Genomic DNA, 566551 nt, shown 5'->3' with positions numbered 1-566551 from the left:
ACAACAGCCTCCTACAAGATTTGGTAATCTGGGAAATATTTGTGACTGTCATGTATGACCTCAGCAAAATGCCTCAGGGAAAGCTATCCAAAGTTATTATGCTGGGGCTTGCACAGGTAAAAAGCCAGCTCTTTTCTCTGTGGGAGGTCTGAAATGTGTTGACTTAAAGGCCGTGATGCAACAGCTTTGAGGAGGAGAAGAAAGCATCCTGCTTGACTCCAGCTCCCCTCTCTCACCCAGATCAAGTTCCACTTGGAGAGCTGAATCTAGAAAGGCACATAGGTACCCCGCAGAGCAAGGGAGGGAAACCCTGGCACAGCCTGAATATGAGTGTGAGCCTTTTGGCATACACCTGTCACAGAAACTGTTGATTTTCTTGCTTTTCCTGTGTTGCTTCTAGAATGACACAGATTATGTGTATGTGCAGGGCTGACTGCTTATCACTGCAATTGGTGACTTATTCTGAACAGGACATGGAGCTAATCTGCTGCAGTAAGGTCTGCTTAACAGAGTAATATGAAGCACTTTTTCCAGTTGAATTTGCTAGGGGAAATTTAGCATATATGCTTAAAACATGATTTCTCAAGTTGATATATAACTTTAACCTCAACGTGACCAGAGGTATTCCACTGCAATACTGTTGGTTTCACCCAAAGATCACCCTCAAGGCAAGTAATGAGATACCAGCAACAAGAAGCAGCCAAAAACCATTCTGTGGTGTATTTTACATGGAAGATGGCTATAAAATTTGAACATAAACTTGCCTCCTGCAGTCAATCTATGTACTCATGTGGCCCACAGCAAATGTTCAGGGAAAGTGTAGAACCAAGCAAGCACACAGTTATGTTGCCCATAGTGGCATGCTGCTACCTTCAAACAATTCAGTTTATGGTTAAATAGCATATTCATATTCCAAGACTTCGGATGTTTTTTGTGAACTACTTTGTACCTTCGGCTGTCACAAATTCTGAAGTGGCAAGGAGCTCAGCTATGCTCGTGTGAGAAGAGTATTTTCTGCTCTTTGTCTTAAAACTTCTGCTTAGTACATTGATGTAATATCTGATAATATGTCAGATACAAGCTCTTCAAGGAGTCGCTTATGGTGATTTAAACATCATAGACTGTTTTTCTAGGTTCTAGCCACAGAACTGCAATGTAGTTCCCAATATGTTTTTGCAATCTGCAGAGTGCATGGTAGATGCTAGATGTCAATTTGCGAGGGTGCACACAGGCAACCATACGTGCTACACTTACTCACAGGTGAAAGAAAAACCAAAACTCACTGCATGGTAAGTATGATGTAAAGCACATGCCTCACATGGAGGTGAACACAGCCAGTCATTTGTCCAGTATAATTCCTTGCGTGGATCCCTACTCCAAGCTGCTGTGCCACTGTGCTTTGGAGCCCGTATATGGTGGGATGAATTTCATTTCCTGGGAATCTCAGACAATAACATAGAGTCCACACCTGGGAGGTTTTGGAAAGGAGAGCAAAGGCAAGCTTGCCAAGGTGAGTGCTCTGCTCTGAAAAGGTTTTATACATTGTCTATAGGGATCACTACCCCTAAACTCTGTCAGCTCTGGTTGATAGCTTGTCAAATACAAGATAGATGCACCCAGCTAATCATAGTTGGTACAAATATTACAAAATAGAGAAGCAATTGAGACAGCTCCATTAATTGTTATGCACTAACAATATAGGAGAACTGGGGTAGGGAGTCCAGTGAAAGCATAGCACAGCAAAAACTATCCACAGCAGACTAAGGACACCCTAGTACACAGGCACAGCATCATTAAAACCAGTGCAGTGGTGTTTATAACTTTCATAGTGTCTGTCCTCACTTTGCTAACTGCCAGTGCCTTGCACAGCAGGGGTAGGGAAAGAGGGGTGGGTGACAGCTAATTTGTGTGTTCCTATCTTGCCGAATACCAAGTGTATCCTTTTGTTTGTGTTGCCTATGCAATGCTCATCTCCCTAGTGAGAGGGAAGGAGTGCCCACCTTCAATAGATGCCATTTCCAGGGCCTATGAAGACGAGGTATGCACTCAGTAGCCCTCTTACTGGTATTATCAGTATCTGCTGTTCATCAAAGAGTTTTGTGCTGGAGGACAGAGAGTGCTGCTTTGAAACTCTGTGCCCCCAGACTAAGCTGCTCCTCACTGCAAACAAAGAGTGGTGCCAACAGGGTTGGTTTTCCCGGCTGCTGAAACACAGAGCTTTGCCGATTTGCATAGGAAGAGAAGACCAGCCAGGTCCCTGTCATCATAAACAAGCCAAGCAGTAAATGTTTAATTTCAACAGGGCCCTAGAGCATCACCTCTACATGCTGCTGTTAGAGGCTTCAAAATAGTTTCCTAATATCCTGTGACAAATTAAGACCTACGGTAAAGACTAAGAGCCAGTACAAATAATGTGGTATGTAAAGAGAGCAGAAAAGACCCATGAGAAGCCCTTGCCTAGAAACAATGATGCAGTAGAGAAATTGTTACTTAAAAGTCTGAAATAGCCTTAGGAAGCAGCCTGTATCTCACACACTACCGGGGAAAGCAGTATTCCTCTCCCCACAGGGTCTCTCTTAGCCCCAAATCGATTGGCTCAACCTAGACACCATGAACAACATACTCTAAAATATTGCATGTTACTAGAACCTGCAAAACATGCTGCCATATCAGTATTACACCTAGGACCTCAACAGTTTTACATGTTTTCCCAGTACTCATTTTCAGCACTTCTCTAACACCATGCTGACATTGTTTGTGATCTGTGAGTAGTGGAGATGCAGCATGTCTGGAAGGCCTCAGACTGCCCAGGCAACAGGCAAGTGAACAATTCAGCCCTTGCAAAGGGTTGTGTTGGCATTGTATAGTCTAGGGAGTTAACCCAGAGTTAATTTGAACAACGTGCTAGGTCTGTGTTTCTAGTGCTGGAGAATCATGGTAGGGCAGTATTTAATGTCCAGGAGTGATCCAGTGCATTTGCAAGTAGATGTTCTTACAGGTGGATGTCCCTCTTTGAAATGTCTGCTGACTATTTGACAGGTCTTCACAATTTTCTTCATGCTCTTGGAGGTTACTTGAAGAACAGGTGCCGTAGAAACAAAAAAAAACAACACATGGATGCATGACTTCTTAGCTCCATGGCAGCATTATACATCCCCTGTCTCTCACTGGATGCACGGGGCAGGCGACTTGCCCATTTATCTTCCATTTAGTTGTGGTTGATCAATACACTGCCTACGAGGCTATGAAGGTGAAAACTCAAAGGTGCCCCCTAAAGGTGTCCCCACCATGTATGCCCCAGTTAGTAGCCCAAATATGGGTTTACTCTGTTACTTGCCTGCTACCAAAAAGGATATTTTGGAAAGTAAGCCTTACCATGTACTTATTCCAGGAACACCTTGCAACAATATCTAACATCTGCAACGGCTTCCTCTCCACAGTCTTTCCACAATTTACATTTATTTATTTATTATTATTAAATGAGACCAAAATGAACACAGGCAAAAACAGAGGCTGCCATCTGGGAGGAGCTGGACTGCAGTGCTGGATCTTCATCTTCTGCTGGGATTGCCTCACTAAGCTCAGTGTTTCCATGAAGCTGAAGTTAAGGCAGCTCTGCTAACTCACACCCACTGTATATCAGATTTACACAATGACAGCTTACAAACTGGCAGGTGGCTGACCTCACTGTAGCTGCAATCAAATCTGGAGCTCATTAGTGCTCCAAATGATTTTATAGATTCACTTAGGCAATTTCACTCACTTGCCTTTAAGTCAGATTTTCTTTGCTATCCATCAATATATGCATTTGAGAACATTCTTCTATTCTTAAATGCAGAATCTTAATTTGAAGTAAGCCTTAGTGCATCTCTCAATTGAGAAACTGATTCCAACTTATAAGGAACCTCTGCCATGTTGGCTAAAACAGGATTCCTACAAGGTACCCTTCACCTACAGGGGCAATTCAATGTAGGAGCAAGGAAAGAATGACAAGTCTTCCCAGGAGTCCTGTGTCATCTGCCATATTTCTCTGCTCCTGCTCTTTCTCAGCCAGCAAGAGCTGATGAGTAAGTTAACTTAAGGAACAGTATGTACTGTATGCCCAACCACAGTCCTCTTCTGCACCAACACCTTTGACATATAATATCTATGAGGAAGAGAGATGCCGTCATAGAGGTGATACATGCCTTTGTAAGGATACTCAAAAAGAATAGAAATTTTTTACACTTTTATCTACAAAATCCCTAAGCTGAAGGCAAGTCAGAAGTAGTCATTTTCTTCTTTGGGTGTGAAGAGAGAGAACAAATATTCCTTTCTGTGCTGTATTCACAGTACATCTAAATTCTCCTCTAGTCCCTGACTGTTTACTTCAGCCTTGGCTACAGCACTCCCACACCCCAGTGACAGGCCAGCAAAGTGCTTGAAGACAGAAAGCAGGGGCTGGGCATCACATCCCACAGCTCATTCAGCTCCTGAGTCCCCTCTGCCCGCCCTTTTGCAGATATTGAGGTCCACGACTACTCCACTGCTGAAGGGTAGTCAGCTATCCCAAGCCCACTATGTTGGCTCCTCTCTGTAAGTGTTAAAACCAAGCCAGTTTTAACCATGCAAAACTGCTGTGGAATAAGTATCCTTACTCCAGTTGAACACAGAGGGAAACCAAGTCACTATCATACAACATTTCTTTTAATGGAAAGCTGTTTGCCATCTGCCTACTGAAGCATGCCTTAATCTGTTCTGTGTTTGACTTAGACTTGCCTAAAATTCTTATAATGGTGAATTTTCAAAGTATGCTTGAAACTACAAGCCAAAGGGAAAGCTGACCCTTGGCAAGGCCTGAATGGGAGCTGGAAAACTTTTAAAATATCCTTTTTGTCTTTGAAGAGATCTTTGCAGAGAAAAGGATCTTTTTTTGGTCCAGGCAATTTAGAGATGTTGTATAATGCTGAGCATTTTTGAAAATGTGTCTCATACTACTTTACAGAAGTGACATTCCCACTTTAGCTACAAAACAACAGGGAGGATCCTCAGACAGCTGAATACTCCGGGACGTCTCACCACAGTACATAGTCTGAGAGTAGGTATCCTTTATCCCATATCCATATGGACATCAGGTTATGTTAAATCACAAGTGTGGATTTTATTTTTTACCTTAGTTAACTGCTCTTTCACATTTTAGAGTGACCTTCATTCAAAAAAATCACAAAAGCTGGCACATGAATAGTTGTAAATAATTTAGAACAAACCTGCACACTGTAGAATAGTTATTTTTAATAGAAAAATAGGACCAAAAAACATCTGATCACATACTTTCACAATGACTATTTGTAGCATATTCTACAAGTTCTTTCAAATGCCATTTCCAGTGTTCTTTATCCTGACCTGTCATTTTTGATAATTTACTGGTTCATCCCAAGATCTTTCTTTCACCTTCTAATACATATGTGAATTTCCTGGATACAGGCAGATCACTATTAGATCATCATCTGTCTCCACATCATGAAAGTAAACTCCTTGCCAACACTAAGCCACAAGCCATTAATCCAAAAAGCTTAGAAAAGGTCAATTTTTTAAGCTAATAATATAAAACTCACATAATATAACATTCAGATAGAAAGTTTCGGAAGTCTCTTTTGCAACTTAATTTAAATCCTCAGTAGACCAAAATGTCTGGATAAAGCCCACAAAAGATTAAAGACACTGGAGGACCTGATTTTCTAACCCATTGCATTTTCTATCCCCATGCAAATCCACACAAATCTTTACCTCTTTGAAGTCACTAGCAAATCTCTTGGTCTTTTCAATAGGACTTACAACTTCATTTCTGGTAATTACATCAGCCTGCCACTGTGGAACATCACTCCTGGGAAATGTTAATAATATAAAGCTGGCCACTGTCAGATCCTCTTTGTATCAAAGCTATTTAATTTAAGTAGCTTTTTCTTTTCCTTGTTGAAGACATGAGGATGTTAGGGGCTTCACAGATGCACAAGCTGTCTCAAAAAGGGGCAGGATGATCCTTTTAATAAGAGTTTGAACCCTGACAATATGTTTCAGAGACCAGATCATGGCTAAGCAGTCATCTCTTAGTGGATCTTCCTTCTCCAAGGCATCACGTTCCTCTATGTGATATAGTCTCTTTCTGCACATTCTTGTCATAAGACTGTTCTTCAAATTACTGTTATCAGTTATTTATCTCTCCTCACTTTCTCCTAGGACCCGTGTTTGTGCCTGATGGGTCCATGGGGGCTCATCAAACCTGCCAGTCTGTACCCTTCTTCTGCCTGGTTCAGGCGTTGTCTACACCTGCCACACACCCTGGAAATGCTTCTCTTCTTTCCGATGGCTCAGCAATAAATAGAATACAAATATGGCTGGATAAGAAAGTAGGTCACCTTCTATCAGCAGCCTGGACACCCTGGTAAATCTGTCCTTTGTGAATATCTCTATGTTGAAGTAGCAGGTTACGCTGGCTGAGGAGCTAATGCCTGTCCAGGGGCACTTCCCATTGCCCACTTCTCTGTGTCCACATAATGAAAGGCCACCTTCTCGTGGCAGCCTGAAAGGCAAGGAAAGGGAAACAGAAGAATAAAAATTAGCTGCAAGGAAGATGAACACACTACTGAGTGCCCTTGTTTTTCTGATTAAGCTTCCAGCCAAAATATTCCATTAATAGGAGCATTGTGCTTTGGAGGTTGTTTGTTCTGTTGGATTATTCCACCAATTTAGATGCAGACACAAATGCACAGAGGAAAATAAAACAGAGTTAAACAATATATTTGACTAAAATTCCAGGTTTCTGGTGGGTCTTGATAAAGTTTGATTGCAAACACTGAACTCTGCAACATCTGTTGTCAGAGGTAGAATTCACTGTAATCCCACTGCTGAAAATTGCCCAAAGGCTCTCTTCTTCAGTAACAATCTACATCCCCATTTAAAATGGCAGGGGTTTATGGCCTGGCAGGCTGTTAAAGCAAAAAGCTTCTTGCATGCTGCAGGCTTCTGTTACTATTGCTGTTGCTATTTCTCTTCTCTATGGGGGAACTGTTGACAGAGCAGATGCTAAGTCAAAGCCCAGGTGATGATCTGGGTGTTGACAGATAAGAGCAGCAGGTTTGTTGTCTCAACCCAGGCGCGGTTTATCCTATAAAATGGTGGGCTAATTTCACTGGCACTGGACATATGCTAGTGCCCTGCCATAAAGGAGCTGTTACAATTCCACCTGAAAGCCTGGGCTGCTCCTCCCTTTCCCCTCTCCCTCCCACCATTCCTCCCCCTTCCTGCCAGGTAAATGTCAGCTGAAATGCCAGATGCAGAGATTGCTGGCTCCATGGTTTGTTTTGACCTATGTGGATTTGCTCAGAGAATTAAAATGATGCCAGTCTGCCAGACTGCAGGTACTCCTCATTGATCGAGAAACTCTGTGAGAGTTAAAGCATATTGCACCCTAGGCATCAGGAAAAGCCTACAGTGATAAACTAGTATAATTTGAGTCTGGAATTACACTTGATTACTTATTAAATCCTGTGTTATTCCAACACCTTTGATGACTTTACAGTGGATATAGGCTTGTTCAGCTGAGGGTAAAACCTGGTCTGTTTTCTTCTCTTTAATCACAAACACGATCTTTTGGGAACAGCAAATCATTTGCATGTCTGTGTGACAAAGAATTATTACACAGAAGAGATAATTAAAAGCATCGCTTCATAGTTCTCATTTGAGTCACTTGATTAGTTTTGTTCCCGGGTGATAACTGAGGGCTTTGCCAGGAAGGAAGCAGTGTTTTCCTACTCATCACCAGAAAGCATTTGCTGAATTATGTCAAATCTCTTACTACTATCTTCTTTGACAATGCTTGTAATTTCTTTACTTCTCAAAAAGATATCTCCCTGGAATCAACAGCATGAGATAACTATTCCTCAAGTGCCTCCCTCACCCCATTTAATTCACCACATTGCTCTGAGATTTATGCCCTTGGGGATAATCCCAGGAAGATGTTCCCTTGTTAATCTCAGCATTAGAAATACACCTGAAACAACATCCAATCACATCAGTGGTGACATTGAACAGGAAGTAGCTGCTGGAAAGGGATGAATATGTAGAGGTACTTTCTGTAACAATTGCAGATTATAATTAGAGCTGAATGGAAAATATAAGTAGCTTGCTGAGAAGATGAATTTGCATTTTCTTAATTCCATCTGATGATATCTATGCTTCTTTCTAATGTTTGTGTTGCACAAATATCTGAGTGATAAGGATTTTTTCCCACACAAGCTTAGGCTTGGTGAACCAGACTCAGCATTGCTCCTAATGTCCAAAGAGACTGAAGGAGAGGTGAGAAAAGCATCTGCCCCTCGGTGATCAACCCTGATGGAAGGGACTGGGTTTCCAGCCACTATGGTGGCAAGTACCAGCTCCAGAAAAGGTACAGCAGCAAGTTACACATACTCCAGCAGTCTTCAGGACTCCTCTAAAGTACAGGAGACAGTCATCTGGGCGACTGCCTCAACAGGTGAGATGCAGGTTTCCTGCCCCAGCTCCTGTGTCCATTCTTGTGAACTTCATGCTAAGTAGAGCAGCCTAATTTTATGGTTATAAAATCATAGAATAGCAGAACGGTTTGTGTTGGAAGGGACCTTAAAGATCATCTAGCTCTAACCCCCCTGCTACGGGCAGGGACACCTTCCACTAGACCAGGTTGCTCCAAGCCCCATCCAACCTGGCCTTGAACACTTCCAGGGATGACGCAGCCACAGCTTCTCATATGGGAATTATGTCCTTTAACTTGTGCCATCTTGATTTAGATTCAGTGAGGCATAATCCTGGGATAAGAGCTAATGAATGTTTGTTACTACATGGTTATCATTTATGTTTGTTACTACATGGTTATCATTTATGTTTGTTATTTTATTTATAGAATTATTTTGCTGTAACTTCTGGTAAGCCATTTCCCCTCCTTTTATGAAGACAAAACGCAGGTTGAGTCTGCCTATGCTAAAAATCATAACAGCTGTGTTGGTTTTTTGTTAACAAACACTGCTAACTGGAAAATTAAACTTTTATTTATCAGACTAAGTCAGAACTTTAAAGCAAAATCTAGCTTTGAAGTGGGGCCCAAAGTAAGAAAAAAAACACAACAAAACCTTTAATGTTTTATCTGCAGGTTTGCTGACCAAATACATCTGCTTTGTTTGACAACTGATAAAGACTGGCAGGTGCTCTAATGAGCCAGCTTTGGCTGCACTTGCAGATCATCCTTTTGAAACCTGCAGCAATGTCGTTCTTCAAATAGCTGAAAGACGTGATTGACCTCAATGTCAAATGTCTCACTGGATGTGTGCATGACCATTCTTGCGAGTATGTGTGAAACACCCTTCCGCACCCCCCTTGCTGCAGCTCCCTGACCCCTGCTCCTTTTTGCCCTATACACATACAGGCCCTGAAACTGAATTTTGGGTTTCCCCACTTTTATTGTGAGTTCAGTCTTTTCTGCCACAGGAATTCATCTGTAACAGTCCACATCTGAATAAAAACTCGCAAAATGTCCCATGTCACCCCCAGGCCTGTGCTACAAGGGGAGAAAGGAGCTAGTCAGTGCCCTGGTCTCTGGCAAGAGAGATTTATCATTAACAAAGCAAGATTTGTGGGAAAAGATAGCATAAAATCACAGATTCCCAAGAATAATTGAGGTTGGAAGGAACTTCTGAAGGTCATCGGCTCTATGCCCTGCTCAAAGCAGGCTCAGTTTCAAAGTTTACCTCTTCATTACCAACATTGTCTGAGATCAACTCACACACTTTCATCACTCTGCTTTCTAGGTAGCAGCTGGGTATATGTTTCCTTTCTCATAGTCTGCATGGCCAACATAATCAGGTTAAAATTAGAGTAATTGTTCCCAACTTGTATGTAGCTTTTCAGCTTCTATTTTTGACTTGAAGAAGGATTTCTGTACCCAGAGTCTTGTTTTCTTTTTCAACTATATCAGCTAGTCTGATAAAAACATTACCTCCTCCTGCAAATCTTGCTGGTATTCTTAGACTTTCCAAACAAGAATATTATCTTCAGTGACAGTTTTGACTCAGCAGTGACAAGATAATTTTTGTCCCTGAGATTACATACATTTTATCTCAGAGAAGCTGCTGAAGCTGTTATTGGAACATGCAGTCTAATCCAGGACTCAATAATGTACGTGTATGCTTAAGTGGTACAGAAATTAAGAAAGAAGCCAAAGTAAAATGGCCAGTATAAAAACAGTGATTCTTTGTTTTGAATGTAGTTGAAATTCACTTGTTCCAGTTACCCAGTCCTCTCCTTATTTTTTTTATTTTTTTTTTATGGGGTAATAAAATGTCACACTTTTTTGCTGCTAAAGTTGACAGTATGTTTGGTTTGCTATTTGCCAAGTGCTAAAGGGGAAAAATTAGGAGCACAGACTGAAAGAAACAGGCTGAGCAGAGATGTCAGCAGTAAGATGTTTATTGCCTAAAGTTCACTTATCTTAATTACAGTAAATGATTAAAAGACATTATTTCAATCTTATTCCTATACTGACAGTTTCCTCTTAAAAGCTAAACAGCTAACACAAAAGCAATGAAATTATCTTTAAATTACTCTTCACAACCAAAACTAAATTAGGAAAAAAATGTCAGCTGTTAATTTTTACTGGGAATATTATGGGAAGCCTGGAGTAGACATTTTGCTATGTTGCCCTGCTGTTGCTGACATGACGAGGCACATGCCCCAAATTTTTCACTGTAGTATAGTCTTGCTGTGCTGAACCAAGTCAGAAACTTAAAAAAACTCCAACAGCATCAGCCTGAGCAATCCTTGACCCTGGCAATTACATTTTGAAATCCTTGGGGAAAGAAAGTTAAAAAAAAGGATGAGCTGTTCAGGCTGCCCTGAAAGGAATGCAGATTCCATCAGTGTCCATTTGCATCAGTCAGTGGAAATGACCCCAAAAAAATGTTCTCAGTATTAATTGCTCGAGCTTCACTTATTGGATTAACTATACTTCTTCCTGGTGCCATGTTAGTATTGGTTATGATTTAGACCAGTAGACCTATTTACTGCGGGCACAGTCCATCCTCCAAGGAATTGATAGTGTACAAGACAAATAAAGGACAGGAGAAAGCCCATGTTATTGGCCTTCATAGGAGGGGACATGAGGCAGAGAGAGGGATTAATATCTCGAGGCAGCTTGTGACAGGTTGGGAAAAGCGTATAATTAAACAGATTTGTGTCACAAAAAGAGAATATGGTATGGCAGAAATCCCAAATTCCATAGCTCTGTCCTGTGCCTCACACTGGGATTACACAAAGAGGGCCTACAAGAAATATGGAGAGGGACTTTTTACAAGGGCATTTTGCAACTGGACAAGGGGGAATGGCTTTAAACTGACAGAGGAGAGATTTGGATTAGACATTAGGAAAAAAATCTTCCCTATGTGGGTGGTGAGGTGCCAGAACAGGATGCCCAGGGAAGTTGTGGCTGCCCCATCCCTGGGAGTGTTCAAGGCCAGGTTGGACAGGGCTTTGAGCAACCTGATCTATTGGAAGGTATCCCTGTCCATGGCAGGGGAGTTGGAACTACTTGCTGTTTAAGGTCCCTTACAACCCAGACCATTCTATGATTCTATGGTTCTGTGACTAGCTGAAGGAACATCCCTGCTACTGGAGAGAATCTGGTGCACTGGGCAAAGTTACCCCTCAAGCTCAGACTTTCCTTCAAGACAATACGTCTTGAAACATCCCATCACAAAAACATGAACACCAGCAGGGAAAATTTTTGAGGGTGCACAGCAGGTCTATATAGCAGACAACCTGCAAGTTCGTAAGAGGATTGTTAAATAGGGTTTTATTGACCATGCCATCGGGTATCCCACTGCTTCACAGTTACGGCTCCCTGAAGCCTCTCTTTCTTCCTCTCCTTTTTGCCATACCTCCTCCCTAGTGCTGACAAGGAGGCTTATACTGAAGAAAGAGTAAAGGGATTATTATTTGCCAGAATAACGCTGTAGAATGTAGTGAGTTGCCTCTTGTACATAAGAGTTCACAATCTGGAATGCTGAGGGACAAGCAAGAGCAAGCAGGGGAATGGAATTTCTTCCCCTAGTTTCCCCTCCCAAATATTAAATTTAAATATGCTTAATAAGTGGAAAACTTATAATGCCAGTGCACTTTTAATCCTGACGGACAATGGAAAACAAAACACATTGCTGTTCCTGGAAAACTGATGTCTGAGGGCTGGCCAGATATCCTTAACAACTTTGACTAAGCCATTTGAGCAGTCAAAATCAGTATCTAGAAATTTATTCAGCTGTGAAGAGAAGAGCAGTCCTATCCAGGAAAAATAATTCCTCTCAGGCAAACAAAGCAACAAATGAAGAAATGAGTGGCTGAAATCACACTGCAATAAAAGTCTGATTATAATGTTATGGCTTCATGATCTATGAATATAATCATAGATCATATTTATCCGAACAACAGTTGTGTTCTTCCCTTCGTGTTTCGACATAAAAATCTGCCACAAGCCATTACTGTTTTGTGGCTAATCACTTGCTGTGAGCATGAGGCACAGGCCCATGACACAGTCATCACCCATTTGCAGCACTTGTTTGAGCCAAGGCAGCATAGGCTGTGGGATCTCAATACAGATCCCACTGATGGCCCTGACCAAGGAGTAAAAAGGTATTGCCTGTAGTGGGTTGAGCACTGCATATTTCTCAACTGCACACAGGGTACCATAAAAAGGGTTACTACTCAAAGTCATATAAGGTTAGTATGTCAGACCTACGTGGAAACAGCAGTATGCTCATGTCCAAAGTATTCCTTTGAGTACTTCCTATAGACTTTCTGCTACAGAGACTGGTTCACACCTCTAACCAAGAGCATATGGGATGTCCTCTTGAATTCTGTAAATGGGTCAAAAGCCTCATGCTGATAAGGTCAGAGACCATTGTTTGGTCTCTAAGCAAAATCTTTGGAAAATGTGAATGAAGTAGAAGAGATAGAAGCATATGTAGGGGCAGGGTGAGAAAGTAGGTCATGAAAGATGGATCTATGGAATGAACATACCTTTTGGAATACATGTAGAACCTGAGGGTGTAAGTATGATATATTCTGAACTCAGATCGCAGATGAGGCCTGACATACATCCAGATTTCCCTTATACACCTCATAACCTATGAAGCTACAACACCAACAGGTGTGTGCTTCAGTACCTCAGGCATTTTGAGCTCTTGCCAACTCTGCTCCGAATAGACTTAACCTCTATAATTGCCACATATTTGCTAGAAGTATTGAGATGGTTTGAAGCTGAAGTCTTTGGTTTAGGGCTTCATTTCTCCTGTTTATGGTCCTTTGTAATTCAGAGAGCAGCAGCTGCAGCTCTAGAACAACCATCTTGTAGTTTCCTGGTTTGGTTTTGGAGAATACAGTTTGACATACAAAAGCAATGCTAGAGCATGAAATGCAGTATAGGAGAAGTCATTGTAAAATCACTTTTCTGGCTTGGCTTTGCTGCTGGTTTGGTTTTGGGTTTTCTAAATAAAAACTTTTTCCTGGTGTTGAGAAGCATGCTCCATCAGTGGGCTCACCGTGTAAAAAGGACTGACTAAATCGTGTATAACAAACTCATTTAATCTGCCAGTGAGGACTGAGATATGGACTTACTGTTAAAAACATACATACATTTTAGGAAGTTTAGTTCCTACAGGTAGCAGAGTTCATCAGATGCTGCATGGAATGCTGTGCAGATCTGGGTGGCAGATCCTGAGTTTAGCCACAGGGTTTGTGGATTCCTCAGGCAAAGCCATCAGCTCTTACAGACTTCCCAAATATTGCAGCTAGAAGAGAAAATGAGCCAATGTTTTCTCAGAGAAAGACTCCTCATGTCTATGTGACAGCTCTGGATTTCCTTGTTTTCCACCTCCTCTGCCTGATTAACTTTTCATTTAAAGAAGAAGAAAGCTGAATACCAGGGAAAATCAATCTTTGTGGTCCATGAGTAGGCTTAAAATGTAAGAACTACATAAAGGGACAAAGGATTTCTCTTCTGATGTAGATCAGCTGGGGATTTCTTTAACAAGCCTGGTCTCAGCGAGCCACTGCCCTTTGGCCCTGTTACAGCATTCTATTGCCTTCTTCTGGTCACTACTTTACACAAGTAAAAGTAGTACCATATCTTCCCACATGTAGACTTCAGATCCTCTTCCCATCTTTTAGAGAGACTAGTTTTGAAAAGAAAGCCTGCAGTTACTCAGGCAAATTCAGAACAAGAGGGAGGGAAAAATTAGGAGTGGCTGTAGCAAGCAGGCATGGGGGAGTACCGTCAGACAGGAGACAGGCAAATTCAACTATGTGACAGACATAAGCCTGCCACTGATGTCAAGCACAGAGGTTAATGAAATAATGACAGGGGAGGACCTTTGCTGGTAGAGGTTTGTGAGTGAAGCATCTAGTACCAGCTCTCTCCTAGCTCAGGGCACTGGTGCTCTGCTGTCCTGGGGTCCCTTGTGTAAGGCATAGTCATGATCCCCAGACTCTGCTTGGGTTCCTCTCCCCCCAGACCCTGGGGTGGCAAGAGAGCCAGCAATGCCTGGTGCTCAGCACAAGTCTGTACCTCCATCGTCCAAGCCACTCTATAAATGAAAACCAAGTGCAAAATGCCTGTAACGGGGCATTTTTATTTGCTTTGGCACTAGCGGTAGTGGCACTCAAGTTTTTCTCTTAGAAACAGGTATGCATGGTCTTTATAATCAATCCTGCCCCATATGCATCAGTTCTGAGAAATTAATATGGTAGCAGGAGGTTCAGTGGAAGCAGTCTAACTTTTCAAACCTGAGTCTATCCGCAGGCAAATTCATGGAGGTTGGGGCCCCACACCCTAACTGTGCAATAAGCCAGCCTAGAAGGGCCTATCACAGGCTTTGACTGAGGTTTATCTCACAGCTGAGCACTTTCACCCTGACAGGTAAAATGGTCTTGAAGGAAGAAAACAATAAGTGTAGACTTCCACAGGAAGGGATGCCCAGACCTTTATGCAAAAACTACAGCTTATTTTTTTCCTTTTTAGAAGTACCTTCAAGTCAGAACAACAAAGTTGTTCCATGCACTGATTCAGACTTTAAATGCTCTCCTGATGATGACTGCATTGCCACAACTGACCCTACTATATAAAGGGGCTTTATTTAATGTGGCCCTCAATAAATTATGTACTGTGTCCTCAAATGACGGAACTGTGTAACCAGCCTTTTGTTAGCTAACCTAATTTTTCATCTAAAGACAGTAGTGTAGTAAATGTCACATCTGTTAAGTTGGTGAGATGCTCTTCTATTTTATATAAAACCTGTGTTTTGGGGGAATTAGATGAGACAATCCAGCTGTAGTTCATGACCAAGAAAATGATATATTATGTAAACCATTATCCAAACAAATAGGCAAACCAAATAAACCTACTTCTTTCTAAATGAGTAAGCAAACTGCAGAAAGAAGGTAGCAGTGATGACAGGGTAAAGGTAGCAGAAGGAAAGATGCCTGCTATATAATACCTTGTCAACTGAAGAAGGAGACCTCTGAGTGACTGTATTTGAGCTACAAGAATTGGATATACATGTTTGCACACATATATGAGGAGTAATGTGAACAATGGTGAGGTCCACTTACTTTGATGTCTACTGGAACCCCGAGTAAAAAGCAAAACAAACAAGAGATGCAAATCTACATTTTTATACTCCAAAATAACCTGTTACTATAGTATTTGATCCTCTTGTGGTATAATCCCAGCTCTAATTACATAGGAACAGCATTTGTGGTAGCGTCAGGACAAATGTTACCTGCATTAGGTCTTGAACAAACATGAATTGAGAAATGTAGGTGTTCTCCAACCTACCACGTCCACATAACACCACTTAATTGATTTTATTGGGTGCTATGGGCACCCAACTATTTGGAAAACTTGTGTTTTGAATGCCCTCTAGTGGCTTCTGCCACCTGCAAGAAAACTCGCATGCTTCCTTGCTCAGGAAACCTGCTTGGACCCAGGGGGCTATGGAGCAGGGCTGCAAAGGCAGGGAGGGTTGGCAAGAAGACATGCCAGGGGAGCCAGCTCGCTGAAGGCATGGACATGGTCTTGGGCTCCGTTTTCTTTAAAGAATTTAGAGCTCACTTATAATGACTTTTAATAACTGGTTTCATGCCTGTAGTCATTAACATTTTTGAATGTGATTTGTCATAGAGGAGCATAAACTCTCCAATTGTCTCCTGGAGAGAGGAGAGGTGGAAACACTATGGGCAGTGTTTGAATATGTACAGCTATGGTATTTACTCCTACACTCCCTTATGTCATTTGCCTCACAGCAATTCTCTTTGGATTTTGCATAGCTCCAATTTAAAGCTTATGGCAGAAAATTAGCATTCTGGGGGCAAGAAACATTCTCAGCAAAAATTGCTTCTCTCTGGGGTGTACTTGTATGCAAAGGCAGACCTAGCCTGGCTTTGTGCTGCAACCTGGGCATCGTTACTGCATAGAGGAACCAAGGTATCTGGGGGATTTGCTCTCAAAACCTGTATGTAGGCACAGTCCTCAAAGTTTTCCTGAGGTGGCCCCATCAGCTACTTCCAGCAGGAGATGCAAAATTAGTCTATGTGTTTTAATAATTAAGTGATAAAAGTCTGCAAGGTATCTCTAAGTGCAAGACCTTGTCTGCTTAAACAGTTTGTAAACTAGACCTCTGTTTTTTCATCTGCTTTTTGATCCGACACTATCTTAATATAGTAATCAGCAACAAGCAGGAGGGTGTGTTAACATGTTCCATGTGTTAGCATTGCTACAGGCAAGAAAATACTTGAACTTTGAGAAAAGAAGCAAACCAAAACTATAGAGTAAGATCAAAGTGAAATATCTGATGATTTTCTTTTACAGAGTTTCCTTCTTTTGCTCTTCATATTTTCTGAGATGTTTCAGCTTTTGGAGGCCACCCTTAGCTGTATTTTGGCAAAAGATGACATGGAAACATGGATACAAGCATTAAAGCAATCTCAAAAAGGAGATAATGTAGGACCAGATCTGAGGACAAAATTTCTTCTTCTATCAACATCAACTGTTCCACTGCACTTGTTTTGCATACGGGAGCTCCAGCTGTGAAGCCAGTGTTGCAGAAGCAGCTCTGCAGGTAAGGCATGTAAGGCATCTGCACTACGCACTGAAAAGGAGAGCTTCGTTGGGAGTTTGGATTTTTCTTCTTTCAGATACCGTGTGGCATCACAGATGAATGAAAATTTGAAGGACAGATCACTGTCTGGCTGTGCCTGCCCCTTAGCAAAGAGGATTAATCTGGCAAAGCAACTATTTTCACTAAAGCCAGTTGTTTACATGCGTCTGGACTGAGAGTGTAATCTTTCTGAGGCTGAGTCCGCAGGCAGAAGTGGTCACCAAATCAGTGGATCCCAAGTGAGTACCACAAAGAAGTTACCAATGGTCCATCATGTTTTTGCTGGAAAAAAATGAACCAGTAAAGTAGATGTTTTAATTATGTACAAAATCTTAAGGTAGAAGAAATTGGTATTACTTTTAGCTGGGATGCTGGATTTGCAATAGGAAATTAGAGTCCTTTTTTCTCTGCTGTCAGCTTGACACGAAGGCAAGTCATTCTACTTCTCTGCATCAGACAGGAGTCCTGTTCTAAAAATGCATATAGTTAAATTGTTTCATTCTGGAAAGGGCATGGAAATCTGCTGGGGGATGGGGAAGAAAGTATCTAAATGCTAAATGATATCATGATCATATGGTACTACGAGGGCAGGACTTAGGCTGATGTCCTGGGAAATACAAAACATGCTATTGGTCACAGGTTTCTGACCAAAACGTTTTGATGGCTAAACATCACACAAGTACCTTCAAGTAAGCTGCAGCCTGAGAAGCAAATAACTGCAGTAAAATTCAAAGAAGAAATGCACTGCAGAATCCAGCAATCTGGTCAAACTATTCTAGAAGAGACTAAGGTAATAATCAGTTAAGTAGGCTATTAATTACTTAGATTCATGTTTAACTATGGATATAAAAGAATGACTATGGAGCAGCAAATATAGCCTATGTGTGGGTCCTGAGCAGCATCCAGATCAGGTGATTCATATCATGCCATACCACATTAAGTCTTCAGATAAGTGTGGCTGCTGGTAGGAGCTAGTAGAGTATGTGAAGGGTGGTTCTGACTGAAAAACTGGGGCTGGGCATCCCTTGGTGGAGCATGTTAGAAATATCTTTTGTCCCTCAGATCTCTGATAGAGTGTACAGTGCAACTCTCAGGTATGTGAAAGCCTTGCTATGGTCTCTGAAGTATTAGAGTTGTTGGCTGTGCATTTCTGTTTGACCAGAAATCTGAGGCTTGAGGGGTGAATCCAAGAATTAGAGCTGCAGAAGTAGGAGTTATTCTGATGCTTTACTAATGGAAAGGACTGCTGGAAGCCTAGTACATGGCCTGGCTCTCTCTGTGGTTTCACCTGCATGTCTGCAGGCCTGCATCACCATGTTAGAGCTGATGGCCACAGTGAGCTCTGTTACACATAGAACTGATACAGTTACTCGGCACCCGCTAAGCTGAAAATTCAGGTTTTTCCTTAACAAAGCTGTGAGTTTGTGTGCTTTTGGGGGCTGCAAGAGACCTCTAAGATACAGGGACCATGTGGCTTTAATGTGTACTTTTTTTCTCCTTTCTTTAGCTGTGTCCTCTGTTTCATTCAGATGTAGATTAACATTGGGATCTTTTTTCTTTCCTTATTCCTGTGTGTTTGACTAATGAATGTTGTAAGGCAAAGCTGTTTCAGTCAACTATAACTTAAAGAAGAAAATAATTCCTCTAATATTCCATCATGTAGATAATCGCAAATTTGCATTGAATCTCACTATCTTCCTGCCTTATCATGGTGAGATTTTGATTTGCTTGTTAAAATCTAGTTTGCTGGTAACAGCCATCTGTCTAACTTTTACAGTTTCTTGTTCAGATATGCTTTATTTCAGGGTTCATTTTAATTGCAGTCTGAGGTTAGCAGATAATCATTGTTTGACTTGTCCTGGCACCTACACGAAGGCCCCACCTAGGACTGAAGTATGAGAGAAAATAATGTATAACCTGATTCCATTGCGATGGGCTCATGTGAAAATGGCACCACTGCTGTTTTGCAAGCTCTGGTGAAGCATGAGCTACATGAAGGGGGAAGTCAGACCTTTTGCTCTGTTTTTTGGAATGATACAGGGCAACAGCTCAAGAGAGAGAGATAGGGAGAGTATATATTATATTGCAAGGTCTCTTTCCTTTAATACTCACAAAGGTAAACCTATGTTCTCTTTCTTGGGTACCTAAAGTAGTTTCAAAATTAAGAATAAATTGATAAATCAATTTGACTTCACATAATGTTTTGACTGCAAGTGTAGCTTGTGTCAGACAGGCCACCTACAGGCTCCATTTTCCAGGGTATTTTTCTTTAGTTATGGTGAATACCAGTTTTTCCTTTTCCAGGTTCAATACCTGTTGGTGTTACCTGGTGCACACAGACTGAGTTAATCTCAGAGTAACCCATCCTTCTACAAGGCTGCCTCTGTTTCTTGAAGCCTCAGTAGAGGATTCCCCTAGTTCTCAGAAAATCTGAAATATCTTTTCTTGTACCAAATCATGATAAAGAAAAAGTAGGTATACTGTACTGAAAACACTAGGCACTACAAACAGTATTTTTGTCTCTTTAATGCAGTTTGATGAGTTACTTGTCTCTTATTCTTTCAGCTTTTAAAATACCCCTTGGTTGCGTTTCCAAGCTTTGTGCCTCACTTTGAGGACAAGACATTAAATTCTTTGTTTTGAAGTGCAATTAGCACTTTGAAAATAACACCTGACTCCAAGTTTTCATGAAAAATCAGTCCACAAGCATTAGGTACTTTCATAGGCTTATTATAGCCAGTGAGACTGGCTATACGTAACACAGTCAAAATATCTCAAAGTGCAGTATGGGCCCTTCAAATCTACCCACTTCTAACCTGTGCGTAGTTTTCATGCTTTTTGCATTGTGTGCTGGGTAGAAGAAAGAGAAACTTTAGGAAACATTATTGCTTCATGCAATATCTTAATACACATCTACCACGCACTGTGCATATCTAATGCACTATCTACCACCTAGCAGAGCCTGATATTGCACCATAACAGAATGTAACAGCAGTTTGGAAGAAGAAAAATAAGTTCTCATCTCATGGTTAAACCCAAGTTTCCCCCCTCTCTTTGTCAAGTAGATTCACTGAAGTCCTACTTGCCCTGCCAGGTCTGAGGGGTTCACTTTTTGTTGATTCATATTTGTGATTCCTGGACTGATCCATTCTGATATAATTTGCATGGTTTCTGGAAAGCTAAGGCTTTGTTTTCGTGAAGTTGTTTGCATTCCCTAGACCTCAACTAATTTCAGCAGAATAGCATCTGTATGGCTGCAAAGACACTGTATACAACTGGCAAAAAAAGAAAATAGGCTATGCAAACTAACCTTCATGCTGTTAAGTTTACTGTTTATGCTTACAGTTGCCCTGATAAACCATAGGTGTCAGTTGTTCCAGAATTAAGCATAATAATTTGCTCCAGGTAGCAACTTGAGGTAAAAGGCTTGGCAGGTGATTAGTTAATATTGCATAATCTGTTTCAGTAATTTACATATTGTCAGTAGCTGAAAAAGTGCCTGTTGCAAAGTAGCTGCTCTAAGGATGCTTAATCTCTTTGTAAAGTGCTTTTGAGATCTACTGATGAAAGTTAGGTGGTATTACTATTATTATTGTTGTTGTGTCATAAAATCTGGGCGTATACTACAAAATATTTTCTACAAGTACTCATTTGAATTTGGAGTTTAAACAGCCTGTTCTAGCCAACTTGTATTCCTTTCAAGCTTGCTTTCACAATTTCTTCCTGGCTGGGAAGCTTACAGGGTATACCTTTTATGTCTGAATTCGACAAGCATTTGCTTTGTAAGTCTGATAGTTGAGATGGCTGTTGCACAACCAGAGAATAACAATGCCATGCAAAGTGTGACAGAGCAGAGAAAGATTGTACTGGTCTTTATACAGTGATGCATTAGCTAACAGACAGGACTGGATAAATCATCTGTCGAACTTTCCAACCAGAAACAAACCCAAGTGTCTCAACTAGGTTAATGATAGGTAAGTTCTGCTAGCCCAGTATTTGCTAGATTGTCTGGCTGATGGGCCATGCCTGTTGCTCTTCCTGGAGCAGAGTTCATAAAAGATACCTGAGGTCTTCATCGCACTTCATGCTTTGCATGAATGGGAAAGAGGATCCTTGTCTGCTCAGTGAAGCATTTCAAGTCCTGCACATGCAAACAGGGTAAAACATCACAATTAGCTACATATTTTAAGTCTTGCTCTTTAGGTAGCAAAGTATGTGTGGAGAAACCACAAGTGCTCTGCCAGATCCAAATAGCTGTGTTTACTGAATATACACAAAGGTAGGAGGCTAGAAACCTGCACTGATGAGCTGGTTGGTTTCTGGCACCTCCAGCAACAGAGAGCTGCAGAGGGCCTGACCAGCCATTTAAAGGAGTACGTGAGTAAGAATGTTATGTATGGGTTTTTAATGGTGCTTTTGAAATCCATAGCAGTAGGCCACCAACATAATTTAGTCCTACTCTGAAGCTCTTTTGTGTTCCCAGAATGATACAAATCAGCCACCTTGCGTGCACCCAGAGGGTCTGACTTATAGTTTTCACTAGAAATGGTTGTTCTGCCCTTGTCAGGTAATGCCCTTTTGGACAATCTGTCTGCCTTCCTCTTGTCATTTTTATTATCCTGACCTGAACAGCTCTCATTATAATATGTTGTCCCATGGCTCCAATACGAGCCCTGAGGATGAGTAAGCATTTTCCAGGGGGGTTTAATGGATGAAGGCATGGATGAGAGCATGGAAATGCACAGGGTGCAAAACTGAATTTACATATGTTTGTAGTTGTTAGGTACATCTGGGCTGACTGCTTTGCTGGGGGGATGCACATGCTGACAGCACTCAGCCCCTTTGCTGTGCAAAGCATCCCAGCAAAGTAGCTAATAGCTGCCCAAGTGGGGATAAACTGATTTTGGGCTTACCAGCTTTCCACGCAGAGCAGCCCAGCAATCCCTGGTGCAGCCTGGCTGAAGGGTAGTGTGAGGAAGAGGCTGGAGCTGCATTGAGCTAATGAACAAAGCTTCCCTGGGGAAGGCTCTGGTTACCTACTATGACCTGTCTCCGATGATGGCTGGGGGGTGAAAACATTCACAGCCCATAGCCCATACCCCACCCTGAGAACTCCTCTGCCTCTTGGGCTCTTCCCTTTCTGTCCACAGAGTCTTTTGGAGTCCCCTGGTAATGAAAAGTCAAAGTCTATCACATAGAAATGAGAACAACAAAGCAAAGAGGATGCCTCAGTGCTTACTCTCCTCTCTGTGGTTCTTCTGAGCTGTGACTGACACATGAAGGAACCTCACTTCATTTCAGGGAACCAAGGGCTGTTGGGGGGGGGGGGGGGATGTGCTAGTAAAGGATTAAAGATTTAATAATCATAAAGGAAAAAATTCTCTGTAATGAAGTATCAACACCAGTTGACTAGTTTTGGCTGTTTTGACAATTGCCAAGTGTTCTGCAGTAGCATGATGGGCACCTGCCTGTGTTGTTTCAGAAGCACCAAGGTGCCCTCCTCCCACTGAGCTGTCTCGTGCCTTGCAGATCTCCCCTGAGAAAGGTGGGAGCAGTTCATGTTTGGTATGTTGTCATGGAACCAGAAACCCCTTTGGGCAGATAGTTGTCGTATTTGCCTGTTTGGACAAATGCAGGAGTGCTCCTCAGCAGTTTTTGCCAGGGAGCTGGCAGCAGTCTGGAGGCGTGCAAGACTGTGTGGCGATCTCGTGGGGCTCCCCCCTATCCATACTGTGCTCCCTGGTGCTGGGGCTCAGCAGATCTGGAGCTAGGCCAGCTCCCCGAGGACCTGTGTGTGCCTGCTGTACCTTGGCCTGGTCTAATCTCTCCTGCACGAAGCAGCACACTCCCTCCAAGGTCAGTGTGTGTGCTGAGTCTTCCCCAAGAGTGGGCACAATGGCTTTGGTTTGTGGGCTCCTCAGCAGAGAGGGGTCATGGAGTGTGTATTAGCACTGCTGGCTGGGCTTTAGAAGTGATTGTGGCTCAAGTTCAGGAGCATATTTGTCTCTGAATGTCCCTCATGTTTGGATAATTAATCTTTTAACACAAGTATCCTTTCTTTCTGGCACTGACTTCTGTCTATAAGACCCTAAGCACTTCTGGCTCGTTTTCGTGGAGCTTTCACCTTTCTATTGTTGATTCCATTAAATAGCCCATCAGCTATGTTTGCTCCAAGGTGCTGGCTGGGGCTAGGACATGGATAAGAAAGAATGAAAAAAGCAGCTGATGCCAAATCTGCATTTGGTTGGTTGTATAGCTATAATAGTCCTGGCAAATTTCATCACTCAATTTGTCTTTCCTCATGCCTAATCTCCTGCTCCAAACCTGATGCTTTCCCCAAGTACAGTACACCCCTTGTATTTCAGTACACTGACACCCATGCATACTGTATTACTGAAGGCTGGAGGAAGAAGCTGTCATTCCTAATATGTTTTAAGTCACTGTTCCTAGAAACTGAGGGTGAGGTCAGACAGCAGAGCGTGGCCAGCATCATGCCTTGCTGCTGTGTAGTGCCTGTCTCCCCAGCCGTCCCCCTCCCAGCAATGCCATTTCCTTCCCTCCCTGCTCCAGCACGTGTCCTTTTGCACAGACTTATTTAGCTTACTAGACTGGCTATGGGTTGTTCCCTCATCTCCTGGGGTCAGTTTCCTGCTGGATTACTGGCTTGAATTGGTTTATCAGCCCAGCAGCTATGCACCAGTGCCAGTGGGAGGGAGCAGAGGAGGTGGATGGGGTGGATCCCCTCTTCTGAGGCATCTGGGAGCCTTGGTATCGGCCCAGCCCTATCATCTCACCACACCCTCAGACAGAAAAGCGAAGGACACTTCAGCTATTCCCAAGATAGATGTCTAGATAGATAACAATAGACAATAAGAACTGTGTACTGCACACAAGCATTTTTGGCAGATAACAGCAATTCGGATATCAGTATCTGAAGAGCAGTGCTAGGTCTGTCTCTAACTGCATATCCATGCACACACAGGCAAGCATATTTAAGTGCCTCTTTTTTTTTCCCCCTTTACTTTCTGTTGCTCTTTATCTTGATGGATAGAGACTTGTATGAATTAATTGCATTCTATTATCATAAAGGTTAATACTTTCTAACTGCTGGTAATTACACTTCAGACATGTTACTGGGAGATTGGCACATGTGTTACAATTACTGCTCCTCCCATCATTACATTTCAAAAATACATGTGTATATGTTCAAATTCGGTTTTGAAATCAGATTAATCTGCTGTGTTCTTGAGCCTCAGCCCTGAATTCAGAAAGATGCATATGTTCTCGGAGATGTATTTTTAAGGAATAAGCTTTTCTGATAAAATTCAGCTTGTCCTTCTGCTCTTTTTTCCTCATTGAGCTGGACCAAATCTAGAGCCTTAAAAGTGCAGGCTTAAGTAAGCTTTGACTAAATTCTGTAAGTGAATCCAGCAGTAAATGGGACTACGGTTACCAGGGAACCTAAGTCTGCCTGCATTTTCACAGACATTAAAACTCCCACAGAAGTGGCTAGTTTCTATGAAGATATGAACTGCAGTGACACTTTGAGAGTCCTTAAAAATTGGAGCCTCTCTAATAATTGCAGAAGCAAATTAAAGGTTGGATATACATTTTTTGCTCAGTCCTTGGTTCAGGAAGCATTTAGATAAACGGGTAATTCTATTTCTATTCAACAGGGCATTTAATTTCAGTACTACCGAAGACAAAAAGGCTCTACCCTAAGGTGGGTCTTAATGCAGCTGAGAACTGGAGGACATTATGATTTGCAGTTTGAAATCTCTTCTGTAATGAACTGCTTTCATGATTCGTTCTAGTGAGCATAAGACCAAATTTGGTTCTCATTTAATCTTAGTAGTTCCCCAAACCTGTTCATCTGTAGGATGAACACTCTTCACAATTTTCACAGATGGTCAAGTTTTCACAGGTGCTGAGTTTCTCTGCCCCTGGCAGAACCCAGTGGCACAGGCACCCTGTAGAAATAAAAAATGACTTCATAGCCTGTCTCTGGCAACCAGCTACCAGCCTGTAGAGGCAGTTGGCTATATCTCTTGCTGTATTTCCACTGGGTTATGGGGCAATAAAATAAAACTTGTTACTAAAGGGCTAAAGTCATGCTCTGATCTTTTTGAGAGCCTGCTTGAATTGTCTATAATCTTCTATTTATCAACTATTGCTAAAGTTCATTTATTTATAACCATGACAAATAAACCTCGTGTACATTCCTCCAGTGATTTATTGTGCAATTGTTTTGCATTCTTGAAATGTAAAACAAGCCATCAAAGTAAGACATGATGCAAGATACTAATTTTTAAGAAACAGAGGAGAATTCTTTCACATGGACAATGCAAAACGTAAAACAGCTGCTCATTCATGTTATGATAAGACTTAAACTAAAGTGTTGCAGTTCTGATGAGCTTTCCATGAGAAGTGCAAGCTGGTTTATTGTAGAATAGATAATGATTATGCAACTTCATCACAATGTCACTTAGTTCTCCAGTAACTCATCATCCCACCTTAAAGACTGGGCTGTTGCTGAGCAGCCTTGCCTTAGAGCCGGTGTCCCTCATTGACCTGTAGTTGCAGAAAATGGCTCGCGCAATCTGATCCAGTTTCCATTATGGAAAAAGGGCTGGATCAGGCATTTTGAACATGGTGTCAGTGGTCATATTTATATCTAATCTCCACTTCTCAATCTTCCAGCCAGTCTTCTGCTCTTGTAACAGTGTGTCCAGCAGGAAGCTGATCTGCAATTAGTACACCATAGGAAAGGCACGGAGGCTGGTACCCCTCTCTCACAGAGACTTGGGAGACATGTCAGACTGGAGCTGCCCAACGAGTGTCTTCTGTGCAAGGAATTGGTGTTTTCTTTACTGGCTCTGTTTATTTTGTCTGTCCCAGTTAAACTTGTGAGCTAAGGAAAAGCCATCAAGTTGCTTAGGGCTTTTGTATATAAACAAGCACATTCTATTCACCTAGAAACTGATGGGCACCTTGTGCTTGCACAGAGGGATTAATCTAAGACAAGTTTGGGACCTTCTTTATGAGTATTAGTTTTCAGGACCTTTGAATTAGAATGACTCCCTCAGGTGGACCTATGTTACTTGACCAGTATGTTATGTGGACATACATCAAATACTAAATGGCCTGTACTGTTATGTGGTCTCCCAGGTAGTCCAGGTACTGACCATCAGGATAAGTGAGCAAGCATGTGATGCTGATTGCATTACTGTTTATTGAGCTCCATCCCAATCCCACCATCACACAGCAGAGCATGGGCACACTGGGAAGCCTGCTGGCATTGCTGGGATCTGCCTGTCAGCTCCTGGGTTTGTGGCCACTTGCAGTAGGCCCCAAATGACACTTTTCTTTCTGTGTCATGTGCATTCTCTGGTGAATTCACCCAGCAGCTTTTCCCTTAAGTGGTCCTTTCCCAAGCTGTCTCTTTTACTTGACTGCCTTGTATGCAGGACCTTAGCAATCCTTGTAACCTATTGCCCTCCATTAGGCTGGCTGAAATTGATCAGTGGGTTCAAGAGCCTCTGCTGGCAAATACAGGCACACACCCATATTAAATTACACATGAACAGGCACATTATGATCATACATACCTGTTTTCCTAGAAGCCAGATGAAAACTCTACAGACTCTCATTGCCCACTCTTGCTATTGCGAGCAGAGTCAGTCTCTCAAGATCCAGGAAGCTTGTAGTGAAAGTATCTGAGTTAAAAAGAATTAGATGGCTGTCTAACCTTAACGTAATCAAGCTTCATCTCAGCAGGAGCTGAAACAATGTACAGAGCTCTAATATTACTGGAAATCTGTGAAATGGGCATGCTGTTTCTTGGTTGTTTTGTTCTGCTTAATACCAATTGTTTAGAAAAGAGAACTTTTCTGAAAAAGGAAATCAAGAGCATTTCTCCATCCGTACTGTTGCTGCAATAACAGGAAGCAAAATTCACATATACAGAGCTTGGCAGATAAGAGCTGAATAGTAGTTTGTTTTTTATAGCTGGTGGCAAGTGATCCAAGAGAAATGCAAATCACTTGCCCTTCTAATTCACAGTGAGCTGAACCCTGAGTCCCCTGGGACTTGTGCAGGCGCCAGGATGGAGCTCCCCAGGGATGAGAGCTGCAGGATACCTCTCTTGGGAATCGGTAAAGTGCCTCCAAGATGACCAGTTCATGGTCACAGGTTATTGCAGCATCATCTATGTAAGGTGATCCCATCACTTACAGAGGGAAGGCAGCAGTGGCTCTGGGCAGTTGGCTGTGCCTCACCCAAGGCTTGCTCCAACTTTTGGTCTATTGTTTTTCTAATGTCACACCATCAGATGAGAGGAGTATTCAGCTGACTGGCTGTGTGAGAAGTAGTAATCCAGGCAGCCTGTCTGCTTGTTGCCTTGGCAAGGTCAGCTGGTGGTCATCTTCCCTCACAAAATTCAGCAACATCTCAAACTCTGCAACTGGCACTGCACAGGTTGCCTTGTAAAGTGTCTGAGCTGTGAGATGAATGTTTTTGTAGCAGCAGTGCAGGGAGCAGCTGAGGGCACTGCTACTGCGTGAGGCTTTAGGACAAACCCAGCAGCTGCATGGTTCTACCAATGCTACAAGCAGCAAAGTAATTAATAGACTTGACACTTACATGTCTTTTGGGGGGGTAGGAGTGGGTCCTCCCTGTTACGAGACTTGCATCTCTCAGGTGGTTTCAGACTACCTGCAGACTTAGAACAAATGTACTCTGTTCATGTATTCCAGCTTATATGTATAAATTTTGATGAGAAAAATGAGGGTTTAGGATGTCAGAGCCACATTTCTACAGCACACCAAGAGCTGTGCTTCACAGCTCTCCCTGTCAGGAGCTATACAATACTTGGCAGTTTCCCTTTTGGATCCTGTGTCTTGTCTTGTCATTTCCATTAATTTTTTCATCCAGTTTCTTAAGTTAGTGTGTAATGTTTTGCTCTACATTTATGTTCACAGAGCCTGGAATACTATCAGTGGATTCCATTTAATTCTTTCTTTTCACCTAGCCTGAGAGCTAATCCAGTTTTCTGACAGCACATTATTGTCAGCTAAAGCTGGCACAGCTAAGGCATACGCTTTCTGAGTTGGGGCTTCTTCGGTGGCTGGTACCATTTGGTGTACGCTTATGGTACCATGTCTGCAAAAGAAATACAAGATTACATCTTTAGCAGTAAAAAAAAAAAACCTAAAGCATTTTAAATTACTGAAGTGCATTCTGACCATTGCGTCTTCTGTCAAATGTGGGCCCAAGAGGCGAGCACTTATTAATTTCTGGGGTTGTAATAGTGGAGGGAGCCTTGAACAAGGCCCCTGCTGCAAATAAAGACCTGCAGGAACTTAGGATTCCTGCCCCAAACAATTTACTATTTAGGAAATAATGTACTTCTATAATGTATGTGTCTCACCAAAAAATCCAATCATGCAGGGTGTTTTAATGGCTGAAATTAATCTTGATGGGGTAGCTTTATTAAACCATTCTCCTGTTGTTGCCTTTAGGCTGGGCTGCATTGCAGACATGTTTGCTGGCTTAAGTACTTTGAATGAGTGTGCCTGTCTTGACAAAGCAGAAAAAAAGAACTACTGTTTTTTTTGAGGGATGGTGGAATACTTCAAATAGTATCCATCACACAGGGATTCTTATCCATGTGAATTGCAATGTTGCTTAAAACACAGAGATAGAAATCTTGCCTGTATTTAGAATGGGCTGTGTACATATATATGTATATATGGGCTGGCAGCAACCTGTTAGTGGCACTCTGTTCTGTCCACTTGTCGGTGGTCCTCCTAGTTGCATGCACAGTATCTGATGTGTTTCCTACCAGGGAATGCATCTTTTACTTATCCTTCATTTACCACCATGGGTTAAAGTGTTTTCCTCTCTCTCACAACTATAGAAACAAGCTCCATTTAAATGTAACCATAAAGCGATGAGCAGCTTTATTACTAATGCTACCAGCCCAGTAAGTCTTTGACCACATGTGAAACAATGGCTGAAAATGCTGTGTTTGATACCTTGGTCAATTAAATTTCTATCAGGTGGGGTATAACTCAGAAAGCTGGCTGTTCCAATGACACAAGGCTGAGCAATGCTCACCACATCTTATCAGGGAAATACCTACAGCTCAGCCATTTAATTGCTGTTGCTTTTTAAAGTTGACTGGAAATATGTCATCTTTAAATAATCTGTAGGAAGTATCTGAGCTGGCAGTATTGTTTACGAAAGGCAACCACTGCAAACGTTTGGCATCTCCAGTATTCATGCTTATTGCTTGTGAGGTATAAGCACAAATAGCTGTAGCAAATTGGAACATAAGATGTATCCTGAATGGCTTCTGAAAGCATATGGGTTTGCAGAAATTTTCACACAGTCAAGTCTCTAGACATCCACTGCAAGGGAAAAAGAAAAATAACAAATAAGCCCAAATCCTCACCATGGGCCTCAGCACACAACTTCAGAGCAGTACCTCTTTATTAGTGAATTGTTCTTCTAGAATTACCAGTTTCTCCACGTAACCAGCTACTTGCTATTTGCTGTCTGGTGGCTAACTGTAAGCTTCAAATGACACCTTCACTGAGACAAGTGCAATTAAACAGTCTTTTATAGGTCTGGGTGACTAAAACCTGGCTGGAACTGAGTCAGCACTTCTGTGGTGATGCACAAACTGGGCAGGACCCATTGCCACTTACCATAGTGCTGAGAAACCTCAGCCAAAAACTCCAGGGGTTGACAAGGCTGGAGGACGCTTGCTGCAAGTAATGAGGAGCTCCAATCAATTCTTGATTTAATAAATCGTTGGAAACTTTTGTAATGCACAGTTTAATAGAATTTAAAGATGAGAAAGGATTAAATGAATAACAGGAAGCATCCTGCAAGAATTTCCCCCAGAGCACTGTGGGCGAGGGAATGAATGTGAGAGAGGGAGCACACATTTTGCAGTTGAAGAATGCATGCCCGTAAGGGGTGGAGCATGCTTCTGCTCGCTGCATGGCTCACAAGCACTTCCGGGAGAAACCGAGGCTAGCAGGGGAGAAGGTGGGCAACCTCCCGTTGCATTTGATTCGTGAGTCACTGAGATGCATTTTGTTTCACTTCCTTCTTTTCGCCTCTCCACCCCTGTAATAGAGCCCTCCTCTGTCACTTCGAAAGTAAGACCCGTTTTGCTGGGTAGCTGCTGCAATGGGCAGGATTTTTAGAGCAATTCTTAGAAGCAACATTAGCCAGTAACAAATGTCTTTTATAAAATGTAACATTTCCCTGACCTGCTTAAGCCAGCTCAGTGACAGCACAGCTGCACAGAAAAAAAAAAAAAAGGACTGTCTTTCTGCACAAGCTAAATTAACATTTTTATTTGAAGCATGAAATATTGACAGGAAACAACTGCTGTAGATGTAAGAGGTAGTTAAGCAGAGAAAACAAGCATGTTGCTTAAATAGGGAAGCTTGACAGAGTAAGTTACCAAAAACTCAATGATGCTTGAAAAATGCCATGAGAATGACGATTATTTTCTGCCACATAAGTGGAAGTATAATTCTCCTAAGCCCCAGAGAATAATAATGTGGAGTAAATCATTCCTTCCCTTTTCAGACAAGCACTTTCCACTGGTAAGGAGAAGCAACTATGCCATGGGCAGGGGAAAATAATTACTCTGCAAAATTCTGAATAGCGCTTTGTCTATAGCAAATTTTAGTTGCTTTATCAAAGAAGAGTCCTGTTAACAGCTTTTTAACTAATGGTCGTTAATCTTGTGGCCCTACCTGTTTTGTGACAAAACAAACAAGTACAAGGTGAGACTGTTGTTACAAGAGCAGTGTAGCAGCTATGCACAAGATCTCAAGGGTGCATGAATGAACAGAACTGCCCTGTGATCTTGGGACTGTAACTGGCATGTCAGTGGGAAAAGGAAGGGGAAAGTAATCGAATTCTCTTCCCAACTTCTAAAATGCTGCAAATCAGTGTTAATTCTTCATGATACTAATGTGATAGGAACATGGGAAAGGCTGGGCTTGTGAACAGCAGTATAGGCACGTGGCCCAGAGCTTGATAAAATGCTCATATGTGTTTGACAAGCAGGAGTGGAGTCCAGTATTTTCTGTCTCCTGTACATCTGTAGCTCCTGCTACTGTACTAAATTGAGCAATTCTGTGGTTTTTTTTTAGTGTTTATCCTTGAAGTACCACTTACAATAAGGGAGTGCTAGCATTTACAGTCAGCAAGAAAACATAAATACCAAAGGATCCCTCTCCTTCTTTTGCTTCTTCCTTTGGGGCAGTTTTTCTTTCCGTGTAGGTGTGGGTACTGGGAGCCAGCAATGCTGCTGGTTTCAGCAAGCCTTGGTGAGAAAGCAGAGATCATAATACTGTGAACTGGGTCTGGGCACACTCAGTATCCAGAATGTGCCTGGTTCCTTCAAACATACACCTCTGACACAACCCACAGCAGACCAAGTAACCTGAACATTCACTATGGGAATGTCAATAAAGGATAAGTGTAATTACTCAAACTGTTTCCATCCCCATCCCCCCTCCCACTGTTATACTCATACATACGTTAATAGCCAGAAGTTAATTTTTCACCAGCTAGTAAAATTGGTTTTACATTCATTAAAATGCCAGAAAGGAGTAAAGCATTTGATGAAAAACTGAAAAATGGAGGGGACCATAGTAGAAAAACAAAATATCTGTGGGCTGACATAATTCAGTGCTGTGAGATGAAGTGTGCATGTTTCACACTCCCACTCTTTCTTATGTCTCCTTTGAGGTACCACAGTACAGTGCATCAGTAGCAGTTGTGTGGTACCATAGGTGGTAAAAGACAACTAAAGAAAGAAACCTGAGGCAACTGAGTTAAAATACTAGGATGGATTTAAAGTTATAGCACTTCTTTATCAAGTTCCCTTTTCTCCTGGGTAAGAAAAGAAAGGGGTGATATATTTTGCTTTTCAACCAAAGCTCCTCTGCAATTCTCAAATGTATGGGTTTCCAGTAAAAAATGAAAAATTTGCTATGGATGACTTTTATGGAAAAAAGAACCCTGTATTTTGTAACCAAAACCTTTTTTTTTTTTTCCTTCATCAGATAGTATTTGTGATCTTCTTTAGCTGAAAGCGAACTTCCCATTCCCAATACCCCAGCTCAAATGTGAGTCAATACCAATGTGAGGTTTTGTTTATTCAGAGATGTCAGGATCAGGCTTTAAGTCTGTAGAAACAAGAGGCCCTATTACTGGTTTACTTGTAGATGTGCAACTGATGGGTGTTCAGCCTCCAGGAGTTTAGATGACTGAGATAAGGTTTCAGATAAACATCCAAATGTTTAGATTTTTTTCTAACCCAAAGCTCTGAACCTTTAAAGGATTACCCACCTCCAGGGATAATCCTGTAGTGATTTCAACACCTGTATTGAGTCAAAGTGAGTTCAGAGTCTCCTGGCCACAAGAAATGGTTTAAGCCCATCCTACTGTTTGTTTTGTATGGCTAAAACAGACTGTGTCAGATCTGAACACGATTAGCTGGGCACTCTGATTTTAAATGACTCCATCCCAAAATGACTCCAAATAGTCATCAATAGGATCACTTATTACCAAAGAAAAACAACGTGTGATGCTATGCTTCTGTGGCCTAAAAAGCAGATATGCTCTGAATGTTCTTAGGGTGAATCAGAAGCACTAAATACCTCACAGTTTTATAGATATTTCAGTGAGCTGCTTTTCTGTCAGCATTTTGCTCTGGAAGAAAACTTTGCTGCCCTGTCTTGCAGTTATCATGAAAGTATCTTCATAGATGTGGCACTGAGGGACATGGTTTTGTAGACTTGGCAGTGCTAGGTTGACAGTTGGACTAGATCTTTTCCAACCTAAACAATTCTATGATTCTACGTTGGCACACAGCAAAGCTGCACTCTATAGGTCTGCTGTCCCTAGATACAAAATGAGATATCTTATGAGTGGCCATTTCCATCTGTTACCACAGGTGTATTAGACCTACTTAGAGGGAAGATATTTTGGTCCTGTTCTAACACCTGCACAATGCAGAGCTCATGGCCAGATAGGCTGTATTCTTTTCTCTTTCTCAGGTAGCAGCGTGTCCAGGTACCCTGAGTAGCAATTGGACTTTGGGCTTCATTCAGGCTTCTCCTAAATGAAGCAGTAACTCTTACTGGGATTACTAGAATTCTTCTGGCGTATCTGATGAATTATTCTGGGTTTAGTTTTGGTTTTAGATGCTATGGCCATGCTTTGCAATAACAAGGAACTGAGAAAAAAATTAAAAGAATTATGCCTAACACTTCATACAAACCTATGCATGTACACATATACATGTATACAATGCATATTATTTCATCATGAATCTGAAAGTGCTTTACATATGTTAACTGATGATGCCACAAAAATCTCCTTTTCCTCACTAAAAAATAGTCATTGGCTATTATTCTGACAGCAGAATTATAGAACACAGTCTTCCCTGAGGCTTTTTGGCAAATCCTTTAGCCTTATTTGGGCTGAGTTCCCTGTTAGCCTGAGAAGAAGGCAGAGGTTTTTTAATCAAAAGATTGCACAGTAGACAGAACTGTTGGTGTGGGGTTTGGTGCTTTTGTTTTGGTTTTTTATTTTGTGTTAGTTGGTTGTTTGGGGGGGGGGGGGGTGCGGGGGGAGGGGGGGAAGTTTTTGGGTTTGGTCTTTTACATTCAAGCAAGAAAAAGAGAGTTCACTGTTCTTCATTTAAGAAGTTCATCTGTTGTAAATTAACAAGCAACTGGAAGCAACTACTGGCTTTGATCACTCTTCTGAAGTACAATGGTATTTAAGGAAAAGCTGATCTTATTTTAATCACCGGTTCTTCAGCTCACCTTTGTAATTAGAAGGAAAGCTTGCCTCAACAATGCTCAGGTGGAATGCACAGGAAACATATGATTAAATGATGATTCTAAGTTTAGCATTTCACCTCCAGAAAGCAAAACAAGTATTGGGTGTAAAGTGTCTTCCATACAATCAAAAGACATTTTAAAGATTAAGCTAATTAACAATGGCATACATAATAAGCAAAGACAAAGGATGAAATAATAGTGAATTAAAGCCAGTTAGGATCTTGCAGTGGCATTCAACAGGGTTAGATTTTCAACCCTGCATTTTCACACTAGGTCTTCTCTACAAATTTGATTTGACATTTACAGTGAGGTGAGTTGCAGAGAACTTTATCAACAAGGAAACCCAGTACAGGCTGGGTTTACTTTCCTATACTAGCCCTGTGCAATCAGCCTGAAATAGAAGCTTTTCCTTGTCCTCTTGTTCATCCTACTGCTTGGTAACTTCAGACAAATGTTTTTAACAGAGTTCTGTTGGATAAATTCTCCTTAATGTGTTGTAAATCCCTGGAAGTGGAGGAGGGTGTTTTCCTGGAGAGAACAAACTTGGTTTTCCTTTTAAATAAAACTCCTCTCCAGTAACTATGTTGGTCTGGCTACTGGAAAGCAGACCTCTGCAAATGTATGTGTTAGGAATGTTTGGACTTAGGAAAAGTTAAGATAGATTGCACCACAAGGTCAACATTTAACTTTTATATAAAGTTGATGGTCTGGGGAGTATTTTCATCCACATCACTGTTATTATCAGAGGATACCAACTGTTTGCATCTCTGATTCATTGGTTATTTCCCCCATCATCCGAAGAAAGGTTTATCCCTGGTAGGAATTTCGTAAAAGTAAGGGGAGAAGTCACTGCATGAACAGACGACACTGTTTTCATTATATTGCATACTAGACAACCAAAATGAAACTAAGAGTTACCAAGAGTTCCTAAAGTTTCTTTAGCCAATAATTTCCATGTCTCTGATATTCTCACCAACCTGTTTCACCCTAGAATTTCATGTCAAGTGAAGTAAAATCCAGTGTGTCCTATCTAAAGAGTGCAAATGCACATTGAACTTGATGCTAAGCAGTTCACAGCTCTCTTTTCTGAAATTATGCTGAGCAAAGTCTTGCCTCATGCTTATTTGAAATTGTAGTTTGAAGGATCATCAGAAAAAAGGCTGTTTGTTGAAGTGGATTTTAGAGTCTATACCCAAAATATGACAAACAGTCCGAACAGGCTTTCTGGAATCTGACAGATATTCAAGTCTGGAATACCTTCTTTCCCTACTGAAAGGAATAAAATGTGTAGCCTCAGTAGTCTCAGCTTTTACCTGTAAAAAGTTATGGTTGGACCATGATAATGGTTTCAGTGGCAAAGCGTTGGTAGGAAGTCAAAACCAGTTCAAAGTAAAAAGTGTTATTAACAGTAAATCTCCTGAACAACTAATTTAGGCCTTTGCTAGAACACTTGAAATCTCTAGAGAGATCCAGAGAAAAATGTGAAAGTTTCTTTAACTCAGAAGCTCTGGTTTAGATGCAGCAGCAGAGATCAAGTACATAAAAGGCAGACCAGATATCTGGGTTTAAAATGTAAAATAGATTAAGCTCAGTTTTTCAGAATGGTTTCTCCTGTTGTCTTCTTGATTTCAAAGTTTGATATTGATGTAACATTTTTTTCCTGAGGACAACAATCTTTGTAAAAGTCTCTTCAATTCCATTTGTTTTCATTTGCAGAAGAGCTAAATTTGGGTTCAAAGGTCCCAGGAGTGCCTCAATCCTGGCAAAAGGCGGCCAGCCTTTCCTGAGTAAGCATGAGATCACGGTTTGGGAAAGTAAGGAAGAAAGAACTTGATGAGCCCACAGAAGGAGCAGAAACAACTTCCCTGCTACCACCTCACTGAGTCTTCAGTTCATTGTGTTCATCCTGCATCACTGTGACTCTCAAACAAATCATGAAGTTACATCAGCCAGGTGCCTAATTAAAAGGAGTGGAGATACTTGGCCTGGTCTGCAAGGTGAAGTAGTGGGTATTTACCTGAAAATGCCATGAAATGACACAGCAAACACATATGTTTTAGACCTTACGAATCAAACCTCAGTCTGCACTGAGTATAGGTTTGGATGATAAAGTAGCCTATTGTTGCTTGATGGGTATTCATTACCCAGTGAAACCTCTGCAGCTGTTAATTGCATTAGAATGCTTATTTGAAGCCTCCTGATCAGCAGGGACCAACTACCCCAACACCTGTATTGCTGCAGCATGGTTTTGATCTAACATTTTATTTATTCTTTTTATTTTAATAGTAATGATTTCTCTCTCTGTTACACTCTGTCCATTTACCAGTTATGTTACTACCTGTTGCTCAGAGAAGGCCTGACACAGTAACGTAGACACATCTGCTCACCCAGTAAGTGATAAAATATATTAATATTTTGCACACTAGTCAGGAAGATCTAAGCTTCCTAATGCAAAATATTAAGAAAGTCGTTTCGATAGCAGTAGTTCTTTGGCAACTCTCATTAAAACTTTGATATATAGAACATCACATTTTATAGATCAGTAAAAGGAGTCTCAGAGAGGCCAGAGTGTGGCAAAAGTCATGGTCTTGCTTTTTTCATTCTCTGAACTTGAACAGCCAACCAAAGCAAATATAAATGCCACTCTTTTTTAGAATGGGTGTTTGCAGAGCACTCACCTTGCTGACCTGTCTCTTGGGCCATTTGAGTATAAGACAACAGGTTACACCTAATCAATTACACATTTTTAGGGTACATATCAGGTACCAATGAGCAAATAAAATATCGAAAAGTGAAAATGCATCTGTGGGTCCCTCATACCCACCTAGGGATGCCAGCAGTCCAGCCATCTGTGTACTGGTAGAACAATACTTCCTCTTACAGCTTCTAATTTTATGAATGGAGTCTAAAGTATGTCTGTCTGACAAGGGAAAGTAAGACAGAAAGACAGGGAAATAGTCAGGAATGGGAGGAAAAGGACAATAACAATTCAGTGCTTTGAAAAGGTAGGCTTGACTCCAGCTTAACTTCAAATACCTCTGAGCTGCATGGTGGCTCAGCAGCTGGGTGGTTTTCCTAATGATATTGTGCATTGTGCTGGAGTGGCTTCTACCACTGCCACACAGCCATGCTGCTGAAGACTCTGGGGAATTACCTTGGTATTTAATTTGTTGTTATGAAAACAGTGAGTGTGACTGCAGCAAGAATAGTTTCTTCCCAAACAGTTACCAGAATCCTATTGTTGTTCTCCTTCTTGTTGACCTTTTTGCTGCTTTTACGATTATAATAATGATTTTCCCGGCTTTGCTATCTTGAATTTGTTTGATTTATATTGTGCCAGGAATTCAGAAGGGGAAAAAGCATCTCATCTCAGGCATAAGTTCTGCTAAATGATAGATTTTAAAGAAGTAATTTTTTTTTTAATGGAATTGTGATGGGAAGAACAAAATTTTCCTTGTTTTAAGCATTTTAATTGTATATGGCTACTAGAAACATAGAGCTTATTTTCACTCCCAATATTGTGCTGTTACCACACAAGCTTTTCAGTTGTGGTGTTTTGTTTTTTTTTTATTTCATATTAAATTAAAAGTAAATATTACTTCTTTTACCGTGTAAAGGCTGTGAAAATCTTACAATGATTTTTGCCTCTGTAACTTTGCTGAGATCAATTACTTCCTCACTTAGTTTTGTTCTTATCTGAGGGTATTTATTGGGCTTTCTACTCTTAACTGCTCCCCACATAAAATTCCCAAATTAAGAGAAAAGCCCTCAAAGAGCAGCTTACAGATCTGCTTTGGACAGCTATAAATAAGCTTTACTCAGGATCCCGTTTGCAGCAGGTCTCTGTGAAACCTCTCATTGACCTCCTGTGAGGTAAGGTTCAGGTAAGTCTGGTTTAGACCATGCTTTACCCACTTGTGTCACAGGGGACAATAGCATAACAAGATAATTTCCAGTTCTATTCTCCTGTGTCTTCAAAGACCCAGAGTTTAATTTCACAGTGACCAAGAGAGTGGCAATCTTAGGAAGGTGTTATGTTGGCTGGTGCAGAAATTGATTTCTTTTAAAATTATCTGGCTGTGAAATACGGCACCAGGGCAGCTGCAGGATCTCCCTTTTTCCATTTGCTAACTCTGTTGCTAACCATGGCATTGGCACAAGGGAGTGTGTAACTTTGCCTCCTCTCCTTTCAGCCCATGTACCCTTTTGTATTTTAACAAGTCTGTCATGATATCCAATATAAAAGCATCAAGCTAAAAGCTAGTGAAAGTGTGTGTCTAATAACTTAGACACAGATATGTGTATATTTATTAAGCTATTTGGAAAGCCAATTATAATAATGAAATAATATAAAATTATTCTTATATTTCATACCATAAAAGTTCTTTATTCTAGATATGACTATATTTGAGGTAACATTTGCATACGAAACTATTCATAACTATGATAAGATAACATAGTCATTACAATGCTATTTGCTGTGCTTATACAGTATGCTGAGTCAGTTCCTGCACATTACTTTTCCTTTATTACTGATGGCTGTGTTAAGAATATCCAAAACAATCAACAAAACACAGAAAAGTACTATTTTTTAAAAATTTGTGTATGTTATCTGTGCTCTGCAAAGCTTACATTTTAATTGCTATTTCTTATCTGCAAGGACGTACTTTTCTACAATAAGGGCAGTGTGCCACAAGCTACTTATGAAAGTCCTATTAGGAGACAATTATTTTAATTACTATATATATGTTAAGAGTACAGCACTGCTAAAAACACACTGTACATTTGGAGTACAAAAACTTAACTCTCCATCCTACACCCGGTTCTCCCAATAGAGCTTGCAATTCATAGGGACAGAGACAACCAAAGCAGCATGCAGGAGCTAGGAGATGAGTGTCGCTTCAAGAAAACACAGACACAGTCCTGAATACATTTTATTAGGACCTAGATGAACAAACTCTAGAACTGTCCTGTTTACTGGATGTATTTTGTTCTTAAATGACAGCAATGTAAGTAAAAGAAGGCAAACTTTGCTAGTTTGCTACTACCTCTTCCAGGAACAGTGTCATCTTGACATATTTCTGTAAACAACAATGCTATTCCTTATAACTTCTTGAATTTTGCATGGAGTAGTTGTATATACTGTGCCCACAGACTCTATAAGATGGACTTTGTCACCCATTATAGATTTTTATTAGTTTATTACCAAAGATACCAGCTCACGTTAGCCTCTTTTTTTTCACAGGGTTATTTACATGGATATTTGCAGTAGTAGATTGTAGCATAAGGCAGGGAAAATATTTCAAGAAAAGCAAGTGCTGTAGTAGTTTAATGAAAGAGTCCAAGCTCCACATGAAGAGGCCACAGAACTGTGTTCCCAGTCATTTTTTATTTCTCTCCATTTTCCTCAGCAGCATCATCTAATACTCATCCTTGCAGCACAGATGGAAATGACTCAGTAAATTTCCACCTGGGGAATATCAAAACCTAGACAGAGTTGAAATACTGTTGAAATAGAGAGATATAGTTAATGTAAGATCAGGAAAACTAGTCCAATGCTGGAACAGAGTTAGTATGCCAGTCTTCTAGCTTCTCCCTCACCCTTCCCTGGGTTGCCTGAAACCCACGTCGAGCATGGGTGTTCACTTATTTCAGACTCCTGGAATTTAAGTTCATGCACTGGAAAATGAGAATGGGCTCCTGGAGACATGACTCATCCTGAGGCACAGAAGAAAACACTTTTACCATCACTCTGGCCTTACTCAAGTTCCATTTCTCAAGGGTGGTCTGGCAATTTTCTCTCTCTTTGGAGAAAGCACTTGGATCCCTGTTGCCAGACCCTGGCAGGTGGACACTGACCTAACAAAGACTTTTCTGACAAAAGCTCCATCCTGCAAGACCACTGAGACCTTAGGCCTCAATTTTGTAAATGGTGAAACTAAACCAAATACTACACTTCCTAATGGCCTTTTGGATGCTGTCCTCGAGTTGTAAGAAAAAGCCCAAAATATTGTTAGAGTAGAAGGCTACTTCATGTCCAATGCCAAATAAAATGGTAAGATTTCTGGGAAGGATTTTTCTCTTCACAGAAAGGTCTTAGCGCTGCAGAATGACTGTCAGGCAGGTGGCTGCCTTTGACTTTCAGGTTTCTCAGTGTTTTCTTCCTGTGTGCCTACTGGCACATGGAGTGAGCAGATGTAGATGATCTGCTTAAATACCTGATTCCACAAGAGGAAAAAAGTTAGAGATGGCAATCTCTTCCCACCACCCTTTGCTGTCTTTCAGCAGGGCTTTTGGTACAGCAGTGCACAAGTTAAATGAGATGGGGCAAAGTCACTTGTTTGAGACTGCACGGGTGGGGAAGAGAAACAACTCCAAACCCTTAACTTTAATGTTTTCCTCCTCATGTGCCAGCATTCAATTTAGGAGCTGCTTAGTTGCACAATTTAAGGCAAGAGTTATCTTTCAGTTGTGTGTTTATACAGCACCTAACACAGTGAAGCCCTTCTCCTTGACTGCAGCTTGGAGACATTATCACAACACAAATAGTAAATAATAATCAGGTTAAAGATAGCACTGAATTGAACCAGAGCAATATGCCTATTGGAGGCCAAATGTTACACAGTGCCAGCTCAGGCAACTGGCTTTCAAAACTGAAAGAGAACATTCCTCTGCAGTAAAGTAAACACTACTCTTTTTCTCTTGAGCTAGATAAAGCATTGTATGTTTCTGATAAATCCATATGGTTTGCTTGCTTGCAGAGGAAAGCATGAAGAACAACAATTCCCCAGATTTCTTCCTCAGGAGTTGTATTATCAATAAATGCCTGTGATATCAGCTGGGTTCTTTAGCCCACACATCCGGCCAGTATCTTAATTGCAATAACTTCACGTCCTAAAAAGCCAATGCAGTGATATACAAGGGACCTGATCCCAACCCCTAACCTCTCTGAGCCCGGAAAGTCTTTCAGCATTCCTGCAAACTTACATAAGAGAGAGGGAGCAGATAACATTGTATGCTTGCAGTTAAACATGCAGGATGCTTGTGCCCTCTTGCAGAAAGGAGTGAAAGAATGGCCTCTTAGGAAGTCATTCTAAATTAGAAAATGGCCTTACCACTGAAGAATTTGGAGTGCAAAACCAAGGACCCCTGGGATTGTCCGAATTGTTTTTTCAACTCTCCAAAATTACTTCACTGCACTTTTTTCTACAGTCTATGACAACCCAAAACCTACTGAACAAACAGACAAAATTCTCTATGTGGTCTTTATATATACTGAACTAGGCCATACCAGCAGCATTATAGGAAGTGGGCAGAGGACAGGCCTGACTTATTCTTAAGTGGAAAAGGAAATTCTCTTGACATAAATTGTTTCTTTCAATTTGCCTTTAGAATTGGGAGCTACACACCAGAACTGGGAAGCCAGACAGATCTAAAGTGCATCCTGGGAAGGTGATAGATGTCCCTGCACATCTCTCAGGAAAGGGAAGAAACCTGTCCCTGGGTCTCTAGGAAAGTCAGTAGCAGGAGGGTGTTGTTAGCACAAGTGTATTATTTTCACAACATCTGAATTTTCAGAAGCCTTTTACAAGGTGCAATACTAAAAGTTATAAAAGAAACAGATGGAAGGATTACAGTCCGCATCAGAGAGTCCCCAGTGACAGGTGCTGCATCTTTATTGATAACGAAGAGGAAAGAAAGGGCTGAATGGTAAACTGCAAGTTTGCAGATAATACCAAGCATTTCTCCATAAGCAAATGCCATGCCAGTTTCAGAAGGACCACATGAGTGTACAAAAAGGTGGCAGATGGGGTCCAGGTCGGTAAATGAAAGGTAATGCGTCTCTTGAAAAATAACCTAAATCATGCCTTCATGATGCTGAACTGGGGTAGCTCCAGCTCAGGAAAGAGACCTTGGCATTATCAGTGCCAGTTCTCGGAGATCATCTGTTTGGTGTGTTGTGGCAGCCAGAAGAGCCAGCAAAGCACTGGCCATTGTAAGGAAAGATGTGGATAATGATAGAAAGAGTGCCATTTTCCTGCTACAGAAAACTGCTGTAGTAACAATACCTGTTGTGCAGTTTTGCATCTCAAGGAGGGTATAGCTGAGCTAGACAAGATCTACAGAAGGGCAAGGAAGACAGCTCAGACTGCACTTTGGATGATATCTTATGGAGAGAGACTAAAAAAAAAATTTAATTGCTTCAATTTGGAGAGAAGAAAGGTGGGAATGTGAGGGAGGAGATGGTAAAAACCTACAGAATCACAAAAGTGGTGGATTAAAGCAAAGGTAGAAAAGCAATTTACCGAATTCCTTAATGTTGGAACTGGGGGATGCTTGCTGAAAACAAAAAATCAGTTGAACACAGATAAAAGAGTGTAATTCTCTTCCATAGGTGTCATTGAAGTTCTGGGATCTGTTGAGCCAGAAAGTTTCAGCAGATGATGTCTGCAGGTTCAGAGAGAGATCAGACAAGCTCAGTGACAGCAAGTCCACAATTAAAAACCAAATGAAACTGTCCCGTATCATCCCTATATATCCATTGTGGGTCTTGGAGGAGAACAAGCAGAAGAGACCACAGAAAGCAACCAGAGCCATTTGCTGTATTTATTCCCTTTGTCTGAGGTGCACTAGTGGGCTATATGGACTGTTGGTCTGAACCTGTATGTTTCTAGTAGAGACAAATAAGTAGCGGCTTTCAGAGCTATAGAGGGTAAACAGACACAACTGCTAACAATGTTTTATCTAAATCTTTTAGGCTGATTTAAAAAGCTCTGTTCCACTTCACACACCTGGTAGCTCTTCAGTATTGGATTCACTCGGAGCAGCCAGTGCCATTTACTACCAGGTAAGCATGGTTTGCTTCCCTTCCTCATTCCTTTGCTTCCCCTTGCTGTTTGGTTAGTAGTATGAGCTGCACAGCACAGTTTCTTTGTCATCTTGCAGCCAGAACAGCTGCTTCTGGTGTTATGTGAGTATGAAACGATTCAAAATTTGATTTATTATTTTTCATGGATAAGGGAGGTAGAAAGGTGTTAATCTGCTGACATGCAGCAGCAGCTTTATATATGGTATGGACTCTTATCAAAGACCTTATGTTTATGAGTAATAAGGAACCTTTTGGTTAAATTTTCTTCTAAATTACTTTTGTGCACGTTAATGCACTGAATTTCATGGGTATACAAAAGAATAAGTGCGGTGGCATAGCTATACGTAAGTTAGAAATGAAGGAAGTTAATTACTATGCTATTTAAGGGTAAGAAATGCTTACTTGAGGAACTTTTGGAAGGGGTCAGGATGATCTCATAGGTTTTGGGGAGCTAAAGATCTAATGATGCTTAAGTTTGCTAAGACAAAATACTGACTTCTGGACCTAAAAGTTCACCTTGGACTTTTCCCTAGGACTGTAGCTTTGCTCTTTTCTGCCATTCTTAAGTCCATTATTAGCAGCCAAAGGGACTTCTGCATTTTGCTGCACTCTTAGAATGCTCTTCGGCTGTGTGGGAGAGGTGGTATGTTACAATGTAGTTCCTCAATGCTTGCCTGGTCTCTGGAAAAGGAACCAAAGGCTGGAGTAAAATGCATTGGAGGCACAGATGGAGAAAAACTTAAGTGCTATTTCAGTGTAACAAAAAAAAAAAAAATCTAATTCTGATCATTATTTGTGTATTTTTAGTAGATGAAAGTATTGCCAGCCTTAAAAGGCTCTCAGTCAACAAAAAGTGGCATCAGTGTGGTCAGATCACATCCTGAAGTCAGTTTGGTGTTCAGTTTCTAAGCAGGAGAAATTTTCCAATTTGTTGTCTAGACAAAATAGTTCTTACAATAATGAAATATTGTTGCAGCTGAAGGAAGAAAGTTCTTGAATTTAAATATGCCAGAACCTTGCAATATTTTTTGTTTGATCTAAAGTTAACATCAAGAGCTTCTCTCTGGTTACAATGGGATGAAAATGTATTAGCAATCTCATGTTTTATGTGATTTATTACTTCTATTGTTAAGGTTTGGACCTTGTTACCACTGAAGGCTATGAGAGCCATTTAAAAAAAAAAGAAAAGTAGAGTCTTTTTCTTGCCCAAAATAGTCTGACCTTTTGTTCAAAGCTGTAAGAGCAGTGTACCTGGGCCATATGTATGAACATAAGACAAAGTAGAAGATAAAATGTGTTACCAGACCACATTTGTGCTTTGCATTGTCTTTAGTTTTAACATTTCTGGAAATCTAAGTAATACTTCTAGTAGTTGTTAAGAAAGAATTTGCTGCTTGTTGGCAGTTGCTGTGATCTACCAGGTATGTGTGGTCTCTTCCATTTATGAGGTTGTCCTTTTGTTCTGACTTCTTTAGCCAAAAAAAAAAACAAACAGGCAGGCTGCACAGCTTTAGTCTGTTAAATAGTCCACATTACTTAACATGGCTACTCTCTTCGCTGACCCTTAACAGTTTAGTAGCTATGAACTTTAAGAGGCTCAGTCTTAATCTTCTGTCTTCAGAGGAGCCAGAGCTGCTATAGAATACGGCCTTTTGATTGTGGCTTTCCCTGAATTTTAGAAACGCACCTTTGTCAGCTGGTCACTTCCATGCTTTTATCTAGATGCCAACAACAGTATAATTAACGTAAATTACATAGACTTGTCTGTGGGTTTTCATTTCTTGATGCTTTGCTCTCCTCCTGGCATACACTCTCTCAAATAGTGTGTTAAATAGCAGACTTCTACATAAGAGACAAAATGTTCAGAATCTTGGATGCACAGCCCAGACAAAATATGCTGGCCAAGGAACACTCTGGCTCAAGAGTACAATGTTTGTATCTTTACTTTCAATTGAGGAAAGGTGGCATGCATGTGATGTAATGAAACTGCATCTCATGGTTTCAGGACTGTCTTTTTGTAATCTCCAGACTTCAAGACTGGACCCAAAGGAAGCTCATTATTTAGAGGAAACTGTCATGTTCAGCAAGACAGGACTGTTGAGCTGGTGCTCTTGGCAGAATTCTTTCTTTCCCTCCACCCTGGGAAAGCAATATTCTGTTATGGTACATGGTCACATGGGTACTGTTTCCAATTTCTTACTGTCCTTGATTTCTTTGGATCAATGTGCTCTGGGCAGTAAGCACAGAGAACTGTGGATACAGTTATGAATCAGGGCTGATTCAAAGAACATGCACTGTACTGACGTTTAAGGGCTGTGAATCTGATTCTCTCCTATTGCTCCAAGGTGCATGTGAGCATCTCTGGCATACAAAGACTTGCATGCCTGCTGTGTGCAAGAGGTCAGTCCTGTAGAAAATATTTTTCTCACTGGGGACATATACATGGAACTTCCTTTGGGCTTCCCTGGAGGGTTTGTTGCTCTTTCCCACCTCTGCTACAGAATGTAACAGCCACCGGGCATGTTGTAAACACAGGGATGTTCACTCATCAGTCTCTGGAAGAAGCATCCAAGATGTCAGCTTACAAAAGCTTAGAAAAAAGTGGGGGAGAGTGCAAGGATCACCCTGTAAAAATAGTTTCCTTGCTGTTTCTAGACTCCAGAAGTGTAGAACAAGATGTAATTGGTAATCCAGAGGGACCTTGACATGCTTGTAAGGTGGGCTGATGCCAACCTTACGAAGTTTAACCATGCCAAGTGCAAGGTCCTATACCTGGGTTGGAGCAATCCCAGGCACAGCTACAGGTTGGGCAAAGAAGAGATTCAGAGCAGCCCTGCAGAGAAGGACTTGGGAGTGTTGGTCGATGAGAAAATGAACACGAAGCCAACTGTATCCTGGGCTGCATCAAAAGGAGCGTGACCAGCAGGTCAAAGGAGATGATCCTGTCCCGCTACTCTGCTCTCGTGAGACCTCACTAGGAGTATTGTGTACATAAAAAACATAAAAAGGACGTGGAACTGTTGGAACAAGTCCAGAGAAGGGCCACGAGGATGGTTGGGGGACTGGAGTACCTCCTGTATGAAGAGGCTGAGAAAGTTGGGGCTGTTCAGCCTGGAGAAGAGAAGGCTTCTTGGAGACTTCATAGCAGCCTTCCAGTATCTGAAGGGGGCCTATAGGGATGCTGGGGAGGGACTCTTCATTAGGGACTGTAGTGATAGGACAAGGGGTAACGGGTTGAAACTTAAACAGGGGAAGTTTAGGTTGGTTGTAAGGAAGAAATTCTTTCCTGTTAGGGTTGTGAGGCATTGGAAGGGGTTGCCCAAGGAAGTTGTGAATGCTCCATCCCTCGTGGTGTTCAGGGTGGCCAGGTTGGACAGAGCCTTTTGTGGCATGGTTTAGAGTGAGGTGTCCCTGTCCATGGCAGGGGGTTGGAACTAGATGATCTTAAGGACCTTTCCAACCCTAGCTATGCTATGCTATGAAATGAAATGAACTTCACTGGAATAGTGTATGGGCACTGCTTGGCTCCTGACTCCAGAAGCACTAGCAATGCATGTGGGCCTGCTGACTTCCTTTGGATACTTGCACAAACACTGGTGGCTGATGTCAGAGAAGGCTTGCAGGACCAAGCAACAAGGGCCTGTATAGAGTTTCTGTACAGTCAGGAGCCTTGACTTGGTTGCGCGACATTCCTTCATATCCTGTCCTCTCTTGCTGACCTTTCTTTCTTATTTTCTCTGTGACTGACAGCCCTTTAAAACACAAAGCAACAGGATAGTGTCAGATGGTGGGAGGAAACATTGTCATCAGTTTGGGATATCATTATTGAAACAGCTTCAAGTTATCAACAGCTTCAAGGGGGAAAAAATGCTGATATTGTTTTTTGCCTTGCATAGTATTCCCCATTCATTAATCGGTTTCTTGACTCTCTGACCCACCTTCCTGCAATAATAGTTCTATGGAAAAATCAAATATTTCTTATACTGATGTCTGCATCTCTGCACTGAAGATTCTAAGACACTTCTGACTGTAATGAGACAGTAAATTTCCTTCTTAACAGTTTGGAAATCATGTCTTAATCTTACCATTTTACTAACTTCATTACTCATCATAGCTGCTTGAACTAAAATGTAATTCTGGAAGAAATGTTTGATTTTGCTGAACATTTAGGGACCGTAGGGTTGACATTATACCATGTCCTTTGTTTCCGGAGTCATCACACTAATTCCCTGTACGAAACATCACCAAAAGGGGTTTGACTGTAGTAATTAGTCCCCCAAAGCCTGTCATTTATCTAATAATCATGGAGATTTGTAAACATTCATTAATTACGTTCCCAGCAGCCTTGTCTCTTTAATTTCGCTGTTCTAATTTGGTGCCACAATAGCTACTGTTTTTTTAATAGGGTAATTACTAACCTCACTTTAGCATTGTATAAACTGATAGATTGCATTAGGTGGCTGCCTGAGTAAACATTGTGTACATAGTAGAGAAATAAGGTCTGAATCTGATTCCTTCAATTCTATTTTGACAACTAGGGTAATGTTGCCTTTGATTCTGTAAGTTCATCTAGGGTCTTCCTAAATGCTTCTATATGGTATTAGGGAGGAAAATAACAAAAACTGGGAACTAGCGATTGGTAGGTAAATAAGAACTTTATTTCCTGTTCCCCCACTCCCTCCCCTCCAAGTGCTAAGGCAGAATGCAAACTGATGACAAGTTTCTCCTTGAAGAGATGCTGTGAGTTGAACTGCCTTAAAATGTTGCCTAGGGAGTAATAGGTATTTGTGAGTTGCCCTGCTGTAGAGAGGAACTAGCTTTAGAGGCATGGAGCTGTGGAAAGACCAGCTTGCCCAGGAGCAGGGACCCTCATAGTGTGACAAATGCAGTGGTGAATATGTGTGTTATAATTGCAGCAGCTATGGTCATTGCCAGTTGGAGAACTATGCAGATGAGCTATTTACAGTTAATAAGCTTGGTGTACTTTGAAGATCAGAGAAGCCACTCAGCTTAACCTGTGGTTGACAAAATGGGCCATGGATAGTTCTGCCCTAAGGCCAGTAACCTGTGGTGCAGTTTCACAGTTCCTGTGGGCCAGCCTGAGACCATCATGCTCCTGCTCACTCCACCCCCCACCCCCATCAGTGTCTCTCCGCACTTGTGTCCATACTCCATCCTTTGTGCTAGGTCTAGTGGCTATGAAGCCAACCTGAAATTACCAGAAGTGGTGTAGTTTTCAGTCTGCTCCTTAACTGTAGTGTCAAATGAGGTGGAATGACACAGCTCAGGATGAGAAGGTTGCCCCTGGTCTGAGTGGGTGAAACCACTAGATTATAGTCAGGATCATCTAAAATATCTCTCTCAGAGATCCCATGTGGTGCTGAATCAGAAATGCTGATGGTTGGAAACTCCCACCATTGCCCTTTGTTTTGTACCTGGGTTAAATCAGCATTTTCAGGAGCAGAGCACTACCTTCAGCTATGTCATTAGAACATCCTCCTTGACAGAAAAGGTTTTTATTCCCACTTGTCATATTAGAACTTGAAAACCTTGAAGAAACCTACAAACTGCCCATGAGGTTCCATAATACAAAGACAGGAGAGAAGGTAGGGCTTTGAAAATAAAATGGCATTTATGTAGCTTGTCTTCCTGTGATATTCAATAAAAGTCATAGTCTAACTAGCATTTATGACTTTTAAAACCTGTGTCATGGGGCCTCAGTGGTGGCAGAAAGCTCAGTGTTTGAATAACTACAGCAAGCAGTGTGTTAATAACAAGGCTCAAATTTCAGTCACCAATGAGCAGCATTCAAATGGCAGGGACAAGGAAGGGAGATTAATTGCTAAGATGTGTTTTATATATTTGAAGATTAGAAAAAAGCAGTAATATGGAAGTACCAATTTAAAACACAGACCTTTAGGCAAGAATCACCTACACATTGTATTTTTAATTTTTTTTAAGGAAAAAAATTATTTCTTACAGGCTAAGGTACAAATGGGTGAAACTAGTAGTAGGTCATTTGTTAAGCAGATAAAGAAAAGCTACAGTAGGATCTACTGCTGTGTTTGCACCAATGGTGGTGTGGCGATGGTGGTGTTTGCAGCAATGAATTTTTAACTGTCCCCATGTAAACAGGTGGTTTTGGTTACATGTGAAATTGTTGGAAAACATGGAAACCATGGAAAATTAATTTCTGAATTTTCTCTTATGCCACTGAAAAAAAAATTCTCTTCCAAATGTTCTGTTCCATTCCCATTTTACCCTGTGTTTTACTACCTGAAAGTCTTGTGGCTGATTACTTTTGTTTTTCTTTATTTTATTTATTATTTTTTTTTATGTTGGATTTTTTGTCTATATTCTACTACTGTTCTCAGCACCTGATATTTCTCTTGCTGCTCAGGCTGCATCAGGATCTTCATCCCTCTGGTGACCACAGCCTATAGATGAACCCTTACATTCAGCAAGGCCCTGTCTCCTCTTCAAACTTGTAGACTCATACAGATACTGGGTATAACCTTGGCCTGTACGTTTTGTGATCATACAATGAAGAGGCCAAACAAGATGTTGAGAGCCAAGAATTGCTTTAAAGGCCTAAAAGACAAACATAATGCTAACAGAGGGTGTAAATTTACTGTCCTCTAGTATTGACATGCTGGATGGGAGCAGAAAATTTTTCTTCTTAAATGCTGCATGAGAGCTGAAACTATCATAATGGTAGGAAAGCAGATTGGAAAGCCTTGGAAGAGCAGCTGAGAAGAACACATGAGTATGCTGGAACAGTGACTGCATTGGCCAGGAGCTCTCGGAAAAAGTTAGGCTCGGGGGATGATGACATGATGATAGCAATATAATAAGTGAAAGGAAATTGCATGAAAGAAAGGAAGAGGCTTATCTGGATTATCTAGAAAGTGGCTGAACGGAGTTTGGCCTAAAATTAAAAATGGAAAAAGAATGAGGCTAGACATAGGTGAAAAAAAAATCATAACCTTGAGTGTATCTGGAATAGACTGTTGAACTTAGCAGAAGCAATGACATAGGTGGGTGAGACTAGATAGGATAAGACAATAGCAACAATAAAGTAAGGAAATAATCTTTGTGGTGTGGGCAACTGGAGCATATGACCCAACTCATGTTTTTCCAGGCCTGGCTTTCTATATGTAGCTTAAGAAAGTAAGTAAACCTTATACACTTGTCAGTGGTGGCTGGCTATGATGGCACACTGTGATAAGTTTCCCGTGCTTCTACTCAGTTTTACGGAGATGTGGCAGTGAGAGAGGATTGCCAGCCCAAGACTTGCCAGAGGTCAGGCTGCATAAAGTACCATGAAATGGGAAAGAGATGAGCCACCAGTCACTGATGTGGCTCTCAAATCTTCCAGGCTTTGAGAGTTTCAGGCTGCAACCGAAATAGTTGTTGTGGATGCTTAAGTTGCCTTGAACTGGCCAAGGCTGTTATTCACAGGTTCATCATCTTTGCACTAACTTCACTATTTGTATGTCTGCTGCCTTAAAACAAATGTTCTGGCCTCATTCTATCTCTAGTGTGGTGATGTGGACTGTGTACCACAGCAGATGATATTAATGGGGTGGCTGCAGGCTCAGTAGTATTGGTTTCACACACTAAAAAATCCCATCTGTATATTTTTTTTGTTTAGTTTTATACTCCCTACAGTGGAATGAGAAAGAATAAAGTGAAAAAATGAAGGTTATGAGAAGCATGAATTTGCCATGCTGCTTTTTTGGTTTGCTCATGATGTCAGGATTTGGAATTTTCCTTTATTCCTGAAATATGTATTAATGCAACCTCAATCTGCTTCAGAAGGACACCAAAGGAAAACATCTATTAGGAGACCTTTTGGCCCTTTCTGTTTGCTCTGCATGGGATATTTTTTGTTTAATTTTGTAGTGATGGGCCTATACTAGGCTAAAATGAACCTTTAAAGGAAATAACCCTAAGTGTGCCTTCAGGTCCATTCTGTCAGCTCATACAGAAACAGAATAGAGATCTTGAAATTCTCTTTCTTACAAAAAAAAAGGGCTCTGTATTTCTAACCTAGCAAGTTGTTTTTCCCGTACTTGGCAATCAGTAAGTTCTTCGGAGAGTTGCAATTATGTGCCAGAGGCATACCGAAAGGGAAGAAGCAAGATTTTGAAGTACTGCTAAATACTGTGCACTGTTACACACCAAGGTGCTCCCTGCACACCCGTTGGGTGTTGGTGTGCAAATATTCAGGTGGCAATCATCTTACACTTACGTGGCTCTTCACATGGGAAATACTGATCCTGACCCCCAGTAAAGGCAGTGAGAGTTTTGCTGTTGATTGCTGCTCAGAATAGGCACCGCAGATTTGCAGGAATTTCTCAGGACAGCAAAGAAAACTGAGGGCTGTCTGCAAACCCTGAGGAGGCAAGAGGTTGAAAAGGTGGCAAATACTTCACAGCGTCAGTGAATGGTTGGAGAGACCTCTGGAGAACATCTAGTCTGACTTCCCCTGCTAAAGCAGATTCAGCTATAACAGGTTGCATAGGACTGTGTCCAGGAAGGTTTTGAATATCTCCAGAGAAGGAGACTTCACAGTCTCTCTGGGCAGCCTTTTCCCTCACCCTCAAAGTAAGAGAGTTCTTCCTCATATTCAGATGGAACTTCCTGTGTTTTAGTTTGTGCCCATTGCCCCTTATCCTGTCACTGGGCACCACTTAAAGGAGACTGGCCCTAACCTCTTGATGCCGACCCTTAAGATATTTGTATGCATTGATAAGGTCCCCTCAGTCGTCTCTTCTCCAGGCTAAACAGGCCCAGCTCTGTCAGACTTTCATAAAAAGATAGCAGAATGGACCATCTCATCATCTTTTTGGCCCTCCACTGGACCCTCTCCAGTAGTTCCTTGTCTTTCTTGTACTTCAGTACAGCTCTTCAGAGCCCAGAACTGGATACAGTACTCCCAGATGTGACCTCAACAGGGCAGAGTAGAGGGAGAGGATAACCTCCCTCGACCTGCTGGCCACAGTATTGCTAATAGAGGCCAGGGTACCACTGGCCTTCTTGGCTATGAGGGCACATTGCTGGCTCAAACATGTTTCCCAAATTTCATGAAAAACAGTAATTCCACAAAAATTTCAGAATTGAAACCTGTTGTTCAGGAAAATTTTAAACCTCCTTTAGAGGAGCATGATCTAAGCTCCAGGACATACAAAGGAGCCGGGCATCCTGGGGCCTCTGGTGTCTCAGCCGTGGCCAGCCCAGCAATGGCCTGCCCTGGCGCAGGGATCTGTGCAGCCCTCAGCCTCCCAGTGCTATGTCAGGCAGCCCAGCAGGAAACACCTCCAGGACCTAGTCCTGTTTGTGCTTTCTCAGGAGACTGTCAAACAGACCCATTTCCCAAAGACATTTTCACTCTGAATTGCCTTTTTCCAGTCTGTTTCACTGGAAAATTCCTAACATGCCCTAGTTGCTATCCAAGGACACTGGAAGAAACTGAAAGGTAGCAAGTTCAAAGATGAGGAAGGGAACTGTTTTCCCCTGTGTCACATAATTCAACTACGAAACTCATTCCTGCAGGCTGTCACTGAGGTCAGGAATTTATCAAGACTCAGAAATGGCTGGGAATGTGTGCTGAGGATGAGCATATTTCTATTACATAGGGCTACTAAAGTAGTTTTGCAAGGGCTGTTTAAGATGAGACCTTTACTGAGCTTTCATATTATAATGGCATGAAGTGTAATTGCATTACATACAGGTCTATATTGCAGAGGCAGTTTCTAGTGGTTCTCTACATGCATGTCCAACAAGTTTTGGTGCTGGTCATTGTAAGAGCAACTGTACTGGCTTAGTGGGATCTCATCCTGATTTGATGGGGGAGGCTTAAGTATTAAGCCTCCATATATTCCATTGAATATAAAGGCTCATCTAAAGCCCTGAAGATGTTAAATTTGAGGGTCTATTTTCTTGATGTTCTGAGTCACCTTAGCTCCCACTGGAATTGTATAGGAAATCAGGATTATTCTCTTCATAGGGGTTCGGGCCCATATTGCTGAGACAAAGGAGATGAGGAATGGACAACAAAAGTTTCTGGTGTGTTGAATATGTGCAGGGCAACTGTGGGTCTGATAGGTCCCAGAAAGGGAGGGGACTCTGTAGGAAGAGTTGGATGTTTGGCAGACGAACTTCAAATTCCTGGACTGCAAAGACACGGGCCAGGTCAACACTGACAGGTGTTGCTGTCTCGTGATTTTGTTAGGTGGGTAATGTCAATGCTTCTGGCATGGAAAAAAAAACACCTTTGGGCATGATTCACCTCATCTAATTTTAGCTTCTTAAGACTCAGTCTAGTCACCCAGAGTCCCTATATCCTCAGTAGAGAGAGCGAAGCCTGTCTATAAAGTGATTCATCCCTCTGCTCTCTGGTATCTGTCATGAAATGGGTTGAATCATTCTCAGAAGTGCTTATCCGTTTCCACTGGTTGCAGTGGGAGACCAGGCACACCAGGTCATGCCACATGCCTAACACTGAGATGGCTTATGTGAAGTGAGGTAAATCTCCCTTTCCTGACTACTGTGCTCATACCAGCAACAACAAAAAGCACAAACCTATTTATCAGCATGAAGTGAATGGTACACATACTAGTGAAAAGGAAGTTGCCTTCAGAGGTACCCAGCTCAGGTCAGCAAGGTCATAGAGCTGTATTCCTCTCCTTTTCAGCTCTCAGACTTTACCTCTACCTTGTCTATTTACCTCTTTAGAGAAGCAAGTAGCATCAGATATGTAAGAACACAGAAGTGTATTAATCCTGGTGTGCCCCAAAGCTTGCTTGCTTTATCTCCCACTGTATCTGTTAGCCTAATAAAAGATATTGAGTCTGTCTATAAACTTTGCCTGCTTCCTATCCTCACACCATCGAGGTAGCTACAAAGCCACCATTGCCTAGCCTTCAGCTCATCTTTGGTGAAGAACATGAACTGAACCTGTAATGAGATAAAGTTGTGCTTTTAACACAGACACCTGTCTACTGGTTCCTTAAGCCAGCACAACTGCTTGCATCTTTTAAAATTAGAACATGCTTAAGCATCTCATGGTGAATCTCATTTTTATCTGAAAATGACAGCTTTTGCAACCTTTTCACTTAGTATCTTGAGAGGCTACGCATCTGTGAAAGCCGTATGCAAATCATTTTCAAGAACTCTGGAAGTTTCTCTGGTGAGAAAATCATAGGAAGCAGAAATGAATGATAACAAAATACATGGGACAATATTACTCCTACAATGACTCTGTCGCTTAAAGCAAGACAAAAAAATTCCCCACAAAACCTCAGAGGAGAAGCACGCAGGGAATTTCTGTGTTTCGCAAATCCCTCATTTTGGGTGCATATGTAACAGTGTTCACCATCCTTCCCAGGCGCTTCTTACACTTAGGTAAGTGCTTATTGTCCTTCTATGGAAATATATGGTAAGTTGTGCAAATAGAAGCTGCTAGGAGACATCCGTCTCCCACCGGCAAGGAATGTGGGTGTGGATCTAGCCAGGCTCCAGCCCAGCCCCTCTGGGGCACTACCCTTGTGCAGCCTGAGAACAATAACTACTGGAACATGCTCAGAGACATTCGGGAGGAAAAAAGAAAAAGAAAAGGGGGAAAAAAATTAAGTCCCTGCTTGGACTTTAACATGCAGATGTGCCACTCACTGCTATTACCAGAGATAAATAACACATGTGGCGTTTGCTCTCTGCTCACCTACTTTAGACGCTCACTGCAGTGGTCAGTGAATATTGCAGCACAGAGAGTGTGGTGACTGAGGTGCTTCCTGAGGGTGATGCATCCTTGCATGATCTGTGAGAACCCCCTCTGGCCTGTCACTCAGTGAGGCGTTCCTGAGCTGTGAAAAAGTAGAGGGCTGGAAATGTTGCTGTTTAGGGGGCACATGGTGGAGAGACTGAGAAATTGGCAATGTCTGAAGCATGATAGCATCTGAAAATAGCTAGTTATGTATTTACTGCTGCCTGTCTCTGTTTTGCTAGCCCACTCACTTAGGCTTCATGCATACCAAAGTGTGAAAACAGGGGAGACAAAGAGGAGGTGTCACCTTTCATGTCAGTGAGCAGCTCGACTGCATGGATGAATGAGGAGCCAGCCAAGAGCTTATGGGTCAGGATTAGAGGGATGGCAGGGACATGTGACATTACAGTGTGAGTCTGCTACAGGCCACCCAACCAGGAGCACTGAGCAGGTGAGGGGTATGTAGGCAGATGTGAGCAGCCTCATGTTCACAAGCCATGGTCCTTATGGGGGACTTCAACCACCCAGTTATCTGTTGGAGGAACAACACAGCAAAGCATAAGCAATCCATGAGATTCCTGGAATGCACTGATAACTTCTTTCTCCAAGTGTCAAGGCCAGGTGGGATGAGGCTTTGAGTGACCTCATCTAATGCAATATGTCCCATTGGCAGAGGGGTTGGAACTAGATGATCTTAAAGTCTCTTCCAGCCCAAACCATTCTGTGATTGTTGCGGCTCATTTTCTTGTTATGTGTGGCGTGCGTGCATATTTCCCATGATGTGTTTTAGAACAAACAGCTCCTGCAATATCTTCTTGCATAATGCCTTCTCTTCACTGGCAATTTTTAAATCTAAACTGGATGTTTCCTTTAAACACAGGCTTTCCTCATTAACAACAACAACAAAAAGTCAATGTCATGCAGCTCTTGCAGAGGGACCACTGCATTAATCCACCCTTTGGTATCTGCAGTGCACGAACTTGTGCATGTTCCACCCGGCACAGCTGATGGGCACAGACAACCTGCTCTGAAAGCCAGGCATGCCAGCTGCAGTTATGGTGAGAGAAACACCACCTGATTTGATCCGTGGGACCTTATCAAAGGCAATAACAAGGAAGAAAACATAGCTAACCAGAAAGGTAGGGGTCAGGCAATGATGCTAATCAATATTTTGGGAAGGGATTGCCTGGCTTGTCATTTCTTGGTAATGCTGCAACCTTGATAAAATCAGGGCGGTCATTTAGCTGTTGTTATCTGAGAGATAACATTTGCCTGTGGGCACCCATGTCTGAAAATATTTGACTTTTGACAAATACTTCTCAGCCGCTACAGGCAGACATTGCTTTTCTTCTTTGCTCCAGTTTCCCCAGAAGCAAAAGCAGTGGAAGTAAGCAAACTGTGATTTCCTTTAGCTCTGGGTCTGTACTTCAGACCTCAACAAATGCAGTGTAAATAAAGCCATTTTCAAGTGTAGATCGTCCTAACTACTAATTCTTTATGTGACCCAAAGCAAGATGCATTACGGGTATGATTTTTAGGCTTCTTGTTAGCGAACACTTTATTTCAATAAAAACAACAAAATGCAGAGCCTTGTTGTAGGTAACAAGTCTGGAAAATTATGTTTAAAGAAAGAAAATAATTGAAAAAATAGATTGGAATACAGATGAAACTGATTACTTGTTATTAGGTTTACTTATAGTTGTACTGCTGTAAATACAGGGCAGGGAGGGTTAGTTTATGGACGTGGGAGATGGGCACATCCTCCTGCATGCTGAACCTCTGGCTGGCCAGTTAGTTTTAGAGGGGAAGAATTATTAGTTATGCCAAGATTGGTGTGTTTCATTTGTCATATCTAGTTAGTGTTACTTAATGTAGAAATGAACAGAAAACATCACTCTTACTGCATTGGGTCAAGTTACACTTTGGAAATGGTACGTAGGAGGTATTTCTGGGTGTACCTTAGGTACCAGTGACTTCTTTCCATACCAGGGCTACCAGAGTCTCTGTGGCAGAAGCATAGCTCGGCTGTGGTGGGTTTGGTTTTGGGTTTTTTGTTTTTGCTTCAGCTGGAGGCTGGATTGTGTGCCCATGCCCATCTTTGCAGGGAAAAAGCATCCAAAATTTTACCCTTTTAGGAGAATAGTGATAGGTTTCTGGCAGCTCCAGCTAGGAATTAGGGGTTTTATTTCTAGTTCCAGCTCAGCTGTGGCGATGGAGGGAGCAGGGGTTAGTGGGATCTCTCAGATTTCCCTACTCTGGCATTAGCATGGCAGTACTGCCAGGGGCAGTTTGGCTCAGTCTCTCACTTCAGGGACTGCACCCTGCCTTCCTTCATTTCCCAGGCTCTTTGGAGTTTGGTGTTTTGACTTAGTCTGCTAGCTATACTCAATGTCTTTGCCATTACCCAGGGCTCCCGCAAACCTGTTTTCTTTCTCCAAGCTCCCCAAACCAGGGAGTCTGTAACCACAGTGAGGGTTTCGGAGAGTGAGATAACAAAACATTGCCCCCGGACCTGCATATTTACTTAACACTTGCATTTTGAGGCGTGCAACCTACTGACACCCTTCAAAGTGAGTGGCTGCCTTCCTCCCATACTGGCAGCCTGGAATGAAAAAGCCAGCTTGCCTCAGGGAGACACCCATGGCTCTGAGTGACAGGCTCTCACACAGCAATTAATCTGCCAGCCACCATCAGCTGCCACACTGGAATTTAGGACTAGCACATGGATACCTGCTTTCATTAGGAATGGGGTGGTGGGGATCTTGCATAGCTGGTTTATGGGAGCTGCAAGTAGCTGCAGGAGTGGGTCACAGAGAGCCAGCAGCAGGCTGGCTAGTTTGAAAAACACTCAAAGTCCACCAGATTATTGGTGGTGACTGGAGTTTAGCATAGGCTTGAAAAGGTAGCCTCCAGCCAAATGTGAGTACAGCCCAGATGTTGTCCTACAGCAACTGCTGCCTGACTTCACCAATTAAATCTGGCCATTCTCCTATTTGTTTGCTTGTTTGTTTCAAAAGGAGAGGGGGAACTTCTTTGCCTTCTGTAGCTATAATTTGATTTGTCCTAGCTTTTCGTGTGCTGTTGAGACAAGCTGAGTGGAAATTCCAGTTACATGCTTTCATTTGTTCCCCCTTGGCATGCAGGTTACGGGAACAGGGCTACAGGCCCATTGGCCTACGTGTCATTAATCTTCTGGGAACAATGAAAAGAGAGCATTTGAATGTGTCTTGGCTTTTCCGGTAGTCTCTGTCTGAAGGACTTCTCATTTATGTGGCAAGAATAGCAAAACAAAAGAAAAAAAGGGAGAGCAACAATAAAAGGAATCCTTGGGAGGAGAGTGCATGTGTCCCTGGGTGTCCATCAGCCTCGCTGGATGGGGACTGCATCCCAATACCTGGAATGAAAGCCTGTCATCACAGCCATGGCAGGGGAGAGGGCTCCCATTCAGATATCTAGAACCCAGTAAGTTGAACAGATGCAGCTTTTGATGAAGAGCTGTGAATGCAGACAACCATGCCCCTTCCCTAAAAGCTTCCTCAAGGCAAGGCAGCTGCATGTAATGCTACAAGCTTGGGAAAGACTGGCTGGAAAGCTGATCAGCAGAAAAGGACCTGGAGGTGCTGATTGACAGAACAGAACATGAACCATGAACTAGCTTGTGCCCAGGCAGCCAAGAAGGCCAATAGCATCCTGACCTGTATCAGCAATAGTGTGGTCAGCAGTACCAGGGCAGTGATCATCCCCCTGTACTGGGCACTGGTGGGGCTGCATCTTGAATCCTGTGCTCAGTTCTGGGGCCCTCAGTACAAGAGAGACATTGAGGTACTGGAGCAGGTCCAGAGAAGGGCAACAGAGGTAGTGAAGGGTCTGGAGCACAACTCTTATGAGGAATGGCTGAGGAACTGGGAGGTTTACTCTGGAGAAGGTTCAGGAGGGACCTTAGTTGCTCTCTACAGCTGCCTGAAAGGAGGTTGCAGTGAGGTGGGAGTCAGCCTCTTCTCCCAAGCAACAAGACAAGAGGTAATGGCCTCAAGCTGCACCAGAGGAGGTTTACATTGGTATTAGGAAAAACTTCTTTACAGAGAGGGTTGTCAGCCACTGGAACAGGCTGTCCAGGGAAGCGGTTGAGTCACCATCCCTGAAGGTATTTAAAAGGTATGTAGATGTGGCACTTAGCACATGGTTTAGTGGTGAACATGGCAGTGCTAGGTTAATGGTTGAACGCTGTGATCTTGAAGATGTTTTCCAACCTAAACGATTCTATGATATTCTAACTCTGCAGGTGGGATTTCCCCATCCTCACTGCCTCTCACTTGTCACACATACCCAGTGACCTCTCCCTTAATGCTCTGTGGTAAGGTGTTGCTGTTTACTTGAACAGTTACTGGACTGAATTCACAAGGAGCTGACCAGGATGAGGCTTCTAGGACCAGGGATTCACTGGGGATTCATGGCTTCCTCACATCAAGTGTTTCTTCCCTGCAAAACTGGGTTTTAAGGTGGTATATGCCAGCTTTCTTTTGCAGGTGTGTGTGTTTCATCATTTAGCCTAAGGATTTCCATACTTGTTTGGCCTGAGGAAGCCTCAAGTTGCTGATTACTGGGCTGGGCAGGCAGCAAGAATTCCATTTTGCAAATATTTTTTTACCAAAAAGAAAAAAAAAACCAAAACAATATGGGAGATGAAAGGAAAAAAAAAATACACACTGCACAATAGCCAACAGCTCAGACTTGTAGCTATTCACTTGAGAAGTGGTCTGTAATCTGGAAGAAGAGCACACCTACCGCCAGCCCACTTGACATCCTGGGGTGCACCTCCCTAGGCTAGAGGTCCTTTTCTGCACCCAAGAAAGAAAATGGGGTTTTCTGTATTCCTCATGAGAAAGTAAGCAAAAAACCCACCAGGTATCTAAGGAAAGCTTCAGGTTTAAACTACTGCCTTTTCCAAGGGAACACCCCCTCCTTTTTCTTAATCTTCCCTGCCATCTCCAATTATAGCATTCTTACGGCATGTTCTCCACTGTGGAAGGGATCACAGTGGATCTGGTGCCCTTGGAATTGCCTATCTTTTTCCAATGTCGGGGGGGGGTGGAGTGGGATTAATCAGAATTTCAAAAGTATACTAAGAATATTTTGCCATCCAGCTTCCCTGGGAGCAGTGTTGTGCCTTTGAATGTTGTATTTCTGCTGATCCTGTGATGGATTAATAATAAGCTCCAAGCAAATATCCTTACCCTTCTGGAAAACTCATGCTCTTGGGCAAAATGAGGAAAGAGGGGGCAGAAAGATGATTTACCAAGAAGGTAGCGTGTGTGTGTATGAGAGAAATGGCATCATGCTCAGCTGGACTGGCCTGCTAGAAGGGAAGTGATGCCTGGAAGTGGGAAAGTAGCCTCCTGCTACCCTGCAAGCTCCTGCCCTGCTCCACGGGCAGGGACAGAATGGCTCTCCCTTTGGGAGAAAGCCCCACGAGTTGCCAGGACTCTTCTTCAATGCCTTGCCCAAGAGCTTTGATTAATGGTACCAGACTGGCTCTTGATCCCTCATCACCTTGCCCTCTCGATCGTTACGCAAAAAAGAAGTAGACTCATGTTGCCTTGTATTTGGGTCCAGCTTTGGTCCACTTGTGTCTGTGCTCCAGGCTGCATAGGTCAGGGCAAGTTGAGTCCTGAGAACCATCTGCAGACTCGCAGCACATAGCCCATGCCTCTCCACTGATGGGACTAGCAAATGCTATTGACTGGTACAAAGGAAATCAGCCAGGAGACTTCACTTGACATCTTGGGTATTTTCTGGCCCCATGTAGTACAGACAAGGAGGGTTAGTCAGGGTGATAATTATGAGGTTTTGTTTTTTTTTCCCCAAGATTTTTGTGTGGCTTTCTGGGAAAAGAAGTTAGCAAATGGTCTATAAGACAACCTCCAATGAGCTCACATATTGCAGTCTGGATGTTTCATCTGTGTATTTACTTAAGAATAAATAGTAAATGTTACTGATAAGGAAATAATAACTAATATGTTAACCAGAGATTTAATCACGTGTTATTGGAATTTTCATCAGTGAAACAACTAAAGGATTAGACCTTACAAACTGAAACTGTCTAACTGAACAATGCATAAGAAATTGCATTCATCAGGGAACTGCTGAGAAAATACCAATTTATGTATCTGTAGGAAAGCAGGAAAACTTAAGTGTCTTTGAAATAAAAAATGAACAGCTTGACAGAAATGCGTAATTTAATAAAAATAGTAATTCATATGCTCTGCCCATTCATATGATGGGACTTTCACTTTATCAGAATTAAAGCATCGAAGCTTCACAAAGAGAAATTCTGTTAGTGATACAGCATATATCTGAAAGTTCATAGTGAAAGGGTAACTGCTAAAAATAATCTTGTATTTCAGAATATCTGTAGGAAGCTGGGAAAACCCAAGTATATTTTAAATGCAGTTTGAAGTTTTATACCAAATGAACTCAAATCCAATATTTTAGTGTTGCTTTTAAAATGTTTTCAAGAAAACTTGTAATGTTTGCTGCATCGAGGAAAGAAAGCATCAAGGAAAGATGGTCCCCACTCATGGCCATCAAATCTTGCAGAGGAGTCAGCTTGCAGTTGGAAAGTGATTGATTTTTACTATCAATCTTCCCCCTCCTTTTCACCAATTTCCCAGTGAATAAGGGAGAACCCAGGAGAGGGCCTGGCTCAGATCTGGGGCTAGGGGCATCCACTGACATATCTAGCCTAAATAATGAAGGGCAGAAGCCTCTGATGGATCTGAGTCTGGAAGAAGCTTAGCAGTGGTGAGTGTGGCTGAACTGGACATCTCCTTGTCCCCAGTTCACCATCTCCACCGTGTTCACTGGGATTTTCTGGGATGTCCAAAGCCAGCCAGACTCAGCTCAACCTCATGCTCTGTTGTAGCTCCAGGTTCAGTTTCTGTCATTTCCAGCTTTGCAAGCAAGCGGTTGAAGAAAGGTTTCTTGCTGGCAACATAAGCATGCTACTGCTTGACTTCCTGTGTATAAACATTTTTCTTAGCAATTTTTCTCCCCTCTCCAAATCCGAAGACAAAGATGACCATTTGCCATCCCATTCCACAAGCAGCCTCTTAAGTAAGGGCTAGAATTCACCTCTGCAAGCAGCAGCAATTTTCAGATAATAGCACAACCTGACTTACGGTTTCCTTTTGTTCCTCCCCTCCTTCCTTTCATCCGCCTGTGGTATTTCATCTTGCACTCAGTTTGGAAAGCTTTAAGCAGAGGTCCTTCCTTTGTTGTATGTCTGCACACCTAGCATAGAGTGGGAAGACCTGAATCATGAATTATATTCTGCACACGCGCACACACACACAAAACCAAACAGCAACAGAAAGATGAGGATTTGTTGGTACTTGAACTGTACTCAGCATTCCCAACCTCCCTATGCAGTAACCAGCTGTGTGCTGATGGGGTTTGGTCCCATGTGTGTGGGAAGAAGTTATCTAGCTTTTGAAAAGTCAATCAAACTTGGGTATGTCTCAGCTCCTCAAAAATGTTTTAGTCTTCCTTTATGAACTGTTTTGCTGACATGAGGCATGATGAGGTTAAACCTAGAGATATACTAGGAACTAAGTGTAATAGTCCTGCTGCTGTTAAGGCAAGAGGTTTTCCAGTCATTTGAGGCTTACAGAAGTCATAGAATGGCTTGTGTTGGAAAGGACCTTAAGATCATCTAGTTCCAACCCCCCTGCCATGGACAGGGTGCCTCACACTAGACCATGTTGCCCAAGGCTCGTCCAGCCTGGCCTTGAACACTGCAAGGATATATTAGTGTGTCATATTTGTATGTATTAAATGATTTTTAAATTAATTATAAATATGTCCATATTTATACTTCATATCCATAACACTTTATTGATATGATTCATTTTGTTGGTTCAGTGAGCTCATGTTTCTCTTCTAGCTACGGCACATGAGGAAATAATTTGGTTCAATAAAGAAGGTTCCAAACAGAGAATCTTTTATTTCCTTAATATTATCAGAGGAAAGTAGGATGGTTTGAAAGGAATGCAGGGGCTTGGAAACCAATGAATACTGCTTTTCTCTTTTAGCAGGTGTCAATGTGCATAGGGAAATAGTTCCTAGCAAGAATTTTGGAATAAATTAACACCTACCAGAAATACCTTGGGCCTCAAACCAGAAAAGCAATTAAGGATGTGCTCAACTGAGAACAGTGCCTATTTTGTGAGTCACTTATGTGCATAATGTTAAACAGAGGCTTAATTACTCTGCAAGATCATACAAAAGCAGGGCTGGAAAAGACCTCAAGAGATGAACTGGAGCAACCCTGACAGCTGTTTCGCACAGTGCTTCAATGGTATGGTTTGTACAATCTCCTCTGGTAGTTTGTTCGAACTGTCATTTGAATGTAAGAAAGTGTGCGGGGGTTGGTTTGGTTTTTGTGGTGGTGTACTGTTTGTTTTGTTTTTTTTCCCCAGGCAGAAAGTTCAAATCTTCTTTGTGCAAAACAAACAAAATTCCCCTTAACACAGAGAACAACTAAGCCCCTTTCTTCATGTAACACCCTTCTTGCATGCTGCAAGACTGATGGCATCTCTCTTTCTCTCTTGTTCTCCCCCTGCTCCTGTTTATATACCAAAGAAAAACAATTTTTCCAAGCTTTGCTTGAATAACATGGTTTTTACATCACTTGTCATCCCCATTTCCCTCTTCTGAACTCACTAGTGCATTGATCTTGCCACAAGTGGGGAGCCAAGCTGATGCTCCACCAATGTCACACAGATCAAGCTGATTGCTTTGTATTTCACATCCATCCCTCTTTTTTGATACACTTTCACAAAACAGATTCATCCTCTTTTCCATATGCACATTGAGTTTCTGGTCCTCTGTAACCCCAAGTTCACTTCTTGGTGTGCTATTACTTCTCTGGTTATTCCATCTGTTTTATTTGTGCATTCAAAAATGCCTCATCTTTGCTGACTTTCATGCTGCAGATTTGAAACCCCTCCAACTTTGGATCATTCACTAGTTTTATAGCTTGTGCTGTAAGTGTGAGCTCACTCTCAGACTCCATGCTGCTAATGAATAAGGTGAAAGATGACTAGCACAAATTCGTGAAGAACTTCCTTAACTGTCATCCTGTCCTGACAGTGAGTGGCCAATAACTGATCTCCAACTGCAGCTTTTCACTCGGTGGCAAGTCCAAGTGCATGTGATTTCACCAAGATCATATTTTCCTATTTTATTTCTCAGAGTATATAGGACAATGGCATCCTGCCTTTTTCTTAATTACTGGGATACTACCCAGTAAATTGGTCTGACATGCCTTGTTCTTAAAAATAAAATCAAATCTGCACTGGCTGATGTTTTTTTAACATATTGCTCTCTTGGGATTATAACTTAGTTATTTAATCATTCATATTATCTTTCCATTTATCAAAGTTAGGCAGATTAGTTTTGAATTCCCTGGCTCCTCCTTTTTCCTCTCTGTAGAGATACATCTTCTCTATTTTCCAGCCCTCTGGGACATCCTCTTTAAACCTTGAATTCTTGCAGGTAATTCCTAATAATTCAGTGTGCTTTGGTTGGTTCCTTAATTACACTACTATGAGTTTCATCAGGCCTTATAAGCTTGAAAGCATTTATCTTATCTAAAAACTATTTGGGCAATTCTTTTTCTATCTTGGCCTTTACACTTATCACCTGCTAAATTAATTTCACAGTTAACATTTTTACAAAGACTTGAACAGTCTTCTCCGTTTCAGCTGTTATTTCTCCTCTTTATTCAATAAGTAACAGGTTTTCCTGTGTTATCCAGTTGCTTCTAGATATTTGGGAAGCCTTTTGTACCTCTTGCTAGTAGCTATTCATTTTGCATTTACATGATTTTGCTATTCCTCTATGTTCATTAATGAATACAAGTACTCAATTCATCAATACTTCCACTTCTACATAAAGTTCATTGATATGGCAATTTTCCATAAGCTGCCTGTGCTGTCCTAATGCTCTGTAGCTATACTTCCTTTTCTCCTCTGCGTCTCAGACAATTTTATAGCTCCTCAAATATAAGCTTGCACAGTCACTCTTCTGCACTGCTTTCCTCCAGAATTTATTTCTGCAGGACCTGACTTACCATTTCTGTGATGCTGTTGAAGTTTGCTTTCCAGAAGTTGGTGTTTGTTTTGTGGTTTTTACTCTTTTCACGAACGTGACCACTTTGTGACCATGGTCATCCCCCTTGCTTTATATTTTAAAGCTTTCATTCAATTCCTGTCTACTCAGTGGCATCAGGGCTAAAGTATGCACTCCTACCTCAAACACCCTTCTTTCATGGAAATGGCTTTTTTTTTCCTACAGTATTCCAAGAACATAATGAACTATGTCTTGCCCTATTTGATTAATTACTCATGAAATTTCCCCATCATCAAGCCTTTACTTGCCTGATATTTGCAGTAACCTCTGCCTGGTTCATTCTCTGCTGGTGCTGCCTTGCATGCCAGGGTCAGGCTTGGTGCTATTGGTTTCACTGTGGGATACAGGAGTCTGTAAATTGAACCTTTCATGGAGCAATTACACCTCCAATGTTGTCTTGAACCAGGTACCTTCCAGTGTTAAACAGGGTATTGCTGATGCTTTAGTTTCAAAATCCAGTGAAGACTACAAAACATTCAGGTGTCTGATGATGCCCAGATGCCTGAAGGTCAGCCCATTATATAGTTTGTTCGTTAAATGTGTGATTGAGTGTATCTACTTACATGGACTTGTCTATAAAACAAAAATAATGCTCAGAAGGTTTGCAGTCCTGAATACACCAGGCAGATACTGTATTTGTGTTGTCTAGAAACCTGATAGTGCCAGGGGTCCTGAGGGGGAGACATTGATAAATAAATCAAGGAATCTTGAATAATCTCATTCAGAGCATGAATTGGTCATACTGTATTTGCATACTGTAAATACCTTCAGTTACTTGGTCAATCTACAGTAGTATCTCTGTCCAACGCTTTCTCTCTTCCTACTTGCAAGGAAACGGAAAGGTGACCAAGGCAGAGAGAGGTGGGGAGAGAGGTGTGATCCTGCTTAACCTCTGCACCTCCTGCAGATCTACTGTCACATTGCCCAGATGCTGCAGTGAGCCCAGCACCTCTGGGCTCTTACAATAGAATAGAATCAACTAGGTTGGAAAAGAACTTTAAGATCATCAGGTTAAACTATTACCCCAGAACTGCCAAGACCACCACTAACCCATGTCACTGTGGGCCTCATCTACATGGTTTTTGAACACTTCCAGGGATGGCGCTTCCACCACTTCCCAGGGCAGCCAGTTGCAATGCCTGACCACCCTCCCTATGAAGAAATTTTTTCTAATATCCAATCTAAACCTCTCCTGGCACAGCTTGATGCCATTACCTCCTGTCCTATCACTTGTTACTTGGGAAAAGAGACAGAACCCCACCTCACTACAATCTCCATTCAGGTAGTTGTAGAGAGCGATAAGTTCCCCCCGAGCCTCCTTTTCTCCAGACTAAGTAACCCCCGTTCCCTCAGCAGTTCCCCATGAGACTTACTCTTGGGCCAATATATTCTCTTGCAAACATGTGGCCCTTCAGACAGGAGCAGAAGCTTTCCCAAAAGACAAATAGAGCTCCAAATGAGAGGTAGAGGGCTAGCTGTTTTCCTGTCTTTACTGGCTTAAACTGGGTCTGATAGCACTTTTACACAGTAGTAATTCTTAAAGCATTTCTTTATGCATGTGTTGCTTGTTTGATCTTTTGAAGTGATGGCTGGCACCTCCACTTTGCCCAGCCAAGGTTGCTGGCCCCATGCAAATCCTTGGAGTCCTGGATGGCTTTATCTGAAGTCTCCCTGCTCCTGTTTAACAACTGCCATGGTTACAAGCACCACTAGACTGATGATATTCACATGCAGGAAACAATGCAGGGAAAACAGGATTTGCACGGCTCCGGCTGCACTGCCTCAAGAATTGCAGGAAGTGATTGTACTTTATGAAACCGTCTGTGCTCTGCTAGATTGTCTATAGCTTTTAAGGTCAAGCAGTAGCACACTGCGTTTGAAATGCCCTTTGTAATAATGAGGACTGTTTATGAACCGCAGTACAGGCTGTATTGTTTACCCTGGGCTTTGGTTAAAAGGTGCTATATTTCAGCCTGTTTTGCAGGATGGCACAGGGAATTTATCATGTGCCTTTCTGGCATGGGCTTGGGCTGGGTTCAAAGGGGAAATGTCCATCATGTCATCTGAAGTATCCCCTGGCATGTAGAATGTCACGCAGCAAGCACAGCTGCCTGACATTATGTGAAGCCAACAAAAGAGCTGGGGGGAAATTGGGAGAGCCTCTCATGGTCCCAGGGTGTTCCTCAGGGCACTTCCCACAGCAGCCAAGATCTCTTGCTTTATATTGCAATGAATGCTACAAACAATAAAACCTAGCTGCTAGCTTTCTTTGGGCTAAGAATGTTGCTTTTTCAAAGTAGGTTGCTTGTGCAACTTGCCAGTCATCCCAAAACAGCTGCATTTAAAATGGATTAGTGGTGCTTATACCTTGGAAGCGAAGAAGACCTGCCTGTGTGATCAGTTGAATTCCTGCTGCAAGGAGCATAACAGGCTTGGAGACTTTTTGGTGTGGCCACAATGTGAACATGTTGGAAATCTTGTGAGTGGTTAGAGACTTGCAGAGGCCACAGTGGAGTCCAGAAGCTGTAAAATGTCTTCCCTTAGATATAAGCATTCATTTAGAAATCACACCAGATGGCAGGACAGCAGCCCAAAGGACTTGCTGGGACCCATGACAACTGGCAGCATGCTGCCCCTTAAATTCAGGTTGAACTTGATCAATGTGGAGAGGTCCCTCTTGGAGGACTTTGCAAACAAGTTCTGGCATGCTTATGAGAGGGAGGGAGAATTCAGCAAGTGTTGGGAGAGGAAGATGAGGCACACAGCTGAAATCATCCAAGGTGTCGCTTGGTGATGGTATTCTGCTGGCAGGAGCTTGGGCTGTGGATGTACAGGCTCCAGAAGCAGCTCCTGGGTGAGGGGCCATGAAACCAAACTGCAGCAGCTGAGGAAAAGCCTCAGTGTGCTCTCACTGTAGTTCACCCACTCCTTCCCTGTGATCACGGTCAAGGGAAAGAATTTGACCCCTTTCTAAGATACGGCTCAACCCTGGAGTAGGTAAATTGCCTGAAACATGTGCTAAGCTAAGCAGTCTCCTTTTGGTCCTGTTTATCTTGCTGTTTCTGCCTCACGGGGGAAGATCAAGAGAAACACTTTGCTTGGGCAAGTAAAATCTTCTCCCTGACCAGGACCAAACCATGGAGAGCCAACCAGGCAGCCTGAAGTACATCATTGTTTTCTAATAAATAAAACTCAAGAAGAGGAGTTAAGTGAACACATCATTAACAGTTGCTATGGGATTAAATGTTTGCTTTTGATAGACATCTCTCACATCCCCTCCTGTTTCTCCTTTGTGCACTCTTATTTGCTCATTTTATCCACCCGTTGACTCTTGACACGAGTTAAAATGTTGGGTTCAGAGCACAAACGTGGCTTGGTCAGAGTGCTTGCACAGGGGTGCGTTTGCTGGGCTGCAGCTGGACCTCCCCATTGTCATTGCAACACCACTAATAGCCCCTGCTGCCAAGGAAGATATAGGCAGGAGAAGGTACCCATCCCAGACACCACCAGCTCAGACACTGGTTTTGCAAAATCCATTGGTGTGGGCAGTATTTCCTCAGCAGAGAAATCCCTTGGCCTCTGGTGTATCCTTTGCACATCTTCTCCCATCCACCCACTCCAGCTTCTTCTGTATTGGTCTTGATGTCCAGAAAGATTGCTCCGATTCATTCCCCTCTGTCTTTATCCAATTCAGGTATCTCATGGCACTGAAACTCTTAAGGAGCCTCACCAGCAGATCTTATAGAGAGAGAGAGAGAAGAAAGGGCAAACAGAGCTGGACACCAGTGGGCTATGATAATGCCCAAGAGCTGGGAGGTAGGAGTTTCTAAGGGAGCTAGGACAGACACCACAGATGAAAGGTGGCTCAGGTTGGCAAAAAGCAGAAACCACAGGTTCTCTAAAGTATTAGTAACTTTGAAAAAATCTTGGCACATACACATCTAGTGTGAGCAAGCATAAGGATCTGAGCTTATTTTTATTGTTTAGCAGCTAACTGTGGTTAAAGCACTAGACACTGTTCAGACACAGTGTGCCGCACCCTCCAGGGTACGTAAAACAGAAGTGAAGAGGTGGACAAAGCAAATCTTAAAAATAACACTGACTTTTCTGGGTCCACTCATATGTCTAAGTCTAGTCATGCGTGAGCTTTGCTGGGTGAAGAACAAATGCTCAGCTCCTTGCTGGTAGACCCCCATCGCTACTAATCCACTGGTCATTTTTTCAGCAGGCGTTGAAGAGTTTTAATGCCTCCAGCATTGTTCATTACAGTGGATCTCCGGTGGTTATTCACAGTTTATCAGATATGATCACTTGCTCTGTTTCCTATTGGTTTTCTTCCTGGAAAACTGGAAGCATGTACCCAGGAAGATGATGACTGCATTCCTGGGGCAAATACGTGAAACTTCTGAGGTTGAGAAATGTTTCTGTGCATGCTGTACATGTGAGCAATGAGGAGAATAGCCTCTGTAAAACAGCAGAGCAGCTGTCTTTATCTGAGACAGTTCTCGGACCTTCTCTCTTTTTTCATTTGATTGCTTTTGGGTGTCTTCTAGGATACACAAGCACATAGGGGACACACATGCTAAAATACAGCATACTTCCATCCTAAGGGCAAAGTTCCACACACATCCACCCCTGTTTATTTGGGGTTTGGGTTTTTTTTTTACTAAATGAGAAGCTGGTTTTCTGGCTCAGACTTTGAGTGTGAAATACTGAGGATAAAGACTCAAGCCCATGGTCAATTAGAGGGATAATCTAAAATACTCATACAGGGGTGGTTTCTAAAATGATTGGAGCCCATCAGGGAAAAGAATGCACTGTCAGACTATGAGAGTCAATGTAAAAACACAGATGTGCAACCCAATAAATTAGAAATTGCATCTTAAGGGGGAGATGCAGCAGAAGACATTTCAAGACTCGAAATAAGTAAGTAAGAATGAAAAAAAATGAAAGACTAGAAAAAAAGTCATTTGAGGAGTACCTGGAAAAATTGTGACTCCCTAAATTAAACCTCTAATTATTTAACTAGAGGTTTAATTTAATTAATTAATTAATTAGAGTGTCTAAATTAAACCTCTTTGTAGGGAGAAATATTTTCATCCATTAGAAGACAGAGGTGATAAAGCTGGCAAGGAAGGTAGAAAAGGAGCAACAGGACAGAGCCTGTATGAGCATGAAGATGTAGAGAGCAGATTGTCAGGGGTGCTCCTACAAGTCTTTCTCAAGCCCGCATGGAAAAGGAGCAGAAAAGGACTGGAGCCAGTGAATGTTTGTCTTTTCTCAAGGTTAAAGGAAAAGCATTTTGTGAAGTTCCAGATAAACCTCTGTCCCAGCATTCTGCAGCCAGGATTTAAAAAATTACTCAGTCCCGTACAGGTGTTTGTAAATTCTGTGTCTACACAAGATGCAGCTATTATTTTTGTAACAAATCTCAAATCCCAGATTTAAGGGCATAGTAATGCACGCAGATTAGACAAGTAGCAGACTGCCTACCTGGTTGTCTATCTAGCTGTGTCATACACAGATCTGATCTTCTTCTTTCTTTCTCCCTTTGGCCTATTCACAAGGTGAGAAAATTGCAGGGCATCCCCTTCACTACCTTTTCTCAGGACCACCCCAGGCGCTTAGCACAGGGATGTCTGAGGCTATAGATGAGTAAATCTTGCAAGACAATCTGTAGTTCCTACCAACCACCAGAGCAGGGCTCTGTGGAGAACATAAAGTAGAAAAAAAAAAACAAAACAAACCAACCAAAGCAGCTTGATAGGAACTACACAGGAAATCTTTGACCAGTTTGGCTCCATGCTTGTAACAACAGCTTGTAAAAATTCTGCTTTACTGGCCATAAGGACTAATTCCAAGGTCATCAGATCATAACCCTTTATCAAATGATAAATATTTGCCTTCATAGCCTCAGCAGAGCTTGTGTAACTGGGGCAGGAAGTTAACTTCCACCAAAAGACTTGTGTTTGTTTTTTTGTTTGTTTGATTGTTTGCAATAAGTGGCTAAAACTGGTACCAGGGTCTGTCCTGAGACACTTAACTATGTGGCTCAGTTTTCCAGTGTAATGTACTTTATTGCTGTCACAGGCAGCATCTGTTGCCTCTGAAAATCAGACTGTGCTTACAAGTCAATTATCTAATGCAAGAGCTTCAGTCTAGATTATAATATTTTCAAAGCTTTGGTTTTCTTTTTGTTATAGTATTCAGAATAATTCACGTAATTTAAAATGCAACATTTAGAGAGTATTAGTGTGTTTACAATTTCAATCCTTTGCCAAATATTTCTTTTCTATTGATTTTAATTTTTCTTATAATTTCTTAATTGTTTGAGTTCAGTGAACACATTAAACCTCTCAGGCATTATGCAAACTTGTTCTTACCAACCCTGGTATTTCATAAATTTTCAGTGGTGTTGCCCTTATTTTAAATATTACAAAGAATTTGAGATTATTTTACTTACATTCTGGTTTTCCAGAGGCATTGTTGGATGCACTCAGGTGACTCTTTCAAGCTATTCCCTATAGCTGTGCAGGCATCCCTTCTCTAAAGGGAAACTGAACAGCACACAGTCCCAGGAGCTCAGAAGCTGGGCTTTTAATTAGGCCACAAATCATTTCCCAACTCATAGTTAAAGCTGGCAATGTTACAGATGATTCAGAAGAGATCAGATCAAGGTATAATTGAAAGAACAGGCTGTTGAGTTGAGATATATTTGCATTTAGACTGCTCTGCATAGTGCTGGGGTCCTCAGCATGTTTAAAATAAATAAATAAATAACCAAAAGAACAGCGTGTTTCAGACCCAGCAGGAGTGAAAGTGTTTTTCTCTGTCTTTTATGTGAAAAGTTTGCACAGCAGCCAGGAAAAAAAAAGTCCTCAGGAAAAAGAATCAAGCAAACAAATGGCTGCTAAAGCAGACATTTACCTAAGACTCCCACAACATGAAAGAAGTCCATGGAGAGTTTCTTGTATGCATTTGCAGTTAAAGCATGTGGACAGCTTTAAGTAAATGTGAAAAGTTGAAATCCTCTACCATCACTATATATCCCCTGGCTTAACAAGAAAATCCCTAAAGTATGTTTGTTGACAGGCTAGTAACAATTGCAGAGTTTATATTGTAATTTATCACTACCCTCCTTCCTTTCTTTTCTTTTCATTCCTCCTTTTCCCCTTGATGGTCTCAGAAGCTTTGCCCATATGTACTTTATTTGCTCACTGATTCAGCTCAACTCTGGTTTAATCCAGAACAACAAGAGTAAATGAAGCCTGGGTTTCTTTTTTATGATGATGACTCTCTTTTGCAGGTACTGTTTGTTTGGAGATTAGGGAGGCCTGGGGAAAAGGGGCATTTGAAGCATGTCTCCTAGGATGCCTTATTAAAGGATGGCAGTTTCTTATCACTTCTCATCACACATCTGTGGCCTCTTGATTCCTGTTGTTTCTCAATATGCATTCTTTAAGCATTTCCATGTTGACAGTGATATAATTTGTGGCATGCTCTCCCCCCTTTCCCTTTCTTTTTTCATCTTATCTGATTTGTTGCTCCATTTTTTTGTTTTGTTTGGGGTTTTTTCTCTGAACTTGCAGGGAGCTATTTTTAAGTTTCATAAAGTTTTAACATGGAAGAGAAATGAAAAATGAGATCTGGGTGGAAGAATAAGCAGCAGCTTTTGGAATGCTGGCAGGCGAGATCAGTATGGACTCTGGCTGCTTTTCAAGGAGGATGGCCTGGTCTTAAACAGCTGGTTTTAATACCAAAATGTGGTGCATGTAGTAGAGTAGTTCTGAACAGTTCCGAAAAACAGAGGTGATGAGGTTGCATTAACTAATGTATGAAGTGTATAAACCAAAGGCTCAGAAGGCAGGCAGCAGCAAGCAGCTCTTGCACAGCAGGGTTCAGAGCTAGCTGGATGTTAAAGCTCCTTGAATGAAGGGCTGCAAACTATGGCAGAGAACTGAAGCACTGGGAGGGCTAACAGGCTCCCACTTGACACAAACCACAAAATTTCCTCTGTACATGGCTAAACCAGATCTCCATGCTGGAGCAGCGTTCTCATTTGACTGGAAAGACATGGCTAATCCATGTTGCTTCCGCTGGATTAGAGCATCCTTAAAATGCTCCTTTGCCTTCACTAAAAATCAACATTTTGACTTTCACATGAGCACAAGGCTGAGAGATGAGCATTGCAGGTTACTGCTTCACGCTCAAGTACAGATTTAATGCCCAGTATCAAGTGCCTAGGCTAGTCACGGCAGTTTTGAGTTAGGGCAAGGAAGCTACAGAAGGCAACCAGTACTACAAAACCTCTCAGAGCAAGGTAGGAGGGCAGGCCCAGGAGCTTTCCTTACTCTTGTAGCTGTTCACCTTTGGAGCTGGGTTCACATGCACCCCCTCAACTTCCTCAGCAGCACCACAGGGATCCTTTGGAGGACTCTGCAACATCTGTGGGAGGTCATTTGACCTCAACTTTTCCTTTTTTCAGTAGCTGACCATGGGTTGAGGAATGAGAAAACTCTCACCTTGCCTACTTTTCCAGCCTGTGTTCTCCCTCCCGTTAGATAGGGCTTACCATGATAGTATGAACACTGGGATTAAAAATATAAGAGAATGGGGATCACTAGGAATATAACAGCTCACTGACAAATCTGTGACTGTTAGCAAATTAGTGACTATAAGAAAAAAACTCCTCTCCCCCTAAAATTACCTGATGTTCCTGCCAACCAACTCATTCACTGGATATAAATTAAATAGCAATCTGTAATAGAGCCAGTAAAGCTGCTAAAGAAAGCACCCAGAGAACATTTCAGACAAAATAAGAAAGAGTTTTCAATGGCCAAGACATTACAGCACCATCTGAAATTCCCTAACGTGTCTGCCCTTAGAAGGTCAGCGTGGAGAATTATCTGCACAATAGAAAAAAACAGGCATACAGAGAAAGGGAGTGACTTGGTGCCTTTGCATTGTGTATCCACAGCATGCCCATTTTCTTGGTTTTGCTGCTTTTTCCTTTCTTTTCGGCATCTGCTACTCAAGTTTTCTCCTAACCACTGGGGCAGAAATAGAGCAGTTGTCCCCTTAGTGGTCCAGACTTGCTTCTTTCATTGTAGTATGGAGTCTTGACTTTTCTTCTTGACTTTTAGCCAGATGTATTCCCCCCTCCCTAAAGTTTACTCACTAAATTCTCTCTTTTTAACATCCCAGTGTGACTTAGCTATCACTGTGATACAACTGTTACAAACAGAGAGCATCCTGATAACCTGTGGGCCAGCCTGTGTGTGTTGACGCCCAGGCTAGTTTTGCAAATGCCTTTTAAGGGTGAAAAGGCAAGCTTAAGATCAGGCTGATGATTATTCTTACCTGGGCCTTTGGTCTTGCCTTGGCATATTTGCTCAGGTCACTTGAAGAGCCCTGCTGTTAGAGCCTGGGTTTGCACTGTGGAAACAGATCAGGGACTGTAGCTGGATGAAACAAGAATGGTATCGGAAGGCAGAAGAGGATATTGTATCTTGTACACTGAGAATCCCAAGAGTGACAACTCAAATGTAGTTACTGGTAGTCAGGCTAAAACACAACATGCTTTGTTTTCTTTCCTTTTTTTGTAAGAATTTTCCATTTGAAAAAGGCAATACCTCAGAGTCAAGCGATTAGGTCCTTGCTTCTGATTTTCTTGACCGTAAAAAACAGATCAAATTGTTAGACCTTTGTTGCTCACTGCCACTATTATTCTAGACAGCTTCCTAAATCTGAGATTTCACAGAATTATACAAAGTTACCCTGGAAAGAAGCCTCTGGAGATCTTCTAGGGTCCCTCTGAAATGAGGTATTCTTCCACACATTTCACAGCAAGTCTCTGGGTCTGTTTTCAGTACTCCTCAATGTTTGTTATTTAAGCCTAACCACACAGCATCTTGGTTGCTCCTTGCAGGCCATATTTCCCAGGCTTTAGTCATTCCTCTTGCTCATTTCTGAGGCCAGTCCTCCTCACCTACCTCCTGCCTGAAGTGCAGACTCTAGTACCCAACCACGTGTCCAAGCTGAGGCCTCATCAGCACTTGGTGGGGGTTAGATTTAAAATTAATGTGACTGTTGTGAGAAGCTAAATCCAAGGGATCCCTGGTGAGACTATTACTGATCCTTCCCCCTTGGTACTGATGCTTTGGAGACAAGTCCTCCAGGCTTATTAAGCATGTAGAGACTTAGGCCTCAGGATGCTCATCTAGAGGCATATGGCCAACCACTAGTAGTCAATGACAACTGACCTAATAAGCATCTAGGTGTTTTGGGGGGTTTTATGCTTAATGAAGTCTTTTTTTTTGCTCACATCTGCCTGGGTTTGATGACACAGGTCTCCTCCAAGCAGATCTCGCACCTCAGCCTTGCCAAGACTTGCAGAACAAGCACTTCCCTGCTCATTTTACTTGTCAAGGGGCTGTTTTCATGTGTCTTCTCAGTGTACTTTTTTCTACATTTTTCATATTTTTCCTCCTATTTTCCAAGCCTTTTATTGTTAAGACATGTGAGTATTGACAGATGTCTCTCCCAAAAGTATCTTTTAGACAAAAGAGAGCATACAGCAGTGTAAAGGGTACTTAAATATGCTGCCCCGACACAGGTTCAAATTCTGCACCTTCATGATGTTGGTTTCCCTATGTGCCAGCCACCTGCTTTAACCACCAGGTTGTTTGGTTCCTCCCAAGCAACAGCCTCTTCAGTCAGGTCATGCAAGGATTGGCTTCTCTATGAATGTTTAAGAAATCCAGGAGAAAGGCTGCTACTGCCAAGTCTGGTTAAAAAGAGGTGTTTACATCCTTCAGGGAGCAAAGCTGAAGCCACATAGTTTTCAATGATTAAATGGCCTCGTTATCTTGCTGGCTTCAGGAGAGTCTGTTCTTAGACATTCCATTTTGAACAGTGTTTTAGGGTAGAACTGACTTTTTAGGGATCAAAATCAAGAAGAGTACCAGGAGGCTTCAGGAGAGTCTGTTCTTAGACATTCCATTTTGAACAGTCTTTTAGGGTAGAACTGACTTTTTAGGGATCAAAATCAAGAAGAGTACCAGGAGGCTGGACCAACAGTGAGTCCCAAATTGACTGGATCAGGCTGGCTTTGGGGCATGGCAGAGCTTGCTGCAGCATGCCAAGAAGGAGGCATCCTGGTGGTAGCCATCACCCACATCCTACATTGCTCAATATCAAACCAGCAGGTACTAGGCTACCTGCATGAGCCAAACAGCAGCTGTCTGTCATATTGTGTTGTGCAGCACCACAGCCATAGTGATGTGAGTGTGGGGTGGTCTTGCTTGCCACTCATGTAAAGCCTGAAAGTGGCTTTTGTCTAGACACTAAGGGAAGCAAATTTCATAAGTTAGAGAAACACTCAACTGCAGTATCCTTTCAGGTTCAGGCTGGGGTTCTGAGCTACTTCCAGTCCCTTCTAAAATGCCTTGAAGAAAAACAGTACTTTGTTAACTACTTCAGTATTGGCTGCACTTTTTTTTTTTGAAGCATCAAAAAAAATTTTAATCATAATTAGATAATTTTACCTTTTTAAAAAAATTATTTGCGTTTATTTCATACACTTCATTTTGTCAGTGTTGAGCCTTTGCAGTTTGAAGTTTCCAGTTTTCTTGTCGAGCACAAACTTGGAAAGCTAATCTTTGACCTGAACCTTTTTCTTTCCACCAGTTTAACTTTGCTTGTCGCTATTATTTACAACGTTTGTTTTCCTTTATACTAATGTCTAACTGTGACCAGGAGCATTTTATTTCCATGAGCTCCTACTTCGCTGGTCGCAGCAGCTTGGCACTAAACTGAAGTGTTGGTGCCCTCTAGTGAGCAACGTTTAATGTCAAGAAGAAAGAGCGTGCTGCAGCACTTGTGACCATCTTCTCGAGCTTCCACTCCGGTTTCACATTTTTATCGAGCTTGAAATAGTAAGAAACAGAAGCCTGCACCTCTGCAACCCGACGGACCCCTGTTAGTGAAGCAGAGCTAACAAATCACAGGGTATCATTTAGGAAACATAGGAGCATTTTCTAAGCTCCCTTTACTTACAAACAAGTTGCTCTTTTGTCATGCCTACATTACTTTTTTTTGTGCTGTTGTTTGGGATTTCTAGTGTCACCTTGTGTTGTGCACTCACCTATTGTCCCCCAGATATTCTTTGTGTGTGCTTACTTAGATATCATACCAAGTACTTTGAGGTCTGGACATGTTTTTCAATATATGCCCATAAAACCATGATTTGACTCTTGATGCTACCCACCATGAAGGAAGGAGCACCATGATAACTGGTATTTATAACTGGATATGCTGGTTAGTGATGAATGGTCAACTAAGTCTGAGTCTTATGTTTTTCCATTTACTTGTTAGAAGGACGACACCTTTATGACCAGTACATCACAACCTAGCTGCTAAGAACCCTAACTGGATTTCTGCTCCATTTTACTGAAGGGCTGGGCTGATCTCTCCAAATTCTTCCTGGAGAATTTAAGGTGTTTATAATTGCATTAATTCAAATTAATGACATGCACAGCGTACATTTAGCTAGGAAAATGCTGACTGTTTTTTCTCTAGTTGATGTTATTGTGGCCAGGGTCTAGCAGGATTCTGAGGAATTCAGCCCTCCTTCTGTGTCATGCAGGGGAAAGCCTAAAACATGCCAAGGGCTTTACTGCTCTGCCGAACAGGAGCAAGGACATACTAACGGCAATAGGTTAGAGAAGCAGCTTGCTGCAGCCTTGGCTAAAGAATGGTGCTGTGGAGGCCATGCATGGCACAGTGAAGTTCCCCAGAGGACTGCTGGCCCATGGGAATGAGACATGCACAGGGGACAGAAGCTGTCAAATTAGCAGAGAAGCTACTGGATAAGGCTAATGTGAGCTATCTTCTGTATCATCTGGACAAGTTATGTTTCTAGGCCACTTTGAGAATGGCAAAGTCAGTGGCATAGCTCATGTGGGCTGTGCAAAAAACCGATGCGGAAATTAGAAGGGCCACATAGTCCATGGCACAACTGCCTCCTAGTGACAGGCTGTAACACACACAGAAAGTGGCACAAAGAGGCAGAGATTTGCTCCTGTGTTTCATTCATTTTCAATAAGCACTTTCTAGTGCCTATACACTTTAGTCTCAATTTAATGCAAATAATGTAACTTGTTCTTAAACACCCTGAAAAGATTCCTGGGATGACAAGAGAAACATAACAAGAATCTTCATTCTCAGTAAGTGTATGACCTGTTTGTCAAGAAAATTGAGCTAATACACAATTCCAGCTATTCCAGAAAATGATAGTCTCTCTGTACTGTAATTACTGCAATGGCAGGTGGATGTTTTTTCCTATAGTATTCAATGCTAAGCTTGGTGATGGTCACATTTCCTTACTCACAGGGCCTGTTTAGGTTTGACAGGGATTTCAAACTACAGCAAACCTAAATCAACCAGAGTGCTTATTCAGTGACTGTTCAAGTGACACCCATGAAAAACAACTGACAGAGTAAATGTACACAATGCACTTAAGTAGCATGTTTTCTAGGATGCATTCAGGTTAACTGTGTGGGTAGGTTCAAACACGCCTTCTCTGAATATGACTCTCCTGAGCAAATCCAGTCATGATCCTCCTTGTCAAAACACAGGAGAAAGCAAGCAAAGTCTGCAAGTGGAGGAGGAGAAATTTGGCAGAGGCTGGGGAAATTCCAAACCCAACACTGGGATCAGCACAAAATCTCTAAGTTCAAAAACTATAAAATCACCTTTCATACAGGAGTTGTGATGTTTTTCAAAAGACGACGCTTGAAGGCTACCTATCTACCTGCCTATGTTCTTTTACTGTGAAAAGCTAGGACTTCGGGCTTGTTTTAATTTGAGGAAAACTGCAGTATATTCAGATGAGTCAGTTGCATTCAGTTATAGGCACGCCTGTTTATGAGAAGGAAAGAAAGCATTTTAGATATCTGAGAAAAGCAAGACTATAAATAGCAATACAATTCTGCTACAGATGGGCAGAAACTCCAGCCCTTCATCTGAATATTTCATGCTTTGGGGCACTTGAAATCTGAGTCTGACGTTTGCATCATTAAAATGTTTAGAGTCCACCTACACAAGATTGTAAAACACGCAGATTATAGCAGACGTTACTTCAGTCACATCTTCTCTCTCCCTGTTCCCCTACTCTCCCTCTTTCTTCCCCCTTCTGGTGTTAAATCCTAAAGATTTCCACAGAAACTTCTTTTTATAGACTCTTTTTATTAGAGCACTATCCCTACTAAACACTTCTATGAAATTCTCTATTAGACTGTAACCACCTACAGACCCTGTGGTATCCTGTTACATTTTCAAAGTTGATTTCATGCAAGTTTCTCACTGAGCACATTCTAAATGTCAAATTATAACTTTAGGCTTGTGATAGTATTTATAGCAATTTCATCCCTTTCCTTCCAGCTTTTGGAGGAAACTTTGTCTTCCTTTTTGCACACACAACCTCCACAAGCTGTCTGATGTTTTCCGTCATAGTTCACAGAGAAATTTATCTTTTGAGAGATGCAGACCATTAAGAAAAAAAAAAATCATCAATACAAGGAGATTTTTGGAAAGTCATTATTATGTAAAGGAAGCTGGAATATTATATAAGGGAAAGAGTGTTATGGAAAGGAAGAAGAGCAAAGTGTTCCAAAAACTTAACTGCCCAAAAGTCTGACAGATGATTATATCCTTGAGAGCTTGTCTGTTTTTCTAATAGTATCAGTTAGGTTGATTAAGAGTATCATCTCTGCCTGGAAACCTTCCTGCACTTGTTTCTCCAGGCTGGTGAGACACAGTGATGCTGCCACTGATACCACCAATAGTGTTATGGTCAGAGGGTGTTACAGCTCTGTGGCAGTGAGGTCAACCTAAGCAGACAAGCATATACACCCCTATATTTTTAAACACCAAGGTGGACTGATACCTACCTCTATTCTTCCATATCCATACAGTTCTGTCAAGTTTATGTGACCATAGTAACTTAGGGAGATGCTTTTACAATCTGGAAGCAGTGTCTAAGGCTCTTTCATCAGGGATCCTACAGGTGTTCTATCCACTTGTGCAGGGTTGTTCCACTTCACGAAAAGCAGCAGAAGCAGGACTTTTGGACAACTGAGCTGTTCCTGTGATACAGCCTTTGTGTCTCTGTGGGACTAAGTAAAAGCACTTTGTTGCAATTACCTACTTTATTCGTTACTAAATTCTGGCCCTGGTTTTGCTTGTTTGGTATTTATCATGTACATACTTCATATGCAGAGTATATGCTGGATTTACAGATCATATGTATAGAACAGGCAGAGTGAAAGACCCCCAGTTCTGTGTTTCTAAAAGTCTCAGGTTAGAAAATCCCCCAGAATGTGAACCACTGGAGATTTAACAGGCTGCCTGTGGTCTTGAATGTATTATTCCCTGGTGTATTAACAGGAACATTAATTTAAGGTTCAATGCTGTTGATGTGACCACAGAAGCATTCTTATTACAACATGCAAAACACTGAGTTTATGAGTCTATACTGCCCTCTTCTGTAGTACACTGAAAATGAAAACAGAATTAAGGCCAGGAGCTGTTCTAAGAAATGAAATCCTATTTAGTACTAAGGATCCCTCTATGTAAAATTATCCTTTCAGGTCAGCTTTTCCTTCTGGTTGTTGTTTGTAAAAATATTGTCTCTAATCAGAACACAATGTTTCATGTTCGCTTTTTCCTTCTAAGTTGCCCTTTGATAATAGTTCTTCTGCAGAGTAGGTGTCATTGCTCAAAATATCACTGTTACGTAAAGCCTGATTGATATGAGCTAAGGTGGGCAGAAAAAAAGTTATCAAAATCTGACTGTTTGAAAGAGAAGAATGTATTTTTGCTTAAAGCAGTGGGAGGGCATAATTACCTGTACTGAGGATAGGAAAGATTTGAGCTCACATTGCCAACATGAAGGTCTGCAGAGCAGACTTCCTTCTTTGTGTGCTGTCTTGCACCCAGAGGTATCCACCATACAGCCTGAGGGGTTTGTGAAATGCTGCTACAGAGTAATAAAATGGCCACACAACACCACGCTGGTTATCCAAAGACCATTAGCAGTCAGGGTAATTACACCACACATTCAAAGGTCTCTGGGTATGCTAATGTTGAAGGAGGCTGCAGCATCTAAGAGGGGAGCAGACAGTTGTTGGCTTAATGTGTGCTGTGTGCCCATTGCAGTCCCTGCAATGCCATGAGGCCCTGAGTTGGCCTGCCCAAGGATTTGCCCCACTGACTCTCATATGGGAGAGGCAAATGGGGTGAGGAGGTGAGCAGCTCTGAAGCTGCTGAAGAGCAGGGTGAAAGCAGAAAAAGCTACAATGAAGTCTCAACACTAGAATTTATTTCGTGTTCAAGGCAAGCTTCTTGTCAAGGCACCAGAGAGAAGCTGGGAAGCTGTGTTTTAAACACAGACAGGTGCACATGTCCAGCTTCTCTCTTTCAGGAGTTTTTGTTTGGGTCTACTGCTAAGTTTGAAAGGTAGCTCTTAAAATATTCCCTTAGAATTGTTAAACTGGCTATTTGCAAGGTTTTTTCCTCTGAAACCCTGCGAATCCTGTGTTCTGCAGTGTCTTTACCAAGCTGTTATCCCTTCAGCAGGTGTACAGGGTTGCTTTGGCCAGCCCCGTTTCAGTCCTATGATTAGGTCTTTCCATGTAAGTTCATTAAATTCAGTCAATTAAGAAGCTGTTTCGCTTGCTCGGTAAACTGTAACAGACAGCAGGAAGGACTTGGACACACACAGCACACTGCAGCTCTGAGAAATATTGGAACTGGTCTTCAGATAATGAAATCCAATAAAGAGGACTCTACCGAACAAGTTATTTTAAGACATGTTTTCACTTCTTAATGATCCTCCAACTACCAGCTTCCTCACCAATAATGAGAACTGCTGCAGCAAACCAATTTGCAGTAGCACTAGTTCTTTGTAATTTTGCTTTATAACAAGTGTTCTCCCACAGAAACAACAGAGTAGTGATACTACAGCACAGCTGTCATCACTGTTAATCCATACATGTGTATTAAGTCTTTTAAAATAATTTTTCAAAGCATTTAGCTGAAGTAAATTGAAGTTAAGTAACCTTCAAACATATCTTTAGTCTCTGGTTCTCCAATGGCTTTGCTACTTCTATTACTATTTGTTCCAGTATTTTATTCTTGAGATGAAAATATGTATAGCAATTGGCCAGCAAGCTTTTCTTTCTTGAGCATTGGCATAGCTTTAGCTTCTCTCTTTTTTCTGCACTAAAGATCTTCCAGAATTGTGTAGAAAATTGGCAAATTCCGTTAATGATCTGCAGTACATATTATTTGGGCCTGCTTAGCTCTGCTTTTTAAAAATTCTTTTTTAAAAAACAATCTGTATTAACAACCTGGGTTTTTACAGGGATTCCCTTCCTAGTTGCTCTTACCCAGTCATCATATTTTTCAAGATAAATTCAGGTTTCTCTACTGTCATTGTGATCACGTTTCCTAGAGAATGTTAGTTCCCTTTTGTTCTACTTGGAAGCCATCAAAATTCAGTTAAAAATTAGAAGTGAGTTCAAACAGCAAAACTCCGACCCAAGTACAAATTTTGTTGAAGTCCAAGTGCGATCCAGTTAGGATTGGTGGAGGCTGTTCCAGCATCTTTGATGGCACAGGTGTTATGTTGACCAGATGCTGCCTGGGAGACAGCTGCATTCAGGCAGTTGGGATTTCACCAGCACCGACGTGGTGGAAAAGAGTGTATGGCACTCATGGTCTATGACCACTTTTTATCATCCACCTTCTCCACCCTGAGAGCTGGAGCTCTGCAGGCAAGGACTGAAGGGCTGCTAAGGACCTGCTTGTTAAGTTCAGAGGAAGAACAGAGCCTCTCTTACGGAAAGGAGTCAGCTTGCAAATTAGGGAGCCACCCCCAGCTCTCTCTCTTTGCAGAGTCGAGCCCCACTAAGCCAAGCCAAACCCCCAATTCATGCAGCACTCCAGCATAGCAAAGGCAGACACAAATTTTCACTGCTGTTGACCAAAGCGCAGCGTTTTCCTCCACTGGGAGCCAATTCTCACCAAAAGCTCCCACTCTGTTTGCAGTGAAAGAAGGGATTTCACAATAGAAAGGCTCAATAGAAGCTGTTGCTATGTGGGAAGATACTGAAAACATTGATTGGCATTATACTTTCTTTCTTCTGTCTCCTCTATTGTTTGCACCCTAAGAACTGCAGGAACATGGTTGTTCCTGTGGCTAAGTATTACCCTCTTCTCTTTCTCTTATTTCCCAATTTCAGTCATTAGTGTTTGAAGAACAACTTGAAGTAATTACACTTTGACAGAACGGTTGTACTTCCCAGCCCTTTACCCTATCACAATCCTATGACTACACCTTGCAGGTATAAAACCTGCAGCTGCATCTATCACATCCAGCACAAAGGGTCATGCACCAGCTCCACCTCTAGGGTAAGACAGAGGAAGGTGAGCCCTTCTTGCAGTGGGGGTATGTGGCTCACCATGTGTGCTATGTGGCTACATGAGTATGGTGCTGAGCCTTTACAACATCTCCTACAAGGCCACTGCCAGCTCCCCGTCAGACTGGGGATGTGCCTCTTCCCACTGATCATACCGATGTATTCAGACACTACCTTGTCCATAAAAGCCAGTCAATGGGGTTCAGCTTGCACAGAGGGGAAGCAAGACATGCTTGTTATTTGACCAGTACAGGATGGGTCCCCCATTTATTTTTTGAATAACTAGGGGCCATGACCCCTTTTTCATGCCACAGTAAAATTTTGGCTGACCCCAAAACCTCAGAAATTCTTCCTTGGAGTTTAGAGCAAAGCCACAGGTATTACTCTTAGAGGCTTTCCAGGCTGAGATGTGCTCCTGTTTTGTTTCACAATTGTGAAAACAGAATTAGAGCCCTCCTTACAACCAACCTTTTTTGCTGGTAGTAGCTGAAAGATTTGTTTAAAACTCATCAGTGGTTCAATCTAGTTGCAGAAACAGCAAGAGAAAGTATGAGTGCAAAGCTGAGAATGAAAGAGTGCCTCTCCCCTCTGCCAAAGGGAGCCCTGGGAATTTATTTGTGATCAACACTGTGTAGAGAAACACATTTTCTCATGCCCTTGCAAGGGAAACGATTGCTAATGAATCTTGTGCTTCAGTGGCATCTTGCTCCCTGCTATGTTTCTCCAGTGTGTAGGTAGAACAGCAAGCCTATGGAAAGCTTTTGTTCTTTTGTAAATGGAAAGAGAGCTGCTGCCTGCTCACAAAGATGAGAGCCAGAAAGTTATGAGGAAAGTACTATTAACCACTGGCTTACAAAACCTTGAAGAAAGAAATTCTATAATGAAAGGCACAGTAATCAAGGAAATAATACAAAGAGGCTGAAGGTAGGATTTTCTAAGCTAGGAAACTGCACTGGGCAGGGGTAAACCTCTCCATGTATTCCTGCATGTCTGCATGTATTTGCTGAGGTGAGAAGGACTTTGAAACATGTTCTGGAATCATGCATTGTGCTTTATTACTACTACCTGTGCTACAGCAATGCCTAGCAACTCTAATGAAGTAGCCAGGTCTTATTGCAGAAGTCATTGTGTGAAGGAGGAATATAAAAAAAGTGACTTACTATTTTAGACATTTCAGGCAGAAAAAAGCATGAAACAAGCACCCAGACTGGCACTGTGTCAGCAAGCTTTAAAATATGAGCCCTGTGAGAATGAAAATATGTGAAAACCAAAGGTCGCCTTCCATAAATTTAACTAATAAAGGCAGTCATAGGGAGATCCTAAGCAAAGGGAAAGAAATGAGAGGAAACATTAGACCAGCAGCAAGGGAAATATCTGAGGCTATTTTAAAAAGCCTTGAAGACACTTTCAGAAGAAATAAGACCAGTTTTACTGAAGAGGGGAGAAAATTCCAGTATCAAGCTCTCAAAATATTATTTCCACCTCCATTCCTCATGTTCACATATTTCTAGCAATCTGGCCATGGTGTCTCCACACCATCCTCCTTCTCCGTAATATCTAATTGTCACTGTATATTGATCTCCTGCCCAGTTGAAGATCACCACCAGTGAGTGGTTTCTAAGAGCAGCACGCAAATCACTTAAGGGATTTTACACCCTCTGTTTAGCAGCCTGGCTTCAGGTGTACATGATATTTTCTTTATTTGCCCCTGCCCCAGTGCTCTCACGGATTCACCATCACTCCCCTCTCTGACTTATCCTTCCCATCTTATCAAAGAGAACCTTCTGCTGTGAGCTGAAGCGATGTCATTTTTTTTCCATGCCACTGCTGTTCCCCAACCAGGGGCAATATTTCTGGAGATCAATACCTTTTATTTTCTGTGGCCATATTTTCAGCCTTGTTGCTTTTCGCTATAGTTCCTTCCCTGTTCAGTGCCTTGCTGAAACCTCTGTCACAAGACTAATACCCTGATTAATCAATAAGTAATAAGATGGACCTAATTCCAGAGCTAAAGGGGAAATCCCAAGGGAAATACTCTCTATGATACCTTCCAAAAGTCTGAAAGGTTCCCAGCCTCATAAAAGATAACAGGGGTAATAAAAGGGCTTTACAGACAGCAAGTATCAGAAGACTGCATTTTTGCTCTTCATCTTGACCTAGAATAACAGAGGTTACTCAGTTCACAGCCCAACATGAAAATCCATTCCTTGCTGACAAGACTGTGAGGTAGAGGAGGTCAGTTCCAGTGACCAAGTAACTAGTTGAAGAACAACCTTTGCAGACGTCAAGCCCAGGAAAAGGTGAAGATTCAGTTGAGTGGTGCTACGCTCCTTTGGACAAAACATGGTAGAAAGGGATGAGACCCAGCTGCAACCTGCCAGGTAAATGGGGATGGAGGGGTAGATCCATCTAGTGAGTCACCTAGGGCTTGTCACTCACCCCCATGCCTTAGAACTTCCTCAACAAAGAAGAAAAGAAGAGTAACTGTGGTGGGTGACTCCCTTCTGAGGGGAACAGAAGGGCCCATTTGTCGACCTGATCCATCCCACAGGGAAGTCTGCTGCCTACCTGGGGCTCGGATTGGAGATGTTAAAAGGAAACTCTCTGATCTGGTGCAGCCCTCTGACTACTATCCGCTGCTGGTTTTTCAGGTTGGCAGTGATGAAATTATTACAAGCAGGGCAAGGGCAATGAAGAGAGACTTCAGGGCCCTGGGATGGCTGGTTAGAGGGTCTGGAGCACAAGTGGTGTTTGCCTCTATACCTGTTACAAGCAAAGGTGAAGAGATAAATAGGAAGAGACTGCAGATTAATGCATGGCTACGGGACTGGTGCCAAAGGCAGGGGTTTGGGTTTTTCAATCATAGGCTGCTATATGAGACACCTGGTTTGCTGGTGGCAGGTGGGATACATCAGTCCCAGAGGGGGAGAAGGTTTCTGGGGCAGGAGTTAGCAGGGCTCATTGACAGGGCTTTAAACTAGGTAGGAAGGGGGAAGGGGAGATAACTGGGCCTGTTGGGGACAAGCCCAAGAGAAACATGCTAGGGCTTGAAGAATGGCAGACTAGGGAGAACTCTCAATCTATTGTTTCATTTGAGGGAACGGATAGTTGTTTAAACCCTGTCCTGCAGGGGAAAAAGGGTACCTGGGCAAGAGTTAGCAGAGCTCACTCACAGAGCTCTAGGTTAGATTCGAAGTGCGAGGGGGTTGTAGCTGGGTTTGAACTAGTGGGGCAATGTTCTAGTATGAATGAAGACCAGAAGGCCTCCCGCCTTCCAAGGGTGCCACTAGCATGCTCAGCTCGCTCCCTGAAATGCCTGTACACCAGTGCACGTATATGGGGAATAAACAGGAGGAGTTAGAAGTCTGTGTGCGGTCTAAAGGTTATGACCTGGTGGCAATTACAGAGACATGGTGGAACAGCTCACATGACTGGAATGTGGTTATGGATGGCTATGTCCTTTTTAGGAAAGATAGATCAGCAAAGCGAGGTGGTGGAGTTGCTCTTTATGTGAAAGAGTGACTAGAATGTATTGAGTTGTGTCCAGGGACAGATGAGGACCAAGTGGAAAGTCTGTGGGTGCGAATTAAGGGACAGGCTGCTACGGGTGGCACAGCTGTGGGGGTCTATTATAGACCTCCTGATCAGGACAAAGGAGTTGATGAGGCTTTCTACAGGCAATTGAAAGCAGCCTCACGACTACATGCCTTGGTCCTTATGGGGGATTTTTAACTACCCCGATATTTGCTGGAAGACCTACACAGCCAGTCATTCACAGTCTAGGAGGTTCCTCCAGTGCATTGATGATAACTTCTTAATGCAAATGGTGGATGAACCAACTAGGAGAGGAGCGCTGCTGGATCTGGTACTCACCAACAAGGAGGGTCTGGTTGAAGTAGTGACGGTCAATGGCAGCCTGGGCTGCAGTGACCATGAGATGGTGGAGTTTAGGATCCTGTGTGGGAGGAATAGAATACCTAGCAAGGCCATGGTTCTGGATTTCCGAAGGGCAAACTTTGGCCTCTTCAATCAATTGCTAAGGGAAGTATCATGGCAAAGGGTACCAGGTGGTAAAGGGGCTCAAGGCAGTTGGTCAGCATTCAAGGACCACTTCTTCAAAGCTCAGGATCAGAGTGTCCCAATGAGTAGGAAGTCAAGTAGGGGAGCCAGGAGACCAGCATGGTTAAACAAGGAACTGCTGGGCAAACTCATATGGAAAAAAGAGAATCTATGGATTATGGAAGGTGGGGCTGGCCACTTGGGAGGAATATAGGACAGCTGTTAGAGGATGTAGGGAAGCAAATAGGACAGCTAAGGCCTCCTTGGAACTTAATCTGGCAAGTCAGGTCAAGGACAATAGAAAGGGCTTCTTCAAATACATAGCAAATAAAACTAACACAAGAAGCAGTATAGGCCCACTGTTGAATGAGGTGGGTGCCCTGGAGACAGAGGATATAAAGAAGGCAGAGGTGTTGAATGCCTTCTTTGCCTCTGTCTTTACTCCTGCAGACTCTCCCCGGGGGACCCAGATTCCTATAGTCCCAGAAGGAGTCAGGATAAAGGAGGAGTTTGCTTTGGTGGATGAGGATTGGGTTAGGGATCAGTTAAGTAATCTGGACATCTATAAATCGATGGGTCTGGATGGAATACACCCGCGGGTGCTGAGGGAGCTGGTGGAGGGTATTGCTGAGCCACTCTCCATCATCTTTGGTACGTCGTGGGAAACAGGTGAGGTGCCTGAGGACTGGAGGATGGCAAATGTCACGCCAGTCTATAAGAAAGGCAAGAAGGAGGACCCGGGTAATTATAGACCAGTCAGCTTTACCTCCATCCCCAGAAAGGTGATGGAACAACTTATTCTTGACACAATCTCTAGACATATCAAGGATGAGGGGGTCATTAAGAGCAGCCAACATGGCTTTACCAAGGGGAAGTCATGTTTGACCAACCTTATAGCCTTCTATGAGCAAGTAACTAGGTGGATGGATGATGGTAGAGCGGTAGATGTGGTTTTTCTTGATTTCAGTAAGGCATTTGATACTGTCTCCCACAGCATCCTCATAGATAAGCTAAGGAAGTGTGGGCTTGATGATCAGGTAGTGAGGTGGATCAAGAACTGGTTGGAAGGAAGAAGGCAGAGAGTTGTGGTCAATGGGGCTGAATCTAGCTGGAGGTCTGTGACTAGTGGAGTCCCTCAGGGGTCGGTGCTGGGACCAGAGCTGTTTAATATTTTCATCAATGACCTGGATGAGGGAACTGAATGTACCCTCAGCAAGTTTGCTGATGATACTAAACTGGGAGGAGTGGCTGACACACCAGAAGGCTGTGCTGCCATCCAGCAAGACCTGGACAGGCTGGAGAGTTGGGCAGAGAGGAACTTGATGAAATTCAACAAGGGCAAATGTAGAGTCTTGCACCTGGGGAAGAACAACCCCATGTACCAGTACAGGTTGGGGGCTGACCTGCTGGACAGTAGTGAAGGGGAAAGGGACCTGGGGGTCCTGGTGGATAGGGGGATGACCATGAGCCAGCAATGTGCCCTTGTGGCCAAGAAGGCCAATGGCATCCTAGGGTGCATTAGAAAGGGTGTGGTTAGTAGGTCAAGAGAGGTTCTCCTTCCCCTCTACTCTGCCTTGGTGAGGCCACATCTGGAATACTGTGTCCAGTTCTGGGCCCCACAGTTCAAGAAGGACAGGGAATTGCTTGAAAGAGTCCAGCGCAGAGCTACAAAGATGATTAAGGGAGTGGAACATCTCTCTTATGAGGAGAGGCTGAGGGAGCTGGGACTCTTTAGCTTGAAGAAGAGGAGACTGAGGGGTGACCTCATCAATGTTTACAAATATGTAAAGGGTGAGTGTCAGGATGATGGAGCTAGGTTTTTTTCAGTGATGCCCAATGATAGGACAAGGGGCAATGGGTGTAAACTGGAGCATAGGAGGTTCCATGTGAACATCAGGAAAAATTTCTTTACTGTGAGAGTGACAGATCACTGGAACAGGTTGCCCAGGGGGTTGTGGAGTCTCCTACATTGGAGATATTCAAGGCCCACCTGGACAAGTTCCTGTGTGATGTACTCTAGGTTACCCTGCTCTTGCAGGGGGGTTGGACTAGATGACCTTTTGAGGTCCCTTCCAACCCTTAGGATTCTGATTCTGTGAACCTGGAAACCAGAATTTTTCATGGACCCTACTTCTCATACCAGAGGAGACTATTCAACCCCTGTGTGTCTGCTCTGCAAGGCTCAGGACTTTGTAGCTCTGTGGTTTTATAGAACCATAGAATCATAGAATAGTTAGGGTTGGAAATGACCTTAAGATCATCAAGTTCCAACCCCCCTGCCATGGGCAGGGACACCTCACACTAAACCATCTCACCCAAGGCTCTGTCCAACCTGGCCATCCTGAACACCGCCTGGAATGGAGCATTCACAACTTCCCTGGGCAACCCATTCCAGTGCCTCACCACCCTAACAGGAAAGAACTTCTTCCTTATATCCAGCCTAAACTTCCCCTGTTTAAGTTTTAACCTGTTACCCCTTGTCCTATCACTAAAGTCCCTAATGAAGAGTCCCTCCCCAGCATCCTTATAGGCCCCTTCAAATACTGGAAGGCTGCTATGAGGTCTCCACGCAGCCTTCTCTTCTCCAGGATGAATAGCACCAACTTTCTCAGCCTGTCTTCATACCAGAGGTGCTCCAGTCCCCTGATCATCCTCGTGGCCCTTCTCTGGACTTGTTCCAACAGTTCCATGTCCTTTTTATATTGAAGACACCAGAACTGCACACAATATTCCAAGTGAGGTCTCACAAGAGCAGAGTAGAGGGGCAGGATCACCTCCTTCGACCTGCTGGTCACGCTTCTTTTGATGCAGCCCAGGATAAGGTTGGCTTTCTGGGCTGCAAGCACACACTGAAGCCGGCTCATGTTCAGTTTCTCATCAACCAACACCCCCAAGTCCTTGTCCTCAGGGCTGCTCTGAATCTCTTCTCTGCCCAACCTGTAGCTGTGCCTGGAATTGCTCTGACCCAGGTGTAGGACCTTGCACTTGGCATGGTTAAAGTGCTGCCAAAGTCATCTACCTCCCAGGCTTCATAGCCCCTGCCCATCTGTAGGCCAGCTCTAGCCCATTTCCCTTGTGCCCTTGGCAGCCTTACTGGATCTTAAAGCACTGGTCCCACTGTTTAATACAGATATTGCTGTCCTGATCTACTGTCAGACCTATTTCTAGGTTGCAGCTCCTAGGAGTGACTGTCCAAGGCTGTGCTGCTTTGCTGCTTTCAGTTCACGTGGTTCCTTGGCTTGTCTGCTTCTAGTCCTATGCAGGGAGGAACCCATGACTATGAAAAGCTGTGCAGTTGTGAAGTAATCCAACACCTCGTAACTGTTAAAAAAGTTTTTGCCCTTCTGAACTTGGGAGACAGGCAGAAGTTTTGGTGAGTGTGTTGTCAAAGTGCCTCTCCTCACCCACCCCCACATCTGAGACAGAAGAGCTCAGACTGAGCTTACAACACTGCTGTTCTCTAGCACAGTAGAGAGATACCTTGAGCTATCTCACCATGCCTCACTGTGGAAAAGTACACGTACACAGCTGACATCCTAGCACTTACTGCCTCCATATGCAGTGTGTTCCCCATAGTTCAATTCTGTACTAAACCTTCACTTTTTAAAAAGTTCATTATGTGGGAGAGAATAAAGCAGGGACAGCACAACCTTATTCAACAGCATAAATGTGTTTCTCTGGCAACCATCATCAAGCTGCACTACATAGTAACTAAGTGTAGAAGCAGCTATATATAGGTTCTGGCTCTGCTATCTTTTTCACTGCAGAAAATTAACATGTATCTGTGCATCCAGTTTTGGGGGTGAAGAATCCACCCATCCACTGCCAGTGAAATGTGGATGTGTCTTTGAAGTTTGGAAAGGTCTGCCTGGCTGACCTCATGCTCCTTCCCTTTTTGTGTTTGGTATTTAGTGCATTTCAAATTCTCATAAGTTTCTTAGCCTGCTCCAGACTTGCCAATTCATTTTGTTCAGCTGTGCCTGCACTGGGCAGCAGATGCTGTCCATGGTGCTCCCTTGAATCCTAATTCCCAGGTGAGTCCCCAAGGCACATCCCAGCTGCTGAGCCAATAGGTGGCTGGACAATGCCCCCCATGTACCTTGCGCTGGGGCAAGAGGAGATGCAGCGTGCTACGCTGGTCTTTAAAAGCTGGGCAGTTTGGGGACCTCCACCACAGGGCCCCTGTGGGCACAGTAAGCCTTAGAGGACCTCAAGCTGTTAATATTGCATTGAGGCCAAGTACTCAAAGACAGGCTCCTGATTCCCCTTTAAATCATCCTAAATGTCTCTGAAGTTCAGAGCCTGGTCTTTTTAGTGTCTGGCAACACTTCAACCAAAGAGAAAAGTCACATGTGTTTACTGAATGTCCCCAGCACCACTGTAGGTGCTTAATATATGGAGACAAGGTAACAGCCCCACTTATGACCTCAGTAGCTGGGACTCCACAAACCAGAAGGAATATGTAACCACTATTTTCAAAATGTCCACTGAATCTGGGAGCACAAATAATTGCTAGAGAGTGATAAGTATCACCCTTTGATGACCAGCCTCCAGTAAAGTGTCTCAGTTTGAGCACCCAAAATAGTCCCGCCTAAAATCACAAGTCCCTTTTCTGAATGTGTTGGTTCTATATATAATACAGAGACATCAGCAAGAGTAACATCCAAGGGAGTTAAAAATAATACTGAAATATTCTGTAAGAAATTATTTATGAGGAACTTTTCTTGTTTTTATATCCTTCCTTAATATCAGTTGATTTCTGTGGCAATCCTTTCTCCCAGCTTATCACAGAGAGATAATTGCAGCACCTACTCTTAGAAAAGGAACAATGAAACTAATTTCTACAAATAAAATCAAAGGAAAAAGATCTTATGTTTCCAAGAACTAAGAAATAATGCACACACGCTGTAAGGAATTATCTACAAACAGTTACTAAAGAAAATAACAGCACTGTTTACACATATTTGGCAAGTATATCTCAAATAATAGCAATAGCTTGACATCCAGGGATTAGCTCATGGACTCATTATCTTTTGAATGAGCTTAATGTTTTTAAAATTACTAGATCAAGCCTTAGACCGACATCAGTATTATGTAAGTTTCCTTTTAACAGCCAGCCTGTACAAGGTGCTCTCCATCTTCCAATAGTCTTGATTTTCTACTGGATATTTGTCAGACCTCTAAGCAAACCAGCAGCAATTTCACAATCCACAAAACAAGTCTTTGGCATAAGCTGGCACCCAATTTATGTATTTACTTACTGTTCAAGCTGATAAAAATGTTTTATTCATAACAAAATGGTTATTTTAAGTCCGAAGTTATGGAATAACTTCTTCTGGAAATGGGAGTTATAAAAAAACTTGTGAGAGGTGCATTGAATGAGGGAACAAGAAGCTGGGTAGAAAATCATCTGAACTGTCAGGCTTCAAGGGGTGGTGACCATGAGTACAAAGTCAAAACGGCAACCACTTACCTGTAGAGTCCTTCAGAAATCCATACTAGGACCAATATTATTTAGTGTCTTTACTAAGGGACTGGATGAGGAGAATAAGCATGCTCTCTGCAAGTTTACAAAGTATGTCAAAACAGGAAAGCAGTCTATGCTGGAGAGGAGGCTGGAGAAATGGGTGAAGATGAAGCTCACAAAGTTCAATGAAGTGCTGTGGTGAGAGATAACCCCATGCACAGGAGAAGCTGAGGTCTGACTAGCCAGAAAGGAGCTTTGCAGGTGAGGCCTGGAGGTGCCAGTGGACACCACACTGACCAGGAGCCAGCAATGCACCCTGGTGGCAAGGAAGGCCAATATCATCCAAGGCTGTGTTAGCGAGACTGAAGAAGTGATGTCACTCTCCCCTGCAGTTGTGAGACAACAGAGGGATGCTACATCCACTTTCTGCCTCTGTAGTACAAGAAAGATGTTTGACACTCTGGAGCCAGTCTAGCAGAGGGCAACCAAGAGGCTGGAGCACATCATGTGTGAGGAGAAGCTGAGAGAGCTGGATATGTTCAGGCAAAAGGAGACAAGGTGAAGGGGAGATCTGCTGTCTGCAAATACTGAACAGGACTCTGCTTGGAATTGCATGCTGGAAGCGCAAGAGGCTACAGACATAAGCTGAAAAATGGAAAATTTTGACTTAATGTAAGAAAAACATTTTGTGACTGTGCAACTCTTCACCTTTAAAAGCCTGTGTGCTGGGAAACCAGTCCCTTCTGCTAGGTACAAGACAGCTTTAATAACATGAATAATAGATTTTAGTTACTAGATATCTGCATACAGAAAAACACAGTGAAACCTTAGCACTGATCAGTCACGACATGGTCAAAATTCCTCCATGAGCCTCAAAGAGCTACCAGTATATTGGCCAAAAGAAAGACATCAAGCCTAATCCCTCATTAATTGCAAAGAGGAAGAGCAAGAGCTCTTCATCCTACTGCAAAACGGCACCCAAACACAGGTTAAAATACTAGGATGCTTTCAGAGGAAGATAGTGGCCCCTTCCAAGCTGTGTTCCTCCCCTCCCAATGGGCTGGCCCAAAAGGTTACAGATGCAGCTGTGTGTCTGACCCTACTGCAGCCACCAAAGGCTGAATTCTTAAAGGAGGCAAGAGAATCACTTGACAAAATCCAAAAAATTCTTTTTTACTCTTCATCCTAACAAAAATGAATTCTGATCTTTAGAGTTCCATAGTCCAAAAGACAAAATCAAGAATAAAAAGTAAATTTTTGGCTCCTTTAAGATGGCATTAAACAAATTGGAACCTTTTACCCAAAAAAAATGCATGCAGGAAATGGAGGGGTTTTTGTTGGCTGGAAGTTTAGAATCAAACTGAAAAAATCTGTCAGTTATGTATTTACCAGTTTAGGACTAGGCTGCATTACAAGTACTTAGAAATCTGATGCTAGTAGGCTAGGGATGGCTGTTACTACTGCTTACAGCAGTGGGGGGTTGTAGCTCACGAGAGACCAACAACATAACAAGCAGATGAAATGTGTGGACTGTTGCTTACACAGCACCAACATCTTTATAAAAGACACATGCCTTTTTTAGGCTTTACAGCAATTCTGTCACAGACTTACAGGAATAAATAGTCCCTCCCCTGCCTTGCTAACATATCAACCCAAGCATCAAGCTGTAGTCTTCTCACTTAAAAATGCTGATTCCAAAAGGTCTTACCAGTTTACCAAAACAAATGTTACAAAGAGATTAAATGAAAGGATACACTGCATTCTTCCTGAGAACATATGAATCTAACACTTGCCTCCATTTGGAGAGGGGAAAAAAGATCAAGAACCCTCCCCGGATTACTCTCCAACAGATGACAGGTGAGGACTATTAACATATATTCTTAATTGAGTCACATCAGCCATCACACGTTAAAAATAATGTGCACAAGAAATTAAAGTGAAGAGATTATGCATGTCATTTTCCATATCATCCCACAAATATCCTGTGACAGACTTATAGAAAGTGGGATTTTAATTATTCTGTTTAACATTGCAGCTTTTGTTTTTTCTTTGTGTTCTTTTTTTCTTTGTCTGAGATGGATGGGTGAACCTGGCAGTTCTGTGGAAAAATTAGATACATGTTTCAAATTATCACTGCCTCTTAATCAAAGTATGCAATTTTAACAGGTTTTTAATTAATATCTAGTCAAGAAAAGTAAGGACATAGGAAATCCTAGTGCTAGACTTGGTTATTTCAGCAGAGATATCGCTGGAACCATTTTGCTGTTGTACCTTGCAGACCACTGGAGCAAGATCATTCAGAAATTCATACCACAAACATTGTCATGAGTGGCTTATGGTGTCAAGCAATTTGATGCTGAGCTTATGGGGTGGTTTCTTTGAGAAACAGGGAGTAAAGGGAAAGGTCCTCCTTGTGGAGAAACTGTGGGTTTGGGTTTTTTGTTGGGTGTTTGTTTTTCTTTTTTTTTTTTGATAGTAGGAATCACCAAGAGCTTTGAAGAGAAAGCAGAGAAAAGATGTAGGGCACTTCTCCAGACATAGCTGAACCCACATGATGGGGACATAACATATTCCTGAGGAGGATTGCAGAAAGGTTTTATATTGTCTTGTTAAGACAGGTGTACAGAAGCGCCTGGAGGTTTTTTTCAAAGCCTGAATAACTTGTCTTACATTGTAAAATGCTGGGTTTGGTAGGTTCCAAGTCCTTGAAAATGCAGCAAGAGTGATAAAAAAGCCATTGTGTGGTCATAGCACCCATCATGGAGAGGCCACATGCCATACCTCCCTGTCTGCCACTTCATCCAAGACACAGCAGGGTCAAAGACAAGTCAGCCTCACTGCTCTGACAGCCCTTGGAAAAACAGCCCAGCAAAAACATGGCAAACCCACAGCAGTCACTGCTTTCCCAGCATAGAAAAAGCAGGAACCTGTTTTTAATGAACCCATTAACAGTAAGAAATTAATCACCTTTTATGTTTCAACTTGCTTGTCATCCTGCACTGCTCCCCAGCAGTTTTCCATCGCACTTACCTCCCTCCTCTCTGCCTTGGGGGAAGCGCCAAAGGGGAGGTAATGCCCTGGTCATTCTTGTGGGCAGGGGAGGTTATGCTTGCTGCATTTAATGACTCTTACCGGGGCTGAGGCTAATTGCGATTAGATTCTGATTGTGAAAGGATTATGGGGTAGCTGAGATGTTTTCCTCAATTCTTGCCATATCCTTAAAGAAATGCCAGGTAGGATGAAGACTACTCAATGTTCTACCCATAATCTGCTAGCAGATGGTTTGCAAGCATTTTTTAAGCGGCTGGATAAAAGGTGCTGCTGTCTGCAGATGCACCCTCTTTCTCCCCAGAATAGCTAATGCGGGAGTAGCTTCCAGGAACCGGGAGATGCAGGGGGTGGGGATGCAGGGAAGGGCTGTGGAAGAGGAAGCGGGGGCTCAGGGTGAGTGCAGAGGACTGCGACACCAAGCTAGGTTCTCCCTCCATGGTTCTCCATCATGGCAGGGAATGCTGTGGCTGCAGGTACCTCTAGAGGGCTCATTGCCTTGTCGGCAAGGTAGCAGCCTTTGTTCTCGCCTCACAGCATGGCTGCGTGAAAAACACTTCATGCGTCGCTTTGCTTTTCAATCTTCCCTTTATTTCCACTCAAATCTCCAGCGGATTGACCTCCAACATAAAGATGTAGGGTGCAAGTGGTCTGTGTGTCTTGACTGTGGAGTCTGATGGGAGGCAATGGGGATTTGATACCTGCCCATCTCCTGTGACACAGCAGCCTCTTTGCATCTTTCAACCCTCTGAAAATTTAAGTCCTTAAATAATGCCCTCCATTGCACTTAAACCCTGCCACATCTGGTCCTATCACCACTTCTGCTACAGAGCTGACATACATGAGTGCCATGGTTATCTGTCCTGCTCCTGGAGATGGGCTGCCAGGAGGGTAGAAATCCAAGACCTGTGCCACAAGTGGGTTCTGCATCTGAACAACATTTCTGATCAGAAGGGGAAAGCCAGACAGAAGATGTGCTTTTTAATCCTGTGCTTCCTCACTTGTTCCTCGGGTAGATGAACCTGTGTCTCTAAACACTTGCGAAGCCTTGAAAGATATTCAAGACTGGCTTGCTTCTCTAGGACCGGTTGCTAAGTATGTACAGCATATTTTTAAAGCCCTTTTCATGGGCAGTGGTGGTTACACCTGTAATGCAAATTTTGAGCATGCAGCTTTAAAACTGTTAGCGCTGTATAGTCCTTCTTGTGACATTCCCTGTGAACTACACCATAATTGTCAGTATTGAATTTCATCTGCAGTTGTGTTGGCCATTTGTTTTAACTTTCTCCTAATGCAGAATAACCAGCTAGGGTTGCTTTGCAAAGCAAGCAAATTAAAAGCTGAAGCCATTATTCTGACTAGCGATTCTCCCTTGATTTTATAAGCTTTATAAGCCTCTGGAACTCATCTGCATTTGATTCAGACTAGTCAAATAGGATGAGACCATTTCAGTTGCTATACAGCACCTCCTTACATGGAGAGTTCAGCCTTTACTCTTGAAGGTTTTGCCATCTTCTGTCAAAATCAATAGGAAGGCTCTTGTTGGCAAGGTTGAAACTATGATAGACCATCTGTCCCCCAAAAGGCACGCACAATTAAGCAGCAAGGTAAGACTCCCCAGCAAGTCCAGCCACGAGTATCAAAAGTTAAGTTTGATAGCATGAGGTTGTTAGCATGTTCTCAGGGCAAACTGACTTTCCCTGAGAAGGGATCTCCACCTGCCTTCCATTGCAATAGTGTGCATATCCTTCTGCTTTGGGGATATTGCTGGTTGGGTTCATTTCTCTCCCCAGGGAATGAAAAAAGCTTCTTGCAGGGAGCAGCCCCTGCAGTAAGGAAGGAAGATGAGACTCTGGCTACTGGAGTTCAATCCTCTGGCATAAATCTGTGAACACTATACACATTGACAGTACATCAAGTTTTATTGAAGCAAGAGTGGGAGTCAACCAATAGGCAAAACACAAACACCAAGCATCAGAAAGGGAACAAACATCCGACTCGCCAGTGCTGTGTGCCAAATGTCCCAGCACATGATAGACTGTTGTGTTGTTGATGGTATTTTGTCATAATTATGTGCAATTTGCTTACACATGTTGTTCAGCACAGATAACATAATGATCAGCTTCTACTTGGCTTCTCACTGCACAGTGACTATTTCAGTCCCGTAACAGCCCTTTTAATCTGCATTCCTTAATGCCTCCATGGTGAGAGGGTGAATATTTGTACAGACATAGGCAACTGGGCTATATATTTCACAGGCTGCCAGATTGATTTCATGCATTTTTGAAGGACTCAGTCCCTTAGGACTGCTCACAATTGCTTCAGTGCCCTTGACTGATAAACTTTGTCTTGTGGCTCCATGCTTTGGAAAGCCAATTTGCATGTATATTGCCAATGATTATTCACTAGTTATTTTTATTAGGGAATCACATAGAGGCGTCTTCTGACAAGCTGTCCTATAGGTGCTATATGAGCATAAAGCTTTCTGGCAGCTTTCTGGTGTTTAAGAGGTGAACAAGAGCTTGATCACTCTCAGCATTTACAGCTGCTGCAGAGCTAAAAGGAGAAAGATCCTTTCTGCAGACAGTGCTTTTGATTTGCACAGAGTTCATAGGCAGTCACATCTCTTGAGAGAATAGAGGGCAAAAAAATAAAGTCCTCATAAGCTAGATCACATTCCTCCTTTAGGACCATTTGGGATTGGTCTAGATATTTATCAGATATTCTATGCTCCTCTGCAATTCCTCTCAGCATCTGGAGACACAGCCAATTTGTCAGGTATTTGATATTCGCTGTGATTTCAGAACAGTGCATTGGCCTTTGCTACCTGAAAAACAGGCTCTGTTCTGTCATGCTGGGTTTACTTGTACAACCTTTACTGATTAAAAAAAAAAAAAAAAGAAGAAGAAATAATTGAAGTTTCTCCAGAGTTATCTGGAGAAAAAGAGCCTGTTTTGGCTCCCATAGACTCATTACTATTCCTAGAACTACTCATAGTAGCTGCCTGGCACAAAGAAGGTACAAGTTTCAGCTGAAGTCCTCCTGCTAAAACTGCTCTGCATATTTTATTCTCCATTGCATTCTTCCCATAGGCTATGAGCAGAGGCCTGGCCAGAGAATGGCTTTGGCTCTGCAATTTGGGGTCATCTGGAATCCCACAGAGTTTTTGCACTTTTCCAGAGGTGTATCAAGAACTAAGAGGTGGGCTGCACCATTCAGTCACCCCAGGAGCTGCCTTACTCTGCGCTGGCAGCCAAATTCAATAGAAAATAGGAATTAGAGCTCTTAACTGGGAAAGTGTGTGCATTCCAGGCTGCCAAACCTGCCCAGCCAGCAGCCCATCAATATACTATCATAGCCCATCAGGTTAGGGTTCACTGGAGCCACTTCTACTTTGAATTAAGATTCAAACACTGACCACATGCCATGGGTTTCAATGGACTTGATTGGCCCCAGTCTTCTCTCCTGGCTCAGGGCTCATGATGGAAATTTTAACGAAGTCTTAGTAGAACTGGCCCATCCTTGAGAACTGGTTTATTGCACAACTGGGTATTTTATGTTAAAATGAATTTTGCTGACGCAGAAATAATTTATATCAGCATGTTAAAATAGTCAGACATTTCTTCCCTGTGTTTCTGATTTTACAATTAATTGAGCATTCATCATTCTTTCCCCTGTAAATTACATAACTACCGTATAAGCTACAGGTTGGGCAGAGAAGAGATTCAGAGCAGCCCTGAGGACAAGGACTTGGGGGTGTTGGTCAATCAGAAACTTAACATGAGCTGGCTTCATGTGCGCTCACAGCCCAGAAAGCCAACCTTATCCTGGGCTGCATCAAAAGGAGCGTGACCAGCAGGTCAAAGGAGATGATCCTGCCCTCTACTCTGCTCTTGTGAGACCCCACTTGGAGTATTGTGTGCAGTTCTGGGTGTCCTCAACATAAAAAGGACATGGAACTGTTGGAACAAGTCCAGAGGAGGGCCACGAGGATGATCAGGGGACTGGAGCACCTCTGGTATGAAGACAGGCTGAGAAAGTTGGTGCTATTCATCCTGGAGAAGAGAAGGCTGCGTGGAGACCTCATAGCAGCCTTCCAGTATCTGAAGGGGGCCTATAAGGATGCTGGGGAGGGACTCTTCATTAGAGACTTTAGTGGTAGGACAAGGGGTAACGGGTTAAAACTTAAACAGGGGAAGTTTAGGCTGGATATAAGGAAGAAGTTCTTTACTGTTAGGGTGGTGAGGCACTGGAATGGGTTGCCCAAGGAAGTTGTGAATGCTCCATCCCTGGCAGTGTTCAAGGCCAGGTTGGACAGAGCCTTGGGTGAGATGGTTTAGTGTGAGGTGTCCCTGCCCATGGCAGGGGGGTTGGAACTTGATGATCTTAAGGTCCTTTCCAACCCTAACTATTCTATGATTCTATGATTCTATTATTCAGGACTGACATGCTAAAATTTTTCTTTTCCACTAATGCAAAGCCTTTTGCATACTGGCAAGTTATATTCACACCTTCTGCACAGCCACTTTTGGCAGGTGGAGTGGCTCACTCACAGGAAGAGGACAAAATTGCAGCAATGAAACATTAGGCTGAGGTGGCAGCCAAATTTTGCAGACTTCTGTCTTTGTATTTGTTCTTTAGCCTTTTCAGTTATCACCTAACAGTAGTAACTCTGTGTGTAGAATAGCTGTGGTACAGGAGAACAGCCTTCCTTGCACAGGGAACCTTTTTATAATGCTTTAATACTTCCATCAAAAATTGACTCAACATGTTGAGATGATTAACTCTGTTTTTGTAAATGACTTGACCGACAAATTCTGACTGTAGTGGTTTAAACCCAGCCAGACAGCTCGTTCATTCACTCCCCCACTTCTTTCCCTCCCCCTACTCCCGGAGGGATGGAGAGGAGAATCAAAAGAATGCAACTCCCCCTGGCTGAGAAAAGAATAGTTTAGTAACTAAGGCAGAACACAAATCACTACTGCTACCACCAATAATAACAATGACAAAAGAAATAACAAGGGAAGAGAATACAACACCTCACCACCAGCCAAACAATAACTTGCACCCCCAGCCCAACCAAGCACCGACCGATACCTCCTCCAACCCTGCAGTCTCCCAGCCCTTCCGGCTAACTCCCAGTTACATCCTGGGCATGACGTGCTGTGGTATGGAATACCTCTTTGGTCAGTTTGGGTCAGGTGTCCTGTCTCTGCTTCCTCTCGGCTTCCCCTCCTCCCTGGCAGAGCATGAGGCTCACAAAGTCCTTGGCCAGACCAAAACATCATTGTTATCAGCTCTGTTCTCAAGCTGAAAGTCAAAACACAGCACTGCACCAGCTACCAAGGAGAAAAATGACTGCTACTGATGAACCCAAGACACTGACTAATGAAAAATGTCTGGATTTTGCTGCATACTCTCACCCTGACCTCTGATTACATATCAACAGGTAATAAACTATTTTACTCCCATTTTCAGTTCAACAAATCTCCGTTAGAGCATCAGCTTAGCTCATTCATAAGGACCACTTGGAGTAGGTATCTGAAAGAAACTTTATGGCTATAAAAGCTTCATTAACTAAGACTGGATTCATATCAACATTTAAAAATGGAGTCCCTTTTCACTTTCAAATGTCCCTTCAGTCTATCCACTTTTACATCACTCCTAAGGGCTGGCTCTAAGTCAACAGCTTCATTTCCCAAGTCAGGTAGCAGTACACTTACTTATAGTACTCTATGCGGGCAGTTGGCCCTGGAAAGCCCTATAATTAAAAGAACTTAGACAAGAACTCAGCAATAAATTGTCCCTGAGTACCAAAAAACAATATACAGAGACAGAGGAAAAAAGCACTTTACAAATAATAAGATTGAAAGCAATAAACAATCACAGCATTTGTGCCCATTTAAATGGACAGATGGAGCTGTTTGGGCCTATAAAGTCAATAATCCACAAACTAAGAAGGATTTATGTGATAGACCGTAATGGCTCAAATCCACTTAAAAAAAGAGGGTTACAATAACTTGGAACAATGCTCAGTATATTCAGGGGGCTGATGTGGTAAATAATGATGAACCTTTTTGAATTAGCACAGTTATTTAAAAATCAAATGTACAAGTGAAATAACAGGGTTTTTAAATGCCTCTATTCCACTGATCTTCAAACTACCTAAGCTTTAATACTGAATGTCACAACAGTGAGTCAGAGACAGGCTGCCAGAGCAGCTTTTCCACAGGGAGTGGTGCAGGGCCAATCCTCCTTTTTCTTCCTGACTTGAGAAAGCCAAATATGCAACCTTGGGATGTATGGGAAGATGCTTATTGCGAGTGCAACATACACATGTTGTTTTTCTTATTCTCTTGGTTGACCTCTGAGCAATCCTTAACGCTTCAGAGACTCTCACCTGCAATGAACATGATAAGCCCAGCCTGAATAAAGTGACTCAGGTGAGGTCAGAGCCCTGACGATTCCCCACGGGAAGGGGCAACGGTCTTCAGCTGCACAGTGTGGGCTGCCCTTAGCTAGTTTGTTACAAAAGCAGGGCAGGTAGGGTTTGCTTAATCAACTTAGCAGCTTGATCTTGAGTTAGGCAAACATGTGATAGAGATTTCATGTGTCCTTTTCTGACCAAGCAGGAGCGGAATTTCTTAGGTGCATCATGAAGCTAGTTTAATGAGGTAGGTAAGTATTTATTTTTATTGCTGTATCTGTGAGTAAGTCTACAAATAGCAGTAAATGTGAGTTAAAGCTTTCTTTTATCTTACTGGGTAGTAGTCTAAGTTTGTATTGTCTTCTCTAAAGGAGCATTTCCTATTTCCAGATTCTTGGCTCTAATGTCCTTAGAGTTTCCTATCACTTCCCTCAAATTTCTTTCTTTTTTCAACTATCTACAATATTGGTAAATTTCTATACTGCAGTTGCAGTGACAGTAGTTTCTTTTTCTGGTCATGCAATTGCTTGGAAATAGTTCATTATGACTAAGGGTAGATTTAGATTAGATATAGGGAAGAAATTCTTCACTATGAGGGTAGTGAGACACTGGCACAGGTTGCCCAAACAAGCTGTGGCTACCCCATCCCTGGAAGTGTTCAAGGTCAGGTTGGACAGGGCTTGGAGCAACCTGGTCTAGTGCAAACTGGCCCTGCCCATGGCAGGGGACTGGAACTAAATGATCTTTAAGGTTTCTTCTGACCCAAACCATGCTGTGCTTCTATGATTCTATGACTGATTGTTAGTGTTGTCACAAAGCATTAAACCAACCTTTTACTAGCTGTAGAAGGTATGGCCTTGCAACAAGTTAACAAGAGAGGTATATTTAATGGTGTTTAAAAGCTAGGTTGGGTATGAGGAATACAATTGTTATCTCTTACAGATAGGCATGTGGAGGGGTGGGTAAAGCCTCTAGCATCTCTTTGGTCACACCAGTTTATCTTGGTTTTCAACCCAGAGAGCAAAGCTTAAGGTACTTCCTGCTTGTGAGGAAAGTCAACCGAATGATGTCTGAGGCACTCAGAGGCTGTGAATACAGGTGTCTCATTGAAACAGATAAACAGACAAGCCCCAGGGAATGCTGTGAGCTGTTCACCAGCATGGCCTTGGATGTGTGCATATTGCTGCTTCTTAAGTTAAAAGCTGTTCTGCCTGCAGCCCAGGAAAGCACATGGTTAAACACACTGCTTTAGTTTTCTCTTTGTTGCTTTCAAGAAGTTCAAAAGACTTACACCCACCAGCAGCAGAAATTTGTGGGAGCTGAACAAAGGAAGGGTGCTAAAAGTTTGTTAACTGCTTGTACTTGGTTCTGCATGCTTGTTCCCCAATGTGTGAAACGTATGGGTATGTATAAAAGATAAGCAGCTTGAAATGTGTTTGGGTTTTTTCCTAATTGAAATGTGTTCTGGTTTTAATATATGTATATACAAATGGAGTCTAGTCTGTTCTAAAATGTGTTTGAAGTAGAGAAAAGTTAAGAACTGGACTTCAGTGTGAATTTGATTGCTTATTCTATCTGTATAGAGAAAGGATGAAGGGGAAAGTAATAGCAAATTAATTGGTCTGGTGCTTTCTGTAAGAAAGATATCCTTTCTCTTAATGTTCTTTCTGTTACTCAGTCCTTGGTTTTTGTGTCCTTAGATCAATAAATAATACATGTTTAGGAAGATGGGAGGGGAAAAAACCTTCAGGTGCCCAAGAGAACTCTAATGTAGAAGTTCTGTAGGTCTTGCTCTATTTTCTCTCTGATGATCAAAAGGTCAAGAACAGGTTCTTTGGTATATATGCAACTTCTCAGTTTCTAAAATACTGTAATTTTTCCACTGAGCTATGAAGAAAAATCCTATTTAGGAAGTGCATAGAGGAAAAGGAGGGCTGAAGAGGCCTTGCTAAGCTTAGCAGCTCAGCATACCTGGCAGTCATAGTTATTCAGTGCAGAACCTGAACAGGTACTTCGTCTCAGAATTAAGAACATCCTTAAATATTCTTTTAAATTATTGGGTCCAGGATTACAGCTGAATGTGAAGAAGGGTTTCATGATTGCTGGCAGCCATGGGAATTAGAAGAAGTAATTTTGATTTGAGTCAATGAATGTTTAAACAAAAAAAATCACAGAATTAAGAACTAAAAAGAATCACTTGTGGTGAAGAATTGTCTTGATTGGCCTGACACACAGTGGTGTTTTCAAATGGAGATTTCTGAATATTTTTTTAATACATTTTGAAAGTAATTTCAAATGGAAAAGAAGTTTTGTGCTTAACAAGCAAAATATATCAATCTAAAAAATGTCAGAGTACAGTATTTTTACCTTTTCTGGTTTGTTTGTCATGTACTCCCATCCCCAGCCCAATGACCAATATTTCTAAGAACAAGCCCTTTGTAAAATTGACCCAAATTAAAAGAAAAATAATTATCTGTAATTCTACATAGTCTTTCTCACATCATGTTTTGGACAAAAATTTTGTCCAGCTATGACCTGGATGTTGCAGGAAACATTAATAACGCTTTACCTCTATAACCTACTGATATGCGTAATCCTTCAAAGGTCAGGGTATATACTGGCTTAGTGAGGTTATCTCCAGCAAATGGATAACTCACATATGAGCAGGGCAGCATGACAGGCAGTGTGCTGGTGTCAGCAATAAGATAACAGTCTGCGATGGCAGAGCAAGAAACTGCTTAAACAGAGCTATTTGTCATGTACTAATGCCATGATGAACAGAGAAGTCTAGATAAAGTAATGAAGGCTGAATTTCTGATACTCACAAGGATTACACATTCACTGGCTGTGGGAAACTGAACAGTACTATGCAGACAAGAGCATCTTGTGATGAAGTTAGCTAGAAGAAGCAATAGCAGAAATATCAAGAGTTCCTGGGGGAAATCGTGACCCCATTGAACTGGATGGGAATTTTGCCATACGATGTACTCCACTGCCTTCCTCCTTGTAATAGGACTCAGGATACTTCTGGATTTGTGAGCCTGAGCACGCCTCCCAGTTGCATACCAAATAGGAGTTCAGCTGGACATGTGTTTAATATTCTTCTTTGCCTGTCTCCTCTCCCCTGCCCGGTGTATAGGCTTTTGTTTCACACAGAAGTCCCGCTATGAGGGATTTTGAACTTCGTGTCCTAATAGGTCCCTGTCTGGGTGACCAGGACATCAGAATGTTATGATACACCCTAGAAGAATGCCATCTTTCAGTCAAAAGGACTGGATGCAACTGGAGGAGCCATGAATTCCTCCTTCCTGCTTCTATGCAGGTTTCCCCAGGTGGTCTAGAAGCAATTCTTCTACCATAACATATCAACAGCAAGGAAAGTTGAGTGCATTCAAACTTTCCATATGTAAGGGTCAGGTTATTTTGATTGTTATTTTAAAAATGTTATTTACAGCAGCTAGAGCTAGATATATCTGGTGCCTCTGAGCTCAGCTCCTTCATGTAAGGTTTAATGTCTTCACTTGCTGCAGAAGGGTATGATTTCCATACCCTCAGAGCTAAAGGCTTTGAAACCTCAGGAGTTCCTCAAGCTCAGATTGTGGGCACAAACAGTTTATCCTGAGCATCCAAAGGTCTTTAAACAATTATGGACAATAGAGAGGAAAACAAGTGGGGAAAATTTACTTTAGGTGTTTTATCTTACCAGATTTTTTTTCCCAATATGTCATGTGGACAGAGGGATACAAGTTCCCTTCAGCCTTTGCTGGCTGACCCTCTAAGAAAATTTATGTGGCTTCTCATTGCTTGTGGACCCTTTGCATAGTCACTGGAGTTGTCTTAATCTTAGTCTCCAAACTAACCAAAGAAATTCTAGCAGCTTGGTCAGAGCCCAGAAGTAGCCTCTCCCCAGTTGAGAACTAAAGGTTTATCACTAACTGACCTGAGGGTTTTTGTCAGGGTTTAGCTTATATTTTCCAAGTATTTCAAGTTTTGCCCATGTCTTCGAATTAAACCAAACCAACGTAATCATTCAGTCACCATCATAAAAAAAAAACAGGTCAGCATATACTATTCATAAATTATCACAAAGCATTGTCACATGCTTAATCTGCTTTTTAAAGTGGGGGGGGGGGGGGGGGGCCTGCCTTTGCTAAAACCCATGTCTTAAGCTACTGCTTTAGCTCCTTGTTATTTGACAGTGCATGACTGGAGGGCAAGGTTACTTGTGCTTATTATACAACATCCAGTGTAGAAGCAGCTGACTAGTTATCAAACAGTATCTCTAAAAGGGTTGATTAAATCTTTTAACTTTGGTCCTGAAAAGCTAGGATCCATGCTAGCAGCCACTTGTTTTGAATAGTATTTATTCATAAGATTGAGAGGGGGTAGAATTTACTAGTTTTGAGATAGGGGAAAAAGGTAACATTCAGGTACACAGTGAGTGTTAAATTAAAAAAATGAAGTTTTAAAGATAAAGCAGAGGTGGGGAATTAAGGAATTGCTCACTCTTTGGTCTTCAATTATCATACAGTGTTTTGAGGCACAGGATTCTGTATGTTACTGTATTGAGCACATCTCCTTGAAAAGTAAATCATAGAATTTCCTTTTTTGGCTGCTGCAGTCATGGTAAAGATGAGAGGCACGGAAAGAAATCATGCTTTATGTTGCATGCACTGTGATGGGGGAAAACAGTAGGTAAAAAAATATGTCTGTTGACTTCTTGCCTCTGTGCTGGTATGAGCTCGAAAACCTCGGAGGTAGGCAGCGGCAGAATATAGTGTACCAGTTCTTTGTCCTCCTATGTCAAGTGAGGGAATGGAATAACAAACAAAGCTTTCACTCCAGCCTCAAGCTCATCTGCTCCTCTGTGTGTCTCATGGAACAGCTGCAGGAAGGGGGCCATACCTGACAAGGTCACTGTTGAAAAGAATAACTTTGGTAATGCCTCTTGTTCTAAAAAACAGATCTAAACAAACAATCTAGCCCAGACAGATAGTAGAGAGTATTGCATTTCATTTAAGGAGCAGCACGGTATCTCCTTCAGTCAGGATTATCCCAGTTGGGCTTTCATCATGAGCATCTGACCAGCAACACTAAGAAGTAGCCAAGACAACATCAGTCTGACCACTCTGATTTGCCTTTTGCTTGTTTCCATGAGTATAAATGGAGAATTGATTCTAATGAAGGTGTGTTTATAGGACTCTTCTGTGGTGTCCTGAACAGTGCCTATCCATAGAGAATTGGTTTTTTCTGCATTGTCCAGGTCTGATTCCCTTGAAGACATACCATATCATTCTCCATTGAAACAGGATCAAGCAAAATGTGAACAAAGCTGAGAATTTCTGTGTTCATTGTAATGCTTCTTGTACTCAAATAATACAATGGACCTGTCAGTCACCTCAAAATTTTAACTGCAGAAAGTAAATGGGTTTGTTCAAATCTTCTAGGGACTTCTTTCACTGCAGTTGCATATATTTGCATAGTGATTCACAGATAAGTGCATGCCAATAGCCACTTCTGTGAACAGATGTTGACAGAAGTATCAGAGTAATGTGAACATGTCTGTCTTCTTGCATGCACAGAGAAATGCATAACCTAGTAGTATGATGGAAATTTCAGTTGGTGCATGCTAATCAGCCTCTGCATGAGTAATGATGCTTCTCCATAAAAACAAGCAAGGATTTAGAATAAGAAGGGGAGAACCAGAAGAGATGTGCAGCACTAATATTGGTAATAGAGACACTATGCTTATTTTATGACATCTCATTTAAAAAAGCACAATATTCATTTTAAAATGGTGTGTTTGTCAAACAGTGCAGTGACTGAATATGTTCTTAGTCATTATGATAACAATAATGTAGCAAATATTGAAATAATTGCCTAAAACTTCAAACATTTGGTATAGGCTGTTTTAGTAACAGGTTTGAAGGATGACTATATATGTCCTTTGCATGTTGATACTCTCAAAATGAATCCTATGAAACAGGCATATTTAGTAGAGACCTGTCACAGACCAGCATGATATAGCGAAAAATAAAACAAGATTTGAACTGAGTCTCAGCGTCCCTTATGCAGCAAAACTACTTGTTAGCTAAAAAGTAGGGATAGCCTACTTTGCTGATGACAGGAGCAAAGGAAGCTTTTATAAATGACAATACATTTCCAGAATGTATATGTTTTTCAGACCAAAGTGAAATTAAGCATTATGTAGCCCAAACTCAGAGTCAGGGAAGTGAAATGCATATAACTCTCCCTAGTTCTGTTCCCTCTCTGTTATTCTGAAGCAAGTTAACTTCAGTACTACTCCAGTAATACATCAGTTTCTATAACTGAATACAAAATCTGAGATGCACTTAGGTTTCTGTTGTAATTAATGCCAACTCTACCCACTTTTATTTTCATCTTCTCATTGCTGCTTTCTTTCAGATTAAACATAACTAGCATTCTCTGAACTTTGTTTTGGTCTCATCAGAGTAGGTGATAGTGAATATCTTGTTTCTCTTTAAGAATCTTCATCATGATTTTGCTTTTAATTTGTGCCCAAGAAATCAAATTTTCCACACCAGTCTATTAACACTTCTTCTTCTTAACATGGCAAATCATCTGAAGCAGACTCACAGCTGGAGCTTTCCTTTTATTGCAGGCAGAAAGCTGGTGTCTCAATGAAAGTATGCTAAAAAGGAAGCGGAAGGGCAAAAAGAAAAAAGGTGGGGAGTAAGATATTCAATTCTTGAAGACTTGTACTTAAAAAGTTGGGTCTGGAAGTCCTGTGCTGAAGGATAATTAACTACTCCAAATGTATGCTGAGAGCTACCAGCAGAGGCAAGCTTTTGCTCATGGCTGTTAGGTATACTCTTAATGGCAAAATGGTGTTCTACATGGCTTTGAATACTTGTTTGAAGTTTTGTCCCAGTTTGCCAACCTTGGTGTTTTGGGGGTAGGAAGATAGGAGGCATACACAGTCACACAATCCTCAGGTTTAAAATCCTTGTATGGATTTGTTTGTTGGAGTTTTTTCCTCCGTTACTGGAAATGGTACGGGTGTTTACAAGTATGGCTGCTGCAGATGAACAACAGATTTCCCTACATGTCATAACTAAAGCCAAAATGTAAACTGAGTTGCTACTTCACTGAAGTCCTCTTACGGGTCTGCCAAAAGAGGGGAATCAGCTCACATGAAGTAAAATATTGCCTACATTAACATAGATAATTAGGCATTTGCGAGAGCCTATATCTGAAAGGATATGTGAATTCCCTTGCAGTTGTACTAGCTTGGGAGATGTCTTGCCTTTCCTGATTATAGACATAAAAATAGGCCTAAAGGTCTTCTCTCTGGTCCTTTATTATGGTCATTTTTTGACACGGGTACATTTTTTTTTCTCCAAATCTTACTAGAAGCTACATTTCACATAAATTTAATCAGCCTATTTGTTTCACAGTATCCCTTTCCAATTCAGAAAGTTTCAGCAGGATTAATTTGTCACCTCTTATGCTAGAGTTTCTCACAGATTGAAATTTTGATCTTGGTGTCTTTGACCTCTTTCAGAGATGCAAGCTCCCCTTGACACTCTTGTTGAAATGTAACTACTAACATTAGATTCTAGCCCATATTTTTTTTCTTAATTACTTGGTGTTTCAGTCTCCTTCCTGTATCTGAAAAAAATAAAATTGAAATTGACCATAGAGATTTCACAAAATCCTCCTTTCAAAATAATAGCTCATTTTAGTGAGGCAATTTTACCACCATTTTAGTTTTTTCTGTGGATTACACACACACCCCCTCCCCCAGTAAGATGCTGAGAGGCTTTGATAGCATTTACATGCTTGCAGTTGGCACAATGACACACACAAAAAATCAATTGAAAATAAATTTGAGCTTTCATAATTATACAGGTCCTACCTCATTATTTTCTAGATACGTTATAGTGTGGATTGTCTTGTTTGTGAGATGCTCAGGGATGACTGTGGCATAGGCTTAAAGCAGGATCACAAAAATTAAATTAGTGACCATCTCTGCTGCTGCCATTAGATTACTTAACCACAGCGGTTCTGTTCTATAATATGATTGTTCTATCGGGTTTATAGGACTGAATATCATACACATCACCAAGTGCAGTGCTGGGTAGGTATGCTAGGTCAATTAGTAAAATAATGGACTAGTGCTCAGCAAAACGTATTTGGGCTAATGATGAAAGCTTTTTTTTTTTATCATGAAGTATACAGAATTGCAATACCTTCCTTTACTGGGGCTCTCATAAGTATTCTGTATTGTAGTATATTCAAAATGCAGCAGCCTGCATCCTTACAGGCATTCAACTAGCTTTACTTTGTCCTTTTTGTATCAAGTGCCAAATCACTTTAGTCACTTTTCCAGTCTTTAGAGATCTGGGCAGTCGAATTCTGCCTAGAAATAGAGAGCTATTTCTCTGACCCATCCATGTATGAGATGAAGCTAGTTGCATTAAGAGACAGAAAAATAAATGCCTGAGTCTCCATAAGAAAGAAACAGCTAGAAGAAAAACATGACAGACTACAGAGGAAAACCTGCTTGAAGGAGAGCTTGGGCCTTCTGCTGTAAACACAGTCCTGACTTGATCAAGGATTTTTGGGAAGCACAAGGACAATAATTTACCTGTAGATTTCTCATCTCTGTTCCTTTCTGGTTACCTTCTTTAGCAAACATGTTCTACTAAGTTGAGGACTAAAAGGTAAAGTATAGAACAAAAGTAATCTTAAGACTTGTTAAAAATGCTAAAATATAAAATTTATACTTTGGAGTACGGTGAGTCTGAGCTGGCTGATGTCAAGAACTGATACTTAATAGATTCTACTAAAAATAAGTGTGTTTGTGCATAGCTATTTAGTATTTTTAACTGATTAAAATGTTAGTTTTTTCAAAAGTCTGCTCTCTGGAACTATTTCACTGATGAACCTCCTTTCCTTTTTCATAAAAATCAATTTTTGGCAGAGTTCTTTATAACCAATTCACAAGTCTATTTAAGTCTACTTTCCAAAGTTTTATTTTTGTATCCTATTTGTCAGCAGCTAATGAGCAGTACAAAATATCAGTCAGTGACGCATATGGTTTGAGTGGCAGTGAACTCACTGGGCACTAATTACTAAACCAGAAGTTAGTTGGTAAAGCTCTGAGAAGCAGCTGGAATTTGTTTCTGAGCATTGCTAGAATCACTTCTGTGTGTTAGCCTATGAATCCAGCAATGTATCATTATGATCTCTTCAGCTGTGCTTATTTAAAAAATACCGTAGGAACTTTACCAGGTGTTGTGCTTAGTGACATTAAGAAATTAACAAGCTGATTAAAACTCTGCTATTTCATGTTCTATTTATTTTCTTTTTTCTTTTTAACAGAGCATCTAAAAGCTCCAGGTATGTTTATAGGACTGCATGCACACAGGGGAAAAAGTGGTCCTGCCATAAATAGTTCACAAATATAAGCAGCAAAAGGTGAAACTGAGAAAGCAGACAGCACTGGCAGCATCACATATGTTTAGGGTTTTTTTTTGTTTAAGACTACTGTGAAGGTAGCCAAGCTATTTTTCTTTCCTGCTTGCTTTCTTTCTCTTTTACAAAAGCAAAAGAAAGCTCTGTAAGGATGGGTGAAAAACAGGACAACGTGGTAATTGAAGGGGCAGATTGAAAGTGGAAAACTTCTTGCCTGACAGTAAAGGAAGTAGCACTATGTTTGAAGGAAACTAGTAAAGCATCTGTTATTCTAAGTACCTAAATACAGTCTTAAATTTATCCTTGTTCTGTAGAACAGTGGAAGTAGGCAGGACTGAAGCATAGCTTTATAATTGCGTGCTTTACTGGGTAAGAGTTCTGAAGTTTGTAGAAGTCTGTCATCGAATTGCCAGTCCACCCTCTGCAGTCCTCTTGCTCAAGCCTGGAACTATTAAAGAATCCCTTTGACTAAAAGAAATAGCATTTTTTGCCTATTACAGTACAAGTAGTGCCTTAGACTAGGTAAATACTTCCTAGTTCTTAACGTGATATTTAAGACTGTAATTCCCATTTCACATTCTATAATTTAGGTATTAATCTTTGACTCATCCTTGACATTCTACTTTACACCTACAAGTACTTTGGTGCACAGTGTATTTTGGAATTTAACAAAATTAGATATACTGCACTTTGCCAGTGGATGACTAGAGAAGAGTACTTTTTTCCTAAGCTAGCTGAACAAAAACCACACTTCTGCAGCTTTAGAAAGTCCATGTGTATCAGGGCAGCTATTTCACCATTTCAAAGTAGGGTATACATCCACTGGAGATGGAGAAACAGTTTTAACCTTATCATCTAAATTTGTTTTACATACTTTTCTCTCTGTGTGTGCATTTCTGTGTATGTATGTACTCCCTACAGAAGCCTTATGCTACAGATATTTCAGATGGGAAGAGCTCTGCTTTCTCTATTTCTCAGATTGTCTCTCCACCTTATCCAGATCCCAGGAGCTGCACATCTCCAGTTTACTTGGATGTGTATTTCAGGATCCCTCCCAGTATCTTCTAGCCTTATTTAGTGACTTCTGAGACATAGATCAGACAGAGAATGGTCTGGCTTCTATTTTTGTTTTCCAGGTTAGATTGCATATGAGTTAGTGGAAACTTGTGAAACTTAAATGCTGCACAGCACATCAACGGCCTCTTTGTTAGGAGAAAGAAGATGATGATGGCTGTCTCCTAATGATGCCTCTCCCTTTGTATCCCTTTTTAGATATACTGTCTGGCACCCATGTCACAGCTGCCAACCTCTGCTCTAAAGAAGAAGTTGATGTACGGCAGAGAACAAGACTTGAAAGAGATTGCCCTGACTGCAATTAGGGTGCCCCTCTGTGTGCTGTAGCCAGAACAGCTACAACCTGTAAGAAATAGCTCTCTCTGCTGTTTATGCTGCTTGCCTTCAGCCTGATATAATTTTTTGCCCCGTCTTATCATCAAAAGTTAGTGTCCTGAATCTCGTGTGGTAGGATCTTTGTGCATGGAGGAGCAATTGAAATTGAAAATTTGCAGAAAGGATTAAATGTGAAAATGTAATCCCAGAAGAGCAGTGGCAGTGTAAAGGAAGGCTTGGAAAGGTGGGGTAGGAAATGGCACATGGTAACCTAAGGAAGAAATAATGTGGTTATACCTTGCTGAAATTCAGGGAGCACTTGTGCCTGTGAGCTATAAAAATAGCAAGATGCAGCAGGCCTGCCCTGCTGTCCTGGTAAAGGTAATGAGCTTTCCTCATGCTCTCTCTGTTTTATTGCATGGAGACCCTTCTCCCAGCAGCTTTTGCTACTGATCTCAATGAGAAAATATTTAGATGGTAAATTCTTTCAGTCAGGGATTATTTCTTCATTGCCTGCCACAGTGGGACTTCTGAGATGTGACTTACAGGCATTAGGGACTCAAAGACAAATTATGAGTAAGAAAAATAGTAGTGAAATAGCACAAATTGTAAATTATTTACTTCCTGAAGGCTGTTTAAAGCAGACATACACAGTGCTTAGTTAAATCTCTCAGCAAAATCCAGATCTGCAACAAATTGAGGAACAAAATACAGTGGTGATGGAGCTATCCCTTCTAATCACAGTAGAAGGAATCCATTTGGTTAACTACATCTTGGATATATGATTTTTCTCAATCCCAGTTCATGACTTGGCTCCTTCTCACAGCCAGCTCTAGGTTTAGGCAAGACAAGAGTTTTGCAGAAAAGCAGACTGCTGGGGAGGAAGAAAGCCCGTATCACAGCAGTAGCTACAGAGCTGTTTGCCAGAGCTCAGTTTCGGATTCTTGCTTTGCCAAGCAGTCATTGTTAGAGAGTTTCAGTTCCTCACAGAAGCAGCAATTGCTGCCCCAGCCCCTCCAAGTCCCCCAGTGGCAGCAGAGACCCAGCACCCACAGGGCTTGTGCTCACTTTCAGAAGCAGCAGCATTTGCTGTTGCTTGAATGGGGGCAGACCAAACCACTCTAATTTTCATGTGCCAAGTTTTAGCTTTTATCCTGCTCAAAGTATTTATTAGCCAATCCAATCTGAATATACATTGCTGTGATTACTCTTGAATAATTTTTTTATTTTTTTTTAGGAGGAAGGTGGGTCTTTCCAGTGTGACTACATATCATCTCCACATCCTTCTTATCTCTTTGGAGTCAGCTGCTGAATCTGAGACTCACCATTGCCCTAGGAATGGTGAATATAGCTTAAAGGAGCAAATCAAAGTGGTGGTGACAGATCTCCTCAGAGAGAGAAGATGGTAAGTCTGTGTCTAGATGACAGGAATGTATTTACTACAAAAATAGATCCGAGTTGTAAGATTAAAGAAATCATGGATATGAAAGTAGAAGGACATCTTATCTGGCTTTGTCACAACTCTCCAGACAATTGGGAAGTCCAATAGATTATTAAATACATTAACTAAACCTAACTTTCAGAGGTGACAAAACTTAGTAAAAAAACCTTTGAAGAGCAGAGTGCTTGAGGGGCTAGACAAATATTTATTTTAAGCCACTCAAATTCATTTCTTTATTAAGAAAATGGTCAACTGTGTTCTTCAAAAGTTGTCATTTTTCAGAATATCATGGTGGCTTTCTAGTCACCTACAGAAGACTATAATTCTCCTTTCAGCGAAATACATTGTTTTTGTGCAAGACATGCTAGTTACACTACCTTGCTCAATTATTCATGATGTGCACCAGAGGAAAGGGGTGTTGGGGGGAGAAATTCAATTTGCAGCAGAGAAACTGGGAGATTTTTAAGAAAACAAATTATAAGCCTAAGGGTATTGTAACTCTGGAAAGGCCTACTAAGGAGGTGGTGCTGTCTTTCAAGAAGGTTTTAAAGTATAGGTTAGAGAAATGTCAGTGAAGAATGAGCTTGGTGTGGTTAATTGGTGTACAGGGATTAGATAATTTCTTGAGGTCCCCTTCTGTCTTGTATTTCTGTGAATAAAACTTTTGCTGTAATTTGCTGTTCTTTTATTGATATATCTCACTATGCTGTTTGTCATTTAGACTGCAACTCTGCATTAAGTTCACCCTTCTAAGACACTTTTCGTCTCTGGTAATCCTTTTGCTGGAGACCATGCTACATCTCTCACTAAAGACATGCTATTTGTATTACAGTCCTCACCTCTTCAGGCTTTTACAGCTGTTTTCATCAAATTGCATTTTGTCATAGGCTCTAGGCACTGAGAGGAAAATTACAGCCTACAAGGGAAAGTTCACATAACTAGAAAATGTTAATGTCTCCCAGTGTGCACTATTCATATGAGGTCAAAGAGTGGGCTTGCAGAAGATGGGTGTAAAACACAGACTGATTTCAGTAGTGCCAGCATTAGGCTAAAGGAGCCTGTCTAGACTAGAGTGCTGCTATAGATACTGTCCAACTAGTCCATTTGGTTAGAGACACTTTAATCTAGTCATACAGCATATCCCATTTTCAAGCTAAAACAAGTACAGCACATTCTCCCTTGTTTCTGCAGCTAAACAACTCATTTGTTGGGACCCACTGAAGTGGGTCATCCTGTGAGTCATGGATGTTGAGGAACCCCAGGAACAAATGAAGAGGCCCTTTGGGCTTGAAGGAAGAAAAGGGAGGATTCTCATGGAGAGCTCATTTATGCAGGCTCTTCATAAAAGCAGTGAGGAAAGCAAGGCAGAATTGCAGGATTACTCTGATGTCACTGTGTTATTGTTGGCTGCTGACTACATACGGAGACCAGGGAGAATAGCTTTGGAGCTGAAGTACCTCCTCAAGGTGTGAGAATCTGGAGCAGAAGGAGAGGTGGTGGCCCAGTCTGAGCTCCAGTTGTCCCCCTGGTCCAGCCACGATGAGAAACTTGCTGTTGGATGATTTTGTGGGAAGTTGTTCAAGTAACTCTGTGAAAAATTGTATTTCTTACATGGTTTGCTGGCAGAAGCCCTTTTTTATCGTAATACTAAAACATTTCAAATACCACAGTTGGTGAATTTTGGTTAAGGACTTGATTTAAATAGAGACTGGTTTTATCTGCATGCATTGCACAGCTCAGATTGAGCTGCATATACTCTTGCACCTGCACAAGCCAAAAACACAAGGCAAATAAGAAATACCCCATATTGCAGGGTTCTAGACAGCTGTCTTATAGCACGCTGCAATATCCACCCCATACAGGAGGAGACATACTGTCTCCTCCTTCCTCTAGACATGATTCTACTCCTTTTCAGCACGTTGCTATTTCCATCTACCCACCACTTGTAGTTCCAGATAGATAGTATTTCAGGGATGGACCTTGCAAAGGCATGGTCAGTTCCTCTTTAGTTTTCCATGTGGCTACTTTGCTGTAAGGTTGTCATGCTGTATGGTTGTCATGCTGTATGGTTCATGTCACTGAACGATGTTAGGAGGCTATAGGTATTTGATGATGGTGTATGCCTGCTAGAAGACTAATACAAGGAAGGTGCAAAAAGGATGATTTGAAGAGAGCAGCTGGCACTGTTTGGCTCCAGTCACCATTGTAATGCTGGTGTGCCCATTTACCTCACTGCAGATGCTGTCTCCTTTGTACACTCCAAAAGATATACTGTAAAAAACATTCTCCTTAGTTGGTACTTCTCTCTTGCCTGTGCTGGGCATCTCTAAGAGGCACAAAATTCTGCATAACTTTGTTTTCTCTAATCCTACTAAAAAGCTACTCAGCCTAGTTTGTATGTGATACCTGTCCCTGCTGGCTGTTGATTGTTACCTGTTGTTTGCAGAGCACCGTTCTGTATTAGAGAATATGAGAGTTCAGGCAATGGCAGAACTACACTGTCTCTTGAGTTTAATGAAGTAGATCCCTTTCACGCTTGAAATCTATACTTGAGATACCTAGGAGAAATTCTGATAACATGTGAGTTTCTGCTATTGTTACAATGACAAAAGTCTTGTACTATCACACAATAGCTCTCTTCTTGCTTGTCTGGTTTATTTGCTTATATATAAACATATATGTGGATTTATGTTTACATACTAGAAAACTTTCTATGTATTTCTCTAAATTTCACTTACTTGAAACTAAGATGGTTTTTGTGCATGTTTGACCACTCCAAAGGGAGTAACAGAAAGAAATTATTTCCTAGTGTGCTTATATTTAATAATGCTTTTTACTGTATGGTACTCAGCTCTGTTTGAAACAGGTATAGATTACAAATGTAAGGAATAGAGAACAGTCAGGCAAATGATCTGGACAGCCAAATAATAACTCTGTGTTTTCTGTTACAGAAGCTTCATAATACAGAGCTGTTTGCAATGAATACATCCCTCCCTTCTGAAAAGGTGAATAAAAAATCCATATTACTCTTTTAATTATTTTCATTTTAATATTTTAAGTCCCAAATGCAAGCTGACTTAAGTGATTTCTAAAGGTATAAGGGGCCAGGCAGTGGAAGGATTTCCAAAGACTGCTTCATAGCTTTTAAAGTTCTTTCTATGACTGGTACCACTGACTGCAGTCTGCAAAGATGCTAAATACTGTCATTTCTGCTGTCTTGATCATCAATGCTGATTTCTCCTCTCCCCCTTCATTTCCAAAGACACTGTTAGTTTTAGTATGGGCATTCCAGGACTACAAATATCTTGTCTGAATGGTTTTATTTTTGGCCTTTGCTAATTTCCTCAACTGCTTTTTCAAAATCAATATTTTTCAATTGGTCACTTGAGCTTTTTTCAGTGACGTTGAACCTGTGATGCATGTCACTTCAGGAGCATTTTCCAAACATTGTAGGCGTCATGGAGCAATTTTAGCATAAAAAGAAGAGTATAACTAGAGATGGCGGGGGAGCAAATTACATTTTGTGTATATATAGTGTTAAATGCTTCCATTAGTTGCCATAGGGATGGGCAGAAGTTGGTCTGAAATGACAGCTTTTCTGATGCTTGATGTGTTTAGAAAGAAAACATTGGGGGAGGGTTTTTTTATTGTTATTATTATGCTGGGAGTCTTTTATAGGGGAGGGGGAAATATTAACGTCGTATTTCTCAAAGAAAGTCAGCGGGGCTCCATAAGCAGGCCAGGCATCACCTTCACCTCTCTTCAGAAACACTGACCTCTATGAAGCATCTTTGCAGCTTCAGGGCTGTAATTCCACTGCTGCTCTGAGCTTCACATTTCCCTCTGTTGTGCAGCACTAGAACTCGTGAGACCTGATTGTCAGGTCAGGCATTTCTATTTCCTTGCTCTAACATTAACTTGGCTTGGATATTGGAAATAAACAGAGATTTATAATTGGATTTATAATTACACTATGATCATGTCAAAAAGATAAGAGGCGCAAGTAATATACCTCAGTGTGTCATCTAGGCCTACAGCAATCTGATGTTAAAATTATCTTTCACACAAAGAGTGACCAGGAGTAGAATGACAGCTGTTTGTTTTGCTATCATTCAGGTCCCTGGAAATTCTGTGTCGATGGTATGTGTGCCACACAAGGGGACACTTGCTAGTTTTGCCAAATAAAAAATGTAAATGGTTCAGAACCATCTTCTACACAATATGCAAATGAGAGTTAATCAGGAGGCTTAATTCTAAAACACTGTGTTTCTGAAGGTAGTCCGTAAGAGAAGGATCTGTCCTGTAAGGAACGAAACTGAGGCACTGTGCTTAGTAAGTCTAATCTAAATTCACTGGATTTTCCAACAATTTTTAAGAAGTTTTTAAACAAGCACCTGTGTTGTTTTTATTTTTTGTTGTTGTTGTTTTGTTTTAAGCCTAACTTGGAGTCTGTGCCGCAAGTGCTTTTTTACTTCTTTTCCTGAAGACAATGTTTTATTAAAACTACTTATCAGCCTGGGGGGCACTGAGCAAACACTGAATGTTATTTTGAGAAGACCACCCATAGACTGTGAAATGTCATTTGTCACAGCAATTATTTGCAGTTTGCCTGTACATGCTGTTCTGCTAGTTCCTGGGGATACACCTCATGGATATGACTGTAGTGTCTTTAATAATTAGTGAAACTTGGGCAAAGAATAAAAGCATTTTTCTTTTCAATGGAGTTGACTGAAAATAAGTGCAACTCACATAAACCACTGGACCTGTCCTTGGTTGATGTTTTTTAGAAACTGTCTCCAATCTCATGTTCTATTAAAAGACCTGATCTTTTGTCAAGCTGAAGAAACTGGAGGAGAGGATCTGCATTAGTTGTTCCATGGCAGAATGCAAATTTGGTGTGAGTCCTACAAATTCCTACTGAGATTGCAAAGAGGCTTTGCTCAAAGGTGAGCAAAAATTCTTTGAAATCATGAACTACATGAAGAATTTGAAGTACTCTCCTCAGCCTGCAGTGTATGGTGAAAAATGAGGAGGATGTGGGCAGAAAACAAGCATGTTGCCCAGGGAGGTTGTGAATGCTCCATCCCTGGCAGTGTTCAAGACCAGGTTGGACGAGGCCTTGGGTGGAATGATTTAGTGTGAGGTGTCCCTGCCCATGGCAGGGGGGCTGGAACTAGATGAACTTCGATAGTGAGGTACAGTAATATGTGTCCAGGAATACTCAAAGGATCTGGATGATTTTGTTTGCTACATTCATCTGTTTCATTATGAGTCCTATAAATATTCCCACTGCAAATATGTGACTCCTCAGTAGCTCCAGAGCAACACAGGGTAGGAAACATATGACAGGTGGATGCTTTTTCTGAAGCTGTTGTGGCTGATCTGTCTTCCAAGGGAATTTAATCATAAAAACCACAGGCTAAACGTTTTTGAAATCTGTATCATAAGTTGATGTAGTTTTTGGAGGATAGCACAGTGTAAGAACAGGCACAAGAATGATTTTCATGTAAATTATTCAGAAACTTGCATTAATATGCATTATTTACCTATGTATGTACAGTGCCCTACAAATACTAAATCTCATCATGCTATGTGAGAACTACACCTTGTAACTTCATTATTACTCCATAGTTACATCTTCGCCTCACATAAAATCAGTTGGCAAGAAGTAATTCGATTTTGTTCTAACCAGACTGCAATTCCTACGTTTTTTATCAAATGTAATCATGTTACTGTATTTGTGTCCAGATGCTCAGTTACTTCAGAGTTGTTTATCCCATTTAAACCAGCAACCAACTGAAATGAGATTTAGAAATGTTCCACTATCAGTGAATTTCTCAAAGGCCACTAGGAGACTGTAAGCATACATCTGTTTCCAGTTTCCCTGTGCTGGTTTTCCCTTTCAAAGAAGGTTAAGATTGAGATAATTAGTACCTGTGCTAATGCAAACTAAAGTCATTCCCTTTTACATCTTTGGCCAGTCACACTATTCTTTGTGTATGGGATAGCTCAAGTTCTGATCACTGCTCAGTCCCAGGAAGGTACAAAGGACAGATGATTTTGTTGTCTGTCATTGCTTCCAGTTCCTTTGAATATTTTTTTAAGTTCCTTTGCCAGAAATCCTTGAAAATTGAGTAGGAAGCTGGAAGGGATGCCTCCACCTCCATGACTGCTGCATACTTGTTGGGTGGTGGAGGAAGGCTTACCCAAAAGTTCTATTTTGCTAGTTTCATCCACTTCCTCTGCCACAGATAGCTCTGTGTTTTTTCTCCTTCCACCAAGTCATCCGTGGGAATGAATTAGGGAAAGTTCCTCTTCTTCCATTCCTGTGGAGTTCGTTACAGAAAAATAAAATATATCTAGTCGTGTAATTAAGGAAGATGACGAAGGTCAATTAATGCAGAAGAATTTCTGCCTGTATAAGGACTGAAGGATGAGGCTTTAACATACGTGCTTCCCCCCAGATCTCTCATCTCTAATGTGTTTACAGTATAATTATGACTTCAACCTCTCCTCCCTCAAATGAAGGCGTATCAAACTGCCATATATCATCTTAGAATAGACTTTTACTATGCAGGGTAGATAACCTTTGTTCTCAATGACAGCACTTCTAATATTTCCTCAACTAGCAACTTCTTGAACTTCTTGTTCGTGAGACAGGATGTTGAAGCTGCCTCTTTTCAAGCTCATCTCTTCTACACTGGAGTCCATGCAGTTCTTGCTTCGGAGCTAAGTAACAGGAATGTGACCCTGATGCTATGAAAGGACAGACTAAACCTTCCACTTATTTCAAGAGCCAGAGCTACCTTTATGGTCTCTTCAGTGATTCTGGTATCGATAATGTTTATGGCAGAAGCATAGAGAATAAATAATTCTGCACTGGAAGTTTCTCTTGTTCTGGATAACATTCTTAAAATTCCAATTGACTCCAGGATAGAGTTCTACAAAATTTGTAGAAACTTCTGAAAGCATCAGTATAGTCTCTATCATGGTAAAGCATCTGTAGTCCTCAGTTGAATATTTTGGTGTTTTATTGTATGTTGTGTACATCATAATATTTGTCTTGCATTACAAACAAGAAATAGAGAACATATTTGTGTCCTAATTTTGCTAGCAATCCTCTCTTTTTAATATATCTAAGCACAAGACTGATAATTATAATTTAAAAAAAAACAACATTTTTCATAGCTTAGGGGCTTAAACTTTTATATTCTTTCTTTATTCTGACTGTATACCGCAGGAAGCAACTCTCTGTAATAATCACCTTGCCTACACTTCTTCAGTCACATATTACATTCTCTCTCCCACTTTCTTTCAGGTTAATATTAGTGTTTGTCAGCAGCAGACTTTTTTCTCCAAGGCTCTGAGTCATTACAGTAGCAGTTATGTTCTCAATAGAGAGTTCAGGATAGGGGAGAAAACCCAACCCTATGCCTACATGCATCTGACTTAGAAAACCGGAAGGCTACTCGCACCTTTTAAATGCCAAGTGTTCAATTGTTTTCCCCTTGAGGGTTTTGGGTTGTTGCTTGTTGGTTTTGGTGGGTTTTTTGGTTTTGGTTTTTTGCCTTTTTTTTTGGGGGGGGGGAAAGTCAGATGTGCTGCAGGAGGTTACTTAAGCTCATGGTGAAGAACTGGCTTCAGATGGCTTCAGATTTCTCCAAAGTGTGACAGCTTTATTCCAAGTATTTCTTTAGCAGAGGTTAGTAAGTTGGTTTTGTGGTCTGGCTCACAGAGTTCAGTCTAGACCTCTGTAGGTATCTGTGTATGTTATAAAACCATTGCACCTGTTACCTTGAGCAGGGATCTGTGTTGATAAGAGGTCCAATCAAAAGCAGAAGTTTTGCAAGTTTGGCTTCTGACACAGCACAAGGAAGCATTCAGAGAGCTGTAGAGTACAGTTCCTGCCTCGAGCTACTGTTGTTCTTCCCTGTCCTGCCCCCTGAGATGCTCTGCTGTTCTTTGGAAGCCTCCTCTGGGGATCATACCTAACTCAAACCAGATCTGTTTTACCTGAACATTTTTCTAGACATGTAGGCTTTTCAGCTGGAGGTAATGGATTTCCTTTTCTAAGGGTAGAGCTCTTTCAGGACTGCAGCTCAAATCTGAGTCCACAATCCTGTCCTAAAGACTTTGTAACCAGCAGGCAAGGATTTCCCTCATGGTGATGAATGCCACAGAAGCATATAAATATACATGCATTGTTATCTTCCTTGTTGTTAAGTATCCCCTAGCCAGAGAGAGCTCTTAGCAGCTGTCAAACTGCATTATAATTCAAAATGAACTGTAAACCCCTGAGATGGATGAAAGTATCTAGATGGATAATTTTGGAATGGTCAGTAGAGAGGCTACTAGTGATTTCAATACTGCACTTCTCAGTCACAGTGGAAGATGACGATGCAGATTGAAAGGGTGATGGCAAAGAGAATCAGAAGGACACACCAAAGGCTGAAGGACAGGTGTTATAAACCACTCTCCAGCATGCAAGGTTGTATTTTAAAAGCCATATTCCATACTGCTTGCGAAGAAGCAGATACGATCTTTGGAGCAAGAGAGGTAGAGTGTTCCTGACTTCCATTTTTCCTTCTGCATCTCTGTATTGCCAGTCTTTTTTTTTTTTTTTTTTTTTTTTTCTGGCTTTCTGTTGAAGAAAGTCAGCTTGGCTAAACAGGCATATGGCCCCTGGTCCATAGAAAATGGAACCAGCTTGGAGGGACCTATTATTCAGTAGTCATCACAGCAAATACAAACTCTCCAAAATGCAAAAAGGGAAGGTGCTAGTAATTCTCCAAGATGCAAAGAAAGTGGCTTGCAGTGTTCTTGTTGTTTGGTTTTGCTTTAATTTCTGTTTAGGAATGAAAATGTTTGTCACACCTCTCAAAATAGGAACACATTTTGCATAAGCCAGATCCACAACTTAGGTGGCACTGAGACGCCTACTTAATACAACCATATTTAGTGGGGTGCCAATATAGGAACTGCCATACCAGATTCTACCTGTAGTTCATATAGCTCACCCTTATCTTTGATACTGTCTGGGTGCTTTGAAGAATCATTTAAGAAATCTTAAGAGAGGAAACCCATGGAGTAATCTGCCCACAGAGATTCTTACTTTCTAAAGTGTACTAAAAAAACAAAATGTACTCTGAGGGTATATCTTCTTGTGTTTCTTCTTAAAAGCCAGAAAACCCACCTTTGCTAGTTGATATATAGTTTTCTTATACTGGAATGAAAATCTAACCTTTCAGAATCCACAGTTTTGAACACCAGTAACATTTGGTGGCAATGGATTTCAGAAGACATTTACACATGATCTTTTAAGCAGAGTATTGGCAAATATGGGAAGACGAAGCTTGATTACTTTCTGACACTCAACTTGGCCAGAACTTCCTGGTCCAAATTTATCAAAGCATCACTTTATCACTGCCTTCTTCAATTTCTCATCCACTTCCAAAATCACTACACTAAGACCTGCTGGAAGAAACGGGGTCCTGGCCCTCTTGTGAGGGATGCCTGCGCAACTTGATAGCATGGCCCTTGTTAGCCCCTAGTGCCTGCCTTCATCAGGATTCCAAACACTGTGCAGCTTCAATAATGCTAAACTAGATGAACCGGAAGCCACCAAAAAACAACTGTGCTATATTTCAGTTTATTAATCATGCAATCCCATTTCTGATATGGGAAAAGCAAATTATAATTGAAAAGATCTCAGTAAAAACATGTTCTGCTTTCATGATCTATGGCTATGCATGTTTAAGCTATCATGCCATGACACTATGCTATTTGATTTATGTTTTTACTGATGCTTTGACTGACTAGTTTGTTGCAATGTACAGCTAAATGGAGGAAAAAAACAGAAACTGCATCAGGCAACCACTCTGTATTTCATTCTAGAAAATAGCTGGCAATTATAATTACTCACCATGTTTCTGGCTCAGAATAAAAGTGGCATTACACAAATACCACTGAACATTCATCGTGATTAGAAAACGCTCCATACCTTGGAGTGCAGTGGAGACATAAGAACAATTTTAAATGCAAATTAAATTGTGGGGGTAGCAAAGAGAACAGATAAAAGACAGTAAAACAAAGCCTTTCACTTTCCTCAAATTAGCAAGCTAATGTAGTATATAAAAAAAAAAGCCAGTTCTACTCAGATCTGTGCTAAGAGCTTTCATTTCATCATAATATAAAACAGCAGATCCGTCACCTTTCTCTATTCAGTACTCTTGATTTCGAGGTTGAAGTGAAAATTAGAAGCTGTTCATTCTGGCTCACAGACTGGGTTGCATTTACTTAGTCTTATTCCATGACAGTAGGATGGAAAGAGGTCAGTAACACTGGTAAGTACTTATATCCTGCATCTGATTTTTATTTATTTATTTTTAAGATCTTTCACAGTGCTTTGGCTTTTTATCAGTGTGTAATTCCTGAAAAAAACCCTACATCGTGTATTTTGTAAAATGCTGAATCTTAAGCAGAAACGCAGTGATTCCTTGAGAATGCTTGTATCAGATGTTAGAGCTCCTTCAAGAATGAATTAATTACTTAAAGTAGGAATTCTGTAATAGGAAAGGTTTCTAGATAATCTGTATATTTCATAGCATCACTGGAACATTTTGTGTGTTGCTTTCTCTGTCTGCCTGGTTCAACAAGCAGTACCAGATAAGACATGAATCTCTTCAAGATGTTATTTGCATCATGTGCATAGCAAAACATTTAATAATCTCATTACTCTTCTGGTAAATGGTAGAGAAGGTAGATTTTACTTACTGAAAGCAAATTATTAGACAAAATATAATGTTATGGTTAATCATTATGAAAGAAAAAAATATCAGAATATGAGATACAACAAGGAAGATCAGAGTGAAAAACAAATTGTTAGGGAAATTATGTAGATTTTTTTTTTCTTGGGAAAGTTTTTATCGAATTAAAACCAGGGGCTTAATTTTTCAGGATGAAGGGTGAGGGGGAGTAGGGGAGATGATCATAGTGTCACCTCCTGTTGCTAAGTAACAACATCTCCTGGCCATTTTTATCTGATAAAGGAAGTCCAGTTGACGTTATGCATTATTCATCAGAGTTCCAATCAAACAATCAAAATTGTTTGCTTACACTGGGGACATTTAGTAAGATCAAAGAAACCCTCCTTGCAACTACTGGAGCTTACACCGCTGCCAGGCAGTTCTCACTACTCTGAAGTAAGTATCGTTTCTGGTTTGGGAGTGCTACAGTAAAGTGAATGCTGAGGAATTTTGAAAGTTTTTTTACCAGGACAAGCTTCTGAATTTTAGGAAGGACTGCATTTTGATCGATGAAAACTGAATTGAAGGGAAAAGGGGAAGATTTGGAACCCTGATTTTCTGATTTTTGCCAATGTAATTAAAAGAATTACTTGAAGCAAGGGTCAGATTCCTGCCCCAAACCTTTCTGCTAGGTTTGCACGGAAAAGGACTAGAGGTATTTTTGTATGTCTGTCTTAAAATAAATGTTGTGCAGAGCTGTTTGTATGCTTATGATTATATACTGTAGCTAACTGAGGTGTGGATGAGAGAACAAGATTGTGTGTTTTCTGCAAGTTATTCACAGTAGAATAAAATGCAGAAGGTAGTAAGAAGACTGGAGAAGGGTCATGATAGTGTGCATAATCCTGGGAACTCTGTCCGGCAGAGGCAAACCTGACTCAGTGTGCACCTTGAACAGTTGTATTCTAGGATCTAGGCAGATCTGAGTTTCAGAAGAATGCCAAACATATAAACCTTAGCTAAGAAGCTGTGTTAGGAGTAGCCTAACATTTCTTAATGATTGCTCTTATCACATTTTTTAAAATGGATGGTGGGATGTTCTGTTGCTACTTCTGGTCGATACAAGGGGAGAGGGAAGGCAAGGTTGGCTTCTGGTCATTTAGATGGAATAAAATATCCAGAATACTGTATATGCCAAAGCAGTGCACTAGAAAGGAATAAGCAGCACAGATGCTATATTTAATGTATTTTTTTACAGTAGTGCTTACTCAGGAGGTGCCAGCTCTGAATCTGGCTAAAGGAGTTCCCTGCCCCAAGCTTTTCTGATCGTCTTTCTAAGAACGAATGTAACAGGCAGGTGAATCTAAGTACGTAGTATATGAAATTGAGACTGTGGCTAGCATAAAGGTGGTGGAACTAGGAATCGTGCTAATAACTGCAGTAGGACTTGCCTTTAATGTTTTCAGACAAGGATTTAAAGCAAACACCCTAAAATAGAAAAGGACACCTATGAAGTTCTATGAATAGTGATTTGAAAATTATTTGACCCTAATATGCCAAATGAAGTACTTCAGTGACTGCCTACACAATTCTTTCCACAAAGAAACTCACTAGCTTTTTTCTGTCTAACATCTCTGTAATCTTTCCCAGGAATCTGACTGATCAGCCATACCGGAGTAGTGTATAAAGATATAAAGTTCCTTCAAAATGGACTACTTTTTGGATGTCGAGTCTGCTCAGAGACTGTTTTACAGTCAAGGAGCTCAAGGTAAGAAACTCTGGTACTGATTCAGAAAATTACTATTTTAACTGTACAGTTAAGATGTATAAGGCCAGACAAGGGCCAGTCCTTGTGGCTGACCTACCAAAGTGTACAAAAGCCACAGGGAAAGGCATTAAAAATGTATGAGTTGTGAAATGAATTACAGGAGTAATGATAGGGTTGATCTGCACTCTCAGAGATTAAGGAAAGGTGTGAAAGCTGTTGGGTGTGCAGCAGGAAGAAAAGGAACTGCCAAGATCCAGAATATGCTGTTGCAGAGTCGAAATGGACAAGTCAGAGGGGACAGCAATGGCCTGCTGCTAGATATGTAAACATGTGGTGTCCTTCCCCTTCTTCCTTGCTTATTGCTGCTGTCAGGATCATAATGTGGTGTTAGTCAGCACTGCAGGAATTGGTTTGGGAAATTCTGAGGCAGTCCAGCATGCTGTATGTAACCAGCAGGCTCTCACTGGTTTGCATCCTTCCCTGTGAAATCCCCCCCACTCCAAGCAGCAGCAGTGTGAGAGAGGGAAAAAGTAATCAAGCTTCTTTGCTTTAATGTAGTTGAGACTTGTTCACGACACAGATGATATTTTTGGTAAAGTCAGTTCATGTTTTTCTCACCAGTTCTATTTCTGGATAAAATTTGCAACTTCAGAGAGAAGGGTTTTTTGTTCGTTAAGCTTTAAACACAGTATTAAATGGAAGAAAACTGAGAACCAAGTAGCTCTACCAGCCTTTTTTGTTAATACATACTGCCTGTTCTCTGGAAATGTAATCCAGCTTTTTTTCATTTATTAATTTCATCACTTGCTGATGAAATTCAAAGTCCAGCCAATAGAGTTCTGCCTTTCTTGTGGAGGCCATTCTCCCAGAGCAATACCTGCTCCACCCAGGGAGGTACCACCATGGGGGTCAGTACCGCCTTGGCTCAGCAGAGGTGCTGCTGCCTGACACACACTACATTGCCCAGCTGCTGTCCCACTTGTGGTAGATTTTCATCTGTACAAGTCACAGAAAAGCTTTCTTGTCACAGCACAGCCTCCTGCATTGAACAACAGAGGCAAATGCTAAGCACATCAAAATCGGGGGGGGGGGGGGGGGGAACGGCTGGGGCACTAACTGATTTTGCTGGCTTTTTCTCCATCTCTGAAAAGCAATAGACACTTGAGGGTTGCTACAGAAATAATATTAAGTTCCTCAATATCCCTTGAGAACAAACCTTCTCTTTTATAGAAACTAAAATTAATGAATCTGCAACTTACTGTTTTACAAGCTATAGCAATATATTGACAGCATCCCTGTGAACTACAGGGTACAGAGGGAACTACAGAAGGAGTATGTATTCCTGCAATGAAAGTCTATTACAGTAATGTACACAAAGTGACTAATAGGGTTGTATACACAACCTTCACTGTAAGCATTTCCAAGAAGGCAATTGAAAAACCCCCATATTTGGAGAAATGGCATTTTTAGTACATATAGAAATGCTTGTACTGATTGGTTAGACGCATGACTGAAATTTTAACCTTAGCACCTGCTTGATTTTGTGTTTCAATGCAATTATTTTGCCTTTTTAAAATGCAAAATGAGGGGGGAAAATCCACCATGCAGAACTATATTCTTTGATACAAAAGTCATCAGCAGGGGGTTGACCTTTAGATCTGTCATGTGGGTTTCTATCCCTTGGCCAAAACAAGTAGGAACCAACACTGTGACCTGGGGATTTTTTTGTCCCACTGCTTGTGAATGTTTCAGGAAAGATGCCAATGACATGCTTCCACTGTGCACCACAGCATAGTACAAAGGCTCCTAAACCCTAATTACTTCCACAAGTGGAAACAATACATTGACATAAGAGCCAGGCTGCACTTATGCTCTGCCTACTTCCACTTTTCACCTTTCTTTTTGCTCCTTTTGCTGAATTTTCCCTAGCTCCTGTCCTTTACATCTCTCGCCACACATGCTTGTGAGACCTCTCCCCCAAACTCTGTCTTTGTCTGTTTTTGAGGTCAGCTGCTTTCCAACAAGCAGGGAAATTGTTCTAAGCACAGAAGTGACAACACTTCTGCTCTACATTGTCAAATGGTGCAACACAGCAGCCCCCTGGCAACAGGAGAGATGCTGGAGTGGAAGGATGGATGGACAACCCTGCTAGCAATAGGTGTGCCAGAAGAAGTGTGGCCTGTGCAGAGAGAGGTGGACAGCTTTCAGGAGGCTTTCACTGTCTGAGGTAGCACTGAGCACCTCTGAGGTGACAGAGATGGCTTCAGCAGGATAAATTATAAATCTCTGGAAGAGTTTCATCATCAGGTTTTCCTGTAGCAACTGCCTTTATCACCATCCTTAGCCCCAGACTTCTTGATGGTAGCATCCCCTTTCTCTGAGCTATCTTACCCCCATGCACAAGAAGGAACTAAACCCTACTGAATGTGAATTGTTACTGCCTGCACAGCTCTGATAACTCCTGTTGTCCTTGTACATTGTGCCAAACTTCAAGGCTGTCTTCCAAAGAACAGGCATTTCTATATGAGATTATGGCATGATTTCTCGAAACATGGGCAAAAATAACATATTTCTTTCCTTATCCGCCTTATTACAGTTAAGCTGTGTTAGCTATAAGTTTCTGGGGAAAAAAAAACACAACCCAAAAACCAAACAAAAAATGCACTGAATGTGAGGCACCCATCCACCACAAACAGCACAGCTCAAGTAGCTGGTTTGGAACTGAATAGAAGGTCTGCAAGAAAGCATTACCCCAGATCTTCCGAATGGGATCACAAGTAACTGTTTGATCTTTATATAATAACATGATGCTCTTAGCAAGTCATGCTATCAAACAGCATGTGTATATGCATTAAAACTGCATTATGACAGGAATGAGTGAAAGAAGACTAGTGTTCTGCCATTTAATTAGAAACAGCATTAGAGCATCTTATATGTATTATTATTATTATTACTTTAATTATATTATTAGCTACTGCATTAGAAAATACTCTGTTTACAGACTGTAAAATGGGGGTTTATCACCCACTTACTCTTTCTGTGAGATTTGAAGATTTCTGCTTTCTAATCCTTTGATCCTACAAATCAAGAAAAAAAAAATCCTTTCCAATGTTTTCACATTAATGATATGACAATGTTACAAATGGCAGTTGTAAAGCACTCATTCTTATCTGTACCCACTCCTTGTGGGTGGAGGAAAAGGGAAGGAATAGGACCGTAAAATGTTGGGAAGGACGTCAGAGCTGTGATGGCATTGTTAGCAGATGTTATCAAATCCCAGACGACAACATGTCTCATGTAGTTGAATGCAGGACACTGACCTCAGCAAACGGACTGAAACAGGGTTTTGGTCCCCAGCAACTAACCAGTTCTCAATCTCTTCCTGCCTGCACTAACACCCACACCTCATCCCTACTCCTGCAGAAAGCTGCAGAACTGCCTTTTCTGCTGTAGGGTAGGAGGAGAGAGGTGTTAGCTTAATCAGCTGCCTCCTCTCCCATCTTCTCCTTCTGCAGAAGCAGCCATCACCTTACTCCCGTGGGCTGAACACAGTACAGAGGATGTTTGGCCATTCAGGCTGCATCTCCTATTCAAACAGCTGTTGCCTGTTTCCTCCAAGGAAAGTGAAGCAGGAGGGATGGAAAAGTCACAAAAGCTGGATCTGGCAGTAGGATTATCTAGATTTAAAAAACTTTGTAAATGAAGCCAGCTGGCTTTAGTCTTCAGAAACAAGCCAGAAATATCCTGAACTCTGCAGTTCTCCCTGACTGTCTTTCTGTGACTGTATGTTGGGATCTAGGAAATAGGGGGTGTCCTTGCCAAGTGCTCAATGCCTACTGACGCATCTGCAAGTCAGAAGCAGGAAAGAAGGGACTGTGATCCCCTGGGCTCAGGCCCTTTCCCTAGGAAAGTCTGAATCTGAAATCTAGGCATGGAGATGTACTTCACTTATCAAAAGTCTCTTCCCTTTGAAGTGTGTGGAAGATGCTAGTTATTCTTGGATATACATGTATTCTACATCCAAATCTACCATAGCTTTCAGCCATGAGGTCTGAATGCATACAGTGGGACTTGGAACAGGATTTGACTCGCGTATTCCTTAGGTGTTCTCAGTGAAGATGTTTCCACGTAAGACTTCTCACTAGTCTGGCATGTATCAGTGGAAAGAAAGTCATTTTAAGAGCAGGGTTCACCTAATCTTAGACATCTTCCTTGGGATAATATAAATCCTGCCTTATTTTCTCTACTGATTATGAAAGCCTAGACAGCTAACTTGAATGAAAGATGCCTATGCTAATGGCATTTGTTTGCACAGAGGACTCACGTGTTGAGAGATGAGACCTAATTCAGGAAAGGGAGTAACTTCCCCCAAATAGGTCAAGCTGTAATCTAAGGCTGTAAATGTGCAGGTCCCATCCCATGGATGTAGCCTGCTTTGGAGACAGGTCAGCTTTGATCTTGAAGTTCTACTTGAAAGAAGTTATGCTTTGGGGCATGGAAAGAAAGACCTCATATTTGACAGAGCTGAGAAGGCTGGTACTGAGGAGCAGCAGAAGCAAGCTGCTCCTTAATGGAAAGTGAGCCAAGAGTCAGCAAGAAGGGCAGAAGCAGTGGTCTTGCCTATGAGAGGTAAAACACTGCAGCATGCAAGCAGGTCAGGTCTGGTGACAGTCACCAGGTTCAGCCAAGAGTTCAGATTGTTGGACAAGACCATGGTGACGAGACAGGTATGAGGCCAAGCAGGACATCCAAGTCAGCAGTTTGGACGCAGATCAGTGAGGAACGTAGCCAGGCACAGCCTTGCTCAGCAGGTGGGCAACAGCCACAGTGCAAACATAGCTCCCAAAAGGAAGGAAGGAGGCAGCTGTTGAGGCTTCTTGCCACTTTCTCAAACAGCTCTAAAGCTGATCAGGCATTCTTAAGCCATTGTCTCCAACAGCTGTGCCATGTCAGGGAGCCTGCCTTGAGCATATCCAACTGCACTGTGTGCAGGGACCACAAGTAGGGCCATGGCTGTTGATACCTAGCTCTCACCTAGGCTTGATCAGGATTAAGAAATGAGGAACCCTTCTCTTCCATTATATACAAGGGCGTGAAGCCCCCTGGACAAACTAAGAGTGAAGAAGGACTTCTGCCCAGTAGGCAGGATGAAGGCTTTAGTATCATCGTAACAGGGGAGTTCCCCATCGCAGACTGAGCATAGCACTTTTCTGCAGCCATGAGTTTGATTGATGGAAGCTGTCCTAAGACTCACACCCTCTCTTGGTACCTTTAGCAACCCCACACCACAGCCTGACAGGACAGGCTGAACATTGTGCAGCCAGGATACCGTTTGCGGCTGCATGTGTCTACCTTTGCACTAGAGTCAGACCATCTGGTCGCTGCTCATACTCTGGGTTCTGCTCTAGGGTGACTTCTGCCTCAAGGATAAAAATACTGGAGATGTATGCATCCATTTCTCCAGTCTTGTCTCCTTTTGCACCAGGAGGGCACAGCAGCTTAAAGTTAACTGCATTAATTGTGTATTTACAAGAGGCTCCTCCATACCTTGAAATGCTTGCTAGTCCATTTGGCAGGATACACTGTGCTTATTTAAATAACTGAACAAAACTCTTTTGAAGGTTTATCTTAAACTATCTTTTGTATCTATAAATAATTTACAGATCCATTTACATTAGATGTGCTCTTACTGGTTGCAACAGTCCTGCAATCTACTTGATGAATGTAAGGAGTGAATAAAAAATGTTAAGTAGAAAAAATATGAAAATAAAAATAGAGCACATAGAGTCAAGGGTAACAGATGCATAAGACTGTATAGACAGATAGGGGATAATTATTCAAAAGATTTCTGCAAATCCTTCTTCTTGATCAGCTTTCAAGGTTTAATAAAATACTCCCAGGTACAGTTTTAATTCCACATTTTCCTCTTGCACTCTGTCTTCAAAATACAGTTATTTCACTGTACTTCACTTTTGCTCATTTATTTTAATTCCCACACTGCTGAATCATTCTAGATGTTTGACTTTAATCACTGCTGACTACTTCCCTTCTGCTTTTGCATATTGAATGTCCAGCATTTTACAAAAGTGTATTGCTGCGGTATCCCCAGATCCTAATCCAGAAAGATTCCACTGAAGATTGTCCTTGGCTAAAGTAACATTAGGACACTCCACCAATTTTATGATTAATCACCCTGTAGATTAACATATTTTCAAAGTTATGTTATTTTGCAGGGTTTGTTTTTTTTTATTCATGTGATGTCACTAATTCTTAGGCTAATAACAGAAGAATTAGTAGCAGCAAATGTGCACTTCTGATGCAATTTCTCTCCCCTTAAATCCCATGAAGTAACCTTTTAACATCAATCTTGCCTCATCTTTTTTAAACTCTCCCCCACACGCACCCCTTCCCACCTCCTACTCTGGCATATCCCCAGTATTGAGAATTCAGGAACAGGCAACTGAGTGCCAGGATCAGAGTCTCTGGCTTTGCAGTCAGGCAGCCTAGCTTCACCAACTGCATAAAAATAGCTCATGATGAGCTGCAGTAACTGTACTTCAGCTACTTTTTGTTCATTTATTTCAATATCCAGTCAGCCAAATACAAGTCAGGAGAAAAAATCATCTTCTAATTCTCCATGGCATATCTGAATAAAACTAGGATATTTCAGATCCAGTCCTCTATACCCCTAAATATAAAAAATTTCAGAAAATCTATGCATGGATCACACTTGAAAGATTACATTCTGAAAACTAGATCTATTTTTTTTTTCTACTAAAAATTAATTTTAAATAACTAAGCCTCCTCTTGCCCCTATTTCACAATGATTTAGCTGATTTATTTTTTTATTTTTAATAGTCTGCTTTCTGAAACCTATGCTTTTGGACACAACAGCAGAGGAACAAGCATGTTTCCTTTAAAATGTAGCAAAAAATGCTACTTAGGCATATTGCAGACATCTATCCAAGTACCATAAACCAGCATAACGAGCATGAGTGTGAAAGTGGATATCCTTTCGCATGCATACTATTGTTTGCAACCCTCAGGCCTGTGTTTGAATACTATGCATCCAAGTACTTTCTTTCAGATTACTGGTGTCTATCAAAGCGGTGTCAAAGATCTCAACAGCTTTGCTTTACAGACGTGGAGCAATCCATACGCATGTGCTTCTCTGTTTATCTGGGAGACACAATCATTCTTCATAAATGACAAATTATGTCCTCTCCAGTGCTTGCACATGTTCTGCTCTCTTCCCCTCCTGCCTGCCGTGCCTCATTTTCCATCTCTGATCCTTCAAATGGTGTTCTTTATCAGTTGCATTTAAAATAAGACAAAAGTGAAGTCACATTAAATCCCACCAAAAGATTATTTTCCAGGTAAACATCCATTTGAACCCATTAATTGGTCTGCCTTTACAGAAGAATATTTGCAATCTAACGTTTTTTCTTTTTAGCATAGCTGGAATATCATGTTGTAAGCGCATCAAACTGTACCCAAACTAGCATTTTTAAAGTTTACATGCAGCCAAAAATACATTTCTGTGTGTGTTATCTACATGGTGAGCCCTTTCTACAAAGCATGAAGGAGAACTGAGTAAGAAGCTCATATTTTTCTCTACCAAAAAAAAAAAGTATCAAGAAAGTATCCTAATTAATCAGCAATAGCAGCACTGCAACTAAAATATTTTCATAAATATTCTGCAGAATTGTTCAAAATTTGCTCTGAGAAATGAGATTTTACTAAAAAAAAAAAAAAAAAAAAGCCTTAAAGATTTCTGATGTAAACCAGATTCCTTTATAGTTATTTCCATGTTACCTGAAGTTCCTTGTGATAATATGCTTCAGAAATAGACCTGTTGCGATGCACCTAGGTGTGGACATCTCCAACAGAAACATTTCAGCACTTCTCTTGTACTAAGACTAAAATCATCAGGTCTCAAACGATTTTGCATTTTGAGGTAAGAATCTGCTGTTTAAATAAGGGTTGCTGGATGAAGACCTTATTGAGCCAAAAATGAGCAGGATATCTGTGTCACCAATGAGATATTTTAAAAACAATTTAATAAAAGTCAATTCTTAGAAGTGGATTAAAAAAATATATATTAATATTTCATGTTTTCTCTAATTTTTATGAGGATAGCTTTTTACCTTGGATTTTTTTCCAACTTTAAAATGTCCAAAATTTTTCTAAACAATACAAGTCTTAAAAGAAAATCGATACTGTAACTCTTCAAAACATAAAGCTAGTTCTTGGCAAACAAGAATTAGTAGTAGTATTTTTATTAAAATATGTGGAAATGTATTTTAACAGAAAAATTTGAAACCATCAAAAATTCTTTGCAAAGTGCCTCCATCTTTTCAGTAAATTCAAATGTCATTCAAAACCTGGGTGACCTGTAGTTTTAACTAAATATATTGAAATTGTACTTTGAAAATGTCTCTGACCATGGAATGCAATAATTTACATATTTCACATTCCCTTCTCACAAACGTATAGTTGCATTGTACTTCAGTAACTGACAATATTTTGAGACAACAAATGTCAGATTTTATACAATTGGTTCTAAGGTGTCATTACATTCATTACAGCATTTCTATTTTTAAGGTATGTTTTCTGCATAAGAAACCTTTTCCCTTCTAACAAACCACAGGCAAGAAGTTGACACAACGTGCCAATTGTGGGGCAACACTATGAGGAACAATGCAAAGAGAATGAAAGAATTTAACCAAAATGACTGATTCGTTTTCCATATCCTGTTAGAGTCTCTGCTGAAAAGGAGTTTTTGGACACTGGTCTCAAATCCATTTCCAGTGTAAGGGGGCCCCTTAATGTGTATCATAATGTCCTTCCTTTGCTTCATGACCTTCAGGAGGACACTTTCACATTTTTCTGAAAAGCCGTCTCCTAAAAATGCATCCTAAAGACTGAGCTGCTTTGTGGAGAGCAGTTCAAAACAGCGATACTGCTGGGTTACCTGGAGTGGACCCAGTAGTCACATTGGGCAACTGTTGACAGCTTTGCTAAGAAATATTTGGTAAATCATCCTTGTAATAAGGAGTGCTATAGATTACAGTTAAGAAAAGAGGTAAATTTATCGCATACATAAATATTCATCATCACTGTATGTATACCAGAACATGATCAGTGATACTTTCCAGTTCTGTGCCTGCGTAAGACTCAATCTTAGGTTTTTTTGCAAACCATTTTAATACTTACTAGCTTTCTCTGAGTTTTTTCCAATGTTTACTTCAAATTTCCAGTCATTCTTGACAACTCCTTTCAGTAATACCCATAAAGGAGAGATAATCATGATTGTCAAAGTAATATATAATGATTACTCCAGGAAACATTTTTCACCATCCACCTCCTTCTAGTCAAAACGAATATAAGCCAGATCCCAATATTTTGACCCAAAAGGTAAAAATTATTTATAAACAATTACACAGAAAATCTCACTTGTTCTCTGTTAACTATAAATGTATATGAAATTTGGTGTTGAATTTTTTTTCAAATAGACTCACGTGCTGTGATCCAGACAACCCTGAAATACATGGGTGCACTTTCACTGACTTCAACTACACCTAGATCATTCCAGTTTTAAAAACCAAATCTTATACATGGTTGTTTTATGAGATGTTTTTTACAATCCTGACTTCGTATACAGATGAAAATTCCTTAAGTGTAAATTTGATGATGCAGTACACAAAATTCTCCATAGCAGAAATTTTCCATTCTATCTTCATTACTGTACATCCATATTACAAGGGAGTAATAATTTACAGTCTAGTTGCAGTGTTTACTTTAGCTTAATCTGAATAGTTGACCCCATTAGATCAATTTCAATGCTTGCCCTCTCTTTTTACTTCAAATTCAAATGCTAGGTTAGAAATGAGCAAAAACTTGAAAGGAATCTATTTAAAACCAGGAAACAAGTAAGTTAGACCAGAAATAACTGCTACCTCCAGCAGCACAGATTTGCTTGTTTAGTAAACTGCATAAAGCTGCAAATTGAAAAATAGATATGACAGCTTTGCTAACTCATACTAATTATATGCTATCTTACCTAACGCTGAAGGCTTCTGATTGACAGGTATAATTTGTAACTCTAAAAAACTCTTAAAAGAAAGAATCACAGTTATCAGGCTGCAGAATATGCTCTTACTCATTATCAGTCATGCTCTCCAGTCCCAGCAGGAAAATATAGTTCATAATTAGTTATTGGAAGTGTAGAGTTTGCAGAATCTCTAAGATAAAGACTTTTAAGCCAGATAATGTCCAAAGAGCAAGAAACACCCAGGGTTTAGGCTCTTACAGGTTCCCATGTGAAAGTTAATGTTAATAGCATTAAGCGTAAGGACGGGCTTTCAAGCTGAAATCCTTTTTCCAGCTATATATGAGGTGGAGGGGAAAGAAATACAATGAGCAGGTACTTTTGCACTGTGCTCATGCTTTCAGTGATCAGCCAGATCCATCTAGCATTTGTGACAATCTTTTTCTACTCAGAGGGAGAATTAAGGTGGATGTATTTATGGAGGCTCCTCTGTTTGTGATTTGTCATTTATAGGCTCAGTACCCAAAGCATTCAACAGTCACTCATAATTGCATTTCCCATAAAACCCACCTACATTAGAGGGAAGTTACTGAGGCTTAAGTTCAAGTGCTAAATACTTAGGCAACGGCAGAATGAAGGTGGCCTCTGCAACATTAATTCAGTCGCCTTACACATATGTATTATAGTATGGTTTCTAGTTATATGATGACACAAATTTTTCACTATCCTACCATTTGCTTTATCAATGCATGGAGTGGGCAGTATTACTTAATGAGCCACTATTAAATATTTTGTGTTCTCCTCCTTGAAGGCATTGCCCAAGCCATTTAAACCCGGTACAGAAGATAGAAATCTTAATTTCCTCATGGGCTTTTCATCGTCATTTAATTAAAATATATGAATACTTTACAAATATTAATAAATTTATCTTTTCATGGAATCCCTGCTGAAAGAAAATAGTGATTCTCCCTGTTCCACAGCTAAGAAACTACGACATAAAGTGATCAAGAGCAAAAGTAGTTGTTAATTTTGAATACCCAAATCAAGATAACAAGAAACTGAGTTTTGGAATAGTTGCTGTAGGCACCACATCACATGTCCCAAGCACAGCTTCCATCAATTTCTGCAAATCAACCAAACAAATACTTCCATTATTCTGGCATCACAGCCTCAAAAACAGTATTCAGAAAAAGACTGCAGCTATTGAGAAGCTCTGAAAAGAGTGGTTCAAGTGGCAAAACTAGCAGTCTGTGGCAGGAACTGAGCTATAACCTGTGTCTTTGGGGCATACAACATAGAAATCTTTTCTCTTTTTCATATCATTCAGCACAGCCCTTAAGTTCTGCAGCACCTGAGGCAGTGACCTTAAGCAAACAGCCTCTTGCACCTGCTACAGAGCCTCTTTTCCACTGAGTGATTTTCTGTCTTCCTTTTTTCTCATATTTTTTTTTTTTTTTACTCCCTCTTCCTCCCTTTTCCCATTTCTCCTTTCTCCTGCTATCCTCCTCCTCGTTTGTTCTTTTTTACCAGCTCGTCGGGCAACTCTTCTCACCGTGCCCACTCTGATGACAGCATCTTCTGAGGATGACATAGACCGGAGACCCATCAGAAGACTTCGGTCTAAGAGTGACACTCCCTACTTGGAAGAAGCTAGGATCTGCTTCAACCTTGATAATGGTAAGACCACCCCAAACACCACATGATGTTAATTAAAGACTTTTTTTTGAGATGCAGATGGACCAGATGGTACCTCCTTCTCAAGTAGCATGATGGTTCACCAGAAATCCAAGGATGTCACTGCTGTCTAACTACAAGCACCTGCATGTGTATGAACAGGGATCTTTTCCAAGATTCTCCTGCAAGTACTATTTTCCCCTCTTTTAGCTAGGGTGAGTCTGTGAGGTCAGAGCAAAAGAGAATGGGTTTGCAAACAAGATAAAAATGTAACTTGTCCACTCCTGGCACCCAAAACCATGGAAGTTCTTGTGAACAGTCATGAAGGGATTAGAACTAACAGCAGACCAGCTGAACCCAATATCATGACCATGGAAGAACATTCAGCACACCCCAAACCCTCTACAGGTTCAATTTGCAAAAGTGTGACAGAAACTCTTTATTCTACAGGAAAGACTAACACAGCTGTCACCCAAAATTCAGATCAGCTAATGCTACTATCATTGCCTTCAGAGTTACTGAGCCCTGGCATTCCCTGGTCATTTTTCTCACTGAGGTTGACCAAAACAATAGATTTTGGAAGTACTGACAACTTAGTGACTTTAAGCAGACTGGGTTTTCTTTAAAAAATCTGGGTTAAATGGGATGAACCAACACGCTCCCTGGCACACACTTTAATTGTTTAACTCTCACTTTGTGTAGCACTTTTGTGCTACACTTCTTTTTTTTCTTTAATAGCATTTTCAATTATTTGTATTACACCAACATCTAGAAGTCCCAACTGAAACTTGTGCCCTAACATGGCAGGCAGCCCACAGCCACAGAGGCAGAACTTCTACATAAATTGCTGATTACTAAATAGAGAAGACAGAACAGGGCAGAAGGAACAAAACGTTGTTCCCACTTTGCAGCTGGAGAATGGATTCACTGATATTTTCATATTGTCATGTTGGTTTCTTTTTTCTCAAAGACCTGCCAGAATAACTTGTGTATACCCAAGCTCTAAATGATGGCCAGTGTTAAACACTGAGTGTAGGTCCCTCACTCCGCCAGGCATTTTAAGGTGCTTGGCCTGGCGAACCATTGTGGTTTACTTAATGGGTTTGCCCAAGGGAAGACAAGGAGGAAGTGAAGGAATTAGCCGTCGGACTTTCCACCATGTCTCAATCCAGCCGCGCTTTCAGTTTTCTGTCTCCTAGCCTAGAAGAGAGCGTTTCAGAGTGCCCAAGACGGCGGCGGGAGGTGCCATCTCCGCCAGCCAGGCCATGCTGGTGGCATGTAGCATCTCAACCGGGCCACGGTGCTTGGTGGGGGCAGCTGTCACCTCAGCTGGGAACCTGCCCTGGGGGCGTGAAACCACCTCAGCCGGAGTGGGGGTGACCCCTCAGCCGCGACCCAGCCCCTAGCCTCCCCTGGGCTGTGGGCGGGGAGACACTGCTCCGACTCCCCGGAGCGAAGGTCGCCGCCCTGAGGCGAGCGGCCCCTGGGGCTCGGCCGGCGGAGGTGCTGCCGGTGGGGAGGGTCAGGGGCAGCGGGCAGGGCGGCCGCGGCCGCTCCCGTCCGGAGATCCTTGACGGGTTTTCCCTGTCTCTCTCCCTCCCTGCGCTCCTTTCTCCCTTTCCCTCTCTCCTTCCCCATCCTCCCCTCCCCCGCCTCTCTCCCTCGTACCTCCCCGCCTGCCCTCTCCTCGCCCGGCCACTCCACACGGCCGCTCGCCCTTGCCAGCTCGCCGGGCCACGCTGCTCACCGTGCCCACATTAATGGCGGCATCTTCTGAGGAGGACATCGACCGCAGACCCATCCGCCGCGTCCGCTCCAAGAGCGACACCCCCTACCTCGCTGAGGCCCGCATCTCCTTCAACCTCGACACAGGTGAGGGATGGCCCGGCACGGCCCGGCACAGCGCGGGGGGAGCTGCCCGCCTCACTCACCGCCTCCCGCGGACCGGTGGCGGCTGCCCCGCGGCAGAGGGGCAGGAGGAAAGGGGCCGCCCCCGGCGCAGCGGCCTCCTCCCCCGCCAGCTCTGGCGGGCTCACCGGGCCCCACCGCCCGGCCCTCTACTGGTGCCCGCTTCTTTGCACTTCCCCGGCCTCCCCTTACCCCGCTGGCACCCACTTCCCTTCGCTATTTGGGCCATCAAAGCCACCTGTCTCCTAACGCTCCATCCCGTCAGCCCGCAGAGCGGGCTACCACTTCCCCGTGAGACTCCTGATCTGTCCTTCCCCACCAGGTTCCTTTGACATCCTTCTTGGAGATGCTGCCCTTAGCGTTTTGCGAGTCTTTTGCCCTCTCGCTCTTTGCCTTCTTACCTGATGGGTTTGTGCCACAAATGCGCAAGAAACTTGCACCTGTGTTGTCCACTTTTTCTCTCTCATGAGGTCCCCTGTTGCCTCAGCATCACTTTTTGTGACTCTCCATGGGTGTACATCCCAATGCTTTCTACCAACACACCTCCAGCTCCCTACTTTCACCTTCTCCTGCCTGGTATTGGGATAAGCCTCCTGTAAGTCTCTACCTGACCTTTCCACCCCCCTTCTCCACTACTGCTCCTTCCTCTCTGCCACCTCTTCCTCATGGTTCCCTTGAGATTTAGCTGTCCCCTTCAGTTCATCCTGCACATGGTTGACTATCCTGTTTCTTTCTTAATAGGCCTGTGGTTTTCTGTCCTTCCCTGACCTTTCCTTATGGGCTCTGTCAACAGTAAACTACATCAGAGTTTACTTCCTCTCAAAAACAAAGGAAAAGAAAGTTCTTTATGTTGGTTCTGTGCGCCAAACCAGACTTCCTCTGTTCATGTGTGTGTGTGTGAGAGGGAGAATCTGTGGCCAGGAAGCTCTATTGCAGCCTCCCTCATGTCCGAGCAGCAGTGCACAAAATGACCCAACTGTGTAACAGCCTTTGATGCTGAGCCTGTTAGCTCACTGCCAGCTGTGAAGGGAAAAGAGCTGCCTCAGAGTTGTTGCTTGCTGTGCTGCAGTCTCCCCCATCTATCCTTCCCCCTTTCAGCTGACAGAGATATGTTCTATCCTCTGTTTGGGGATGGAGCTGATTCCTGTCCCCCTCCCATTATCCCTGCTGTAATTACACCCTTGGTAATGGCTAATATGCAGTTAGGTTTTACCATTGATGGAGCAGTTGATTACATCGTGTGGTGGGTCATTATTTCTTTCACATCATGATTTCTTAAAAATTACCAAGCCGTAGGTAAGTTGAGTGTCATTTCAGGGCATGGGTTGGAAGACAGTGCCAGATGCCAAGTTTCTAAAGAACTGAGTGTGAAAATGGAATGTGCATCGCTGTGTGTAAGGTGTAAATAAAAAGAGGTTGTATATAGTTGACTGCTGAAATAACCCTGTGCTGACTTGTGCTGTCACAGGTAATATTATGTCATGTAGTTATAAATAGGTAAACCAGTTAAGAACAAGGTACCTTCAGGTCACCTGATGCCTCACATCTCTATGCTGAGCTAGACATGCTGTCTTTGCTACAAGTCCCAGAGGATATGCAAGTCTCTCGGTGCCTCTTTCCTGCAATCCACTGAAAAAATTGATAATTACACTTAGCTTCTTTCTGTTCCTCCCCTCCCCCTGTCTCTCTTTACTTTCAAACCTGGGAATGGAATTCCTTTAAAAGAAATATTTGAAAGAAACAGTACTGGTGTATCAAGAAATATAAATGAAGAATGTTGTAAGTAGTGCAAGTGTGTGTTTTCATTAATCTATCTGGCAGTGAGTAGTTTTGAGCTTAAAAAAAAAAAATAAAATAAATAGCTTAGCAACCAGTATTGAGTGAGCAAGCCAAAAGCAAGAGAAATGTGCCGCTGGTACCCGCTTTATTTCTGAGCTGCTGGTTTTACTCTTCTGTTTGCTTAGAAAGCACAGACCAAGCAGCCTGGGTTTGAGAACTTTCTATTCCAAGCGAACGTCTGTTAGAAAATTTGTTTAGCCACTTTTGCTCGTACTTGATGAAGCTTCGTGGTGCAGGGTTTGCTTTTGAAACTTACTGATGTGGTGCAGTGCTAGTGAATTTGTTTCTCCAGGGTATGTGTGGAAAAACCCTAACTGATTCTAAACTGAGCAGGTTTTCTGGCGCATTGCCGCTGCTGGTGACTTTACTGTCGTGCCAGGATGGGTGTCCCCGCGTGTCCCTGCGGTGCTGCCGGTCCAGCCGGCGGAGTGGCCAGGCCTCCTGCCCTGCGGCGGAGGAGGCCCAGGCCGAGCGGCCGCTGTCCGCTGCCCCTGGTGCTGAAGCGCCGGCCTGCCTCCCGGGGCCCAGCAGCAGTCGCCGGGCTTTCTGCTGGGGGTAGAAACTGCGTGCCCCGCCTTGTGGTGTTCCCCCCTCTGTGTCCGTGGGCTGGCAGTGCACGTGTGTGCGCAGGAGTGTGTGTAATTTCTTTGCCTGTGCAAGAGGAAGCTGGTAGAAAGGAAGTAATGCTCCCCAACACTGGACACTTAAGATTTGGCTGGACAGGGTGCTGGGACATCTAATGTAGGTCATGCTTTGCCTAGAAAAGTTGGACCAGCTGACCGTTGAGGTCCCTTCCATCCTGGTATTCTGTGATTCTATGATAATGCTGTCTCTTCAACCCACTGATGCGGTCAAAACTAAAGTGACACTTGGAGTGGAGGAAACAACCTCTTATGTGCTTATTGCTGACTTTCCATTTAGTGCATTCCATAGCTACAGCTGCTGCTTAACCAGTGCTTACAGAGCTATTTTTCCTACAGCTGCCACAAGTCGAGCTGGGTCCCCTGGTCATTGTCTTCTGTCGGGACAGGGACAAGGTCAGGGCTTGGGTGCAGCATGCAGCTGCTCTGCTGTATTGGAACTTTAAAATCCACTTTTATTAATGAAACATAAGCAGTTGCAGTGAATGCTGCTCTTCTCCACTCTTAATTGCAACCACTAGTTAAGAACTATCAGGTTTTTATCTACTTCAGCTGTAAGTTATAATTATACCATTACTGCTGTTATCTGTATTGTTGAACAGCTGGGAGACTGCATACACATAGTCAATTATGCAATTTGAGTATACCAAAGATTTGGTCTGGATTGTGAAAAGCCACTATTTGTAAGTGATTAACTGTGTGCCTTCTACCTGTCCATCTCTTTTGATTATATTAACAGTTTTGCTTTTTTGATTTTCCAAAATATACTTGTTTATTGTGTTTGGTTTTAAATATTGATCAGTTAACTCATGTTTATTACCTAGCATGAGTTAACAAATGGTGTTCAATTAGTTATCCCTGGTATAGGTTTTTTTGCTGGTGTTCCCAAACTGATTAAAATACAAAGCTGTTTTCCAAACTCAGGGTTATTCTGCCTGCTGTTATATATATGCAAATCCTATTAATATGAGTTATGTGCTTATATCAAGAGGGTAATGTTTCCCAAAGGATTTAAATTACCTCTTCTGACAAAATTAATGTAGCTACGTAACATCATAAAACTATAGATAGATATGAATTCTTTTTGCATAGTTGATACTGAATAAGTCCACATACATAAATTATTTTTTTAATTTTCTGAGAGACTTCCTCCAGTGTGACACTAGAGGAATGTGGATTGTGCTCTCACTTTCAGATGGTGCTCTTTTGTTTTCTTTATTCTGATTAGCAATCTGGCTTGGCTCCATGTCTTGGCTTTTCATACACATCTTATTAAAAGCAGTTTTCAAATTTTGTTTCTAACTTTCTGATTCAGGCATCTAAAAGCTAATCCCAAATTACTTCTGAAAACTTAGGCCTCCATCTGTGACAGTTGTCCAATAGCATAATCTCTTTCCTCCTCCTGCGCCAGATGACAAGTTGAAGAGTTTTTTACAGGTGTTGACCTGTTACAGGTTTTGAGAGATTTCTATTCTTTCTGTTGCAAAATATTACACTTTTAAGATGGCAGTGCATGGTAGGTGGCTTCCAAGATTGGTAAGTGAACAGAGGTGATGGCTGATAAGAAAGTAGATCACTTAACACTCTCACTAAATGATCCAAGATGCGCGAGCTTTTCTTCTGCCTCCCTCTTCATGCGGCTGCTTGGGGAATCCCTGCCAGAATGTTATCAATATTTGTTAGGGGAAAAGGGACTACCACACTCAGTTGATCTGATCAGGTTCTCTTTTAGCTTTTCAAGAGTCAGTCACCATTGAAGCTACTTCTGTATACAGACCAATATCTACAGACAGATACTCCTTCCTAGCCAAAAAGGAGTAAGCTTTGTACTGCAATCCTTTGCAAAGTTTTATAGTGCTGCAAGAAGTTGTCTTTATCTCAGCTGCCATGAGACCTTCCTGAGGTCATTCAGGGAGGTCACTAAAGTTCAGTCTTCATTGGCACAAGGCTGATTGTCTACTTAGAGTTTAACCTGGAATTGGAGACCCAGGGAGACAGCAAGCCAACATCTTGGAGATGTGAGGTCAAAATCACTGCAGTAGCTATACAAGCAGCTAGCAGTAGCAGTACTACAGCAGAGAGGGTATGTTCCTTCAGGAAGAATGTGTTTAGCTTCCATGCTGTTGAATGAGGGAAGGGGAGTTTTTGAATGAGAATGTACCGATTTAAAAGCATGTACCAGTGGTGCAACTGAATGGAAGCTGGTGGCCAGAGGAGTGCACAGGCTGGGCTCTGAAAGTGGTGAGAGAGGAGCAGCAACACAGCAGACCCGACAGGGATGGTGCAGCCTGTGCTAGCTATGGAGCCCAGCTGTCTCTCTCAGCCATGAACTACAGCACAGATTTTAAGTGTACTGAAATCAGTCAGTCATTTCACTGAAGTGTCTGGATTCTCAAGTGATGTAAGTCATTTGTTGAGTTCAGCCAGGAATCTGATACAGATTGTAGAAATATATACCTCTGCTTCCCTTCAATAATGAAAGTTCCGTTTTATCTCTTTGTGTTATGGAGCCACATGTTCTCCTGGAACGTGTTCTGGGAAAGCAAAGCTGAGAGGGAAAGGGCTGAGTGGCTCTGCACAATTTTGCCATGTAGAGAGAAGAAAGGTCTTATGTCTGGCAAGACAAGTGAACTTGGTACCTTTTACTGTTCTTAAGCAGTGATGAATAACTCACATTGGAGGGATGAAAAAAAGCAATAGCAGCCTGTGCTAGTGCTGCTGCAAGCGGAATTAATTCACAGGGTGTAAAAAGGGAGCAGGATCCTGGCAGAAACTGCTGAGTGGCTGAGACAAATGTTAGCAAGCTGGGAAATGTTCATAGTTGGCTGTTTCTGTGATACAGAGCTGGTGGGGGAAAGCCAGGGCACAAAGGGCGGCTGTTGGTTTGATACCCAGGAACCTTGCTGGTCTAAACTGGGCATAAGTTGAAATCAAAAGACGCTTCCATTTTCAGTGTTCTGGTAGCTTCCACAGTCTTTTTGGACCCTAGCACTTCTTACAGCCTTCATGGTAGGCTGTCTCACTGTTACTGTTTGTATCACTGTATTCATTCCATTATATAGCTTTAGAGCTGTGCTGAATACTTCTCAGAGAGTAAAATGATGTGTGATTTCCTTTCAAATGGAAAGATAATTTCATGTGTATCAGTCTCATACATGTTGATTTGGCTAGAAGGGTATGATACATTTTTCTGCAGTGATCAAGAAGGAAGTTGTGAACTTTATTTTGTCGCTATGTAAAATAAGAAAGAATATATATACAGTTCACTGGTAAATGCCAAATAGCTGAAAATAAAGTAAAATGACTGGATTTTCTGCAGGAAATCTCCATCATATCCATTTTTAATTTTCACTAAAACCCATCAATTGATTCAGAAATCTGTTTTGAAGTTTCTGAGTTTGCCCCTGGTCATCCGTACATATGATTTAGTACACTAACCCAGTTAATCATCTCTGAAGTAATTTGAAATGTTATCACGTTTGGCACTATGTTTTTTCTTTCCTATTTAGCCAGCATATGTTTGTGTATACCCATAATAAAATACTCAGCATGGTTTCCTGATTAGAATAAATAATCCCTAAAATGATAAAAGATTTTAAACTACTTTGGATTTATTGAGCACACAGATTAAAAATGATGTTGAAGGGGTAATCTGAAGGGCATATTTGTGTTTTTAAACATACTCTCAAATTATGGTGGCTTTAAGATTGGGCTCAGGAGAATTGGGGAAGAGAGAAATATGCAGTAGTAGGCTTTCTAATATTTTCTATTATTTTATTTCTTTCTGGAGAAAGATCAGTAAAAATGCTTTCTTGGAAAATTCTTCTTTCTCTCTCTGCTCTAATCACTGTCTCAGATTATTGTCATGGAGATCCTCTCGTACTTAGGAAGCCAAATCATTGGTTTTGGGAAAGCATCTCTTAATAGCTTTATAAAAAGAACTGAAGAGCTGGCCTCTTTTACCATGAGACTTTGCATTACCAAAACTTGCGCCTGCACTTTAAGTGAATGATGATTATTAGTCTTAATGCTGCTTAATTCAGAGTATAGCTAGAGATCAGATGTGTGCCTGTCACTTATTTTGAGGCTGTTTTCCAACCACAGGAGAATGAGTGCACACACCAGGAAAAAAGAGGCTCCAAACTGAACGTTACCCACAAAAACATGTGTGGCAAAAATATACCATTTGAGATGACTGGCCCTTACCAGGGGTGAGTGGAGTGGCTGAAAGCACCTGTGTATCAACATTGTATATGACAGGTAAACAGTCTGTTTTGAGGGTTGAGGTCTTAACAGCAACTGAAGTTTTAACTCTTGTATTTGGCTTTGGAGACCTTTGGTTTAAGACTATGACCTTCTGTGCATGCCAGATGGGTGTAAGTTTACAGGTTCTCTAGGTCCTGTAAAAGGGAGCGATGTCTCTGTTTCATTAGATGTCATCCAAAAGGAATTGTTTATGCAGGCTTTAGTTAGCAAATAGGGACAATTTGAAGGGAAATGCATAGTTGGTCAAAATGAAGTAGAGTTGGTCAAAATGAAGTAGAGTTGGTCAAAATGAAGCAGAATTGGTCAAAATGAAGCAGAATTAGTCAAAATGGTAGAACTGGCAAGAGGGAGAATGATACAAGATCCATTGCTCTGAATGCTGAATATCTTGGAATTGGCTAAAAAAAAATAAATAAATAAAAGCTTTGTTGGTTTAACCATTTTTGTGTCACTGCACATGTACATCGCTTTGCTATGCCTGGGGGAGAGCTGATACCTGCGCAGTCGGTGTCACCCACATTGCTGTGGAACAACCATGACAGGAGATAGAAGGAAGGAAGGTACATGTTTGCCTTGGGATCAGAATATGCAGACCTGATGCCTATTACAGCTGTCTGCAGTACATGTAATTTTAAGGGTGCTGTAGTGTTTTGTTGCTAACCTGGTTCTTCAAGGAAATTGATGTAAGTAAGAAGTTATCCCTGTATTTGTCTTTTGGTTGATCATCTTTATAATTTATATCATCTTTTGCTTGATGAGCCTGGTGGGTTAACACAATTGAATTTATTCCTGCAAAATCATAGAATAGTTAGGGTTGGAAAGGACCTTAAGATCATCTAGTTCCAATTCCCCTGCCATGGGCAGGGACACTTCACACTAAACCATGTCACCCAAGGCTCTGTCCAACCTGGCCTTGAACACCGCCAGGGATGGAGCATTCACAAATTCCCTGGGCAACCCATTCCAGTGCCTCACCAAAAAATCCTTTTATTTTTCTTGTTTCATCAGGAACCACAGTTTTCTGATTGGAACCTGGTCTTTAAGGAAAATAAATTTTTCCAAAACATCAGAGAAAATAGTCATAACTGGCAACTCTGTTCAGAATTATTAGCTGTAAAATCCAGTAAAAAGAATGGGCCTAATTCTCAGTAACAGGTATAATTAGTTTTAATGCTTAATTACTCTGAGTCATCTAATTGGTTTCACTGGGAATGCTCACAGTAATGCTCACAGCTAAGCATGTAAGTGCCTTCAGAATAAGTCTTAAAGTTTGTAAGTTTTTTGCAGTATGAGAAAAGTCATTAGTGCACAAAGAATGTCCTGGGTTGTCTGTTTTCAGATAATGTAAAATGTCAGTGCTAATGAAATACTGTCTTAATAGCAGTTGAATCTTGTGCTTAGACTTTAAACCATAGAATCAGTGTGGAATATTATACTTGTGTGACAAAATAAAACTTGGCTGCACTCACGCTTTCTGGGTGACGAATATTCGTGACAGTGTATCTCTTGTAGATAAGGTACAAAAAGTGTCACTTCTAACATTTTAATTATATTCATGTATTTTACATGGTAATACAATTTGTTGATATAGTCATCAAAAATGTTTTCTTCAGAATCTTTTAGGGCAAAAAATAATTCATAATCATGCAATAACCATTTATAATCATGTAATTCTGTTGCCTTCATTTAGAATGCTTGATGGTCTTGTTTTATACCAATGTGCTGAGGCTGTTGCTTGACTCTCAGTACAGAGGTTCTGTAGGTTTTGTGGAGCCAATGTTACTGAATATTTGAAAGAAGATAATTATTGCCTTTACTGCAGACTTTATGTTAATTTTCATATCTTGAAATTACATTTCAATCTTTAAGAAGCAAAATGAAGATGTTGTCCAAAGAAGATTTTGAATGAGTAGCAAACTTAGCAAGAAAACAGGGAGTTGGAGTTGAAAAATTAAATGCCTGCATTTCTTCTGCACTCCAGACCCACTGTGGTTTCATTCTGGTTACTAAGTATGTAAGATAAGGAAGTATGTGACAAGTGTTTGCATGCTTATGTACTGTATGGACACATGCCATTTTAACTATGATGGATAACAACTGCAGCGCATGTTTTGGTTAATCAGAAATCCTTGCTATGCATGATTTATGCTACAATATAATTTTTATGTTTAGTGCTTACAGTCCTTGGACAAACAGACATCTGGTTAATAGTTTATAAGCAAATTAAATACTTGATGCATTATTGAAATGGAAGAGAAATTTCATCAAGCTAAATCTAATTCTTTGTTGGAGTGGTGGAAATAGTTAAAGCCTGATGCAAGCTTGCTGCCCCAAACTGGGAATGAGCAATTTTGAATGTGGCCCTTGCCTGCCTGTGTGTCCTTATTTCTGTTCAGTGGATAAAAAGGTAAGGAATCTACTGGTGGTTTGATTTGAGAACTGACTGGGGTACTTGTCCTTGGGGAAAAATGTTCCTCTGTTACCTCAGTCAGTCAAAAACCCAAAGTCAGTCAGGTGTTACAACAGTGTTAAGCCATTAGAAACAGCCTTAAGTTAAAAAAAGACTGTCTCAGGCTAGTCCCATTTTGCTACAGGTTTGCGCTAAGCCATAGGAGTCTCTCTGTGAACATAAACCAGGCCCCCACTTGGGTGAAATGAGAAATTAATAGTTATATTGCAGTATTCCTTGAGAAAGAGATTACTGCCATCTGACATCTGTAATGGTCCTTTGTTCTCCTTGCTGAGATCATGATAGTACAGTTTTCATACATAACTTTTTTCCTTCTGCATAATTATCTGTATCCTTGTAATAGTGCTAGAATTGCTAGAAACAAATACAGAGAGACCTTGATGTGGTTATGCTTGATGTATCTCTAACATTTGGAGGAGAATGGCTCTTCCTTGTGCTCAGCCTCAGTTGTAGGAGCACGTGGGTGTGTGAAGGTTGTGCACACTGCTGGTGGAGAGGTCTGTAGTTGAATATCTCACGCAGTGCTCTTAGCTTCTGCCTTCTATGGGGTTTTGTTGTTGGTGGTGTCTCTCTTTTCATGTTGCCTTTTCCATTCTCCCGTGTGTGTATCTGGGCTACTTGTGCTAGCAACAGCAATATGACCTGTGGCTTCTTGAAGACTGTCTCTACTAGCTTGGGAGAGTTGCCATACTAGCATTTAAAGCTGTAAGCTGGGACCTATGGCTTTCAATGATGACCCTGTATCCTTAGGAACTTTGATAAAGAGCTCTGGGATCTACATGATGCTTCCACAAACCTGATTAAGGCAATCATTCCCCATGGTGATGATCACTCCTGCTCTCTGCTTAGTGAGTGCTCTTTGGGTCCTTGGGGATAAAGGTGGTTTATTGAAAATACTGAGGTGGAGAGTTACGAATAAACTGCATTAAGCTGCTAATGAGTAGTCATTGTTAATATTTAAAGCAATTTGGAATATTCATCCTTTCATGAACAATTTAATTTTGCCTTATCATCACTGTTCATCATTCCTTATGATTGACACTACATATCAAGGCTCTTTTAAGATTTCACTGATGTGATGAATGGTATTCCAAAAAACTTCAGGATTTTGTATCAAAATCATCACAATTACTAACTACATTGAAATATCCAGAGATAAATGGAAAGCAATTGATAATTTTAATTTCCTTTGTGTGGAAGTGTGGCAAAACCTTGGAACATTTCAAAGCTAATAATAAAAGAAATTAACTGGGGTTAACAATCAGTAAAATAATAGCCTGTAATTATAAGGCCTGAAGAAATCAATAAAGCTCAATTTGTAATTTAGTCTTAGCTCAGAAGAACAAACTATTCTGTGAGATAAATTTGATAAGATTGCTTGAAATACTTTTTGGGACAAATTAATTTATAAATAATGTTTATTTTTAAAAGGAAACAAGCATCACTGAAGTTTTCCCCTCTGCAAGCAGTGCATGTAACAGCTCTGTCAGTGTTAAAGGAGACCCAAGGGGAGAGTGACAAGAATGTTTGGTTGGGAAGTATCATTACACAGATAGAATAGAGCTTTTTGTTGACAGGCTTCCTCATAATAATAAGAAATGACCAGGGGAAAGTGTCACCAAAATGAAGGCAAGGGAGGGCATGTGATGTCATTAAAACATGGCAGGGCTTACTAAACTTAGTTGCTCATGGTTAATGCTGCCCTAGGCATCAGAAACATGATCTTAGCAGGTACTCACCTAAGTGGCTGTATATATAACTAGAGATACATGTCAGCAGCTTTAGGAGCATGCAGGGACCATCTGCTAACCAGCATGAATTTAAAAGGCTTAAAGTGGGCAGCAAGGGATTGCTCCAAAAGATGTGCACTTGTTCTTTCAATTACCAAAGTCAATGACAGACTGGTCAGAAGCGATGGTAGGTTTCCTTCCTTCATTGTAGCTGTTTCAGGTGGTGTTTCTCTTTGGCTTTTGGCAATGCTTACTGGTATTTGTAGCCAGCTGCAACTTAAAGTAATGCCTAGTGTTGAGAGGGAGCAAAACGTAGGACCAGCTTGCTTATCTTTCGGAGATACATGCTGCTTTTAAACTTCTTTCTTCCCTCTGTCTGCTGAAGTAAAATATTGTATCAGCCATATATCAGTGTGGTGACTAAAGAGGCACTTAGCTTTCATTAAAGCTTATAACAGAGAGAAAAAAGGTTATTGTCAGCAAGAGATAGAGGGATATACTGAGAAAGTGGACAGGGTGATAGCATTAGCCATAGTAAAATCCAGAGTTGTTGGAGTTTCACACTGAATTTAAGGCAGACTTTTAAAGTGGATTAAGCAAGAAAATATAGGTTGGAGCTCGAAGAAGATATTTTCAGTAGTTTAAATTAGCTTTCATATTTTGGTTCAGCAAGTGTTGCTATCTTATAAGAAGATCCAGGACTGTATATAAAGGTGCCCTCACCTATTTGTTTTATTTTGTATGTGTGTGTGTATTATTTCTGCTGCTCACAGTGTGTACATTCAATGAAAAAAGAATATGCCTTCTTGTCCTTCCCCTGTCTTCAAGCATGCCTTGAAGACTCCAGGATAGGTCATCTCCTTCCTCCATGAGAAGGAAGCTCAGAAGACCTAGAAATGATACAAAAAGAGAGGATTTAACTGGTGGACAGACCTGTGTTGTGTCTTTCTCCAGTCATGGTGAGCTTAATAATTGTATTTGCTAACAATTTTTCCTCTCCAGATTTTAAGAGGGAACGAGATATTTTCTGGGAAGAACTGGTATTTGTGGAATGAGGAGGAGAATGGCCAGAGTGGATTAAATCATTAAGATGTATTTATTTCCCTGAAAAGAATATTGTTGGACTGAACAAAGATGTTCCTCTGAGCTAGAATTGAATGTGCTGGGGTTTGGTTTGTTTGTTTTTTGTTTTTGTTTCTGCTTAGTGGATTTTAGAGGACTGTTTGTTTTTTTGTGTGTGTGTGGTTTTTTGTTTGTTTTTTTTTTAAATTTGATATCTCTTATTACTTCCCATAGAACATTATCAAGAAAGTTTCTATAAATCTCTATTCACAGTGTTTTATTTGAGCCTAAGATATTTTTTCTTGCTATATCTCTTCTACCTTGTGGCACAACTGCACAGGTATTTATGTGTGTCCTTAAAAGTTTTTATTCTCACCTGTAAACTAAAACCTTGAGTGCTAAACTCTTTCATCTGACAGAGCCCTCTGATGCTTATCCCTAAGGAATCCCCTTCCTTAATCCTGTGCCAGTTCCATGTGGCAAGGAGAATACTGTCTCTGAGGGACTCACCCTCCCTTCTGAAGTCTGCATCACAGTCATCTTTTGAGACTGGAGAACTAGCAGTTATTTGTAACAGAGATTCTCTGTATTGTTCTCCATATCAGCTAAAAGAGTGACGATAAAAGCCAATAAAGCTTAATTTTCAACCCTTTAGCTACTCATTCAACAGTACCCTGAAACCACTTTTGCCTCAGAGCAAAGAATAAAGCATACATCTCATGCAGAGAAGCTTCTTAATGTCATTGCAATATCTTGTTGCTGCACTTGCATGGTTTATCTGATGAGGCTTACCACGATGTGTTTGCTGCAATGCATACCTCACCTTAGACGCCTTTTCTTGTAGCTTCTGAATTAAGTGTGATGCCTTTGTAATTTTTTTCAGGCTTCTTTCTCTTACTTCTGCCCTTAGGAAAAGGACACAAAATACGAGCAAGTAAGTTTCCTTCTAATGCAGTTTTGGGGTAGCTCAGAGTGGCTTGAAAACAAATGAAAAATGTTCAGAAAATTAGGTCTGACTGATTTCCTGTTCATTTAAGTTATGTGTCTGTCCAAAGGCCTTCTTACATAATACAACTATTAGTCCCTGATGGATAGGAAATAGTTTTCTGAAGCTCTGCTTACTTTTTACACTCTATCAAGTCTCCCAAAACAGCCTTTAAAGGGTAGCAAGGTAATTAAAGTTCACTGGTACAACGGTTACTAGATGGCTATATTTAATTAGTATCTCTGTGAGGTAGAATTGCTGCATCATATTTGAAATGCCCTTTGAGGAAGATAATGAAATATGTCTTACAGGAGCTTTAGTGTGATGATCACTGTGGTTAGTATTTAAATTTGCTGCAAAGTGAGCTTCTGTTACACAGATAACACAGCTTCTGATAGATCACTTCTTCAAATAAATACATACATAGCCTATTACAGTTCTATAGTTAGCCATGACAAAAAAGGAGCTGCTGTCTCACAATGATACTGGATACTGACTTCCCTGGCCTCTTCCTGCTTTGGTTTATTGCGACTGTGGAATGACCCAGTTCAGGAAAGCACTGATACATCTAGGTTCATCATTATCAAACATTGGAAGTGTCTTCCTGAATCTGTCTGTACGTTGCAAATGAAAAGCTGCTCTGTGGAGATCATCATAGAATTATTTGGGTTTGAAGGGTCCTTTAAAGGTGATCTAGTCCAACCCCTCCCTGCAGTGTGCGGGGATATCTTCAACTGGATCAACTTGTTCAGAGCCCCATCCACCTGGCCTTGAATGTTTCCAGGGATGAGGCATCTACCCGCTCTCTGGGCAATGTGTTCCAGTGCTTCATCACCCTGAGTGTAAAAAAGCTCTTTCTTATATCTAGTCTAAATCTCCCCTTTTATTTTAAAACTATTACCCCTTATCCTATCGCAACAGGCCCTGCTAAAAAGTCTGTCCCCATCTTTCTCATAAACCCCCTTTATGTAGTGAAAGACTGCAATAAGGTCTTCCTCAAGCCTTCTGTTCTTCAGGCTAAACAACCCCAACTCTCTCAGCCTTTCCTCATTGAGAGGTGCTCAAGCCATATGATCATACCCGTGGCCCTCCTCTGGACCTGTTCCAACAGGTCCACATCTTCCCTGTGCTGAGGGCTCCAGAGGTGGATGCAGTACTTCAGGTGGGGTCTCTACCAGAACAGAGGGGAGGACCAGAATTCCCTCCCTCAACTTGCTAGCCATGTTCCTTTTGATGTAGCCCAGGATATGATTGGCTTTCTGGGTTGCAGGTGCACATTGCAGGGTTATGTTCAGCTTTTCATCCACAGTACCTCCAGGTCTTTCTCTACAGGGCTACTCTCAATCCTTTCATCCCCCAGCCTGTATTGATACCAGGCATTACCCCAGCTCAGGTGCAGGACCTTGCACTTGGCCTTGTTGAACCTCATGAGGTTCACATGGGCCCATTTCTTCAGCTTGTCTGAGTCTCTAATAATCTCAGAATCTTATTGCTTTTTGCATTTGCTTCAGAAAAGAGATAGTAAACCAGTCCCAGTCCCAAACATGAGTATTGACAGGAGGTGGGGCAGATGAAGTTCTGAGGCACTGTAAATGGGTTGCCCAAGCAAGTTGTGAATGCTCCATCACTGGCAGTGTGTTCAAGGCCAGGTTGGACAGAGTCTTAGGTGGCATGGTTTAGTGTGAGGTGTCCCTGCCCATGGCAGGGGGGTTGCAACTAGATGATCTTAAGGTCCTTTCCAACTGTATAACTATTCTATGATTCTATGAATACATCCCCCTGCCAGGAGACACCACTTGTCTCTGTGATTCCCATTAAGACTTCTGCATTGTCTCAGGAGGCACAGCACAGACCCTGAGGTGCTGGCCCACCTCTTCAGAACTCTTTGCGATCCTACAAAGTATTGTGTTCAGAACTGGGCTGTTCTTATGCACAGAAGAGTGCAGGGAACAGACATTAGAGAGAAAGGGGGAGACTTCACCACATCAACTCAAACAGTTGTTCCTGCTCCTCTCACTCATAACTGTTCTTTGGAGCCTTGTGCTTTCCCTGCTTCACAATCAGTTTGGTTGGGTCAAACTGATTTTGCTAGCCCAACCTCTTGGAAATCCGGGCCACAGATGCATGTGTCTGATGTGCACCTCAGTATGCAACTGGGATGTACCTGGCTTACACACACAGTTTTAGGAATGCAGGAGTGTTCCCCAGGTCCCTAATCACAGTATGCCATTAGTTTTTGCATAGCCTCTTCTACCCAGCTTGGGCTGCTGGCCCACACAGCCTCATAACATCTCTTGAGTTTTACAGGTTTATGGTTGCCAGATGTGCTGGGCTGCTTGGGGTTTCTGCCCAAACATATCCATGTCTGCCAAACATTTCCCAGAGATTTCCAGATCTGAAGCAACCCACTCAGAGCAGTAATATAAGCCTGTCTCTGGATATTTGTAAGTCTGTGTACTTTTCTCTACATTCAAAGAGCACCTCTACAGAGCATGCATAGCCAATCTGGCAGATCCGAGAAATGTATATGTTTCTATCCAGGAAAAACTATATCCTAGGGAAAGTTATTCCAATAAAAGCTATTGTTCTCATGATGCTCTCTGGAAAGTATTTTGCAGCTGACCTCATGGTCCCTACGTTGGAAGGAGAATTTCTGTCCTGATGAAGGCACTGATTTGCTATATACTTTGTTGTATTAGTATATTAGTGCACCAGTGAGATGAAGAACTCCAACTTTCCAGTGTTTCTCATCCTAGAAGTGCTAGCAGATTAATTGACCATATTGAGATATTAGTAGACACTGCTGAATTAGGTGGATCTGAGTTAGATGTTAATACAGAGGAACTGATGTACTGAGTTAGTTCTGAGCTCTCGATCTCTGTATGTCTAAAGGACAGGAAGTTCAGGGGTTTGTTACTGTTATAGATCTTTAATCGTTGCAGAAAACACTGGTCATGCTCATTGGAAAGTCAGAGGAAATAATGGATTAATATAATCTCTGTTTATGGAAGTCATGGAAATAGTTTCATGTTGGTCATTTGGAGTTCACTGTGATTATTTCATTGCTGATTCACATCCTTAAAACATTGGTTCTTCTGCATTTGTGGAGGGCATTAAGAGAAATAGATGTAACAGCTATCATGTGGGTCCATTTCATGGAGCAAATCAAGAGCCTGGAATCTTAAACCTGTACAGCAGTGTGAACAGGGTTTGGATTTTCCTGGACCAGACTTACCAGGCAGTAGTGGTAGTGATGGATTCAGTTTTCCTGGCTTCTGTATATTTTAGAATAATGTGACCCATATAATGTCAAAAATTCAGTAAGTTTTGAACAAGAAGCTGATTTGAAACACACGCAAAGCCAGTAAATTTTTCTACTGATAGATGGTTGGTTGGTTCAATTTGGGCTTGCTACCCAGTACTTAGAAATTGCATTCTAGCCTTAGTGTGGCAAAGAGCTTTCTTCAATGTATGGCCTTTGTAGATCCTATGGAAGAGCCCACCCTCCTCCCCAGTTCAATGACCTGCATATAGTTTTATTAATTACATGCTTTTTTGGAAGCCTGCTAATGGCTTGGGGTTTTCGGCATGTTTGTTTGGCAGAATTTGGAAGAAAATCAGCACAAAGTATGATAGTCGTGGCTTGTTGTCCACTTCTTTTCTGCTCACTGCTATGGATCTGAATTAGGATAGCTACTGGGATGTGGGCTTTGTGGATAGAAGGACTTGGATGGTTGAGGCAGGAATCTAGGCCAAATGATTTTGTCCCTGAAGGATTTGATGAAAAACCCAGGCTTTGAAATATGGAATGTGTTCTGTCTTAAGCCTTTTCACTGTTCAAATCATACTTTCAGAGCTTATAACCTCCAAATATTAAGGCTCTTCCAAAGCTATATTTATGATAAAAAAATAAGATCAAATAGTAGAGGTCAGAATTCCAGCAGATTTCCTTTAAAACTGTAATGATTGCCATATGATACATTATATTGCAGTTAATGGAGTAGCAGGGGACCTACTACTAGAATCTTAAATGCCAAGAAATTAAAAAGCCAAATGTTGTCACAAATACTTTGCACTCTGGAAAAATACAAAGGTGAAACCAGAGGTCCAAGCTTTGCCTTTGTACTCAGTAACTCCTTTCTCATAGAGAGACTAGAGTTAGTGGTGGAATGTGAAGGGTAAGCTGATATTCCATCTAAGGAAGTATGACAGATTCTAAAATTAAATAATTATTAGTAATCATATATTACAAGCTTGTTCTTAATTTTTATTTCTTTTTTACTACCTTTTAAATTTTAAATGTGCTCCTGCTGTGGTGCTCACAGAGCAACTTGGCATCTAAAGACCCAGTATATAGTAATAAAAAGAAGAAAAAAAATTCAAAACCTGTTATCATCAGGTTTGCAATTTACAGTTACTTTGGTTCAATGCAACATAACATTAAAAAAAGGCTTGTTACATGGATCATCACAAAACTGGTAATCCTCAAAGTCTGTCATCCCAGTTCAAGGTGACAGGTTCTGAGTAGCAGCTGCTTAGCTTGGTGGGACTACACATATCAGAAGAGGCTGCAGAACCAAACTTCTTGAAACCCAACTCTGATGTACTGCTGTCCAGTCTTTGGGGAGGTGGGAGGGAAAGGCACTTGGCAACGTGCCTCCCAGGGCAGAAGGCCACTGTTATATCTTTCTGCTTCACAGGATAGGAAGACCTGTTTTCCCTCTGTGGTCAGTCTGGATCCCACTGAGCAGTTGTCCTCCTGCTGGGTTGTGTGTCCAGCCAAAGTAGATGTCTAGCCCAAGGGGTGTTAAAATCTCTTGCGTGTCTCTGCGCCAGCATTGCTCTACTCATGTGTCAGGGAAGAAATCTGCCCTTCAGAGCTTCCCTGCTGTAATACCATTCTGTGCTGCTGCCAGTGTGGAGCTATCCCTGGAAGACACAAGAATATGTGTCTCTCAGTATTTGTCTGGAAAGCACCAATACTTCCTTTCTTGTTTAGATCTGCGTCAATGAAAAGGAATGCCCGTGAGCTAAACTATTGTAAACCCAGTGAGAAGGAGATGTAAATAATGGAAGTCCTCATGTTAAAAGTATCCATTTTTTCTACCCTCTAACTTGCTGGTCTGTAGGTAAGATTTGTTAGTGGGTGAAACGGTCAGTAGATCTGGTTGGGCTTTTACTGAGTAATCCAGAATGGAGGATAACAATATATCAGTTGTACTCTAAACTGAAAGAGAATGAAGATCATGCACTTTGGACAGCATTTACACCAGGCTACAATGCATATTAGTGGCCTTTCTGAGCCCCACAGACTTCAGCATCAGCAGGATCCTGCTCTGTCTTTCTTCTAAGTCCAGTTCTTAAGTAGTCTCCAGGAAGCTGTATTTCCTCTTGTCAAGAGGAGTGACTGAAAATCCAGTAAGCGATCATTATGAATGTCATTTAAATTCTTTGTGTTGCATTTGTATAATAATCCCTAGCCAGCCCTTTGCTGTTCTTTCTACTTGCTAATTCTCAACTTGTGTGTGTATAGTTTCATATTGTTCTGCCACCTTTCAACTCCTTTGCCTTGAGGCTAAGGTATGAAAGTTGAAGCAGTAGAGGCCAATCACAGCTATTCAGGTGCTGCTCTGATGGAAGAGGTCAGTGTAACAACAGGGCCAGAACATGTTGATGATTCTTACCACAGAAATCAGTGACCTTCTAGGAGGGGTCCTAGTGTTCCTACATAGATTTAGGTTTTGATGGTTTGGTCAAGGACAATCTGTAGTGACAAGTGAAAAACTGGAGGTTCAAACCAGTCATAGTTCACCATCTCTTAGACCAGTAGAGTTGCCAACCAAGAGTGATGCGTTTATATTTCAGCAGTCTTGTGAATGAAATATAAGCACTTGCCGTAAGAAGCAGTGTAAAAAAACCCAACTCTGAAAGTTTAGGGTTATGCTGCAATCATTCGTAGATAAAGGGATGTTGGCTTTCTTTTGATTTTGGCAGTGTATGTTCAGCTAAAAGAAGAACACCGTGCTGTTTCCGATGTGTCTTTCGTAGCTGGTAAAGTATCACCTAACCATCCCTGTATTTTATTAATTGCATGCTCTTCTTTTGATGCTGCTTCATAAGATACTTAATGTTGGATTCCACTCCATTGCCATGGGAAAGCAGTGTTCAACCAGACAAAAGAAACACAGAAAGACTCTTTTAAAACGGGGATTTAATTCATTGTTTTGCTGTAAAGTGTATACTATGTGAAAAAATATGCCTCCTTTCATATGTTCATCTACACCCCCCCCCACCCCCCCCAATCTATGACCCTAATCTTGAAATGCCTTTTCTACCTTTAACTGTAGTTTTTTAAGAGAGAGAGTGTTACTAAGACATTGATCCAGCTGGTCAGAGTTTCTGCTGAAAGGCCTTTTCTAGATAGGGCTCACTTCAGCTCACTGCAATGTTTCAGCCTTGCATCTCAGCGGGAGCTTGAGTTGGCTGCATGGAGGGGTTTCTTCCCTTTCTGTTGTTGTGGGGTTTGTTTTGGTTTTTTTCCACTTAGGATACCATAAAAACATGAACTTTCAGGAAATTCTTTTTCTTTCCAAGGGCCAAATTCTGGAAACCAGTACTAAAGTCTGGTACTCTCTATTTCATCTTTTTGATTGTGTAAAATTAATCAGACCTCACCATGTCTGCAATGGAAGAGAGCATTTTTGGAGATTATAGAGATCAGAAGGGGAAACCTACTTCTCTTTTTACAAAACCTCTTTTTAGAAAAGAAATACTTTCCTATGTTACCAAATGCAAACAAGTCAGGTACCACCACCTGTTGCAGGTGTAACAAATCCAGTATTAAGGAATGCCTGTGAAGCCATTCAATCAAATAAGAAATTAGTCACATATTCAGTGTAATTGAATGTTTGTGGCAATGTGTATTGCTGATAATTCATATTGACAGTAAGCTCTGAAAATACCAACCTGAATATCTTCTGACAAAACTTTCCATGTGGCAAAACATAAATTTGCCTGTAGTAATTTAAAAATTGTCCTTGTGTGACTTCCTGAAGTACAGTGCTATTTTATGAGCCAGTCATCTAAAGAAAAAACAGATGCATCTCTTGTGAAATGAGTGTTGAGTGCCTTATATATACTTACATTTCTTTACATTTATTTCGTAGTGCTTGTTGGACTTTCAGGGATGTCTTTGAATCCCTTTCAATATGGTTTTCTTAATCTAAAAAATATGAAATACAGCTGGTTGCTATGCATCCCCCACTTTTCTCCTTTCAGGTGGCTTTTAGCTTTCAGTTTTGAATGTCATTCAGTCTATAAGTAAACCTGGTGTAGACTACAGCTTGGTAGAGGAGAATGGAGATGATAACATTACTCCAGTATCCTGTGTCCCTTCTGCCAAAACTGTACATTGCTGTTTAAGTCACCAGTGGGGCTGCATCCAGTTTTAGTTCACCTATCATCAGTGTCAGCCTTGATGCTGTTTCCCAGCCACAGATGAGTGTGAGTTAATTGTCCTATTTTTAAGGTATATTTCAGAGTTGCTTCACATGGGCCATATGTATCATGTTTGCTGTCACTGGCTCAGTTCACTGGAGCTTGAGAAGAGTTTCTGTGCTTTTTTGAGTAGCTGTGCAGTTCTTTTTCTGTTGTCCTTTAATTTGTTGGGTAGTGACATATCTGCATATTTTATACCTTTTCAATTAAACAACTTGTCAAATTTCCTAGAGGTTTCCTCATTTGGTTACTGTAAATCTCAAAGCAAAGAAACAACCCAACCAACCAGTCAAACTAAAAAAAAAAAAAAAAAAAGCCCACCACCACCAAAAAAAAAAGGCCAAGAAAAACTCATCACCCTTTCAATTAAAATTCTTTCCCTATGGAAGCTCAAATAAAAACCACTCAAATGCTGACTAGAGCTTATATTTTTGCCTTTTATTTTGCTTGCTACAGATCAGTTGTGCTTTATTTATATGAGTCTCTTCATATCAGATGGGTTTACTCTTGCCTAAGAAAACACACTTAGGTTGGTTCCTTTCTTCTTGAAGTATTAAAAGTATTTCATATACTGTGCTGAAAATTTTAATCTTTTTCTTTCCTGAACAAACCAAGGAGGTTGGTTTGCATTTGCAAGCAAATACAGCATGCAGCTGTAATTTCAGTACATTTCCAAGCGTAAGCCAGAGAAGCAATCTTTGAACAAGATTTAGTAGTATGGGCAGACATGCTATTGGCAGAAGATTTGAACTGATTTATAAACTGCTCTTCGTTTTTTCATTTGCACAAATTTAGGTCTACTACTACGTGCATTTGTGTGGTCTCTGTCCAGAAGGAGGTTCTGGAGGAGGGGAAATGCCCCCAGAGGTATTGATTTACCTCAGGGTCTTCTTTAAGAAGGTGTTCTCAGTTCCTTCTCCTATTTTTCCTAAAGCTGCCAGCACTGTAAACACAAATCTAAATACTAATTCTTTTTTAAATGGGTTATTGTGTATAAAGTAGTGTTCCTGATGTTTGAGGAAAAGATCCAGCCATGGAAACTGAAAAATAATGCTGACACTGCCTCCGTGGTCAGTGGAGAGGTCATCCTGTAGAATCCCAACCTTTGTGCAGAGAAACTCCTTAATCTTCTGTTGAAGTGGCAGGGATTTCATGCTTTGGAAATGTAGTTGGAATCACAGAATTACAGACTGGCTTGGGGTGGAAAGGACCTTAAGGATCATCCAGTTCCAACTCCCCCGCCATGGGCAGGGACACCTTCCACTAGGCCAGGTTGCTCAAAGCCCTGTCTAACCTGTCCTTGAACACTGCCAGGGATGGGGCAGCCATAGCTTCTCTGGGCAGCCTGTGCCAGGGCCTCACCACCCTCATGATAAAGAACTTGTTCCTAATGTCTAATCTAAATGTACCCTCTGTTGGCTTGAAGCTATTCCCCCTTGTGGGTGGACACCTTAGGCCTAGGTCATCACTTGTCATGCAGAGTTGTAGGCCTAACACAGCATAACCTATTCAATTTATATTCTATTCTAGTCCATTCCATTCCTTTCTGCTCCATTCTATTCCATTGCATGGCATTCCATTTCATTGCATTCCATAGTATTTCATTGCATTCCCTACACTCACCCTGAGCTGAATAACAATGAGACTTATTTCCCTCCATGTCCGGGTTTTTCAGCTCCAAAACCACTTCCAAGAACACAAATCACAAAGCTTACAAGTGGAAACAGGATTTTATTTTATTCCATTTGGATTTGGTTTTGTTACTTTTAATTTCATGTTATTTTATGTTACTTTATTTTATTTCATTTTGTTTGGTTTTTTGGTTTTCATTGGTTGCTTTTTTTACTGTTTTAGAGCTGATGCGCACAAGCATCAACACACATGTAGCCAAGAGCAGGCTGATGCATTCTTTAGCTTGAAAAAACATCCCTTGCAGTCTGGGAAAAGAAAACAACAGAGCCACAGAAAGCAGCAGCAGGAAGACAGGCCAAGCAGCCCCTGTCTCCTGAAGAGTGAGAAAGTGAAGAATGAACATCGGGACCGACCACACACAAATATTTAAGAAGGAGGAGGTGTCTGGTACCGTGTGGTATTTCCAAAAGTATGACACCTACCAATGACAAGCACACTTCTGACTTCCAACTCTTGCTCAGCTGCTGCACTTCCTGGCCAGGAATAAATGAAGTGCTCTTGTACCTGCCCAGCACTGGTGTTGCACGCAAGGAGAGCTGGAAAGTGGTAGCTGCTGATGGGACAGCAAGGCTAAAGCCCTTCCAAGCACAGGCTGTTGTGCACAAGGAAGAACCCCCAGGGAAATGGAGCCAAGAGAAGAGCGAAGCTCATTGCTGCTCCAAGCTTGCACTGGGCAATGGAGCCACAGAGAGCTAGGGCATGAGTGGTGCCTTGGAGGTACAAGAGTTGAGCCCAAATGGCCCAGGGAAGCCCTGACAATGGGCTGTGCTTAGTGCTACAGAGGACAAACAAGTGCCAGGGCCATGCTGGGGCCACCCTGGGAGCCCAGAAGGCTTCCTCCCCCTGGATGTGGGCACGAGGGCCACCTGCGTGGAGCATGAGTGGTAGCCTTTGGGCCACAGTAGCCCAAAAGAGCCCTGGCAATGGGCTGTGCTTGGCTGCAGAGGAGGCAAAAAACCCCCAGGGACACTCACTAGTCCAGCCTGGGGGCAAAAAAGCCTTCCCCCCACAGCTGCAGGGCATGAGGGGCAACCTTCATGGTGCATGAGCACCAGCCAGTAACCCAACAGAATGGACCAGCAGAGCCCTGAAAAGTGGTCCTGCTCAATACTCAGAGGAAGGCAAAAATCCCCCAGGGCCATTGCCAATCTGCCTCGGGGGAAAATTCCTTCCTGACCCCAGCACTGGCTATTGGCTATCTCTGAGCACATGAGCAAGATCTGCTCCTGGTCCACAGGCTAGTCACACCTCCTAGAAGATGCCCAAGCCCTATTCTTCCTCAACCTGGTGCCACCTCAGGGCTTCCAAGCATGGCCAAAGGCCCCTGGCCTAACAGACCTTGGAGGCAAGAATCCTTCCTATGCCTGGCAGGGCACCGGTGCCTGCTCCAAAGCACTAGGATCACTGGAAACATCTCTGCATCTCGTTGCTTATGGCTGCTGCCCCTGGCTCCATGGGGGATGAGGATGGTGAGCTCTGCAGTGCCCCTCGTGAAGGCATTCCTGTGATCTGGCCATGGCTATCCAGCTGAAAAGGATTGCTATCCCTCTGATGAGCTAAAAAGCTGTTCCTGCCAGGAGCTGGCCTTGCAGCGGAGAACCTCCAGCAGCCTTGACCAGCTGCTGGTCTTCCTCCCTCAGCCCCTGTAAGTAACACCAGCAACTTAAGGACTTCCTCACAGGTGTCATCAGTCTGCCCTGGGCCATCTCTGCCAGGGGACACAGGAGGATGCTCCCTTTTATCCTGTCCTGGGGCATCATGACTGCTGTGTTGCTGGGTGGTGGCATGGAATGGAATGGGATGGAATGGAATGACATGGAATGGAGCAGAATGGAAAGGTATAAAATGGAGAGGCATAGAATGGAATGGAATAGAATAGAAATGGAATGCAATGGAATGGGATGCAGTGGAATGGAATGCAATACGATGGAATGCAATGGAATACAGTGGAATGAAATACAAATCACTGGAGGTGTGGGGCTCTTAATGAACAATATGCTTAAACAAAGAGTGAGCATGTCTAGAATGTGAAAATGGTACAGGCTGGAGACTCAGAAAGAATGATAGGATTGTGGAAGAGTGAGTGAAAAGTCTGTCTGGAGTGATGACTATTTTCCAGCATATACATACAAGCTTTCAACAAATGTCCTATAAGGTGCTACAGAAAGTGCAGAGATAATACTTTCACACAGCGTTATTATCACTGTGAAATTTGTTTGCCCATGTCTGTCAAGCATTTTGAACAAGGGCGTATTTATATGCAGTAATAATTTCACGCTTAGCTGCTGGGCAGCTATGAAAGAGTGTATAGTTCTTCCTCCAGACTACCACCACAACTTCACTTGATCTTGACACCCTGTATTTCTTCCTGTGCACTTGGGAATTACGGGCATCTATCTTTTGGTTCCACATTTTTTAATTTCTGTACTGCTTTTGGCTAGGATAGTGTTAATTTTATGCACAGTAGCTTGTAGCACGCTATGTTTTGGATTTATGATGAAAACAGTGTTGATACCATAGGGAAGTTTGGAAATGTACTTGATCAAAGAATTTTGCTTAGACAGTTAAAGCCGTCTTTTCAGTCAACTTGTGTTTTCCAGGCCTTAGGCAGCTCCAGATTCATCAGGACAACAAACTTTGCAGTCTGATATTAGTTTCTGGACTTGATCTATTCTCTCTCTGATGACTCTCTGACTTCAGATATTTTGAAAGCTTCTTGGTGATGGAAGTGGCTACTCTTGTGGTTTCTTTTTTTTATTATGGTGTTAATGCAAGTGTTTTGCTGCACTCCCTCACTGGGTGTTGAGATGCCTGCATTTATAGCTGGTGGAAAGCTCAAAGTTGGCAAGCTTTAAAAATTATTTTTCTGTACTTTCATAAAATTAACTTCTGTGAAGTTGGTCTGTACTGCTTCTAAAGCTAGGAAAATACTACTTTGCTCTTTCATGGCTTGATTAAAATTTAGGAAAATTTGAGAATTATAAGACCTTTCAGTACTACATGAGGGGAAAGCAGAATAGCCAAAATAGGATGAGGCTGTAATGAAAAGCCTTTGACTAACAGTATTGATTAACTGCAAATGAGAGCTTTATGTGGTTTAGGATGTATTCTGACCAAAAGCTCGTAGCTGATAAAGTCTGTTATTTGAGAGAGAGTGATGGCTGTGGAGCAGAGCCTTGCAGGTTGTGGAGGGAAGGTTTCAGAATGTCCTGGGTTCAGCATGATTGCTTTCTGTGGTCAAACACCATTTAATTGTTTCACATATGAAAACCTGGGATTGCTCTTATGTATAAGGAAATATTTTCTTGGCAGTTCAGGCTAATCTTTGTGCAAACTGCCATTATCTGTCCAATACTTGGCCATGTCCACCTATTTTCACAGTGAGTGTCCATCTTGTGTTCTGCATAAAAGATCTCAAGACTTAGTCCAGGGTCTTCTGTTCAGTTAAACTTGTTCTTAAGGTTCAACTTCACATTTGAGTCAAGGACACAGTAAGCAGTTGTTGTAGTGTGGAAGCAGAAGAGGGATTGTTAAATCTCTCATTGCTTGCTTAATGCAATTTTTGAGGAATGACACAACATCTCTTGCTTTCCTAGAATAGGTTATTGCTTTCTCCCCTTCACTTGTCTGTGATTTCTTGTTTGTGATGACTTGCTTATAGTTAAACAGGGGGAAAAGGCAAATGCCCTTGTACACTTTCCCTTCCTACTATTCAGAAAGGAGATTCAATAACATGAGGATGGCTGCTCCGGCATCTTATTTCAAAAATAAGAGTTGTCAGCATCAGCAAAGTTCATGCTTGTGTGCATCAACAAAGAATCATTAAATGGGACTAGGAAGAGCTTTGAAGAGATTCCGACCAGCCCTGTTCACATAGCTTGTCTGAAGGTTGACCTGTGCATTCTCTGCTTGTTTGAAGAGCTTTATGCTCTTCTATACTTCAGAAGTGCTACTATCACCATTACATTGGATAAACGTGTTATGTTTTTCTTTGCTTGTATGCATTTGTTTTGCTAAACATATGTAAAAGCATGAATCATATGGTGGGACACTGCTGTAAAAACATTGGTTCCCAAAACTGAAACAAACTGTACTTGCAGTTTTTGTATGAGTACAGCCATATCCTTACTCAGAGAATTTTTGCTGCTTTTAACCATTGGCTCTGTCTGTCCTAGTTAAAGCAACAAAAGTGTTAAATGTGAGCTTTAAAAGCTTGTCTGTACTTGAGTATTTCATTGAACTGAGACCCAGAGAGTGCCTTTGCAGCAGTCCTCACTTCAGTTGATTGTGGGTGTTCTGGCCTGTAAAAACAATTTGGTTAAGCATTTCAGCAGCAGGATTTCAACCATCATAATTTCTCATGCGCAAATAGAAGTTAGAACTATAACCATACGATAGAAATACTGAAAGACATCTCTTAAGGCATTCATCATTTCATTTGCCTGCTGAACTGTCACTTCCATATGTTTCATAGTATTCATCCAACCATAATTTTGGCTTCTGGTCATTCTGTATTGTAGCAATGTGTTGTTGAATGTATACCATTACTTTCTGGATATTACTTAAAGGATGGGTTTTCAAATTCATGGTTTTCAATGGTAGCGTGAGCCTGCCATACAAAACTTCTGTTGACTCTAGTAGTGTTAGCGAGGTCAATGATTAGTGCTTTAGAAAATCCTCAGCGGTGTCATTTCCTCAGTATGTCAGAATTGTAAGGATAGAGCATTTAAAAAAATGTTTCAGATTGGGGTTTTATGTAAGTAGTCTTTTTATTCATAGACATTTGGACTTGTATAATTGGCAAAGTCGGCAATGTTGTTTAGATGTGCTGCAGACATGCTGTCGAGAATAGGAGTCATTGATCAACTTAGCTCCTTTTCAATGCCAAGAGGCAGGTTACTTGCCTGATTGAACAGGCTTGTTCTGGTTTCTGGATACATTGTCTGGCCTGCAAAGTGATTTAAGTTGAAAACCTCTGGAAAATAGCATAATATAACTTTTCTAATGCATTTTTAATAATTTTTAGCAAACCAGACGTCACTCCAGACATAAATCAGCTTTTCCCCCAAAGGCTTTAGGACGTTGAAGGCAGAAGTGTTTGCTGATCTGTCTTCCCCAGTAACTTAGCATAGAGAATTTAACTGCTGGTAAAGTTTTAGTGCTTAAAAGATGTTGTGGGATTTCTGTGGCTATCGTGGTGTGGAGACTGCAGAAGAACAAAGCTTGTGGTTGTATGTGAGGAGGGGCCTCCTACAAGGCTGTGTTTCACTTCCTTCTCTCTGTTGAGGGCAAAAAAGGAAAGGATAAGAAACATTAATTCCCTTCCCCATTGGCAGAGGTCCCTAAACTTGGTTTTCCCAGATATTGCCAGTAAGGGGAGTAATGGTCCCTGGCTGCACACAAGAGGCATTATTCTGCAGGTTTAGAGCTATTGAAGTAGTCCTGTAAAGTGATCAGTGCTCTGCTAATGGTATGGGAGCTGCCAGTTTGAAAGCTGCAGCTATAAACTGTTCCTCACTCCTCATTCCTCACCTCTTGCCTTTTCTTTCTTTGGGCATGTCTCTTCCTTCTTATATGTGCACACCGATATGTTGTGACCCAGGCTTGCCAACATTTGGAAGTGATAATCTCCTTCCAAATCTGTTTTAGGTCACAGAGCCAAGAAAATGGCTGAGAGTGTGTTTCTTATTGCTTGTACATACAAGTGTTAGCCTTGCACCATTGCCCGTGTTGCACTTTATTAAATTTGTCTTTTAACACTGTAGTGAAAACAACCATGAGAGAATTATGGAATCATAGAATAGTTAGGGTTGGAAAGGACCTTAAGATCATCTAGTTCCAACCCCCCTGCCATGGCCAGGGACACCTCACGCTAAATCATATCACCCAAGGCTTCATCCAACCTGGCCTTGAACACCGCCAGGGATGGAGCATTCACAACCTCCCTGGGCAACCTATTCCAGTGCCTCACCACCCTAACAGGAAAGAATTTCCTCCTTATATCCAATCTACCCCTGTTTAAGTTTTAACCCATTACCCCTTGTCCTATCACTACAGTCCCTAATGAAGAGTCCCTCCCCAGCATCCTTATAGGCCTCCTTCAGATACTGGAAGGCTGCTATGAGGCCTCCACGCAGCCTTCTCTTCTCCAGGCTGAACAGCACCAACTTTCTCAGCCTGTCTTCATACAGGAGGTGCTCCAGTCCCCTGATCATCCTCATGGCCCTCCTCTGGACTTGTTCCAACAGTTCCATGTCCTTTTTATGTTGAGGACACCAGAACTGCACACAATACTCCAGGTGAGGTCTCACAAGAGCAGAGCAGAGGGGCAGGATCACCTCCTTCAACCTGCTGGTCACACTTCTTTTGATGCAGCCCAGGATATGGTTGGCTTTCTGGTCTGCAAGTGCACATTGAAGCTGGCTCATATTCATTTCCCATCGACCAGCACCCCCAAGTCCTTCTCTGCAGGGCTGCTCTGAGTCTCTTCTCTGCCCTACCTGTATCTGTGCCTGGGATTGCTCCGACCCAGGTGTAGGACCTTGCACTTGGCATGGTTAAACTTCATGAGGTTGGCATCAGCCCACCTCACAAGTGTGTCAAGGTCCCTCTGGATGGCATTCCTTCCCTCCAGCGTATCAACCAAACCACACAGCTTGGTGTCATCATTGGCAAACTTGCTGAGGGGACACTTAATCCCACTGTCCATATAAGCAACGAAGATGTTAAACAAGACCGGTCCCAACACCGATCCCTGAGGGACACCACTCGTTACTGGTCTCCACCTGGACATTGAGCCATTGACCACAACTCTTTATGTGTGGCCATCCAGCCAGTTCTTTATCCACCGAGTGGTCCATCCATCAAATTGATGTCTCTCCAATTTAGAGACAAGGATGTCGCGTGGGACAGTGTCGAACGCTTTACACAAGTCTAGGTAGATGACATCAACTGCTCTACCCCTGTCCATCAGTTCTGTAGCCCCATCACAGAAGGCCACCAAATTGGTCAGGCAGGATTCCCCCTTAGTGAAGCCATGCTGGCTGTCACCAAGCACCTTGTTGTTTTTCATGTGCCTTAGCATGCCATCCAGGAGAATCTGCTCCAGGATTTTGCCAGGCACGGAAGTGAGACTGACTGGTCTGTAATTCCCCGGGTCATCCATTTTCCCCTTCTTGAAAATGGGGGTTATATTTCCCTTTTCCCAGTCATCAGGAACTTCACCTGACTGCCATGATTTTTCAAATATGATGGCCAGTGGCTTTGCAACTTCATTCGCCAGCTCCTTCAGGACCCGCGGATGGATCTCATCAGGACCCATGGACTTGTGCACGTGGGAAGCTTTTGGAAGTCCTCACTTGGTAATAAGGTTAGTATTTTAAAAGTAGGAACCATTAGCTCTCTAGTCCCTAAGCATCACCATCACTATTTAGATTTCAGCAGCAAGAGACAGGGAAAACTGAGTGTTACTATGTTCTTCTAACAATCTTAAGATAAGGGGAAAAATCCCTGGAAGGGTTTAATTGTCCATTGAAGTCAGTGATTGTTCATTTTTGCCTAGGAGAAAGAACACAAGACCAAGGACAGACACATCTTCCATCTACTGAAAGTCTCATCTTGCCAGCCTTTTGTGAAATAAATCACAAAAGTATGCCAATATCATTTAAATACTGTCTGCTGTGCCAGCTAACAACCAAACCTAAATGATTCCTCAATGTTTCATTTAAATATTTGTGTGTTTGTTTCTGGATTCTGAGAAATCCTGAGTCAAGCTGTGAGATTGTAAAAGCTGAAAATTATGATTTAGTTGAGGCTGCCCAATTGGGGGAATGACATTGGCTATTTGTCAGGAGCTGGAAGACTCCTGCTGAGGAGCTGACAGTGATTACTGATATCTTTGACAGATAAGTACCACTTCCAAAGATTGTGTAATGCACTTGTGTGACATATTCTTCAGGCATTGATATGCAGGGGACAGTGATCTCCTTCTGTGCACTAAATAAGTTATTCACACAGAATATCTGAGGTGAGAAGGGTTCTCTGGAGATTATCTAGAATTATTGAAAAGAAGCTAAACTACAGCAGGTTGCTTTGGGCTGTGTCCAGCTGGATTTTGAATATCTCAGTGGATGGAAACTCCACAACTTCTCTGGGCAGCTTGTTCTAGTATTTGACTGCTCTCATTGTAGTAAAAATTTTTTCTTATGTTTAAGTGAAAATTATGTATTTCAGTTAGTTCCCATTCTCTCTTGTCTGTTCACTGAATACTACTGAGAAGAGCCTGGCTCTTCCTCCTCTACACCCTGCCATCAGATACTTATGTCTACTGGTGAGATTCCTCTGAACCTTCTCTTCTCCAGGTTGAATGGTCCCAGCTATTCCAGCCTCTCTTCAAATTAAAGATGCTAAAAGCCCTTGGTTTTTCTGGTCTCACTCTAGTGTGTCCATGACTGTCCTTGGGAACCCAGCATTTGTGAACCCTAAAAACCAGATACAGAACTTCAGATATGGTCATCTTAACACCTTCACCGTCTGTGTGCTGAAATGCAAGGTCTTTGGTTTGAGTGCTGTGTTAATACACAGGGAGCTTCCATATTAGTACTGGAATTACATACTAGCAACATTCCATAACTGTGTTTTCCTATTGCAAGTAAGTCCATTATGTTTCCCTTCTCCTTAGATGTAACTCATGCCATCTTCTGGAACCTCTTAAGCAGAGCAAGGTGTCCATTCCCAGGAATCTTGTACCATGAGTCAAAATTATCCTCAGAGGGAATCCAACATTAGGCTATAAATCTCTGTGCTAGAATACAGCAAGGAATAAAATGGGGTAATGATTGAGCATATTTGGGGTAGTCAAGCGCTCAAGAATATTGGCCAGTGACCACAGAGATGCATGGAAGTAGGTTTCAGGGTACTAAAAGCGTATGAATCTCCTGAATGGGCATAGCAGTCCCTCCTCTAAGTTCATTCACTGCTTGATTCTGGGTGGTCATGTTGAGCCTGGCAGCCAGCTCCCCAGGCCAGCCCATCTGGGTTGATCTAAGCACCCACTGCAGCTCTTACACCTGGCATGTGTAAGAACTGTGATGTCTTCTGCTCATGTCTTCCACGTACAGAGGTGCATGGAGGCAGAATAACGCTGGGCTCCATCTCCCAGCTACTTTTAGCTTCTGATGATTAAAAGAACCTCTCTGTCATCAGGGGAAGGAATATTTAATTTGCTTATCTTGGTCTGAGATGGAAGAGAAGACGTGGTGTAATCAAAGACAAACCCTTGGTATGTGCTGGAAACTGGGAAAGGCCTACACTCTCCCTGACATGGAAGCAAAGGAGCTTATGTCAGTTCCCATGTATTTACTTCTTTCCCTGTTTTGCCCTGAAGATACCAAACAAGGAGGCAGTAGGACTTGTCATAAGTGGAGAGTTTACAGCGCTTCTCTGCAATATATTAAAGTGCCCTGCAGGGCTTAAGTTGTTGTCGGTCTCTGAAAACTGATGGCAAGCCTCAACTTTAGATTTCTTATGATCAATGAGAACTTGCTTTGATACTATCAGGTGGAAAGGCTTTTTTTTTTTTTTCTGTATGCATGTAAAGGATCTGTATTTTTGTAATGTTAAGAGAAATTACTTTTTTAAATTACATTTTTCTCATAGTGGAGATGTGTGAGCACTAAGAAGTGCTAAGAAGAGAGATGTAATGATGCAGAAGCCAGAAAATCATAGGGCTGCTGCTGCCTGTCACTCAGATGATTTTGTGTGACTTAAAATTAAAGAGATGTATATCAAGTGGCAGGAGTTAGTCACCAGAATGGGGATGACTCAAGTTGTTGCTATGAATTCTGTGAGGAATGTTAAATGATGGGCTCCCACAGCACCAGTGCTGCAAGTCTCTAGGTGACAAGAAAGGAGCTTGAATATTAGCAGTAAGAAGAAATGAAATTTAAGATTACATTGGGATGTGCTGGGAACAGTAAGACTTTTGCCAGTTGTCCAGTTTCAAAGCCTTGGAGCATCATATAGGAATATGTTACTAAATCTTCTTGTGTAATGCTGTCAGTAAGGATAAGAGCAAGGAGGGTGATCTTTAAGACAGTACATCACAGAATCACCCAGCTTGGAAAAGACCTTTGAGATCATCAAGTCCAACCATTATCCCAGGACTTCCATCACTAAACCATGTCATTAACATTATAATGTCCAAGTCATAACATCAGCCATGGATCCCTTTCAGAGTGCACTCAGATCATACTCAGTTGTTTATATAAATGATTTAACTCTCTTTTAAATGTAGGACCAGATATCAATCTTGCTTTGGTGAAAAATTTAATGAATATACTGGAGAACTGTCCTGGATGCTAGGGCATGCCAGGCATGAAATGAAAGCTGCCCAGTGGAGCATAGTGGTTCCATGCACCCAGCGATCATCTTATGGTTTGGGAACAGAACGTCAGAGCTTTATCAGATGGTACCACTCAGAGTGGTACCATCATGCTTCCAAGTAACCACAGTTCAAAGCAAAAGTACAGCTGGGAAATCTACAATCCTGTTGAGTTCTTGCGATATTTTCTTTATTGTGGACAGGGGAATATGTTATTCAAATAAAGGAAAGGTGAGGGCATAAAAGGAAAAGAAAACAGCCCTTCTGACAGAGCATTTTGAATGGAGTACCAGAAGGCAGTTTGGACTGCTGCATGAATCAAGGCTATGAAAAGCTGTAAACTAGTGACCCAGACAGAATGAAAAGAAAGTTAAATCTATGGCTACTTCAGCTTTTGTTGATGCTGCCAATCTAAAATAATAATCCCCATAAAATTACCTTTCTCGTGCTCTGTTGACATCTCTGAACAGACTCTGTTCAGCAATCAGATGTATGGCTTGCAGGGTCTGTGTCCCTCAGTGTGATTCTTCATTCCTGGAGTGTATGAAACAGGGTAATGTGGAAAATGCACTCGCCTTCAGGGGGCACTGGTGTTGCTGTGAGACAGTCCTAAGGTGGTGAAGCTTCATAAAGGTCTTATAACCTATTTTGCTTCAAGTGCAAATTTCAGCTGCAGGAAAGGGTATACAATTAGGCTATCTCTTCAAATGGAAAATTGCTGGTGTTTAGAGCAAGGTCTAGTCTTAAAATAGAAAAATTTGATGGCTTTTCTAAAAGTATTGACTATCAAGTGATTACTCCCACAGACCTAAGAGCTGTTGAAGACCCCAGTGTTAATACAGCTGTGTAAATTGCCCTTGTAAACTTATTTTTGCAGCCCTTGCATATACAAATACCTGTTCCTTATGAAGAACAAGTAATTCCTTAGTATTCTCACACAATTGCTGTGGTCCTTCAATGGAATCCATTTGTTTTCTTTTTTTTCCCCCAAACCTCCTGTCACCAAGGAATCCCAGCTCCCTTAGATTATGTCTAAAACCAAGTCTTATGTACAGGTAAGGTAAAAATGTGCCTTCTTAAAAGAAGCTGAGGTGCTGGACTTTAGGTAATCCTGTGGAAGTCAGAGTCTGAGTGCCCATTGTGTTAGCGTTGGCTTGTCTTTAAAAAGGGCAGGAGTCTGAAGCTCCGATATATTTTTTTTCTGGCCTACATAAGTTCTTAGGGCCAGTTCTGAGTTTTGCCTGCTCCAGGTTCATGAAGAAGTTTATTATTAACTTTCTCATGTCAAGGATTTGACTGACTGCACTCATTCAGTTTCTGGAATAATTCATATATTCTTCTGGAGAACAGAGGTACAGGTTGAGCTGTACCATAATAGGTTTTGACTTACTTAATCAAGCATTCTTTTTTCACCTGCCTAGTGAAGGTTGAGGTTTTGGGGGGGGTTGTTTGTTTATCTAATCCTTCTATTGTGCACCTCTCTAACTGTGCATGGGGAGACACTTCCCAGGTGCCTTTTGGCCTTGGCTCTAAGGTGTCTCCATGTCATTTTGTAAACTTAGTTACTGTAGCCAGAGCAATTCTCTGTTGACAAATCTAAGGTAAATGCTGTTCTTACTGATGTTTTGGCTACTCCACTGAAATAGACATTTTGCAACTGCCTTGCAGGCACCGAGCTCCACTAAAAATCTAACCCTCTCGTATAACAGATAGTCTGAATAAGGGCTTCCATGAAGAAACTGGTAATCAAAGCACTTCAGAAACTTTTCAGCCTTGACTACTCCTACTCATTTGCTATTCTTAGTGCACTCTATTGCCGTCAAGAATCCAGCTCGAAGCTCTGAGATTCTTCTCACTTCATCAGTATCGTAAGACTCATGTTTTGCGTCTTTATTTTTAGACATACAGTTTTTGGCAATTAATGTGAAACCTCCTTTCCTGGGGAAAAGTGTGATTCTTAAGAACAGTAAAAACAGACTGTGTTTTGCGGATGTTTGATGGTAGAGAATGAACTTTCTCTTATTTCATTCTTATTCTGCTTCATTTCTCTCAATAGGATTGTACACACTCCTAAAATTCTGTCCTGCACTTGCTTAAATGTTTTACTGGCCTGGAACTTAGTCTGAAACAATGACTAGGAAGCCTGTTCCAAAGTAATGAAATGCATCAATGAGCAAGTGAATAAACAGCAGAGTGTAGAATAAGAAAACACAGTGTTTAAGGAAATTAACTTTGCTCATTTAATAAATGCTGTTTGCTTTTTTTTAAGTATATAACTTGGGATTATACTGATGCAAGATGCTATCACAGAGTGGTCCTGTGTAGGACAGAAAAAGGGCTGCATATATGAGTCAAAGCTGGAAGGAGCAGAGAGTCTGACAAGAGAACCCCAGGGAACTTGATCCTGCCTGAATGAAAGCAGTGCTGCTGGCTGCCAAGTTCCCTTTCCTTAGCATCCGGAGCAGGTCTGGAGAGGGTACAATGACATTTATTATTGGTTAGTGCACGGTTGTTACTAAACAAGACATAAAGAGCTTGTGATTTGAATAGTAGCCACAGAATGCTACAGGCCCTGAGGAAGGAATCACTTAATATGCTTGTATTTTGCCTTTTGCAGCCTCAGAATGTTTTTGAACTCTTAAGAAGTAATGGTTACTCAGAGGATTTTTTTTGTATGGGGCCAGAAATGGTGGCAGTTCAATGCATCATATATGGCAAGGAGGTGACTATTTCCAGAAGACATACAGTCTCCCCCTTTTTTCCTTCATCCGTCCCACTAACAAATAGTGGTATAACTGTTATATACTAAAGGATCAGTTTATAAATATGTGCTGACTTCTGTGCCTTTAAAGGTCCCTCTTGGCCTTTAAAGGTCCCTTCCAACCCAGATTATTCTATGATTCTGTGCCACTGGAATAGTGCAGAGAAGCATCCAGTCTTCAAATGCAATTGCTTAGTTGAGACTTTCACCTACAGAAAACACAGTTTTCCTGTGCCAAGTCCCATTTAGTGTGTGTTTTGAAGGTATTTGTGCTGATTCCCTACCTGCAGGAGCAAAGCAAGAGGTTACTAAAATGAATTCCAGATGGAGGGTGCATCCCTGATCATACTTGGCCACATACAGGCTACATTCAGGGCAGTCCTGAGGCTGCTCTCACTTGACCCAAGTGAGGAATCATGTTCTTGGAACTCAAATTGAATTGAACCATTATCTTGAAACTCAAATTTGCAAACAAAAAGTAATTAGGCAAGAACACCAGCAGATTTTGGTAGTAATTGAGGAGCCATAGAACAAATTGTTGCCATTAATTTTGACTTTTTGCAAGGCATTACACAGAACACCAGGTACAAGTATAACACCTGCTGTTCTTCTGACAGTCTAAGTGTTTCCTCCTGGATCACTGTTTTACCTTGAGGTGGCAGTAAATATGATTAAAAATAGGAATGAGGAAGTGTGGGTGTCATCCATCTGATGCTGCAGAATAAACAGTCTGTGAAAATGAGCTGACTGGTAGGACAGTACCCCAGCTGATGATAAAAAACTTCAGTTGTGTAGGGAGCAGCGGCCTCTTGACTGGATAACCATAATCTGAGGCTGTCGATAGGAAATGAGGCAAACAGTATGGTGGGCAGAGAGTAGATTCATCCTATAGATTTATTCATCATACTGCGTTGGTTTGGAGAGATTACTGGAAGTTTGGAATAAGTCTGTTCTTCTTAACTGAGGAGCACTGTCCAGGGCCATAGTCTGTATTCTGCATGTAGGTCAGTCTGCTTGAAAAGTGTCTTTGTGTATGTCTTTAATTGATGTGCTAGGAAGCCATGCATCTATTGATATAAAAAATGCTGGAATGAATCTCAGTGGAGAAAAGCCAGACCTAACCTGCTGGAGTCCTTTGAAGATTTTACTACAACGATACAGAGGGTGTTAGTGTGCTTAGCAATTTGTCTCCAGCTGCTAAAATAAAGCACTCAGTGCTTCAGTATAGAAACCAAATGATCACATCTGTACTGCACAAATATTTAGCATATCACTCACCAGACCCTTCAGAGCTCCAGCCTCTATGACTACAGCTAAGCATAAAAACCTGTAGGCCAGCCCATCTTCTTTTTGTTGTTATTGCTATCATATTATCATTATTATTATTATAATAATTTAGTCCTTCTCACAGGGGATATGACAGTGATAGTTTACTTAAAACACATCTGACAGCCTTCCCCCTCCATGTGTGACTCAACAGATGCTGTTGAGAGAATCAGGAATGCTTTTGTCTGCTTGTACAGTCACCTTTGCTTGAAAATATGTGTATAATTGCTACTTAAAATGATTTAGTAAATTTAAAATTACTACATCTGATCCCACTGGACTGCTTTGATGCCTGGAAGAAATGAGGAAGTAGCATACAGCATGTGCTTTCTTTAAAACAACAAAAAACCAACCCACAACAAAACCAGAATGGTTGTTCAAAATGACAGGTCTAGAAAAGTAGAGTTTCTTTCTCAGCAGACCAGGGAAGTGGCAGTGTAATTCCATGCAGAGTTGTAACTTTCATTTACCATCACCAAAGTGGCCTGTACATGATTTAGACACCCAAAGGCTCCATAGAGTGTTTCCAGGACACTGAACAAGCTGGTCATCTTTTCACAAAACCCTGCCATGGAGAGCCCAACAAAACAACTCAGATTATCTGTTTTAAAACTGTGAACAGTCTCCCGGCTCTTTGCTCTGGGCTGGTTGGGCTTTGAGAAAACATTGATTTTTTTTTTTCACTGCACTGAGAAAGCAGGAGGAACTTTAGTCCATTTGCCACATGTGTCTTGGGTTGCACTTTTGCTTGTGTATGTACACACACACAGACATATATTTGTGTGTAAAATGGCACCTTTCTTAGAAATTATATCTGAGACATCAGGTGTATGCAGGCACCTTATATAGCAGTCAGAGGCACACTGAGTAGAAATATTTCCCCTGCTTTGATAACAGGTAAAACAAGAGTGTGGAATAATTCAGCTCCCACCAGAAGGCATGGTGCTGCAGCAGCAGTCTTAATTTTGGGTTGATGGTAGCTGTGTCTCCTTGGTTTTCCAAGTGCCACAGCAGCTACTGACCTACCTGTGCTCCAGCCCTGCCTAAGCTGCAAGAACTATTTCATGCAAAATTACTCTCTAATTAAGTTGCACAGTGGTAGAGCTCGTACAAGCTGTACTGAAAAAGGGGGTGCCACTTTTCAGTAGGTATCAGAAGCTCAGCATGACATAAAGTAAATGGAATAAATGGCTTTTCACAGCCCAGTGCTCACTGTATTTGACCTTGCACTGCCAGCTATTGTATGTTGGCTAACAGTACCCTGGCTATACTATAAACAGGACCCTGATAGTGACCCCAGTTACAATAGAGTTATGCCCTAGCCATACTACAAAGTGAGTTTTGATTTGAGAGGTAAGCTGGAATGTACAATTATATTTCATAACCTGGTGCTGCTGTTATGGAGTTATTACCTTAGGCACCCTGAGGAGTTGGAAAGAAAATCAAGAAATAAGAATTCCATAGATATATATGTTCTGTTGCCTCCACTGTTACCAGCAGGTGTTAGGTGAGTAATATCCATGAGGAAAATGTATTCTTTTGCTGCTGTTCTTGACATTCTGAAATGCAGACTATTTAATGTAAATTGAAAGAACATTTCAAAAGCAATTTTAGATGGGAAATGTACTAAATCCTCTGCTAAATGAAGAAAAAATTATACTAGGAGACAGATCATCCAACTGCAGGAACTATTCACCTTGGCATGTGGAGAGACAGGAAAGTGAAAGCCATTAATCTGGTAGCATTAGAAGACTGCATGAATTATCTGGGGTAGTTGCAAACCAGAATGTAATTAGGTATAAGATGGTTGCTTGAGTTTACTTCAGACATGTAAGATGGGAAAAACAGGTCAGACAGAATGGCTACTGAAGTAGGGGTAGAGAACAACTTTATCAGACCCAGAACCTCTGTGACCATTGCCTTGGCATTCTGTACCCTGTGCTGCCAGCTGCTCTGATAAATACATATGCATTTCCCAGCAGTGCACCTACTAGCTGTTGTCTGTAATGTAAAGTAAAAACTTTTGGGGTCTTTCTCTTAGAAAAATAATAGTGAGACATAGAAGTTGTCAAGAAGATCAGTAGGGTTCATGCAACTACAGAATATGTACTGTGGACAAGAAATGGATAGCTTCGCATTTTGCTGTGAGAGAAGGTGTAGTGTTCATGAAGTTGCTGTACAGCCATCCCTGAAGAATGATACCAAAAAATGAGCATCACCCTCCGCCTCCCAGAAAAACTCATTTGTCTTTTTTTACACCTGTTTCACATTTGTTTCTTAGTGGAACATTACTTGCTTTCACTGCATCAATTGATACACCATTAGTGCTTAGTCTTTATACAGATGACTCTTTCTGGAAGGGTAATGTTTTTGCTGTAACCTCAGGTACTCCTCTCGTGTGTGTTTGCTTCATTCACTGTAAGCCCCTTACTGAAGCAAAATAAGTATGAAGGCTTCACCTGCTGCAACGATTTTTGTTCCTTATTTTAGCAGTTTCGGAAACTGAGTCTCCCGTGAGTGTTAAAGTTGAAAATATGATTGGTGATACTACTCTGATGTCTGAAAATTAAGTGGAGTTTTTGCAACTTCTCATACTGTTTCAACCAAAGACAGCATCCCACCATGCTACATCAGGACCAGAGCAAACTCCTTTGACTGTTGTTTCGCATCCTCTGCCATTTGTTCAAAGATGGGATTGAATGATTTTTGTCATGTTTCGTGGTGGTGGCAGACAGGGTATTACTTTAGTCAGCCAACAGGGTCATGGAGTTGGAACACTGCAGTGTTCTCTTACATGTTCCTCCTTGTTAGTTTACCCATCCATGGGGCAATACAAGGAGGGCAGTGAATGTGCAGTTTTCCCATTCCTCTCTCATCCTATTGCTACAGTCAGAATGTGAGAAAGGATGGGGAATCCAGCTCCTTCATAGGATTGCCCTGCTTTGTATGGGAAATAACCTGTGCTAACACAGTCCCATCTTTAGTATAAAGACTGCCCACCTTCTTTAAAGACCACAAGTCACAGCCTACTGTCTATTATAACTTTTTTGTGGGGAAGCAGAGGAATTGATGAACTTGATATTCTTGCCTAGCATAATCCTTAGGGCTTGCTGAGAATCCTTAGGGCTTGCTCAGTGGCAAGGTTTCTCCTCCCTTCCCACCCCTTTCAAACCTGAAAGGAAGAAAGTGAGTGGGAATGTACCTGGAGCAGGTGCCCAACAATCGGATCAAGATACTATCTGTCATCATTGTGTTTAGACTGCCAAATAAAATAATGATTGAAAATGAAGATTAAAATGGGAAATCTTCTTTCATATCTAATGAAAATCTGTAATCTTGGCATAACATATGGCGCTGCGTTCAACTCGGTGCTGTAGGAGTAGTTTGCAGCTGACAGCGCATATGTGTGTACAGTATGCTTCAGAATCCTCAAATTTAGATATTTGATTGAATCAGTAATTCAATTTAAGCTTGAAACGTAAGCATATTCCTTGTCCCCTTCTTCTGCTCTGCACACCGCCCCCCAAAAAAGCACCTTGAAAAGTTAAGATCATTCAGAGTGATCCTCTCTCTCATGCTTCCAGTATTCCTTTGCAAAAAGAAAACTAATAAAGAAGGTACTTTCATTTCTGTTCAGGAGAACAAAGGACCCTCAAAAACCTCAGGTGGCACCACAGAGCTCATGTAATACCTGCCAGGAAAGCTTACTGAGTTGCTAATTTCCAATTCTAGAAAAAAATCCCTGCAACTGCCAATCTGGTTTTAATCAAAAAGGGTGTGAATTACATGTACAGCAAGATATCGTGCATCTTCCCTGACTTTCAGGATGCCTTAGCTTTCCTTTTGCAGAGGATTTATTAATTCAGTTTCCATATTCATCTCCATGCCTTTACCATGCATAAAGTCTCACTAATTCATCAAAGTGTGTGGAGAATTGTGATCTGCAGGAAGAAAGAATGGAGTTCTCTCATTAAAGTCTTGCTTTGATTGGACCCCTTTAGGGTAAGATGTCAGACTTTTTTTCTTATGGAATTAGATCTTGTTTGTGTTTCATTACCAGTATTTGATTCAGAATTCTGATACAATTTATATTCTGGCATTTGGATTCCAAAGCAGAAGGCCATGTGTATGTTAATTAAAATTTATTTTTGTTTAAAACAAGGTGGTTTAATGAACACAGAAGTAACACCTCCTTTGTCTGAATCAGAAGTTGGGGATAGCACACCTTTGCAAATTCATGTATGTTAGGCCACTCTTCTGAAGGCAAAAATCCTAGTAAGTAAAGGAGAGAAGATATATTCAGCATGAAGTCAAGCTTAGGGATGAGCTTTCGTGGCTGCTGAGGTGAATTACATACAGGAAAATATTTGAAGAAGAAATATTTGGCTGCAAAGATCTGCATATTAAGAGAGCCTATATCAAGATATCAGAGTGCAAACTTGAATATATTGCTAAGACACAGCACTAGGTGCACTTTCCAACTTACTCATTCCAGTACTTTTAAATTTGAGTTTTTCTCTTTGAATATGCAATAAGACTGCAGGAGGTTGGGATTAATTTGCCTGCATCCATCCTTTGCAGAGCCGTAGCACCCAGGCTGTGTGCAGTTGTGTACTGGCATGTGAGATGTTCCCCATTCAACCTGAGGGCTGTCTTGCTCCCATCATCCTACTCTGTGTACTCAACTTCACTTTACATCCAGCCTTTCACTGAACTGCAAGCTGGTTTTGCTGTCCCCACATGTACCTAGCTTAAAATCTACTGCACCAGATTGGCAGGTCTTTTGGCAAAGGTGCTTTTACCTTAATTAGTCAAATGGATCCCATCTCTCAGCTCTTCTTCCTCAAACTTCTTCCTCAAAGAGGGATCCTTGGCTATGAAATCCTAAACCCTGCTTGCAACACTGGCTGCTGAGTCAGTTATTAATTTTCAGTGTGCCTCCACTACTATGCAGGCCTTACCCTTCAGGAAGGTCATTGCTTGGACTCTCATGTTCTCTGCCTTTGCTCTCTAAGCTCTATAGTCATTATTGAATTGGTATCTGTCCATCATGTTCTAGTTATTCACGCTAGTCACACACCTTACAAAGATAAAAAATTATTTCTGAAGCTGTTTCCTGGATGTTCCACAAATTCTCAGTGTCTGTTCTATGACTCTTCTAAGAAGACCAAACAAACTATATGAATAGTTCTAATTATTTCAAGTAAGTAACTTGAATATGTAGTGTTATTACTTATATTGTTGAGAACTGATTATTGGCTTGAATAACTCAGACTTTCTGGAAATGCAAGATTGCTTCCCAGCAGAATTGTCCCTCTGTACATCTTTTTGTGAGGAAAAAAAAATAAAAATAAGTAGGACTGTATGGGTCACTGTAAGTCAGAAAAGATTTTGGGAAACAGGGTTGAATCTGGAATGGAAGCTGTACAAAATCATCTTGAAAACAGGAGTCAGAACAATTTGATGGTGTTAATGAACTTTCATTTTTCATGCACAGAGACAGAAATGATGTTCTATCCACAAGAATGTTTGCAGAACTCCACCTCATTGGCAGTTCTTAGTAGTCTTTCTAGCAGAATAATAATTTATGATATAAATAAATCTTTAGATTTTCCAGCAGATTTTATAAAAAGTTTCACCAAGGAGCAGAGAAGCACTACAAAAAAAAAAACAACAAACCCCAAACCAAAAAACAACAAACAAAACAAAAAACCCAACAAATGAAATAGGTAAGCAGCTTTCAGATAATTTATATGCTGAAAATTGTTTGCCCAGGATATTTGAAAAAGTTAAGCAAATTAGGAAAAATTGGAGTGTTTTGTAAAGTGAAAAGAAGCTAGATACTTCTTGGCAATATCTCTTTGGTTTATTTCATGCTGGATTTATTTTTGGAAGATAGTATTTTCGTCTTCTGTTCCCCTACATCTGAGAGTTAATATTTTTTTCTGACTGTGACAAAAATTGCTTGTTCTTCATAATGCCATGTTCTGGGAGAGCTGGCTGCTATAATCTGTCTTCCTTTCACTGCTCATCACTTCAGCTTGGATTCTCATACTGATCCACTGTATCAGGGTCTTAGTCCAGCAACATATGGCATATCATGAAGAAAATATTTCTGGTGCAGTCTTCAGCAAAGGTGATTAAAAACTGAGTAAAATTCAGATAATTTTTAATAATCAAATTTTACCTTGTCCATGGCTTTTCTTGCCGGCTTTTAGGAGTATGTGTACGTGCTGCCCTCTAGCAGGATATCCTGTGACACAGCTATTGCTTCTAATTGCTTCGGTGAGCAGGGAGGCTGCTTTTTGGTACTTGGAAATTGCCCACAAAAGATGGGCTCATACTTTGGATCCCAGTTGCCAAAAGGAAGTATCACTCCAAGTTTTTCTACCTGTCCTCACTGTCACTTCAGAAATACTGGTGACCTCCACCTTTTCATTAGCGTGATGTTCTTAAATAGGGGTTGCCTACAGATTAGTAGTTGAGATTGAAATACCATGCATCCCACTTCCATAAATTGGGCAGTTTTCTCTGGAAGTCGTGACAAATTCATGCTGCCTTTTCTGAAGAGCTCAGGAGCACCCCCAAAGGCATGTCTTACATAATATGGGGGAAGTAAAAACATCATGTTTTTAATGATATTGGAAGTGCCAGAGAAATGCATGATTATCTAGATTTAAAGATGCTGTAATACAGCTTTCATTAGGGAAAAGCTGGAGGCTCAAATACTGTCATATTTGCTTTTTCCTATGGAAAGTTGTAATTTCATGCCAAATTCTATTTTATTTCTCTGTGGCACATGAAAAAAATTCTGTTTAATTACATCTAAATTTGATAGGATACATCTTTGAAAATGAACCTTGACTTATGAAAACTTGTATACCATTTAAAATTACACAAATTGAAGACTTGTTTAATGTCTCATAGAGAGGAGCCAATCACTGACTTTTATTTGTAATTTTCTGAGTTTGATTTCTGAAAGTGCCTTCAAGTATAAGTAAAAAAAATCAGCCTCAAGCTGTTAGCACGAGGACCTTTCCCCCCAAATTATCATTCTGTTCAGATTTTCAGAAAGATTTGATAACTTTTGAAAATTTTTTTTTTTTTTTGGTAAAGTGAGATCATTTCTGATTCTCTCTGTTTTATGTAACACCACACAGATAGTACAGATACTGGGCCTAAAGGGATGAAGAGGCTAGGGTTGTTAGTTCAGCTGAGAGAGAGGCCGAATGGCAGGTCAGTCAGGTTTGTAGGCAGGTGTATCTGGTCAGGAAGCAATGATCATCAGGTGCAAGGAATACAGCTAAACCTGCCAGCCATCAAGTGAGTTGGGGACTGTGAATGCTCTCTGTGCTAATAGTGTTTCTCTTTACCAGCAGGGCCTTTTGCTGCGGCTTTGGGTTTATGCCCCTATAGTATTTAGGGAAGTGGGATGAGAAAAAGAGAGTTTAAATCTCTGCAGTTGCTGCTCTGGCACCTCTCAGCCTCCATAGGGACATAATGGCACACTAAGCCTTCAGAGGTACTGTAAAATTGCTATGAAGCATAACTGTAGTCTTTTGACAGACTCTTTCTATTGCTGGCAGTTGTCTTCATTTGTTCCTATTACTGTGTCAGTTATTTGTGTTTTTTTCATGTCTTGAAGTGATTTTTTTTTTTCTTTTTTTTTTTCCTCCCCTCTAACCTGAATTTATGTATGGAAAGAGAGTGTAAGGTGGCTGTTTATCGGGTAGTGTTTTTAGGATGTGATACTGGGGGACCCTACTCAGGAGGGGCAGCATATTCTCACTATCATTACCCTGCATGCACTTAGCAGGACTGGGGGACCAAATGAGTTAAATGCTAATTCCTCAGAAAACAAAATGGGGAGTGCTGAATGCTGTGAAGGCAGTTGGTTTGAGTGATCTTTGTTTGTTGAAAGAGAGGCTTAAAGGTGTATTTAGAGTGAACTTTTAGGCCAGTTGCCCTGTAGCAGAACTTAGTAATGTTTTTCTGTGTATCCTTCAACATACAGAGAAAAAGCTGATGTTAGCTATACAACAGAATTGTATTACTAACATGAGTTTATACTGCATCAGTAAGAGTCAACGGATTAGTCTTTGAAACTTCTTCAGCCTAAGTATTTTCCTGCTGCCTTGGAGCCCAGGGCAGGAGGGACAACTGGATCAATGCCTGAAGCAGTTCACAAGTTTCAAATCCCACAGCAACTTTGTATTGCGATTTAATTCCAAGTGAAATGGAGAGCGTCCAGTTCAGGTCTATAAAGAGGTACACTGTGCTCCCACATAAACTTTGCGGCCTATCAAACAAAAGGCAAGAATTTTCAGAGGTTTCAACAATGTATTGGGGAAAGCTCATAGAAGTGAAAGAGTAAAAGCATATACCAATAAAACCAGTCAGTACTGCATACGTATTGAAGCTCTTTCTGATATCTTTGCAAAGGAGCATTTCATGCAGTCTGCTTTGAAGAGAAGTCCAAATACCTGAGTCTTGATGCACGGCCTTATTGTATAGCTGAGTGCCCAAGAATAGGATTTACGTGGAGCCACAAATCAGTGTGAAGGCAGCCTAAGCAAGGCTCAGGAGGTGCTGAGGAAAGCCTCACAGCTAAATGTTTTTCTCTGCTGTCATAGTGTACAATATTTCTCCTCTGCTGCAACTGTAAAAAAAGAGAAATCCCACTGGGAACAATAAGAATATGCATTCAATAGTAATCAAAATAATAATTTGAAATATTTTGAGCATTAATTTTATTACAGTAGCATCTGCATTCAGTGTAGATCTTTTTAGGTCCAGATTTCAGCAGGCTGTGTCCAAGTCTGAATTTTCATGGGTGACCATGCTTAAACCTTAGCTTAAATGTTACATGGTTCTTCCACTAATATCAGAAAACCTGTAAGCATCCTTATCATGAAAACCATTCTTGAACAATTCAAGGAACTGTCAGTCACTTGATAGCAACAGGGTTACCTTTGCTGTTGATCAAGATACGGGATTGTCAGTCACATAATAGGGTTTTTGTATGCTACAGCTATTGTTGTGCACAGACCTGATTGAACTAAAGCCGAGATCAGTGGTTTCATTTGAAATAACTGATTCTGTGAATTTGGCACAAAATATTTTCCTGAAATATGGTACATACTGTAACTTACTTCAAGATTTAGTACGTCTACACACCCTTTCCAAGGTTATATTGTGAATTTGCTACAATCCTTATGAGTAGGGCAATAAGAGGTGATTTTACGTGAGAGTTTATTTTGGTGCTACTGCCCGAGGTGATGCACAGCAAGAAGCAAATTATCTTGCGCTCAAGGTCATATGTCAGAGTCATCCTTAGATGTGCTGCAGTGCAAGAGGAAGCATAATTCCTCTCTCTAAAAAGACACCTTCTGTCAGGAAGACCCATCATGGTGGTGCTCGTGTTTCTTTTGCTGGAGGACTCCGCGTGTCCCCCGAGCTTGTACCGTGCTCCTGCCCACGTGGCCTGTAGGGTGTGCTGCCCTCCTCATTTTCCAGTCAAAGTAACTCCGCATTGAAGTAATCAAGTTACCACTTGGCTAAAAAAAAGGAATGTTGTATATATTTTTCCTCTTTCCTAAGGATCTCCTGCAGATGTCTTCTAGCTCAGCCTAGCACTTCCACTTGTTTGTGGTCATTAGGTATGTATGTTCTGAAAGTACAATTTGGTATCTGATAGCTACTTTTCTTTATTTTTCTCTTCATCAATGCAATAAGTTTTTTCCCTTTAATTATATAGGGAAAAATGGGAATTAACATATTTTAGCTTGAGAAAGATTTTGTTTTTCTGATGTTTGGGCTCTTCCAGCATTTTTGCAAGCAGCCACTGCTTGGGGCTGAGTCTCAGCCTGCTCAAGTGAGCTGCAATGAGCACTAGATTTAAATTAAAAAACCCTAGTCTCCCTACTTATCCCTTCTTCGAGAAAATGTTCAGTTTTCATTTGCTTGCTTGCTTGGGATTTTTTGTTGCCAATATGGATAACCAAAATAGTGCCAAACATAATTTGCAGTAGTGGAAAACTCTGTAAGTCATCCACCTAACTGGGGAAGACTGGAGGGATTAGGTGCAGGACATGGCTTGAATAGGGCTGGGGTTGTGTTGCATATGTGCAATGTTTGAATCCTCTGGACTTTCACTTCTGAAAGCGTAGTTTTGCTCAATGAAAGTATGGGATTTTTGTTTGTTTTTAATGAGTAATTAACATTCTTGTGCTATAATTCCTCTCCTGCCAACTCTCCAACCCATGAGTAATCTTAAATGTGCAAAATCTAAGCACACAAATTTAAAAGCCTGTTTTCCAGCATTCAGTTATGTATGCTGTTAGATTAACACAATGCAATTGCAAAAATACATGTCGCAGTGCTGTCACTGTGACCGTGGCCTGGGGGCAGAGGCTTGAGAGGCAAGAACAAAGCACTTGTTCTGTAGTTTATTAGCTGTAAAGCAGCTGTTACCATTTTGAGCAAATAAACTTAAAATACCACATCAACTTCCCTTTGTTTTTCACTGCCTCTTTATACTTCATAGATGAAATTGAAGTGCAAGAGTTAAGTACCAAGAAGCTTATCACTGATGACTGTGTTTCAGGGCACTGAGACTTACAGCTATTGATGCTCTGACTGGTTGCTCTTCTGAACATATGGGTTGTAGTAGAGGATACAACTGAAATTTGAGTGGACTAAGGGGGGCCTCAAGATCTGCCTGGATGTATATTCTAATCAGAAACAAGTAAACTGTGTTTAGATTTTGTGATAAGCTGCACCTGCTCTACCCCTTACATGTTTGAGGTGATCTCAAGAATTGAATTGGATGCGTTTCTTAGAGTGTTACTAATTCAAACATGCATGTATGCTTTTTATTAAATAAGGAGAAAGTATGGCAAGAGTAAGCATAAAGAGAAGAGGGGAAAAAAAAGTAGCCTGATTCTTGAGTACTATTGTAGAAATTAAATACAGGTACTGAATTTAATGTAAAATGGTCCTTGGTAATCTAATTAGATATGCATTGCTATAGTTTGTTTTGTAAATGAAGCTTGGGGGGGATTAAAAAAAAAGTATTTAAGTCAGCAGAAGATATAAAAGCAACTTCCTTTAAAAAGGAAAAACAAGAAACTGCAGCACTATGCATTCTGTCCACATAATAAATCATAGCATATTGAATGCTCCAGATTTAAGAGATGACATTGAGCATTGGAGACTTTCCAGAAATCAGCAGTAGCTAAATGGTACAAATAGGCAAGATATCAGTCTTTTGTTTTTTGTCTGGTTTAAGGGTAGTCCCTTGGAAATAAGAAAATAACAGGATTTCCCTGGCCTGTGTTGAATCTCCAGTATTCATCTAAACACAAAGAAAAATGGAGATTTTTTTTTTTCTTTCAGTTAAATCCCCAAAAGGAAAGAAAAATAGTGCCTGGAAACTGTACTGCACAAATTCTGCTAATTTTAATTGTAGAAAGCAGTCTATTTTGAAACAGTACAATGTGAAGCAATGAGCTCTGTGAATATAATGGCATTGAGTGCATGGTCTTTGAAGCATATGGCTCTTACTGTTGTATTTCATCTTCTAACTGGTGATGCCTGTCCAGTTCATATTTTGCACCTTTTATAAATTGATCAGTGTTTCTTATTCCTGCATGAGTATGGTCTGTGTGAAGCAGATGACTGCTGCTTCTTGGAGACTCACCGGAGCAAGCTCTTTCCTAGATTTCCGATGATGACTGTACTCTTGCAAGCACAAAAGAGGATCTTGTGGCACTCTGCCAGCTTCAGGTGCTAGCCACACATGCTGGTGTTTCCATGACTCTCCTGTGCTGGCAATGCTTTGGGTCTGAAGGGTTGCACTTCCAGTCACCAGCACTGCTTGCTTTGGCAGTGCTTGCACTCCCCTCCCTTGGCAATGCATCTATGGGTTTGTAAGCCTTTGCACCAAGTCCTGGCTGTGCTGGGAAGCAGCAATGCTTCTGGATGTGTTGGCATGGCACAGAAAGCTGTGGCATTTTAAACACTCTGCCATTTAGGCCTGCTACAGAAGGAATTAAACATTAGTTGATGTGTCAGCTAGTCTGTGAAACCTTCTCTGTCTTAACTCACACCAGGAGTCGCCCTCCTGGCAGCAATGTTGGTGGAAAAAATACTCAACTTAAATTTACTTTTGATCTTGTGTCTTCCACAAAGTTCAGAGCAAGCTATACTTGGTGAAAATATGTTCATTTGCTGGGATAAATAGTGTGCAAAAAGATGCATACTACAACAGAAGAGTTGAGCGTCAATGAGTATTTAGAGCATCGAGAACATTTAATGTTTAGATCAGAGCAAAAATGTGGTGGTGGGGATTTCTTGTGGGTTTTTTTGGTTTGCTTTTCTCTCAAAACACAGCCTCTTTTTGCTGGAGTACTCTTTCGGGGACACAACAACTGCAATATTTAAACCTGTTTAAAGCTTCCTGCATAAATATACCATTTTAAAACAGGCTGTGTCCTGTAAACTTCCAAGCATAGGCTAGTCTGAAGAATGTTTATCTGAGTTTAGCTCATTATCCTTGCAGGATTTTGAAATAGTTTAATTCTACTGGTGTAAAACTATTTAGTTCAAACAGAGTAATGTCTATCCAGGTACAAAATCACACTTGTTACTAGGGTGTAATCAGCATGTGTATCAGTGCTAGTGTAGATCAGGAAGGCTGTTTTGAAACAGATCTCCTCCTGGTCCCCACTTCATATGAGTTGGCTGGTGTCAATGTGGCAGCCTTGGGAAGTCCAGATGTCCTGTGCCTGAGGGGAGGTTACTGAGAAGGCAGAGCCAGGCTCTGTCTGGAGGTACACAGAAACAGGATGAGCAAAAATGGTAATGGGTAGGGCCTGATTTACCAAAGGGATTAAAATTAACCCCCCCCATGTCACCATTACTGCAGTAAAGGCCTGGACCTGGCTGCCCAGAAAATCTGTGTAGCCTCCATTATTGGAGGCTTTCAAGACCCATCTGGACAAAGCTCTGAGCACCCTGGTCTGTGATCCTGGGTGCTGGGCTTATCACAGTTTAAATTAAACTGAAGGGTGTGCTCTAGGAGTATCTAACACGCTTCACCCATTAGGGGCTGTTCTTAACCAGGTTCTACAAAGGAGATGTGAAACAGGCCAGAAAAGCATGGGTGGAGCACAGGGACATAGAAAATATTTCTGGGTATGGAGAGCAGAATAGGAGAAAGTGATGAACTGTTTGTAAAAGACAGATACCGAGATCACTGAAGTATAACACAGAGGACACTGTACATTTCATGCCTGTGACACTACTTGATCCCATGGGCACACTGCTTAGCTGAACTGAGCAATTGTTTCCAAACACGGATTAATAAAACTCTTGAAATAGGTGCCCAACATAATGAAGTTGAGATGGGAAGGAAAGTGATAAAGGACCAATCTCTAAAATTAGAAAAATCATCATCTCGCATGATCTGTCTTACATAAAGAGAAACACTTAACTATGCAGATTACTTCCTCAGCAAGCAGTTCCTCACAATGTAAGCACATTTACTGACAATTTAGCTGACCTTTCACTTCTGTGCCCTGATAGTCACATAATTCCATTTGCTTTCAATAGCACATACTACATCTGTCGTGCTTCCATCCTAGGTTTAGTCTGAATGGTTACAGAAGAAACTAGTAAATATATATTTCTGTGTTATAGGCTTCCATGGTGTTTGTTTTAGAGTTGCTGAGTTGTTATTGTTCATAGTCGCATTGTGAAGATTCGGAGCACAGAACGTTGCTACAGAGCATGCTGACTCTTGCATCTGAGTGGCACTTAGCACAAGTCACAAGAAAGCTTTTGCTGTCCCTGGTATTCTCATCTGGTATTGTAAAACTTGTTCCCAGAATCACAGATACCTGGATTTCCAGCAGTGTGCTATTTCCATTTCATGGACCAGTAGTGTTCTAGTTTTTCCCCATAGTGTATATCCACACTTCAGCATTCTCTGGAGCAGATAAATATTAAAGACTAAATAAATTAATTTCTCCTGTTGGCGAAAGATTGGAATTAGTTTTTACATTGCAAGCATTTTGAGAGAAACATGGTGGTAGCTCCCCTTTTCTCAAAATGGATGCCCTATATATAAAATTTCTAGTCCAAAAGAGTTAAGAAATTTAGCTTTTCAGGTTCCCAAATTAGATTTAGCATGTACACACCCTTACTTCTATGAAATGCTTTCAAATTGCCCTGATTACAACATACTTCTTGTAATCAGATCAAGTTGAACAGGAAATCCTAACTAAGTGCAGTATCTCATAATTGCTGTACAAATACCTTAAATAAATTGTGAGCAATTTCTTATGCAGCAGCTTTAGATAATGTTATTAGGATGCTTAATTGACTTTTCTGTCTGTCAGGTTTAGCCACAATGCTACATTCTGAACGGAAGGAAACATCTGTATAGAAATTGAGGTGCAGTACTTCATGTGCATTGAGGCATGAGTGACAATTTTTCTTTCATAAATCTGTAAGCATTGATTAAAATGAAAAAGAAAAAAGCTGGAATCAAGAAGATGAGTTTTTGGAAGTAGCTGTTTGGAGAGTGGAGAAAAAGATATGGGGGTGGAATGAAGAGCACATGCAAGAGAAGGGGAGTATCTGTAGACATAGAATCCTTTTTTTCTACTTGTTTGGGGAAACCCCAGTGGCAAAAGCAGTGCTGAGAGATGGTGATGAGTTTTCAAGCTGGTACCGAGTGAGCAGGAGCAAATTCTTGAACCATGGTCTCTATCCTGGTGGGAAGGAAATGTCATTAGATGGTGAGGAGATATTTGATTAGGTTTGCATTTTGTGGAGTTTTTTGGTGGTGCTGGGTGTGTTGGTTTTGTTTGGTTGTTGTTTGTTTTTTTTTTGTGTATGTGTGTTTGTTTATTTGTTCTTATTTGTTTGGTTTTGTTATTATTTATCTTTTTCTCTGTAAAACCTTTTAAAGTTCTGATATTTGTCTGTCTGGCTCATGAAGAAATTTCACAGGTGGCTTCCTCCCTCCAAGCAACAAGCTTGTTTCTTTCCTGGCTCCATGAAATGGCTCAAAGATTTTTGTTGAATTGGGTTTGATTGAGGGGGGTAGAGGAATTTAACATCATTGTGCTTTCTTTTGTTGTTTTGGTTTAGTTTTTGAATTTATATCTAACTCATGACTTGAATTTTTAGTCATACATATTATGTTAGTTAACGTATTTTGTTAACAAAAGAGGTTGCTTTGGTCTGGTGTAATACAGGAGTATTTGTCCAAAGGTAAGGACAAAGGCACAAGCCAGTACATACATACCACAGCAAAGGTGATATACTTCTGTGAAATGAAAGTGAAATCAGTAATGTCATTCTAGATAATTCTGTAGTCTTTTAATATCAGCATTAATGTATGCTCAAAGAGTATTTTAATTTAAAACACTACAATATCCACATAAATGGAGCCCCTTTGGTTCAGTTGTTGGTGTTTTAAGGCAGCAGAGAGAAGAAAGCCTATAGAATTTTGCAAACTTTTCACTGAATCAAATCAGTTTATTTTAATTTTTAGATTACGTATTTTATTTCAGTATCACCCTCAATGTGAATCTTTCGCATAACATTGTCACTGCAACTTGCTCTACAAGTTAGCACAGCAGCTATTTACATAAAACATGAAGATAAACCCAAGGGACTTCTCTTATATTTGCTATCCTGTTTTAAATTATTTCCATTTTAAAAAAGAGCAAAATAAATGTTGAGAATTGCTGTAAGTGAGGGGAGAAAACCCTCTTTTAACACCCATACTCCCACAGTCCCTCTCTCATTAAGATTTTTGATGAGAAGCTGTTTGGAATATGCACAAATATTGCTGAAGAACTGCAGCAGAGATAGATTTAATAATTAATGCATGGGAATTATATATTGTAAAGCTTCATCATTTCAGTAATGAAAAACAATCATGATAGTGCTGGAGCATTGAAAACACAAAGGAAGATGAAAATGGTTATTGAGACTTGTTTATCACTTAAATATGGGGCTTTAATATGTTAAAATTAAATGTTAAAGCTTTTATATGTTTTTTCTTTCAATACGTACATATTTTTTGTTGGTGGATGTTTGTTAGATTTCAGTGGGACCTTACAGAAATACTGATCAAAGTGAGATTTTTTTTTTTTCTTCAGAATATCATGTCTTTCATAAAAAGTATCAGTTAGAAAATACTGATCCTGAGTTGGCATGCACTATTGTCTAGCTCATGCTCACACATCTATGACTTGTTCTAACAGAAATACCACTTCAAATGTCTTAGGTATTTATTTTTCACAATTTAACCAATTACTTCAGTGTTCATGTTCTTGCTTTTGGGTTTCTCCTTTTGCAATGAAATGCTTTTGCTGTACATTGTCTTCATTTTGTGTGATTGATACAGGTCTGTTTCATAAATTTGTTAAGCTCATTTGTAATTTTAATCTCGTTTTCTAAATTGCTTGCTGCTCCTGCAATCCAAAGACATCCACAAATTTTAGATGCCTTCTCCATTTCTGTCAGAGTAACTGCTGAAAATATTGAATGCACAGAAGCCGAGGAAAGACTTCTCAACAGGGATCCTACTTAAAACATGTTCTTGTTTTGTGCTGCATGGTTAATAGCTACTCTTTTAGATAGATATTCTCAACCAATTGATCAGCAGTGATTTACAGGAACAATATCAACAGGCTTAATAAAACACAACACTTGACATCATTTCTTCTTCTCCCATTCTTGTTTCTTTCTGCCATTCCCTCCAACCCATGAAGTCAAGAAGGAAATTAAATTGATTAACTAAACCTTGTTCTTCATAGGTCTGTGACATCTGGGGGGTTGGGGTGGAGGAAAGGTAACATATAGCTGTTTGTGTAAAAATACTACTCCAGGCAATCAAGTTGACTTGTCAGCGAGTCTTTTTCTTCCCAATTTTTAAAGGCTAGACACTGTTGGTTTTTTTTTCCCCAGAAATAATACTTGCTAGTTTTTCCACATTTTTTTTTTTCCAGCTTGTTGGTAAATAATACTGGGGTAAATATTGTCATCCTGTTGATGTGAATAAAACTAACTTAGCTAAATATCTCTTGACCTGTTCTTTCTGTATTTTGACCTGTATTCCTCCCCCATTATTAAAGCTAATTTAAGTTCTTCAGTATAACTTTTTTTTTTTATTATGAGGAGGGTTTGAGTACTTTAGTCTCTTTGTGTGCTCTCCTTCCCCCTTGATTAATGGGCCTGTTAATTAAGATTATGGTCTTTCTCTGGTGTACTTTGAGAATCCTCACTAGCCTTTAAGCTATTTTGCTTCTTTACCTTTCTGACTTTATCTCTACCTAATGTATTCCTTCTTATGAATGATGAGCTGTGTGGTTTTGCCTCCATGTTTCCTATGATTTCCTTCTGGTTCTCCAGTCTTTAAACTGTCTTTGTTGCTCCTTATTAGTGTAGCTGTTTGCTGTGCTTTTGTTATGCTCCCTTCCAATAACTGCACTTCTGAATATCTTTATCCCTAAGGCTGTCTTTCTGTGAAGTCTCTAACAGTTTGCTACAGCTTTTTAAAAAATGAAATGTGATTGTCCTTCTTTTGTATGCGTTTTCTTGCTGATAAATCCTGGAGCACCTGCTCAGCCTTTCCTTTAGAATTATATTTGGTTTCTAATTTTACAGACATTCTCCTACTGGACAGTGTATTAAAGGCATGATGTGGTGCTGACTACAAGAGACATGGACATACTGAAGAGAGTTCAGTGAAGGGCCTTGAAAATGTCTAAGTGATTGGAGCTTCTCTCCAGTGAGGAAAGACTGGGAAAGCTGTGACCGTTCAGCCTGGAGAAGAGAGGGCTCAGGGAGGAATCTCATCAGTGTGCATAAATACCTGAACAGCGTGAAGAGGGTAGAACCTGGCTGGTTTCAGTGGTGCATGGTGGCAGGACCAGAGGCGACAGGCACAAACTGAAACATAGGAGGTTCCCTCTGAGCATTGGGAAACACTTTTTCACTGTGAGGGTTACCAGAAAAGTTGTGGAATCTCCATCCTTGGAGATACTCAAAACCTAGCTGGACATGGTCCTAGACAACTGACTCTAGGTAGTGCTGCTTGAGAAGGGGGATTGGACCAGCTGACTCCTGGAGGTCCCTTCTTACCTCAACTCTTTCGTGATTGTTTGACACGTCAAGATTGTGGCACATTCTTATGCTCTTAAGGTGTGATTATCACTCACTGCAAACACTTCGGAAGTACTATAATTTAGTATAATAGTTCAGAGACTAATATGTGATGAAAGTAGAACAGTTTTGAAGATTAAAGGCATGTTTGGGTTAAAGGTAATATGGCAGGGGGCACTGATGCTGTCATCTAAATGGCTGTGTCTGGGTTTTCTTTCTTTAGAGGACTTTTGGGTTTGGGTTTTTGGTGTTTTGCTTTTTAATTGTCACAATGAATATCTGCATTTGAGCCTGAGCTCAGTGGACCTGGTCAGACTTCTTTCAGAAGCATGGGCTTGAGAGGAGACTTTTGGTCATCAAGTCCAACTGCTATCACAGACATCACATCAAAGATCTCTCCTCATAAGCAGTCATCTTCTCTCTATCACCCTTCAGTTGGAGGGGGAAGCCACAGGCAACTGTTTCAATGACAGCTATTTGTGACAAAGACTGTTCTTGTCTTACTGCAACTTCAGCTATTTATAGAAGATCAGAATTAGTCATTTGGAGTGGCATCAAGTGTAACTGTGTCATTAGTGAGAGTTTTTGTGTAGCACTGTTCCAGGACCTATTTTCTCTCCTCTTCTGCTTGCTATATGTGACAACCCAATATATAGTGACTTCTTGATGATATCACTTCTAAATGTAGCATGTTGTCAAGTAAGTGTCCATCTTTTATCTCGGGGATTCTGGTATTCATTTGGTTTCTCTTTTTAGGTCCCTCGGATTGACAGTCAATCAAAGCAGCTTCATTCTAAGCCCTAGAAATCTCTTACTTGTCAGGGCTTTAAGCTAACATATCTCAGGGAACTTTTGTTGTTGTTGTTGTTGTTGTTGTTTTCTGATGAACTGGCAACAATTTCACTTGGAAGGGTGACGTTAGATCATTTCCTTCTTCATGCTTCCCTTTCAGTTGAAAAGATTTTAAGACTGCACACCCTCTAGACATGGAGTTTTGTGGGTAGCTTAGATGGCCTGTTCTGATTTTCAGAGCACCACTTTAACAGACAGAATTTTATGCTCTGTTCATGTGTTTGCAGAAATGAAGCACATCTAAACTTCAAACAAGATGTATTTACTTGTTTGTTTTTGTGTTTTTTTTTTCTCCTTTAAACCTATGAATGTTCTTTCTTAAACAGACCATGATATCCTTGAAAACCTAAGATGCAGGCTATCACAATGATGGAAACAATGCCCTGTAGCACTGCAAGAATCCCAGTGCTATTTACCATTAGCTTTAGCTTGCTCTAGATGAAGCAGTTCAGTTGTTCACTGGCTGAACAGCTGTAATCATATTAGACCTATGCTGTTTATAACCCACAGGTTGACTTTGAACTGATACTGCTTTTAAAGGTAGCAAGCCCTGATTTTGTTTGATACTTCAGGCAATGTCCTGAAGGATACTTATGCTCACATGCCATCTACCTTTTTGTGATTGTACTGTAGTGCCTTGGGTCAGTAAATGAGAAGGTTTTTGAGGTCATGGCCTCATTACATCTGTGTTCTTCCCCATACTTTCAACTTTTTGCTTCTGGGGCAGAGTCAACGGACCGAGTAGAAGTTGCTTGCCAGATCCAGCACAAGAGTCACCCACTGCACTAATACACAAACTCGTTGACTTAGTTTGGAAGCAAATTTGTATATTTGGACTTCATGTGTTGTATGCATGTGTGAGTGGCTTTCTTTTCTACCACAGGATATTTGTTGAGTCACTTCTCCAGGTAGTCCCAAACGTGTAGAACATATTAGCCTGGATAAGGACTTCAGGCACTGTACTGCAAAAAAAATGTTAGGTCATCCTTCTTGTTTAGGTTTGTGTTGTTTGTTTGTTTTGGTTTGTGTTTTTTTTTTGTTTTGTTTTAATCTGTATTTAAAGATTTTTCTTGCTTTCAAAGTTTAACTAACAAGGGCTGCTCCTCTAGTTGTTGCTGCATGGATGAGCAGCCTGCACAGCTTGCCACAGTAAGTGTTCTAGACCAACAGCCTATCGTGTTAGCTGCATGGTATTACTTGAGGGTGAAGACTAAGCAAGCATAAAACTTCCTGTTTCTTAGCCATCTATCTTGAAAAGTTTAATCTCTCATTCCTTAATAACTTTCAGACAAATAACAGAATATTTTCAGGTTTTTAATCTATTTTTTTAAGCTTCCTACCTCTCAGTTAAAACCATGGAAATGTCTCTTCTGGGCAGATGTGTTTTTTAAACAGCTTTAACATTTGAGTTGATGATTAGAGAACCAATTGATTGTATCATAATAGCCTCTATAATCCCACTTTATCTCTCCCATTTCCACTCCCTGAGGAATTTATGTGCAACAGACTATCACTAGTGTATTCTCTTGCTTTGTGTAGTGGCAAAATGATACTGCCTCCACTGCAGAGGGACACTGAAACAAAATCTGCTCTTAAAAGAGTGAAACCTCTATTGAAGCTAATAGGAGAGATTCCTACTTCTAGAAAATGATTCACTTATTATCCAAATGTTTAGTGATAAAACTGTCACTCTCCTGGCCTCAGTGGTAAGGTAACTAAGGTCTAGAAAAGTTAAGATGCTAAGATAGCACAGTGGGTTAATGGCAGAGCAAGAAGTAAAACCAAGCCTCTGACTCACATCCTGGTTATTTGATACTTTGAACCCTATTGTCTTGAGTGACTTCTTGGAGGCCATTGAGGAAGTATTTTGCAGAGCAAGAAATAGCTCCCAGTTAGGCATATTCTTAAGATCATTTCCTTAGGAGTGTTTTCTTATCCTCTCATTCTATAGTCTCATGTGTTTTGAACTTAATCTCTTCTTTAAATCATGTGCTTGACTGCTGTCCTGGCCAGCTAAGGTTTCTGATAATGGATTTCTTTTTACTTTTTTTCTTTCTTTACCTGAAAAGTTTTTTGAGGTTTTGGGGTAAAAAAGTTGCCTTTTTTTTTTTTCCTTTTTTCTTTTCTTTTTCCTTTATTTTTTTTTCTCTATTTAAAACTGCAAAACTGATGAGACAGAGTTACTCTCATAGCTCTATTGGCAAGTTACAATTTGTGTAATGAAAGAAGGTTTCTTCAGTTTTGTAATAAAAGATTTCTTAAGCCTTAAGCTTGATCTAGAGAACAGGACATATTTTCATCAGTCCAAAGGGAAATGTATATGTATGTATCCTCTCTGGTGGAGTTGTAGCATTAAAAAAAAATGGGGGGGGGGGGGGGGACGGGACACTCCAAAAAAAACAAACACTGACCCTTTGTGGTCTTTCTTATAACTGTTGTGCAATTTAATTTCTGAAAATTAGTGTAGATCCAGTTCTTTAGCCCTTAATTACAAAATGCCTTGTTTAACGGGAGGAATGCACTAGTTCAGTCTCTGAAATAGCAAAACTAATGCTCTTTTTTCACTTGGCTCCTTGGCAGTGTTCAAATTCTTATCTGTGATCAATATGAGCAGAATTGACTCTGTTCTGTGGTTCCTCACGTTTATATTTTGAGTAAAAACAATTTTCATGTGTCAAGTTTACTGGTGTAACTCTCAGTGTCCCCCCTTGATTGTTCATGTTGTCCAAATAATGAGATATTGAAAAGGTTACTTCTGTGTAAAATGCATCAATTTCAAGTTCCTTGGCTCTGTAACAGAGAAAGTGTTATCCTGTCTGTTTGTGAGGTTATTCATATTTAGTCTGTGATGAAAACAAGTTTAAGACAGTCACTGAGGTCATTTTGGCAAATAAGCACTTTGTATAAAGGTATGAAAAATGTGCTTCATTGCTGTCTGGAGATTTATTAAAAGCGTCTCTAGTATTTTGCTTTTACTTTTTGTTAATACGGTGGAAAACCTGAATTACTCTAAGAAAAGCGGTCCTTGTAAACAGTTAGTTTATAGTGCGTCCAGCTTAATCTGGGGGTATTTAAGAACTTCCTTCTGTGTAAGGCTGTCCCACAGCCTGTGACTTCACAAGGGTTATTAGCACTGTTTCCATAGCACAGTAGATAAAGCACTGGTTTGGTTTGTATTTCTAACAGCTGGATCAGAATTAAAGGTTAAGCAGAGTGTTTAAGTGCTTTCAGGAAAGTTTTCAGTGCTCAGGTTCACTCAGTGAACCTCGCTCTTTCACTTTAAAATGTGAAATACAGTGAAATACAGGTGTTCACTTTGAGCTTTATCTGTGTTTCTATCCATGTCTATTGCTTATTTTATGAAATTTGGAAGAGCAGAAGGGAATCTATTGCATACCAAATGAATGTAGTGACTCTTACTTTGTATGGAGGAGAACCTAGACTTCACTTTTTCAGGCACTGAAGGGAACTTGCAAAGCTCTGACATGTATCCAGTGGCAGAGAGTTATTTAATCTGGTGAGTGATTAATACAGTCACAAAAAGAAGAAAGAGCTTTTGCTATTCACAAAACTTCAAGTAAGGAAATTAAACAGCTGCAGGGAAGACACCCAATTAAAATTATCTGCTGGCTGTTCCTTTTTCATAATTTAAAAATAGCTCCATTTAAAATGCAGCAAGAAGAAATTTTGAGTCTGAGCACATACAGTCCAACTGATTATCGGCCATCAGATTTTAGTATCTTGTGTAACAATGGGTGGGAACTGCTTAACAGCTCGTTAATGGGCCAATATCTTGTTCTCATTTATTTCTACGATTGTTGTATACTCTTCCTGTGTTATTATGGGTCTCTGTGCAAATGACTTTCCTAGGTCTGAGAGGACACCAAAACTAGGTATATTCCCAAACAAGAATGAGGAATTGAGGAGTTCCTCTCTTTCAATTTGCTATTCAGACCAAAGCTTTGAGTAAAGTCATGAGCATGAGATGGTTTGGTAGTGCAAATTGTGAAACTGAGAATGCGAGTGCCAAACTTCTTGAAGTTCCATCTTCAGATCAGTGAAAACATGCAGATGAGGAAGAAAGTACAAACAGGATTTCATTTGGTGTAGGACTACCTTGAACTTAAAATGTGTCTATGGATTTACCATGTAACCCTGCATACATGTGTACATACAAGATATAAATACTTATTTACACTTTTTTTGTTAGTTCAGAAGTAATTTTGAAAGTTCCAGCTATTAGCAGTATATAGAGAAGTTCCCTGGAGCCTTCTTAGCATGTTAGTGCATTAAGAGCTATTCAATGCCAGCCAAAGATGCATGGTGAGTACACACACAAAAAACCCACTTGTTCACTGGCCAAATAATTAATAACAAATAATTATGTGAACAATCTTAGTTAATGTATAAGCTTGTTATCCATGTTCATATTTTCATCTTCTGATGGTCCTTCAGCACTGTTTATTGCAACCTATTTTGGGAAATGCTGAAAATCTTCTGGGGAAAGGAAGAACATACTGTGTGTCTCAGCTGGCAGTATATGGGCACATCCATGAAGAAAAAAGCCATATAGGTGTTCTAGATCAGTGAAAATGTGGTTTGAGCTTGCAATGCTGATGAAGTCATGGCATGTTTTCTCTGTACCTCAAACTATACTACACTCTTGGAAAAAGCAGAGCTATACTGCGCTTGGGTTATAGTTGGAATGGTGCTGCCTGTTACAGTGTAAGAAGTGTATTATGCTGCCTCCCTAAACCTGCAAGTAGGGATCAAAGGAATCATAGCTTGTATATGGATTCAAAGAAGTAACCACTGAAGTTGTTAGGAGTTTATCACCTATAATGTTTCTAGTGGACTTGGTAGTTGTTTCATGATTGGATTTTCTACCCAAGCTCAATGGATTTTAGTGCATCACTACCTTGTTTAGAGGTACCCCTAGTTTTGTTGCAATGCATTGTGTCTACTTGGGGTAAAGATACTCCAAGGATCTGTGCTGCTAGAGCTCTGCTTCAAACATAAGGCTGCACTTCCCCACTGTATTTATGGCACTCTAATCTCTTCCTTTTTGACATCTTTTACCTTCATCTTACTCTGTATCAGTTACTGTAGGATGAAAAGTATGTGTTTGAATTCAAAGAGATCTGGTGTCTTCCTCTTGGCCTGGTACAACAGAAACAGGTAAGGCTTTAGCGTGCCAAAGAGTGCCCTATTTTCTGTTGTTTTTGCCTCTGCTACAAAAATGCCATCTTCTTCTTCCACTCCTTTCAGATTTTATAGAAAACTTTTAGCTAAATTACTGTACTTTCCTAAGCTTAAAACTATTATACAAACCTTTTTCAAATATTTGCTATTATCTGATGTCACTCTCTTATGCTTCTGTGGCTGTGCTGAACTCGATGATAGAACTCAGCAGGATGGATGAGCACAACATAGGCAGCTATCACAGCCTCCTGCAGGACTCAGGCTGACATTGAGTATCAGTCAAGAGGAAACAGAGTAGGTAGGACAGCAGCCCCAGAGATCCCTGGAAAGACTGCTCTTGCTAATGTATGTAGTAATACCTGGGGAAAATAATTTAGCGTCAAGGTCAAGACTTGATGATTTCTATTTGCATCTAGGCTTCTTAGGAGTAGCCTGCACCTTGGAAAGCATCATTAGGACAAAACTAAGCTGGATGAATTGATGGCAAAATTGTAGATGAGTACAAGCTGAAGTAAGTTTACTAGGCTTAAACCTAGCCATGTCCACTTAGGAAAGACAGCAGACATGCTGGAGTACTAGTGGCAAGCAATTTTTGCTTGGCTAAACAATTTGATTTACTGTGGCTTAGTAGATTTACCCACCTTATTGTCACTAACCAGCCTCAGGAGATGTTCCTGCTGCTACAGTAATGTCAAGCTCAGAAACGGACAATTTTGTGGAAAAGCCTGCAGGGGCACTAAGAACTGGGGCTGGCTTCCACCAGGAATCCTGTAATCCATCTGAAACACTTACGTTTGAGAGTATTTCACTGTCACAGAGGGACAGTTGTTCATCACATCCCCCTTTTGCCAGTGGTGTCAAGCTGACTCTTTGTGATGTCTCTGAAGGGTGGAAGTCACTTAAGTGGGATGGGACAGGTTCAATGCGTTTTTAGGACACTTTTTTCTTTTCTAAACTAAACTTATTTGTGTTTTTAGAAGACAATAACCATAAATGATGAAGAAAAATATTAGCTATGACATTAACTAGGAACACTTGTCTCTTACCACATCTGCTAGCAAATTTGAAGGCTTGCGGAAGTGTCTCCTATTAGTATTTAATACCTTCTTGGCGGTTAACAAATATTGCTACCCCATCACCTTATATTTTCTGAACATTCCTGTCGTAGTTTAAGCCCAGCCAGCAACCCAGAACCACGCAGCTGCTCACTCACTCCCCCCATCCCTTTCTCCCCACACTCCCGGAGGGATGGGGAAGAGAATCAAAAGAATGCAATTCCCACGGGTTGAGATAAGAGCAGTCCAGTAACTAAGGTATAACGCAAACCATTACTGCTGGCACCAATAATAATAAGGGAAATAACAAGGGAAGAGAATACAACCGCTCACCACCCACCGACCAATACCCAGCCTGACCTGAGAAGTGATTTAGCCCTTCCAGGTAACTGCCCCCAGTTTATATATTGGGCATGATGTGCTGTGGTATGGAATACCTCTTTGGCTAGTTTGGGTCAGTTGTCCTGTCTCTGCTTCCTCCCTACTTCCCCTCCTCCCTGGCAGAGCATGAGTAAACATTACTTGGCAACAACTGAAAATATCGGTGCTATCAGCGTTGTTGCGAGGCTGAAAGTCAAAAACACAGCACTGCACCAGCTACTAAGAAGAAGAAAAATGACTGCTACTGCTGAACCCAGGACAATTCCTGATTATTTTGTACTCCTGTTAACAGTTATGACCTTGAAATTTGTTGTTTTTTTTTAAACCCTACAAACTGTAAAATTACACTTACAAATGAAATTCTTAAATAAAATATGGTAGAATGTAATATAAATCTGCATTCTGTCTTGATGGATCCCAGCCTATATCCTGGTAATATTAGTCCTATTGCTAACTGTATTGCCTACCTGACTACTCTACACATTAATATTAAACAATCCCTTTCCCTTTTTCAAAGGGATATAGCTTCTGCCTACTCTGTATTCACATTCTCACTTAATTGAATCTCCCTTCCCTAGGTGATAAAAGATTAATGTCTCTTGGTGCTTTTTTACCTCATTTCTTTTCTACTCCTATCTTCTCAGCTCAAACTTCTTCATAGTCAAAACACACTAAGAGTTGTAATACTAAAACTAAAAAAGAAATAAATAAAATAATAAAATATCAAGTGTTTGACTAACCTGAAGATTGATGTTTGGGTTTGGTCTAGAAGAAGCTTTGTTCAAGCAACATAACGTGCAAGTGTTCCATTTAGAAAAAATTGCAGATAGTGGAACAAATGGAAATGATTGTCTTATGTCACATATGTGTCTATGCCCTAGAGCTGGCGTTAATCTAAATATAATTTATTGATGGTGCTGAACTGAAAAAAAGCAAGCAACTACTATGGAGGAAATTGAAAAGGCAAGGGTGAAAAAACCTGCTCCAGTCACTGTGGATAACTAATAACTTGTCTATTGGGTTCTCAGTACAGAAGATGATTTTCCTTAGATTAATATTTCTTTGGGAAAGAGTTAATATTCAAGTTTGTCTTTTTTTCCAAATTGGATGTCACTTTGTGTACTACATATTTTGTGGCAGTCACGCTTCATAATAACATGTTTTTAGGTAACTAAAATGAAACTGATACCTCTCCAAGTGCTATGTTTAAGTTCTGTAATAAAAGCAGTATATTTTAGAACTAAACCCAGGAATCTAAACACTGCAATAATATCTTTTTTTGTTTGTTTTTTAATTTACAAACATGTCTAGTATAAACATAGTTTTACATTTCATGAACATGTTCCCATTTCCCCAAACACTACTAGTTTCTTTTAAAGAACTATTTAGCACTAGGCTGCCTTTATGGATAAGTAGGTAATGCAGTATATAAGTTGTTCTTACTGTTTGTCCAGATTTCTAAGCTTGCTTAAGTGCACTGGGAAACCTAGTTCTTTTAAGGGAGCTTGTAGCCACCTGGAGATATTAAAATGAGGTACTGGAAAACTTGAGTGGGTTGTCTGGGTCCGACCATGTGTCAGTGGGAGCAGAAGTCTTTCCCTCTGGGATAGGTTGTTTCAGTGCACCTAATTCCGCCTCCCCGTGGAAGTTGCAAATGCAAATCCAGCTCTAGACTTAATGACATTGAGAATTATTACTGGGGAAGAAAGGCTGTGAGATATTTTAAACTCATATGAAATAAATCATCTATGCAGCAGCTGATCCAGCCTGATACCCATAGTAGAAGTGCTGCTGACCAAGCACACTTAACTGCTGAGACATTTCTAAAGCTGTTTAATTTTATCACCAGGCCTGTAGAATTAGAGGCCAGGAGACAACTGTCAGGTGCTGCTTATCTGAGCATGAGCATGATCAAGAATTATGTCCCACTGCGGCCTGTCTGAACTCTGTGAAGATCTGTCATCTCACAGGTGAAAATAATTTTAGCCTCAAGTGGTGTGGGGTTTGGGGATTTATTATTCTTTTGTAATGCTTCAGGACCAGGAATGGAGGACGGGTTGCTACTTGATGGCATCAGGGCATTGACAAGACATTACCAGCAGGCGCAATAGTTAGCGCGTTTCATTGCTTTTTAGCGTTCAAGTGCTTTACACACATCAGTTAATGTTTTTCAGCTCTCTTGATTCATCAGCCTTTAATTTTCCTCTGCTTAAGAAAAGGGAACAATTGCCTGATGTGATTGACAGTTTATTCAGAGCTAGAATTATCTGTACAAAGAGGGAGCTGTGGGCTGGGGTTACTTAACTAAACCTCTCCAATCATGGTGGACTGAGTGGGCTGGCAGTGCCAGGGTGGCTCTCTGGCAACAGCAACTAGACGGTACTTCCGCAAAGGCACAGGCATGAGTTGATTTGGGGTGGTTGCTGAAGAGAGAGTTTAATGCTTTGCCTGACTTGCGTAGTTCAAATAGAAATTGTCACTTTTTTTTTTTGTTGTTGTTGTTGTTGTGCGTGGTTTGTTTACTTCATAATTAGCCAATGCAATTATATTTCATGTAGAAAAAAAACAGGCTGGCCACGTGACTTTACATACTGTGTTCAGCTCTGGGTATGAACATATTTTGCATGTGGCAATCCTGAAGATAATTATGGACTTTAATGGGAGTTAATTGTTGTCTGGAGGCCAAGCATGAGTACACTGATCTGTATGAGCAGTGAAAGGGGGTAGTTTTGGAAAACTCAAGAGAGAAAGAATGTTTCCATAGGGTTGTGCTGGTCTGGTTTTTATCATTTAAACCATCTAATTCAGAGGAATCCAGAACAGTAGTCCTGCTAAGAAACAGGGGAATTTCAGAACTGAATGAATCTTTTGTGTTAAATTGTAAGAGTAGGTATCTGGTGGGTTTGCCTGGGTTTGGTTTTTGGGTTTGGTTGGATTTGTTGGTTGTGTTTTTTTTTTTCTTAAAGTTTAAACTGAGTTTATATTCAGAATACTATTCAGGCATCTTTTACCATTAAAATCAGTGAATTTTCAGAGTAATTTCTGACAATTCTCCTAAAGTAATTTCACTCTATCCCTTTCTTTCATTTTTCCCCTGTGGGTCTTATCCGTAAAGGTACCTGCAGGAAAAATGATCCATAGACTGACTGAAATGTTTCTTGGCAGCATTCAGCCCCCCGGTCCCTGGTTTTGCAAAAGTTCTTTTACCATGTAGAGAAAATTCAGGTCACCTGATTGATTTTATCTCTTTAGAACTTGAAATCTGCTTGATCGGCATGGGGAAGAGAAGGTATATGGCAGAGCATTTACCTCCACATGTTCAAAGCTGCTAACAGAAACAGAAATTAACTTAATTTGACAAATTCTTTGCTCCAGTGAAAGTTTTCCTGCCTGAATGTTTGGCTTGGCACAAAGATGGGACTTGACTCTTGACTTTTATGGGGCTAGAGAGAAGGAAATTATTGCAGAATAAGCAAATATGCATAGGAGCTATGTAACCGTGCAAAATTGATTTTGCTCTCAATATTTAATACATAATTGAAAAGAAGTCTGCCTCAGAGACTCTGGTTCCCGAGTGGGTAAACTGAAACAATGAAGACTAATCAGTTTATTCCAATAAAAAAAAAAACAAGGTACTCTGCAGAGCCAGGTGGAACACACTTCCTGATACAGTGGTAATTAATTAATATTTCATACTTTATTTTCCCTTTACTTAAACTTATCATTTAGTTCCATTCATTAAAAAGACTAGATATCTGTCTGAACCATGTAAATTGCACGGTGGGATTACTAATGTAATTCTGTAATTTTGACTAGTCAAAGTCATAATAGTAATTTGTCACCCAAATGGCTATGCTATTTTCCCAATTCACTTCTTTCTCAGGCATCCTAAACCTGCTAAGTAGTCCTGAAAAGCAAGCAGATGTGTGTGGAGTTCACTCTTTGAAGAGTGTGCTGAACCTGTGAGTTTATTTGCTTTTTAAAAATTTTGCATTTAAACCTGCTCACCAGAAGGCTTTTTATCAAAGGACAAATTGTCCTGCATTCCACCGCTTCCATCTCCCTCTGTTTTGATTCTAGTTTATAGAATTGTGTGCTGCTCTCCTCTGTTAGTAGCAGTACACTTAATTCAGTTTATCTTTGTGCTTCATCATGGGGCATCTCAGAATAAAGCCAGTAAATAGTGTGCCAATAAACTAGCCATGATGCCCATTAGTTTCACACCCTTTATTGGCATCTTTTATTCTCCTTGAAATTCAGAGAAGGAGGTAGGAGCTTTCTCTTTTCTGATAGATGTTTTGTTTTCCAACCAGATTTGACTGTGCTAGGCTGAGGTATCTCCTCCCTGTGACCTCTGAAGTCTGAGGCAAGTCCAGCCTGACTCCAGCTGATGGCCCTGTCCCCCTTCCATCAGAATATCTGCTGACTGTCACTTGCTCTGACTTGTTTCCAGTCTCCTTCAGGATCCCTCCTTTTCCTGGGAGCTGTCGGCCTGAGCCTGGCATCTGTCCTTTGCCTGGACTGGCAAGGCAAAATATGATTTTTATCTTTTTTTTTTTTTAAATTATTATTTTATCAGTGTCTGCCTTTTGTCAATAAATGGTCCTTACTGAGTTTTAAAGTAATTGCAGCCTTGAAATCGTATTATCCCCTTTTCCTAAGAAGAGGAATATTTGCTTTACAAGTCCTAATACTGTTCAGTAAAATTCACTCTACTATGTAGTAATTGTACCTTTCAGCATGAGTGATATTTCTCACCCTAGGAAGTGTGCCATTGCTTTCAGCAGTTGTTCTTTATCTCTGCATCTGGCTGTGGTTCTTCTGTGAGCTAGGTAGAAATCTTAACTTATAACCACAGACCAGAAGTGTCACTAATCAGTTATTAAGCAGACTGACTTTGCCAAAGAAGTAACCTTGTGATCAGCCTAGGTTTAGGTTAGATAGAGAAAGCCTAGCAGAGAGGCCTCTTATGTTTCTTATCATCAGCACTTTCAACTCTCTGCTTAACGTGTTTTGACTTTGCAACTGTAATGCATGGCTTCCTCTCACAGTGCTTGAACCTTGTGTTTCTGTTTTACTCATGTTTTTTCTGCTCACCATTTGAAAGCTGTTCATAACACAGTGACATAGTTGCCTGCTAGCTGGGACTTTATGCCTTCTTTATGTTGCTTATTTGCAAAGTTGAAGACTGACTTTGGTGTAGTGCGGCTGTTTTCCAAAGCCAGGTTCTGGCAGTGTACTGTTCCTTCCTCCCTGCACCTTGTCCTGAAGGCTTTCTGCAGCCAAGACCCCCTTATCATTTTGTGCACACTGAGAACATTGATGTGCCACTGATGCATGTTGCACCTGCCTTATGAATGCTCTTTGTGGTGGTTCTTGGATTGCACTGGAAGAAATACAGTTGAATGAGAATGGCACAGGGGAGGCGAGGATGATCAAAGGTAGGGAAATAGTTTTGTAGAAAGAACTAATTAGGCTAGGAGTCTTAAGCCTGTAGAAGGTACAGCTGAGAGGAGGTATGATAATGGCATATAGAAGAAGTGGGGTGAAAAGGGGAAGTAGAGATCAACTATCCAGCACCCTTTCCAATAAAAGGGCTAGGAGGTGTCAAGTGAAGTTCAAGTGGTACAGGGTTAAAGTGAACAAAGAGATGTGTCTTCACACATTATGCTGTGAAACTGTGAAATTCCTCAGCACAGGATGTTGATGCTAAAAATGTTTGTGTTTTCAAGGGAAGACTGGAGATGTTCATGAAAAGGAAATCTAACAAAGGCTAGCACCATAAAAATGTTTCCTTTTTGGGTCAGATAGTCCCTGAGCCTCCATGTATTTAAGCCTGGAAGAATAATCTGGGAAAAGATTTTCTTGCTTGTTCTATTCTTAAACTGTCCTGTAGGCTCTATTTTTGACAACAGCCAAAGCCAGGATATTGGGCAACATTGCTTTTTGTTCTGACCTGCTTGTGTTGTTATGTTCTTAAGCATCTCAGCAATGACCCTCAGGATTATAAGAGAAATATAACAGAGAAAATAAGTGTGGCATCTATATATAGGATCATAGCAAATGCACAGGTGGGGTAGTTAAGTTTATACTGTTAGAAACCAGAGGATTTATTTCAAATAAAAGTCCACTGGGTTGAATGGTGTCCTGATAAACAGGAGCTATATTGCTGAAGCCCTTCAGACTGACAAGTGGAGTAAGCCCAATCCCTCAATACTCTTCCCACTTCTGTACTATGTGAAAGGTGGGCAGCACCGCCCCCCCCCCTTTTTTTTTTTGAGGGGGTCAAATATTGCAGTATTTGACTAGCTTGTTCAGCAAGCGCCTGCCAGATGGGAGACTTCCGTGGGAAGATGCTTATAATAAAGTGTTGGGTCAGTAAGAGTGAAAAGCTGAGATATGCCTGGGTCTGCAATTCTAACACACCAGAAAGCTGAAACCAAATATAAGGCAGTGTATAGTTTAGGTGGCAGCTAAATCTACTTTTCTTATTTTCTTCATATCTGTTTATATACTTAGCTCCTATCTGTACTTAACTTCAGCATTTAGTTTTCTTTTATCTAGCTGTTAATTTCTCCTAATTGCATTTTACCTGTACACTCATATATATTTCGTATGATCATTTTAGCATAATAGTTTTGCAATGTTTATAAAACTGATTTGAAGTCTGATGGAAATGCTAGATGCTTTCTGCCTCTGTTCAGACCATACGTTTTCCTTTAGTTGTATATGTTGTGATGTTATTTTTGAGTATCAGCCACTGTCCTTCAAGCCTAAGAGGTCAAATGACCTAAATATGGAGGGGGGAAAAAACCCACAAGGGAGAAGTTGTCCCGTAAGATAAATCTGGGACATTGACTATCAAAAATGCTTTGGTGTAGATGATATCTACTTAAAATCAATTTCTGGTGATGAAAGTAATATTAGCATACTACTTCTCATTTTGCAGTGTTCCTTATGACAAGTTAGAGATACCATTAGAGTTGTCTCAAATCATTATTTTATTGCTAGTGATTCTACTGTTCATTAATAATCGGAAGCTTCCTGCCATGAGGAAATACTTTAATTTCAGAAAATGTCAAAGGAGTGAAATTTAAAGCAATTCTTCTACAGGAGTAAAAATGAGCTTTCTGCATGGCAGTTGACAAATGATACTGGGGGATAATCTCTTTTTTTTTTATGTGCATGGAAGTTAAAACCATTCATGAATATCTCAGGAGATTATTCTCATTTAGAGTATTTAATTTCTTCAGTTAAATTCAGAGCACTCTTTAAAAATGGTAACTTGCTCTATAATGTAGCTGAGCTTTAAAATATAGCATATGCATATATGCACGTTAGATGAATATGCTATTCTGTGCCTTAGCATTTAAAAGCTGCAAGCACAGAATAGGATTGCAGAGGTCACTTATGTATAAGTGTTATGTCACTGCCCACCAGGCACAGGGAGGAACAAGCAGGTCGTGTTGCTGACCCTGTTGCTGGTGTCCCAGATTGCTGACCAATATGGTCGCCTCCAGGAAGAGAGCTTGCAGTAAGAAGACTGCAGCAACTCAGACAGAGACCCCGTCCCAAACCATGGCTGTTCAGGTCTCTGGATGCAGGGAGTGCCAGAGCCTGCTGCTGCCGGGGGAGGGAGGACAGCATTCCACCTGTGTGATGTATGAGCAGGTAGAAGATCTGCTTAGCCTGGTGGCAAAACTTGAGGAGGTTGAGACGCTGAGGACCATCAGGGAGTGTGAAAGGGAGATCGACTGGTGGAGTAACTCTCTGGCGTGCCAGTTGGAACAGTTAGAGGGAGATACCCCCCAAAAGGGGATGGACCCCCTGCCCTCTCAGACAGAGGGGGATGGCCTGAGACAGCCCCTGCCCTGTAGCTGTTGTGCAGAGGTAGGGGACCAAAAAGACGGTGAGGGTTGGGAGTTCCAGTTCGGCGTCGTGGGAAACCCTCCTCCCTTCCTGCCTGCTTCCCCAGGTGTCCCTCCATAATAGGTTTGAGGCCCTGGATCTTGAAGGAGAGGTAGGTGAGGATGTGGTGCAAGACCCGCTTACAAGGAAAAGGCGGATGACTTCGCACCTCGAGACTGCCTCTGATAAGAAAGAAAGAAGGGTCATTGTAGCAGGCGATTCCCTTCTGAGAGGAACAGAGGGCCCGATATGTAGAGTTGACCCTCATCATAGGGAAGTGTGTAGTCTGCCTGGAGCCCAGATCAGGGATATCACCAGGGTGCTCCCCAACCTGGTGCACCCGACAGACTACTACCCGCTACTGATCTTCCAGTCAGGTGAGGGGGAAGCTGCTTCCTGCAGTCTGCGGGGGATGAAGAAAAACTACAGGGCCTTGGGGCGGATGGTGAAAGAGTCTGGGGCTCAAGTGATCTTCTCCTCACTCCTTCCATCTTCCATTGATGATGTGGGATGGAATGGGAAAATTCAGTCCATAAACGATTGGCTTCGAGACTGGTGCTACAGGCAGGGCTTTGGATTCTTTGATAACAGCTGGTTTTATAGGACACCAGTCTGGACAATGACAAGTGGGAAAGGTTTATCTCACAGAGGCAAAAGGATGCTGGGGCACAAATTAGCAGGGCTCATTTGGAGAGCTTTAAACTAGATTCGAAGGGGTATGGGGTTGTAGCTGGGCTTGCCCCAGTGGGGCAGCACTCCAGAATTGATGAAGACTGGGAGGCCTCCTATAATCCTAGGGTGAAATCGGTGTGCTCAGCTCGCTCCCTGGAATGTCTGTACACCAATGCGCGCAGCATGGGAAATAAGCAGGAGGAGTTGGAAACCTGTGTTAAGTCAGGAGATTATGATCTGGTGGCAATTAGAGAGACGTGGTGGGACAGCTCACATGACTGGAATATAGTCATGGAGGGCTATGTCCTTTTCAGGAAAGACGGGCCAGCCAGGCGGGGTGGTGGGGTTGCTCTTTATGTGCGAGAGCAGCTACAATGCACTGAGTTCTGTCCAGGGACAGATGACGAGCGAGTTGAGAGTCTGTGGGTGAGAATTAAAGGGCAGGCTGGCAGGAGAGATACTGTTGTGGGTGTCTGTTACAGACCACCAGATCAGGGTGAGGAAGTTGACGAGGCCTTCTACAGGCAGCTGAGAGCGGCCTCACAGTCACAGGCCGTGGTCGTCGTGGGGGATTTTAACTTCCCTGATGTTTACTGGAAGGACCACTCAGCAACCCAGCCGCAGTCCAGGAGGTTCCTCCAGTGTATGGATGATAACTTCCTCCTGCAAATGGTGGATGAGCCAACCAGGAGAGGAGCGCTGCTGGATCTCATCCACACTAACAAGGAGGGTCTGGTCAAAGCAGTAAAGGTTGAGAGCTGCCTTGGTTGCAGTGACCACGAGATGGTGGAATTCAGGATCTTGTGTGGTAGGACCAGTAGAATAGCAAGTAGAATTGCAACCCTGGACTTTAGCAGGGCAAACTTTGGCCTTTTCAAGCAATTACTAGGGGAAATCCTATGGGCAAGGCTGCTTGAAGGTAAAGGGGCCCAAGATAGTTGGTTGGCATTCAAGGATTGCTTTTTCCGAGCTCAAGATCAGAGCATCCCGACACGTAGGAAGTCAAGGAAGAGGGCCAGGAGACCTGTGTGGCTAAATAGGGAATTGCTGGGTATGCTCAAGTGGAAGAGGAGAGTTTACAGGTCATGGCAGGAGGGGCTGGCCACTTGGGAGAATATAAGGCTGCTGCTAGAGGATGTAGGAAGGCAGCTAGGATGACTAAGACCTCCTTAGAATTAAACCTGGCGAGAAGGGTCAAGGACAGCAAAAAGAGCTTTTTCAAATACATGGCAGATAAAACTAACACCAGAGGCAGTGTAGGCCCACTGATGAACGGGATGGGTGCCCTGGTGACAGAAGATACAGAGGTGGCAGAGTTACTGAATGCCTTCTTTGTCTCTGTCTACTCTGCTGCAGGCAGTCCTGAAGAGTCCTTTACCCCTGAGACCTCAGATGAAGTCAGGTCGACGGAGCGGTTTGCCTTAGTCAATGAGGAATGGGTTAGAGACCAGTTGAGCAATCTGGACATCCATAAATCCATGGGTCCAGATGGGATGCACCCGCGGGTGCTGAGGGGACTGGCCGAAATCATTGCTAGACCACTCTCCATTGTCTTTACCAAGTCTTGGGAAACGGGAGAGGTGCCTGAGGACTGGAGGAAAGCAAATGTCACTCCAGTCTTCAAAAAGGTCAAGGAGGATCCGGGTAACTATAGACCGGTCAGCCTCACCTCCATCCCTGGGAAAGTGATGGAACACCTTATCCTTGGTGCCATCTTAAGACATATCAAGGATAAGAGGGTTATGAGGGGCAGTCAACATGGCTTCACCAAGGGGAAGTCATGCTTGACCAATCTCATAGCCTTTGATGAGGAAATAACATGGTGGATGGATGATGGCAGAGCGGTGGATGTGGTCTACCTTGACTTCAGCAAAGCATTTGACACAGTCTCCCACAGCATCCTCACAGCTAAATTGAGGAAGTGTGGTCTGGATGATCAGGTAGTGAGGTGGACTGCGAACTGGCTGAAGGAGAGAAGCCAGAGAGTTGTAGTCTATGGGGTGGAGTCTAGTTGGAGGCCTGTAACTAGTGGAGTGCCTCAAGGGTCAGTACTGGGACCAGTATTATTTAATATATTCATCAACGATTTAGATGAGGGAACTGAGTGTACTATCAGCAAGTTTGCTGATGACACTAAGCTGGGACATGCCAGAAGGCCATGCTGCCATCCAGCGAGACCTGGACAGGCTGCAGAGTTGGGCAGGGAATAACTTGATGAAATATAACAAGGGAAAGTGTAGAGTCCTGCATCTGGTCAGGAACAACCCCAGCTTCCAGTATAGGTTGGGGAATGACCTGTTAGAGAGCAGTGTAGGGGAAAGGGACCTGGGGGTCCTAGTGGACGACAGGATGACCATGAGCCAACACTGTGCCCTTGTGGCCAAGAAGGCCAATGGCATCCTGGGGTGTATTAGAAGGGGGTGGTTAGTAGGTCGAAAGAGGTCCTCCTTCCCCTCTACTCTGCCCTGGTGAGACCCCATCTGGAATATTGTGTCCAGTTCTGGGCCCCTCAGTTCAAGAAGGACAGGGACCTGCTGGAGAGAGTCCAGCGCAGGGCAACTAAGATGATTAAGGGAGTGGAGCAACTCCCTTATGAGGAAAGACTGAGGGAGCTGGGTCTCTATAGTTTGGAGAAGAGGAGACTGAGGGGTGACCTTATTAATGTCTGTAAATATATAAAGGGGGAGTGTCACGAGGATGGAGTCAGGCTCTACTCAGTGGCAAACAATGATAGGACAAGGGGTAATGGGTGCAAACTGGAACACAAGAGGTTCCACTTAAACTTGAGAAGAAACTTCTTCTCAGTGAGGGTGACGGAACACTGGAACAGGCTGCCCAGGGAGGTTGTGGAGTCTCCTTCCCTGGAGACATTCAAAACCCGCCTGGACACATTCCTGTGTAACATTATCTAGGTGTTCCTGCTCCAGCAGAGGGATTGGACTAGATGATCTTTTGAGGTCCCTTCCAATCTCTAGCATACTGTGATAATCTTTCCATAATACCTTGCAACATGGTGTCAGTCTGGAATCCTGCCTCCACAAATTTCAGCTGGCACAGTTATAAGGAGTCATTTGCCTGCCACTGTGTTGAAGGTGCTAAACTAAATTGCTGTGTAATTGTGTTTGCTTCCAGTTAAGTCTAGATATCATTAAAACCAAGACTTCTTGAATACCCTTTTTCTCCCTTCTTTCCTTTCTGAGGTCTGTAAAGTTACGTTTTGCCGACTCTCTGTTGCTGCAGTGATACTGCCCTTTGTGTCTGCTTAATGGGTTTATAGACTAGTCTGCAATTTCTGGAGTCAGCTACTTTCCAACAGTCATCAGTGTCTTTTTAAACAGATGAAGACAGCAATTAATTAAGATGGAAAAATTGTTGACTGATAACATATCCTGAATTTATTAGTTAAATGGGTGAAAACGGCTTCTTTTGATGCTAATGATATAGTTTATATTGCTTTAAGTAGAGCCTTCTCCAGGATGGGGGAGAGGATGGGGAGTTGGAGGATGTTCGGTTGTATTTGGGTTTTTTTTTTTGTTTCTTCTAAATGGAGCTGATCAGAAGACAGCAGTTCTCTTCTGTGGCTGTTGTAAGACTTTCTAAAGTGAGATTCTTATTTTTTTTTAATTATTATTATTTTCTCCAATGTGAAAACCATTTGAAGCATTCCTGCCTGTTTTGAAAATGCCAATCACTTTTGCTTCCTCCTGACAATGTAGCTGGAGAACTATCTAATTTTAACACTGCTATATCTTCACTGTATAATCCAGTGGCAGAATTATTTCATCTGAAGTTTCTGATGGTCTCTAGTCTATAATTCTAAAATACTTGGGTATGAAGACAAGGAAGTAATTGTACATCAAAAGCAATGGAAAGAGATGGAGTTTTCCTACCTCACCTAGTATGACTCTGCTAAGGTGGGCACATTTCACTTTTAATGTGTATTTCATTAGATAACTCATTGACTTCAGTCACTATAGTCCATTGCTGATGGTACTTGGAAGTTTTAATGTAGGGTGGGCTTTTTTTTTTTGTGAAGCATTCTTAAGATGAATGCATAATTACCCTGGAAAATAATGATATGTATCTATAGAAAAGATGCAGTGACACAGCTGTAGTTCCATACAAATCTCTTGTAGAAGTAGAATTGCATAAAGATGAAAAATACTTCAGAATCTATTGCAGAGAATTCTAGTCATTTAGATGACTTCTTCAGATTACTATCAATAAATCTGTTCCAGTCATGCTAAAGCTGAAAATACAAAGGTTTGTCATACAAGTAGAAGAATTTTATTCTTTTTACTCAGTGGATGAGTGTGAAGGTGAGCTATTGTGATGATTGTCGTGGTTTAAGTGCAGTCAGTAACTCAGACCCACGCAGCCTGCTCGCTCACTACCTGCTTCCTCCCCACCCCACTCCCGGAGGGATGGGGAGTAGAATCGAAAGAATGCAATTCCCACAGGTTGATGAGAACAGTCCAGTAACTAAGGTATACCGCAAACCACTACTGCTACCACCAATAATAATAATGATAAGGAAAATAACAAGGGAAGAGACTACAACCGCTCACCACCCGCCAACCAATACCCAGCCTGACCTGAGCAGTGATCTAGCCCTTCCAGGTAACTGCCCCCAGTTTACATCCTGGGTATGATGTGCTGTGGTATGGAATACCTCTTTGGCTAGTTTGGGTCAGGTGTCCTGTCTCTGCTTCCTCTTTGCTTCCCCTCCTCCCTGGCAGAGCATGAGACTCACAAAGTCCTTGGTCAGACTAAATATTTGAGCAGTAACTAAAAACATTGGTGTTATCAGCACTGTTCCCAGGCCAAAAGTCAAAATCACAGCACTGCACCAGCTACTAAGAAGGAGAAAAAATGACTGCCACTGCTGAACCCAGGACAGTGATGAATCTTGAATTCTTTTATTTTTCCAGTACTATCCAAAATAGGCATATCTTTAATCACTGGAATGCAGCCTAAGAGTATCACTGCATATTCTAGTTTAGTGATTTTGAAAGATTGGTTGCAGGCATCATTCTGAAAATAATTGACCTTTATTCCAGTAAAATTTTTACACTAAAATTTACTTATATCTTCCCTTATTTCTGCCTTGTATTGTTAAAATAAAAGCTAGAAGAGCAGAAGATTAAAATTAGTATCTGTATGAGTTGTGCATAGTGAAGGCAACTACATTTTTTAAATACTGAAAAGAAAAATGTTTCCTTTGCACTTATGTTTTCATAATAATGGAATTTGAAAATAACATTCTAGATTTGAGATACTTTTAATTTTAAACTATGCCATTCTTGAAGTATGACTATCTCAAACAGAAAATGTTGCTGCTGTTCATCTGGCCTGGTGTACCGGAGCATATTCTTTATATATTTCTAAGGAGCTTTCTTCACCCACATAATTATTATATGATACTCGTGGAGAAAGTTGCTGGGAGATCTTAAATTTCATTTTCAAGTCTGAACAGACTAATAAATCCATGCTGATGTCTGGATATTCTCTGTGAGTGGGAAGCGAAATCTGGTAACACTAAACAATAACAACTAGAATGAATACTAGGATTTAATTTTTTTCTAATTTTGAAAACTTGCAAATGCTCAAATTTCCCACATGCCCCAGTGTTAAAAATGACATTACATATCTCTGAGTTGAAGTCCTTGGCAACTGGGAAAATACTTCCCTAACAGGCTGGAAGGAAGTTTTCAAGTGATATGTCGTAAGCATGTTTCCAATGCAGAGATTTCTGCACGGAGCTTCTCTGGGGTTTGCTCCTGCCCTAGGTGAGAGCAGGTATTGTCAGCCTCTTGTTTGACAAGGAAGAAAAACCTAACACCCATGACTGGGGACAGTAAATGAGCAAAGTTCTCTGTAGCATTTATTATAATTACAACCAAAAAAACCCTCAACCCAGTGGCTTCCAATTCTGCCTACCTTTACTTTTTATCTGTGAAATATAAAATACCAAGTGACAGGAAAACCTGAAATAGAATAATAGAATCATAGAATAGTTAGGGTTGGAAAGGACCTTAAGATCATCAAGTTCCAACCCCCCCTGCCATGGGCAGAGACACCTCACACTAAACCATATCACCCAAGGCCTCGTCCAAGCTGGTCTTGAACACTGCCAGGAACAAAGCATTCACAACCTCCCTGGGCAACCTATTCCAGTGCCTCACCACCCTAACAGGAAAGAATTTCCTCCTTATATCTAATCTAAACTTCCCCTGTTTAAGTTTTAACCCATTACCCCTTGTCCTATCACTACAGTCCCTAATGAAGAGTCCCTCCCCAGCATCCCTATAGGCCCCCTTGTAACTCAAGAAGAATAAAGCATTTATATGCCTTAGGAATAGCCCCAAGCATAAAGTCTGTCTTTATAAATAAATCAGTGGTATTTTTCTTAAACTTAAATTTTAAAACACAGGATGGTGTGAAACCCTACCAAAATTTTTGATTTACACAGCCTGCAGTTAGGTATTTAAGAGCCATATCTGGTGGTCTGCTTTCTGGAAGTTTTTAGTGGTGCAAGTCTCATCAGATTGGTCAAATGTACAGCTTCAGCATCTGGTGCCATCCAAAACCTACTTTACTTAGAACTTGATTTGAAGAAACATCAGAATGTATTTTGCAGATGCCAGATACTGAGTAGGAAAAATAGGTTTTAGGATCGGCTAGACAGCATTTAGAAATGGCTGGCTGTGTTTGTCATACATGTGTTTCAATTATTATGTGGGGACCACCAGAAACAATGGTTGCATATATGTTCCTCCTGAAACTTCAGAATATTTCAGTGTCTTTCAAAATAGATCCATGAGTAAACAAGCAATGAGATACCAAATAAAACAAATACTAATATATAGACTTAGTGTCTAGATAGTGATTAATTTCTTTAGTTATGTTGCTTTCACTTGAACAATTCTAACCTTAGTTAAGGCTTAAAGTTGCAAAGTATCTGAGAACAATTTAATATTGGAGCAGCAAGAGCTGTGTTTTAAAGTAGTTCTGGATAATGCTGCATTCATTGACTATTCCCATCGACTTTCAGTTCCTCAGGGAAAGGTTTTACAGGCAGGTACAGTGAAGAGCCCAAAAGTGCTGCATCAGTTTGTGAAACTCCCATTTGAAGTGAATGAATCACAGAATAGTTTGGGTTGAAAGGGACCTTAAAGCCCATCCAGTTCCAACCCCTACCATGGGCAGGGACACCTTCCACTAGACCAGGTTGCTCCAAGCCCCGTCCAGCCTGGTGTTGAGCACTGCTAGGGATGGGGACGCTACAGCTTCTCTGGGATACCTGTGCCAGTGTTTCACCACCCTTATAGTGAAGAACCTCTTCCTAATATTTAATCTAAATCTTTCCATTTAAAGCCATTCCCCCCTGTCCCATCACTACATGCCCTTGTAAAAAGCCCCTCTCCAGATTTCTTGTAGGTCCCTTTTAGGCATTGGAAGGCTGTTATGAGGTCTCCCTGGAGCCTTGTGTTTTCCAGGCTGAACAAGCCCAACTTTCTCAACCTGTCTTCATAGCAGAGGTGCTCCAGACCTCAGACCATCTTTGTGGCCTTCCTCTTGACATGCTACAAGAGATCCATGTCCTTGTGTTGTGTGCCCCAGAGCTGAGCACATTAGTGCAGGTGGGGTCTCACAAGAGCAGAGAACAGGGGGAGAATCACTTCCCTCAGCAGGCTGGTCACGCTCCTTTTGATGCAGCCTAGGATGCACATTCCCTAAAACCTGAAGGGAATTCAGATTCTGCACTTTTCTGCATAATTAGAACATATTTTGTATTCATGCATGCCTAATCTCATGAGGTTTTCCAGCCCGGGTCCTGCCTCCTGTATTGTTTCAGTGTCTTCTGTACATGTCTATGTGGTGTGGGCATAGGGTTGGATTTGTTTGAATGCTCCTTGTAGAACCTGGCCCAGAAGAGCATGAGATTAAAGACTTCTGCTTTCCATTTCAAAATATGTAACATCTACTCTTATTACGTGTTTACACTTAGTTATGTGTTTCTGAGCTTTATGGTCTCAAACCAGGGCTTGTTTGTGCTTGCAACTGTGTAAATAGAGAGCAGTTTAATGAGTGTATCTGTCTTCTGTTTCCACTTAAAAAACCCTACTGCTGAGCTTAGCTTCAGGTTGTTCCTTGCCACTTAAGCTCAACAGAAGGAGGCACTCCCAAAACTGCAAGGACACTAGTTAAACAGAAGTAACGCAGTGATTCAACTAACTTATTTTTACATAAGCAGCAGCAACAACAACAAACAAACAAAAAAAAAAGGCAGAAAATGTGATTTTGACATGCTGGATCCTTTGGGAATTTGAATATCTAGGGCAGTAGAGTCATTGAATGTTACCATTAAAAAAATTTATCTGGAATGCATCCACATATGAGGAAAAACATCTCTGATTTTCATTAATGTTTTGTTTGATAAGTGATCTGCCTTATCTCCTCACTTTTCTATTAGTCATAAATCATAATTTCATTCAAATGTGTTCTGCTAACATTATGGCTTAAGTAAGCTGGAGTTTATTTCAGATAGCTTTGGCATTTACTGCCTTTTTTTACAGAAGTGAAAGAACTCTCTTAAAACTAGTTGTTTTGCTGAGTTGCGCTTGAAATCTCAGCTTCTGAAAAGAGATTATGACTTAAAACTACTCCTGAAGCATTAGGCTAAATTTCTCTTCTAACTACTTTAGGAATCCTACATATTTAAAATGGGGTAACTGTTGGACTTGCTTCAGACCAGAGGTCAACATCATTCAGTGTCCTGCCTGGCAATGGCTGTATCACGTGCTTCATGAAGCTTTTCTAGAGTTATCCTTCCCTAGCATGTATCTAAATCATGTCCTGAAAAAAGACAGACCTCTGAAGAGGTATTAAGTGTGTATCTGTATCTTAAAATGGACTTTTTACTGAGAAAATATATTGGTTTTTCAGACTGAAGGAAACAGCATATTCTTACTAGAATTATTGGTCTCAATGTGGCATTTAGCAAGGGACTGTCTCTTGATATTAATAAAATGTATTGACAGAGTTAATTTCCCACATTATTGCAGTGATACAAGCCTTGGATAATGGTGGTGTTTTCTTTGGGTTATATCATAGTTTAGGTCATGATCACTGACTTTTATGTAAACCAATTACAAGTTAATCATATGTATTGAGGAATTTCCCAAGTCTGTATTGTGATGTGAACCTGCTCCGCTGGGTTCATTACTCATGTTTGAGTCTCAAATGAAATAATTTTGTAATAATCCTATTTATAAAAAGGACATATTTTCTCTCTAGATATGATGTGAAGCAGCATGCTGTACTAGTCGGATGTAAAATAGTTTTAGCATCATAGACCTCACAGCAGAGATTTTCTCACCTTATATAAGACAAATGCAAGTCTAAATTCCAACCCTTCCTACTTTTAGGGAAAACTGTAGTACCGTAGCACAGCCTTAAATAACTGTAGGAAAAAAAAAAGGCAGTGCAAATATTCGAATAGGTAAGACCTAATTTTAACATACACCCGTGGAGACAAGCTTTCTACTCAGCCTTGCCAGCTGTTGTCTGAGCACGAGGAAGCTGGGTCTGCAGTCAAACTAATAAAAATTAATTATACTTGATTATGTCATGTTGATTTCAGAGCTGCCAGAGCCCTGAAGAATGTCCTTTATTAGTTTCTGTTGATTCATAGAGAAATTCCCAGGTGAGGATATAAGGGCTTTTACGCATTCTTCCCCAGTTCTGGGTTGTTTTTGAAAGGCTGAGGAGAAGCTGGAGTGATAGTTTACCTTTTGAAGACGGGAAGGAAAAAGTATTTGCTGGGGGATGGGGGGGAAATAAGGAAGCGGTGCTGTGTTTTCAGATCATAACATTTATTGCTGCTATAAATTACAGGTCATATCAGAACATAAACCCAAAGGAACAAAAAAGCAAATAAAAAAACGGCCCAGTCACACTTAAAGAAATGGCTTAAACCACTCTTGTTGTTACTCTATACTATATTTTAGTCTTTGTGTCAGTATGTAAGCTCCTACATGCTTACGGGTAGAGTTGTAGACCTTGGGCTCTGACATCTGGGAATGCTGATCCAGCAGTTCAAGCCAGAAGCCTGGTGGTGGCAAATAGCAGCTATATCCCGAGTGGGGTACCGCTCATGCACAGTGAAGTCAAATTTGGAAGGCAAGTGATGTAAATAAACTATTCCACCAAAGCCATTCCCCCCCACCCTGTTCCTCCTTGTAAATAACCCAGGTCCCTACCAGGGCTTCTGTTGTTTCACAGTTCTGCTAATTTTTAGTCTTTCCATCTCCACTGTTGCATTTCCTGTCAGACAATCTGGCTGCTCAGAATAGAACCTAAACATGCAAAGGATATTAACATTAGGACTATTCTTCCTATCAGCATACCCATAAGGCCCTAGATGATTACTGTTCTTTCTCTCAGTATTGTCATGTGAATTCAGTGCGTGTGATGAAGGCAAATGGGAATGTACCCTCCACTCTCTGAAAGTATCCAGATGCCCAGCATGCTGTCTCCATCTCTGTAAAAGCATGACATAATTGCTCTCACAAGTTATAGAAGGTAAGGATAGTTTATGTGGTTTTGGATTAAAAAAAAAAAAAAAATTAGAACATTGTTAGAAATTACTTCAGGGTTGGAGAAAACTGGCAGGGAATAGTAATTGTGGAGGAAAAAACTTACTTCTGCACTTTAATGCAGAAGTAAGGTTGGCAGATGTGTGCTAGAGTAGCTCTGCCCATACCAATCGGCTACGCAGATTTGGGGGGAGCAATGGCATGGACATAAAGCACGTGAAAGTTTTTAAGCATGTATGGTAAGCATACTGTCTCTGTTCCAGTGGCTCTGCAGAAACTCATCTTAAATGGTAAAGAACAGTAAAAAAGCAGTGACATACCAGTCAGACCAAAGGAAGAAAGCAGTATGATGGATTGGCTGAAGTTAAATCAGTTATTGAGAAACTCCTGTGGTAGCTATCACAGAGCTTTGAAATAGTTGAAATATAAATCCTATACTGTTATTAATATTTCAGTTGTTCTCACAGGGAACAGGTCTTAAATTTTCAGTGGTGTACCGGTGAAGTAGCAAAATCTATTAAACCCTTGCTTTTGTCAAATCCTGCCAAAGAAAACCCAAAACACTTTGGAGAAATTGGCCTCTTAAATTTATAGCAAAAAACCAATCACAGGAAATTGGCCTCTGTAGTGCCATACACATTAAATGTGTTATGAATCACAGTCACTAGTAGTTTCTTTTTGAAATATGAAAAATGCTGTATTATTGTGCTTAGAAATAAAAGTTGTAAAGATTCCTCCTATGGGCAAGTGGCATTGGGGTGAATGCTTTGCTGAGACAGGTTTTACAAATTCTCACCAGGGCAGTAATGGGTTTGAATGAACTCGTGAGGACTCCTGGGAGTTCCTCAGAAAAGGCCATAACTTTTTAAAATAAATATTGGGAGTACTTCTTTCCCTGAGGTGGGTGACTTCACTTTCCTAGGTGGAGACTGTTGGAGCATCCTCAGCAGAGGTTACATCCCTGAACTTCAGTCTTTGCAGAGCGGCTGTTTGTCTTTGGTGACTTGTGCTCAGGTACCATGTGTTGTAGTGAAAAATAGACCAGACAATGAATTCTCTGGGTTCCTGTCTGTTGAGAATATTACAGTGAAAGCACGAAAGCCTAAGCCACTGCTTGTGTTACGGTGCAAATCCTAAGGACTCAACCCAATAAAACCGAAAAGAAACAAACCCAGCAAAAAACAACCAAGGAATACAGTCCCAGCCTTCTCTTTCTCCCCAAAAGCACACATTAATGCAATGCTTCACATGCCTAGCACATGACCATCATCTTTGGCTGAGGTTTTTTGTGTGTTTTTCAGTGTGTGGACATTCTGACTTCTGAACTAAAGAGGGAGAGAAGAGGGTTGCAGAGAACGGGGAGGTAGAAATCAGGGGAGGTTCAATAGCTTTCTTGGTTCTGCTTCTATTATCATTAAAGTAGGATATTTCTGAGACAGCCCATGGCCATTCAGGATACTTGGTTGTCCTTCTGCTGCAGGCATTAGGCAAAGAATATTAATAGGAAATACTTGTTTCTAGCTCTGAAAATATTTGGCAGTTACTGCTGTCTCTCTCTGACATAGACCTCTCAGTTCTTCGAATTTCTTTCTCTTTTCAGTGGTGATAATCATTTTCTAACTGTTTCTTTATGTTATTGTAATCCTGCATAATTTGTCCCTTTCATGGTTTAAGCCCAGACGGTAACACAGAACCATGCAGCTGCTCACTCACTCCCCGCCTTCTTCCTCCCCCAACTCCCGGAGGGATGGGGAGTAGAATCGAAAGAATGTAGTTTCCACGGGTTGATGAGAACAGTCCAGTAACTAAGGTATAACACAAACCACTACTGCTGGCACCAGTAATAAAGATGATAACGGAAATAACAAGGGAAGAGAGTACAACCGCCTACTGACCGATACCCAGCCTGACCTGAGCAGAGATCTAGCCCTTCCAGGTAACTCCACCAGTTTATATACTGGGCATGACGGAATACCTCTTTGGCTAGTTTGGGTCAGGTGTCCTGTCTCTGCTTCCTCCCGGCTTCCCCTCCTCCGTGGCAGAGCATGAGATTCAGAAAGTCCTTGGTTGGAGTAAACATTACTGAGCAGCGACTAAAAACATTGGTGCTATCAGCATTGTTCCCAGGCTGAAAGTCAAAACCACAGCACTGCACCAGCTACTAAGAAGGAGAGAAATGACTGCTACTGCCCAGGACAGTCCAAAACTAGAAATCCACTAGTTAAGTAGATTGCCACCTCAGTAGTGACTGATGAAGGGTTTTCTGTACACTGGGACAGAATGGGCTGGTTCTGCAGGTGGACAACTTGTGCTGCAGTGAATGAAATGAAACAAGTGTGTGTGGGCTAACCATAAGGGCCAAGCATTCACACCTCCCAAAGTACCTGAAAAATTGTAGGGAAGCTTTCTTGTTGCTGAGAATAGATTGAAAAGGCTGCTCTTACCCTCAAACCAACAACTAGAAAAAGCAAGTCAAGCTACATAAACCAGTGTTGCTTTAGCTCAAATTGATTTTCATTTACAGCCTGAATATTTTTCCCCGTTCTTTCTTTAACATATTGTGCTTGCAACACCAGGAGTTACTCCTCATTTAATATTTCTGTAACAGGGGAGAGGATGAATCCTCAGGATCAAGTATTTCCATTAAATAGCCTAGCAGAGATGCAGAGCTGTTGGTTATTTATTAGGTTTTACATCCTTTTGCAGCAGCTCTTCCCAGCAGAGCAAAATGCATAACAAAAGGATGGTTTTGGTAGAATTCATGTCCCCTAACACGGGGGATGTTCAAGGGAGGTATCTAAATCTGAGGTAATCCTCTTAGGTTACATTTACATACAAAAGAATTTAAGAGGTGCTTCAAGACTTTAATGAAGCAATTCATTTTCTATATTGTGATGGTTACATTAGAGGAAGATAAACTGCTGTCATTTTTTTTTTTTTTCCCCCACTGACTTTGAAGAGAACTTAAAGGGACTACCTCAGATGTAAATGTTTATATTGCACTGTGTTCAAGTGGTGATACAAATACATGCAATAGAGTATTTTTTCTATCTTAGTAACTCTATAACTGCTACTGCGATGTTTGGGATTCATAGCATTTTTAATGAGAGTACAATGCCTTTTGCTATCTAAATTCTTGGTTTAAGAATGCTCTGTCCTTACTGCACATACCAAACCCAGTCCTGACCTGTGACTTAAGCCGCTACTCATTCAGTGGTCTAACAACAGGGATAACAAAAAACCTTCCAAAAATCTGACTATGTCAAATGGTTGCACTGAATTAGTTTTCATATGAACTATCTTCAGTGTTTATTTTCATTTTTGAAATGAACAAAACTGTATTTTTTTAAGAATATTTTGAATAGGAAACTACAGAATTAGATGTCTTTCTTGCTTTTTGACTTCAAACTAGCTGATTTCAAAGATTTTTGTCTTGGATTTTCTTAGCTGTTTGTTTTTGAATCAGATGCTAACATTTTATTTTAAAACTAATGAGATAAAAAGGAAAAAGTGTGGCTGTCAGAGTTCAGGCTGCTAATGCAGAGCATGATTCAAGTACTACATTTTAAGTCTGACACCCACACAGCTGCGTATGTCCTTGTGATGTAAAGAGAGACTGTCAGCCCTCAGCTAGATCGTGTAGGGTGCTTCGCCACCCCAGAACCTTCAAAGATGGAGAGCAGAAAAGTTTTTCTTTACTTTGTTTTTGGTTTTGTACTTTGATCTGGGTCTTCAGTGAGTGTAATGACAAAAGGGATACTAGGCACTAGTTTTGTTTTCTTCTTCAGTAAATGCTGCCTATGTTGCAGGCTTTATTTAACTGAAAAGTGTGTATGATTCTGTGATATCATGTTGTAAAACAATTAGCTGTTTCATTGTATTTTTTCTAAATGCATTTCCAAAATGAAGTGTCATTTTGCTTTGTCAACAAGACCCACATTTCAGATCTTCCAGGAGGGAAGCCTATGAAACACCACTGCAGTTCCTCTAAGTCAGAGCTTTCCTGAGTAAATAGGCAAACAGTTTTAAGATTTCTGATAGCTGCTTCAGGGATGGAAGAAAATCCGGGTTCTGAGTGGCTAAACACACTATGTGGTAACATATTTTGTTCCACTAGATGAAGAATGGTGTAGTTCCCAACCTGGAACAACAAAAAAGGAAAAAGTCGGATTTAATCTCTGAATACCTAAAGGCATTCTTCACTTATATTTGAGCAAATGCAGCAGCAGATGCTAAAGCATAGACCTGAAGCTATTGTGTATATCTGAATAGATGATTTTCTGGGTGTAAAGAGAGAATGAGAATTAAATGCATGCTCAGCTCTGTGTGTTAGAGACAAAGATGTACATCAAAGTCAGCTTTGTTAGTTAGAAATGAGTGTTTTGTTTTCAGTCAAAGTTTATTCATTTGCTTGTAGATTATGCTGGTTAAGTTTTAGGGTATTAGATACACTTTTAGCCCAGTGTCTTAGTGAAGTGGGCAGATGGTGATACTTGTAGGTAGATGAATATTGTTCCAGTGTCTAAGCATCTTTAAGTTATGTAGGTTAGCGTAGAAGAGGTATTGCAATTATCTGGTAATCAGTGTATTCAGTTATGCGTAGGTAGGTCCTTGCAGCCGTGTGTGTATTGGGTATGTGCACAGTGCTTTCAGGAGAGCCTCTTTAGTGTAGCTACCTTAGCACTTAAGATGTGGATTTATTCACATTATTATAGTGTAGCATTAAAGTCAGACACCATAATGGTAATTATGCTTCCCATGCAGCTCCTCTTCATCTTCTGTTTTCCACTTTATCAATACACTCCATTAATGATATTTCAGGTAATGATTTCTTCAGCATCTCTGCCTGTTCAGCATGTTTAGGTTCAATGTCCTGCATACAAAAATCTGGTGAGAATCCTATTGCATTTTCAAATCCAGAGTGTTTTATCTGCATTAGTAAATGACAAGGTGTCTGCAAACTGTAATTCACTGTAATGAAACTTCAGTTAATTAATGTTCTTATAAGCAAACTACTGACTTGGAGGGCTATTTTAAATTATCTCTGTTTATTCCTGCAAAAATCTGCTTGACCTTTACATGGAGACATCCCTTACCACATGACCTGATGCAGGCGGCAGGAGTCCTGCCAGAAGACACACTCCTCATAGTGTGCATCTGTGGTGATCAAATAGTTCACACCTTTTTCTCAGCAATAAATCAGTTGATTTGGAATGTGCTAGACCCATCCAGAGATTTTGGGTGAATTCCTAGCCATACTGAAATTAAGGGCTAAGGTACCTTTACTAACTTCTGTAAAAACAGATTTTTATACTTAGATGTTCTTCACAGAACACTTTTTTTAAGTACGTGACAACAGTGACATTTAAATACCCTTAAATCTTTAAGATTTCCTTGCGAGTTCTCTAGCCCAACCAACTGCTTTCCCCAGCCAGGAAAATAAAATATATATAAAAAAAAAATCTTGTTATAGATGTTAATAAAATATTTGAAGAATAAATGACTAGAACAACTTGTTGTGAAGTAAGCTTCAGAGAGGTTATGAATCCTGGTTCATAATCTTCAATGTTGCTGTTATTTCTGATTTCTAAATAGAAGACAATTAGCTTCTGTGGCTGTTGACAGCACTGAGAATTACTGAAGTCTCTGAATGAATGAATGAACAAACGATAAAGAGAGTGGTGCATTATTACGCTATATTCCTTATTCAGCTGTAACTCAAAAGCAACTTGATTTTTTTATTTTCCTACCTTCCTCTAGAAAGGGATATTATGAAATTATTGCTTGTATCTTGGGAGCTACTAGTGGGTGAGTGATCTTGCCTGATCAGAAGGCTCTGTAGAGCTTCTGAGATTCAGCTGTGTCATTTATGGTAGGCAAAGCTTCTTACTTCTTCTAAAAATACAGCTAGAGAAGAAGTGTCAAGAGGCTGTGTTATCTGGGAGTTGGGATCATGTTGATGGCAAGTCTTATGATATGCTGGATTTCTAATGCACTGTGACGTTCACATATTTTCCTCTGACCATGAAAAGGCTTCTGTTTTTTCTCATGATAACTATTTTTCATTTAAAATAACAAAATCAATGACTGTAATGTATTCTACTTTTTTTTCCCTTCTCCTGGAATTCATATAAAAGAATGTGCAGTTGACTAAAAGGCATTTTGACCTGCAATTTTAAAGTAGTATTAAAATTATCACTCATCTTTCTGTACTTAAGCTGACATCAAACCCAGGTAACAGGAAGGGTCAATCAGAAAACTTCCAGTTGTAAAGTTGTTCAGATCAGTGAAAACTGGCAATCAGGTTGAAGGCACAATCTTTCAGCAGAATTTTTTCTATTATTGGACTCTTTCTAAAATAAGTTTATTTCTCTAAAATAAGTTTAACTCTAAAAGAATCAGGGAAGGTAAAGGGACTTTTTTGTGACATACTGCTATTTAAATATGCATTATCTGATGATTTCTCTTATTCAACAAGAAGAGCTGGATAAGATGTTATCTGCTGTGAACTTGCCTTCACTGTGATCTGCTGGAGATAGGAGGTCAGATAGATGTGTCACTAGTTTAGATCAGCACAGCTTTATTTGGCCAAATTTACACAAGCTGAAGGTACAACTGAAGTATTTATTTGGCAAGTGACACTTCTTTCATCAGAACACATGCAAATAAGTTCCTTTTAAATACTTTCCAGTTATGCATAGACAGAATAAAATAAACATTACACGTTCTTCTGTATTCTATCTTAACCAACAATAAAAGTGAGTGTCTAGAATGGCCCTGAACTGTAAATCTGTACAACTATAATGACCAGGGTGAAGATATGAGTAGGCATTACTCATTAGCTAGTCATCTCCCAAGGAGCTGTAGTCATGGGGTGCCTTAGCCTGAAGTCTTGCTGATGCAAGGGATAAATAGCTTATCCTGTAGGAACTTCCAGTAGCAGGCAGAATTTATACCAGTCTGACAGCTTGCTTTATGTATTCAGTAAATGTGTGGTTACTGATTTACTCAAGGCTTGTTTTCCTCCCTCTCACCCCCAGCACCTTACCTCCATAAGCTTTGTAGATCACATCAGAAATCATTATTTACTGGCACAGCAGGGAGTTGGCAGGAACAAATACAAAATCAGGAAACTCAGATCATGCTAGTTTGGATTTTATGCTATTCTTATGATGGTATTTCAATGGAAAATTTAGGGACAAATGATCTGAAGATTGACACTCATGGTGCTTGCTATCAAGTTGGTGAGAGGAGGGTTCTCATCTCCTAACTTTTTGTTGTTGTGGGAGACAGTCAGTTTCAGTGGTTTTAAATAGCTCAAATAGACTTGCTCAGGGCATTGTATTGACTGGATTTTGAAATGTTGATTGGCATGCTACTGAGAATAAAAACCAGTATAAATGACTTGAGTCTGCAATGTAGCCAGATGACTTTCAGAGTCCAGTCCCTGAACAATCCTTCTCAAGCAAAGAAGTCCTTAAAGGAGAGCCCAGCTCTGTAGTGATGCAGGAGGGCTGGGCATCCAGTTGTGGGAGTAAAAGAACAGTTTGAGGAAATGAGCTATGTGCTGGTGCAAATTGGTGTGCTTGCACTGAAGCAGATGGGGCTGTACTGATACCCCATCAACATGAGAGGGCAAGTGCACAAAAACCCATCAGGTACTTTTTACTGTGGCTTACTACAAAATGCATTTCTTGGGCCATTCAAAAACCACTGGCACATCTCCCTGATAGCACCAGGGAGTCTCCTTTCAGATTAAATGTAGTCTTCTGCAGAGTGACTGAGAAAATAGATAATGTTCTTGGGGACCCTTTGTCTCCTGGGTTGGTCTCAAAAAAATGTTTCATTTGGTTCTCCAAAGCACTGAAAAAAAGCCAAACACTCATCTCTATTTTAATGTTCTGTCTGGATACTTTCTCACTAAGTGCTCAAGAAAATAGTTTATTGCATTTACACGTCCCTGTCTCCTTTCCATATCATACTGCTTAACACCTGCCTAACACCATGCTGAACCTTCTTTCTCACATCTTCCTCTGAGTGAAAAAACTCCCACAGTAGAAAAAGACTAATTTTTGAGTTAGAAATCTTTTTGACTGCATTTATGCTTCTTTAGGTGTGCTCCCACTTTGTGCAGGGGTTGCTGCCTGCAAGTGCACAGGCCACTGACTGCCTCCCTGTTTGTGCCAAATGATTAGAGCAATCCCAAAATAGATTTCCTCATGCTGATGGAGGCACATGCACACAGAATGCTAGGTTGAAAAACTGGAGTTAACAGCACACAAGGGAAAAGACGGCAACACACTTGACTCTGTTTTTATGATCATGTGCAGATGCTATTCTAAATAATGGTGATAATGAGACTAGGAGAAAAATAATGGTAATGACTAGAAATACAAGGCCAGGCCCGTTTGTGCTCCCTTGAGTAACACTCTTCATAAACACTCTTAGAGTGTCAGTCTCATTTCTGTACCATCCCTTCAGGGAGGCAGTCTCATATGCTTTTGCCACAAGAAAGCACCAGTGGTTTGTCATTGACCCTTCATCTAGCAAGTGCACCAGCTATGTTTGCCTATTTTCTTCACTAAATGTTCTCGAGAGAGAGGAATTTGCTGCTGTGCTGGAGCGCAGGGGCTTAACTGCTAATTGCTGGGTCATGGTCTCAAGCGGGATTTAGGTTCTCAACCCTTACTATCAGAGAGAGCTGAGCACCCAGCTGCTTCTCACCTCCTTGCAAATACTCCAGCTTGCTAAATGTTCTCCTCTTTATCCTTTCCAGTCGATGATCTTTTTTAGTGGCTTTTGCTGCAGGTAATAGCAATCGAGCAGGGCAGGAGATAGGGACAGAATGGATCCAAAGTTAATTGTTGCATGTCGTCCCACGGCAGGAAAAGGCTGAAGTCAGATTTTCTGTAGACTTGCTCCATGTCACTGAAGTATTTGGGGTTTTGGCTGGGTTCAGTGAACCTCAGCCACTTGGGTCTGCATTATCCAGTATTACAGGCATGATAGCTGCTCAAGGCCCATCTAAAGCTGAGGCTAAACAAGCATTAATGCTGCTATGATTAAATTGCCAGCCAGATTTTTAAGTTATTGGGAAGGACAAAAAAGAAGGAAATACATGCACTGTGTGTCAAGTAAACTTTATTTCCTCAGACCACTGACAAAAACAGCAAAGCTGATACTGCTGATTTATCTTTAAAAAATCTCCAGTAACAATTGCTGGAGAAAATGTGCTGACAACTCATGGGGGTTTTGTCTATAATTAATTATTGCCTAAGAACACTGTATGATTTTTTGACAGTCCACTGAAGTTCTTAAATTGATCTCTCTTGCAAATAGCTCCTAAACAGAAGGAATGTATTTGTAGTCAGTTGATGGATTTGAAATCATGATTAAAATAGATTATTGAATCAGCCATCGGAAGTCTTTTATGTAAATCATTGATTTTTTTTGTTGTTTTCTACGTCACTTGTACTTGCTAGTTATTTTCCAGAAGAAGCTTGCATTCTTAGGGTGTGCAAGACTATTAAAAACATGTTGATTTACAACTCGATAAAGTTTCAAGACAGAACCAGGGTTACTTTGCTAAACTGGCAAATGCACATTATATAATGGTCTACATGCTTTCATTCCAAATGAATGCATACTAAGTGTTCTTAATTTTTAGGGTTTTTTTATTTGGTGAGATTTACTGGTTTTTTTTTTTTAGCCTCTGCCTTGTGTCAGACAGTGTATGAACTGAAATTATAGAAAGTGCAGTTGAGATTCATGTCAGCATTTTGTATTTGTTTTATTTGATAATAACATGCATTCTGCTATAGACAAAGTCCATTTAGCCTAGTCTTTTTTTAATACCACCTAATAGCTAATGACTAGGAAAGAATATAATAATGAGGCAAGCATATAGTAATACTTCCCCAGTGCACTGTACTGGTCTCTGGAGATTTGTAGCTTATGGACTATGTGAGCCAAATAATCTTATCTCTGTTTAATAGCCCCTGATAGACACATTTTCCCCTTCCATTTATTTTTCTGAATACTTTATGAACTTGGTAAGATTTTTAGTATCTTTTCCCATACCAACTAGTTCCACTGCTGAACTGTGCATTACACGAAAAAAAGCCTCCTTTTGCTTTTTTTATCCTGCCCATGCTGCTCTTACTGATTTAATTTTATTTCCATTAGACAAAACAGTGAACAGTCACTTCCTATTCACTTTCTGCAAGCTAATGAGGATTTTATGGATGCCTGTCATCTCTCCCTCACTCATTTACTGAGATCCTGATGAGTCCTGATCTGTTTAATTGTTCTTTGCGGGGTATCTGCTCTGTGTCTTTGATTGTCCTTTTGTATTTTTCTGTACTTTTTCTGATTGTCCTGCATTTGTTTCCGTATAGAGGAAACCAGTTTAGCCACAGTTCACAACGTGAGTGTAACATGCATTCATACTGGGCCTATTCAGCCTGGAGAAAAAGGCTCAGGGGGTATTCCATCGGTGTGTATAAGTATCTGAAGGGAGGGTGTCATGACAGTGGGGCCAGACTCTCTTGGTGCCAGGCGACAGAACAAAAGGCAGTGGGTATAAACTAAAACAGAGGAAGTTCCACCTGAACATGTGGAAGAACTTCTTTACTGTGAGGGTGTCTGAGCACTGGAATAGGTTGCCCACAGATACTGTGGAGTTTCCTTTCCTGGAGATGTTTAGAAGCCACCTGGACACAATCCTGAGCAATGTGCTGTGGGTGACCCTGACTGAGCAGGAAGGTTGGACTAGATGGCCCCCAGTGGTCCCTTCCAACCTCAACCATCCTGTGATTCTGTGACACTAGTAAAAATGTGTATGTTTTTATTATGGGAATTTGTGTCAGGATGAAGTTTTTCATCTGATCTTGCTGGGAAACAAATGGTGCGAAGTACCCCTGGAGAGAAGATGCCAGAGTAGCAAGAATCATACTATAAAATAAAATTACAGTTTTCTTACTCCTAATTTCTTACAGGCCTATTTGCACACATTTCTCATATAAAGTATAACAATATGAGGCGTTATTCTAGCTCAATCCTGATCGGTCTCTATAGTCTTACTTAACAGAACAGTGTTAACATATCTTTATTTTGCTCCTTTTAATTTATACTTTATACTGTTAAAATTGTATACACGTTAGTATTCATAAAATGTCACGTGTCATTATTTTTAACCTTTAATTATTATAAAAGTCATCACTGCCTGGAAACAGTTTAAATGTATTATCCTAGTAGACACATCAAATCTTTTTTTGCTTTAATATTCAGTCTTAGTAAAAAGAAAAAGAAATAATGGCAGAATGCAATGTTCCCCTTGGCAATGAAGTCTGATTCGTTTGTATTGCTGTAATATGTTTTGCAAAGGCTCACGATAGGTTCATCCGTCTTATTTCCTCAATGTTTTTGACAGTCAGTGAAATCATAGCAATGTCATTGGTTTTGATAGGACTTTGGACTGACAGAGTTGTGGTCAATGTATGATGTGTCACTAATAGCACCTGATCACTTGCATGCTGAGAGGTCCGGCACTTACAGTTCTGATTGCTTTCTGCTTTGGTTCCTTAAGGCACCCTTTGCTCAAAGTGGGAATCAGTGATGATGTGATTGCTTCTGCATCTAATGAAATGAGAGTGCCAGCTACATTGTTTCTTGAAGGTATTGCTGTGGTTAAGTAATGGTCGCCATGGCAAAGCTACTAGATTACATTTTTTTTTGTACCGTGACATTTCAGTGATGATTTTTATGCCACTGATATGTGTCAGCTAAGTCTTAGGCAGTAAGTCCTGAATGTAGTAACTTATCTCAGTGGAGCTGTGTGATTTACATCATGTTTCTGGACTTTTTGCATTGTCCAGCATTCCATCATACACAGGAAACATCCCAAATGCCTGGTTTCCTAGGAATACATTCATTCCTCTAAACACAACAGTGCAAATATGAATTTGCTACAATCAGAAGAAAGCATAAAATCCACAGTCAACTTTAAGTATAAGCAAGGTAAGAGTTTCATGTAGAGAAAATATTTTTATTAAATGAACAGAAATAGCTAGAAGTAATAGGAAAGCTTTCAGGTCCACAAGCCTTCTCTTCTCCTTTATCAATATAAGAACCCATTGCTCCAGACTGTCATCCAGAAAAACATATTACAAGCTATGTTACCAATAGGCATGTGTAAAATTAAAAACAAACAATCACACAGGTAGTTCATGTTTTCTTATATAACATTTTAGCAATGCATTTCCTTTCCAAGGCAAAAACTTTGTAACATCTGTCCATGAATTCTTATCCCTGGGGCAAACCTGTGCCGAAGGGTTGTTAAGTAACAGTTTATCTTTGAATGCTTCCCTTTCTTACTACTTAGGCTGTGTTGTGCATGTTAGCCTCAGCTGGGGATTCAAGCATTGATTGTAACTGTGGAGTGAACTGGGATCTACATTTCATCAGCTGTAGGTCACCCTGTGTAATGAGGGCATTTCGCTGGAAGGTGAATAGACAAGCGAAACAATGGAAAATGACTTCACTAACCTATTGAATCAGACTGCAAATAAATATCAAATGTTTTGCAATTGTTTCCTCAAGACCTGTGATTATAAGAACATGCAGGGGTTTATATCCTGATGAAAAGATTTTAAGGACAAAGGCTGCTGCTATACAATATAACAGATTAAATATCTTATTTTGTTTCATGCAATATAAAAGATTAAATATCTGATTTTGTTTCAGTCCTTTCCCATTGCTAGTCTTTGTAATTAGAACCCTAGACATTGTGCAGAGAAGCTGCCCATTTTAAAAACAAGCTGATGCATCTCTTCAAGCACATTAAAAAGCATTTTAAAGATCTGGCTGGATGGCTGCACGCAAAGAGTTGTGGTCAAAGGCTTAATGTCCGGCTGGAGACCAGTAACGAGTGGTGTCCCTCAGGGATCAATGTTGGGACCAGTCTTGTTCAACATCTTTGTTGGTGACATGGACAGTGGGATTGAGTGTGCCCTCAGCAAGTTTGCCAATGATGACACCAAGCTGTGTGGTTCAGTTGATACGCTGGAGGGAAGGAATGCCATCCAGAGGGACCTTGACACACTTGTGAGGTGGGCTGATGCCAACCTCATGAGATTTAACCATGCCAAGTGCAAGGTCCTACACCTGAGTCGGAGCAATCCCAGGCACAGCTACAGGTTGGGCAGAGAAGAGATTCAGAGCAGCCCTGCGGAGAAGGACTTGGGGGTGCTGGTCAATGGGAAATGAACATGAGCCAGCTTCAATGTGCACTTGCAGACCAGAAAGCCAACCATATCCTGGGCTGCATCAAAAGAAGTGTGACCAGCAGGTCGAAGGAGGTGATCCTGCCCCTCTGCTCTGCTCTTGTGAGACCTCACCTGGAGTATTGTGTGCATCTCTGGTGTCCTCAACATAAAAAGGACGTGGAACTGTTGGAACAAGTCCAGAGGAGGGCCATGAGGATGATCAGGGGACTGGAGCACCTCCTGTATGAAGACAGGCTGAGAAAGTTGGTGCTGTTCAGCCTGGAGAAGAGAAGGCTGCGTGGAGACCTCATAGCAGCCTTCCAGTATCTGAAGGGGACCTACAGGGATGCTGGGGAGGGACTCTTCATTAGGGACTGTAGTGACAGGACAAGGGGTAATGGGTTAAAACTTAAACAGGGGAAGTTTAGATTGGATATAAGGAGGAAATTCTTTCCTGTTAGGGTGGTGAGGCACTGGAATGGGTTGCCCAGGGAGGTTGTGAATGCTCCATCCCTGGCAGTGTTCAAGGCCAGGTTGGATGAAGCCTTGGGTGATATGGTTTAGTGTGAGGTGTCCCTGCCCATGGCAGGGGGGTTGGAACTTGATGCTCTTAAGGTCCTTTCCAACCCTAACTATTCTCTGATTCTATGTTACAGAAGCTTGGTATGGCATGAAAGCTAGGTATTATTAAAAATATGAGAGCTAGTTATTATCAGTGGTATGACTGTTTGCAGTTGTCAAGAATGACTGTCGGGCAAAGGTAAGTGAAGAAAGCCATAACCACTCCCTTTGAAATCTGTGGGCATGTGCTTTGAAATACCTCTCTGGAGCATCTCAGGCTTGCTAGGCTTGCTCCCAAAGTAATTAGCCACATTTCAAGAAGACTGTTGAAATAAGGGTCACAGTATCACAGTATCATAGTATGCTAGAGATTGGAAGGGACCTCAAAAGATCATCTAGTCCAATCCCCCTGCCGGAGCAGGAACACCTAGATAATGTTACACAGGAATGTGTCCAGGAGGGTTTTGAATGTCTCCAGGGAAGGAGACTCCACAACCTCCCTGGGCAGCCTGTTCCAGTGTTCCGTCACCCTCACTGAGAAGAAGTTTCTTCTCAAGTTTAAGTGGAACCTCTTGTGTTCCAGTTTGCACCCATTACCCCTTGTCCTATCATTGTTTGCCACTGAGTAGAGCCTGGCTCCATCCTTGTGACACTCCCCCTTTATATATTTATATACACTAATAAGGTCACCCTTCAGTCTCCTCTTCTCCAAACTATAGAGACTCAGCTCCCTCAGTCTTTCCTCATAATGGAGATGCTCCACTCCCTTAATCATCTTCGTTGCCCTGCGCTGGACTCTCTCCAGCAGGTCCCTGTCCTTCTTGAACTGAGGGGCCCAGAACTGGACACAATATTCCAGATGGGGTCTCACCAGGGCAGAGGAGAGGGGAAGGAGGACCTCTCTCGACCTACTAACCACCCCCCTTCTAATACACCCCAGGATGCCATTGGCCTTCTTGGCCACAAGGGCAGTGTTGGCTCATGGTCATCCTGTCGTCCACTAGGACCCCCAGGTCCCTTTCCCCTACACTGCTCTCTAACAGGTCGTTCCCCAGCCTATACTGGAACCTGGAGTTGTTCCTGCCCAGATGCAGGACTCTACACTTTCCCTTGTTATATTTCATCAAGTTATTCCCTGCCCAACTCTCCAGCCTGTCCAGGTCTCGCTGGATGGCAGCACAGCCTTCTGGCGTGTCAGCCACTCCTCCCAGCTTAGTGTCATCAGCAAACTTGCTGATAGTACACTCAATTCCCTCATCTAAATCGTTGATGAATATATTAAATAATACTGGTCCCAGTACTGACCCTTGAGGCACTCCACTGGTTACAGGTCTCCAACAATCTGTCAGAAGGCCTCTCTCAAAGTCAATTTGTGGTCCCATTCAAGAGGCCTGTGTTGTTAGTGTTCTTCATTTTACTTGTCAATCTTTCTGGAAGCATTACCAGAGAAGCCAAAAACTAAGTGAATATCGAGAGTGACTCTCCTCCTGGGAACATCAACTCGTATTTTGGTCATAAGACAGCTTTAAATTTTGGATTAAGATGTGAGCAGAAGCTGGACGGATGTTTGTTTATGAAGCATATGGTGCATATAGCGTGCACTGTACTTGTCTGTGGATGATGCATGTTTTACCACAACTCCTTAGGCTTTGGTGACTTGCACCAGATGTTGCATTTATTACTATTCACTTGCCATCTCTGTGCCATGGCTGTAGTGCAAAGTCACTTTCCTGTTGGCCATACGATGAGAAGTCTAGGCTCTCAACCCAACTACTGTTTGGTGAAGTTCTCCAAGTACTTAATTTTCTCCCTTTCCTTTCAAATTTCTGAGCTAAAGTGCAAATGTGTGAACATGTCAAGAAAAAAAACCTATTTTTGCATTACTTCACACCCAAGTAAAACTAGGAAGAACTAGCAAATCTTTGTCATACACACCCCCCTACATCCATGATTTTCCCTCTCGTCCCTGTGTGCACACTCCTCCTTCATTCTTGCATAATGCTCTTGCATTATGAGAAGAGTGGGTGGGCTGAAATAAACCGCTCAATGCTCATCTGGCCTAAAGAGCTAAATACTTCTAGATTTCCCATCTCCTTTGCTTAATCACTCCACCATTTTCTGTCTGACAGTTGATAATCATGTGTACACATCTGTATTTTCCAGACTGCCCATTTTTGAATGGTTGCATCAAATAACCAATTCTTATCTGCTAAAAAAAATTGCAATAACCTTTCTATTGGTTTGTTTTCTTTGTGTCATGAAGCCTGTCAAATTCCTCTTGAAACTGCTGAGGTGTGGAGCTTTTCTATCTTTGGCTAAGGTTTGCTGTCACACACTGTAGGCTAAACAGATATATTAAACTTCGGTAACACAGCAAGGTAAAGGTTAGAAATTTATCAGAGCTTTTCAGCACTTAAAAATAAGGGTGTATTTAAGATCACCAGCATAGGGCATGACCTCATCAGGGCTTAATACTTTGCTAATGCTGTTGTCTCTTAGGTGCTGTCACAAGGAACTAGAGCAACTGTGAGACATCATAAATTGTATTCTGCACAACAGTTGCTTTTGCAAAGCCTTAAGAATTTCTTCATCAGTGATGGACTTCCAGATCCATCTCTTAAATTCCTTCCTTCATCCCCAACAGTCCTTTACTCTCCATCTAACCCAGTGATGGACTGTGGCCAACATTGATGGGTTGTAAGGAAGTGCACAGAGCACTTCAGTGTGTGTAATCAGAGATTTATTCTTCTCACAATCAGTCTTTGAGCAATAGAAAGAAACACTTGTAGCCTCCTAACAGAGAAGCCGCTGCATCGTTCCATTCTGTGCAAAAATTAGTCATACTGACTGTCACAGCTGGAACTTGGTGCTTACCCTCAGCTCATTTGCCTGGCAACTTCAGGTACTTCTGTAAATGTAAGCATCCAGTTACTAGAGAATGAAATCAACTCAATACATATTTATTTGGCTGTCAAGCTGTGTGCCGACCAAAGGAAAATATGAATGAACAGTGCACATATATAAACATCTTAAAAGGTAATACTTTCACAAAACCCATGATATTCAATAATTCTAAGACTCCTATGGCCTCTTAGCTCTAAAAAAAACCCCACTGGTAGTGTTTCTGGATTTTGTCCTATTCACTCCTATTTTTTAGTTGGAAGTCTAATTTGTACAATACAAGTGACATCAGGTCTTCAGTCCTTATTACGCCCACTCTTCATCATTCATGGGGGCTTCAGTCCTTCTGTTCTGTAGCTTACTACCAAATACAGTGCAAATTTAAGGATACCTGATCAAATAAAAATAGAAACTGTAGCAGGCTTGCACTGTGCCTTGACAAACAAAATAGATGTGTTTCTTTCTATGTATTTTTTCTAATGAAATAAATGCATACAGCCTGCACAGCATCTTCGCAATGTATTGACAGCTGTGGAACTTTCTCCTTTGTTAACAAAGGAAAATATTTTTATCAAAAGGATTAACTGTTATTAAGTGAACATAGCATATGGAAAAGTTAATGGTGTCCCAGCCCAGGAAATCAAAAGCCTCTCTGGGAAACAGCAACACAGACTTTAGCTGTTTTCTGAGGTGCTCACATGAAGGATTTCCTGAAGTTAAAGTTTTATTCTTCCTGCTTGTTCTGAGTTTTATCTTCCCTACTGAAACTGCTACCAAAATGTGATAAAAGTGCCCTTTGTGAGGGTGGTTTGTGAGACATTACAAAAAAGAAGGGTAGGAGACATTCTCTGGCATTGCTATAGCAAGTACGTGAGTGAATTAGGTAAGTGTATATATATATATATATATATATGTGTTTATAAACAAGGATGATCTGCAACCCAGAATTGAAATACTAGTGGCAAGTAAATGGGGAGTTCAAGATTACAGGCCAGAATAAATATACGAAGGCATAGTTAAAACTGACGTTGAAACCCATAACTATGCTTTGTCCATGTTCCTGTGGTTCAGAGCATGATCACCTGACAAGATGATAGCATCTTACACACTTTTCTGTTAAAATAATGTCTTTTCAACCATGGTCTGTCTCACTTTCACTTCTACCAAGATTACCAGGGGTTTTGTGCATGCAAAAAATTTGATCACAAACTTGAAATATTTAATGATTGGACCTTGTTTTTGCAGGAAGCCCCTATGGCAGAATGACTGTTCATGAGAGCTGGGAGCGGGTAGAATCCTATCTTAAAGTGTGAAAGGCTACTATTTTTATTCCACATGCATGGCATTTGAAGCCTGTTTTGTTTTCCTCCATGTCATGCCAGCAGGGTCATTGGCCTCAGGGGACTGTTCTAGGTAGAGGCCTGAGTTTTTTGGGCTTATGCTCAGTCTCATTAGGGTTACATTTTTTTCCCTCTTTAAATGTTACAGGATTTTAGGAATGCTGTTTTATGGAAGAACTGTTTGAAGCACAGTGCCTAGTTTTAAGCCAGGGACAGTTGCAGAAGCCTGTCTTACCAATTCTGTTTGGGGTTCTTTTATGACACAACTTACTTGTCTGCCCTGCTGTCCCTCTGTAGTACAATAATCATGGCTCAGAAGACAGAATAGCCACTGCTTTTTTCTGCTTCATTGAATCAGATGTTTTCCTCCAGTTCTTTTATTGTACATTTAATTCATTAGACCCCACAGAACATGTTTAGCAGCGGTAGATCCAGCTCAGGCAAAATTGAGATAATACTACAGAAATTCTGCAATGTCACCAAAAAAACCCCTTCTTTAAAGAGATATTTTAAAGTATTAAATGACAGGTATAATAGCCTTCCATGGGCCTGGGCAGTCTGACAAGCACTAACCACAATAAATACCCTGACAGATCACTACTGTTTATGTCACAAGTTTAAAATTACTCAAATTTGCCTGTCTGAGCTCAAGTCTGATTTATTCTTTTCCCTCTATTTTTTTCTTCCCAATCTGGAAATAGGAAACAAAATAGCAGATTATATTTCATATAATTTTGTTAGTATACAGAGAGATTGCATTTTCTTGAAGAAGAAAATAGAAAAAATCCTCTATTAAAAAGAAATTCATCCCAGAGAATCTTTTTTACAGAGATGCACTGAAAGATTTTAATGATAAATTTCTTTGTCTACATCATGATGACCCAAGAGTACTTCTTCCCTGGGGCTTTTAATTTTTGCACCAGTAAAATTCTGTTCTGACTTCTCTCGTATCTTTGCTACTGCACCTTCATCCTTTAAAATGCTGTCTTGACAATCCACTGCTGCTTTCTTGTAACAAAGGAACAAAGCTCCTTTCCTATCTCAGGTTTCCAATGCTGCTGCTGCACTCTTTGGATCCTTTCTGTTCAGCAAGTTGTTTATCTCATTTTGGAGCTACTTTTTACGTACTATCAAGCCATTGACCTCACTCAGAACAATTTTTTTTGATGTTTTATTAGCCATGCTTATAGCATTTGCGCAAGAGCTATGAAAAAGGGGTCTTATGTATGGCCAGCACTTGTAAAACAGAATAACCCGAAGAGCATACAGGGTAAACGGGAACATGGATATAGAGAGGACGCATGGGCAAGCACAGTGAACAATGTGATGGCACTAATGGGGATGGCTTTGACATACTTTGTGTTAAGTAGGGCTGCTTAGGTTTAGCAGGCAGCTCTCCTGCTTTGGAGAAGTAAGGAAAGGCAGGCAATGTGAGGAAGTGAAATGGAGAGGGACAAGAAGACAGGAGGGAAGGAGTCAGCACCAGCCAGAAGCACAGGCAGACCTGGGGGAAGCACTCTGAATGATCACCCTCCCTGCCTGGCTGCTTTTGCAACTGCTCTTCCCATAGCTGCAGTCTGCAGCCAGACTTTCTCATCTGTCCCATTTCCTATCCAACACCTCCACGCCTTCTCCTCCGCTCTCTGTTATGTATAGGAGTGCTTTCCACAAAGCTTTCCAAAACTGTTAATGCCTCTCCTCCCTGAGATTTCTTTTTCAAACTGAACTTTTGCTTAGGGCCTACAAAATTCTTGGTGATTATCAGGCATTTCGGGGTATGCATGTGTGCACACACGTGTGCAGTGGGGAAACAGTGTCTCTTTCTGGCATGAAATCTGTAGTGTTTATTTTGGACATGTTATCCACAATTGCTTTCTGTGTATGCATGTTGTATCTGAGCATTACCTTTGTACTGTAAACACTTGCGTGTTAACTGTTAACTTGTGTGTTAATTATAACTGCAGTGTTATAATGCACTTCTGCAGTGCACATCACAGTCTCTTTAGATACCAACATACTGTTGTACCTCTAAGAGCTAAAAAGCAATACATTTTTTGTCCCCAGTAAAACAAATAGGGAAGATCCGCAGCGCTTTCATAGTCATATTATGCAGTGTAGCTAATCCCTGTGTGAGGTACATCGAGCTCCTTACTTTTTTTTTCTGCGGAGGTAAATAATCTCTTGTTTTCCTGGTTTTACTGTAGAGCTTTTCTCTTCTTCCTTCTTATTTCTCTCTTGTTTCTCCCACTTCATGCTTTGACCCTCTTTTCCTTCACTGCAGCCTTCTGGGTTTGAGGGATAGGTTTCCTCAGAATTGTTGGGAAGCTCTTCTGAGATAGATCTGTTTTGTTTATCTTCATTTTAACTCTTCATTTCAACTCTTCATTTTAACTTATCTTCCATTTACACCACCTCCCTGCCTGCAGCTTCACGGGTCTCCATCATCGCACTGAGGCCCATTTTCATGGTTCCTCCATATTGTTGATGCAGTGGTGAGAGTGACTTTCTATGTGCTGCTCACTTCTGCCTGCACTCATTAAAGCTCTAATGGTACTGATCCATACCATCCCTCACATCCAGAGATGGAGGGTAACTGATTAATCTGTTCATCTCTCACAGCAAGGCCTCTTAGATGTGTGTGTGTTGGATTTTAAAGGATTTATATGAGAATTCCCCTGTGCTTCTTTTCCTATCTGTGAAAATCTCTTTCAAATCCCTCAGTTGCTAATGAATGTATTTGCTTAGGCCATCATTCTGTGATGTTTTTATTTTAACTGGATGCCTTCCTCAGAGTTAGAATGTTTCTTTTCATGATGCATTATATGGAATCTTGCTATTAAATCATGTTATTTGCATTTGAAACTTGATTCTATAAATCCAGCTCTTCTGTGTGACATCTCATCTACAAAGATTAACCAAACGAGTCCTTCCTACCTTTGGCAAGAAGCAAGAAAAATGAGTGATTCCTCAGAAATTACCCTGGTTCAGGGTCTCTCTTAATTCCATCCCTACAGATGGGGGATGGGCACCATCTGTGACTGCAGAGCTTTGCAGTCTTCACAGTGTTTGTTGTGCTCCTCAGCCTCACCCTATGGTCCATAGGGTCCTATAGTTTGCTTCTGCAATTGCAGTGCAAGAATTGGAGCTTTTCTTTTCTATACCTGTATGTTAGCATGTAATGCTAGAGAGCCAGTCATCGTGTTCACAGAGCAGTCTTAACTAAGTCTTTCTCAGGCATATCAATAGCATGATGGACTAGATGAGATGTCAGTCTTGTTAACAGAAAGTATTGTAGTTTAATTCTTGACAGGCAAATTACCACCAGCAAGCATAATTAGGCCAAATGAAGAATGGGCAAAATAGAAATATTTTGGGGAAAAAGCATGCAATTCAGGAACGCTTGCTTCAGATCACATACAGTTCTTATATGGCTTGACAGTGGAAATTCACAGAACATATGGGCAGTAGGTATTGCAAGCCTTTATGTGTGACTGAGTTTTCATTCTTCGTTACTCTTTATAAAAGCAATAAATTGTTAAAATAGATGAAATCTTAGGCTTTTGGGCTTCTCCCTAAAATTCCATGCCAGAAAAAGCCAGGTTTCCACCCTCGTGCAATTTTATACCACCATAATTCTGGTACTTTCACAGGATGTGACGCATTTTGTGGGAGAAGGGGACAAATAATAACTACATCAATTAGACTGTGCTCTTAGCCAAGTGAAGCAAACCAGGAATTTCAGGTGGTCAAGTGTGTCTATTCTTGGTGCTTAAATCCTCCTTAGCTTGATAATAGTTAATATTGGCTTTGAGGACACCTTTATTTTTATTGGAATGCAGTGTACAGCAATTTCCAGTATTGCTTTTTACTGGGAAATAAAACTTAAGTAAAACAGGTAAAAGAGTCTGTCAAAACAGGTAGATTCAGGGTTGAATCTTCCCTATACAAATTCTAACTCTAGCTTCAGATGTCCTCATAAAAATAATAAAAATACAAGCCTATCTTGCCACAAGGTCTTATACCAGAGCTGAAATTGCAGCTTCAGGGGTAGGCAACATATCAAATACATCCAGGGCACTAAGCTTAAATATAATGAGCTATGACATCTGTATCTAATAAGCAATTGTCATGGTTTAAACCCAGTCAGACAGCTTGTTCACTCACTTCCCCCCCCCCCCCCCCCTTGCCCTCCACCTAGTCCCGGAGGGACAGAGAGGAGACTTGAAAAAAATGCAACTCCCACAGGTTGAGATAAGAACAGTTTAGTAACTAAGGTATAACACAAATCACTACTGCTACCACCAATAATAACAATGATAAAGGAAATAACAAGGGAAGAGAATACAACACGTCATCACCAGCCGACTGATAACTCCCCCACCCCCCGTCCCCCCACAGCCCGACCAAGCACCGACCGATACCTCCTCCAACCCTGCAGTCTCCCAGCCCTTCCGGCTAACTCCCAGTTACATCCTGGGCATGACGTGCTGTGGTATGGAATACCTCTTTGGTCAGTTTGGGTCAGGTGTCCTGTCTCTGCTTCCTCCCGGCTTCCCCTCCTCCTTTGCAGAGCATGAGGCTCACAAAGTCCTTGGCCAAACCAAAACATCATTGTTATCAGCTCTGTTCCAAGGCCGAAAGTCAAAACACTGCACTGCACCAGCTACCAAGAAGGAGAAAAATGACTGCTACTGATGAGCCCAGGACAGCAATCTATATTTGTTTTATATTGGAAGAAATGGCAAATGAGACAGTCAAGTATAAATAATCAAGACTTGGTTATGTGCATTTTATTAGTACTCATATGCAGTCACTGGAAGGTCACATCAAGTCACACTGTTAATCATATTTTTGAGTTACAAGAAATATTTTGGGGGATTACAGTAAACAGTAGGAGAATGAACCTACATTACATAGGACTTTGATTTGCATATTTAAAAGTCTACAGTATATTTTGATCAGATTAATTTTGCATTAAGCATTTTTCCATTAAGTGGTTTTGGGTTTTGGTTGGGTTTCTTTTTTTCCTTGCATGATGTATTCTGTGAAATTAAAGCTGTATTTCTAAGAAGCAAAGTGAGAAACCAGATTTGAAAGGTCTTAAAATTTGAAGACATCCACAGCTAAATGGACAGCTTTTTAGGTCAGGCTCCTTGCTCACCAAAATGGATCTCATGCTAACTTTGCAGATACACAATATTCTTTAGTACTGAGAAACTTCTATTCTGCTATGTTGGTTTTTGTTTGTTTTGTTGTTTGTTTGTTTGTTTTTTTTTGTAAAACCTGGGCTAGTTATTTACAGTAGCCAGCATCTGCCATGACTTGTAAGCATAAATAAATTAAAAAGGAAAAAAATCCACAAAATCTTGATGCTAACATAATTTTATAGTTTGGACACATGCCTGGCTTGCCTGAAAGATGGCTGTTGCTGGTGTTCTTTTTTTCCACTGTCTTCGAGTTCAGTAATGGCTCAATTCCACATCTGTTTCATCCATAACAAAATCTCCATTGCCTGTTGCATGAGTGTAAGCTGGCCTCATCTCTCAGAAAGAAACACAAATTCCATGCAAAACATGAGCTGTATCCTGGCAGGAAGATAAACTGAATGCAAACAGACTTCTGATGATTTCAGTTCTCCATAGAACTTGTAGATCAAACCAACATTATTTTCATCGTCATGGTTCTCAGATTGATGCTTTTGGGTAAATTTCTCTTCTGCTTCCCTTCACTGCCTCTGGTTCCCCCCCCCCCCTTTGTCTGTCTTAGCACCTGGCTCTTAAACTCAGTACATCAAACATCTTTTGAAGGGCTCAGAGATTAAAGATTGTAAGTTACAATTAGAACAGCTATAATGATGATCAACTCTTAGTTCCTGCATAATGAATAGGAAAATTAGTTATGGAAGACTCCAAAGCTTTAGCCAAGATTTGAGCTGAATCCTTTAAGAATCACTTTTATATTGTGATTATGGTTAAAGAAGGAAAGAGTCTGTGGTCCTCCTTTTTGCACAGTGGAGGTTCAGATGATTGGGAAAGTAGGCTCAGACTTTGAGGTGCTTATTCAACATGGAGCATTTCAGAGTTCTCTACCTTCTTGCCTGAGACACCCTCAAACTTAAAGCCTTCTGTCAAGGCATAGTTATGTTTTCAAGTGACTGAAATGCATTAATTAGGCATTTGAATGGGGCGGCAGGGAAAGACACATTTTTTCCCCCACTGTGAGTGATGGCTGATTCAGGCATGTCAAGTAAGGTGGTTATTGTGAAGTGTGATTGATGTGTCTCAGCCTGTGTTATTATCCGTACTATAGGCAAAAACATGTATTTTGCTTTAAATAGCAAAGGAGAGCCTGCATTGTTACAGTAAGCATGATTTTAACAGGATGATGTGCCTGCATGAGCTTTTAAAGTAATTTTTCTCTCTGATAAAGGGAGTATGCTCTATCGGTTTAAGTGGTTTCAGAGGGCAGCCTTTGATAAGAACTTCAGTGGTGGCAGTGCTGGGGTGTACTTCTTGTAAGGAAGGTGATAAGACAAATGAGCTTGCAAACAATTTGAGAGTAGCTTTGCATGTGACCAGCAGTAGGGTAGTGCTTGCCAAAGGCTTGCAGAAGAGTCAGCATCCCTGGCTGGAGGTGAGGCAGCAGAGAGTGCTGAGGGAGGATACCAGAGCCAGTTGATATGAGTTCAAAATTGATCCTCAAAACTGATCCAAGACCTATCCATAATGGAAATAACCAGGGAACTGTCATCATCTGTCAACAGGAAAAATGAGAACTCTTTGCTCTCTGAGGTATAGTAGTGTGTATGTATCTAAGCCACCTGAGGGTTTGCTATCTGGTCTTCAATTTTGGGACATCTGTTTCTTTTCTAGAACTACTCAGGACTTGCATGGTACCATAAAATGATACCCTCTCTCTGCCCCCAGGAACTAAAATTATTTCAGAGCATTCTGGATATGCTCTGTTTCTTGTTCTGGTAGCTATCTTAGCCCATGTTTGTTAGGGGAAAAGGGCAAACTGAGTGTTTAATATGAGAGAAAATTGTTTTCCTTCATGACTTGCCAGCTATTTGTTCTTTATATTTATTTCCAGTGATAGCAGGAATGAAATTATGTGAGGAAATTATTTACTAACTTTTTGCTAGCACCTGTATCACCTGCTAGCTTAAGCAAAATATATAGAATTGCGATTCCTCTGTCCCAAGGGAAAAAACTCTGCATGTCCAAAAGCAACTTTATCTGATCACTTTATCTGCCACTCAGTTTCACTTGCAATGAGGAAAACAGTTTTCTGCCCAGTTTCCAAAGCATATTGATCTGAGTCTTAATAAATGTATTGTGTATGGAGATTTTAAAGTGTGACCAGCAGGTTTCTTATGGGACCCAGCTCTGCTTTATGTCCAGCTTTGTATATGTATGTTTGGTGAACCAGAATACTCTTGGACTTAGAAGGTGATTCTAAACATGGACCAGTGAAAGACATCCTTTATGTCTTGTGCAAGAGGAGTTTCCACTTTGTTTCCTGCATCTCTATACTGGAAGAGGACTTCCCAGTTCTCATTAAATTCTATGTTTTGCAGGAGTCACACATTTGGTTTCACACCACTCTCCTTTACTGAATACATGTTTCCATTCAGGCATTCTAGTTATTCTGCGTCTGAATGACAGCAGGAAGGTAAAGAAGTTAGCACATAAATGGTATGCCTAGAAAGATACCTCTGAAAAGTAGCTTGTGCTTATCTGTCAGGCACATAATCAATCGGTAGGTGGTCCTTCATCTGCAAAACATTGCAAATAGATTGTTATTCTTTCTTAACACTTTGTAAACAGCTTAGAGCAGTTTAATACTTATTTCTTCATATTTATGCCAAGGTTACCCAGTATGATCATGTCCCACACAGCCTCAGTTTTCACTGCATATAATGATACTGTTCAGCCTGACCTCTGGGCTTACATATAAAGGGGTACTACAGTAAAACATAGAGATTTTTTTCAGATTCAGGATACCACATTAGTACTTAGAATCACCATATGCTCAAAGAGTAGGTCAATCCCTGTGAAAAGCCTTGAAATCATCACTTCTTAGTTCTTTATCTTTGCTGCTGGCGCTAAAATGCATGGTAGGACCCCATCATGCACAGCTTGTAGCCAGACTCCTGGCTCTTTCACGCCATATGTGGCTGAGTATTAGCAGAGCCTGCATGCCTGTATTTCCCTCTTATGGAAATAAGGGAATCAAGGGATGTCTTATTCCACCATGGAATTAGGATATGTGCAGGTGCAAACCTGATATGAAAAAAGGGCTTGCAGCTTGTGAGGTTTTAGACACAGCCTGTATGTCCTTAGGAAATCACCCCAATGCATTAGAGGACCTGGGTCTTAAACCTTCTATACTTCAGCTTCCCCACCTGTTCGGTACATGCACTAACACTTCTTTCTTACGTGTGAGGGAACCTTTCTGTTTAGACTGTGGTGTCCTTAGGTCTCCATCAAAGATGAAAATATTGCAATGTTTCTGAATGAACTACCCAGAGCAAGATGGCCTGTTCCTGCTCTGACGCTAAGCTTTCATTTTATACAAAAAGAATGCCAAGAAGGGGAAGCCCCATTTGCAGATCCTTTCTGTTTGTTAAAGATGCATCAGCATCCACAGCCATGTGAGGTTGTATGCAGTAATTATCTTCATTGTGCTCAACTCCAGGTCTGTGCAGGGCAGCTTGGACTAATTAGTTCTGAAATAGTTGGATGTTTCTAGTGCACAAATTTAAAGCATTCAGAAATAAGGAGATCTTTGCTTTTCTTATCTACCAAGTAATTATTTCAAGAATAATCGTTCCCCAAGCTGGGAGGGGTAAAGCATAGCTGATCACAGCTTGTGCTGTATCTGTCCAGAATCCGAGGCAAGAATCAAAGCCTGCACTGCAACATGTCAGTACAATATTTACTTTGTACTGATTGCATTCCAGGCTGCCAAGCAGAGAGAAAGGAGCTAAGAAATCCCCATACTGATAATAACCCATGTTTGGCAATTAGATGGCATTAGCAATAACTGCACATTGGTACAATTCCACTCTGGCTAGAATTTAGTTTAATTTTTAAGCTTCACCTCCATCTTGCGGTCAGGCAGGACATTGCATGCAAGGTGGATTACTTGCTGTCTTGGCAGTTCTTAAGCCCCATTTTTTCAGGCCTTCTCACCACACAGCTTTTTTCATTATATATCTGTATCTATCGTAAATGTGTATTGTTGGGTTTGGATTTTTTCCTTCCTTTTCTAGGGGTGGCTGTGTGGGGTTTTTTTTAGCCAAAAGCTCGTCCCAGTCTCATATAGTGTCCTGCAACAAAGCTATTCATTATATACAGACAAAGCGAGGCAGATCGTCACACAGCAGAGGGAGGTTTTGTGGTGCAGCAGAGCTAACCTAATGACTCTTTCCCACCCAAGCACAATTCTCGCTGTTCCTTATCGGCAGCTCTCAGATACGAGGCCCTGCCTTCTTCTTTGCAATACCTTGGCTAGTCATAAGCAATTCATTTTTGTTATTGTAGCACTGTTTTTTTCCAGATTAATGAGCCACCCAAGAGAAGCAGCACGAGTGAGCTGCCCTGAGGGAGAAGGAGGGAGATGGATGCCTTTTGGCAGCAAAGCCATTGAATTAGTTCAGCTGAATGAGATCTCCCTTATCAGAGCATCTCTCCTTGGGTTGCCACAGTCCTGTGTTTTCTTTCCTCCAGCACAACTCTCCACTTCCTTAGAAGCTGATCAGCCCTCTGGGGGTTTCATAAGGCACAGGGAAACTCACTTTCACTTACTTGGAAACATCTAGCCCTGTCCTTCAATACTTCATGACTGAGCTATGGATTAAGAAATAATGCGGGGGAAATTAAAAAATATCTTTATTTTGTGACCAGAGGGTCTTCATTTTAAAGAATTACCTATGTGGCAGCCATGAAAAGCTGCAAAGAGGTAATTTGTTTACCATCAGCAGATGAGTTAGCATAATGGGAATGTAATTTTTGCTACCATTCTATCTGGATCAAAGAAGAGCGTGCCTTTGCCTTTAGTAAGATGGCATAGTCAGTAATTCGTGACTCAAGCTTAAAAATCTTTTTTTTTTTTTTCCTCATCAGAAGGTTTGATAATGTAGGAAAAGAAAGGATCAGTTAGTTTTCTGATGCTTTAATGATCCAGATAATGATCCAGAAAATAAGATTTAATCAGGCCAATTTATCTTGTCTATGGACTTTCATCCTGCACAATTAAAGTCAATGACAGTTTTGTTAGCTACATAAAGTCGTGCAAGTTAAAGCTTAAATGTGAAAGGATGCCTTATAAAAGGATACTAAAATTGTGGACAACTCACTGAATTACTCATACTAAGTCTTATTAGTCAAGTCACAAGTGTTAAATCTTTCTGACTGTTTTGTTCCTGGGAGATTGCACATCATAGCCCAGTACCTCAGTTTATATTCTAGAAAATAAACTCTGTTGAAGGAACAATGTGAAGATACCCATGAGGGGTTGTATTGAACTCTGGATTTATCTTCCAATAGTGCTCTGTGACTTTATTCTTCTTGTATCATCTGCATGTGCCTTTTGCAGTACCTGTTTTGTTCTTTCACTTGTCATGGTTTTAAGTCCCAGTAGCCTTATTTTATAGCAAATCTGAGGTAATTGTTTCCCTTCTAAGAGGCAACAGAGTATTTGGTTTGTTCTTTCGATCCTTGTTAGTGCAAGCTTTATCTTTGTCACTGTAGTAAAATGGACAATATAAAAGGAAAGAATCTGAATGGGTTTCTGAAAATTATGATGTGTAGTGCAGATGCCACAGGTAATCACTTCATCAGTACTGTTCCATGTATCATTTAGTCACAACATTTTTTATGATACTTAAGGAAGAAGACACTGTTCAACTTAACAGGCTCCTTCACCATAACTTACAAAAAGATTGCTCTGAAAGTGAGCTCTGGTGTCCACATTATCATTTAATTATCCTGAAATAACCGTTTTGTTACTAATTACATAATAGTACCATCCACCCTTTACTGCAATTAAATTTGCAGTGCCTGACTATTAGAAACTGTGTTGTCATAATAAGGGTAGTTTCTTTTATTTGCTTATGCTGGGTTGCAGAATCTATAATTATATGCACGGATCATCAATTTTAGACTTGTTTGTATAATTATAAGTAATTGAACATGAAAGCAATTTAGGAGTATCAGACTTTCAAGTACTCTGCCTATTGTGGAGTTGGAGTAATTAGTAGATTAGAGGGATGATTGTCAGTTAAGAAAGAGCTTCATAATTTTGATTTTAAATATAAACAAAAATCCACTTCATGGGAGCAACAGTAGCTTGCCTTGCTTACTATCAGGGATAGTCTGATTTTCAAAGTTGTTCAGCTAAGCACACATCCGGAATTATTTTGGGTTGGTCTAGTGTATTGGTAAATTATCACAGTAATTTCTTCCAGTAAATATTTTATGGACTCTATTTATTGCTGTAAATACAGGCATTAATAGCATTATTAAATTTATTAACAATACATTATATTGCTAAAAAATAAGGCATATTAAATACAAACATATATAATTCCTCAATATTCATTGTGCATAGAAAAGAGCTTTAGTGAAAGCAAACAATTTCGTATGGAAGAACTTGCTGAAAAGCTTGATGCAGAGGAAAATAACCATTCTTGCATGCATCAGAAAGGTATATCACAGAAAAATACGGATATATGAAAGTACATACACATAAACGGTCTCAGATCAGACCCCAAGCTAGATTTTGTCTTACTAGAGAACAAATGCTCCAAACTTCGAGCAGGGCCAGAAGGATTGGATCCAGGGGCTTAGCTGGGTGCATCTGAAAGCTGTGCTGGTGGGTCTTGCTCCCCATCAGGGCTACTGCACTGTAACTTCCATGCTCCCACTGCTGAGAGCAAGCTGGTGCTGATCCTGGCTGCAGGAAGGAGTTTCCCCCAGGGTTGGATTCATCCTTTCCCAGCACTGAAGGCAGGGATGAGGGAAGAGGCGGTGTCCCAAGCTGAGCTACAAACTGCAGGTAGCAACTCTTTAGCTTCACCCTGAGCAACTTGGTCTGAGTGTTCAGATGTTTTTGTGCATTTCGTCACAAGGATGCTGATGTTACAAGTCCCTCAGTGGTAGAGTGGTGGTCTGTTCATTCTTCCTAGTAGGGAGCAAGGAAAGAGCTGCTCGGAGGCCCTAGGCCTGGAAGGAAAAATAAGCTCGGCATTCAGGGACTGTCCATTTTCTCTTTTTTTTCCTCGTTTTATGGATATTTTTGTGCCTGCCAGTTGTGGTAGTTGGTTATTCAGAGTGCTTCCCCACTAAAAGGTAGTGCTTAGAGCACACTGCTGTGTCTGTCTCCCTCTCATACTCGTCAGCTGCTTATTTTGTGGATCTCTCAGATGGCTATCATCACAGGAGACAGGTATTTGGGGCCAGATTACAAAACTGTTTGAAGAAAGGGTAGTCTCTGTAATTCCCACCTCTGGGGTAGTGGATGGAAGCAAAGCACTTCATAGAATTTCCTTCTTTTTTGTCCCTCCCCCAAAAGGGAACCATCTCCTGTAAGCTTTCATTGGCTTTATTTTGTTTATCTTTTATTTCTCTTACATAAAATACATCAAAGTCATAAATGTTAAAAAGATAGGCAAATTTCCTTGGGTTAATATAATTTTCTACAAACACTAAACTGAAAATTTGAAGGAGCAAAGTGAGCCAAACACAGCAAAATACTTAAAATATGGACAAACATAACACTATCTCCACAACACATGAAAGGAGATTTGCTTGCAGTGTGATCCATGGCTATTTCGTATCTTGATGGTGACATTTCAAGCCTAGATAGGTTACTGGCCAGCGCTGTGACGTTTGGATGTGCCAGTATGGGCTCGTGTGCCGTATAGTTTATATAGCACTGACACCTAGTGGCAAGAGGCAATACGAACTCCAAGTTGCAATCCAGTTAACAGGGCTGCAACAAGCTGCGCATTCTTCTCATTCGTAGTGTTTTCGTGTGTCTTCCAATACATGCAGCAAATTGGAAAACTAAACAATCGTGAAAGATTTGGAGCTTCTTAATATTGCCACGAGATAAATATTAAGTAATAATTAAAAGCTGATTATAATAAAAGCCAAATAGCAGCTAAGTGCTAATTAAAGTTGGGGGGGGGGGGGGAGGGAACAAAACTGAAGATGAAAATCAAAATTCAAGGCACTCCTTTCAGCTCTGTCATCTTTTCAAAGTAATTTTCAAGAAAAAAATGTGTGTCCTTATAAACTTGTTAAGCCCTCAGCAATACAACTTTTGGAAATGCTGCAATGGAGGATTCTCTTCTGCTCCTTCCTTCTTCTCATTAGGATTCAAAAATGGTAAAAGATTCATAATCTTTCTTTCCTAACCCTATTTTTCCCCTTCCTTTTTCTAGTACATTGCCTCCAGCGAGAGTCTCGGGCTTGCAGCTGGCTGTTGGCACAGCACTCTGATGATTCCAGTATCACTGCCGAAACCAAGAGCTTAAGGACAGCCCACAAAAGACATTAAAACTTCCTGGGGTATTTTTAAATGAAATTTGCAGTGCTTTCTATTTGCACTCTGGAGTTTGAGATGCGAGGGCTTACATTTTCAGGACTCAGGTTTTGTTTTCTGTACATTCTCTTTTTTTCCTCAGTGAAATCAGGTACTCATGCACCCACTTGATTCTATGAGCTGGAACCTCCAGAGAGCTACCAGCTCCTGGGAGCATCATAGGAGAGCTGCAGCTTGGCTGCACTGAGCATCTGGAGACATGTACGTCTCCACACAACCAAACCCATTCTGTGCCTGTAGCTTGGTGTTTAATCAGAACCTTGGATTCCTGTAAGAGGCAGTCACATCACTCATTGCCCAAAATAACAGTGACCCTGAATAGCATCTCACTTTTCTTGAGTGTATGCATTAAGATCTTTAGGTAAATCATTCACAGGTATTGTTTCTTATTACTAATCTCAATAAGCAACAGCTTAAACTCTGTGAACTTGCCACATTTTTATAAGGCAAAAGCTACTTCCTGATAGGCAGAGCTTGTAATTCTTTGGTATCTGCTAGAGGGCAACATCTGTTCAATAATATCTCCCTTTTCTGTGTGACTAACACTACGATCTGCAACAGCGATACGGTGAGGAGGAAGCACATAATAATTACATACAGAATCTCTATGCTTGTTAGGAGATAAATAAGAAATAACGCTGAGATGCATAGAAGGCAGAACAACAGTAATGGCCAGTGATCCTGATTGTATTTATATGAGAATATGCTGTGTTACAGCTTCACATTAGACAAGTATTCATCTGGTAGATAGCTGCACAGACAAGTGTTTAACTTGGTCATACAGAGTGCAAATGGACCATGCAAGTAAGGCAGATTCTAGACAAATGTAGTTTCCCTGCCATGGGCATTGCAGTAAACACTGCTGTGCTACTGCTGCTCTGTGAAGTCTGGTGACTGAATAGCTGAGTCTTTCACAGAAGTTTAGTACCTTTGCAGGGGGTCTTGTAATCATGGCTGTTGTAGTTAGCTGAAGGTGTAAAATCATTCATTGTAAACCGTGCTAATGATTAAAGTAGAACACCAGAGAACACTTGTTCTGTGCAAGTAAAGAGGTGTTTATTGACCAATCCATAGAGAGAAAGAGGCTTTGTAACCAGGTGCAACACAAGTATAGGTCTGGCCACAAATTCAAGATCAAAATTCCCTTCACAGTTCGTAAACTTTATACAGAGTAGGGTGCAACAAATGCATGTTAGGTAATGTACTTCATTTCCTATCTTTATTAGCATCTTTGACCATTATCTTATGCCAAGCTGATTCATATTAGATAGCATTGCTTTTATAATAGTTGATCATTTATGAAATTTGGGAATAAGTCTTTGTTCTAGAACATGCTCACATGCTGGCAGATGGTTAGTATACCCACTGGGAACATACATTTTATGAGCACTAAGTTAGATTTGCAAGAAAGATAGAAATTCACCATGGAAATAATTCAAGAGAGAAATGATAGGAATAACTCAGTTTCTTTTATTAAAAAACGTTTCTCACCACCACATCCTTTAAAACTAATATACAAGTGTGGGTGCATTTAGCAGAGCATGAATTTGATAAAACACAAAACAGGCACGACATAAGCGAGTTCTTTCACTTACGCAAGTAGTCTAATTGAATGCTTTAAAGGATATGGGCCCTAGGGAATGTGATGAGTGGTTTAATTAGTTTTAAGCCATCATATTTAATCAAGCACTGTGCATTTTTAAACCGCTACATTCTAGGAAGGTTGTTTCAGATTTTGCTTATGAGGCTTAGGAGCTCTAGATTCAATGTGAAGCAAATCTCTTTAATTGACATCACCAGACCCTAAAATTAAATGATTATTCTCAAAGTCAAACCTTAGAATTAAACTCAGTTTACAAGAAGAAAGAGCCATTAGACATTTCAGCACTAAAATTTTAATTGGGATATGGTTCATCTGCAAAGCATGCAAGAGTTCATTCCACTTATCCCTATGATAAAATGCTCCAAAAGGCATACATGACATGATAGTCGGCAAAAATAAGGAAATGCATCTATACCAATTAATTTCACTTTGCTGAACAAATTTTTGAATCAGAGCTGCTATAGGACAACTGAAATATTTGGTTTACATTTTTATAACTTCATTAAACACTTAGCAAAATAATGACATCTTAACCTCTTACTGTTGTGTTAAATAAGCTCTGATCAGTGTAAAGGAAAGACAAAAGAAGGAAAAAGGCATTATCTATGTTGTGATTTTTTTATTAGATGAAAAGGAAAGTACATAGTTAACAGCTTTCTTCACCTTCTATGGGGAAACAGCACACTTGCAAGCAAAGAAGCTGATTTGGGCTGTATTCTTTGCTGTGTTAAGCAGGTTTGAGCTTTGCTATAAAACCAGTGGGGCAAAGTCTGATTCTTATTTGGACACAGGAACTCTTGTTAGAGGCTCCACACAAGATGTTAAAGAGAATCTGCAGAAGGTTCTGCGTCCAAGATAGACTATATCTGTGGGCAAAATAGCCCAGAGCTCCTACAGACCTGCTAGCTTCCTTTCTTAGCACTCCTGTATGGCATCCCCTGGGGCAGCTCTTTGGTCTTGGAAATAACTTCTTATTGAAATTATCTGGATATGTCACATCTCTTAGTGACACTATTGTGCTTGTTCACAGATTAAGGAAAATGTACTGGACATTTCAGGTCACTTTTGATATTCTCCTCTCAAACTGCATGGGCAAAATGCATACTTTTTTAACAAGCATGGATATAATCTTAAAAAGCACTTAATCTACCTTTGTCACAAAAGGGTATTGTAAATTCCAGGAAAAGTCTTTCAGGGAAGTCTCTCTTTGTTAAACAATGTTTGCCACAAAATTTTGAAGCATGAGATCTTACGGTTTTAAAAAGTGGGGGTGTTTTTTCTTCATATTTATAACAATTCTAAATAGTGAATTAGTTTTAAAGAGTCTGCACTGTCTGTAAGAGAAACCAAGAGGCAGCTGTTTTTCTTTACTTGATAGATGGCTTCACCATGTCTAAGTACTTTGGAATAACATGGTTATCAGCCATCAGTCTTTATTAATTGCAGCGGTAGTATTATGATAAAACATAGAAGCCCTGACAAACTGGAACCTCTTTAAATAGTCCTGGTGCAATCACAGTCCTTGCTTTAAAATGTTTGCAGTCTAAACAGACAGCATGGCCAAGGAAATGAAGGGAGGCTAAGGGAAAGGTAAAGCGATTTGCACCATCACCCAACTCATTTGTAATAGAGCTAAAAATGTTCTTCTCAGTGTTCTCGGATCTAGGTAGAGGTTTTCTTGCCACTGACAGATTTAAGGTTTGCTGTCTTGCAGTTCTTCTGATCTCGTCTCAGGATTTACAACATCACAGTAAAATTTATAGTGATTGTTTGTACACCTGGAAGGACTTAAGGTATCAGATCTTAAAACTGCTGGAGTCTCATATATGGGAAAGCTATACTGGGTCAATTTTAGGTGTTTCTAAAATTGCATCAGTCAATTCTCTACCTAGTACATAAAATAGGATGAGTAATTTCCAAAAAAAATCTCCTAAGCCACTTGGGTTTTCTATATATGTGGAATATCCAGTACATGATGGTAAGCCTGTGGGCTAAATGTTTTGCTGACTTTTGTTAAAATAAAGTGAAATCATCCCAGGTTCATGAATTCATGATAAACTAGTGAAAAGCTCTCCAGCAAAATGGTTTCTTTTTTCCTATAAAAGCTGATCCATCAGAATTATAATGTTCTTTGGAAAGAATTCAAACAGGCAAGAAATTACAATGTTCTTTGGAGAGAATTCAGAACAAACAAGAAAGCAAGCAAACTTTTGCTAAAAATCATTTTGGTTTGCCTGGTTTCTCAGCATCCTGTTGTCTGCCTTTTAAAGGAGCTGAGAGCATGGAGCCCTGGCAGTGCCAGTTCCCCAGCTCCCAGGCAGGCACTTCCTCCGTTAGTACAACTTGCTCAGGCAATGGGTTATCCTCTCAGCTTAGGGTGGAAATGAAGAGCACATAGAAAAGGAGTAGACCCCCTCACCTGCCTGGCTGGGGAAAAGGGGCGTCACTTGCCTATAAATGTGTCTGTAGACAAGGAGATACAGATGTGTGCAGCAAAGTTCTGGCCTGTGATCCTTGCTTTTTTTCCTGAGTCACCTGCATTCACTAATGCAGAGCACCTTTAATACTTTTTTTTTTTGCCTATTTTTCCTTCTTTTTCCCTATGGCACAACAAAAGCATATGTAAGAAATCTCTGCACATTGAAATTAGCTTTCTCCCCCTCTGTTCAGTGATATGTTTATATGTTAGAAAGAGAAAGAGATGATACTACAATATTGTTCACTCAGATGCAATGCTGATTAAGTTGGTTAGGGGAAGTCTGTGAGTGTCAAAGATGCTCAGTAGTAGGAACGTTTGGGACTTGCTGTCAACCACAGAACACTGCAGACTCCTGAAGAGCCCAGTGTCAAGGGTAAGGCCCACATATTTCATGCTACCTATGGAACGAGGCTTTCCTGAAATACAGGTACTATGGAGAACAGCTGTAAATGTTACATCCTACTGAACCTGTCTGAAGTCCTGACCAAAAGATCACAAAAGCTTGCTGAGACCAAAGCTACAGCTTGCAGTGCTGCAGAGATTTCAAGGTAAAAGAAATTGGGTTTCTGCTGTAGTGAGCTCTCCTTCCCCTGCTATCCCCCGCTATGGAGGCAGTTCAACCCGTCTTCTTTCTTAACTGGACAATTTACCCTATGCCTCTTTGAAGCGCAGTGCAGAACCTGAAACATTTTTATTGTGGTTTTCTTTGTAGTCCCTTTATTTTAAGTAAAGAAGTAGAGGCACTTCTTTTTTTCCTATATTTATTTTTCCTCCCCAGGTACTGTGGTACAATAATTTTCTATTTCCCAGTTTTGGCAACCATCTTGGAATATGTGTCACTTCAGCTGTTAAAAAAAAAAAAAATCTGTTTTATTAGTAGCAAATTGATCTTGTGGCAATGAGTTCAGGAATTCATAAGACTGAAGTTTTGCTGCGAGGGAAGGAAAGTTACTCTTGGGTGGACATGGATGCAGAAGCAACCTCATCAAATATAGAACTCCAGTAGTTCATTCTTGATAGTGAATGTATAGAAGAAGATGAAGGTTGGAAGCTGGGGCCTTAAACTAATTCATGTTTTGCTAAAAGAACAGATAACCAACTACTCTTCTTTGAATTTGACCAAGTGTGCCTGAGGGGCTTCTTTAAAGGCTCCATTTTGTGACTGGATTTATGAATATATATCAAGGTTATCAGGGAAGATCGTTCTCTAAGACCTCAAAGATCAAAATCTGTACCTTCATGGTGAGAGATGTATTGTTTTTTTTAAAACAGGATTTCTATACATCTCAGATTCTTGTTTGATTTTTCTGGTTGGCTGGTTTGCTTTGACTTCCCTCTTGCCCTTAATTGTGACTTCTTTCTTTGGTCACAAACCGGGATTTAACCTGGAAGGGCTGCTGCACAAAGAGCTTTGGTCTGTTCTTTAGCAGCTACTGGTACATCACACTGGTTCATTTTGTGAAAACCCCTTTCAGATTAGAATCAAATCCTATGGAGATCTCTGTAGGGAGGTTCCTACAGCATCTCCTTGCACCTCCTGTGCAGATGTGACCTTTTTTCATAGACAATTTGGGAATTGTTCATATGTGTTGTCGTATTTGTGGCCTATTAGGCTTCAGCTCCAGCTCCATAGCTGAATTTAGCTGAGTGGTTTGTTTTATGAGAGTTCAATTTAGGTTTGGCTTTTTTGTTTGATTTCTTTGAGAACTGGTCAAGTTAGCTTGACATTTTCAGAGTGGTATGCTAATTGTGAGAGCAGTTCATGATGTGTGATGGCTGGAGCAATGAATGCTTTTTGACACAGTATTTCCAAAGAGTCACAGCAGTAGGCTGAGGATTGTGTTCTGTCTGACTGTACACAGCAGATAAGGTAGGTGGCTTTGCACACCTGAACAAGGGTCCATAGAATCATCACATCAGAATGGTTTGGGTTGGAAGCGACCTTCAAAGGTCATCTAGTCCAAACCCTCAACAATGACCAGGGACATCTTCAACTGGATCAGGTTGCTCAGAGCCTCATCCAACCTCACCTTGAATGTGTCCAGGGATGGGGCATCTACCTCCTCTCTGGGCAACCTGTTGCAGTGTTTCACCACCCTCGTCATAAAAGACTTCTTCCTTAGGTCTCGTCTAAATCTCCCCTCTTTTAGTTTAGAACCATTACCCCTTGTCCTGTCACAACAGGCCCTATTAAAAAAGCTCCAGAGCAGTAGTCCACGTGGGGTCTCACGAGAGCAGAGTAGAGGGGCAGAATTGCCTCCCCTGACCTGCTGGTCATGCTCCTTTTGGTGCAGCCCTTGATATGGTTGGATTTCTGCACTGCAAGTGCAACATTGCCAGCTCAATCCAGCTTTTCATCCACCAGTACCCCCCAGCCCTTCTATGCAGGACTGCTCTCAGTTTCTGCATACTGATACCAGAGGTTCATGCAATTTAAAAGAGTGTGGCTATGCATCTTAAAGGGCTACAGACCAAAGGAGAACATGTTAGAGCAGGACAAAAGAGGAACCTCATCTCCCATTAGTTCTGTGGGGTGGTCCTCGAGATTTTCCACAAATTCTGAGAGAGACATTTCTTTCTGAAGTTGCTACCTCCAGCATGGATTGCATCATCCACACTGCATGAATCTTAAGTGAGTTCTTGGTATTGTGTCAGGGTTTTGTATTTACTGGGGAAAAATTTGTGTGTGTTCTTTTGAACATTACTTGTGAAGCATATAAATTTATTTTTTCTTCATTAACTCTGTACAGGTACTGGAGTCTGTGCTCTCTAGCACATTAAATAAGAGAAAAGAAAAGCATTTTTCTGAAAAGTTAAAAGGCAGAGATGTATTAAAAATGCCTTAGTAGGAATTCAATCTTGGTTCCTAAAGATCAAAAATTTCTTTTTTTCTACCATACTGGCAATTTCTGGTTCAGCCTTTTCCACCTGCTGTCTTAAGGTTTACTCTCTTTTTTAACATTTTTTCTATCTTTTTCACAACCCATGGCACAGAGCTACAGGGTTTTTTTAATTATTATTAGTTTTGATGTCCTTATGGTAATTTAAGGAAGACTTAATAGTTTTCTATTTTTTTCTTTTTTGCGCATTATGGTAAGTCATTGTATGTGGTAGTGTGATTATTCATTTCATAGGTAAGTCTTTCAGGTGGCCTTTTGTTGGGTGTTACGGTGAAAAGTGTCTGCTTGATGTTACACTGAATATAGTGGAGATTACTTACGAGCATTTTACTGTGTTTTGTCAGGCATGACCCCTACAGTTTAAGAGGAGCATAAACTGAAAATAACAAGAGATGTACTAGGAGGCAGATTTTGCTTGAAGGAATTGAAGCCTGCTAAGCAAGATGGCAGAATAGCCTACAGGTTTATTTCACCCCACTCCACTTACATTCCTTCCCCTTCTGTGTATGGATTCACACCTGGGATCAGACCCAGGCTCTGGAATTAGTTTATGAGTCAAATCCACACTTCCCCAAACTGGAGTCTGGATTTAGCCTGTCGGGTTTGTTAATAACAAACTTGGCCAGTCCTTGCTCAATTGCATTTCCATTGGTTACATTTGTTTCAAAAATAGGACACCCCCACAGTCCAGCTCTCCCAAATCTCTGTTTTGTAGTGCTCAGATGCCTTTTTTGCTAGGACTTACTAGAAAGAAGGAAAAAAAAATTGTTTGCATAAACATTTCTCACCAACAGTCTGTATCTCTGTGGGTACCTTTCTTGTTAAGAAGCTCAGAGTGGTTGGAGAGAGGCATCTTCTGTGCACATCTTCTGACAATATTCTTAAATGTGGGGTCAGAAAAGATTATTCTTTTGGTTTCTTTCAGTCCTTAAAAAAAAAAACAAAGAATAATAATTTCTAAGGCATTTGCTACTGCACCCACCTGATACCAGCTCTGGGAAACACTGACCTTCTCAATGCTCACAGCTCTGTCAGGTCACTCAGGCCGCAATTCACAATTCTCCTCAAGGCCTGAGATGTGTGCAGGCACTGAATATTAATGGTTTGCCTTAGTGCCATGCTTAGCACAGAACTTAAAACCTCTGTCTGAAGATTTGTCTCTGCAGCTTCCTAAGCTCTCATGAGCAAGCTTTCTCAACACACAAGGCTCTGTGCATCACAGATGTTCCGACTGTACAGTTGGAAGCATTTATTTACTGAGGGTTGTCAAACGCTGGCAAAGGCTTCCTGGAGAGGTGGTCAATGCCCCAAGTGGTGAAGAGTCATTTGGACAGTGCCCTTAACAACATACTTTAACTTGGTCAGCTCTGAATTGGTCAGGCAGTTGGACTGGATGATCTTTGTAGGTCACTTCCAACTGAGAGTCTATTCTATCACTATTAATATCATGAAAGTCTATTAATTTTGGCTTCAGAGGAGCTGTATTAGGCAAAATGTGGGTCCTGCATATTTTCTCTACTCTGTATTGGCCATTTAATTACCCATTCTCACCTGTTCCCAGAACTTTGCACTCTGAAGTAGACCATTTCACCTGGGTTGCACTGCCACAATCCAAAAGCATGAGCACCTCTCTTCAACTGCTTTGTTATACCCTCAATCCCATTTAAAACCTCCCTTGTTTAACATTCTAGGTATACCTTGAAAGGACTGGGGAGAGAAAGCTGATTGTGAAAGCCACCTGGCATTTGATACTTAGATGACCCCTGCAACCACCTCCACATCAAAGCCAGATAATAGCTTTGTTGTGGTAATCTTGCTTTGTCATTCTCTCTCCACTCCCAAAATTCAGTGGAGCTACTTGCAAGCTAAGGTGAGAGAATTTAACCCAGGTTTTTGCATTGGCCTTCAATGAGATGAGTCTGGTCTAAATTTAGATTCACTGTTAGGGTAATATGAATTTTCTTGATCTTTATCTCATTACAAAGAGCTTTAGGTAAGCATTCCAGAGTTGTAAGAAATTTATGATAGAAATAATTTATATAAGAAATTTATTCAGTAAAGAAATTGTGCAAGCCAGTAGATCTACAAAGGGTTAAATTTGGCTTCCAGGTACTAGCCAGAATTCCTAGCCAAGATTTGGAGATACCCACAGGATTATGAATTCTCCCTGTGGCTTGAAGTGTTTTTGTACCTTTGCTTTTAGATTTGACCTTGAAGCTAAGTCTCATCATGTTTGCTGCTTTTTCCTGTTCTTTCCCAACGCCACTTGCTCAGCCCTTTTGAGTCTATGGTCTATCTTTTTATAGCAGTTGACAGAGCTATTGGTCACATTTGATGCCCTTCTCTCAAAGGATACTGAGGACCAGCAATTTTCATTCTCCTGCTTTTATTATAGCTCTGGGTATAGCATCCAGATTGATTGGATGGGGGGACTCATACATCGTCAAGCCGAGCAACTTGGCTTGTAGTTCTGCCCTAGGATAGCTGTCTGTGTATTAAAAAGGATGTCAAGTGCATTTATGGTTGAACTATGTACTTATTCCTCACATAAATGCATAGTAATTTCTCCCAGAATCATATGGCCCTTCAATATAGAGAGAGCTACTGCCTTCCTCACTGGGAGGAATTTGGACCAAGCTTGCATTTTTAAGAACTACTGGACTAGGTGACAATGCAAGTATCTATTCTGAAAATAAGACTGCTTGTGTCAAGGGTGTGTGCCATACCGAATTTTTGCTTTGTGTGATCTGATGTGGTACAGCATCCAAATGCCTTCTGTACAGTAGTGTGTCTCTAAGTGGATACACGAAATTGTGTATGGTGCAAGACTGTGGAAAGCTTAATTTGCACACATTGATACTACCCATTGCATGAAGGTCTTTGCTAAATTAGTTGTACTAACATACTGCCTAATAGCCAAGTAGGAATGGGGCTGCAGTGTGGAAGGTGCCACACAGATAACCAGCGAGAAGGGAACATAACAACCTGTCCCAGTCAGCAGCCCTGTGACAGGACATCAGTATGCGCTTTGCTTTAGTAATGAGTTATTCAGGAATAATTATTTAAGATGTGGGTCTGGAAACAAGTTAGCTGTCAATATTCCTTTGATTTTTAGCCTTAACTTTCCCTATGGCTTTAGCCAAATAATTTTACTATCCTACCTCAGTGGGCCTATCTGTAAAAAGAGAGTTAGCAATCTATGAATTTCAAAGGAATGTTATAAGGATTCATTGGTTACTCTTTCTGTTGAAAATTTTGGAAAATAAATGGTGCTGTATAAGCATAACTGTTTTTTCCAAAGCATTTTTGTTTTGTGAATTTTCTCTGAAATACAGTGTTTTCATGCTAAGAATATGCTACGGGCTTTTTTTAACATGCATTTAAGTTGCCTGTGTGAAACACTATGTAATATGAACTATATTATTAATTGCTCAAAGTATTTTGAAAAAGACTGAATTCAGAAACTCCCTCCCTATCTTACAGTCCCCTAAAATGCCTCATTACTTAGCGATACTTAATCAAATTTAATCTCCAGTAAATCTCTGTGTGTCATTAAAATTCTGCTAGGTATTACTTTCACATTATTTCTAGGGAGCTTGAAATAGACAAGGTTTGGGATTTATTTTTCTTTAATGTGTTATACTGAGGAAAGGAGAAATAATTTGATGGGCTTGCTTCACAGGAATACAGCATTAAAAATCAGTCTGTCTAGCAAAATTAGGATAAAGTATTGCTGTCTGTGTTTCACACATATGTTCTGCTTGGCACTAGATTGTTTTGCTCCTTTTTCCACTTTGATATGTCTTAAGTTGGGTTTTTTTTCCATTTTGATGAAATGGGTTTTATTTTTTCATGTTTACCACACAGAAATGAAAGACAGCTGGTTTGGACACACTATACCAAGTTCAGTGGACGCAGTGGAGGTGCAGCAAGGATGATAACCGCCCAAAATATTCAGCCTTTCTATGTGGAGCACAGCAATGTGACTTGATTCCACACTGAGGTATCTCATGGAATCCCAGCTCCCATGGAATCATGTGAACAGGCCAGAATCACAGCTTTTTGATAAGGTTTATTTTTAAAGCACAGAAAGTGAAAAAATATACACCAATCGCACATAGTGGATCAAAGTGCAGTCACACAGAATGATCTGTATTTATTACTGATTTTAAGATATTAAGATTTAAGATCTGGGGGATTTTTAGACAGCACATGATGAAACTGGCAAGAGGAACCATCTGATTCTTCAGTTAAATGTTGATCCTCTTAATGAGAATGCCTTGCATTTCTATGCAGTTGCTATAAGCAACTAACATGAGTCATAACAGATGAGGCTGGAGATAAAACTCGGGTTGATCGGAGAGCTTCTCTTTACTGAAGCAGGCAGGCATAGGTCTCTCAAGATGAAACTGGGCAATGCTGTGTGTCAGGCCACCGAAGATGTTCATGAGATGACTGTCAGATATTGCTTTCCTAACTGTCCAGAAAGTATTCAGTAGCACTGGTCTAATTGACTTTCTGCTTCTTGTTCCGCTAGTGATTTACAGGAAGCAACTGCGGTACACGCTGCAGTGTTTTCAAGAGACCAAGACATAGTAGATTTTGACTCAGATCCCCATTGTATGGACTTTATTCTGGTTTTAAGCTCCTGGTTTTCTCTTTATTCTAGAAATTTCTGTGCCAAAGTGAGATGCAAAGTTAAAGAAATGCTATGTGTTCCTTCCAGAGATTGATAGTTTTAAGATGGTAAAATCACAGAAATCAGTGTATCCTGACAGCTTTCTGCTTTAAGCCTTCTCATACATGCAGGTTTTCATTTAAATGAGAGTTCAATCCAAATCCACCAAGGCCCCCGAGTTTGCAGACTCCCACCTCCATACTGAAATTTCCAGCAACCCAAGTGGACTCAGTGGCATTTTCTTTTTTGCATTTTTATTGTGAATGTTAACTTTCTGTAGGTTTCCCTGCACTTGCTTTTGCGGGGGGTAAGTGTAATGGGCAAGCAAAGGGCAGCTTGTTGGAGAGATGAGCGTCAGGGTAGTGTCATACCCGAAGTGGAAAGGTTTCTGGAGAGGAAAAAGGTGCAGGAATCTCGGGAGACAGCCAGGCCTTGGGTTCAAGTGCTGTCTGCTGGGAGATCAACCTACATTTCCATCACACTGACCAAAAACATCACCAGCTTAGAATGAGTGAAAAGGTCACATAAATGGCAGGGTCAGATATGCCCTTTTCCCTCCAGTAGCAGCTTTTTTCTTCAGCTTATTTTCCAGTGCACTGACTTGTGTGGTGACAGCATCAGCCTGCCCTCAGCTCCCTCCTCAGTGGAGGATGGCAGTGCATAATGATAGCAGGGCACTCTGGAAGGCTGAAAGACTTGTATTTGAAAGTGCTTCTAGCTGGATTGGATCAACAGGAAAGTTGCAGAGGGACAGATGCCACAGACCAGAGGGGAGGGGCAAAAGTGCTGAGGAGCTGCCCATTCCCGCTGTGGGTCAGTGCACCTCTGATGGTGCCTCCTCCAGCAAGATTCTGTTCTTTGGCTGGCTCTTGGATGCCTTTTGGTAGTATCGGTAATACCCCTGACCATAAGAAGAATTATAAGCAAGAGCTGTGTTGTGCAGGGACTTGAATGCAGAGACAAGACTGCTGCTAGCAATACACTTTTGGTGTGGGGAATGGGGGAAGGAACATCCTAGGTAAAGAGAATGAACAATTACATGAATTAATCTCTGAAATCAATGAATTGGGAAAAATGAAACTGGCTATCTCATTACACAACTTAAACAGAAAGAAAACAATAAAACTGTGATCAGGGAAGAAATACTAGAAGCAATCTGCGAGAGAAGTTAAAAGTCAGCTAAAAGGAGTCTATTAACTGAAGCAAATGTGGTCCTGGGAATGAGGGGAACCTAAGGAGTATGCCTAAGCACATGTGGACAGGGAGGGCATGACAGCATCCACCAGAAACAGAGAACTTTCTATTGGGGCTTATATCCGAACACTAGGCCTGGCCATGCTGATGGGGCATCCAACCCATAGCTGCAGGAGTGTATCATTATAGTCAGATGGACCACAGCAGTGAATCCAGATGCTCCTTAAGTCTGGGCAGGGAGGAGGAAGAACTGGCTTGGACTAGGTTTTAAACAAACTCCATAGTTGATCTACCATGACAAAAGCCAAGAGCGCTCTGTGCTGCACTTTGGTTTATAAACAACTCCATGATAATTCTATTGTGTTCTGCACAATAAAAACTTACCAGAGCATTATCGTGGAGCTGGTCTAACCCAGAATCTCAGATCCAAGTATTTTTATCAGATCATTTTAGACTTCATGAAATCCTGAAGTGTTCTCATGATTGTTAACAACTTTCAACCTTGGAGAGGCATGTATGGGACTTGAATTTGAATTTAAAAGTTTCAACTATTTTTATGCCATTGAAAGTTCTGGCCCCCCAAATCTGATAAACTCTCATTCATACATACACTCTTCTCATCAACAGCTATTCCCTTATTGAGGGCTTGTTGACACCTGTTTCCCTGCTTATTTCAAACTTCACATACTAAGGTGTTCCTTTCTAACTTAGGTGAGGTTTACAGTGCTATGTAACTAGGTTTTTCTGTGACAGCAAGCCCTGTGTGAGTGCAGACTAGGAGAACTACAAGTTGCTAATTTCACAAAGATAGTAGATCCTTGTCATCATTTGGTTTTATCTCCTCACCCCATATGATTTCCAGATCAAAACCCTGAAGAGCTTAGCACAGTTTGAATCCTCTAATTGTGCTGCTGCAGCCATGTGACTGCCTGGCTGAGTAATTCCCTGCAGAAGGAGACAAACTGTATGTTACAAAGCTCAACAAACAGTATTTAAAATATGAACGAGTGGCAGGAGTATACAATGCCTGTGCCACTTTGCCTGAAATCTATTACTGCTGCAGCTGCACAGAGGCTTGATTTATGGTAGTAAGATTAGTGACTGGAGGGGAAAAGCATGGGTAAGGAGTGAAGGCTGTCTGGACCTTTGGCTTGTTTCCTTTCCTGTTCAACAACCCTCTGCCTCCAAAACTGGTTTCAACTACCGTTTATCAGAATGAATGGTTCCTCAGAGGTCTCATCAAGGAGGTAGGAATTCCTGCTTTGTGGAGGTAAGGAGCAGTCGGCTTCCCTTCCACCGTAAGCCTAAATCTGTTCTTGCTGTTCTGCGGTGGTCTAAGACAGAATGAGAAAGAGAGGGCAGCTGGCATAAAATATGCAGGGATCCGCTAAATACATGCTTCATTTATAGGTAATATATGGGAGGGGGAGAAAGGGCAGATAAAACCCAATTGTTCCCATTATACAAAAAGCCTCATGCTGTTTTCAGGATAGTTAATTGCATTGATTGTTCCAACCTCTGTCTCTTCCTTTTCATACGGGAGCTGGTCACTGAATTGCAACTTGTTTTTCGGCTGGCTGACTGCAGAGGAGAAGGGGCTGTCTGGCACTGAAAGGCTGGATGTGTGTGTGTGGAGTGTGTGTGTTTTCAGAGCACCACACTTAGGGAGGCTGTTGCTCAGTTGCCGAAAGCACAGCTGTTGGAGAGCAAGGGAAGGAGCCTGCAGCAGTCTCTATCAGGTAGGAAAATGCACAAACCATAAGCTTATTCCTCCCTAATTTTATTTTTCAAAGTGTCAGTATTATTAGTGGGTAGCATTTGGGTTCACAAAGTCCTCTTTTCTGCTCGTGGCAGTCAGACGGGGTTGCTGAGAGCAGCTGGGTGTGTTTGCCCAGAAGCCAGTATGTATGAATGAGGAGATCAATAGCTGTGCTAAAAATCACTCAGCCATCTGGGATTTGCAGATAGAGGATTGACTTGCAAATCCTACTGAAATTGAGATCTGCAGTAACTGCTAAATAACAGCACATGCAATGGAAGTGGTGTAGAAAGTTACCTAGAAGACCTGAAATGGCCTAGTGTTACTTTTCTCAGCCCTCAATTGCAGTGAAGCTTATGAAAGGGTGAGAAAATGCTGAGGTGGGGGAAAATCATGTTCTGCTGCTGTTTGGGGCATTTTTTGTTTTTGTTTCTTAATCTTCTTGTTGATATGTGATTTTGAATGTGCTGCAAGATAATAAAAACCAGCTATGTTTTACCAGTACCTGGTGACTACCAAAATCAGTCTCCACACTTGTGTGCATACTGGGCCAACCCTTAACCAAGAGGGAGAGTGGAAGAACACAGGTGAAGGTAGGAGAAAAGACTCATTCCAAAAGACTGCAGAGGATGCAACTGCAGAGGATGTACTTGGAAGTGGAGTTAGATTTCAAGTCAGTTTTATGCTTTTTCTGTGCTTTGTGATTATGCAGAACTACAGCAGCTATCAGGCTGTGAAGAGAAGCTAGGGATGAACTAAGATCTGAGACTGGAAAGAGAAAGTGCAGAAACAATCTTCTGTAGGTACAGAAGACAGTTCATTCATAGCAGAGACTAGTCTACTTGCTAGTACCTTTCAGCATGGATTTTATGTATGAAATTAATCTTCCACTGATTAGCAGGGATATATTCTTGGTTTAATTCACATGAAAAAACTAAGGTATGGGAAAGTGTCCTGTGGTCTTCTGGACAAACTTTTTCTAAAATAGGGCTAGGAATGGAGAAGTTGGTTGCTGGCACATGATGACGTCATTATAGACCTGCATAATTGTCAGGTGAATAGATATATGTTATGATATGGAGCAAAATAGGTATTCTGCTCTATGTACTTCTGTGCTATTTTTTATCATGGACAAAAACAGATGTTGAAACTCAGCCATCCATAACCATGCTAGACATCTAAGTAGGAAAATAGTGACATTTGGAGCCTACAGAGACTAAACAACTTAGCCAATGTTGAAGAAGTTTAGAAAAAAACTGGAAATGCAAACCAAATCCCCGAGTGTTTTATCCACTAAGCTATTCCAGTAAGGCAAAATAACAGCTTTTCTCTTTTGTTTCTTTCTTTCCTGGCAAGGCATGAGCTGACCTTACGTTTAGCTTGGATAGTTGCACTGCCCTTCTGTACTATTCCAGTCTCTCGTGTTAAAGAGGTTGTTCTAGTATTTATTGTATAGAGTTGATATATGTAAACCTACATCAGAGAGGGGAAGATTTTGGTGGCGGGTGATGTCATGTCCGAGCTACATATAAGCTAGTTTGGAGAACACAAAGTAAAATGTGGTACATAATTCTTAGTCCTCCCTAGCAGTGATATCGCTAACTGTGCTGCATGTTCAGAGGTTTTTCAGCATTAACAATATTTGCCAATTTTTTTTTTCTCTGAATTTATTTCTCAGTGGAGATACAGTAAAAAGGCTTCAGGTAAAGCTTTTGTAAGTAGATGGCATCCTTCATAACTGCAGTTCTCACTGGCATCACACAACAGTTAGACTTATGTCACACCTAAGACCTTGTCTCTGCTGCCCTTGCCCTTGCCCTTGCCCATGTTAGCATAGGTATGCTTACTGGTCAGTTGAAATTGAGAAGCAGTTGGTCTATGCAGCCCTTGTCAGGCCACACCTGGAATACTGTTTTTAGTTTTGGTCCCCACTGATAGGGGGGACCTCCAAAAAAGATGTGGGCAGGGTGGAGGGAGTCCAGAGAAGGGCCACAGAGCCCTGGGAAACCTTCCATATGAGGAAAAGCTGAACTTGGTTTGTTCATCCTTGAGAAAAGAAAGCTTATCACCCTATCACCATGGTCCAGTATTTAAAGGATGGTTACAAAGAAGACAAAAACTCCATTTTTACAAGTAGTCACATGGAAAAGATAAGGATAATAGGTACAAGTTACTCCTGGGAAGATTCTGACTGGATACAATCATAGAATCAGAATGATAGAATGGTTTGGGTTAGAAGGGACCTTAAAGATCATCCAGTTCCAACCCACCTGCCATGTGCAGGGACACCCCCACTAGACCAGGTTGCTCAGAGCCCCATCCAACCTGGCCTTGAATGCTTCAAGGGATGGGGCAGCCACAACTTCTCTGGGCAGCCTGTGCGAGTGCCTCACCACCCTCATAGTGAAGAACTTCCTAATATCTAGTCTAAATCTCCCCTCTTTCAGTTTGAAGCCATCCCTCCTTGTCACTACATGCCCTTGTAAAAAGTATCTCTCCAGATTCCTTGTAGGCCCCTTTTAGGTACTGGAAGGCTGCTGTAAGGCTGAGTAATTCTTGTTTCACCCAGTCTTGGTCTGATACAGCTACTTAAAATGTCTGTAAGAAACAGCAACATGTTTTCTGATTCTTTTATCCAGTTGTCAGATCCCCATAGATTCACAATGTTGACAGTTTAAGAGAATGCGAGAAACTTTGAGTGCAGCTGCAGTGGAAAAAGCAGTTTGCAGGAAGATAGATCATTTTTTGAGAGACGAGTGTTGTTTATGACAGATGCAAAGAACAAGAAAGATAAGCGGAAGCCCACACTATGGAATAAGTAATACTCTTGCTTGAAAATAATTTTTGTCACACTTTGCGTTGTTTCAGAACAGTGAAATAGGAAAAACATCCCATGTGATTGCCCAGACTTTACTCGGTACCAAAACAAATTGGAGCATTACTCTCAATTTTTTGTGCTGTTTTTCTAAATCTGGTTTTATAGGGATCTTAAATTTGAGTTAGACAGCTTTTCCCAAAATTATTTTCCAAGTTGCCAGAATTCAGTTCTGAGTAAACCAATGCTGCTAGCATCACAGAATAATTTAGGTCAATAAGGACTTAAGGATGTCATGTCACTCAGTTTAATGGTTTAATGTTAAAATGGTGCTCCATTCTACAATGGTTCTGTCTAAAAGTAGGCAAGACTTAACTCTTTGAAAAATTCCGCTTGAGAGTCTTTAAAGTTGTGGAAGATACTTGGGAGATTATCTGTAAAGAGGGACTTAATGCAAAATCTGTGGGGTTTTGGTTTGGTTCTTTGTTTTGTTTTGAATGTTTTGAAGTTATGCAGTGGGAAGTTCAATTTTGCTGAGCAGTAGGCCAGGTATTCGTAGAGAAAGGGTCTGTTTTCCAAAATACTCCACCTTTTCCAGATGTAATGACAGGCTGGGGTGCAAGCCGTACTTCCCATGGTGTGTTTTGCCACCAGGCACTCACGTCTGACTGTTTAAGTGTGAATCCAAGTCAAAACATTTTGAAGTATGAAGCATTTGTCTTTTTCATTTTGATAGTTTCTATACCCTTAGAAATTTATTAAAAAAAAACACTTAAAAAGCAAAGAGCAAACCTCCTTCAATATCCTTCTGGAAAACGATGATCAGGAGAAGCCCTCAGAGTCTGCATGGATTTGACAGCAAGTCAGAGTCTTTCCAGAAATGAAGGGGATCTGCTTTTGAAGTCAGTGCATTTACACAGAGGATGAATCTGTCTCCCCTTGTGCCTTTCTCACCCTTTGCTTAATGTGGTGCAGTGAACTAAAACCTGAAACTTGTAGAGACCATTCCCACTAACAGAAATATTTGCAGATTAATCAGGCTGCAATACTTAACATTAAATCTTGCTTAATATAATTGACAGTTACATCATGCTAATGTGATTTCTTTCAGTGTTATTGCCTGCATGCTGCTGATCCAGACAGCCAAGAAAGAGTTTTGGTATTATTTTATGCTGAACTATGCCTTGCTGGCTTTTCTTTTTTTTTTTTTTTTTTTTACTTGGAGGTGATAGCAAACAGGAGGTGGCTTCTCTGCTGTTGAATATTTTATCTGTGTCTGAAACAACTGAATAGGAAAGGTCTGTGATTAAGTATATAAGGCTTCTGAGACATCTTAGTTTTAATTAACAAAACCCAAACAGAACCTGAAAGTAGTGTGTATCTTTGTTAAATACCCAAAATTACAAAATGATTGAAAATAAGGATGGGGAGCGGGGAGGGGAAGGATCATATTTTTAGGGAAGGAAGAAAAGAAAGAAGCAATGGCTTTCTCCTTTCATTTCTGTAAGCAGTTGTACAGACTAGAGTGAAAAGATTCAAATGATATAACTAGCCAGTGTGCTTTCTCTATTTCCTAAAGGCCAAGCTACTCTACTCACTGGAGACCTGGCCCAAATGAGAGTTATATCCCCCAGGGAACATTTCAGGTCTTGAAATTATCATTGAAGGAAGGTTGTTGGAATCATTATCATTGAGAGGCCAGTCTGCTCTTTACTGCTGTGCCTAAGCTGTGATCACCCATACTTTAAATTTACCTGTTTTGCTCTAATTTTTCATTGACATAATTGCTCACCCCACAATGAGGAAACAACCCAGGGAGATTTCATCTGTACACACATGCTTGTGCTTAGGATGCGAAGTGAGTGTAGTTGTTTGAGGGAAGAGACAAGCTTAGCGTCCAGATGACTATTTTTGATTACTCCTATTTTTAAGACAGATCTCAAGTGTGAGTAAATGATTTAGCCATGTTGAACTTGATAGACTTAACAGTATTTTACATTAGCAGTGTATCAAGCTAATTAGTAGTGTTCTGCATACTTACCTCTGTGTAAAAGAAAAGAAACTGTCCCATTCACAAGCCATGTGGTTGCAGTAGCTCCAAGGCCTAAGCGTATAGTCATGAGCAGCAGAAGTGACTAACCTCCACTTAATAAACCTCTTTTAGGCCTAAGGTGGTGGTTTTCCACCTTCTGCCAAAACAATAAGCAGAGATATGTAAGTGCTGACGTCCTTATCAGCTATTTACAGATGCCCTTATAGCAGAAGCAATGAGAGGCATTCAGTCTGGACACCATGGTGTTGAATTGAGATTTTTTTGGGGTTTTCGCTTTAGAAAAACAGAAATTAAGAAAATGAACCTACCACCACCTGTCTAGAGTGGACCCTAAAATGTCTGGACTTGGAGAGCTGTCAGGCTAACGAAGGTGAGGAGAAAACCTGACAAAAATCAAACCATCAGTGCCAGCAGTTATAGGGGCTGAACCGAGACATCTCTTGCAGGGACCAAACTAGTTTGAAGGAACAATGTTTTGAGTCTATGATAGGCTTTATTGTAGACACCAAAACTACTTTCCAAGTCCACAGACTGCCCCAGACTGCCCTAAGGGATAGATTGCAAACCAGGGGCAGCAAATTCACGCTTGGATGGGGCACAGACTGTGCTGTAAGCCAGACTCTTTCCTAGTTAGATCAGAATTGTGTCTGTCCCTCATGTAGTTGCCCAGGAACTTGTTTTGTAGAAGTGATTAATTGGCAATCAGCCCTGCATGTGTTCATCCTTGTGTTTCTGACCTATAACTTTGCAGGAGAACAGTGTTGGGGGTTTTTACAGCCATTAAAATTGACCTGTTGTTTTCAAGTCTTTGAGACCTTTGAGTCATTTTGGAGTGGTTCTGACCTGTTTTGTACCCAAGCTTTCTTGCTTAAAAGCTGTTTTTCCCTGATGAAGTACTGCTATAATTGCTGCACTTGCAACCCTGCTTCTGCCACTTACATGACTCTGTGTCACCAGAAGTCACGTTCTGCTGAAACAGAGCTGTTTCTTTGCTGTCTGGTTGTAAAGTCCATGGTGTCATTTCAGAAATAGTATTTAAAGACAGGATTAAAATTGGTGGGGTTTAGACTTACTTTTTCCAAACAATTGCTGTTTTGTTTTGTTTGCTAATATGGCCAGCTGGACACATCTTAAAAGGGGCTGCTCTTCAGAAAATTCTCACTCCTTGCTTTTGGAAATCTTTAGCACATATTTGGAAAACTTTAGTCATATTTGAAAACGTGGACCTTTGGGTTGATGTTTTTACTTGTTTTCTTTTTAAAATAATCTTTCTTTGAGACCTCAAGGAAAAGGCAGGTTAATCATAATCTGGTGACATTCCATTAGAGAAAAATAATTTCTTTTTGAAGTCTCTGTGCAGTTGTTACAGGGAAACTTTCTTTGTATCGGAACCTCAGAGATTAAATGTGGTAAGACAATGAAAAACAAATGTCCATTTCAAGAATGCAATAAAATATTAAGTTTGTGCTGTGAACTCGTTTGCAATACTTTGCTTTCCTTAAAAACTACTTTGCGTTCCTTAAAACTGATGCAAATTATCTAGGAGTATTGCTTCAGTAGGCAAAAACTGTGTGTCTTTGTTTCTCAGGCCAGCTTTCTGTGTTATGTGAATGTCCATGTTTTCATAAATAAGAACATAAATATGGTGCCTTCCTTGTGCTCCCAGTATCTGTAGGAAGCAATTGGCAAAGCACTGGAGAAGACAGCTCATTACAAGTAGTGGTGAAAATGGAAATGAGCTCAGGGGAGTGGGATACTGAGTTCTGCACTGAGTTTGGCACTGAAGCTTGGCAGGGATGTAATGAGTGTGTCTGGTGCTTCCAGTGCTGGAAGGGAGGGTCAGGTTGCTGATGTCTTGCTTTCATCTCATTTCCCCAAGCAGGTAGTAGCACACCTGACAGCCCTCTGCAAAGGAGAGTGATAATGTGCCATTACTCAGCCTTTTTTAGGTCTAGGAAGAGAAAAACACTGTGTTTGTAGCTTTCCTAATACATACCTGTTCTTTTTCATATGCCAGCTTGTCTTTTTTTGAGAGACTGAGAGAATGTATGTTCTCTGAGCAACATGCTTACCGTTTGGGGTGCCAAAATAGGACACATTCTCTGCATCTGAATGGAGTGGCTGTTCCCTCGATGAAGGCCCTCACTTCAACCAGACTGGAGAAGTAGAGTCCAGAATGCATTAAGATGTTGCATTTTTTTCAAAGCAGCCGTGATTTTCTGACACCTGTAGGATGACCTTTCCACATGTGTCCCAGCAGCGCAGATCTCTGCCACTTGTAATGAAATGCCCAGTTGACAGAAACTAGGTACCAGTTGAAATTCAACAGGAATATTTTCATTGGAGGTAGTGGGCAGTATCTAGAAGTCTACAATCATTACTTGAAACTGAAATTGAGTTCTGGCTACATAGAATTGAATGCAGACCTGAGTACCCTTCAGATGATAATAAATCACAAAAGCTCAAGGTACTAGATTATGATGCCAGCTCTTATGGTAGGCATCAATTTATCAATTGTCTTAATACAAATTAGTATCTCATACCATGCTAAAATTGTATTTCCGTGGCAAATCAAAGCTATACGGTAGGATTCATGTATAGATAGATAAATCACAGCTATGCTTAGTTAGCAATGCACCCTCCCATTTTTCCCCATTTCACAGTTACAGTGAAGTCAGTAATCTTGCCTAGTAAGAAGCAAGAGAAACAAATATTTAAGGAGAGTATCAAAATCTAGTTCTAAGTTGAAAAGTGGTTACTGAGAGGAGTCCTGTCTTCTTTAAGCCAAACTGAATTGTTACCTAGAGTAAGCAGTAGATGGCCTTTGTATTGCTAGACTGCATCTGCTGAACTACTGAGCATGCTTTTTGGCTGGTTAGGTTAGATTCTGCATGTGGGAAGAGGTAAATTTTGAGCCTGATTGGGGCTTCAAGTCTCTTTTTGTGAGAGGAAAAAGTATATTCACAAAAAGGAAAGAGGCACTGTAGTACCAAGCCTGCTCCAGAGAGTCTTGGCAGCCGCTGGCACTGCAGGGAGGAGTAGTGTTGGAAAGCCATGCAGGACCCAGGCATATGCTGCATACCCTGGTATTGTTTCTGCTTGTCTCTTAAATGAGAGTACTGCTTTACAGTTTCTAACGTCCCCCACCACATAATACATTCCCTGTGAAAAGTAACAGAAAGTTACTGCTGTAATTAACTCATTGATTATTTAAAACAATTGCTAATTGTACGTGGCTGGAAAGCTGGGAGGATCTCGCAGTCACTAGTGTGACTGGATAATTACACATTTTCTTTTCATATTTTTCCTGTAAAACATGTTTTCTTTGCAGGAGCTTTTATTTCTGGCCATCTAGCTTTCAGTTCCTGTGAATGGCAGATGCAGGCTAGCAATCAGCCCTGTGGCAGCAAATGGGATGAAGGTATTTCAAACCTCAATAACTCTGCTCCCCTGGGGACACTCTAGGCAAACAATGTATTCATTTTTATATGTAGTGCATGGAGGCTACTATATAAAGCTGTGGAAAACAAAGGTCTGTGCTATAGCAAAGAAGTCAATATACCAGCTGGCAACAGCAACTTTGGGAGGCTTCTTCTAAGTGCCAGAATATGGTTCAGTTGTTCTTTTTCAGAAAAAGGAAAGAAATAAAGCAAGCAAATATCCTGGTAAGCCACCTCTGAGATGCTGCTTCTGCATCTTGGCATAAGAGCCTGTACACAGCCTGCCACATCCCACACACATTTGGTAGTTCTTTTCAATAGGCAGCGTGGTTGCTAGCCATTACCACAAATCCGGGGGAGCTGGCAAATGTCAGCTCTTTCATCTTCTGCTTCTCACGGCCAGTTAAGAGTATGTCTGCATGGCACAACATGTTAGCACAGTACTTCTTCCAGATAGTATTTTATGCTCCATGCATCCCTGTGCAGCAATGCATTGTTCTGTATGGATATGTCTCTTCAAAAGCAAATGCAGGTCCTAAGCCTTGGAGTAGTAGCAACTTGCAGCCAGTTCTTGCAAAGATATTGGGAGACTTTTTAAGTGAATGTGTCCACAAGGACTGACTGGAGCCACAGTAAAAAGCAAGCTACTGTCTTCTGATATCTATCTTGCAGCTCTGTCACAGGCATCCTGTCAATTTGTGCAAACCATTTCTGTATCTCAGTTATTTATCCACAAAATAAGTACCTGTTTGCCTGTCTGTAATGGGGCAGGGCTCCTTCTGAGTCTTCACTGTGATGACTAGCCCTTGTGTTTTTTTTGAGGCTTTCAGGACATATTGTGGTATGGTTATAAATAGTAGTATTTTCGTCATGGGCTGTGTGTTTGTTTATGCAGTTTAGCTTTGCTTTAGGTATTGGTGCTTCTTGAGAGATTTTTGCTATTTCACTGATGCCCTAATAATCACCACTGTAATGGGCTTGTGCTACTTAAGGACTGAATTCAGCTATCCTTGCTAGAAATGAGTAGTGTATTTTCTTCAATCTGCATCCATAAAATAATACTAGTGTCTCAAGCAGGACATATAGGAGGCTGCCTTTACATGATAAAAACTTCAAGGAAAACAAACATTCTCTTTGAATGCAATGCAAAAGACATTATGCAGCAATATTTGCATGTATTTGCATGTATTTGCATCCATCTTAACATGGAAGGGTAGTTTAATTCAGCAATAATCTGGGCATTAACTTTATAGTAGTTATTTCATAGCTTTATGGGGGAAGGCAAAGCTGCTGACAAGTTGATGCAGATTCAGGAGGATGTTCTTCCCATAAGATGAGGCCAAAGTGAAACTTAAGTGTCTATAGGAGGAGAGTTATCAAATAGAAATCACTCTGGGACATCTGTTTTAGGGAAAGCCTCCAGGTATTGTGGTAAAGGAGGATATTTTTGAGCAATGAGCTGTGCCTGGCTTCTCAGGTCATTTGCTTTTCAGGGCAAAACAACTTACAGCATAGCCTCAGAGCCACTGACATTCTCAAACCATGAGGCTAAGATCACAGTGCAGATGGGGCCTATTGGGCACAGTAGAAAAGTTATTTGGTTGCATTTTCAAACTGAGAGGAAGGGGGGTGGGAGGGTGTTGCTTGTATAACATCTTACGGCCAGAATTTGGTAGTATTCAGGGTTTTTGTCAAGACAGTGTATTTTTCAAAGATTAACTGTTTGACTTACTTGAATGCATCTAGAATCAACATCTATTGCATGCTTGTTTAAATAATTTTTACCACTTTGGTGAGTTGGAAGCTGGAAGTACTCCTATTTCCATTTCAATTCTGATTATCAGTAACTCTCTTTAAAAAGCCTAAGAAGCAGTGAAGTTTCATTTCCTTAGCCTATATCTGAATCTAGCCTTAAATACTGTGTTTCTTTCAATCCAGCTCTGAGAAGAAAAAAAAAAAGAACGGAGTAAGGTGTGAATAAATTCTAAAACTTTCTGACCATATACCAACATTTAAATTCTGTATTTGGACCAAAAATCAGTGCTAGCGATCAGAAATCAAGATTTTAATGCTGTGCTCTGAGAAACTACCTTGAGTAGAATAAGATAAAGAATAATAATTTTAATTGTTACTTGAGTAAGTAGTGCAGGAGATGGGTTTGGAAATCAAGATGGGTTTTGGAAATCAAGATTTTAATGCTGTTTAATGGGTTTGGAAATCAAGATTTTAATGCTGTGCTCTGAGAAACTACCTTGAGTAGAATAAGATAAAGAATAATAATTTTAATTGTTACTTGAGTAAGTAGTGCAGGAGATGGGTTTGGAAAATGGCATTGATCAGGACTGTAATTAAATGGCGTCTTAAAGAAATTAAGAGAAGCTCAGCATAGATTTAGTTTTCAAAGAAAGATGGATTTAGAGTGCTCCAGATGTTTTGCTTAGAATGAGCTTCATTGACCTGGAATATCTTAGTGTGCTAGTGTACTCACTGGAGCATTGTTAATGCATCTGGTTGGGTTTGTTTCAGGATCTTTAGTTTGAATTTCAATGTATTTAACTTTGTGAGCACAGTTATCTACAGAGAATGTTCAATCTACAGAGATTAAAATTATAAATATATACTAAGCATCCAAACACAAAGCTTTGCATCATGACTTTCTTCTGTCCTGGTTTGGTTTTAACTAAATCAGACCAAGTGTGTGGATTCATAATTTCCTAAAAATCTATTTTTGCAAGGCTTACATTATCAAAAATCTTTATTAGGACTACTGTGTTTAAAGGCCTTTTAAGAGGTCTGTGTCTTCTCTGATCTGTCATCCAGGCACCTTTTGTAGCCAAAGATAATCAGAAGGTCATAGAACCATAGAATAGGTAGGGTTGGAAACAATTGAAAAATTACCAAAAAAACCCTCAGTAATCATCACTAAAACATAGTTAAGCGGTATTTTGTGTTCACCTCATGTACTTTTTTTACTGCCTGTCTTCCCAGACAGTCGACAGTTGGAAGTTATTCATTTGCAGAATGTTGGTAAACAGTTTTCAACCCTTAGAACTAAAAGATATTGATATTACCGTGTGTCTCATCTCAGTGTCGTGCTTCTTGTCAACAAAGGCAAGTGAGTCAGGCTTGCAGTACCTCCTGTATCAACTGACGCATAGAAGAACCATACTAAACTTTACAATTATCTATTATGCACAGGCAAAGTGTACTTCCTGAGTTGCTTCTGTGAAGCAGTTGAGCTCTGTGTTCTGTATCTCAATGACCACACTCAATTTCAAAACCTGTAAACAAAAGCAAAGTTCATGGACATTGTCTTTCACGCCTCAGGATCCTGAGAACTATGAGTCTTCCTTGCTATTTTCCCAAAAGCCAGCATTCTCTTGGTAATTGTTTGTCCCTGGATGATAGGTCGTATTGTCAGACCTAGCATCACCAGCTCTGAAACTGGACAGCTTTTGGATATCCTGGGAATATGCACTAGAAATCTTGATTTTTGTAGAGGGGTTCCAATGTCACTGTTACTGTGCAGCAAAAATGCTTTGTTACATGCTTGGAGTCAAGTGTGTCAGGAGACAGAATTTAAAGATAATAGATTTATTTAATCTGTGGGCTTTTAGCAGCAGAAGAAAACATCTGAAAGATAAGGTAACAGAACACAGTAGTATATATGAGAGTAAAGAAGTTCTTTGCCCTAGCACCTCAGCTAACTCCTAGCTTTTTCTCCTGAATCAAGTGGCAATCTTTCCCCCTTCCTTTGTTATCCAAAATGCCTACTTCTCTCTGTTCTCCTCAGAGGATAGGGAGAAAACAGAGAAAGAAATGAAGGAAAAGAGATCACCTCTTGTGCCGTCCAAAGCTAGACTCTGTCTGTCCTGACAAAGCTGTGCTTCTTTCTTTCTAGCCATGGGGACATTTCCTTCTGCCTCCTCCCTCAGATGCTTGGATTAATATTACTTGGTTGTGCCTGAATTAGCCCATTCCTCCTTTATTGATATTCACCAGGACTGAAGACCTACTGCTAAGCTCCATGCTTCAAACATCTTATACTGTAACTTTTTTGACTTTGGGACAATTTTCAAAATATGAGAACTGATTGTATGGACTGGGCAGCCTTTAAATGGGGAACTGAAAACTGGTTATCCTTCCATCTGCTCTCCTCCACACAGCTGGTTTTGAGGTCTAGAGTCCCAAGGAAATCCATGTTTAAAAAGCTCACAAAGTCCAGTTATTCAACATGATTATACTGTTGCAGATGCCTAATGCGGTCCCACTGCACAGACTCAAAGTCTGTGCAGAACAGCTTGCATAGTAGTGTGCTAGATGAAGTACTATGGTGTGTGGTATTTTAAATCTGTGCTAGGTCAGTGGCAGTGGACTGCACCAGTATAACCGTACTGATGTGTTATGTCACTGCAGTTTCTCAGGGGTTCTCTGTGTATTAGCTCCCTGTCTTTTGTCCTTGCTTTATTTATGTTCTTCTCTTGGGGTGATTTAATTTTCTAGACTCTTCTCTCCTCCAGCTTTCCTATCACTTCTTGGCCCCTTAACTAAGTCTCTGTTCACTACTTCTAACCCCTTCTCATGTACCTCATTTACTATTGCTAAAATGTAAAAAATGGAGGATTCGTAACTGAGTTGCTGGAATTTTTTGGTAAGGAGCTGAACTACAAGCTGTGGCTTGCAAATACCAGTGCTTCTCTTGACAGTAACCCAGTAGAAGAGGCAATTGTTCATTGTGTGAAGACAAAGTTGTTTATAGCTCTTGCTGATGCCATTGCTTGGTAGTAACACACCTTCTCTTTCTCACTGGGGGGATTTATGAGAGCATAAGCAGACTCTTGAAGGATGCTGATGAACATGGTGGCTAGTAAAGTGCACCTTATGTTCTTTGCTGCTTTGTATAGACTGCAGTTTTGCCCAACAGGCACTGTGCAATTTCTAAATGCCCAGGCAGGAAGAACTGGCTTGTAATTGAACGTAGCTTAAAATAAAGCTCTGGCACATACTTTCCGTAAGGCATTGGGCAAGATATGCCATATTTCTCTTTGCCATATTTAAATTATACTTTTACAGTTGTATCTAGTTGAATCCTAACCTTTTCAAGGCTGGGCTGCTTGAACAGTACCTTGTATAAAGCACCTCCTCATGCAAGTTGAGGTGCTTATTGCAGATAATTACTTATGAATAAGCCTTTGTCCCAAAGAGCTTACAAGAGACCAAGCTCATTCCACAGAGCTTGATGAAATAAATCAGATGGCATTCACGTTCAGTTGGTACTGACTTGACCTGAATTCAACCTGTCTGATAGAAAGATGAAAATCTTTCCATATCATTATGAAACCCCTTCAACCATTCATCATCTCTAATTGCTAACTTCGTTATCCCCTAGCTAAGCAGCAAGCCAACTATTCATAATAGCTTTATAATAAGCTGCTTCATTCCCTACAACCCATATTCTTTGTTTTCTCACCTTCTTGGCTTTTAAGTCCTGCTTTGGTCAGAAGAACAAGAGAAAGAGCAAAGCAAACACTTGCTACCATTACTGGTCCCTGCGCTTCCACTCGGTGGTCAGTTTTGCCTCACAAAATTCCTGCTCCGCTCCCATGTGCAGGCACAGCTAATGCCTAAATTGTTGGGGGCTGGAAGCCTTTTCATTTCCCCCTCTGTGTGTTTCTGTGCATACATCAGCAGAGTGATGCCTCAGGCAGCCAAAGCAGCTCTTTGTTATGTGATACCTGTGTTTCCCAGCATATCTGTCTTCTGGCAGCCAGTGTAGAGGTGACATTCTATCAGATGGAGGTGGTTAGGAATTGATGGAGGAACCTCTGTTAGCAGAGGTTACATGCTGTAGCATGGTCACTTCCCATTCAAATATCTAATCTGAGGTTTGAAAGCTGTTACCCTGACAAGCAAGCTCAGTCCCTTTGCAGTTGTAGAGTGCAGAAATATACTTAACACACTGCTGTGAGCTAGCCTTTGGCTTGGTTTGGCCTTTGGTTGTTAGCACAAAGGTGTACAAGTCAGAGGAAGATACTGATTTAATGTTTTAGAATCATAGAATAATTTAGGTTGAGTGGGATCTCTGGAGCTCGAAGCAGGTCTAGTTAGATTGGATGGTTGGAAACTTAAGTGTTCCAGGCTTGAAAACCAACAGAGATGGAGATTTTACAATCTCCCTGGGAAACCTGGTCTTATGCTCAGTTATAAGTAATGAATAGTCTCACCTTTAAGCCTTAACCTTTTGTGGATAGTGGAAAATACCTTTTTATGCAGAAGTGCCTGCTGGAGTGCCAGCATCACAAGAGAATGCAAACTGTGTTCTTTCCTGAATCTTCTCTCAGTGTGGTCTTTAAATACTGCTTATGAACTATAAGTTCTTAGTTGTTCATGGTGATGTAAGGAACATAGTTGTATTTGGCCTCTTAGTATACATCCTGATGATAGATTTCCAGTTATAACCCATAAAGTGATTGAAAGCTTCCATGTGCTATTGGCCTCATGATGCACTTTGAGCCTTACCAAAGCCTTGAAACACCAAAGTCTTGAAGCTAGGATGCTTTAAGCTCAGAGGATTGCTGTACTAGAGAAGACTTGAAGATCACTGAGACAAAAAGTCTGTTAAAATGTCAGAGTGCATTGTATACTGCAGTCCTGAGCTCTGCTGGGGCCCCTTGGAATTTCTGTAATACAAAGTAATAAAATAGATCTGAGTTTTACCACTATTTTGCTGTACTTCCTCCACTGTGAATAAAATGCATATTGGACTCCAGGCTTCCTATTTCAGCCTTCAGTCACGTGCTCTCCTCTGGTTTAAACCTTTGGTAAAAGCAAAATCCTACTTTTTGTGCTACGTTTGTCACCTAGAGACAGGTTTTGGCAGATAGGCATTATGGATCATGAAGGTGGAGCAGCTGGATCCATAAAACCTCAAAAAATGACAAATTCTAGGAGTAGGTTCTTATTTCTGACAAATAATTTACATGCATGATGCTAAGATTTCAAAGAGTAGTGTAGGTATGTAGTTTATACATGACAATGCATCACTGAGAAAGGCAAATTATATTTTAGCTGTTAATATTTTCTCCTTTTATAAAAGGCCTGAAAAATCAGTCAAATCCAGACATGATCTTGAAGCTTTATACTTATCCAGTGGGCAGATGTTAAAGTCCTTGGCAAATTTCAGGTTAAAATATGTTCTGGGGATTTCAGCAAAAACTGATTATACAGCTATTTCTTCAGATCCTTTAGCACACTGCAGCGGCTTTTGTTGACTGCAATTCAAGGTTTTAAAGAGGCAAGTGATGCTTAATATGGCCTTTTGTCAGCAATATCTGTTAATGGCACATGTATTGTCTGTTGGTGTTGTAGACACTAGCCTGGGTATGCTAAAGTCAGGGGAGGTAGGGGAATGATGACATGGGACTGATGCAAAGCCAGACTTTTCCCTCTGTGCTTTGTGCTTCATACCAGTCTGAAGTGAAAGTGCAAGCAGCAATGAAGAGATAGGAGTCTGATGATGAAAAACGACTGGGCTGCAGTAAAGATAATAGGGGCTAAAAGGAGGGGAGTAAGAATCCTTTCTGGTGCTTTTCTCTGGAGAAAGTTAACTCCTCATGCAGATTTCTGTGCTGTTTGGAGGAGCTTGTGTTTATGCTGAAGGAGGAAAAGACTGAAAAAGATGCTCATTGTATTGTCAGAAGCTTCTTGCTTCATTTCAGTACTGCAAGCTGCTATCACACTGGGAGATATGTATAGAAGCTGCATGCTATTCCTAGGGATTTGTTTTGTCTTTTTTTTCTAAGCTGAGGAAAATGTGAGTGCTTATTGAAGTGAGGAGATTGACAGTGTGTGCTGCTGTCAGGCCCAGTGGAGGCAGATACTTGTGAAAGCTTCCCCCTACAGCTTTGCCAGCATACGTACCTTAATCGTCCTTTGCAGCTGCCCCAGTACTCTTGGTTCCTGCACTACTCATGTAATTACAAAGTGCTTTTCAGTGGTGGGGAAGCCTCTGAAGGTTGGGAGGGTCTGTCAGTTCAAAGGCACTCTGAAAGTTTAAATGTCTATTCACAGCTTTCCTAATCTTCTCTCTTTTCCTCCTCCTTCCCTTTATCTGCTTTCTCTTCCAACTGAAAATTACTTCCCTTCACCTCATGTTCCCTCTTGAATCTCTGCCTGCCTGACAACTCATTTCTACCTGTTAGACCTCACAAACATTTTGCTTGCGTCTTCAGCTCAGCCTCTTGTCCTCTGTCAGAACTTGTCAGGGTCTGACTTCACTGGACTTGCCATCTGGCTTCCCCCAGACATGCATCTTCCAAATCTTTTGCATTTTACAACTTTCTCAGATTGAATCAAATACAATGATGCTGGAAACTGCAGAAACCATAGTGAGCCATTAAACTGAAATGAAAACTCATTAGTTTTGTGTGGCTGACCCAGTGGCCCACAAGAGACATGGCAAGTCTCAGGCTGTTGGCTTGGGAAGTTTAGGTAAGAGTCTAAAACCGTGTTTACTGCAAATGAACTCTATGGGGGTAAGTCCACAAAACTTACTCTTCTTCATTTGTCTTTTTTTTTGTGTGAAAGTGTTCCCTAAATGAGTGTGCTTCATGCACAGTCATATCCCTGACCTTCAAGTAAACTGTTCTCAACTACAAGCAACAGACTTAATATGAGTCATTTATAAAGGCAAAAAATCCAGTCATCCCTGTTGCGTGCTGGTCGTAACTTTGCTGTAGGCTGGTGTTCTCAATAGCCAGTAAAGAGTTCCTGAGGTAGTAACTATCCATTTAATTGCTTTGAAATAAATCTTTTGGTCTGTTTAGCAATTTCAAGTTATGCTCTTACTTATTTTGGCTGTATTACTTCAACACAGATTCCTCCAATCTGGTCCTTCTTCGTAATTCTGGCCTGAGAAGTAACAATAACAGTAAGGATTATCATCAGGGAATGTTAGTCTGTGTATATTCTTAGGGAAGCCATGCTACTTGATATTATGAGGAATTAATTTGATTAGTCATGTAGACAGAAGTGCGAGGGCAGTTTGTGCTGAGCGCAATGCTTGTGCAAGCTGACAGGCAATTGCCTGTGATGGAAAGTTCAGTTTGACCTATTTTCTTAAATTTTCCTTAAAGCCAGATGAAGTCAGACCTTTCTAGAGCCAGGGCAGACAGAGCACTGTGTATGGCTCAGTACTTGTATGCCTGTGACACGGGAAGTCTTAGACCTCTGGGATTTCATGATATTCGTGTCTATCCCACACACTGTAAAAGTGATAGAGTATCAGGATATCCCAAGTGGCAGGTCTAGAAGGACTGATGTTTTTCTGAGATGACTCAAGTTAATCACCCAAGATTTTCAGGCACTAGCAGTTACAAGTAGATTTTTTTCCCAGCAATGTTTCTTTTATTCCCATCTTGAGGCATGTACAATTCTTGAGGAGATAGCAAGAAAATCAGGGGCATCCTGAAAGGTGGTGACAGTAACCTGCATTACTGAGCTTTCTTTTCATGCAAGAGTCTCCAGAAAAGATTGTTCCAAGTGGTCATTTTATGACACACAGAAAACTTGGTCCGTTCCAGAGCTGCAAGTTTCTCCATTGCACGTTGCAAATTCAGGGCTCCTGCTGTGTTTTCCATGTTATTTTAAGTCAAACATTTAATTTTTTTCAAATGAATATTCTTGTTAAGGAACAGTTGTAATGCACATCTCTGGAATCCTCCTATTGCCTTTTTTGTTTTGTTTTTTAAACATGTAGTTTGACTTGGAGCCAACAAAACCGCAAGTGCCTAGTTTCTGTATCCGTAGGAAGCAGTAGAAAACTAACCCATGATGTGGGAGCGCTTCTGGCTGTTTGCTGCCCAGAGGTGGCCAGTACTTGACTTTATTTACGCTAAAGGCTCTGACTCCTCCTCTGGACCTTCTCCCTCCCTTTTTCATGGGTAGGAGTATTTCTGCCAAGAATAAGTCATACTCAGTTTTTTTCGCCCAGGGGCTTGCTAGACATACAGGCAGGCAACACTGCCTTATTCCCTCACTGAGCTTTTTTTAGGAACATAACCTTGTGAGGAATTACAGATGCAGCTGGATACCTGACTGTGGGTTTGGTTTTGTGGGGTTTTTAGAATATTTCTCTGCACCTCTATATGACAGCTCTGTTTTTGATAGGACGCAGAAGGTGCAGAGCTCTTTATTTATGAGCAGAAGGAAAAAGGTATTTGGGGGTGGGGGTGAAAATCCAGCATGTTCAGTGTGAAGCAGGGAAGCTGCTGCATGTTGTGAGACTTCAGATCACCAGTGCTGTTGTGTTTTGGTGTATGTAAGGATGTGCAGGCGTGTGAATTGCTAAATTGGCCAGACAGAATTTAATTCCTCCTTGGTTTCATTCTCGGAATTGTACTGCGGTTTTTGGAACTACATTTTGTTAATTCTAAGATTGTAGCTATATCTAAACTGAGGGTGCAGGACTGCTACTGAGTCCCAGTTCATGCCTCTGTGCTACGCTGTGTCCATTACCAAGGTAAAAATGGTGTAGGCTTTCATTCCTGTGGAAAGTCAGTTATGCAGGATCTGCAAAGTGTTCCAAACAGATCACTCAAACCCCAGGCCATGCCACATCTAAATTAGATACAAAAATTCAGAGTGGGCTTTTTAAGATGGGAGCTAATAACCTTGCTAGGACTGTAGTGACTAGTGCCTCTGGTGCTAGGACACACAATGACTTTGCTAGAGCTAGAACTTCACCTATAATTTCAGCATGAAGATTGTGTCTTCCTTTGAGTGTCATCTAATGCTAATGGTTGCTTCCTTACCTGTTTTACAAACCCAGGTTCCACATTGATTCATTGCTGGTGTTTAGCCTTAGCATCACCAAGCCTCTATGTGTTAATTACACATACATGGCAGCTCAGCAACTTTCCATCTGTCCTGCTGGTTAGGATGACATCTTCCTTTTTATCCTTAGAAGTCCTTGACTGTGAGCAGTCCTTAACACTTGCAGCAAACAGGTGTTTGTAAGCTTATGTGTTTTTGGTGTGTAACCTTTTCTGTTCATTTTTATCACACCATATGGTATCACGTTGAAATAAAGCAGGGCTTCTTCTAAATAAAGAGGGAACTTCATTATGGCGAAGTGTGTACATAGGATGTGGAGAACCCTGCAAGTAGAGCAAGAATGATCCATGTGATACTTCAACAGCATTGCTGAATGTAGGTAGGCCAGGAAAGGGCATTTTCTTTCCTTTCTTTTCCTTTCAGTTTGCTTTTATTTGTGCAGCACTCATCACTTGGCTCTCTTGGGTTTGTGACTGCGAGGAGTAGCTGGGATTGTTGTTTAAGAATGTGTTTATAGCTGCAGAACTAAAAAGGTCATATTCTATTTTGGCCTGCAGGAGTCTCAGGCTGGTTTTGCCTCCTCCTTGCCCTCTCAGTTTTGCTGATGTGCCATGCAGTAAGCAGAAATACACAGAAATACTGTCAGCCTAGCACCCTGGAGCCCCTGTCGTGGACCAGGGTCCAGCTGCACTAACTGCCTGGCAAACAGGAAATACTGGGGTATCCAGGTTTGAGTTGTGGCTTGCAAGTAGAAGGGTTCTCCTTTGGCAAATGTCAGTTGTCCTGAGGTGGCTTTTGGGGCATTTTTTTTGGCAGTGAATAGAAAATGCTGCCAAAGGGGACACTGTGTTAGTGGTTGATTCCTGTGTCAGCAGGTCAAATTGTATATATTTTCCTCTTAACTCCAAGCTGTTCAGTTTGTTGCTGTATGTGTAATACAACATAAAAGTATGCATTAATCACCAGAGCAGCTGGTAATCAGTTAATTTATCTTTTATCTCTTTCTCACTGGGATTCATAGTACAGTGGGCAGAGGAAATAGGAAGGAAAATATTTAGAGAAAATTGCCAAGTACAGGGGCATTCCTGTGAAAACATCACTGCCTAAGTAGAGTGTAAAACAAATGAATCATGGTGTTTTGGTTAGAAGGACTAAACTGCTGAAAAGAAGTGTTGCTGCCTTGCTAGACTTGCATTTGTCTAGCATTTTCACCTAGGCAGTGCCATTCTGTTAGCCACAGCTTCTTCAGAAAAACACTACAGCTTTGCAGGATAACCTTTGTGTTGAAGAAACATGGCTGAGGGGCTTCTGCATGATTTCTGATGACCACCTATTTGTGGTGGAAGCAGGAGGTAGCCTGTCCTGCCCACACAGAAACCTCCATGTTGCTCACCTGAGGGGCTCAGGGCAGGCTATGGTGGTATCCTGTCTGGCACTGGGCATCTGAACAGTGCCACAGCTTGGAGAAGGAGCCAAGAGAAAATCTTTTCTGTGATATGAAGGATGCAAAGAAAAGCTCACCTGCTTTTGGCGGCTTGGTTCCAGCATCACTGTTCACTTTCACAGAGACTGATTGAGGACACAGCATTCCAAAAAAAAAAAAAAGACTCTCAGCAGGGTGATCTGTGACAGGGGGAGACATAATCCAGGGGGTAAAGAACTGAAAGACAGAATGGACCCTCAAAGATTTTGGTGCAGATATGAACCTGTATCACAGTAGTCATCTGTATAAAGGGAATCCAGCTCTCATCTCTTCTTTATGGACAATGGAAGTGGCACTATCCTTAATGGCAAAGGCTGTGGGGAGGGTGGGACTAAAGGTACAAATGGTTTCCCAAGCTTATACAAAAAGTGAATGTGGGCTGGGAATAATGTGCAAGTTTGTTTATTCACTGTCAAATCACTAACTGTCTGACATACTCTTCATTGATTTTGTTGTCCACTGTGCAGTAAGATTATGCCAAGCTTTGTAGCTGCATATTGAGGCAATGAAAGAGTTATTATGCGCTTTTTTTTTTTTTTCACTTGTCTTTAAAAATGAGGCAAAGCAAGTACTTTTTCTGCAGGAATACTGTAGTATGTTCATTTTACATTATTTGTCCTGGAACTGATTAGCTGCAGCAGTTTTCACCATAATTACACAGATCATAATTAAACATATTTTTGTTTTATGGGCTGTGGCAAATTCAGATTCTCTATAAGGCGGCTCTTAGGAATGAAGGCAATTTGCATGTTACAGCAAAGTGCCTGTTACAAGAGACATACTAGCAGATGGCTTCAGGGCTTGTTTGCATTCAAAATACATAGCACCTGCAAGCAAAAATGCACAGGGCTTCCTTCATAATAAGTTGGGCTTCTTACCCACACAGAATCAGTGTTACCCACTGGACCAGTTATTTAATTCTCTTATGTCCCTGAATGTTGTCAGAGCAGCCGGTCTTCTGCAGGCACCTGGGATCTGCTCGCAAAAATGGTCCATTCCTGTAATGTTTGGAGGTTTTTGTAGTACAGAATACATGCAAAGTGGGACAGGGTCATTAAAAAGCTTTCAACCTGACATGTAGGAATAGTTACACAGATAGTTTCTTTCCAGTCTTCATCTGCAAAAGGGGTTGCTTGTATCCCTCTCTAAATGTTATGTGGGGTTGGGAGATAGTAACAGTCACCAGAAATGCAGGGGTTTGGCTACCAAGTCTGTTTTCAGATCTGAGTGAATTTTATGGGTTTAGAATACGAAGAGTTAGAAGAGGAGGGATAAACGCTGTTGAAACAAAATCCAGTGAAACTAAAAAGCTTAAATTTTGAATGAGTGAACAATTTGGACTAAGCCTGATGGAACATGTTTTTCCTGATTCCCCTCTCATTTTGCTATAAATAGTAGATCTTTGTATTTGACCACTCTTTGTGAGTGTTCCCTCTCTGCCATATACAAACACCTTCAGAGCATCTTGAAATTTGATTTCATCAAATTTTTCCGAAGAGCAGAAGCATCAACGTGCCTCCTCAGCAAGTTTGCTGGCAATATGAAACTGGAAGGAGTGGCTGATACCCCAGAGTGCTGTACTGTCCTTCAGAAGGATCTAGGCAGGCAGGAGAGATGGGCAGAGAGGAACCTTTTGAAATTCAGCAAAAGCAAGTACAGCATCCTGCACATGGGGAGGAATAACCCCATGCACCAGTGCAGGTTGGAGGCTGACCTGCTGTAAAGGAGCTCTGTGGAGGAGGTAGGAGTCCTGATGGACAAGAAGTAAACCATGAGCCAGCCATGTGCCTTTGTGGCCAAGAAGACAAATTGGTATGCTAGGCTGTGTTAGCAAGAGCATTGCCAGAAGGTCGAGGGAGGTGATTTTCCCCCTCTACTCAGCACCAGTGAGGCTTCCCCTGGACTACTGTGTCCAGCTCCTGGCTCCCCAGCACAAGAGAGACGTGGAGCTCCTGGAGCAAGTAAAGCAAAGGGCTACTAGAATGATCAAAGATCTGGAGCGTCTCTCATGTGAGGAAAGGAGAAAAGGCTGAGGGAGCTGGGCCTGTTCAGCCTAGAGAAAAGACTCAGGAAAGAACTGATTAATGTGTGTAAGTATTTGAAGGGAGAGTGTCAAGAGGATGGGGCCAGACATTTGGTGGTACCAGGCGATAGGAGGAGAAGCAGTAGATATAAACTAAAAGCCGGGAAGTTCCACTTGAACATAAGGAAGAACTTCTTTACTGTGAGGGTGACTGAGGATTGGATTAGGTTGCCCTGAGAGGCTGGGGACTCTCCTTCCCTGGAGATATTCCAAAAGCTGTCTGGACACAATCTTGAGCAATGTGCTCTGGGTGTCCCTGCTTGAGCAGGACTAGATGATCTCCGGTTTTCCTTTTCAGCTTCAACTCTTCTGTAATTCTGTGAACATCATTGTTCTTTAGCCAAGGAGCTGAAATACCAAGACGTTAAGTAACTTGTCCAAGGCCACAGAGGGAGACTGCAGAAGACTGGTGGCTTAACCCAGTTTTCATTTCCTAAGTTCTGACCAATTCCCAAACTGCAAGACCATTTGCCTTACAAGACCAGCTCTGCTGGTTGTCAGCTCTGCTGAATATATCACTCTAGTTTCCTTTCCTAAAACAGGTGAGGCACAGCACCCCAATATTGCCGTAACACAACGGATACGATATTCGTTTTGAGTTCACCCTGCATTGCATTAGCACTCGTATTTCCCAAATTCAGGGAAGTTCACATTTGAATGTGCTTTCCTTTCCTGACCCATTTCTGTAATACAGCAGTGCTGAGTATCAGTGACAGCCAGCCATGAACTCTAAGCAAGTTCAGAAGGTAAATTATGGTCATATCTTCTGCTTACCTAATTATTTTCTGAATCACAGCTGAACTGAAGGTGTTCTCAAAGGCAATGAATAAGTTAAAGAGAAATCCACTGCGGGTATCTGAACTTCTGTGTGACTGGGGGGGGATCAAAGTCTTCTTAGCTTTTGCTTTCCAAATGGGTAACATAGCAAACAGTGTCTCATCATCAGGCATTCAAAGGACAGCTTTTCAGTACATTAATTCATAACTACATGATACATGGGGAATTTACCTACTTGTTCCTGAATAATTCCGCATTCCCTGTTCTCCTACCACTTGTATGCAAAGGGTGAGGATTTTAGATGAGCAACTCATGCAAAATCAAGTCTTTTGGGGCAATACTTATCCTGAGGTGACTGGCTGTATTCAACATAAACCTGTATTCATAGTCCAGTGTGCAGGATGTTTTGTGTGGCTTAGTGAACAGCAGGATTCTGCTGAGAGCATGCTTTAGCCTGTATTTGCATGAGATCCGATAGCACCTAGTCTGATTTGTGCATGCTGCCAACAACAGTAAAGCCTTGCCAATTTTGGTATATGTGACATCTCAAGGTTTCAGCGCCAGGAGTGCCAGGTGAGAAGTCAGACCTGCATCAGAATGATGCAGAACAAGTAGGTCAGTAGTTCCGTAGCATGCATCTTCTGTGTGTCTGTGCGTGTGTGTGCATGCATGCATTTGAGAAAATGGAAAACCATGGCAATGAATCCTTAAGTTCCTGCTCCTTCTTTCTTTAGGCAAAAGTCTCACTGACTGTTTCATGTGCAGTTGAAGAGAATCAGGGCTGGTTTGGCCTCTTGCTGCTGTAAAACATGTGGCAACAATATGTGGAAATGGTAAAGAATTGCAGAGTGAGTGGATTTCTTCTAACAGTGAGCAAGGGCTTTGGCTAAAAATAAGAACAGTGTTATTCTTTGCCATGTTTCGTCTGCCCCAGTTGCACTCTCTCTGCTTAGTGCCTGCCAAACTGATAGCGTGCTGAAGATTTAAAGGAGCAACGCTCACATTCCTGTAATAGCTACCCGAATAGCTGAGGTTGTCATTTTCCCATCAGGGTTTCCTTCCTGAAACCTGCAAGAAGAAAGTGTGCTTACCTGTGTCCCCACCTTTCTCTGTGTTACAGGCACTGTCCTGAGCTGCTGCTTTGACAGCAGGAAAAAAGCTTGGACTGTTTACTGTGCCGTGAAAACAGACAGCACGTTTTGGGGGCAGCTGGGCAGCAAGGGATTGGCAGAGTGTCTGGCCAGAGACTGTAATCCCCTCCAGGCTGGGCAAGCTTTGGAAGTGCAGTGGGCACTTGGAGATGATAGGGCTGCTCTCCAGAGCAGCTGTAATTTGGTCAAGGGAGACAAAGAAGGGGGTATTCATCCCCCAGATAAGTGGTCAAAATGAATTCACACTGTCTGCACCTCTCTGATCAGCCTGTCTCTGGTCAGCCTTTTCCTAGGAGCAGCAGTCACACTGCAGGGGAGCTTGGGCTGAAGCCACCAGACAGTACCAGCCACTGTCAATGGCTGCCCTTGTGAGCCCCACGCCGGCCAGGACAGGCACCTCCTGTCTTTTAAAAGAAGCAAACGGGCATAAAAAGAAAGAATGAAAAGCAGGAGGGGGTTGCAGGAGAGGAACTGGGTTTTCCTAGGGCATCTGAAGCAGAGTGGCCCTGTGCTCCCCAAGCCGAATCTGCTTGTGAACGGGGGGGGGGGGGGGGGGGGGGGAGTGAGAGTGAGCAGCCTGCTGTCAGCCTGTCCTTTGTGTGTAAAATACTGATTGCGGTGTGACGGGCTGCCAGGCCACCCAAGCACAAAGGTGAGGTTGCCGTGTTTGCTAGGCTAGAGAATCACAGCATGTCCTGCCAGAGGACTCTGGCCAGCGGCTGTGGTCGGCATTCCAGAGGGCTGTGGCCCAATGTGGGTGGGTCTGGGGGCTTGCTAGTACAGGGGGAGAACGTGGGAGAGGAGCAGGGGTGAGGAGGTAAAGTGAAGGAGGCTGTGTGCTCCTGCGGTGTGTGCAGCAGTAAGGTAATCAAAACTGGGTACCAGGCTCCGCTTTGCCACCAGACATGCCTAGCGCCCGTGGCAGGGGTGAGGCTCATCGTAGGCATGGCCAGAGCGGGGACCTGCTGAGCATCCTTCAGCCAAGCACTAGGGGATTGGTTAAGGAGCAGGGTCGCGGAGGGCAGCAAGGCTCAGGCAGCGCTTCTGCCTGTGCTCTGCCTCCCGCCTCCCTCCCCTCTCCCCCAGCCCTCCCCTTCATCCCTGTTGTGTGTGTGGCAGCTAAACACTGAGGCGAGGGAGCGGATGGCGGATTGCACGCACGCCAGGCAGCCTGGGATGCTTGCTTTTCCTTCTTCTGGCTGCCGGCAGGTCTCGGTTTCAGACATGAGTGGAGAGAAACCTAAAAAGAAAGCTTTCTATCTAGTGAGGATGAAGCCACTGAAGGAGCCCACCACCACTAACAACAATGTCTCTTTTGTGATACACTGTCATATAGGCAAGGAGATCAAACACATTTGCAGCAACTGCAGTCGCGGGGAGGAAGCCCGTGACGGTGAGTGCTGAGATCCTGTGGGTGTAGGAGAAAGGCAGGGGAGCGTGTTTGCTTGCATGGGGGGGTGTGTGTACATGTGTGCGCTCCTGTCGGAGGCTGGGATGCTTGGCTTGCCCCTCCACAGATGCTAGGGAAAGAGGAAAGGGAGCGCGGGAGGAATGCGCTGGGCATCGATTCAGCCCATTGATCAGAGAGATGCCAAGAGGGACAGGTCCCCTCATTTACCACAGAAGCTTTGTGCTAACAGTTAAGGCACCAACTCTTCTTTTTTTCTTTCCTTTATTCCCCCAGTTGCTATAGAAATTGCTGTATGTATTGATTGTGTTTTATTCCCATTCCCATGAATTTTAGATCAGGGTTTTCTGCCTTGATACATCAACTTTTTCCTTGTCGTGCTGCAGTAGAGTTTGCTTGACTCAACTCCGTATCTGGAAGGACTGGTTTACATGGAATCTGGCTAGCGTGATTTTCACCATGCTGTCAAATAAATAGGTGAAATTGCATTTTTATTGGAATTAATATAGTGCTCTTCATCAGACAACTGTTCTCATCCCTCCCCCCTCTCCTTTTGGGACTGAGCAAAACCTCCAGAGGGTATTTAAAGAGTGACGGTGTAATCAATCACAGGTGTTGCTACAGGTAAGTATATGCTTTTTATGTTTCTGGGAATGCAAATATGTGAAGGCAATAGTGACAGATTTTTTGGATCTTGCTAAAGTCAGCAATTAGGAGAAGCTGAGAGCTAAAAGGAGCATAAAAGCATTTGGGCAAAAAACAGCCTTACAGATGTTACCCTGGGTTCTTGTTCAGTGTTGTATTACTTCGTTTTGCTGTGTGGTTTTACATGTTGCTTAGGACTGAAAACACTTGACTTAGGACTCTCTATTAGCTGATGTTGTGGACAGATCTCATTTTCTGAAGGTCGGGAAAAGGCTTTTTTTGTGATAAATGTGAATATGAAATTGTTATAATTTTCTGACCTGAGGTTCTTAGTAGTTGTTGGTACTTCATTTTTCAGCTTTTGTTGTTAAGGCTGATATTGTTATTATTTCTACTACTACTACTATTACTACTATTATTAAGCAAAGCTGCTTTCTTTTGCTCTATGATGTTTTTTTGTCAACCACAGGTCTGCAGTTTAAGTAAGTAACTGTGGTTTTACTAATGTCTCTTCAGAATTAGCATCCTGCTAGTGTGATTATAGTTTCCTTTGATTAAAAAGCAGCTAAAGCTGAATGGAATTGCTTTTAGTGGAAAAGGGAGAAGATAGCCTGAGAAGCCTGGAAACCCACAGTGGGTTAGGCACCGTTACTGCTTATGGCACTACAGCAGAGGGAAGAATCTGATGAATGCAATGCAAAATGTTGAGTGTTTTCTTTCCTCATGTGCTGCTGGTGATAGCAAGCCCCACAGATATTAAATGAAGAGCTGCGTGCAGCAGCAGCAGGTACTTTACACTATTAGCATGGTTTATTTATCCTTTGAAGCAAATGGACCGATTTGTTAAAAATATGCTTTCCTAGATTAATTGACCTAAAACTCACTTGCATTAGTGTCCTTTGCTGGGGTTTTGGGGGTTTTCTTTCGCAAGCTTATACTTGAAATCCTAGCATGGTAAGAAAATAGCAATGCTTTCCTTTCCTTTTTTAAGGCACCCATGTGTATGCATGGATGCTTATGAATATATAACTCCAGTTACTTGTACCTCTTAACAGACTAATAGGTATGTATTTGGGAACTTTATTTTCTTTTTTGTGTTTGATTATTTAGCTTCAAACCATTAGATACTCCAAGGGGAGGGTATGCCTCTTGACAGGAGATAATCTAGTAGATTTCTAGAGAGGCAAAGACTAGAGCAGAAAGACTTCTAGCCATAGCCTTCCAGAGCATCTCATAGGTCCATTTTCACCCCATTCTTCTCTGGGGTAGAATTTCATTCCACCTCATGCAAATAACTTTATGGTTATCATTTAAAAAGTATGTAACACCAGTGCAACCTTAATCTTTTTTTCCCATTAGCATGCACATCTACGAGTTTCTTTCAGAAAGTAAAGAAACAGTAGTCCAGCTATGCTGTCTGAGCACACTCCCTGGCTTGACTCTGTTTTTCAGGCTGAAAAAGGCCAGTTTTTCCCTGGTTAATACCTGTTTTAGACTTTCTGGGTTTTGGAGGGAAAGGATGATGTAGTGAACTGAAGTTATGAGGTGATCATAGTATCAGCAGGACAGATCAGGTACAAACCTGTAAGCAGCCAAGATATGGAGAAACATGTGTGGATCTCGATATGTCTGTATGTTCTCATGGTTGCACAGCCTAATGTGCACCCAGGAAGGCAATGACTTAGTACTTTTTATAAGGGAAATACACATAACTATGCAATGTGGGCAACCCCACCTTCCCCCACCTATGTTTACAAATATGTAAAGGATGAGTGTCAGGATGATGGAGCTAGGTTTTTTTCAGTGATGCCCAATGATAGGACAAGGGGCAATGGGTGTAAACTGGAGCATAGGAGGTTCTATGTGAACATCAGGAAAAATTTCTTTACTGTGAGAGTGACAGATCACTGGAACAGGTTGCCCAGGGGGGTTGTGGAGTCTCCTACATTGGAGATATTCAAGGCCCACCTGGACAAGTTCCTGTGTGATGTACTCTAGGTTACCCTGCTCTTGCAGGGGGGTTGGACTAGATTATCTTTTGAGGTCCCTTTCAACCCTTGGGATTCTGGGATTCTGTGATTCCTGTTCAAATCTGTTTATAGTTTACAGATGGTTTTGCAGGCCTGAAACTGCACTAATGGACCCAAAAGTACTGTGTGGGTCCTGTGCCTTATGCAACTATTACATGTGCTGGAACTGTGTACAAAGACTAGGCAAGCCAGTGGGATACATAGATTTAATGCAGAAATACCCTCCAGATCCAATTATGAGTCCTGGATTCTAGTCATCATCTTAATCTGTATTCTCATTATATGCTACTGCACTAGCAGAACTGGAGAAGGAAAATTCATGCTGAAACAGAGAGAAATCCTTCAAAGACCACTAATCTAGCAGAAGTCATAACAAGGAAAACAGCAGAAGAGATAGCTGTGAAAATGAAGAAAAAGATGGTATCTTGGAAGACAGGTCATGTCATTTGGAAGGTGAAAGAATTTGGCCGTACAGATAGGCTTACTGGATTAAGGATAAAGGGGGTTGATTTTAAGGGTAAAGGAGGTTGATGTGGATGCAGCATTTTGATGGGGAAAAAAAGCAGTGCGAAGTTCAAAGAGAAGCAGGAGTTTACAGTAATACAGATGGAAGGGGGAGATGCTTTAGCATTGGTCTAAAAGGAATGGATTTATTTAATGGTAATTTAGTTGGAAAATAGAAAACAGAGAGAGGGGTGTATAAAGCAACAATACTGGCAGTTTGGGTGACAGAACATCAGAAATGTCCTTAGAAATGGAGAAATAGTGAAACTGTATGTGAGGGAAGAATGAGATGTGTAGCTTCATCCTGTGAAGTGTGAGCGGCCACAGGACATCTAGGACATGATGCCAGAGTTCAGCAGTAGGCTGAACCGAGAAGGAGGTCAAGTGTATAAAGATACGAGTCACCTCCAGGAATTAAAGAACAATCAGGGATAAGGTCTGAATTCTGCCAGAGAAGGGCTGCAAGGTAGGTGTTGGGGGAAGCAGGATGATGAGGATGATGAGTAGTTGCAAAAGTCCCAAGAAGAGACAGAGAAGTGAGGAGACAGCACAAGTGGATGTATTTTGAAAGTGCCAGAAGCATGAAGAGGAATGAAAATACTTTCGGAACATAAATGTGGGAAAGTGACTCATAAGCTTGTGGAGCTTAAACTGCAAGAGATCGAGACCAAAGTGAGAAGTGCATTGGGACTATGAGATGCTAAACATCTTCTGGTACGTACAGAGCGCTTCTCAATGTGCTGATTTTAGTGGCCTCTGAGAGGGCTGTAGCCATGCTGGGTCACAACAAATGACATGACTGATGAGCAAGGGAACAGTAGTTAGAGGAACAAATACAGGGAGAAGAGATTTGGCTGGGTTTTATTTAAGGTATTCATATACTGAAAACCGACTGCAAATCTCAGTTTCCTGCAGAAGTCTGAGCCTGGATCTGGAACATCTGGAACAGACGCATCTCTACTTCAGTGTGGCTAGAAAGAACTATAGAGGTTTCAGATACACCTAGAAAAAAGAAATAAAACTAGAAGGAACAAGTGGAGCTACTGAAGTGGGATACTTTTGATTTTTATGCAGAGGATCGGAAAAGACAGCTTAACTGGAAAGCAGTTACCTACCAGTGGATTGGAAGAGAGGGACTGCACAGAGAAAGGCGTTGTCAGTGACAAATGAGGGGGTTTTAGCTCAGTTCCCACCTCTGCAGAGGATCCCTGGGTGACTTCAGGGATTCATTTGTGTATTGCTCCATACCTAAGTTCCTTGTCTGTAAAATGGAGATAGTGGGATTTCCTTTCACCTGCCTGCTGGTCTGTAAATAGACTGTGAGTCCTTTGGGGAGGAGAGAAAGGCTGTCTCTTGTAATTTGCATTCCTGCTGCCAAGGACAGTGGGGCTCCAGGTTTTGGGGTCTCTAGGTACAAAAGTAGTGCAAATATAAAGAATATTATGAATGAGCATGTCTGAAAGGTTTCATTCAGAGTCCAAACCAAGTCTGTTTATTGTGTGCTCCTATGCTATACTGTTTAAGCAGAAATGATTCATTATCTTATGCATGAAAATCAGTGTGGACTGAGATACTGTTGCTGTAGGGATTCCAACACTGGTTTTACTGCTGCTGTCTTTTTACTAGAGCTTCCATATAAGTATATTTTCCAAATTGAAAGGGGGATCTGAGGGGGAAGGGGGAGGGGGTGATTCCCACCTGGAATTGGCAACTTATATTTTTTGACCAGGAGCTGTGAGAACATTTACTTTATCATCACTTAAAGGGATTGTCTCCCAGGACATTGTTTTGCTTCCAAAAAAGGTAGTTATTAAATGAAATAGTTATCTTCTAGACAAGCTGTAAACCCTGCAAGAGCTGTGTATAAAAATAAGTTTTCCTCCACTAATTCTCACATTTCAGACAGTAACTGCTCTTCCATTACCATCTCTAGAGTGAGCGCAGTATGTGGCTATGAGGCATTGCAGGCGTTTACAATTGTACCTGTTAAAAATCTTAAAATATTTTGGAAGAAAAAAATTAGACTACACAGAGTAGAAAAATAGGCAAAAAAAACCCAACCCAGCATACCTGGTCCTGCTGTGAAGTGTGGGAAGCTGAGAAGCATGTTTGAGGTTTCAGCGGCTGATATAATTATGCAGTGTGTGTCTTTAGTCTCTGAGGGATAGTTACCTTAAAGAAAGAGGTGGGGGGGAAGGGCATGGGCTTTCACTGCTGTCTGAAATATGTCTCCTTGATAACAAAGATCATGAAATAAAATTGTTTATTTTTGTTGATTGAACTCTGTAATATTTGATTTGGGTGTTTGATTTTGGTGCTAGGCCAGAGAAAGTTGTTGAGGTTGAGCAAAGACATTCCACATCCCAACAGGCTGCTGGGGAGCCAGGCAGGATGCTGTGCTCCCACCAGCATCGCTTTCTGCTTGGGATGATACAAGCCTTCAGCATTTTGTAGGCTGAGAATAAATATGCCCCTCTAGAAAGAAGGTGTGATTCCTACTCATGGTAACTTCCAAATAGCAAAATCCCAAGGCAGTGTCCAATAGCAGGACACTATCATTTGCCTTTCGTTTACGAAGGAGCAGGGGGATAGAGGCCTAATGCCTCACTCCCATCAGTGTGTCTTGCATGTTAGGGACTAACAGAAACTCATCAGCTACTTGTGGTTTTGTCCTGAGATCAGAGACTTAACAGGCCTGCCCTGTGTTGGTGTGTCTGGGCATGGCCTGCAAGCAGGGAGGAGGGGGGTGAGGAAGAAGAAGAAAAAGGTCAATTTTGGCTACAAGAGGGTGTATCTGTGGCTTACATATGAAGACTAGCAAATGTAAATGCCAGCGGGAGATGTGTGAGGCTTCCCTTAAACGCTAACAGTTATTTCAGTTAGCTGGTCTGCCGTAAAAGGAAAGAAAAAGGGTGGAGAGAGGAAGAATTACATATTCTATCTTTATGTCCCAAAATAAAGCTGAAGAAACGCCACCAAGCTTGAGGCAAGTCATTAACTGCTTATGTGCATCTCTGTAGTTACTAACTCATATCCTGTTAAACTGCCTGTAGCAAAAACTGCTGGCCACAAAATGAGCCTGTTGTGTACCATTCTAGGTGAGGCTGTATCAGCGATGGGAAGCTCACAGCCACATTTACACTGGCTGTCACCCAGCAGAGCTCTGAGCTTACTTTGAAGAGCCCTGAAAGATGCCTTGTTCAAAACAGCAATACAATGCATGTTATTAACTAAAACTGTAGGAAAAATATAGGTAAATACAGGCTTTGGTAAATGACATAGTATGGGGAAAAAAGTTATACACAAGATTGGGTCTAGCTTATGCAAACATGTCTAAATCTTGTTTTTCAGTGAAAACTCTTGTGTCCCTACTGGAGAAATGTTAGCCAGCTTTTCTAGGAATTCTGTATATCTGTGTCATTGATTTGAGGAGTTTTACAAACAAAAACAACAAAAATGATGGAATTGGTCACAGTGGCTGAGCACCCTCTAATTTTTGTTACACAGTGTTGACATAAGGACACTGATAAGAAGACACCTTGATTCTTCAGGTCGAGATGGCTTGCCTGTTTCAGTCCTGTGGCCTCTCACTGATTTCTCTCCTTTTTCAATGTCGTAACTCAGCTTCATCTTTTGCATCTTACCATCCTATTCTCTATGCTGAGAGCCAGGTTTAAAATCTTGGAATATGTAAGCCTCTTAAGTGCAAAGATTAGGGCAATACTGGACATACCATGAAAAATCAGTTACTTCTGGGCAGTTCTAAAAAGCAGATAAAATTCCATCAAGTGTGATGAAAGTACTACAGTGGTTTTCCTGTATTTAATGATAACGCTGTGCTGTAAGTGTTGTCGTCTCGAGTAGTATGCCTAGTTTTGATTCTTCTGTGTCAAGTTAGATATGTCAGAAATACATTATAAAACTATGTGATAAACCATGAAAAAAACAAAAGTTTTCCATCTATAAAGGAGACAGGCAGTGTGTAAAAAGAGGGGCAAGATGTGGATGATGTCATAGATCTTGGAGAAGCAGGTTCTCATCTCATTCTGCTAGTATCAGAGCACTTCAAAACATCTGATATTGACCTGGTTAAACAAGCTTGGCTTTCTGTGTCCTTTTTTGCATCATCTCTATCCCCTATTTTATGTTTTGATTCCTGCAAGGTGGGCAGTTAGTTTCCTTTTCTGTGTTTTGTCTTTTCTGAGTACTTCCCTTACTTGCCTAGAGATGTGTCTCTTAGAGGATGGTTTGCACAGTTGGCCTTTTTCTTTTTTTGAAACTTGGGATTCTTTAGGAGAAAATGAGATATATGGAAGTATTTCACTTTGCATCCTTTATTGGAATTTTATTCATTAATTTCACTGCCTAGCAGAGCTAAGCACCAGGGAAATATTGGGTATGTAGGGAGGAGATCAGAAGACAGTATTCTACCATATGACACCTTTTTCTCCTGTTTTTGTTTGACTTTTCTTTTAGTTTGTAACCACTACTGCTTATATCGGTTTGTGCTATTATGATATCTTCTGCCTCTGTTTAGAAATGAGAGTTCGTACATTACACAGCAGAGTTAATTTATGGTTTCCTTGACTGATGAGCAAAACCTATCCTTTGAGTATACTGTTGTATGTATAGAAGCATAGAATCATAGAATAGTTTGGGTTGGAAAGGACCTTAAGATCATCTAGTTCCAACCCCCCTGTCGTGGGCAGGGACAGCTTGCACTAAGCCATGTCGCCCAAGTCTCTGTCCAACCCGGCCTTGAGCACCGTTTATGACACTATCATTCATTGCTGCTACCTCAGCAAAAGAGGTAGGCATTCTGCATCTGGGTTTGTATTGTAAGATTTTATTCCTTGATCGATTTCAGTGACTGGTAGTAAATGTCTAGCTATTCCTTTGTATCTCCTGAGATTGCCTTATCTGTAATCAGACAATATGGAATTTGGCTCCCTGTTGTTGTCGCCTTGTTCAGCCCCCAGGTAGCCAGAACATAATTGCAGGAGCACAGTATAAGTGCATGTAGTACTACTACCTTGCTAACAGTCTGCCAGGATGTCTAAAATTAATCGGATATATTTGTAGTCTGTTAAATTGGTTATGCCAGGTCTTGCACATCTTCTGAAATCCATTAGCCAAAATCCAGCATCAGGACAATATGGCAATTGAAGGGCAGCACCAGAGTGTACAGTGGTTAAGCCAGTTTTGCCTGGATATTGCAATTACTTTTTTAGAAACTGGAGGGTACTATGATGTTTGCCATTGTTTAGATGGATGCAGCAAAGCTGCAAAGGTCTGAAGCTGGGGCATAGTTCAAGGCCTCAGTTTTCCTTTGTGATTTCAAGTTGCATGCTTCTTGGAAAATAATGATGTTATTGCCATTCCTATGAACTAGAAAACTGTCCTCTTGCTGTTTTTTGGGTGTTGTGAAGTGACATGAGCCTTCACTGGTCTGTTGCTTTTATTCTTGTTTTGGGACGGATTGGGCGGTTTGGCGTTTTTGCTTTTGCTTGTTTTGGGACGGATTGGGCAGAGAGGAATAAGGTAATGTTTGATTTGTCACTGTCATCTGTCCCTGACTTTCCTGGCTTTGGGTCCAGCTTACTGAAGATGAGGCAGATATAGCAGAGCCTCTGACTTTGGATGAAACTCTTGGATTCAAAAGAAGATTAATTATTTCAACAATGAGCACATGGTATAATTTAAATCAAAGATAAAATCAGTCATTATAAAACCACCACCTGCTGTAGCTTCTTTGGAACATATATCATTCTGGCTTTGTTATGCCCAGGCCACCCTGTTTAAAGGATGCCCCCAGAATCATAGTGCCCGTCAGCCATCACAAGATGGCTGATTGAGATGCTGTTGAGAGAGCTCTCATGGATAAGCACTGTTCCTCCCCAAAGGAAAGCTCCGCATCCCAAGTGAGATAAGAGATGACCAGACCTGACTGACAGCCTGTGCAGATTTTCTCTACATAGATAGTGGAAATTTTGAAGGTTTGAAAATAGGACTCGGGAATCAAAAAACCCAAGCGTTTTGCCAGCTCTCTCCCTCAGAAAATAAAATTGTTTCCAAAATGTTCAAAGAGAAGGGGATGGTAGGTTTCTGTATATGTATGCTTCATAGTGTGCTAGTCAGGACATGGACTGGGGTGAGAGATGCCTAGGCTCCGAGACCTTGGTTTGTGTAACTGATACTACATTTCTTTAGCCCTAACAACAGAAGCATTCAGTCTTAGCTACTTACTGAAACTCTGAAGCCTAAGGCTTGCAATTTAGATGTACAACCTTTTGTACACGGAAAGCTCAGAGCATCTCTCACTTGGGACATTTTGGGAAGGATGTAAGGTGTCCTTCAAATCTTTTCTTTCCTTCCCCCTGCCCTGAGCTGTGCAGCCCAAGACTAGGATGGCGGGCTTAGCGCTGCATTCAGCAGACACTCTCCCCTACCACTACTTAAGAGAAGGACCTTGCCCTCTGTCTTGTTTTGTGTGACACTTTTCAGGCCATTAGTCTAATAGCTTTCTGCAACAGGAGTTCAGGGAATAAAATTTAAGTGGATCCAATTATTTAATTTATCTTGGGAGATTTTGGTACCAGAGAATGATTTTTATTTCACCTTGCCTCCTAAGAGAAATTGATTATCTGTTTGAAAAAAAAACAACAGGGAGTGGTGGTATTTTAAGTCTTTCCTTCTAAAGGTCTGGAAGCACAAAAGTGTCATGACGGTAACACTGAGGGTATCAGGTCATTTCAAGAAAACCATGCCTAAGTTTTTGAGGAAGTATTCTGTGTCTTCAGCAGTGGGCAGAGGGATGTACAGCAGCAATACAAATACCTTTGTCCTGAATGTTAGTTATCTGTTTGACACAGATTCAAGAATCAGCAGATGGAAATGTTGGTAAGCAGATTTGAATGCATTGGGGATCTTCAGATAAATAATTAGTATGCTCATTAACTATATCCTGACAAATGAGCCAGACCTGGAAATGCCACTGTGGTCTACTGCATCCATAGTCCACGTACTAGCAAGCTTCTCTGAAGTATGTGTGATCCATATATTTGCATCCACATGGCCAATAGCTATGGTCCCTAATGTCAGCAGTCCATATCATAAGGATTGTGGCACTGGCTTTATCTCTCTTTACCCATCCATCGGGTGCAGCTGCTTTGATGTTTCCAGTATTATCGACATTATCTGAGGTAGCACGTGGGCAGGTCCAATGTTGGATTTTTTTTCAGCATGGAGATTTTGTCAACCCTGCTTTTGGTAAAGTAAATAAATAAATAAAAGCAGTAGAACCATTATTTTCTTCTACATCAGCTGAAATTGAACCTATACAGACTGTGTGTCATGCTGCTGTAGAGCTTTATAGCATCTTATCTTTCTCATTTTACTTTCCAATCTGCTTAAAATGTCAACACTGCTAAAAATTCAGATGCACAGGCTGAGCACTCAGCAGTGTAATTGCACAGACGTGGATGGATGGATGGACAGGCAGATGGACAGTGGAAGGTATTTGAACCAGAAGTTGAATCAGTATTGAAAGACCTCTTCCCTCTCCTCCTCCCATACACCAGCAAAACAGGATGCTTTCCTTATGCTAGCACAGTGGGTTTATTGGATAAATGGCTTTGAAATTTGGGTTCAGCCTGAAGGAAAAGCCAGGTGCACAGACTTACGTGGAACTTAGGCTGTTTGAATCTGAATTGTACCCTGCTGAGGAATAGGAGTGAGATGACTAAAGCTTTCATTAACAGTTACAGCCTCAAAATAATTGTCTGCTGGTTTTTTAGCCATAAAGGTGACAAGTTGTTGGTGAGCACTTACAGCCATAAGGGTGAATGATCTGTGGTGGCACTTAAGATGGGATTTGCTGCCTTCTCCAGCATCATAATGGAGAAAAGCAATTTCTGACTGCCTGCTCTCTTCAGCACCCAGTCTTTGGCTTTTCTAGCAGCTGTTGGAGAGAATTAGACATGATACGTAAATGAGGGGACTTGTGAGGCTCAGTTATTAGATTCCTTTCCTTCAAAGTCCTCTCCCCCTAAGTCACATGTATAAACAAGCCAGAATTCAGGAGGTATTTTATTTTCTCGGGTGTTTCCTTACAATAAAGACATCATTTTGCCTGCACTGTTGACCCTAGGAAAGTACTTGAGTTACTAATGTGGGTTTGGCTTTCTATGCATTTCTGTCATCTGAGTCAAGCACCATTTTCATTGTGAACTCAATGTGCTTGCGCTGTGCATGGAAACCTGTGAACCTAAAAAAATAAAATAAAATAGGGAGATCCTGTGGTTCCAGTGAACTGATCTAATTTCTTCCATTCATCTCAAGTTGGCAGAACAGCCAGTTCACTAAGCAGCAAGACAGGCGTTAGTTCACTAATGCATTTTCAGGCATTGCATAGAGGGTCAAGACAGACAGTTCTTGGTGGTATTTTTCTTTGGGTTGCTTTCATTTGTTTTTCTTTCCCTCAGCTGGCTTTGGACATGGGCTGTGTGTGATAAAAAAATAAAAATAAACATTGCAAGCCTATATGAAGATGGGTGGTAATTTTAGAATTCAGCTGTTCAGAGCCAGTACAGCTATTCCCTGCGTTGAGCAAACAAATGGAAGTGTTCTTCACCTGCTAGGATTAATTTATCTCAGATTTTTGGAGTATTATTGTTGTATTTATAGTACACCAGGCTCCATTTTTAAATGTTTGTGCATAAGTACCTCCAAGAATATATGTTTTGTTTCTTTTCTCCTACCTTTGTAGCAAAATACTTGGGAGATTTGTGGTTTTGAGCACCATCACAAATATTGTAAAGCTTGAGGTACTCAGCCAGAGGCCATGGTTCAGGCCAGTCTCTGACTTGCAAATTCAAACAAAATGCTTTACAAGTTAAAGAGATTTTGAAAATCAGGTTTGCATGGCAAAGACTGCAGTTCAGTTGGAAAAGTGTCATGTGCAAGTTTGACTTTTGACTTGATAGAAGGAGATCTGTGAAACTTGTAAGATGTTGCAAAGATACTTCGCCCAAAAGAGGTCGGCACTTACAGGCAACAATGTTCTCAATTTTGTGGGCAGAGGCAATTTATATTGTCAGAAATGCTCAGAAAGGCTTATGTTGTAGTTGTGTTTAGTGTTTATCTGCTTTGTAGCAGAACCTTGATAACTTTGAGAGGAAAATTTCATCATTCAAGGAAGTCAGATTTCATCAGTTTGTTCTTTTGTCCAGTGCCAGCAGTGAAAGGGTAGAAAAAAAGATTATTTGATTATAATTGTAAGGAATGTCAGGTTTGGAATTAATTTTATCCTACTTCTGTGTTGAAATGAAACCTCATGCAGATGCCCATCACAATTACCTTCACAATGTTGCAAAATGAACTTTACTGCCAATTTCATCGTCAGTGGTGCTGTATAGGCACATCCCATCGTGCTGCTGGGGTGCTCCGCTCACATGTGCACCTCACAATATGCCACAGGTTCCTCTCTCAAACACCACAATATAAAGGAAAGTAGTCATTAAGACCATGCCGTAATGTCTTCTCTGTCAATTTCTTTTTCTGTAGGTGAATTTCAGCATGCAGAAAAGGCCCCTTTTACAGCTTTGGCCAATAAAGTCATCTGACACCAGTAAGGAGGCACATTTTACCGTGCAACCAGCATGTCTCAACCCCACGTGGTAACAACCACACGTAATGCAGTTCATCTTCTCTTGCTCTTTCTGGTTATCTTACTAGTCACAAGCAAAGAGCAGAGGACTGTATTTTACCTTAATTAGCAAAGATTTGATAGCCCAGAAAGCAAAATAGATCCCTGATTCCTAAGATGGTCATCCAGTTGCTAGATGGCTTGAGTAAGGTAATTCTACTCCTTGTGACCTTTGCTGTTCACTTTGCTGTGGTCAGGATTTCATTCATTTCTCTCTGCTAACATTATTTCCATGCATAAAGCTGCTGGAACTATTTCAGTAGCTTTTTCAATGATTGTATTTTCTTGGTTCCTTGTACTATTTTTTTTCCCTTAGCTCTGATCTAAACTTTTTCTCATTTTCTGAGCTATTTCTGGTTGCTGGGCTTGGAATTATTCATGAACTTGAAGCTATGTGCATATGTACTTCCTTTGACTGTAGCATTTCTTAGGTAGATATACCAATTTGAGTACCTGATGGGATCCATCTTTTTTTTAAAAGCAGCAGCTTTTTTAAAACCAGAGGCTTTCCTCTAAATTGATTGAGCAAGAGCAATAGCCTGCAGAGCTCAGCATCCATGAGACACCGTAGAACTTAACACTAAAAAGAGAGGGTGAAAAAAAGTGAAATCACAGCTATGAAAATCACACAGAAATACTCTGTGTGTTTTTAGCCAGCAACCCACCATGCTTTATTCATTACTTTAAAAGAGTCATGGGTATTTTTCTTCCCTTTGAGTACTCATCTCTGAAACTCAAGCCTCTACCATAATTGCCTAAACAAATATTTCACCACAGCCAAGGGTCTAAACTAACCATCATCTGAATCAATAAAAGAATTCCCATTATAATGACAATCAGCAAAGACCAAATATAGCTGCACTTAGGTAGTCAAAGCAGAAGTATTCCCTCTTCCTTTTGCATTCCAGAACATGCATACAGACTGTGTTCTTTCAAAGTCTAGTGAAACATGCTATTTTTTGCTAGGCTGTTACTGACCCTGTTTTTTAACTCACATTTATGCTCGTTATAAATGTGCCATTTGGTATCATTGCTCTTTTGCTCTTGGCCAACCTCCTGTCTATTTCTTTAAGGAAAAGAAAGAGAAATTTCTTTTTCCCAAGAGGAGCAATATAGGTTTTACAAGGGAGTGGTTTGAACTTTCTAGCTGTTAAATAAAAGTACTTTTTCCTTCCTCCCAGCCATTAAAGTAATTAAAACCTTAATTTTTTATCTTCATGATGATAGTGGTGAGAGGGTACCATTTTGTTTAGAAAGTTTAATGTTTGTAATGCCATTTACTGAATGTAGTTACTTTGAATAAGAGTACATGCTCCTCTCAGGTTTCTGAATAGTCTAAAGATATGCCTTCTAAAGTGCACATTTTTAGTAAAATAAAATAAAAGTATTGGGTATTCTTACATGAGAGCCTCAAAAGATAAAGATCAGAGATTACTCAGTCCACCAAAAATCTGCTAAGATATGAGAATCATTGAAAATACTTTTCTTGGGGTTTCTGAAAATAAACGACCAGCCTTTAGCACTAGTGGTTTGTTTCCAGAAAGGTGGAGAGCTTCCCTTCCATGAAGTTCCCAGTGAAAGGCCAGTAGATCAGTGTGCTTTTTTTGTATGAGCAACTATATCTGCCTCTGTCCACGTGGCAATTAGGAAAATTATCACCCAGTAGCAGAGGCCTAGCAAAGTGTGAACAACAAATCCATGGGTATCCATGGACTGGATCTTTTTCTTGGATTACTTTTATATATTGCAGCTGAGTAGAATTTGCAGATCAGGCTGGAATAAGACATAAATCCAACCATGAAAATGTAATCATTACCTGCCCCTTTAAGAAGACACTTTGCTTTCAAGTCTAAACAAAATATACGGAAAAAAAATGTTATGTGCTGTTATCTCCTTCCTGCTTGCCACTTAGGGTAAAATTTCCCTTCCTTTCAAGCTGAAGTTTTTGCCAGAGCAATTGCTGGTACTTGTGGAATTGTCTTCTTGTAGCCCCAAGAAAAGCAGGATATCTGTTTTGCTTCTGCTGGTTCTGCTTTTCTCTTGACTCTCTTTTGGTTGTGCTCCACTTGTAGTAGCTGCTCTGAGTCCTGTTTTGGAGTTGCTGAGTCTCCACATTGTGTGGTAGTGAGGACAGACCTGTGGGTTCTGCTCAAGAGTCTGGACACCCAAGAGTGAGGAGCTGAAATACTGTTTAGTGGATTTAGCCTTAAATCTGTATGTAATAAATACTTAAGAGATGTAAAACCCAGTGAGTAATAAAAGCAATAAGGTATACAGAAAATAGCTGATACCAGTGAAATCTAACAATCCTTATTTTCTGTAATTGCAGGGTTTATAGGAAGAGATTATGTAGCTACTGATGATATAACCTGATAAAGTGCTTTTGTTGCAAGTAAAATTCTTGTGCACTATGTTATAATATGGAAAATACTTGATGTTTTGACAGATTTCATATCAATAAAGACATTTTCAGTGATGCATGCAGTGCAGTATAGTTTGCAGAGGTTAAAAAAATGGCTTTCAGATTGCAATCAGCATGAATAATTAATGTTTTACGTCAAAATGCGGGGAAGTTGAAAACAGGGTCCTAAAGGGATTTGACTTGCAAAGCTATTCTTTGCACTTCTGTTCCGACAAGAGAAATAAATAGACTGAAAAGGAGAGATCACAGCAGAGAGCAGAGCCATATCATGGTCTGACACAGGCAAGTGTAGAGGGTGAGAGATTTAGTTACAAATACAGTGCAAAGTGCTACACACCTGGGGAGAGAGATTAATTGGCAGGGGTTTGGAAAATGTGAGTGCTGCTTAGCATGCAAAGGAAAGCTACTGACAGCCTCTTCATGGCTCATAAACCCAGTACACCAACCCAGTCAGTGCCATTGCAAATGTGTATATCCGGTGGGAGCTGTTGTCAACCGGAGAGGTAGTCATCCTCATTTGGCAAGACTGCATTTAGACTGATGCGTGCTATGCCTTGTCTTTCATTGGAAACAAACCTTGGTGAAGTTAGGAAAAGTTTAAATGGGAAATTCAGATAGTAACGGCAGGTCTGATGAAAATTGATTCCGGGTGCAAAGGGAATTAAAGGGAAATAACAGATGATAATAGAAGAGCAGAAAATGAACTATTTTCCTGAAAGAAAAGCAAGGTGTTTTTTTTTAATTTTAAAGTGTTCCCATCCAGGTAAAGAGAAGACATAAGTGCTCAGGAACTGGTCGTTCAGGTTTCCTGTCATTCTGAAAAGACACATGATGTGTCTATATCTTGTATTGAACAAGGCTGCTGGAACGAGGTCTGTGCTGTCTGAAGTGAAGGATATTCAGGGTGCAGAGTTCTAAAGCAACTTCGTGACAGAAGTTTGTTGGAAATGAATCTGCAGAATAGAGTGGTTGGATATAAATTGGAAATAAGTATTACGTTGTTTTTTTTTTATTTACATAGAGTTATTGTCAATAAGTAAAATGGCATATTTAGTGAATTACATCTTCAGGGCCAAGATTATTTTCAAACTGTTAATACAGATTTGTGCAAATGTAACAGAAAGGATAATGTAGCCATTGGTCTTCAAATCTAACTTTGGACAGTAAAGTGCTGTTAAGAAAATAATATGTCTGATTATGAATAACAAGTGTTAAGAAATGGTCTGAGAGAAAACTTAGTGTGATTAGCAGTAGGGAAGGTAATACTAAGCATCATGGATGGGATGGGTGGGTTTTGGGCTTCAGCAGTGAAATTGCTCTGTCTCCCCAAATGTGGTAAGCGTGGTTTTGGTTGTTTTTTGTTTGGTTGTTTTTTGTTGTTTTTTTTTTTATAAAATGGAAGCTGGGTATATGATATGTCAGTAGCATTAATCAATGCCATGATTCCCAGACAGATGTGGAAATAACAAAACCAGTTGTCATTCTCCTGGAAAACATAGTAAGTTATGTTGTCTTTGGGAGGGCCTTTGATCTGCTTGCTAAGCTTCTCAAATACAAAAAATAGGAGACCCCTGTACTGTCTGTTACTTGACCTTCTGAAGTCAACACCCTACTGAAAGATGTGAGAAACTCATAAGAACATACAGATTAGGCCTCTTTTTTTCTTGGTCTGATAAACTGACTGTTTTGAAGAACTGCTTTTCAAACTGCCTTTCCTAGACTTCCTGATTTTGTCCATATCAGGTGTCCTTGCAGTGCATTACAGCTCACAAACCTCAAAATGATTGAGGTCAAATAATCCTCAAACCTAGGGTTAGCTTCAGAACCAAAAAAAAAGGATGGGGGTAAGAGAAGAAGTTAGCTTTTAGACCTTCTATTGTTGTAAAACTTTGTAGTATATTATAATCATGATTATAAAATTTCTTTTACATTACTGGGATGCAAAATATTTTTATTTGTTGTGCTTTTTCTCATTAAAACCACAAGTCTTGCTTAATGTTCAGTCTATATGAACATCAAGTGTCTTGAGGACTACAGTAAAATTTTGAGAGCTGCGTCACAGTCAAACTGCCTGTGTAAAGCTCTCAGGTCATTTTCCGCTTGTTATTCTGGGATGATGTTTTGGACAGGAGAAAGTGTGAGGTGAAGTGTATTGTCCGCTTGCCATAATTGCAGGTCCCAGTATCTCTCTGTGTCCTGGCAAGATCTCTCAGATACTGGGGAAAAAAGTCAGAACAAGCTCCCAAAAGCACAGAGTATCAACAGTCATTGTGACCCATAAACATCATGTTTGTGGCACTGACCTCAACATGAGCCCGCAACAGAATGACTAGAGGCACCAATGCACATGGCAGTTCCCTCTCCCAGTTGAGCAGACTGATGAAACTGGGACTGCTGTGACTGCTTTCCTCTTTGACGGCACAAAAAACACCAAGTGCAAGGCCTGGTTGGTTTCCATTTGTGCAAGTACCACCTTTTTTTGGGAACAGCAAGGGTGTGAAATCAGCCTACGGAGCCTGCTGTTAGCAGTGGGTGTCACAGCCCACAGCCAGTCAATAGTCGTTAGGAGCCAAAAAGGCAGAGAAACCCAGCCAACTCGAGCAAAAGATGCAGCAGCATAAAAGAGTGCAGAAATCTGACTCTTACTTCTTGCATCATGGTCTGCTTTTATTCTTGCTGTATTGAAACTGTCATGGCTTTATGCTAATGTGGTTCATTCCTAGCCAGGGATTATTATGCTTTGAATTAGCAGTGCTCTTAAGAGTATTTTTCATGAAAAAAAATGAGGTAGTCCTGAGAAATAGGAGCGAAAGGGAAAAAGTGCTGTTACTTGCATTAGCTTGGAGCTGTGTGTGTTTGGAGGGGGTGAAGGAGAAGAGCCATGTTCGTGGCTGATGGAGAGCACAGCAGCACTCCTGGGGCACATCTGTGTGAGAGATGATACTGAAATTCAGGGAAAAGCAGTCAAAACATGGTAATGGTTTTGACACTGTGCTTGGCTTTTAACAAACCCACCCTTTGGGTAAATTCCTTTTGACTCCACTGTTGGTTTTGCCTGACTGTGAATCCATACTCATTTACCCTGAATGGGTAAAGCTTCCCAGGGGCAGTGAGAGCACAGCTGGTTTGGGACAGAGGGGTTGTATGATATGAAAGGAGAGAGTCTTTAAAAGATGTCAGTTTTCTAGGGAATGGCCTCACCAGTACCAGTTAGGACCAGCTCTCAAAGAAGAGTTGTTGCAGCTCTGAGATTTACTAACTAAGGCACCTGGGTAGCAGAAATGGTGGCTCAATGATGGGGAAAAGTAGAGAGGGTGAACAGCAATAGGAATTACATTGTTTAAGCTGTGGGCTTAAACAATGCCCAATTCAGCAGCAGTAGCATGTCATTCCCAATGCCAATTCTATACTCTGCATCCTCCAAGTAAGGAAACAAAGACAATACAAGCCCATTACTTTTAGCAGCATCTCAAAAAAATCATAGCAGTGGAACACAGTGTGATCTTACGATGCTTTAACTAGAAGCATCATAAAAACAGAGGGGGTCTGCCTGTAGAGGGAGGTAGTCAGTACCCTGTGCTGGTCTTCAAAGCCCGGCATGTTCTAGTGAAATCAGAAAGTATGAGGAAATTTCTGATTTCCTCCTCTTTTTACCCTCATGGTTTCTTCAGCATAATGAGGCAATTTCCAGCCTTGATGCAGCATGTCCCAGCCCCTGCACAGGACAGAGCCTTGTAATGGGTTCTCTGGATAGGAAGGTATTTCTCTAGCAATTGGGCACAAAGAGCTGGAACAGAATGAAGTGCTTTGGCCGGATTGCCTTTTTTTCCCCTCTGCTTTAAATGGAAAGAAGATGTTCTCAGAAATGCCTGTCTTTCTCTCCATTACCCCAAAGAATAGTTGTTTTTAACTATTTCCACTGAAACACTTGGGCTCTCTGTATCTTGCTGGGTAGCTTTTTTTTTTTTTTTTTTTAACTCTAGAATATTACAGGCAGCTGTATCTGGCAGTGATATTTTACAGGAAAAAAGGACTGTGTTGCCAATGTTCAAAGCAAATGAAAGAGCAATAACAAAATAACCAACCTTCTTGCAAAAACCTGAGGGTCTCAAATAGGATTTCAGTTTGAAATTCTGGTAATGAAGCCTCCTTTGTGTTAGAAATGTGTCTCTGGCTGTTCCCATGAAAACCGTCCTAAATTTGGCATGCTCAAAGCCTCGGAAAAATTTCCATTGAGACGCATAAGAATTTGCTAGCCAAAATCTCTGGTGATTGTGTGTGGAGTGGGTATGCTCATCCCTTCAGAATGATGTTCTTGCTTAGGTTCCGGAGCCCATGCTTTTATGGCTGAGATTAATATTTAATATGCTAGAGGTGATAGAAACTGGGCTGCTCTCTTCAGAGCGGGAGGGATGATGAGCTGCATCCTGTCTTTAAGAATCCAGACTCTGTGTGTGCAAACCACGCAAATCGGTTTTACTGGCAGTGTCGCATTACAACACCAGCCTGGCAAATGGTATCCCTAAAACACAAAACAAAGCAAAACACCAACAATTTTAGAAAACCCCCAACCAAACCTCCTCCTGTATGATGACTTAATTATTGCAGATGTTTTTTGTGGAGAAAGAGTGGGCATGCATCAGCCTGGGGCTGGGAGAGCTTATTGCAGTCCTGGCATTTATGGCATGGAGAGAACTTTTCTCCAGGGCTGCTGGTACCTTTCCTCTGTTGGTGTTTTCCTTTGTGGTCTTGGCTTATCTCTCTCAGTGCCTCTAATCACAGGGATGCTATTTCTCAAAGCTATTAGCATACATTGTCCCAGCAAATGTGAAGGGGGACCATGCAATGTAACTGTGCCAAGTGACCATCTCCAGACTTCTCTTGCTGTCACTGGGGAGGAAGGGTAATTTAAATTCTTCAGGGTTTGGATTTTCTTTAGCTGTATAGACTGTCATGATGTATTACAGGATGAAGGTTACAGAATGCTGAAATTTTTAAACACAGTCTAGTGAAAACAGTTCTGAGGAAATTCAGATTTTAGTGTGGACTCCATTAAAATTTCTTGAAGTCCCTGTTTTAAAAGGAGAATTGGAGGGGAATGAGTGGACAGAAAGTGGGACTCACTGTCCCTGGAGGTATTTTAAAGATGTGTAGATGTGGTACATGGCTTAGTGGTGGACTCAGCGGTGCTAGGTTAACAGTTGGACTTCATGATGTTAAAGGTCTTTTCTAACCTAAACAATTCCATGAGTCTATGATTTTTTAGCACCCTTTCTGTTATTAATGCAGCCCCTTTTGTAACCCAGGCAGTTTTAATGGATGCAGTAATAATACCAGAAGGTCATTACTTATCAGAATCCTGCTCTTGATAGACATTAATTCATGGAAATGTCTCTTTCCATTGGAAAAAAAACAAAACCAAAAAACAAGCCCAAACTTGCAATATTTCTTGTAAGCCATACTGCTCCTTTTATTTTCTTTTCTTTTTTTTTTTTTTTTAACTCTGGAGCTTTCTTTTCCCAAGTCTCTATCCCACTTCCCCAGGAATGGCTGTCACATGGATTGTTAGCTGTCTAGAGTGATGCAGAACAATTAACTATGGATTGTAACTTTGCTGTTCTAATAATCCATATTTCCGTCAAAACTGATTGCTAATAATGATCTTTACAGCAGATTATGGATTCCACTGAAATTAAATCTTAGAATGGTTTGATTTGGAAAGGACCTTAAGATCATCAGTTCCAACCTCTACACCTCACTCTAGACCATGCTGCCCAAGGTTCTGTCCAACCTGGCCTTGAACACTGCCAGGGATGGACCATTTACCTCTGCTTTGAGCAACCTGTGCCGGTGCCTCACCACCCTCACAGCAAAGAACTTCTTCCTTATATCTAACCTGAACTTCTGCTGCTAAAGTTTAAACCCATCACCCGTTGTCCTATCACTACAGTCTCTAATGAAGAGTCCTTCTCCAGTATCCTTGTAGTCCTCTTCAGATACTAGAAGGCTGCTATGAGGTCTCCACGCAGCCTTCTCTTCTCCAGGCTGAACAGCCCCAACTTTCTCAGCCTGTCTTCATACAGGAGGTGCTCCAGCCCCCTGGCCCCCTGATCATCCTCGTGGCCCTCCTCTGGACTTGTTCCAACAGTTCCATGTCCTTTTTATGTTGAGGACACCAGAACTGCACACAGTACTCCAACTGAGGTCTCACGAGAGCAGAGTAGAGGTCACGCTCCTTTTGATGCAGCCCAGGATACCGTTGGCTTGCTGGGCTGCAAGTGCACACTGAAGCTGGCTCATATTCATTTTCTCATCGACCAACACCCCCAAGTCCTTCTCTGCAGGGCTGCTCTGAATCTCTTCTCTGCCCAACCTGTAGCTGTGCCTGGGATTGCCCCGACCCAGGTGTAGGACCTTGCACTTGGCTTGGTTGAACTTCATGAGGTTGGCATCAGCCCACCTCACAAACGTGTCAGGGTCCCTCTGGATGACATCCCTTCCCTCCAGTGTCATGGACAGTGTCAGATGCTTTGCACAAGCCCAGGTAAACAACATCAACTGCTTTGCCCTTATCCATCAGTTCTGTAGCCCCATCATAGAAAACGATGCTAAAATAATGACTACACTTTTTTCTCTTTTTTACTGTTCTCTGTAGCTGTGGAAAATTTTGACCATCTGTGTGGTTCTCTGGTGATTTATTAAAGCAGTTATTTCATTCCCCCCCCCCCTTTTCTTTTTCTTCTTTTCTTGCTGAAACTACAGCTGAGGAAGTGGAAAGACTGGCTGCAATGCGTTCAGATTCTCTAGTACCTGGGACTCACACGCCTCCGATCAGAAGAAGAAGCAAATTTGCCACTCTTGGGAGGCTTTTTAAGCCATGGAAATGGAGGAAGAAGAAGAGTGAAAAATTTAAGCACACTTCAGCAGGTAATAGTTGCGATCGGGTTGGTTTGTTAATCTGTAACTGTTTGCTCAACAAGACTAAAAGTTTGTAATGCAGCCGCAATTCATATACATTTTTAAGGTTGTTGAAACTTGGCTTGGAGAGATTTCTCAGATTCTAAGAGATCTTTAACTCTGTTATCAGCTTTTTCTTTTAAAAAAGGCAAAAACAACATTTTGAGTGCGCTGCATTTAAAGCAGCAGCTCACCAAAGCTGTATATTCAGGTTCTGCTACTAGAGCTAGAGGGTAACTCAGAAGAAATCTTGTAAGAAGAAATCTTGGGTAAGTGGAATAGTAGCATGAAAAAACAACTCTGGAGGATTTAGCCACATTCAAATTCCTTGTAACTGCTAATAGAGGAGCAAGAAAAATGCATGACAAAGGAGTTGACATTTTACTAAGTAACTTGCATAACCATAAATTATGACGTATGTCATTTGTTTTCTGAGAGAAACAAAACTCTCTTCCTGCCACACGCCTCCATATGCTATTGCTTTATAATGCTCCTGGTTTAAGACTCTTTTAATTGAAAAACAAGTATGAAAAATTGCAAAAGCTTATTTTTATATTGTTACTTGGTCTGAGCAAGAATTCCATATGCAGGAACTTATGCGTGTGGTAGAAGTTTGTACCTGATGTGTTTGTTTTCAAGCTTTGTGATCTATTTAGAAGATTTCTTGTCTTTATTCTTCCATGATGACTGATAATTACTACATGTGGTTTTGCAAGTCATAATCCTGGATTGTCTCTGAGAAGACGTGAATTTTCTTCTGATTTCTTACTATTCTTACTACAACTAGAAAGAAAGCAGTGAAGATCTTGCTCCTTCAAGTGCCAGAGGAAGCTTGAATTACAGCCCAGTTCCTCTCTGGCCTTTTTATTGTACAGTGAAAGCTTTAAGGCAGGAGACTTGACTATACCTTCTGGCACCCTAAAGCCTGTACTCCTGAAAATGGCCTGTAATTGCAGGAGAAGTCTCATTTAGCTAAGTGCAAATTCTTGCATAAGGTTAAATGCAGAATAAGAATTTTCAGGGTGTATATTTGAAGGTGTTCTTTACTGTGTGCTGTTTAAGCTGCTCGCTGATGTGTCAGACAAAGACTAATGAACTGGAATAGATGGCTATATTACACTGAGTGACAATCGTATTTTTTTACTTGACAGCTGAGAAGCTATTGTCACCAAAAATGATGTGTTTCTGCAAATCAAAAGGCTTATCTTTCATATTTTGTATCAGACATAACCACAATGAAGTGTAGCAGGATTTCCGTGAAAACTGTATATAGCTCAGGTACCTGTGGATGCTGTGGTGACAACTGCTTTGAAGCTAGCTCCTTCCAGCATGCTGGGTTAGTTGGATACAACTAGGAGGACAACCACAGCAGTTCAGAAGGTGCCATGGGTTGCCAAACCCTGCCTAGTATTTATTTGCATGGTTTATCCAGCTCTGGGAGGTGGGGCTGTGGTTTGACTGATTAGTTTTAAGATGGATTGAATACACCTACATAATCTGTTCTGGGCATTACAAGAAGAACCCATTTGCCATATCACTTGTAAAGTACATAGGGATTAAAAACAGAGTAAAAACTTGTGTTTCCTCTTCCCAGAGGTATAGGAAACTTTACCACACATTCCAATGTATCTCTTCCCCTAGAAAGAGGGACTATAGTCCCTGAAAAATGAATTTAAAATCTGGGTCTCCTGGTTGCAGGAGATTGTCGATTGCAGTACTAGATTTGATCTCAGTTGAATCCAAAATCTTTCTTTTAAAAAATAAATAAATTTAAAGAAAAAAAATCATCTCTGGTAAGCTATCAGTATCCTACCGCTGCTCTGCAGAATTGGTATTCCCGTCAGCGACCCTGCTACTAACTGCAGCAAAGTTGACAAAGATGTCAAATTTGAAGAGCACCCTGCGGGAGGCAGGGGAAGAAATTTACATCTGGACTGTATGAGAGGTGGGGACCCCAAGTTTTCATCATGCCCAATGCTGGGGAACATGAATCCACCAGCATCCTATCAGACCCATGTGGCAATTCAGAAGTATTGGCTGAACCTAAGATGTGACATACAAAAGAGTTTACACATGGAAAACTACCAGTTTTCTGCTGGTATTTCCATGGCCTCTCATCTAATACCTCTGATCTCACTGATAAAAAATATTTAATCTTTATAATAAATCAAAGGACAAGCTTATAAAATGGCATAATGAGAGACAGCATGAAACTTCGTAATACAGGCTTATTTTTTTCTAGTGCACTGATAAATGTGATGCTTGGAAAAAAATAAATTCCCATTAGTGTCCTACAGGCATGCACCCAAGCTTTCCACCTGCATAGAACATCAGTAATTATAAAAAAAAATAAATACTAATACAAGTATTTTATTGGGCTCTTATTTGCTGCAACAATAGATTCAATTATTTTTAATGTCAAAAGTGGTAAGGGTCAAAACACATGACCTTATCTGTTGAAACTTCCTTTGAAATTCATGGGAGTTTTTTCCTGGGAGAGCACTGGAAGAAAGAGAGAGTCAGGCTGGCATTTAAGATTGAAAGGGGTTGCCCTTTTCTTGAGAGTTCCAAGTGCTAACATTTTGTATCTGTATCTTTATCAGACTGAAAGCTCTGATTATTTATTCAGTGATGAATACTTTAAAATACAGTAAGCAAAAAAAAACCTTTTAGGTAATAGGTAAAATTATTTTCTGACACCTGGTAATTGCATGAGTTGAGATAGAAAATCTTTAATTTGATTGACTGAGGACCTTAACATTATGCTTATTATATATGGTTCCTTTCAGCACATCAGTACTCATATTGTGATGTTTGAGCGTAACAAGTCCCTCGTCCTCTGTCTTTTTTTATTGCCACTGACAAGTAGAAGGTTAAAAGGATGCATGTGTCATATACTTTGTATGTGTATAGGTAATGTTGGTTAGATATCCCTGAAGAGACTGCAGAAAGAACCAAAGTCTGACATTGCCTTGATGCTGACTTAGTCATGAAGGTGAAAGTTACGGGTTTGATGCAGACTTCTAATGCCTTTGCCTTGCAGTTGGTCCGTCTGTGAGCATCATCATTAGGTATGTTTTAGAGCAGCCAGAGCAGGTAGAAAAGATCATGCTATGGGGTGATCTGTTGCTGCAGATGGTAAGCGCCAGATGAGCCTGCATCTGGGGGTTGATTTGAGCAACCTCTTCTGCTGAAGGTGGAGTATTAAGAAGGTTGTTCAGGACATACACCATGAGTGACAGATGGGCTCAATCTATGAACAAGCTCAATCTCAGAGCAAGCAGAAGGGAGACTATACTGTGTGAGGGACACCAGTGTACCACAGTGGGACCAGAAACAAGTTAATTCTCACAGTAATCCTCCTCCTAGATAGAAGTGAAGCCTCCCCCCAGCAAAGAGTACTTTTGCAATGTCAGGGTTGCCAATCATTTTTACCACAGAGGTCTGATGAAAGTTCTTTGATAGATGCTGAAACTCCCACAGTACAATAGGAACACTCCTGACAGTGAAGTTTTATATACAGGGAGTTAGACAAAGAAATTAAGCTCAGCCACAATTATTCATGCTATAGTCAAAACTATGGTGTACTTTTTTAAACTCACCTAAAATTTCTTCTTGCACAGAAAGTGTGGAAACCTTTATTACCATGAGGGCTGAGGGCCCCTCATGGCAACGAGCAGTATGATAAAGCTGACAAATGTAGCTTCGGCAGCACAGGCAAATTTCTAAATGGCAAGATTATATCAGTTGATGGGACTGTTTCTTATAACTGATAAGAAGAGGAGCACTCTCACTTATGGCAGAAGGAGCCAGGAAGAAACAGTTAATTCTCTTTGCTCAAACATGTTATCTGACCTGGATGCAGCTGGGATGGTTCCAGCAGGCTGCACAAGGTTTTTAAAGCCATACTAGGTTCTCATCAAAGCAGATACCAAGAGAGTACGCTCACTGTCTCCTCAGCCACGCCTTTGCCATTGCTTTTAGTACCTTGATCTTGTTCTGCTTGCCTTGATGCGAATTTGAAAACAGTTCCTGCATGTGCTGTAGTTTTATTTCAGTTCCGTACATGTGGTGGTGAAGTGTCATTTCCTGGTGATGTTTTAGAGAATGAAGTGCTTATGAAATAAAGAAGCCTGAGGGAAGAGAGGTTCTGGTCTTACTTGAAATATTATTGAAGTTTTTTTATCACTGTATTCATCAAGAGCCAACTGCTTGCACCCTTTCAGAAAAAAAGTATTTCAGCTGCTTGCAGAGGTCTGAATAGGGGAAAATGTCTTATTTCACCATTCCCTGTTTCTGGTGACCTTCATTTTAAGGAATCGTTGTGTCCATCTTCCCCCATCCTTGCTTCCTGAGTTGCAGTGCTCAGGCAGATGGAAGGAGGAAGCGTGAAACTTGTACTTGAAGGAAACTGATTGTAATGAGAAGAGGAAAGCAGGAGAAGGTGAGAAATTAAGGAGTGTAGAGAAAGCTCAGCTATACAATAAGAGGGGGAAGGATTCAGCAATTTTTGGGTTAGGTCCATAGGCACCCTGTAAAATGAGCAGAGAAGGTCCAGTGTCAAAAGAAAGCTCCACAGCAGCTCTATTGCCATGTAGACAGTTACCTGAAACCATCAGTAATACTAAAGAAAGAAAATGAAATCTGTATCTCAGACTTTCCTCCTAGGTACTTTGAAACCTCCCTTCACTCATGTCACAGATCCCCCCATAGAAATACTTACAACTTTTTCCGCAGTGTGGTAAGGACAGATCCATCTTCCAGTGCCACAGCTCCCATCCCTGATATCCGTGAGTGATCTAACAAGCTGTGTCCTGTTCTGTGGCCAAAGAAAGACGTGACGGTGATTTCCTAGTCTAGCGTTTGGGGTGCTTTCCTGAGAAGACTGGAGACCCACTCCTGCTTCATTTGAAGCTTCATTTGCTTAGTGTGAAATTGCAGAGGGTGGTGTTAAGGAACCCATCTCAAGATGTAGGGCTGGGGAGTTTGAAAGTATAAAGACTGGGCCTGAACAATGTAAAGCAGGATATCAGAAGTGCCAAGAGGCAAATCAGTGTGACCCAGGCATCATCAGCTGAGTTGGAGAAGGTTGGGTTGGGGGACTAGGACTTTCAGGGCAGGTTCATGGGTTGATCTGCTGTCTAAGGGTCTTAGGACTCTTAACAGTTGTCTGTACAGAGGATGACAGACTTCTCTTTCTAGCAGCTACTCTGTTAAACTGGAACAGCTGAGGTCTCCGCACTGGATCTAAACATTGAAGCCCAGTACTGTAGACAGTGCCACAAAAGGCAGCATCTGGTCTTTTTCAGTTTGCTTTTTAGGGAGGGAATATATGCTCTACCATTTGCTTTCACTCCTGCTGGAGCCAATTAAAGAAAATCAAGTGTGCCAAAACAAAATCCACTCATGCAAGCTTTAGCTGCCCCACTCCCAGAATATGCATTAAACCAGCCATTCATTTTATGCTCAACTGCTACATTTTTAACTTGCTAAGCCTCAGTGCTTTGGTTTTTCCATCCAGAGTTACTAAAAAAGTGCTCTAAAAACATTCATATGTCAATGTGTTTATATAAGTTAAGTCTCCCAGTTAGCAGAGGGATTGTTTAAATTTGGCAACACTTACAGGCAAGGACTTTCAGTGTTTCTGATGAATAACAAGAAGAAAACAAAATGTGGTAAATCTGTGCAATTAGAGGAACTGATATTCATAAACCATACCCAGATCATTTTATCCCTACTGCTGATTATTTCTAACTACAATAGGTAAATATTTTGAACTTTACTCTCCAGAATATTCCAATCAGTTGAAATTCAGTGATGTGTTGCCAGTGCTGCTCTTAAACCTTCCTACTCCCTTCTGTTTTGCCGGTGATTGCCTCTTTTGTTTTCTCATGTAAAACTCCTGGGCTGTTAAACTAGTCAGAGTACCTATTTGGATGAGACCTTTGCTTGGGGAAGTGAAGGAGAAGCGCAGCCTGCAAACATGCCTGCCCTCACCTCTGCCTGTACCTTTGGGCAGGTGGCCTAAAGTGGGGAGATTTTCAGTGCTTTTCCCAAGTAACTTACCAGGTTGTTGAAATCTATCTGCAAAGGTCCTATGAAAGCAGTGGTTTTGTTTCTATTATTGGCTAACAAGGATAACTGTGTTTTAAAGAGCTTTATGGTCCCATTCTCTTCTCCTGAATTTTAATAAATACTGTGATCCCATGTGAAAGGTATTTATATTTCAGTTGCAATTCCTCCTATGCTTGCAGGCCAGACAGACTGTCTCTAGGTTTAGGTATGGATCCTGAAGTAATTATGATTTTTTTTTCCTTCACTCTCTTATTCTGATGACTTATAAATGTAATTCTGAATCAGCATGGAGAAAGAGAGTGGGGTCAGCCCTGCAGTGTAGCTGAGCCTGAGGTTACCATGAAGCCTGAAATACCCCAAAGTCCTGTTCACATCGATGACGAAGCTTGTTTATTAATAAATAGACTGTAAAACCCCCAGTGGTACTTTCAGTGTGAGAGAGTGAGCAGGCAATATGGATGCTGGTCCCAGCCAGGTATTTTTGCTGTGCTGGAGCAGCTCATAGAGCATTAACACATTGCTGAAAATAACTGATCATTTCCAAGTTTTTGGGAGGAGAGAGAGAAATGGCACTGATGCAAAACTTAGTCCAGACTTCAAAAAGGAGCTTCAGTTTTGTTAAACCCAGTAATACAACCACTTTCTAGACTTACCAAGTGCTTCCTTGTTCACTGCTTTGTGTATGTTTTTGAGGGAGGTGCTAATTGTCAGCCGGTGAAGAAAAGTGCCGTTTTGCAGGAACTAGGACTGTTCATGAATGAGCATCAACTTAAGCAAGTATCTTTGTCTGAAGGAAATTCCAGAAAATACACATACTATATTTTAGTCTTTTCTATATGAATCTTAGAGGAGCATTTACTCAAATTTACATTTACATTTCAAATTTGAACTAGATAGTAACAAGTATAGCTAAAAATCTGAATTTCAGATATAAAATGACCTGACAGACAGGAAAGCATTTAAGTCTGCTGAAATACTACACTGCTTGAGCCCAAGGACTGAATAAAAAATTAAAATGCATTTCATAGAATCATTTAGGTTGGAAAAGACCTTCAAGTTCATCAAGTCCAACTGTTAACCTAACACTGCCAAGTCCACCACTAAACTATATCCCTAAGTGCCACATCTTTTAAATACCTCGAGGGATGGTGACTCTGCCACTTCCTGGGCAGCCTGTTCCAATGCTTGACAACCCTTTCAGTAAATATCCAGTATACAATATCCAATTCCAATATCCAGTCTAAATCTCCTGTCCTGGGTTCATCAGTAGCAGTCATTTTTCTCCTTCTTGGTAGCTGGTGCAGTGCTGTGTTTTGACTTTTGGCCTGGGAACAGAGCTGATAACAATGATGTTTTGGTTTGGCCAAGGACTTTGTGAGCCTCATGCTCTGCCAGGGAGGAGGGGAAGCCGGGAGGAAGCAGAGACAGGACACCTGACCCAAACTGACCAAAGAGGTATTCCATACCACAGCACGTCATGCCCAGGATGTAACTGGGAGTTAGCCGGAAGGGCTGGGAGACTGCAGGGTTGGAGGAGGTATCGGTCAGTGCTTGGTCGGGCTGAGGGGGGCGAGTTATCGGTCGGCTGGTGCTGAGGTGTTGTATTCTCTTCCCTTGTTATTTCCTTTATCATTGTTATTATTGGTGGTAGCAGTAGTGATTTGTGTTATACCTTAGTTACTAAACTGTTCTTATCTCAACCTGTGGGAGTTGCATTCTTTTTGATTCTCCTCTCCGTCCCTCCGGGAGTAGGGGGGGGCAAGAAGGGGGAAAGTGAGTGAACGAGTTGCCTGACTGGGTTTAAACTGCGACACCTCCCCATGCACAACTTGAAGCCATTTCCTCTTGTCCTATTGCTTGTTACCTGGGAGAAGGTATCCACCTCACTACAACCTCCCTTCAGGTAGTTGTAGAGAGCAGTAAGATCTTCCCTGAGCCCTCTTTTCTCCAGACTAAACAACCCCTAGACTGAACAACCCCCAGACTTGTGCTCAAGACCCTTCACCGGCTTCATTGCTATTTTCAGTTTTATTTTTGCTTTGGTCTAAAATTGCGTACTTGATGTATTTTTTATTTTGGAAATGAAAAAAAATTATATCCTACTTCTAAATGCATATTGCCCATAGCTTCTTTTTGCATGCACTAATATTTTCTTCATGTCTTTTGTGAAGCTGGCCAGAAGTTGCGCCAGAATTCACGGAAAATTATAGGACACATTTTTTAAAGTTTGTTCTTTTGCACTTCTGTAGAGGGAGCAAAACTAGCTTGTGTATTTGCTTGCTGCTGTGGAACCAGAGTTTGATGGGGCTTTGAGCAACTTGGTCTAGTGAAAGGTGTCACTACCCATGGCAGGGGAGTTGGAACCAGATGATCTTTAAGGCCCCTTCCATCCAAACCATTCTAGGATTATGGATCCACAGGGATGTTTAAAGTCAGTGACTGTTTTCAACCTTGCAATTAGATGAACAGCCCAAAGCTTATGGTGGCAGAAGGCACTTCATAGCAAGGGAAGGCAGTGGGTGAAGAAGTTTGCTTCTTTAATGATGGAATTATAAAATTATCAGCTTTTTTTAGATTTGTTATTTTAAGCAGATTAAAAGAATTCAGATGTGTTCGGAAGTTGCAGATCTGATTTGTACACAGGAGGCAGTTAAAGCAGTTGACTATTTTTATACTTGAATTGCCAAATAGAAGCTCCTGGTTCAAAAATGGGAGGTATAATCACTTCCCTGGGAGCATGTATTCCACCACAGAGCATCATTGTGTCTTTCTGAGATCTGCTGCAGAACATTTGGGGGATTAAGTAGTGAACTTTTCTAAGATGGACTGAAAAATGTATGAGACAAGGCCCTTAAATGTGTCCCTTCTCACAGGAAAGGGATGTTTAATGAGGCTGTTTGTTTTTTGTGCTAATTACATTTCCAGCTGTTATGAAGATTGTATGAGGCCGCCCAAACTGTTGTGATGCAACATAGTTCTGCAACAGTGTATTCCTGTTAAAATAATAAGACAACTAATTCATTAACAAATTTATAGCAAATTCTGAGGATTGAAAAATAGATGCTGTAGCATAAGCTTCTTCATAGTATATGTATTAGACAGCAGCATTCGTTGGAGATGTTTAAGAAGTATTTTACCAATGAATCAGACATAATGGAATATCTGGTTATGGGGAGAGAGGATGAGCATGTTTGGAAGAAGCTCAGTCTTGTGTAAAAAATTGTTGTATATCCTCAGCTGCTGTTGCTGTGACTCATGAATGTACAGTTTTTATCAGACTGTGTCCTTAAAGGTTATTTTAGAATGCTTTCATTTAAACCCAAAATGCGTTGAAGCTGCTTTTTATTTTTAGATTGCATTTGAAGCATGGAAATTAATTAGTATTTATCAGACTGTTGGCTTTTTGTTCTTGAAGTTTTTATTCTCCTTTTTAAAGATGTGGGGGGAAAATAGCAGTGTTTCACAGTGGCTTGGAGCCATGAGGCATCTGGTCTCGGATGAGATCAAAGTCTCATCAAAGACAACAGTGGGCAGCTGTAGCGCTAGGTTATCCCAGTGACCCAAAAACACTGCAGGTCTTTTCCAGCAGGATGCTGGCTGGTCACAGGATCCTGCTTTTAAGTACCTCATGCCCCAGATCATTTTTCTTATTCCATCAAAGCAGCAGCCATTGAATACTGCTGTGCAAATTTGTCATCCATCAGTAATCAGATGTTGTGCAGGTACATGTCTTCGAGACTTGGCAGAGTCCAACAGATTTGGACTGCACAGGCCAGGTGCTTCAGCTGGGCAAATCTGCTCAGTGATTCCATCAGTTTCTCCATACTTTGGTCAGAGATGAATATGGTCTTTTTTCTCCCAGAGCAACAGAGGAAAACCTCCCTTGCCTTTTAGAGACTGCTGCTGGGTAGTTTCCAAAAGCAGTATTTGTTAGATGTGTTCACTCAGAAGTGCTGTTGAGGAAGTTTTATTCCTAGAATACTGTTTTGATCTCACTCGGTGTTTCCCACACAGGGGAAATGAAGCAGGAATCCCTGAGGCCAGCATGATGCTATCTCGAGTGAGCCCTGCTCCATCAGTGACCTGATTGACATCTGACCCATGCTGTGTTTAGGAAATGGGTTGGTATTGTAATGCAAGCATGCAGCTCAGTGACTCTAATCTAATTGGGATTTTTTAATCAAAATAGCTACCCTTTATTTCCATGTCTGTGAACTTCATGAAAAAGGTACACACAGCTAAATGTATAGGGTATTGGCAACAGGGATGAGAACACCAGGTCCCCAGGGATCTGAAACATGGATGGCAGTCACCCAGTAAAAACCATTAACTTCATGAGCTCTTTTCAGGGGCTAATATGTTGAGGAATAATAAATAGTTGCTAGAAAGAGAAGCTGAATTAAATTACCCTGTGTACAGAGGTTTAATAAGAAAGATCAGATTATTAATTGGGAATCAGATTATGAATTGGGAATCAGATTATGAATTAGGAATCAAAGATAGCTTGATGAAGAACAGTTTCTTAGAAATCTTGGTCTAAGTCTTGTTTGATACAAGGGCTTGTTTATACATTGTAACTTGAATTATTTAAACTATAAATATGAAACAGATTAGTTATATCACCATAAACTCTTGGATGGATATTTATTCAGTTCATAAGCTCATTATTTTATTTTAATTCATTAAGGCCATTCAGTTCTGAATTAAAATGTCCACACAAACGTTTAATGTGGCATTGGTGATCCTCCTTGAATTACTTAATTCAGATTGCTTTTCTTGAGCGCCCATGTAAGTAGCCACAGGAGCTAATGTGCAGGAAGGAATTGAGTAACTACCACAAGAGATGGGATCTAGAGGCTCTGGTTGGTGAGAGCATATCTGATTACTTGGACTGATCCAAGGGACTGGCAGAAGAAGTCCAAGATGGTGATGAGAGCATTTAATGAAGAGAGGAAGCTGTTGCGCAGCCTTCCAAATCTGCTGGTAACTCATCCCGGTCTTGTGAACAACAGCTATAGATTATTACATTCTAAGTGTTGTAGGACTTACGTGCAATTTCACCAAGTCTCTTTTTTTGTTTGTTTCTTTGTTTGGTCTGTCCATGTGTAGGATTTCTTCAGAACTGCAGTTTACTAAGTCAAGTCATTTAGAGAGAATCTTGGATTCCAGTAGCAAAAAGAATTATTAAAAACCCCATGTGGATGTAGAAGAAAGTCTTGGAAAATAAAAGCAGGGGGGAAATCTCAAGTTCTTGTTAGAAATTAAACTTACAATTTTAAAGCAACCTACAGATACTCTGAATATTTATATTTTGCTTTATTGATATCAGTTACATTTTCAGACTAATGTTTCAGTTTGATAGTATGTTGTCTGTATAAAAAAGATAAGAGTAGTTAAAAATAAGACTTATTTTGGTTTCCATTCCATTTATTTGTATAGGCCAAAGATCTAATACTTTGTAATTACAAAGTTGTGGTTGTTAACTGCATCTGAGTTGTTTATTAGCTACAGGATGTCCCACACTTTTAGATAAAACTAGTGGTGGAATAAATGGATGACACTGAACATCACTCAGTATTCCTTTTGTTCTTGCTGGAGTAGCAGATGTACGTTTCTAGGCCAGAAAATGAAGTATCTCAGTCTATTACTTTTCAGCTGAATATGTACACATAGATTTTTGAAGGAACAGAATTCAGTTCCTTATAAAAAAGGTTTTAATTTGATAATTAACACTTTTGGTCGTTTATATCTTCAGAACTCTATATGAATCTCACCAAGGTAATCAGGCAATCACAAACAATTCTGTTTATCAAAACAGACTGTAAAAGTCATCCTTTTTCTGTGGCAAATCATACTTTTTCGACCTAATCAACAACATTAGTTGCCTGTTTTAAAGGAAAAGTTATTAGGGAATTTGTTTGCCACTAGCTACTGCTTGAGCTGTAAACACCAATCCCTCACCTCTCTGTGTTTTGCAGGAAACTTATGGTCTCCTTGTGCTCTTCATTAATTCCTTAGTTAAAAGTAGCATGTGTCTGACAGCTGAATGTGCATAGATAAGCAGAACTCTGAGGAAGGTCCAGAGAAAGCCAGATATGCTTCTGCCTGAAGGCAGTGACATGTATTTGTGCTGAAAATGGTTCACAATAGGTTTTACTTTCTTCTTGCTGAAGCTGATGAATTCTTCCCGTGTCTTCACTGGGTGTAGGGTACCTGGCCGGCACTTGCTGAATACCAAAAGCCTTTGCTCATACAGATAGGCCATGAAGGCTTCTGCCAGCTGCACAATCTCCCTTCTGAGATGATTTGTTTTCCAAATAAGACCATGGGATTGGTGGGTGCTCAGCTCTTTACACTAGTAAGCAACAAGTCTGCAGGCCAAAAAGTTTCTGGGACATGCACACGTATCCAAAATGCACCTCTGCAGCCTTTTAAATTTAAGTTCTGCCTGAAGACACTTTGGAGCCCATGAATTTTCCATCACCATCATCAAGAATCAATACTGCATTTACACTCCTGTGCTGGCACTTACGTTTTCAAACCTGTACATGTACCTCTAATAGCCTGTGTGCTTTATGGACCTGATCAAAAGCCCCATAAAAGTGATTGCTGGATTCTCTGCTTTTCATGGGCATAGGATCAAGCTTGTATTAAGTAGTTATAGTAGTATTCCTCCCAGTTTCATACCTAATGAGAAAATATGCAATAGGTAGATTAAACATCAGTTAAAAAAAGATGTAATTGGTTGTGAGTGAAATATTCATATGGCAAGTGGACTAAAGTTCAGAAATGCCCAAGTGGCAGTGTTTTTTCTCACCAGCTAGTGACTTCTTGTACATCATCTCCTGTGGAGGATTTTAGTTTATAGTTGTGGGGAAAAACAACTGGATAATTCCACAAGCGACAGAACTTATTAAACCAAGTTTTGTATGGATTGCTTCTTCCGGGTTCATTTGCTGTTTAATCATGAGCTTAGCAATGGCAATTTGGACTAACCAGCCTCCAAATTTCTCTGGACTTTAGAAACATAGCAAATTTATGGCCTTTTGTCCTGCCACCAAAGTTGGAAACAGGTTGCAAAAGTTGTCAGATAGGGCAGAGAAAGGCAAGAAAGCAACTACTGCTGGTAGAAATAAGCAGAAAGGGATGGGTGAAAACAGCCATTGGATTGGCTGTTCTGGTTTTAGACTGGGCAGTGAGTTTGGAAAAGCACCTGGCATCCTTTTACAACCTCAGTCTTGACTCCAAAATGCGTGGAACACCACTCCCCAAGTGTATTTCTGTAAGGATAGCAAGAATCAGGAGGGAACTTCTGAGAAATTGTGTATGGAAATAATTTGGGATTTTATGATCAACAGAGAATCCTTGTGTCTCCTCGCTCTTCCATTTACTTTGTAAAGGGGGAGGTTGGAAGGAGAAGGTATTATTAACATAGCATTATTGGTGGACAGGAATTACCACTAGTAAAATTTAACAAACATTGTATTTGCTTGTAACTAGTTGTATAATTGTTGTGGTCTTTTCACAAAAGCAGTTGAGAATGCAAGAAGCTTTTCCTCCATTTTTTTTAAATTAAAAAACTTTCATTAGCTGCACTGCAAAAAGATCCCCATGCTACACTGGGATATAGGGGAGGGTAACAAGTCAGAACAAGCAGGGAAAAGAAAAGGCAGAGTCATGGCAGCCACTTCTCAAAGTGCAGTGGCAAACCTGAGTGCATAACGTGTTGATCATTTCAGTGCTTCTTGCAGCATGGTGGAGCACTGTGCCACTCCTGTGCCCCTCTTGGGTTGTGAATGAGTTAGGACATATTTTCCCAAGCCCCTTGGTGTTTGACAGGACATGCAAGGCACTCTGCAAGCATTTGTGGGGTTTGGATCAGACCCCTGAGAGAGAAAAGATGGTTTCTCTGCAGACAAACAAATGCAGAAGTGTTGTGGGAGTTTCATGTGTTCCCTATGTGTCCCCCAAGAAAGCAGGGATCAGCCAGGGTGAAACAGAGGCATGACAACAGCTTAATCATTTTCTCTCATTTTTCAGTTGATTTGTGCAGAGATTTGTACAGGGGCTGTGTAACAGCACCTGGAACTGTTTCTGTGATACCCTTTGCTTACTGACATGTGACAATGCTTTTCCTCAATCTTCTCAGTAGCTTTCATTAGGGGTCAGGCTGTGGCCATCCTCATCCAGGCCCATTATCTTGGAAAATTATTATTTGTATAGTTTTACCGTTTAGCTAGGAAGAGCACAAAATCTGTCAAGATCTAAGATTTGGAATTCTGCAAATAGTTGACATTCTGCAAATAGTTGACATTTCACAATACTTGATCCTAATAGTTCACAAACCTCAGTAATTACTCTTTGGAGCATGTCTCATTCAGCCCTTGAATTAATAGTATTGGAAATGCTATGGGTGCCCTAATTACCTTGGAATGAACAACATCAAAGGCAAGGGCTACCTTGGTTGTAGAACAAATAACTGATCTACTTGTTTTTCACAAGGCAGATGGATGCCTCCTATAAGCCCTGCCAGTTGTATATCCCCTACTGATGCCAAACTGTATGTTCTCTGATGATGATCCAGTAATTGAAGGACTCTCTAAATCTTTTCAGGCTTTGATTTACTTACTAACTAGAAGATAATTATTATAACTTATCTCTGTAGTCTCATTCAGCTTTTGCAACAGCTACTTTTTTTCCTCTGAGAGGGGAGTAATTAATGTATGAACTCTTAGACCACCACTATTGCCAGGAAGGCATGTAATGTGATGGCCTCAGTCCATCCTAGAAGGGGAGCTCAGTGCTGTGGAGAAAGGTTTCCTTCTGCCATGATGGGATCGTTCATTGCAGTATGCACTGGCCTCTGCCAGGATCTGGTCCATGTTGCATCTGTCTCTCTGCAGAGACAGAGTAGGATCGGAGCCCCTACTGCATGTGCTTACAGTATCCTTGGTGTACATATGCACCGTGAAACAGCATGCCTCTATAATTCACAGAACTCTGATCAGGTAAAAAGTGAAGATTATTATAGAAGATTCATGTATATCAGTTTATAAATTAAAAGAATTAAATCAGCAACAGATGCTCTTTTTTAATTAGCGATGGATCTAACCTGGCCTTACAGTCAGTCGGGCATCCATTGTTGATCTCTGTAGATCATTGTTGATCTTTGACAGAATTCTGTCATCTGGGCAGCACTGATGCAGGAGCTCTAGCACATGTACTCATCCCTTGTAATAACCAAGTCCATACACAATCTTTTATTTAGATGCCGTGTTTACGCTCCAGAAAGCTTGTAGTTTAGAATGACTGCCTCTAAATATTGATGCTGATTTTTTTGCATCTGAATCTGCAAAGGTATCGTCCTGAAATGTAAGGCCAGTGACGCTGTGGTATTTCTGGCATTAATGTGCAGACAACATTCCTGCAGGCTAAAATGCACTGCAAGTAGCTGACAAAACCAATCAAAATCCCCCCATTTGCTAGTCTAGCAGATCAGTCCATTTTCTGATTTCACTGCAAGGGTTGTGAGACTGCCTTAACTCAATTGCCCTCGTTTGAGTGACTGCACTTAGATCAGGCCAAGTCTCAGCTGTGTCATTCATAGTATCACATCTTCTGAACTAACACCGCTGAGGCTGGTATTGATGCCACTGAATTAACAAGTTTAATGTTAACTCACATTTTGGTCAGGATGTCTTAGTTAGGATTCCTGCATCTGTTGAGAGGGAGTTAGCTGAGTTCCTTTTGAAGGTCATGAGCCAGTCCCCCACCACTACCACCCACCAGCTGGGAACCATCGACAGCATCCCATGGACTATCCCATGTGCTGACACCTGAACCTTGGTTTCCAGAGTACCAGAGTTCCTGCTGTCAGTGAAGAGTTAGCAATTTTACATTTTTTTCCTCATATTCTGGCATTGGTTCATCTGCTGAATTGAGCTGGCTCTGAGCTCTTCAGGACAGTCATGATATCTTCCTCATGGGGACCTGATGATCAAAATGACCACTGAGAAAAAGTTGTATTTGACCAGGATCTACAGGATTTATCTCTGGAATTATATTCCCTGAGGGAGAGAGTGGCTATTGTCTGTGGTATGTGTTGTCTTGGTAACATGTGATGGGAAGTGCTGTGTGTATTTGAGCACCCTTAATAACTCTGTGCTGCAATATGAGTTATATTGGTTTGATTTCTTTCCTTGCATCCCTAGAAGGGGAGATCATAAAAGTGAACATTGCAAATATACAGGATAGAAAAGCCACAGGGGAAAAAGCAGAGACGCTCCCCTTCTGTGCTAATTGAAAATATGCCAAATCATAGTTCACTGCACAGATATACTGGAGAAACAGAAGACAGGCTTTTGATTGCACTATCTAATAAAACCCAACCATATCTCCAGAAGAGCAGAGCTCTCTTTTAGCCACTGTTAGAGCAAATATGGTCCAGTATGCACATTATGAATAAATTGGTGTGCATCCTTGGTCTGAAACTCCCTGTAGATTGAAATGAACAAAGCAATAGCTATTCCAAGCACATGAGGTAAGGTATGTTCTAAGTGAAGTACTTTTGCTTCTAATGATGTCTCTTGTGCTGCAGAAAAGCTGGATAAAAGAAAAGCTAATATTCAGGAGTCTTAGATCCATATTATAGTTAATTTATAGCAAATAGGGTAAAGTCTCCCTATTCATGTAACACCTGCAAGTTCTGTACAATCTTTATGTATACATGCTTATGTCCTACTTATTTTCCCTAGAATGTATATACATGTCTAAGTGCTGTCCCTCATTGCATTGCCTCCCCGCAGGGGCTGATGTAGGGCATTTTTTTTGTCTGTTAAATTTGGTGGTAAAATCCCATCACCTTCAGTGACAACAGGCCTGACTCTATGCAAAAATGCAGTGAAGGCAGGAGGCTTTCTGCTGCATATTTAGGGCACTCCAGTCAGTAAGAAGACCATTTTAAGTAATGCTCTCAAGGAAAGAAGAACACAAAATACACACACTCACTTACTAGAGGAGATAACTGTGGAACAAAATTATGTTGTTGAATAACAAAGGGGAAATTGTTTACAAAATGCTGATTTCTGGGTCATGATTTGCTTAATTTTTCCTCTTGCGCTTTGCTTGAATAATGAAAGTGCATTGGTCCCATTAGTATCCAGAAGATCTTTAGTCATTTCCATTTGTTAGTTGCTCATGTGAGTGTTTCCCAAAGTCTTTTGAAGTGGCACTACCTCTGTGTAGGAAGAGTCTCAAGAGCCACCTCTCATCTTGTTCCTGACTCTGTGGCATCCCCATGGTAATCAAACCAACTGCTTATGTGGAGAAGTAATATGAGGAAACCACTGAGGCAATTTTAGCTGTCTCTTAATGAAATGTAACAGCTGGAAATCAGGAGGAGCATGGGCATCATGGGACCATCAGCCCTCTGTGGAGAAGCAGCAAGTGCTGTGTAAACTATAATCAGTATGTCTCTGATGAGAGCAGCACTGTACTGAGTGGGTAGCTAATACTATGGTGGAACGCTTAAATCCAAACACCACCTTAATTAAATTTCACTAAGTATTAGGATAGGAAATATAAACTAAGCAGTCGACAAGATTTTTCAAAAGCGGACCCACTACCTGGCTAATGTGAGCACTCTGACCTGTGTCTTCTTGCCATCTGCCTGAGATCATTTTCATGCCTTAGGATATCTCCTGCAGCCAGAGGTCCACCATATTTTACTAAAACCTGTGCTGTTTTCCATTGTTTCAATACCGTCTGCTTTGAGATTGCTCAAGGTGTACTCCTCCAGGACTTTGTTTCATTTTTCTATACTCTGTATCATTGGAAAAATTTTAAGTCGGATAGCAGCTTCCTGAGCACAATGCAAGTTTAAGTCTCCAGTTCTTCCTGCCAGAGATGTCCCAGACAAATGTCAGTAGTATCGTGTTTGCTGCAGGAATTGACAGCGGAAGACTGCCTTACGCATGGCAGAAACAGAGCATGCACGAGAGACGTGGGGTGGATCATCACTCGTATTTCAGCCCTTTTACATCAGCTAAAATGCCTACAGAAGTCCTGGATCTGCCCAGGGAATAACTCCCACAGTGAAGAAACTGTAAGAGACAACCAACAGGGCCCTGTCCAAAGCTGTGCTAGCAAGCACTTGCCTTTGGGTATGTCAGGCAGGCCAGGGTATCACTAAGCCAGGCTCTTGGTTCACGGTGTTTTTTCAGCTTGTCTTCTGTCCTGCAGCCCCGTGGGCAGGCTAGGAGGGGATAAAGAAAGCACAGACTGCCTGAAAGTCATGCAAGCCACACAGCAGTGCTAGGCTGAGATTTCACTTCATGTTTTTTTGCAGTCTTTTATTAGTTATGTGTGATCTTTCCCATTTTTATAAATACTTAACACCAGTGCCATCTGGATAACACAAAGCAACAAATAACAATAGACTTTTGCTTGCATAAGATCAAGTTGAACATCACTTTTCACCTTTATTCCAAATATCTCTATTCAAATTTTGCTTGCATTTATGTCTAGGTATTTTCTGTTAAATCCATCAGGTTGGGTAACACTGGTGTTGTAAATGTAAGCATAAATTTTGCCCCAGACTGCATTATTCTTCCATTCCATTTTAATCTGTTCAGTTACATGTCTTCTAATTGTCAAGCTAAAATGAACTGAACCTGTGCTTAGTTCTGGAAGGTCAGAAGAATGGGCCAAATAATATACTACTTATAAATGAGGAACAAAGGTAGAGGCTGAATTGAGATGGCAGGAAGAGAAACAAGGCATTGATAGATATCGAATGTATTTATTGCATACTCACACATGCTCACATGCACACGTTCTTACTTTCCTCTTTCTAGTTTTAAAAACCTTGTCAAAGTCCATATACTGACAGTCTGTAGCACATAAATTTTATTTGTGTGGCACATGCTAGGTGTGGATTAATGTAAGCAATTATTCTCTGAGGTTAAGTGTATTAAGAAACATGTCATCACTTAACTTAGGGAGTGAACCATCCAAAGCAGCTTATTCAATTTATATATGTATATATATATATATATATATATATATATATATATATGTATCTTGATCATGGCTCAGTAAGCTGGAACAAGCCCGACAGGCATAAAATGGTGCATGTTCTAGTTCTTACTGTCTGTGGTTTATTTTAAGTTTATATTTTCGCTATAAAATTTAAAAGCCATACCAGTTCTTGTCCATTTGTAAACATTTTTAGCCTTGGTTATGTAAACAGATGCATATTTTATATTACTTTTAAATTAAATTTATAGATTGGATGACCCTGAGTAGAAGTAAAGGCAGTGGAGCGCGTAATAGTAGCAGGTTTCTATTCTTCTGCCTCTGAAATGAGACATAAGTAATTTAAGGTCTTTTTTCTTATTTGATGATTGCTCCCAAATAATATAGACCATGAGAAGTAAAATGTTTTACTAGATTTGCAGGGTTCCTAGTGATATAAAATAGCTGTGATAAGAACAATAACAAGATGTAAAGTGATTGTGTAGTGTCTGGGCACTTTTAAGAAAGCAGTCATTCTTCCAACTTCCTCATGTTTCAGTGTATGATTCACCAGGGATACCATGTTTTCTCCAGCTTTATATTAATGTGCGCAGGTATATGCTCCTTCCTCCTCTCTAGGATTGTCAGAGCCCATCAAGAGTTTCAGATGCATAATTCCTACTGGAATTAGTTGCAACTGAAATTCTTAGTTGCCAGGAAACTAAAGAGAAGTGAGAATTTTCACCACAATTGCTGATATTTTTTGTATCTGGATGTTGTTTCACACTTTACTATTCACAGGTCCCCTGCACACTCCCAGTGTGCCAGAGTGAATTGTGAGTGAAGTGCCAGAGCAATGCAGATGCATTGGGTTGTGAATGACTTGAGACCTTCATGGGAACATTCAGGCAGGTGAAACTGCACCAACTGATTCTGACAGAATACCTTGTCAGACTTACACACTGCTTTAACCTCAAGGAGGCTTCATAATGTGTAGCGGCATGGTGGAAATGGAGGAAATCCATGAGAAAGAGTCAGTATAGAAAGCCAGGCAGGCACCATTTTCAGTGCTGCCAGCACCAGTCTGTTACCGAGACAGAAAAGAAACTCTCATGCTGAATCCTGATAAACTGATTTTAGTGTAGCATCTTGAATGTTTTGATAATGTGGACATGTTTACAGGTTCGCTTCTGCTGGCTACTGTGTGCTGCTTACAGCAGTAGGCCAGTTTGAAGTGATTGTGTTTGCAGGCTATCTAAACCTGTTCCTGGTGACTCCAAGGCTGGGAACAATTTAGCAGTCTGCCATTGTTAAAGTGAACACAGAGATAGACAGGATTTCAGGAGCTGCCAGCCCTTTGGCAATTTTATCATTCAGACTGCCTTCCTGTTTGAGAATAGCAGGTCTTTAAAAATATACCCCTATGGGTTTTGTGGCATCAGTTTTATAGGTATATAATTCAAGTGTGATTAATTATATGACTTTGGTGTTAATGAAAGGCTTTGAAATTCTTGGAGAGTTCTGCTCAAAGTTATGTGTGTATCAGGTGTACCTGAACCTTAGTCAAATGTATTGAGACTAGGTTAAATTTGATGCTCCATCAGAAAATTCATCATGATTTTTCTGAGTTGGGTTTATCACAGTGCTAGCAGAACAATTCCAGACTTTCATACATTTTAACATTGATCTTATGTTTGTTGTGTCCTTTCCCTACTCTGTTCTACTTACTTACAGGAGAGTAAAGTGGAAATGCTGTCTGTATTTTCATCTCCGTGTCCCACTGGAGGATGAAGGGATTGCTGTGGTATATTTAGAGCAGTATCTGACTGACAATGGCTGTAATACCATCTGCTAATTGGAGGATTTGGCAAAATAATTGCAATTCTTTACTTAAATTAGAAAGTACTCTTAGTAGAATTTGTGATGCTTCTTCAGCTTGGGGGATATACAGAAGGCTTGCATAAGGACAGGCAAATAACTGCTTATTTACAAAACAGGCTGGCATCAGAAAGACAAATGCCACAGTTCTTTGTAAGGAAAAAAATAAAACATTCTTCTCACCTGGGACACGTGGTTCTCTCCACCTCTCTCCCTGCCCATTTGTATATATGCACATCTCACAACTCATGCTTGTTAACTGTGTGTCCTGGTTTCAGCTGAGATAGAGTTAATATTCTTCTTATTTTCATATTAGTCAATAGTATTTCACAGCACAGCAGCAGTAGGGTTGTTTGAGAAAAAGACAAAATATATTACTGCAGCATTTTATGAAGACCAGCATGAGATCACGAACCACTTAAATTTCCATGCCACAGAAATACAATTATGTATTTATAAAGATTAATTTTTAATAATGCTGGTAGCTACAAATGTGCCTAGATCACATGTTTGGGTACAAATATTCCTTGAACTCTGGTGAAGTTCACATCTAAATTCAGAACAATTAAATATGTACAACATTTCAACTAGGTCTGGAATGTACAAAAATGCTAGATATTCAGTTATTATGCATGATTGAATATTACTGGAACTTCTGGTGCTTGTGTTACATTGCCCATCGTTTATTTCTTTTGATGTATAGCTGGGATAATGCTGATATTGCAAAGAAAATTGTAGTCCTATCGCTTTCATTAAGTGAGTAACTCATGACAGTGCAGAAGTGGTATTGAACAAACCAGAAAAACAAATACTCATAAATTCATATAGTGAGCATTGCATTATCCATCTAAGCGTATTCTCAGATAAAAGCATTATAATCTGGGGACTGAAAACCGAAGAGCAGTTCCAGAATTGGACTTTGTTGTATCTTCATCTAAGCTTCTGGAAGCTGATGTGCATTTGCATATTAAAACTGCTCTGAATCTTCTGTGGAGGAAACTACCATGAAATTAAGAAGCAGAAGCACCAGCCTTGCAGAACTTGCCTTCCCAAAGAATAAATTAACTGGGAAAACTGTTACAATCAGTGGACATTGCTTCCTCCTGCTGTTCATTTTCAAGTGAAAGTCCTCTGTGGGGGGGACTTTTCATTAATGAAGTCTCATGCTTCAGATATCTTTTCTCTGTAGAAAGGATGGTTTGGGATGGGCAGTCTGGCTCAAGTCACTGGCATTTTTCAGAGGCTTCTCGTGGGAGCTTGGACAAGCCACATTCAGTAGCAGTTGTCCCCCACATGCAGCTGCTATGGTTGAAGACGTAGGGATGTGTTCTCTGTTTGTATATGGGTTCATTTTTTTCCACATAGTATTTTCATAGGTACAAAATATGTGTAATACTAGGCATTTCTCAAACAAGGTACCTCAGAGCCAAGCTATTGGGAAAGCTCAGAGACGTAAATGAAGCAAAGTTGGAGGGTGAGAAGCATTTCTGCTCTGAGGGAGAACTTTAGATCCAATCTTATCAATGGGTTTTGATATTATTTTGGTGTTACAAATGGCATAGGAACTCACCTGACTGGCTTAGACTGACACAGACAGTGTAGCCTGTAGACTTGAAAGAGTTTTGCACAGAACATGCTGTCATATGCTGTCAGACTTTGCACAATGTTATTGCAAAAAAAACCATGATGATGTTTATGTTGTAAGTTGTACTCCGTTAGGTAGACAGGACTAATACCAATATGGGAATGAAGAGGCTTCAGCAGTTCTAATGTAAGATCCTCTCAAGTCTTGCTAATTTTGTCAGATCTTGTCTATATGGTAGGTGCCTCAGTATGTACTTCAGTTGGGCAAACAATGTCAGCTTCTATGTTATGAAGAGGGAATTGCTTTTAGTGTTTTATTTTAGCTTTAATAATCATACTGTATTTGTTAGAAAGCACATGGCTGGCCATACCAGAATATGTGATCTGCTATATATTTCTGGAATAGATTTTATACCTGCAGTTATTTTGCTGGACACAGTGAATCCCATAGTGGTAACGTGAATTTAAAGTAAAGCAAGCACTTCAGAAAATGCTGTCTGCTGTTCAGTATTGTTTCTAAAACTTCTACCTTTGATTTGCTGCTTCCTCAGCACAGCTGGCTGGGCTCCCTGACTCTGCCTGTGTGTATCATTACATTCTGCTGTATGAAAGCACTGGAAAACTCAAGTTCAGGTGCCCCATTCTGATTCCTCTGAGGAGGCTGGAGCATTGAACTGTTCATTGCAAGTACTATCTAAGCCTATCTTGTTCAACTCCCTTTAAGTAATTTATAGTGAGCAGACAACAAAGAGCACCTCATGTCATAGATGCCCATCCTTTAGTATATTTTCCTACTACCATATTTTCCCAAAGCAGAAGCATAAGCATAGATATGTTACTTCAGCATTAAAATTTAGCATACCTATCTTTCATAAATGCTAGTCTGGAAAAACATCTCTGAATTTAATTTTGAATTTATTTCAGTCATGCATGCCTATTGGCATTTTCTTTCATAAATATTTACACAGTCAAGTTTCACTCACACAATTGCCCTTAAAAAGTACAGTTAGGTGTCCATACATAGATACAGGGAGCGATGTCTAAAGTAACATAAATGAATAAGGTTTACCAAATCCTGTCACCAGAACCTTAGCCTGGCTAAACAAAAATCTGATCCTCACCTAAAATAACGGAGGCCACTTGAAACAAAATTGTTAACTGTATATTAGCAACATAATTCATAGCTCAGCCTCGTTTTTGTAACAGCCCCTTTGCTAATGACTGTGTGATCCAACAACATTTGGCTGATGAGACCAACCACAGCTGACTTACACCAGCACAGACTGTCCAAAATGTATATGCACTGCTCTGGGTTAACTCCTCTGTGATTTACCTGAATAGAGAATGTAGACAGTGGTGAAATGGAGAAGAGTGATTGAGCTCAAATCACAGCAGTTCAAGGATGTTAGACTGCTTCTGTAAATTTATTAAAAAATGAGTGTGCATATTTTGTTTGCTATGTTTGACTATATAGGAAATGCATGTAAGCTGTAGAAATAACTTACAGTGACAAGACTTTATAAATCACTGGAGATATTTTTATAGCCATTTTCTAGATAAATTTTCTTCTTCAGGTTGATAAGTGTACAGCTTTCTGTATTTCAGAAGTGCTCAGCACGGAATATAGCTCTTGAGAAACTATTCATCTTAACAAGATTTATTTCATGTAGATGAAATTCAGCAAGGAAATCTCCCTCAGGTGGCTACAGTAGTCATTAATATTGCTAGTATATAAAGGAGCCTAGGAGAGCAGTAGATGGGAAGAGTAGTCAAAGCCAGAATTGGGACTCTACTAGTGGCAAATGGAGGGTGGTAAGGACACCCCATGCCGCCTCCTGTGTTGTCTGAAATCTCCCTCTTAAGCTGTGCTCAGTTATTCTCATGCATAAGGAAAAGGCTGTGGTTTAAAGTGTATTTGTTTCCAGGCTGGGCTCTGGTCAGCAGGTGCTACCCACCATAAGAGGGCTCTTTTACCTGTCATTTTCCTTTCTTTCTGCAGGCTTTTCACTGTCTTTCACTGAAAATCCCAAAGGCTTTTTCTCACAGTTACACAACTGCTCAGATTTGTGGCTGAAGTTCAGTTCTGGCAGAAATTGCAGCAAGGGGTGGGACTTATTTCTGGGGCTTTTTCACCATTGTACTTTGAAGTTGATTGAAGTTGGAGAGATGACTAAGCAGCTGGGCTGGGAATCAGAAAACCGTTATGCACTGAGCTCTGCTGCTAGTCTCTTGTTCAATGCAGAGTGCCTCTTCATTTCTGCAGATCTTCATGCATATGGCCTGCCTGGGATAGGCAGCGATGCTTTACCATGTTGATTATCAGTGGGGCATCAACCTAGGACTGCACACTTATTGCTTCCAATGTCATGTGTTATATCTGGAGATTGCTGTGCCCCTGTGTAAAACAGGTTCCTCATCCCCAGCCTTCACCTTGTCCTTTCTGACCTTTCAGGACTTCTTAAGTAAACCTTGTTCCCCTGAGCATTAAAGTAAGCCATCACACAGTGATTTCAACCTGCCCTACAATTGAAAACAGCCGGGTAACCTGCCCTGTCAAAACTGCAAAACCTGATCAGGCTCCCTTGAAGCTGGTCAAGCTCTTGTTAAGTTGCTCAGTCACTGAGCAACTCTTTGAAGGCCCAAGGGCTTCTCTATGCTGGAATTACTATTGGTAAAGAAACTAGCTATAGGCAGCTAGCTATAAAAAACATGAAGAACATGCCTGTTAAATCAAAAGTTATTTCTACTTGGTCCAATTTGTAACTAATTTAAGTGGAGAGGTTTTTTGAACGGAGAATTTATATCAAAATATGAGTATAAAATATTTGGCATTATGATACTCAGTGCTTGAGCCCTAGACAGAGAAGAGAAGCATGCAGGCTCTGGAAGCTGTCGTGGTTTAAATCCAGTCAGGTAACTTGTTCACTCACTCCCAGTGAGTGGTGCCGAGCTGACAACAATCAAGGTCCGTGTCCGTCTCCCCCCCCGCACCGGGGCTCTCCCCTTCCCCGCTCCCGGAGGAACGGGGAGGAGGATCGAGAGAGTGCAACTCCTACGGGTTGAGACAAGAACAGTCCAGCAACAAATCACCACCGCTACTATCAGCTAAAACAATGATAAGGGAAAATAACAAGGGAAGAGAATACGATACCACCGGCCAAGAAAACGAGTTCCACCCGGAAGCTCCTGTCCTTCCGGGTTACTCCCAGTTACCCCCCACCCTGGGCATGACGTGCTGTGGTATGGAATACCTCCCCGGCTAGCCCGGGTCAGGCGCCCCGTCTCTGCTTCCTCACAGCTTCCCCTCCTCCCTGGCAGAGCATGAGCCTCACAGAGTCCTTGGTCAGGGTAAACATCACTTAGCAACAACCGACAACATCGGCTTTACCAACACTGTTCTCAAACTAGAAGTCAAAACACAGCACTGCACCAGTTAACACAAAGGAAAAAACATGACTGCTACTGCTGAACCCAGGACAGAAGCCTTGACAGCAAAAACGTTGGTTAACTTATCCCAGCCTGGTTTTATTAGTAAGGCATATGAAGTCAAGCAGATTTCTTGTAACAGCCTAGTTATGCTGTTTAGACTAAGGAATCTATCCTCTATCATTAAAATAGCTTTAATATGATTAAATGAAGACAGTCATCTACAACCCACCTCTATCTTTTCATATGCCTGCTAAATATAGAGATGGCTTTTATTTCCTGTGATCCCACAAAAGCAAAATAAATTGACAGAGTGCTCTCAGGTAATCACAAAAGATGAAATAAATAAAGCCCACTGTTCAATATGTTCATCATATAAAATAGACTTGACTTTCAAATTCAGATTTTCATACTCTATTCTTGTCTAGCATTTGACAAGAATCAGACTCCAATTTTATTTTAACTCCAAATTCAGGCCAGGCAATTGCCTCCGCCATCCTGAGACTGGCAACAGGAGGTAGTTATAAAGAAAATGACCAGATGGAAGGGTAAAAGCACAAAAAGAAATTGGAACTTTTTTTTTTAAGTATTGATCTTATATAGAGAAGTTGTGTTTACTATAGCTTGAAGCTTTCCTTTCTCTAAAAATAACATTAATATTATAGGCACTGGTTGTGACAGCAGGGATCAGAATGCCTACAAGGATGTGACCTGCAGAAATACATGGTAAAAAAATAATGTTTTGAAATGCCTTACTTCTTTTATTGTAATGGCTCACATTCCTTAGCTGCCTGATTGGAGAACCAGGAAGACATGTGAGTGATTTTTCTTAGACACCTCACCAATTCCCATTGCTTTATTCATCACTTCTTCAGGAAATCACAGCACGGCAGTGATGTGTGCCCTCCCTCACTGTAAAATGCAGGCATATTAGGATTAGGAATTTGTGCACAAAGAAACCTGTCCATGTTACTGAAACTAAACTGAGAAAACTTTGTCTGCATTTCGCACCTAATGTAGCTGGGCTTAAGAAAATTACTTTAAAATCCTGTGCAAGGTTAGAGGTTTCCTGTGGAGCCCTTCTCTATGCTTAGAGCAGAATCGCATGTTGGACAGGGCCTTGTGCCAGCGAGTGAGTTAACTGCATATTGCCTCACCATTTCAAACTGGGCCATGAATTTCCCTTTGGCTCTTGCTCCTGCTTGCTTTCTCCTCTCTGTTTCCTCCTGTGCATGCTTCCTCAGGCAGTTTCTCCCTTTCCTTGTTCATCCACAGAGATGTCTGCAAACCTTCCCTACACTCCTACGCCACAGAAAGCATTAAACCAGCAGCAGCCGCAAGGGAATGCTGCATGGATCAGGGCATGCAGCTGGGTCATCCCTCTGTGCCTGGGCCTCAGAGGCACATCCCAAATTGCCAAGTCCCACAGCTGACTGAATACACAGAAGTGCAGGTTAATAAGAGTATGATAACCTCCCTGTAATTTAAGTTTAGAGAGTGGGAAACATGACTGCTTTCGACATGCTTTGAGCAGACAGGTTTTGCCTTGTGCCTATAGAAGGGCAAAGTGAATTCAAGAGGACCGTTTTGTCCTCTTAAAGCACTTTTCTTCTCTTAAGGCCAGTAACTCTTACATTTTGAATTCAAAGGGCTGAATACAGCCCCCGCAGCTACTTTTCCAAGCAGCAATGAACTCGGCTGCAATGGACAATAAAAATAAGCAAATATCTCTCCCTTACTCCCCGCTGCAGCCATCCTGAACATCTTTTGGTAGATCCGTATCTCCAGTTGTGGCTATCATTCACAGAATAATAACATCCAGTTCAGGTTTCCTCAATACCTTTTTTAACTCGTGTTCAGTTTATAATTAAAAACTGGTATACCAGATGAGAATGATACATCTTCTGCTTCAATTCTCACTGGTTCTGTTCAGGCCTTGGTCCTAGACCATTGCAGCAGAAGAGCTAAGGCTTTCCTGAGGGCCCTGAGGCATCTGTAGGGGACTAAAAGCATTTCCATGACAGTTATAATAATTCTGTCACTCTTACCAAAATTAGTGTTTCTGCAGCACCCCAAAGGGAGATCATGGTGTTGAGAGTTGGCTTTTTGATGTAATTCCGTGACATTTTTCTTCACTTCCTAAAAATAAAACTGAAATGTATTTTTTTCTGGAGTGTTCTGGTTTAGGTTGATAAAAATAGCAGTTTTGAGCACTCATATTATGTCAGATGGCTAACCAGATTCCTTTGTAAAACTCTGTAGATATTTAGTACTTTTCTGAAAGTTAAGATCTTCTAAGTTGAACCCTGGAACCAAGAAGCACAGGCTACATGTTACATGGCTGTATTTTGATGTACTGAACAGCATTGAAATGAGCCTTGGTTTTAAGTGGTAACCTTTAAATTGCAAGCACAGAGTGACAGTGCTACAATAGCAAATATTAAAATGAAAGATATCTTTGAGTCAATGCTTACTTGTAGCTTATATATGGAAAACTATTAGCTAAAAATAAACCTTAAAAATAATTCTTAAATAGACCCACAAGGACATTGTATATATTTTTCTCTCATTAAAATTTCCTGTTGTCTAAAATTATCTTTAATTAGGATTGCATAACGTAACAATAAAACTGCTGAGGATTAGAACCAGCAGACACATTCAGCTCATGGCTTTAATTAGATTAAGCTCTTCATTGCCAGAAGTAAGAGATAGAGCATTAGACCTCTTTAACATTTAATCTGGAGAATGTTTTATAATTGTATTTAATATTGTGAAGAAAAAGTTTACAGGGTGGAAAAAAAACAATTTTCCAACATCTTTTTATGTAATGCTTGCTTAGCTCTTTGTCACATTTTAAAGACACTGTTTCAGGAAGGCATACCAAGATAGGGAGGGGTGGTCTCATGCATGTGGACAGTCTCATACAAAGTCCAGATTACCGCTAAAGTAACTGTTTCAGTAGCTATGTTCCTTTCATCCCTATTTAATTCTGTTTTCCTCAAGGTCCATGGAAAACATTTGAAAAAGAGGAAGGCTAATAGTGTTGCTAGTAAGTCATCAAATCTGTGATTAGTCAACCCAGTGAATGGGTGGGAATCACCAGTGCAGTGCTCTTTGTGTTGAAATGCTTTCCAACTCAGTATATGATGTTAGGTAACTAATAAGCAAATATCTTAGCCTTTTCAGGGCTGCAGACTGCAAATTCCCAGTGCAAGCTTTGGAGACTCAAAATTATAGTTCCCCCATCTGCACTGGATACTAGGCCATCATGATTCAGTAACAGAGTTAAGAGTATTTTATTGCGTTTTATTGTAATTGGCACTATTCACCTTTCAGCTACTTATCTGAGACCCTCGAGAGTACGGGACAGAGCTCATCTTCACTTTCTTAGCAGCAGATTCGTGACATGGACTGTGGAGAGGATAATTAGGGTTTATTTGCTTCGCCAGCGCAACTGTTCCAGATTTAACCACTTCTTCATTCTTCTCTGAGGCTGTACTGCAATAAAGCCCTAGAGAGAAATCAGGTCTGTGACCTCTCTCGTGCAGATGTTGCACACACTGATTCTTTCCTCCTCACCCTTAAAGCATAAATGTCCAGGGAAGAGGATGCAGCTGGACAGATGTGCTCTAGCAGTCACCAGCTAACAGGGAAAATGCAAAGGATCGTCTTTGTATAAAGGTTGTCTGCAAACTTTGCTCCTTAGGACAGGCTCAACCTGGCTGATGAAACTTCAAGTTCTTCTTGCCTTCTCCAATGCCATGTCCATGTTTTCCAAAATTTAGATCTGAGCTACAGAGCTCAGTGCAGAACATAAACACTATGGTGTTTATCTAAGAGATTCCATTTATAATTAAAATGTGAAACCAGTCTCCTGAGCCCTTATATTCTTCTCTCCCAGAGATATTTTGGTAAGATTTGGGGAAACGTTCTCTCTGAAATTACAAAACATTCTGTTTTCCTGAATTCTTTATTTCAACAGAATCTAGGGATTGCAACAATTGTGTTGATGTGATTACAACCAGTTGAACTTGGTTGCAATGCTACAGAGTATTTCAGCTCACTACCCCAGTAATGCAGCTTTCCCAGTGAAAGGAGATTGCCTTTAAGGAGTTTGACCTTCTACCACTTTACAGAATGTCCTTGATGAACAGAGTTCAGGTAACCAAACCTGTCTAAAGGTTGTTCTGCTGGACTAATAAAATCTGTCATTATTCAGTTCCTTAAATTCAGTAGTAAATTACATTGTGGGAGCATTTACCCTGAGCACGCATACTCAGACAAAGATAGGTGACATGGCCTTTTTAAATAAAAATGTTCCATGAAGGCAATGTGATTTGAAGGGACAGCAATTCCTATTAGTACACTACTCTACCTTATCACTTGTCTCATTTAAACTGAGTTCCTCTTAGCTGAACCTCTCATTACAAACCTATCTGAGGCAATCACTATGATATGCATGCTTATTTCCAGGCAGAAAGGTTAATATTTCTAATTAGAAAGAGGCTTGCTAAGGTGTTTTTAAATCAACTGTCTTTGATCATAAAGGCATCTTGGACATTTGAAACTTTTCATTTATTTATATTGAAACCATTTGTTCCTCGTTTAAATACTATTGGAGAGAGCAGAGGCACCACAAATGTTAGAATATGTAGGAAAGACGGTAGTTTTCAGCTAGCTGAAATAAAACTTATTAAGGTTACTGGCTTATTTTCCTTTCTTAAATGAATTTTTTTGTGAAAAACAACGTTTCAGTTTTCCCAGCAAGCTTTGTGTTGAATTCATTTCAAAGGAAACAATTCTTTCATTTCAGAAGAGTTTGTCTTGCAGTCCCCACGTTTGTGGGATGTGTATGGAATGAGTTTTGTTGGAGATGCAGGTGCTGTGGCTTTTTAAACTACTGGGTAGCTTTACGGATACAACCAGCAAAATTAACCAGATAATGATGGTAACCAGTCAGACAGTGCAATCAATTTCTTCATTCATAGGAAATTACAGGAGTCACAACTGAAGTTAAATTAGCTGGGATTAGTAGTAGTATTTCCATTTTAAAACCATGGAGTGCTTTGTGGGGTGCAAACATACTGCGCAGTGATCCTGGTGCATATTGCTACATATCTATGGGGCTGAAGGGCAGAGGTGCTCCATCCTGCAGCATTAGGTGCCTGAGGGTGGTGAAGGAGACTTATCCACAGATTAAGTAGCAAGTATAGATGTGGAGTTTGCCTTAGATTTCTCCAAAGAATAGCACCAGAGAGAGAGAGTGTTAAGACATTACTCTAATATTTGGGCTCTTTGATCTTCTTTGACAGAAGCTGCTGTTGAAATTCAAATGATTTATTAATTACAGCACAGCACCTCACAAGGTAAGAGAATTGGGTTGTGCTGTGATTTGTAAGCCCAGAAAAACAACCTCATGAAACTTCACAAAAACTGGGGAGCCTGTGAAAAAAGTGAGTGCTCAGGCCCAGATTTAACAAAGCAGTTAAGCTTTTATCAAGCTGGTAAAGCAGTTGCCTTCCCTCTTCTCTAGTCACCCTCTGTGTAGTTACTGCATGTTTCCAGGGACTGAAGGAGAGGAAAAGAATCAAAGAATGAGAGAGGAAAATCTTCCTGGAAAAAAAGTACAAATTCAGCAAAGAGAGAAGAAACAGTTTTTTTTTTTGTATGGTTGTCTCTCCTGGTAAGAAGATGCTAGTTTGCCTGGGATTCAGTAATTTTGTTTGGATACAATTAGCCAGACTCATCCCCTTGTCAGGGTGCAAAACTGCTGGATTTTACAGTTTAAAAAAAAGTATTTTACTGTATTCATAAAAAAATGGCTGTCCAGGGTTCAGCTGTAATGGTTATTTTTGTCCTTAGTAGCTGGTGCAGTGCTGTGTTTTGGCTTTAACCTGAGAACAATGCTGGTAACACACCAATGTTCTTAATTGTTGCTAAGTAGTGCTTACCCTGATCAAGGACTTTTCATGCTCTGTCAGTGAGGAGGGGCACGGGAAGCCAGGAGGAATCAGACAGGACACCTGACCCAAACTAGCCAAAGGGGTATTCTATACCACAGCACCTCATGTCCTGTATAGAAACTGAGGGGAGTCACCCAAAAGGCCAAGATCACTGCTCAGGTCAGGCTGGGTATTGGTTGGCAGGTGGTGGGCAATTGCATTGTGCATCTCTTGTGTTTACTGTGGGATTTTTCCTTCCCTTTTTAGTTTTATATTCTCTCCCCTTGTTATTCCCCTTATCATCATTATTGGTGGCAGTAGTAGTAGTTTTGTGTTATACCTTAGTTATTGGGCTGTTCTTATCTCAACCTGTGGGGTTTACATTCTTTCGATTCTCTTCCCCGTCCCTCTGGGAGCCAGGGTGGGGAAGAAAGGGGAGAGTGAGCTAGCAGCTGTGTGGTTCTGAGTTACCGGCTGGGCTTAAACCATGGCAATGACTCAAGGAAGTGTTTTCCAGCAAAACACTGAAACAATTATATTTTTATTTAAAGAACACAGAAAAATGTGGTACTATGGAGAGCATCACCTCTCCACTATAGGAAGTGTGGCTAAAAGGTTGCAAGTGTTGGTGCTGTAAGGGAGGCTGATGCTATGCCATATACCTTTGTCGTTAAGTTAATGTGTGCAACTCTTTAATGTTCTTTTGCACCCTTGGTAACTTCTGTGAAATAAGCAGACTCCTGTTCCTCTTTAATAAAAAAATTTGAGAGTTAGCAGTAGACTACAGTCAGTGAACACCCACTGATGGCAGTGCTCTTTGTTCATTACTTCAAATAACACTGCAACACACAGTTCCATGTGGATATGAGGATATGTTTACAGGACTACAGTAGTGCAAAAAGCAAAATACTGCTATTTGCACAATTGGCCAGAAGGAAAATCCCCGTACTTACATGTTTATTTATTAATAGTTTCTAGAAGGCTGAATTGTCATACTTTGGGAAAAGCTAGGGAAATGTTCTTGCATTATCAAGCTATTTGCCTTGCAAACGTGGCAAGCTAATGAATTGTCAAGGTCAAATTCATAAATAATCAAGATTTCACCAAACAGGTATAGCTCATCTCTTTTTCTCCATGAAAATTTACTTACAGGTTTTATTTTTGAAAGCTCTGAAAAATACCTAATCCAGAATGGTATTTTTTTTCCCAAAACCTTGTGGCTGTTCTGTGCACTTACCTTTGCACATCAGGAGTTTCTATGAAAATTTCCTTTGGAGCTGCTGTCAGTGTACATGCCCAGTCCTAGAGCAGTTTTGTTCAGGGCCAAGCCATAGGAAAGACGACCATGGCCACCTACTTCAACACAGCAATGTCATGGTGCAGGGTCTGTGCTTCTCTGAAGGAACATCTGGGTTTTGCTCTTACTGCATAGTGAAGGTTAGGTTCTTCATGTTTGTTTGTCCCTTCTGGTTTATTTCCTTTCTAGGGAAACTAGCAGAGATGTGAAAAGTGTTGCTAATTAACCACAGGATCCACTGTGTTTTCTAAACTTACTCTATACCTTTGCTACATCACTAAGGAAAGTTGTACTGCTAAGGATTATGTTTCTGAGGAAGGCAGACATTAACACCTACTTGCAGTCAGTGAATATACCTTAAAGGTTATCACAAGAACAAGGACACTAACTTAGCCTTTGGATCAAGTTCCACCTTGGGCAATTATTTTAGCCTTCCCCTTTCATAATTCACCTGTGCAATTTCAACTGGTGATGGCTTTTTTGTATTCCATCACGAGTCGCTATTCTGTATTGCTAGCATATCACAATTATTGCTTCCCACCGCAGTACTGGCTGCAATTCATGGGTGGCTGAGTAATCTGTTTATGTAGGCTCAGGATGTATTACGGTCTTGCTGATGAAAGATGTAATGCTAAAAGCAATTTTAATGTGACAATTGATTTTTTTTTTTTTTTTAAAAGTTTGATTTGGTTGTCAGAGTCTGTACCTAATGCTTATGTTACTGTGATTGCTCCTCTTACAGCATGCCAGGCCAGAAGAAAGGGATAGAGCAGAACGCAATCAAAAACTCACTTGGAAAAAAAAAATAAAATAAATGCCTCTTTATAAAGAATGTGGGAAATCAAACGCAGGATTTATTTTCCTTTGAGCTCAGGTGTCTGATCTTTGGTAAAAATGACCTAAAATGGGAGGAGGAATTCTGTTTCAGTTTTATTACATTTACAAGGAAGATGGAGATTATTATGTATTTATATTTGCATTTTCACATACAGTAAAAACGCAGATTTTATCTGCCCTGGGAGACACTTATCCTGAGTAGTTCAACATATGTCCTCTCAAGAACAGAGTGGCAAAAGATGTTTACGAAATCTGTTCAAAAGTGTGTTCTTTTTAGCATCATTTAAACATAGAAACATAGAATGGTTTGGGTTGGAAGTTACCTTAGAGATCATCTGGTTCCAACCCCCTGCCATGTGCAGGAACACCTTCCACTAGGCCAGGTTGCTCAAAGCCCTGTCCAACCTGACCTTGGACCATTCCAGGGTTGGGGCATCTACCACCTCTCTGGGCAACCTGTGGCAGTGTCTCATCACCGTCACAGTGAAGAAGTTCTTCCTAATATCTAATCTAAATCTACTCTCTTCCAGTTTAAAGCCATTACCCCTTGGCCTGTCACTACGTGAAGGCTTCTCTTCTCCAGGCAAAACAATCCCAATACTCTCAGCCTTTCATGTATGATTAACTCTTTGGGGAAAAAGAACAGCTTTACAAAGTCCAATAGCGTTACAGAAATATCATTTCAATCCCTCTAAAGTTCATTAACAAAACTAGAGATAACAAAACATTTCTTTACCTGGTATTTCTGAGATGAAATGAAAACAGCAGTATGGAAATACTGATCACCTCTATCTCTTTTCAGGCCTTTTTATGTACCAAAAAAAAAAAAAAAAAAAAGAGAGAAAATGCCCCCTTAAAATTATTTTTGAACTGTCAACTTACACTATTGCTTAGATAATTTAAGTAATGCAAGAATATTTGCACCCTGCTGCATCAATTTGTATCTGCAATAAGCACATGAACTCTAGTGAAATTTCATCTAAGATATAAAAAGGTAATGAGAACAGGATTTGGTTTTGTGATTGCAGTAATTAGTCACCTAAATTGGGCCTTTATTTTTACTCCTGAACAAAAATCACAACTCACTATAATACATTGAGATGGAGGGAAGCCAGCTGGCATGTCCATATCTATCCATTGACTAAATAAATACAGTGTCATTAAATAATTTTCTGCAAATATAAAATCATAATTATTTAATTATCTTCTCTTCTTTGCCAAGGCAGTAAGCCTGATGTGAATATGCTTTATTCCACTCAGTATGTAATACTGACAGAATATTCTCCTGCAGCAATACTTAACAGTCACACCTGCCTGACTCCCCCTTGGTATCTAAAAGACAAGATAAAAGGCTAATTAATCTCCAAAATATTCAAGATAATTCTAAGCCGATTTTAAGTCCTGTAGTGTTTTACTTCTTAAGCATTACACAAGAGATATTTGCAAGAAGAACCCACCTAGTAACTGCTCAGTGGTTTTCATACACTCATTGTATGTGGCCCTTGGCTTTTTTCTCAGATACAGCCTTCAAAAACCTGATATATCATTGTAATCCCAAGAAAAAACTTTTTTTTCTTTTTTAACTTTTCTACTTTTCCCTGGATTTTTTTTTTTTTTTTGGTAACTTTTCATTCTCCATTGTTTTATTTCTTGGCTTTGTGGATATTCATATATTTCTGTGGTTGGTGTCAGTTTGCATGGTTATTGTTATGCATAGTTATTATAATGTCAGATACTACTGGAAATCCTGCCCATATTCATCGGCATGTCTGGACTGCTTGACTGAGCTAGTACCTTTGAAACTTAGAAGTACTACAGCATTGACATCTCATTTATTTTCAGCCTGTACCTATTAAATAAACAGCAAACCAGGAAAAAAATATGACAACTACTTGCTACTGTTCAGCAAATAAATCCTGTCCCAAAGGCAGGAAGACTTCCTCAAAGTCTGATGCTCTTGTGCTTTTCTTAGTTTCGTAAAGCAATTATATCTGCAGGCTTTGGGGAAACTGAAAAAATACTTTACTTTGTCTAGGGAGCAACACTTAGAGATCTCTGGGCTTTTTAAGCTTCAATAGATACCAGTGGAAGAGGCATCTGAAGAAATATACCAGGGCTAAGACCCAAGTTCATGATAAATTCATGTTAATCCACATGGCTGACAATACGAACATAGCTTACAGAATTAACTCCTCTTAATGGTATTGGACATACAAAAAGTTATCAATAAAACTTGATCTTTCTTAGTGTTCCCAGAGCATTCCTCAGATGTGTAATGGTGCAGCATACAGCTCGGCATCATGGTTTTATTTAGCATGCAGAAATAAAGGGTAGATGCTGCATATCCCACCCAACCTTTAAGAGAGGGTAGGAGATGTGCAGTCTCTATACAGCATAGAGAAGAAAATTTCTAAACCAGAAGCATTTTCAGTTTTTTATTTATTTAATTGCCTGCAAAGTAAAGCCTTTAATACATACAAACAAATCAGCTTAAAAGCAAGAGGGTTCATGTTTACTTAGCCTAATTATCAGGCTACCACATCAGCAACAAGTGGCTTGAAAAGGTACAATAAATGGGCAAGTCAGCAGGTGAGTGGGTTTTGGGTTTTGCTTTGTTAAGCAGCCGATGAGAACTCTTCTCTGAGCATCAGGGTGAATCAGAATGGCGTGCGCTAGTCATCTTTACACTAACAAGAGATCTTTCCATTCCAGTATCTTTGAACTCAGAAGGTTTGTTGATACTAAAAATACTCTGTGTTTGGTTGTTCAATCAGTAAAAGTTCACCAGTATTCTAAAGCTCTAACATGCATAGGTCAGTCCACCTAAATTATCATTATCATCTTAATAAGATGGCAGGATACTTGTTTAGTGTTTAAAAAGCTATCCAAATAATAGCATGGAAATATTTGGAATGTAATTCTGTTATTAGTCATTCTCTATGCTCAGAGAAGGGAAGAAATCTTGTTTTACAAGCAGCTGCTTCTGTCTTTACCTTTTTGTTTCTCAGTTTACCTTCCCGCTTCTTACTTTGCCATCACATTTCAGAATGCAGCATCTTTGCTCTGAATAGGAATACATAAAAGAGTATTTAGCTCAGTATTTACTCACTCAAGCTTTAAAAAGTTTGTTTCTTCATAAAGCATAATTGGGGAATTTATTCATCTTTTTTTAAATGCAGGGCAACTGCTTCATCTTAATAAAGCAGAAAAGACAAATATTTAATAACGCTATCATTTTGGAAGTGCACACAGTGGATGTATGAAGGCAGCATCATTACACACAATCAGTTACACAGCTCTTGTTACACAGTTGAGGTGCAGATTGGAGTGCCAGCCAGCCCTACAGCAAAATGCGACATAATGTGGAGGAGTTCTGTTGTAAAATAGTACATCGGGGAATTTTATTTTTGTCTACTTTGTCCTCCTTCCCTCCAAGAGGTTCATTAGTCTCCAGGGAAAGATGCAGTTTAATTCTTGCCTTTTAAAGAACTATGTAAAAGGGATAATTCTAGTCACTTTTCATGCAGATACTTGAACACCTGTTTCTCCTTCATTTATCTGCCTAAATATTAGTTCAGGATAATGCCTACTGCTCTGGGGTTTTTTACCTCTTAATAATGAGGTGAATACCACAAGTGGCTTTTCTGTAGGCCTTAAAGAAAATTATATGCAACAAAATCATGAGATGCGGGGGTCGTATGATAATTTAGCTGCAATGTGAAGCTAAATTTGACATGCCATCACATGTAACTGTTGTGTTTCTTCACAGTGTATTCATCTGAAGTGTACACCACCCCATATTCTGTGAGCCTGCTCTTTACTATGGAAATTCAAATATCTTGTAGTTAACTAGTTTCAGTGAACCTTGCAATATTTGAAGATTATCAATGTCATCTTTTCCTGCTGCTTATTCCTCATTTGCAATTATAATAATCCATGATATTTCAGCCATCTCCACAGCAGCTAATTATGATGGCAGAAATAGACTGACATCTATTGCTATTATGCAACAGAAGTAAGTGAACTTTCACAAAAATAAATTATCCAGATCTTACTGATGAAAAAAAGACCAGGATGAGTTGTAACAGAAGAATATTTAGGTAGAGTTAATCATTAAATTGTAATATTTCTTCACTTACATCTGCATTTTGAAGTTACTTTGTGAATAATTTGTTGTATTTATAACAACATAATGGCATTTTGATAATCTTCAGAAAAATATTTCAAGGTAGCGTCAGCTTTCATCAAACTTGTACTTGTCCGTGGAGCCATGATTTTGCAGCCTCGCTGTGGTTCTTTTGTGAAGCATTATTCAAAAGCTGCAGAACAGCTCAACTTTATTCTCTTTGTTAAAAAAACATCTGCAGTCAGGTCGTTACCTGACACTGGGCAGAATTTCACATTTCAGGTTTGAATTCCATTGGCACTTCATATACTGCGCTGTCAGAAAGCAATCGATAATAATTAAGATTTGTCCAGTATGAAATATAGCACACTCTTGTACTTCCTAGATCTAAAAGAAAAAAAAGTTTGTTGGTTTTGGTTTTGGTTTTTTGTTAAAAAGTCTTAGCTTTCTCTGAAATTAATGAATGAAGAATGCTGAAGCCCATGTTGTAAAAGGGTTCTAAGCCTGATGCCACATTAGCTAGCAACCAGTGCTTCACGTGCTGTGAAACCTGAGCCCATTTTTCTGATTTTAGGTGCTGATATGTTGGCCTCTGTATTACTTAACAGGTCTGATTTAATCACACAAGAAAAATCCCCTGACATACATGGTGAGGAGATAAAATTCAGTTTCCAGTCAAAAGCAAACTAGGTGCCTTTGCACATTTCCCGACAATTAGATAATTGAATACAGTGTATAGTTTTGTGTGTTGGGATCGAGGGTATTTTCTCCTGATTCATTAAACACATACTTTAAAGATAAATGCACTCAAGGACAGACATAGTAGATCAATCTGAAGTTTATGTAGCCCATCATCTTCTCTTGCAGTCAATAGTTATGTTTAGTAAAAGCACATGCAAGAAACAAATATGTATTTATCTGTCCTCTCACATAACAAACTGGATTGCAGCACTCAGAAATTCATAAGCCAAAAGCTGCATTCAAATTAAGGAGCCATGTGTGGATTTATCCTCCATCAGTTTGTGTCGTTTGAACCCAGTTTCACTTTTGGCCTGAACAGATACCTCTTGCAGTTAATTCTTCCAGTTTGAAAAAAGACATTGCACACAAAAACATCTTCGGTTTGTTTTTTTCAGATGCAGTCTGATCATTTGTTCATTGATTTTTATTTCTTGCATTTTATAAATGAGTGAACGACTATTCATGGTGTTATATACCTCTGTTATATTCCCCATTGGTTTCCCAGGGTGCGGACTTCTGTTCTGTATTTGCTGTAACACGGTATTTACTCTAATATGGCCCATGGTCCTGATGGCAGGTCATGCAGACTGACCTACATCTCTGTCTGTTGTTATGGCCCCAGATTTGGAGCAATGGGTGATGACCACACTGCATGAGAGCAGGAACTCACACTGCTGCCAAAGGCTATCTTATGCATTTAGAAGGCAAAAGCCCTTCTGGCCTGAGTTTACCCTCATCTCTGGGTCCAGAAGAGGGCAAAGGCTGTAGGGATGCTTTGAAGGGCTATGCCAGGCCAAGGGTGCCCTGCCTGGTGCATTTCCCACCAGAGATTATGTAGAATTATGTGCTGATGTTGGCTATCCTGTTTTGTGCCTTGATTTTCCTTCAGGTGAACTACATAGTTCATACAGAGCACAGCCTGGGTGATAGTTACCATGTATTTTTGTGAATATCAGGGGACCAGGACCTTGGTATAAAAGATGACAAAAATACATTTTCACTACTACTCTTTATTCTTGTACAAGATGCCCCATCGCTTTAATTATTCTTTCCCATGACTTTTAGTTCTGCTGGTTTAGTTCTCTGTTTGGAGATGGATAACCAGTCTTGAATTAGCTGCAGACTAGTTAGTACACTAGTGCAGAGGTGCTGTATTTATTTCCTAGTAATTCCTATTTTCTGTTTCCTCTTTCTACTCAACCATTAAGATGATGTTTTCAGAGAATTCTCTGCAGAGTTTCCAAGCGCTGTCTTCTGAGTGGAATGACTAATTTAGCTGTTATTAAGTGTGCATAGTTAGGGCTGCCTATTCCCAAATGTCTTTTTTGTCTTATCAATGTTGAATTTTGTCACATGTCACTTAGTATCATAAGATCTTTTGTAGCTCTAAGCAGTCAGCCTTGGTTTTGACTTCAGTCAGCAGATTTTGTCTCTACCCTATTGCCAGACTTTCTAGAAATGTGTCTTTGTAAAGAAGAGAACAGGTTATACCATAGCCCTCTCTTATGTTTGGGGCATTCCTCCTTGCTCTCTATCTTGGAGCTATTCAGCCTGGAGTAGAGAAGGCTGCATGGAGACCTCATGGCAGCCTTCCAATATCTGAAGGGAAACTCTAAGGATGCTGGGGAGGGACTCTTCATCAGGGATTGTAGTGATAGGTCAAGGGGTAATGGATTTAAACTTAAATAGGGGAAGTTCAGGTTAGATATAAGGAAGAAGTTCTTTACTGTGAGGGTGGTGAGGCACTGGAATGGGTTGCTCAGGGAAGTTGTGAATGCTCCATCCCTGGTGGTGCTCAAGGCCAGGTTGGACAGAGCCTTGGGTGACATGGTTTAGTGTGAGGCATCCCTGCCCACAGCAGGTGGGTTGGAACTTCTTCATTCATAGACTTCTGTGAGCTTCTTACCTCAAACCCAGGATGATTCTTCTCCTATCTCCCTTCAGTGCTTGGTCTCCTATTTCTAGTTCTGCTCTATGTTGCTGTTCCTACACTGGTTGTATGGAAACCGAGCTTACTGGTCTGTAATTCTCAGGTGACTTTTTGACTCTTAAAACCAGCAACCTTCTATTTGCCACCTCCCACTTTTCTGTCTTATGTAGGTTATATACCATTCTAATCACTTCATGTTTGATTCCTAAGGAATTCTGCAAAGAAAACTGCTCGGTCTTGACAGTTTGCTACTCTTCGTTTTATTGATTTCTTTAAAAAGTTCTTCAAGTGACACTTCATTTAGAAAGACTTTCACAGCTTCTTTAATGAAGAATTTTTGTGACTGGGAAAAATATTTGGCTTGTTCACCATGGCCTTTACCCTTCTGGACCAATGCTTTTAACCTTAGATCAGCTATGAATGTACAAATTTTCTGTTTGGTTTTCTACATATTTAACGGGTAAACTTTATTAAGTTCTGGACAGTAGGGACACTTAGACTGGAATACTGCCCTTATACGTTTACTTTGTATAGTATTATCTACATTTATAATGTGATTGCACCATTAAGAACTGTTTAGGCTATCACCATATCTCTTTGACTTCACTGTCCTTCCTGTCTATTGTTTTCCAAATTTGCTTCTCATATCAGTACTTTTATTGTCTAAAGGTTGATGGTATCTTCAACTCTGTCTCCCTTTCCCCAGACAAGCATCGTTACTGGTTTTACACACTAAAAGAAGCACTAAGATAATATATACTACTGAGTGTAAAAATGCCTTCTATTTCCAGATAACCTCAGCACTTGCTGGAGAGGAGCCTAAAATGATTTTATCATGGGTGGAATTTTCAGTAAAATATACTGAAATTGCATATGTGGCTTTACTGTAGCTTGAACTATCATCAGCTTCCAAAACAGAAAGTAGACTAGGCAGGCTGCACTATTTAGGATGTTAAAGACACTTTGGGGTTTTTTTCAGCATTCAGTCCAACCAGCTAGTGTCATTGCACAAGCTGGAAATATCATCCAAAGATAATTGCTGGATGATGTGACAGCTGCAATTCAGGAATCTTCTTATTTTGGAGGAAGTGTCTGTTGCTTTGTGATTTAGTCATTTCTATAATCAAGTATTAAATGAATGATTTCCTGTTTGGCTCCTTACAGAGGTCTGTGTTGAAGGGTTGATGCCAGTTCATTCCAATAACAAATGCATTTTAAACTTGGGTGTGCTTAGTTGAGGTTTTGTGGGTGTACAAAAGTAGTGGTGGTTTCCTAGAAGCATTTGAAATCTTAATAGCTTCTCTCTCAAAAGAGTGCTAAGCCAACTTCTGATTTAAGTAGGTATTTCTTAGTCACGAGCTATGCTTTGAAATATTTATTTTAAACAGGTGTACATGTGGACACATATACAACTATCCATCTGCTTTATGTGTCTATCTGGAAGACTGCTGTGTACTCATTATTCTAGTATAAGTGGAAGAACTGTTTCCTAAACTTGAATTTACTACAACAGTGTTTGGGTAACATGTGGGTATTTTTTAAGTTATCCCAAATCCCTATCTGGTGAAATAGAAGCACTAGCAGATAAAGATTTCTTCACTGTACCCAAAATAGGATGTCATTAGGAAGTAAAGCACTGTTTTTACATGTCTGACTGTGGATACCAGGCAATATATGTTTGCAAAGTTACAGCTGTAAGGTAAACTCAAGCTGTAAAACAAACTACACAGCAGCTGGCTGGTGCCATAGAGGGAGTTGTGCTGCTTGTCCTACTGACTACAGCTCCCTTTTCTACCAGCAAGGTGATCCTCCCAGCTGGCAAACAGGGGGACCAAATACCTGCCAGTAGTTTGGTTGTCATCTCCTGGTGGTCCAGCCAAGCATTCCTCCTCCCTTCTTATCATCAGCCTGCCACGGTTTTGGTTTTATCTGGAAATTTTCCCCCCTTTTACTGTCCCAGGAAAACTAATTCCTTCACCTTCTAAAAGTTACATTGGAGAATCCAGTTCCCTGACATCTGCTAGACTTGTTTCTATAAAATGTGCTCTGCATTTGCCATCTGGATGTGTTGTCTGATGAGGAACAAATCCAAAAGCAGCAGCTTGCCTGGTTATTTATATCCCATGTGTAAACTCTGTTCTGGAGAGAATTCTTCAGAGAGCTGCAGGAGTTGTTATCTTATTCTAGTGATGCTCACCGTTTAGATGCTTTGCCTTTCACTTCGAGGAAGGTGCCTTGAACTATTATGCAGCAGAATAATGCAAATAGACATTTCTGCCATTACAGATGACACTGCAGGTCCCTACTGCAGTGTGGTCTCTCTGGGCTCCATCTTCTAAGGATAAGGGGAACACACAGCAGATACCCCACCCACCTCTTTGCTAATTTACTTTTAGCATAGTTGTTTGTTGTACATACAGAAACCTGAGACTGCAAGTGCCTAAAGCAACTAGAGTCACTTGTATAAAGCAACTGTTCTTTGGGACATACAGCCGCTGCTGCGGCTGTTTGTACATATTTCTTTCAGATGGTATCACTCATATTGTCTGTTTGCAAAGGTTTGGTGAACCCATATTCTTACTGCTTCTCTGATGCTACAACTTTCGTGTGTTGTAACAGAGAAGCCTGTAGGAGAAACCCTCATTTCATCCACTAGTGGTCCATGTGAAAACATTAATAGATCTCCTGTCATAAGGATCATGTCAGCTGCCTTCTGCTGGCACTTAGGACGTAGCTTCATTGCAGTGAAGGACTGTGATGGTAATAACTATGCTTAATTTATCTTTAATCTAACTATAGCTATTTAGGGTGCTGGCAGCAGTATGGACTTCAGCATGGGCTGTTCTAGCCTGCCAGGTTTCTTACTTGGATGAAAGCCTTCAAATAAGTGAGTACCACCCCCTCATTATGCCTAAATTATATATACTCAGAATGCCCAGGGTATTGCTTTATGTGCTGCAATCACATTGTAATTGCAGAGCAGGTGTACTCTAAGACAGGCTATTTTACAGTGTTGCAAATTTCTTTAATTAAGATACAGAGTGTCATTTTTCATTAAGTTGTGGAACGCAGTACCTGTTGGTGGCTCAGCTTTCCAGTTCTTGACCTAGTATTTCCTAGAAATTCCTGCTGCTGTGCAGCAGTTCAGATGGAAGAACAGGAGGAATGTATGTTCTCCATGTTTTCAACATTGCAGCCAGCCTTCTGATTTCTCCCCAACCTGTACAATGCTTCTCAAGTGTGATAATAAAAGCGATTATGTAGAAAAGGGATGAAAATACAAGCCTTTACAAAGTACTATTGATAGACTGTCACAGCTTATTGACACAGTGAAGTTCTGTTTTGCTGTTTATTAGCTGGGCAGTTGAGGGCATTAACATTTTTCTTAAGGGTGCCTACAGTCTTGCTTTCTTTAAACCTCCATTTTCTTGGGCCGTTTTTGAACACAAACCTTTTGTTATATTTGTCGAGATTTCTTGTCTTACCTCCTGTTTTGATGTATTCGTCTTCTGCCATGCTTGCTCTGCTTGGCCTGTGAAATCCATTATGTTGGGTTTCTTTGGATCTAGCTTGAAATTTAGTTCTTCCCCTTTGAAAGGCAACTTCTTTGATTGATATTTTCAGTCCTATGTAAAAAAAAATAATCAAAAATACTCCATCTGCTCTTGGATCAGAGTTCTGATTTCTTTAGTTCAGTTCCTTCTGTTAGTTATGATAGAGTTGTTCAGATACAATTTCTCTTCCTTTCTTTGTGTTTGCTGCATTCTTGGGTGTATGCTGCATTGTATTACTGTATTGTGATTTTTGTTTAATGTGGTTTGCAATATTTTGACTAGCTCCTACAATTCTGTGTTTGCAGATTTGACTTTGCATTCATTTTCCTCCTGAGTCTGTCCTCAGGCAGTTTATGCATAATAAAGATCAGTATAAATCTAGAGTTTTTTTAAGCCTGATTTCAGCTTCTTCCCCAGTTTTACTTTCTTTCGCCATTAGTAAGGAAGAGATAATTCATTTTTTATCTGTAGTTAGCAGGCTTGGCAACTGCTATACCTCCTAAACTCTTCTGGTTAGGAGCTAGGGATTTTAGGTTTGATCCTGCATTCTCAAAGGAACATGTGTATTTTTAGTGTGTTATATCACAGGCTTGCCTGTCACAAATGAAGATTTACCATGTTCTTAGTCTAGTGCTTCTAATTAGAGATACACCAGTGTCTTCAGCTGATCTGAATTTGAGTGGAAGCAAGATGCCCCAATACCATCCTCTCTGTGTTTTTATCAATTTCTCTGTGTTTTAAGTAGTCATAATCTAAAAACAATCCAGTTGTCATTGTAACACTGGAAATAAATACAATTAGTAGAGTTTTCTTCTTTTTAATTCGGCCTCTTTTTCCTATTATTTTATTTGTCTTAATTAGAGGTTAACCAAGTTTAAATCTGGAAGGATCATTTCACAGCCTTGTGTTGGCCACTGGCTGCAGGACAGTTGCTCTTGATGCTTTACTACTGATCTAGCAGGAGATGAGCAAAGTTGTTTCTACTTGTATCTCACTTTTCTACCTCTATAATGATAATAATGATGCTGTTTCATTCTGAAGTATTTAGTTACTCCTCTGGTATGGCATCAATGCCAGGTTTTGTTCCTGTTCTACTTGTTTGAGATATAGCCCATGCCACAGTTTTCCAAATGATTCACGTACTGAAAGGGATTTGGTCAACTGCTGTAGCAACACCTGTTTTGTAGAGGTATTTGTAATACTATTTTAAAATCAAGCTTAACTATTAATACCTCTTTCATCCACTTTAATACATCTTTCCTCCACTGATGTTCACTCGTTTTGTAATCTCATAGAATGGGAGTGCTAGGCTAAAATCAGAACAAGAAATGTCATAGGCATACATCGCAGACAAAAAGGGGCCCCTAATTCTTTTTAGGTGGCAATCTGTCTGAGCTAGATTTTGTAGATGGTACTGTTACAGAAAAACCCAGACTGAGATCAGACACAAAACTTCTGTAAAGAACTTTAAATCTCAAAGATTCAGAAACCTATTGGAATATTTTTTCTTCCCTCAGGCTTCAAGAGACTTATGAGTGTTTGAAGCCAAGTAAAATTCATATTTAGCACTGAGCAAAGCAAAACAGTTATTTCAACCAAACTATGTCTTGGCATTGGTTGAACCCCAAGCTCGCAGCAGCCATGCTGAGTGTCATGCCACAGCTATTGAAACAATCCTGAAATTGTTTCAGTAGAGCGGCCTCACAGTCACAGGCTGTGGTCGTCGTGGGGGATTTTAACTTCCCTGATGTTTGCTGGAAGGACCACTCGGCGACCCAGCCACAGTCCAGGAGGTTCCTCCAGTGTATGGATGATAACTTCCTCCTGCAAATGGTGGATGAGCCGACCAGGAGAGGAGCGCTGCTGGATCTCATCCTCACTAACAAGGAGGATCTGGTCAAAGCAGTAAGGGTTGAGGGCTGCCTTGGTTGCAGCAACCACGAGATGGTGGAGTTCAGGATCTTGTGTGGCAGGACTAGTAGAATACCAAGTAGAATTGCAACCCTGGACTTTAGCAGGGCAAACTTTGGCCTTTTCAAGCAATTGCTAGGGGAAATCCCATGGGCAGGGCTGCTTGAAGGTAAAGGGGCCCAAGATAGTTGGTTGACATTCAAGGACTGCTTTTTCCGTGCTCAAGATCGGAGCATCCCGACACGTAGGAAGTCAAGGAAGAGGGCCAAGAGACCTGCGTGGCTAAATAGGGAATTGCTGGGTATGCTCAAGTGGAAGAGGAGAGTTTACAGGTCATGGAAGGAGGGGCTGGCCACTTGGGAGGAATATAAGGCTGCTGCTAGAGGATGTAGGAAGGCAGCTAGGAGGACGAAGGCCTCCTTAGAATTAAACCTGGCGAGAAGGGTCAAGGACAGCAAAAAGAGCTTTTTTAAATACATGGCAGACAAAACTAACACCAGAGGCAATGTAGGCCCACTGATGAACAGGATGGGTGCCCTGGTGACAGAAGATAAAGAGATGGCAGAGTTACTGAATGCCTTCTTTGTCTCTGTCTACTCTGCTGCGGGCAGTCCTGAAGAGCCCTGTACCCCTGAGACCTTAGATGAAGTCAGGTCAACGGAGCGGCTTGCCTTAGTCGATGAGGAATGGGTTAGAGACCAGTTGAGCAATCTGGACATCCATAAATCCATGGGTCCAGATGGGATGCACCCGCGGGTGCTGAGGGAACTGGCGGAAGTCATTGCTAGACCACTCTCCATCATCTTTACCAAGTCTTGGGAAACGGGAGAGGTGCCTGAGGACTGGAGGAAAGCAAATGTCACTCCAGTCTTCAAAAAGGGCAAGAAGGAGGACCCGGGTAACTACAGACCGGTCAGCCTCACCTCCATCCCTGGGAAAGTGATGGAACACCTTATCCTTGGTACCATCTTAAGGCATATCAAGGATAAGAAGGTTATGAGGGGCAGTCAACATGGCTTCACTAAGGGGAAATCATGTTTGACCAATCTCTTAGCCTTTTATGAGGAAATAACAAGGTGGATGGATGATGGCAGAGCGGTGGATGTGGTCTACCTTGACCTCAGCAAAGCATTTGACACAGTCTCCCACAGCATCCTCACGGCTAAAATGAGGAAGTGTGGACTGGATGATCAGGTAGTGAGGTGGACTGCGAACTGGCTGAAGGAGAGAAGCCAGAGAGTTGTAGTCTATGGGGCTGAGTCTAGTTGGAGGCCTGTAACTAGTGGAGTGCCTCAAGGGTCAGTACTGGGACCGGTATTATTTAATATATTCATCAATGATTTAGATGAGGGAATTGAGTGTACAATCAGCAAGTTTGCTGATGACACTAAGCTGGGAGGAGTGGCTGATACGCCAGAAGGCTGTGCTGCCATCCAGCGAGACCTGGATAGGCTGGAGAGTTGGGCAGGGAGTAACTTGATGAAATATAACAAGGGAAAGTGTAGAGTCCTGCATCTGGGCAGGAACAACCCCAGGTTCCAGTATAGGTTGGGGAACAACCTGTTAGAGAGCAGTGTAGGGGAGAGGGACCTGGGGGTCCTAGTGGACAACAGGATGACCATGAGCCAACACTGTGCCCTTGTGGCTAAGAAGGCCAATGGCATCCTGGGGTGTATTAGAAGGGCGGTGATTAGTAGGTCAAGAGAGGTCCTCCTTCCCCTCTACTCTGCCCTGGTGAGACCACATCTGGAGTATTGTGTCCAGTTCTGGGCCCCTCAGTTCAAGAAGGACAGGGACCTGCTGGAGAGAGTCCAGCGCAGGGCAACAAAGATGATTAAGGGAGTGGAACATCTCCCTTATGAGGAAAGACTGAGGGAGCTGGGTCTCTATAGTTTGGAGAAGAGGAGACTGAGGGGTGACCTTATCAGTGTCTATAAATATATAAAGGGGGAGTGTCACGAGGATGGAGCCAGGCTCTACTCAGTGGCAAACAATGATAGGACAAGGGGTAATGGGTACAAACTGGAACACAAGAGGTTCCACTTAAACTTGAGAAGAAACTTCTTCTCAGTGAGGGTGACGGAACACTGGAACAGGCTGCCCAGGGAGGTTGTGGAGTCTCCTTCCCTGGAGACATTCAAAACCCTCCTGGACACATTCCTGTGTAACATTATCTAGGTGTTCCTGCTCCGGCAGGGGGATTGGACTAGATGATCTTTCGAGGTCCCTTCCAATCTCTAACATACTGTGATACTGTGTGATACTGTGAAATTAATGGAAATCTCTGTGAGCTGACACATTTACATTTTCTTCAGCTCCACCTGAGACTTTCATCTACAGCAGCATTTCTTTTCTTAAAACTACTCTTCTCAGTCAATTTTGATTTCAGCATCTTATCTCAGCTACTCACCCTTGGCTTCCTTTACAGTCAGTAGAGGCTAACAGGCACTTCCAAGGTGCAGTCAGCCTGGTTTAGATGCTTAGGCCGAGGTCAATCATGCCCAAGACTTGTTCTTAATACATAAAGAGCCCAGCTCAGAGGCAGAAGCCCACACTGTAGAAATTTGTATCAGATGATTCCTGCTCCGTTTGATTATCAAGAAAGTCTTCATAGTTGGAAGAAGTTCAAGGTGATATAACATGTTTTGATGCATAATCAACCACTTCTGAAAATCTCTCCTTCCTTACAAGTCTAAAGGAAATATTGATGGGGTTTTATCTTAACACTGTGCAAAGCAATTGGTTTACTTCTTTATAATTAATCAGATCTGAATTATTAGCAAAGCAAATTTCTGACTATTTAAATCCAAATATAATTGATGCATCAGAAAGCTTCTCTACACTCCAATCCTATAATGACCTTGACTTCCTAAAATTGTCATGAAAATTATAGTGGCCTTTGAAAGCAAGAATTCATGCAAAGCAAACCCCGGTGCTTTTTAAGACAGAGGCCAAGGGCAACCTCAATAAAAACAAAGTTAAGATTCAACTGGCTATCACAGGCTGTGGTTTAGTTTCAGCTGACAGATGAGAAGAAAGGGCAAGAGCTTGCTTATTTACTCTGCCCATTGGTTTAATCATCAACATGACAAATTATGCGAAGGAGGCTAGTTTATTCTCATATAGATGCAGGATGGCAGAGTTTATCTGAGATGTTTTGGTCTTGAAGGGAAGGATAGGAGGGACAGAAAGGTTACACGTCCTGACTACATAACCACCTCTCTGGTTGGTTAATGGAGCAGCAGAAGCGCTCGGCACAGAGGCAGTGGTGAGCTTCACCTTCTCAGCTGCAGGAGCAGCCCACAGTCACTGCCATCATGGAGCACAATAGCTTATTAAAGGAATAAAGACAAAACTGTACTTGATTTCCAGAATGGAGAGGCAGGAAATTCTCCTGACCCTGTCAAGGCTTTACTGATCATAATGGGTCTGCCACAGAGAAAAGCTCTGCTTGAACAGCAGAGAGGTGCTGCTCCTGAGGGACGAGTTCGAAAACTCCAGCTCAGAAACATTAATAAAAACATTTCCCACTGTTTCTTCATTAGAGCTTAAAAGAAATAGCATACTCCAGAGCACACTGGCAAAAATCTGTACACTTAAACCATCAAATGCACATATGCTCATTCCTATAAGGTATTTACTGAGAGTTTCTTGGAGAATGGATGAATTTGTTAAGATTTAACCAGTTTCTGCAATGAGTAGACCCCATAAACAGGGCTTAATGTTTATTTCTTATTTCTAATCACCTGGAAGATTGTACAAATGAAAAAAAAATGATGCTAATCACCAAGGAAAATCACCAGTGAAGTAATACACCTTCTGATAGATATTAATTATATTTTTCTCTGTCACAGAACTTACAAAGTTCTCATGAATCAAGGATTAATTCAGAGGTTTTTATTTATCTTTTGCTGTGAATGGATCCCTTCTCAGTGGAGAGTGAATTAATTTATTTTGTGTCAGCTTTATGGTTGAAAATGAAAATCCTTCATGAAAGAGCTGGCAACCTTTGCCAGAGGAATCCAGAGTGGAACATTCCGTTGTTTAGTCTGTTAGATCCTAATGAGTTCTGCATCTAAGCACTTGTCTTTTTTTTTTTTTTTCCATCTGATCCAGCAGAAGCATAGCAGTTTATGCACTTAAATGTGTGAGACTTGTTTGGGAGGAAGATTGTATTAGAGGAAGAGGCAGCATGTTCTATAGTTTTAGTATAACATCTGTTATTATCATTCAGTACGCTCTTAGCCCAGCATGCCCTTCCTCTAAATATCTTATTAATTAAACTGGCTTAGTAAGAAAATAATTAATACTCTTATGTCCTGTACCTACTTAGAGAGGATTTAGAAACTGAAAAAACGTTTTCGTCTGAGCTACAAAGTGTAGGGTTGTGGGTTTTTTTCATTCTTGATCAGAAGCAAATCACAACTAAAAGGGAGTATCTGAAAAGCCTGTGCATAGACAGTCTCCAAAAATACATATTTTGTGTTCAAAATTCTGCTAGACTGCAAAACTAGTACATGACTTTGAGAAGTCTTGGTCAATACTTAAGTGTCTTCTTCCCCAGGAACTGTTTTGGGAGAGGCACTTCTGCACTTCTTCAGAAGGTCCTCGTAGCCCTGTTTAGCACTTGATCCTCCAGAAGCCTCAACTCCAACTCACAAAATTGCTACTACTTTAATAATGTGGTGGAACTTCCTGGCCTTGAAGTCAGTAGTATGGACGCTGCCTTGCACAGGCAGCTGTTGACGAAGCAGGAGGGTAAGACGGTGAACCCGGGTGGGCACCAGTGAATTTGTGTGTAAAATGTGGATCTGTAATTTAGCTGTACATGGTAAAGGTACAGCAATAGCAGTATTTTCATTTTGTGAACATAGCCACTGTCTATATACAGAAACTGCTGCTTTGCTGCTGTTTCGCCCAACTTATTTCCCACTGAAGGACAAGCTCAGACACACTGGGTGTTATTTGCTGCTTACGCTAACAGAAAATGTCACTTTTTCAGGCCTATTGGAAAAGATGTTGGGTTCTGCCGAATTGCTTTTTGCAGTCAGGTAGGGGTTTAACAATCTCTTCAGTGGGAGAAGGCTTGGGAGTTAGGTCTAGCTTGGCTGGGGTTTTTTTGGAAGGTTTGAGGGCAGCTATTCTTATGGAGAAAGAGGAAGAAGCTTGAAATACTGTACTAGAACAAGGTGCCTTCAGCACAGGGAAAAGGCAGATTGGAGAGAAGTCTATAGGGTCTATTGGAGAGAGTTTATAGGGTGTGTCAGCAGAGACAGGCTTTTTATTAGCTACTCACTGTACCTACTGGCCATCTCTGTCCTGAAGAATACATCATCAAAACTGATCTCAAAAGTGGGAAACCTAAATTTATCCTATGGAAAAGAGTGAAGCAGAGCTGGCCCTGTTCATAATAAGCCATAAATATCTGACAACAAGTAAGTTGCAATGAGTGCAGTATGTCACTATAAGCACAGCTAATTTGCCAAGTATACGTGCCCCTGTGGGAACAGCCAACATGCAGCAATGCCAGGAAAGGTTATACCCTCATGTTTTTAGGGATGGAGAGAGTGTTTCAAAGCCTCTTTTGCTTTAAATCTGCCTTGGGCAGACTGGCAATGCTAAGTCCCGGTTCATTTGTGTGTGTGTACATCTGTGCTGGGTCTAATAGGGGAGCATATGGCAGAAGCAATTCGCCCTTGACTGTGCCTCTCTTTTGGCAGGCACAGGCTTGTTTCTCGCAAAGCACATGCAGTTGCAGCCAGTCCTGCACATAACTTCTTGCTCCCCTTGCTTGATGGCTTTCAGGTCTTTGCCTTAATGCATGTCCTTTGTGGTGTTTTGGTTAATTGGACATTGTTTTAATTACTGCTGAACTAAATAAACATGACATTCTTGTCTGTCATTTTGTCACCCCAGTGACGACAGTCTCCAAGCAGCCAGTACAGGACTTGGAATTTTCATACCTGTTATAAATTGCAGTGGCTCTCATGGAGTTTCCCTCATTTACACGTTTTTAGGGGAAAACACTCCTCCAGGGAGGAGAAGGCTCCATTAAACAGTTCTTTTTTTGCACTGTTCTAAGCTCCTTGATCTTCTCGGACTGGAATTAGTGGCAAACAAGTGTGGCTTCAAGGCAGCAGAGAGGCCAGTCATCTTCAGTGACCTGGGGACAGCCAATGGCCACGTCTTCCATTGGTGTGAACCTTTGTGTTGCGTCTTTTCTTACCTTTCCCTATCCAGCTTCTGCACTAATTGCCTTTTTCTCCTTTTGCTGTCTCTAATTCTTCTCAGAAATGCTTGGGTCACGTGTCAAAATTAAGCAATGGGAGTGCAGACATGCCCTCAGATCAGTCAGTCTGTAGCCATTTCTGTCAATAACAGCCATGCTACAGCTGCAGGCAGATTCTCTGGACTGCCAGTAGTCTTTATTTTGAGATGCTAATTTGCCACTGACCTGAAAAGGAGAAAAAGCATTTTTCAAATGCCTTAAAAGGCATAGAGCCTTTTAAAATGGCCATTTCCCTTCTTTTCTATTTATATGACCCTTCTCCTTTGCTTACAGCTTTAGAAAGAAAAATGTCAATGAGGCAAAGCAGAGAGGAGCTTATAAAACGAGGAGTGCTGAAAGAAATTTTTGATAAAGGTAAGTGTTGTTCTTTTCACAGCATTAAATCAGATCCCATATAGTTTTATAGTCAGATATTAATTATTGTAGCATTAGGAATTGGGGACACAGTTCTGAAGTGCAGAATAAGGTCTCTAATTTTTTCAAATCTCTTTTGATTTCACTGTGGTCTAGCCCTCTCCGCTGGATACGTGTGATAGTTACCTAGCAAATAAACCTGAAAACAAATCAGAAATATAAAGCAATGGTTGATAGTCACTCAATGCAAAACAGTGAGGAAACCAGACTGCAGGGAGATGGAGTGGGTCCGTGCCTGCATATGTTACAATGTCATGTTGAGTTACCCTGGCATTAACTACTGTGGAAAAGGGAAGCATTTAAAGGTTTTGGATCCTGATGAGCACAGAATGGTGTGCATTCCCTTGACAGATCAGAAGACATAATAATAATAATTCCTTGCTCAGGATAATTAATTTGTTGAGTTGGTAATGTATTATTTATGCAAAACTCCATTGTTTTGCAAACACCATTGTTATACACCGCTAATGCAACATGTATTTGACATCTATTACATATGTGTCAGTCTTTACCTGTAGCTGTTATTTGTTTTGCTTCTTCCTTTGTCAATAACTAAGGCAATTAATTCAGCAAATTATATAAAGACATGCCAGAGTTGCCTCTTAATTTCAGTAGAATTTACGCTTATACTCTAAAACCTCATTAATCCAAAGTCTAAAAGTCTTTAACAATATGAGTACAAAACCTGTTGGAAGTCAATAGAAGTTTTAAACTTTCACAGATTTTAGGAGAAGGGTATACTTCATAAAGTCTGGAACATTTAAATCTGCTACCTACTTTTTTAGTCTAGCTTATTGAGAATTTAAAAATTTACTAACCCAAACCATTTATCTTTTTTTAGTGAAAAAAAACCACAAACCATTGCAAAACCAAAGAAATGTGCTACTTGTCATTACATTTTACATTTTTTTACCCATTATATATTTTAGATGTTTCTAATTGTTTAGATCTACCATTGTCTGTACTCTCACTATGACCTGCTGTCTTGGAAGTCATCCTAGAGACAACTTCACAGTAGAGACAACTCCTGGCAAATGGTTTGCCCTTCTCACTGCTTTGGATTGTCAGTGTTCTGGAGTGTCATACAGACTGGGTACACAACCATAAGGCAGGCATCCCCATGGCCATTGAGCCATGGTCCAGGCTGTCACACCGTGTTCCAGCCCCAGTAAGAGGCACCCTGTTCAGTGCCGTGACCAGCTCAGAAGTCAGCCTTCATTCATCACACCTCTGTCCAGGGTGTGACCTCCTTCATCCCTGCCTCACATCCCACATGTAGCTGCTTTCATAAACCTAAAGGCATCCCCAGGAAAAATCTTTCCTGTGCAGCCTTACCCTGCTTTCCATGCTGAAACTCAGGGAAATTTTGCCTGCTTCACTACTGAAGCTCTACAGCTTTCTCCATTCATAAAATAATGCTGTAGTTTGTAATCTGTGTCATCTTATGAAGCAGATGCTAAGCTGTCTGGGGGTCCTCGTCTGGAAAAAGAAATTAATTCCTCTTTATAGTAATTTTTCATCTTTTCATATCAGAAAAAGATGGAGTGAAACACATGCTGTTTCTTCCTATTTCCAATGCAAAAAGCAGAGACATCAGACTTTTTCAATGTCAGGTGCCACTAAAAGGGAAATTACAATGCAAAACAGCTGGATTTCTTATTCAGTATCCTACGTTATTTCCTGCTGGTTGCAAACATGGGAAGCTAAGAATTGGTACCCCTCCTTGAAAGAAAGAGGTAGGGCAAAGAAGAAAGTGATAATACAGAAGAATAGTAGCAGTGATTGAGTAGCTTTGATCATAAAAAGATATGAGTAAGATGTGTAGAGCAAAAGCAATATTTCCTTCAATGGTGTAATAATCTGAGAGTAATTCTAATAAAGGATATTATATCTCACTGTGAACCTTAAATGAAAGTAACATTTTCCTTGTAATTCTTGTTAGATAATCTCTAATCTTTCAAGAAAACATAGCAGACTTTAACATTTCATAGAAGAAGGCTTTATTTGATGATAGTAGCGCCTTGCATGCCAAGAGACAACTTACACAGACATTAGGTGTAGCAATAATATTAAATCTCTTTATCTCCCTAAGAGGTGGAAGATGCAGGCAGAATTAACCTGTTAGTGATTTTGCATTTTTCTTTCTTCAAAAAATCCATACAGATAAAAGGAAACTTAGTATGGATAGACTGACCCAAGAACAAAAATTCTGGAGCTTGCAGTGTGCTTTGTATTGGTTTTGCCGTATCTTCTATGTTGAAGAAAACCAGAATGAGCTAGTTTGCTTCCCTGCTATTTAAAATGACCGTCGGACCTGTTTGCTTCAGGATTTGCTGGCTTTTCAGAGGACTTTGTGTCATCCAGCAGGTGAAAGTTAGCAGAGCACAGCAAGTCACAGTGTTCACACATGGGAGAGTCACTGCAGTCCAGCTGCTATATTTGGAGAACAAGAAATGCTTTTATCACTTCAGTGACCCCCACGCTTTAACTCAAGTCAAGTGAAACCACTCCAGACTGAACTGCAGAGCTCTTTTCTTGGCAAGGGCAAGACTCATGACCAAATCAGTTTCTATCGTCTTCCATTTCCAGGGTTCTGTGACTTCAGTCTTCTGAAAATGTAGGCAAAGGTTGTAGTGTTTTTAACTACTGTGTACTTTCGGAAAAACAGTAAGTTGAAATGTCTGATGAGGCACCTGCTGTTCTAATAGTCTGTGGGCAGGCAGTGCTGAAAGGTTAAAAAAACAGCTTCCACCTGCAACGCGGAACATACCACAGAATTCAGAATAACTCACATTTTTGCTATACCATTGCTCCTACACATAGAAAAACAGGTTTGATTTTCACATGAAGGTGTAACCATCCCAGAAGCATCTGTCTCTAGAACTGCTAACTGTCATGTGGTGCCAGTCAAAAATTGAATCTGCTTGTAATATTTTGATACCTCTTTTTATATCTGAATGTAGATGAGATGGCCTGAGTGAGTACCAATTGCTTGTTTTACAGATGACGGCACAATGGTTCTTCAAGGAAACATGGGCAGTCTTCATCTTTTACACTTTTGTATTTTTATACTCCCTACCTAATTAAAATTACAGATTTAGACCTAAATTTCAGGTTACCTGAATCCTAACAGGATTTGAACATGTTGCACTTACGTGCTAAGGCAAGTTTTGTGTCAGTGTGTGATTATAAGTTTGAAGAACTGGTTTTGGTAATGCAGCAAGGAGGAAGGCATGGCAGCCACTGAAGAGCCACTTGTGTGGCGGTGAAATCATATGTTGAAAGGTTTTGAACTCCAGAAGCAAGGAGGACATCCCTATGTCAACCTGTCTCAAACTCCATAGGAATCCACAAAATCAGGGTCAGCTTAGAGACTGATCCTAGCTACCATGCTAAGGTAGCCACCGAGGCTAGGAGACAGCCCCCTGGATAGGTGTGGACCACAGGCACGAATACTCAGTTTTCCATTCCCTAGCCCATAATGGCCACAGCAGAGAAGAACATGAATTTTTCTCTGCCTTTCCTAGCCCTTCCCATCAAGAAGTAGTTTCGCTTGCCTGGAGAGACAACCCGAAGTGGATTTTGAATTCTCCTATCCTCATCATTTTGCCTCCAATAGCCATTTGTCTGTGGAAGGAGCTCGTGAGCATGGCACTTTTCAGATATGCGAGGAGTTCCCTACTCCAAGGTATTGCGAGTGAAAAGACACATTGAGAGGATACATGGAGCTCTGACATAAAGAACAACAAAAGGACTGGTCTGTGTCAGTCAGCGTGATGCGCTGCAGGCTGCTTCACACCAGGCAGTTTTTAAGTACGCAAAAGTGGAAATGGCAAGTGAGTTCAGGAGTACAAACCATGCTTGGGCCACATGTTTTGAACATATCATCTGTGCATTTCTGGGCCTTCTCCTCATGCTGTTATTTTCATATATGAAGGTGAATCAAAGAGTCCCCTGCATCAGAGAGTTTCCTCTGAGGTCCTGTTTCTTCAGCAACTTCAGGTGTGCAGAGCCTCCTGCGTAACAGAAGAGCAGCCTTCGTGTACTCCAGGTGCTGCAGAGGTCAAGATACTCTCTGGTGTTGTCCAGATTCACACTCAGCCAGCATTACCAAAACTCATGCATTAGAGGAAGTCGTTCTACATTAAGTAACAGCAGTCTCTGTGGAAACACAGCAAAGGATTTTGCAAGTGTGAGAAGAAAAGATTACATAGGTTAGCACTGTGCAAAATTAACTTTAAACTCACAGCTGGTTCCTGAAGACTAATTGATTCGTCCATGTCATAATTGCAGTACCAGGATTCTTTTAATTTTCAAGTCAGCTAACCAGAATAGCTTTTAGTTCTTCAAAAATAAGTAATTTGCCTTTTATATCTGGTTGTCAAGCATGTCTCTGATCCAGGATTTATTCACACTATGATATTCTTCACTCTGCGAATTATTTTATCTGCATCTTTGATCTGCTTTCTGTACTTATGTAGCTTCCCATGTACCTCTTTTTAAGCAAGATCTGACTTAGGGTGTATATTTCAGTGATGATTATTTCTGATGATTATGTCTGGTGATTTCATTCAAATCCGAGGACAAGTTTTAGAATCTAAATGAAGTTTAGAGATATTCGGAGGTAAGATTAAAAGAGGTCATGCTGTCAGTACAGAGAACTGTCATGCTTGTTATCATGACAAAAGGTAGAAGCCAAAATTTTATCTCACATTTTTCTTTTTTGCAACTGTAAACCATCGTTTGAATGCTGTCTTCTTAAATTATGCCTTGAGAAGCGCGAAGTGCGCTCAAGACAGTAAGATTTTTAAGGTACTCAGCATGTTACGATAGGCATCCCACTGCATTAAAAATATGTAGACATCCCTCCAAAAACTAAACGCTAGTGGTTTTATCATGCATGCTTTTTGCCTGCTCACAGTTATAGTCACATTTAGTCCTGCTCTGAATTAATGAATATTGATAGACACAGCCACTGCCTTCTATTCAGGAAGCAATTGTTCTGCATAAGAAACAATTATGCTCTTTCGTGAAACCAAGTAACTGAGACAAAAGCAGCCTCTATCCCAAACGTGTGAAGGTGTGTGTTTATAAAAGGGAGACAGTGCAAGCACAGAATGCATAGCATTTCCACCCAGACAGCTAAGTCAAAAAATCTTCAGCTTAAATACTGGCTGAACTGTTGTTTGATTTTTGCTGCCTAGGGAAATAAACAGGCTTGTATTGAATGACCACAGCAGTTAGAAGGAGGCTGTGCTGCAACCAATTGGCCAAAACCATCAGTTCTGATTCATGTTGCTACCTTGTAGCCAGCTCAGTTGATTGCTTTGAAAGCCATGGGTCGAGCTTCAGTCTAGTATGATGTGATTGTGTACCATAATAGCTCTCTAGGTCTTCAAAAAGCCTCCAACAAAAGCAAAGTCAAGACCTTGGTATTTCTAATAATTCCAAAATAAGCAGAGAACACCTTCACTCGCTGTAGAGAAGCTTTAAAAGGCAGAAACATAATTCTGAATACTTATCAGCTAACATACTTTCAGACTTGTTAATTGTGTCATAACACCTAAATGAGACTTCAGCTATTTTACTCTTTTCAGTATTGTTTTTCAAAGTGTTTTTCTCATCTTAGCCCTGTGAGGGGATAGTGTGCACTTGCTTGAATGATACATATCTCTGCTCAGTACATTGGCAGTCATATGGCTAATCAGAGGTGCCCAAAAATCAAGAACCAGAACTCCTGAAATCCTGAGTTTGACTTAAAAAATAATTTAAATGCATAGAAAAAATTGGCTCCTTTTTTTGCCTACTGGTTGTTAGCCTTACAGGTCACGTTCCAGTTATATTTTCAGGCTTCTGCTCATAACCATAGGGGCTGAGCTCTTTCCTTTATAAAACTGTAATTGAGATATCCATGTAGTCATTGCCTCCAGGTACCAGAGTGCTGTGCATGACAAGTTCTGAGATAAAAATCACATGGATTGAAACCATAGAGAATGATCTGAACCCTCACTTGTGTTCTTTGTTATTTCTAATGTGAAGTGGTGTTGGATAGGAAAGCAACTACCTGCTGCTGTTGCAGAAAATTTGCTCAGATAAATTAAATGATATTAATCACTTTAAAAATAGGCCTTCTAAATGAAATCTGCTATATCCCAGTATCAAGACCCTATACAAGGCAGCTATAAAAATTATTCTCTCCCTCACTTAAAATCTTGATGCTGGGAGCTGTAATGTTTATATTTGTGTGTCAAATAGGAACATACTTCTGTGATTTTCTTGTGTCCCTTATAGCATAAAAATTGGTGTAAGGGAAGAGAATAATTCTAGTTGTTTTCATTTAATTATTATGAATTATATCCTGTGTATGCTAGTATTCTTTAAGGAAATTCCTTAGCTTCAGTTCCAGCCCATTCTCATTCCTGACTTCCCAGCTTCAACAGAGTCAGGGATAAAACAGATTTTCCGGTCCTGGATGGGACTACATGGCTCCATGGGTGAAGGGTGGTCAGGGGCTATCTAGTTTAGACCATGGTTCATAATGACCATCCAGGGTAAGCAAAGCATCAACACAGATATTTGGCAGATCTTTCCCAGAACTTAATAACTCCTTAAAGCAAGTAGAATGCTGTCCAACTTCTGTGAAACTTGTAGACAGAACAGACGCACATCTCCAGAACTGCTCTGCACAACTTGTATTTTTGAGCTACAAATCATATTGTTTTGATCCTTATGTCTTCTGTATTGTGGTGAGCTGGAGACCAGGTACCCACCGAAGCTGCTCTATCACTCTCTCCTCAAGTGTACAGGGGGAGAGGAAGTAAGAAAAAGCCCGTGGGTTGAGATAAGAAGAGGGAGAGATCACTCACCAGTTACCATCATGGGCAAAACAGACTCCAGCTGGGGGAAGAAATCAATTCAATTTATTACTGATCAAATCAGAGTAGGATACTGAGTAATAAAAACTAAAGCTTAAAAAAAACACGTTCCTCCCACCCCTCCCTTCTTACCAGGCTTAACTTTACTCCCAAATTCTCCACCCTCTCCCTCCCAGCAGTTCCGGGACAGGGAATGGGTGTTGCTGTAATTTCATCACATGTCTCTGCCGCTCCTTCCTCCTCAGGGAACATTCTTCACGCTCTTCCCCTGCTCCAGCGTGCCGTCCTCCATGGGCTGTAGGTGGATATCTACTCCACTGTGTACCTTCATGGCTTCAGGGGGACAGTCTTCACCATGGGCTGAAGTGGTATCTCTGCTCCAGCACCTTTACCACCTTGTCCTCTTCTTTCATCACTGACCTTGGTGTCTGCAGAGCTGTTTCTCTCACATATTCTCACTCCTCTCTGCAGTGGCAATTGCTGCTGCACAGTAGCTTTTCCCCTTCTTAACTACATTATCCCTGAGACGCTACCACTGTTACTGATGGGCTCAGGCTTGGCCAGCAGCAGGTCTGTCTTGCAGCCATCTGGCTTTGGCTCTGTTGGACATGGGTGAAGCTTCTCACATAAGCCACCCTTGTATCCCTCCCACTACCAAAACTTTGTAATGCAAACCCAATATATGAATACATGTAAGATCTCAGCTCGCTTTCCTCAATAACAAGCAAGCTAATGGAGATAGCAGATTTAATTTTTAATTATTTCTGCTTATCTCATTTATGTGCCTTACATTGTCATTCTGTTTTTCTCCAACTATGAACAGATGGGGAACTTTCCATACCGGATGAAGAAGGAGCTTTGGAGAATGGGCAGCCTTTGGGCTCCGGGCAAGTTCTGAGCTCCAGCCAGGTATCCCTGCCAGCCCTAGCAGAACTGGAATCAGGTCCAGCACCAGGGGAACCCTGTTCATACGAGGTGCTCCCAACCACAGAGATCATGGATGGGACAGGTAACATCTTGTGTACATTATGATGTAGATAACTGTAAGCTGTTTGTAACAAGCTTTTGACTTCTAACATTTGGTGTCCAGCCCTGAGAAATCCTGAATGAAGACAAAGGTCTTCTGTGGAAAAGGAGTTGACAACATGCAGGTTGTCACTGGATGCTTCATGAGAAATTTTAACTGACTTGGTATGGAAGTAACCTCTACTTCTACACAGTAACTTCGTTGTAAGGCACAGTCCCTGCACTTTCAGTACCTGAACATCTGAGAATAGATTTCTAACTCTCCAGCTATATCTTACCTGTGCCAGAGGGCTGACAGCATTTTTAAACCCTAGGATAAAACATCGTGCACTTTAGCTGCTGTGTGGTGTTGGTGATGTTCACAGCATGCATCCTTCAGTAGCTAACACAGCCCTACCCTAGATGAGGCTGTCTGCATGTCTTCCCTAGCCTGTGTAGAGATACAGCAATGCTATATATCTAGGTTAGTTCCTCTTTCTGCATCACTTAATGCTGAGAGTTGTGGACAAGGTTGAGCAAGGAAAAGTGACTGGTAGAAATGTTCAGCCATGACCTTGCACGAATATGAAATGCAGTAGGCCCCATGAGGTGCTTTTACACTTATAGCATAAGTTTAGAGACCTCCTGTTAACATAAGTGGTCCTGAGCAAGCTGTGGTGACAGACCATCTGAGATATGACATTTTAAGGCTCTTGATTTGCGTTCAAGATGTGTGAATATGTCCCAGAGGTAATGGGAAATTTGGCTGTTGTGTAGATGTGTGTTCCTCTTTTTCTTTTTCTCCTTTTTCTCTTCCTTTCTGTGTTATATGATGTTTGAGTTAAATCTGTTAGTCTTTCTTAACCTGCCTTGCTGCGCTGCTTTTCTTGTCTTACAATGGCTGTATCTGCCACTGCTTTGCTCGTAACGTTGTTGCGTCTGTGATGTGGTTGTGTCCTCCAGTGTCTGAAGAGAGCCCCACATCCAATGAATCCAGCGTCCTTCTGTCCCAAGATCCTACAGCTAAGCCAGTCCTGCTACTTCCCCCCAAAAAATCTGCTGCTTTCCCTGGAGACCATGAGGACACCCCAGTGAAACAGTTGTCCCTCCTCAAACAGCCCCCTGCCCTGCCTCCTAAACCTATTGCCAGGATTGCCAGCCACTTAACTGGTAAGTAGGTGTTCCTGGACCTTCAGCACCCCTGTTTCCCTCACAGGAAAAAACAGTCCTTACAACAAGGTTCTCTATGTCCTGCCTCCTCCTGTAATGCTGTTTGCACGTTGTTGTGTGTACTAGTAATGTATCTTATGTTGTACCTAGGGCAGGGATCATGAAGCATCTTCAGACTATATTTTCATCAAGGTTGCTTCAGGGCCCTTCCCCTTTCAGCTGTAATTTACCTAAGACCAGTGCTACATTTCCTAACCCTTCTCACTCCTATTCATCAAGACTTACCATGAACACAGAAATTGCAGGATGTGCTTTGAGGGGAAAGGAAATATCAGGAAAATGCTATGATATCTTTAAATGCCTTTAATGAGAAAAGTGATGAGAGTTGAGGGGCAAGGGAGAGTTTTGCTTTCTCCCTTTCTTCTTTTGCTCTTTTCTTCTCCCCTTAGCTGCCATCTGGGCAGGTCCTCCTGCACACATCCTGTATCTTTACATATATTTGTGCTTCAGTTGGCTCCTGATCCTTACACAGGCTATTCTGTCCCATGGCTTCTTGCCATTTTGCTCCCTGCTCACACTGCCTACCTAACTGCTCCCTGTTTCCACCCCTGCTCTGGCTACTCCATTCCCACCAGTGATGATAATGGGCAGTTTCAGTTCCCAAAGATGAGGACCCTGGAGTCTCGCAGTGTATGCTGCAGTCTTTTTCTCACTGCATGGCAGCTAGCAACAATAGAAAAGAAAGGCTCATTTTTCATGTTCCAGATGTTTTAAGAAGTGTCCAGGCTCTTTGGGATTCAAATCTTTAAGTACATGCGGAAGGAGAATTGGTGGGTTTCCTCTCTCCAGTCTCATTTAGACCAGTGAAGCAAAGGATGGATGCATCTACACAACCAAAAAAAAAGCTCCGTAAATGCATGCCTGCACATTTTGAACAGTTTATTCATAATTGTATGTGCCACCTGGGAGGTAGCACCTCAAAATCCTTAGTTCAAGATGAGATGTGGTGCATCTCTCTGCTGGAGCAGCTGCTGGTCTTCTCATTGGGCCAGTCTTCTCGTGTTAATGCTGCCCTGATCTTTTGACAGCTGATGTGAGAAGTGCTCACCCCAGTTTAATACATTCTAGATTTTTTTTTTCTTTTTCAGTTAATACCTATTTAATTCAGGTTAAGATATATATCAGGAAAGATCTCGTTAGGAAAGAGCATATTCTGGTTTTCTCTCATATCTCTACGTAGTCTCTTTATGTTTCTGTTTGGATGACCACACATTTTTGTTCTGTATAGTTTTGTTTGTTTTATGTGAAAGCTCTCTACTTTCTCGCTTTCCAAAATCTACACATAATGGTTAACATTTGTCTTATACTACAAGCTGAACGGGCAGTTCTGTAGTCTGCAAAGCCAGGCAGCGGTATCAATGGCTTCAGGTGAGGACAAAACTAGCTTCCTTTGATCTTCCGTAACACTCTGTCCCAATTACAAGAAGCTGCTCAGAAATGAGGCCAACATGGAAGAAATAATGAAAAAGGAATAGCATAAGAAAAAGCTGAGGTACTAAATGTCCTTCATTCATAAGCCTTTCTTTTGTAAGTGAGAGCAGAAGAATCAAAGGATAAGGGCTTCTTTTTCAACTGGAAATTTTGTATGAAGTAGAATCAGGTTCAAGCTATCCACATAAGTCAATTGCTTGATGGTGATGACTTTCCAATGAAAGTGAAACAGAACTGTGATTTCTTATACTTTGGTGGCCTTTAGTGGTCTCTCATCCAGTCCTAAATAAATTCTTGCATGTGCGTATAGACACATTTTCATACATGCCTATACAGAACCCTCACGGGAAAAGAACAGAGGTTTAAGTTTACTTATAAGGCCCTAATTTAACTGACAGTTCCTGGTGGAACTGAAAGCCTCATTTATATATGCCTTATAAATAAATTTTAAACTTTTTCTTAAGGGTCCATTTACTTTGGTGGTCTAAAGGATATTTGTGTTGTTTCAGTGCCTTGTGTTCTCCGCTGGTAATTATTTTAGCCTTGTATTATCTTTGCAAATGAGCAATCAATCCTAATGAAGCACCCTCATCGGTGAGAAGCAGAATTAATGCTATTCTTTTACGAATTACTCCAGAGACATCTTCAGTTTGTGTGAGAAAACAAGTAAAATCTAAATTCTCACATCTAAGATGAAGACTTTTCTGTTCTTTTTGCATACCCATTTTTCTACTGAAGATTTTGTGAGAAGGTTGAAGGACAAATTAAGATACGTTGGGCATGGCAAATACAGAGTGACAGTGGTTTAATGGTCTGGTAGGTCTGCTCAAGAAGACTGTGAGGGGAGATGAGATCTTGGGAATTCAGGTTCACATCTGAGAATGCAGAAGCACCTCAACTTTTGTCTGAAATTATGTACAGATATATATGTATGTGTACATATGTATATTAAGTTGGGATGTGTTTTAAACATATCTCATAAAATATGCTGACCACACTACAGGTGTGGTAAGCAGAAAAAAAAAAAAAAAGAAAAGAAAAATATTTTAAATACAAAACTTTAGGAAAGAAAGGCTTCCTGTCAGCCTAACCACCCTCTTACTGTGAACTTATCCCAAAGTTCTTCAATAAAGGCATGAAGGCTGACTTGCAGGTTTTTGCAAAGAGCTCAACACAGGTTTTGGATATGAAAAAGAAACATTCCTTACCTCTGAAAGAATTTGTGAACCATCTCAAACATCTGTCTGCCTGTGCCAAGAAAAAGATCGGCTTTTCCCTTGATAAGAAATGCATGTAAAAGAGCAGGCCTAAAATAAACATGTAAGAGCACATTTAATTTTGGGGAGAATGAAAAGAAAAAAAAATCCCTCTTAAAGGTGATGGGAAGAGAGATTGCTTCTAGTGAATATAAATCACACAACCTTGGCATGCTTTTTCTCAAGGCTGAGGTACTGCGGGGATGAGACAGAGCCGAGAGCAGACTACAGAGCAGCCACTGGGAGTGGTGCCACTGCTGCTGCAGAAGATGCTCCATGCTTTGCCTCACGCTATCTCCCATGCTCTTGATAATGCTGCCTCCACAGAGAACATCCCTATCCCAGCACTGAGTGTGGAAGTGCCCACGCAGCTCTGGAAGACAGGCAACACTAGGAGAAAAACATGATCCGTAACTGTTTTGATAGCACTGTTTCACTGCCCTTTGGCTAGTCAGTTCCTGGTGAGCTTTCTACTGGTTTTTAGATTATTAGACAATGTTCATGAACAGAATTTCTTCCATCACTTTCATTCTCCAGTATCCACATGCAGAACCTAGGCATTTAAGACAACACTTGAAAGCCCCTTTTATTGAAAATGTAGGAGGAACTGAAATAAATCACCTGAAACCAAATTTAATTGGACTGCTGGGGTGGTCTCCAGATTATCATAAAGCCTCTAATGGCCAAAAGTGACAAGAAAACTGGTCATGTCTGATCTGGTAGACAACACACCCCAGTGGTGTAAAGTTCCTTTTGATCTTGATTCATTAAGCTGTTACTCCTCACCAGCACAGATAATGTTTTCTGAAATTAATTACATATTCTCCATTAAAACAGCTGAACTTCCAGTAACCCATAAAGTCCTGTAAAACATCAGAGAACAAAATACGTGCCACTAAGATGGGATCTCAGTAACACCTGAGTGTATTTGAGCCCAAATTTAGCCTAATAGTACAGTAGCGTGTAGCTTTGGTCATATCTGGCCACTCGGCTGTTATGTGTAAGCATTGAAAAACATTTTGCATTCTTTTGCTTTCTTCATTCAAGATCTTGAGGAGAGGCATAGCACATTTTTAGCTCTGAGACTATGCTTTCTAGTTACATCTCTGTAGATGAAGAAATGATTCATAACTAGAGGCCAACATTTAACATGGTAGGAAACGTTACAAGTCCCCAAAAGTTACTTCAGATAATGCAAACAAGCCGAGGATGAGGTTTGATAACATGGATGCCTGTTGTCCTGCTGCATTGACACAACACAGCTGGTTACTAGTTACAGCACTATAAAAATATTTATAACTATAATTTATCCAATAAATTTTCTCTGCAGTATTCATAACGCAGCAGTCAAATGTGTCTCAGAAGGCTCCTCTGTAGTTAAGCCCAAGACATTTTCCACAGGTTTCCTCCTCTGTGATGTTACCTACTGCTGCCTGCTCTGGCAGGCTATATTCATGAAGACAGGTTACATTCATGTGGGGTCAAAGGGCAATTCTCTTTCACTATGTGCTTGAGGGAGAAGCAGCAGAGCAAAAGCAGCTGTCCTTCACCAGCACCCCGAAGTTCTCATGGGAAGTTGGACCCAGATGCAGTTGCTCTCTCTGTGTTTCCTCTGCATGCTGCTACCTGGAGGAGAGTACCTAGCACATGCAGGCATCAGGAAATCTTGTCTTTGAAACCCTCTTCAAGGCTCTGCACAGGAATTCATGCAGAGCTGTACTTTTCAGCCTTTAGGCTAAGCATCTTTTGCTTGTGTTCTCCAAATTCAACTTGAACCTTGGATGCATATGTGGTGCACAAGAACAGCAAAGAATTTCTTTCAAATCTTCCCTGAAGACATGGCTGCATATCTTGCTGTAGTCAGCAGGAGATGCATGGCAAATCTTTGAGAACAGTTTTTAACTTGTCATTATGAATCTGTTCAAAAATTCATTGAAATAAGAAAAGAGACTAAAGAGACTCCAGCTGTTCAGGCACAAGTGATATTCAGAGAGAAGACCTGAAAATGTAAAAGCACTTGTCCAAATTCTACCAGCAAGTATCACCTCATTTCTACCATGGAGCTCACTCAACAGGCCACGCTGGGGTTTGCCTTTTTTTTTTGGCACACTACTTCACAGAATTAACTATTTGGTTGCAATTTAAACAGTAACTCATTAACTTTATCACAAGTTGTGTATACAACTTGTAGTTGTATGTAGTACAGTAAAGATCACTGTATGAGGTCATACAGATGGGAAGGAACCTCAGCAAGTCTCTGTCTTCCTACTCAAAGCAGTGCCAGCTATGAGATCAGACCAGGTTGCTCAGGGCTTTGTCCAGATGGGTCTTGAAAACCTCAAAGGATGCCAGCTACACAGCCTGCATAGGCAAATCTGTTCAGTTGTTTGGCTCTTCTCATGGGGAGAAATATTTTCCTTATAATCCAGTCTTAAACCTCCTTTGTTTCAGCTTTTGCCCACTGTCTCTCCTCCTCCCACTATATGCTACTGCGAAGCCTGGCTCCACCTTATTGATAACCTCCTCAAAGGTACCGCAGGGCTGCTGTAAGGTTTTACCTCCATAAGCTATCTTTTCTCCAAGCTGAACAAATCCCGGTCCCTCAGCTTTTCCCTATAGCTCAGGTGCTCCTGCTGTCAACCATTGCAGTGAACTTCTGTTCAACTCATTCTGGTCTTTTGGTGTCTTTCCTAAGCTTGACACAACAGTGATCTGGATACAGTTGAAGAAGTGCTGAATAAAAGGGGAATAATTCTTCAGTCTCCTAGCTATGATTCTATTCATACAACCCAGGAGGCTGCTGGCCTCCTTGCTGTAAGGGTATGTCCTGGGTGCAGCTGGAGCTGTTATTTTTCTCCTTCCTAGTAGCTGGTGGCTCCTGTTTGGCATCACAAGGAGTCCAGAAAGAGCGCTTCTGCCACTGGCAGGATAGCAAAACAAAGCCAGCTCTGCCACAAGCCCAGGATTCCCAAGTATGTCCTCTTTCTCCAGTAGCTGTGCTGGGACATAATCTGAGGATTTTAGTGAGCTGACCTGATGTCAAAGGTCTGAAGTGCATGAAATATTTTGGCATCCTCTACTATATTGTAAGTAATTTATTGTCATCAGCAGTGGAAAGGTTGATGTGTAACATCTCTTTCGTCAGTTCTGGCATAGTTATTACTTAACCATGCACAGTGCAGAGTGGTCACAATCCTGCTGGGAACCAACATCTTGCAAAATTGCTCATTATTCTCTTGAGCATGAAGAACTTCAACAAAAGAGATTAATCAGCCTTGCACACCTGGCTTCACACAGTTTGCTTTTTTTCTGTCACATGAGTGTTTTGTGCAATGATTTAAGACTCTGGTAGTGTTCCACTGAGAAGACAGTTATTGCAGATTCCTTGTTCATATTTCCTCTGTCCAGCTTCTCATTCATTTACAGATGTCCATGTCTGATGGATATTCCATGCTGGAGACAACAACTTGTTTCCACCCCTGGATCATAAATCACATACATTGTGAAATTAAAGTAAACAGAGGAAAGAACTGTAAAACGCAGTCATCTCACTCTTCCACACAGGCAATGTTGTTCCCTCCTTTACTCCAGATGATGGTAGTGCGTTTTCCAACAGTATGCCTGGAACCCATGGATTTGAGCAGGGCCTCATTTGTTCAGCACATTCACTGATCTGACCACACAGTAAAACTGGCAGGACAAGGTCTTGGTTACTGGTGTCGGTGAAGATATATTGTTACATTTCCAAGCAAATGGTTCGAACTCTCCACCCATTGCAGTCATTCTCCTTTAACGGGCAAGTAGAATTCTCCTGAAGGTGAAGGGCACATAAGTAGATTTAATGCCTCTGGTTCCTTTTCAAGGTTCTGTTTAGGTATTAGGACCATATTCAGTCAGGCTCAAGAACCTGGGTGAGACCCAGTCAGTCTGAATAAAGCCTTACGTTAAAAATAATGGATGAGGCTTTTGGCAGGTGTCCAGTGGAGTGCTGGGGTGTCTGGTCGCAGGCACTGTCAGATGAAGATTTTAGTTGAGATGCGGCAGAAAAGGATCTAAAGCCAACAGCCAAACCTGCACTTTGCAAAATGGAAGTGCAGGTCTTAGTGTAGTCTTTGTAATTCACAACCAACTCTGGAAGTGAAATTGCCTGGAGCACAAATGTATAAAAACACTTTGCTACGACAAATCCCATAGGAGCCTTATTCTCAGGGCTGTATGCAATTTACTCTTTACTCATTCTGTTACCTTTTATTGAAGATGTGCATTCTTTTATGCAGGATACAAAGATACACAGATAACATGTTTGTAAAAAAAACTTGGTAAAGCTCGGAGATCTTCCTGCGCTTGAATGGAAAATCCTGGAAGTCTTTTTTTTTCCTATGGTACAGAAGGCAGCCTGCTTTCGAGGAGAGGGCACTGCCCTGTGCTTCTGCAATCCCATGAGTTTGATTTTTGTCTTGGTGGACCGATCAGAAGAATTTTTGCCTTCAAGAGATAACACGTCAAGTGAATGTGATATTACATTGAAAGCGAAAAGACTTGGATTCTATTTTCTATAACCCTGGAGAGCAGCATCTTACAACCAAGTTTTCTTGGGTCAAAAGAAAATGCTGGCCCTTCAGTTACCATGTTACAACAAGGAAAGTGGTCTGAAGTAACAAGAGGCCATACAAACCTTGCCCACAGAGCTGCATTGCAGAGCCAAGTGTCTGCAGTAATACAGGCTGGAAATGGCCTGGACTTCCTCCTAAACACAAACTCACAACTGTGAGTTGCAGTTTAGTGTGCATTGTGACCATTTCCCACACTCATCTTGGTAACTGCAAGCCCTCCCATTATTTTTCCTCCCTTCTGAAAATATTTCACAGTGTGTCTCCAAAAATCTCCATTGTGCAGTTGAGTCTTGGCAGAGAGGTTTACTTGTGGACCTCTCATTGATTTGTCGTGGAAGTCAGCAAAGTCTTTGCCTGGCAGGACAACTATGTGATTCAGTGAACTTGCCTAGAGTTAAAAAAGTTAAAATTCAGTGCATGATTTCAGAGAAAAGTGCCTGCCAAGTTTTCTGTAAAAGAATACATTAATCTAACAATCTTCTGCCCTTTATCATCTTCTCCTCCTGTACCATTTGTTTTCCAAACCACTCCTGTTTAATATTCAGTACTATTACTTTTCTCTCATGCCTGTAATGTAATTTTTAGCACAAGATGTTTTGCACATTGCAAAGCTGTAAGTAACGTGGCTTGTAGTAATTACACTGCAGTGACTGAGAAACATCAGGAATTCCTCAGCTTTTGCTCCAGAACTGATGGCGGTGAGTCATCCTGTAACTTCAGATATGGAATTGCTCCCCCTCTTCTTACATTCCTGTTGCGTGGGATAAATTGCACTTACCTCACATGGCTGTTTTGGAGGATTAGGGCTTTAAAGCATCAAAGTGTGCCGAGCCTTGGTAAGCATTGCTTAATGTGTTTATTAAGGGGCATGCACAGCCCTGGGATGTTTTTCGTGAGACTCAGAAGGGCTGCAAAACAACAGTATTGTTTCTGAAGACCGTACTAAGCACACACTATGCAGAGTTGACTAGCAACATCAGTACCTGCTCGCCCAGGCAGATACTCTGATCTCCGTCTTACTGACATGAAAATTAACACCAGGGCCTCTCTTTCTTCTGTTTTAGATCCTGGCGCTCCTGTGAAACTGCCTTGTATGCCAGTTAAACTGTCACCTCCACTACCTCCAAAGAAAGTCATGATTTGCATGCCTTTAGGGGGGCCAGACCTCTCTCTCTCATCCTATTCCACACAGAAGAGCTCCCAGCAGCCTTTGACCCAGCACCATCACACTGTCCTGCCATCCCAGTTAGCAGCTCACCAGCACCAGCTCCAGTACGGCAGCCACAGCCAGCATCTACCTTCTGGGTCCAGCACGTTGCCCATTCACCCTTCAGGGTGCCGGATGATAGAGGAACTGAACAAAACACTAGCCATGACCATGCAAAGGCTAGAAAGGTAATGGATCAACTTTTTAAATTGCATATTGATGTACAGTGTTTCCTGCTAAACTCAGTATCAATATCACCACTTGAGTTATGTCAATAGTACTTGAAGGAGGCCTCTCTTCTGGGCCCTAAAAACTTCAGGACAGAGTCATTGCTGGAGGAACAAAGACAGGCAAAGAATATTTCCAGGCTTGTTTGACAAGTTTGTGGCAGAAAGGAGAAAAAGACGAAATTCCTGAACCCTGTTGTCCTGTTCAACAAAGTAAGTAATGCAGTCAGTGGAGAAGATTTTAATAAGACATGACTGGCTTGTAGTCTATACTGCAGAGTGCATAACTTCAGAGCTCCCTTTATGTGGAGGATTGCCAAATGAAGGAAAAGAAATGGAAGATTCAGAAAAGAGTGATAAAAAACAAATGTGCCACTCAACCAGGGCATCTGATTAGTATTACCAATTAGCTTGAACCAACCTATGAGGACCTTCTACAAGTCACTCAGAGAGGTTTTAATACAGTATTGTAATTATTTAAATTAATTTAAATTAAATTGTATGCTTGATCTTAAAATAAGTATTTAACCCATTCCACAGGACCTACTTTCTTAGCCATTTACATCTGGAAGAAGGTAGTGCATTTGATCAGCCTTACCCACTTTGGGGCTGGTTTTTGTTACTGCCACCTATGAGTGTCTCTGAATGCTGCTCCAAATAGCCTAAGTGAAGCATTTGGTATAAATGCAAGCTGTTCTCATAGACTGCAAGATCCGCAAGCTTTGGAAAATCTGTTTTGTCTTGTAGAGGAAAATTGAGCAAGTCCCAGAATAAGGAAGGTAGTGCAAAAATTCACATATTCTATTTAGCACCAAGGGCAGCTTTGTAGCCAGCTCAGTCTAGGAGTAGCAGATCAACCTTCTGTTAGACAGAAAGCTAAAGTATTTGGTCTGATAAGCAAAATGACTAATGATTTGCCCCAGTACCTCCTTGTGATAATGTTAACTTCATTATATTGCATAGTTGAAACTAATGTGATTAGAGATGGCAGATTCTCCTTACTGCATGAAAAACAGTCGGGGGAGCAAAGCTATCCCATACTGCCAGTTTATTTTAGTACCAGGATAGTGAGACCTTTGTGGTTACATCAGGAGAGCTAATGTTTCTGCATAGTGGGGGGAATTCTGTGCTGGGGAAAACTGCTAGGGCTACGAGGGAGATTCCTAGTTCTATCAATAAAATGGCTGTAGTTGTAGGACTGGAAAGAACATCCACATTCCTGTGTATGGCAGTGATTACCCACTTACACTTACATTGACAGCAGGGCTGGTCAGGTACATCTGCATCGCTCCAAAGTTTGTTGCATCAAGCACAGAGGGTAGCTGGTGTCTCCCAAAGGTTCCTTTGGGGCTGCACTGCCTTCGCTATCCCCAGCATAGGTTGGATGTCTCGCTATCTAGCTCACGTGCCCAGTGCCCGGTGACATCTCTCAGAGTATGACTTCACTGTGACATCTGTTGCCTCATAGCAATGAATGCTCCAATTTCTAGGAATCCGTCATGCTTATCATGTCTGCAAATACATTCGATTGATTTAAAGGAAGTAATGTTGTTTGAACTACTAATTTGAAGCTGAAGGTATAATGCTTGTTAAAAAATGAATAAGCAAGGATTTGTTTCCCAATATGAAGCAATTGCTAACCTTTGAAAAAGAAAATAAGAAAAGGCTGTAGCACTGATATTTCACATTTAAAGTGAAATAAATCCTAGTTCATGATATTGCAGACAGTTGATTTTTATAGCCTTGTTGTGTTGATTAACTGTTATTTCATGAAATAAAATAGACTGCTTCAGTTATTCTCCTTGACAAAACAAATCAATAACATTTACATTCACAAGAGAGAAAATAGGTGATGACTGTTTCCTCTGCAACAGCAATTGTTATTTTTGTAGTATTCAGAGGTGAAAGGATTTCAGAGTATATACAGGTCTGTGGAGCTGACACTTGCTGTTAAATTCTTAAATTGCCTTTTCAAGCCATATTATGATCTTAGTAAATTTGCTGACTCATCTTGAAGATTTCTGCAGATTTATAAAATACATGTATTTAACTTTTGAGAGGATTATTTGCACCAAAGGTCTCTGTTTTCTAGTATTTTTGAAAGTAGTTCTTTTCCCTTAGTTTTGTAAAATCTGGGTTAAACCCAGCAGAAATCATACTGCAGTATTTGTTATTCAGCCACTTCAGCCAGCTATTTCTGCCCAGAAGTCTTGAGGGCCTGTTAAAAATGCAAGGATCCTATATTTGCTTTCTGAAATTTAAAATTTGGTAATGTGCTCACATCTGTTGCATAGGATATGCAGTGGCATCCTGAGCTTTACTGTTCCTTCCAAGATAACAATGTACTGGGTCACTGCTGTTGGGCCAATAACCTTGATGAGATAAAAGAGCCTGACAAGTCTCTGAGGCACCTTCTGGGGAATGCTGTTCATTGGCAGCATTTATTTTTGCTGATCTCAGTCTTTATCTCAAAAGAACCTTACAACTTCATAGAATAATTGCCATGATGCTGCAGTAATAACACTGCCAAGTCTGTTAATTTGGGGGATTATTTAGAATAGTATTTTGTTTTTAATAGGGGAGGACCATGTAGGCAAGTGCAGCTCAGATTTCTGCTCTAAAGTTTTTCTGTGTATTCCTTCAGGATTTTTTTTTTCCTTCCCTTTGTCTAGTTTTTTTGGTCCTCGTGCGGTGAAGCTCCTCGAGTCTGTTAAACTGCACTGATATTCACTGAATCCATAGCCAGTTAGTATCAATGCTGCATTTTGCCCGGTAAAGATTTCTTTACCGGGCAAAAGTAAAGACCTCACAACTTATTTCAGTAAAGACCTCACAACTCTTCTCTCTGCCAGAACTGTGAGTGTGAATAGGAACAAAGAATGAAAGACGTGCCCTTTCTCTAGCAATCTGGATTTTTGCTTTCACAGATGAGGTCGCTGGAATTCAGATAGTCTGACAACATCTGAAGACTGATAGTTGATACTAGTGCTTTGCCAGCTGATGTTAGAAGCTTGCCATAGAAAAAATAAGCTGTCCCTCTGTACTGGCTTAGAAGCCACAAGTTATTCCAGTGTCTTTGACCTTGAGAAAGCTACCGAGCTTCTCTGCCTGTATTTGCCCCTCTGCAGGAGCGGTTTTATGTTAGTGCCTCACCTAGATCCTAGATCTTGCACATACTAATGTTAATGTCTTAAGGTACATTAAAAGCATGTAATGTCAATTCAAGTTCCAGTTGTTCTGATGACTTAAAATGGCAGTTAATTACTGGAAAATTTTTATTCAGTTTTATTTCAGACATTATAGAGCATTAAGTTCATATACACACTTTATGCATTGATTTAAAATCTTTTCTGTTACTCGTAACATCTATTCATAACCTATTCTCAGAAGTGCAGTCTGTCCCTTGTTATAAGTATGGCTATTATGACATGTCATTTGTGCTGTCAGTTTGCCTCTATTTCCCTGATAAATTACCAGCGTTATGACAGATTAAGTGAAAACACAGAAGAGTATCATTTCCATGTAAACTTTTTTCTGCAGCCTCTGTTGCCAGTTTGTGCCCTACTGCAAACAACTTTCCCCTTCATCCCAAAGCATGTGTGCCAAGCATAAGTAAAACTCTAGATTCAGGCATCACTTTTTACTATTTCAGAATGCATCTTAACAGTTGGTGAAAATCTGGTAAACTCTGCCACCAAAATCTTCAGGTTTCATCCTCCTGACTGAAATGAATTTGAGAAGAAAGACCATGCCCAAAAAGCCCTGCATCACAAACAGCAGGAAAAGAGGCTTTAGAAACCTTCTTGTGCCCCTGGAATGTGTCTTTAATTTTGACTGAGGGAGATAGCTTCTGCATCTGAAATAGTCTTTTTTTCTGCCTTGCCTATGTCGTTCTCTGTCTGGTAAGGCGACAATTAATTTCAGTTCCTCTCTGGGCTCTTATACACTAGCAGCTGAATCAAGGCCTCCATTTGTTCAACATATGTACAAAGAGCTGTTAAGTGGCAATATCTCACTCTTTGTGAGAATGGCATCTGTGGCAGAGCATGAAAAATCGCTGTGTCCAAAAAGATAGTGTGTAAGACCAGTTCCTCTGGGACACGCAGCTCTGCTTCAGGCTGTAGATTTATGAAATTAAATGCACAAGACATTCCTGCCAGTGTCTTGTAAATCTTATAAAACATATTTGAGTCAGAAAACATTTCTCTTCCATAAAACTTGTCAACAGAATTGCTTTTTCTCTAAACTTTATCATTGCCTAAGGATAGAAACACTTAATATTTATAGCTCTGCCTTCTCTGTCTCTCACACATATGCCCGTATTGTAGAAACGTATATACAATGGTTTGAAATTTTTTCAGCTCGTTTTGTTTTTTAACTGATAAGTTCAGAAGAGTGTACTGTGGATCTGAAAACATGCTGATAAAAATGTAACTCTATTCTGAAGTCAAAGAGCCTGGGATGACAGATGAAAAGTGTGCTTTATTTTCCTGCTGGATTTTACAGGAGGGATTTCACTTTTTGATTTTGTCTGTATCATGAGTCACTCATATGCTTAAATTCTGATTTTTCATGAAAATATTTTCTCACTAGAATCACTGTAAGCCATAGTGGTGTAACTCTTGCTGTATTGGTCACATAAAGATGATGCAACGGTAATTGCCAAGTGCTTGTACTAGTCAGCTATGAATTGTTGAAATCTGTTGATACATTTATCTTAAATAAGTACTTGCTTAGCTGTAGCTTTGTCCTCTAATTTTGTTGCAAAAGATTAAGCTAATTTAAAATGGACAGTTTGAAACAATACTGTGGTTTTTGGTGAACAATGTTAAAAAATTTCTGGTGTAGACCACCTGACCATGTGGGGTTTTTGCTAACGACCCAGAGGAATTTATATACAATGGGCATATTCAGTGACCTTGATTTGACTTTCTTAAGAATACTGCAGTACTGCATGTATTTCATAAGTGGTTTGCTTAGACAGCTGACTTAGTCAAAAAGCTGTGGAAAAGGCTGATTTTAATCAAGAAGAACACAAAACATGAAGCAAAATGAGGGGCTTAAAATAGAAAGTAGTATTATCAAGAAAGTGAATGATTCAGAAAAATTACAATGAGAAGCTGCCTATTTCTAGATCAGGAGTTCAAATAAAGCTCCTCTATGGTAATTTGTAAATCTTGTTGCCATCTTGTACCTGCTCAGTAACCTAAACTGATGAACCACTTTGATATCTGCTACCCTATGTGCACATCTGTAAGGATGCACTGTAACCTACGTATATCCTTCACAGGACAGGGAAGCACCAAAGGGTCCTGGATGCTGAACTACTTTTTGCTCCTTTCATTTGTACTCCCAGGAGGGACTTAGTGAACTTGTATTTATTTACTTTGTGTATGTGTTGTTTTAAAATTAACCGAATGATCCAGTGGTTGTGTTCATCATTGGAAATTTGTTGTTTGGGGTTTTCTTCCCAGTATTTTGGAATTTGTTGTTGTTTTTAGCAATGTTAACAGAATTTCACAGCATTTTAGTTTCTCTTGGAAGTTTAATTCCAGGCTTCTGAATTTCCTACCTTTCCTCTTAAAAAGAGTTACACAAAAAGTAGGCTATAGAGAAAACAGATTTAAAAATTTAACTTCATAGAACTCTTAAAGCATATCAATAAATTAAACACTGGCTGAAAGTTTTTAGTAGTGCATTTATGTTTCATTAGGAGAATTCAGCTGATGAATTTTAAAACTATTCCTGGGATAAAATTTTTTGGGTTAAACTCACTGAAGTCTAATACAAAATTTCACTAGGCAGTTCTTCATGAATCTCTCTTGCTTTGTCGTACAAAACGTGGACTCTCACTAAGAAAATAAAGTTTCTCCCTTCAAGGCATCCAGTAAAGGTATGCATATTGTTGGTTAGTTTGCGATAGTAAATGTTGCAATTAACAAAATTATTTCTTTGAAGTGGTTTCTGCTGACTCACAAATAAACCTGAGCAGCCATGATTTTTGCCTGCCAGTCTTTCATTCTCATTTCACATTGGAAAAGCAACACGAGGTATTAGATAAAATTGGGTTAGGAAACCTGATGCTGTTCCTGACTTTTCCTTTTGTTTGACTTTGGTCTTTGCTTCCTCATGTTCCTGTTTCCCTGCTTGTATTGATATGTTCCTTTGTAAAGGCTTTGAAATCGACACAAGAGCTAGATAATAGCAGTACCTACCACAGCTCTCAACCTGCAGGAAATGATCAATCACACTCTATGTGACGAAAGAAATATGATGCTAGCTCCAATCCAGATTGATCTCCAGCACCGACTGGAGTGAAGAGCCAGGGCAGGAGAATGGATATTGTCATTGCACCCCCCACAACACACAGCATATAACTGCTGTTAGCAAACAAATCTGCCAGGTTTACCTTTCTTCCTTGTCGTTTTCACCAGCTCTCAGAGCCCCCTTTCTTCAGGCCCAGTTTCACATGCTTAGTCCCCTGTACTTCAGAGAGTTGTGCCCTTGCCTTCCTCTTAAGTCAATCAACATCTACTTGCCTAAGGAGTGGTTTTCCTCTGCCTTTCTACATTCCTCCTCTACAATCCATCTTTCCCTCCTCCCACTCTCCTACTCCACCTTTTGCAATCACATGAAATATTTTCTCCCTACTGCCTGCATGCCAGTGGAGAGGTCACACAGACACCAAGCTGAAGAAAGGCTTATCACTCTGAATAGCTGGTGCAATTCTCACTAAGCCCCAAGACTGTATTTGCCATGGATCTTTAGTTCTCAGTCCCGGCTGCCAGTATTTATGCCTGTGTGCTGTCATACCTCTCCCTAGCAAGTGTTGTGCCTTAATTCTAATGTGTACTCAGTTTAAATCCATTAGATGTCTTGATGGTCATGAAGATCTTTCTGTCGTCATTTCTTCTCAGAAAGGAATGAAAGACCACTGTTTCCCTACTAAATACAGTAAGAGAAGCAGCTCAGTCTTTCATGGAGCTGTTTCCTTATTTATTTGCTTTTCTTTCCCAACAGCTCTGGTTTACACACAGGTGACAGTGTTACAAAAACAGGACCTACGGGCCTTCCAGACATGAGACAAGTGCCAACTGTTGTGATCGAATGCGATGACAATAAAGAAAATGTGCCTCATGAAACTGACTATGAAGATTCTTCCTGCCTCTACCCAGGAAGACAGGAAGAGGAAGAAGATGAAGAGGAGGATAACTCATTATTTACAAGTAAGACTTACTCTGTTTTTCCTTTCTCATTTATTTAAGTTTTAGACTGAACTCTCAATACACAAGAGAAACACAAGGCCTTTGAATTTTCTTTCTTGACAGTGGCTTTTGCATCTCTCAGGGCTCAACTACATGGTGATACTTGGTAAATTAATCCAAAATAGCAAGTAGTATGAATTTATAGTGATTTCCTTAATCTACATGAATCCCTGCTGGGTAGCTCTCAGACAGAATCCAAATGACTTATATTAATTCACTTCCTAATTGACTTGGAGTCACTTTCCTGAGTGTCAGTGGTGTACAGAAGCCCTGCCTTTGGCTTAAATCAAGATCAGCTCAGTAGAGTTACTTCAGGAGGGGGAAATAATTACCACTAATAGAGAATCATAGCTTTTGCAATTAGTACATATTAAATAATGTCAGAATTGTAAGTTTGCACATACTTTGAAAGGGCCACAATCAGAGAACTGGGCTCAGATCAGAACTGAGTAACTGATAGACATATTGCAGTTTCAGTCTGGAGAGGGGCTTGTGGCCCCTTCATGACCTTTCTGAGAAAAACCCATCTCTTGTCTTGGTGTGGCATCACAGGACTCTCCTGTGAAGACAAGATACAGTACTCTTATCCTGGAAGTGAAATTAAGCAGTCTTTGCTCTTAAATTAAGAAACAGAGCAGAACTGCACTATCTTGCAGTCTCCTGCCCAAAGCCCAAAACCTCTCGTGGATTTGTGTATCTCTGCTTGTGTGTCTTCCCTGCTTATACTGCCTAGGAAATCAAGGTTGAGCCATGAACGGCCACTGATTTTCACAGTGTCTTTGCCACTGTTACTGCCTGAGAAGCAGTGTCAGTTAACATACATTTACATCTGTGCTGTTTCTGATTGACTTCTAATTTCTTCTAGTGCTAGCCTTGGTGTTACACTGCAAGAGAGAAACACCTCTCTCTTTCTACATGCTGTAGCTCTGCTGCCTGCCTAGATTCTGAGGTTGAATTATTCATTTCATTACGTGGTTCAGAAACACTGTTCTAGAAAAGGCTACAGATGCTCCTAGCAATTCTGAACCAAGCACTTCTCCACTCCCCTCTATGGAACATTATTTTAATTTCTTTTTTTTGTATACCTGCCAAATTCAGCTTTTCTTTATTATGGTATGAATTGAGGTTAACAGAGCACCTGAAGTTACTTGACGCCTGTTTTCCCACTGTCCATCCTAGAGTAAATGAGAGCCCACTATCAGAAGATGGCTAGTGCTTCTTTGCCTGCTGTATGCTGTAATGAAATGATGAAACCTCCTTTGGCAGAGCCTCTTCTCTCTTCCACAGGCTCCCTGGCAAGGAAGATCTGCAGGCAGGACTCTTTAGCAATCAAACTAAGCAACAGGCCTTCCAAGCGAGAGCTGGAGGAAAAGAACATCCTCCCCATGCAGACTGATGAAGAGAGGCTTGAACTTAGGCAGCAGATTGGGACAAAGTTAACAAGGTAGGAGACAAACATTTTTTCTAACTCTTGCTCTTGGAAATACATGGTGGGATGCAGTTTTTATCCCTAGTCTGTAAATATTTGAGATCTGTTTGTTCAGAGCTCATCAAAAGGAAAAGCCATGGGTGGAAGAGGAAAGACATTATTTCTGCTCCAGTATAACTTCCCATACAATGCCCCATTTCATTTTCCTGGCATATTCTATGGGATCTTTGGTTGCATTAAATATCAGTGTGTACTGTGTGGATTTGGTTGTTTTCAGTGCACCATTTGGAAATGTTCCGCTTTGATAACATTTTGGAGTTTAGCTGCAGGTGCTATTTGATAAGCTATTAGTTTGGCCAAAGGGCAGGGGTGTAACTTTCTCTTCCTACTGCATCTCTCATGAGTAGCTGAGTCTTTTCGTGACCCAAAATAGTTAATGTCCTTTAGTACCTGCTTTTATTGTGTCAGGTTGAACAGCTTTACCCTATCTAGACTCTGTTCTTCGTAATAGTGTTACTCAGCAGCTGTTCTGGTTTTCTGTATTGCATATAAAAGGGTATAGAGGGATAGCCATTAAATGTGGAAGATTTCTGTCAAGAATAATTAAGCTGAGGTCAGGTAGAAATCTCTGAGAACCTTCTATGCTCCAACCATGATTTCTGTAAATATATTTAATAATTTTATGTTATCAACTTGATGGTATGTAGAACTGGTGAATGCTGCTAGTTTCAGTCCAGTGTGACTCTGACAAAGCCACAAATAGAAGACCAACCAGTTTATGGTCTTGTCTGTCACCTCTTTGGAATAAACTGACCGCATCTTTCTAGTCTGTCTGTAAAAGTCTTTGGGCTGGATCATGCTTAGCCTACCCCAAAACCTTCAGCACTCTTGTTGAAGGGCCTCAGCAGTGACTCCCAAAGTATGCAAGATGGTGCCACACTTTGCTGGTACTGTGATTTTTCAGGCCAGTCTTTATTCAATCTAATACCTTGTTAGCCTGCAGCTGCACATGGATCTCTTGGTCCTGAAGAGCAGCAAATGATAGCAGGGTCCTGTTGTTTGATTAGTTTTGAACCCTTTTGAAGCATGTGAAGAGTTGAAACTTTTGTCTCTTAATGTATCCTACTATGCACTGCTTGACCTTGAAATGACATTGGACAGGATTTCCATTGTGTTGCCCATTTGCCTAAATTGCTTAGGTCTCACAGGAATTTTACAGCTCTGTCTGATGAAGGTGAATAGTGTCACCTGAAGACATTGATTCTGCACAGCTCACTGTGCCCCAGGTGTTTTTTATGATAAATGTTTTATATCTCACCTCTCCAAAACCTGCTTCTCCCCCATTAAAGAATGTTTCTTCAGCATATCTCTTTTTAACAGGGAAACTAATTTTGGCAATACCCAGAATCCTTCCTGTGTAAGCCACATATTCTTACAGTGTCATTCTTTGTTCCTGCAATTGCATCTCTGCTCATTCAGTCTGAGTTATAATGCTTGATCGTGTCTTCTAATATGGTTAGGATTGAGGGGCAATCACAAATACTTCAAATAATTAAACCTGTGTATGTACAAGATCAAAAAAATAGTTGAGCCACTGCTATTTCATTCCCAGTTTATACCAGTGTAACATTACTGAAATGGACAGATTTTCATAAGCCTTATCTGGAATAATATAGTTACCAGTCTGACCTTTTAATTACTAGTATTTACAACTTAATATCTCATCCTTTTGAGTGGTTAAAACCAATCAAGAAGTATTAACAGCAAATAATTTTCCTCATCTCTAATATGCAAAAAGCCACAGACTTAAGCAGGAAAAAGGAAGGTACCTGTCTTACCAGTGCTTTGTATCAAAATGTGATGTATCCACGTGCACAGACCGATGAATATTGGATTGAAGTAGAGAGAATATTTCAGTTTGGACAGTATTTCTTTATTCTCTAGACTTCATTACTGAATCAATCCATCCTTTGCTCAGTAATTGTCACACAGTGATGCAGATGCCAAGCAAAATTAAAGTTGTGAAGCATTTATAGTCCTTAGAGAAGATGCTAGATGGGGACTATAATTGCAGCTGGCAGTTTTGGATTTCAGAGGGATTTGTAATGTCCCACCAATGGTCCTCTATGGTTTAAAATAGCCAGCCAATGAAATCACATATGCTACTTACAGAAGTAAAAAATGTGGAATAAAAACTTCAGCAAATAATGATTGTCTGTAATGGATCCATTAATTTTCACCGAGGGGCTGATTAGGATACTTCAGTATTTATGCATAATCCTCACAGTATCTAGTTTGGGAGAGCTCATTGGCTGCCACATTTGGCAGATCAGAATTTATTACTATAAAGAGAACATAATTTTTAAAGATGGTTATAGCCAGGCATATTGAGAGATTGATCATTGACATATTGCAACAGACCAAAATCATCCCAGGTGTAATTCCTCCGGCTTTATTAGAGTTGCACCAGGAATCAATTTGTCTCCGAACTGTTTGTTCAGATCCTATTCAAATGCCGCTTGGAAGCTCTGAACCTCCAGTTAGTCCCAGAAAATTGTTATGACTTTATTATTGTATCCACCAACTGGTAGAGAGACTCTAGAGCAGACTTCACCATGTTTCCCATACTGAGAGACTAGTGCTTGACTTACACCAAACCAGTTGAAAGTGTGAGGCTGCAGAAACTATATCCTATAGCAAGATCTGGCCTGCTATACACATGAATATTGGCTCAGTTGTGAGACAAATTACAGCCTTTGCGCCTATCACAGAAACACTTCACATGAATGTAATTCTTCTGTGGTGAGTATCCTGTATCATGGCTCAGCACATGTACATCCAAGCAAAATGGAACTTTTTGCCCAAGATGGCAGCATACATCCTAGCAATGACAAGAGATCCCACATCACATGAATACCAGCCATATGAATAGGCCCCTGCACCATAGCCTTTTTCTGGGCAGTCTTTACACAGCAATTAACAGCAACTAACTAGAAGACCTCCTCCTCTAACCAAACCAGAACGGACTACTCAAAAATACAATACCTACAACCAAGGGGCAAAAATAGAGTTAAAATGCAGAACTTACAGCTCATAACTACATGTGACTTGAGGATGGGAAATGGATGCTGGAGGCTATGTTCTTGGCTGCTAAAAACCCTTACAACTCCATTAACTTCTACTCTGAAATGCAGACCTGTGCTAAGTAAATCTTTAAATGGGTATGGTTTTCTTGCTTTGTTTTTTCTGCCTGCTCAGCTTTTCCCATTCTCCTCCTCCATTTTATCCCTCTGGTGCCTGCATAGCTTCAGAGCTGCTCACGAAATGCATGTAAACAGGAAAAGCCAGAACACTGAAAGTTAACCAGCCGAGGGAAAAGACAGACTTTTGCCTTCTGCCTCTCTCTCTGGATGTGTTGGACCTGCTGGGAAGCAATGGTCCCCTGCTTATTCAGGCCAGAGCCAGGGACCAGGAGGACCTGGATATAGCTTTCAGTGGCTGTCAGGGTGAGAGGAGTGTGGCATATCTAGGCTATGATTGTGAAGCAAGGACTTAGGCTCTGGATCTGAGCTTGGAGGTTCTCCTAGGGGCAGTGTCACAAGCCCCTGGTGAGGAAGAAGAGGACCAGTACTGATGGGTGATGCACAGCAGAGCTGCCTGTCTCCCAAAGACTGCAAGACCATCTCGTGGTACTGAAACAGGTGCTTCAGTGCTGGTCCTTGCACTCCTGTTTCACCAAGGAATCATAATGGTGGTCATGAGAGATCACACGGACTTCCTTAATCAGTATGTTACTTATTCTAGTAAGTACTAGAGCCCTTTAGAGAAAATCTATCTATGTATTTCTGTGTGGCTATACACTACAGTCCTTTGATGAGGACTTTGCACTCCTTTCAGCCAGGAACACCTGGCTTCTTTGAGTGACTTTCACAAAGTCTTTCCCATGCCTTGAGACAACATATCTTTAGACTATTGGCTGATCTGCCACGCATCCTACTAGAGAGGCTTTCTAAAGCACTCAAGTCTTTCTTGAGTCTCTTATACCCCCAAGGCTAGTGAAGGTGCTCATTAGTAGTTAGATACAGGAGTATTAAAGCTGAGATTTGGGTCCACTGCCTCTCAAAAATGCATGGCAGTGTCCTTTTCTGTTTTCCCTGGATTGTTTCCATCCTGTCTTTTTCCACCTGCTGGAATAGGATGAGCTAATCATGCAAAATATCATCACATTGATAATAATTGGTGTTAAGGGAACTTCATGATGTTCACAGTTTTATTACTGGTCAGCATGATGTCTCTTTCATCAGCACACTCCTACCCACCTTAGGGCAGAGGGCAGGTGAGGCAGGGGAGATACACAAAGGCTGTCCACAGGTGAGCAGTGCAGGTCAAGGGACTGCTACCCATCACTGACAGGTGCCACAGGCAGCTCATTAAGGTTTTGCAGCCCTCTAAGATTTAGTGCTGTGCAGCTGCCAAAAGCTGTCAGTTGTAGGAGTCACATTTAACCCAAGACCATGCCCAGTATGAAAGTAGAGAGAGATGAGATGGGGGAGCAGCCCTCTGCACATTAAATAATTACATAGAAAATAATTCAATTAGTAACAAACGAGAAAGTAACTTCTTGCCGTGTCCACACACTACCTTTTGCCTTTCATGTGTATGACTGATGGACAACCCAGCGTTCAACTGAATCTTTGAGTATGTCACTGGGTATGCTCTGCTGTCTTTAAAGCAGTGAATCAACGGCAGGCTCCCCTTTCAGATATACAGTAGTGCTCTGCTTTTTGTTTTTATAGCCCTAGATTTATTCACTACAGTTCCTTATGGGATGCTGTCATTACAGCAGCAAGTGGAAAAATCTTGATCTGAAGCAATATAAATAGTGGATTGCAAGTATCATGAGGCAAAGGATAGGAAGTATGAAAGTAGATCACAGAGACACTGTGTGCGTATGGCTGTAAATTTGTACACTTGAAATGTGGACATGCACACCTGTTAGATATGTTTATAGTCCCATTGATGCTTTGGAAATAGTACTGAGTACCGAAAATTGTACACTTGAAATATGGACATACACACCTCTTAGATATGTTTATAGTCCCATTGATGCTTTGGAAATAGTACCGAGATGTCTGTGACTGAGAAATGTAGCATGAAAAGTCATAAATCTTTGTTAGCGAGTGGCAGGTTTGACAGATGGTGGTCACCTACTACCTCAATCAGAAAGATAATCTACTCTATGCATTCACTGATCCATGTTATGTCTTCCGTGGCTGTACTGAATTATACTGCCTAGAAACAGAAATCCAGTGATAAAATGAACGTGGTGAATTCCCACAGATATACAAAATTATCATTGATTTTTAAAATGTCATGAGGCTGCTGTGAGGTTTTTGGACCTCTTCACAACAGGTGCCAGTTGTCTGTATGTCCCCCTGCTTGAGGGAGAATACTTGGGAGAAAGGGCAATAGAGTGTGTTTGTAAACAGAAAAAAAGACATGAACCAGAAACAAGAATAGAAAAATTGGGTAATTAGGGAAAAGGATTGTGTCTTCAACATCAGTGTGAAGGTAATGGAGATATTGCCAGTGCTGAGGAAAGGTCAGTCTGCAAGGCTTGCACAGTTGTTAAAATGCACAGCAGTTCCTTCAGAGGCCTGAGGAGACTGAATAGTCTGAAGTGACCGTGTTTATTTACTTAAGCGTTAGGCTATGAGGAGATTCAGCTTTTTGAAATGGTTAATTATTTACACAGCCTTGCCATCCTGTTGAGGAGAGGGTTTATTCAGCCAGAGGATGGCGGCAAGATGGCCCTTGTTGAGCAGGAAGCCCTGTGGTTGAGAGCATTTTGTGTTCTGCATCTCAGGGTCATTTAGGGATAAAAGAATGGGCAGACAGCAGGATTAGTCTTTATTCACAAACCTCATTTTGTTGGGTAACGTGAAATAATTTCCTCCTAATTACCTCTGACGTCTACAATTCTCGCACTTATTGTTAGTTTCTACTAATGAGAGAAAAGCAAGTGCCTAAAGCAAGAGCTCATCCCCAATGGCAGCACTCGTGTGTATGTGTGTGTGTGTGTGTGTGTGTGTGTGTGTGTAGCTTGCCTCTTTGCATGGCGGGTGCTGGGGATAAATCACACAGAAAATAGGATTATGGTAAACAAGCTCATCTAAATCCTGGATTAGAAGGGGCGATGCGACAGCACTGGATGCATGAATGGGGGTGACCAAAAAAAAGCTGTAGAGGTCTGAGCCTGGCTTTTAGCCACAGTGGTAGCTAGGGAAAACATGGTTTTGTTTATTTCCCTTTAGTTTAGCTCTGTGAGGAAGCTGTACATTTGTGGAAACCCCAAGGGAGCTGTCTAAATTGTCCTTAGCATTAGGAGGAAGACAGCAAAAGCAGGTGATTATCTATGGGTGACAAGCTGAAACAGTTATCATTATGCATCTGGGCTCAACCACCAGTAATAAATACTCTGATGGGGTATGGATGGAAGATGGGCTCTCAAGGCCCTTGTCAGCCCTCTTTTCTGTGATTGATGTCCTGGTGAGCTCTGTTACACTGAAAAGAAAGGTGGTTAAAATGCTCTGGGAAGGCTGCATCTACTAAGGCTTTCCAACCTCAGGCAAGCAACTGAAAGAAACACTTGTTTGTATATATATACTTAAGATATGTCGGGGGTCTCCAAATGTACATATGGGCCTATGATCTTTGGAAAATTCTGTTAGTTAACAAACTTGCAATGACAGCAAAAGTTTGTGTGCTTTTGAAAAACCACCCAGATACCAGGATTTCTTTTGACATCTGTATTTCAGTAGAAAGTAGGACAAGAATCCTCTTCTCTGAGCACAGTTTGAACTTGTCTCTTTATATTAGGAATTTTTATAGCTAACATCATCATTTATCACAGAAGAATAGTCTAATATCACACATGATGCTATTACCATTGTTTTGATGTGAGTTTCAACAACTAAAAGCATGAGTTTGCTTCATCTTAGTAATTTGCTATGGCAAAAGGTCAATGGAGCATTCAAGGGAAAAGGGAGGTGACAGTGGGTAATGTCATTGCAGAACACATCACTCTACGTGCTCCCTCATTTGTGGGATGAACAGTGTCTTTAACCTATGGTCTGGATGGGCCCTGGTAGTGTCATCTCTCCTCTGTCACAGCTCCACCTTGGGATGGGATGGACCCCTGCTACCACCAGTTTCACTCAACCAGTGTCAGCAAACGTTTTGTTATGTATGGGAGCAAGGCCTCGCAGAGCAGATATAGTCTGTCCTTGGGCAGATGTGTCTCTCCGTGGTAGAAGGTGAGGCTCCAAATGCGCAGAGACAATTTATTTACATTACTGTAAAGGAGAAGGAATGGTGTGCTGAGGAGAGGGATGCTTTTAATGGTAGGCGACAGGCAACAGGAAGTGGTATTTGAAGGCAAGGTCTCCCCAGAGGGACCCCTGTGGCTCATGAAATGGAAAGTGTTTTCTCTGTGTCAAAAGTTCATTTCAATTAGAGATGTCACCAGCCCGGGAAGGTGTTTGTTATTCCTGGGGTTTGTCACTGCTTCCATTGCCTGCTCTCATGGAAGCAGTGCAAGTCACTCTGTGCAGAAGCCAAGGCAGAATACTTTATGGGGTTACAATTTCCACTTTAGGCTTCGTACGCTCTTCAGCCCCCTGATGCAGTCTGTATTTGAGGTCTAAGTTGGGCTGTCAAGGTAGCTGAGACAAATATATTTAGTCTACCTTAGTTTCCTTTGCAGTTTCAGTGATATTCTTCATTCAGTGTCATATTCTTCATTTTCTGCCACAAATTGATTACTTTTAGTTGTCAAACAACTGTCAGCTTTTACCTCAGAGGAAGCCACGTTTCTCTGCTGGGCAAAATAATTCGTGGTGATATAATGCAAGCTTGTGGCAGTAATGAAGCACCATACATCAGCAATAGAAGTAGTCTTTTATTTCTCCAATAAACAAGAGGCCACATGGAGTCCATTCAGTACTGTCTTTTGAGTAAAAGAGTGACAAATATTAATAAAAGCAGGTGAAGCAAACACAAGCAAAGAAGTAGTTGATTCAAAATATTATATTCTGGCTTTAAAAAAAGGAAAACAAAGGAGGGGTTTTGTTGCCTTTTATTTTTCTTTTGCTGGCTATGCTGACAAATTTAAGGCAGCTCCATTAAGAACTAGTTCCTGAATTTCCACCTTGAAAAAAATCTAACCATAAATCTTCATGTTTTGTGTCTGCTGATTGTGAGGAGTTAATCGTAAGTACAACAGTTGCTCAGCTTGGATGACGTTGTAATTTTTATAATGGAAACAAATCAGATGGCAGTACAAGTAGATAAAAGAAGCAGACTGGCAGGAATAAATTTCGCTTTATAGGCTGATGATTGTAAAATGGAGAAATTGCTCTTTGAGCAAAATATTTAACCTCACTCAGAAGTTACAATTGCAATTTTTTTCCCTCTTTGGCGTATTATGGCAATGCATGTGCAGATTAACATAAGTAATCCTTGTAAAGGTGTTGTGGTTTAAATCCTGTCGTCAAGTTACCCACGCAGTCCACTCCCCCACCCCCCTGCCTTTTCTCCCCGACCCCTCCCCCCCGCACTCCCAGAGGGACAGGGAGGAGAATGGAAAGAATGCAATTCCCACGGGTTGAGATAAGAGCAGTCCAGTAACTAAGGTGTAACACAAATCACTGCTGCTACCACCAATAATAATAATGATAAGGGAAATAACAAGGGAAGAGAATATGATACCACCCGCCAACCGAGCGCAACCGAGCAGTGAGTGCCCTTCCGGCTCACTCCCAGTTACCTCCTGGGCATGACGTGCTGTGGTATGGAATACCTCTTTGGTCAGTTTGGGTCAGGTGTCCTGTCTCTGCTTCCTTCCGGCTTCCCCTCCTCCCTGGCAGAGCATGAGACTCACAAAGTCCTTGGTCAGGCTAAACATTTGAGCAGTAATTAAAAACATTGGTGTTACCAGCACTGTTCCCAGGCCAAAAGTCAAAATCACAGCACTGCACCAGCTACTAAGAAGGCGAAAAAATGACTGCTACTGCTGAACCCAGGACAAAAGGAGTCAAACAGAAAACCAGGTTTTTTGTTCTGACTCCAATCAGCTTTTAAATATGTATATGCTCACATATATATGACACTGACTATTACTGTGAGCACAAGCTAAAGAAGTAAGTGTAACTTGTGTGCATGGTCATCTATCTATATCCAGAAATGCAGGAGTTTCATATGCAGGTTGTTGTATTTGAGATAATAGAGTTGACTTTTTGAAGGGTTGGCCCTGTAGTAAACAGTATTTAATGTTTTACGTGTTTGATTTATAGAGTTTAAAATGTCTTTTGGATAAATGTACCAACAAAGAGAATATACTTACTGCTACACCTGGTACAATTAATGTAAGTTTGGAATTTTACATGTGTTCCCTAAGAAGTAGCGTTAACATAAGGATCACTTAGAGACGAACAGGGACTTCTTTTGCATATATGCAGAAAAGTTACAACTGGTCATTTAGAGCCCAGTACAGATGACAATTATTCTCATATATCAGTGCACTGGGATTCATAAGCACTGCACAGACCATATGTGGGGATTAAACTAAGTCCTTAATCTCAGATCTGACCATGTGAAATTACTGTTTATGTTAACAACTTTAGTGAAGAGGAACCTTTCTCACCTGTAGTAGACCACATCAACATGTCTCTAAGTATGCAACCTGAAATATTCCTTACTTGCCTTTCTAATGATAAATAATTTTCAAACCAGCAAACTACAGGGAAAGCATGTTGTCGTGGTTTAAACCCAGTCAGGTAACTCGTTCACTCGCTCCCCCCACCCTTCCTTCCCTCCCCCTACTCCCAGAGGGACGGAGAGGAGAATCAAAAAGCATGCAACTCCCATGGGTTGAGATAAGAACAGTTTAGTAACTAAGGTATAACACAAATCACTACTGCTACCACCGATAATAACAATGATAAAGGAAATAACAAGGGAAGAGAATACAACACCTCGCCACCAGCCAACCAATAACTCTCCCCCCCCCCCAGCCCGACCAAGCACTGACCGATACCTCCTCCAACCCTGCAGTCTCCCAGCCCTTCCGGCTAACTCCCAGTTACATCCTGGGCATGACGTGCTGTGGTATGGAATACCTCTTTGGTCAGTTTGGGTCAGGTGTCCTGTCTCTGCTTCCTCCCGGCTTCCCCTCCTCCCTGGCAGAGCATGAGGCTCACAAAGTCCTTGGCCAAACCAAAACATCATTGTTATCAGCTCTGTTCCCAAGCTGAAAGTCAAAACACTGCTCTGCACCAGCTACCAAGGAGGAGAAAAATGACTGCTACTGCTGAACCCAGGACACATGTTTAACATGAAGGTAAATTTGTAACCTGGTTCTTCACTGACATCCTGAATTCAGGAGACGGCAACACTAATAGTTAATGGGTAATAAATAAAATGAGCATTCAATATATTGTATTTGCTAAATGAGCAAGCATCTGTAATGTCAAGCTGGACTATTTATCCTACAGAATACATGAGTTTTTCAGCATGCTGGAAGAGTGTTCACAATGTCCTTTGTTGCAGTAATCAAGACAGAAACAGTCTTCCTGCCTCCTTCCAATCAACTGGCTTTGATTTAAAAGCTAGCCTGGCGAGCAAGAGACCCTGATCAAAAACAGCAGGAGCTGCAAAAGCACCAGCCTGCTCCTTCAGTGGGGAATGGTGCCTGGACCAGGTCCCCTTCCCCTGCATGTGCATGGGGACCTCAGTTACTTGGTGGGATGGTGGATGGAAGCAAGGTCCTCCACCTGGGTCAGAGCAATCCCAGGCACAGCTACAGGTTGGGCAGAGAAGAGATTCAGAGCAGCCCTGCGGAGAAGGACTTGGGGGTGTTGGTTGATGAGAAAATGAACATGAGCTGGCTTCAGTGTACGCTCGCAGCCCAGAAAGCCAACCGTATCCTGGGCTGCATAAAAAGGAGCATGACCAGCAGGTCAAAGGAGACGATCCTGCCCCCTCTACTCTGCTCTTGTGAGACCTCACCTGGAGTATTGTGTGCAGTTCTGGTGACCTCAACATAAAAAGGACATGGAACTGTTGGAACAAGTCTAGAGGAGGACCATGAGGATGATCAGGGGACTGGAGCACCTCCCATATGAAGACAGGCTGAGAAAGTTGGGGCTGTTCAGCCTGGAGAAGACTGTGTGGAGACCTCATAACAGCCTTCCAGTTTCTGAAGGGAGCCTGCAAGGATGCTGGGGATGGACTATTCACTAGGGACTGTAGTGATAGGACAAGGGGTAACGGGTTAAAACTTAAACAGTGGAAGTTTAGATTGGATATAAGGAAGAAGTTCTTTACTGTAAGGGTGGTGAGGCACTGGAATGGGTTGCCCAAGGAGGCTGTGAATGCTCCATCCCTGGCAGTGTTCAAGGCCAGGTTGGACAGAGCCTTGGGTGGCATGGTTTAGTGTGAGGTGTCCCTGCCCATGGCAGGGCGGTTGGAACTAGATGATCTTAAGGTCCTTTCCTACCCTAACTGTTCTATGATTCTATGATTTTGGGGCACCTCAATCACGCGGTGGAGCTGCAAATGGCAGCTTTGTTGCACCCAGGCCCTGTGGTTCCACACGCAGGGAGATCTAAACTGCAGGTAAATGCCATCCTCACGCGGCCCTCACAGAAGCTACAGGGAAAGGTCTCTAGCCATCTGCTTTGAAGGTGTTTTCACTGCCTCATCAGCTGGCACACCTCCAACTAAGTCTAGGAGCAGTGTTAGCAGCAAGCTCCTTTGGCCTGTTCCGCTGCACTGGGAAGTTTGAGCATCCAAACTGTGGTCCCCAACTTTGCTAGAGCAATCTCTGCCCCACTGCAAGGTCTTCCCTGCCCAGGTTTCAGCTGTAAAAGAAAGAGGCAGGCAGTGCCTGTGACAGGAATTGCTTTCTTAGGAGTCTGGTTTATGGACACACTGCAGCTGCACATCAATCTCAAAGTGGGAAGCAATTTCCCTGGCAGGAGTTTAGTGTCTTCTTGAGTCTCCCCAACAGGGCATTCTCCAGCTGATCCCCAAACTTTCCGGTGCTCATTTCAGAAGGAGTAGCTGATGTCCCAGGGCCAGATCATCACCAGGGACTCCTTCCTTTTTCCCGATTAACAACTGAGTGTAAATGCCTGATGTCATTCACGCTTGGATTGGGCCAGAACCATTAACCTTTCCCTTATCTAGGCAGACATATATGCTGAGATAGAAAGACCTGTGTAATTGCAGGGATTGTAGAGCTGTGTGGTACTCCACCATCCGTTTCATCTTCCCCTCAGAATACCAAAGAAAATCTAATGCTCTACTGTCAACATTTTACAGTGCACAAATTTCAGCAAGTTAAAGGCTTGATCATGTTTTCTAATGTAACATGACAGGTGAAAAAAGGCTCTGCAACAGTGAAAAGGTACAATTTTTGCCTTTGAAACCCCTGTCATGGGAAACATTTTTGGGAGTTACTTTAATTTCACTTTGTCTTGACTAATTCTTTTCTTCAGAGTCTTCATCCTGTCTTGTATTTCAGTAGTGCTGGTAGCCCCACCCCAGTTCAAGGTAGTGTACAGCAGTTGACCTCAGTCTGAGGATTTTGGAGCAGATATAAAGACCACGATGGGGAAATGCAAGGCATCAGTGAGGGAATACTAGGCATCACTGCTCGCTTATCTCAGCATCCTCTGTGATCACTGCACACTTGACTGCCTCAGTTTTCATTCTCCCACCTGCCCATCACTGTACCTTGCCTTTCTCTTAGTTCTTTGCACTTGTCACTAGACATGTCATGTTTTAATAATTAGGGCACGTGTTAACATCTTCAGGAGGGAGCAATGCTGCCTCACTATTCAGCATAATAGTATATCTGAAAGGATGGATTTGACCCAGCAGTACTGAAGATTAAGTGCCATCTTTATTTTCTTTAATGTTTTTTTGATCGGTCTTGACAACTGGGAGAGGTGCCCAAAGACTGGAAGAAATCAAATGTCACTCATCTGTTCAAGAAAGAGGACTCCGGGAATTATAGGCCAGTCAGCCTCACCTTGATCACTGGGAAGGTGGTGGAGCAGATAATTCTGGAAACCATATCCAGGCGCATAAAGGACAAGAAAGTCATTAGGAGTAGCCAGCATGGATTCACAAGGGGAAGTCATGCTTGATCAACATGATTGACCTCTACAATGAATTGACTGGCCCAGTAGACAAGGGGGAGCAGTAGATAGTGTCTATGTAGACTTTAGTAAGGCTTTCAACATTGTCTCACATAAGATACTCAGAGTGAAGTTATTGAATTATGTGCTAGTGGGCAGATAGATTGAAAACTGTCTGAATGGCCATGACCAAAGGCTCATGATTGGCGGCACAAGGTCCAGTTGGAGTCCAGTAATTAGCAGCATACCCCAACAGGTCCATAGTGGGTCCAGTCCTCTTTAACATCGTTCATTAATGATCTGGAGTACCCCCAGCAAATGTGCTAATGACTCAAAACTGTCTGATGCAACCGAGGGGCATGCTACCATCCAGAGGGAGGGACTTTGATAAGCTGGAGAAATGGGCTGACAGGAATCTCATTAAGTTCAACAAAGGCAAGTGCCAGTTCCTGCAGTTGAGAAGACAACCACATGCACTAATGTATGCTGGGGGGTTGTCCAGCGAGAGAGCAGTTTGACAGGAAGGATCTGGGAGTCCTGATGGCATCAGGTTGGACATGAGCCAGCAGCAAGCCCTCATGGGCTGCATTAGAAAAACTACTGCCAGCAGGTTGAGGAAGGTGATCCTTCTCCTCTGTTCAGTACTGCTGAGGCCACATCTGGAGTGCTGTGTTGAGTTCTGGGCTGCCCAGTACAAGAGAGGGATGGGCATATGGGAGAGAGTCCAGTGAAAGGCCACAGAGATTATTAAGGGACTGAAGCATCTCTGCTTTGTGCAAAGGCTGTGGGAGCTGGGGCTGTTCAGCCTGAAGAAGAGACGGCTCAGGGGAGATCTTGTGTATAAATTGGCTCAGGAGATCAATGTGTGTAAACACCTGAAGAGAGGGTACAAGGGGATGGAGCCAGACTTTTCTCAGTGGTGCCCAGTGACAGGACCAGAGGCAACAGGCACAAATTAAACATGAGAGGTTCCCTCAGAACAGCAGGGAACACTTACTCACTGTGAGGGTGACCAAGCACTGGCACGGGCTGCCCAGAGATGTTTCAGAGTCTTCCTCCTTGGAGATACTCAGAAGCCATTTGGACACAGTCCTGGCTCTAGGCAGCAACCTCCACCATTCTGTGATAGCATAAGGCATCAGAAAAGCTGACAAACTCTTTGTATGTTAGCAAGCATCTTCGCTTTTTGAAGTGCATGATGTTGGCTGAGTTTTTGTGTGCCTTTGGCACTGCAGAGTGGCCAAGTTCTGTCTCAGACTTTCTGAATCCTGACTCCCTTCACGCCCCCTAGACTAAGGTTACTGTGAATGTGTCTGTCACAAATCTGCTCCGACGCAATGCTTGACAAATCTCTCCTGCTTTCGGTTATTGCACAATGGCTGTGCCAGCACAGTGTGGCCAAGTCACAAGCTCTCACAAATGCCTGTCTATGGCATGTAGACCGTAAGTCTCTAGCTCACTTCACTTCCAAGAATGTACGGAGTTAGCCCTTGAGACCAAACTCCCTGTGCTCTGCTCCATGGAAAATATTACCAGTACTCAGTTTCTAAACAAGAATGTCTCACAGAAACCCTGTATCCACATGGAAATCAACTCCAGATGCCCAACTTCCTTCAACAAGCACGTTTCTCAGCACCTTGCCATCCCCTTAGTCCACCTCTGCCATAGAAGAAAAAACAAAACAAAACAAAACAACAGAGTCACAGTTTCACTTCCAAGAGCTTTCCAATTCCTTGCACTCTTTTCTTCTTTTCTGACTATCTGAAGCAGAACTTTACAATCTGCTGTCTCTGTGTGGATCCAGATCCAGCAAACATCAATTTATTGTTCTTTCTCAATTTGGGGAACTGGGAGCTTGCTCCTCTCAGAAACATCCTGTCGCTGCAATGGTGCTGTCTGGTATCTGTGCAACAGCAGTGATCTGCAGTAGTGCAGACTACAGCAATGTTCTAGTGGCTCTAGTAAGAAAATAGGACAGAAGCCTGTATTTGATGCATGTTTTGCCAAAACCACTGCTCATCAGACTTTAAAAAGCTGATAGAGTCTAGTAATTGTGAGACATTTTCTTCCCTTTCTTCCTTAACAGCTGGCGTTCATTACCTGGGCTCAGCAGAGCACCACTGCTGTCAAGTAGGAGCAAAGTTGTTACTAGCACTAAATAATCTCCAGTCAATGAGAGTGGGTTTAGCACCCAATAAACTACAAGGTACAGTTGTAAATTCAGTATGCTTGTAAAGCAAAATTCAAGTCCACATGACTGGCCAGAGGGGGCTGGAAGGAGGGGCTGAGTGTATTCTTCTGCTTAATACTTACGCATGAGAAATTGCATGTTTACACTAATAATGAGGTTGAGCAGAACTGGGAAGCAGGCACTGCATCTGTTTGCCCAGGCTATCCTAGCCAGCATGTTTTAGCACCATTCCATAGCCTCTCATAGCAGTAGGTGCAATTTCCAGTTTTATGAACACTTTGTGCACCCTTGATACATATTCAGAAGGAACTTTTGCCAGGGCAACTGTGCTGATTCCCTTTGTTACCTCTTTCCAGGCCCTCTCCTTGCCTTCATTGCAGCTGGATATACAGAAAACAAGTGGATGCCACAAAACCAGAGCACTGAAAGCCCAGGACAGATATATTTTAGGGTACCCTGCAGGGAAATCCAGGATTCTCCTGTGACATTTCAGCAGCCATGAGCAAACATACTTCTTTTGTCTTGCATGCAAAATGTTTTAAGTTATTAACTCTCTTCAGCCTCCTTGCCTGAACGCCAGCTACATAAACTATTTGGACCAGTAAGAAGCTCAAAAAACAGTCACCAGTTTAAGGTAGTCTTGTGTTAGAGGACTAACAGTTGCAAAAATGTGGAGTTTAATATCACCCTGATTTGAAATGTCACAGGGAAGCCATCTACAACGCTGTCCCACTGGGGTTTGTGAAGTGAAGTGTCTGAAGTGTAAAGGAGAAATGATTTCAAGATAGCTGGGCTAGGAACAGGTTTCTCTCACATTTTACATAAGGAAGATGGAAGATATTGTGGGGCATTCCCTCCTCTTCCATAGTTCAACATCAGCTCCAATTAAGCAAAACAATAATGAAAAGAATACTGGTCTCCACCCAGCAGCTAGATTGTGGTAACACAGTAGGTTTTTACATTGATAAAGTGTTGGAGGAGGTGGGGAATGTTCAGGCAGGAGTACAAGCATCTGATACTAGTCAGAATGAAGAAACTTTGTTAGGGGTTGAACTGAGCTTTGTAACTTCAGGGAGAAAATATAAAAAAGCTGATGTCACACTATGCAGCAAATGAAGAGAAAGGCTGCAGTCTGTTCAGTGTAGCACACAGGGTTTGAATGTCCCTGTGGACGTGTTTTGTTTCATGGGGGGTTCTTTGTTTATTTTGAAGTTAAGTGTATTTGCCTGGAAATAGGATCTTTGTTACTTTGCAGATTATTCATTCCTGCTGCTAATTCCGTATTTGATGTAATAAGCCTCTTTGTAGCATTCCATTTGTTTTGCTGTGGAAATACGTACAAAGCAACAACAACAGAAGAAAGATTATCACTTTATGGTCCAAATTTAGCCTCTGGGTAATTATGTGCATCTCAATAACTTTGAGAGAAGAAAATGCAGATGGGACAACAATTCTCCTGATTAAAATATACCTTGTCATGCTTTCAGGCCACTAGATTTAAACCTAAAGATGATGAATAGCTGTGAGGAAATCATATCTAATATCTTGTCAAAATAACAACTGTGCAGTTTCCTAAGGCGCTAGTGGGGGACGGGGGGGGTCCATTTTAACCAGGTGAATAATTTCTTCTTTAACTAGACACTTTTGGTATTTTCTGTCGCAGGTGCAGCATGTTTTCATTGATGTTCCATGAGATGCTGTGATTTTTTCAAGTAAATATTTCTGTGCTTTGCTAATGCACAGAGGCAGTAGTAGGCACGGGCAGTGAAGGTGTTAAATACACAGCCCCTGGAAGGGGACGGATGTGTTCTTGAGCGAGATGGGGATTTATACAATGGGCAAATCATGGTGAAACATGCATTCTCTATGAAGGTAAGAAACAAATTTGCAAACAGCGATGCAGGTACAAAAGAATCGGTGTGGTAAAATGTGTGCAAAGACACAGTCTGATCAGCAGGTAACACAGATGCAGATGTGACCATTAAATGGCTAGGAATGACCCAGACATCTGCAGTACAGCTGGCAGCGCAGCTACTGGGAAGAGCTCTCCTTGCAACCTGCTTCAGTAGATTTGTGCTTGTTATTACCATAGCAGTTAATGCAAGAGCAGTTGTGTCTACTGGAGCTGGCTGAATAAGGGATTTTTTTGCATTTGGTACTAAAATAAAACAACATACTTAGCAATAATAATTAAGTGGGGTACAGAATAAAAATAGCGAATAGAGGCATTTATTTTTTTATTTCAAACTGAGAACTAGCATCCAGTATCTGAAGAGGACCTACAACGATGCCAAAGAGGGACTCTTCATAGAATCATAGAAGAGTTAGGGTTTGAAGGGACCTTAAGATCATCTAGTTCCAACCCCCTGCCATGGGCAGGGACTGTAGTGATAGGACAAGGGGTAATGGGTTCAAACTTAGACAAGAGAGATTTAGGTTAAGTATAAGAAAGAAATACTTTACTGTGAGGGTGGTGAGGCCCTGGCACAGGTTGCCCAAGGAAGCTGTGGCTGCCCCATCCCTGGCAGTGTTCAAGAACAGGTTGGAGAAGGCCTCGAGCAACCTGGTCTAGGGTGAGGCATCCCTGCCCATGGCAGGGGTGTTGGAACTAGGTGATCTTAAGGTTCTTTGCAACCCTAACTATTCTATGATTTTGTTCAGTGCATGTCCTTAATACTTTTTTAATACGTTCCCTTTTTTGTTTTTTTAACTACTCACTACCTTGCAGATAGTTTCTGACCTGCTGGAACTCAATTTTTTGGCAATTTTGCTTTTTGTCAAAAACGTTTCACCTAGCCCTAATTCTTAACCTTCAAGATTTTTTAGGCCGCAGCCCTTTGCAGTAAATCACTGCTATTTATCACCTGCCTTTCATGCAATCTGGGGGTCTGAAATCCCTCTGGCACAAAATAGTTATTCACTCTTAAGTCTCTCAAAATTTGTTCACTTCCCAGAATTTTCCACTTGAGTAACAAGACAAAGTGTGGGCACCATGCTATTTCCTATGCATCTTTTCTCCTAGAAACTGAATTACTGTGGTTTTGAATTGCTGGTACTGCCAACTTCTGTTACAAAAACGTTTACTTGGAATTCCTGTATTGTGGCTGTTCCAAGTCACTGAGTATTTTAGCTTTTTGATTAATTTCTCAGAAAGCGGGTAAATTGTGCTTTTTTGACATTACCAATGTAAGGTGCCTGTTTGGGGATTAAGTAGATTTCTACAGTGTGGTTCATTTGACTTCCTTCATGCTGGCACTGGTAGGGTGGTCTATAACAAGTTAACATGGTCAGGGTATGTACATGATTCTTCTCTCTGCTCTTTGAGTGGTCTGTAGCTGCTGCAGTAACATAGGAGACTTTTTCATGTTGCCTGTATAAGTGTTAAGCTTGCCATCACCAAGCTGGTGAAGCTCCCCGCCCAAGTTTCCTTCATTAAAACCAACGGCTTTCTGCATTTTGGATTGAGATTGCCATGGCAGTCACAGATTATTTGCACTGCCAGCCAGAACTGGTTTGTTTGTTTGGATGTTCCTGGCTTGATAGTTAAATATTACAGTTGTGTTTGTTAGTGCATATGTGTATAAGAAGATAGAGTGCTGTTGCTTTTTTAATGAGACAAATTGCATTTTGACAGCACTAGAAATGTAAGATACCTGCTAGTGCAGTCTATGTACATACAGTCACTGTGGTCCATATACAATCACCACGTAGTCTCTGTGGTCCACAGAGGCCCATTAGGAGGTCTGATCTTCACACTAGCTAAATATAAGGAAGGTGGTTCCTCCCTAATGCGCTTCAGCCCTTAACCCTTTCTTGGAGCCAGCAGATGCTTCTCAGCATAGGTGACATTTAAGGTTGTGGCAGCAGATTTCTCAGAAAAGGATCTTTAGAGGAGAAGGGCACTGGGGAAAATGAGTGGGGTTTTAGAGGGTTACGGGAAGTTTGGGGAGTGGGGCTGTGCTCCTGTTGCTATCCCTTCCTCTGCAGTTTCTTATCTGGCCCCACAGACCTCCTTCCCACCTAAAGCATTGCTTCCTCTCTCTATACCAAGTTCACAACACGCACAGGAAAAACTCCTTTACTCCCATATCAAAGCATGCTCAACCCATGTGAGCATCCCTGAGCGCCAGGAGCTGGGGCAGGGGAGCATGCCTGGGAAAGGGGCTCTGCTATTCTGGCTCATGCTTGGAGATGGCTCTACTTTTAAGAGCGTAACATTTCTGGTAAGAAGCAGCCATGTGCTAGAGACTAGAGGAATACCCCAAATTTGTTTCATCCAAGCTGCTAAAAACACCAGGGGCTGATGTAACAACTCCAGTCACAGCTGGCTTGGTTGGGTGGCAAAGAACTGAAGGGATCTTGGCCTCTGCCTCAGTCTGTTGCTTGACAGAACCACCTATAGGATTGTCCATGAAGCCCTCTGGCAGCAGACTGGGGACAAATATCGATGTGAAACTGAACATTCTAAGATTCTGTGATTCTATGAGCTGGCTTCAGTGTGCGCTCGCAGCCCAGAAAGCCAACCGTATCCTGGGCTGCATCAAAAGGAGCATGACCAACAGGTTGAAGGAGGTGATCTTGCCCCTCTACTCCACTCTCATGAGACCTCACTTAGAGTATTGTGTGCAGTTCTGGTGTCCTCAAAATAAAAAGGACATGGAACTGTTGGAACAAGTCCAGAGGAGGGCCATGAGGATGATCAGGGGACTGGAGAACCTCCTGTATGAAGACAGGCTGAGAAAGTTGGGGCTGTTCAGCCTGGAGAAGAGAAGGCTGCGTGGAGACCTCATAGCAGCCTTCCAGTATCTGAAGGGGGCCTATAGGGATGCTGGGGAGGGACTCTTCATTAGGGACTGTAGCGATAGGACAAGGGGTAATTTTATAACAAACCAGACACAATAATGCCTATAGATAGCAAGTATATCTGTTCAGCTCTGATTGTTTTACATGGTGCCATTTTATTCAAGTCATTCATGGATTGACCTTGAACTGTAAAGTATGATTTCTTCAGCTTTGTAAAATCAGCTTTTGGTTCAATATTATTGCCTTTGGATAAGTGTCTCCTCATAATGCTGTACAGACAACAGAAGGACAATCACTAACATTTTAGAACATTTTTTTGTTACAATGGGTCCTAACATCCATCTGTTTTTTCTGGCATGCTTTAGATTTTCAGCCAGTGTTTAGTATATTTTTCCCTCTGGATTCCTAGTACTCAAAAATACCCCTTTTTTTATTGTTCCAAAAATATATTCTTGAATTAGATACATAGTAAATTCCCTCCTCTAAAAAAGATTGTTCTTTTTGTTTCCTGCTGCAGTTGTTGGATATTTTGTTCTTGGGATTAGGGTTAAGAGATTTGAGAATTAATGCTGAAAGCTCCTGTGTGTAACTATCTTAATTCCACCATGCCCTTTTTTAAAAAATCATTTAAACTTTCCTGATCGTATTTTATGTGAACAGCCAGCATTTGGCTAAAAGGTTTGATGCTAATGAAACAGGGGAGGCTCCATTTTAGGCCTTGAGGTGTGAGACATAAGCATGCATTATCTTGCAGTGTTCCATGTATTGGTAGGCATTTTACAGTTAATTCTATTAAAATACAGTTAATATTATTATTGCAGTTAATATTATTATTAATATTCAGACAAAATCTGAATCTCAATGTCTAGCACTACTTGGCAAGAAATGAATAAGAAATTAAGCAATTCCCAGGGTGAATGCGGGTGTCTGCATTGTGGTACTGTGGTCTGATGAAAGATTAATGACTTGCGTATGTCGTTAGTCACACTGTTTCTACTCAGAGTCATAGGACTATCTGGTTATTCCTTTATTTCTTTTAACAAAATACAGAGCTCGTGGCCCAAGATGATGCTGCTTTATTGGGGTATTTTAAAGAAACAAGTTCTGTATATGATAGATGGGATTATAACTTTATGCAGACATAATGAATTGTTGAAATCTACATTTTGAATATGATTCTCTTTCCTCAGGAGACCTAATCTGAACAACCTGTTCTTTCTTGGGCAGCTTGTAACATTCCCAAGAGTAAATCAAAATCATAATAAATCAGTTTCTCAGAGCTGTGAGTCAGGAATAGACTCACATGGGCTAAAAAATGAGAAAACAAATTGGTCAAGTTCAGAGTTTTAAACAAAGGGTCAGCTTCATTATATTTTTCACTATCTGCAGATGCTTCTGCAAGCAGAAAATTTGCTCATTAGTTTTCCTCAAAGTCCTCACCACAATCTAGGCAGGAAAATCAAATTTTCAACTAAAATTATTCAGATTTTAATTTAGGCTCTACGCCCCTAAGCATACAATTTATATTTATTCCAGACTTGGTCCTAGCAAAATTGTCTAGCTAGGTCTCATCTAAACTGTCTCAGTGGTGCTTGACTCATTTTCCCAGGGATGATCAGGGGTCTCTGCCTGCTTTAATCTGCCCTAGTCATTGCCACAGGCTTCTTTATAGCTGCAGAAGAACCACCATCTCCCAGAGGCGGAGTGTTTAAAATCAACAGGGAAGTGGAGAGCAGTCATTACATGGTAACTGAATCGTAGCAAACACTCCTTATGGTTTTATTGCCTTAATTTCTCAGGGAAAGACGTTATAAGGCATATTATCATTATTGATGTCAGGAGACTTGTCACACAGGAAAGAGAGCTTAAAGGAAGAGATAATGTATCGTACAGATTAGCCAACATCTTAATGGAGTCAAGTCCAGGAATTTTAATGGTGTCAAACTCTTACATTTGCTTCTTTGGTTAGGGATTTTCTATTTAATATGCCTTCAGTTTATTCACTCGTTGGTAAAACTGCATTTAATCCAATTTTAAAAATCCTGTTAGAAGGATAGTTCTCTGTAGACTCTAAAGTCTGGCTGACAGTATCTGGGCTGATACTTCAGAGAAGGGGAACCTCCAGGCTTACGAATATTTTTGCTCATTGTGCAGTGAGACAAGAAAAGGAGGCAGTTCATTCTTGCCCTCTGCTAACAGTTAACTGGCGGAAGCAGATACAAGATTTTCTTCTCCATTTTTCTCCTCCAATTTTCTGTATTTGGCATGGAGTGCAAAGAGCCCCTGGTAGCCTATACTTCATCAATATTGCTTTGCTATCAGCATTATTGTTGGGAAATGCAAGCTAAATTAAGCAACAGTAAGACTCTTTACTCCCATTGAATTTTCCTCATGCCAAATTACATAGCTGATGTAAATCAGCACATTTCTATTGGCTTCAGTTGTGCTCATTTATGCCAACTAAAGAGCTATGTGACAAGTAGTTCTTTGTAGCAACTGTCTTCTCACGTGCCCAGCTCAGATTTACTCCTCTCTTAGAGCAATCTCTAGGGTAGTATGAGCCAAATTGCAACTGAGTAAAAAGATTTGCATCTACAGAATAAATTCAGGAGTTGCTCTAGAGGTTATGCTTCACTGTGCTCAGAATTTATTTTACATCAGGGTGATTTAAGCCATTAGGAATAGCTGTGTGAGCATGTTCTGATGATGTTCTGGGCACCTCACTGTGCTGCTGTGTGCCCTGTTGTGGTTGCCTGTGACCTGTTTGCCCATCAGTCCTGCTCTTGGATCATGTGCACCAGATGTAACCATTCAAGCACTGAAGAACTGCTTGGTTCTGCCTCTTGTATCTGCAAACACTCGGAGTTAATAAGCCTGGCAAGTATATGGGGAATCATTTTCCAGCAAGCCTTGTACTATATCAAGCCATTATATTTACAGATGACCCTATACTAAGCTCTTAAATTTTCTTGTCCTCTGTGCAAAGGCAAAGATGAATTCCTGGTACCCAGAATACACATACCCAGCACCATCCTGTTCACATAACCACCATGGCATTAATCAAAGTTTATCGTCAACAAAACAAGGGATTAAGGAGGGAAAACCCATGCCTCCTAGTAGGGGACAGCCTTGGCAGCCAGGTGTGACTTGCCTCTAAAATACTATTAGACAAAGGGGCTGCAAGAGCCTGACTGTCACCCCCACAACTAGTTGGCCACTGCCCTGAGAGCCCTCTGGGTATGGCCACGCTGTAGAGCAGGGAAAGCATCACTGTGGACTTTTCGTTCAAGTGTTTTGTATTGCGTGGGGAGATGTACAGCCACTTTTTTCTTTTATTGCTCCTGCCACATGGAGCAGACACTTCTATAGCAACTGATGGTTGTCCCTCCTGCCTCCAAACTCCTATTTGTGCACCATGACATGCCCAACACAGCCCAAAATGAATTAAAAAACTAAACTAAACTAAACTAACCATCTCACAATGTCCTTATGAAGAGCTGCACAGCTCTTGTTGTACTGTTCTAGCACAAGGCGTGTGGTACGTTTTGAGTGTGCAGGGAATTAATTCAGAAAATTGTTTTGCTGTCAAGTTTATCTTTGTAAATGTGAGCAAACTGGTTTATTTTTCACTGACAGTCTCATTTGGATATTATACTTACAGAAGTGTAAACCAGGCAATACATTGCAAAGCACAAATTACAAAAAAAACCCTTTCTGATCCCCTGGAATGCCTGAAGCTCATTGCAAAACTGCATGAATGGTGCAGTGAGGGTCAAGCATGTTCACACAAGAGATCTTATATACAGAAAATGCTGTTGAAGGTTGTTGCTCTTTAAGGCCTGTCTTGCCTGCTGCTTGGACACCTGTGCTCATACAGCTCCATGAAACAGCCAGAGTAACCAACAAACAGCAGCACTGCACATCCCAGTCGATTCTGTTTTTACAAGCAGATCTGTTCTTTGCTGTTGCACCAGGCTCCTTCCTCACCTCCAATTTCTCCTGTTTATTCTGATGGTGCTGCTAATGAGACACTTATCTCCTAACCTCTGGCCTCTTGACAGTCTCATGCAGCCCCTGTGATGTTAAATGAAGTTAGGCACAGCAGCAACCCTGCAATCAAACCGCTGACATGAACCTCTGCAAGCTAGGTGGGCTTCATCAATACTTCTTTATTCAGGGCAGCACAGGAGGGAAGGTAGAGGAGAGGAGGCATCACACCTGGGTGTTTACCAAGATCAGAGTGGTGCACTGGGGACGGTGTACTGAAATCTGGTGTGAAAAAAATACTGTTTTGTTGGAGCCATGGTAACAAAGCAATAGCTGCTTACATTTTTTGATTTACAGGATCTGTAACTAGTATCAAGATTTTCAAAGATAGTAACACTAGCAGCTGTTCAACATCTGGCAAACCTAGAAGTCAAGAGGCAAGAATAAAAGGACTAAAGTGATGCTGTTCTGAGGAGCTGGTGGAGGTGTTTGTAAAGCCCAAATATAGTTTGGGGGCAGAAGCCACTGTAGCAACAAGAGAAATTAAAAGAGTAAGAGATTCAGAGAGGAGAGAATTGTGAGAGGATGGAAGGGAAGGGCTGCAGAAGGGGCTGGGTTTATCTGAGGTGCTCAGCAGGGAGGGACTCGCAATGAGGGAGCAAGAGGAGGCTCAGTCTGAAAGGATGGTGGAAATAGGGGTGTAACAGCAGCTCATGGAGATGAAAGCAGACACTGGTACTGGAGGCCAGGAGCCTCCACAGCTTCTATTTGTTACCTTCCTTATCTTCCAGCAATGTTTCAGTGCTTGCGCTGTAAGGACTAGTCATGATTTTGTTCCACTAAAACGGTACCTTATCTTTTCCTACTCCGTAAGTCTTGCTATAAAAATTCTTGGGTTTGTAAGGGTTCAGAAGCAGTCAACAACCCATGAATGCAGAAATCTTCAGCTCTCCAGACTGAAGCTATCAAAAGTGTCATAGCTTTTTATGCCATGTAAGTGCATCCCTCAAAAATGGTGGCCGTTATTTAGGCAGGAGCATTCTGCAGCCTAAAAAGCATGGATAATGGGGTCTATAAAATCCCATTTGACTCTTATGGAGAATACAGGGTTTTGTGGCTGGCTGTCACTATGGGCCCTACCAGACATCATGGAGAAGAATCCCATGGTTTGTAAGTCCCTGAATAGCAAAGGAGTAGAGGGTGTGTGTAATGAATGCTAAGGGTATAATTGGAAGAAACTTCTGTCCTCTGTGTGGAAGCAATGACACAGTGAAGTGAAAGTTTTGTTTAAATTAATCTGCTTCATGGCAAGTGCCCCAGTAAACACATGGAAGACTTGGTCCTTTTTGCAAATCACCTATGTAGATAGATAAAACTTCTGCCTTTTGTTAGAAAAGCTCCAGTGTGAACTGTTCTTGATGGAACTGTTAGTGGAGTCCTTCAATCCCTATTTTCCTGGAAAGGGGAGGACCTTTTTGGGAGCATTCTCTTCAGACAAGTTTCTCCTTTTGCTTGTTGTGTGGTTTGTTTCTATAGACACAGCCGCACACCGGATGGCTGGAGTCCATCCGTAACATCCCTCCGATGCATCTTCTTGAAAAGCATCATGGTGCAGTGGATTCAAAACATTGTATAACTCAATTCCTACAGGCACACAAGGTGGGGCTAAGAATGGCAAATTTTTCTCATAAAAACCACAAAATTAAGTAGTTTTAGTTGCCTCTTGGTGATGTCTCCAGTTAGCAACAGCTACTGTATCTTAAAGATGGTAATAGCAAGCACTTGAATAGCATGCTCTCTCTTCTAAGTACTTTGCAGACATTCTTTTCTTCTGAATTAAAGATAAATTCCTGTCCTTTTCAACACTTCTCCAGTGAGATAAATGTTCAATCTGCCATGGGAAAGAGAAAAGCTAGTGATTCCACATTCTCCACTGAAATAGGTGTATTCACCCTTTCAGCTGGTAGAGACTGGGGCCCCCAAGTAGGGAACATTTCTGAATGACAATGTCTGATGGAAGAGGAGGCTCTGTCCTGTCATTGGCATCATTGACAAAACTCCTATTGACTCAGAGGAGAGTATGAGGAGGCCAAACAGTGCTGACTTCTGATGTCATCTCCTTGGTTTACTTTGTTTTCCAAAGACCCCTTTGTGCTTCTCTCCCTTGCTTTGTATTCTGAATATTCAGATCATTTTTATGCTTGGGGTCCCCACTTTTAATGAGATTGTGGGTTTTGTGACCCTATTACATACAGGTTGACTGGAAGCCACACTGATCCTTCAATATAAGATTTAGTAAAAGCCACAAGAGGAGGAGAGCAGTGAGGGTGTGGAGGAGGAGGAGGGCAGCTGCTATTGTTCTATCATCAGTGCTGCCAAACCATCCCTTGTTTTTTCTGTGGCCTGTGTGTCCAAATGCTGTTTGAACAAATAGGGCATAGTCAGGAGGCTGGCAAGGGGGCAGCGAGAGGGTTAGCACAGTCTTAGCTAGAAATACTTGCACGAGTCAGGAAGTAAGCATGGGAGGAAGGAACTTAAGTGGAGACATCTGTTTAGCTTAGCTTTCAGCAGCTCTGCCTGGGGTAGGGGTGGGAGAGTCATGCCTAAGATGACATAACGTATTTTGTCTTTCGTGAGTTGAAAACAGAGGAAACTGCGAAAGCGAAGCATGGTCTGTGTCACGCATGGTCCAGGCATACCAAGTACACAATGGAGCAGTGTCAGTGCTTTTTGCTCTGCCTCTCACACCCCAAAATAACTTTTCAAGACAACTGAGGAGAATGTGATATGGTCCAAAAACTGATCTTGGACTTTTTTCGCAGACGACTGAGCCAGAGGCCAACTGCTGAAGAATTGGAGCAGAGGAACATACTGAAACGTAAGTCCTGATACCTCTGACATTTAACCTGAAGCTAGTTTGGGTTAGTTTAGATGTATGTTGGGTGTTTTTTATAGAACATCAACTATTCTGTACATGAATCATTAATAACAAAGAAGTGCATCATAAATGCAAATAAGTGTACAAGTCTGTAGCAACATCCAGAGCTGCAATTCTTTAAAATCAGAGTCAGTAAATTCACAAGAATGAACTACCTATGGGGAAAAAAAAAAACAGACTTTAAATCTCTTTTGCAAGTCCTATTCCAAGCAGAGAGTTGGTGATTCTGAAAAGCTTTTATGCAGCTCTTACACAGATGAGCATCCTGTTACAATTTAGTAAAGATATTAGGGCATGGCTTGATTAGTTTTCCTAAAAATCTTTACAGCATCTAGACTAGGTGGAGCCTTTATTCAATTGAAGAAAGAAACCAATGGGACTTGGAATTATTTCCCTGAAATGTTCCGCTGAAACTCTTCCTTTAAATCAGCCAAAAATCTGTAGATCCTCAACATATGATACTTTAAAGGGGCAATATACCATTTAGAGACCCTGACCTGGGTTAAGTTACTGGACGCATTGCCACCAACTTCAAGGGAAGCAGAACTGAGTCCAGCACAAATCTTGTAATCTTATGAAAGAACAGGAAAAAAATTGTAGTTTCTGTACTCACATTGAAGTGGTTTGAGTATTAAAGGAAAGCTGTTTATCTCACTGTTGTTACTTACAGAAAACAAGATAAACAAGTTCTTCCCTTCTTTAGTTAGTAAATGCATCATTCCGGAGAAATTTTTAAAAATTACTACATGAAAAAGTACTTCTAACTGGTATCTTATACATAATGTCTCCTTAGGTAGGAGAATTTAGCTTCTCCTGTTGTTCAAATAACTGCATTGTACAGAATCATAAAAATGTGGTAATTTGCTGAAAATTGGCAGAACTGATTGATTAAATACTTCAAAATCAGATTCCTAGCAAGTAAATGATCGTGTTAATGGTCAGTGGGGTCTTTTCATCTGCTCATGTTATTATACGTCAGAAAAACAGAAAGAAAGAGACACCATTGTCAGTGCAAAGAGGAGAAAAGACTGGATTGCAGAGCAGTGTGGGCAAGCCTGAGGCTTCCAGAAAAGCCATTTGTTTGGGGCCAGCCCCATTTTGGTAGCGGTGCTCATACTGCCTACTCCTAACTCCCATGACTGGCTGCTGGAGGGAGTCGGGGCAGAACCTGGGGATATAGGTGGCACATGCAGATGTGATTGCCTCACAGGGGGGTAGCAGAACAGCTGGAGGAAGAAAAACCTGCAACGTGACTGGTGCCAGGCTCAGACAAGGAGGGACAGAGGCCAATTCTCTGGGCAGCTCATGTGGTCATCCCAGGACTTAGGAACAAACATGTGTCATGCACCACCTGGCACTGGTGCGTGACCAGTAAACACCACCCTGGCACTGGTGAGGCTGGCTGGAGGGAACTGGAGATCTTGGGCAGCTGCTTTGGCAGCAGGGTTTGAACCAACATCATCAGAGAGGCAGCATCTCCAGTGCTGGGTTCCTTGCAGTAATTCCTAAAGGTCACTTTGCTGATCACAGCAGTCACATAGCAATCTGAAGATCTCTTACATTTCAGGCGAATTATCCCCTGAGTCACATTAGTTTCCTTTTGAATTGGATAAGGGCTCTTAAATGACATGGATGTGTTTGAAAATTTTACCCTGAATCCAGAACAATATTGTGTTTTCTAAATGGAATTTTTATAGCTTGGTTCGTAAGAACAGATCTGCCCCAAAACATGTGTGTCTTGGTAGACAAACAGCTTCATAATTACAGGAAAAAGTGATGTGGGATTTCCAAGGCATCCCAGCTTTGGTGAAACACAGCAGGAAAGGAATAAAAAATTAGAATAGTTACATAATTTAAAAAATAAGAAAGCATAAAAATGCTCCACCCTTAAACAAATAAATATAAATAGTGTCTGGTTTGTACATCACTTTGCGTCATTTCCCTAGTCTTCTGAGAAGGAGAATTATAATAAATACAATGGAGCCTAGAGAAAGAGACACAGGCAGTTATAATGAGTGTAAATTCTCTGCATAAGCAGGTCAAGCAATTTGACAGAAGCCCAGTTCAGAGAAGACAAACACAGAGGCGCAAAAGAAAGCCCAGCAAGTTCCCAAGTAGACTACATAGGATTTCCTCTGCAGTTAAAGCTGAAATCTCCTTGATGTAAACGTCATGTCTGGTACCATGTGTAACTGCATTACTGCTCATTCTGCTGGGAAGAAATAGACAAAATGTGGTGGGACAGCCAATTTTTATACATGAAGTGATTGCTTCCTATCTCCGTGCTGCTGCAACGATTATGAGATTGTCATCTTTATTGAATTACAAGAGCAAAGCATCCATTGTTCAAGTTCCACTACTTGCTGGTAGCAACAGTAAGATTACAGTAGGCACAGCAAAGAAATAGAGAGCAGGGTCCTTCACTGAAGTATGACCAATTCACTGGCTCTTATTTAAGTCAAAGAAATGTAGTGAGTGGAGTCCAGACCTGCAGAGTTAGTGTGAAGACTGAAGAACACTTTTTGAAGTTAATACGTGCTGGCCAAGTTTATGAGGAAGGATTTCTCAGTCCCTCTCATGCCCCATCCACCACGGCACTTCTCTGATGGATGCAAGTAGTTCAGTTGTCAGCTTGGCACATCCATTGCATCAATTACTCACAAAAAAATGATGGTTAGGTAGGCTCTGAGGGTCTCAGGTTGCACTAGGGGACATTTCACACCAGCACAGAAATGAGGCCTGAAAATCACAGCCACCCACAGCATCTCCTGAACACATAAAATAAAGCAACAGTAGCTTCAGAAGATGGACGTGACTTAATTAACTTTAAAAAAAAACAGCTAAAACAAAGTCACTTTCTGGTTTTGGAGGATAATGTGTTCCTAATTCCCAGCTTTTACATGACTGAGGCCTTCAGCCTGCCTGGCTTCTCTGAAGGTGGGTTGCTGGGCTGAGAGGTGAGGAGGAGAAAAGAAAGACATCTTATACCAAGTACAAAAGTGAATGGCCATAAGTAAGTATTATATATAACTCCTTGGCTGCTTGCAGTTCTACCCTGACTCTGTGTGGGCTCTGCTTAGCACTGTGTCCCTCTGGCTTAATCTTCAAGGATTTATTAGTGCCTCTATTTCTGAAAATAGGCATTTGCAGGACAAGCTCCTCCAAATTTGAAATACAAAGGGAAGAACAAAATTGCCAGAGGAGCAATTGCTAGAAAAGGATCCAGCCCAGTAGGGACAGGAACTTTTGAAAGAGGAAAAATATATTTATCAGTGAGTGTATTCCAGTTACCATTTTAAAAGCCATTTGTGACTCCCTGCTGTGTTCTGTTCTTTTTACTCCAGGATCAGTTTCCTTCCTCCTGAAAATGGAAGCGGTATTTTTGTTAAAGTGGCATTTAAAGATCAGCAGCATATTGTAAAATATCATAACATTGACTGGCTGTTTGTCCTCTTTGGTGGCGATTTCCCAGCCCTGTGAAGTCAGAGAGCAGTTGTGATAGATCTCTCAGCTCTCCTGCCCTGAGCAGCAGAAACCTGGCTTCCAGCCTAGCCCTGCTCCCCTGCTCAGAGCCTTTTGTGGTCTCTGAACATCAGGTCTTGTTTCCATTTAGGGAAAGCCCCAGTTTTGAAAAATTGCGTCTCCTCCACTGTGTGCAGACTGGGTTAGGGCTTCCTTATGTTATTTTTGGCTGGTCCCAGGTAGTTAGTGGGAGACCTGTGCTCTCATGGCTGAAGAATTTAAGGCTGGTGGTTTGTTACTGCCACGGTGCCAGAGGTGCCTACTTCTCCTGCAGGATCAGTAGACAGGAACATGTCTTGGGTTTAATTCAGTCCAAAGTTGGACAATTTAAATCAAGCCACCTATTCTAAACTGGCCTTTGAAGTCCTTAATGTCCCCAGCAGAGAGTTATTCCTGTCTGAGCTAATCCTGAGTGAAAAACGGATCACACCAGGGTAAGGGTACTTGTTGGAAAAGCTGATGAGTTGTGTTCACTCTCCTTTGTTACACACAGGCATGACTGGAGTAAGGAGCAGTTCAGCTGTAAACAAAGCAGTGGAAACAGATCCTGGTTGAGGAGATGAGTATCTAAAACCCTGGGCTCTTAGAGAGTTTCAGTGAAGTTCAATGTAAAGACATGCATGACAGCCTGCTCCTAAGTTGAAGAAGAGTTAGTATACTCAAATGTTATTGTCTTCTTGAGGGATAATGTTTGAGACTTGCCCTGGTGTGAACTTGTAACATGATCTTTTGGCTTCGTGTTGAAAGTGAATTGCCCGAGGATGTGCTTTTACACTCCAGTGTGTTGTGAAGGCTCATGAAGGACACTCTCTCCCTGCACTGCTCAGGTCATGGAAAGTTGCAGATTTTGCCTGGCACCCCTATTCTGATTTTTTTCCATTCTCTCCAAAGAGGAGCTGCAAGAAATTATTCTGTAAATGGGAAAAATGTACGTTTCTCTTCCAACCATTGACCTTGCATCCTCACAGAATCCAACCGTATCGTAGCTGAACCCTGAGGCCACTGGGCCTGTGGGCTGCGAGACAGTTTCTGAAGAGCTGGCTTGCTGCCTGGCTCTTCTAGAGAGTGACACACATGAAGAGGTGCCAACACAGGGAAAGGAAGGAGGCTGTAGATGTTTGATGAAGTGTGTGAAGAAGCGTGGTAGCTAAGGATTGAGGAAGTACACCAGCCCCAGAGGGACCCACTGTGCATCAGATCGGTCCTAAAACATTAATATACTGATGGAGAGGCTTATTTTGTTGCATACTGTGCATGCCTGATGAGTCCACAGCCTGAGATCCTTGTAAATCTTTTACAGCCCGGAATGAGCAAGAGGAGCAGGAGGAAAAACGAGAGATAAAGCGAAGGTTAACACGTAAGGTGAGAAACAACTTTGATCCTATTATGACACTACTGTAACTTTCTCCCTGCAACTGCAGTTGTTTGCCTTTTTCCTTTTCCTCAGCACCATTTTCAAAAGTACAGTGTGAAACAAGTCTTTAAAGCAGTCTTTAAAAGAAATCACCAGTGTTACAATGTGTAAGTCCACAGAGTGAAGTGAGTCACTTTGCAAGCTATTGCTGGTAACATCTTGAGACAAGACAAAAGTCATAACTGAAGGAGCTTTGAACAGCAAAGGATAGAGAGCCTAGCACTGGTCCAACCCTGCTTCCTGTAAATGTAATGGCTTCTGCAGCCATTATGAAGAGAGCAAAGTTAAAACAATGCTGATTGCATTCAAGAATTCCATCTAAAAAAAGGCATAAAACTGGGAAATAAACCTTTTCTGAAAAGGGAGATTGTCACTTGAGGCATTTAAACTAAATAGAGAAAAGCACTCACAAATGGTGTATAGTGCAGAAAGCAATCTTGTATTGGCAGGGAAAGACGAACAAAAAAGCATAGTTTGGTTTTGAGTTTCCTCCCATTTGAAAGTCATTTACTCTTAAAACTGAAGAACAGTCATTTCAGATATGCATATTCAGTTTCCCAGCTAGTGTAAATGTCTGCAGATGCCCCAACATATATAGCCAATAATGCATCCTTTTACTGCGGATAAACTTTATTTCACCACTGACATATTTCCTTTCTCCAGAGGTGGAGAAAGCCCCCTTAGGAACTCACATGCTTGTGAAGCAGTGCCAATCCCTTCCTGTACGTTTTTTAGGTGACTTAGTCTTTCTGGACTATGTGGTCACAGATTTTCACAGTATAAATAATGACAAGGAAAGGCCTCGAAATATACATGGAAAGGTTGCATTCAGAGAGCTGAATTGCTTTTTTTCATGGTTGAAAATCTCATGCCTTATTCTCAGCTCACATAAATCAGCAAAGTTCTTGCACATCAATGGGAGAATACTGCTGTTGTCTGCAGGAGCTAAGAATGCAACCCAGAGAGCTATAATATTATTTTTATAACACTTAAATTCCTGGCAACAATGGCAGTGATGGTCTCACATTGTCTCATATTACTGTCTGAAAGAACCTGCACTGCAAATGTTTCATGGGACTCAGGCTCTGCGCAAAGCCTAGAAATACCATCTTACCAGGCTTTCAGTTTCCCTATACATTGACAGGTGGACACATACAGGAATCCAGTCCAAAGCTTGATTCCATTTGCTGAACATCTGTAACAGATAAAAAGCAAAGCTACCCATACCCAATCTGCTGCCTAAAAAGTGAGGGCTTGCTAACTCCACCAGCATTATTGACATTCAGTTCCCATCCTCTGCTATTTTATAGGAAAGGTACGAAGCACATGAATTATCTGTTGCAGGCAGAGGCCACAGCCACATGCTCAATTAACACACCCAGGCTGCTGTAACATCACAACAGTGTCTTCTCCCTGAAACCTCAGCAGTCTTCTGCAAGATTTCTTTGTCTTATTTGCACTTTTAAGTAGGAACAGCAGTGACAGCAGCAGCAGTCTGAGCCCCCGGCAGCTGGCTCTTTAATGTTCATACCCCTGTTCCCAGTAACATTCCTTTTAGCCTTTTTGTGGCTTCTTCCCTAGTAAAGATTTTTCTCCCTCATGTTTGTGAGGTTGGTAGCAGCATGACTTGGCATTGTTTGATTTTGATAATCTTTTTAAACTGTTGTAAATTGACCTAGTGACACATGTAATTTTCATTAAAAAGAACCACAGGCCTGGTCTAACAACAGATTTTGTTCTCACCTACCAAACATACTGCCATAAAGGCTCAGAAATCACTAGAGGAAAGGAGTGAATAAAGTGTGTAAGTGGATAGATAACAACTAGAAATGCCAACCACCTACTGAATCCTGCAAAAATAGTTGTTATTCCCCAGCTCTGTCTTTCATGAGCATGTCCCAGATGTGTCATTGTGTCTGCAGCAGAGTGGCAGACTCTTTCTGTTGATTTGTACTGAAGTCTTATTACCAAAGGATTTTAAACCTCAGATTGAGCAGAAGTTTAATTGAGCACAGCAAGTGGTTTTGCCCAGCAGCCCTTTCTGTTTGCACTGAGTTTTAATGCAGACACATGCCCCCGGGTTAAATTCAACATAAGGAAAATACGCCACATTGCTTCCTTGCAACCATGTGTAGTTGGTAATAAGAAAGGAAGGGGGTTCTGCAGAAGCTGGTGACGAGACTTTTGACCTTGCACTAGAATAGCTGCTACTGTCCCTGTTTTTTTCAGTGGCGTCATTCCAACTCCAAGGGAACAACCCACTTCATCCATTAAAAAGCTGTTCTTAAAATTCCTTTAGCGCTGACATTCTGTTACAGTATTATGATGATAAGTTGTAACATGACATGCTGTAATAAGTAAGATTACCTTGCTAGGTCTAGACACCTTATAAAGTCAGCAATAAATATCCAGTTGAATCCATCATCTGGACAGGCAATTTCTAAAAGAAAATTTAGATCAGGTGACCTATAGCAAGCTGCCCCTTTAAGCACTTTTCATCCTCTCAGACTCATCTAACTCCAAATTAACTGGGCATAGGGATTAGCTGCCATTCAAAGAACAAAATGGAGGCGAATGCTATTCAGTGCAGTTTCTCCATAGCTCATGTCCCTCCTGTCCAAGGAAAGGTGAAGGGTACTTGCCTGTCACCTGAGATGCCCATGGATAGGTTCTGTACATCCAGCTACTGCTGTACTCCTTCTCCCTGCCCCTTGGGGCGCGCTGAGCAACTTTAGGCACATTGGATTTGCATCATTTTAGTGGAGGGACATGTGGACATTTTTTCTCTGAGCGCTGCTCTTGGCCCACAAGCCTATTCTGGGAGCGTTAATGTGCAAAAGCCCTCTGGGAGTAGTGTTGCAGGTGGGTTCCTTCCATGAGGAGATCTGGACACGCAGAAATTACTACTAAGAATGTATCCACTCTGAAACGCAGTTGATTTCTCCAAGCACTGTGGCAATTAACACAAGCCTGAACTCAGTTTCTGAGGACTTCCATTAGAGAGAGAGTTGTAGCCTGTTACAAATCACATGCAAAGAGGAATAAAACTCTTCCTACTTTCTTTTCTCTCAGGTAGCATCATGCTCCCCATTCCCCAGAGCTGTTTATAGCCTCTTATCCCCCGCTGTCAATAGCTATTATTTCCCAGACGTCTAGCTCCAAAGCTAAAAATCTTGTAACAGCTGTCAAATCAACAACCAAAATGATGAGGTGTGGCTGCTTCTTAAAATCCATACAATAATCTGAAATCTTTATTCCCATTGAATTCCTGCCCTGGTACAGCTGAAACATTCTGTTCACTGGTGCCTCACTGGGAAATGTCTTGCAGTTCAATCTTTTCTTTAACTGACCTCTGCTGGCTTGCATCAGCGCGGGCTGTTCAAAATAATGAACTCTTGAGAGAGGTGGGATTCATCAGAGGGAAGCGGGGAAGGGGGAAAAGTCAGAGAAGAAAAGAAGTTGGGGGTTAATTTGGATAAACTGCAATTATAGTCAGAGGGAAAGTTCTTTGAGGCATTTTCATCATTTCCTGCTCCTGCATCTTACCACAAAAGGTGAGGAACAAAGAAGAGAAGTTATGTGCACTGCTAGTTAGCATCTGTAGTTTTTCACCTTGGTTTCTTCCTTAAATAACATCCATAACATTTTAGCAAGGTAACAAAATAGGCAATAATGAAGTGACAAGACAAGTGGAGCAAACTCTGCATTTCGCATTTGACTAAATCCCAAAACCAGACTGGCAAGAGTACATCCCCTTCCACTTTACCTGGTGGCAGTGCTTGGGCTTGCTTCATTTCCCATGCCAAGAACAAAGGGGTTTGTGTTAAACCTTTCCTTGCAAATTGGCTTGGTATTAAAGCCTGAAATGTGCCTGTTTCTATCTCCAGTGATCCAGAATATACGGAGGAAAACTTGACCTCCAATGACAAGATATGGGAGGTCCTGTCCTCATTCATTTTACACTGTGTTTGCATTAATACAATTCCATTTAATTCAAAAGGTATTTTTGCCCTGGTTCACACTCAAATAATGAGGTCACTCACCACACAGTGCAATGAGACACTTCCCTCCACTTGGAGCACCACTGCCTGTTGAAGGCAGTTGCATTGTGTCCTTGACCATGTCCTTTTACTGTAAGTTACAAATGTGCCCAGTTCCTTCTGCCTCTTAGAAGAAGCAGTGCTCATTGTCAGGTGTTGAGCAAGAAGGAGTGTGTAGCATTAAGCAATTTTGACCTAAGAGACTGCAGCTCACGTCATAAAAATGAACTCCAAGGTGAGATCTCAGCTGAGATGTGCCTTCAACATCAACAGACACTGAACTGACACCTACAGTGGAGCCAGTTTGAGTCTGTTCTGCAGGTCTGTTTCCCCACCTGTTTAAGAATGAAACTCTTGTCGTGGTTTAAACCCAGTCAGGTAACTTGTTCACTCACTCCCCCCCCTTCCCTCCCTCCCCCTACTCCCGGAGGGACGGAGAGGAGGATCAAAAAGAATGCAACTCCCACGGGCTGAGATAAGAACAGTTTAGTAACTAAGGTATAACACAAATCACTACTGCTACCACCAATAATAACAATGATAAAGGAAATAACAAGGGAAGAGAATACAACACCTCAGCACCAGCCAACCGATAACTCGCTCCCCCCGCCCAGCCCGACCAAGCACCGACCGATACCTCCTCCAACCCCGCAGTCTCCCAGCCCTTCCGGCTAACTCCCAGTTACATCCTGGGCATGACGTGCTGTGGTATGGAATAGCTCTTTGGTCAGTTTGGGTCAGGTGTCCTGTCTCTGCTTCCTCCCGGCTTCCCCTCCTCCCTGGCAGAGCATGAGGCTCACAAAGTCCTTGGCCAAACCAAAACATCTCTATCAGTTCTGTTCCCAGGCCGAAAGTCAAAACACAGCACTGCACCAGCTACCAAGGAGGAGAAAAATGACTGCTACTGATGAACCCAGGACACTCTGTGTAGCCCAAACGTACTGAGACACCCTCATGCTTAGCAGCTCACAAGAAACACTTGCAGTGGCATGCGAAAGAGTCAGAGCAGTTTGTTAACTGTTCAATTACTGTAGCTTTAATTAATGGTTTTTAGAAAAACATTTGGTGTGGTTGTCCCTCTCTTTACATTTAGTATGATCAGGTTGGGTTTTTGATGTACTGGATATGTTTTTGTGTGTTTATGTATGTAAATATATGTAAATTTATGGCTACATATGAACTCTGTGGTATTTCAGGACTCTCTCACAGCCAGAGTGCTGGCACAACAGTCTGTGCATCTCTTTTCTGTTCACAGCTCTGCCCCAGGCCTCCTGGGTCACTCTGAGCTGGTTGTTTAGTCTCTGTGCTTCACTTGCTCCAACTGCTCTGTGGCCAGGGGGATGCTGCCCACCACTCTGATGGGGTGTATAAGTATATGAAATTGCACTGACTGCAGGTTTCTGAAGCAAAGGCAGGGCGTCTCAAAACAATGTACAAGAATAGTTGTATAACTTCAGAGGAAAAGAAGCAGCAGCTTTTACTCTGTCTTGCGTTCAGGTATCACCGAAGATTAAAAACTGCGCATTAGCACCAAAGTTTCATAATGTGCTTATGCCCTTGACATTTTTCATGTGCAAATCAGTGCACTGTTCTTCACACCCACCCAAGGGTTTCAGTGATGTGAAATGTGCAGGTGATGCACCTGATTTGACATTTGTGCATTTGCAAACATAAGAATTTACTTATGTGACTCAATATTTACCGCCATTTCTTTGATTTCAACATATACCCAGCGCATCAAGCAAGCCAGATTAGCTGTTTAAGACCCTGTGCAGCATTGAGGTAAATACCAGCACCACCGCTGCTGTGGCATTTGATGCTTTTGCCTTATTGACACTGCCTATAGCCAACAGCCTGGCACTGTATGTTTCAGTGTATCAACAGCCACCCGCCTTCTCCTTTGTACAGACTTGCTAATTGCTTTGATTAGCACAAATGTGAAAGCTGGCTAATGTCAAGAGTTGACAGAAGCTGTGAAACAGAGCTGGTCGTTTTTTAAAGCCCTCTTCCAGCTTGAGAAGCTTGTAGCAGTTCCTGCTTTCCTTGTAGCCATTTAGGAAAACAGAGTTTAATTCACAGCATTTCATATTCTGTTGGTGTCATCAGTGTAGTAAGACATCTTATTTAGGAAAAAAAAAATCCGTTCCAAGATGAAACAACATCTAGGCTATGTCCTGAAATATTAAAAGCTGAGAAATGTGGAGATAAGGTTGGTGATTCATCCTTAATTCATGCTGTTGTGTGAAAAGAAGCAGTAGAGGCAAGTAAAGATGGAGTCTCGCCCTTATCTTTGAAATTTTTGAGTATAGCCATATTATTTCAGCATGAAAATTCTCTGTTTCCATAGTCAGGGGTTACATTTTAAATAATCAAAAGCAAAACTGCTGTGCTCTCCGGATAACAACAGTATCAGTGCTAACAAACCTGCAGCTCCTAGTACTACAGCTACTAGAAAAACCTACCAATTTGGAATCACATTCAAGATGAAGTCAGGACAGAGAAGCCTCACTGATAGTGTAACTGGGATTATACTCCAAGTGTGGTATAGCACTTCAGTTTTCTCGCTTTTGTTAAAAGCCCCTCTGTTGACTGCAGTGTGTGTTTGGCTTGCAGGTGACTTAGGTGTCAGGGCTGCAGGCTGAAGAGACAATTTTGTTCCATTAGAACAAAAAGTAACAGTTTTAAATCTAAACGTGCTTCAGTCTACTTTATTGTGCCCCCTGGCTTTTCTGACAGGATACTCCAGCTCAGAGATACCCTGTTGTCTAAAAACAGCCAAAAAAGTTATGCCTGCTGTGTACACGTTTTGCTTTTTGAAAAGCAAAACTTGGTGTAGTCTGAGCTCAGAAAGGCATGCTTCTTGCTCACCTCATGGGCTGACCTTATTCAGGCTGGCCTGAATGTGGGTATACAAAATGGGGCTTTTCTTGGGAAGCACTGGGAAGAAAGAGGATGAATGTTGTGTGACAACCACACGCAGAGCAGCTCCCTTCAGGAAACTTCATGCCTCCCATAGAAGGTGGCTGTGAGAAAACTGTGTAGTGTTAAGATCTTTGCAATATTCAGAAGTTTTGAAGCTGTTCTTTTTCAAAACAGCAAGGAGCTTTTCCCCTGTTAAATGTCATGATTTACCATAAAATGGCTCTGGAGGTCATACACAAACTGCTGAGCTGTAACTTGACTGATGCCAGCTGTCCTAGGCAAGGGCGTTATGTGATGGAGTGTAGATCTGTGCTCCTGGTTACACTTCCTTTCTGTGGTTTCTCTGCCTTTGGTGTGTACAAAATGGCTGGGCTGCAGCTAGGACAGATAGAACCTCACTTCTGCCCTCCTGAGCATCTTACAGGCAGGGCATTAGTGCCCCTCTGCAGACACTCTGCATGATGTGCTTGCATCCAGTTTGTGAGCTCAGGGTTATCAGTGTAAGGAGGGCAATCCCACGGTCACCTCCCATTGCAACCATCTTTCCTAAAAATAGAAGAAAGAGGCAACCATGAATGCCAAGAACAAGCACACAGGTATTTAAAGCTAGAGGCAGGATCGGGTGGTGCAGCTATCTTGCATCAGCACCCAAATGCTGAAGAATGGTGGTATTTTTCACCCTCCACTTAGCGTCTTGGCTGGTTTGAATCTTTAATTCTCCCTGGAAGATGAAATGCAGGGAACTGAGATACTTAATTTTGGAGGAAGGTGGATTCAAGAGCCTAAATAACTTTACAGAATAGAGTCTCAAGCGTTTTATGAAATATTTAGACCTCCCATTATTAACAAAGGTGAATTATTGTAACACACACCTATTCCTAGTGAGTGGGAATAGTATGATACACTGTATAGCTAAGTGTTAGCAGGATATTATTTTCCCTGATGTCTGATGTTTCATTCCAATAGTGAGACTTTTGCAGCTAATGTACAGCCATGTGCACATGTATGTATAGCACCTTCTCAGAACTAGTTGTGTAATTGCTTTTGACATTAACCAGCATGCTGTGCATCCAAGGAGAATCGATCCCTGAAAGCCAATTCCTGTCCCTAGCCTTGTTAACTGACTGTATAATAGGTGGACTACCAGCACACTACTGTTTCTCATTTGAGAGGAGAGTTGACCGTGGCTGCCTCTTCTGCTGTGGAATTTGACAGAAATGCTTTGGAACAATGAAGATGCTTTCTTTGCATGATCCCATCCACCCTTGCAATTGTGGGGTTTTTTTGGCTTGTAGTATGCAGTGTAAACCGTTAGAAGTCAAATACATTGTGACATAAAATAGAGCTGCAGCATACAGTGACAAGTTCAATAAGCACTACTCATCATCCTGCCTACCTTTTCGGGAGGTAAGGACAAGTCTGGAGAATATCAGAATGGTAAGGAAAGTAGTTTGTCACCTTTTGCACATAATTCAGGGCAGGAGCATCCCGGTGCCTTTGCCTGACCCTTCCCAGGCAGCACAGAAGCACACACAGCAGCTCGAGGCTGGGGAGCGTACAGCCTACGCAGGTAGTTTTAAAGTTGTCTTGTGGTCTTTGTCTCTTCCTGAGACATTGCTGCACTCCAAGACTTTCCTGTGTTACTTCTCATTTCTGGCTATGGGATCAACTTCAACCCGGGATTAGGGTGTCCAGCCATAGCCACTTCCCAAACAGTGAGCTGCTCCAGCAGCAAGGTGGGAGGATGTTCAAGGTGCTACAACAAGAGGTTATCTCCCACGTAGCAATTCTGTGAAAGGTTGACAAAAAGAATGGCTCTGGGAATGTCTGAACCCCCATAGTGATGGCTGTAGTAAAACAAATCCCCAAGCAGCACTCTACAGGGAAAAAGTGACATCCTGATGTCTTTTTCCACTCTTTCCTCAAACCCGCAGCTGAGTCAAAGGCCCACAGTAGAAGAGCTACGTGAGAGGAAGATCCTCATCCGCTTCAGTGACTACGTGGAAGTGGCAGATGCACAGGACTATGACAGGAGGGCGGACAAACCCTGGACACGACTCACAGCCGCCGACAAAGTAAGTGGAGCAACTCTGGGAGAGCCATGATCTGAATGGCTAGGGCATGTCACAGCAAATAGCATCCGGTGGGTCCCACAGGTCTCATAGCCATCAAGGAATAAACCTGCACCTGACATCCCTTCCCCACATACCTGCGGTTTCTTCTCATTCTTAAGGTTTGTTGTTTGAGTCATAAATCTTTGGCAAGAAGGCTTCTTTATGCGTGGGAACTAGGAGCAAGGTTAGCAGCATTACACCTTTTAAACACAGGCAAAAGGATATCAAGGCTTTTGAGGAAGGGTCTTAATGGCAGCCGTATTATTTCTTTGTTGGTTTTGGTCTTGCCAGAATTGCTGTGTCAGGACAGAACAGGCCTGGGTGCAAAAATGCTCCATCCCACTGAAGCCAGGTAACTTCTCTGTAGTGTGTTACAGCAGGGGCCTTTACTCAGGATTTCTAACACAGAATATTTTAAGCACTGAAGTGAAATTGCATGAGCCCTGCAGACAAAGGAAAGACACATGTTTGGTACTGAGAGCATTGTCCTCTGAGCACTAGTGGGACTTTCGCTAAGTGGTGTCTCTGGTGTCAGAGATATTTGTGGCATTGGTGACAGAGGGGTTAAATTGCTGGGAAATTATATCAAGTCACATTTTGAGGGTCTTAGTGTTTCCTCAGGAAGATTTAAATGTTTTATGGCCACTGTAAGAAAAGAGGACTATGAGGCTGATCAGTGATTCCAGAGCTTACAGTCACTCTATGATGCCCATGTAATTTTAAAGACTTTCAGGTGCCTAAATTCAAGCCTTACCTATTTCTTTGCTGTGGTACTCGTGCAGCAATGGAAACCATGATGTCAAATGTTTAGAGACAGGAGCAGGGTTTCTGGCCATGCCACTCATTTATGGTGCTGTTGGTTTTGTTCACAGAGGAAAAGGCAGCCTGTTACACTTGCATAATTTAACCAAAGGACTTGTATAGTTTCATGAGCACTGGTTTACTCCTTGACAGGACTTTTTTCAGTTTAGTTTTGGATATCAGCATAAACTGATCTGAAAATCAGAAAAATGTCCTCTGGACTGCCCACAGGCCATAACATACTGGGTTGAATTAGCTTTTCCCCTTTTATCTCACCATGTTGGACAAGATCTTATACGACCAACTTAGTTTTATTCTCCCAATTGGTAGATGTGGGAGGGATTCTATCTCCAATTGGTTCTGCAGCCTTTGAGAGATCCCTGTCTGGGATGAAAGGCATGGAGAAACTTCAGCTGGGAAGGGGGAAAATTGGTGTCCAGAGAGGTCCTTCCTCATCCTGCGTCTGTGAAAAGAACAAGTATTAAATACCACTATTAAATATAGCCTGGTAAAGAATTCAGCATTAAGGCAAAGTACTTTGCACTCACTTTTTCATAATGTATGTGGAAAGTCAGTACCCCAACCAAAGGGCCTGAGTTCTCCAAATGAATCTTTTCTCAGCAATGCAGAAGAATTGTTTGTCACTCTAATATTAATGCCCCTCATGGCATAAGGAAGCAGATATTTCTCTTTTGGCTTTGGGTCCTGTGACCAATGTTCTGATTTCTGCCATTCAGATGACCTGCTTTTCCCCACTGCTGTGTCCACTGTTGGAAAAAATAGCCAGATAAATTAGAATCAACTCCACAATGCCTGACAAAGTTGCAACATCCTAATAATCTTTTAAGATTATTTTCTTCCAAAGCTTTGATTCAATAACTGTCTTTATTGGTCAGCACAGGCGAGGTTTATTGAAAAACAGATATTAGTAATGGACTTCTGTGTTTGTCAGTAAATCTTGTTCTGTGTGCTGATGTAAGGAATTGCCTTCAGTCTGACTTCATCTTTGCCAGGTCTGACTGTGATAGGAACAAAAAGGGCACTTTTAAATCTCTCCAACAGACAAGGGATGCAGAGGGGAATAAATGTCAGACCTTGTGCGAGTAAGCAGCCCAAGTGGCTTCACTGAAGTAGCAAATTGGTCTGCCGAAGGTGGGCCCTTGAGTTGCTGCACCACCGTTGCTCTGTCCTCATAGATGGAAGCAGAGCCTGACAGACATTCTTAGGTAAATAAAAAACCAAAGCTGTACAGAAAGAGCACAAGGGGCCTTTTCAGTGGATCACAGTCACGAAACCTATCACTTAGGGCTTGTCAAGGCAAACGTAGTTAGTGGCTGGATCAGTGGCTTTTGCAAAAACCCTGGTTTGGGCTCATGCTGTTTGTGCCAGTTTAGATTTCCTTCATCAAGAAAAACTCCTGACAGAACGGAGGTGCCACTTGCATCCACTGATGCTGATGTTTTCAGTATCACAGGGAAAAGCAGCAGCACACTTGGACCCAGGGGAGCATTAAGCCACAGCAGCCACCTTACACATCCTCTCCAAATGCTCACAGTGAAACTCGCTTGTGGTTTACAAATATCACAGGGTTGCCAGAAGCCTTGACTCTAGGCTTGGGACTTGAGCCAGTTTTGCTGAGCACCATCTCTACCGCAAAGCAGAGTCCTTCCAACTCACCTCCTCTATTTTTTTATTATTCAATACTTCTCTTCCTGCCAGTCAGCCCTGGTGTTCTTTTCCCTCAAGGGTAAGCCACGGAGGCTGTAGGTAACCAGGTCTCCTGCAGATGCTGAATACAACCGCCTGTGGATAGTTTTCTGCTGGATTAGTGTGTGGCATCAGCTCAATAAATGGCACAGCTGGGGCAGAAGGGAGGAGGAGGTCAGAGGGGCACAGTCTGAGGCAGAGTAGAGGGCAGGGAGCCAGGCATCCATTTTTCCCTCCCAAGTAACCTCAGCCACTTCAGGTAACTTCACCCAAGGAAATTCAGGACCGCATAAAGGCAGGAGACATCTCAAACATGAGCCTGGCAGTATCCAGGCCCAGTTTACTCACAGTCCAGCTCCAAAACAGATTGCTGTGTTTGAGAAACTGTGGTGCGCATTTTTTTTTTTCCTCATGCTTATGCTGATTTGGGTTTTGTACATGACAGTGTTTACACAATAAGCGGAATTGGATTCTGTATCTGTATTATCTCTGATACGTTCTCAAATTAAGCAGTTCCAATGAAACATTTATCTTTTCCCTTGATGTGATTTAGAATATGTTTATATCTGTTCCTTTTCATATTTTAAAGCTTTACGTTTTTCTTCACTTCTAATATACTGAGAACAAAGTGAACTTATTTTGATCTCTCTCAATTATACATTTATGAGTTTATTTGTCCTTTGCAGGCAGCCATTCGAAAAGAGCTTAATGAATTTAAAAGCAGTGAAATGGAAGTTCATGAATTAAGTAGGCATCTAACAAGGTAAGCTGAGATTCATTTTTTAAGACTATCAATGAATACTGTTGTTTTCAAAAGGAAAACGCAGCAGCTGCTTCTCCAACACTGACTGAACACACCATGAGGTCTAGACAACATGTAGAATTACAGGCTGTAAAAGAAACTCACACAGACAAACTCATGCTGCCCCGTTATGTGGCGTTACGCAGCCATGTGCTGTCTGTTAATGACATGTAACCTCCCTTTATTTTTTAAGTCTTGGTGCTCTAGCTGCGTGTCTTTTCTCTTGATATTAGAAGTGGTGTTGGTGTCTGAAGGAGGACAGGGAACTCGTGCAGAACCAGCACGTAGGCATGAATGAGCACACACTCAAACCCCACTGAGCATACAGCTGTTCCAAACTACGTGTGTCCCACACACAGGTTGCTCAGTCCCGCCCTCCATATCCTGCTATAGGCAATGCAGTGGAGAAATAGCAAGACTGACATGACGAGAGGCATTATTTTTTAAACTTTTAGACTTGTTTTTGTTGTTTAAAATGTTAGAGGCTGATGCATTATCCATGACCCCAAAGTAACAACCCTCCTCTCTGACAGGCTAGGGCCGAGGCATGCTGGAAGGTCAGGACAAGTCCCCTCACACAGCCTGTGCTGAGCCTGCTCTGGCTTTGATGCTGAGATAAGCTGAATTCCTGGCCTGTCAGCTGAAGCCAGGCCTTTGCAAATCAACCTTAACCCCTGCTCACCGTTAGACATTAAAGACAGGTGTTAGGTATTGGAGACAACTGACAGTCAGATCTGGTGCAGAAATGGAGCTGCCTGTTTATTAATACACTCATCAGCTAGATGCTTGTGAAATATGCAGTCAGTACTGTTAAGAAAAATGTAGAAAAGCTTAAGGCAAAATTAATTTTGTACTAGGGGATTTTAATGTGCATAAATTAATAATTATATTAAAATTCACCACATGTATAAAGCACATACTCCCTTGCAGAAATGATCTTCCGTCTACTTCCTAGCATGTGTTAGGGTGGTTGCACCAGGGTTTGCAGTAACAGAGTGCTGCTGGAGCCAGGCCAGCCGCCTTTGAGCAATAAAGTCTGGAAGAAGCCTTAGGGTGTGCAGTTGGCCTAAATCTGTTGACCCCAGTGACTCAGCCTCTGGGGGACGTTTGGCTCACTCCTCCAGGAGAGCAGTGATACATTTAGAAAGGATGAGGCTCTTTTGTTTTAAAGGGAGTGTTGCTACAAGGAATCAAGCTACAACAGACAGCTCTGTTGACTTCCATGAGGCCTTTAGCATCCCACAAACATAGAGATTGGTTTAGTTTTCCAGAAGTCTCTCTGGCTGCTTGGCTTTCACAGGTTTCTGGGCAGTATTTGCTTCTCTCACAGTGTTGGGGTGAGCTGTGACCCTTTTGAGGTGCTACTGTATCCGAAAGCTGCTGAATGGCTTTGACTCGCTAAGTCTGAGCCAAACATACTCAGGGCTATAGCTAATATAATAGAAATTGGAATAGAAGTTCAGCAGGACTTGCTGGTTAGACAAGTGGCTTTGGGAAATACGCACTTGAAAGAAGGACGCTTAAACAAAATAGAGTAATTCCATTAAACAAACTTAGATAAATCACCATTATAAAATCATTAGCAAGGTAATGAGCTATTCATGTCATTAAGCAGTGGCATGAGCTGAGGAAAGAATGTGAGTGTTGCTTTACTAGTGGGACACATTAATTAATTCATAATGGAGTGAAAAATCAAAGCCTAAATAAAAAACCTCTGCAGAGCTGACAAACCCACAGCTCCTGACACAGGGTGTACTTGCAGAAAGTATGGCCATTTCAGCAGTACTTGCCTCTTTAGCCTCCAGCACTCAGGAATAATCATACATGAACGGTATGTACATCTTTCTGGCTAAGGAGCATAAGTTTTGTCTAAACCAGACAATTTTTTTTGAATCAGTCATGGTGTGGTCTGCAGGAGGAGTGGCTGCTCTGAAATAACTCACTTGGGGATTTGACAGAGTAGACCCAAAGCATATTACTGCATTTGGTAGGTTTTGGTGCAAAGAGTGTTTGCCTATGAACTGTGTGTCAGACTGGCGAGAGCCAAGAAGTGTGTGTGTCTGTTCTGGGTCTGCAGTGCAGCATGGCTGATGTCAGTGCTGCAGGAATTGAGCTGCCTGATGGTGTCACGGTAGCAATTAGCTCTCCAGGTTTCTTTATGTATGACATGCATGTGAGAATATTATCTTAGTATTTCTCTTTTTCCCTCCCCACTTGTGTTTTAGGTTTCATAGACCGTAGCAGTTCAATTCTACCTGACTACTATGCCATCTTCAAAACATAACTATAAGAAACCATAAGTGCTGGTATTATTCATTTCCCCATTACGTACAGTGTAAATCTTCTGAACTGCCTTTAAAAAAAAAAAGTAGAAAAACAAATATTAAAAAAAAAGAAAAATTGTATTTACATGTGATGGGTACTGCAGCATCATCAGACCTGCTGGTTCAAGCTTCAGTAACAGAAAAAGTAACAGAAAATACCCCTGGTGGGAATTGTGCCAAGACTTGGCATCTATGTATAAGACTTTCCTGGCATGTGGATTTGCCATACATGTTCAAGCCCAGCTGGTGGTGCATCCATTTCGTCTTCAGGCACCCTTCATCCTGACAAGCCTCTGTCATCGACTCTAGAGAGCCCTGAGATGGTGTTCAGGGAAGCACTGGCCTGGCTGAAGTCTCCAAAAGACAAGCACCTATGACATTACAGCACTTAAACCAAACACTCCTTTCAGGCTGCAAGCACCTTATGGGGACAATGAAGGAGCAAAACTACTCTATGGGCCAGCCCATCTGTGAATACCATCTGACTAGAAAGGCTTTTCTTTCCCGGGAGAAGTTTATGGCCAGTCAATCCACATTGTTCGGCTCCCAAGCAGAAAAAGGCATCAGCTGTAGAGTACAGGACACCCTACTGAAGGCTGGTTCAGTTCTACCAACTGTTTATTTTTCATCTCTGATTTTCTAAACCCAGTTGTGAACCCATCAGCAGTAAATGACGAGAATGTTAAGGACAGGCAAGCAAAACCCATCTCTTCATAGTCACTGCATGGCATTCACTCAGCTTGTAGTTTGTTTTTACACGCAAGCCTCATGACTGCCTAAGAGCCGACACGCACATCTGGCAGCAAGGCTGGGATTCGCACCGGCTCTGCAGAGGTACATGCGCCAGAAGGAGCTGAGGATTCGGTGAGCAATATCTATCCTTGCTGTATCAGGTGTTTCAAGAACTGATCCTAAACTCACACAGAAAAGCGTGACAGACTGTGTTGCCTGGCCTAACAAAAGGAGTGTGGTGCATTGGTATGGATGGTGGGACTTGTCATTGGCACCCACAGCTGGGGCATAAGGACAGCAATTCAGAAGTGTTCTGGTTTGGTTTTAATTTATTTTTATTATAGTGGTTTAGCACACAAACTGACCAAGTGGAGCTCAGAGAGCGGGTCACTCTGGGCCTGGTTTACCTGCCAATTTAAACACATGCTTAACCAAGTAAGCATGCAAACAGCCTCACTGAATTCAACAGCATGTCTGACAGGCTTAATTGAAGCTGAACACATTCAAGTGCTTTTCTGAACTTAGGCCAGCACCTTCCAGAATCAAGTCCTTAACTAGTACAACGCCAGCAAGCTGGGGCAAACATTGTCTAGAAATCATTTCCAGCTCATACAAGCAACTATTATGCCATGGTTTGGGTCAGTGGCCCAAAGCACTGTAGCAACTTTAAGAAGCTCCAGATTATTACTTCAGGACACCTTTTTTCTTCCCTAATAGCTATTTTGCTTTGACAGTTTGAACAGAGAGGCCAAAGTTTTTTACTACAGTATTCCTATTAATTATTCTGTTTGGGGGTTTTTTCCCTTTCTTATTGTCTTCCATGTACCTACCCACCCTCTGTGCTCCCTCTCTACCTCCCCTGATGATGTGCTAACATTGCCCTTCACTGATCATGGGCTGAGAAGCCTCTTGCACCTGAGCATTCAGTGGCCAATGCTGCTGCAACAGTGCCAACAGTCCTGCCTCTGATGAGGTCTCCACCTCATTCCTCTGGAGGAAGGAGTAAAGCAGAAGGCCTGCTTTGGCACCTACCCTGCCAAAACACTGGCAGTATGGCTAAAGCACTCCATTTACATTTAGTGATGGTACTCGGTACGTCACAGATTTATCTCTGTCGAGAGAGACAAATGAAAACATTTCTCATCTGTGGCCATCCTTGCAATGCTGTACATTATCAGCTATTAAGAATTGGCTTGTAGGATGTTGTAGGATGGAAGATGCTATACAGGAAGTAAAAAATAGCTGGTTTCTGGTGCCTGATGTGATACGCTTCCCAGACTCGGTAATGATTTCCAAAGAAACACACACAGTGATTTCTCTATCACCAGCTCACAGTTGCTTTAGATACAACTTCATCTTTAATGTGCAATGTTATCAGCTCAGTGCAGCAAAGACAGAGCGCGTACATACCAGCCAGGAACACACTGCTGTGGGTTAATTTTCATGAAAACCTGGGGTTCATGTTTTTAAACTCATTCACATACGCATGCACACACAAGAAGACTGCATCACAGCTTTCAAAAAGGAAAACAAAACCCTATGCTTTTGACTACACATACATTGTATTAGGAAAGGGCTCTGCAATATAACTGTTCTGAAGAGTAACAAGCCCTCATGTTCCCATTATGGATCTAATACCTGCCCTGGCATCATTAGCTTAGACATTCCCTATGAAAGGGGAAGGAAAGCCATTCAAGGAGCAGCAGTGACAGAAATCACAGGACTCAGCAGGCTGGTGGGAAGAAAAAGTGAGAATTTTTTCTTTTTTTCTTTTCTTCATTTTCTGGTTAAAATGAAAAGGAAGAGGTGGAATAGAGTCCCTGGGGAATGGGTAGTCTGTGGACAGTCTGGGGCCTGCCCCTGTCCCGTGTGGGCATGGATCCCAGCAGTGCCCACGGCTGCCTGTCTGGTAGCCTAAATAAACCCCAGGACACTGGTTGAGGCACATACCAGCCAAGTCCTGAGGGCCAGATGTTCCCCAGCACCCTGCCTTCATCTGGATGGGCTCACGGTAGGTCCCTGCTGACCACTTGGCGAGTTGTCATGCTCTACCTGCCTCAGGATTCATGCTGTCCCCAGGGCAGCTACTTGCAGCAATGCCTTTTCCTTTTGTTTTCAATTATGTTAACTCCTGGCTGAGCAGACTGCAGGACACAGTGGAAGCACTGCCATATTTCTCCCAAATTGGAAGCAGAGCTTATTACTGAAAAGGTGAAGGGAGAGGAGAAAGAAGCCATATAAAGCGTTTGGCATTGTAATAACCATCACATAACTGGCACTTCATCTGATTTTAGATTCAGTGACTCTGGGTATTTTGCAAAGTCAACCTTTGGCAAGGCATTCTTCAACAACCTGAACACTGGGTTTGCATACCCACCTCTGGCATCCATGGGAAGTTGCAAGCACACTGGGGAAAGCTAGTCCTTTATTTAAAATCTGTTTTCTTGAGCACTTGTCCTCTCTTCTGTGGAAGCCCTCTCTATCACAGCAAAGTAGCTGTGTTCTGTTGGGGTGAAGAAAAAAAACCCAAAACCAACAAAATCATGATTTCCCCACCTTCAACCTTGAATATATGTAGGACATACAGATGATGATGGAATCCCTGCTAAAATTCTGTTAACATTGCAGTTAACACCAGTCAGCCTCATTCCTATTAGGAGGAGATTAACAGTAGTAATAAAGACATTACGTCAGATTTAGAGAATGGAAAAATCAACACAGAACAAAAAATGGCTATTCCGATCATCCATCTCTGGATGATAATGATCTCTGGCTGATAACGGAGGTAATATTCTAGAGTCAAGGAAGAAAAACATTTGATTATAATCTACTGAATCCTCATGGGTTATTTGTACTTAAAATGTGCAAGAGTTGTGACATCTGTTCTACAGCCTGTGGAAAGATGTAGTGGAAACTGGGGGAGCTGGGGAGTTGGTGGGGATTGGAAAAGCTACTCCAAAATGTCTAGAGGAAAGATTTGATTGTTTGAAAAAAAGCAGTGGTGAGGAAATGATGGTGGCATCACCCTCCCACCTGCACCCTCGCCAGGAGGGACCCGACAATGTATTTATGGCTAATGGAGAAGGTGTCAGTGTTGCAGCTTTTCCTCAGTACCATGACCCTCTGGTTATATACTTGCAGGCTGAAGTGTCAGGCTGCAGGTTTGATGGGACAGGCTCAGGCCAGCTTTTGTGTCTAGACAATTCCTCATGTGCACTGTGGACATTACTGGAAGAGGAGAGGGAAGGGGGGAATGGAATTTTATAGACTTCTAACTGTTTAACTGGAACAATTTAGTGAGCCTATTACACAAGCATATTTCAGCCTAATACTTCCATCTAATCACAGCACTCTGTTACCACTGCAACTTGACACCAAACTCTTCCTTTGTTATTTCTACGGTGCTGTCTGCGCTGTGGAAACATTACAAACCCACAGAGGGGGAGAAATTCCAACATGCCTAGTAAAAGCTTGCACACATAGAAATAGATGGTCAAGATGGAAACCCACAGTTACGCGTGAATGAGGGCTCCCTAACGTGCCTGCAAATAAAATCACTTTGTATAAATAGCCATGGGAGATGACTAGGCTAATAAAAATATCAGGAAAGAAAAAGGGAATAAACAATTTTTCCCAGGTGTTTGGTCTGCCCGAGCTTGGAACAACTTCTGTAAACAAAGAAGAGGTGATGGGCACATTACCTGTGTTCTCATGTATCCCAGTTACTCCTGCACCAGTTGCATTTTCCAGTTGATATCCAAGTGTATGTATATAGTTTGTCTTTGTATAGGAGTGAGTGTGGTGGCTGTTAATCGTGCTCTTCCAGTATTGTAATTTAACAGATTATGGCTGTATGAAAATGATGTAAATAACTAGAAAAAAAATTAAACTGGATCTCTATGTCCTAGTTTTTGTACATACTGAAACTGCATGGTATTTAAATTATTGTTTGTCTCTGATGTATGCAGTTTCTTAAAAAAATTCATTTAAAAAAAGCATTCCTGTGCCTGTGTATTTTATCACCCTCTGTCCCAGTGATTGATAGTGTAACAAAGGGATGCAATAGAGGATAGCAGCCCTCCTGCTGCCAGCCAGGCTCAGCACTACAGCCTGGCAGCTGCAGCGACATAGTGCATGCCCACAGCATGCTCACACCTCAGTGGGAAGCAAAGCAGAACAAGACTTACCAGAACAGATTGAGGGGACACCATATCAACTGAGACACTAGTGCTGTCTCGTGAGCTGGATCAGTAAAGATGTGTGAAGGAAGATGACTGGTACCTCAGCTGCTTAAGTTGTACCCAGCACCAGGCTAGTAAAGGACGAAAACCGACAGTCTGCACTAGACACGCTCACACCCCCCAACACTGGGAACCCAAACCCAACTCCCCTGTTCACAAGTTTTTGTCCACTATGCAGCACCCTGTGGTTATAGCAAACATCACTGAGCAGTACTAGCAAGTGCTGTTGCAGCAGAAGAGCTGTACCTGCACATCCACCTACTTTCATACCACCTTATCATCTTTTCCTCAGTAGCTTCTGTGGTTGCACAGCATTTCAGGCTGTGACAAGCTGCAGCCAGCGTGAAAGGGTGAAGAAAAACCACCTTGACCAGGGTAAGTACGTACCTTCAAACAGTCTCACTAGCAGCCTGCAGAAAGCACAGAAGGTAACAGCGCTGTGTAGGCTCTTTAGTTTTCGTAACTGATGGTGCAAAAATTTGGACCCCTAAGAGACAACCAGCACCAGCATCCTCACTGTAACTGGCAGGTGGGAGCCACTTCCCTCCTCTGATGCACCCAGCCTTCCCACTACATAAAAATGAAAGGTCCATATACTTTAACTGACCAAATTCTTTGTTTCCTTTTGCGTAAGTTTTCACTGACCTACTGTGTCTTCAGTAAAGTCCATGTAATTCCTAGCAGTCAAAACTGCAATCTAACACCACCTTTAGGTTGGAAACAGAGAAGGCTGAAAAAAACCCACAATTTCCTATTAAACTGTCACACATGCAAAACCACAGTGCTGCTTAGCAGTACCTGGCTAAGAGCTCAGTGCCCTTGGTGCAGGTATGGGGTGAGACTGCTTTGCTATCATGTTCCTCACCTCCGATTCTGCCCTTCACAGCTCAGATCAGGGCTCCCTGGCAACCAAGTCCAAAACAAACAGCATGGCCATGCCCTGGTCACACAGTTGAGCCAGTCTGCATGGGACAAAGCGGCCACCCTCCTGAGCAGCGCAAGCTGATAGCTTCTGGTGTGCACTCCGTCATCCCCACATCCGTCAGGGCACAATGCGGAGGTGCACCACCATCCTGCACTCACCCAGACAAGCACTGCCTAGCCATTGTACAAAAATTGCTTACAGAATTCTTTCCCTAAGTGGCAGAATGCATGAAAGCCTGGCTGATCAGTGAATTTGTGCTGCGTGGTTAGGAATGCCGGTGTTCAGAGAGACACCCTCTTCAATTGAAGTCATCCCATGTGTCCCTGGAAGTTTTGCTCTTATCAGCAGGAACCTACTCTCCAACATTGTTACTTGATCAGCTCTAAATTACTGTACTTCAGCCACTTCTGTCTCCACACTCTTACACTTTTCTTCACATACTCTTAGGCCCCTTGGCAGACTTCAAATCACTCATCTTTTTTCAAGCATCATCCTCTGACATCTGCCATTACTTTTCTTATCTGGAGTTTCCATCACATTTGGACATCAGCTGGAAAAGATTTGGTGCAACACAGGAGAGCACAGACATGTGGCATTGCTCTAAACCTCTCTGGAGAGAAAGTACTGCTTGAGGGAAGAACTGGACCAAATTAAGTGTATTTTTCTTGTTTTCAAAGCCCATGAAGATATTTGGCAGGAGAGCAGGAGAAGGCTTGAGGGGGGAGCTTTCACTCTCCAACATGAATGCTTCAGTGTTGTTTCTATTGTTTCCAGGGGAAAAAAAAAAGGGAGGGGGGGAGGGGGGAATAAACCAAAAAACACTCTCAGCAGCTAGTTCTTTATGAACAAACAGGCACGCAACAAGCAGTTACATGCTCTGCCAGTCAGGGAGAAATAATGCAAACAAAGACAAAATACCTCATTTTTCAAGCTTCTCAAGAAAAATGAACATCCACAGTCCTCCTGAATGACATAGAGGTAACAGAAAACAAATAGCAAAGGTAACCCCTTTCCCATATTACCTAGCCAGGGATTTGCATTGGAGGCTCAACTATGTGCAACTTCAAAATCATCTGCGTAAGGCAATAGTCCACAGCAGGTAAATAACCAAACTTGAACTGCCTACTACACTATTTGTGGTGTTCAAGAGGTACAAAAGCAATTGTTAGCCACATATGCCAAACTCCAGGCTGGAAGCACAGACCAAGGCTGCCTAAATGGCAGATTCCACCCTAAGCTGTCTTGCCTCAGCCGCACCCTGATCATCACATGGTGGGGACAGTGAAAGCTCACATCTTGCTTTTGTGCTCTCTTGGGAAGCAGGTCTCAGAGCTAACGTCTTATGTTCAACTGAGCAGACATCACAAAAAATTAACTGAGTGTAAGTTAGCCAGATTCATACTTTCAGTCTCTTGGGAATTCAGTCAGTTTTCTGCATAAACTGTATCCCTCATAAATCCACAGTGAAAGCCCGGAAATGGATCTGTTCAGATACACACGAATATCTCTTACGAGATCAGTGAAGGAAGCATGGAGTTAAACCACTATCTATTCCCTAGAGAACTCCCCTCTTTCAGCATAGCCCAGAAGAAATAATGAACTCCATTAAAGAAACACCCTGTTCTTTGTACATGAAACTGAAAAAGCTGCATACAAACGTCAGCTGACATTACAGTGGAGCAACGTTTGAGGATCCATCCCACATACACTGAATATGTTTAAGTAAAACTGCTGTTGCTCATGTGGAAACATGAGGTTTTTACTGTGAGGATGACCAAGCACAGGCACAGGTTACCCAGAGAGGCAGTGGACTCTCCCTCCCCGTAGACATTCAAAAGCTGTCTGGACATGGTCTAGGCCAACTGGCTCTAGGTGGCCCTGCTTGAGCAGGGGGTTGGACCCAGTGACCTCCAGAGGTCCCTTCCAGCCTCAACCCTTCTATGACTCTGTGAAGGCAGACCTCTGTCTCTCATCTGTGCAGCTCCAGGACCTGCCTATTGATGGAAAAAAGGCTTTAAATTAAAAACTAACCGCCCCACAGAAAGCAACGTTTAGAGCCTCCAGTCAAACAGTGATCATCACTGAGAGCACTCACTGGCAAGTCTGGGAGCAATAACACTAACGGGTAATTCTAATCCTGATTCAGTGCATCTCTCTTCACAGAATACGAGTTATTGATTTCCTTTCAGGACTGAAACTACTTAACACCTCCAGTGTCATCACTGCTTGTTTTTTTAATAACTAAGTAATCTGCTGTCTAAAGGTCTGAATAATGTGTATGTGACTTTGGAGGTTTTGTGAGTAAGCTGTGCAGCCTGAGGGAAAAATGATCAAATGGATACTCTCTCAGACTGCACCTGCAGCCACTACTTGAAAATCTTGTGCACTGCATGTTACAGAATTCAGTGCTGTTATTCACAGAATGTATATGCTCTTTCCTATCCATGCTACCCAGCTTTCATGCCTAGGCTAGGAAAACAAGCTCCCATCTGAAGTGAACTAAATGGATTGCACTACAATACAGACACAGCAACGGCTTTCAGAGCAGACACAAACTTTTTTTCTGAACTGAGGGAAATGAGGCATTTCCAGACGCACCAACAGCAGCATCTCAGAATCCAGCACAAATAATCTACCCATGTTTTTTTTAGGTGTAGCCTGCTTGGAAGTCCCAAGCTTCCCCAGTGTATGTTTTGGAAGATAAACCTGACCTACTTTAAAATTAAAGTTAACTTTCTAAAGCATTTCAAGTCTGCACGACACTGACTGCAAGCTAAACACACTCTTTCAAGTGCCATGAGCATACTTGGCACATGGCATACTAAGCATCAATTTGAGACAAGTAACAGCTAAGCAACACATTTTTATATACAATTCCCTGGTCTACGCAAGATGTAGAAATAGGATTTTACACTTTTACAAGAAAAAGATCAGTTCTCCAGCAAATCACTACCTATGGCTAATCACACTACTTTTACTGACATAATGAATTCCATTTGTGTGTTAAATTTATTTTGAAATCTAAACCAAACAAGAATCAAATTACAACCTTGAGCTAAGCATTCAAGAGAGGCATTGTTTAATACTGGACTGTAATTCAGAACTATATTGACTCGTCCCACTGATTTTCTCCATACCTGCCCAAAGCTACATTTTGGGACAAAACAGATCCACTATTCTACAGCACCTTACCTGAAGAACAAAGGAGGAGGTACAGCCAGAGAAAGCTGGCTGACAAACAAAAAGAAAATATTTTAAGTCACTTCAGAAATGCATGCCACCCTGGATCACTGTGATGCCCTCTACCTCAAACTTGTGATGCCTCTTCTTGAACATTTACCTGAAATTTTACAGTACTAATAGAGTACAGTTACATTTCTAGTATTCACCAATGAGCTCCAGCACACTAACATTTAATAAATTCACCTTATAACACCTCCAAGTACTAACTAGTTATATCAAGTATAAACTGGCATACAAAAACATTTTTAAATTACAAGTCTATCTACCTTGCTTCAAGAGTCACATTTACTTCCCCAAAAGGCAGTGCGCACACTGTGCAATCAGAGCACTGTAGCTGGCTGGCCAGGAAACACTCTGGACATGATCACACTGCCACTAGGTATCTTTATGCCATCTGTATTTATTGAAAAATATTTACATATTGATCACCATGCTATTAGCTGCCTTAGTAGCATCTTTACATAAAAGAGGTAATGAAGAACATCACACTAGGATAGGGGAAGAGTGGTGAAATGTCTTTTCAAATGTCCCTTTTTTTCCCCAAGCTGTCATAAGCAAAGAAAGTTCTCAGACTGAGTGTGCTGGAGTCCCACAGTGTGTGCGCCACAGATCAACAGCTTTGCTGACAATAGCATCAGTGTTATCTTGAGGAATCTACAAAAGATCAGGACAAAATGCCTTGTCAGAGTACTTCATATGGACTATTTGATTTAAAATACAGGTTTTAATTTCCAGTTCAGGTTTTCTCTCATTATAAAAAAGAAAACTAAACTAGAATCCCATCTCCCCACCCTACCATCCCACCATCCCTCAGTCCTTCATGCATCATATTGCTTCCAGCTTTTAAACAAAAACCCTCTATTTACAAAAGGGTAAGGTGACCACCAGGCATCTCACACTTCAGACATTTCTAACCTGACATCACACAGAATTCGTACTGACCATCCATGACCACAAACACGTCTAACCTAACTAACCTAGGTTACACTGGGATCCTATAGCCCTGCTGTGATGCTCACTACTATTCTCAGCAGGAAAGTTCGGGGTCATGTTAATGACCCCATCCTTACATCAACAGAAAACATACCCTGACTCTATAGATTCACATTCAGACAAGGAGCAAAGAAAGTGACAGAAACCAACCCTCTAAGGAGCTTCCAGAAACATTAACCTAACCTCACCTGCACTTACTTTCACAGAAAAGCCCTTCAGTATCACAAGGAATACTGCCGAATCTGTACAAACATGGATGACATTGCCAAAGCCTTCACTCTATGAAAGCCTTACCTCTGGACAGAAAAAAACTACTGTTCTCATGCCTGCGCATTCTCTCTTCACCTTGGTACTACTGTATTATTCTCAGTAAGTAAGGGATAGTATTCTATGGTACGTTTTAAACATGCAAATGACTAAGGATGAAAGACATGTTTATAAACCATAAAAGGTAATGCGAAGCACAACAGAGTACTTACATTTTCCAAAAACTGCGTGATCTTTTCTGCAGTATTCAGTGCTATTATCTTCATTTTAAAGGTTAGTAATATCTCCACAGCAACGAAAACAAGAATCTTGCAGGACCCACTTATAACTTTGTCCCAAACTCTACAAAAAAGAAAAATGAAAAGGAATAACCAAACATTATGTAGTGCTTATCTGCTTTTTTATCTGCTAGAACAGTCTTCGCATAATCCCATTTTTCCAGACTTTTTCTCTGAATAACAGTAATGTATTGAATTATTCCAGTCAAGGTAAACAAAAGACATTTTATCAACTCCTGCATCTGTAGAGAGCAGAGTGACAGCACATAATAACATACTGATATGGTGTGGTCTTGTTTAGAAATGGGACTGTTTACAAGCTCAAATACAGAAAGCAAATCTTGTTTTAATAGCCTGAACTGTGACAACAATTCTACAGCATATGGTATAGGTGTGAATTTTTCCTAGTGCAAAAAGAAAACAAGCTTTATTACCATGCCTAATAAAGACACTCTTCAGACAGCTAAGTAGCTGAGAATTCAGAAAGATGTAATACTTAGCAACTACATCTCAAGAATCTAAGTATTCCAGGTCACTGCTGTATGAGAAGCAAACAGGATGCATCAGCAGGATACAAGCCGTGATGTTGAAATTAGACAGGAAGAACAACTATTAAGTCTTTCAATCCATCCCACTGTGTGCACAGACTCTCAGAATTACCTAAGCATTCCTACCACTTGCAGGAAACTGTCCCTGGATCTCACAATTTTAACAAAAGCTAAAGGGCAGGCCTCCAAAGGCTGCAGGTACTTTAGCAACAGAACTTCGATGAATATTAAAAAGGATCCTCACTACCAAAACAGCCTGCAACAATCTGAAATCATCCTTCATCCAGCAGCTCTATCTCAGTCCCAACTCAACAGACTCGGGATGAAAGATTATCCAAAACCAGTGTGAAACCATCTGTCAGATGGCAGCTTTTATGAGTTTGCTTTATTTTTAGTTCTTGAATTTTAAGAGCTGTGTCAGAAAGACTTTCTGAGGATTACTGTTCTTGCTCCCCCTGGGCACTTGTTAACAGTATTTCTCCTTCCAAATAAAACCATGGAGGACAAAGATCACATACTATCCTCCACAATCTCTGAATACAGTAACATTAACTGGAAAACATCTTTTGCAGCCAACCCATAAACTTGGATCTATGGGTGTGCTTCTTCCAAAGACAGGTCAGCTTTTATATGACCTTTTCTCTCAGAACTTGCCCTTCAGCCCTGAATGCCAGGAGAACACAATGCAGGCATAACATGAACTCTGACAGCTGAACTAAAGAGTGGGTGTCACACCTTTAAATGAGTTAAGAAGTGAGACTCCAACAAGGAGCCATTAAAATGATTAAGGGACTGAAATATTTCTCCTGTTAGGAAAGGCTGAGAGAGCTGGGGCTGATCAGCTGGAAGGAGAGAAGGCTCAGGGGGAACTCATTGTCCTGGGTTCATTAAGGGACTGAAATATTTCTCCTGTTAGGAAAGGCTGAGAGAGCTGGGGCTGTTCAGCCGGAAGGAGAGAAGGCTCAGGGGGAACTCATCAATGTGTATAAATACACGAAGGGAGAGTGCAAAAAAGATGGAGCCAGGCTCTCCTTAGTGGTGCCCGGTGACAGGACCAGAAGGACAAACTGAAACACAAGAGGTTCTCTCTGAACATCAGGAAACACTTTTTCACTGTGACAGTGACCAAGCACTGGCACGGGCTGCCCAGGGCAACTTCCTGCTTGAGCAGAGGGGCTGGAAGAACCAGATGACATCCAGAGGTCCCTGCCAACCCCAACCTCTCTGTGATTTTTTGTGAAAAGCATTTGTAACTCCTAATGCCAAATGCTTGCTGCTGTTACACAACGCTTATTTTTCACACTGTAACTCAAGTCAATTCTCGGTCAGTTTCTTAACCTTCTATTCATACAATTCTTTTGACACTGTATTCACCACCTCTTCATTCTTAAAAAAAAAAAAAAAAAAGACCAGAATTTAACTTACAGTGAAGAAATGAGGAAAGAAGTATGTCAAATCCTCAAGACTACTCTTAAAAAATAAAAGAAAGGAAACAAACAAAAGCCATACAGAGACAGATGGGTAAAAAGGTACTGCCTATTTCTTTCCCCTTTACAATTCAGTCTTAATTCCCTGTCTCACTGTGATTAAAAAAAAAAATAAAAGAATTCCAATATAGGCAGGAACAATTAATAATTCAGTTTAAAATCTTACTGCTTCCTTTGTGATTCAAGCATCCAGGCCAAGTGTTCACTGTAAATATCCCACTGGTGTTGAAGTCAGGTCTAGAAGCTTTAAGCAAGGCTATGAGAAAACTGGACAGGTCAACCCTGTTTACTTCTAATGCATTTTCCTTCACAAATGTATCTGTTTACAATCCAAGAGCAGCTCCCCAAGCATTTTGCAGCCATCAGAACTATAAGTTTTGAATGACAGTACTGAGAGCAGCAGACCTCAAAAACAGCAAAAAAATTTTAACATTCATATTGAAGTTCAGGCTAATTCAAAACCAAATTTACTAATCCTAATACAAAACACCCAGCCTTCTTTCATTATTTTGCTTCCAAGTCTTCTGACTTGAGTCTCCATAATTATATTACAGGAGGTTACATTTCACGCTCTCCTGCACCATTTAGTCTGATTCCAGAACAAATGTTTTAACACTGGCAAAACAGATAGTATCTAAATCATCAGTGTCTACCAAGTTTTGGAAGAAGGTGCACAGAAAAGTGGATGAGATGTCAGCACTAACCAGCTGTGTCTGCTGCAGTATTTTTCACTTTAACATTTCCAGCTATTGTTACTCCACCAGCAACAGCAACAGGGGAATGACTGTGACATTGTGATAAACAGAGCAGCACTCAACACCTTGCTATCCCAAAAGAGCCAGGGATGACAACATAAACTGTCAGCAAAGGGTTTAATTAGAGTAGAAATAACCCACAGCAGTTCCAAGGAAACATGTATTTTGCTAATTCTATTCTAATACAGTAGCCTTTACACATTGTGTCTCTAGAGATGATAACCTATGTATTCTGCTTTCACTTTTTAAGTTAACACCAAGCACTTAAGACAAAGTTTCCTGACAGAGATTGCAACTTTTTACTCATTTTTTTTGATACTCCTGGAGATGGGGTAACTAGAACAGAAATGTCCTGCAACTGTGCCTATAGCCCTACTCAGGAATGATGAAAAAGAAAGCACACAATAAATTCATTATAGTTTTTGTGACTATCATTCTCTGTGAAAGACAAAAGTATTCAATTAACCACAGGAGCACTCTAGTATTTCTTGAACAGTAAAACAGTAACAACCGCAAGGAAAAATAAAGACAAGAAGCTACGAAGGTAAAGAGCATGCCAAGGATTATGCAAATGAACCCATTTACTTTTCACTGATTTTTTTCTCTAGACAAGATACAACTTACCCTCAACACAGTTCCTGAGGCTCCTCAACCATGACTGTCAAGCAGTATGCAAAAAGCATCACATCACTGCTGCTCACTCTTTTTCATAGATACTGTCATTAACCTCACATGTCACATATCACACCTCTCATACAGCCCCTAGGCTGCAGGGTAAACACTCTCAACCTTATTCCCTGGTTTTAGTCCTCCAGTCACCCAGAGACATTCAAAGAGAACCTGTTTAAACCTCTGCCTGCACTTCCTGGTGTCCTTACCAGAGGTGCGAGGCAACTGAGTTACTTAAAGGCAAATCAACCTAAGTTTCTCTATACTAGTCCACATGAATATTCTTATGTCCTCCCACTCTATAGTAAATCTAAGGCATTCTTCATATTTCTGTTGTTTCTACTAACAAATTACTTGCATTTTCATGACTAGATGCAATTTATGCAGCACACGGAGATGACAGATGTCAAACTCTAGAAAACATGCATTAACACATGATGTAGTGCCAGTCTGAAAGGCAGTCAAGACATTTCAAGAGAACTACCAAATACTTTGCCACAAACAAGTTACCAGAGGCTAATAACCTAACACCACCCCACCAGCTATTACGGTCCTGCTAATGCCAAGTCTTCAGTGCAGAATGCAAACAGTGTCAGTCAGGGGGAGGATACTCGATTGACAATGAGGCCATAAGAAATGCCTGGCTTACCACTATTTTATCTGCAAAGCCACACTATTACTGATGCAGCTGGATCACCTGGGGTGACTGCTGGAATAAACTGGCAAACAAAGCGCCATTTTGCCCGTAGAGCAGAAGCCACAGAAGGGACAATAAGCTTTAACAGCAGGGCTCTCCAGCTAAGGGCCTACACAGCACCACTGGAAAGCTCTCCACACATGGAGCTTACTGAACAGATGACTAGATATACTGTTGCATAAAATGAGTAAATACAGCAATGGTGGGTAGAAAAACAAAAGGTGTGATCCAGTTCTCTCCCTGTTTCAGCAAAAAGTAAGCCTTTATTGCCTGTGCTACAGGCTAGTTCATGTCCCAGGAAGCATCCTGCCTATCTTCCAGGTGGGAGGCAGAGCTCTGAAGATACAGTGCCTTCAAAATGCCCACTTTGCTCCTTTCTTTTACCTCTCTTTTACCATTGGTAAATGCTTGTTACGAAGTGTGTTGCATAATATTTCAAATGCAAACAAAGGGGCTAGCAAGGACACTGGCTAAGATCAAAGGAAAAGTTTCTACATTAAACCTGCCTATATAAATTTTCCAAGTCCATTTAAATTAAACTGGTACATAAATTTTACCTATGCTATACGTGTGCTATAAACCAGTATTTACACTGAATGACAATGTCTGTCAGGAGTAAAGCTGGTATTATGCAACCTCATATCACCAGTATTGGATAAATTTCTGCATAGCATATACAAATCTTATACACCTTAGAGAAAAAGAGAAAACCATGAAATTTAGATTCAGCTGCCTGGCAGAGATGCATACAATTTATAAAAAGCAAGCAACATCTCTAAGAAATACAGTGCTAAATCATAAGTTAAATTAAATCACATAAGACTGAGCTCTGATCATCTCTCACTTGACAAAAAGTAAGTAAAACCCAGAGAACTGGAGACCTGTTTTTAATTCTCAGCAGTTCCAACACTGGCATTTGGATACATTTCAGATAAGCATTTGGGCTTCTAGATTCTAATCCAAACTGAAGCAATCCAAGCATTAATTAAGTTCATCTGTCACATGTTACCCACAAAGTACGTTATTTCCTTAGCAAATGAGGCTGTTATGATTACAACTGAATAATGCAGAAACCTAAACTGGCAATAAAAAGTGCACCTTTATCATGTTCCCACAAGAACTGTTGGGAAAAGGAATTGCTGCGCCATTAGAAGCACTAACACTGAAATTTGGGTTTACTCCAGAGTGATACAAAAAGACAGTATTTTGACCTTTTCCACGAGGAAAAAGAATGTATTAAAAAAAATTCTGGTCATCAACATATTCTACTTCAGTAAGGTAAAACAGTATATAACAATGCTGAACAGCACACTAGCTATACAAACTATTTTGTAAAAATTAACCGATTCAAAATGATAGAAGTTTGAAACTAAAAGATTCTAACAAGATGAAATATGAAATCAAAATTCATCCACATTTTTTCTTTTACACTACTAAGATGACACAGCTCCATAAAATGTTACATTTTCAGCAGAAATTTTTAAAAAAATCCCAAATCATCCAAGAGCAAAACTGATGCAAATTCCTCTTCCAGTTCAAGTTCTCAGCTCTGAGACCTAGTAGTAAAATTGAATCACATAAACTCTAAAGAAAACTAGCTACTAGAAGACATGTAAAGAGGTTCCTTATGCAGTAGTGTGCAAAGGCTATTTCAGATCACAGAAGCCTACAGAAGAAAAGGCCTGAAAAGGCTGGGAAGTCCCAGGTAGAACAGTCACTTCTCCTGACAGTCATTTAAATGTTAAGGCAATAAGTTTCATACAAAGAAAGCATAATGAAACAAGGTCAATCATTACCCACTGAAAGTAACCTATAAATGCAAATGTGAAATCAAGATACAGGCAAACCATACACGTCCAACTGCTTTTAAGGAAGTAACAAACCTTTCATGCATGCTTACATAATTCTGTAACCATAAGAGCAGTAGATGCTTTTACCCACCACATCACACGCAAACACTACATAGAGGTGCCTAATTTGCAGCATTACAGGTGGTTGATGAAAAGCACTTACCATGTAAAAATTACCATGCTGCAAACAGCAGAACACCTAAAGGTCTACTCCCAAATCCTCCAGTTTTCATTCAATTTTTTTTTCCCTCTGAGACACATTCCTTGCCAAAACAGAACCTCAAAGACCATGGTACGACAAGACTAGAGAGCATGATTTCTAATGACATAGCTTGTTCCTAAAATCCCTTATTTTCATACGGGCAAATAGAACATTTTTATTGAAACACCATAAAGCACTTCCTGAAGAGCATTTTACAGAGGTTGCTGTTTCCACACTAAGCTCCTATACCAGCCACTGAAGTCCTGGAGTAAAACTTCACTTGAACCTTGTTGCTGCTCAAAGTTTTCAGGCAGCTGAAAATGAAACCATTGTTTTCTTTGTGCCACCTACTGCTCAGCTACTAGCAACTCTTGTTAATGCAGAAAGGACATACTTTTCTACGTGTAGCTTGAATTTTCTTCTTTCTAAGAGTCCTCATGCAGCAAAACTACAGAAATAATACAAGCTTCATTTCAAAAGCCCTTCCGTGAAGATCCATGCACAAGAGTTTTCCTCTTTTAAATGCCCAATTAAGTTGCTAAGTGGCAGCCCACCCAACAACCTCTGCCCCAGTTTTAATGCTGAGCATGATGCCATCCAGTACGGAATATCCTTTGGGACAGCTGGGGCAGCTGTCCAGGCTGTGTCCCCTCCTAACTTATTGTGAACCCCCAGCCTGCTCGATGGTGGGGTGGTGTAAGGAGCAGAAAAGGCCTCGGCTCTGTGTAAGCGCTGCTCAGCAACAACTAAAACATTTCCGTGTGTTATCAACACTGTTTTCAGCACAAATCCAAAATATTGCCCCATACCAGCTACTATGAAGAAATATAACTCTTTACCAGCCAATACCAGTACATATTTCCAAAATCTTTTTAATCTAATGATAATACAGTATCATAACCACTCCCTAAGCAAGGATTTTGGTTAAAAAGCCTGAAAACCAACTACCATTCAGCTGTCACTAAAAGGGGATTTGTAGTTTTAAATCTCAGGAGTCATTAAGTGCCTAATGGAATCAGCCTCTATATTTAACTCCATTCTTTTTTAATTTCAGTGCCAGAAATGATCACACAGAGATTATCTTGCATCAATAACAAGTGGAATCAAATCCAATTTCATAATTTCCAAGTCAACAGTAAACTCCATAATCTTACAAATAAATTAAGAAAAACTCTTTGCCTGCTAGCGATTACAAAAACTTGTACTACTATATAATTACAAACAGAAAGAAAAAAAAAAGATCACTTGCCTCTGTAAACTGCACTCAGGTAAACAGCCTGCAAAACACTTTTTAAACCAAAGATCGTAAGGGAGTTTGCTCACGGCAGCACATGCTTTTAGATGCATCAGCAGTCGGTTATCTTCAATGTTCAAATACTGCTCCAGAATTTTTGGCTGTGAAAAGAATTGGAAAATTTTAGGTAACTCACATCAGAGTATGCTCCACAGTTAACACACACTGACAGATACAAAATGTCTTAAAAATTCAATCTCATAAAATAATGTACTGAAATAATGAACTCGCGTTGTTTTAACTACACAAATGATGTGCCAAAATACATGACTTTTGCAAGTAGCTAATTAAGTACTTCTTAACTAAACAACCAACCATATGTTCCTCAAATTGCTGACCATATTCAGCGTTCCCTAACGCAATGAGGTGTTTGAGACCTTAAGGCAATGCAGAGATCAAACGTGCACTAATTACTGCCATCTTCACAAGTAACACTGAGTTTCATTCACCTCAAACATAATCATCTTAGCACACATCAAAAAAAATCTTCACACAATGCAGCAAACCCCAGAAAATCAATTCTGGAAGCAAATCCCTGTGCAACATATTAAAACCTGGACATTAATTTCTTGTTTAAAAACCAAAACTATTCAGAAGTATAAACATGTGGACAATTCTCCACATAAAAATATGAATAACTCATTTTGTTTAAATGCTAATCTAATACACATTTTCATAAATTCGGAAGTACCTTTATGCTTTCTGCCATAATTAGGTAGACAGCTAATGACTTCACCTGTCAAAGGCAGAAAACGCTTCCTTTGTCCATATTCTAAAATCCAACATCTTGGTACAATGTTTGTGTTAGAACAAAAACTTAGGGAGGGAGGCAATTCACTCTTGCTTTGTACCAAAAGCACATACTTTAAAAATGCTCTTCTGTCCTTTGAAAAGAATTATAGAAATGGGTACAGCTGAATATATCACCTCCAGCAACAGGAAGTGGGTTTAAAAAGTATTTCTTTGTTCCAAAGAGTAACAAACAAAGGACATGCATAATTTTCTCCAACTAATTTTCATTCAGCAATTGCTAATGCATGGCTACTATTATGTCAGTAATCGGCGTTACCTCAAGTTTTTTATTTGTTAAGACAATTTGAAGAATTACAAAATAAGTATGCATGTAAGTATGCATTTTTCTTTACAACGAAATTATAATTTTACAAACCACTAAGAAATGAGAGCATTTAAATGATCAGTGCCAGAAGAACTCTATTCTACTTTTCATTATAATTTAATTTGTAACACACTGATTTTCTGAAGATCTTGTACCCTGCTCCATTTAAAAACAGAACAATTGTGCTTTGTCTATCATCCAATAATTATCAGATGGATGCCAGAGATGCAGCCTAAAAAGTAGCAGACAAGCTGTTCCTAACTTTGTGATATTTTTAATTGCTTAAAATAAAGAAAATTCTTAAGTGACCAATTTGTGAGAAATACAATTCAACTACATACAAAGTAAGCTTTAGCTAACCTAAAAGTAAAATAAGATGTAATTGATGTAGCAAATAAAAACAATTTCTAATGTTATGTTAGACAGTGTCCTACAGGACAGCACAATCACAATACAAAAAGCACTCCCATTTTCTCAAAACAGGTGGTGAAGAGAAATCAAAGGTGTCATCTCTGCTGCTCCAGCTGTCTCCACATGTTAATGCTTTCCATGACTGGCTCTCCTTGGAAAAACAAACAAACAAACAAAACACAACCAAAAAAACAGAAGGCGTTTTTTTCTTCCTTACCAGTTGTTGTAATGAATCTTTGTGCTTGCTGTTTAGCTGATTCACAAAGCAACTGACAAGCCAATAGCATTCTATAGGATCCTCCACCATTTCCTCCATTGCTTTAGCAATAGCAAGAAACACTTCATCTTCAGGTTCCTGGAAAACAAAGCCAAAAAAAGTGAACTACATATCTGATTTAAATTATTTTTATATTCCTTTTCTTTGCATTATGGTAACAGATACCTATTAATACAGTACAAGTCAAGACTTGCCTTGCTTTTAAAACGAGAACATACAACAGGAGTTTGGAACAACTTTGATTCAAAGCTCTCAAATGAGATAATACTACATCCTAACAAGGTAGCAATACTCCTGCTTCTATACCCAATATTTTTATACTGCACAGCAGCAAAATCCTCCATCCTGTTCCTTGCTAGGGGCCAAACAGGCCCCTCAAACACTTCTCTCACGGTTGTTACAGTTACTGTTAAAAAAATAATGCAGCCATGAGCTGTAAACCTACCTTCAAATTACAGAAAATCATTTGGTTTGAGATAAACATCTTCCTGAAGACAAGTATCTTTTCTAGGTGATGAGCATCTTATTCCCCACAATACATGACCAGAAGCATGTGATGGGCACACCATCTTCTTTTCTCCTGAGAATACGCTTTCCTAACAGAAGTATCAGCATGTCTAGAACACAGTTACTGGTATGACTGCACATAGGGTAGATGGAGGTGAACTGGCTCTAAACCAGCAAGACCTCATGCCAACAGCTAGGTCAGGAAGTAGCTAAACTGGGAAGGTGCACAAGGCAAATCTCTTAAATTTGCCCTGTTTCTTACAGTCGTCTTTATACAGGCAGTACTGACCACATTGAGAGGCAGGGCAACAAGCCAGACAGGTATCCAGAGTCTGATCTACTGTAACCTCCAGTAGCAGTAAACTACAGTAACACAGGCTTTTGCACAGATTATAACTTGTGCAAAATGAGTGGATAGTCCAAATACTTCTGGGATATGCCTCTGCTACATGGACTGATGCAATACACACATACCCCTACTTAAACTCGCTTCTTACACAACATACTTAGCAGACTTCTGTGATTTCTTACTCAAACGTTTAAAATGTTGAGACCAATTCAACACCACCTTTATACTCCACCTGCCTCCACAATAAAACATCTGCATTACCATCTAACAGTGACCTCTTGTAAGTTTAAGAGGACAGTTACTGCACTGAAAAGAGGCTGTCATATAGAGAACAAATGCTTTCTGCAGCAAAACAAAAATAAGTTATAGGTCTAATTTGCTGAACACCATTTCCATGAAACCCCATAACAGGACTGAGAGCAGCTAGTGCTCTAGGATGCACTGACACGTGACCAAAAAGTAGTGCTGCTTCAGAAGGGATGAATTTCAGCCCACTAGGACACATACCAAAATCAAGGAAATTTCTCTATAGGAAACCTGTATGGCAGGATGGCCACATTCCCAGGTAATGCTAAAGGCAAGAAAACACTCTCCCTCCTCTAAAAAGAGAAAGCTGTATATAATCCTCCAAAGCCTTACTGAATTTTCCATGTTGAGTTCGTTTAACTTTTTTTTTTTTTTTCAACTTTAAAACCATGTGTCAGATTTTACATGTGTCAGAAATAACAAAGTAAGTTGGGCCATGGTTAAATTAACATTAAATACAGGATAAAATTCACTTCAGAAAGTCCCACCATGGCTCCTTTCATCACCTGCTCTTTCATACAGGCTTATACACAAGATCCACACATTGCTTTCATCACCACACTACAGACTTATCATCAAACCATAGATTTGTTTACCCTTATGTGAGTATTCTCTAAACTACACAACACATGACCTCACAGAAACCTGGATAAGTTCACCCTAACAGAAAAAGGAGGTCAGTAAATTAAAGTCTAGATTTAAAACCAAATGATTTAAATATACAATGTAATCTGCAATAAATTGCTGCTTGTACTGGCTCTGAATTATCCTTGTTCCAGGACATTGAAGAATCTATGAGCTCTAGTAAGACCGTCATTTTCATTTCAGTACTATAAAGAAACTGTACGGTGCAAGGAATACAAAAGGCTTAAAAACCTAACAGGCAAAATACACAAAAGAGATTTTAAGGCATAAAATTTAAAGTAAGTACACAGGGGAAGAAAAAGAGAATAGCACTTCAACTAAAATCCCCAAGAATCCCTTGTAATTTCATACTAGTACTTCTCTGGTTTCCATTCACCTTACTTTGCCTATCTACATGCATTTGTGGGGCTACTTGCAGTTCGGTTTTTCACAGGTTTATAGTTTGAAGTTAAATAATACTATATTTAAAAGACTGTTAAAATGACAACTGACCAATGGAAAAGCCAAGTTTCGAGGCAGTTTTCCTGATTCCAGTTGATGTATGCGGAGGAAAACATCTACCTGTGGGGTAGAATCATTAATAAAACGAATGACACGGAGAGCATGATGTATATCCCAGTACTGCTCCTTCCGGTACTTCATCACCAAAGCATGAGACTCATGGTGAGGAGGAATAATTCCTAAAAAGCAAAACAGGAAAAAAGATAAGCAACTGTAAAGACAAAAAGCTGAGCACAAACTCCCTTTTCAAGAGATCTGCCTAAATTCAATTTCTATTACAAATTGAGCCTACAGAACTGTAGGACCTGGCACTGCAGTTTGTTTATAAACTTGGTCAAAGAATACAGGGAGAAAATTCTACCAAACTGGAAGTCAATGAACAAACAATGCACTTTAGCATTATATTTATAAAAACAAATTTTATATGTTAACTGAGTATAAGCAAAATCTACGCATAGATTACTGCTTCTCAAGCTCTTCTACAAGGTTTTCAGAACACTAACTCTTTTGCATACCACAGCAATGCTCTGGTAAGAAATGTCATTGTTGGGATAGATAAAAAAATAATTTGACTGGCTTAGTCTCCTCCTCCAACAACCTGTATCTTTAAATTGTAAATCTTACCTGTTTATAGCCACCTGTAGTTTTTAATACAGTAATATAATATATCCAGATATATTTTTATGTATTTATTTTGAAAACAAACTCAGCACAGAATGATTTTTATATACATTAGCTGTGCATATTCTCAAATTCAACACTTTGTCTGGGATGACCAGAGAATATACACATGCACGCAAAGACACTGTACATTCCAGTATTATCCAATTTACTGTTAGATCTCACCAGAAAATCCTATACTCACTGTATTGGAGATGAATCCTCTCTAAAACAAGATTTAGAAGCAAAGTCAATCACACAGGTTGAATCAATTACAGATTAAAACTTAAGAATATCATGCAAATACTTTGCAAGGTAACATTCCATACTTTCTTAGCACAACACCAATATTTTTCTAGTTTCCTAGGAGGATAAAAAAAAAAGGCTGTTGAGGGGAAGTATCCAAGTAGAGAGGCAGAAAAAAATTAAACTATGACTTCCACAAGAGATGCTCAACATTTCACTTGATCCTTCTCCTTGCTCAAAACTCAATCTTGCTATGCGCTTATGTTCAAACAAAACTGTCATAGGTTTCAACAGAAATAAGATCTTACATACACCAAAGAAAAAAATGCCACTTCCAGTGGAGCAGAATTTTTCCTGTTTTAGAAAGCCATGAGAACAAAGTACTCTTCAAAAATCAGTTCTGAAACAGGCCACCTGCTGCCTTTATTTCTCATTGAAAGAAAAAAGTATTTCTGCCAAGTGTTAAACCAGGAAATGGCTGAGTTTTAGTAATACGCACATCTGACAGAAAATCATCTTTATTTTCCAACTGTAAACCTGTCTGCATTTCAAAAGCTGGAACAAAACAAGACATTTTTCATGTTATGCAAAAACAGAGTCAACATCATAACTTTGTATGTACACACCACCAACTGCTTTCCTCAAATACAGAAAACTACCTTAGGCAGACAGACAATAGGCTTAAACAATTCAGAGATGTCTAGAAAACACCACGAGTCATACTAAACAGGAAGTTAACAGAGACATCACTGACATACCGTGTATACTGGGACAGCACCAAGCTTTGTTTTGTGAGATAATTTTGCTCACAGAATAGAATTCCTTTTGTTAAACTATTAACATTATTTAGCGGAGATGTAATGCCTCCCACCAGAAATGGACTGGGCTGTTGTTCTAGTCATCTAGGGAGAGATATTTTGTACTTCCCTTCTGAATATAAGCTTTTCTAACAAGTGTTAACACTGAGATCCATTGTAAGAGAAGTCTTGGTACTTCTGTTCACCATATGCGTATTTGAAACAAATCACCCTGGGTTTAAAATACAAAATTCTTTTAAAAAATCAATACAATTTTTCATACAGTTAACTCAGAAGGTAAGGTACCATACAAATCAGAAATCACCCTATCTAAAACAGTCAAAGACCACTGACTCTGCTACAATTTTGCTAAGAGACTGTATTACACTATTATAATTTTGGCTGAAGGATCTTCTACTGAGTCACTTGTACAAGCTTCCTACACTATATTACCTACTACTAATATTTTAAAGGATGCATACTACTTAACTAGTGCCTAGAGTACAAGAATCTTTTTCACCCTGGAATTAGTACTCTAATGGCAGAGGCTTTTATCAAGCCTCCGTTACAGTTAGTTCAACAATCAATGCCAAGAACTTCCAAGTTTTATAATTAGATCTTGCACCTTCTGCACACTGTTCATTTACTATCTCTCCCCAAAAGACTTAAAAATTCAAATAATCAGGAATATGAAGCTACAATTTTTAAACTGGAGGGGAAAAAACAAAAGGGAGAAAAAGATTGTTTACAACTCGGCTAACATTTTCTAATGCATTATTTGAAACTCCAGTCACTGTAGTGGAACAGGGAGACCTAAAACAGAGACAGAAAGTATTTATTTGAAAGTATTATGAAATCACCAGTCTTTCCAACTTTGACTCACATGCCAAAATCTTGTTATAGGAGATATATATGGGAGCTGTATCGCATATTCTGGAAAGCCAAAGGACAAAGAAGTAAAACAGTTCACAGACAGCAAAAGACAGCAGCTTCCAAGCCAATCTGCAAACTGATGCTGCTGGTCTCCCCCTGATGAAACAACATTTTGCATAATCAGCACCCTTCCTGCCAGCACAGCCCTGGTAATAATACAAGACATGGGAGCCACACTCAAGCTTTTCAAAAGTGGCACAACACTTCACCACCAACGGTACTGTAAATTACATTTCTCTTTGAGAAATTCAGTCGGATGCTGTTCCTTCACACTCCATCTGACAGTGTTTCTCTAAATGCAGCAAACTCTTAGGGAAAGTCTCTAGATACCCCTCCTGTCTCCAAGCAACACAACCTCACATCTCATAAACCCAACACTCTTGACCAGTTACTGCAAAGTCATTAGTACTTTTGAGTTGGTCATCTAACTAATGCACTTAAAGGATAACAGAATCTATTTATGGGCTTTTCTATGCTTTCCGAGGGATACCGTAATTTAATCTCTTGCCTCGCAGCGTCTTCAATTTCAAGTACGATTTAAAGCCAGACTCAAACCCAGAAGATTTTCCAGAACACAAAGTTTCTCTTTACAATAAACATCCATTCCATACCTTGCCCAGTTTTTCTGAATTCAATCACACCTTTACTTCAACTCCTTGTCTGTTATTTTAGGAACAGATCTGAGTATCTTATCAGGTATCAGCAACTTACTATAATCCACCTTTCAAATCCATCTTATAAATTAGCTGAGATGGTGTTACAAAGTTAAAATACAGAAATACACTCTCCTAGGTACACTTCAGCAAAAGTTCTCAGAAACCACACATGGAATATTGTTTTATATCTGCCACTAGACATCCTAGGGAGACACAAGATAGAGTAACTATGTATCAGTAGGTACGGTAGGATAGAATTATCTGTATCATTAATTCTCCAAAGGAAAAAAAATATACTTTCCTATATGCTCATTTCTACAGAGTATCACAGACGTTATACTTCATACCTAAAAGCACCTTCCATACCAGTATGCGATACATGGATGGGAGAGGAAACCTTTGACTAAATGTGCAAAGCTTCTCAATATCTGTAGAGATATAAAGAGGAAAAAAAAAATAGTTAAATTTAAATGTCATTTATAAATCAGTTTGAGTCTCTGACCTACCTAAGCATGACAAATCCTTTGCCGCAGATGGAAATCCCCACTTTCCTCATATATTATCAGCAAACACTTTCACTACTTCAAGTGAGAACAGAATGTGTCCTATAAACTGCAACAATCTTGAAAAATATAAGCATTGGCTTGATTTACAATAAGACTACCCTAAGGTTCACTAGGAACAAACTACCATTTTTATGGACATTTTGTAGATCATGTTGCTATTTTAAAACAATTAAGGGCTTCGTTAAAAGAACATTTAACTTTCTATTCTGTTAGAGATGTGGCACTCCTCAGGGACCAACAATAATAATGAAGTCTTCATTGTTTTGAGGTTAGATGGAGTTAACAGCATGAGACAATACATTCTCAGATTAAAACTACTTTTATTAAAAAACTTTTAGTTTCTTGGGCACAGAATGAGAGGAGGAAAAAAAAACAGGGAGACACAAATCTTTAATAGTTTAAAAAAAACCATTTTAGTACTAAGCACAGCAGCTAAACATTTCCTGTTCTTCCCTCCCCATCACCAAATCCCCAAAGCAAATAGAGGAAACAGTGAAATCAACTTGCCCAGCCGGTCATCTTTTAATAGAATTTCCAGTGACTTCTTTTCTTCAACTCCACGAAACCCCACTTTTTCATAATACACTGAGCGAAAGTTTCTCTGAGAGTCATCAGCCATGATTTGTTTCCTTCTAGAGAAACAGTAATTCCCCCTTAAGACTTACAAGAATACACTCCTATTGTGTTAAGGTCAAGTACTTTTGCACACTGATAAAAGCTGACTGCCTCTGTCTCTATTGTATTAATAAGCACTACAGAACATGAAATTCTTCGGAGAATTTTGTCATTGTATGTTAACATAAACAATCACTAAAATAACTGAATCTAAAAAAAAGTCTAAAGATATACAATTTCCACATGAAACACAGGGATTTTTAAAAACCTTTTATTCCTGCAATAAATAATACTGCTTTTTAAAAAAGTTAAAAAAAAAAAAAACAAAAACCAAACCAACAAAAACTGGAGAGAGAGTCTTTTTTGTGAGATCGTATTTCACAAGCAATATGAAAAAATACAGCTAAGAGTATGACACAATTTTGGCTACAGAAGCCCTAAACAAGTACAACTGTTAGCCAGCTTTCACACTCACCAAACAAGGTAACCAGAAGCAACGACAAGCTGATGTTTCCCACAGCAGCACAGGGATGACAGGAAAGAATAAGCTTAGGTATGTAAGTTTGTTCTTAAGTTGCAGATTTGAATTAAATGTTCATGTTGTCATCAGGTGCTGTAACAACCACAGTCTTGACTGTGTTGTTATTCCAGTACAAAAAAGAAATAAATGTCTCATCCTACACTGGAAACAATGGCAAACTGTAAGTACTCTGTGTTTCATAACAAATGTAATTGATAATTCAGGTCCACCTTCTAAATATCAATACTCTCCTCTGCAGGCTTGCAAATATAGGGAAGTTCTGGCTTGTAACTCAAAAGATTAAAGAAAAAAAAAAATCTTAACTTTTATGCCCTGTGACAGCAACAAATCTGGAGAAAAATAACTTGGTTTGAGTGAGGAGCAATGGGTGAACGATGCATTGAAAAGCTTTTCTCCTTAAATTCTTTCCCTTGCTAAATCAAAGCACACATCAGGAGCAGAGAATTTGCAGATATAAGCAAAAGCCACAATTTTGCACATATTTAAATTTGTATATCCATGGCCTACTTGTGTTTCAAAATGAGTCCAAATACTGAATTACTGCTGAGATGCATAATATACCATCTCGAAAACAGAAGAAATAAGATTGGCAACACAGCCCAGTTGTGCACTATCTTCATAGAAAACAATGGTAATGTTCGTGTATTGTGCATTTAAGGGTCCAGTGGTCACAGTGATTATTACATATACTGCAGCCTCGTCTAAACCAGACTTCTGATGCTACAGACAACTATCTGAAATGTTTTAAACCTGAATTTAATATATTTAGAATTAGCCTCTACAACCTGTAGAAAGCTGACAGTAACCACAAAGCAGAAATAGTATGTATCATTTGAAAAGTAACAACATGATCTGGAAAAAAAAGGAATGCTATTTTAATAACTTTAAACTATGACTACACCAGCAGTACATTTTATTTACCATTTCCTTCTTCCCTCCCTCCAAATTCAGGATATGTATTTCACGCTAGGTAAAAAACAGTGCTCCCGTCTCTGTATGTATCATAAACAAACTGGAAAAACGGGGAAATAAATCCCTCGCCAGCTCATTGGAAATGTTCTGTACAACAGATTACAGTTAACTGTCTTTAAAGATTAATGCGTTCTCTGCCTCAAGAACACTTTTCATCGTATTATTAAACTTCACGCTAAGTGATTTTAACAACAATGAAATAGAAATACGCTTCTGCCCGTTCAGAGAAGGCCCTACCTTGCACAGACCAAGCTATGCTCTGGCCGCACACCTGCAGGCCGAGCAGCACCGCTGGCACGGCCGGCCGGAGAGGGGCGGCGGCAGCGGCGGCCCTCGCTTACCCCGGCCCGGCCCGACCAGCGGCCTCGCCCCCGCCGCGGCCTTTGGGGCTGCAGCACCCGGTCACCGTCACCGCCACCGCCGGGGAGCTAACGCCACCGCGCAGCCCTGAGGGACGGGAACGGGAACGGGAACGGCCACGGCCGGTACCGCCGCACCCCCACCCCACAGCTCCCACAGCAACAGCGCGCGGCCACAGGGGCGGAGCCCGGGGCGGGCTGGGCGCATGCGCACGCTGCGTCCTGCCCCGGCGGCCATGGCGCCGCGGGGAAAGGGGTGAGTGGGCGCCCTGTTGTCCTGATGCACCCCCTGACGGTAGGGTACCTGCCTAGCGGAGGTGGGGGATTCTTTTCCTCGCCCCTCCACGCCTTTCACGGGGCAGCTGCGGGTGCCCTGAGGGCTGCCATACCCACTTCAATGGCCTCTTAAAGCCTCTAAATGGCTTCAAGCTGGAAGAGGGGAGATTTAGATACCAGGAAGAAATTCCTCACTATGAGGGTGGTGAGGCCCTGGCACAGGTCACCCAGGGAAGCTGTGGCTGCCCCATCCCTGGCAGTGGTAAAATCTATGTTTGAGCAACCTGGTCTAGTGGAAGGCGTCCCTGCCCATGGCAGGGTGTTGGAACTGGATGAGCTTTAAGGTCCCTTCCAACCCAAACCACGCTGTTATTCTGTGACACCCCTGTCTCAAGGTGACACCAGAGACTCGGGCATTTTGACAGAACAAGCTGTTCCCGGTATGGAATTATATAGAGAAGTGATCCAGAAAGTGCAGTGCTGCACAAGACCCACCAATAATGCTTGTCAATAAGAGAATAATTCCTTCCCTTAACACTGAGGCCACAAAGAATAGCGAAGAATTGTATAGCCTGTACCATATTATTTACTATAATTGGTATGCTTAGCATTTTGGCCCATCCACTGTGACATTTTACTTAGAACAATCTCTAGGAAGCTAAATGCATTTTCCAAACCCAAAATTTACACTGATGTGTGTAAGCAAAGTACTCGGTACTAAAACTGCCACCCCTCAAAACCAGTAAGTGACCTAAATCTCACTGTTCGAAGCCAACATTCAAAAATCAGCCTGTGCTGCCTGAACCATGGGATGTCAAAGTAATAGTGTGGGTTCATATGCAGATGGGGTTTGGGCTGGCTTGGGGCTTTTTAGTTGTTGGTGGTGGTTTTATTCAGATGTGTGAGATCTAGCTAGCCTTTAACCATACAATTGCAGGCACCAGGCAGCTGCTTTTAATACAAGCTGAGTTTTCATCACACAGTCCCCTTGCAGGAGCAGAAACTTGCACAAACCCCATCAGGCATCTGACTTAGCAACACCAGGACTTCAAAGTACTAGAGCCCTCCAAGACAGCATCTTAGGTTTAAGTGCTATATTTTCAAATGCACAGAACATTCCCATTATTTTAATCTTGCCCGACGCTTTTGAAATGCCAAAGCACACTTGTAGAAGGGGCAGGCTTTTGTTAAATCCGGTTCACACAGGAGTGGGTTTTGTTGAGTCAGTGCAAAGCCCAGCAAATAACGTTTCTTGAAGTAATTCTGTACAGCAGCAGGTGGCAGGCTGGGGCCATTTTTTGTCATTTTTGGCTTCTTGAACTCAAATACACCTTTTGTATCGATAGATGGCACTTGTCTGTGGGTAAGATCTGTTTGGTGGTGTTGGGAGCTCAGCGGTATCACAAGGTTCAGAAAACGGCTACTGAAATTCAATCAAATCTCTGTAATTTTTAATTATTAATTTTGGCCTTCTCAAGATTTATTACACAGCTACAGTGGTGCTTTAAAAAAGGCTGAAGTTAGCACAGTTTATTTTAGCACTAATTCATGGGACAGCAGATTGAAAAAAAATATTTGAAGCAGTTGAGCCATCAGACATTATGCTATGGGTTTGCACTATATTAATGTTACCAATCATGGCATTGCTAAAAGTTCCTAATCAAAATTAGGGTCTCAAAGATTTAGCTGCATAAAAATACAGCATAAAAACAATAGCTGCCCTGAAAAACAATAAAACGTATGTGGCCCCCTCATAAATTTTCTAAACCCCACATATAGGAAGATTCTTAATCACGTTAATCATACACACAGATTTTCTTAATGCTACCTGTAAACAGATCCCACCATATAGATAATAGGTTGTAGTGGGATCCCATCCAAAGTCAGTTGTAAATGACTACCAGCATTATATTTAGGTTAGTGGAAAATTTAAAAAATGAGACTTTTCAAAATGTAAAGGAAATTAAAAGCATCATTTGAGCTAATGACTGCCATGATTGTTATGTGGTGACACAGTGAAACAAAGATGGCTAGACCCCTTTTTTTAGAAAGACAGCCATGCACAGAGGTGGACTTCTTTATCAGCCTTATTTCATTTATTGCCTCTTTACATCCACCTGCACTGAAATGAGCTAAATGACTCTATATGCTGTAAAATGGTGGTGTAAAGCGCACAGGTGAGTCATTACCCAAGTACTTCATTTAAGTGGGTTTACATTTTCATAAGCCAAATAATGACCTTATTTTCCTTTGTCTATGGACATAAACTATCTTCATGCCTATTGATGGAATCTCTTTTTTGGCACTGTAAAAGAAAGCAGGATTTCATCATGAATAGCTGCAAGTGTCAACCAACAAAGTAGAGGACTGTGTTTATAGTAAAATTTATTGATTAATACAGTGTTAATCAGTAATACCTTCCTAGGCATCTGTCCAAACTCTGATAACCTAATCACTGAATTTTTTAAACTGCACATAACATCAGAAAAGGTAAAACACATAAAGAATAAAAGGGAAACAGGTTTGGAATTGGCTTGGGGTTATCTGAGATACAGAGCCAACCTGATTAGTACCCTGCTAGCATACTGCATCTCTCGTTTTTATCTGTAACTTTTGAGTATTACTGTGTTTGCACTTTGCAGTGATGTGTTTACATTGCACAAGTGAATTACTCACTGACATAAAAGACACATGAGAAGAAAGCCAAACAGGCATTGTTAATGCTTTTTTGTTGCAAAATATGAACTGCATTGTCTCTGTGATTTGATTCTTCTTGAAAAGCAATGCTTTTGCTATTAAAGCTGGAATAATATCATGGGAGTGATGTGCTACTGAATATTACAGCTCTTGGAAAGTCTTTAGGCATCGCTCTCTTCCTGTATGACTGATTTATCAGTGGAATTACAGTTGATTATCAGAAGCGCACCTTGTGTGAATATCAAAAGAAGTTGAAAATGCAAAGCAACAAAATGGCGATTTTACACAGTATGAAAGTCTGTATTTGCATGGAATTATAATAGACGTAACATACAAAAAATAAACTGCATTTTCAGGTGGGTTTCATTTGCACTGAACTGACCAAAGATTCACTTTTTTGTTTAAGAGACAAAATATCTTCACAGCCTCTCAAAAGCAGTATCTACTTTTGGCCTGCTAATGCACCATCCCTTGCTCCTGTTGCTATAGGAAATGATTTATGTTCAGGAAAGGAGTTGCAAGTTTGGTCACTTCAGCTTTTCTAAGATACCATCTCCTGTTTCTTCAGAAGCATGAATAATGGTGGATGATGAGAAGATCTGAGTTAATGGAAAGGACAGTTTACTTACACATTCACATAACTTTCTCATTATGAACATCAGCAGATCTAGAAAAGCTTGCCTCCATTTCCTGCCCAAAACAGCATCACTCTGCTTTTTATACTTTACCTGAGACAAGAATGCAGATGTAGCTATAAATGTTCACAACTTAATCCCTTGTTGAAATGAGATGGGGAAAAAAAAAAAATTAGTGCTCTGGGGTAATAAAAATATCATAAAACTGTTTGTCAGCAAAAGGGAATTCAGCCTTTCATTTTAGCATGGCAGCACAACAGGCAGGTGTGTCTCCAAGCAGACCAAACACTGTCTCTGTAATCATGAATACACATCCCCAAATGACAGCAAGGAAAAGGCTTATGGAGCTGAAAACAACATTAGGAGCGGCTGAACCTGGAAGGCTGAGTTCAGATGTGTCCTACTTTGTTTCTTTATCCTGCTAGAGAATGAGAGTGCTTCAGAGGTGACATGCTTTTGTCTGCAGATATATACAGAAACTGCAAGACAATTACAAAGAAAATAACATTGCAGTTGCTCACTGCAAACATAAAGGGAATAGGATTTGTTTAAAGATTATGTTAGTGATTTTTAAGGATAATGTCTTACGGATTCTTGTCATAACTTCAATTTGTTGCTTAACCTCAGGTATCAATCAGCTGTGCCTGCCCTAACTACTCTTCTACCAACCTGAATAATGCCTATGTTAAGGGTAAGATTGATGGTTTTGTCTGAAAAAGGTTTGCAAGTTTTTAAATAGCACCAGAAACATGCTTTGTGCTGCCAGTAAGCATGGCACATTTGGGGCACTACACAGTAATTAATAAATAGCCTGAAATAATCTTACCTCAGATTTGTTACTCTTCAACTGAGAAGTGACAGTGGGGTGACAAGACAAAGATCAGACAGATTAAGGGCAGTGTGAAAATTCAATTATACACCTCGAGAATCCTAAACAAGAAACTTGGTATGTGGATGAGGTATAGTTATTACGATCACTATATGCGGTTAGAGATGGAGCAATAATTGTAACAATATGAAGGTGTCTGCCACACAATGAGAGAGCAAGTAGGAATTAGGAAGGGATTTCAGTCTTTACGATATTTCTCCTTGTATCAGAGCCACAAAGGTGCCCAGAAGCTAATTCAAGGCCACAAGCTGGATATGGTAGTTACATTCCGTGTTCCTTGCTCAACCAAGTATCCCCAAAACTTTATGGCCTGGGCAAACTGCACAGTGCAGGAGTACATGCAGTATTTTTACTCTGCTTGAGTCTTGTGACCCAGGATGGAGACAGTTTGTTTCAGTCCCTTCAGGGGGTATTTGAACCAATATTCTCTCTCACTTGAACCAAGTATTCAGGGCATATTTGAACCAGACATCCTCTAAAGCAAGCCTAGCTGAGACAGGGTTTCAGGGCATCTTTTCAACAACCAGGACTGCAGAAGCCAGTCAGGCTTTGCTTGCCGTTGCCACTCTCCTCAACCAGGACCTGTCCCGAGAACGGAACCCAGCTAGCTGCTTGTACATTTGGCAATGGAAATGAGTTCATAGCTCTGACCTGCTCCCTAGGCTCAAAGACAAGAGCCCAATGGCTTCACTTGGACCAGTAAGGTAAGGGTGAAAGGATCAGATCCAACCAAAGCAACACAGCAGACACAGCACTTGTACCTCCAAAGAATAATTTGTCCCTTAATCGCGTCCTTTCAGAAAGACTGCCTACCAAAAGGGAGGGGAGCCTTGTACATGAGCAGGCTTTTGATCTTGGTGAAGCTCAGGGGGCTTTGCTAGCAGATTGATTTAAAGGACTGAGCAGCAACTAATTAATGACTCTAAATTATATCAGTCATGGCTTGGAGGCTTGTTTTAATAGATGAAGACAAGCTGTTAAGCTGGAATGGCAAAGTGATGTTTATTTTGTGATAGGACAAAGTAGTCTCCACCTCTCTCCTGATTTTCTGTCAGACTTTTCATTCCTATAGCTGTTAAAGGTACTGTCAATGTCCTGCTTTCTGGAAGCTGATGTACAGAATAATGGAAAGCTGTGAAAATCATAGAACAATTTACCTTGTAAGTTCCCGATTTACACTAGGATGATTATCATTTACTTTTTCACGTAATGGTTTGCAGCCATTACCATTGACAACTTGCTGGTAAGACCTGGAAGCAGTGTTCTCTGAAGGGTTTGGGGCCAGAAACCCTTGCCAAGCTGAGCAGTGTGAACTTGAAACATACAACAGAACTGCAGTTTTGTGCTGATTCGGACTTCTTCGGGCTGATTAGTGATTTTCTGGCCAGCACGTAGATCTGGTGCTAATTTTCTCAGCTTGTTTTTCAAATCAATGCATGAAGAGTGCAGTGCCTCTCACCTCCCCCTCCATAAATGGAATTACTCAGAATGAATGCACTTAGGGTAAAGCTTTCAGTATTGGCTTTGGTGTTGATAGTGCTTTTCTCAACTGAAGAATTTGAACTTAGACTGTGCAGACAGCACTGGCTAATTTAACATTCACAAACTGCAGCAGCATATTAGACATTAATTACATATGACTATATTAATTATAATGAATGAGAATTATATTAGCTTTAAGACCTATAAAGGGAACTAGAAATTAAAGTAGCAGGATTTCAGATTTCATATCTGGCTGTCACGGACTTGCTCTGCATGACCTTGGGTAGCACAGTTTGCAGTTCTGTCTCTAGCTTCCTGAAAGACAAGGTGAACATAATGGCATGTACCTCCTTTGTAAAGCCAGTGAGGCCTACTGTAAACACAAATATATGTATATATAAATATAATAGGATGTAAGTTAAAATCTTACAGCACTACAGGTTTTAAATAATTTTTTAAAGCTAAAATAGTTCAGACCACTTAGTCCATAAAGAGGAAAATCCTACTAAAAGCCACCTTTTTTTAAAAAAAAAAAAGGTTAGAAGCTACAAGTAAATAAGAAAATATTTTTAAAAATTACTTTTTTGTAAGAGTATTTCCAGGTAAACTGAAATTCCATAAAGACTTGAGCTTTTACCTATTCTGGAATGAGACATTTGTATCATCTTAGGCATTTGGAGGGCCCTCTGACAGTGACATTTTTAGTGATGGGTTCAGCCACTGTGAGAGGGAAAACCTAATAACCCAACTAGGAAATTCAGAGGAAAGATAAATTCATTTGAGAGCGATGTGACCAACTTTACCTCAGCCTCCACCTTGCCAGCTTCAAAATGGAAATAATCACAACAGCTCATTTTGTGGGATTTTGTTAATCTTTCTAAAGCACTTCATGTGCGTGTGAAGCAGTACTGACAAAGTGTGCCAAATGTGGGTGGGTAGCTGTGAGCTTTGTCAGTTCAGCAAGTGATTCAGCCCCATGATGATGTACCCGTACCTGCTGCAATTGAAGTGGATGTGTTAAACAGTGTTAGGCATGATAGAAAACATTTCTTCACTGAAAGGGTAGTTGGGCATTGGAACAAGCTGCCCAGGGAACTGATGGAATCACCATCCCTTGAAGTGTTCATGTAGATGAGGCTCTTGGTGACATGGTTTAGTGGTGGACTTGGCAGTCATTGGGTAACAGTTGGGCTTGATGATCTTGAAGGTCTTTTCCAACCTACTTGACTGTATGATTTTTCTTGATAGAGGCCCTGGTCCTGCTGTAGGCCTAAACAACCGGAATTGTTCCCAGCTAGCAGTCTGTAGCCAAAAGTGCAGGGTGGCCCCCAGAAAGCTGTTTCTGCTGTCTTGGAACTGCAAGCAAAAGGCATAGAAAAGTAAATGGGGAAATAGTCCATTTTAACTAAAAATGTTGTGCTGAATGAGCGTGGCACAGTTTATACCAGAATTTTCTTGCAATGGGACAGAGATAGCCTCATTTTTTAACACACTAGTTTTGTAATTCAGCATCCTTCCATTCTGCTGATCAGTCCTCAACTCTCAGATGAAGCGTCCAGGATCACCCTCTGCCACTAAAGCCAATTGGCACAGAACAGCCATGGCCCTATTATTAACTGCATAATCTCCAAAAGAGGGTGGTTGCAAGCAGCTTGCTTGGTGGGAATAGACTCCGCTGCATGCTAACTTCCTAACTGTGCCACAGAACAGATATGGAAGAATGTAAGTTGATCTAAGCCAAAACCCATGCTTAGGACATTTCTAACATGGAAACAGGATAGTGAGTCTATTGTCAGAGCCCAGGAATGTTCTTGTGTCTCAAGAATCTGCTTTTTATCCCAGCTCTGACATACATTCTCTTTCTGATTACCTTCCTTCCTGAGCTGGAGAGCTTGTCACAGTTACTATAAGGCTTCTTTTCATCACAGATACTTCCAGAAGGTATAATAACTACCACCACTGAAAAGAAATGTTAAAATCTAGCAATTTAGGGATAGCAGTGAGGAAAAAAAGCCACCAAAGAAAATGCATTGTGCCACACATCAAGTACCATTTCCAACTATCTCTGCATTCTCAAAGTCTGAAATGCAGGTCTGAGCTTTTTCAGGTTTGACTGAAATGCCGTGTAAAACTTACTTGCACAAGTGACAAAGCCAGTTGCATTCAGAGCCTGTTGTCATTGCCTGGATGGGATATGATAACTTCTGCAAAAGCCTTTAGTTTGCAAGATTAACTGTAAAAGGCAGAATTATTAAAACAGACTGGAGCAAACTCTGAAAAGCTTCTCTAAGAATCTCTATATACATGACTCTGGGAGGAAGGGGGCCTCTGGTTCCTTAAGAGACATTTGCTTACATGTATATCCTTTTGTATGGAAATGCAGAACCTAAAATTGGTTTCCTCTGTCCATTTCCTTTTTTAGTCCTGTTTATTATTCCACAGTTATTCTACCAACTCTTTGATCCAATATAAAACACACATTTCTGGCAGTCAGCATACCCGGTTTCTATTTAAATTCTGCTATTAAAGTGATCTGGCATAAATTGCTGTCGACAATGACTCAGATCAGGGAACTGATCTGCCTGAAAACTAACTTAGTAAAAACCCCACATTGTTAATTTTCAGCTAAGTCCATGATCACAATAACCTGGTGGCTGCACACACTCCCCAGTGCCCGTACTCAGGGAAGGCAAAAAGAAGCAGTCAGAGACAAGAGTAAGGATCAGTGCCTGCACTTGCTATCAGCCCTGCCTCTTCCTTCAGGAACTGCTTGTGGAGCTGCAATTACTCATTTTAAAGCGAAGATGTGATGCCACAGCAAGGTTTGTGGTGCTAAATTCACTATTTGAAGCACCCCCAAGTGTAAAACATGTTACAGAGGGCAACATATGCAGACAGCAGTTCAAATGGGGATGAGACAGTGCTGGATCTTCCTAGAGGAGACTTTTGTGGGGCTGGATCCAGGGGGGGATGGCTGCTGCAGCCCAGCAGCACCCTGGTGCCTCTTGCTTGGCCTGCTCAGACCCGTGTGCTTGTGCTAGTCACTACTGCAGCCACCATGTTCAACGTGGAAAGAGGAAATTTCCATCCACAGCAAGCAGCCCTCAGTGACACCAGACCCGTCACCTATCCCACAGCTCCAGAGTATGACATGGGGCAAGTAGCCGTTACTCTGTGCACCATGTATGTTCACTCTGAAATGTGAGTTTTCCACTGGCACCTCAGCGACACAAATTGCTCCGCAGCTTTCCATTGCCTGACAGGAATCAGTGAGAAAAGCATGAAGTGCATCTTCTCTTTGGCAGGGCAACACTTTTTAATAACTCCTGCCCCAGCAAACTCTTCATTCCTGAAGAGAACAATGCAACGCATTTAGTATTCTTCTGATTAATACTTATGCCTACAAGCCACCCATTGTTTTCTACATAGCTGCTAATCAATAGGGACTCCACAAAGTAGCACAGCAAGCCAGAGGAGCTGTGGAAGCCTTGTTTCTTTAAAAATTATGGCAAATGGCAAGGGAGTTTTCCACCTTACCCACATTTTTGCAGTTTGTTTTATAAGCAGAACTCTTACTTGGGTTCATAAATCTACACTTCAGTGTCCCACTCTGCTGCCCCACGTTTCAAAATGTTTACCTTAGCATTTATGTAGCCTCATTAGTGTGGGATGTTTATACTGGGTCTTTCATTTGCACTTACCTATACAGTTATACATTGTGTGCTGTAACTGTACCAATAATCCCTCTGTATTCCCAACACTCTTTCACAGTAATTGCTCCCCTAAGTGCTGTTTTCCAAAGATTCCTATGTTTTAAACTTTGAAAGAGACGCAGGCCTTTGTTTACTGTGAATTTGATGGGAAAGGGCATAGCATAAAATGTGTCCCTATTTTATTTCAGTGCCTAATTAATTAGTTGGAAACAGTGATCTGGAAACGTGAGCAAAGTTACACTACATTTGCTCATGAGGGCAAGGCAAACATTTAACGTATAATTCCTGAAGACCTCGGCCCTGATTCTCCCTTGGCCTGTGCTTTTCTGCTATTTAGCATAAGAGAATAATGTATTAAAACTGATTAAAATGTATTTTAAGCGTATATAAACATTGGCATATCTTTGAAGTATGATAGTTGCAATGGCAGTAGTAGAAGTTGCTAAAATGCTGCATTTCTGGGATGAAGCAAATAATGTACCCACTCTGTTAATTTTCATGTATACATATGAAGAATACACAGTTCACTTGTCAAGATTGTGTGGTCTGAGGGGAGTACGTACGCATTTCAAGTGATGATTTCGCATCCCCTCACAGATTTCTGCCTCAGATTCGCTGTACTTTTGTATGCCTGGGAAATGAGTGAGCACTGACAGAAGTAGACTCAAACATCTTTCTGTGTGCTCTGCTGTAAAATAGAAAAAGCAACACAGGAACTGCTCAATCCTTTTTACACATCAATCACAGAGGCAACAAATCTTTCCTCAGAGCATAGAATTTACCACTGCTTCATACTATCTTCTGCTTTGTACTCAAGTGAGGTTTTCTCCAGTGTCAGAGGGGCTTACTAGGCTGATGATACGACCCCATACAAGGGAGAAAAGGAACACCAGGTTGAGCGGAAAGACTTGACAGCTCCTGGTGGATGGGAGCAAGGATTGGGTAGGGACATGGAAGTCAGTGGAGGGAGATGAGGACAGAGAAGGCAAAGGTATCCCACCCAAGACACCGGTGAGAAGGTAGGAGGAGGATCTCTAGGCTGTACTGAAGAAAGGAGGAGAGAAAGGATTCACGAGAAAAAGGAAATCCGTAAGAAAGTCCTCAGGACACATCACTCCAGCAGGTATCAGTTCAGCCCTTGTCATGACCTCTCAACAGTTTTGTGTTAAAACTTCTTTTCTCCTTCCGTCACAATCCCCACCCCCAAACACAAAGCCGATATATTTTACTCAGATGTGCTGAACTTAACAGGCAGGCCAGAAACCAAAGGTGATGGTTACTGCCTCCCCCAGAAATACAAGTATGGGGAAAAACAACAGACAGCTGAGAGAGATCACATCCTTTTACATCTTTATTTGCCAGTTAAGATCCTTTTATTCCATCAATGCAAATATGCAGAACAGCAGGAAACCATGTTTTAAGCAGCACATACCAGTTGGCTGAGAATAAACTAACCACATTCCCCAAGCAATGTAAAAGTAACAATGCACATCATCTTCCAGAAGAAGAAACAAACAGATATTGCAGCCGAGAGGCACAGCAGGCAGCTTCCGTACAAAGTAGTTTGGCTATTTAAAATGCTAGAACCAGCCCATGCCCATTTCTCCAACCCCACCCCCAAAGTCCTACTATAATTTAACGACTTTTTTTTTGCTATCTACATAATATATAAAATATAAACTCTGTTTACTTATAACACTTAACTTTTCTTGATAAATAGCTCTTTAAAATATCTACTGTACATATGTCCATGCGTTGACATTATATATATAGCATTTATATATATGTATGTATGTCTGAAAAACAATAAATATACACTTAATATTGACACGGCAACAAACTGAACATATTCTCATTTTCAAAATCAAATAAAACCAGTACAGAGAGAAACAGTGAGTGTTGCCTGTGAAGCACAGCACAGCAGGGAGCTTTGATTCCTGCCCTGGCCAGGCATTCACTATGCCATGTTCTTGAGCAGTTGTGGTGTTGACATATTCTTTAATGAATCTCTGTTAAAAGTTACTTCAAGTTGTAGGTTAGGCACCCTGCATGCCATGTGTAACACAGACTGAGCGCAAGCTCAGCAGGAAACAAGGGAGACTCGCCTTGCAGCTTGCCGTGGAATGAGAAACAGAAAGAGGAGGGAAGCGAGTCTGACAGCTGGTGTAAAACAAAAATGAAGTCACAGACAGCGCATGGCTGGAAGGTCATAAATAACCATGGTAAACAAATTAATAGAATTAAGTGCTTTTAAAGATGATGACTGGCACTGCTGCAAAACATATCTTGATTATCTGTAGCGAATGCCACATAATGAATGAGTTTTCCCACTGCCACAAGAAGACACAAATGAAACCCAGACGGCCAAATTCAGGCGCTAGAAGTGGGGTCACTGCATGAAACTGACAGCTGCAGGTTCAGAGCCAAACCTGCCCAAGGACAGCTGAATTCACTGGACACCTTTAAATGATTCTATGATTCTAAACCTAACAGATGGGATTTTTTAAAGTATGAACTTAAACCAACAAACAAACCAAAAAAAAAAAAACCAAGCAAAAACCCACACCCAACCCCAAACAGTTAATTTCATACACGCCAAGACATAATAAAAGATGGCTTTTTTTAACCTTTTCATTTTAAAACAGCAGTCTTAAAAAATGGAACTTAATTGTGAAAGAAAAAACTTAAGTGATTTTCTACAAACATGTTGTGTGTTCAGTTTTACATTGACCATAGCCATTCTGTTTATTCATTTAACTTGAAAATGCTGAATAAAAGCTATTTCAGTTTGACCTAAGCTGATACCCTTCATTCCCCAACCCCAAGGCTTCAATTTGGCAGCTTTGAAAAGTTATTTCTTGTCTGGGCTCTGGCTTCATACAGTAAGTCATGAGGTTATGACATCAGTTCATGAATGCAGCGTTATGTATAGTCCCATTTACTTAAAAATTCTTTCTGTGAGCAAATGGAAGTTATTGTTAAGGGGAAATTGTTTTTATTGGACAAACTTCATCCAGCAGCTCAAAGAGAGAGGAAATTTTAAAGCAGACAAGACTGCCAATTATTATTCAGTCATACTTCATCTCTAGAATTTACAAACTTTGCTCCCCACAAGTAACAACTTCAACAACAACAACAACAAGAAACTGCTGTCCTGAATAATCCTGCCACTTCGCAACAAGTCCTAGATATCCAGAGTCCACTGCAGAGGTCAAAGAGTCCGGTGCTGAGTTTCATATGTACTTAAGGGTCCATCACTGGGCCACTGCAGCATCACAAAGTGGATGTCAAAAGTTTGCTGGGTACTTTTAAACCCTTATAAATACAGAACTTAACATTGAATTGACCTCATAATGTGCAATATTTTAAATTGAAGGCCATAGATAAAAGTCAAATATAAAAATTCCAGCAACAAATTCTGTCTTCAGTAATTTCTGAAGCTCTGCAAGGAACAACATCAAGGTACTATGTTTACCTTTCCCCATTAATAAAATATGCGGGTTTTTTTGGTAGATGAATGAGTCATTTTAAATTGTCTGGGTCTTTTCCACATTTGTATGGACACAGAAATAAACAAGGTAACAGAGAAATTGAATTGTCCTTGTGCTGTGACCACACGCAGCAGAAAAACTTCCCTTTTTTTTGAATGGCTGAACTTCCAGGACGGCTGTTCCCTTGCACACCGATTTGAAAGCTATTGTAAAGAAGGAAACACTAAGCACAAAGTGGAGAGTGCCTGTGATTGCCCTATACTGGCTGGGCAGGAATTTCTCATGCTTTCAGCCAAAGCAAAAGATGAACTCCACAGCAGCCCATCCTGAGCCTAAACTCACCTATGCATGCCCTGATTCTCTGCCATACTGGCTGCATGGGTAAGGGCGTATCATCTCTACTTGGCATTTTCTAACTACACAGCTAAAGTACTACTAATTTTACACATGCGCAATATTAGATACAGGAAACCCCAAGCTCTTGCAGAGTTCTTATTCCTCTACATAGGACTGAGCTCAGCACTGAGGACATGCATGGATCTAGCAGGAGAACAGAACAGATACTGCTTCCCCGAAGGCAGGGTCCCTTCTCAGGCTCCCAAACACAGAGATGGAGCAAGGCTGCTGCTGTCACCCTCAGGAGGTTCAGCCCTCACCCTCTGCACATGACCAGCGTATCATTCTCCCTGTTGGCACAAGCGTATAGGTACCAGACTGCAGACCAACCTTCTTGTCACTCCCTGCAGTCAGCACTCTCCCTTTAGACCCATGGAAGGAGTCACCTGTGCCCTGCTGTTGCACAGCATAGTCTTGCCCTACCCTTGCTGTAGACCCCAGTGCAATTGCCATGGAAAATACATCGTTTTTCAGCTGACCATTGGAGCAGACCCCTACAGAGCAACAGAAGATTTCACATGGGCTCACCCTTTGGCTCTTCTTGTCTTTGGCAACAGACCACAAGGTTCAGTGTCCTATGTGCACAGGTTGATAGGAAGCGAAAGAGACTCTCCAACAGCAGCCCTGGGTAAGAGGAATGACCACTTCTTGCCTAGTGTATGAACAAGCTCAATGTGGGCTACTGTAAATTCCACCAGTAGCCACGGTTTGGCTATTAGGCCTGCACCAATTCTAGCAGCATTCATCTCAAAACTTGTGGCACAGCATTAAAGAACAGCATTAAAAGTGCAATTCCAAATACATGTTTCCTGGTGAGGTACCACTTCTGACTTCAGTCAAGTACGTTTCTGCTGCCCAATATTCCTAAACACAGTGAACTCCAGAGGCTACTTAGGGCAATTCAATGTACTTTAAACTGTACCAGAAGAGCAGAGGGCTTGATGCTGCCAAGAAAGATCCCAGACTGTAAAGTAACAATTTATCAGAATAGTAATACAGATTCTATAAATGAACCAGTTCCTTCCACCTCTAAACCAGGTGGAAGATGAGTATCTTTACCCTTGACACTACAGCACCTTCACCTCCTAGAGAATGGAAAAACTGACATACAATCCTGGATGTATGCAGTTACTGCTGCCATCCCAGTTAGATAACACCTTCACCTAATTCTAGCATAAGATCGCTGTTGCTGTCAGAAGAGGAGGTCCCACCCTGCCCTGGTCATTCTGCCTGCCCCTCTGGGGCCAGCACTCTGATCGCACAATGAGCTGTACAGGATGCAACCCATTTACAAGCTAGTACTAATCCAAGCATCAGATGGCTATGGAACTAACGCATTAGATTTTCTTTCTGCTGAGCAGCACTGTCTGCATCAGTAAGTCTGCACAATGGATAGATGATGCCTGTCAGCTAAGCCTTTGGATCCAGGACAGAAAGGTTGAGCTCAGTAGTACTATCCCTTACACACTGTGTCTCACCTGGAGCTGTTCACTGCAGGGCTTCTTCCAGCTGTCATCACAAAACAACAGAAAGATAAAATAAGAACATACAGATAGGAAAAACTGCCAACATCTGTGAACTATAACTAGGTGCAGAGACTTGAATGGCAATTCCAGCATACCTGCCAAACCACTAAGAAGCAAGACTCACATACATTTTGGTCCATGTTTAGTTCCAGATTTGGACGATGTTTAACAGGACATGGTTAATTATCCATCGGGCTCGCATTCATGAGTTGAGATAGCCACTGTTTTCAATAAGAGGCTTTTGCCTTACTATGCAAGCTCCCTTGATCCTCTTGGAGCTAATTCCTTTTTTCAGGAGAGAGAAAGAGGTATGATTTCTTGCTCAAATTCTCTCTTCTGTATTTCTCTGTGTTCTTTTCAGGGCAGGAACTGGATAGCTTGGTATACCACAACAATTACAATGGGAAGTTCCTGTTGGCACAAATACTACCTCAGGAATTCTCAGAGAAATCAAATTTTAGGAAAAACATCCAAACTTGTCATGGGCTGCTTCCAAGAAGGAATGATGAAAGCTTGCCTGAGGTCTTAACAGAAGCAGTCAACCTCAGAGACAGTTGCTAGAAGTGGCAGAACAACATGGACAGAAACGATTCTCCATTAGGGTGTGGCTTTGCAGTATTACATTATTCCTTCATCAGTCACACTATTACACTTTGGGGAATATTTCAGGAAGGGTTGCACATATGTTCTTCAGAAATTAACCACACATTAATAATTTTGGGGTGGGAGTCAAGTTCCCTAGCTTTAGCCATCTGAAAATTTAGAAGCCAGGACTCTCTGCAAAGAAGAACAAACAAGACTTTCCAGTAGGCATCTCCTTCTATATTCATCTGAGGATGAACTGAGTCAGCCTTTGGAGAGCTCGTTCTGTATTGACTACTGTGTCCTTGTACAGCTGATCAGGACAAGACACTTGACTTTCAGCTGGCTCAAATCAGATGAGATGAACCACACTATTGACACCTTCATGTTCAAAACCACGAAGCTCTAAAACTAGGCATAGGACAGGCAGAAGCATACAGCAGTCAGAGAGAGTCATCTGTAGGATAAGCCCTAGAGAAGAACTTAGTGCTCCTAAAAATAGCAGAACTGTGAGTGCTTTAAATAAAAAAATATAAATTATTCTGACCGTTCTCTTTCTAACCTAAAATGGCAACACTACTGTGATGGCCTGGAAAAATAGCATCATATCTTCTCCTCTAATTTACTGCTCATCCAAATGTTCTCTTCTTTCCCCTAGTCAAAATTAACAGAAAACCCTGAAAAGGGTTTTTTCCTCAAGTTTAATATAATTTAGTGCTGTATGCTTGTGTTCTACTTTTTTTTTTCTGACGACCTAGCACTGTAAACATATATGCACTGCAGCAGCTTTAGGCAGAATATCAGCATCCCTGTTCAATGGGATAACTCATGTGCCTTTCATTACATTCTTTCAAGAATATATTCTCAAAAGAATGTATTATTTCAAGACTGCAATCTAAAATATTAACAAGAACAGGACAAGCATACTAAAAGAGTATGCACCCTGCCCTGATGACAGGGAACAATTACTACAGTACCAGTAGCTGGTGCCTTTAAGGAGGTGAAGAGGTGAGGGTCTTATTTAATTTTTTCCACTGGAAATTGACAGGAAATTTTGTCATCCCTTTCGTTTTTCACTCACACTCAGCACTTGGAGGTGAAAGCTTCTGGGTTGAGCTATATCAAATTAATTGTCAATGTGCATCTCTGAAGTGTGAGTTCACAAAGGTTTAAAAGAACACTGCTTGTCTGAGCATCGTAGTTTCGGGTTGTATTTCTGCTGTTTTCCACCTACTACCAAAATGAGCAATGAATTCACTCAAAAGCCAGTTCCAGACACAGGAAACGATGTGTAAACCTCTGTAAGACTAGCCTGAGTTCAGCTGTATAATAAAACCCAGTATCACTACTACATCATGCCACTTGCCGTCCATGAAAGTTTTGCACAACCCATTTTGATCAACAAATCTGCGCAGTTAACATTGAAGCTTACTTGGAGCTCGCAGAAGACCCTCTTCCAATAGCAGGGCACGCACTGTGGTTGAGGACTGCTTTGTTTTAAAAGCCACATGTTTTCCTACTTAATCGTGCTTAAAAAAAAAAAAAAACACAACCAAACAAAACCCCCCCAAAAACCAAAAACAAAACAAAACAAAACCCAACTAGTTAAACCAACACAGAGAAGCTCCTAACAAGCTGTATGAAAAGTGAGCTGCCAAGATTTTCCATATCACATGACACTTTCACACCAAGTCCTATTATTCTGTGTTGGTTAGAGGTGTAGTACTACAACATGGTGGTGTCAGCTGTCATGGTAGGAACCATTCATGTCAGACACTACAGAAAATTTAACGACATGACAGTACCTTCACAGCCCTCTGGTAGGTAAGGAAAATCTAACAGGATCTTCCCAACCTTTCACAGTAAACACAATTGAATAATCTAGAGCACCTGCAAGCAGGAGGTGAGTCCATGATATCTCTTTCCCATCAGCCAGCTAATACTGTTATCAAAACAGTTATGTCAGCTCTTCAGTCTCCTATCTGTTTTTGGGCACTTCAGAGGACCTTATCACTTTGGCATTTAGCCACCAACAGATTGAGTTGATCCACACACCATATTTCCTTCTCCTGTATCCTCAGCTATTTCTAAGATGCCCAAACCCTTCACAGGGGCTGAATTACCATTTCCTTCAAGAGCTGTCTGGTTCCTATTCTTTCCTAGGAGCACAGAGGAGCTAGCAGTACAGAGACATCCTGCTCTTCCGCATGGCTTCGCTGATTAAATATGCCGGGCTCAGTTCCGGCTCCTCGGTCATGATTGAAATATTCTGCCACTCCCCCAACTGGTTGGACTTTTTAATGGTGTCCACAACACACAGGGCATATAGACAGTCGTCAAAAGTGGCAGCCATCGTAAGGGGCCTCCCGTCCCAGGTCCTCCTGTCATCCTGATCCTCAAATGCCTGCCTGACAGCTTGAACCATCTTAATGGTGCCCCGGAGGTAGGGGGATGGGATGTCACTGAAGGCCTTCTCCGGAAGTAAGGAGTTGCTGACTGGTGTGGAGTCCTTGAGAAGAAGCTCCCGCTGAGGAGAGCTGTTGCTCTGTCCATAGAGATCAGTGCCTATTACAATCAGCCGCCCTGCTGAACCCACCACAATAATGTCTTGTTTGAACTCCCCTGGGACATTGAAGTTGAGCGTCACAGTGCAGCACACACCGCCTTCCAACACCATCTGAAACGTACAGAAGTCATCGCTGGTGATCTGCCGTATCCCCTTGATGTGGTCTGTCTGCTTCACAAAGGTCTTGAGCAACCCGTGCACTTTCACAGCCTTCTGGCTGGTGAGGAAGGTCAGGAGGTCAATGATATAGGTGCCAACAGAGTGCAAGCCTCCACCTCCCATCAGGTCATCACAGCTCCAGTTGTACTTCTTGCCTAGCAGGCTCCCGCTGTGAACCTGCACCTCGCACACCAGCAGCTCCCCTACGTAACCCTCCTGAATTAGCTGCTTCATCTTCACGAATGCAGGCAGGAAGCGCAACACATTCCCCATGATGCTCATGAGCTTTGGGTAATAATGAGCCGCGGTCATCATCCTAAAGGCATCCAGGGGAGTTGCCGTTCGGTCACAGATGACATTTTTTCCAATGCCTGAAAAACAGTTAAAAAAAAAATAAATCAACAAAAATACATGGTTGAGTAAGCTGAAAGCCCAAGGCTATTCTCCAACACTAAGCTAAGGAGAAAGATCCTTGAAAGAAGCAAACATTTCAATATGGTGTTAACAGCACAACAAACCCCTCTGGTGTGTTTCCAAAATGCACACAGAAGTTTCTTCACCACACTACCCCTTTTTATTTTCAAAATGCACTCCTGTCTAAAAATGGCACAAAGTTGAGGGCCTGGACAGCTAAGAAATTAAGCTAAGGTGAGGTGGGCCGCTACCCCCCATTTGCCATCTGCTAGAAGCAGGTACAGAACCATCCACCCCCACTCAGCCAGCTCACAGACACCTCTTCTGTGATAACCTGCCTGTGCATGGGCTTCTGAGAACTGAATCTGAGCTTCAGACTGAATTATCTGAAGCATGAGTAACACAACCCCATGTATACAGTAACTTAACATAGCAGATACTGAAATCTGGGCTTGTCTTCTCAGTGGACTTGTCCCATTCAGTGGATCTTTCCCGCTCAAGACTCTTTAAGTGGCTCTGACTGGAGAGAGTGAAAAGCACTGGGCTTGTTGTTTGATTTAAATGTAGAAATTGCTTCTCATTTTTATAAAAGTCCATGCTATTCTGACAGTGGCACTCTCTTTCATTTTTTGAAGCAGCTCTGCTGAAATGTCAACAGCATATCCATGGTGCCAAGGGAGATCCATGATTGCTCTAAACCAGGTCAAACGTAGCTATGACAATCTGTTCCCTCACAGAATTGCCCATATGGGCACACTGTTTACTGAAGCTGGCACAATGCTCCTGTTTTATCTGGCCATCAAGGTGTGCAACTCAATGCAGTGCAGGCTGAGATGCCTGAATAAGGGTTTTACTATTGATTTCTCCTCATCAAATACTTTCATTCTGTACCCATATGCACATATAGTGGCAGAGTCTCCAGTTTCCTTTTTAGTTGCATATATGCTTAATGGGCAACATTAGATGAGCTATAAAAATCCTTATAGCATAAATAAAATCTCTGACTTGAGAGCCTCAGGGCTGGCTGCTGGGCCTGGCACTTAAAAGAGCTGAATTTGAATCCTGCCTGCTGGAGCCTAGATGAATAAATCTAGTTACTTGTTAAATTGCTCTGTGTTTTGATTCCTTTTCCCTTCAGATAGGTGAGAAATCCCTTTTTCTTTAAAGAGCTGTTATGAGGGTAAAATTTTACATGTTTTGGAGCTGTCTGGATGAAGTCATATAAATACAGACAGATGGCACAGATCTGTCTGAGCCCACTTACATGAATATTTAACAGCCTGACTGGAAGAAGAAGGGGGTCACAGTCCAAACATTCAGTAACCAGCTTATCCACACTGCCTATTCCTAGTCTTTGTCTGCTGCTATTCGAGTATCTGAAACTGGAGGGAGGGCTGTCAGCACTGAAGTGGCAGTCACACCTAGTTAACACCCAAGAAGGGAAAAATCTTCCTTCAAGTTGCTCCTATTTACCTTACACTTAGTGAGATAATTAGAGGCATAATGTCCTGGGTTCAGCAGTAGCAGTCATGTTTCTCCTTGCACTGCACCAGCTACCACAAAGGAGAAACATGACTGCTACTGCTGAACCCAGGACACATACTCATCTTCCTCTTGTACTAGGCAGGAATCCTCTATTCAGTGGCCATGGTCTTCCCTTCTCAGTTTCCTCTCTCATCTTCACACACTGCTACTGGTGACTGAGTTGACATTTTCAACCTTATAGCACTTCTTTTCCTGCTCCTGAATAATTTTTTCCTGCTGTTGTTTGATACTGAAGAAAGCATTCATCCACCTGCCCTATATTTCTCTAACTGGTAGCTACAGCTATGTCAGTTGATACAGATCACTAATTTAATAGTCCTTGAGTTACACAGACTCTTTGCAGAGAGATTTTAGCCTGGCAAATCAGTTCTCAAAATAAGGGCAATCTTATACAAAACTTGCCTACAGCCAAACCTTCCTGAAATAGTCATTTTCCTCCTAGAGGATAACACGCGTATTACGCCATCATCTGACCTGTTCACCACAGATCCACCAAGCATCACTTTCTGCTCCAGTTCAGCTTGCATCATTCTGCGCCACGGACGCCTGCCACATTTTATCTGGGGTCTCTGCAGACACTAATCTCTCAAGATACACAGCTCTACGCATGTGCTTGCGAGAAAAAAGATCTGCTTTCAATGAGAAATTGCAGCCTGGGGACAATCTTTTCTCTGCGCTCAATGCTGTGCACAGTGGGGGTCAGTCCTTCACTGTGTGGGGCAGGAAGCACTTGGGACTGTCACAATCTGAGTACCAAATTATGATTATAAATATAAAAGAGAAGCCTATGGGCATCCCTTACATTCAAGAATCCCTTACATTCAAGAAATATTGCCATTAGAATCAGTATAAGTAAGGCACTCATGCAGAGAAAAGGGAAGAGCCCTAAATATTTGTATGGAGACAGTGAAAAGGTGAAGTCATATACTTACTCCTTCCACCATTTCAACCTTTTTGGAAAGATTGAAAGCTTTTAATTACAGTAAATCCAAAATGCAACTGTTCCGAGAGCCTTCCTGTCTCTGTGTATGCTGATAATACATGCTGTGCTCTCATCCCTGTCAGGGATTTAAACAGATTTTTGCTTGGTGCCCAGAAAGCTTTTATATTCTATTAAAGCTCGTGCAGGTTCTTTCAGCATGACACTGCTTAGCACTTGAGTCTGTGCACACTAGAGATCTTTGTCTTCTCTGTAGCTGCAAATCTGCAAGCAGCCACATTAGCTTTCTTGAAGCAGGGAGAGAACATGAAAGGTTTGCTTAATTTAATTTACAGAAATACGCTGGTGTGTTTATGCAGCTAGAATAAGAAATAGGCACATCAAAACACCGCTGTTTTCTGCTCTCTTTCCTCTGCTCCCTTCTCAAATGAGAAGGAAAAAAAACACCTTCCCTTTGAGCCATCTTCTATAAGCAGCGACAGCAGAGCACAGGGCAGTGTGCAGGGAAAACCTCCCTTCCCAACAACGGCGGTCATTAAAAGGTATACTCTGACTGCAGGTGCTGCAGGGGTATTCTCTGGGAACTGACCCCCTTCTCCTGATCAGGGTTTAATCCTGTCCACTTTTGTACAAGACTCCCTAAGAAAGAATAAATTATTACCACTTGTCATTCTACCAGTGTGTTTTGCCATTTCACACATCTTTGCAAAACACATCACAGCAGACAGCAGAAACTTTGCTAATTACATAAAAGCAGTCAGCTTCTCTTAGCAAGAAAGTGAAATGCATTCGTCCATGGTGATAAGTAAGAGTTGAATATATCTCATCATATGAAAGAATACACACCCCTTCCACAAGCATCACGAAATCTGGTCTACAATGCTACAGCTCCCAACCAGGCAACTTCTGATCATTGATCTCTTCGGTTCTTAGGTAAAATGAACAAGAAAAATAAATACAAGGCATTCTATTTGAGGCCTATGCACAACCTTCACACCAGTCTCTTTGCTTGGCTGTGCTTCCGAGAGACAAAGCGTTGCCAACCAGGTGGTAAGTAATGTGATGTGGGATTTCTCGGACTAGCATGCAACACAGGAGGGCTCACTCCCAGCCAGACTGAGTCCAAAGCTGAAATTGGGCAATGCACCTTCTAGCAAAGCTGCTGAAGCTGACTCTCTGAAGTCCACCCACAGCTGTCATGCAGGACTTCAGTCTGAGATGCACTTCATGACCCACTGCTCCAGTCACAGGCGGCCAGAATTGCAAAGAACCTGCATTAACAGGCACTGTGCCACGGGGCCAGTGAGCTGCCCTTGCCAACAGGCATGGTGCCATGAGTTGGAAGCCATTTTAGACCAGTTAGGTCTGCTCCCCTGAACCCATTTATCTTCTCCTGCCAGGAAAGGACAAAAACCAGGAAAAAGCAAATAATGGTAGAGCTGGAGGATGCCCATCCATGAGATAGACCAGATCCCTAGACCAATGACTTATATATAACTTGCTTTAGCAGTCCTTAAAAATGTGAAAGGACATGAGTCTGAGCAAAATGACACAAGAGAATTTAACTTCTCGGTTTGTGTGATAAAGACTGAAAGATGGCAACATCTGATGACTGCTTTTTTCTTCTTTATAATGAATCAAGGTTTCCAGAGTAGGTCCACATCACAAAACCACTACTAACATTAGTGTCTTCTCACTTCTCAGTGCCTCGCAAGGAAGGTTAAAGGCTGTGTAGCCCATCTTGACTATTTATCTCCCAGCGTGCATGTGTCACCCAAGCCAAACCTTAACTATTTAGATACTAATCTATCTTTATTTTAAGAAGGTTATTTAAGAACACCCCTTGGAAGAAGCAGATGTCTAACCAACTCTCTAGAAGCAGCTGGGCAAATACAAACAGAAAATGGAACTGTCTATGCTGTCACACTGGTGCTACCATTCATTTGGGTGAAGGTTTCTCTAGCACCTTATGCTGGAAAGTCAAATTGTAGCCAGGACCTATTGGCTTGTCACACACCTCACAGGAATTATTTCTGTCAGGAAGTCATGTGATATATTTGCAAACCTCAGAAAAAGGAAGCCCGTGTGATGCGGAGATAATTCTGAAAGCCAGACAGCGCAGAAGTGACTGGTGAGTGGATACAGTCCTGGGTGGTAGCACATGCAGTATTTCCATGTAAATGCAGGGGAAGAGTAAGGAGCTCCCGAGTTTGAAATGCCTGGCATTTGCAGCTCTTCATTTTACAGGCGGTTCTAGCTCTTTGGCTACCAGCAGCCCAAGTTTCTTTGTCCCTGTACCACCCCTGTGCTACACAGCCTAAAACCAAGCAGAACTCCTGGGCCCACAGTGCAGGGAGGGCAGCACCGCTGTAACCAGCACAGGCTTCAACTCCAAAACCTGCAATATCAGTTTTTTTTTCCCACCTGTTCTGATTGTTTCAAGTAAGGACAGAAACATTTTCACATAAAACCCTCCAACTAATTAAAAGAAGTGTCTGTTGCTGAACTGAGGTAAGACCAGCCCTCTGTTCAGCTCACATGAGGCCCAATATTTTCTCCTCCTCCTATTCACAAGAAAATCAAAAAGGCTCTATTTGGAGTCTGGGCATATAATCAAAATCTTCACTGGCACCAGAAAGATTCATTAGTTAGCAGTCACTACCTACTGCTCTTGGTCAGGACGGAGGCAAGAGAAAGTGGAAAATGAGGTTTTGATGGACTAACCTAAATTAGGCAGCAGAAAATTACATTTCTAAAGCTAAAGAGGAACTGGCAACATCCAAGGAACAGTCTGAGAGCTGCAGCAAATACAGGAGTAGTGGAAGACCATGTTCACCAGAGTATTTCAAATGGATGAGCTCAAAAATTTCCATCAGATTTTAGTATCTTCTTCAAACACATTTTTATTTTGAAAGAATAAGCTAATACAAAATTACATTCCAAATGACAGCAATTTACATTATCCCTACTATGGTTATAATAAATAAATATAGGCAAATTTTTCTCCTCAGATGTTGACCATTGAAGCTGCTGTTGTTGCCTTTGGATCCTATGCAGAATCAGAAGGGAAATCACCTTTGGCGCTCAGTTCTGTTCACGGCTTGTAAGACTGTGCAACGATATGTGCTGTATGATTACTTGCAATCAGATCACAGTTTCCACCCTAATGCAGTTCGACATGGTTTGTAAATACAAAACAGTGTTGATAAGATATGAAGAGTATCTCATTAACATTTTCCCAGCATTGTAATACTGAAAAACTGAGATATTCAGTTACTTTTATAAATAATAAATACAACTTCTTTTATAAAAGTGGTCAAATCAACAAACCAGAAGTAGCAAGTTTCATTAAAAGGCTGTACTTCGCTATGAAACAGCTGTTTTGGCCATACAGACAAAAGACTTTTCCTTAGAAATGTCAAAAGCCACAGCCAAAACAAAGGGCTTAAATCAGAAGTCGCTGCCTCTCATTTAAATATACAGCAATTTGGTCTCTGCACGTATGCACACAAATTGTCAACTCTGTGGTTTTGCACAGAATCCATCTCAGAAACTATGCGAGGTGCCGGGAGCCATCATGTGGCTCCCCACAGCTAAGTTGATGTTTGATACAAGCTGAGTATCACCAGAACTGTGTATTTTGCACGCTCCCATACTAGGCAGAGGTCCCTTTGTGATACTAATTGTGTTAGCTGATGGTACTACTGCAACGCCACTGGATATTCAGAAAATGTCTGTTTCTATCTTGCATAAAAATTAAAATGAATTCTGGTGGAGGCTGTAATTTAGGCAGGACCTCAGAAACATCTTCTCAGTTACCTTACTGACTCATTACAATACTTAAACACTCAGAACAAATTAATGATTCCCTAAGAACCAGAAGAAAGTATGAGACCTGATCTGTAACTGCACTGAACCCTTGACTACAGAGGAGGCTTCACAGGCCTGAAAGCGGGTGACACTTTTTTCTGTTTCAGCACTGTCTTCACGACAGCCTCATGGTCATGGTCCCCTTTGTATGAAGCTGGAACAACCCAGATCAAGACTATTCCATGTTTCTAGCATGTATGTACTAAGGAGAGACACACAACACTGAGAGAGCCTCTCAGAAATTATATGCAAATACAGAACTCAAAGGCAGAAGTAGCTCATACAGCCACTGTTCAGTTATTTTAAGCTTTGACAGCTGGGGTTGTTCTTCAGTTACTCAGAGATGCAGCAATTGTATAATCACTTTAGCCTGCAACATGCATGGTAAGCCACTGGCACCATAACAAGATTTTCTGATCTATTCTTCAATCACCGCAATGTTGTTTGGTGAGCAGTACCAATAATGCTTTAATTACAACACTGCAAAAGTCTCCTTTGCCCACTCAGCTGGGGATGATGACTATAAGGATACCTTGGCCGCTGGATTTTAGAAGCAGGGAATGCCCTGGCCCCCAGGCACAGTTTCCAAACAGTCTCAACAAAAAGTGATGCTTTTGTTTTGGCTGTATCATCATGAAACTGCTGTAAGGCCTGGAAAGATAATGTGCTCATTATGAAGCTAGTCTGGGTGCTAGAGCAATGAGAAGGGACTAGCAACCTGGGTGTAGGGAGGATCCAGGTGAAGCCCTGGATAGTCCTGCTTTCCTCTTGGGGCTCCTAGGGGAACTAAAGGCAGCCACAGGGGTATTCCGGAGTCACTGCGGACAAGCAGGCAGCACCAGGGGGTGAGCAGAGGAAAGCAGGAAGATGACCGATGAAATGGAGAAGGGCAGAGGAGAGGGAACGGAAAGGAAAAACACTACAAGATGGAAAGGAGGATACTGGAAGGGGCTGGTGCAAACGGCCCACAGGAACTCCTGCCACAGCCAGCCCCACTCAGCATCAGCAACATCCCCAATCCTCAGAGGCCCATCCTAAAAGGCTCTCTTTCAGTCCAGTATTCATGTGAGCCCTGCTAGCATCTTTTCTGCAGACCAAAAAAACAGTAATGGAGGAGAGAAAAAGAGATTTCAGAGAACATTAGTACCCAAAGACTGGACAGGAGAGAGGGACAATGAAAAAGCATCCACACTAAAACAGTGATATGCACTCGAGTTAAGCTATATGTACATCAGGCTAAAGAAATGTAATATCAGGACAGGCTATTCTATGGGGCTGCTATTATTTTGTGATGCATTACGTGTGAAGATGTGTGAATCACATACTGCATAGTGAATAAAAGCTTTTAAATCTCACAGAACATGGTTTAAATAAATATGGATAAGTACATTTCTAGCAGGAGAAATGGGAAGCCTGATGATAAAAGGCTCTAGGAGTTATTTCTGGGCTATCTCATAAAAACAATTACTCAGGTGATTTGAAAACCTTTTCACAGGACAAGGGTGTTTTTATTAATGCGTAGAGGTGTCTCTGCTGCTATTAGATGCTGCTACTGTTGACATTGTGATACAGTGATAATTACAGTAACAATAAGGACAATGATTGTATTTATCGTATTCAGTGCATGATCTGTCACTCACTTCCTGAAGTGGCATGAAAAACACATTTATTTCAATCAATACATCTGCCAGGGGAAAACTGATGGCAAGACAATGTTTCTTTGAGGAACCCTTATTTAACAAAACTTTTGACAAGGAGATAAATCTGGATGATGAATGCCTAACAAGATTGGCATTAGTCACAGCTCCAACATTGGCCAAGGCAATCTTTGTTAATCACAGATATGTATAGCTGTTGCAAAAAACCATGTTACTATAGCATAATGAGTCATAGCTCATGAACCGATTCATATTATCGGGGCATGTGTGTATTCCTAGTCTGCTGCAAGTGTGAAGGAAAATAACAGTGACTGAAGGAGCTGAAACAGACGGCAAATGCACACAGGGAGTAATACACCGTCCTGCTGACAAGCAACAGCTCATTTGGCCATAGCAAATCAATGGCTTATACAGATTTTACAAATCCTGCATCTCTTCCTCTGCATCAGAAACATTATGAAGCAGAAGAACACATGCACTGTTATATTTTATCATCAACCGGGGTGAGATGCACTTCACAAATATTAGATGAGAAATTCCATACAGTAAAGAGGCAGGTGCCAAATTGTACACACCACCACCAAAGCGAGGGCCTCAGTTCATGCACCTAATTGTGCCCCTGGTGCATCACACCATGATTCCAGTTTTTAGGCTGGCTTATCCTTACTTATATAACCTCTTTTCCATGTAACTACTTTTGAGAACGGAAACCTAAAAACATCGGAAAAAAAGTATTTGTGACTGCCTCTGCCTTGGCTGCCCTGTAACCATAGGTTAAACCAAAGTCCACTCAGATGACTACCTGCATGATGAAAAGAAACCCTGCAGGCACCCTGTAGTGATATATGAGCAGTATCTCCATCAACAGTTTAGGTGTCACCCAGTTAATGACTTACAAGCAGCTCACACAAATAGTGTGGGAACTGCAAGCAGGCTCAACAAGTAAGAGGGATAACACAAGCTGTGAGCTTACAGACGTGGTTTCAGCTGGTTTAGCAGTCTGTAAAACCATTTGAGGAAATGGAAAAATAGGTTAACAGGTTTGTCTTGAAATAGAGATGTTGGGTTCTTTGTAGATAACTGCTGAGCTGTGGTGCCTAGGCTGGGAAATAACCCCTGCTGACTCCAAGAGATTATAATGATGCCTGCAGGTTAAGTATGTGCGGTCTAAGCAGAACCAAGATGGTTCATGAGGATGAACAAGACTGTAATGATGATATCAATTTTCATTATGTATTAATATTGCCACTAACTTTCATTTGCACAGGGGCAGTCATTAGGGTTACGGACTGGGGCCATGTCTTGCATATGTTACTATTACTGCAGGTATAAATGCTGCTGTAGCCATATTCAAGGCACAGTTCTTTTGTGCTTCATGTTGAACTCGGGGTTGCTTCATAAATTTTTAGGTAGTCCTATAAGGAGCAGGGAGCTGGAGTTGATGATCCTTATGGGTCCCTTTCAACTTGAGATATTCTATGATATATAGAATCTCCTGCAAAAATCATATGTACCCTATATGATTTTGACAACGTGCTGACTTGAAGGTAAATTTTCTCATACATCCATATGAATTTTTGATTGCTTGTTCTGTTAGTTTGGCTAGCTGAGGCTTTTGATTTTGGAGTATAAAACACCTGCGTCACTAAAACCACAGGCAATGTGCTTGAGAACAAAGAAAGCAACCAAATCTTGCATTAATTTCTGTGCACACTTTGCAAGGCAAAAAGCAAAACTCTCTAGCCCTTTCCTAACATGGGCTAGAGTTTGATGATTAGTTTATATCCCACCTGGCATGTAATTCTGATCTCTTCTCTGTAGGCATTTATGCAAATAATTTACTTCAGTCTCCAGTATTGTTAAGTTCTTGGTATTAACTATTTAAAAACCTTTAAAACTGCTGGGAAATCTAGAGGAGGTGCAAACACACCCTGACAAACCAGCTACTTGCACACTACAAGAAAATGCTTCAGGGGTCCTAGCTTGAGATTATCGCTTCAGGCATCTGAAACATGCTCAGACTTACATTCCCTGAGCCCTACTTGGATGCTTTCCATGGTCTCCTATGCGCTTGGGAAAAAGTATATGGGACAACCATGTGACTTTCCCAAATTCTGTTCCATTTTTTTATCTTCACATCCCAATCAAAACTGTAGGGTCACATCCCTGATGAGTACTTCCCTGTGAAAGAAAAAATATTAGAAGTCTCTCACTAGGTACTCAAACTAAGAAAAGAAAGCCATTCTACTTAGACCTTATTCAAGCACTCATTTCAATAGGATTTCATTTGCTTTAGGACTAAATAAAAAACTTGGTGAAAATCTCTGTTCCAATTACTCTTACTCCTTCTATTCAACTTCCAGAACAAAACACATGCCATCAGTCCAGTATAATACCTTTCTTTTCCACAGTAATGAAATCACAGGGCAATCACAACCCATAGTCAATCACTATTCTCCTGAGGCATTATTATCTATATTTAAATATGTTTCTTTCCATGTTAGCCGACAACAAGTAAATGCCCAGCTGTTGTAAAGGCTTTGGGAGGATTAGGAAATCAGGCAGTTCAATTTTCTTTCAGCTTGCCTTTCCATCGCAGAATTGTTTATGCTTACTGAGTCAGATAAATTTATGGCTGATAATTAGAGTTAATTTTCTTTACGTTTCCCTTGCCTATCCTTTCTACCTCCATTAAAACTAGCAAGTTGTAATGGAGTACTAAATAATAAACTGACAAAAGATAAACATCAGACTGATGCTGGTAATTAATGCAGCCATTATTTTGGCAGATTTGTACAGGATTCAAGAAGCTTTATGAACATTGAAAAATTACATCTCATCAGTCAAGTGATGGGGAAACTGAAAGGAAATCCAAGTCTTACTGAAAAAAAAAAAAAACAACAAACCCAACCCTAGGAGTTGCAGTGCCAGATCCTATCTGCATCTCACATGTCATCACTGTGCAGAGCACCAAACCCTGTACTCTACCTGCACTTCATATTTCAGGATTGTTTTTCTCCAGTAAACATTCAGTGATACTCTGTTTGTGTGAGATGCACTGCAGTTTCTAATATAACCCTTTCTGCATGATGATTACATGAAGCATCAGCTTCACTACTTAACCCAGACAGTGCTCCAAACATTTTTCCCAACCTTATTTCTCTGCAATATTTTCAGCTGGAGTACTTCTATTCCTTTTCCTCCCCAGTGAAGTTTGAAGGCTCTCTGTGCTGAAGAAAATGTGTGCCAGCCCTGCAGTGCTGGATGAATGGAGCTTGCATCTGACCTAATTTCCTGATTTCTGAGTGGTTAAAATAAATTCTTAAATCATTACTTACCTTCCCAAATACTGTACTGACTATGGACACCAAAGCACGTGACTATGGACTGGGATGCTCTAACGTAACTGGACGCATTTGAAAACTGCGCCCACAATTTTGACTTTAGTATATAAGCACATACAAACAGATGCATACACAGGGAGAGAAAAGAATGTGAAAGGGAGTCCCTTTCACATACATAAATACAAGTACATTGCAGTTAGAGGTGAACAGTATCATTACATTCAGTAGTGACTGTATGCACACTCTGTGTGTCTCTCTGTGCATCTGCATGTACAAGCTCACACCATAAATCACATCTCCTTCAAGTATACAGCTGCAGAAATTGGAAATGTCCATTTATAATCACTGGGCAAACCCTACTAGAGCCAATAAAGCTGTGCCTAGCAGTGGAACCAGATTTTCCAGAGCAATTTTAACTTATGCAAGGATGGATGAAGCCAGGTTGCGCAACATGTCTTGGGAAGGAGAATGTTCTCTCCGTGGTTTCATAATCATTGTGTCAACAGGTCCCCTCTCTGCTCACTGAGTGGCACCAGCAGCAGGGCTGGAGATGGTGGTATAACTGCACCACTCTCAAGAAAGGCCACAGCAGAGAAGAGGAAAAAAACAGGCAGTAAAAGGTGTCAAAATAAAGTAGGTCATCTGGACCAACCTAAGGCTGCTTTTTCTATCTGTTTGTTTCTGGTGTGCCATTTCACCAGGATCTGGGAGAGTACAAAAGCATACACACAACAGTCGATCTGCAGAATGGCATCTGTCCACCTCATCAAAGGTTGCCTAAGACTATTTACAGGTAAGACCATGGCTTTATTCTTCATGGCTTCTTATTTCTGCTTCATGGTCTAAAGTCCTCTGCCCAGATCAGGAGTAGTTTTTATGTCTTGCCAAGACCAGCAAGGGTAAGGACCACAGAACACACAGGTGAAGAAAACAAGTTAGCTCGGCCCACACAAGAAAATCAAGCTAGTTTGATTAAAATGCTGATTGTAATTAAATACTTTTGTTGGGATGCTGTCAAGCCAAAATATGTTCTCATACAAGACCCCTATCTCTCAGGGTCAACATTGAGCAGCACAGCTCTATCCTAGATGCTACTGAGTCTGGTTGCTTTAGTCCAGCCCCATTCCCATTTTTAATGCCAATTTTGATAATGAGTTTTACAGCAAGTTGGCATCAGGCCTCAGCAACTTTCAGGTCAAATTTGCCCTCAGCTGTAATACCATTAATTAAAGTGGTCATGCTGGCCATCAGTCTGGCTCTTTGAGCAACCCAGTCAATCGTACAACAGTGAAGAGATGACAAGCAAACCGTGGTTTGAACTAACTGCATTTTTCATTAACTTCCCACCCAAAACTACTTCGTAATTCCCAGGTTCTTGGAGGAATATCTAAATAAAACATAAAGCCTCCCCTAAAAGGCCCTAGCCTTAGAATCAGTGTACTTTCTCAGGTAGTATTTTTATCCCTGTCAGTGAGAACTAAGTGCCACTAAAGAGCAGCCATAAATCCATTCTGAAAAGCAGCGGTAAGGATGGATCAAAGTGAATCAGCAATTCCAACTACATGAGATGCTGACACCTTGCTTCCCTGGCTCCAACCTGGGGTCCATAAGAAGGATGAATGTTTGATTAATTACTCCCCAGACTGCAGAGCTTACACAAGAACCAAGGACTCAGCAGCAGCCCAACCAGCTGACTCCGTTAGCAGTAACTCATCGGGTATAATCTGCCTCAATGCCAGATTGCCCTGTCTGCAGTCAATCTGCAGTCTAATCCTCCCAAAAGGGTTTCTTGGAAAATGCCATTCATGCTCACACTGGCTAAGTGTGCCCTGGACAAGACACAGCTACACCACAGTAGCAGCTGAAGCCGTATTTTTCACTACACTTTTCCACAGCTTGCTTTAATGGAGACTGGGAACACCACTTTTTCCCCACCACTGAAAATCTGCCGGAGAACAAGTACACTCTGGAAGTTTCACTGCTATGTTCAGTAGGCTGGATCTAGTCAATTAGAGTAGCTCAACTTGACATATTCTTCACCAACCTCAATGCCTGGTTTTGCTGCATTTGTATCATAATCCCAGGACCCTCTTGCACTACATGCTCCTCAAGCACACAATGGAAAACAAGCCCCTATTCACAATAGGCTTTGTTTTACCACGCACAGGCTGGATACTTGGACTGGGAAAAAAATGCGGGTAATTCCTCTCACTGTGCCATCTTCAGACCAGACCTTCTGCTATGGGAGCTGCTCTGACCTCGTTGAAAGGCTATGTTCAGACCTCATCCCTCTGAAGACCCAGGAGAACTTGAAGTAATATACCAAGGGCAGGAACTTAAAAGGGGCAGGAGATCTCATGCACTTAACCTGTGCCACAGTGGGTGAAAGAATTGTAATTTTTTATCCACCTACACTCTTGCAAGTACATGTATGATTCAATGAAGAATAAAATACCTGTAAAGTAGGTCAGTAATTCTTGCACTTACCATTCAGTAATACCTGCACTCACATTTCCTTTGAGAAGCTGCATAACACGCTGATCTCCAAGGAAAAGGAGGGCACAAAGGATAAGGCGGGCACAAAGGATAAGGCATTTGCAAGTGAGTAAGAATCACTCTATTTCTGAACAACAGTATGCAGCTAGAAGCCTACAGCCCTTCAACTACTGCGTTTTTCTGTCACAGATTTGACTCAGATTCCTATGCAAAACAGCCCTAGAACAATTTTCATCAACCTAATAACACTGTTTTCCCCAAAAATGTGCTATTTTCTACCTGGAGCCCCTATAGAAGAAGAATGAGCAAGAAGTCTTGAGGAGAAATCTCACAGTGGGTACAGTTAGTTTTCACTGTAAGTCCTATTGAGATGCTGACTCTGACATCTTCTCACAGAGCACCTTACCACCCAAACACAGTGACTAAGGAGGCCCAGGGCTGGGATGCTAGAAACAAGCTTAGGCTAATTAATTTCTTTTTCTGACTGCAGTGTTCTTTTGCCCTGCTGGATACTCAAAGGCCAGGACCGGTTCCTCTGATTAACAGTACCTTATCATGAAATCAGAAGGAAAGCTGCAGGCTAAAGAAAAATGGATTTTTGTCAGCAAGGTTTTGCTCTTGGCAAATAATTATCATTGCCAATGTTAAAAGGAGATTGTGAATTAACTACAGCAGACAAAAAAATAAATTTGGAAAAAAGCTTTCAATAATTGCAGTGCATATGTCAAGTGGAAATTACTCTAATTTGCATAGCTCTGCAGTCACATCATGCAATATCTCAAGTGGCTTTATAGTAACAAGCTTCTATCTTTAAAATCATTTAATACAGCCCAGGGTTTTAATAACCCAAAAAGACACTTCAGGAAGTACAAGACAGAAAAAGCTAGCCTGGGAATCTTCATTTTCCTAGGCCATGTCTACACACAGTTCATTATTTCATAATGATGCATTTAAAAATGTGCCATACCCATCCCCAAGCACACATGGTTTTACTGATAAGAAGTACTTTATAGTGGTTTGGCATATTTGGATAGGTCATCTTCATTCCCATATAACCAGCCATATTAGAAGCCACACCACTGCAACTGTGTATGTAAAACATTGCATCCAACATCTATGCCAGGACTAATTTCCATGCAGGTCAGACAGTTCCTCGCAAGGTCTGTTATTACCCGCAATGTGCTTCAGTCTGAAGTTTCCGGTTAAAAACATAAATGTGACTTCATGTGGGTGGATTTAAGACAAGAGCTTTGCTCTGCACTTCAGACAAGGATCCAGCTCATGGGCCATCAGAAAGAACACTTCTTGGCCAGTCACACAAGGGTGTTACTTGGGTCTTGTGTGTCAAGGCACTGATTCCAAATTTGTATGTTTGTTGCTGCTTAGGAATGGGGGAAAGTTATTGAAACCACTCTCATATTTCCCCTTTCATTTATGACTCCAGCCTATTTAAACTTGAACTGAGAATCCCCATATGCCAAACAGAAAGCTCCACAGGACATGTCAGAGCTATACTTTTTGCCCCTTCACTGTCATCGTTTACTTTCACCTCAGCTTAAAGAGTCTTTACCTGTACCTGTCACAGAAGAAATGGGGAGTCATCCCTCTGTCGAAACAAGGATAACCAACAGGTAATTACAGAAAGCAGCCACAGGTCAATTAAAGACCACAGTTCACTCACTGATCTCAAAGCACCACACTCAAAGCCAAGCAAGTACCACCTTCCCATTGCAAAGACAAAGGAAGGAGGTCTCAAGAAGTTTCATGATTTCTCTTGGAACAGGTATTGTAAAGTGGCAAAAGCAACAAGAATCTAACTACTTCCTTCCCAGGTAACCTTTCTGCACCTGCAGGAATTGTGCCATCCTTTCAGCTCTTCCATACAATTTTCCTCTCATTTCCGTTTTATTTTTTATTTAAAAAAAAAAACATGTCTGCACTTAGCAGATTGTTGGAATATCTCAACTTCCTGTGTTAAAAGCAATTTCTGTTTAGCTGGCAGTGAAAGACCAAACCTCAATAGCAGGAATGTTAGTCTAACTGCCTAAAGGCAGGGATTTTGCATGCAAAAAACCACCAGCCTCTTGTTCTCCTGCATTCACACACTTGGCTGCGGGAAATACTAGCTGCAGGCTAGAGTCACCTCTGGCTATTTTCCTCTACACCAGCATGTGGAGAGAGTGGGGAAGATCCCAAGACAGAAAGTCTCCCAAAACCATGGCAGAAACACCCCTTGGCTGTGGTTATACCCGTCAGCAGCAACAGGCCCGTATGGAAAGGGGCCAGTCAGTCACATCATTAGCCACTGGGTGCAAGAGGTTATTTGCAATGTACCTTCTATTCCTGTGCTTCCAGCTAAGGGTTAATATTTACCCCACCTAACCAGAAACGGACAGAGTGCCAAACACAGGAGAGGAGAGGACGATCAGCAGCTCAACCCCATGACTCAGTGCACCAAGAGGGAGATGCCAAAACAACTATTGCTGTTTCTCCTGAGGTAAGCCTGGCCCAAACATAGCACCTCAGGGCACTCAGCTGCTCAGGGGAACTGCTGCAGTAATCAGTTTCCCCTTCAAACTCAAATTCATTTTAGTAATAGCAGACTGTGTGTTTTTAGGTCGGCCAAAAGCATGGTGGCCTGGCTGAAACAAAAGTCTCACCCTCCCTCCTGGCACTCAACAACAAAGCACAACCATCATCAAAACCACTTTTGACAAGACCAGTGCCTGCCCTCAGGGCCTTCCTAGCAGGACGGCTGGGGCAAAAGGAGAGGTCAGCAGCCAGCCCCGGGCTCAAGACACACGAAGTATCCTCATGTGGCTGTATCTGGCACCACATCAGCTGTCCTGACCACAAGCATTTTGGTTTCCCAGGTTTATCGGCCTAAGACCAAACTCTTTTAAGTAACAGTGTAAACTAAAGAGGTGTTTGTATTGCAGCAGTCCTACCAAATGCTGCAATGAAAATACAGCTGGCATACCTTCGGACCACACTGTGTATTGAGTGCTGCTTGAATCACAGGCGCTGATGCCCAAGAAGAGAAATGACTTGGTAGATCTGAACAGAGAGACTGTCCTGCTGCCAGTGTTAGAGGGGTGCTGGAGCAGAGGCTGCTCACGTCTCCAGAAGCTCAGACTACCAAAAGACAACAAGCTACTTGATCTTTAGGGGTTTCTTACATGTGCTGCAAAAATACTGCCTGCATTTTGTATGCTGCTTGGATATTTAGATCCCTTAAGTGAGGTTTTGTCCACTGCGTTTTGTTTCAAAAATCGTTCCCAGTGTGCATGTTCACTGCATTACTGAAGAGTTTTCACTGTCATGCAAATAACCCTCCAAAGCACAAACAACAATGAACACATCCAGGGGAAGTACTGGGCTGCGATGCGTCTTCATCCATGTCTGGTCCCCAGCTGAGTCAGTTGCCCAGGAAAATTTGAAGGTAGGCAATGAAACATCAATTTCAGAGAAGGGAAGAAGGCAAGAAAGAAGCTGGTTCTCTGACTTCTGGCTTTGGTGTACAAAGCCAGGAAAAAGGTAACAATATTATACAGAATATAGAAAATGAATAAAGGGAATACTAGAGGAGAAGTTGAAAGCAATCTGCAGCTTAAGCAGGATTTTCTTTTTCTTCCAAAAAGCCTTTGACAATTTCTCTAATGACTAAAAAAGGCTAAAAGGTTGCAAGCATTCACAGGAATTATCTACCCCAGGCTTAGCCTTCCAGCACACCATTCTCAGTGAGGAGGACAGAACAATGCATCTCCAGCTCTCATATGGAAGCAATTATTAGTGTGAAAACAGTCCTTCCTAGAAGGAAAGGAACCCCATGCACAGCCTGATTAATGACTAGTCCCATCAGATACATAAACAGCCACATGGTTACTACCTTAGCAAAATTTTAAAGTTACATGATTTTTGTTCACTTGTTTACACTGTTCTGCCAAGCACTGGGATTTTGGAGGGGATCCCATTTAGAGAACAGTGGGTGGCTGCAAAAACAGAGTACAGAGCTCTGCTGTTGAGTTCTTAGCACCTAACTGAAAATGCAGTATCTTTCAGGTTTCTTTTCTACTTGCTAGATGTTAACAGTTTTATTCCCTGCAGCCCAAATAGTATTTAAGAAGAATGTTACTGCTTTCTATACAGCAAATACTGCTAAACAATGTTGGTGGCTCCTGCCTCAAAGTAGCCCAAATGCTCTTACAAAAAAAAAAAAAAAATCACGTTTTTACTGACATGATTACAGAAGAAACCTCTGCAGGACTGGGTCCTGCTCACTGAAGGCCAGCTTTATGCAGGGATACTTTAGTGCGCTGGTGGAAACACTGCAGTTTCTGCTCCCCAGAAGAACAGGAAAAGCCTTCTGAGCAGGTACCTAATAGGTAAGAATTGGAGTGCACTCCACTATTCCTAGGAAGATGTTGGAACTTCAGAATGTGGAACACCCTTTTGATTGTCCAAGAGGGCTGCTACAGGTACCTCCACTGCACACTGTAAGGAATGTTAACCTCGGCCGTCTCCCATCTATCAAGGAAAATCCATTCACTCAGGTGTGGAAGCATGTGGTGGGACATACAGCTGGTGACACTGGTTAGAGTCTCAACGGCACTGTCCCCTGAGCCAGAACAGCTAAGGTATTGGACCATCCAACATCCTTTCCTGAAGTGCATTCTCGGGACACAAATTCATCCCCAGTTGCCATAACTGGCTGGAAACCAGCTTGGTATGTAAGAGCACAAGGAGCATGGGGAGCATAGGGTACACCTGTGTCACAAAAGGAAGACCCCGTTAGCACATCAGGCAGAGGCAGCCTGGCAAGGCTTTGCTGCAGGAATGTTTCCATGCAGGGTGGCGCTTGGGTCTCAGTGACAGAGTGACAGATATCTGCATCAGCCACAAAACACCAAGACAACCTCACAGCCAGGCTGCAAGTGCAGACGCCACCAGTGCTGGTTGTGAAAGAAATGGAAGAACACCATCACATTCAGTTAAAACTAAAACTATTTTGACTGTCTCCCTGAATGACCAAAGATGACTTCCCACTGACTGAGTTCAGCTAAGGCTTCTCAGCCATTAATCTGCAGTCCCTTCACGGGACTGGATCCGTACTGGAAGCACATTTCATTTCCCCCTCCTCCCAAAAAAATTTACACAGTTGAGTCCTGTCTTCAGCTCTGGGCTTTGTCTCCTTATAAAACATTTAAATAGGATCAGGCAGTTTTAGCAAAGAGGCTGAGCTGCCCTATCTCATCTGTGGCTATTCATTTGTCACAAACAGCCACTGCAACTTAACTGACATTTCCACTGAAGCTTTCAAGAAAGGCAACCTCTGCATAACACACTCAAAATATCCTTGGGGAGAACATGAGTCCCAGCATCACAGGGGCAGAAGAGCAGAAGAGGTTGGCTTTCCCCTCCTTAGGCAAAGCCTGGTTCCAGTTGTCTCACTAGGGCTTGATTTAATTTTCCACACAGAATCACCCATAGCTTCTCTTCATTTCCCCTGACAAGAACTGCTTCTCATTCACCCCTCTCCACTATCACTTCACAGTGGAAAGTAATGACAACAAGGAGAAATCTGAGGCATACAAATGGGATTTTTGGCTGTGCACAGCTTCTGTACAGTCAGTTGAAATGGGATAAAGCCTTCACTCACCACTTCAGTGCATACTAATGTATGTGGGTGTAGAAAGGAGACACAGCTTTTCCCCAGCATTAGTAAGCATAGCACAGAAAGACTCAACTGTTTCCGCCACCTGAATGCCTCTGAAAGGCCGAGAGAAGTGCATGGGCAGGGACTCCTGAGAAACACTTAGATGTACCTTGCCCTCCACAATAAGGTTCTTCAAACCCTGGTTTGTCCTGGAAGCCAGATCCTACCAATGCATACAAGCTCCTTGGCATACAATTAAATATCACTGATATAATACTGGGTTTTCTAGGCTTGTTTCAACAATGAAACACAGATCTCATAATAGATCCTTACACTGGGCCATTTTTCATCTTGGAGCATTAGGACCAGTGAAATAAGCCAGCTCCACTGCAGAACAATTGGAGACAGGATGCAGCATCTTGAACCTGTGCCTGCATACATCTACAACTGCAACGCTTTATCCTAGAAATGGTTTCAACTTACAGTGAAGTAAACTTTACACTATCTGAGGTATATATATGGGGTTGAGGGGGGGCTTTAGTTTGTTGAGAGATTTTTTGTTTGGGTTTTGTGTTATGTTGTTTGCTTTATTTTGTTGTGGTTTGGGTTTTTTGTTTGTTATTGTTTAGTTGTGTTTGTTTGGGATTTAAGTTACCAATCCTATTGAGAACACTTGGGATAAATATTTCTTTATCTATTATTATGTGCCAGATTTCAGCAATGTGTGCCTTCACCTTTGCAGGTACCAACCTATTACAAACAGTGTGTCATGATAATAAAGTAGGTGTCTCAGGACACAAAAAAAAAGGTGGGGAAAAGGGATGAAAGGGGCAGGATAGAGACACACATAACTGATGTTCCACTTTCTAGAAAATGCCATAGTTCTGGCCAGGAAGAGATTTGGATTCAGATTGCAGAGGTGCTGGTCAACATGCAAGGTGCCGAGCAGGGAAGAAATAAGCAACATAAGTAGGAAATGGAAAACTATGCTAACACATGGCCTTTCCCTGACCTAACCTGAGTAATACAAGAAGGGCTTAAGAGTATCCCAGGCAGCAAAGAAACACTTGTCAGAGGAAGTCAGTGCGCAGTGTCTAGCTGCGGTGAGCTGGACCATCATCTGTATTTGATACTCAAGCACTGCTTACAGACACGGGTGTAAGCCAAGCCTGGTAAGATGAAAAGAAACAGCTGGCAACCTCTGTATGCTGGCAAGGGAACCCACACAATCAGCCAATATAAGACACTGACCTTGGAGTTAAAGAGGAAAAAAAGTGTCACTAAATATTTAAAGAAGGACTTCAAAAAAAGTCCCAGTTATACAAAATAAAATCAATGTCATTTAATAGTAATTTCTTCCACCTTGACCTAAATCCTTAATTTCTTATATATCACTGTGCTAGGAATACAGTAAAACAAAAAAAATAACATCAGAAACCAGATTCTAGGGCCAATTTATGCAGTTCCCAGGTCACGGCAAGCCACAGAGGGTTTCAGTCTGGGACCAAACACCAAAATGTGAGAACCTATGAGCATTCAGTCATAGAAAAGGGAGGAAAACCTCAGGGCTCAGAGATCAGATTCACTACCTCCACCACCCCCCCCGAATAAAGAGCCAGCACAGTTATAGCAAAATACAGTGAAACAGATAAAGGTAGCAGTAGTACAGGTATGCTGTCTGAAATCAAACCAGGTCATAACCTACAGCTTTAATGAAAAAAGGAGTCTAAGGTATTCCATAATAATGTACATTACAACATGTCTATGAGTGAGATGCAAAGGGGAAAGAGTTAAACATCGGGCTTTCTTCAAGAAACACCAGAGTGGCAACTTACCCTGTGTGCCATGGAGTTTTTTATTTTGCAAAGGGGAGCTCTCTAGAGGAGGAGGAAGTGCAAAACATCTAATGGTAAGACAAGTGGAGAACGTCTCACTCTCACTACACATTGCTTCAAAACACCAGCTGTGTGCCTGCCATAACATCTGTCAGCCTCTTCAAAGGCAGCTCTTACAGTGAAAGCATAATGTGCACCTACAAGGGAAACGCTCTTCCCTTCTCATCACGCAGCACACAGTGTAAATGTGCCACCAGGAACGTACTTCTGAGTAAATGAAGTGTCACATCTCTAGTTCATGGTGAGGAAGGCGCTACCACTAAAGGGATCAAGGAGAGCACAACATGCACAGCACCTGGTGGGAAGTGTCATATTTGTAGCACAACTGAGAGCAGGTTTCTATGAAAAAGCACTTGAGGTCTTAACTTCATTCCCCCCATTTCCTCAATAAGCACAGACACAAAGGAGTGGGAAAGTGTCTCCAGCAGTTCCTATTACTAGGACATGAGTCATGCCCTGCTGAGGTTAGAGTTGTGCAATACAAATTTAAGTCCTTGGGTAGCTTTTACAACCAACTAGGACACTGTTTTAACAAAATAATTTTTGTGATGTTAAGTAGAGCAGGATAGGGCAAGCAGAAACACATCATTCCACACCGGGTCTCACTCTAAAAGAAAGAGACTGTTTTCCTCCAGACTAGTGAAGCTGTTTTCAAACTGCACCTCGGAGGTGTGAGTAGATACAGTATCTGGCTCTAGTGGGCCAGTTTCTACAAAAGCAACATGAATCTGGCCTGGAAAGAAAAACCAACTAATCATGATGAAGCAGATCTTACCTGGCACACGAGGCATCATGCACCGCGTGTTCCTTGAAGCCTTTCCAGGTTGCCAGGTGGTGTGAAACACTTAGCCAAAACCCATCATGCAATGCTGTACCCTGGTGGGCTGAATGAGACTAAATATGAAGCCGAAGTGCCTCACAAGTCCCACCACATTGCAGGAAGCACCAAGCACTGAGGTGCAGGAAGCACCAAGCACTGCAACTCGCCCTCTGCTCATGCACCCAGCTCCCCAACAGCTGGGCCCAATGAGCTTGGTTACACTTCCGAAAGACACAAAGACATCAAGGTCTTTTTCACAAACCCCTGAAGAACACTTCTACCTAACAGCCTATACTATTAACATATAATGACTGCTCCAACCATGAAAGCAATTGCTACCCTCTTTCTGCTTGGAAGATGACCCAAAGGCCAAAAAGGCAGCCAGAAGACCTGCGCAAAGCAACCCAGTAACCTGCACAGAACTCCTCAGAGCCTTCCATGTGACTGCACGGAAGAACACAAAAAAAACCCCCAATGAGAAATCAGAGGAAGTGGTACTTAAGAGTGCATCTGCACCTAACCAACCATCAGAGGATCAAGAGGCCATCTCTGTTATACATTGTCCTCTTAGTCCCCATATACAGCACCCAATTCAGAGAAGAGAGAACTACAGGGGAAGAAATTAAAATAAATAAACAAATAAGGAATTCATTCACTCCCCAAACTTGGGTGGAGGCAGAGGATTTGTGATCAGACAGTGAACACAGAGAAATGTGTACATCTCTGAAAGACTAACTGTAGGGAAGCAGAAAACGAAGCCAAGACAGCCACAAAAGCTGCTTATGCTCTTGGCTTTATAAATTTTATAAAGCTAGCTGTTTAAAAAGAGAATAAAAGTTCTCTTTTTTGATTTCCCACTCAAAAGAAGCCACTGTCACTTCATTTGGATCACCTCTGCTTACACGGGGCAGGTTTTCCTCCTGCATAAGTTAGTTACTTGTAAAATCTCTGGGCACTTTCATCATTACCAACCACAACATCCTGTGAAAGAGCAGATAATCATTAATGGTTTGTACAGCCTATGAAAAGAGGCATAGAGAGACTACAAGCCCTGGATTTACTTCTGCCATTACAAAGTTAGGCATCTAGTCTAAATTAATAATCTCAGATTTCTCTGGACTCAACAGAAATACACACCATCATTAGATAAGGTTCTTTACATTACCTAATTTAGGCACACATTTTAGGATCTTGCCTGAATTTCCACCACCAAGAGCCTTGCCAATCAGTCAAGACTACATACATAACTTTTAGACCAGATGCCTAAGCAGAAATCATTTAAAGTTAATTAAGATAGGCCTCCTCTATAAAGGAAGCAGAAAATAGATAGCAAAGTTAATTTGCACCTCCCATATCTCAGGCTAAACTATTCTTAGGATGACCCTTCCTACACCTCATTGTTTCATAATGCCTCATTTGGCACATCTGTGTGGGGTAAGAGAAGACACCTGTAGGAGAAGCACTACTGAAAGTCACTCACTCTGGGGCCGTTTATAAAATGACAGGTTTTTCACGCAACCTAAACACCCTACTAGATGCCTGCATCCCAAACATACAGCATTAGCACCCTTTGAGTCACTGCAGGGCTCAGAAGTGTTGGTGTCCTACAAACTGGACAGTTTGGATTTGCACTGGTTCTGTAGGACGCTGACCTGGACAGTTGGAAGGCAGGTGCCTGGAAAGTCTAATACTAAACAGAGACTACCAGTTCAAGCTCAAGTCTAAAAAAAAAAAAACCAAACAAACAAAAAAAAACCACCACAAACTCAGAAATGGTAATCCATATGAAACAGTAAATTCCCTTATCTTTGCCAATCTATTAATTGAGTGAGCCAAGCCAAGCTAAGAACACAATTCAGTAGGTACAGGAAGATGCTCACTTTAACTGGAGGCCGTGAAAAAGGCTGAGCTACATCACGATTTTCTTCTCTGCCTGGAGACAGTTCAAGAAGAAATCTGATGGGTGGATCAGCCAGAGAGCACAACAGGGATTTCATTAACTGGGGAAACATTGTACTGGCAGAGTGAGCCAAAGGCAATGACAGCACTGCAGACTGGCTCTGCTATTTTCTTCTGCGACATCCCTGCACCTGACTTGGTATCAATGGACAGCTGCTGCAGAAATTGAAGTGACACTGAAATGACAACTCTATTAAAGGGGCAGATGGTTCTATGTGCAAATGTTTCACCAAGGACTGGGTAGATATCAAACTCATTTCTCAATGACAGCTGATGTCCCAAGAGATGAAATTTCAGATTGTTACAGTACCATGTAGCCAGAGGCCAGGAATATTCTTGACTATGACCCGACTTAAAAATATAATGAACACAAGACTATCAGTATGGTTAGAATCCTTGGTAGCAGCTTTTATGACAGTCATGGTTGAAATGTGCCATTTTGGGAAAGCAGCCAAACTGTTTATACATTGAGTGCAGCTGCACCATAAAGCCACTGCAGCTTTTTGGATGGATTATCATTCATAATGAACTGGGAAAAGGCAGAAAAATAAATGAAAGAGGTGCCAAAGTAGACTATTCTAGAAAATGTGCATCTGGAAATCAGATTCATAATACAAAGTTTACTGGACAAATGACTGTAATTAGCTCTCCTGTTACCTTGACAGAAAATTTTGAAGTTAAAATTAATGTATTCTGTCACTTCTCCCTATACACAAAGGGTTGAGAATGTTGACATGTGATGCCTTTCACACGTAATGCTTCTTTCACTTTTTTCCTTGCCCATTAGTAAATCAAACTTGATATACTCATGGATAGCCTTGGAGCATTGGACAATAGGGTAAAATTTCACAGATAATCTCTCGCAAGAGCAGTGCTCTCTAACCAGGACACAACTAACTAGGTTTAAAGCATGCAAACAACTTTCAGAGAATGTACGGGTTGAAATTCAGACAAAGCTGATCACACAGCAAGAACATAGGATATTCCTTCACTGTTCCAATGGGCAATGCCAAAACAAAAAAAAAGTGAGCTCTTACTACACGAAGTCAAGCCTTCAGGGTTAACCCTCCATCTGCAGGGAACAATGGCACAACAAAGCTTGGCAAAAATAACGCTCACTGCGAAACAAATCACCAGATTTAAAAATACTTACCCGTATGGTCGAGTTTAGGGACCTTAAGATCCATTCCTTATCTTAAGCTGCATAAAGCATTACCTCCCTTTAGCTATCAATTTTGTATATAAAGGAGAAGTTCCTTTAGTCTTCCCACGCAATTAAGCTAACCTTCATTCTGCCTTTTCAAGTCACTGACATTTACATTGTCAAAATACAAAAAGGCTTTAAAAAAAAAGTCCTTACCTATATATGCATGTATGTATGTACACACCTAACCATAGTGAGTTCAGAGACAACAATGTTGTCTCTACCATGAATAGTCTGAAAATTCATGTGACTGTTCTTGGCAACACTACAGCTGGAAATGCTTGAAGGTTTGGGACCGTGTGTTAAACCCTTTTGCTCACAAAGCATGAGGTAGTGCTATGTTATTTTGACCCACCCTATCTCTGTTTTTCTGTAATGTGCTGTCCTGGGTTCAGCAGCAGCAGTCATTTTTTCTCCTTCTTAGTAGCTGATACAGTGCTGTGTTTTTGACTTTCAGCCTAGGAACAGCACTGATAACACCAATGTTTTTAGCTACTGCTCAAATATTTAGTCTGACCGAAGACTTTGTGAGTCTCATGCTCCGCCAGGTAGGAGGGGAAGCTGGGAGGAAGCAAAGACAGGACACCTGACTCAAACTAACCAAAGAAGTATTCCATACCACAGCACGCCATGCCAGGATGTAATGGAGAGTTACCTGGAAGGGCAAGTTCACTGCAGGGTTGGACTAGGTTTCGGTCGGTGCTCAGTCGGGCTGGGTGTTATCGGTCGGTGTGTGGTATTGTATTCTCTTCCCTTGTTATTTCCTTTATCATTATTATTGGTGGTAGCAGTAGTGGTTTGTGTTATACATTAGTTACTGGACTGTTCTTATCTCAGTCTGTGGGAGTTACATTCTTTTGATTCTCCTTCCCATCCCTCCAGGAGCAGGGGGAAGAAAAGGGTAGGGGGAGTGAGAGAGCGACTGCATGATTTATGGCTGACTGGGTTTAAACCATGACATGTGCCATTCATATATTCAATTTGAAATGCCAAATATATTACAAATTGCTTTTATTTTAGTGTTTTTTTAAATGTATTTCCATCTATGCTCCCAGTAAATATTCCAACTGGCAGCTGTGGTGGTTCTTGTGTGTGGTGAATTCTGCCAGGCTTTGGTTCCACCTTCAAGTTTGATCTGCACAAAGCCTACAGGCCTCCTGAGCACTGTAGGCATTTCTGGTTTCTGCACTGAAAGAAGGACAAAGTGGACACAGAAAAGGTAAACAGGCAACTGCAATGATTAAGAGGACAGAGGAACTGCTTCAGCAAGAGAGACAAGTCCAGGGGCTTTCAGCTTAAAATGAAAAGTCTAATGAGAGAGATGATCAGGATCTACAAACTTATGAAGACTGCGGATAAGGTACACATAAAACTGTTTTTCACTATATTCAGTATTTTTAGATGTAGGAGGCATTCACTCAAACTAGCCGGAAATCATTTAAAGTTAACAAAAGAAGATGCACTTCTACTGAGACAGTAGTGAATTTCTGTAATTTGTTGTCACAGTGATGACCTGTAACATCTGTCACAGGCAGACAGTATCAGCAGGTTCAAAAAGGGATTAGACAAATCCACAGATAATGGGTTCATAAACAAACAGTACAGGGAACAGGCAAGAATCTCCTCCCAGTGTCCCCAGTACAAGAGTGGTGGATGTACAAGAGCGCAAGAGAGCAAACTATAGACAGGGACCAGGCTAGTGCACAACCCCTGATCAGCACATCCTTTGGGCACTATTGGAGAAAAATCCAGGGCCAGATATAAACACTGGTGTGATCCACTTGAGTATCTATCTTTTTATGCCTGACTCCTAGGTGGACTGCTAGTCTGGGGCACTTAGTTTGGGACTGATTTCCACAGCGTCTATTACCTCACTTGCAGCTGTGGGTGCTTGAAGAGTCTCTGGTAACAGGCATCCAAAAAAAGGCAGCAGCCAATATCCGCAAAGCCTACTGAAAAGGAAAACTATAAAAATTTTCTCCCTTTATGCTGTCCCAGGGGAATTCACTTCCCAGCAGATGAGCACGCTTTTATACAACCACATATCTGTAGTTATTTCACTTTTACAGCATTAAGAATCCTGGTAAATACCCTTCACGATTTCCCCTGACAGGCTGATGCCTTTCCCTTTTCAAACCTGCTTTTACCCTAATAATTCCAGCTCTCCAACAAGGCCTGCTTTGTTATTTTGCAAAGAGACAGGCTTATAACGCAGTAGGCTGATGAAAGTTCAGTGCTACCCTTGAGCGGTCCACATGACAGCTGCTCATGAGGAACACATGTTCTCTGTGGCACAGCAAGCAGCATCAGGATGATGTTGGAAACACTAATTACAAACATGCCTGCCAGGCCTAGAGCTCTCATGCTCTGAAAAATAAGAGCAGAAGGACATCGAGAAGGGGCTTCCATAGGTGTCAGAGGACATGGAGGAGTAGTTCCCTTACCACTGTTATTTTTCTATCGTAATAATTATCTGGTATGTAAAGCCTTTGTATATGCACTTTATGAACCTAATATTTTCCATCCTATAAAGGAGCTACTTTATGTTTAGTGGCCATCTTGCGATGACTGACATGAGTAGCATGAAGAATTTAGTTTGGCTCTTCTCACTCTTGTTTTAGTTATCTTTCACTTACCTTTTGGAACACTGTTAGGGGCACAGAAATAGGTCGGTGGTAGTTCAGTTGACTGCAAAAGATCCAGGGCAGGAGAGGAAGAGGCAGAAATCACCTTTAAGTCTTCTTGATTTCCGTTTATGTACTAAATAGATCTTAAAACTTCAGCTCCACATGTCATTTGGTCATACGAACATTCATGTGAAGCTGATTGCTCATGCTGACAAACTTTACTGTCACATCCACTAACATCCCAAGCCTCAGCAAAAAAACAAGATGGACTTCTGAGTTACCAGTGAGAAGAACGTGACCTACAGAGACTGAACAGCTCACCATTTTGGGGAACAGAGAAAGTCATATAAAATGGAACTGACAGCCGTGTACTGTTCCATGGGAACATTCCCAAAACAAGGACAGAGTCCTACGATGAAGTTAGGACAGTTTGCAAGTTGCTACATAGCTAAAACACCCCTCAGGCAGCTCAAATCCACTCTCAAAGCCAGTAAGATTTTTTTATAAAGCAACTGACATTTCAAGAAGTTTAACACTTGCAGTACCCAAACCAAGGTCAGCTCCCTTTCACCTACAGTCTCCCTGGTCACACCACTGCACCTTCCCTGGTGTCATACTGGCAAAGAAGACAAGGATGAGGCCGCTCCCTTCAAGAGCAAGTGAAAATACGTAGTACCTTTTGTAATTAGCCCCTTCTTCAGCTCTCTGAGCTGCTTGGACACCAGGAAAATACCAATGACTTCCTTGGGATTACTCCCGATTTATACTGAAGAGCCAAGGCCAACTGTAGGTTTGTATTGTCAGTAAGAAAATTAGCCAACTATTACAAGAGAATAAAGTTAAAAGAGAGAACAGTGCATATGTTTACATTTAAAAGTTTTTTCTTACTTTGCTCTAGGCAGAGAAACATCAGGGTTTCCAAAATACATCCACAGGAGGTCTCTTTGCAGCAAAGACAGTTGTTAAAAGTTAGTTTTATCCTACCTAGTAGAGGAGGCAGAACAGCAGAGAGACTTCTCACTGCCCCTCCCTGCTGTAACTGCTGTTACTCCCATAACCTCTACTACTACCACACCTGCACCCCTGTGTGCAGCCACTATCCCTCTTGGTGTGCCTACACAGTACACAGAAGCATGACTGGACTTCACACAGCCACCTCCAGGCATGCTCTGAACTCGCCTGCTGAAGAAAGATGCAATAGCAGGCTTCATCACAGGAAGCAACAAGGGTACAAGCCTCCTTAGGCGGCCATACATCCACTACTTGCTACCCTGGGCTGAATGAGCCCATGGTACTGTATCTTTATTGATGTTACTACCTGCACTGACTACATTAGGGCTACCACAGATGAACCAGCTAGTCATGCAGCATCAGCACACCCTGCTTCAGGGAATCAGCACCTCACATGCTCATGCTTGCCTACAAAATCCTGCCCTTATAAAAGCTTCCTTCACCAGGAGACCCTGGGAATTACATCATATTGGAAGTTGCTGCTTCTGCCTGAGAAGTGGTGACCCACTGCTGTCATCGTCGGTAGCTGAAACCTTCTGTGCTATACAGAAGGGGTGAAAGAGACAAAAGATTAAACATTTCCCCCCCCCTTTCTTTTTTTGTTCTTCCCATTTGCCATTTCTGCATCTGAGGCCACTGCATGCATCATCAGCCCTTCTCCCAAAAGCTTGTGCAGGGTCTTTACACAGCAACAAACACTGTCAAGAAAGCAACCTTAAAACCAACACAGAAATGTGACAAAAGACTGTGATCCACCTGAGAAAGAGCTCCTTTCCTGTGGCATGTTTATGTGGTACACAGTTCACATTGCTCCCTAATGTGCTAACACAATGCAAGTATAATAGCTGGTAACCCAAAAACACCACCCAAGGGCAAGACTTTTAACTTGTTTTTTCTGGCTTGACTTAATCCCAAGGAGATCATGCCCCTTGTGTAACAGACTGAGACCCTTCTCCTCCCCTTCAGAGCACTCAGGGTGTAAAGAGAGCCACCACCCTTGCACACGATGTAAGGATTGTCACAAACCACTCTTTCTGTCTCACAGCTCCTTGAGGCACTCATTTCTGATCCCAGAGTATCTCTTCAGACAGAATCAAACATGATTTACATGTCAGCAGGAAGCCTACAGCCTTCCAGGCACTACTGGCTTGGTTCCTTTTGTTTAAGCAAAAAGGTTTTCCCCAAAAGCTGCATAGAGAAAGGGGCTCTTTAGCCTTTTTGTTCCGTGGTTTGCCCACAGAAGTCTCTTGCTGGAAGCACACAGGGGCTCATGTTGAGGTTGCTGCAGTTGGAAATACAGGCAGAAGACATCTCCTGATGATTTAGCACATATTGTCTGCATGGATAGGAGGCGATAAGTAATTTAGTTATGCTTTGCTTAACAGATGATTCTGAATGCGCTGCCCCAGAAATGCTGTAATGATGCCACAAGAATGGCTCAAATATTTCCTGCTATTTCTTTCTGTCAGCATCAGGATATGTGCTTCTGTGCTAAAATTTAACTGATCTTGTTTAACTTACAATTTCCTCCAGACCTGTCTTTGTGTCCAATAAGGTCATAAACTCTCAGAGAAAGGAATATATGTGCTTACGTCAAACACTGTTCTTGTGGCCCTGTAAGAAGGCTACAGATAAATAATAAACATGTTTAGATCATTGACTTGAATCTGGCCTGCTCTGTAGCAAAGCTCCCTGCTCCTTACAGTAAGAGGAAGACAAGAGAATGAATGCCACTCAAGCCTAAAATGCTTTACAAAAGATACCATAATCCAGGCTGCCTACATCATATGCTTTTACATCCTGCCAGTCCCTCTGTCCTACAAAAGCTCCCAAAGAACAAACACCACAAGAAGCAGGGCTAACTATGAGAATCCTAAATATTAGTGTTGCCTGAGCTCATGCAGATGCTGTCTCCTTTTATGAGTGAGGCCTTGGAAACAGAAAAGGTACTTACCAGGGCAATGCCACACAATAAAATGCAAATGCTGTAAGCACGGCCTGATTCAGCTTAACAAGATGGAAGAAATTAATGCCAACCTTCCCGAGTCCCTTCTGGACTGATCAGACATCAGTGTAAAGCAGCTACTGCTGGATGTTACCTGGGTCAGAGGGCAGTGCACTGGCAGGGAAGCAGTAAAAATTTCTTCCCTGTAAAACAGAGCTGAACACTCACGTTAATTTCTCTGCATAGTTACTACAGCGGAGGATTTCTTGGCAATTCACAATAAGCTTTTCCAGTCCCTCTGAACCTGAAGTGCTAAGCTGATCCCTCACACAGAGTGTGTATCTTCTCAGGCAGTGCAAACACTGGTTATTGCTAGAGACAGTAACCTGAAGGCTGAGGAGGACAACGTTTTCACTTCAACGCCCAGATTAACACACAGATAGTGATAAGGCTTCTGCACACAAGCAGGAACTTCAGGTGAAAACATTGTTGTGTTTGTTTTTTCCCCCCAGTTTCTTTCCTGGTGTATCTCACAGAACAAATCACTATGCCCAGTAACAACTCTGTGGTCTTTTTGTTTTATGGGAAGAATAAACTAGCTTTACTGTGCCAAATTCTGGTTTGTAAAATTACCATTTACCTATCCATGCACTTCTCCATAATGACGGCAAGTATACAGCTCTCTCTCCTGGTTCAGCTAGTGTGAGCAGCACTTCTTTGTGCCGCTTGACAAGTGGCACCTTTCAGCTCTGAAAGGCCAGCATTTCACAAATTGGTGAATTAGCTCCCGCTGTCTGTTGAAAAAAAATAATCAGAAATGCTCTCATAAATCAACATGTATGCTTTACAAAATGTGCATTTGCCAGATCTAGATGAATTATGAGAAGATTCATAATGACTGCAATGAGGTGTTTGGTTTTTCCTCCCACTAAGTTTCCTTCTTGAAGCTCCAGACTTCTTTGGGGCTTTTCTTTTAAGGAGATTTCTTCTCTCAAAATAACCAGCCAAAAATATCATAGTTAAGTACTATTTAATCTTACTATTCTGTGGGAAGCAGATAAAAGAAAGGTCTTGGCACTCCTGTTTAGAAAGCATATGACAAGGAAACATGCTCTCTGCTCATCTAGCATGCCTTGGGTTTTTTTGCTAATGGGTCTAACATGGGTATTTCCGTGAAAAGGCAGCAGAGTAGAAAAGCATTCTGGGTATCCACAGGCAAACGAGCACGCTGATTAGTTTAGCCTGATGATTTTGTGCCAGAATTAGTTCTTTTTTATGTTCTCCTCCTTCTACAGATAAAAAAAGTCTCCCTTACAAGTCCAATGTGGAGCGAGGCATTCCTCCCAAGGCCCTAGCAGCCAGATTATCGACTTCAGATTATCAGATACCCTGGCAACCTGGCAAATTATAGGCCCAAAAAGTCTGTTTCTATATCCAAATATTGGAAGGGAACCATCCCTTCAGTTTGAAGTGATATCTATAGACAGTGGTGGTTGTTTGCCTTCTGAGATTGAACTATGCTATAATAACAGCTAGCAAGATTCCACCACAGACAGTAACAATAGAAGAATTAAGGTAGAGGAATAAGCAGTTAGAACCATGGAAGGGTTAGGTGTAAGGAGAGTTGCTCACTGACATGATCCTTCATTAGTTGTTTTGAATTAATTAATGCTACTAATTTTGCACAGGGCCCAAACACTTGATCATATTTTACTTTAATACTACTTATTCCTACCCAATGCCTTTTTTAAACTGAATGTGAAACCATAACATTAGAAGTCAACACTTTGAGAAGTGGCCACTGATTTTGGATGATTCTGAATTTGAGAGCCTATAAGGGAGCCTGCAGCGCAGTTGCTTCAGGAGTTTTGAGTGATGAAACCAGTGTGTATGTTCAGCAGTCATCAAAATCAGGCCAAATGGATCCATCTTCTTCTTTACTATTCCCTTCAGAAGAGAATGCTACTGGCAGTGGAATTCAGCTGCTAAAAGTAGCAGTTACCAGAAATGCCATGAAGCTGCCAGGGGAGTCTGCAACTTCCTTCAGGTGGAAGATACCCAGGTGTCCCAGTGACAGACACTTTGTAAGTCTAAGGATCAACAGACAAATAGGCAATCATCTGTGCAATTCCAGTCCATACATAACAAACCTATTGACCTCCAAACTTACACTTTAACTTCAAGACCATACTTCCCATTTTTACTAATTACAATGAAGCCATCCTGTATTCCTGTCAGTGAGGTATGATACAGCATATCCTGATTCTCCAAGGTCTTGAATGACTCAACCACTTCAGTTTATATATGTGGAGACACTTTCTATGACTATATTTAGTTTTAGAGAGGGTCTGGAAAAGTGATATCACCACTGGAATGAGGAAGTATTTATGCCCCAACTGGAAACACATGATGATGATGTAAAGGTACTATTTGGAGAGCTCTATTTATATGGTTGTTTCCTGAATCTTAACATGAATCAGAGAACCTCAGGACATAATGTGGTGCCACCACCACAGTTTGAGGGAATCACTGCCAGAGTTTCACACAAAACTTGACTAACCCCAAGTTACCATGGCACTACAAAGCAAGGCTGAGCAACAGATGCTGAAATTTAATGACTTGACTAGTTTGTTACCACTGGATTAAAAACTCCATTATTAGTGGTAGATCAGTGACAGAATTACATGGGCCATAGCCAACAACTGCAGTATGATAAATATGCACAGGCAGTTAGTGCAGAGTGCAATGTGATTTCACTAATTACTGCTTGCTGTAATTATTCTGCTTTTATGGATCAATAACTGGTTTCCCCAAGCCAATTGCTCCTGCTTCTTGACCAGTCAGGAATTTCTGTGATAATCAGTTGTTTGGAAGTACTTTCTGTAACTTTTACAAAGGCAGAGGAGATCCAGCTACCAAACATAAGCTCTCAGGAGCAAGTCTTGTGAACTCAGTTTGAATGTTTCCTGAAAGGGACACAAACCTTTTCACTCAGGCAAGAACATGTCTCCAATAAAGAGAATGGCATTCAACCACTTCCCTTTCTTTTTACCTTTAAAAAATATAAACAAACCAGAACACAACTCTGTATTCTGAGAGAAAACAGGCAGAAGCCCTATGATTATGACCAGTCTGTTTGATGTTGCAGGCTGAGGAAGAACATAGCAAAGGTTTTTATAAAGAGGATGGAAAAATAAGAAAATGTCACATCTGAGTGCCACTGATTGCACTGAATTACACTGGAAACATCAGTAAGGTAACATGGCATTAGCATTCCTAATTTCGTATTAATACGCCTAACAGGTCTTGATCATTCTTGCAAAGCCAAGGCAAAAATCTCGAAGCAAATATAGGATCATTAAATATGAGAGGTTCCTTGTGCAGATCACCATCTAGTAACTTTGATATGCTATGTGAATCTTTAAATACGATCCTCTGTTTCTGCTCCAACCTTGTTTCTGGAACTCATCTATACCAATCTAACAACTTGGATTATACTCTACACCATTCTGGTTGTGTACCAGCACAGGGATTAAAGCAAAGCATAAACTGCTATCCCATTAAAACGGCAGCAGCTTTACACCTACAATGCATGAAACAGACAAGCATAAAGTGAATCAAACCATGTTTATAGTTTAAATTTGACTAACAGATTATTCACTTATTGGAAAGTTTAATATTTAATGAAATCACAGGATAATGAAACAGTGCTGCATTGCTCAGTTCTTAAAGGCAGAAGTGCCCACTGATTAAAGGGGTAGGTAAGATGCACAAAAACAAGACAGCAGAAAACACAGGGGAAAAAAAACGGCTCTGAAAGGAAGGGATTATAGCAGTTATTTCCTTTACAGTGGTTTGGGTTTTATGGTGGTTGGTGGGTAGTTTTTTTGTCCTCTGTCTCTCATGCCCTCCCCCTCCCCTCTTCAGTCCTTCCAGCAGGAGATGGATTTACTTCCAACAAGGAAAAAAAGATCTAGAAGAAAAAAAAACAAAACAAAACCTACAGACCCCTCCAAAAATTGTTTACACTTCAGGACAAATGGGAGATACGGACCATCTACCAAAAATTCCGCATCTTACCAAAAATGACTGCTACTGCTGAACCCAGGACAGTATCCACCCCTTATTCCATACCATTCACGCCATACTCAGATCCCACATTTTGAATATACCATCACTCTTATCTCATATATATATACACACATATATACACATCCACACAGAGAGAAAGAGAGAGGTGATTCCTTAGTGCACAGACCAATCCCTATAAAGCTGCTGAGTCCATCCGGTCCATGATGTCAGGCTCCATCTCTTGTAACAGTCTTTTGGAGCAGGAGAGACTGCATGCAGTGTTCACACTTGCAAATAACCTTGGCAATAGTGTCCATTGCTAAGTCCACCCCTCGATCATGAGTCCATCTCTGTGTTGCATCTCTGCTCTGGAGGCCTGAAGTGTCATGGGCCCACCAGGCTCAAAATAATTCACCCTCCCCTTCAGCAGTTTCTGCAACTTGTCAGTGGGGACTCCATACAGCTGCCTTCCACCTCCAATGCTTCCAAAGCACTGGAGGGGCCCAGTGGACTAGATACTCGCCCATACTGTCACACACACCCTGCCACTCATGGCTGTCCAGCCTCAGGAAAAATCTCTTGGTCTTCCTATATTGTTGTCTAGCCCTAGACAAGACCCAAACACAACTCCGCTTAACTTTCGAGATCAGACAAAGTGGTTGTGGGTAAAACACATTCTGTATGTGTGCCAACATGCTGATCCTCATCACAATCAACAGGCAGGTCTCAAAGGTACCTAAAGGCCATTCAGAACCTTCAGAACTCTCAAATGATGCTGTAAACAGTCTGGTGGCGGGGCTGGGAGCATGAGGGAATGTCTCCTTCACAGGCTGACCACCCGAGAAGGAAAAATAAAAAAATAAAAAAATGTGTAATTGCTAAACACTTCTATTATATACCTCCCAAAGTATAGAGGTGGTGACCACGCTGGGAACGCAAGCCAGATCAGTTTCATGATCAATGATTCTATTGTATTACAAGTCATTACCATAAAGTACAATGAAACAAGAACCTTAGCCCAAAGACCCAGACAACAAACACTAACACAGCAAATACCTTACAGTAAGTAAGGTACGACATGCTGGAACTTTGAGATAAAGAGCAACAACTCTGAGAGACAATAAATCGGCATTGTGACAAGTGACTGTTAATCCAAAACAATAAATGCCTATCACAAATACGATTAGACACACTCCAGTCACATCTGTCATTATCTCAACCCTTCATACCCTATGTTGGGCGCCAGAAAGAACTGCTGTGGTTTAAGCCCAGTCAGCCACGCAACTCACTCGCTCACTCCCCCCTGCTCCCGAAGAGATGGGGAGGAGAATCGAAAGAATGCAACTCCCACGGGTTGAGATAAGAGCCGTCCAGTAACTAAGGTATAACACAAATCACTGCTGCTGCCACCAATAATAATAATGATAAGGGAAATAACAAGGGAAGAGAATACAACCACTCACCACCTGCCAACCAATACCCAGCCTGACCGAGCAGTGATCTAGCCCTTCTGGGTAACTGCCCCCAGTTTATATACTGGCCATGAAGTGCTGTGGTATGGAACACCTCTTTGGCTAGCTTGGGTCAGGTGTCCTATCTCTGCTTCCTCCTGGCTTTCCCTCCTCCCTGGCAGAGCATGAGACTCACAAAGTCCTTGGTCAGAGTAAACATTACTAAGCATCAACTAAAACCATCGGTGTTATCGGAGCTGTTCCCAGGCCAAAAGCCAAAACCACAGCACTGCACCAGCTACTAAGAACAAGAAAAATGACAGCTACTGCTGAACTCAGGACACATACCAATGAGGAGTGAGTTACCATACCAGCTGAGCCATATGGCCCTGGGTTCTCCATGGACACCATGAACATCAAGGGCTCCTGGTCACAGCCCAGAATGGTTTTACATTTCTGCTGTTACACAACAGCTCCTCCACAACAGCCCCCAATTCATTTTTGGGCCACTTGTGCTCTTTTATGTCACTCATAGTCCCAAGCCTAAAAAAAAAAAACAACAACAAAAAAAAAAACAAGTCTTGCTGCTGCACCCTATTCAGTGGCCCATATGAAGATGCAGTATTCACAGACACCACCAGCACCATACTACTTAAGAGAAATAGAATCAAGCTTGTACTTCAACTAGATGTAGGCTGATTGAAAATAATTTTTCAAAGCATCTGCTTATTTACTTCTTCAGTATGTATATGGCTTTTACACTAAAATTTCATTTCCTCAGTAAAAGTCTGCTATTGGTAAAAATGGTCAAGGTTTTACACTGGGAAAACAGTACATATGTTTCAGTCTTCAGCAAAAAGCTTTCCTTGCTCCTACCCCCTCTTCTTGTGTTTTCAACAATCAAAATCTTCAGGCAAGTTGCAAGACATCTGCAACACTCATAACCAAGAGTGCCCCATTATCCAGTGTGGCTGCTGAATTCCCCCCCACAGATATTGTTTAGGAGGACAGAAAAAAAAAGTCTACAATATTAAACCCATTTTTTGTTACTGTTGAAATCTTCCATAAAATTAAAAAAAAAAAACCAAAACAAAACCAAACATGAAAACAAAAAAAAAAGCCACCAAAAAAAAAAGCACTCTTCCATAACTGAGCAGCAGTGCTGGCACTGGGCAGTTAATCATCATATAAGGTTCTTGTGTCATTACTGTCACACACAGTTCAATTGTTTGCCAAGATCAGAATGCTAATATAACCACTGATTGCTTATATTCATTATCACACAAACACTGTAACAGTATTAATCATACAGCATCCAGCATCACAAATGTGACCCTACAATACTACAACAGCATTAATATAACTGTTCAGGTTGTCTCTCAGGACATGTAAAAGCTGTAATCTTTATGACTCTGTCCTAACCTGATTTCTCCTGCATTACTCATGCCCTCCTTAACATTCTCTCCCATGTTCTGCGGTCCTGTTACATACAGTACTCTGGCGGGCTTTTCTTTCTGCTCTGCATCTCATCTCTGGCTAATTTTATCAGCAGTTTCAACTATACATGATCTAATGACACACAGATGTACAACTACTTCCAGGCTTCTCACTTTCAGCACCTGATAAATTCTTGGCCTGTCTATTGGACAACACATCCACAACATCTAGCCATCAGCTCAAGCACAACATGGTGAAAGGGAATGTTCCACTTCCCATCAGATTTCACCTCCTCTTGCTTTTCTTCCTGCAGACAGCACAGATCAGCCCCATATCACTGGATATGCACTTCTTCTAGGTCTACAAATCTGTATAATGCAGAAGGTCTTGCTGAGATAGAGCTTATCCCAAGAGCTTCTCCAGATTTACTCAACTCTACAGGAGGATACTTTTCTTTCAGTCCAGAAATAAGCCTCTCTGCAGTTTTACTTGCAAGGGGTTAATCTAAATAGAAAAATGGGTCTGTTGTTCCTGAACAGACATACCTGCAAGTGGAGTAATTAGAAACAGAAAACATTTTAAATTTACAACCTAGCCTGTGTTAACGCAGAGGGGTAGACAGGACATCCTGCACATACTTTTTACAGTGTCCGTACAGTTCTTCCTCTCTCGGGCATCTGGCACCAAACATCTCAGTGACTTAGGTATCATTTCCTCCAGTCCTGATAAAGAGAAGCTTGTTCTCTCCTACCCAGAAGGCTTTAGCAAAGCTCACAGCCCAACCTTGTCACTATCACCTCATTCACCACCATCTTCACCAGCTCTCTCCACACATTTTTGCATCAAGCTTATCTTTGGTCTCAAGGCTTTCAGCGTAAGTTTATCTTTGGTTTTAAGGCTTTCCAGCACTTATCCTCACCCCATCTATCATTCTTCACTTGCTACTGAGGCATTGATTCCTACTTCTGATCATCCCTTGAAGCCTTCTGCTATCACCCAACAATGAGATTTTCCAACAAGTATTTGCGTGCTTCCTTTCATCTTGCCTTTCCTACCACTACTGCTAGTCTCCTCCAGTTTTTTCCTGTGTCAACTTTTCAGCACCACCTATATCAGGACATATGGCTCATGAAAAACATGATGCCCTTGTCTTCTCTGCACTCCCCCATGTACCACCTATATCCATCTGTTCTATATTGGGTTTTATTAAGATCAAAAGCTCAGACAGAATCAGCTTACTGCTCTGTGCTGTTACAATGCCTAGCACAGTGGAATCCTACTCATGTAGGCCAGATACGGCCTATGGTATGGTAACATGTAACATAACGTGTATATACCATGTAATGTATGGTAACACAGTGCAGATCTAATATATGGCCATATGCATTTTTTGCTTGCTCTGGATACGAATAGTCTGTGTACCGTAAAAGCCAAGAGGTAGAAGCGAGTGAACAAAATACACCACTGCTTTCGCTATTTTTATGTAAATCTGAATTTTTAAAGTAAGAAATATCTTAGAATACAAGCATCCCGATTTATTAGTAGCCACCCACAGAAATGCGAAAAGTCAGTCTAAACTCTGTAGTCATTCTTAGAACCTTTCCCAAGCACTCTCAGATTCCCCAGTCCATCTGTTGTGAAAAGTTATATATGTATCATACTTTATTTTAGCATAGGTTATTCCATTCTTCTTACAGGAAGAATCATAGAATCATGGAAACTACCATCATGAAAATACATTGGTGTAAACATCTTTATAACTATACAGCTACACCAGTATTGTTTCTGTTAGTATAACTATTTCAAGCTTCATAACACCTTAACAAGTAGAATTCAAGGCTGAGTTCAGGTCATTAAGTCATAAACTCTTATCATCATCATCATAGAACTGCCACCCTAAAAGAGAATAATCAGGAAAGCCTGTATGGTCATTCTCACCTTTAAGCTACCTTAACTGTTGTCCCCATTTTAAAGGTTAGCAATTGTAAAGCATTCTGGAGTCATGCTTGCTGTTTCCTTCATACCTGTGGAGGCAGCACAGTACCACTGTTCTCCATGGTCACGTCTACATTGTAAGCAAACTATGACTGCTGCTCATGCTGACACACTTGAGTAAGTTTTACTCTAGCAGCAACAGTAATGGAATCACAGCAGCAGAGACTGTCTGTCAGGCAGACCTTCGGTACTTGAGAGCCTGGGCCCTCTGCTGCTATGGTCCAGAATGCTTGAGATATGAGAAAATCATCTTCATCTTTTGCGGATAGTGAACGGATAGAGACACACTTAAACGTGGTGAAATCTACAGTACAAGGTCCAAAACCAAGGTAGTGACATACATGTCAAATGCATAAGCAAACAATCAATGAGAACTTTTTGCTTGTTCAGACATATAAACCAAGCACAGATTAACCAGCTCTGACTATGCAAGATATTTTAAATCCAGCCTTTTAGGTGATCTAGCAGCATTAGCAAAAGTCTGAATGGCAAAAAGGGTCAGAAGGGAATTCTACTGCAGTGTTTGCTGAAAACTACAGAAGCTCTCAGTTACACTTTTGTGGCACGCATCAGAGAAGTGGAAAGAGCTCTAGCGTGGTTCACCACCCAGAATGCAAAATAAAAATGAAGAACAGAAAGTCTGCTCATTGAGGCTCCTATAACACTCCAAACAACCGTAAAGAAAACCCAAAACCCACAACAAAAAGGCTTGTGTGCTTCAAAGGGTTTTTCCCCCCAACATCATCAGTTGATCAAGTAAACAATATCGTGTCCTTCTACAGACCTTAGGTCAGCTTTGACCACTCTAACTGTACACTGCCAATAAAACAAAGCATTTGAGGTGAAATGTAGAGAGCTTAACAACAGAATGGCTAAGTAACAGAGGCCATGATACTGTGCAGCTGGTGGAAAGATAGGCCTCAGGGCTGCGCCTCAAGGCCGCAGTGATCTTGTGGTTAATGCTTATTCTGAGTTGCTCAAGAAACAGGATGTACATCTTGCTGAGATAAGAGCAACGGTAATGCTTGAGCAAGCTGGGACATGGTGAAACATGTTGAAACAAGAAGTGGTTACAGTTAGAGACCCCTGCGTCAATACAGACTAACCAATGATTTTGCTGTATCCTGGCAGACAATGTACCTAACACCGCGGGCTATAAAAATGAGTGTATCTTGCTAAATAAACGAGACTTGCTGACCATGATAGCATGAGGCTTGTCTCCCGCGACTCCCGGGGTCACCAACAAATTGGCGCCCGAACAGGGACCCGAAGGGGGACCAGGGACCCGAAGGAGTTGCGTTGGGTGCAGGTCTCGACTTAAAGACGGCTTCTGCGGGACTGCAGTGACACATCGGTGTGCTGCTTGCCTTCTGCTTTGGCCCGGAGTGCAGCATCGGCTGGCTCTGCTGCTACGCGCTGCCGACGCCTGGAGGGTGCAACGGATCCGGTAAATATGGACAGGCAAGCGGCGTATGATCTTTTTACTGCCTTCCTCCGTCGTCGGGGGCTAAAAGGCTTAGATTTAGATAAGGACCTCCCTACCCTTCTTTCCCACGCTCGGTCTCTCGGTATTTTTGATGATCCCCATTCAGTCCACCAGTTATCGGAATGGCGTCGCTACGGCGATAAATTATGGGATCTTACATTAGATGATGATAAAACTGCTAAAAAGTTATCCAAATTATGGCGTTTGATACATAACGAACTCTTAATGGTACAGGCAGAGAAACGTGCGGCCGAAAGTGCCCGTTTGGCACAAGATCAAAATCGTCACTACGATCCCTCTGCCCCTAATCCGCCGACCGTTTCGTCAATCGAGATACCCCCCCCTCCTCTTCCTCCCCCCCCCTCTCTTCCCTCTCCCCCGTCTGCTCCTGTTCCTGAAAACGGACCGCCTGAGTCTCCTCAAAACTCCCTTCCCTTGTCTCTTAATGCCACGGAGCCGTTCCCCGGAGCCCTTTCGGACCTCGCGGAGGCTATGGCAAGTCAGAGACGGGAAGCTTGGGCTGCTCTGGCACGCCACGGAGTCGAAAACGGAGATAGGGTCCTTGCCGATGCGGCACAAGACCATGTTGCTACTTCCATGGCTTTTCCTGTCATTTTTCACCCTCGGCCTGGCGGCGGTTATAGGGCAGAGATTACTCAAATTGATTGGAAGTTATTGGCGCAACTTCGTGCCACAGTCGCTCAATTCGGTGTCACCAGTGAACCGGCCAAACAGATGCTTGATTACTTATTTAATTCGATGATTCTCTTGCCTGTAGACATCAAGGGTATTGCTCGTTTAATCTATACCCCTCACCAAAAACTTACATTTGATGCCCGATGGGGGGAAGAAGCTGCTGCTTCAGTAGCTTTACCCCGTATTCAAGGAGACCCCCTTTTTGGAGTAACAATGAATGAATTACTAGGAAATGGTGATTATACTCGAACAGATGCCCAGGCTGGCATAGGGGCAGAGAAACTAAGGGAAGCAATGAGGGTGGCGAAGCGAGCGATGGACAAAATCCGGGAGCCTGGAGGACCCCCTATGTATATGAATATTAAACAAGGAAGAGAGGAATCCCTTGGGTCATTTGTTGATAAATTAATGCAAGCCCTTTCTAAAGCAGGAGTAGCAGATCACATGCAGGATGCTCTCCTGAAACAATGCATCATACAAAATGGCAATCAGGTAACACGCTCCCTCATAGCAACTGCTCCGGGTAATTGGGTGGTTCAAGATTTATTGGACAAGGCAAACACACTTCCCTCAGGTAATCAAATTTTTGTAGTAGAAGCCCTCAACAAAATTAGTGAAGGTCTTGGCACAGCCCTTGCACCCCTCCAGGCGGCAATTGCGCAAACTCATCCTCCAGCTCCAACCACCCGCATAAAATGTTTCCGATGCGGGAGACCTGGCCACACTCGTCGCGAATGCCAGGCCCCTGGTGTTTGGTGCGGACCGTGTCAATCATCCAGTCATAATACCAATGCCTGCCGTAGACGACATAACCAGGGAAACTCCCCGGCCAGCGCGAGGATGAGCCGTGCCAAGACACAAATAGCCGCCCAACCTGCAACAACCTCGTCCCTGCAACAAGCGGTAGCCTCGGATATGACCTGGCAACAGCTATAGATGTTACCTTTTACAATACAGATACCCACGCCGTCCCCACAGGCATTCAAGGTCCCGTTTTGATTAATAATCAGCCGGTAGGAGGTATAATATTGGGCCGTTCCTCAGCTACCTTACACGGCCTCTACATTGACCCTGGTGTGATAGATCCTGATTCCACTGGAGAAATTTTTATCCTCGCTCGCACCAACTTCCCTCCATTGACTGTCCCGAAAGGAGAAAAGATTGCTCAATTTATTCCTCTCCTCTCTGCCACACCAGTATCACCACGTAATTTACCTAAACGACAAGGACAATTAGGATCTACAGGAAAAATTACTATGTTAAGCCTTAACCTTTCGGAAAGACCAAGACGTTGTTGTAAAATCCTATGGCAAGGCCATACCCTGTCCCTGTCAAAAGCTCTTCTTGACACAGGCGCTGATTCTTGTATTATAGACTCTAAATTATACCCTGATTCATGGCCCACAATTTCAATTAATAATGCAATAACAGGAATAGGAGGGGTTCGGCTTGCACGACAGACACCAGTATTAACCGTCCTCTTGGAGGGGAAACAGGCTTCCGCCCCCTTCTCTCTTACTCTACTCCCTGATGAAGTTGATTGCATTTTGGGTCGTGATGTGTTAGCACAACTGGGATTTAAACTCACGGACTCCCCTTTAGCATAACGGCCATTGCTTGGGCTTTCCCCATACCTCTTACATGGACCACTAATACACCTGTGGTCGTTAAGCAATGGCCATTAAAAGGGGAAAGCCTTTTACAGGCGCATAAATTAGTGGCCGAACAGTTACAACTGGGCCACTTGACGCCATCTGTCAGTCCGTGGAATACTCCCATTTTTGTGATAAAGAAAAAGTCTGGATCCTATCGTTTATTACACGACCTGCGCGCAATTAATTCTCAAATGGAACCTATGGGGGCTTTACAGCCCGGCCTCCCAAGCCCAGCTATGATACCACGAGATTGGTCTCTTTTGGTTATTGATTTAAAGGACTGTTTTTTCACAATTCCTTTACACCCTCAGGATACAAAACGCTTTGCATTTACCTTACCTGCTCAAAATAGAGGAGAACCTGATAAAAGGTTTGAATGGAAAGTGCTTCCACAAGGTATGCGCAATTCCCCCACCCTCTGCCAGCTGTTTGTGGACACTGCCTTACAGCCAATACGAAAAAATTTGCCTGACGTTATTATATATCACTATATGGACGATTTACTTTTCGCTCAAAAATACCCCTTTTCTACTGAACAACTTCAAATGATTATAACACTGTTACATCGCCAGGGGCTAAAGGTATCTGAACAAAAACTTCAATCTACTGCCCCTTGGAAATATTTGGGATGGATTATCACCGATAGGGTTATACGTCCACAAAAAATATTGGTTGCTAATATTCCAACCAATTTATATGAAGTCCAACGATTAATGGGAGATTTACAGTGGCTTAAACCGGTAACAGGAATCCCTAATGACCTTCTTGATATTTTACGCCCTTTACTTAAGGGCACTGACCCAGCTACACCTGTGACACTGTCTCCAACACAATTACAAGCTTTTCAAGACATTATGCATTGTGTTACAACTGGTTTTGTCTCTCGTCGTGATCCAGTCCTCCCTTTAGATCTGGTTATATGGAACACGGAGGACCATCTTCTAGCAGCAATTATCCAATTAAAGAACGCGGGGGACAAGGCCCAGGAAACCTTAGTTATTGAATGGTTAACTCCACAACTACAGCAGCGAAAATCAATCACAAAGAAATTGGAACGACTAGCAGCCCTGATACGTAAAGGCCGACTACGAACTATTGAAATTAGTGGCAAAGAACCTGAAACCATTTACTTGCCCATGGAACATTCTGACTTAGATTGGTTTCTTCTCAATGATAATGACCTAGCCCTTGCCTTGCTGAGCGCTCCTTGTAAGGTACTCACGTCAAAAGTTAAACCTAGCGCTTTAGCATGGCTTGGTCACTGGCAATGGATTGTCAAACCTCTTAGGAGCGAATCACCTATTACAGGTGCTATCACAGTTTTTACTGATGCAGGAAACAGGACCTTGAGAGCAGCAGCTACATGGAAACAAGGAAATACATGGTGTCATCACATTCTCGACGCCACACCTGAGGACAATCTTCAAACCCTTGAACTCTTAGCTGTCATCTGGACCCTTCATACGTTCCAGCAGCCTCTTAATGTTATCTCTGATTCTTTATATGTTGTGACAGTAGCCTCTCGTGTTGAAGATGCTGCTATTAAGGATGTTACAAATCCTAGGCTTGGGGAACTCTTTTTATCCCTTAAGAGGGTGATACATGCCAGGGCCTATCCCTATTCTATACTCCATATTAGAAGTCATAAGTGGGATATGGGTCTAGGGGAAGGAAATGCAAGGGCCGACAAGTTGGTAGCTATACAACAGCCAACAACAATTCCCCGCAGCATTGCTGCGAGGGAAAGTCATAATATTTTCCACCAAAATGCTAAAGGATTGGCTAAAGAATTTGATATTCCCATATATGAAGCTCGTGCTATCATTAAAACCTGTTCTGTTTGTAGTTATCCTCAAGGGGGAGAGAGAGAGAGTAATGATGTTATATTTAACTTTAACATGTCTACTTCTGAAGAACTGATAACCTGGGGGAGGGGGTATATTTGTGTCCTCCTGCCTACAGGTCCATGAGTGACTGCCTGCAAAGTTTGTCAAGCCTTGCCATGAGCTGGACAGACGAATGGATAAACCTGATGCCTCAGCTACAGAGGAAGAGAAAGAACAAATAACTGCAAAACATCACTTGGGGGCAACTGAAAAGTAACATCCTGAATATGTGTGCTTGTAAAGTAGCTATTATTAGAGGTTGTGATTTTGTGTATAAAACCACCTGTATTTACTAGCTAGTTGCTAATAAGAAACTGCACCTTGTATTGTATAGATTTGTCACTTGTAAAAGAGATGTCAGAATATGGAAATTTGCAGTAGCCGCTAGAAAATGCTAAGGCAAAAGCTAGAAAAATTTTAATACAATGGTAGTGTTATAAAGCAGGTGACATCGAAGGCAATTCCTGATTTGTTTTAATGTTGACTCTGTAAGACATGCAACACTGCAGAACCTTTTGTTGTTGGAACAGGGACATGGATGTGAAGAGTTTGATGGAATGTGTTGTATGAGTCTCTCTGATCACTCTAATTCCATTCATAAACAATTGGCACTGTTAAAAGACAATATGCGAAAATTACAAGAGACAAGTGATCCTTTCACAAACTGGTTAGCGTCCTTTGGATTATCTCCCTGGTTAATTACTTTGATAGAAAAAATTGTTCTGGTGTTGGCTATAATTTTGCTTGCAATTTTGCTTTTACCATGTATTATGCAGTGTTTGCAAAAAATGATATCGAATGTTTTTAATCATAACATGGCTATGCTCGCTACTAAAGAAAACGGGGGAAGTGTAGAGAGCTTAACAACAGAATGGCTAAGTAACAGAGGTCATGATACTGTGCAGCTGGTGGAAAGATAGGCCTCAGGGCTGCGCCTCAAGGCCGCAGTGATCTTGTGGTTAATGCTTATTCTGAGTTGCTCAAGAAACAGGATGTACATCTTGCTGAGATAAGAGCAACGGTAATGCTTGAGCAAGCTGGGACATGGTGAAACATGTTGAAACAAGAAGTGGTTACAGTTAGAGACCCCTGCGTCAATACAGACTAACCAATGATTTTGCTGTATCCTGGCAGACAATGTACCTAACACCGCGGGCTATAAAAATGAGTGTATCTTGCTAAATAAACGAGACTTGCTGACCATGATAGCATGAGGCTTGTCTCCCGCGACTCCCGGGGTCACCAACAGTGAAACAGTTTAAAACAGACTCAAAAGGTGCATGTAATTCTTAAATGGTGATGCTCTTACTTCTTGTATACACATACACATGATTATTTGTATTTTCTAGAGACACACCACAAAGTCACTGCTTTTATAAAATGCCTTTTTTTTTTTTTCTCAACCAAATTAGCCATATTGTAGTCATATATGAGTCACTCCTTCAGTTCTGCATGAGGCCCTAAGGAACTTATGTGTGAAATGAAAGTGCCAGTATGGGTATTATTAAACATCTATTCCCATGTTTAACCAGGAAAGAATAAACATTTACTCGCTAAAGTTCACTAGCTTATGGGAGACACCATGCATTGTGACAGAAGTCCATCCACTATAGGAAGACAAGGTCAATCATGTAATTCCGCTTGAACTAATCGGCGGAGAAAAAGGCAATAAATGTTGAAATAAAAGCTGGGCTCTGCCAAGGTTTTTCACATGCTTCCTGGGGGCAAACACAGCAGCAGAAGCGGGGAGACTTCACTCATTCATGCTACAAGCTCTGAATGATGACCCTGTCCACCTACCGAAACTTCATCCAACTGACAGGTAAGCTTGCAATGCTACCTTAACAACAGATTCCCTATAAATTGAAACATATTATCGGATGCCAACAGAACAAACCCCTTCAGAAATATTATGAGCCTATTTCTTAAGGGTCCAGAGGCCACTTCACTCTATTCCCTTCAGTCTAAAACAACTTTAAAGCATTTATATGCTTACTACAAGCACAGTACCTTTACAACAGAAAGAAGTGCAATAGCATAAATGAGATTCATTTCCTCGTATTTTACCAGTAAAGTCATTGGGCATTTTACGCAAAAACTGCTAACACACAAAGAGTCCAAGAACAAAATAACCAATCACAAGTCACTCAGAGCTCAAGGCTGTCACTGCTAGAGATTTTGCCTTCAAACAGAGATCACAATCATAGAATCATAGAACTGTTAGGGTTGGAAAGGAGCTTCAGATCATCTAGTTCCAACCCCCCCTGCCATGGGCAGGGACACCTCACACTAAACCATGTCACCCAAGGCTTTGTCCAACCTGGTCTTGAACACTGCCAGGGATGGAGCATTCACAACCTCCCTGGGCAACCCATTCCAGTGCCTCACCACCCTAACAGGAAAGAATTTCCTCCTTATATCCAATCTAAACTTCCCCTGTTTAAGTTTTAACCCGTTAGTCCCTGTCCTATCACTACAGTCCCTAATGAAGAGTCCCTCCCCAGCATCCCTATAGGCCCCCTTCAGATACTGGAAGGCTGCTATGAGGTCTCCACACAGCCTTCTCTTCTCCAGGCTGAACAGCACCAACTTTCTCAGCCTGTCTTCATACAGGAGGTGCTCCAGTCCCCAGATCATCCTCGTGGCCCTTCTCTGGACTTGTTCCAACAGTTCCATGTCCTTTTTATGTTGAGGACACCAGAACTGTCACAATACTCCAGGTGAGGTCTCACAAGAGCAGAGCAGAGGGGCAGGATCACCTCCTTCAACCTGCTGGTCACGTTCCTTTTGATGCAGCCCAGGATACGGTTGGCTTTCTGGGCTGCAAGCGCACACTGAAGCCGGCTCATGTTCATTTTCTCATCAACCAACACCCCCAAGTCCTTCTCCACAGGGCTGCTCTGAATCTCTTCTCTGCCCAACCTGTAGCTGTGCCTGGGATTGCTCCGACCCAGGTGTAGGACCTTGCACTTGGCATGGTTAAACTTCATGAGGTTGGCATCAGCCCACCTCACAAGTGTGTCAAGGTCCCTCTGGATGGCATTCCTTCCCTCCAGTGTATCAACTGAACCACACAGCTTGGTGTCATTGGCAAACTTGCTGAGGGCGCACTCAATCCCACTGTCCATGTCACCGACGAAGATGTTGAACAAGACCGGTCCCAAACCCATCCCTGAGGGACACCACTCGTTACTGGTCTCCAGCTGGACATTGAGCCATTGACCACAACTCTTTGTGTGTGGCCATCCAGCCAGTTCTTTATCCACCGAGTGGTCCATCCATCAAATTAATGTCTCTCCAATTTAGAGACAAGGATGTCGCGTGGGACAGTGTCAAACGCTTTACACAAGTCCAGGTAGATGACATCAACTGCTCTACCCCTGTCCATCAGTTTTGTAGCCCCATCATAGAAGGCCACCAAATTGGTCAGGCAGGATTTCCCCTTAATGAAGACATGCTGGCTGTCACCAAGCACCTTGTTGTTTTTCATGTGCCTTAGCATGCCTTCCAGGAGAATCTGCTCCAAGATTTTGCCAGGCACAGAGGCGACACCGACTGGTCTGTAATTCCCTGGGTCATCCATTTTCCCCTTCTTGAAAATGGGGGTTATATTTCCCTTTTTCCAGTCATCAGGAACTTCACCTGACTGTTATGATTTCTCAAATATGATGGCCAGCGGCTTAGCAACTTCATTCGCCAGCTCCTTCAGGACCCGCGGATGGATCTCATCAGGACCCATGGACTTGTGCACTTTCAGGTTCTTACAACGGTCTCGAACCAGATCCTCTCCTACAGTGGGCCCAAGGTCTTCATTCTCACAGTCCCTGCATCTACCTTCCAAGACTTGGGTGGTTTGGTCAGAGCCTTTGCCAGTGAAGACCGAGGCAAAGAAGTCATTCAGAACCTCAGCCTTCACCAAATCCTGTGTAGCCAGCTCTCCCGAGAGCTTCCTGAAGGGCCCTACGTTGTCCCTAGTCTGTTTTTTATTTGCTACATACCCATAGAATCCCTTCCTGTTATCCTTAACATCCCTAGCCAAGTTTAATTCTGGGCCTTGGCTTTCCTAATCTTGTCCCTAGCTTCTCGCACAACATCCCTGTACTCTTCCCAGGCCACCTGTCCTTGCTTCCACCTTTTATAAGCCTCTTTTTTCAATTGAATTTTCCTCAGCAGCTCCTTATCCATCCAAGGAGGTCTCCTGGCCCTCCTGCTGCACTTCCTTCTGGTTGGGATGCAACACTCCTGAGCTTGTAGCAGGTGATCCTTGAATATCAACCAACAGTACTGGGCCCCCCTGCCCTCTAGAGCTATATCCCATGGAACCTTACTAAGCAGGTTCCTGAAAAGGCCAGTCTGCCCCCTTGAAGTCCAGGGCAGTGAACTTGCTGCACGCTCTTCTCACTGTCCTGAGGATCTCAAACTAGACCATCTCGTGATCGCTGCAACCAAGGCTGCCCTGGAGCATCACATTTCCAACGAGCCCTCCCCTGTTGGTGAGCACAAGGTCAAGCATGGCACCTCTCCTTGTCAGCTCCTCTGTTACTTGCAGAAGGAAGTTGTCTTCCACACAATCGAGGAGCCTCCTGGATTGCTTGTGCCGGGCCATACCATCATTCCAACAGATGTCAGGGTGGTTGAAGTCACCCAAGAGAACAAGAGCCTGTGAGCGTGAGGCTTTTCCTATCTGTCTATGGAGTGCTTCATCCACAGGTTCTCCTTGATCAGGTGGTCTGCAACAGATCCCCACAGTAATGTCCCCCATACCTGTTCTCCCTTTAACCCTGACCCACAAACTCTTAACTGCTCACCTGTCCCCAGACAGTTCCATACTCTCCAGCCTGTCCCTAACATAAAGAGCAACTCCCCCTCCCTGCCTGCGGGGCCTGTCTTTTCTAAAGAGCCTGTAACCTTCCATTCCAACACTCCAGTCATAGGAGCCATCCCACCATGTTTCTGTGATGCCTGTTATATCATACCCCCGTAGACGTGCACACATCTCTAACTCCTCTTATTTGTTCCGCATGCTATGGGCGTTTGTTTAGAGGCATCTGAGCCGAACTCCAAAAATGAAGCCAGCTCATTGGCTGGAGCAGCTGGAATATGTCTGCATTCTCCAAGCACTTATTACAGGTGCTGGCAACTGACTGGATGTGTTGGAATGGAATGATGCCCCCCTCTCCCAACACATCTAATTTAAAGCCTCCTTGACCAGTCTGGCAAGCCTCCTACCAAAAACGCCCTTTCCCTTCTTTATAGATCAGCTCCACCAGCCCCCACTAGACCTGGCCTACAAACTTGGGTCCCGTGTTCAAGACACCCAAACCCCTGACTATGACACCACCCCTCTAACCATTTATTAACCTGACCAATCCTCCTAGCTTTTTTAACGTCCTCCCCTGTATCCTGGAGAATCAACGAAAAGACAATCTGAGCTCCAGAGCCCCTAACCATCTCTCCCAGGGCTCTCTAGTCTTTCTTTATGTTCCCCAGTCTACTACTATCTATGTCCCTAGCACCCACATGTATCACTAGAAGTGGGTAATAGTCCGTGGGACTTACTAGAGCAGGCAGCCTCTCTGCAAAATCCCTAATCCATGCCCCTGGCAAGGAACACACCTCCCTTGAGACCCGGTCAGGCCAACAGACGAGTGCTTCTGTCCCTTTCAAAGTAGAGTCCCCTGCAAATTTCACATGATGTCATTGCTACAGTTTGTGTACCCTAGTAAACAACAGAAGGCAACGATAGTATATCTGTCTGTCTGACAAGAAATGTATCTGGAGTTCTCCACAGGGAGAAAGCATGCATAGGCAAGAAGATACATGGACATCAAAAGGCAAGCTCAGTGTTTCATAAAATTAAAAAAGGCTTAAACTTGCAAACCTAAATTGCCAAAGCCAAAGGTATAGCCACCCCATTTTATAAAATGCACATAAAACCTGGAACATCCATTTTTGTGGTGCTTTCACACAAGGCTTTTGACAAGTCACTTGCCTATAAAGAATTATCTACATAAGGTCAAAACTGTTGGTTTTTTTTTCCCCTTAATTCTGATCTCCTTATGTGATTTCTCTGCTTCCCACTGCATAGTTTGCTATTAGTATTTATTCATTAGGTTCATGTGCAGCTGCTAGTGATTATTTCACAGCAACCATCATGAACAGCAGCAGGATCCTGTCATCCAAAGTCTCTGCTATGCACATCTGTACCTCTGATAAGCACTCTGTCAGGAGCTCTTCTGAAAGGACAAACATCTTCTTCATCTGAGTTTGCAGTGCCATTTATTCCCAGTTTTCAAGTCAGAAGTCTGAATCTCAGACTACACCCTAGAAATAAATACATACAAACACTAAAATTGCTTACAACAGAGCAGTAGTTACCGTTTCAGCCAAGGCTGTAGATACTATACACATCTTTCAAGCTCCAGAGGCACATAGGCCAGAAGGACTATCAGGAGACTTGAGACAGGAGGGAAATATCTGCTATCCCACTACCACCTCTGCTTTACAATTTAAGCTAGCTCACACAGTATGTCCAGTAGTATTTTTCAAGAATAGGCTAATTAAGACAGCAATACCCTATTATCCTTGCCTACACGGGTCTCAGCACATTTTAACTACACTGTAACCAAGTGGACATGTCTAAACATCTAAATGTAGACGCCCCATCACTGGAAGTGTTCAAGTTGAAAGGGGCTTTGAGCAACCTGGTCTAGAAAAAGATGTCCTTCCCCAGGCAGGAGCATTGGTGATCTTTAAAGATCCCTTCCAACCCAAACCATTCTGCAATTCTATGAAACAGGAACAGAAGTTTTCAACATATTGATGAATACATGGTAAAATCCCACTAAAGACAGAGCAAAGTGCTAAGCTTAGCATATGCAAGATGATCACAGGAAAATCTAGCAAGCTTTCAGGTAAAGCTGAGACCTTGTAATCACTAAAAGGCTTTAAATATTATTATTACTATTACTATTATTAGTCTGTGCTCATTACTTTAAATGCCAGTATTGTTTTCTAGGCTGACATTTCCAGGCTTGGGCCATGTCAGTCCTCAAGATAAATTAAAAATAAAAAAAAATAAAAAAAATCATTGTGATTTATCTTGGAACAAAAGGTCAGTTTTTACCACCTCTGAAGATAATGCACGCAGTTCCATCCCATAGCCAGCCAGTTTGCTCCAAAGCAAATGCACTTCTGAAAATTAGGTCATTTTTTTGTGGTTCATGAAGTCCATTGTTCCCAAAAGTAAACAGCCATTATCCTTAATGATTGAGTAATCACTCCTCTTCCTTAAAGCAAGGGCTTTGAAGGCGATAAGGGAAAACCTACTTGGTTCAGATAGCCTCGGTGGGAAAGAGCAGCCAGCTTTTGTGCTGCTGTACTTGCAGGAAGACTTGCTCTTGTTTTTATTACAGATAGGTTTGGTTTTGTTTCCCAGTGAAAGGAATTATAGGAATTCAAGAGAGAGTAAAGAACTACCATGAAACCCTACAGCAGGGTATGAAGGCTGCCACACAGCTTCCACTGGCTGCTAAAATGTGATGTTAGCTTTAAGATATAAGAAGAAACCAGAGCTCAGGAAAAGGAGAAGAATCTAAGATGTGCCCCTGGGAGGGCTTCTGGATGTTAAAGTCTCTTAATGTCTGGCTATGAGAAGGGAGCTAGAGCAAGTTTCCCCAAGAGGGCTCCCAGCTCCAGCCAAAAGGCTGCGCTCAGCAATCCTAACTCACCTTTCACTACCCCTGGTTTGGCACATCCAGGAAAATAATATACACTGACCACATAGCAGAAGTCTTCATAACCTTGTAAAACCAGCTCTAAAGAGAGTGCATAGTGTATCTGACTTGAAAATGCAGATTATTCTTCTTCAGTGCTTTTAAATTTCTTAAAGATGGTATGAAATCCAGCAAGCCAGGAAAGCTCAACATTCCAGTTCTTGGCTCCCAGTAGAGTTAGGGTCAATGAAGTTGAGCACTGCTGACTGCTTCTGAGAATCTCATCCAAGGACCCAGTCCAAAGCAGGCTAAACTCAGTGGATAACTCCTTTAGACTCCTACAGACTTTTGTTCCAGCCCAGGCTACTTTAGCATCCTACAGACCAGTGTGTTTTAGCAATTTACCACCCAACAGCTCTTAAAGTTCTCAGTGTCTCTGAGCCAGAATAAAACGTGTTGCTATTTCATACTAATTTTCTCAGTGCCTACAGTACATCTGGGACTAGATTTAGTCTGAGTAGCAATGACTGAACCATGCTGCTGCTTTTTACAAGCTACTTAAAAGTCTGACGCTGTCACTTAAAAGGAGTGCTTGCAAATACCAAACACATAAGATTATGCACTCTTACAGGCTTCACATAAGTGCAGCTCAAATTCTCCACAGAATACAGCCAATTCAGCTAATGAAAAGTAGACACACACCATATAAGTTACCAAGAGCCTTGCTGCACGATTTGTCTTGTGCACTGTCATGTATTAGCAAGTGACACCTATCCAGAAACCTGCGTATAAGCTACAGTCTGAAGGAAGATACCACATATATTAATTAGTAACTTCAAATAAATGTCTGAAAGAATTATCAGATAGCTAACAAATTCAATCCACCAACATCAAGAAATGTTGCATAATGTGTTGCAGGGAAGGATATCCGAAACTTGATGCTGGAGTACATGCCTTGATATAATCCTACTCTACTGAAAAACTACAGGGTTTCTCCATCCTAACAAGGATGAAGTTTTAACATTGCTCTAAGGAGATAATGGAAAACTTAAAAAAATTGCTTTGACTGTAAAAGTCATCTTTTTTCTGAATTCGAAACTAGTTGTTATTCGTCATGTTCAGCACTATTTGTCACACAATTCAGGGTCTCAGGGTTTCAGAAGCTGTCAGGTCTGACTAACCCCAGGGAGCCAGAGCCTTGTTGATAGGTGCCAGAGAGGCATTAAGCTGACATATTTACAAAGACTCTGAATTATACATGAGTTTCTATATGAACCAGACAGGTTTAATGCACCACACATTCCTCATGTATTACATTTGGGTCTCATAATACAACAATTGCATTTTACTGTTCTGTGAATTTAAGGCCAGTGCAAGCATGAGACTGATATCCCCAGAGACTCATATCCTGCTTCTGAACAGAATAGCAGCTACAGTTTCTTCCACAGCACTCACATCACTGCATTCGACTAAGAAGAGGCCAAATACCCAAAGGTGCAGGGGTTTCAATTTCCATACTCATGCAGCCCTCAGGCACGCTTCTAAGAGGAAGGCGGTTGCCAGGTGAAGTTATTGACATAGAATGAGTGACCTAACTTGGCTAAATTATGAGACAGGTCTCCCACAACACTTTGCCGCGACAGAAGAGACTGTCCTGCAAAGCTCAGAGCATCCAAGGAGGGTGCTTCCAAGGGAACTTCTCCCACCATGGGGTAGCACCTCAGCTACAACTGTACATATATTTTATGATGTGTTGATACAACCTGGGGAGTACACCTACACAATCCCCCACTCCAGCTGTATTTCTGCAACACCCTCAACATGTTCACTAGAAAGGCTTCTATGTTCAAGAGGCCATTTCCACCCCTGGGTTTCCCAACATAGTAAAATCCTTGAGTTTCTTAATGCAGAGCTTACATGCCCTCTCATGCGCACCTAATCTTTAAGTATGCACTCCAAAAGGTCACTATGCCTGCCATGAGACTGTTCTGCCCAGCTGTGAAATTTCAGCTTCAGCTCAGGGTGTAAAACAAATGTTTCTGTAAAGCATATGCTAGCTTTTAACTGGCTGCATCTGATCATCACCCTTTGCCACCAGCTCTCCAATACTGCTAAAACATCACCTACCTGAATAGCAAGAGCTGCTGGAAGGCTTACAGTGAATAGACTGAGCTGTGCAGTGAAGAGTGAAAAAGAAAAATCACAGCTACTGTCTACCTATCTGACATGGCTGTGATCCATGGGTATGCCAGATCCAGCATCATCATGTAGACTGCCTTCATAGCATGAAAGCACACCACATCCTGCAGACCGCCTGTAGCGGTACAGAGTGAAAACACAGCTCCTTGGTAACACAGATATTCCAAAAGGTCTGAGAAAAAACATTTTTGTATGTTTCACAAGCAAACACATTGCTGAGTGCCTCTTCTGTGATGCATCTAGCTCTGCAATAGTGACTGCTCACACATTCAGCATTGTCTTCATAGGCTTTAAAGTTTAGATACTCTGATGGGTCACCTGACCACACTCCAGACAATGAACTGCAAATACAGCATCATGAAAGCAGCTTTTCTGCTTTTTACTACACCATTTGGATATGACTTAAATTGGAAACTGATCGGGAGGATTATCCAGCTCCAAGCTTTTCTATCCCAATGGTCTGACCCTCCATCCTGTTTTAATGGGATATGAATGCAGTTCAAAAGATTATGCAAGTCATTAGTAAACTGAGCTATAATTTAATCAATCACACTGAAAAATGGGTATGATGCACCAATGCAGAAATTTCTCAGAGGTAGATGTGAATCCAAAGAATAGGGCATAAAGGATTGAAGAGAACTCAATAAGGTATTAAAAGCTGTGGTTACATGGAAATAATGTGACTTAAGAAAGAACAACAAAGCCTGACTACAAAAGGTACCTCTTCCAGCAGAGATAACAATGTGAACTACAGCCTTCTGAGGAAGGTGGTGGAATTCCCACCAGGGAAAATATGAAATATTAGATACATCACAAAAATGTGCTGTAGGGAAAACCCTGCTCTGTGCAGGAGATTGCCTGGGCGACCTCAACAGCTTTCTCTCAAATGCTATGAACGCATGATACAATATGAAAGCTTGTCTGCCAGAGACAAATCCAAACCTGAACAGTTGTTTTCATGATGAATTCACATCAGCTCATTCCAAAGATGTAATATGACCAGTTCTTCCAGTATGCCATGATTATGCCAGTTCTCCCTCCAAACACTTACTTGTTTGTAATGAACTGTGACTGTTACAGGAAAGGGCAGTCCTGGGACTAAGAACATTACTGCACATCTGTGACAGCTAAAATATCCACCACCACACATATAACACTAAATAAAACTTAGTAGAATACATTCAAGTGACATCATTAATCTGCTCTTTCTGCTCATAGTATTTTTAGCAGGTTTTGCTCAAGGTACATTAACATTACAACTGCTGTAGCCTCAGCTCTTAAATGGTAAAGTAAGCAGCAGAGAATAGGAGAGAAAAAAAATGTTATTTTAGCAAATCAGAGAGGAGAGCAGCTACCAAGGAAGCAGTCACAAGTGGAGCTTGCAGGAATGACAAACACAGCATGAGGAACACGGCAATGGCCACCCACCAGTATCTTTTCTTTTGTGGCCACCTCAACTCCTTCAAGTCCACATTTCTGTGTCTACCTAACTCCTTTGTGACAAGATGCTTAAAGCAGAAACCACACACAACACCCAGTTCTCCCACAAACACATGCCACATGAACATCATAGCTATGGGTACAAACAAGGACAACTCTCTGCTCTTGGGTCAGGTTATGGTCAGCTGAGCAAAAACATCTCACACCAGATCCAGCGTCATAAGCCTGTTACTGGATTTGCTGAATTCTTGCTGTGTGAGGTATGCTTTCTACAGGGTTATGATTCAGAAATACACTGAAGGAGGCTACAATCAACAGCTTCTAATGAAAATTACTGTTATTTTTGTTTTATGCAAGTGAGGTACAGGAGGCAGAAGGATGAGAGGTGATTGAGCCCATGAGATTAGCACACAGGTACACTTGTACTTAGGCATTCTTTCCATTTTGCACTGCTTTTGTGTGCCTCAAACCTTTGATCCCCATTGACTGACAAAGACAGCATTAACAAGCCATAAGTGAATTCATATGGGCTTCCTGTAACTGCTCCTAAGTCAGTGCAAATCAGCCTAATTGTATCAGCAGCCTTCCCTGCTCTCAACTCCACTCTGCAAAGAGTAGACCCTTCCCAGAGGGCCAGTCAACCAGGTGAAGCAAGCCGAGTGCATTTCTGCATGTCCCAGTCTACCAGAGGAGGGCAAACACTCAGCTAGCTCATGAATAATGCACCATCTCTTTATGCAACTCCAGGTACCCACTTCAAATCAGCTTGTGGTCTCTGCAGTTATTTTCAGTATACTTGGCCAGTCCCTTGTTAGGCAAATCAAAACACTGCTTTCAAAATTCCCTCTACTCACTTGAGGCTTTCACTCCTTTCTGCTGTACATAATCCAGAAGAAAGGAGACATGATTTTCTAGTCAGTCCAGTTTCATGGTGGTACTACTTGACTGACTTCAGTAGATTTACTCCTCATGTACACTGCTGTGACACAGTAAGATTCAAAGGCTTAACAGCATACAGGGATGTACCAGCAGCTCAGGAATGAGTCATGAGGAGATCAAGCTGCATGTAGTATCATCAATGCCTTCTAAGCAGATGGTTAAGCACGCAGTATCACAATAAGGACTAAAACAGCCTTTTCTTCTATGTTGTAGAGGTGGAACCTGAAATAATGAACAAGCAGTGCAAGAGAAGAGGGTGAACTCATAGGGGGTGAAATTACAAAATACTCCTCCACCCTGCAAAAACATCTTTTTAAATACTGGCTCTCAGCCCAGAGGTTTGACTCCCGGGGATATGATGTCAGCAAGCCAATGTAATAGCAGAAGCAAACCTTGAAATGCAATGTCAACTCCTCCTTGTAAATCTCGTCTAATCCAAAAATATTTCACATGAGAAAAACTTGCATAAAAATAAGCCAGGAGAAGAAAAACATAGCTTAACTATACAAAGCCAGGCAAACTCCAGAAACAGCCATGTTAGGAAAAGGCTAAGTTGTTCATTGGGCCAAGTCAAGTAAATCAAGGTGACAGCTCCCTTCAGTCTGTTTCAAGCCCAGTGTTCAGAAAAGTGCCAGCATGGGCTGTGAACTAGGTGAGAGATGGGCAATTTGCTGTAAATTACAAGCAAAACATTCCCAATTTTTAATCCAAGTCGGGGGGGGGGGGGGGGGGGGGGGTAGAAAAGAAAGAAAAAGAGGAGCTGATTTGTATCTTGGTCCTGCATTTGTGTCACTTGCAGCCATATAAATATTAAATTATGCCTGAAATATTACTTTATTGAATGTCACCCCTTGCACATTGATTGGCTGCCCTTAGAGGAAGGTATGTATTTGTAGACTCTTATCTCACAGACCTCAGGTTGAGAAACACTGCTGTACTGTACCTTTAACCCATCTTAAGATGAAGGATCACTCACATCCATAGCATTTTCTGGTTGAAGCCATACCCTTTAATTCACAAAGCAGAAATATTGCCCCAGGAAAAGAGAAAGCAGAGGATTTTTGTCATGCATTCCCACTCTGAAGACTGATAATAAACAAAAGCTTCAAGGCTTCATTAGGACTTAAACATCCTTCTTCCTCCCCTCCAGACGTAAGCCCTGCTCATGTAGCCAAGGAATAATCTTAAGCCTTGTCTAACCCAGAAGAAACAACACTGAATAGATAAAAGCACCACTTAGTTTGTCTCCACTTGGGCCGGGCAGAGCCACAGATCACTCTGAAGACATCCACTGCATCTTAGTGTTGATGTTACAGCTCCCACTGAACTCAATGATGTCTCCTCCTGCCACAACATTCCTCCCAGTTCACCCTTTCCCAATGCAATGCAAACCTTTCTTCAGGTAAGCCCAGCCCACTCCTCCAAGCTTCATCTCCCTGCCAGGGACCCACCAGTGACCATGACAGCAGCCCCTGCAACATATCCCAGGAGCAGCTGCTGCCCAGTGCTTTCCAGGGAAGCAGCCTACAGCCCAGCCACAGGAGGGAGATGGGGAATGCAGCCCACAGCTGGCAAGGTGGAGACTCAGAGCCACAACACCCAGCCATACCCTCAGTGCCCTTCCATTTTTTGCAAACTCAGTCACAGCAGCACAACCTGCTGTGTTAAACCCTCTTGCTCTAGCTCTCTCCCATCCTTTCCCCTGCCAGCCTTTATTTGGCTGGTTTCCTTGGGTCACATCTGTCAGCATCATGGGTGCTTTTCCACTTTTTGTATTCATCTGGTTTTCCCTGCTTCTAATGATGGGGGTGTCTCATGCTCAGGCCCTTGAAAGCAGCCCCTCCCTCTTATTTCACAGAAACATTCCCCTCTTCCAGACTGGTGTTTCTGAGGGCACATTTTCAAAGGCAAGAAATGCCAAAGAGTGCTACCTTTCCAACATGAGGCTTCACACAAAACATGGCTTGCCACACTGCTGTGACATCCAAGGAACCTGCAACAAGCATCTGGTTTGGGCAAAGGGGAGCAGAGGGAGAAGAAAAGTCCAGGGTTTCTACATCCAATCCAGGACCTCAACTGTTCAACAGCCCATGCTACTCCCTCCCTTGTTAAGTGTCCTTTTTCAGCACTGCTTCCAAATGAAGGTAACAAGCCCGACACAAGCCACTGAATGTAAGAAATCAGCCGTGCAGAGAGCAGTATTAAAGTCTCAGATTTGACTGAAATATGCTGCTGTGCAGATGGCAGTGGCAACATGGCACAGCCATGGCCCAGTGCACATCTCCATCAGGTTTTCCACTCTCTTTATCACACTTCAGTATTTACAGCTTAACCATAAAATCGGCTCCAAGATGAAGCCTGAGAACAAGGCATCAGCCATAAAGCAAACACTACAAAATAAAAAAAAAAAAACAAATATTTGTTTAAGTACAAAAATCTTGCTCTGGACACTGTTTTCAATCTCACGGAAGTGCCAGGACAATGCAAGTGAATGGGTTTGGTGTTCCATTTCTTGTAATACTCTATTCAGTGGAAAACCAGCTTCTTTGGGAGTTTTGGACAAAACAATAACTGTTCAACAAAAAATAACTTCAAACAGATGACTTTCTGCCAGTAGCAAATCAGAAGGCTTTCAAGTCTTCTCGTTTCAGGCACATGAGAGTTCATTCAGGGTCATGCCTGGGAGCCCTGACACTGACCAAAGATTTCAGAGACAGTTGAGTTCTTCAGGCCTGTGGATCTTTTAGCACTAATGAATATGGCTAATGAACTGACTGCCTATCGGTCAACTGTATCTACTCCACTGCTTTTCACCAACAGGAACAGGGATGAGCTGCCCAAGAGTCCTACTCTGCCAGATGGAAAACCTCCTTCCTGTACTTAACCCAAAACACCCACTGCTGTAGTGAGGCAGTCCACAAGGACAACAGTGTGCAGCAGGCCTGAGGTAAGGACTCACAAATCCCATTCTCCTCCCTTCTCCTCCCCTAATCCAACAACACCTCACTCTCTGGAAGCGCCCTGCACCCTAACACTGCCTCCAACTACCTACCTCGGTATATGTGCTTCAAATCAATGGGCTCTGACACCTGTACCTATCAACAGGGTTGGAAGTTTTCCTGTCACTGTGAAACTTCTCATGGGAGATGTGAAACATCTCAGTAGAAAAGGATTTTCACAGCTGTGTTAAGGGTTACAGGATCTGTGAAGCTGGGAACAAGAGGCACATAGACTCCTGTCCCTGGCTGCCCAAAGTGTTCTTCACCTGCTCCACCTTTGTGTGATTTAATTCCAAGGAGGAATAATGAAGACAGACTGCATCCATGAAAGAGTCTGAGTTTCATGAACACACAGTGAGACACTGGCATGAACACAAAAGATTAAATTCCTACAGGTGATCTAGAGGTAAATCTCAGATTACTCCACACAGGTCTTTTTTCTGGCTTTTATGTCTGAAAATCAACAGGCCAGTTGCAAGTAGTTTAATCCTACCAAAATAAACATTTGACTAGAAATATCTTGTTTTGATGTAGGGCCCCAGATTTCCACTATCTTGCAGCCTGTGAAGCAATTTACAGTTGCTTGAACATTCAAAAGAAGAAGAAACACGACCCAAGATTGACAACTCATGGCATTTTGAATGAATTATTCTCCAGTTCCTTTAAATACAACATATTGTTCCCCACTCATCCATGGTATTTTAATTAACATCCTAACTACTGTCCATATCAATCCATCTCTCATAGCCTTGTAATTACAGGTTTAGAGACTGGCACATCACAGCTGCATTAAATTAGAAAAGAGGCTCATGGTACACAGTTCTCCAATCAGAGCTAGAGAGCCTATCTTGGTCTGAAGCTGCTTTTCTGATTTCCCATTCTCTGTGGCTTCCCCACCCCCAGGTAACTACTCCCACTGTTTGCTGTGAGCAAATTGAAGTAGCACAATTTTCCACACTTTTAATTTCCACAGTATTAGTTTCAGGTTCTAACAGGCTTTACAGTAAATAGATAGATGAGAAAAAGATGGAGAGACTGAAAAGGTAATTTCATTACTAGACATATGTATTCTGTGAGCAGTACTCAGTTGCAAATCCATGTATTTTTACTTGCTAGCAGGACTTAAATACAATATTCTCAATTTTTCCTGCACCAACAGTTGTAGCAACTTCACAAGCCTATTGCTGCAGCACAAGCTTATCTGAAGTTTGTTCTAGAGATTTATCTGATACACAGGCAAAGAATATGTACATATATTTACACTCATTACAGCCATGAGAGTATAATCTGTATAATCTGCTTGGTTCCTACTCCTACACTCAGAGTTCCCAGCTATCAGCACCACATAATCCACACAGAATTTAGGCTAGCATACTTTGACCAGACAGACAATTATAAAAACCTAGAAATACCCATAATCCTTGCCCTGGTCCAGAGCTGTGGTACAAACGGCTGAAACTTGTGACCAGGAAACTTCACAATAGCACAGGTATACCTGAAAACACACAGTCCCCTCAAATAGAAGGCCAAAGCCGTGTCCTTTCAGTGCCTTGGTAAAATATATATTCTTTAGGAATAAAAGGAAAACCTGATTCTTATACTCCTATGCTATTAAATGAACCTTACAGCAGAGGCTCTGGGATGATTCTGCCCAATGCAGGAGGCCATGCACTCTACAGGGCAGAAAAATCACCTAGACCTGAAATTAGGTATCTTTCTACATTTGAGCACCTCCTAACAGCAGCTGCAAATCTGAACTTGCTCTCATCAGCTTAAGGTGATGCTCAAGGTTGTATTTGCAACCAACATTACACATGCGTATGCTACTGTCTGTCTTCCAAAAAAGGAGTTGCTCCGGTCAGACCAGAAAAGCCCTGCCCATTTGCTAAAGGGGTGTACCATTGTACAGAGTGCCATAATATATTCTAAAGACAAACTCCATACATCATTAAAAATAAACATACAAGTCTCCTACCTGCTGAGCCATTGCTGCTCATAGCAAGCTGGCTTTGTAAGGCTTTTTTGTATCATCTGTTAAATAAAGTTCCAATGCTGGAAAGATGATTACTGGCATTAGTAACTCACAAAATATTTAGCGCCAGATGCAATCCTCAAACACAGCACAGCCATTGATCACTCAATCCCAGCCATGAATCTTCAGTAGATAAGAGAGTTCTTCCAAACAGTCCTTGTAATTCCTTCACAAGCTGCCCCATACACATTAAAAAGAGATATCAACAAGAAGAGTGTAGAGCTCATTTCTAACTGGGAATCGGGTTTCCCTGCAATGTCCCCACTCCTCTCTTCCCACCCTGGTTTTAGGCCACCTGCACAACCATCCAGGGAAAAGCCCTGATGAGAATGATAGAGATGAATACTCTTCCAGCAGCTCAGGTGTGTTTGTCCTGGATTACAGTCCACTCAACAGCATTCAGCCACAGTTAGCCCCATAGTGAAAGGGCAGATATCAGAGGACCCATAACCACTTTCTCACACAAACTTCAGCAAGTCTGTTAACGCCCATGGGCTCCTCCATCCCTGATCTGTAGTTTTGGTAACCCTGAAAAATGAAACCAGCTTCAGGAAAGCCTAGAAGTAAGATCTAATTAAAACACACAATCTATATTACAGAGAATGAAAGCTCAGGACAGGAATCCTCAAGCTTATTCTGATCATGCCACTCTTGCTTAGATCAAGTATGAGTCTCATCAAACACACATTAAGGGTACAATGCAACTATTCTGTCCCCAGCCAGCATATGAGGAGTCAGTTCTCTCTGCACACAGATGGCTGCAGGCACAGGCTCAGCAGCTGCTGAAACATCTGTGCCCATCAGCCTTGTGAAGGATCACCTTCGCCTATGTGAACAAATCTGTAATTTCAAACAACAATCACATTATCAACACAATTAAATTTATATTAAGAGCTGCAAGACAGCACTATGATCAAAGGCATAAGTCTGCTAGCTAGCATCAAACCTCACAAGCAAACAGATCAGTATTTATGAGAGAGAAGTGAGATGGCTTGTGAACACAGGTTTTCCTCATTTTAGGCATACAACGCATCAAAGTGTTTTCCCTAATAGATGGTGGAGTCCAGGAAAAATTATAGGCAGAATTACATTTCAGGCCCATGGTTCTCTCAAGCTACACCAATAGTCATAGACCATGCTCAAACGCACTTTGGCTAGTTTAGCAAACACCTGCAAACCAAGCAGGTCATGACACAGATTTTAAGTAGAATTCTTCAGCAACATAAGTAATGAGTCCTGCCTGTTAACCAAGGATACTAAATTCAGGACATCTTCTCTTGCATTTGGATAATCCCATATCCACAAACTAGTTTCAGGGAGTGTTGCTTAGCACTGTGCCCGAGAAACGAACCTTTATCAGAACATCTCATACTGTTTAACCACAAAACATCTTTCACAACACTAACTTGTCAAGTTCCTTCAAGGCAAGCAGCAAGTCACAAAAGAGTTCTGCAAGCTCCTTCATGCTCATTTAGTGATATGCTCATTTCATAGGCTATGGCTAATGCTTCTAAGCACCTTTGCTCCAAATATTTTCCACCCTTTGTTTTATTTCTGCAGACATGCTGCTGCAACATGTTATAGAACCACAACTGCATCACACTGTGGAATTGCACAGAGGTAGCTGTATCTTCAGATTTTTTTTGATGAATGGTACAAAAGCAGTTTGCAAATTCCTACTTATATGAATTATTGCACCTGACAAATATTCCCTGTAAGGAACTGGGGATTTTGTCTTCAAGGAGACTACTGAAGTAAGCAAAGGTCTACAGAACCATGTCCCAAGACTCTTACCAATCATTTCCTAAATGACAGTAATGCCTTTGCTGAGAGGACACAGATTTGCAGGGCAGGCTTTTCTCTCTGCAGCATGGTCAGTTTTTCTTTTAGGCCACATGTTCTCAGTAACATCACATAAATTACAACTATTTCCTTCGATCCAGTAAAGCTTTACTTGCATTCACAGTGGAGCAAGCAGGATCAGAATCCAAACTTTCACATGCATTTTTCAGGTATGTTTCTGGAATTTACTTTAACACGCATAAGCTTGGCTGCAACTGTTTCAGATATTCTCCCAGCTATTCTCTCTCCCCTTTCCTATCCCCACACTACACAGTAACAGTTGCATTGTCTTGTATGGGCTGAGGAAGTAAAGGAAGGGGAGGAACTTCCAGGAATTTTAAATTTATATATTTTTCACCCTAATGTTGGGGATTTTTTTAATTTTTATACATCTGTGGAACTATATGTAACGCATATGTATAGACACCATGAATTCCAAGGGCTTAGTTTAGCCTTTGGTTTCACATTTTTTAGCACCATCACTCTAGCACAGCAAAGATAACTACTATTTCCTCCTTCTCTCTCCTTGTTTAACTCTATTTGGATTTTGAAAGCTCTCTATATTAAGGCTTCTTATTAGCCATGTGAAGCCCAGTACCCTAGAGACAGTATTTAATTCAACCATGACCTCCCTCCTGGGCATTTCCTGGCAAAAAACAGCCAGATGGAAGAGCTGAAGACTGCCAAGCATTCACTGCAAGGAAGTGCCAAAACAAGGGTCTTTATTGCTGATAAAAGCCATGGAAACATCAGAATGCAAAACAAAGTTGTTACCTTTTTTTTTCCACCTCCATCTGCTTCACTAAAGCTGCGATCACTGCTGTGATGGAACTGAAGGCATCGGTTTTCACCCCGAGGTTAAACTCTAGCACAGTACCAAATGATAGAAGTAATATTACTCCCTTTGTTAAATCATTATGTTTATTCTTATATTATTAATAACCAAGTTCCTCACACCATGTTCTCATTTTCTGTGCTCTTCACCATGGTCATATTTAGACAAGTTATGCCAGATAAACAATAACTTTCATCATTAGCCCTGTCTGGGCTAAACTGAAGGATGCTATTATCTCTTTCCAAAGGAGAAGAGGGGATAAACTTTTCCCCTCCTCCACGATTCCCTAGAATTCCTGTTATCCTTTGGGTCAGACCTATGTATTAATAAGATCTGGTGGTTATCCTATCCTGGATGTCAGTTTCACCATCTGGAAGTGCAGCTATTAGAAGCATTCACGGTTCAAGAATAATTAAACTTACACTTGCCAGATGCATGAGTCTTGTCTGACACTGCTGGTCAGAGCCAACTGCAGAGTGCAGCAAGCCCTAGCTTCCTCTGTTCTTCATCACCAGGTTTTCAGCACAGGCAGCTTCAAAACAAGCACAAAAAAATTCCTTACACCTTTTGGGGGCCTTTGCTCAAAGGCCTCAAAAACTTACAGTGACTCAAAAGCCAACCGCATGCTGAGCTGCGTCAAAAGAAGTGTAACCAGCAGGTTGAGGGAGGCAATTCTGCCCCTCTATTCTCCTCCCATGAGACCCCACCTGCAGTACTGTGTCCAGCTCTGAGGCCATAAGGACATGGACTTGTGTAGCATGTCCAGAGGAGGCCACAAAGATGATGAGAGGGCTGGCACACCTCTCCTATGATGACAGGCTGAGAGAGTTGGGCTTGTTCAGCCCGGAGAAGAGAAAGCTCAGGGGACACCTTATAGCAGCCGTCCAGTATCTAAAGGGGGCCGACAAGAAATCTAAAGAGGGGCTTTTCACAAGAGCGTGTAAGTGACAAGAAAAGGGGGAATGGCTTCAAGCTGAAAGACTAGAGATTTAGATATTAGGAAGAAATTCTTTACTGTGAGGGTGGTGATGCACTGGCACAGGTTGCCCAGAGAAGTTGTGGCTGCCCCATCCATGACAGCTTTCAAGGCCAGGCTGGACAGGGCTCTGAGCAACCTGATCTAGTGGAAGGTGTCCCTGCCTATGGGGGGGAGGGGGTGTGTGGAACTAGATGAGCTTTAAGGTCCCTTCCAACCCAAACCATTCTGTTTCCTCCACATGTCCACAACAACAAGCCAACCTGAATTAATATGTCACCCACCTTTATGCAGATTACAGCTATATGAATACATCTAGAGCTGGACTACACCAGCAACATGGACACATTTATACTAGCCAAACACTCTAAATATATATGCAACCAACAATTTATGCCTGCACAGGAATAACCTGCTCCAAATACAGATGCCATTATGCCAGTGGAACAGCATTCACACCAGGAGTCACACCAGATGGACTTCTAATGGCCATGCAGCAATTATTACATTAAAGAAATCACACCCCTTGCGGTCATAATTATACTGGTACAAAGAAAAAAATTAAAAAAAAAATCTATGTGCAGACCAGGCCTTAAATCAATTTAGGGAGCCTACACAAGGGATTGTTCCTGTTTAATTACATAGGCATCTAAATCAATTTGTTTAAATCAAGACTTAAGACCTGAAATCACCTTTTTTTTTGTAAAGAGCATAAAATCATAGAATAGTTAGGGTTGGAAAGGACCTTAAGATCATCCAGTTCCAACCCCCCTGCCATGGGCAGGGACACCTCACACTAAACCATCTCACCCAAAACACATGATTTTCTTACCTACATGCTGACCTTATAAATTAAGTCCCCGACTGACAACTCACTCTTGTGAGCTAAGAATTTTATTGTAGGAATAATAAACAAAAAGCAGTAGGGTAAATGCTTCTGCTTTGGTCGGTGAGGAAACCAGAACAATTAACAGCAACTCCGGATAACACTGTGGCAAACAGATACTAGCAGTGAAATGTGTTGTTGCATTGCAGTGGCCTGTGAAAAACACCAGTCTTGGACTTCCTAGGAATTTAACTCCATTTTTATCCTCCATGCTTTGCCACTTTGTTAAATGGGCAAAATATATTGCATATACAAAGAAAATGACAGAGTTTTAATATGCTCCAACACAATTTACCTAGCTCTCAAACAAAAGCAGATAGAACAACATATTTAGCATCTTGCAAGGTTTTTACCCTGCCTCCATCAGGGGCTGTGCTTGACTATCCATATCAGGAGTCATACAGCAAACCTCTCTATTATGTAGAGTCAATTTTGGGCATAAAAGGGATTTAAGGAAAGAGAAAACCAGAAAACCATAAAAGGGATTTAAGGAAAGAGAAAACCAGAGAGAAAGAGAAGAAGCAACAGTGAGCAGCTTGAAAATATGGCGATTTTACTTGCCAAACATTTTTTCCTTCCTCCACATTTACCTACACATTCTTCCTTAATTCCCCTATTACTTAATAGTTTCCCAAAACCTGCAACAACAGAAACAAGACACAAGTCCTTTCTTTACCTACACCACTGAGTATTCGGAAAGACAAGTCCCCAAAAACAAGCAACAAGAGAGAAAGTAACGGAGGGCAGGTCTACTAAGAGGCATCAGAAAGCCCACTACTACAGCAAGTGTTATGGTGGCAACTGCCTACAAGAATGAAGGCACAAAGCTATACAAGAAAGAAAAATAATAAAATATCTGTCTTCTGCTGTTTCCCATGTTACAGGGATGAAATAATTTACTCCACAAGTTAGATAATTACAATGTTTGGCCTTAGCACAGCTCTAAAAATGTAAACATGTTTTATCAGGACCTTCTCGTGGTTGAGTCACCATCCCTTGAGGTATTGGAAACACATGTAGATGTGGCACATAGGAGCATGGTTTAGTGGTACATTGGGCAATGTTAGGTTTACAGCTGGACTCTATCTTAAAGGTCGTTTCCAAACTAAATGATTCTATGATTTGAAGAAATCTATGCTACATATTTTGTTTTTGTAGCAGCATCCACGGAGCACTTGTGCCACTTTAAAAAGTGGCAGAAGATGCCCTCTACAAGATAGCCACTCTACCAACTGTGCCAGCAGGAGAAATACAAAAGGTGATCCTCACTAGCAGTCACAGACACACATGCCCACACCTTTAGCAATAATGCCTTTGTTCATGGGAGATGATTTTAGTATTTCCAGCCCTTTTCTAGTTAACACCACAATAGTCAAATCTCTGTCAGCCGTGCCAGAAGCCACACCCAAGAGAGCTACTTCCCTCTTTCAGGCATTTTCAATACCAAATCAAGACATTGTGGCACTGCTAATACTAGTGTGTCACTGTTAACACTGACAAGGATGCCCTGAGAGGGCCTGTGCTGGAAATAGCCCTAGTGTGAGCTAGTCTTTGAATAGCACTTTTTCCAGTACCACAGACTGTAGGAAAAATAGCTGCATTTCTCACCATTGCTAACACCAGTGGAAGACCAAAATAGTGCAAGAACAGTGTCCAAAGTGCAGTGAAGCAGAGAAAGGCCATAAGCACTTGCCTAAAGAGTGGAAGAAAAAAAAAAAAAAGGGAGGAAAAAAAGAACACAAAAGCACCTGTATTTAAAAGAAAGTCAGATTTCCATTCAAAGTATCACCACCCTGACTCTGGTCTCTGCCTAACAAAGTGTGCCAGATCAGAAGTTTGCAGTGGCAGACACCAGTGCCATTCTGGCTTCCTTCAGTGCTCCCGTGCCAAAGGTCCGAGCCCCTTGCAGCCAAGCAGATGGAAGGAGGGCATTCACAGTCCAACATTACATTTTGCCATTTAAATCACAGGGAGAAGTAGGACAGCTGAGGGCTTGGGCACACGTTTGTTTCAGCCAACTCACCTACAGGGCACAGTAACCTCTGACAGAAGATGGTAATTTCCTAAACCTGCAAGATGCTGCTTTCCACATCTCTACAGACTGCTGCTGAGTGGGCACAAGACTAGAGCTGCAGCAGTCCTCAAGAGGTGCAGCCCATTCTGCTTCAGCTGCCCATGCTGGTCCAGAGACAGCAACATAGCAACTTGTCTTTGCAGCCTTCTGGGATCCCCAGGGCCAAGCATTCCATTTAAAAACAGTATGGAGGAAACTGCAGCAACACAAACAGACCCAACTGGATACAGGATCACAGTGGTGGTCTTCATAGAATCATACATTCAGGTAGGTTGGAAAAGACCTTTAAGATCATCAAGACCAACTGTTACCCCAGGACTGCCAAGTCTGTCACTAAGGGCCTCATCTACATGAACACTCCCAGAGATGGCGATTCCATCATTTCTCCGGGCAGCTTGTCCCAATGTCCAACTACCCCTTCAGTGAAGAAACGTTTTCTATCATTGTTTAATACAACCACTTCAATTGCAGCAAATGTGGGTACGTCATCATGGCATGAGCTTAATGCCCCAGTGTCCCAAGTCTGGTGCATACTGGGCTCCAAACCTACCCTACCACTGCAGCAACAGAACTGGTGACTACTTTAAGGCAGAACAGGACAACTGGGGAAACTGAAAACATGCCTTTGATTTGAAGGTCAAGAAGGAAATGGGAGGAGGAAAGGAAGATGTCTTTATTATTTTTTGTTTGTTTTTTAAGCAGTACCTGAACAGTGCTCTTTACCTTAACTGTCTCAGAGGTCCAAATCCCACAGTATCTCTGTAGGTCTTTTACAGGAAGAACACTGGAAATAAAGGTCTGCAGTACTGAAAGAAAAAGATCGATGGAAGAGCTGGGTGCCATTTTCTGTGGTATACCAGCATCACTCAAGTCAAAAGATGACCTGCAGCCAATTGCCAGCAAGCTCTTTAGACTGACTTTCTAATACATGCAAAAAAAAGGCACCATAGCCTTTGCTAGCCCTGGTGATTAAAGACAGACAGCACTTCAGCTGACTTTTTTGCAATAAGATGACCATAATTCACTTTTAATATGCTGCAAAGTCATCTGCCAAGTACAAGAGCATGTTCTGCTGGAAGTCACTACTATTAGGTCAAATTTAAACTCAATATTGCAGGACAGATATTACATTGCTATTAATAATAAATAATAATGATAATGTTTTCCCTTAATAGGGCATCTCATCCCAGAGGATCCTAACCACTTTACAAAGTCTGGGCCAAGTTCTATCCACTGCTACAACCCTGTACCCTCTGCCCGATTTGCATAGGTGCAGAGAAATGTAGAAATTAATTAGAGATTGCATCAGATGTGTGAATTACTTCACTACAGCTGATGTTCCTCCCACTTCAGGGGTAAATCAAGCAGTAACATTGCCAATGCTTTAAGAAGGAGTTCTCACAAACATATTCCAGAGAGCGGGCCTGCACTGCATACATGCACAATGCCAGTACTTTCCTGGGAATGCAAGGATCTGAGGAGTGCTATTTATGTTTCTCTCTGAATAAAGATGTTCCTTCATGACCAGACCACAATCAAGTATAGAAGAAGCACTGATCAGCAAATAAATTTAAGTGCTCCTTAAGAGGAACAGCTTCCAAAGGGCTGAGAAAGTCATGCTCTATAGAGTGCCCAGATAGAAACCTACCATGCACTACTACCATATAAACATTTTCAAAATTAGTACTACAGAGACATGGCTGTGAACGCATACTGTGAATATTCAGCACACAGCTCAGTGCTCCCATCCTTAAGATGAGAGCAAGTAAAACCATTGTAAATAGAATTAAGGGCAACATCTCCAGAGGCATGCTATTAAAACATCTGGCATTTGATTCTTCCCAAAAGCAAGACATTTGCTCCCCAGAAACACTTATGTGAACCTCAGGAATAACTTCCCTCTAGCCGAGTTAACTTGACTCAAGCATCAACAGGACCAGGCACACAGAAATCTCTGTACCTTCCCCTTCAAATATGAGATTAAATGTCATTGAGGACTTTTCAACACTACCTGCAGCAAACCACCTAACCTGATGTGGCAGCTATTTAGTCACACAGGGAAACCATTTCACTCAGGATCCTTAGAATGTCATATTTAATTGAACAAGGGGAGGGATTACACTGTGAAAAGTCATAAGTTGACAGTTTTGATTTAGGTGGAGGGTCATATCATATTATCTGTACCAGCAACTCTTCTGATGCTGAAGATGAATAGGCACTCTGGTAACATATTTTGTCCCTGTATGCAAACACATCTCCCATGCCTGATCAGGTTTGGGATATGACTGTACTGCTGGTGCATGTGGGCAGGGGAAAAGCAGACCACTTCTAGCAAACACATCAAATTTTTCAGCTCTGCGAGAAGGAAAAGCATCCTTATCCAACACTGAGGCTGTTTTCTGTGCTTATCTAAACATTCACCCATTGATCTTTCTTGACCACCAAACAGCAAGTCAGTTGGGATATTAGTTTTGCTACAGAGAACGAGTACAAACAGCAATAAACAAAGGAGCTCCTAAGCAAGGAGGATAGACAGAGGCAGAAAAGAGTCAATCAGCTCCATTTTGTAGAAGCAAACAAGGAATTTTCACACAAAAGTGACAGAGGCCACAGTCTACTTTGTGTTTTATAAAGCCACAGGTTTTATTCATACTTTCTGCCATCATCCAAACAAGCCTGGTTTCAGAAGCTCACTTGAACTTGGTCCATTCCACTTGACTTACCCACTGTTAGTCTGTCCCTTAAGAAAACTGCCATACAGACTCAGATCCAGCTCAGGATCCTCTTTCTAACAGAGCTGAGCAGCTGAGGCATAAAGAAAAAGTTAACAGGGCAAGTTTCAAGGTGCATTTCTCCATTTTTCTCCCCTCAACAGCTTGCAGGAAACCACAGGTGGGGGACTTCCTCAGCTAGGGTGTGCAGTCATACATTTGTGCTTTAATAGCAGTTGATGGGTCACTGTGCCAAAAACACATTTCAAGCAGCAATAAATCTACATGTCAGATGTATCAGTGAAAACAAAGCAACAGCTTTCCCTACTGCATGGTCCGAGTTAAACACAGCTGCAGGGACACCTGTTTTACCCCACCTTCACCTCCAGAGTCCACACCAGAAATACACTAGAGTGGATATGAACGATTACACTATGATATGCAAATTCATAGTGTAAACGCAGCTCTAGACAGATGACAGAAACACCACCAACTGCTTCCCCACTTTTATGTTTTAGTAATGAAACTTCCCCAAATGAAAACACAGCTTTGGGCAATAAGCCAACTTAAAATAAAATACAGATACAGAAGAAGAAGAGTTGGTCCCTGTCTCTTCCCAGGCCAGATATGCCTCCTCTCATATGAAAGCCAGACCCTGGAGTATTAACAAATAACTCATGTCTGTCTTAACGTTTTCTGCTGCAATGCAAGGCATCACGTTTAGACCTCCTGAAGCCTCCATCTACGAATAAAACCTCTGGTATCCCTGTCTATGGCCAATACACAGCTGCTGCATAAAATTCTGTGTGAGAAATCTCAAGAGGAAAAAAAAAAAAACAATCAAGTTGAAAATGGGATAAAAGGGAAGACCCACATCCTTTCCTTATCATAGTAAGGAATATTTTTCCAGCTTCTGCTTTCCTCAGTCTACACAGCATCACTTCTGCCTACCACAGGCTTTTGAAGCCCCTCCCTGATGAATGCAATTGCAACCCTCCCCTCAAAACAGAAAAATCGGCGATTAAAGCAAAATAATCACTCCAGTTCCCAAACTATGAAGCACAAGCAGGGCCAGGAGAAGAAGCTGCCAGCAGGGAAGAACCACTGCTCTAGCCCCATTTGCACCTGTATGAACACGCAAGAACTTTCATTATGATAGATCCAACACCTGAATTAAAAAGAAAAAAAGGTAAAAAAATAACTTAGAAATAACTGGGGGAAGTGTTATTCATACCCCAAGAGATTTCTATAAATAAAAATCCTCTAAGTAATATACTAGAGAAAAAACCACACATATTGCACATTGTCACCTTTAGCACGTTTAATCCCCATTTAATGGCCATTCATGAGTTTTCAAACACATTTTACTACCCCTGCAACATACAAATAACTGACTATTGGAGAATAGGAGGAAACCAAATCAACTGGAAATAAAAGGGAACTGAGAATGGTACAGTACTAATGAACAGGGAGAAAACACCTTTCTTTATTCCTCCAGTCAGTTACTAGCAGATTGCATCAGCAAGAAGTTATCAGTAGCATCTCAGCTACATCAACTGTCAGCACCATTCATAAATTCAGCACATGTTCAAGAACATGATTTTTTTTTCTTAAGTCCTCCAGAAAGATCACGTCAATTGTGTTTATTATTTCAGAAATTTTATTCTTGTACCAGATGCCCTGTATCTGCCTGAAACCTCATGGGGCTCTACTTCCATAATGCTCAGGCAAGCCAGAGCGCTTCCCTGAGCAACACCTGCAGGAAAGAGCGTCACAGGAAAACTGACACAACTGTCACCAAATAAATGTGGGTCAAAGATGAAACCTTGCTACCTTGATACTGTCTTTCATGTATGTTTTGTGGGATATGTATTTCTACATTACAAACCCATTTGCACATCATTCTGGCAAGCAAGTCAGGCTTCTGCTGCACATGTATCTTGAGGAAAAAAGTCAAATGTGTATTATAAATAACAAGCAAATGCTCTGACTCAAAGACAAGCATTTCCAAGTAGAGAAAGCAACACTGAGCAAGGCTTCCAGACAAATGCCTACCCTGTACTTAAGGGTTTGTACGTACTGCTTGAATTCCCTTAATAGCTTAATTTTAAAGGTTGGAAACACTAGCTAGCTGTGATAGTAGGAGCATTTGAATGGTAACAGATTCTAATGAGTACGCCAGTAGCAATGGAACACTACAACATGCCACACACATTTATGAGGCTGAAAGTGATAGCCATCAGCCTACATAGCTGCAGCTTTAGAGCCAAACCAGCCAACCTGACTTGTCAGCCCCAACGTGCTCTGAAACAACAACTCACAGCATTTTACCCTTTCCCACCTATATTTGTAGGGACAAATTAAGACTTCCTTACTCCACAGGATACTCCCACTAAAACCCTTCAGAAAACAGGTGTCCAAGGACCAGAGATCACAAAGCTGGAAAAGCAAAGCACAGACTTAGGCTCACATAAGAGACGGTCAGATGCGGCCCACTTCTGCACGCCTGAAACCAGAGACGCTTATAACAGTGCATGCCTACTTTTTCAGTCCCTCCTTCCCTTTGTACGTGAACTTAATTAAGCCTTGGCTCTAACAACGTTTCCTCTGCTGCCACCGTTTCCTGCCTCCCTCCCCGGTCTGCCGCCGGAGCTCGAGCCGGCACCCCCAGCCTCCGAGCAGCCTGGGGTCCCCAAGGTGGGAGCGATGCTCGGCGCCCCGCTCCCTTGCCAGACGCTTATGGGCACCGCCGGCCAGACGCGGGCAGGGTGATTATTTACCGCGGCTTTCTCCTTCTTACCGCGACACGGGTGGCACCTGCTCCCCCCCGCCCCACGCCGTGTTGGCAGAATGACGGGCCCGGCCCTGCCCAGGCTCACCAGAGCATCCCGGAGGGGTGGGTTCCCGCTACCGGGGACCACGGCTGCGGGGACCGGGGATGCGGGATGTCACAGCGGGCCGCCCCAACGCCATCCAGCCGCCGGCGCTCGGCCTGCGACAGCGGCGACCGCCAGGCTCGGCGGACCCCTCTCTAAATAAACGGGGAAGCGGGAGAGAGAGGAGGGAAGCAAAGCAAAGGAAAAAGCGCTCAGGTGTAGTGTCACCGCATCCGAAGACCGGCTCCGGAGCCGGATGGTCCCCCCGGTCCCTTGTACTCACCTAGGGTCTTAACGGCGACCTGCCGGGTGAGCGGCGGCGGCAAGTTGACGCAGACCAGGTCGACGTCCTGGTGCAGCAGCACCTCATCGATGCGGCTGGTATAGAAGGGGACGCTCATCTCCTTGGCCAGCTCCTCCGCCTCCTCGGGCGTGCGGCCCCACAGCGCCTTCACGGCGAAGCCCTCCGCCTTTTGGAGGGAGGTAGGGCGGGGGCGTCCGGCAGCAGCCCTAGCTGAGGGGCTGTGGTGATGGGCTGTGGGGGAGTCATGGCCGGTAAAGGCACGGGAGAGCTGGGAGAGCCATAGTGGCAAACTGGCGTGAGATGGTGGTGGTCACGGGTGCGCCTCCTGCT

At 41.5% G+C, this 566551-nt stretch overlaps 3 protein-coding genes and 1 long non-coding RNA gene across 14 annotated transcripts; 1 reads left to right on the top strand and 3 right to left on the bottom strand.

Moving 5' to 3' along the window:
- Positions 1-124860: 124860 nt before the first annotated feature.
- PHACTR1 (phosphatase and actin regulator 1) lies at positions 124861-443334 on the top strand. 9 transcript variants are annotated; one of them, XM_057424312.1, is made up of 16 exons: positions 124861-125031; positions 127097-127214; positions 138796-138942; positions 140665-140811; positions 316761-316925; positions 369833-369913; positions 377672-377857; positions 378817-379023; positions 387448-387778; positions 394838-395043; positions 396370-396526; positions 423520-423575; positions 428458-428519; positions 437468-437608; positions 440842-440918; positions 443183-443334. In XM_057424312.1, exons 2-16 carry the CDS (start codon positions 127154-127156, stop codon positions 443196-443198), a joined length of 2040 nt encoding a protein of 679 aa, XP_057280295.1. In that variant the 5' UTR covers positions 124861-125031; positions 127097-127153; the 3' UTR covers positions 443199-443334. The 9 variants fall into 9 exon arrangements, with proteins under 9 accessions (XP_057280295.1, XP_057280293.1, XP_057280294.1 ...); XM_057424310.1 differs by having other exon boundaries at positions 124862-125044; XM_057424311.1 differs by lacking the exon at positions 124861-125031 and adding an exon at positions 125738-125902.
- LOC130607318 (uncharacterized) lies at positions 438745-448937 on the bottom strand. Of its 2 annotated transcripts, none has more exons than XR_008974214.1 (2): positions 448517-448937; positions 438745-439215 (listed from the first exon to the last, which is right to left on the bottom strand). It is a non-coding gene; the product is annotated as an uncharacterized LOC130607318 (long non-coding RNA). The 2 variants fall into 2 exon arrangements; XR_008974215.1 differs by having other exon boundaries at positions 448528-448937.
- A 3865-nt stretch (positions 448938-452802) lies between these two features.
- On the bottom strand, positions 452803-470876 carry TBC1D7 (TBC1 domain family member 7). 2 transcript variants are annotated; one of them, XM_057424330.1, is made up of 8 exons: positions 470524-470876; positions 469941-470062; positions 469215-469295; positions 465567-465754; positions 463208-463345; positions 461418-461563; positions 453895-454024; positions 452803-453076 (listed from the first exon to the last, which is right to left on the bottom strand). In XM_057424330.1, exons 2-8 carry the CDS (start codon positions 470050-470052, stop codon positions 452990-452992), a joined length of 882 nt encoding a protein of 293 aa, XP_057280313.1. In that variant the 5' UTR covers positions 470053-470062; positions 470524-470876; the 3' UTR covers positions 452803-452989. The 2 variants fall into 2 exon arrangements, with proteins under 2 accessions (XP_057280313.1, XP_057280312.1); XM_057424329.1 differs by lacking the exons at positions 469941-470062; positions 470524-470876 and having other exon boundaries at positions 465669-465754; positions 469215-469373.
- Positions 470877-489189: 18313 nt separating this feature from the next.
- GFOD1 (Gfo/Idh/MocA-like oxidoreductase domain containing 1) lies at positions 489190-494245 on the bottom strand. The gene is made up of 2 exons (XM_057424322.1): positions 494078-494245; positions 489190-490703 (listed from the first exon to the last, which is right to left on the bottom strand). The coding sequence occupies exon 2, from the start codon at positions 490645-490647 to the stop codon at positions 489784-489786; it is 864 nt and encodes a 287-aa protein (XP_057280305.1). The 5' UTR covers positions 490648-490703; positions 494078-494245; the 3' UTR covers positions 489190-489783.
- Positions 494246-566551: the final 72306 nt, after the last annotated feature.

This window comes from Pezoporus wallicus, unplaced genomic scaffold (genome assembly GCF_028554395.1).
Source record: "Pezoporus wallicus isolate ANWC-B61680 ecotype Strahan unplaced genomic scaffold, APGP_CSIRO_Pwel_v1 contig_5485, whole genome shotgun sequence".
In the NCBI taxonomy this organism is placed as follows: domain Eukaryota; kingdom Metazoa; phylum Chordata; class Aves; order Psittaciformes; family Psittacidae; genus Pezoporus; species Pezoporus wallicus.
The sequence above is the reverse complement of the archived record's forward strand: the minus strand, read 5'-3'. Positions and strand labels throughout refer to the sequence as shown.

Bases quoted from the DNA above. Each gene is read 5' to 3' on its own strand.
- PHACTR1 (XM_057424312.1), top strand. From the start codon at position 127,154: ATGGACTACTTTTTGGATGTCGAGTCTGCTCAGAGACTGTTTTACAGT. The intron at 138,943-140,664 runs GTAAGACCACCC...CGCCCTTGCCAG, and splicing joins CTGCTTCAACCTTGATAATG to CTCGCCGGGCCACGCTGCTC. The intron at 316,926-369,832 runs GTAATAGTTGCG...CTTTGCTTACAG, and splicing joins ATTTAAGCACACTTCAGCAG to CTTTAGAAAGAAAAATGTCA.
- GFOD1 (XM_057424322.1), bottom strand. From the start codon at position 490,647: ATGATGACCGCGGCTCATTATTACCCAAAGCTCATGAGCATCATGGGG.
- TBC1D7 (XM_057424330.1), bottom strand. From the start codon at position 470,052: ATGGCTGATGACTCTCAGAGAAACTTTCGCTCAGTGTATTATGAAAAA. The intron at 461,564-463,207 runs GTAAGGAAGAAA...TTCTTTTCACAG, and splicing joins AAGATTCATTACAACAACTG to CCAAAAATTCTGGAGCAGTA. The intron at 454,025-461,417 runs GCAAGTGATCTT...TCTTTTTTGTAG, and splicing joins CCTGAGTGCAGTTTACAGAG to AGTTTGGGACAAAGTTATAA.